This window comes from Hermetia illucens, chromosome 1 (genome assembly GCF_905115235.1).
Source record: "Hermetia illucens chromosome 1, iHerIll2.2.curated.20191125, whole genome shotgun sequence".
Taxonomy (NCBI): Eukaryota; Metazoa; Arthropoda; class Insecta; order Diptera; family Stratiomyidae; genus Hermetia; species Hermetia illucens.
The window spans coordinates 30,341,537-30,846,916 of record NC_051849.1 but is presented as its reverse complement, the minus strand read 5'-3'; the positions used below and the strand labels follow the sequence as shown (position 1 = coordinate 30,846,916).

Below are 505,380 nucleotides of genomic sequence, written 5' to 3'. Positions count from 1 at the left end.
ACAATTTCGATCGAAACGATCTTAAGTGAAGAGGCTTGTTTTCTTCTTGACGGCGTTTGATCCACACCTACCTGGTCTGCACATAAGCATGCCCATGTACGTGTATCGCCTCATGTGCACATGTACATGCCCATAACGCATCCGCCGAGTGTTCCCTCGTCCGTACGAAGGGACGCGCCTAATGGGAGATTTGGCAACTCCACACAGAGAATAAGTATGTATGTAGTAGCCGAATGGCTAGCAACCTTTGAGATGAGGAACCTACGACATTTCGATGCGAAGATGTGACTTTGGTCAATCAGGAGGTGTCACTTAGTTATTTACCATTATACTGTTTGTTCGCCAAACCTGATCTTTCCGTAGGTCTCCTTTCTTCGTTTCATGATTAAAACGCCCTTTTGTTTGCTCCATTAAAGCAAGGCCGCCACGATCTAATTTTCCAAATCGCCTTGTCTATGAGGACCTCGATCTTGATGATGTCACGATGTGTAAGTAAGTAGGTATCCGTGGCTGCTCCGAGAAGCCCAATTAGCGTTGTGGTGCGCCGTTTTGAAGCTACTTATTGCTATGTTAAGATTCCAGCTGACTCAAATATTCAAAGCCAGCCCATAGCCACCGCGCAGCTGGAGATCTCTCTGAGGTCCTTAAAAAATGGTTTATCTAGTGTCCGTAGTTTGGCTCTAGCTACAGCCGGGCAATCGCAAGGAAACGCTTGAAGATTTCTCTCGCTATTCCTCGCAGCTTCGAGTCTGGCGGCATGGTCTTTTATAAACCAGTGCCTTAACTTGGCACAGGTTGTGAGCCTTCGACACCAGAGGTCCGCAGCTGCTAAATAGTGCGAGTAGATTTCACCCTTAGCAGTCGCCAGAGGGACACAAACTGTGACCACCGAAGGACTGCCAAGAGCAGAGCCTCGCCTGGCCAATCTGTTAACCGACCCATTCTCTTCTTCTCCCTCTATTTTCCTTTGACCGGGAACCCAAAGTCTCCAATGTCGTCACTGAGTACAAGATTATAGTGACCGCTGGACAGTCAGTTAAAATGGCAATGTTACGCATGGGACTCAGATCATGCCCTAACCATCGACAGGCTTTCAGTTTCGCCAGCACTTATGCTTGGAATACACTGGCGTATCCTGAGAACTGACTTCATAGGCCATTTTTAATCCATCAGTGAAGAATACTCTGTCACAGCCCTACAACAGACTGGTCTTCCACACTGCCATGATTGGAAAGCCAGCATTAAAGTTTCTTGTGAAGTTCGGCTTACATGTGGCGTTGTCCATGGCGAATTATCAAAGTTGCCGAGGTACTTCATCTAAGATGTTACTACGTCCGAAGGGCTTGAGTGTCCGACATCCGGACCCACGTAATCTGACTGAACTGCACGCTACAGCGTATTTAATATGAAGGTCTAGGGGAAGGAGGCGAAGGAGCACATTGAGAGCATCTGCCTGGCAGGACTGCAGGGCCCCACTGGTACGTGCACTCATGGTTCTTTGAATCCTATTAAGTTTCGTTTCATTGTACTTTTTGCACAATAAAACGGTACGTTAGTATGGGATGAACCAGAGCTGTGTACATTCAAATCCAAATTAGCGAGATCCTTTTCATCCTATTTGTCGACAGGACTAGCCTGTGAATATGGATTGATCCACGAATAAAAGTGGAATTATTTTGGATATCAACGTCTTCAAGCGGACCAAAGTCTCCAGGCTTGATGGTCTCACCGCGGAGCTATATTTGGTGGCCCTTGCGGTTTCTGCAAAGATGCTGCTTCCACTTGCCAAAAAAATTAAGATATCTCTCAGAGGCTGGGAAAAGGGAAGGTCCGGGAGAAGAGTGTGCATATTGAGTATTGAGTGCAACAACGCTATTACAAAGATAACAACTAAAATAATCCTGGAACGAATCATGGAACACTTAGAAAACTTGATCCACTGGGAATTTGAATGAGAATGGGTAACTGTTTCAAAGTTAAAAGAAGTGCCGATCAGGGACCCTTATGAAATGCAATAATTTGGGCAAATTTTGTTTTTTTTTAGCTTTAATTGAATAGTATACGCCAGTTATATCATAATTACATCATCTTTCCTACTCTTAAAACTACGTACAACATCAATGAGTGTATTGTCGCTAACAGCAAACGGATCAAAACTTGAAAATCAGTAAAAGACATTTTATTAAAAACTACACCTTCCAAATACGTAACTGGTTTCTAAGTCACGCTCGCTTCATTTTCTGAAAAGTAAAATTGCTTCTTGTGGTTCTACTGCAATTGAATTGGATAATTTTGGTCCATACCTTCAGATAACAAAATAATGGTGTCGTCACCTACACCGCTGCCATCATTTTTTAGGCCGTCGCTCAAGTTTTTCATGGTCTTAAGTCCTTCCAGGTCAACCACGAGCTTATCATTCATATCCTGCAATTCACGGATTTTGTTGAAGAGTTCATTTTTGGAGTTTTCTATTGCCGCCTTCTCCGTCTTCAGCTGTTCTAGGGTTTCCAAAAGAATTGATTTGTCATGTGATGGTGACTGTTTGGTCTCCTTTTCATGTGAGGCAGCTTCTTTAAGCAATTTCGATAGGCTTTCTTGTTGGTCCATAAGCGTCTTTTTATCGTACTAAAATAAATTAGGACTTTGTTATTGTACATCGAAAGAAGTCTTACCAGGAAATTTAAGGAATGATAAATGAGTGGTATACGTATATCGGAGAATCTAGTAACAGAATGAAAGTTTACGTCAATAAGTCGGAGAACTATGGAGTTACTCCGACCAAAAAAAATGCATTGAATATCGTTACAAGAAAGGATCACGTCATGACACCCTTAAAAAATACTGGGCCGTCCATTGTATTTGACGCGGCAGGATGGATCCGGATCCTGAAATCAGTAAAGGTTCTTGACGCATAGACGACGTCAGGACATCAGCAAATTAGTTCAAGCAACACTAATCTGTGTTTAATGGTTATCATACACCCCTATGCAAAGAATAGGCTGTCAGCCACAGTCACGCGCTATCACTGATTGTTATTGGCAATACGCTTCACCTGCTTCTATAATTTTTCAAGAAATTTGCACTTTTCCTCATTGTTCGACGCCAGATAGTTCTAGGATGACCCATTCGCCGACCTTGGGATAGTGAGTTCTATTCTATAGAATCACCAATCCTTAATGTGTGACCTATCCACTGCCGATAAGGCTTTCTTATTAACACATCGACGGCTATTTAGTCCATCTGCTGACCGACTTCTCCGTTAGTTATTGTTTTAGGCCAGAATACCCCGATGCAATAGCGTAGACATAAATTCATGAAAGCTAGAATTTTTTAGTAACACTGGCGGTCACTTCCGGTATACTACTCCGATATAAAAGCACGCAAAGAACGCTGGCGCGGAATAGCCTCTACTTGAGAAAGTTGCATTTCTGTGTGTCTAAGTTTTTTAATGTTTATTTCCAGTCTGAATCTGAATGCCTTTTTCTCTAAATCCAGGGCCATTTCGCTAAGGTGTTTGACTCGGTAAGGGAGCAATATCATCAGCGGTGTTTGAAGAAAAGTCACACAGTCACTTGCATCCCATTATGTATTCCAGTCAACAGAAGGAAAAGTATGGGTTACAAGATACAACCCTGACCAACACCACTTTCAACTACAGATTCCCCTGAAATTCTAACTCAAACCAGGTGGCTTTACTGTGCTTTTTCATGTGAACCTTACCTTTAACGTGGTAGTCCTTATCGAGACGGATGTCAGCATCTCTTTTGTTACGCACTCTCCTGAATCTACTACTAACTGCAATATGGTCGGTCAAATCCGTATCTGCATATGATAAATATGAGTGTCCTCATTTTTAACACGGAGGAACTTGTAAGAACTCTTCGGAGGGGCGTATCGATATCTCCGGTCCGTAAGAAACTCAATGGTCTGGTGCCCAGAGCTGTGGCGCAGAAAGCTGACGAAGTAAGAATGGCTGCAAACTCCTGCACTTTGGTATACCACGCATTCAATATTAAGGAAGTGTTGATAGCCGGTTAATTAGAGTAACTATTATCTCAGCTCACTGGGCAACATGCTCTACGGCTGAATTAGAACAAGTCGGGAAACTGGAAGCTTCAGATATGAAAGTTTTTGCGTATTTCTTTTATTAAGTCATTGAATGTGTATTCGTCCCATTAGTACTTAGCACGTAATATATGCATATATTATGTGAGAATATCCGCTTTCGCGTGATATTGATATCTAAAGTTTTGAATTTGCACAGACGCGGCAAATTTGACTTATTATAACTTTGTTAGTAATAGTGCGATTTCCACCAAACCTGGCGGGATCATGTTCTATAGCCTACATTGCTGCAAAATTTCGTGGTTCTAAGATGAACTTAAGGGGGGCCTGCTGCAATTACTAAAAACTATAGTAATATATTATTAAGGAAATTAAAACGTAACATCGTTTTCAATGCATGGATGTATACTGGTTGATGTGAACACAACACACAACATCTGAAGAAGGGAACAAGTTGTTCCTGAAATATCGATATTTGCTTAATAAAATAATGACTACTAGCGACGGAGACGGTATTACGTTTTAATTTCCTTAAACTTGTTCGCCAGAAACAGCGCGAATCACACCTTGATTAATATATTATTATTAACCTTGCTTGAACTGATATCGGCAGGGAGAGTATTTCGGAACCTAGGCACCATATAGTGGCAGCCTTCTGATTTTTTTAGATTTTTCGGTTGTGTAGTTTCTCAGAATGGGTCAGTTATGACTTTCGATCCCCTGCCCTCCCCACCTTTCCACCAACAAATGTCAAAACTAATACCAGCTTCAGAAAGTACTAACCGAGGCCTTTTACTGGATACACCACATTACTATATCTGGTGAAAAAAAATTCACATCCCCCTTTTGCATGTATGAGTTGCACCAAAATACCATCCGAAACCACTACGACTTGATAAGCTAGGTGGTGATTTGTTAGCCTTTCTATTTCAATCAGATCAAGCCTATGATGGAGAAAAGTGAAGAATTCAATAGACGATGTTTGTGAGAAGATTTAGGGTTTTGTTGCAGTCATTCAAAATTCAGGAATGACTTGAGCGATTATTGCTATCCAAATCGAAATTTTTATGTGTACAATGTTGTTCATCATTTCCAGATTTCAGACGAGGCAGCAAAATGCTTCGAGAGATATCCAGGTCGGTGCCACTGTTGGCATAAACTACGCTTCCTAAATATACAAATTGATCAACGTCTTCGATGCTCTCCTCGTTAATGCAGATTGGGAGAGTGCGATGACTGGTTAGACTGAACAGCTTGGTTTTGATTATGTTTATTTTCAGAGAAACAGTCCGTGCAATTCATCGGCTTAAAAATCATAAGTCGCCAGGAGCCGCTGGAATTACAGCCAAATTGGTTAAATATGAAGACGACCAGTTACACCAAGTGGTTCATCAACTTGTGCTCAAGGTATGGGACAGCGAATCAATGCTTGACGATTGGCAACGAGGCATTATCTGTCTCATACCTAAAAAGGGAGATATCACACAGTGCAGCAATTATAGAGATATCACGTTGCTGAGTACCATCTATAAGATATCCTCCACTATCTTGCTAGGCCGGATAGCCCCATACGCCCAGAACCTCATTGGCCCATCCCAAAGAGGCTTCACTCCAGGCAAATTAGCGACAGATCAGATTTTCTCTCTGCGGCAAGCGATGGAAAAACTGTTGGAATATGGACGACAGTTGCACCATCTATTCATCGACTTTAAAGCCGCCTATGATAACATAGCCAGGGTAAAATTGTACACGGTCATGAGAGAATTCGGTATCCCGACGAAACTGATAAGACTGACTAGGCTGACCCTGACCAATGTGCGAGGCCAGATAAAAGCAGCAGGATCACTCTCAAGACCATTCGACATCAACAACGGTCTACGGCAAGGAGATGCCCTATCATGCGTCCTCTTTAACCTAGTCCTCGAGAAAGTGATCCGTGATGCTGAGGTAAATGCTGACGATATCGACATCATGGGAAGAATCACCTGAGACGTACAAACTGCCTTCATCCAGATCGGGCAGGCGACAATTGGCGCGAGATCTTGGGCTGCACATCAATGAAGGCAAGACAAAGTATATGGTGGCAACGTTAGCATCGAAAACCAACCAACCAACAACATCAAACCGCACTGGTCAAACACAAACACGAAGAAGAATAAGGATAGGAGAATACAACTTTGAGACCGTTGATAATTTCTCCTATCTAGGGTCGACAATCACAACCGATAATAGTTACGATGAGGAAATCCGCGCACGGTTGTTGTCAGCCAACAGAGCCTATTTCAGCTTACAAAACCTGTTCCTCTCGAAACGTCTCACCATAGGGTCAAAGCTATTACTGTATAAGACAATGATCTTGCCAGTCCTCATGTATTCCTCGGAGACTTGGGTTTTTAGCAAGAAGAATTGCGAACTCTTGGCCGCGTTCGAGAGAAGAATCCTCCGAAGAATTTTTGGCCCCCTACATGAGGATGGACGATTCCGTAGCCTACATAACGACGGAATCTATGAACGATACCATGACCGTCCGGTTGTGGATAAAATCCGGCTCAATAGGTTACGGTGGGCAGGTCACTTAATCCGTATGGATGAGGATGATCCCACCCGGAATGTCTATAAGGGCAATATCTACGGTAGAAAAAGAAGACGAGGCAGACCCTGCCTAAGATGGAGCGATGGCGTAGGTCAGGACGCCAGACAGCTTTTAGGGATATCGAATTGGTGGACCTCGGCGCAAAGCCGGGATGTCTAGAGTTCCTTATTAAGGCAGGTCTAGACCGGATACCGGTTGTTGATGATGATGATTTTCAGTCCGACTGCACTTGCCACTTTTTCCAAATCCAAAGCCATTTGGCCAAAACCCATGGTCCGGTGAGAACGGTGAGAGATCAAACAGACGTCATCAGCGTAATCGAGTTGTTTAAGGAAAGATGCCTTAGTTAATTGAACTCCTCCACTTGCTCTGGATAAGGCAGCATGAAAAGCGTCATCGGTGGCAACATGTAATCGCATCAATGGCGGACTCCGTTTTCGACTTCAAATTTCGATGAAGAGCAGGTGAAGTGAAGATGTGAATTCCTGGCACTGTCCCAAAATCCATCGGGTGTTGATGTAATCAATGCAGGAGCATCCGGAGCTGAAACTACCCTGCTCTTTGTCGGATAAGGTTCTGAGATATTGTTTGATGCATTCCAGTGTTATTTTAGCTAATATCTTTGCGACGGAAGGGAATACACAGATGCCTCTCCAATTTCACACTGGGTGCTCTTCTTTGGAATCTTAAGGGTCATTCTCATTTACCATTCTCTGGGAAAGGGTACCCATACGACTGGAAGTAGCAGATCTGCAGAACTACATAAACGGAGTACGTTCATAAAATAACTGCTTTCTACGATATCCTTTGCTTCCCTAACGGAACAACAAATTTTGCACAATTCGTTGAACTTCCTGGGATTTAGCACGATATCGGAGTTCGAACGTATCACGGCCGGCATTACTTACAGCGGATATTGGAGTCTTCAATCCCTTCCGTTCATCGATCCGCTTCCACAATTCTGTAGTTAGCTAAATGTTATGCCGTCCTTTTGGGGGCGTGGCCGGCGACCTACGTAGCATTCGAGAAGAGAGTACTCAGTGTATCCGTCGTCCGAACAGTAAGATAGCTCTCTTACTGTCGACTGACAACTGGGTTATATAAGCGGTCAATATTGAACCCTGCGAGAAGTGGCGAGAGCAACACGCAAGCGAACGTAAGCGACCACCAGAGGGTGATCTCTTTCGAAACCCATGTCAGCGCCTCTTCTGTTACACACATCTAGAAGACAGTACTGATTACAAAGTGGGCAATCCGATTGCTCGACCTTATGATAGGGTTTGTGCTCGAATAATGTGCCACCAATGACAAAACCCTCAAACTTCCTACCATTATCGTTAGGGTTTCCAAGATCGTGCTTCTCCATCGCATGTCTGAACAAGGTATTGTCAGACCACCCATCACGATCACATCTCTGCCTTTCTCTGCCATGTCGGAAGTCTCCGTTGGCGCACAGCACTACACAATTGTGATACTTCTTAAGCTGGACCGGAATGCTGCAGTCAGAATTTCTGTCAGAAACCGGCCCGCAGGTCAAGAGGGCGCACCTAGCTGTCGGAAAAAAAAAACCGACGCCGGATTTACATCTGCTGGTTTTCCAGAGTACACGTTGTGTGGCAAGAGGGAGAGAAATACTCTCCAGAGTCCACTAGCTTACTTCGCTTAAGCCCAGAATGTCCCGCCATTGTTGGAATTCTCGCTTGACCTTCGATACTGTTGGAGAGGAACGTGTGCAAATTCCAAAACCCAATTATAGTCCGTTTTCGATAGCTCAAGGTCTTCAGCGTGTGGTCAGTCCCTACCCAAGGTGTTGTTGATGTTTCAGTAGCAGCAAAGTTTAGAAATTTGCAGATTGCTAGCCCACAAATTTCTATCCTTTTAGTCACTATTTACGACAAGGAGAAATTCTGATAGAAATCGAGAATATCCTAGCATTGTCTGGCTTTAAGAAATGACAGTCACATTTGGAAGGCTAGATGCAATGCACCGGCCTGAACTTGAGCATCGAAGAATAGTTTTCGTTAGGAAGTAAACTGGGACTTTTTCTAACAGAAGGAGAAGGAGATGTGGTCCGAAATTCGTTATGAGTTTAGTTTACATAATCGTTATGCGGTTAAACTAAATTACTTACGGGAATCCTTATAACTGAATGGATGACATAAAATTCCAATTTAAACCAAGACCTTGGAGCGTGTTAGGGCACCTTATTTCGCTAGGAAGCAATTTGGTCACCAATGTACTCGCATGGGATTATCATTCTACCCTAATAGACTAATATCCAACCTTCAGTCTAAGATACAAATCCTTATGATACCAGTAAGATTTGAAGCAGAGCCTGCCGTTCTGACTGAGACCCCTGGCCCATAATACTGTTTATAGAAGGTCATCGAAGTACACAAATAAAACGTTGTTAATTTTTGGCCGTTTTTAATTGGACTGCATAACCCAGTTAAACAAGCCCACTAGCCCACGAGCTATTATTTCCATTTCGCAGTAATATTTTCAGTTTCCTAAAATAAATACAAGAATCTTTACCTCCAGCTCTGAAATCTGCTTCCGTAGCATTTCTATGGTTCTCAAAGCAGTTTTTAGATCACTTTTCTTTTCACTTGGCATAGCGTGGGTAGCATTATCCTCGTTCAATTGCTCTATGACGTTATCTGGAAAACAAAAACAATTGATTCAACGCCATCGGTCAATCGGTCAATTTAATTTAGAAATAGCGAGTTGCTATGAAGCTTAGCAAGGAACTTACTGAATCTTTTCCTCTCAGACTCTATAAACTTGTCCTTCTCAAGCAGAATTTCTTTCTGTTGAGCTTGCAGATGCTTGACTGCGGTTCGAAACTGGTCCAGTTTCCTCTTTAAACGGTTGACTTCAATGTTTTCCATTATGAATTTCTTCATATCAATGTCGGAGAGTCGAGATTCCACGCTTTGTTTCTCCATCTGTATGCGTGCGCACTTTTCACGTTCTTCCTTTACCGCCTAATAGATAATATAGTAATTTAACAGTCTTTCAATCCGTAATACCCCATTGAACGCACCTCTGTCAATTCTTCAACTTTCTTCTCCAGATCATTCATTTTCTCCTGATTATTCAAGTCCTTTTCTGAAATTTCTAAAATTCCCTTTTCAATATTTTGATTTGATCCTTTCACGCTGTTATTAGCTGATCTCTGGCTGCTGGATGAAGACGAACTAGATTTGCTTCCTTCGCTCGGGGTGGCGGACTGTACGTTTCTATGAAGGGATGTATGAATTCTATACTTACAATGAGCAAACTCACACGTATTTACCTTCTATAAACAGTATTTAGGGAGGACGATCTAGCCATTGGCCTTGCATAAGATGAATGCATCCGTGTCGTACATCTTGAAGAATCGGAAATACTGGAAAAGAACAAATAATATTCTAGATAAATAGATAAAATTCGAACTTTATAAAATCGTAAATCTAACAACTGAAAATACCGAAAAGACATCTTAATAATAAAATCTTATCCAAGTCGGGAATAAGAATGAACACTGTCGCTGCCAACTTAGGAAATCATAGGAGAGGTCCTAAGCCCGCATCCACTTGATGTCGAACCAGACTAATTGGAGAGCGATTTGTATTTTTGGTCCACGGATTCCTTGTCCAGAATCCAAATACAGTAATCCCTCAATATTCGCGGGTTCGACATTCGCGAATTTCAGTTATTCGTGATGCTTAAAATGTGGAACTGCTTATTTGCGAAAGAAAGAAAAACAAGTCGGATTACCGGGAGCTGGGCACTTCAGGGTCGGGAAACTGGAAGCTTCAGGTATGAAGGGTTTTAAGTATTTCTTTTATAAAGACATTTGAATGTGCGTTTACCCCATTAGTACAGTATATTTCCACCGACCTTGGTAGAATCATGCTCTATGTTATAGCCTACATTACTGCATTTCGTGGTACTACGATGAACCTAAGGGGGGTTTTGCAGCCAATTACTAAAAATTATAGTAATATACTACTATTATTAACTTTATTTGAAAGGATATCGCTATGGAAGGTATTTCGGAGCCTAGGCATCATATACTGGCAGCGTCTTGATTTTTTCAGATTTTTCAGTAGGGTAGTTTGTGAGAATGGGTCCGTTAACGAAAGGGCCGTTCCAACAAACAAAACTAAGACCGGCTTCGGAAAGTACTATCCGAGGCCTTTCATTTGATACCCCACATGACTATATTTGGTGAAAAACAAATTTACACACCCCTTTTGCATGTATGGGGACCCCCCTCCCCTTAAATTCAACGTAAAAGGATGTAACTCATTGTATGTGTGAGCGTTCACAGTTCCCATCTTTTCTCCGAATTCGATGTCAATCGCTATAATCGTCTCCTAGAAAAACACCCACCCGTGGACAAAAATGGCTATGGAAAGGACACCCAGAGCAAAAAACCAATATGGAAGAAGAAAGGAGCGAAAAAGTTATGGTGCAGGGACTCGGAATCCCAGTACCGGCGGCTTTTGGGAGTGGGCAAGCAGGCTCCCGACCGTCGATAACCCCCGACTGCAGTGCCTCGGGGGTGGATTACTTGGCCACCGAATACTACAAGTAGCCTGAAGAAAGAGGCATTTAAGACGAGTATATCATTCCCCAGGACGACTGTTCAAAATACATGAAAAGATGCCCCACAAACTGGTCATTTATTAGGCCATAGTGGGGTGACTACACCTGGACGGAGCATGCCGCAGGACTTAGTGTTTGATCCATTTAGGAGAAGCTCGACGATCTTGCGATCTCCACCCAAATCAACGTTGATGAAGGAAGCTAATAAGAGAAGCTCCCGGAAGGCTAATAAATACGAAAGCGCCCAGTGGGAAAACCAAGCAGAGAAGCCGTGTTAGAATCCGGAAGAATCATCGTTTGCTCTACTCGGAGGTTAAATAGTAGAGTAGTCTGAATTTATAAAGGACAAACACAATGTGCACCAGGCCATCGAAAACATGGTCCGTACCATTCGTGTACTGTACAATAGTGCCAAGGACGAAAAAAATGCCTCGGATAAATCAAGTGTCACCCAGGCAACACAAGTGACACCCCCTCAAAATCCAAAGGGCGGTATGCTTGAAAAGAGGAGTAGAGAGGGCGCGAACGATTCTTTCGGATCCTCACAGCACGCGAAAAGGCAAAAAGACCTCTCACCGACAAAGGGGAAGGTAAACAAAGTTACCAAAATCAAAGAAACTGCGGCGCCGGCTCTAGTCGAACCAAGGGAGGTAAATCCCTAAAAAGGAACCAAGGAAGCATGGAGGAAGATTACGGCCCGAATTAATTATCATCTCTAAAAAAGATGGTATGACTTACGCCGATATCCTCAGGAAGGTCAAATACGGTCCTGAGCTGATGGACCTTGGAGAAAACGTCAGCCGAATCAGACGCTCCCAAAAAGGAGATTTGATGCTGGAGCTGAAGAAGTTTCCGGGCAAAACGGTAGAAAATTTCCTCGCAAAGTGGAGAAGTCCTTAGGAGAAGAAGTATGCTCCAGAAAGCAGAAGATTGTTATACAATGTAAGGACATTGAGGAAATCACGATCAAGGAGGACGTCCGCGGCGCCTTAAAAAAGCAGTTCGAACCACTTGGCTTGCAAGATTCCGCAATGCTGGCGGCTGGTAAAGTAAAACTAGGTTGGGTCATTTGCTCAGGGAGCAGGTGTCCCTCAAGCGCTGCTTTAGATGCCTGGAATTTGGCCACATTGCGGCGAAATGCCTGGTGACCGTGGTAGGTCGAAAAGTTGCAGAAAATGTGGGGGAGAAGGTGATATATTCATGGAGTGCAAGGCTGAGCCTGAACGTATGCTTTGCAAGGAAAAAAAGGGCTACGACTTTCGACACGTTGCCGGCAGCAGCAGCTGCCCAGTGTAGAGCTGAAAACCAGGGCTGGACCTTGAAAAAGTTTGAAGAGGATGCATTCATAGAGATGCTTTTGGGAGGCCAAAATCCCGATGGTGCGGCTACAGAAAAAGTAGAGCAAATAATGGGACGCATAACGAGAGCATGCGACGCTGCTATGCGGAGGCGGTGAGTTCTCGAAAAAAGGCGCTCAAACTATTGGTGGAATGAAGAGATGGCGGTGTTACGGGATCCATGTTTTCGAGCTAGAAGGATCTGCCAACGATCTAGAGGAAGACCGGACTTCGACGAGAAACGACAAGTATATGTTAACTTTCGAGGTAGGCTTAAGCAGACAATACGGACCGGCAAGCGGGAATGTTTCAAGGAACTTTACGCAGAGGCAAAGCCCCTGGGGAACAGCGTACAGGATGGTTGTGAAGAAGATGAGAGGGCGAACACCACAACTGACCTGCCGGCATCTTCTGCTCGACGTCGTGATGCCGCTCTTCCCCCGAATAAAGAGGAGCGCAAAAAACACAGGCAAGCATTGGACGTCTACACCATACCTCTGGTAACTGAGGAGGAACTTGCGCAGATTTGCTGGAGAATTGGTGATAACAAAGCGCCCAGTCTGGATGCCCAATAGAGCTCTCAAACTCGCTGTTAAGGCCAGGCCCGACTGGTTTATCAGCGTTTTTGAAACATGCATGATAGAAAGAGTTTTCCCTGACCGGTGAAAAAGACAAAAACTAGTTTTGCTCTTGAAGCCAGCACCCATCATCATACCGACCGATTTGCCTCATCACACGGTAGGAGAGATGCTCGAAAGGGTCATCTACAATAGACTGCTCCCTATCATTGAATATAAGGATGGATCTGAGCGGCAATTTGGATTTCGACAGCCCACTCAACGATCGTGGTCTAAAAAATGCTGAGCCGTGGTGACGTTGGACATTGAAAATGCGTTCAATTTCGCTAGTTCGGGGTAGATAAAAAGCTCACTGGCTAAAACGAGTGTCCCTAGTTATTTAACTAAGCTCCTCGACAGTTACCTTTCGAAGAGGACACTTTGGTACGACACGGATGAGGCATCCAAGCAGTACACCGTCACCGCAAGAGTACCACAGGGCTCAGTGTTGGGTCCTTTCCTGTCATGTACAATGGTGTCCTTGTCCTTTCCGTGGCAAAGGAAGCCACGATAATCGGTTTCGCAGATGATCTAGCTGTAGTTGTCGTCGCGAAACAACCGGAAGACGTTAAAGTATACGCTAACGAAACCATTAGCGCCATAAAAGCGTGGCTGGAGATGGTTCAGCTTGACCTTGCGGAAGAAAAGACGGAGGCGGTCTTGATTACCAACCGTAGGAAGAGGAATATGGTAAATATTCGTGTTGGTGTTCACATCATCACTTCGAAACCGGTTATCAAATACCTAGGGGTGATGATTGACCCTAAAGTCAATTTCAAGGGACACCTGGACTATGCCTGTGAGAAAGCGGCAAATACCAGCGTATCATTAGCGTGGATGATGGCTAATATTGGAGGCCCAAGATACAGTCGCAGATTACTTATGACCGGAGTCGTTCGCGGCCCCAGTTTGGGAGGAAGCACAAGCGTGTGAGAGTAATCGAGGAGAGAAAATATGACTTACCGCTTAGTGGCGCTAAGGGTGTGTAGCGCCTTCAAAACACTATCAGGCGACGCAGTGTGTGTTATTGCGGGAATGATCCCGATAAACATTCTGGCAAGTGAGATACGCTGCCTGCATGAGACAAGGAAAATGAATTGTCCTGAAAAGTGTGCAGAATACCGAAAGACGGCAAGGCGAGAGTCGCTGGAGAAGTGGTAGCAACAGTGGGATGACTCGCAGAGGAGTCGCTGGACCCACACTTTGGTTCCCCGTATTAAGGAGTGGATCCAGGGACGACACGGCGAGATTAACTACCATCTGACCATCCTGAATTTGGTGGCACACCTGAGCCCCCCGGTTCCGCGGGGAAGCAAGAAGGAGAAATTGGGAGTGGTTTTAGTGTGAGAGAATCCCACACGGTGCTGCAACCTGGCGCGGCATTGTCTTTGTAAGATTTCCATGTCCATCCATAAAAAAACTCCAAATAAAAAAAAAACAGACAGACAGACAGTAAACCAATTTTTATAAGGTTTTGTTTTACAGAAAATCTTAAAAACGAACCGTTGAATTAATCGGAGGAACCAGCATTCCCCACCGTGATGGGAACACAATGTTTACCGCAATAAATGTACCAGCAATGTTCCTGGGATGAGTTGACATACTTTGAAATGGATTACGAAAAACTCAGAGAATGCCAAATTACCTCTACTTATACGTGCTACTGTTCTGTTAATATACTATATAATTTTAACAAGCGACCAAACTGCATACTTGACCAAATCTTTGTTAGGATTAACAAAACCAACTGCGCTCAAGTAACTTTTACACTACAAACAACCCTAGCAACTGTATAGAGCAAACAACTGGATGTTTGCTACCCCTAAGATCAGACCAATATCAATTATTTGCAACGGCTATCGAGATGACCTTCGAATCAAGGAGGTTGGAATTTTAGAAATTGTTCCAAATTGCAGTATCGTAACCGAGAGTACAACAATACAAGCCAGCACTCACCACAATAAAAACTTGCAAACTCGAGCCACGTTCATGAAGCCTTCCTGAAAACATATCAGTCCAAACACGGCAGTACACCCATATTGACACAGAACCAATTTTAAGGCAACCAAGGACGACCCGTTTATCCATGAAGCACAAATCAAGGAAGCCGAGCTATAAAGATTCCTTATGTCACCCATTTGCCATCGAGTTAAGAACCACAATATAACTTTGGATTCTAGCGTTGCGTTGATTGGTGATGCAGTAGGCGAATGCTGCAAGGCCTAGCTAAGGTCGTCAGACCCGAGTCTACACGGAACTCATCTGAATTGTCTCCGGCCATGAAGCCCCATCAGAGGTTATCTAGTAATATAGAATCTGCTATTGTGACCCGAGTTCATATGTCTCAGGAGAATTCCTGGGATAAGTGTTTTCAGGCCAGATATTTGCGGAAGACACCCCGCGGGCAGAGCTCCTTATGGGTTCAAGCGGCTCAAATTCCGCTATACCGCCATTTGGGCGCCGTACTTCTTAGTTGCGGTAAAGGCTTCTACTTGGCTTCTACAAGTGGCATCTACTGGTGGTCTTTAAGGGGGTCATCCCGTGGGCCGAATCCGCGGAATGGAATTTTTTTATGCATCAATTGTATCTAGATATAGTGTTGAATATATGGGCAAAGTGATTTTGTGATATTCGGAGTCGTTCGGAAATTATAGGGTTAAACACGTGATAAGTCACATGCCGGATTTATGTCGATCGCCGTAATAAAGCTCGCATTTATCGGTCCAAATGACTTTCGAATGACTTCGCTAAAAGGACAAGAATTGAAGCCAAGGCTGTACATGTGTTTCTTGAAGACATCTAGAGTTTATGGACTAGGTATAGCATATTAATGATCAGTTAAGGTTTTATAGCTAAAAATCGCATTCTATTTTTTAAATGCGTTTTTCTCGAAAGTGCATGTTGAAAATCGGCTGCCACCATAGCCCAAAATCTATTCATCGAAATTCTTTGAAACTTTCATGACTTATTCAGAACATATTTCTACGGTCCGCAAACTAGGATAATTGCGATTCATTCACTAGTTTTTTTTTATTCATTAAAGAAGCCGTGATAAAACACCGAAATTCACAAAAAAAAGTTTAACAAGGCACCAAAAATTTAGCTTTTAATATTTTTTAATAATCCTAGTTTAATTTTTTTTTTCTTTAAGATGATCGCAGCGCCCTCTAGCGTGGCAGCAGAAAAGCATCTTTTTGTGGAGGTGGGTGAATAAATTACTCTGTATTTCATTAACGAACTATGCGATCGGGCCGAAAAAAATTGCTGTGCACGCTCAAGATATTAATAAATCTATGGAGAAAAATTGGTATTTGTATCTTTATCCAGTTCTTCACAAAAAATTTCTAAAAAAAACCGAAAAAATGGCTTTCACACGGGATGACCCCCTTAAATCAATCTGTGACTGAAATTATTAGACGTCAGCAAATGGGTTTTGTGTAGAATACGCTTGATTCAGTCAGTGATAATCTTATTTGTATGTCCGCATATAAACCGAAATCACTCTTATCAATTTTAATAATGTTTCGGGTAAAAAGGAGATAGTCCAACTGCAGCAGTTATCACACCAACAGAGACTTTTTAGCACTATGTGGACATGAACGTATCAACTTTCAAAAAATTAAAAAAATTAAATTATTCTTTTGATATTGTTGTGTAAATACCGAACAATTACTTCCTCGACAACATACATACCTGGACGAAATACTCAAATTTTTAATTGAATTTAAATTTGTCACTTACTTTTCCGATGTCCTTTCCCTAAGAATTGCTGAGCTCGAATAGCTCCTTTGTGAAGTGGAAATTCGAACTATTTTCGTTGTTAGTTCCTTAATCTTGTCCTGCAGTTCATTATTCTGTCGTTTTATGAAAAAATTTTCATCACATAACTCAATGTATTTGTCCTCGAGGTCCTTTCGCGTGAGCTTTGTAACCATTTGCCTTTTATAAATTAAATCTTTTTCATCTGATTTAATGTAACACTTGAAGTTTTTCGAATACGGTGAAGTATCTCGGATTTTGTGGTTTCTGAATTTCGTGGAATAGAAAGGAATTATAGTTTACTATTTAGAATACATGCAAATTATGTCACCAAAAGATACTTGAATTATTTTCGTACCTTTCTCTTTGTGAGGTTGATTTTTCTCCGTCTTGGTGTTGTCGAGCCATTTTCCGGTCACTATTTGGAAGAAATTATTATCAAAAACTTAGAATAGTGGAAACAATTTATACAAATGGGCGGCAAGATATCACATAAACCTACGAAATCTAATCTAATCTTGAGTTCTTCTGTCAAATTGGTTTGTTTGAAAACGTTACTAGGATACCAAACTAACCCTCCATATGAGCTCGAAATTTCTTTGGGAAGGGTTTCATATAATGTTCGTGTACTCGTTCTGGTTATATGGAATCGGTGTAGACGCTAACAATGTATTTTTTTTTGCGCATTGCAGGTTATCACATTGTATTTAATCATGCAAAGCTCTTTATTTTATATATATTTTATTTATCTTTATTATCTCATGGCCTACAGTTTAGATGGCAACGATCAGTCGAATAAAACGATGTGTATGATATTTATTGAATATAATTTTATTTATAATTAAATTATAAAATTCAGTGGTTAGAAGGCTTCTAATCTAGTCTTTTACAAAAAAAAACTGGATTCATAATGGAAATATCGACCCCTTTCCAAAATTTTCTGCAACTCACCCTAACCAATTACATACATAAATTCTGCATATTTCTTCAGGTGCTACCGAGGGTGGAATAGTGGTAAAATCTCACACTTATAAACAATAAAATATCCATCCAATCAATTTAACGAAAATGAAATCGATTTGCATGAAACACGAATATGTTGATGGTTTTATTAGGTTTCCGCAGTAGAGAAATCTTTTGTGAAATTGGTTATATCCCTGTCTTTCCTCTATTATGGCTTTATGGCAATTTGTCCATATGCATGCTTTCCCTAACCCTGAAAAGAAGGCTGAAGAGAAAACTATCAAACTTATTGCTGCAGTATGATGAAACGGTTACCGGTTGCGGTTATTGACTGCTTACTTGTATATATGAAAAATGAGTATACAGCAACTGATAAGCTCTAAATGTTTAAAGATATTTCTGCTCTCTGAGGCACTCACTTGATGTAGATTTAGATAAACTCTTTAGCAGGGCCATAGAAAATCCCGGCCCAGGTTGAGAGTTATGCGAAAAAATCAGCCCCGGGGTGAGAATTATATGGGGCTATCGTGAAAATTATGCCGGGCCCCATATTATCTTTTTTGGGTTTTGAAACTTCTATTCCAGGCTCCCGATAAAAGTTCGGGTCTGGAGGAGTCCCCCTCGTTTCAAGGCCTGCTCCTTAGTAATGGGAAAGTGCTTGCCCTTCCAAAAGCATACCATTCATAAGATTTAATTCCAAATTTTATACAACAAAGCCCAAATATTTCTCGAGTTATATAATAATGATTTTACTTATTCGGTATTGTACTTGGGTATCGGATGAACGCTCTATGTCTGACATTGGGGGTAACTCCGAAATAAAAAAAATAATAAGGAATCCCAGGAAAACGGATTGGGAATCCTATGCAACGCACCTGAGCAACAATATGGTCCACCTTCAAGGGGTGACTTCAGGAGCGAACTGGAACTCGAAACAGTGGTGGAAAACCTCATTACAGTCGTCATTGACGCATATGAGGCGAGCTGTCCGGCTAAGACGGTTAAGTCATCAAGGGATGTACCATGGTGGAACAGGAACCTGGCAAGAATGAGAATAGAAGAACGAAAACTCTTCAACCGGGCAAAACGCGATCAGGAAAGCGAAACGGAGCAGTTTCAAGAAAGAAAGGAATCGAACAGATCACAGAAGCACCGAGGCTTTACAAGTCTGTAGCCAAAAACGGAGGAATATCCTTTGTCTGTTTGAAGAAGGAAGATGGGACATTTACCGAGAATGAGGAGGACAGAGTACACCTGCTTCTCAGAACTCATTTCCCGGGGTCCTACCCTACGGTGACAGACGATAACATCCTGCCTGACACCCCAACGACATTTATTCGAGGAGAAGAAAGGAGAACTGGAAACTAGCAAAAGAGGTATGCTCGAAAGCTAGGCTAAGGTGAGTAGTCGGAACTTTTAAACCGCTGAAATCATCCGATTCCCAGCACTAATGCAGAGAGGCCTAGGAATTTTCTTAGAGTCTCTTCTGAGGGTGGTAAGGGGGAGCATAGCACTGGGATACATACCAAGGGCATGGAGACGGGCAAAAGTAATCTTTATTCCAAAAGCGTGTAAAAAGGATCCTTTTCACCCTAAATCTTTCACACCAATTTGCCTAACATCGTTCGTACTCAAAACGGTGGAGAAGGACATAGACAACTATATTAGAATTAACGTTCTAAAGCATAATCCCCTACATTACTGTCAACACGCTTACCGGACAGGACAGTGAACTGAAACTGCTCTGTATCAGCTGACAGATGTACGGGATGGCATAGAAACAAAAGAAATAGCACTGTGTGCGTTTTTGAATATAGAAAGAGCATTCGACAACACATGGCACACAGAGATACAAGGTGCTCTGAGCCGCAAGGAAGTGGGAAACACCCTGGCATTCTGGATGGGCAAAACGCTAGAAAGCTGGCAAATAGAAGTACCGAAAGATACAAATTCTATTGTCATGAACACTACCCAAGGTTGGCCACAGGGCGGGGTACTATTGCCGCTTATGAGGAGTATGGTAGTGGGCGAACTCCTGAACGTGCTAACAACAACTGCAATACAAGTGCAGGGTTACGAGGACGACATTGTTTTAATCTGTAGGGGCAAATATGAAGATACCCTATGTGATAGAATCCAAACTGGACTATGAGTTACTAGTGCCTGGTGCAGGAAGGTGGGACTGTGGATCAATCCAGCCAAAACCACCATAGTACCATTCACTAGGAGGCGTAAGCTTGATCACCTGAGAGCCATAAGGTTACATGATTTGGAGGTGAAACGGGAAACAGAGATCAAATATTTGGGTATTACGCTAGACCAAAAATTACTCTGGAAGACACATGTCGGAAACACTTGTCGGAAAGCCACAAGGGAGGAAAAAAATGGGGTTGCAGCCCCAAGATACTAATTTGGATAAATACTGCAATAGTAAGGCCAATGATTACTTATGGAGCGGTAATCTGGACAGAAAAAACCGAACTCAGCACACAAGCCAGGGAATTACACAAGCTCCAAAGACTGGCTTGCGTGTGTATCAGTGGGGCAATGAGGATGTGATGAAACCAACTCCTGGGACAGTGTCCGGTACTTGGGCAAAGTAGGTCGAGGCATCTGGGAAAACACTTAATACCAGATGCAAAGTTGAAAGATCTGGAAGTAGGAAATATAGTAAAGTTCCTGACGGTTATAGGCTTGCTTGAGATACTATGATTAATAGGTACACTATAACCAGTAAAAGGGGCACAATAGTTTTTTAAGGACGCGGTACGACTTTCCCTCAACAGAATAATTATAATAAGACCGGACGGTACTAATCGAACCTTTCATTTGATACCCCATATGACTATATTTGAAAAAAAAAATTCACATCCCCCTTTTGCATGTAATTCCGATATTTCGGGAACCACTTGTTCCCTTCATCAGTGCTAACAAGAAGAAGAATTTGTCAAACTATTTAATGTGCTTTTTATATGCTCGGACAAATTTGAGAAGGTGACGCTTGATCTTTTAATGCGGTAGAAATCGATTGTTGTCTGTACAGTGTAGTGAGGTTACTACTCACACACAGTGTGTACAGTGTAGTGAGGTTACTACTCACTACACTGTACTGCTGATCATCGTATCTATGATGGGTCTGATGTACCCGTTCTTTCTTGCAGTGTCCATAATGTAGGGTCTTTCGCTCTCTAAGCGCTCCTCTGTGAGAGGAATTGTTAGGAAGCGGCAGAACTATGGGGCGAAGTGACCGGGATTGTCCGCTGGTTGCTGGTGGATTTCCTGTTAAAAGAAAGTTGTCCGTTTTGACGTTTGATTGATATATGTATCTAAGAAAGGCAATTGATTATTAACTTCAATCTTATGAGTGAAGTTTATATTTGGGTGTAGTTTCAGGATTTACATATAAGTCAAAAAATCAAAAAAGGACTAATGGTTTCGTCCAGGGCAGAGGCAACACTTCAGACGGTGTCTCACCTTTGCGCCGGGGGCAGCGGGGGCAGTTATATAATAATGATTTTACTTGCTCGGGGCTGGTTGGCAATTTTCTGTTTGGGAACATGATTCAGGTTCGGGAAACGGGTAAAGCAGTGTACACAGACTAGACAAAGTAATATCAATACGAAACATCAAATTGCTGATAACGACACTTGAGCCGATATAAAAATTTGCAAAATCCGTTGATAATAAAAATGAATTAATCACGTTTATTTTAAATAAAGAACGTAGACGTAACACGAACACACAAAAAATTAAAAAATGGTCTTATTATTTTTTTTCTTTTAGTGGTAGCCTGTGGAAAATATAAACAGCATTTAAGAAATAACTTTTTGACGTTAGCAGCCAACGGAACATCTTAGCGCAGGGAATGTGTGTTTTTGAGTAACTTTTGTCACTAAAAAATTTATCTCCATTTAGCCTTTTGAATATTTTCCCTAATTTGAAGATGGATTCAAGAAATTGTCGGTTTGGTTGCTTCAAGCCACCTTCAGATCGTTCGTCGACTCAGGTATATGTAGAGGAACGTGCACCCATTTGCATTGTTTCGCCTTCCATTCGGCATTTTTAAGGTAAACACAAAACCTTATTAAAATCGGTTTACTGTCTGTCTGTCTGTCTGTCTGTCTGTCTGTCCGTCACACGCATTTTTCTCGGAGACCGTTATAGCGATTGACACCAAATTTGGTAGAAAGGTGGCAACTGTGAACGCTCACGCATACAGTGAATTACATCCTTTTACGTCGAATTTGAGGGGGGTCCCCATACATACAAAAGGGGGGTGTAAAATTTTTTTTCATCAAATATAGTCATGTGGGGTATCAAATTAAAGGTCTCGATTAGTATTTTTCAAAGCCGATCTTAGTTTTGACATTCGTTGGAAGGGTGTGGAGCGCGGGGGGTTGAAAGTGATCACTTCTTTAAGGGGGCCATTCTCAGAAACTACCAAACCGAAAAATCTGAAAAAAAAACAGGAGGCTGCCATTAATTTAATTAATTAATTAATTAATTAATTGATTAGACACCCCCCTTAAGTTCATCCTAGTACCATGAAATTTTGCAGTGATATAGGCTATAGTATAGAGCATGATCTTACCAAGTTTGGTGGAAATCGCACTATTACTAACAAAGTTATAATACCTCAAATTTGTTGCTTCTTTGAAAATTGAAGACTACAAATGTCAATATCACCCGAAAGTGGACACTCTCACATAATATATGGATATATTATTAGGTGTACAAATAAGTTTCCGCGGTTTTTTATAAAAAATTAGGAATTTATTGTGAAGGAACAGTACATTACGTTTTATTTAAAGTATTTTCCATCATTTGCCACTACTTTTCCCCATCTTTCTGGCAACATTCGGATACCCCGTCGAAAAAACTCTTCATCTTTTGACGCTATCCACAAATCTACCCAATTTTTGGTGTCTTCATATGATGTGAAGCGCTGCTCAGACAGACCATGTGCCATCGACCGGAACAGGTGATAATCGGAAGGGGCTAAGTCTGGTGAATACGGCGGGTGGGGTAAAACTTCCCAGTTGAGTGTTTCCAAGTATGTTTTTACCGGCGCCGCAACATGTGGACGAGCATTATCGTGTAAAAGAATAATTTTGTCGTGTCTGGAGTAGTAATGGGCGCGTTTTTCCTTAAGTGCCCGACTCAATCTCATCAATTGTGTTCGGTAGAGAGCTCCAGTAATGGTTTCGCTTGGTTTCAGCAATTCATAATACACGACACCAAGCTGATCCCACCAAATACACAGCATAAGTTTTTTTCCATGAATATTCGGCTTAGCTGTCGATGTTGATGGTTCGCCGGGCTTAACCCATGACTTTCTCTTCTTTGGATTATCGTAGTGAATCCATTTTTCGTCACCAGTGACTATACGATGCAAAAAACTCTTTTTTTTATTCCTGGCAAGCAGCATTTCACTCATGCATAATCGGCGTTCAACGTCTCTCGGCTTTAGTTCATATGGAACCCAATTTCCTTGTTTTTGAATCATTCCTAACGATTTTAAACGATGTGAAATTGCTTGTTGAGTCACTTGTAATGTAAGTGCAAGTTCTTTTTGCGTTTGGGACGAATCTTCCTCCAATAGTACTTCTAATTCCATGTCTTCGTACACTTTCGGCCTTCCACTGCGTTCTTTGTCCTTCACGTAAAACTCACCGTTCTTAAACTTTTGAAACCATTCCTGACAACTTCTCTCACTTAAAGCAGCTTCACCATATGCTTCTAGAAGCAATCGATGCGCCTCAGCTGCAGATTTTTTCAAATTAAAGAAGTAAATCAAAAGTTCCCGCAAATGATGCTTATTCGGCACAAAACTTGACATTTTTGCACGAAAAAAATTACGTGATGCTGATACGAAATCACTAGTACTTTAAGGTTATGGTGTTGCCGGATGACGAAACTTGGGATATTACGTTTTACATCTGACAATTTCTCCATAACCTTCTGGTGGGGCAATCTTTTGACAAACCGCGAAAACTTATTTGTACACCTAATACGTGCTACGTACTAAGAAATACACAAAACCTTTCGTACCTGAAGCGTCCAGCTTCCGGTTTCCTGACTTGTTTAATATTAAACCCCGGGCATCTGCTGCCATTTCGTCGAAGGGTATATCTTTTGTTTCCCCTTCCAGGGTGCTTACAGTTGTTCAGTGGGAACTGATGCCTCTTCACTGTTGTCAGCAATTTTCGCTAAATCAGTTAACATTTTGGTAATCAGTTAACATTTTGTTCGTGATAAATATACCGCTTCCCTATTTTCAACGTTGCTGTACGCACTAACCTGTTGGGTGGTATCTGATCGTCCAATAAAGAAATAACAAGCTGGGAAATCGGAAGCTCGGCGCTTCAGGTATAAAAGGTTTTGCTTGTTTCTTGTGTGAATATATTTGAGTGCAGAACTATCCCATTTGCACGTAGCCGGTAATATATATACATTTGACTTGTCAGACTACTCACTTTAGTGTGATATTGATATTTAGTACTTTGGGTTGCAGTAAATTTACACGGTAAAGACAACTTTCTGCTACTGTAACTTTGTTCGTAATGGTACGCTTTTGATCAAAATTGGGGATAGCATGCTTCATACTATAATCTATATTGCCCTAAACATAAGGGGGGTTCCCAGAGAATTTCCCCCAAAATATAGAAATATACCATTATTAACTTAATTTGAGCAGATATCGATATGAAGAGTATTTTGAGGCCTGGACACCCACACCTTTCCAACAAACGTCAAAACTAAGATCGGCTTCAGAAAGTACTAACCGACCTTTCATTTGATACCCCACATGACTCTATTTGATGGAAAAAAATTTACAACCCCTTTTGGCATGTATGGGGAATCCCTTTTAAATTCAATGTCGAATTATGTAACTCACTGTATGCGTGAGGATTCACAGTTCCCACCTTTCCACCAAATTTGGTGTGAATTGCTACAACAATCTTCGAGAAAAATGCTTGTGATGGACAGACAGACAGTAAACCGATTTTAAGGAAGTTATGTTTTATTAATATCAGATTCGAAAAGTACTAATTAAGACCTTTCATTTGGTACCCCACACGACTATATCCGGTGAACATTTTTTTTCAAATCCCTCCTTTGCATGTATGGGGAGCCCCCCTTTAAACTCCACCTAAATTTACGCCACTCACTGTATGCGTGGGATTTCATAGTTCCATCAATTCACCAAATTTTGTTACAATCGGTTTAGCCTTTTTGGAGAAAAGATTGAGGTCCGCACGAACGAGGCAATTTTTGTAATAAAGACTTGGCTAGAAGACGGCAGTCTGACGCTCGCAGAACATAAAGCCGAAATAGTTTTGATCACCAAGTGAAGGAAGCAAACGTCGATAAAAATCACAACACATAATACATTCGCTACCAACGCTCAAATATTTAGGAGTCATTGTTGATCAAATTCAAGCCTCATCTTGAGAATTTAGCAACCAAGGCTTCCGGGGTTGCTACGTTGTTGGGAAGAATTGTCCAAGGCAAAGCGCCGACTCCATATCTTGAGAGCTGTCAGCTCTATTTTGCTTTATGCAGTTCCAGGCTGGGCATTGGCACTAAAGCCAGAAGCAAATTGAAGGAAAATCGCAGCCTCATATCAATTGAGTGCATTGCGAACGTCTTGTGCTAACCGTATGACATCAGACGAAGCAGCAGTCCCCATTGCCATCTTGGCAAACGAAGGTCAACGCCTCCATCACCCATCATATGTAATCGGCGAGTCCTGTACCTATCATCGGCAATTAGTACGAACCATTTTGGAGTGGCAAAAAAGATGGGATGATTCAACTAAAGGACGCTGTACTCATAGGTATATTCCAAATGTCCCAAAATGGATCACTCGAAGGCACGGTGAAGTTAGCTACGACCTAACTCAATTCCTAAGCGGACACGGGGGTACCGCGTATACCTTTATCGCTTCGGGCGTGACGACTCCCCATATTGCCCGACATGCGAGATGATTCCGGAGGATGCGGAGCATGTTGTTTTTTACTGCCTGAAGTTCACCGCATATAGAGCGGAGGCGGAAATTGAAGCCGGGGCGCGGTTGTCACCCGAGAATATCGTGGATGAAATGTTAACCTCTGAAAAAACTTGGAGGATGGTGGAAAAATTCATAAAGGCGATTTACAATCTGTTGAGGAAGGAGGAGCTTCGGAGGAAAGTAGCAAACGTAAAGTAGTTCGTAACTGATCATGCCCAGCGACGCAAGGTTAGTGAAGGAGAAGGAGGTGATTGTAGTGAGTAAAAGTCTCACATAACCGTATAGAAGGAGTCAGCGTTAGGTTTTGAACCTTTCTAAGTTCCAACGAAAAAAAAAGATAGACAGACAGACAGTGAATCGATTTTAATAAGGGTTTGTTTTACATAAAACCTTGCTTTTACATCTTACGTTTTACAAGACCAACATTTTTCAATTTACAGGATGATACGTTATTCACATTATCGATGTTATCTAACTTTAACTCCAATCCTGTGAGATGATCATGAAGGCCGCCTTTCGATCGAATATAACCGAGGAAATGTTCAAATATCATATATTGGATTTCATATTTTTTTTTTCAAATATTGTTGCTATTTTGGTTTGACTTCATCCAAATCGAGCAGGCGGAGCGAGATCTTGGGCTGCTCATTAATGAAGGCAAGACGAAGTACATGGTAGCAACGTCAGCGGCAAAACCAACAACTTTGAGACCGTTGAAAATTTGTCCTATCTAGGGTCGAAAATCACAATCGATAGCAGCCGATGTAATCCGCGCACGGTGGTTGGCAGCCAACAGAGCCTATTTCAGCTTACAAAAACTGTTTCGCTCGAAACGTCTCACCATAGGGTCAAAGCTCTTACTGTACAAGACAATGATCTTGTCAGTCTTCATGTATTCCTCGGAAACTTGGGTTGTTAGTAAAAAAACTGCGAAATTTTGGCTGCGTTCGAGAGGAGAATGCTCCGAAGAATTCTTGGACCCTTACACGAGGATGTACGATTCCGTAGCCTATATAACGACAACATCTATGAGCGATTCCATGACCGTCTGGTTGTGGATAAAATCCGGCTCGACAGGTTGCGGTGGGTGGGTCACTTAATCCATATGGATGAGTATGAAATTCTATAAGGACAATATCTATGGTAGAAAGAGAAGACGAGGCAGACCCTGGCTGATATGGAGCGATGGCGTAGGTCAGGACGCCAGACAGCTCTTAGGAATATTGAATTGGTGGACCCCGGCACAAAACTGGGGTGTCTAGAGTTCATTATTAACGCAGGATCAGACCGGATACCTGTTGGTGCGTCGTGGATGATGATGATTGTTAGTGGGCCTTTTTCACTAATCTTGGTACTTACGTACTAAGTAAATGAATATTGAACCGAAGGTATGTCAATTGATAAGTGGTCAATCTATGGACCATATGTCTTTTTGCGGGTATGAGTGATTCTATGTTACTAGAATAGTTCTTTCCGAGCTAGCAATAGAATGTTTTCGTTATATTCTCTTTAAGTAGTGAATGTTATGTTGAGTTGATGGTAGTTAAAATTTCGTCAATTTTTTCTTTTTCCACTACTGCAAATATATCATCTGAAACACACCCTCATCATTGCCCTTTTTTCTTAATAATAGAATCGATTGACACCATAAATAATTCTGAAAGCGAAGGGGGGGGGTAAGCATTAGCCGCGAAACGTGAAGTAATTTTTGTCCACACAAACTAAAGCTAGTTTAATGTAAACTGCGGGATCAGTATCTGGGTTCAGCCCCCTTTTCGAAATTACACGATGGTTGTTGTCAACTTCTATAGAGCTCCTTCTAGCGGCTTTTCGGAAGTTCGCAGTTATCTCGGGTGGATTCGCTCTCCTCGTTAGGTAGAAACAGTGTACCTCATTCGCTTAAATATCTCATTTTCGTAATGACACAAACTACATCCCTCGCACACCCCTGGTCCACAGTGGTGCCCAAAACTTGCGCCCAGACAGGAACCACCTAGAGTAGGGTAGTTTTCACCACCGCTGCGACTGACACCACCATATATGTTATATGTATGTATATAAACTAAGAATCCTCTAGCCCTTGCGATTTTCAGTGGTTGTCAGTTCGTTAGATGTAATCAGTTTGGATTATGCGTTGATTTAACCCAAATACCATACATCAGGTGGCGCCCAATTTTTGCCAAGAAATTTCCCACAGAGCCCAAATCGAAATACGCACGCTGAACTATCTTGCGTAGTCTGGCCTACAAAGTATGCGTATCTATATATTTATAAATCCATAAGTGCACATATGCCTTAAAAGTGAAAGTCGTTTCTAGTTACTCAGCTCCCTTGGGATAAAATTGCTTCTGCATTTATTTATGATTTAAAATCCTTACCCAGATAATACAATGAAGTTTTTCTTGCATTCTTAACCCGTCTGCCAACGAGCCACGAATACAAGAAAAGACCTTGCAATGGTGGTGTTACTTCCCATAGTTTTTGCTTGGGCTTCTTACAATACAACAAATGAGCATTAGCAGCTTTACTCATGCCAATACTAATCTTTAATCCGACAGATTTCGCCATTTGTTTCGTGGATCGTCGCTAATAGTATGCAATTTAGATTTAGGATCATTGAAATTAGTTTTTAACGAACTCTCAAAGAAATCGCTTGTGTGGTAAGAATAAAATACGGAAAGTGGTCCATGGAGAAGAGGAGATAGAAGGACTAGTCCAGGATAATTGTCGAGCAGGAGACGATTTGTGAGGACACTGTTTCGAACGTTTATTTTGAGTGCGAGAGGTCACACGATCGGTTTACTGGAACTGTTATTCCACTTCCGTGTATGGAATGTGCTGGACAGAAAGGATTAATTGAATTCCTTCCTCCATCGAGGAGCAATGTTGGCGCTAGTGTGATAAGCATGTAGGACTGTACCCAAATTCTGAGCCAAATACTAAGCGAATTCAAAGGATTAGATAACACGAACCGAGTTTGAAAAAAATTGAAAATATGGGATAAATGTGATAGTGATGATGTAAGTGGTCTATAAAAGATAGATCGATCGTGTTCGATCGGTGCCCATCGATCGGTCGCAGAGTAAATTCCTTTTATTGTGTTCTCCCACAATCGAGCCAAAGCGCGAAAATAATAGTGTGACAAAACCAGTGCATAGTTCGGTCCAACCGATTTGAATTTGAAACCCTCTCAACGACCTTTTATAGAATTTAGAACAAGACATTTCAGTGCAAGATTTATTCTTGGTACTTGACGATCTACAAGGCAAGCCCACTCAATCAGGATGCTGGGAGCTGCCTTTGCATTGGGGTTTGATCGACACACATCAGCACATATGCAGAGCGAGCAGATCAACCATGGATAAATAAATAGACTCGTCGATAATTGCAAAATAAAGTCAATGACGATTGATTGCTGGTGATCGCCAGCTTGAATTTTTCTTCTTTTCAGTGAGCGTAATTGACAAGTGCGCGATCGGTGCCACTAAAATAGAAGGGATCCGTGAACGCGATCTTCTTGGACTTGGTGCCATTCACTGCGATTAGGGGATTTTCTAGACAATCTTCCCGAACCTTGTGCGCTCTCAGCTCAATCGAGACGTCAACAATTAGAACCATGCGGAAGTGAATAGTGCAGAGCCTACCTCCTATGCGTATCCATCCTGTGGATATGTTTCTCTAGAGTGCACGCTCGTACATATGTAATGTGTGTTTTCTAGTTAATGCACTGAATAATGGCCAAATGAGAGGAACACATATGCCTACATCAGGGGCCCAAGCTAGAATGACTGCAGCTTTGTGCTAGCACTGATTTCCCTTAAGTTTGTGTAATTACGGGAAACGTACGTGAATAGAAATTGAACACAACACCACAATTTATAGGGAAGAAAGTGCACATAACGCATATAAATCGAATTCGAGTACTCGAAAATTTGTCTGCGTCAATTGTGACTCTGCGCGTTCATGTGATTAAAATAAATTCCGCGGTTAATAAGTTCGGGAACTGACTGTTTTTAATACATTGTTTCCTTTCATTTTTGGTTTTATCTTTATCTTTTTTTTTATTTTTTCCTTTAATTTTAATTTTAGCGTTTTTTCGAACATTCATGCATTATAGTGAGGTTTGACTTGAACGGTATCCGATTTATAGTTGATTCGTAAAGTGAAGAGATAATAGAATCAATTTTAAAAAGTGGTACATACTCGTACATATGTAGATAGCTAATTTTGTTTCGGTCGATGCAAATGAGATGGAGCTACTATGTCGCACCAACAAAATGGGAAAATATCGTTAGTTGAACGTACAACAGGTGAGTATATCAATACCTGGGTACTAAGATAAGATTGTGTACTTGTTGTTACGATCTATGTATTCCTCACATCCATTGGATCCTCTGAACTTGTAGCTACCGAATCCTACTATGGAACTATCATAATCGCATACCGCGGGGGTGGTGCACCTCTTGCAACGCTGTTACATCAGCCTTATATTGGGACAGGGTATCGGCTAACTGCTCAGCGGCATTCGGTCTGTACAGGGAGCGCACGTTCCATGACAATATGCGCAAATTCCTCATCCGTTGTCATTGCCGGGTTCATCGTTGTGTTATTAGTCCAGTCCGAGGCTCCTGTTGTGGCTTCGTAACAAGTTGTTTTCCATGTAGGGTTGTCAGCCCTACCCAACCCTCAACTTGGAGGACCAGTTGGAACATTTTTGTCCCGTTTTTAGGCGTGGGAGACTCGCCTTCATCTTTCTCCGTCTGCAGTTTTTCATAAAGAAAGAACTCCCAGCGATCACCACGTGGAGGTGGAGATAGGGTTTGGTAGTAGAGCTGTTGGTGTTGGTTCAGTAGGCATTTCCCAGGTTTTATGCTTCATCGTTTCGCCCTGGGACCTATACTACCCTTTGGCCGAGTTTATATTGGCCCTCCTATATGTTCTGATTCGATCAACACATGGTCAATTTGGCTGAAAGTGGTCCCTTCTGGAGAGGCCCACGTATGCTTGTGGAACGCTTTCCGGGCAAACCAGATACTTCCAACAACCATTTCGTCTAAAATTGATAGACCAGTAGCTTACTCCAAACTACAATTTTATTTTATTATGTATATATATATTTTGGGAGCAACTTACTCCCTTCATCAGTACAAAGCGATTGCGTTAATGCGTGAAGCAATTTCATTATGCAGTTCTCCATTGGCCGATAGTATTGACTCTATCTCTATTGAGATATTTAAATCGCCCAGTTCTGTCAACGGCGGTGACCTGACCAGAACTAAGCGAGTGAACGAGACACGCAAGCGAACGTAAGCGACCAGCAGATGATGATTTCTTTCGAGGCTGATGTCAGCGCCTCTCTTGTTACGCATATCCAGGAGACAACTACTAAACCTGCTACTGATTACTTATGGTAAGCTCCGTGCTTGAGCAATGTGCCACCAATGACGAGTCGGTGGTAGCTGCAGTAATCCATAAACCTCGTTACGTATCGTTACGGTCGCCAAGGCCGTGTTTTTCTATCACATCTCTGAGCGAGATTCATTCCAAAAATCAATCATAGTCGATTCGATTAGTCTGAAAAGCATCCAATACGAGAAGCTGGAAACTGAAAGGTGGTCGCCACTGCAATGATCGATTTTGTTGTACCCCTAAATTTTTAATACGCGCTCCATTTTACTGTATCAAAGATTCATAGTTATATGTGTAGTACGACTCCCTGAAATGCAGGATGCAGTATACAGAGAACACTCATTGTACAAACCTGGTAGGAATAATTTGATCCAAACTTTCCAGTGGCATCATATTCGATACTTCCATATTCATATTTTTAAAGACATGTCTCTTCAAGGTTAATCAATATCATGCAAATATAACCCCCTGGCCAATAAATGACAAATTCCTCAAAATATTTTTCTTTTTCTTCAACCTTTGTCCCGTTCATAAGTGGGATCGGCTAGTTTTGATCGTACCATTTTGCTCAGTCAAAGACCTGATCTGGATGCAGTCGCGAGGCTTTCAAATCATCATTCAGCGTATCAAGCCCATCAGCTTCGACGTTCAGATCTATCTTGCTAAGTGAATCCTCCTTAGGATAGATTACGTGACCATACCTCGAAGACGCCTCTTTCACAATTTCATATACTCTCACAAGGATTATCCGGTTCTTCTGGTAGGTAGACGTCGTTCTTGACCTCTACCCACCCCATTTTCTGTTGGTGGAGCGTGAAAACATTTTAATTGTTGTTTTGCGTGAAACAAAACCTTATTAAAATCTGTGCAATGTCTGTCTGTCTGGCACAACCGATTTACTTGGAAACGGCTGAACGGATTGTCACGAAATTTGATGAGAAGATGTAGTTTCTATGGCACACGCGAAAGGGGCGAGTAAATTTTTTTTATCACCGAATATGGTCATATGGGGTATCAAATGAAAGGGCCCGATGAATACTTTCCGTAACTGACCTCGTTTATGATATTAGGTGAGTAAGTGAGTGAGCATTTATCCACTCCTAGCTAGCGGAATTGAACGCATTTTTGATGTCCAATGTCACCACGGCACAGCATTTTTAAACGACATTGCGTCTCGAGCCAGTTTCAAAACAACGTCTACGGCGTCGATCGTTGGGTGGGTTTGTCTGTCTGTGTGTCACACCCAATTAATTCAGAAACGACTAAACCGATTGTCAGGAAAATTGGTCAAAGATCTGTTGTTCCCTTTACATACAGCAATTGGCGCTATTTTATGCAAAATTTAATGGGGGCTTTCCATACATGTGAATGGAGAGTGCAAATTTGTTTTTCATAAAATGTGGTCATGTGGCATATCAAATGAAAGGGCTCAATTAGTACTTTTCGAAACTGGTTCTATATTTGATATCGGGTGAAACATAGGGAAGTGAAAGCTCAAAATATGACCATCAAAAAGTGAAACAGGTTTCGTTCTCAGAACCTATCCAACCGAAAATTCTGCAAAAGAAAAACACGGTGATGCAACTATTTGAAATCTAGGCCTCAAAATACATCGTACAAATAAAGTAAATAATAGTATATAGTATGTTTTTGAAATTTACCGGAAAACCCTCTAAGTTCATCCCAGAAGTACGAAATTTGACATCACTACTATTATAAACAAAGTTAAAGAAGGTCAAAGTTTGGCAGTTCAGTTAAATTTATGGCACCGTAAGACGTGTATGACGCCATCATTATATAAAGTAAACTTATATGAATAACGAACTTATGTGAATAGCGGGGTCTATGGGGACGTTTTAGTTTCCCTTTTTAAGGTTTTGTGTAAAACAAAACCTTATTAAAATCGGTTTACTGTCTGTCAGTCTGTCCGTGTGTCTGCCCGTCACACGCATTTTTTTCGGAGACTATACAGTGAGTTACATTCTTTTATGTCGAACTTAAGGGCAGGTCCCCATACATGCAAAAGGGGGGGGGGGGGTGTAAATTTTTTCTCCAAAGATAATCAAGTGGGATATCAAATGAAAGGCCGTGGTTATTACTTTCCAAAGCTGGTCTTAGTTTTGACATTTATTGGAAAGGCGGGGAATTCGGGGGGTCGAAAGTAATCATTTATTTAACGGGGCCTTTCTCAGAAACTGCTCAGCCGAAAATCTGAAAAAAGTCAAGAGGCTACCACTATATGGTTGCTAGGCTCCCAAATACCTTTCATACCGATATCCCTTCAAATAAAATTAATAATAGTATATTACTATAATTTTCAATAATTGGCTGCAGAACCCCCCTCAAGTTCACCTAGCACCACGAAATTTTGCAGCAATGTAGGCTATAATATAGAACTTAATCCTGCTAGTTTGGTGGAAATCCCGCTATTACTAACAAAGTTCTAATAGGTCAAAGTTGTCACTTCTTTGGAAATTCAAGATTTTGAATGTCAATCATCATCATCATCAACGGCGCAACAACCGGAATCCGATCTAATCCCGCCTTAATAAATAACTCCAGACATCCCGGTTTTGCGCCGAGGTCCATCAATTCGATATCCTTAAAAGCTGTCTGGCGTTCTGACCTACGCCATCTCAGGCAGGGTCTGCCTCGTCTTCTTTTTCAACCATAGATATTGCCTTTTCCGACTTTCCGGGCTGGTACATCCTCATCCATACGGATTAAGTGACCCGCCCACCGTAACCTATTGAGTCGGATTTCATCCATTACCTGACGGACGTGGTATCGCTCATAGATTTCGTCGTTATGTAGGGTACGGAATCGTCCATCTTCATGTAGGGTGCCAAAAATTCTTCGGAGGATTCTTCTGTCGAACGCGGCCAAGATTTCGCAATTCTTCTTGCTAAGAACCCAAGTCTCCGAGGAATATATGAGGACTGGCAAGATCATTGTCTTGTACAGTAAAAGCTTTGACCCTATGGTGAGACGTTTTAAGCGAAACAGTTTTTGTAAGCTGAAAGAGGTTCTGTTGGCCGACAATAACCGTGCACAGATTTCATCGTCGTAGCTGTTATCGGTTGTGATTTTCAACCCTAGATAGGAGAAATTATCAATGGTCTCAAAGTTGTATTCTCCTATCTTTATTCCTCCCGTTTGACCAGTGCGGTTTGATATTTTGTCTTGCCTTCATTAATGTGCAGCCCGAGATTTCGCACCGCCTGCTCTTATCTGCTCTTATCTGGCCTCGCACATTGATTAGGGCCAGCTTAGTCAGTCTTATTAATTTGGTCGGGATACGGAATTCTCTCATGGTCGGGTACGATTTTATCCTGGCTAGTTTTCATAGGCGGCCTTAAAGTAGATGAAAAGATGATGTAACTGATATCCATATTCATATACATTTTTTCCATAGCTTGCCGCACAGACAAAATCTGATCTGTTGATGATTTTCTTGGAGTGAAGCTTATTTGGTATGGGCCAATGTATTTGTCCGTCGTCTTCAGTTGGCGGGACCTCCAACTCGCCGAGGTTCTGGTTGTTCAGTAGTTCGTCAAAGTACTCAACCCATCGCTCCAATATGCCCATTTTGTGGGAAATTAGATGTCCGTCTTTGTTTCGGTAGGATGAGCATCGAGGTGTATAAGGCTTCATCCTGCTGACTTGTTGGTAAAACTTGCGCGCCTGGTGCGGTTGCTGCCTGTACTTTTCGAGTTTACATACCAGTTGGTTCTCCCAGGCTTCCTTTTTCCGTCTGTGAAGTCGCTTCTTCGCTCGGGGGAGTTCGTGATAAATATTCGCGCGTGCCCGCGTTTTTTGAGAATGCAACATTACTCGGTATGCAGCATTCTTCCGTTCCGTTGCTAGCTTACATTCATCGTCAAACCAGCCGTTCCGACTCTTTTTGCGGCTGAGGCCAGGTATCAATGATAACATTCTTCAGGTGGTTGAGAAGATCATTTTTTGATGCTTCATCTCTAGGACCTCTGTTGACTGCGGTTATTGTGGCATCCTCTCTTATAGGTGTCGCGGAGGGCTGTGTTGTGGATGGCTTCAGTATTCACGCTGACCTGATTGTTAGAGGGGATTGTAGGTGGTGTCGTAATTCGAACTCGGAGCACCATGCCAACAAAATAGTGATCCGAGTCTATATTGGCCCCCCTATATGTTCTGACATTCATCAAGGTTGAGAGGTGGCGGCGTTCAATCAGCACGTGGTCAATTTGGTTGAAAGTGGTCCCGTATGGAGAGGCCCACGTATGTTTTTGAACCGCTTACCGCCCCCTTATATGTTCTGACATTCATCAAGGCTGAGAGGTGGCGGCGTTCGATCAACGCGTGGTCAATTTGGTTGAAAGTCCTGGCTGGAGAGGCGTATGTTTGTGGACCGCTTTCCGCGCAAACCAGGTACTTCCAACAACCATTTCGTGTGACACTGCTAATTGAATAATCCGCAGTCCGTTATCATTTGTATTTTGATGTAAGCAATGGGAGCCAACGTATCGCCTACGGCTCCGTCCCTACGTGCCTGTTAAAATCCGCAAGTATGATTTTGATATCATATCCGGGACAGGTTTCGAGAGTCCGCTCAACTGCCTCGTAGAAGGTATCCTTCTCCGACTATGCAGTCTCCTCTGTGGTCAATCCCCAATCTGAGGGATCAGTGGGTACAATTTGTCCCGTGTTTAGGCGCGGGGGACTCGCCTTCATCCTTCTCTGTCTGCATACTTTTCGTGAAGAAATATCCCCCAGCGGTCACCACGTGGAGGTAGAGATAGGGTTTGGTAGTAGGGCGGTTGGCGTTGGTTCAGCAGGCGTTTCTCAAGTTTTATGCTCCATCGTGGGTACCAATCCAGGTTTCGCCCTGGGACCTATACTACCCTTTGACCACGTTTTTATCACTATATGAAAAGAAGAGAAATAATTGACGATAAATTAAAAGAATAGGCTTACCCGTTTGTGGGATCAACTGGTTCATAATATAAGGGGTGAATATTCTTGTCCGTAACAAGTACATCTGAAAATATAGAAGCAGATTGCTAAAAATATGGTCGGTGCCAAAAATTGATATGGGTTACATATATAATATCATTGCTTATTTTATTATTGAAGGGTCTCCAGTAGACTTCCGCAATACGCTAATATATTTCGAGTTATCACAATCTCGGCAGATGCCGAATTTTACCTAATACTAGCACTAAGTACCAAGCATTTAGGCTCGGACGATCCTACCTACTTAAAAACTAAAGGGGCACTGGTGGTGGTGGCCAGTGGTAGGTCAGTGGGAGAATCCGTCGAGTACTCCCCGCAACATCGAGCACGTATGCAGAATGGTGTACTTCTGCATGGCTTGAACCAGACTGTGCGAAAGTCCCAGGACATCAAGGGAAGCCGTGAGGGATTTAGGTACAATACCTGTAGCTGACAATATTATGGGAACTACAACCACCCGCTCGAGACGCCAAATTTCTTTGATTTCCCGAGCCAATGGCTCATAGTTCACCTTCTTCTCCACGTATTTCCGTTCAATGTTGCTATTATGGGGGATAGCAACATCAATAATATACGCGGAGCGACCCGTCTTGTCAACTAACAGTACGTCAGGCTTGTTGTGTGCGGTATGGCGATCAGTCAGAACTTGCCGGTCCCAATACATGCTGTAAGCAGAACTATCAAGTACTGCTTGCGGCTCGTATCGGTAAACCGGACATGTCCCCGTGATCAGCCCATGCTTGTATGCAAGGTTTTGATGGATAACCTTACATACAGCATTATGCCTGGTGATGTACTGCACCGGTGCCATAACAGTACAGCCAGAAATGAGATGGTCCAACGTCTCTAACGCCGAACCACACATTCTGCACTGGTCGTTCTCCACCCGTTCTTTCATGATGAGCTTTTTATAAGCTCGGGTGGCGACCACGCCATCCTGAATGGCACACATGAACCCCTCCGTCTCAGTAAAGAGCTCCCCAGCACACAGCCATCTGTTCGACAGATGCAAATCGACAAATGGCTGCCAAAGACAATTCACGTATTTACCGTGCATTGCCTTCGACTTCCATTCCTCGATCCGCTCTTGGTCCGACTTCACCCCACTCAGAGGATTGAAAGATCGATCCTTCAAGTTAAGTGGAGTCAGTCCACAGTCTGCCTTACAGACAGCCGCATGCAAGGGACTCGCCTGCTCTTTGCTGTAAAAATAAGCGCGCAACGAGTCGACTTGGCGATGATGTTGTGCCGCCACGTCAACCACGCCCCTACCTCCGATGTCACGAGGCAGGTTCATCCGCTCCACGGCAGACTTTGGGTGATGCATTCGGAATTTGGACATAGTTGTCCGTATCCGCCGCTGGACGTTTTCCAGGTCGGTCTTCGTCCACGGCAATATTCCGAATGCATAAACCAGTGAAGGGATAGCGAATACATTCAACGCGCTTATTTTATTCTTCCCCGAGAGATGCGATTTCAGCACCAGCTTTACACGTCGCAGGAATTCGGACAGCAGAGCTTCCTTCAGATTACCAACTCGAGCATGGGTTCCTTGGAGAATTCCTAGGTACTTGTAGAAGTCTGTCTCGGTCATAGCTTCGATGTGGAGGTCACCAATGCTATGTCCGGCATGCGGCTCGTGATGACCTTTGCGGATGGCTTGGATTCGACATTTGTCTAATCCAAACTCCATCCGAATATCACGGCTGAACATGTCTATTATTCTCAACAGACTTCTAAGATGGTTGTCAGTACCAGCATACAGCTTGATGTCATCTAGGTATATCAAGTGTGTCAGTTCGCACTTAGCACGTAGGCCATATTTTATTGCAAAACCATGCCCTCTAGCATCATTCAGTAGCCATGAAAGGGGGTTCAGTGCCATATAAAACCAAAGAGGACTCAATGAATCCCCCTGGAAGATGCCCCTCCGTATACGGATGGGCTCTGAGGTATTAGCACCCTCAGATGTACGGACTGATAAGGTGGTATGCCATCCTTCCATGACTGTCGCCAAAAACTTTATTAGTTTCGGATCAATGCGATACAGATGTAGGATGTCGATTAGCCAGGTATGCGGAACGCTATCAAAAGCCTTGGCATAATCGATATAGCAACTGAAGAGGTTTCTTTGGCCTCTAGTTGCTTGCCCTACAACTACCGAGTCGATAATGAGTTGCTCTTTGCAACCCTTTGACCCAACTCGGCAGCCCTTCTGCTCTTCGGACAGAATGTTGTTGGTCTCGAGGTGCGCATTGATCCTTCCACTAATAATGGACGTGATGAATTTGTAGAGGGTTGGTAAGCAAGTGATCGGTCTTGTGTCTGCGGGGTCCTGCACCGTGTCCTTCTTAGGGATAAGGTAGGTAATCCCCGCAGTGAGGAAAGGTGGAAATTCCTCCGGCCGACTCATGACCTCATTTATACTGCGTGGCAACCGACTGTGTACGCTGGTAAATTTCCTATACCAGAAATTCTGCACCCGATCCAGACCTGGGCCCCTCCAGTTCTTCGAGCTGTTTATGGCTCGTCGAACTTCCTCTTCGGTAACATCCGCGAAATTCATGCCAGGTGTATTGACATAGCGGGTGCCTTCGGCGGTGATCCACTCAGCATGCTCAGCATGCTGGGCAGGTAACCCCCAAAGTCCACCCCAATACTCTTTCGCTTCCGTCACCGAGAACTGTATTGTCTGGGCGCTCTGTTGGGATTCGTTGAGAGATCTGAAAAAGCTCCGCTGGTTCCTCGCGTATGTTGCACTCTGGACACGTCTGGAATAACTTTCACCATACCGTCGTAACCGACTGCATATGACAGAAAGTTTCTGTTTTAGTGTGTCCAGAATTTCAACAACGGGTGTCTCACAGGGGATGGCATAATTCCAGTAAACCCTCTGCACTTTGTTTCTCACCCGTCGGCTGTCATTGCCAGTGCTGATCTGAATCAGTCTAGCAATGTCCTGCCTTAGTGAGTCCCGCCGACGTTCCAGAAGAATTTTCCATGTTGGATCTCTTTTGTCACTCAAACCAATAACACGAAAGCGAATCTTCTGACCGTGCAATCTGATAGCCGCAACTGCACCACAATACACAAGTGATTGTAGTTGCAGCAGCGACATATCAGCACACAGTCGAGGTGCAATCTCATCATTGATTTGAGATAGAATTCCCGGAGTTGCTGGAGATGCATAGAGCCTGGGAATGCCTGGTCTATGCAAAGGATCCATATCCGAGAATTCTATACACGCTCTTTGGAATTCGTCCCGAACCTCAGCGGAAACCTCAGCTGGACGGTGGAGAAGAGTGCTTCGGCGAGTACTGAACCTATTGCCTGCAGTGCGGCGTGATGTTGTTGATGCCCCATCGACTCTCGGTCACCAGTTTCCCCGATGACTTCAAGTCGAACACGTTCCCTGATGGTGGCCGGGATTGTGTCGCTGCGAGTAATAAAGCGGTACTGGTCTGCGACTCGCTGCACAGTCACGTGCGCGAATTGCGGGAAACGCTCGACGAATCTCTGGTGCAACAAGGGGCGGTAAGATGTTGTACCCGCCCCCGCCGTTATTTCGTAGTAGGAGCGGATGATGAAGAGATTCATTTCTTCAGTCCATTTCATCCGCTTCCTACGCGAACCTGCTGAAGTGGTCGCCACAGGTTGTGGCGAAACAGCTGCAGCAGGCGGAGCTGTGCTCCTGGTCGTCGTGGCGCCTAGACGTCGAACCGCCCCACGACTAGCGGTTTCGACGCCGTGCTGTCCATTACGAGAGCCCGACCCAGTCACCAAGTCAGACGACTCCCGCCGGTTATCCGTACCGGACCTTAAATTTCTCCTTCTTCTCATTTTTGGTGGTGCATTTTATCCCTAGCTGCCAGGTGTGTAGATAGCTTCCTTAGTGAGTAATCTGCAAGTTCCTGCACTTTCCTCACCTACCCCCTGAGACGCTGCGGTGGCGTACAGCCATTCAGACTGAAGCTATCCATCCCTCCTCCTTTCACAACCGGGCTTGGGATATTAACTTTATTTGAGAAGGTATCGAAAGTCTAGATCTTATATCGAGAAATTAATGTGATATTTTATCCACCTAGTGTAGTTTCCGAGAATGGGTCCTTAAATTAGAAGTGGAGGTTTAATGTTAAACTCACCTCCCTTTTCAACCAATGTTAAAACTACGATCTGCCTGCGAAAATTCTAATCGAGACCTTTTTTTTTGATATCCCAAGTGGGTATATCTGCTTTAAATAAATTCACAGCTATACCTCTAATAGGTATAATCGTTTCTGAGCAAAGTGTGTGTGACGGACAGTCAGATAGGCACGTATCATGTTGAAGGAGAGTCTTTTAAAGTTTCCGGAGTGAAAGTTACAAGAAAATTACTGTAGATTGAGTAGAAGTCCAATCATTGAGAATCGTAGTTTTAGTTCAGATCAATAGACTGAAACTTCGCAAATAAAATGTGCCACTTGCTATTTTAAATAAATATTATAATTGAGAAAAAAATCTATTTCGTTCGGGTGTTTGTAGCTACAAATGATAGAAAATTCAAAAAATTTCCATTTAAATATGATAAACTCTATAAAAGACAAGTGACCTTCCATCGCTGCTACTTACGCTCGTAATTTAATCTTCAACTTAATTTTTCAGCACTAACTGCAACCTTGAGAACTCATATCTTGATAATGATTCTAAAAAGTTTTCGTTGCCAATAAGATACTTTCAATGGCACATTCGTTTTATGCACTATATAAATTTCAATTTAAGTCCTGGCATTAAATAAAATTAATTTTAAAGTGAATATCCGGCGCTCTTAGTTAGTTTCTAGTGTGAAATGGTGTTAATCATAAATCATTAAAATGCTTAATTTGAAATGTTGTAAACGTTCATTTTGATGAAAACATGATGATGAACATGAAATTTATGAGGAATTTCTTATAATATAGAAATGCAGTACACAGTATGCAGTATGTGATTTCGGTTAAATATAACATGACATGAGAAGGTTAACTATGAAAATAGTTTCAGGTTAAGATGGATGGAATGGGCTTATATAATATACATATTCGGTAAAAGTGTAACCTTCAATAAACTGCGTAGATCATATTATGAAAGCAAAATGCAACAGACAAACAGGTATCTTTAATATAATCACTATTGGATCTGGAAGGTATGAAGTTATACTTCGTTCTTATACATATCAATTTTTGGCCGTTTGGCTAGAGAATGTATTATATCAGGTGACAGTAAAAGTATCATTAAATTGATCCCCTTTTCTTTATTAAACGTGAATCCGAGTATAACTCTTCTTTCCTAATCTAGACGAAGCAGAATAGGATACTTCCATGATTACAAGAAGAGTTACTATCGACAGCAGGATACAGCTACATACAGTGGGCTTTAAAACTGCGTATAGTAAATAATAGTAATTTATCGATAAAAGGGCGTTAAGCATAGCTTGCATTGCGATAACATGGATTCATCAATTTTGAAATATTGGTAATCTCGACAAAAAGACAAGTAGCACGCAAGGGATTTTCTTTTTCAATGGGGTGCGATGGCCGAGGTGATTTAACGTTAGCCTCTCCATCTCATTACCTCATGTTCGAATCTATTAAATTTTTAACTCTGAACACCCGGAACTATCATCTACTCCAAGTTCCTCACATACGGAAACGTAAAACCTCTCAGAAGCTGGACGCTTCTGGTTTCCCGACTTCTTTTATGTTAGATTACCACATTTACTAATATACTAGCATTTTCCGGCATAGAGTGTCATAGTTCACCAGTTGTGAAAATAATGCCTAGTTGAGTATATTCGTCTGTGTACCTGTTTTTGATTTTTTACAATTTTAAAAATGTATTAAATTTTGTGAAACAAAGTAATGACAACCATTGTTGAATCTGACCTAAGATTGATTAAACGAGTCATTACTAAATACGAAACGGTCTTTTAATTTAGATATTAGGCGAGTGAATGGTGTATTACGAATGGGGCGGGACCATAAAGAATCAAGTAGTTTTTGGTTTTTGGTTTCAATGTCGCAGGTGTCGACGCTGCACGTTTCAATTTTTTTCAAATCTTTAATAACATATGATTTGGTTGATAGCCAAAAGGTCCATGCTGAGTGGCTGAAGGCGATTAAGAGGGGAGAGCTATCATAAGAAACAAAAATTTTTTGGTTCTGGGTGCGTGGCCGCGCGTTACTTTTTTTTTTAATTTTCAACTTTTCCTCGATTATTATATTCTGATAGGTGTGCAAAATATCCCATATTTGTTCGTTTCTCAGATTAAGGTGCGAATCCACGCATCGGGCACTCACATAGAAAATGTTCCGTGGATTTCGCTTCCTCATTCCAGGATGGGCACGTATCATCTTGGATAATTCCTATTCTGAACATATGGCCAGCTAGTGAATTATGGCCAGTCAGAATGCCCACAATACTTCTGCAAGTTTTCCTGCTTTTCGACAAGATAAACTGCAGTATGTTTCGTGAACGATTTTTGAAGTGGTCAAAGTACTACTCAACGCCCTGAATGCAGCTTTACTATCGCTACAGATTGCGATGCGCCTGCTCTTCAACCGCTCGTCAATCATCCAGGTTGCCGCCCTTAGAATGGCATACACTTCAGCCTGAAAGACCGTTGTGTATTGTCCCAAAGGAAAAGCCCACTTCTCGCTTTTATTCGAGAGGTAGACTCCTGCTCCCGAACCATCTTCTGCCTTTGAACCATCGGTGTAGAAGACGTCAGTATATCCTGACGCGCATTTTTCTGGTTCGTCCCAGTTTTCTCTCCGTTTCAAGATAACATCATATCTTCTACCAAACAGATGTATGGGGATCGGAGAATCGGAAGGCATCGCAAAAACTAGATTCAGTTCTCCCAATGACTCTTCCAATGCTTTGTGAGATACCAACTGTAAAGCAAATCAACGGCGCGTTGTGTATTTCTACACACGATTCCGAGATCTCGACCAACAGCCAGTACAGCCAACTCATTCGCATAAGCTTGAACGTGTATTGGCAGATTTTGCAGTTCGCATAGTTGTGAGTTGATCAGTACACTCCACAGAAGTGGCGATAGCACACCTCTTTAAGGGCAACCTTTCGTCGCCTCCGTTGTTAAGTAGCGATCAACCCCCACTTCAGCACACAACAAACTCTGCGTTAGCATAGCGTAGATCCACTTTATTAGAGTTTCGTTAACACCATGCTCTCTGGTGGCATCACAGAGCTTTTGGAAGGACGCACATTCAAAAGCCCCTTCAATGTCCACGAACACCCCCATCACGTACTCACCTTTCAGAGTTGCATCCTCTATCTTTGAAACCAAAGAATGAAGCATGTTGATTTTCATTTAGGGGGTGCGACTTTAGTGCCTTCTCGTGAATGTGACGCTCAACCAATCACTGCAGACATTTCAGCGAAAATGATGTTAAACTGATTTGCCTCAAGTTTTTTGGATTTGAATAGTCATCTTTCCCAGGCTTTGGGAGGAAGACTACCTTCACCTTCTGCCAAGAGGAAGGCACGTAGCTCAGAGCAAGATATCCTCGAAAAATATTTCTTAGAAGTTGTTTTAAGTGCTCTATACCCTCCTTTAGCATCGCTGGGTAGATGCCATCCATACCAGGTGCTTCGAAGTGTTCAAATGATAGTATAGCAGCTCTCGCTTTTTCTTTGGTAACAACTGCTCTCGCAGTGTCCCAATTCCCCTTGCAACACCTTCGTGTTGAAGGGTTTGCAGAAATTGCCAATTTTCTTCTTCCCACTTCTGAGAACTGTTCGCCCGGGTGGTGTACTTCCAATAGAGTCTGTATAGCCTGAACTCTGGAGTTCGTGAAAGTACCATTAGGTTTTCTAAGAGAGTCCAACTTGGCCTCCTTATTAAGGACTCTGCACAACCTGGAAGTCTCCCTTTCACCTTCCAGTTCCTCACAGTATGCTCTAAAAGAGTCTCGTTTCAAACGTTTTACGAGCCTCTTATATTCATGCTGTGAGTTCAGGGAGTTTAGCCAGTCTTCATCTTTATTGCTTTTTCAAGCACGATTTAGAAATCGCCTGGTTGATTTCCTGAGTCTCTGCAGTTCTCGGTTCCCCTAACTGAAAAGTCTGTTGCATTCAGTGTGGATTTCACCGGGGTTACCAGCGTGTCGTCACCTTCCACCGAAAGTTTCGCTTTCTTGTGTCCGATTTCTCTGGATATTCCCACACTTGGTGTTGTAGCAACATCCATGTCCTCATTCGCAAGAAACTTCGCCTTCTTTCGCAGTGCCTTCCGTTGTCGTCGGCTAGAAGCCCTCCCAGGTTCACGGATCTATTTTCACATACCGGCGTTAGACCAGTTGCATCCACATTACCAGCTTCCCATTCTTCCAGGTACAGGCGGAGGAGAAGGTTCTGACAGGCAAGCCTGTAGTCCCTTCTCCTTTGTTGCTGAAGTTTCCTTCTGCCAAGCCTTTCTCTCCCGTATTTTGGAAGAGTTAGCTAGCAGTGTCGCCGACCGACCGGCCATAGTCAGATTTCCAGTTCCTCTCATTAAGGGAGTTGCTGTACTGTTCTTTTTGGGTGACCGCGTTGTAGACACCGGGTGTAGGTTTTCCACTGAAGTGGAGAGCCTGTCTTCCACAAATTTCTCCGTGGGGGAACATGAATCAGGTGAGGCCTCCAAAATCCGTGCCTCGGCCACGACCTGATTTCTGATTTCTGAAGTCTGTGACCTCTTACCACTTGGAGAATTACAATCCTTTGTTTCCATCTTCATATGTTTTTGGACACTCTTAGTGTAGTAGTAAACTACCACACGCTCCTCCACCACGACAAGGTGGTGTCCAAGGTGGAGTGAAATGTGCTTGCTGGTGATTATATCATCATTGCCGGCGACCTTAATGGTCATATGGGTGAAAAGGTAGACGGTAACAGGTGCCATGGGGGGAAGGGGTTTGGAGCGCGCCATGGCGATAGCGAACCTATAATCGATTTTGCGGACATCCATGACCTTGTATTATGAATAAATGGCTCATCAAACGATTGTCTCATCTTCCTTCATTTCATAGCGGGAACAGTAAAACGCAAATCGACTATATTCTCATTAAACGCCGACATTTTACCACCGTCACTGATTGCAAAGCCGTTCTCTATGAACTCATCTGGTATGCTCTACGACAACACTTAGTGCCATAAAAACTCGTGCGCTGGATTCAATTGCTCTACCACGATCCGAAAAGTAAAGTTCATCAAGGAAGCGCTCTCTCACCACTCCTACTTTTTCTTGTTATGGACACTGTTACAAGGGGCATCCAACGTCCAGCGTCATATACACTGCTTAATGCAGATGATGTTTTCCAAATGTCTAACAGCAAAACTGATATTGAGCAGCTTGTCCAAAAATGGAATGATCGCCTCATGCAACCTTGTCTTAGATTAAACCTAAATAAAACTGAATTTTTGTCGACTGATCCCCGTGAAACAGGCACAATCATTGTCAGCGGCAGTGACCTGCCCAGAACTGAGCGATTTAAATATCTCGGGTCAATGCTATCAACCAATGGAGAACTGTGTTATGAAATTGGTCCACGCATTAACGCAACCTGGATGAACTGGCGTTCCACAACTGATGTTCTTTGTGATCGCGTATTAACGAATGTCTCAAATCTAAAATTTACCACGGTTTCGTCCGTCTTGTCGCAATTTATGTTTCTAAGTGTTTGCTGACTATAAAAGACAATGAACGGTGTCTTGCGGCACTAGAGACGAAGATGTTACGTTGGACTAATGGCGTGACACGTTTTGATCACATCCGAAATGAGGATATCCGAAATTGATATGGAGTTCCACAGATCGTGGAAAAATTGAGAGAGAGGGGTCTTCATTGGTATGGTCACGTAATTTGCGCTAACGAAAATTCATTTGCCAAGATTGGTCTGAACATCGAAGTCGATGTATAATAGTAAGCTACCAAAAGACCGGCCAAAACAACGATGGCTTGATACACTGAAAGGGGATTTCAGGAAAAAATCAGTCGTATTTTATTTTATTTGGATTATTTTGGAAAAGATCGGGTTGACCAGTGTATTCATTATACTACAACAAATCGTCCCATTGTATCGTATGTCAGATATTTACCAAATATTTCTAACATAGAAATTTTTTTTAATTCCTCAATAGTTTCAAATTAAATCATGAGGGAATTTGTCAAACGAGCTGACTAATACCTCGTACTCATGAGCCAAAGTTTTAGGTATGAAATACTTCTTTAGAAAAGTAGGATCTAATTTTATTGAAAGATAATATTAAAATCTTGGCCTTTAAAATTTCGAGCAGAAAGATGTATAGCACATTCATCATTAATTTTCAATTTTACAGCTTCCCTAGCATATCGCGGAATAGACTCAGATTAAACAAGTGCCTTGAAAAAACATCCTTAGCGAAAAGATAGAATCGACTACTTTTTCGGAATAAGTTATTAATCACAAAGTTACTACCGAAGATATGGAAAGGGTTATACAGATGAAACCGATTGGAAGAGTTTTCTGTATCTGTTCGGCGAAAATATAATAACCAATGTAGAGTCTGAGTATATAAAGATACAATATAAATTTACACCGCTAAGAAGTTCCGACAAAATTTCACTAGAGAATGTAGTTATTGCAAAATCTGCAAAATTTAAAAATAGATTTTATTCAATCTGAGTATCCGATCATTCAGGGGCGAGATTCAAGCTTTACGATGTTGATGAAAGTTGAAAATATTCGTGGTAAAGGAGATGCTCTCCACCGAGTCATCTGCACGAAATAGTGAATACCGGGATCAGTCAGCAAATAATATGTCGCCGCAATCACTCAGGACGTTTATTTTGCACTAGTTCGGCCAAAAGACACCTGTGAACCCGTCAACCAGTGTTTCGTCCGCATATTCTGTTTTCGCTGTGATGTAATTTCGACATTGATTTATTATTGTTTTGGATTTTTCAAATTTTTTATCTTGGGACTTTGTAGCGAACGTAACTATTTCCGCGTTACAAGATATAAAATTTATTTACGGATTTATTATACAAAACGTCGCAAATGTAAGCTAAGAGCGGAAGAGAAATTCAGATGTTTTAAAGTTCGCTAGTTCTAGTGCTTGAATATTCGATATTGACTTTTATTTGTTTTCTTTTTTCAGAGTATACAATAAAAACAGAGAAAATTTCGGAAGTTGATGTCATGTCCTTGAAACAACAGAAACAAGAAATGCAAGCTACTTCGAAAATGCAGGTTAGTGCCAAAAATAGGTCTGGATTTATTTACTTTTCCTTCGATTCAATGGATGGTCGCATTCTAAGTGAAAATAAATAGTGGATTTGCCAAAATAAGATTAGAATTGGAAGTATCTCAACGAGTGACGCTCATTAAGCCTCAAAATCTATTTGATGGATCTTTAAGATAGTTTCAAGGACGTATTCCACTATTTGGATGACTTCAGACGGTTGAACTCAAATCGAAAAAGTATGCAAACATCTTTGAAGATGAAAAACAAATAGAAAACAAAATATGAAAATTTAGGAAAATGTATAATAACTCATGGTTAAACTTTAAACTATAATTTTTTATCTGAAATTAAATTTAGCTACTTATTCCCTTCTATCCATTAGAGTTTTCGTGAAAAAAAATGTCTCAAACTTTGATAAATCTTGCTAGTTCTCCATATGCATATGAGATTTTAGCCAGGAATATATTCCAACTTTCTTCATGTAGAAGGATGAACACATATGTTTGACATGGACCCCTATGTGGAGCTCCAGTGCCTGCCACGCATTTGCAAGAAATTTGCACTTGTCCCCCACTATTCTGTACCACTACAACGGAGTTGTCACCCTCTCTCAATGTATGTCTTATTCACTACCACTTTCACCTTTTTATTGACACATCCACAAGTATCTGGCTCGTACACCGATGAAGCCCTCGACGTTCTGCCCAATAATGCAAATAGGAAGAATGCAATGACCAGGAAGATTTAGAACCTTCGTTTTATTTGTCTTCATTTTAAATACGACTCTGATTGCCCTCTTTTCCAAATCCAAAGCCATCTGGCCAAGGTCCACGACTCGTTGAGGAAACTCAACGTAGTTGAGATGTTTCGAGGAAGGATATCATGCTCCATTGGACCCATCCATGTCCTCCAGTCCAGGCATCGTGGACGTATTGGTGACAAAATGCTACGCCATTCTTGCTAAAAGGTTTGGAGAGAAGGGTGGAGCGTCACATTCGTGGAAACGCACTTAGGTCGCACCCACTTAATAAAAACTAATATGCTTACCAGCGTGGAAAGTCCTGTGAGTCTGCTCTTCATTCTCTTCATTCAACTTTGAATGCTAAGTGCGCGTTGGGAGTGTTCGTGGACATTGAAGGGGCTTTTGATTGTGCGCCTTTTCGAAAACTTAGTGATGCAGCCAGAGCGCATGGTGTTGATTATGCTTTAATTAAGTGGATCCATGCTATGCTAACGCAGAGATTACTGTGCGCTGAAGTGGATGTCGATCGCTATCTGACAGCAGGGGCAACGAAAGGCTGCCCTTAAGGAGGTGTGCTTTCGCCACTACTGTGGAGTATGCTGATCGGCTCACTACAAAATTTGCCAATACACGCTCAAGCTTATGCTGATGACGTGGCTGTACTTGCTGTTGATCGGGATCTTGGAACCGTGTGTAGGAATATACAACGTGCCGTTGATTTGATAGGCAGCTGGTGCCTTAGACACGATCTGTCAGTTAATCCAAATAAAATTACAATGGTTTTATTTACAAAAAGGAGAAGATTGGATGGACTTTGCCTCTCTAAGATGAGGGGTACTACCCTTCAACTCTCCGAAGAAGTGAAATATCTGGGAGTCACTAACTTCTTTGGAACAAATATGTAGAGGTAAAGATGAAACGAGCTCTCATAGCCTGTAGGCTGTGCAGGCGGACCTTTGCCTCGACATGGGGACTCAAACCTCATGTGGTAGTGTGGATATACGTTGTTATCATTAGGCTGATGTTCGTTTATGAATCCGTAATGTGGTGGGTTAAGGTGAAATAAAAAGGGTTTCACCGTGAACTAGCCGTACTGCAAAGAACTGTGTGCCTGGGTCTCACTGGTGCCATAAGCAAGACATCCGGCGCAGCTCTCAAAGCATTACTCAATTTGCAGCCCCTGGATATATTTATTCAAAGCACTGTAATGAGAGCAGCTCATAGACTAATTCGATTAGATCTATGGGGAAACAACGCATATGGGGGGCACAGAGTTTTGGAAGAGCTACTGGGAGGACTGAACCCAGTTCTTACAATGCCTTCCGATTCTCGTGTCCCCATACATCTATTTGGTAGAAGATATGAAGTTACCCTGAAGCGTAGAGAGAACTGGGAAGTCTCAGAGAAATGAGTGGCGGGATCTACGGAAGTCTTCTACACCGATGGCTCAAAAACAGAATAGGGTTCTTGAGCCGGAGTCTACCTCTCGAATAAAAACGAGAAGTGAGCTTTTCCTTTGGGACAATTGACAACGGTTTTTCAAGCCAAAGTGGGTGATTGACGAGCGGTTTGAAGGGCAGGTGCTTCGCAACCTGCAGTGATAGCCATGTTGCATTAATGGTGTTGAGTAGTCCTTTGATCATCTCGAAAATCGTTCAGGAATGCAGAAACGGTTTGAACTCTATCTCTAGATTCAATACGGTGGAACTACTTTGGGTACCTAGTCACTGTGGCGTAGAGGGAAATGAAATATCGATGCTTTAGCAAAAGAGGGGTCAATCTCCCCTATGCCGTGACCGGACCCAGCAATTGGAGTATCAGTGGCAATGGCTAAGTCTGTATTCAAAAACAGGGAATAAGCTTCCCTAAGCCTAAATGCTGCTCAACACACTTAACTTTTCCTGCCAGAACCGAACATGCGTACCGCAAAGTTTATCCTGTCGAAAAGCAGGAGGACTTGCAGGAGTATTGTGGGCATTCTGAGAGGTCATAATTCAATAGCTGGGCATATATTCAGACTAGGAATTATTCAAGATGATACGTGTCTCTCCTGTAATGAGGAAGCGGAATCCACGGAGCATTTCCTATCTGAATGCCTCGGCTGTGGACACATCAGACATCAGATTTTTGGTGCCGATGTTCTCCAGTTGCGACGGGTAGCATCACATTCACTAGCTAAATTCCTGCGATACGTTAACGAATCTGGAATATTCCGTTAGATGGGGTGACGAGTACAATGGGCCAACACAGCCTAAGTGCTCAGAAGCTGTAGCTTCTCCCCCACCATACTCACACGCTACCCTGGTGGACGTCGCTTCGATTTTCAAATTTCTTTGAGATTTTACTTCGATATAGCATGTGGTATAGAGGGATTTCGTAATTGACATGGGCTTGATGTAGTGGATACTGTACCAGCAAAGTCCAAAACTATCCCTGTTGATTGACATAACTCATATCGCTACGTTTGAAGACCACAAGTTTATTTGGCATTCAAAAGTCACCTCTTATACATTCCTGAATTTGAAATCGTTATGCCCCTTTTGAAGTTTTGGTACCGAAAATCTCAGCTGTCAGAGTATGACGACTATGTCGTTGTTCTTTCGGTAAATTAAAGAGTACCTTCTTCTTTGGTTGGTAAGTCTACATACTGGTAGATATTACCGCTACGCATTTATATTTATATTTGTTACAAACGTACTTTCCGAATTAAGCACTCATTCTGGAGGTGCAAACCAACTTTGTGTGATCTATCCATTGCCACCTTCGCTTTCTGGTCAACTCTTTCATGTGTAACTCGCCTGTGATCGCACATACAATCCAGGGAAGACAGACTGGCAATTATGTGGCTCAATGGGTATAGGCTCTAAGCAGGAAGAAAATGTAATGTTTGGTGGGTACTCCTTTCCCTCATGCCATAACGCGTACAGTATCTTTTCTACCCTGGGAAGCCAAGTGGCTGTAGACGCAAATGCGATGTCGAGCTGTTGCTGACGATTACCGCGAGGAGTGCTCTCTTTACCTATGAGCCGGATAGGACCTTGACTTTCTAATCCAGATTAAGGAGCACCACAGCTGTGCATCTAATCTGATCGACTATATGGGGATCAGCAGTAGATTTAGGAGTTATCTTCATATGTGCGCAACTAAGGAGATGTCCGCAGAGGTCTCTCCCCTCAATTCCACATGTATTTCAACAGTTGAAAAATTGTTTTACCGGGTCAAGGATACGAATTTGATCCAAGCCACTCGAAAATATTGATGAGTACTGGGCCGTGATAAAAAGCGTTTTTATCTCTGGTGCAGACGAAGCTGTTGGCCAGGTCTCAAAAGGACACCACAAGGCCTGGAAGTGGTCGAAGTAGACCGACGGAGGTAAGGAGCTGAGATTTCCGTTGATGGCTGAAATTGCGGGTGAGTGCGACATGCTAGAGAAGTGCAGCGTATCGTATGCAGTCGCAGTTACGTCCGGGTGGTTTAACGTGAACTCCCAATGATTTTGATGATGACAATTTTATGGCCACAATCAAATCCCAATTGTGACAACCAAACACGGTACAAATTTATACTGAGTGCAGACTGGTGGACCCAAGATCTGCCTAAAGGTTCTACTGAACTAAGGAGTCCGACACCGAAAACCTCTGAGAAACGATGTGTGCGGCCCGAAGGTCTCTGTCCGCGATGTGGATATAGCCACGACTCCCACGGAACTCCCACTAAGGGGCAAACTGCAAATAGCCAGACAGAGAACAAATGCCTCAGAAATTCTCCGGGGACATATGAATTCGGAGTATTATCCCGGTTACCATGGCATCAGATAACCTTGTTTGAGGCTTCGTATTCGAAACCAGTTCAGATGAGTACCCGTACTGACTTCTGTCTGATTGGCGAAGACCCAGGAGCCTATTACATCACGGCCAGCAAGTCAATGTGAATACAACATTTTCCAAAGCGATCGCGTGGAGGTTCTTCTTGGCCACATGGTGATGCTCAGAGGTGGCGGTGAGGAATATGGGGCGGTAACCCTATCGGCCAAACCAAAACCAAGTGGCCGAGGAGAACCTCCATAGTGGTGGCACCGGGAGACGCTGTACTCACTTTGGTTTGCCGGCCGTGATGCAGTAGGCGAATGCTCCAAAGGCCTAATCAGGGCGATCAGACCCGAGTCTGCACGGGGACTCATCTGAAGTGGCAAATTGGTCACGAAACCTTACCAGGGGTATACTGGTACCATGGGAACCGGGAAAGCCCCTGGACTCACATACTTCGGGTGAACTCTTGTTGTATGTGAGGACAGCTCGGTTATTTGCGGTTGGCCCCCCTAGTGGGAGTTTCATGGTGGTTGTGGTTGTGCTCAAGCGAGAAGAGACCTTCGGGCCTCGATGTGGGGTTGCGTATCAACACGGGTGCCGTACTCCATAGTTCGGTAGAGATTTAGGTAATTCTTGCATCCACCAGTATGAATGCTAAGCCATGCACTTGATATAGACTGGTACCGTTGTTGCTTGTTTCAGCGTGGCTCTGATTGTGGTCACAAAATCAATCCGTGTCTGAAGAGGACCGTAGGATTAAGTCTCCACGACAGGTACCTACGTTAAACACCATGGACGTAACTGGCCACATGGTTTTAGTTCAGTCGACAAAAGGAATTCCGCCATTCTATTAGCGAGGGAAGTAGAAGCTGCTGTAAGAACTAACGACTGTATAGTACATCAGGAAAAAGCTGGTTGGTAGTCGTATGCCTTTTGATGGTATTATGAGGGACGTTAATGGCAGACTTCTCATTCATGATGATAAGCTGCAGAAGAGGTGCTCCTAGCATCGCTTCTGAATGATCACTATGATTCTGAAACGTGTAACATTTGATAAAGTTCCATCTCTTATGGATGATTTGGGAAGTCCCGGTAACTTGCATAAACGTGGTTCACAAATAATTTCCACTTCAGCATCTGATTCACAAATGAACTACGGGAACGAATACCGAATTGCCTTATAATGGTCAAGGTTGATTTGATTCAACCTCAACATCATTTGCGCTAACTGTGCGTACAATGTGACATTCTTTCTTTCTCAATGCTTGCTGATTGTGGAGAGTTTGCCAATTTTTCGAAATGCCCACCCAAGACTAGAGCATTCGGCAAACGGGAGACTCCGAGCAACAAGCACGAAGCGTTCGCCGCGCAGAAGAGTTGACAAGAAATGTAATTTTTTAGGGAAGCTCTGATGAGAGAGCTAAGGGCAAAGAGCTTAGAATGATCACTTAGTTTTGCTCAGTTCCTCTGATTCGACTAAGGCTTTACAATATAGTATGTCGATATTTCTCTTTAGGGATAGTGCCTTCAGACAGATCGTCATTCTCTGACCTGTGATTTATTGTATAATATTGCAAAGAAAGAATAGGACGTAAAAAGCATAGCCTTTTCTTAAAACTATTGTAGAAAACCAAGTCTACGGGACTAACTGTAATACTGGTGTCTTCTTTAAAATCTTAGCGATCATCCCTACTTCCAATCTCTGGGAAAAGTTTCGAATATCGAAGATTTCCATACGAGTGGAAGTAGCAGATATTCAGTAACTGGAGGTGTAGCGATAAATAACTCCGCTGGGAGACTGCCAAGCCCAGCGGCTTTACTCCATTCGAGTGCATTGATGGCCGAAATGATTTCTCTTTTGCATGTAACGTATGTTGCGGGGACTAACCATTTCATCCACAAGAGGGGGAACCTCACCGGATGTAGTATGGTTAAGAACCGTCGTGGAGTGTTCCTTCCATCTTTTCAGTTGCCCGTCATCGTTGATAAGAAGTTGAAAGTTAACGTTCTTCACAGGACCGCTGGTACACCAATAATACCGTCGAATGAGCTCAGACTCGGGAGGATGAAAAATTGAATGTTATCTAAAGGATTTCGGATATGCCTGGGTTGTATGTAATTTTTATTGGACTCGGTATCTACTAAGAATTTTAATAGCTCTCCACTTCTAGCAATATGCTCGAAATAATGAAGTGAAGTGCTCCTCAATCTAAAAAATAGATGTCATCGAGTTGCTCTGTTTGGTCAATATTTGGTTCGTCAGTTGAGCCTATGTAGTCGATGATCGTAGTTTTCGTCCTTCTCGTAATGTCCTTGTGTTCGGCATTTTCGTCAGGTTCTGTATAATAAACCCTTTGCACTTTAGGTGGTTGATTGTGTCTCTGAGAAAGATGTTGAGGACGTTTTTGTAGCCATCGTTGGTTCTGTGGTCTATTAGCATAGTTCACTGCGTGAGACCTTATCGACTGATCAACGTCCATAGCAGGTTTATTATAGTTATTTTCACGCTGGGGTTGTTGGTTAACTTGTGAGTGGAAACATGGATGTTGAGGAGCCTGAGGGTTATGAAGCAATCCCGGGTGAACTTCGCGTCTGGGTGTCGGAGTTGGAGTTGGTCTAGCAGGATTTACCATTACCCTTCTTTGTGCAACTGGAGGTGTAGTGGTATAATGTGCTTTTCGAGGATGGAAATTCGAACTATTCGCGTATTGGTCGCGGTAGTCCATATTTTGTAGCTTAAAGGACAAGTGCAGAGCCTGTGGTAAATCCACTAGTTCACGAGTACTTAAAAATCTTAGCAAATCGCCTGTTAGCCCCCTAACAAAGGTATCTAGCGCTTTTTCAGGATATGACTGTGTCATAATATTCATTGCATCCTGGCTAATATCGATTGAACCTAGTTTATTCAAGATGAGTGACAGATGGTAATACACTTTTTGATACAACTGGGAAATAGCGTTTCCACCTTAAACCAATGTGGTCATCTGATATTCAAGATCTCTCCTATCCGCGTAATGGAGAGTTAACAATTGGAGATTTTAGCCCAATTCAGGGGAGTATTGTAGGACTCCAACACGATATGCGCGTGACCGATAATCTTATTTCGGATTTCATAGTATTTCGGTGTACCCTTTCAATGGTCGTAAATGTGAAGGATTCTATCAACGCTTTTCCGCCAAGAGCTGAATCCGTCTGTTTCTCCGGAAAACGTTCTTAAGCTCTTCACAAAATCGGGGGTTAAATAAATGAATTCTCAGTAATATTTTAATATTGTGTAAATAAATTTAATGTTTTGTTTGGCGTAATTTGACAAAAAAATACTTTAAACATTAACTAAAATTCGTTGATTTCTCATATGGAGTCCTTTGGTGGATGTAATTCCTGTTGAGTCCTCGGGTAGGTCGCTCTTATTATGGGTGTTGTCTGAACCACTTTATAATCCTTTGGCTTTGCTCTTTTTACCTCGTTCTGTTAGGCTCTGGAGGTTATTTCGGAGCCAAACTGTGGGCAGACGCGTGCTTTAGAATTCGGCTAATTCTGGATTTCCGTTTTTCCGATCGCGTTCATCTAAGTATCTAGAACTTGGTTATCACGCAACTTTATCTGTAAACTAAGAAACTTCTCGGAAGTTGCGAATGAAATTACCAGGACCATTGGCCAGTCTCAGCACGATGTTAAGATCTTTTAGGCTTGATAACTTTTATTATCTTGTCAATCCTAGGTAATTTTTCACGCGCTTATCAAGTGGTCCCCGCTCGGGCGCCATTTAATAAGTAAGAACACGGATTATGTTTAAAAAATACTTTCAGAGCTAAGCCTGATCTTTATTCAATCAAAGTTTACAAAAGACTGCCTTAATTCTAATTACAATATTAGCTTAATGTCTTGGTAATAATAAAATGGATTTCAGCAATTTTCCTAGTTGAGTGAACTGCCATGTTAAATCGGTAAATCGGCAATTGAGTAACTGCAATGCTGAATCGATGGGTCAAAAGGTAATGCAGCCATTGCGTCAGTAATTATTGATTGCGCGTGCAGGTGCTAACTTACATGCCAATATATTGGTTTAGGATCGCCTGTCATTTCATAATTATCCCTTTACCATATGACGGCTAATTGATGGAAGTTGATTATTAAGTCATTAACCGCATTCACTTGTGTTGGAATCCTGAAATATTGCAGGTTAATTTATTGAATCCTCATTATCATCAACGACTCAACAACCGGTAGCCGGTCTAGGCCTGCTCTAATAAGGAACTCCAGACATCCCGGTCTTGCGCCGAAGTCCACCAATTTGATATCCCTAAAAGCTGTCTGGCGTCCTGACCTACGACATCGCTCCATCTCAGGCAGGGTCTCCCTCGTCTTCTTTTTCTATCATAGATATTGCCCTAATAGACTTTCTAGGCTGGGTAATCCTCGTCCATACGGATTAAGTGACCCGCCCACCGCAACCTGTTGAGCCGGATTTTATCCACAACCGGACGGTCGTGGTATCGCTCATAGAGTTCGTCGTTATGGAGGCTACTGAATTATCCATCCTCATGCAGGGGGCCAAAAATTCTTCGGAGGATCCTTCTCTCGACCGCGGCCAAGAGTTCGCAGTTTTTTTTTTTTTGCTAAGAATCCAGATCTCCGGGGCATACATGAGGACTGGCAAGATCATAGTCTTGTACAGTAAGAGCTTTGACTCTATAATAGACTCTGTTGGCTGACAACAACCGTGCGCGGATTTAGATTTAGATAGGAAAAATTATCAACGTTCTCAAAGTTGTAGTCTCCTATCCTTATTCCTCCCGTTTGACCAGTGCGGTTCTATGTTGCTGGTTGGTTAGGTTTTCGGTGCTGACGTTGCCACCATATATTTTGTCTTGCCTTCATTGATATGCAGCCCAAGATCTCGCACCGCCTGCTTGATCTGGATGAGGGCAGTTCGTACGTCTTAGGTCGTTCTTTCCATGATGTCGATATCGTCAGCATAGGCCAGTAGTTGGATGGACTTAAAGAGGATCGTACCCCTCGCATTTACCTCAGCATCACGGATCACTTTCTCGAGGGCCAGGTTAAAGAGGAGGCATGATAGGGGATCCCCCTGTGGTAGGTCGTTGTTGATGTCGAATGGTCTTGAGAGTGATCCTGTTGCTTTTATCTGGCCTCGCACATTGGTCAGGGTCAGCCTAGTTATGAATGAATGAATCCTCGCTGATATATTGTTGTAGATATCCTTTTGAAATGCGTTTTCTATTACAGATATCATCCCTTTCCTTCTATTTAACCCCTATCCAATTTTACCTCTGGATTCGTCAATAATTATGCGAATCCTTGCTGACCTGGCAATTCCTACCCTCAACCATTTTAAAATTAAAAAATCTCATATATTTTGGTTAATGTACCACAAAATTACGCTTGCCTAGTTTTGACTCATCCAAGTATTCAACAGAACCACATGTACACTCGTACGGCTGACGTACCTTCTATAAACAACAATGCATCTTGAAAATATTCGAATGTTTGTATAAAAATAGAAACCGATTTGAAATTCCCAGCTGTATTTACATGTCTGATCCACTTCCTAACTATGGGAATTCTTTTGCTTCTTCCCAACAACCACAGACCCGAAATTACTCCGTAATTAAACTTCTAAATTTGTATCTGAAATAAACAGGGAATCATTTTGGCAATTGCATACATTTAACAAGATAATGTAACTTGAAAGTAGACTAAGTAATAATTTTGGTTATAAACCAAGCAGATTGTTTTCAATTAACTCTTGATGGGGCCAAATAGATAGAATAGAAAATAGAAAAATTAATTCAAATAATTAAGATTGTTTCTACTTTACGCTTCAGTTATTTATTATATTTTCATATACCGATATTTCCAAAAACCACTCATTCCATTCATCAGCGCTACAAGTCTAAAGACTGAATGGAACAAGTGCTTCCCGAAATATCGGTATATCTGAATATAATAAATAACACTAGCGGAAAAGTAAAAACAATGTGAATTATTTTTAAAAGAAAAAAGTTTTCAATTAGAAAAATTGGGACTGTAAATAAAAAAGGAATAGTGCTTGTTGGTCATAACAAAAAATTATTAGGGTTGAAATTATATATAGAAATATGTCTTTATACATCAGCTCCGAAAATAAGAGAAAATCCATACAGGACCAAGATTGTTTTCACAATCAAAATATTCACAAAATGTAAATCTAAATCAGAATTGAAATATATGGTAGCCATAAGCACTAATGTTAGGTATAGTACGTCAAACACATCTATGTGTCATCACTTTCGGCCCCTAAGAATATGATTAAGTTCTCTCACCAGGACTTTCCGAGAAGCTTTAAAGTAATTTAAGATATTAAACACTTTTTCAAAAAAGAAAAGTAGTCGGTGTTTAGGAATTATATGAAGTTTAGGACGTCAAAGCTGTTCTATTCCTGTTTGAATCACTTTCGGTGTTAAAAGATAAAATAGCCACTATAATTGCCTGGAAAGTGACTTAAACAGGGCCTATTCTGAGGAAAATTCATATGGTTCTTTAGACGTCAAATATTGTCTATTTCTGATCATAAGAACCTCTTAAAGGATTAAAGTAAAAATATAACGGCATTTGCTTAAAATTGTCAGGAAATGCAATGAGTTAAGGCTCAAAATTACGCTGCACCATACAAAGTAAAATATACAAAAAAAATCGAAATATTGATGAAGAAAAAAAAAATCTTAAGTCAATATATGTATACATAGAATGAGTATGTTAGCTGACTGCATGCAAACTGACGTGGTATATCATTCATATCACATATGTAAATATAATTGGAAATCATGCTCTACTAGATGAATTGAAAATCTAAATATTTTGGGAAGCTTTAAACAAACTGAAAAATCGGATCACATCGCGGATCCATCGCCTTCGGGCATCTAAGAATTCAATTTTATATATTCGAAAACATCCTGAGTATATTCTGAAAGTCAGATTGCTCAACGACATCTGTTGGCAGCTTCGCTTGAAATCAACTTTCAGCAAGCGAAATTCTGCAGTAGTATTTTCGAAAAGTTATTGGGAATATATGTGAACGCCTAATTTTTCGCTTTCTTGCATTTTCAAGTAGATTTTGAGGAAGATCAATAATTTTTGCGTAGTGAAATAATTCAATTTTATGTAAGGAAAATATATCTATTGTCGTCTAAAGAAAAGTGGCAGATATTTTGGTGATAGTAAACTTCACCACTATTGTTAAAGAAAAATTTTAATTGATAAGACTTGAGAATATAAGAAATATGCACATATAATAAGTTTTTGTCAGACTGCCCGATTTTATAGTTGAAGGAAATAATTATTGCATCTTTTTTAATTTTGCTTTTATTATTATTTCCCACACTTAAACAGCACCTCGATAATTTATTTTAATTAGGTTTCGATATCTATTTAAGGGATTTTTGCTGACCTGTCCTGTTTTTAGGCTTTGTTTCGTATCTCGCTGTGGGAAGTCCTTGCGCAAGAGTTTGCTAAAGGATGGTGAGGGAGCAGTTCGAATTTATTTTGGTAAAGGTTGAAGGACAGTAGGGAAGGGAAAGGGCGAGGACTTCTCTTCAATTTTAATGAAAACTTATGCGGGTTACCCCTTAAAAAGATTCTGCGCGCCAAAATTCACACGAGTGGGGAGTCGCCATTCGCTTGCCTTACCGATAAGCTTATTAATGATGTCAAGATAGCTCCTTTTTGGAACCCCGTAATTTTTTACGATAAGGTGACACAAATCATCTCTTCTCCTTTAAGCCACTATGCATTTTTGAGGATGGGGAGATTGTTACAATACTTCAACTGAACTAGACTGGATGGATTTTCCTCTTCTTTTTCATACTCTCTCCATTCGCTCCCACCCCGGGCGAAAGGTTGCGAATTCTAACTTCACCAGGTTGACAAAAAACTGAATTTGAGGCACCATAACTTTCTACAGGGGGTGCCGCCAGTTTATATCGGGGTTGAAGAGGGGGGCCTTCCCCTTTTCTTTTCCAAAACTCTAAACTTACTCTTATTATTTACGCGAAGAAAATTTTGTTTATTGAAATTATTATTTATGATGTTATTGACTTCATTGTACGACGGCCCTCAATGGGCGGAGGAGGGGGGGGGGGGGGGGGTAAGTGTAATCTGCAATCTCTTTCACCCTTGAGCAGTGGTCTCCCCTGTGCGTTGCCAGATAACGTCAAACATTTAAATGGTGACCTTCTTAGAGTTGTCATCTCCAGAAACATACAGAAGACTGTTAGAGTCAATTAGGAATTGTAGAGAGTCGAGTTCAAGGTCGATGAAATACCCAGGTAATACCTATCTCCCTGAAGACCACTTTTTTCGAATAAAAAAACTTGTACTAAGCAGCGTTTATAGTCTATCTGCGAGTTATAATGTGAGCAACATATGTACTTCACGTTGCGAAACCAGGCAATATTAAAATTTTGTTTAAGAATCGAGGGATTGCTAAGTCCCCCATCCACTTAATGGCGGACCGGACCAGCTGGAAAGCAACATGCTTTCTTGGTTATGGTCCACGGAACCCTCATCCTTGGGCAAACAAACAAGTTGCAAAATATGACTTGCGGTTTCGTCCAGGGCGGAGGCAGCTCATCAGACGCTACCTCACCTCTGCCCTGGGAGCAGCGTGACCGAAGTGGTTATCGAAAAAGCATGTTGCTTTCCAACTGATCCGGTCCGCCATTAAGTGGATGGGGGACTTAGCAATCCCTCGATGGATTGCGAAGAGCTGGGACCCAACACTATGGCTCAGTGAATTTTTTAATCGGGTTATTCAGGAAGGAAGAACACCATCTGACTGGCAAGGAAGTACCACAGTTCCAATATGAAAAAAGAAAGGTAGTCCAGCAGAATGTTCAAATTACCGTCCGATCCGGTTATTTTTCCATACCATGAAGATTTTTTAACGCATTCTTGGAAACGGTATTCGCGAAATCGTTGAAATAACCGTGAATCAAACTGGATTTGTCAAAAACTGCGGAACTACTGATGCAATACACACTGCGCGGCTACTCATGGAGAAACACCGTGAGAAGCATCGCCCTCTTCACATTGCATTTCTTGATCTAGAGAAAGCGTTTGACCGTGTGCCGCACGAACACATCTGGTGTGCTTTACGACAACACTTAGTGCTACAAGAACTCGTGCGCTGGGTTCAATTGCTTTACCATGATCCGAAAAGTAAAGTTCGAAGTATGGCGGGTGTATCAAAACCGCTTCGTGCCTCTGTTGGTGTTCACCAAGGAAGCGCCCTCTCACCACTCCTCTTTATTCTTGTTATGGACACCGTCAAACACCGTCCTACACACTGCTTTATGCAGATGATGTTTTCCTAGCGTCTAATAGCAAAAATGATCTCGAGAAACTTGTGTTTCATGCAACATGGTCTCAGATTTAATTTAAACAAAACTGAATTTTTGACGACCAATCCCCATGAAATCGGTGTTCGGATAGCTGTCATACGGAAGGTCGCGGTTCAAATCTCACTGGTAGCAATGGGATTTGTATCGTGATTTGACTTCGGATACCAGTCGACTCAGCTGTGAATAATCTCGGGCGAGCGCAATGCTGACCACATTACCTCCTACAGTGTACTGTAGTGTACCGTTACGGTCTTGAATGAAGTGCTCTAACACACTTCTAGGCCCTGATCCAATATGGGAGTTTGGTCTACTTTCAGTGAATTCCATAATTCCAGGTTATTGACAACTAAATATGCTGCGCCAATATTGAGCTACGGCTGACTCACATGATTCTTTCTAAACATCAGCCAGACTCAGTTTAATCTTGTCGGATTCATTGTTTCAAAAACATTATCCCGAAATGATCTATTTTCTTTTCTAATTAATTCCCAAGAATTACTTCTAGGTGTTGACGTAAATTTGCCTGTTAATGTGTTTGACAAAAGTGGCATGTTGCCTGGCCTAAATTTACAAATTTTATACTCTAGTATCCGCTAAAATTAGAATCCATTAAATCAAATTTATAACATTGCCTGATTTTTAATTTATACATAATTACCGATTTGCTTTTTTACACCATGTGCTGGTTAAGTTTTCCAGATAATTTTCCTGGAACTGGAAAGTAATTAGTAAATGGGACATACGGTCACATGGGATTTTGTAAATTTCTTTCATACTACACTGATCAAAAGCACTTACATATATATGGAGCTTCGAGCCGTTTTTATTAATTTGCTCTATCTCTGCTGGATTAGCAAGGACTTCAAATATTTTTGAAATATCGCTTTACCAAATTTTATTTCGTTCTCTAGAATATTGAAAATATAGTTTTCATGAATGATTGCTGCTTTGAACCAACCTATTAACACATGCATCTATTGTACACATCTCTGAAATCAAAATTCAAACGTTTTCTATTCTATAGGGATATCGAATTGGTGGACCTCGGCGCAAAACTGGGATGTCTGGAGTTCCTTATTAAGGCAGGTCTAGACCGGATACCGGTTGTTGCGACGTTGATGATGATGATGATACTCGATTATGATTTTACCCTTACCAAATATTCAAATAACGGAGATGTAGATCCGAGTCTTCAAAAATTGGGTCAATCCAGAAACAATACTCAAACAAACTGTAATCTACTCCAACAAACTGTAATATATGCAAACAAACTGTAAATCTACTCAAACAAACTGTACATTGAATCTACTCAAACAAATTGTAAATCTACTCAAACTGCTTGTGGAATCTACTCAGACAAACGGCAATCTACTCGAACAAACTGTACAAACCAACTAAACTAACTAAATCTATTCAGACAAGCAATCTACTCAAACTGTTTGCGGAATCTACTCAAACAAACTGTTTGGGGAATCTACTCAAACAAACTTTGATCTACTCAAATCTAGTTGTTGTTGTTGTTTGTTGTTTGCTCGCATAGATTCCTCAAACAGTTTGTTTGAGTAGATTCACAGTTCACAGTACAGTTTGTCTGAGTAGATTCCACAAGTAGTTTGAGTAGAGAGTTGAGTAGTCATTAACGTTGGTGCTTGAGTAGCGCGTTTGTTTGAGTAGATTTGTGTTGCGTTTTTGATTAAGTAGATTTGAGTAGCACCTTTGTTTGATTTGAGTAGCGCTTTATTTGAGTAGATTTCAGAAGCATTGTTTTTTGAGTAGGTTTAAGTAGCTTTGTTGTTTGAGTAGAGCGGATTCGAGTTGCGTTGCGGTTTGAGGAGCGCCATTGTTTAAGTAGGTTTGAGTAGCGCCTTTGTTTGACTAAATTTGAGTAGCATTAGGGTTTGAGTTGAGTTGATTGAGTAGATTTGCAGTGTTGTTTCAATAGTTTTGAGTAGCGCCTTTGTTTTAGTAGATTTGAATAGAGTTGTAGATTGAGTAGATTTGAGTACCGTCGCTGTTTGAGTAGATTTGACTAGCGTCGTTGTTTGAACAGATACGAATAGCGTTGTGTTTTGAGTAGATTTGACTAGTACCATTGCTTTGGGCAGATTTTGGTAGCCTTGGTGTTTGAGTAGATTTAAATAGTACCGTTGTTTGAATAGCGCCGCTCATTGAGTTGATTTGAGTATATTTGAGTAGCGTCGTGTGAGATTTTATCTAACTGAAACCACCTCTCCTCTCGCGCTATGCCCCACGAAACTACCTATAAACATTACATCCGTGGAATATGATAAAGCTCTCCAGATTTCTCTTACGTTAAAATAGATGAGCACATCCTAGTTTTCAACAGGCTCCTCGGTGGTTTTGGTTTCAGCATCCAAAATCCTGTAATTCAGCCAGGTTTCAGAAATGCGGATGACGTGATGTTCAAACCCGACAGCTTAGTCCTTAAACCCCTTACATCTTGGTAAAACAGTGTTGTTGTTGTGAAAATTATTTAAGTTCGGTGAAACAGGTGGATGAATCGGAAATTTTTTCGAAGTATGATGGGGATTGGGACTGGGAGTAATTATCAGTGTAGACGACTACTTTACCTTGAGAGTTAAAGAGACGGTTTTGGGTTTGTAGGCACAAGAGGAGTTGAGGGACCAGATGAGTATGAAGAAAATCCTTCAATTTACATGAGTTGGGCGATAGAGGATTGAGTGTGACGATCGAGAGGAAAGATCCACACAGATCACATTCTTAATGGATGCTTTTCCTGCTTCAGTTCTTCGTGAATCGGGGCCTTTCAGGCTCCCATCCTGTCTTGGCATCCTGGACCGTGATCGAAAGATGTACCTTCTATATACACTCGAATTTTACGCGCTGCCTCCATCGCCATCAACCATTCTTGTTCAGTGATAGTGTAGTTTCGCTTGTTCTGATAAAATTCTGTCAGCGAAGCATAATCACTTAGACCACCTAGAGATGTTAAAGAACCGATGTAGCTATTTGGCGCCTTTCGGACGTGAAGAATCAAAAATAATACCTTGTCGTGATGGGTACAAAACGTCTCATTACCAATTATGTGTCCCTAGTGTCAAACTTTTCCTCCTCAAGTCAGCAAGTCATTCAAATATGCGAAAACTTGATGGCGCAATTGAATAGGGATGACTTTGTCAATCAGGCGCTACATTGTTCGAGGTGCATTTCAAAATCCAAGCGACATGATCAAGTGACAGAACATTTGCCCTGAAACTGTGAAGGCAGCCTTATTTTTGAACGCTTCATCCAATGGAATTTGTCAGAACGCATCCTACACATCTAGACTTGTGATAAATTTAGCCTCAGGAGACGGCTGATTATCCCCTCGATGAGAAATAAAGGAAAAGCGTCCTTCACGGTGACACAGTTCACCTTACACGCATCAAGGCAAAGAAGCGCACTTCATCAGATTTGACCGTTAGAGTGACCGGCGAAGAAATCTATGTTTATCATAGGAAAACGGTCGGGTCATTTCAATATGAAGGGCAGTCCGGGATGGGATTTGTTTAGCATTTTGTGTGACTGCCTCCGCAGATAATCGAGTCCTTCAGTTTTTTTAGAGCCGTAACAGAAGCGACGCCGATTCACATGATATACTCTTGGTGCCCTTTCCGCATAACGTATCCTCGGCGTCTACTGCCAAGAGATGGTTGTTTGGACTCTACGTCCCTACGGTCTGACGAAAAACCAAGCTACTTTGCTGATCCAGAATTAATTAACGAAAATAAATAATCGTGGACCAGACTAGAACTATCATCATCATTATCAACGGCGGAACTACCGGTATCCGGTCGAGGCTTGCCTTAATAAGGTACTCCAGACATTCCGGTTTTGAGCCGAGGTCCACCAATTCGATATCCCTAAAAGCTGTCTGGCGTCCTGACCTACGCCATCGCTCCATCTTAGGCAGGGTCTGCCTCGTCTTCTTTTTCTACCATAGATATTGTCCTTACAGACTTTCCGGGTGCGATCATCCTCATCCATACGGATTAAGTGACCCGCCCATCGTAACCTATTGAGCCGGATTTTATCCACAACCGGACGATCATGGTATCGCTCATAGATTTCGTCGTTATGTAGGCTAAGGAATCGTCCATTCTCATGTAGGGGACTTGATAAGAACCCAAGTCTCCGAGGAATACATAAGGACTGGTAAGATCATAGTCTTGTACAGTAAGAGCTTTTACCCTATGGTGAAACGTTTCGAGCGGAACAGTTTTTGTAAGCTTAAATAGGCTCTGTTGGCTGACAACAATCGTGCGCGGATTTCCTCATTGTAGCTGTTATCGGTTGTGATTTTCGACCCTAGATAGGAGAAATTGTCAACGGTCTCAAAGTTGTATTCTCCTATCCTTATTCTTCTTCGTGTTTGACAAGTGCGGTTTGATGTTGTTGGTTGATTCGTCTTCGGTGCTGACGTTGCCATCATATACTTTGTCTTGCCTTCATTCATTTGCAGCCCGAGATCCCGCGCGCCTCGGGTGGTTCTCCCCATGATGTCGATATCGTCAGCATAGGCCAGTATTTCTGTGGACTTAAAGAGGATCGTACCTCTCGCATTTACCTCAGCATCGCGAATCACTTTCTCGAGGGCCAGGTTAAAGAGGACGCATGATAGGGAATCCCCTGTCGTAGACCGCTGTTGATGTCGACTAGTCTTGAAAGCGATCCTGCTGCTTTTATCTGGCCTCGCACATTGGTCAGGGTCAGTCTAGTCAGTCTTACCAATTCCGTCGGGATACCGAATTCTCTCATGGCTGTGTACAGTTTTACCCTGGCTATGCTATCATAGGCCGATTTAAAGTTGATGAATAGATGATGCAACTGATGTCCACATTCCAACAGTTTTTCCATCGCTTGCCGCAGAAAGAAAATCTGATCTGTTGCTGATTTGCCTGAAGTGAAGCCTCTTTGGTATGGGGCCATGATGTTCTGGGCGTATGAGGCTATGCGGCCTAGTAAGATAGCGAAGAATATCTTATAGATGGTACTCGGCATCGTGATACCTCTATAATTGATATCTCCCTTTTTATGTATGAGACAGATAATGCCTCGTTGCCAATCGTCAGGCACTCATTCGCTGTTCCATACCTTGAGCGCAAGTTTATGAACCACTTGGTGTAACTGGTCGCCTCCATATTTAACTAATTCGGCTGTAATTCCATCGGTTCCTGGCGACTTATGATTTTTTAGCCGATGAGTTGCACGGACTGTTTCTCCTATAGTTGATAGTGGCAGTATTTGTCCGTCGCCTTCAGTTGGGGGGACCTCCAACTCGCCGATGTTCTGGTTGTTCAGTAGCTCATCAAAGTATTCAACCCATCGCTCCAATAGATTTCCCTCTTTGTCTCGGCAGGATGAACATCGAGATGTATAAGGCTCTATCCTGCTGACTTGTTGGTAAAACTTGCGCTTGATGCGGTTGCTCCCTGTATTTTTCTAGTTCACTGACTCTCCCAGGCTTCCTTTTTCTGTCTTGAAATGGCTTCCCCGCTCGACGAAGTTCGTAATAAATCTCTGCACGTGCCCCCGTTCTTTAAAAATGCAACATTACTCGGTATGCGGCATTCTTCCGTTCCGTTGCTAGCTTACATTCATCGTCAAACCAGCCGTTCCGACTCCTTTTGCGGCTGGGGCCAAGTAAGTTTGTGGCGGTATCAATGATAACGTTCTTCAAGTGGTTGTGAAGATCATTTGTTGATGCTTCATCTCCAGATCCTCTGTTGACTGCGGTTATTGCGGCATCCATTTCCCTCTTATAGGTGTAGCGGATGGCTGTGTTGTGGATGGCTTCAGTGTTAACTATCACCTGATTGTCAGAGGGTATTCCGGGTGGTGTTGTTATTCGAGCTCGGAGCACCATGGCAACGAGATAGTGATCCGAGTCTATATTCTGACATTCATCAAGGCTGAGAGATGGCGGCGTTCGATCAACACGTGGTCAATTTGGTTGAAAGTGGTCCCGTCTGGAGAGGCCCATGTACGTTTGTCGACCGCTTTCTGCGCAAACCAGGTGCTTCCAACAACCATTTCGTGTGACACTGCTAATTGGATCATCCGCAGTCCGTCATCATTTGTATTTTGATGTAAGCTATGGAAGCCAACGTATCGCCTGAATATGGGCTCCTTCCTCACTTGGCTGTTAAAATCCCCAAGCATGACTTTAATATCATATCTGAGACAGGCTTCGAGGGTTCGTTCTACTGCCGCGTAGAAGGTATCCTTCTCCAACTCTGCAGTCTCCTCTGTAGGAGCGTGAACGTTAATGAGGCTTATATTTCCAAATTTGCCTCGCAAGCGCAGAGTGCATAGCCGTTCGCTTATGTTTTCAAAGCCGATAACAGCAGTTTAATTTTTTGGCTGACTAAGAAACCTACTCCGAGCACATGGTTTACTGGATGGCCACAATAATATATGGTGTAGCGGCTCTTCTCCAGGAAACCGGTCCCTGTCCAACGCATCTCCTATATTGGGGCAAGGTATTGGCTAGCTGCTCAGCAGCTTCATCTCTGTACAGGGAGCGCACGTTCCATGAGAAGATGCGCAAATCGCCATTCCTTTGACGTTGCCGGGTTCATCGTTATGGCTTCGTAACAAGTTGTTTTCCGTGTAGGGTTGTCAGCCCCACCCAACCCCCAACCTGGAGGACCAGTTTGTACAATTTGTCCCGTTTTTAGGCGCGGGAGACTCGCCTTCATCTTTCTCCGTCTGCGGCTTTTCGGTAAGGAAGAACTCCCAGCGGTCACCACGTGGAGGTGGAGATAGTGTTTGGTAGTAGAGGTGTTGGTGTTGGTTCAGCAGGCGTTTCCCAGATTTTATGCTCCATCGTGGGTACCAATCCACGTTTCGCCTCGGGACCTATACTACCCTTTGACCACTAAGCAAGACTGCAAGGGTTTCTCTGATACTAGATTTTGCCACTGTGTGTATATACCAGATCAGGTTGTTGGTACACGGTCAAACTACTTCCCTAATTCGGGGAATACAAAGTAGAGAAGACGATGCTTCTCATGGTATTTCCCGATGAGAAACGGTACACCGTATGCTGCATCTTCCTTAAAAATCTGGCTTGGTTCACGAAAAATTGATGTAAATTCGATTTAAGCTCTCTAGACTAAGGTATAACAATTGAAACGTTCGGTAATTTGAACATTCTGCTGGACAACCTTTCATTTTCCATATTGGTGTAGTTGTACTTCCTTGCCAATCATATATTGTCCTACCCTCTTCAATAACGCGGTTGAAGTACTCACTCAGCCACAGTATTGGGCACTAACTTTTCAGAAATTTACATTGTCATCAGGTCCTGGTGCTCTCCTGCCTCTCATACTTCTGTGGATATGAAGAACAAAAAGTGACGTTTATTAGACAAATATAATAAATCTAAGTTTTCTCTGTGTACTTCTTTCAGTCTACGTTTAATCTGTTCATTTAACATCGAAATTCGGTGGGTATTTGTAAACCTGAAATATTTACTAAGGCTTGTTCATTTAAATAAATAAAAATGTATAATATTTACAACGTATACAACGTTAGAAATTAATCATCATCAAAAGTCAAAAATATTTTTGTATATATGTATACATACTTGACCTTATTCTGGTGAAGGCTTGTTAAAATCCAAAACGTAATTATGCAAAAATCACATTTCCTATTTTGTTATTAACTGAAGAAAATGAAAATATGAAATATCTAGGTCAGGTTTTTTCACAAAAAGTCAAGCTCAATTAATCGCTGAACTACTGAAAGGCGTTGAACACTTTGCATGTGTTTACAAACAAGCTTAGGATAATATTAATTTTTATTTTGTTGACATAACGAATTAATAACCGTCAATGTTTATAAAGTTGAAAGTAAGATTACGTTCTGCGCCAAATTTTTCAACATACTCATTTCTGGATTTCATCAAATCCACACCATTTCAAATTAAGCCAGCGAAATGTGAAACACCCCAACTACGCACGGGGGAGTATTGTGGATTCATATTTTTACCAAGAATTGACTGGAAAGTTTTTGGGGGTTGGGGATAGATTCCATCATGCATATTTTCTGATTTAATTATTTTTACTCTAGTACTGGTTCGTTCTAGGTTAATTACTCCAAGGTATTAAGAGAGTGTTGACTTTTTATTGCGACTAAATCAAGTTAATTTCTGCTTCCGATGATTTCACATATTTTTGTCAGAATTCTGCTCATTAAAGCATTCCAGGAAAATTTTCACCCAATTCAATTAATTCTGAAAAGTCAGAGGAAACTCTTCTCAAAATTTCATCCGAAAGAAAAATATAAAAATCGCAAGTTGGTTCCTTGACAAAGACAATCCCCCAAGATAAATTATCTGAAAGTTCTGTGTTCAGTGTGGACATGAACATGACCATAGAGAAGGCCACCTTTGTGTACATTCATATGTTAACACAGAACCGGGAAAATTTACCCCAGGACAATAGTGTGTCAGACGCTTCTCTCCTAGTTTCGTGCCAGCAAATGAGCATAGCAATTTAAATGGAAATTAATATTTTTCATAATTTCAATGAATTAACATTTTTAGATAGAATCGCTTCCAACTTTAGTAATGGATGATAAGTTTCAATACTCATATGTCTATGCACGTGTATGTATGGATAGCAATATACAGAGCCACATTTGCGTACTCATGCCCCAAACAAAATAATAATAATTGTGCTGTGCGTGAAGCTGAAACATATGACACAGGAAGTATCCCGAAAAATTAATGATCTTGTGAGTAATACGTAAGATTAATTTTTCAGTTTCTTGTTATTTTAAGTCTAGGAAAAAAGCAGCGAATATGGATGTGTGCGAAAATGGGGCTCCTAACTTAAAAGAATTAAGAAAAAATTCCAATTTCCTTATCCGAAAATGGATGTATTCGTAATTATAGGACACTATCGAACAGTGGTGTACTTTATTTTCTGTACAGATATAACTTTTTTTGCAAATACTTTTGAGTAAAACCACTCGTTAATATAAACTAGAGAATATTCTGTAAGACCAGTTATTATTATTATTCTGTTAAGGGTAAGTCGCACCGCGTCCTTAAAGAACTATTGTGCCCCTTTTAATGGTTATAGTGTACCTATTGATCATAGTATCTCAAGCAGGCCTATAACCGTCAAAAACTTTAGTATGTTCCTTACTTCCAGATCTTTTAGCTTTGCATCTGGTATTAAGTGTTCTCCCAGATACCTCGACCTACTTTGCACAAGTGCCGGGCGCTGTTCCAGGACGTGTATAGGTGATAGTTCAGCCGACAGTGACCAGTGAGAATTCCCACTATAATTCGGAGGTTCTTTTTGGTTAGGTTTAAGCAATCCTTTGTGCGCATGGGTTCGTATCCCCCAATAAGGACTGCTCCATTCCTGGTAGGCCCGCCCAATATAGTTCCCTCAACGGTTCCTCTTCATTTCTCAGAGTCATAGCCATGAATCCGTTTCCGATTCCACAGAAGGGTTCTGGCCCGTGTAAAGGCGCCCCTCCTCCCTTCTTGGCTAGTTCGTCCGTTGCCTCGTTGCCTTCCAACCCAGCATGGCCTGGAACTCAAAGTATCCAGACCTTGTTGGACGAGCCGAGTATATTCAGTCTCTCAAGACATTCCCACACCAGTTTAGAGTTCACATAATTGGACCCAAGTGCCTTTATCGCTGCCTGGCTATCGGTGAGAATAGCTATGTTCTGCCCCCTGTAGTTCCTTTGCAGATTGAAGGAGGCACATTTGTCTATGGCGTATATTTCGCCTGAAATATGCTAGTGTACCTGCCCATTGGCTCAAAGTACATTTTCCTTGGACCAATGACACCGGCACCCGCTCCCTCTGCTGTGAGTGTACCAAGTAATCAGTTGCTGGTTTAAACCGTATGTCGCAGCCACGCTCTCCCAGTTTGCCTTGTTACTTCAACGTGTTTTAAACTTTTTATCGAAGTGAAACCTCGTTGTCATGTTATCCCTTGGTATCAGTAATTCGGGATACCGCCTTGAAAGAATATCAATTTTCCTTCGGTTTAGGCAGCTCCCCGCCTCACAGATACTCCCGGGCATCCTGAATATTGCCCTCCTTGCCTGCATCTGTGTGTGCAAATGGAGAGGGGTTAATCCCAGAAGGACCTCCAGGGATACCATTGGGCATGTTGCCCCACTGAGACACACGCAAGCCAGTCTTTGGAGATTATGTAATTCCCTGGCTTGTGTACTGAGTTCGGTTCTTTCTGCCTAGATTACTGCTCCATAGGTAATCATTGATCTTACTATTGCAGTATATATCCAAAGTAGTATCTTCGGGCTACAACCCCATTTTTTCCTGCTATGGATCTACAAGTCAACAGAGCCCTCGTGGCTTTCCGACATGTGTCTTCCAGAGTAATTTTTGGTCTAGCGTAATTCCTAAATATTTGTTTCTCGTTTCACTCCCATATCATGTAATCTTATTGCTCTCAGGTGATCAAGCTTACGCCTCCTAGTGAATGGTACTATGGTGGTTTTGGGGGTTAATCCGCAGTCCCACCTTCGTGCACCAGGCGCTAGTAATCCTTAGTCTAGTTTGGACCGGATATACCTTCTGTGGAAATCGCAACTTTATCAATGCCAAATTAGGTTCACATTCTAAATTAGGCACGACGAAATTGTAGATTAAAAAATACGACTCTAGATGACACAGCCTTTTCCTTGTTTGTTTTGCACAAAACCTTATTAAAATTGTTTCAAAGTTTGTCTGTCTGTCACACGCACTTTTCTCCAAAAGGGCTAAACCGATCCGAACCAAATTTGGTGGACAAATGGGAACTATGAAATGGTTTGAATTAGGAGGTAGTTTGTTAGCCGAAGTCTTAAAATGAAAGATATTTTTCCTGTTTACTGGCTAAAAGTATCTAATTTATACAAATATGTATTTCGGGGACCAACTGTCCCCTTCTTCAGTGTTTTATCGTTTGAAAAATTTCCTTCACCATTTGGTTTTTTTAGTTGTTCCTGTGATTATAATATCTTAAGGGGTTATATACAGTTAGAAGGCCGAAAAAAAGTGAATTTTCCAGAATTTTTTTTTGAGAAACCTTTTAAAGTTATTGATCTAAATATTTGGACATATATTATGGTATCTTTTAACAATATTTTCAGACTTAAAACTAGTAAAAATATTTATTTGGACAGGAGCTACAGCTGATCTCCGGAAGCTCCTCTCAAAAAAGGCGTTTTGCGGTGACCACTATATCACTGAACTGGAACCTCTGAAATTAAAAAACCAAACAGATTTCGTTAAAGTAATGCTAAATCTAGTAATTAATCGAAGGAATAAGCAAAATATTTTTTTTTGACAAAATGGTGGTTTCTAGAAAAAAAAATTGATTTTCGGCCAAAATTTTGGCCTTAAATTGCTTATAAAAAAAAGTATTAATCGGTAAGATAAAATCTTCGATCAATTACTAAAAAATATATTTAAAAAGCTTGTGTCAAAATTTGAGATCAAACGGTTTAGCCGTTTTTAAGTAATGTTGGTCACCGACTTTGAAAACACTATTTTGAGAAAAACGCGTTTAAAGTTTGAAAAGCACTTCACATAAGTTGAAAATTGTTTTTTTTCAACTTACATGGAGTCGTCTATTCCAGGACCATATAATAAACCCTCCGTCGCTTCGGCAGCTTCTAATAACTCGAGCTGATGTTCTCTGCGAGCCATTCTTCCATCTCGGGTGCTCCCACGCGCTCTGATAACGGAAATGGTCACGCGCTGCTCATCTTCTTTTTTAGCATATGAATGCGCATTGGATCCAAGTGTGATTCCTATTGCCTTCATATAATATAATAGTGATGCCATTCCTTAGTCTACAAAATTTTGCTGCACCTTTTAAACCTAATCCGAGGACTCTCATGACAAATAAAAATCGTCGATTTATTTCATAAGAGTGCGCGACAAAAGGACTTGAATTTATGTTACGATCTGCACACTTACCACACAGCAAAACAATTTTAAAACCAAGCCCTCGTCCAGAAGCAGTTTGAAACTTCACATTTCCGTCACAGGTCTTACATTTCACATATTCAGAAGTTGCTGCAAACACTGTTATAAAATTTAAAATGCGATACTCAACAGACTTGCTCTTGTTCTTTAAATTTTTTTGCCGAGGCACTGCAACTACTTTCATCCGTTTCGGCTGTTTTTGGATTAAAAACATTTTTTCGCTTTTTTGGTATCGACTTACGTATGTTAAGAGATTTTCTCATTTCTCTAGGAGCCTTCATTTTCAAATTACAAATAGAATTTTAACGAACTCACAAGTTTACTGCTTGGTTTAGCTGCTTATACTGACTACCACTCTTAAATATTTTCCAGTTTGGGGAGAGCAAAATTAAAATTTACCTTTCAGGTATAAAAACGACAATAACACACTGATGTTTGACCCATCTAAATACATTAGAAAGGAACATTTAGGATAGGTAGGTGCACAAAAGGGACACAGCGTTCCAGGTAAGCGCTGCCGCTCCGGCCTTATGCTTCCAACCGCTCTGAAACGCCTTTTAAAATTTGCATGTAACTTCGAAAATATTCACCGGAACGATATGAAATTTTCTGTGTGTATTCTTAAATATATGTACATTAAAAATTCTAACTGTATATAACCCCTTAATTAGGCGTCTATTCTTCTCCTAGTCCTTCCTAAAGGTTCCACCAAGGAGGAAAAATTGCTACCCGTGTGTAGCCTTTTTTCGGGGGGAATTATCGAGATGTGGAGACTCTCGTAGGAATCTAGTCTCCTAAAGTCCTTAACCTCCTTCAAGATAATGGCGCTTTCCAACGACAAATGATGTCCCTGCTCCATTATAAGTTTAACAACCGCGAACCTTATGTGTGGGTTATTCTTATTTTGAGCGGATTCGGCCTACTTTAAGTGTTCTAACTCCCTGGTGTGGACTAGCCGTTTTGTTTGCCCATTATTATGAAAGCAGCCGAATTGGGAATGCCTAACCCATCTCTACCGAGATTCAAATGCCTCACCAAAATGCATAAAGAAGGCAAAGAGGTCAGAGAGATAATCGCAGCAACGAATTTACCGACCCAAAATATTGCGAAGTGGCTCTTGGAGGAAGTCAAAATGTTAGGCCTCAAAATTGGAAAACGAGCAGTGGGAAACGGCAGAGAAGTCATTCCCAGACTCAACGAGGCCGGGAGGATACAAAGTGATGAAATGTTAGTATCCTTCGAAGTAAAAGCGCTGTTCCCAAGTGTACCGATGAAGGAAGCTCTACAGTTGTTCGGGGAATGGATCACGACACACAAAAACTCATCCGAATGGACTTCACGTGCATACGTGAATCCTATTTTACATTTAATGTTCAGGAACAGCATAGTCAAGTCAAATAAGGAGTTCAATAATCTTCTGAAATCTAAAAAAGCAATAGCAAGCATCAGCGAGGACATTAGGTTCCTCAAACGTGTATAAAACAGAACGTCACATCTAAAAGCCATGCAATTCATATTTCATCAGATCTACCGAACTACAAACTCCTAAGAAAGAAGATGGAAAGGATGACCACAACCATCATCATAAACGGCGCAACAACCGGTATCCGGTCTAGGCCTGCCTTAATAAGAAACTCCAGGCATCCCGGTTTTGCGCCGAGGTCTACCAATTCGATATCCCTAAAAGCTGTCTGTCTATTGTAGGTTAATTTGTTCACATTTGTGAATAATATTGAACTCCTAGTGTGAAGCCTATGAGGTTGACAATACAGTGCTTTCCAAATCAATTTTTTTTGAGTGACGGATGCAACAACTGTGGTTTCACGTTGAATGCCAACTCTGTTATGTACGCAATCACTGTGGCTCCATGCTGGACGCCAACTCAGATCTGGGCCGGGGTCCTTGGTTCTCACATATTATCTTCCTGTCAGGATACAGAGAATCGTACCATGACTTAGAAGTCAACAAAACTAAACCTACCCGGGTAAACTACTCTATTAATAAGGGAGAGGACTAGCTCACAAAAACCTAACGTTCGCCCCTGCCGCTTTAAACATAATGAGGGGAACCCTAAATAAACATGGGAGGGCTGACGAGCTATCCGTCCCCGAAGCTGTTTCCACGGGAAGGCTCTAAGGCAACCCCAGCGGACGACCGTCACATTGGGTCACACCATAATACATATATTACTTATTTACGAATTTTGTCTTCTTCATAAATACGAATTATTGTCTATAGAAAAAGAAATCTGCTATACTTAAAATTCAAATAACCTTCGTCCAATTCAACTGATCTAACCAATAGATATCAACGGAAGTAGCTCTTTCGCGGCAAAGGAAAAGCAAAGGGATAAGGAACATAATCCTATTCTGTCACGGAAATTAATCCTAAGTTCCAAGATATACAGGACTAATAATACTAATAAACTACACAACAAAATTAATTAGGAGTAAACTTATACCTAAGTTCCGCATGTCCATCAGGGAGGACCGAATGTGCCCTCCCAGATAGCACTTCAAAGATCGCTCCATTATAAGCTGAACATAGTGATCTTGTTTGGATTAAATTAGTCTCTTAGTCTACGCACCATGGCGCATTTATCCTATAAAGAGTACCTTACATTTAGTGTAAAATTACGCACTTACAATAATCTAGTCATTTCACTTATCGACTGGGGAACTTGATCCTTCATATGGTTGACCCTATCATCGGCATGGTGCCTTCACTGCGACAGCGGTCAGAGTCGCGGTGGATTCGATGGACGATGTTGTCACCGCGGACATGGCAGCATCCTCATTTTGCACAGGTGCTGCTTCCTTACGGTTCGCAACAAGCAGTCAAGGCGCTGCTGAGGCACTCATCGCCGCCTGCGGCAGGCACGACCACTAAAACTTAACGGCGACAAAGCTGTCATGTGAAATAAAAAATATCGGATTAATCTCTCAAGTTAAAGGTTAAATTCCCGATTTTTCTTAAGTTTACGATTGGAAATTGCCGGACACTTTCCAAAGTATTAAGGGCACTCTCCTGCTCGAGACGCATTTCTTTGCTCGTAACGCACAACTTATCACCATTAATCCAGGAACAAGAATGGAAGTGACGACGTTTGATTCCGCACTCGATAGGAAAACAATATGTCCGACACAATCGCGATCAACTTTTCACATTTAAGTGACTTTCATCCGGCGAGGCTTACTATTCGTCCATTTTTTCCCCGGGCGACCAACGATCTCCCATCCTTACAATTTTCGACATCCCAACCTCAAAAAAGAACGTTTCGTTTCAAAGGTACAGATAATTTCCTAAGACCAGCAAAAATGATGCATATCTGCAAACGATGAGTCCATAGTTTGGCACCAATCGCTGATATCACCCAGCCATTTCAGAAAACCGCCTATAACTGATGATGTTCTTCAAGTCGCGAACCTCCTTCATAATAAATTTGCCCTTCGGATGTTCAGGCCTTTATGATGAACAGCGGGTTATCCAAATACACAAATACCAGATTGCGCAAGTAAGCAGATACGGTTTTGTCCATCAGCCGCAAGGTAGTTTTAGGAGCGTCGAAGACCTCAAACGGCATGATACGCGATTGATAGAGCAATCGCGCTGAAACTGTCAGGCAGGTCTTTTCCTTGGACGCTTCATACGAGGGGAAGCTGATAAGTTCGAAACCTAAGGTAGTTAGCGATGACTCCTCCTCTCGTTGCTGATAATACTGATTACATGACTCAGGGTTAGTATAAATAACACTTCCTTTCCTTTGTTTGGTTCATTTGTAGTTAATCCCTGTACAAGCAACTCGGCCGAGGGAAGTATAAAATTAACTTCAAATTAGCAAAGATTGTATGACTGGGCTTCAAATATTGAAACATAGCCTGGATTTGAGGTGGTAATCAATTGGTATCATTTTGACGTTATGATGGATGGCTGAATTAGTTACTGTTGACAGGCCAGTTGCAGTGCCTTCTTGAGCTGTGAATGACAATTGACTTCTGCCTTGTTTTGACTGGTGGAAATCAAACAATAAAGAATTTTAGTTTGGCTCTAACCAAATGAATTTCAAGTATTGCCAGTACTAACTTCTTTCATACTACAAATCCATAGCTAGACAGTCGACGCCCCGTGATAATTCGTCCGGGCATGACCGTAGTCTCGTAGAATCGTTGCAAATTCCGTCAAATCATGTAAATATAGAAAATTTAAAATCCATCAATTTAACAAAACCTAATTACCACTGTCATAAATATAATTTCATATGCTCCTCCAACAGAAACATAGTATTTTCTGCCAATATTAAAAGACTATTCAGATAAAATTATTAATAAACATGGCAATGCATGTAATTAGTATTTTGAATATTTAAATAATAGTCGAATTAAATATCTAGAGACAGTCTGCCATGGAATCCCAATCCTAATTAAAAAGAAATTTTAAATTTAACTTTGGATATATGACTTTCGAAATTGGTTTTTGAGGAATTGACAAGGCCAGGTGATGAATTTAGGAAAAACACTGGATGATAATGATGTGATTAATAAATTATTAGTTAAATTAATAGCCAGAAATAAGCCAGATTTTTCTTCGTACATTACCGAATTGGCAGTGGCGTTTTTAATGTCACCAAGTTTGAATTTATATGTTATATTTTCTATCTATTCGGTTCTATAGGTTCATTCTCAGAAAATCAGTAATCTGATAATATAGCGAAGTTAAAAAAATTGAAATTCTTGAAGCCAAAATGGGTGATGATTTCCTAAGGATGGCATTTAGGTTTAGGTGAGAGATCAACGCTGATTTCACTACTTCTAGAGGATAAACTCTATTTAAACTCAATAAAAAAATAATAGCACAAGCAGTATCAACCAGTTCTCCTGTCGATGGCTTGTTATCCCATCGAAAAAATTAAGCTGTTGTTTCTATGTTTAATTGGACAGATGCAAATTTTAATCAGTTAGTTAGCGGTTACAGGTTTTGTCACTACATTCTTTAAACTGATGTGGTCAGCATTACGCTTGTCCTGATTTCCCCCATCTAGCATACGATTTAAACCTCTTCACGACCAGTAAGATTTGAACCTTGAATTTTGTTGTCAAGGGTATTACTCTATGGCAAAGAGCTAGAGGGAAATTCTGCAAAGGAATCAGAGGAGTGGCAATGGGGAACCCCCTATCCCCCCTTTTGAGTGACATATTCATGGGCCCGATTTAGAATGATCAACACTCCAAAGGTTTGCTCCCCAAAATGTGGACAATTTATGTAGATGACATTTTCACCATTGCCCAAAGAGAAAAAGTGGCGGAGATGCGCCTGATTAAGGTACACTGGAATCTAAGATTCAAAATGAAAATTGAAGACGATGGAGAACTCCCATTTCTAAATTTAAATATCATTAGAGAGGAAATGGGGATATATTTTGCTATTTACAGAAAGCCTACACACACGCAGTGAACCATTCCAAAAAAAATTGAACCACTCCCATTTACATAAACTGGCTCCTTTCCATATAATAATCCGCAGATTGTTGACAATGCCCCTCAGTGCTGGAAGACTTAGGAAAAAAAAGGAGTATATCACCGACACCGGAGTGAAGAGCGGCTTCCACCTGCCGATTATTGAAAGCTTTATGACTAAAAGAGCGAAACGGCGGGAAAAAGAGGTACTAACAACCCTCGTTAACAACTTGGAAGGGACAAGAAGAATAGGGGTCACACACTCTGCGGCTTCGTCGAAACTGAAACAAGTCGAGAAACCGAAAGCTAGACGCTTCAGGTTTGAGTGCGTGACAGTTGCAATTGTATAATAATTCAAAATTCAACTGTGTCAGCAGCTATTTACACTAATAATTTGCTCTGCAAAATACTTTATCGATTATAGCTAACTCCATACGTTTTACACTAGGAGTTTAACATTATTAGCAAATGTGGAGAAGTTCACCAAAAACAGATACCAAAGGGCTCACCTAATAGCAGCAAAGGGTAAAAGGGCTCAGGAGAAATAACTTCTCCGTATGTGGGACTTTAATATTTCACTCGAGTGTCAATCATTCTCGTTAATTATGACGTCTGTATCTTATTTGCATGCTTTAGAAGCAGTAAATTCGCGTGAAAGTTTGATATTGTCCTTTATGCTGGTACAAAATTTGGTAGACCTAGTATGAACTTAAGAGGGATTTCGAGGCAGCTTCCAAAACTTGGTAGTATATTAATAGTAAGTTTATTTGAGCAGATATCGGAATGGGGCATATTTTGATGCCTAGATTTCGTATAAGCGCACCACCCGCCCTTTAAACTTCACGTAAATTTATGTCACTCACTGCATGCGTCGCGAAAGGAACCTAAAAAATATTCTTCTTTCTTCTTGTTCAGCCTTTGTCCCGTTCACAAGTGGGGTCGCCCGTCGTGATCGGCCTCACCATTTAACTCTATCAAATGTCTGACGCAATCTCGAGGCTTTTAAGTCCCCATTCAGCGTATCAAGCCACCTTTGTTTCGGATGGCCTTTTGGTCATTTACCATCGACTTCGATGTTCAGACCAATCTTGGCAAGTGAGTTCTCGTTGGCGCGAATTACGTGACCACACCATCGAAGAAGCCTCTCTCGCAGTTTTTCCACGATCGGTGCAACTCTATATCGATCGCGGACATCCTCATATTAAGGTTGCGAATATTGTGTGATGGGTCACGGTAATGAATTTCAGATGCTACATAGCTGTCCATCAAGCCATTATAAAGTTTGAAAAGGTTACATGCGTCAGTTAAAGATCTACGGGATTGCAGAGATGTCAGGTTTAGGAAAGCCAGACGTTCAGGATGTGTCGAGTAGGGAAGGTTTTTTTTAAGGTTAGGAACCGAGTAAATCTCCTTTGTACAGATTATGGTAAGGGACCATACTACCCAAGCATATTCAAAAATATTACGGACGAAGGATTTATAAAGGATGACTGAGGAATGGATATTCATGAATTGATAAGAGGAACGAAGGACAAAGCCGGAGATTTTGGAAGCACGGCCTCAACATAATGAAAATTAAATCCGAGTTTGCTCAAACGTCACACCAAGGTCCTTCTAAGAGGCAATCATGGCTAAGGGTTGATCATGAAGATAATAAACGGGTGTCGGGGGAAAAATTTTTAGTGAATAGCATTTCTTCACATTACGTGGCAACTTGGTACGGACGCACCACTGAGATAATGTATCAAGGTTTCACTGAAGCCTGCACTGATCAGTAGGCGAACCGACAACAGAAAACAATTTTAAATCGTCTCCATACAAAAGGCTAGGACAGGTAAACAAGGAAGGAACATAATTCACGAAAAATAAATAGAAATGGACTGAGGATGGACCTTTGCGATACACCCGATGGGGAGAAAATCGAGACGAGATACAACTATTCAAGAAGACACGATTCTTCTTCTTCTATCTAAGTAACGTCTTAACCGGGGGGAGAATACTTGTCGGAAATCCATACGATCGGATTTTTGGAGAAGTCACTATAGATTGTATGGACGTCGTTTCTTGTATTTAATGACTTCGAAACAAAGTTGGCGAATTCCAACAAATTGGTCACAGTGGAATGATTGGGTTGAAACCCATACTGCTCTTTCACAATGTGGTGACCGAAACGCGTATTGTCACCTTTTTGTGTAAGAGTATAATACGAACTTCCTTCCTCATGTCCGGACAATAATTTCGGATAAGCTCGATGCTATTTAATTACTGGGTATGTGCATTTTTGATCTAAGTTTTCGCAGAAGAACGTAGGGTTATAAAATTTTCCCTGTCTTCGGCATTACCGGGACGTTTAAAAACCTTAGACTCTCACAAACAGTATTAGAGACCTCTACATTGAATCAAGGAGGGTATTCGCGCAAACTAGGATGAGAGAGGGGAAGGAAACAGGGAAGAAGGTTTTCGAAAATGTCATGAAATACTAAAACAGCCTGGATGGAAAGCAGATTTTCTGACGCATCATTCCAGTCAACTGTTTTAAGAAAATCATTCAGTGCTCAGAAATCAATCTTGTGGATGCTGAATTTGGGATCGATTAACATAGAAATAAACTTTCAGTGGCAGATGGTGATCATCAATTTAAGGTAAGGCGAATCGCTGGGAAATAACATGAACCGTTTGTGAGGGATGTTGGTCAATACAAACATGATGCCATTGCCAGCTGAAAAACAAGCTAGGTTCCCAGAAGGACAGTAAATTAAAGAACGAATCCAGCGGGATATATAAAGTGACATGTTCAGATTGTAAGAAGAGTTATATAGGACAACCGAAAAGATTTATTTCTGACTGAAGCAAAAGCGACCAGGGTAGAGAATAAGAAGAGCGCAACGCTGAAATCCATGATAATACAGCGCATCATAGGGGAAGGCATAAGTAGCCTCACATTGGAAAACGTAGAGGTTATCAAGGAATGCGCGAACATGAGGAAGTTGGACATGCAAGAGAACTTGGCGATCCAAACGGATCCAGAAAGGAACAAATCGAATCACGATACGGGCAACGTTCAATTGACGCTTCTGAGAGAGGTGGCAAGTGACATACCGGACAATATTATGGTTTCCCGAAATCACGATGTCTAATTAAACTATAAGATCCTTGTGTAAAATTTAACATTTAAAGACCAGGATAGAGCAAAAAATCTTAGTTGATCACGTTTCATTTCATTTTAATATTGTTAATAATAACAAATAATTTTCAAATATTTCAAAAATGATCATTAACATTTCTTGTGGTAGCTGATTATGCTGTGTATTATTAAATACATTTGTAGCATTTTTTGAGTAAGTTAAAATGTTATACATGTGAATACAAATGTTGGAATTTAGCGAGGGATTTTATTGTAGGTTTGAGACCGGTTCGATGAAGGACTTGGCTGCTTTGACTTTTCCTGCTACTACCAGTTTAAGTGTAGCCTCTACTGATAGGTATGCCTCCCAATAGGCTTTACTTGGGGTATCTATCGCAATCCGTTCATCTGATAATCTATGGACTATCCTATTTGACTTAATAGCTTGTTCGTAGTTATTGTCCTCGGACCTTCCTAATCTGATTAACATTTTCTCATCAGAAGGAGAAGGAGATTTTATGTGCTCTTCTTGTTCATTTTCTTGGAATGTACCTTTCTACACGCCTCAATATTCTTAGTGTCCACTTCCTTCCAAAAGTACTGGAGTCACTTAGTTTTTGCGTAGGAATCTAGACGCGGTTTTCACCTTTTCTGTTTCCTTGAGAGTTGAGTCCCTTTGCCGTTTAGGAGTTTGTTTTTTCAATTGCTCCCGGAGTCCTACAGTGCCTCTGTTTTGATTTCGTATTTTGAGCGAGGTCACCTCCCTGTTCTGGGACATCTTCCCATTCAACGCTTCCATGCTGCTTTTATCCTGGCCTTCTTCATTTCTCATAAGCAAACATAATATCTTTTATGGTATTGTTTCGCACAAAGCAGTGAAAACGGCAAGGAAACTATGACTGATTTTTTCTCATTGAATTATCTAAATTTTCTCATCAAACTTCATCTGAACAAATTTTCTCAATTATCACTGTTGATGCAAACTTACCTATAGCTTAATTCATTGACCCACAACGCTGTATCTGTATCTGTGGGCTTTCTCAACTCTTACCTTCGTGACGATATTCTTGCTCGATCTGTGACTATAAATAAGCCTGAACGCGCAAACTTTGTACACTACCCATAGAAATTTTCAAAATTTCACATACGAGTACCAGCAGCTCTATAGACACCCAGCCCGCCTGAAGACTTTCCCTAGCAAGCTTGACCAAATCCTCAGAATTTTCTGCAATGGAGACTTAGTTTTAATTTTAGTGCCGCGCCGGGTGATCGTGGTTCGTGAACATTTTCTCGATTTTCTCGACTCAATACTGAAAGTGATAAAACGGAGGAAAGCCCAGGAAAAGAATAGAAATAAATGCAATTTCGAAATTTTCGTGTGATTTTTTTACGTAAAAATTGGAAGTTTGGAGAATGAATTGATTTCGATTGGTACTAGGATATAAGGGATCGAACAATAATTGGATAAGGAACAGAGGATAAGTTGCGAATTCCTTTCTGATACAAATAGTTTCTCGTGTGGAGGAAGAAAAAGGCATTCCAGGAAATTTGAAACCAAAGTGTGCGCTTCAAGGAAAGTTTAAAATACAAAATATGATTGTGCAGAGCTTCAAGAAATTATGCAATGATATGAATTTGTGCTTAACGGAGTGTATAATTGCGTTCGACAACGATAACGACCATCACGATCACTGAATCCGGTTGGATTGTGCCTAAAATTTCCGTTTCCGATTTTCCCAACAAGGACTCCGAATGCGCGAAACTCGAACTCGCCTTGATTTTAACTATCGCTTGCTCGCTTGCTAGGATATAATAATTTTGTGATCAATAATTTGAGTGAACGCGCGCCTATTTAGACATCATGTCTTATTGCCGGATTACCGGTAAATCCAGGGCTCTCCCGAAGCCCAACTACTTCCCGCTTCTGCCGCCGATTTCTCCGGCCGATGCAAAACGATTTTGCCGAATTACTGGAAAAGCCTACGGACTGCCTTCGCATCACTACATTCCAGTGATTTTGACTACCCTCTCTAATACGCGTAAATGTAAAATAACTAACGTGTCAGACGAACTAGGACCGCACCATTTTATGCCAGATATTACCTACGGGAAAAGGAAGCACATGGTTCTGGCTGACTATCGATACGTTTTCCCCATTTTCGACGAAAACTGCGATCTCCAGAAACCTCTTATAGATTTACTCAACTCCAAGACAGTTCCCGACGAATCCAAATTCATATACAAAGTTGACCAGCAGAAGTGTTCGCTGATATTCTCAGCGAAACTCGAACAAGCTGTTCGGGATGGTGATGTTCGAGATGTGATGTTAGCAAAGAACTGTGATTCTGTCCTTTTGAAAATGAAACAAGGCAAAAGTGTCTCTGTTGATCTTCAGGACTACGATGAAGATATGGACCATCTGTTCGAGGGTGAAGGTCCTCGACAAGATGTCCTTCTAGAAAGGGAAAAAGAGGACGCCCTGATGAAAAAGCGACGGCCAAAAAAGTTGGATCGCGCGAAAATCTTCGAAGACAAAGAACGTCTAATGGAAGAAGAAATATTGGAATATGAGGATCAAGTAAACCGTACAGCTAAACGTAAACGCCTCGATCAGTTGAAAAAAGCAAATAAGAAAAACCGAGATCCATCTTCCCTAAAACCTGATATCATAGAAGCCCAGAATTGTATGCACCTGACAGCCACAGATCCCAACGATTTGGTGAAGCCAGTAATTGAGTCTTGGGACTGGGATACCTATGAAAAGGAGGTTGCCCATAAAAAGTACAGTCCTGTTGCTAAGAAATTACCGAAACCATGTCAACTAGAAGCCTTAACAGTTACATCTGAAACATTAATTGTTGCAAATGAACTTATCGAGAACACGACAGGATTTAATTCAGTTCCATGTATTGGACCTCTGGAACCCATCAGAGAGCAGCCAAATCCAGAAGTTATTAAAGAAATCAAGAACATGCCACCTGAAAAGTTAGAACCTTTATTGAATTTATCTGATAAAATTTTGGAGAACCCAGAGTTATCTGAATCAATACCAACTCCGGAACAAATAACTGATATTGTTAAAAATTTCCAAAACGGAAAACCAGATGAAATCGCCAAAGTACCTGGTCTGAGCCTCGACATTGGATTAGCAAAGAAAGTGTTTATCTCCGGACAACAAGTTCATACTCCCAGCGGTGATATTTTCGTCCCAGGACAAGCTGTGAGCACACCGCAAGGACCAATATATGTTCCAGGTTTTACAGTGAACACGCCGACAGGACCTTCATTTATTCCTGGACATATCTTAACACCAACAAATAATCCCTCTGCTCCCGTATTTGTTGCCGGACAACTGATCGGAGATGAATTCGTCCCGGGTCAAACATTCAACATTGGTGAAACGCAGAAATTCGTGGAAGGTCAAACAATCGTAACTTCTGACGGTATCAGATTCGTCCCTGGAGTTATCAATGATAAGACAGATGCATTCGTACCAGGACAAAAGCTCCAAACTCCCGATGGAATTAAATTCATTCCTGGTCAAACGTTAACAACTGAGGAAGGAAATAAATTTGTTCCTGGCCAGAATAGCTACATACCAGAAGCCGGATGGGAATTTGTACCTGGTCAAACTGTTGAAACAAAGGATGGAGCGGAATTTGTTGCAGGCAAAAGCATTATAACAGAAGAAGGAACGAAATTCGTTCCTGGTCAACATATTGATGATGTATTCGTACCAGGTATCACCGTGAAAACAAACATGGGACTTGAATTTGTGCCAGGTTTGAACGTAGAAACTAAACAAGGACCTAAATTTATTGAAGGACAAGTTGTTGTCTCTGATCAAGGTCAGATTTTCATGCCTGGCAAAACTATTCTTAACGAGCAAGGAGTGATTGATTTTGCTGTTGCCAAGAAGATAAACGACGTCGCTTTTAATGACCCTACTTCTACCGGATATGTTGTGGATGTCAACAATACCGAAGTATCAAGTGCATGCCTTTCTGTTTTTGGACATATGGTTCAAACCAAGTCCGGCATTGAATTTTATCCCGAAAAGATTGATGTTAGCCATCTTCCTGCAGGAAAGAGGGTACCAGGAAAACTCCTTCGTCAAGATGCCGACACCAAATTCGTACCTGGAATAATGGAAGATGGTGCATTCGTACCTGGACAAGTTGTTTGGACAGAAAAAGGAGAGCAATTCATCCCTGGACAAGTTATTGAAACAAGTGAAGGGTTGAAATTCGTTCCAGGTCAAATTATCGAGACGAAATCAGGTAGTAAGTTTGTACCTGGACAAACAATTGAAACACATGATGGACCTCGTTTTGTTCCTGGTCAAATTGTTCATACTAAGGCAGGTCCTACTTTCATCCCGGGTCAAGTTATTCACACCGAAGATGGAGGAGAAAGATTCGTTCCAGGTCAAGTAGTAGATACCGATGATGGACCGAGATTCGTTCCTGGACGTGTCGTTGAAAATGGTGATAAAGTAACATTTATACCAGGACAAATTGTTCAAACTTCTGAAGGGCCCAAGTTTGTTGCTCCTGATTTGACTGACAATGAAGATGGAGACCAACAGTTTTCCGTTCAAAGTTTCCTTGTTTCGCCTGAGGAACTTGGTTTGCTGAAATTAACACACAGTTGGAGTAATACAACATCAAAAGGTGAACAAAGCATAGATTCTAAAATGCTGAGACAACTTTCAGAAGCTGGTATGACGATCGGACGACACATTGAAGCATCAGCAGTTGATATAGTACTGCAAAGTACCAAAAATACTCAGACAGTAAAGGAGTTGGTTCAGAGAATTGGTTTGGAGTCCGAGAAAGCAGAAACAATGTTGGAGTTCTTCCAAGAAATTGAGAAACTGACTAAAGATATTATTGCCAAGAAAACTCAACAAACAAATGGATTGTGCTTGTTGACCGAATTTAAGAAGGATTTGAATGGAAACGCGAAACTTGATGAGAAGTCCATTCTTGTGGATACAATTGTCTCAACGATTCTCTCAACAGTTGACGCATCTTGTAAAAAAGCTCATCAGAAGGGTGGATTCAAGCATGACTTGCCTACCGTTTTTGAACTTGTGGCACAAGCTTTTGAAGAAAACATGGTTGATGTGGACATAAACGTTATAGAGAAACTTCTTAAGACTGATACCTTCAGGACTTCAATTCTGGAAAATGTACAACAAACTGTCGCTGTCTATGGTGGAGAAGCAAACAAACAGGATATGCTGCATCATTTGGTCAACACAACTGTTCATGATGAAGGAGAGCTGATTGCTAAAATAGCCTCTGTCATCGACGATGAGGACCTTCAACAAGCGTTTCTCAGTATTACAGAACAGGATCCAAAACTTCTCTACAAAATCTTGAATAAAGTTCGTGATAACACAGAACAAATAAAATGTGATGAATCCGCTGGAAATGTTCTCCAGGGCTGCATAGTGAGTGCGGTTAAAGATGTTGCCGAGAATGAATTGCGGACAATGTTCAAAAGGGATCGTAGCCAAAGTGATATACACGCGCTCCTTGCCCAATCGATGTGTCTCTCCAAAGCCCTTGGTCTAAGTGAAGTTGCGGTTCTTTTGAATGAAGTTCTCGGCGGCCAAAAATCGGTCTCCGCGCTTTTTGAAAACGCTGAGGTTGCAGATGTAATACGTAGAACGGTCGTCATAAACAAACTGGCCAAGCAGAATCCATCGCAGTATTGTGAGTCATTAGAGCTGCTGGCGAAGGACCCTTACGCTGCGCGAAAGGATCCAAATATAAGATCTCTTATCCGTCAAAGTGGGGTTATGACGGTTATCCCTGACGAAAAGCAACAATTGGTAGATTCTAATGATGTGCCCTTATCCATATTTTGCTCTGACAATCAATTGGCTATAGAAGATTTCTTGCTACATAGACGGACAAAGAAACGAGGAGCTTTCCTCATAGTGAAGGAGGGTTATCAGGCGGTTGTCCCGCGTGAGTCAAGTCGCGATGTATTGACGGGCAAATGTGCCTATACAGTCCTTGATGAAAACGGTATTCGTCACTTCGAGCCGCTGCACGTATTCTCCGCGCTAAAACTTAACACTCCGCAAAGCAATCACCGCTTTTCGATGTACTCATGTGATTTCGCCAATGATGAAGCCGAATTGGTAGACCATAATGGCGTGAATTCGACGTCGTGCAGTTCTTTGAGTAATGACGCCCAATTATCATCTCAATTTCTAAGTACCTCCATGTTCAACGAAAAGGAGAATATTCCGACGCAGAACACAGAATTATTGGCGACACGACGCAAAATACGCGACTTGGTGCGCAAAGGTGGAAAGGTGAATAGAAATATACAGAAATATCGTAATTTTTTGCAACGCGTTCGACGCCAATTGAATTTTTCGTTGAATGCTAAGTAGACGTAGATTTTTGTATGATTTATAATACATCAGAACCTTTTTTTTATTTATTCTTTACTCATAGTTTTTAATACACAACTTGTATCAAAATACACAGAGTTTTTTTCGTTCCCTTGACAAACAGGCATTTACTGCATTACATATGGCACAAGGACACCTTGATCCACCACTTAACAAGACATGCAATTGGCAATTTTAATTTTTAGCAAAGCATATTTACTTTTCACAACAATTTTTCTTAATTTTTGAATTTTTCGGTTACGTGTTCGTTAGGCAAATCGCCAGAATTGTGATGTTCGCTAATGAACATGTTTCTGTTAGTTTAACAAGAGGCTGTGGATTTACCAGCGAATATTACATTGTGGCGTTATTGTGTACTAAAATATAGTTGTCGACATTTCAAAAATGCACTAATTAGGTGGATTTTCAGGATCTGTAGAAGCGCCACGGCTTGTGATAAGATTCATGAATGGTCTCAAAACGAAATACACAAAATCTTTTGGGTCCATACCATTCAGTAGAATCTCATATTTATTAATGTACAAAAAATCTGCATTCATATGAGTTTCTGGGAACTCCATTGCCTTTATCTACGGTGAAAAAAATCCATATTTCGGGAATCAGCTGTTCACTTCTTCAGTGGTTCATTTATATTTAGCCTAGGTCCCGGGAGTCAGTTGTTTTCTTCTTTAGTCAGTTCAAATACTCAGTCACTCAAAAATGGAATTTCATTTTCACTTACGTCACTTACCAGTAGTTGAATAGTTCTAGGACTAGGTTTTTGTTACCAAAATCGATTGAATCTTAATGTGTCAGCTATCCACTGTATAGCTTAATGGTTGAAATCTAGGTTATCGGAGCGGAAAATCGCGTGGTTTATATCGTGACATGATGTCGAACGCCAGTCGACGTAGGTGTGAACGAGTACCGGAGTCTAATCAATTTATCACTGGCAGTATTGACCACATTACCTCCAACAGTATACCGTAGTATTGAAGTGTACCGTTACGGTCTTGACTGAAGTGTTCCAATCCGCTTCAAGGTCCGCATCCAGTTGGATTCTTGCGCAAATGATTATTATTGTTATTCACTGTTACTTCCGTATTCTAACCAAGGAACCCATAGGTGACTAAACCTTTATCAACCTTTCTCAATGTGTCACCTATCCACTGTCATTACGCCTTCAGTTTACATGTCCGCAAAAGCCAGTATGACTGTGAGCAGAACCGACACTGAAGGTAGAACATACCCTCAGGGCTGTCCTACGGTAGACTGCATTCAGTTTGCTAGTGTTAACTGGCATCCGCAACGCCTCCCTCCAAGTTGGGGTGGCATAGAACATGATTGAGGTCACCACCCTGGCTATAAGCAACCTAGAGGTATGCCGTTGCTCTCCCACGTTTGGCATCATTCTCGTCAGGTCCATATTAGCAGTGGATGATTTGTAACAAACATATTGCAAGTTTTGCTTATAGCTGAGCTTCATACCTATCACCACCCCCAAGTATTTGATGGTCGGCTTGGAAGTGATGACATGATTACCAATTCTAACACAGGCGCAATTTCTCTTTCGGCGTTTGGTGATGAGAACCGCTTCTGTTTTTTCCTCTGCAAGTGTCAGACCAGAACTCTCTAGCCAACCCTTAAAAGCACTGATCGCTTCGCATGAGTATAACTCAGCATCTTCGAGGTGCTTTGAGATAACAAGCGCTATGTCGTCAGCGTAACCCACCACTGTGGCTTCCTCCGGAAGGGGAGTACATCCTTGTACATAATGTTCCACCGTAGTGGGCCCAATACGGAGTCCTGCGGGACACCCGCGGAAACAACGTACTACTGGGGCCATCATCGGTGTCATACCAGAACCTCCTTTCAGCTAAGTAACTATCGACGATAACAGGGAGATAGGCGGGAATATCAACCTTCGCTAGGGATTTGCGTATTAGATTCCAATTGGCCGAATTTAATGCATTTTTCACGTCCAGGGTTACTACCACGCAATATTTGCTGGTACCACCCTTTCCATGGATTGCATCTTCGATCAAGCCAGTAACCAATTTGACGGCATCAATGGTTGATCTGGCTTTACGGAACCCATACTGCCAATCTGAAAAGCCGCCTTGGCTCTCAACGACCGGGAGTAATATATTATAATAGATAACCCGCTCTAACATTTTCCCCACAGTGTCCAAAAGACATATGGGTCGGTATGAGGATGGTTCACCTGGAGGTTTACCAGGTTTAGGCAGAAGTACCAACTTTTGTCGCTTCCATGCCACTAGAAATATTCGTTCGGACATGCACGCTTCGAACAACTCAGCGTATCCAGCCTGGATTTCACGGCAAGCTTAAGGGCCTTATTCGGTACTCCGTCCAGGCCCGGCGCTTTCTTGTCTCCTATTCTACCGCAGATCTCCACCAGCTCGTCCCTGGTGACTGGCGGAATTGCCACCACATTCAGAGGTGGTTGGAATGTGTCGGTCACGTGATCTGCGGAGATGAACTGCCTCTGAATCGTCCCATCACGATTCCATAAGCTCTCCCCCACGGGTTTACGTTCGCTTCTCAGCAGAGCTCCTTAAAGCATTTCGTCTTGCTTCGCTGGATGGCGAGCTTGAGGGTTTTGCGGGTTGCCTTATAAGCCCAATCTTTTTGCCCCTGATCGACTCTACCTACCACCCTCTGAGCCGCTCTTCTGGCTCGGTGGCAGGCTAATCGTAGACCGGTCACTTCATCATTCCACTAGTAATTTGGTCTTCTACGGGGAAATGAGCACCCCCTAAGCATGGATGCGTCACATGCTTTGGCGATGCATTGAGCCAGATGGAGGGGTCTTTCCGTGGAGGCGCCTGCTTTATCAGGTTGATCTAACCACACTTCTATGAAGGTCTGCTCCAAAGATTTTGCAGACCAGCCTGACATCTTTTTCGGTTTCGGACATGATAGCTCTTTGCCCTGCGGCTCGACATATGTCTCAAAGAAGATTGCCTGGTGATCGCTGTGGGTGTAGCGTTCGCTGACGCACCAGGACATACCACGCGCCAGCGCAGAACTGACAAAGGTATGTGTCTGTCTGTCTGTCCGTCACACGTATTTTTCTCGAAAATGGCTATAGCGATTGACACCAAATTTGGAAGAAAGGTGGAAACTGTGAACGCTCACGCACAAAGTAAGTTGCATCCTTCTACGTCCAATTTAAGGGAGGGGGACATTCTTTTCATCAAATATAGTCATGTGGGGTAAATGAAAGGTCTCGGTTAGTAACTTCCGAAGTCGCTCACATTTTTGACATTTGCTGGATAGGTGGAGTGGGGGGGTTGGAAGTGATCATTCCTTTAGCGGACCCATTCTTAGAAACTACCCAGCCGAAAAATCTGAAAACAACAAGAGGCTGCCACTATATGGTGCCTAGGCTCCGAAATACCCTTCATACCGATATCTGTTCAAATAAAATTAATAATAGTAGTATAGTATTACTATAATTTTTAGTAATTAGCTGCAAAACCACCCTTAAGTTCATCCTAGAATCATGAAATGGAGTAATATAGGTTATGGTATGGAGCATGATCCTGCCAAGTTTGGTGGAAATCGTATTGTTACTAACAAAGTTATAACAGGTCAAAGTTGCCGTTTCTGTGCAAATTTGAATGTTAATATCGCTCGAAAGTGGATATTTTCATATAATATATGCATATATTACGTGCTAGGTTCTAATGGGATAAAAACACACTCAAATGGCTTTATAAAAGAACTACACAAAACCTTTCATATCTGAAGCGTCCAACTTCTGGTTTCCTGACTTGTTTTTCGATGAATATAGCCGCTATATCGAATGAAAGTTCTCAATTAATACTTTTGGCCCAGGTTTTAGTTTGGACGTCGGGTGCAAACCGTGGCAATGTACATTGACTAGAAAGAAGTTACTTAAATTAACTTTGCGGAAATTTATTGCACTCTAACCAAATCGAAATACCGGAAGCTTTTAGTTTTGGTTTGTGAGTAACTCTCTATGCACAATTTTCCATTTGTACATAACTAAGAATACAAAATTTTCCGCAATATTTTTCTAAACTCCAAGATACACACATGTACATACATATCAACATCATCATCATCATCATCAACGGCGCAACGACCGGTATCCGGTCTAGGCCTGTCTTAATAAGGAACTCCAGACATCCCGGTTTTGCGCGTCTGGCGTCCTGATCTACGCCATCGCTCCATCTTAGGCAGAGTCAGCTTCGTCTTCTTTTTCTATCATAGATATTGCCCTTATAGACTTTCCGGGCTGGATCATCCTCATCCATACGGATTAAGTGACCCGTCCACCGCAACTTATTCAGCCCGATTTTATCCACAACATGACGGTCATGGTATCGGTCATAGATTTCGTCGTTATGTAGACTACGGAATCGTCCATCCTCATGTAGGGGTCAAAAATTCTTCAGAGGATTCTTCTCTCGAACGCGGCCAACACTTCGCAATTCTTCTTGCTAAGAACCCAAATCTCTGAGGAATAAATGAGAACTGGCAAGATCATTGCCTTGTACAGTAAGAGCTTTGACCCTATGGTGAGACGTTTCGAGCGGATTCTGGGTGGTGTTGTTATTCGAGCTCGAAGCACCATGCCAACGAGATAGCGACCCGAGTCTATATTGGCCTCCCTACATGCTCTGACATTCATCAAGGTTGAGAGGCGGCGACGTTTAATCAACACGTGGTCAATTTGGCTGAAAGTGGTCCCGTCTGGAGAGGCCCATGTATGTTTGGGGACCACTTTTCGCGCAAACCAGGTACTACCAACAACCATTTCGTGTGACACTGTTAATTGGATCATCCGCAGTCCGTTATTATTTGTATTTTAGTGTAAGCTATGGGAGCCAACGTATCGCCTGAATACGGGCTCCTTCCCTACTTGGCTGTTAAAATCCCCAAATATGATTTTGATATCATATCTGGGACAGGCTTAGAGGGTTCGTTCTACTGCCTCGTAGAAGGTATCCTTGTCCGACTCTGCAGTCTCCTCTGTAGGGGCGTGAACGTTAATGAGGCTTATATTTCTAAATTTGCCTCGCAAGCGCAGAGCGCATAGCGTTCGCTTATGTTTTCAAAGCCGATAAAAGCAGGTTTAATTTTTTGGCTGACTAAGAAACCTACTCCGAGCACATGGTTTACTGGATGGCCACAATACATGGTGTAGCGGCTCTTCTCCAGGAAACCGGTCCCTGACCAACGCATCTCCTGGAACGCCTCCAGCCTTATATTGGGACAGGGTATCGGCTAGCTGCTCATCAGCTTCATCTCTGTACAGAGAGCGCACGTTTCATGGGAAAATGAGCAAATGGTTATTCCGTTGTCGTTGCTGGGATCGTCGTTGTAAGATCCATCCAGTCCGAGGCTTCTTTTGTGGCTTCGTAACAGCCCAACCCCTAACCTGAAGGACCATTTGGTGCAATTTGTCCCGTTTTTAGGCGCGCGAGACTCGCCTTCATTCTTCTCCGTCTGCAGTTTTTCGTTAAGAAAGAGCTCCCAGTGGTCACCACGTGGAGGTGGAGATAGGGTTTGGTAGTAGATCTGTTGATGTGGGTTCAGCTGGCATTTCCCGGTTTTAGGCTCCATAGTGGGTACCAATCCACGTTTCGCCTTTGGACCTATACTAAGCTTTGACCACATGTTGCATATCAACATGTTCCTCCTAAATAAACAAACATTGTCTATTACCGTGTTGATAAATTGATCTAACGATCTAACCTTCACGCATTTCCACTTTATTCCGTACACAAAAGCACGTATGTAAATTAAAAACCACTGGAAACCATGTAACAAGGAAATGTATGTCTACATATTATATTATATTGGTTACTATTCGCACATGTCTAGTTGAGTAATTGACACTGATATGCAAATAACTAAAAAAAGCCAAAAAAGGAAAACTAAAACGTCTCCATGGACCCCACCGTTCATATAAGTTCACTTTATTTACTTAAGCCTTCCAGAATTATATCCTACATATATTATCGCCTATGCTGCTGCCAAATTTTGTATTTCTAGGATGCACTTAAGGGGGGTTTCCGGTAAATTTATAAAACATGGTAATATACTATTATTAACTTTATTTGTGTTGATATCGGAACGGGATGTATTTTGAGGCCTAGATTTCATATAATTGCATTACTGTGATTTTTTTCAGATTTTTTGGTTGACTAGCTTCTGAGAATGAGACCTGTTTCACTTCTTCCGGCACACATTTTGTTCCCTATTTTCCCTACGTGTTCCCCTATATCTAAAATAAGATATATAGCGAGCCCTTTCAAACTTAACACAAAATGGTGTCAGCCGCTGCATGTAAAGGGGCACATAGACCACATAGCCGTTTCCGAGTAAATCGGGTGTGACAGACATATAGACAGACGGACAGACGGACTGACGGACAGACAGACATTGAATCGATTTTAATAAGGTGTGTAATATGTAAGTATTACATTCAAGTGATTGCTCTGACTTACTTGATACTTACATATATATACACAACCCGCTTTGTACAAATAAAATCAATACACACCTAAAGATTCCTGCATGAAAAATCTACAAAACCTTTCATGCCCAAAGCATCCAGCTTCCGGTTTTCCGCGTTGTTTTACATTTTTTAAGGTATTTGCTATTTCACTGTTTTAGTATTCAACGCCCATCGCGTTGTGCACATAGAATTTAATGAATGACCCTCCCGAACTATACATGTAAGGTTAAGTGAATAGGTGTCGAAGGACATTTTTTCCCTACATATATACATATATAGGGGCATTCGGACTTGCTTAGCCACTTTTCGCCATCCTTTAGCGTGCGTTTTAGCTTTGTCCTCGGGGTTGACAGAAATCAACTCCAGGGAGTCTTGCGGCCATCGCAAAACTGCAAGCTCATTATAGAGATGGAAAAATAATTGTCGAGAAATTCTAATAATATCGTTATTTTAATGTTTAGAAAATTTCCACTTACCCATCCATCACTTGTCTAGAAATGCATATCCCACTCATCCTGCAATCATCGACGTTAATTAAAAGTGAAAACTCACTTCGAAAATGATTCTTAGCAAAATTTTCATTTTCTATTTTTAAAAATTTTCCGCAAAAATATGTATAGCATAATATACTGCGAACACGAAAGGTGGACCTCATATCTTAATGTACTTCGCCATGAAAATTCAAACGTAACATTGAGGAATTGCCAATGGTGAAGTGTTAATGCAAATTTTCTTTTTTTTTCAAAAACGGGCCCTGGAAATGGTTGAAATAAACTATTATGCAAAACAGATGGTGAGACGATATGTTTTCCCTCATAATAGGGATGAGAGATTAAGATGGACAGCCTGAAATCTATACACATGTGTCGAATGCTTGATTTTCTTGAAAAGAGCAAGTGAAGATTGAGTAGGATCCCATGTACTCGTACATTATTTACACTTTGTGTAATTTTTCGGAGAATCGGCAAAATTTTCATATAGAAACGTGGACGTGTAGGAAATGTGTGATGGATTTGCGCATCATTGGAATTATTTTTAGGTTGAGCAAAGTGGTCACAGTACATTTGACGTATTTCTTTACCTAGACCGAAATAAGAACAATGGAGCGTGTTTGAATTGAAAGAAACCGGAAGATACCTGGGGGGTAAATTTAGTTGGAAATGAGATCAAAGTCAGGAAACGGTTTCCTGTATAGTACACCTATTTGAAAGATGAGGATAAACTTCTCAAAACATTCGCGAATTGATGTAATCACTACAAGTGCTTAGCATCCTTCCCTGAAGGACTAAAGCTAAAGCTGAACTTTCTCTACAACTTTTTTCCCACACTTTTACTATTAATTAGCGTTGAAAATGGTATGTATTTTTAAGACTATTGTTAATATAGCAAAAAAGTCTCTATGACATTACGTTGTACTCAATGAAAAGCGGTTTCCAGGGTATACATACGTCCAAGTGGGAATGCCAGGCACACCTGCTTAACATCATCCCAGCAGATCGCATCTGCAGAGGTGCAACAGCAGATTGGTACTGTGATTACCATTAATCTGTCGGACGAACCGAGTGAGGCCAGAAATTTAGGGATTCGTTGGATGACTAAAATATCCTTGAACTGAAATGGAACCGCAACGAAGGTCTATACAAGGATTTCGGCAGCTACCTTAAAGCTATTCGTTTCCTAGCCTATCGACTAGAAAATTCCTTACTGGAAGATTAGTTGTTGGAGTTCCTACGTCGTCGCGGGCTGAGATACGATGTTTGAAGGCAACTTCTGTACGGTTCGCAAGCTGCACAAGTTAGAATAGCAGAGCGACGATTTACTACTCTAAATCGTCGCTAGGCGTTTTGACAAATTGCACAGTTATTCTGCTGAGTCTGAAAAGGAGATGAGCATGCAGTGCATCTCAGGAAATCCTGATTTTGAGGACCAAAGCTTTGATTCTACTTTAGTCTACTGGAATTGTCGATATATGGGCGAAGGCTGTTTGGAGGCTCTATGGCTGTGTGTTTTCAAGCACACTTAAGTTCTTATGTTCAAAATATCGAGTTCCAGAGCCTAGTCCCAGTTATAAGAACGTTACTATTTGGGACGCACGTGGCTGGAAGGGCATTGGGACGACGTCATCGACAGTAATGCCAAAAGTTACCATGATGATGGAGTCCGGCATTTCAGCTTTGGTAAACACAGATTGGATGCTATCACCTATCACCGATAATTCCAAGAAAACCGACGCCTGCCACCCAGGATTGTCTTTTTGACCATCGACAATCCACTAGTTTAGTTTACTGGGGGGAACTGCAGTTCCGAGCACTCAGGCCATTGTTAGGCCCATTGTACTATCCGCCGGCGTTCGCAGGCTTTAGCGAATTTGAGAACATTCTCCAGACGCAGAGAGGGTGCAGATTCTTCATTGAAGAAAACCCTACCAAGTTGTCTTCGTCTGAGATCTGAGGTGGCCTCCACCACAATCTTTTCGATATGGTAGTTTAAGGAGCAGTGCCCCATTAAAAGACCTACTAGGGTTTTCATGTCCCACTTCTTAAGGGACAACAAAGATGTCGTTTTAGTGACCCTAGGCTCTTTCACAAGAATTTTCGCCAGCCGGCAAGAGTCCAAATTTCTCCACTCGGCTGCGTGAATCCTTGCAATTTCCCTCTTCAGAGTAGACTTGACAGTAGATGGATTCTAAGATCTGGTTCTGGCCCCATCATTGTGTATCTAGACACTGTCAGCCTCCTCATTGACAGCGATGTTAGAGTGCCCCGGCACACACATCAGGAATGTTTCGTTCAGTCGGCCAAGTTTCAGCAGCTCCTGATGACAACACCAAACCAACTGGCTTGATATGTCGTTGCTATTTAGTACTGATAATGATAATACTCGCTATCTGATTCTATTGCTATGCATACGTCTGATGTAACTCATGCCCACATGGGACCCTGGAAAATGATCAACATCAGCGACGCAACAACCGGTGGTTTAGGCCTGCTTTAATAAAGAACTCCAGACATCCTGGTTTTGCACCGTGGTCCACCAATTCGATATCCCTAAAATCTGCCTGCCGTCCTGGCCTACGCCATCGTTCCATCTTAGGCAGGGTCCGCCTCGTCTTCTTTTTCTACCATAGATATTGCCCTTATAGATTTTCCGGGCTGGATCATCCTCATCCATACGGATTAAGTGATCCGGCCACCGTAACCTATTGTGCCTGATTTTATCCACAACCAGACGCTCATGGTATCGCTCATAAATTTCGTCGTTATGTAGGCTACCGAATCGTCCATCCTCATCCTCATCCTCTCGGACGCGGCCAAGAATTCGCAATTTTTCTTACTAAGAACCCAAGTCTCCGAGTAATACATAAGGACTGGCAAGATCATAGTCTTGTACAGAAAGAGCTTTAACCCTATGGTAAGACGTTTTGAACGGAACAGTTTTTGTAAGTTGAAATAGGCTCTGCTGGCAGCTAACAACCTTGCGCAGATTTCAATATGTTCTGGGCACAAGGGACTACCAGACCCAGGAAGGTAGCGGAGAATATCTTATAGATGGTACTCAGCAACGTGATACCTTCATGATTGCTGCCCTGCGTGATATCCCCCTTTTTATATATGGGACAGACAATGGCTCACTGCAGGAAGGAAGGCACTGATTTACTATCTCACGTCTTGAACATCAGTTGATGTACCACTTGGTGTAATTGGTCGTCTCTATATTAACCAATTCCACCTGCTCCTGGCGACTTATGGTTTTTAAGCCGCTGGATTGCACGGACTATTCTTGTGGTGCATTTGTCCGTCGTCTTCAGTTGGCGGGACCTCCAACTCGCCGATATTTTGGTTGTAGAGCAGTCCATCAAAATACCAACCCATCGCTCCAATATACCTATTATGTCGGAAACCAGATTTCCCTCATTGTCTCAGCAGGATCGAGGTGTATAAGACTTCATCCTGCTGACATGTTGGTAAAACTTTCGTGCCTGGTGCGGTTGCTCCCTGTACCTTACAAGTTCACAGACTTGTTCTTCCAGGTTTCCTTTTTCCGTCTGTGAAGTTGCTTCTCTACTCGACGGAGTTCCTGGTAAGTTTCTACGCGTGCTGGAGTTCTTCCAGAAGACAACATTGCACGGTATGCAGCATTCTTCCGTTCCGTTGCTAGCTTTCATTCATCGTCAAACCAGCCGTTCCGACTTTTCTTTCGTCTAGGGCCAAGTATGTTTGCTGCCGTATCAACATTAACGCTCTTCAGCTGGTTTTGTAGATCATTTGTTGATGCTTCATCTCCAGGATCGCTGTTGACTGCGGTTATTGCGGCATCCATTTCACCCTTATAGGTGTTGCTGAGAGAGCTGTGTTGTGAATGACTTGAGTATTCACTCTCACCTGATTGTCAGAGGGAATTGTAGGTGGTGTTGTGATTCGAGCCCGGAGCACTATGCCAACGGGATAGTGATCCGAGTCCATATTGGTCCTCTATATGTTCTGAAATTGATCAAGACTGAGACGTGGTGGCATCCGATCGACATGTTCAAACTGGTCCCGTCTGGAGAAGCCCACGTATATTTGTGGACCGCTTTTCGCACAAACCAGGTACTTCAAACAACCATTTGATGCGATACTGCTAACTGAATAGTCCGCAGTCCGTTATTATTGATATTCTCATGTAAGCTAAGGTCGCCGACGTATCACCTGAATACGGGCTTCGTCCCTACTAGACTGTTGAAATGTCCAAGTATGATTTTGATATCATACTTGGGACAGGATTCGAGGGTCCACTCAGCTGCCTCGTAGAAGGTATCCTTCTCTGACCCTGTAGTCTCCTCTGTAGGAGCGAGAACGTTAATGAGGCTTGTATTTTTAAATTTGCCTCGCAAACGCGTAGCATTTCGCTTATATTTTCAAATCCGACAGCAGCAGATTTCATTGTTTGGCTGACTAAGAAACCTACTCCGAGCACTTTGTTTACTGCATGGCCGCTATAATATATGGTGTAGTGGTTCTTCCCCAGTAAACCGGTCCCTGCCCAGTGCTACTCTTGCAGCGCTGTTACATCAGCCTTATATTGGAACCGGGTATCGGCTAGCTGCTGAGCGGCATTCGGTCTGTACAGGGAGTGTACGTTCCATAAGAAAATGCATAAATCGTTATTCTGTTGTCGTTGCCGGGTTCGTCGTTTTAAAGCCCATCCTGTCCGAGGCTTATTCTGTGGCTTCGTAACATCAGTTTTCCGTGTAGGGTTGTCTGTTCTCCCCAACCCCCAACCTGGAGGACCTGTTGGTACAATTTTTTCCGACTTTAGGCGCGGAAGATTTGCATTCATCCTTCTCCGTCTACAGTTTTTCACTGAGAAAGAACTCCCAGCGAGCACCACGTGAAAATGGAGATAGGGTTTGGTAGTAAAGCTGTTGATTTTGGTTCAGCAGGCGTTTCCCAGGTTCATCGTGTATAATAATCCACGTTTCGCCCTGGGACCTATATTACTCTTTGACCACAGTTATTAATATGATCCTAATTAACTGGGTAATTTTTTTAGGACGAACTTAAGAGGCGGAGGTGACTGTCAACAGTAATAATAATAGACTAATGTGATATTTTTAACTTTATCTGAATAGATATCAATATGGGGATATTTTCAGATCTAGGCGCTGTACACGGCATCGTTGTGATTTTTTAGTTAGGTAGTTTCTAAGCATGGATCCTTGACTTAAACATGCATTTTTAAAGCCCTTCACAACCCCACTTACTAGAAATGTTAAAACTAAGACCGGTATCAGGAAGTACTAATTAATAGCTTCCATTTGATATCCCACCGAATGTATCCTGCTGGAAACTAACTATTCATCTTCCGTTTTGAATGTAAAAGTAACGCAGAATAAGGAGGGGGGGGGGGACACAGTGCGAACATTTTCGTGCTAGTAGGGGTAACCAGAGTGCGTGTGATAGACAGACAGATAGTTACATGTTTTTATTGTACATGATTTTATAGGTACGCCATGATTATGTAGGTAACAAAGATCAATTATGGATATTCTGCGTCATATACAAAACTTCACGTGTCTAAGCAGCATGGTTCGTTTCGTTCGCACCGCAGAAAGTGACTAAAATGAACGGAAAGTTCAAGGTCATGATTGAGGAAGGAAAATCCACGGCGGATCACATTCCCATTTGATCCTTCAATTGCCTCAGGTGTCGGTGTAGCGCAGTCTACGGGGTACCTGCTATAGCTTTTCTTCTTGAAGCCTAACATTAGGGGAATGCGCCTTTTTTTAAATGAGACTTTGTTTGGGTGGATCCTTGGCCTCCATTATCCCCCGAAGTCTATATTCATCACAATTCATCTACCTGAAGAATGTATTTAGATAAATTTCTCTACGTGAGACGTCTAATCATAAGACTGCCTTAACAGTTTCAAAGCAACCACTCTATCAGCTCGTGACCATGCAGTTCGAACTCTGTAGCGTACTCGAAACCATGTATCAATTGGGTTGTTAAGATTACGAGATGAAAAAGTCGGTTGCCGTTCAATCGCCAAAGTTAAGTGTTATTGGAAATGGTTAGTACTTAGATAGGGGACCACTTGAAAATATGTTTTTTTTTTAATTTTTTTAACTTTTTTTTTTATGTTAATTGCATAATAGATTTAGTTACATGAGAAAAGATAAAAGTGTACAGATAAGGATGATCGGAAAAGTAGAAACTTGTTTCTATTTCTTGATTGGTTCTAGGACTTCAAAGGGCTATTTTCTCACAATTCAACCCTTTCGAAAACTCAGCTTTTAACTTTAGTATCATAACAAGTGAAATATCGCTTCTATTTATAGGACCAGATTATACAGGACAGGCAAGAAGATTTTCACTTTATTTAAACAATTTTGGCATCATTTTCGCAAATCGTTTATCAAACTGTCAGCTTTGTCAGCGATTATTATGAGTTTGCCGCAAGCTATACAAATACGTCTATACATACTAACAATACCGGGGAGGCAAGTGGAAGCCATTTAGGAGACTATTCCTTAACTGAAACACGCGTCTGAAATCGAGCCCACCGACAAGGCTCGTACGTGATTAATTATTCAAAATATCCTCACATTTCATAATATTCTGCGTAAAGTAATCAATCAGGCGTTGTTCATTGACCTATAACCATTTGTAATGTGAGGATCCACCAGAAAACCGTACACCGTCCATGATTTTGTGGGGGTGTAATGTCCGCGCGAAAGTTAAGTGATAATTCACGCTGCACACATTAGTCGGGGCTGTTTATAAATAAATACTTCACTATAGGGTTTGAAATGAAAGTGAAAGTGAATATGTATCTTTCGTCACTGAAAATATGCAATGGCCGTTGTTGGGATTTGGCTCGCTATGAACGCGATTCTGTTCGGTGCTTAACTTAATAAACTGCAGACATGAAGTTCATTAGCACCATTTTACTTGCGGCGGTTATTTTTGGAGAGGAGACGGGGTACGAGTTGCAAATGGAGTGCTTGGGATTAAAGCATATTTCGTATCTAAACTGTTAAATTTTCTGGAAAATCTTGAGTTCCTTGAACTCAGAGAAAACCGTTTTAAATTATTATTTAAATTATCATAAAATTGCAACAAAATTTAGATGTTGTATTCCTAGAAATTGCTCAGATCGAGTTTTTATTGTAGGAAAAAGGAAATAGTTTAAGAGTATATAGGTGTAGATATAGCATTGTTGATACATTGGAAGCAATTATTCGACTGAAATCTTTTTTTCTGTTAAAACCATAAAAGACACTTTTCTAACATAAAATTTTTGTTTATTTTTTGTTATAATTGTATCTATTATTTCGTATTTATTGGCAGATTCTGTTTCGCTTATTACTCATTAATTTTCATTTCGAAATTAGCAAAAATATAATAACGTCAAGAGGTTTTCCGATCAATTGCTATTTTTCTTTCAGGTTCCTATTGGTTATACTCGGAATTTTTACAAAGTCATCGTCTACCCGTCTAGCTATTTGCCTTTACATCGACCTTTCTATTCATATCATTACTGAATATCATGTTCTTCTAATATATCTTGGAAAATATAACCATATTTTTGAAAAGGTTGAGCCCCTAAAACAATCTTGCTCACTACATAGGTTTTCCCGTTTTGAATAATTGTAATAAAAGTATCAAAATATATATCAAAAAATGTAGATCTAGTATTATTTTCAGACTAGTGGTTAAGAAAGAAGACCCTTTAGGGGGATTAGTTTAATTTTGTCAATTAAATTAGAATTGATATTGTGCTAGTCGTAAGGCAGTTTTAGAAGGTACAAAATTAGAATAAGTCCCGAAAAATAAATTTGATTCAAAATAAATGAATGAATTCACCTTGGAATTTATGTTTTTGGATTTTAAGTTTTGGAATTTTCAATAGGCGGTGAATTAAATTCAAAATTTTTCTTTTTTCGACAACAAAACATTATTCGAAGCCTTATTTGATATTGTTTATACAATAGGAAATACAGGGTATGTATTTTAAGTAATGAGAATAAATCTGGAAAACAAAATTGAAGGTATCGGTACAAAACTTTAAAAGTTGTCTCATCATCATCAACAACGGCGCAACAACCGGTATCCGGTCTAGGCCCGCATTAATAAGGAACTCCAGGCATCCCGGTTTTGCGCCTAGGTCCATCAATTCGATATCCGTAAAAGCTGTCTGGCATCCTGACGTGCGCTATCGCTCCATCTTAGGCAGGGTCCGCCTCGTCTGGATTATCCTCATCCATACGGATTAAGTGTCCCGCCTACTATTTACCCACTGCTATTGAGCCGGATTTTATCCACAACCTGACTGTCATGGTATCGCTCATAGATTTCGTCGCTATCCATCCTCATGTAGGGGGCCAAAAATTCTTCGGAGCATTCTTCTCTCGAACGCGGCCAAGAGATCGCAATTCTTCTTGCTAAGAACCCAAGTCTCCTAAGAATACATCAGGACTGGCAAGATCATTGTCTTGTACAGTAACAGCTTTGACCCTATAGTGAGACGTTTCGAGCGGAACAGTTTTTGTAAGCTTAAATAGGCTCTGTTGGCTGACAACAACCGTGCGCGGATTTCCTCATCGTAGCTGTTATTGGTTGTGATTTTCGACCCTAGAAAGGAGAAATTATCAACGGTCTCAAAGTTGCATTCTCCTATCTTTATTCTTCCCGTTTGACCAGTGTGATTTGATGTTGTTGGTTGGTTGGTTTTCGGTGCTGACGTTGCCACCATATACTTTGTCTTGACTTCATTGATGTGAAGTCCAAGATCTCACGCCACCTGCTCGATCTGGATGAAGGCAGTTTGTATGTCTTGGGTCGTTCTTCCCATGATGTTGATATCATCGGCGTAGGCCAGTAGTTGGGTGGATTTAAAGAGGATCGTACCTCTTGAGGGCCAGGTTAAAGAGGACACATGATAGGGCATCCCCTTGTCGTAGACCGTTGTTGATGTCGAATGGTGCTGAGAGTGATCCTGCTGCTTTTATATGGCCTTGCACATTAGTCAAGGTCAGCCTATTCAGTTTTATCAATTTCGTCGGGATACCGAATTCATGGCTGAGTATAGTTTTACCCTGGCTATGCTATCATTGGCGGCTTTAAAGTCGATGAAAAGATGGTGCAACTGGTGTCCGTATTCCAATAGTTTTTCCATCGCCTGCCCCAGAGAGAAACTCTGATGTACGGCTGATTTGCCTGGAGTGAAGCATCTTTGGTATGGACCAATGATGTTCTTAGCGTATGGGGCTATCCGGCCTAGCAAGATTGAGGAGAATATCTTATAGATGGTGCTCAACAACGTGATATCTCTATAATTGCTGCATTGTATGATATCTCCCTTTTTACGTATGAGACAGATAATGCCTCTTTGCCAGTCGTCAGGCATTGATTCGCAGCCCCATGCCTTGAGCATAAGTTGATGAACCACTTGGTGTTATTGGTCGCCTCCATATTAAACCCATTCGGCTGTAATTCTATCGACTCATTGCGAGTTATGATTTTTAAGCCGATGAATTGCACGGACTGTTTCTTCCATACTTTGTCCGTCGTCTTCAGATGGCGGGACTACTCAACCCATCGCTCCAATATGCCCATTCTCTCGGAAATCAGATTTTCCACTTTGTGTCGGCAGGATGAGCATCGAAGTGTGTAAGGCTTCATCCTACTAACTTGTTGGTAAAACTTTCGCGCCTGGTGCGGTTGCCCCCTGCACGTTACAAGTTCACAGCCCTGTTGGTTCTCCCAGGCTTCCGTTTTCTATCTGCGAAGTCGCTTGTCCGTTCGACGGATTTCTTGGTACGTCTCTGCACGTGCTCGCGTTTTTTGAGAATGCAACATTACTCGGTATCCAGCATTTTTCCGTTCCGTTGCGAGCTTACATTCATTGTCGAACTAGCCGTTCCGACTCTTTTTGCGGCTGGGGCCAAGTATGTTTTTGACCGTGTTTATGATAACGTTCTTCACGTGATTGTGAAGATCATTTGTTGATGCTCCATCTCCAGGATCTCTGTTGACTGCGGTTATTGTGGCATCCATTTCCCTCTTGTAGGTGTTGCCGAGGACTGTGCTGTGGATGGCGTCAGTGTTAACTCTCACCTCATTCGAGCTCGGAACACCATGTCAACGAGATAGTGATCCGAGTCTATATTAGCCCCCTTATATGTTCTGACATTCATGAAGGCTGAGAGTGTCAATTTGGTTGAAAGTGGTCCCGTCTGGAGAGGTCCACGTATGTTAGTGGACCACTTTCCGCGCAAACCAGGTACTTCCAACGACCATTTCGTGTGACAATCCTAATTGAATAATCCGCAGTCCGTTATCATTAGTATTTTAATGTAAGCTATGGGAGCCAATGTATCGCCTGAATACGGGCTCCGCCCCTGCTTAACTGTTAAAATCTCCAAGTATGATTTAGATATCATACTTGGGACAGGCTTCGAGGGTCCGCTCAACTGCCTCACAGAAGGTGTCATTCTCTGACTCTGCAGTCTCCTCTGGGGACATTAATGAAGCTTATATTTCTAAACTTGCCTCGCAAACGCAGAGTGCATAGCGATAACAGCTGGTTTCATTTTTTGGCTGACTAAGAAACCTACTCCGAGCACATGGTTTACTGGATGGCCACTATAATATACGAGTATGTAGCGGCTCTTCTGCAGGAAATCGGTCCCTGTCCAATGCATCTCCTGGAACGCTGTTAGATCAGCCCTATAGTTGGACAGGGTATCAGCTTGCTGCTTGGCAGCTTCATCTCTGTACAGGGAGCGCACGTGCAATGAGAAAATGCGGAAATCGTTATTTCTTTGTCGTTGCCGGATTCGTCGTTGTGTTATCCGTCCAGTCCGAGGCTCGTGTTGTGGCTTCGTAACAAGTTGTTTTCCGTGTGGGGTTGTCAGTCCTACCCAAACCCCAACCTAGAGGACCAGTTGGTACAATTTGTCCCGTTTTCAAGCGAGGGAGACTCGCCTTCATTCTTCTCCGTCTGCAGTTTTTCGTTAAGAAAGAGCTTCCAGCGGTCACCACGTGGAGGTGGAGATAGATTTTGGTAGTAGAGTTGTTGGTGTTGGTTCAGCAGGCGTTTCCCAGGTTTTATGCTCCATTGTGGGTACCAATACACGTTTCGCCTGGGACCTCAAAGGGTAATGACCACCATTTCATCATAGGTTTAAATATTTTACTGTTGTCATGTAATTTCTTAACTCTTAGCCATGATCGAAACAAGGTTCCTTTAATGAATTTTGGCCTCCCACAGGAGGATGGACAATTCCGTAGCCTATATAACGACTGCGACGGCTGAGTGGTTAGAGCGCAAGGCTGTTGTACGGAAGGTCGCGGTTCAAATCTCACTGGTGACAGTGGAATTTGTATCGTGATTTGACGTCGGATACCAGTCGACTCAGCTGTGAATGAGTACCTGAGTCAAAATCAGGGTGTAATAATCTCGGGCGAGCGCAATGCTGACCACATTGCCTCCTAGTGTACCGTTACGGTCTTGAATGAAGCGCTCTAACACACTTCAAGGCCCTGATCCAATATGGATTGTTGCGCCAACGATTATTATTATTATATAACGACAAGATTTCTGAGCGACGCCCATTTAGCTTAATAGGTGAGCTACCAAATCCTTATGATGATGATGATCTATAAGGGAAATATTTAGGGTAGAAACAGGGCGTGACAGATCCTGCCTGCGATGGAGCGATAGCGTAGGCCATGACGCCAGATAACTTTTAACATCTATAGCGCCAAGCCAACAAAATAGGTCCACCCTTTAAGGTCAGCCTTTTTTTGAATAAGTCATACTTCCAGCCCAGGAGTGTTTTTTATTTCTCTATACTGATGAGGAGTTTAAAAATGATGTTGCTAAGCTAAATTGGTCCTTTGATTATGGAATCTTCGACAGTTGCCTTTATTAAAGGTTTCGTTGTGTCATTATTTCGCATTTTCGCCCATGTTCCTGCTTCGCATACTTCGTTTTGAGTATAGTACAGACAGTATAGTTTGTCTCTGCGTCTGGGTTCCATCCTCAGCTAACAATGTTTGAGCCCTGGCGACGTTAGCGAGTGCTAACTTGTTCGAATAGCTTGTGGTTGCACCAGTATCATGAAGTACTGAATGATGTTCCTTGGAATATGCGCGATACCCGTCACTTTCGCTCACCAGGGATTCATCATCATCAAAGGCGCAACAACCGGTATCCGCTCTAGGCGTACTATAGCAAGGAACTCCAGACATCGCGGTTTTGCGTCGACGTCCACCAATTCGGTTTGATATCCCTAAAAGCTGTCTAGGGGTCTGCCCTTCGCCATCACTCAATCTGAGGCAGGATATGCCTCGTTTTCTTTTCCTACCATAGATGTTCCCTTCATAGACTTCGCGGGCTGGATTATCCTCATCCAAACGGATTAGGTGACCCGCCCACTGCAGCTTATTGAGCCGGATTTTACCTACAACCAGATGGTCGTGGTATCGCTAATAAATTTCATCGTTCTGTTGGCTACCGGATCGTCCATCCTCGTGTAGAGGGCCAAAAATTCTTCAGAGGACTCTTCTCTCGAACGTGGCCAAGAGTTCGCAAATTTTCTTCCTAAGAACCCAAGTGTCCGAGAAATATATGAGGACTGGCAAGATTATTGTCCTGTACAGTAAGAGTTTTAACCCTATGGTGAGACGATAATGCCCCGTTACCAGTCGTCAGACATTGATTCGCTGCCCCACGCCTTGAGCATCAGTTGATGAACCGTTTGGTGTAGTTGGTTGCCTCCATATTAACAATATTAAGCAGTTCAGCTGTAAGTCCATTGGCTTCTAGCGACTTGTGGTTTTTAAGCCGACTGTTTCTTCTATACTTGGTGATGGCAGTATTTGTCCGTCGTCTTCAGTTGACAGGACCTTCAACTCGCCGATGTCCAGGTTGTTGAGCACTTCATTAAAATACTAAATTCATCGCTCCAATTCCCCATTTTATCGGAAATCAGATTTCCCTCTTAGTCTCGGCAGGATGAGCATCGAGGTATATAAGGTTTCATCCTGCTCACTTGTTGGTAAAACTTCCACGTCTGGTGCGGCTGCTCCCTGTAATTCTCGAGCTCACAGACTTGTTGGTTCTCCCAGGCTTCCTTCTTCCGTCTGTGAAGTCGCTTCTCCGTCCAACGGAGTTCATGATAGGCCTCAGCGCGTGCTCGCGTTCTTTGAGAATACAGCATTATTCAGTATGCAACCTTCTTCTGTTCCATTGCTAGCTTACATTCATCGTCGGACCAACCGTTCCGACTCTTTTTGCGGCTAGGACCAAGTATATTTGTGGCCGTATCAATGATAACGTTCTTCAGGTGGTTGTGAAGGGCATTTGTTGATGCTCTATCTCCAGGACACTTGTTAGTTGCGGTCATTGCGTCATCCATTTCGCCCTTATATGTGTTACAGAGGGCTGTGTTGTGGATGATTTCAGTATTAACTCTCAACTGATTGTCAGAGGAAATTCTAGGTGGTGTTGTTATTCGACCCCGGAGCGCTATGCCAACGAGATAGTGATTCGAGTCTAAATTGACACCCCTATATGTTCTGACAATCAGGTACTTCCAACAACCATTTCATGTGATACTACTAATTGAATAATCAGCAATCCGTTATCATTCGTATACCTATGTAAGCTATGGGAGCCGACGTATCGCCTGAATACTAGCTCTACACCTACTTAGCTGTTAAAATTTCCAAGTATGATTTAGATATCATACTTGGGACAGGCTGCGAGGGTCCACGCAACTGCCTCATAGAAGGTGTCATTCTCTGACATTGTAGTCTCCTCTGTAGGGGCGTGAACGTTAATGAGGCTTATATTTCTAAATTTGCCTCGCACAGCCTTTTGCTTATGTTTCCAAAGCCGATAACAGCAGATTTCATTTTTTGGCTGACTAGTTAAGCCTACTCCGAACACATGGTTAATTGGGTGGCCACTATAATATATGATGTAGTGGCTCTTCTCCAGGAAACCGATCTCTGCCCAATGCGTCCCTTGCAATGTTATTATATCAGCCTTATATTGAGACAGGGTATCGGCTACCTGCTGAGCAGCATTCGATTTGTACAGGGATCACATGTTCTATGAGAAAATGCGCAAATCGTGGTTCCGTTTGCAGCTTCTTTCGTGGCTTCGTAACATCGTCTTTCCATGTAGGGTTGTCAGCCCTACCCAACCCCCAACCTGGAGGACCAGTTGCTACATTTTGTCCCGTTTTTAGGCGCGGCAGGCTCTCTTTCATCCTCCTGCGTCTTCAGTTTTTCATTAAGAAAGGACTCCCAGTGATCACCACGTGGAGGTGGAGATAGGGTTTGGTAGTAGAGTTGTTGATGTTGGCTCATTAGGCGTTTCCCAGAATTTGTGCTCTATCGTGAGAACCAATTTATGTTTCGACCGGGATCTATTCTATCCTTTGACCGCCTCGCCCAAGATTATTACCCTGATTTGACGAATGACAAAAGATGGATTTAATTACGAAAAATCTCCGAGTAAAACTCGGAGAGATGATATTATATTAAATAGGGTTTCACTCTTCTAAGTAGGGAAAATATGATCCCTGATGCTTTTACTGATGAAACACATCCTATCGTGTAATTACCGCAAAATCGCTTTATTCATTGACCCTGGTATAACCGTCTCAAACCGCCTCAAAACCAAATAGGTTAGCTCAATATTTTTTTTAAGTGAATTTATATACGGAGATGAAATTTTGATCTCTTATATTTCACTAATCATCATCTTCTCTATTTTATGAATTAGACTTTTACAATGCTATGATCATACCTCACCGGTACAAATGGAATAAATCATTTCTGCTTTCCTCAATATCACTAATTAACTTTACAAATTGTTGAACCGATTACCATCAAATTGTGACAAAGTGCTGAATGTCCATGTTGAATTCGAAACAAGCAATAACGTCTTGTTAGAACACATTGATATTAAGCCAAAGTATATAATTTGCTGCATTTATTTTAAAACTTAGTGCACCATTTTATTACAGACAAAATTTCGCATTAAAACTATTAAGAATAATTATCAATGAGACCATTTTATGCGAACAAATTTCACAGTTTGTATCGTTTACGATTGCTTTTATTCATTCAAATGAAATCTGGTGAAAAGCAGAGGAAAATTCTGGTTCATATACCCGTGCACACTTTGAAATGAAGTGTTTATCTACACTTTCCTTTAATTGTGCTAATTCTTGGATCAAAATATGTTTTAATCATTCTAGGTAGTTCTCGGATCAAAATATTCTCTTCAAAAATACAAAGCCAAATTATAAAACACAATAAAAAAATGTATAATAATAATTTGACCGTTGATACTAAATTATCCTGGTATTTAGGTATAAATCATAATTCCATGGAATAAAATGACTTTTATTATTTTTTTAGAACGTTTTGCACACGTTATTCAAATTTTTCGCCGTCAAAATTATTCAACATTGAAAATTTTCAAATATTAATCAAGTGGAAACTATTATTATCACATGAAAACCACCCCCATAAATCAAAAACCAAAATTTTTTACTCCAAAAAAGTAATAATAAAAAAAACGCGAGAGAAATTTACTATGACTAATTTCCTCTTAAAAATAGATGAAAGGTGTATTACGAATGGCACAGATATCACGATTTTAGAATTTTATAAATAGTTATCGAGATAATTGGATGAAATTGTGTGGGAAGTTATTTATAGCAGGAATTCCTATCCTTTTATACTCGTAATAATTTAAAAACAAGATGTTGCTTTCCACTTAACTTCATTTCGATTCAACCCATTTATTCTAATTTAACATAAAATCTTTCAATTTATAATTATCATATTCTGACGCAGAATCCTTTGAAATCTTTTATTTGATGAAAAGTACTCAAAATAATTGCGCACATAAGATAATAAATGGTTCCTGGGCTGGCATGTTTTACTAAACAAGTAAACAATTAGAACGTGGGGGTGCAAATAAATATTTTGGGGAAAAGAATTATGTATTTCGCTGAGCAATAAATAAGATGGGGTGAGTACCAGCCTTTTGCTTTTGGAGGTTTTATGACAGTCATATGTGAGGAAAAGCTGGGCATAGACATAGTAGAGACAGGTTGTAAATAAACATCGGACTTTTTAATTCTCTTGGAAAGTGTCTAAATAATATTGGGCTGGCAAGAAAGTCTTTCCGCTTTTTTTCCTGGATAAAAAATGTGTTCTATTTTCCAACAAATTGAAATTTGATTAAACTATACTTGGTGATCGACAATTTGAAGTATTTCTTCCAGTGGGGTGACATTGGAGGTTATTTCCAAAAAATTGACAGCAGCTAAGTTAGAACAAGTCGGGAAACCGGTAGCTCAGCGCTTCAGGTATGAAAGATTTTGTTTGCTTCTTCTGTGAGTATATTTGAGTGCAGAACTATCCCATTTGTACTTAGCCCGTTATGTATATGCATTTAGCATGTCAGACTACTTACTTTAGTCTGATATTGATATTTAGCTGTAGTAAATTTACACAGTAAAGCCACTTTTGAGTTACTGACTTTGTTAGTAACAGTATGATTTTTAAGTCTGGGATAAACTTAAGCAGGGTTTCTACTCAATTTCCCAGAAAATATAGTAATATACTATTATTAACTTAATTTGAGCAGATATCGATATGGGAAATATTTCGAGCCCTGGACACCATATAGAGGCAGATTGATGGTTTTTTCAGATTTTTCGGTTGAGTGGTTTCTGAGAATGGGTCCGTTAAAGAAATCATCACTTTCCACCCCTCCCACTCCCCGCCTTTCCAACAAATCTCAAAACTAAGATCGGCTCTAAAAAGCACTGATCGAGATTTTTCATTTGATACTCAACATGACTACATTTGGTGAAAAAATATTTACACCTCTCTTTTGCATGTATGGGGACCCCCCTCCCCCCCCCCTTAATTCTTAACGTAGAAGGATATCACTCACTGCATGTCTGGGCGTTCACAGCTCGCACCACCAAATTTCGTGCCTATCGGTATAGACGTTTTTGAGAAACGTGCCTGTGACAGACGGACAAAAAGTTGCAGAAAATGTAGAGGAAGAAAGATATATGTTCAGGGATTACTAGGCTGAGCTTGAATTTATGCTTTGCAAGGAGATAAAGGATGTCGACTGCCGACACGTTGCAGGGAGTAGCAGATGCCCAGTGTTTAGGAGAGCCTTGAATGCAATAAAAAAATGAGGTTGATACAAATCTACCTCAACCACTGCAAGGCAGCGCAAGACTTTCTCATGAGAGGGAATCGAAGCTGCCATAATCAGCCTGGACTACAGATGTAAATGGCCAGGCGGTAATCTGAGCATGTGAAAATCAAGCGCTTCAAGAAATGATGGAATTTCCTGAAGTTGGATTCGTCATGGCAAAAATAGCTGGTATCTATATATAAAGTTGCTACGCTCCACCAAGCGCGACGATTGCAGAATTCAAAGGAATGCTAGGTATGCTAGTCTCGCATGCAATAAGTCGAAACCCCAAGATTATAACGGGTGATTTCAACGCGTGGCCGTGGAACACCAGGGGCCTGGGGGTCTAAGAGCTTGACTGAATACGGGAAATGTTGCCACTTTTCGTGGGATAGGGTCGAGCTCAATAGTCGATCTGACATATGTGAGTACCATATTGGCGACGAAAATGGCATGGTTTGTCAGTGAGCATTATACTCACAGCGACCACCAGGCAATTTTCCTCGAATATGGGCCATGCGGCGATGCGCGTTCCCGCGGAGCCAGAAGCAGGCGCTGGTCCGTGAAACAGTTTAAAGAGGATGCATTCATAGAGATGTTATTGGGAGGCCAAAATCCCGATAGTGTGGATACAGAAAAGGTAGAGGGACGCGTAATGAGAGCATGCGACGCTGCTATGCCGAGGCGGCAAGTCTTCGCAAAAAGGCGCTCAAACTGTTGTTGGAATGAAGAGATCGCGGAGTTACAGGATGCATGTTTTCGAGCTAGAAGGGTCTGCCAACGATCTAGAGGAAGATCAGACTTCAACGAGAAACGGCGAGTATATATAAACTACTTTGCGCAGAGGCAGACCAAAGTCCCTGGGGAACAGCATACAGGATGGTTATGAAGAAGATGAGAGGGGGAACACCACAACTATTCTTCCCGCATATTCTGTTCGATATCATCGACACGGTAGGAAAGATGCTCGAAAGGGTTATCTACAACAGACTGCTCCCTATCATTGAATATAAAGATAGACTATAGTGACAATTTGAATTTCGACAAGCCCACTCAACCATCGACGTCGTAGATGTTGTTTTGAAGTTGGCTCGAGACGCGATGTCGTCTAAAAAATGCTGTTTCGTGGTGACATTGGACATCCAATATGCGTTCGATTCCGCTAGTTGGGAGTGAATAAAAAGTTCACTGGCTAAAACGGGTGTCCCTAGTTATTTGACTTAGCTCCTTGATGACTACCTTTTGGAGAGGACATTTTGGTACGACACGGATGAGGGATCCAAGCAGTACACCGTCATTGCAGGAGGGAGGGTCTTCTCCTGTGGAACGTGATGTACAATGGAATTCTTGTGATTTCCATGCCAAAGGCGGCCACGATACTCGGTTTTGCAGATGACCTAGTCGCGATTGTCGTCGCGAAACCATTTAAAGACGTTGAAGTGTACGCTAACGAAACCATTAGCGCCATAAAAGCGTGGTTGGAGATGGATCAGCTTGACCTTGCGGAAGAAAAGACGGAGGCAGTCTTGATTACCAACCGTAGGAAGAGGAATACAGTTAATATTCGTGTTAGTCACTTCGAAACCGGTTATCAAATACCTATGAGTGATGATTGATGCTAAAATCAATTTCAAGGGACACCTGGACTATGCCTGTGAGAAATACCAGCGCATCATTAGCGCGGGTGATGCCGAATATTGGAGGCCCAAGATACAGTCGCAGATTACTTATGGCCGGAGTGGTTCGCTCCATACTATTATACGCGGCACCAGTTTGGAAGGAAGCACTACCGTGTGGGAGTAATCGGAGGAGGGTAAATATGACTTAGCGCTTAGTGGCACTAAGGGTGTATAGCGCCTTCAAAACAATATCAGGGGGCATAGCGTATGTTCTTGCGGGAATGATCCCGATAGACATTCTGGCAAGTGACAAAAAGAAAATGAATCCTTCTGAAAAGGATACAGAATACCGAAAGGCGGGAGTCGCTGGAGAAGTGGCAGCAACGATGCAATGACTCGCAGAGAGGTCACTGGACCCACACTTTGATTCTCCGTATTGCGAAATGGGTCTAGCGACGACACGACGAGACTATCTTACCATCTGACGCATTTCCTGTCAGGACATGGTGGTTACAGGAAGTATCTGTACCAAGTCAGGCTGGATGATTTTCCCTTATGTCCTGAATGTAGTGGCACACCTGATAACACGGAGCATGTTCTGTTCCACTGTCCACGATTTTTCTCAAAGAGGAGGAGTCTGGAAGACTCCCTGAAAACCAACCTAAGCCCGCAGAACATCGTCAGGGAAATGTTGAAGTCGGAGGGAAACTGTGTACCGTGAACTCCGCAATCAAAACAATACAGGAGGAACTTGGAAAGGCAGAGCACTCAAAGAGGACGCGAAGAACTGAAGGCTTGGTCACTTAAAGCGCAGTCCACCCCGCGAAGTAATACTTTGCGGCGGTTCCGCGGGGAAGGAAGAAGGAGAAAGTGGAGGTGGTTTTCGTGGGTGAGAATCCCACACGCTGCTGCAACGTGGCGCGGCAGTGCCTTTGTAATATTTCTACCTCCATCAGGCAGACGCAACTGACATTAAGGCAGGCTCGGTACTCAAATAAGGTGTCACCAATGAAAAAACGGTGGAAACTGCAGAAAACAAATCTGCCACCATTATCGATACAGTACCCAACGCCATGTTTCTCCATCACATGTCCGCACAAGGTGTTGTCAGCGCCCATCTTGACATTCAGATCATCATAATAGCCACAATACTACCTTTTAATTGCTTATAGAAAGCATCTTTCTCCATTTTATCGGAAATCTCCGTTTGTGCCGGAATTTTCTCGTCAAGAGCACACCTTACGGTTGGCAACAGAAGGAACCGGATACTATAGTCGCGTCTGCTACCAGCTGGCTTTTCAGAGTACAAAATATCATTGCTATAACTGAAGCAAAAAAGAGAGAAGTACCCTCCAGAGTCCCACCACTTTACTTCACTTGCGCCCAGAATGTGCAGCTTATATCGTTGGAATTCTCGCTTGAGTTGGAAAAAGCGAGCATTCCGGAGACCCTCGACACCGACAATCATAGGCCGTTTGCGATACCCAAAGCTCATAGCTAAGAGATCACGCAGTTCACCTTTCACTAGCAGTAAAATTTCGAAATTTGCAGGTTACTATCTAGCAAATTTCTATCTCTTTAAATCGCCTTTTATGACGAACAGGGAAGACTTTGAATGTATTCTTAAGCCCCAACCCACAAACCAATTCAGTTCAATTGGGAGATGATCTATTTGCTTAAAAGCGCAATCGCTCGATCTCGTCTGTTTGTGAGTGTCTCGGTGTGGATAGCTTATAGCACACAACCTATAACCAAATTTTCGGTGCTAATAAAGTCGACCAATCGCTGACCATTGCCACTATTTGCTTCCTGGAGACTGTGCCATTCTATCCTCCATGCCTCTGTGCATCTTTTCGCTTTCATCCTTTCCCTTTTACCACTTTAATACCGTCCGACGACAATGCTTCCTTCTATGGTACTATGAAATTTACCCTTAGTTGTTCCATCCTTTTCCTCAGTTGGCGCTAGACGATGTTGAAGAATTTTAGTTTTAGACGAATCGCACATAACCTTCCACTTATGGATTTGAAGTTTACGATGAAAGCCACTCAAAACTCTGCTACCGTAGTTTTTTCCACTTGTAAACATAATCTGCGTTCGCATGCCACACCAGGATGATAATATTATATACCGAAACTTCTTGAAGAAGTACTTTTAACTAACTTGTCCTGTGAAGCTTTCGCAAGTTGCGAGATTCAGTGAAATAGTCAAGGAAGGAAGGAAAACCCATCTTTTTCTGATCACCAAAATTAAGCGTTGCGGAAACTGGTTAGTAGTTAGATAGGGGACCAGCTGACCCATATTTTCTCTCTTTTTTTAGGTTAAGTTAAATATAGACAGATTCAAGTAGGTTAGTTAGATAAAAGTGCACCCATTAGAATGACGGTAGTGATAACTACTTTTTTTTATTTATATTTTTTTTTTTTTTTTTGCTGACAACTTTTCATGAAGTCAGTCACTGATGCAACTGCACTTTACAAGCTATTCCTGAAACTCATTAAAAAGTAATAACTACAACAAGCTTTGTACTGAAGAAGAGGATATGTCGGTCCCGAAATATATATACGTTAAAAACAAAAAAGAAATGTAGTTTTGAGCAAGCTGCTCTTTGTCTATTAACTACGGCAAGTTACGTTCTGAAAAAGGAAAAAGTCAGTTCATTGCTTGGAAAAATTCAAACTTTGCGGTCTAATTTTATATTTAAAAAAAAATGAAGTATTAGGCAAGTATCTAATTATGATTGTTTTGCTCCTTTTATTTTAGGTTTGCGACATCGTCGTCGTCAACCAGAATTACACGGCTGAATCGAATGACTCAATTTCTTTACGACGCGGTGATCTGGTCGAAGTGATCGACTATGGACCAAATTCCGGCGATACTTTTGCGAAGTAAGTACCCCATAAAATTTGGAGCCACTACTAATACTCCTGTATCGAATCACAATTATTTTCATCCAAAATGTCCACATTTCAAACGTTTAAATATTTAAAGAAAAAATAAAAACACGTAACTGACTTTATTGCTTTGACCTGGGAGAAAGTTGCAGTCAGACACAACTTTTACCTCCTGGGTGATGTGCCAAATAATTCATTTGTCTACGATGATTGATATTCTTTATGACGCTTGTTAACAAGGACGTTAAATTTATGTTCTTTCTTGGAAATATTTTTAATATTTTCTTGACTTTTTGGCTCTAAATATGATCGTGGTGAGGTGAATTTGGTGATCTTTCTGCCACATGCATACAAATTTTCACTACATATCATCAATCATGACCATGCACTAAAAAGACTAATTCTTTCGTTTTCTCCCATAACCGTCCAGACGACCAAAATTAGATCCTGAATTGGACGTCGGGCAAACAACAGATCTATTGGAAAATCCGGCCGCCAAACACAAAATTGCTGTAAAACCGCGAAAAAATTACATAAGCAGCCATCAACGAAGTGTCAGCCCCCAGCCTCCGCAAACGAGACCCGAGCCAAAACCTGGCGACAGGTGAGTAAATAGACATAAAACAGCGGAAAAGCCGACGTTAAATAAATGATGAGTAATACATAGTAGACAGGAAAATAGCAAAAGAACATTTGGTCTAAAGATATTTTTAGATTTCATCTGATTCTGCCTTCCTTCATATTTCATCTATGTTTAGAAGTTAAATTCCCGTCCAATTGCAAGATACTCATCTGATTTTCTCGTGAATGAAAATTGCGGAAATTTCCTGTCTATCCTACGAAAAAATAACTCAAAAACATTTCAGCAAAATAGATAACAAACGTTGAACGGAGAGCCTCCGACGGAAATCCATTTTCAGATCGATCTTTATTGTGGATATCTCGGCCAAATTGAATTCTTTCAAATTATCACATCTGAAAACATTTTCACTTTCTATTTTTATTGCCTAATTGAATCTAGCTATGCAGATAGTTTGAAATCAATGTGCCACGCTCGGAAATACCGAGAATTCTTCCATTGAAAATTGATTTTATTAGGCGCCAGGAAGACATGATTTATAATTAAGAATTCTATTTATATCTTGGATGGAGCAGAAGAACAATATCTGATTTGAATTAGATGAAAATTTGTTAACACAGTTCATTGTCGCTATATTCGCAGGTGAAGTGATATTTATAATTGCAGGAATTGTACGAAACGTAAGGGATTTTGAATTCATTTCATTTTGAATTTTTGGATAAACCTGACACCGTGAGCAAATAAAGCCTTTGACCATTATTTTTTTTAAGCTTCGGTTAAAACTACGGAAAAGATCACAGACCGACGGACTTATCCGTGGAACTAGAAATGGAATGAAGTGAGGACTGGCGGGGGGACTTCCTCCAGACTTTTGTTTAACACATTATCTGTGTGTTCATCTGAGGATAAAAAACCTCAAAGCCTTTCCAAACATGAAGTGACATTTTTCAAAAGATTTAATTGAATTCCCTTTGATTTGTATCCCGTTGAACCACCTTTCATGGCTACTGAATGGTACTAGAAAGTATACTTGCAACTATGTAAATATGACTTACATATTGAATACGAACTGCAGCATTTGTGGACATACTTAGATGACATGGTGTTGTATGCTAACTTGATTACCATTAATTCGTATGGAAATCCGCTTAGATGAGCGTCGGACAAGTCTTCCGCAAAGGTCGTTACAACCGACTGCTGGACATAAGTTTTGATGGCTCCCAAATCCAATCTATTCTATAAGTACTGTTATGACTTAAGTGATTTTTGCGTTCGTTAAAAGCCATCAGAGTGGTCGAAGGCCCAGAGGCGCGAGCTGTCCCATAAAAAGGTAGCAAAATTGATTATGAAGGACTGCCCACAAGTACTGACGCTCCACTGAAGTGTCCTGTCGACACGTGTTTCTATGCTGCTCTGCTAGCCAAGCTTAGGAATATAGGGATCCTTTTGAACACTTCAGTCTCTCACATCCCATTAAACAAATTTCTTCGTATCCTTTTAACCGATCCGTAGGACCGCAACGAAATTTGAAATGCAAACAAGGAGAATATCAGGTGAAGTTAAAACTGAAAAATAAAAGAAAACGGCTCGAAAGCTCGTCCCAGGACGGATCACATCTTCAATAAATTCTCCCAGCCTCAAATGGTCAAGAGCGGCGGTCTACGGGGTTCCCACCTTTCCTTGGCAGGCTCAGGCTATTAAACTGGAGGATTCTCCTTATTTAGTGCAAAGCATACGAAAGTAGGAGAGGGAAAGAAAGAGTCAAATAAATGAAATATATAGAATATACTTATATTTGCCTTTTTGTTTGAAAACAAACATGGCTTACAGCATGGTGGAATGGATCTATGAAGCGGATAAGAAAAACGCTTAAAAATCCAATAATCCTCCTCCAGATCTCCAAGGAACAGCTTTCACCAAAGTAAACAAATTGGGAAACCGGAAGCTGGACGCTTCAGGTATGAAAGGGTTTTGTGTATTTATTATATAAAGACATTTGAGTGTGCATTTGCCCCATTAGTAGGTAGCGCATAATATATGCATATATAATGTGGGAGTATCCACTTTCGGGTGATATTGATATTCAAAGCCTTGAATTTGTAAAGAAACGACGACTTTGATCTATTATAACTTTGTTAGTAATAGTTCGATTTCCACTAAACTTGGTACGGTTATGTTCTACGTCATAGCCTACACTACTGCTATTTCGTGGTGCTAGGATGAACGTAAGGGGGTTCTGTAGCAAGTTACCGAAAATTATAGAAATATACTATTATTAACTTTATTTCAAGGGATATCGGTATGGAAGGTATTTCGGAGCCTAGCCACGATATAGTGGCAGCCTCTTGATTTTTTTCAGATTTTCCAGTTCGGCAGTTTCTAAGGATGCCCCCTTTAAATAGATGATCACTTTCGACCCCCTGAACTCCCCGCTTTTCCAACAAATATCAAAACTAAGACCCGCTTCGGAAAGTACTAACCGAGACATTTCATTTGATACCCCACATGACTATATTTGGTGAAAAAAAAATTACACCCCTCTTTTTACATGTATGGGGACCTCCCCTTAAATTGGACATTACACGATGTAACTCATTGTGTGCGTGAGCGTTCTCAGTTCCCACCATTCCACCAAATTTGGTGTCAATCTCTATAACCGTCTCCGAGAAAAATGCGTGTGACGGACAGACATCAGATCATTTAATGATGCTTCATCTCCAGGATCTCTGCTGACTGCGGTTATTGCGGCATCCATTTCCCTTTTATAGGTGTTGCGGAGAGCTGTTGTGAATGGCTTCAGTGTTAACTCTCACCTGATTGTCAGAGGGGATTCTGGGTGGTGTTGTTATTCCAGCTCGGAGCACCATGCCAACGAGATAGTGATCTGAGTCCATATTGGCCCCCCTATACGTTCTGACATTCATCAAGGCTAGGAGATGGCGGTGTTCAATCAACAAATAGTCAATTTGGTTAAAAGTGGTCCCGTTTGGAGAGCCCCACGTTTTTTTGTGGAGCGCTTTCCGCGCAAACCAAGTGCTTCCAAGTGCTGACACTGCCAATTGAATAATCCGCAGTCCGTTATCATTCGTATTTTGATGTAAGCTATGGGAGCCAACGTATCGCCTGAACACGGGCTCCGTCCCTATTTGGCTGCTAAAATCCCCAAGTATGATTTTAACATCATATCTTGGACAGGCTTGGAGGGTTCGTTCTACTTCCTCGTAGAATGTAGTCTCCTCAATAGGGACGTGAAGGTTAATAAGGCTTATATTTCTAAATTTGCCTCGCAAACGCAGAGTGCATAGCCTTTCGCTTATATTTTCTAAACCGATAACAGCAAGTTTCATTTTTTGGCTGACTAAGAAACCTACTCCGAGCATATGATTTACTGGATGGCCCCTGTAATATATGGTGTAGTGACTCTTCTCTAAGAAATCGGTCCCAGTCCAACGGATCTCTAGTAACGCTGTTACATCATCCCTATATTGGTACAGGATATCGACTAGCTGCTTGGCAGGTCCATCTCTATAGAGGGAGCGCACATTCCATGAGAATTCCGTTTTTGTTACCGGGTTCATCATTGTAAAATCCATCCAGTCCGAGGCTCTTATTGAGGCTTCGTAACAAGTTGTTTTCCGTGAAGGGTTGTCAGCCCTACCCAACCCCTCACCTGGAGGACCAGTTGGTCCAATTTGTTTCGTTTTTAGGCGCGGGAGACTCGCCTTCATCCTACTTCGTCTGCAGCTTTTCGTTAAGAAAGAGCTCCCAGTGGTCACCACATGGAGGTGGAGATAGGGTTTGGTAGTAGAGCTGTTGGTGTTGGTTCAGCAGGCGTTTCCCAGGTTTTATGTTCCACCGTGGGTACCAATCCACGTTTCGCCCTGGGACCTATACTAGCCTTTGACCACCTGCTGATTCAAAGCAAGTTGGAAAGACAGAGATCATTGGTAAGCCATCTGATCTGATTATCTATTCTCCACCACCAATTGACGAAGCCGAGTAGCCCACCACTCGCGGTATTCACTGAACCCTTGAATCTCTCATTATATAACTCTTGATTCTACCTAACATACTATATGCTAAACACTCTCATTGGGCATAACATTCTTAAGCTCTGATTCCAAGTTTCAGCTATATTTTTCTATAAAATTAAAATTGTCAATGCGAATAGGATACTCTTTTTGTAAGCCTTCTTTTGATTTCGACTATCAATTTATTTTCCAATTATTGCCTTAAGTGTATAAACTATTAACTTGTTGAAACTTGTAGTCATTTAATGCCACATTTGGTCCGACTAGTGTGTTGGAATAGCTTTCTGTAATTAGAAATTGAAATCGACTCACTATCTGCTTTTTGTTTTCAAAGGAGTTGAAAATACTAAAAAGATTTGTGAAAGCTCCACAAAGTGTTATATCATGAAACGGGGTCAATTCACTCTAGCTTGGTCGCCTTTTTAAGGTTTAATGTTAAATAAAACCTTATTAAAATCAGTTTACTGATTGCCTTCTGTTCGTCTGTCTGTCTGTCACAACTATTGATAGAAACTTGGTAGAAAGGTTTGAAATCAAAAAGATCTCGATCAGTATTTTCCAACGCTGGCCTCATTTTTCACATTCGATTTAAGGGAGGGGAAGGCGGGGACCGGAACTTAATAATTTGTTTGAAGGACCCTTGTCAGAAACTACTCAACCAAAAAATCTGAAAAAGTCACGAAAATGTCACTATCTACCCTTCGAAATACCCTCCATAACGATATCTGTTTGAATAAAATAAATAATATTGTCAAGACATGTTACACTGTGTCCCAAAAAGAAAATCCACCGGATGTCACCTACCAAAACGTAGTCAGGTAATACTTCACGAGAAAGGCACAAACACTAAGGACCTCTACTATCTGCAATTGTTCCATCTTCATCAGATATTTCCTTGGGAGGCGGATAAGAGCACCATAAACTCCACTCATGAAAACAAGGTCAGACGGGACGGGCAAGGGCACTAAAAGTTCAGCTTCCCTTCAATATCGCTTCCGTCATCAGGCATCGCTTTACAAGGTGTGTACGAGCACATGAAACTCTACTCCAATTATGAAATTACCCCCTTTTCCAGTATGCACGCTTCTTTCGAGTGTAGAATTTCTGGGGTTAGTGGCGGGGAGCACCACTCTTTTCCTTTCCTCTCGCAAATGGTAGAAAGTCCTTTGAGGATCCTCAGGCAAATGCACACGCTACACAAGAAAGACTGTTATCATCTCTCATACGAAGTAAATAGTTCATGTAACCGCCGGCTGACCTAATGAAAGGATAATTTATTCCACCATGTTTACACATCAAGCAGAACTATCATACATATTTTAGATCAGTGCGTTTGTTCAACTTTCATCACCTTTGCCAGGCCAGCTAACATAGCGGAATTCTCCACAAAATCGTTAATCCTGTATTCGGCTTCGTACAACCGCTTCATCTTCTCTGCACAAATGTTGATCAGTATCAATATAGCCATATGAGATACCAAATCAGAGGTCTTGCCCAATATTTTTTATTTCGATAGTGAAGGAATAGAATGGGAGGTGTAACAGTGCACATTTAAATCAAAGGAACACGGCGGTGCCGATATATGATGTTTAAGCCTCAAAGTACCAGCCAGATCTACTGCTCGGCGCATTTAACGCTTGTCCGAAAGAGGGCATTTCCCTGCTCGTTGGAAAGGTGACCCCGAGTTGCCATCTTCATACCGCCCACTATGTATGCTTTACACTGCTGGAAAAGTGTTCGAAAAGCTCATCAGCTGAAGCGATACGCGCTGCCGGAAGTTTATCTCCCCGGCAGTTTAGTTTTAGAGCAAGGAGATCCACAGTTGATGCTACCATGCAAGTCGTCGACGCCGTTCGACGAGCGGAGGCACATAGCCGCCGAACTCGACGGGTGAGGCTCCTCGTAACACTTGACGTCAGAAACGCCTTTAATTCCGTAAGATAGAAAGACATTCTAGGCACACTAGACAATACTTTCAACGTGCCGAACTATTTCTTACGGATATTGAGGGACTATCTGGGGAACCTCTCCCTGCTCTATGAAACACTAGAGGATCAAAGGAGGATGGAGGTCACGTCGGGGGTAGCACAGGGATCCATCCTAGGGCCGGACCTCTGAATCGCTACCTATAAAAATCTACTTAAACTCGAGATGTCTGAATAGTCGCGCAGATGCAGATGATGTCGCAGCGCTTGTTGCTGGACGCAATGTCGAACAGGCACAAAGCAGACACGGCATATTGATGCGATGGGTGAGCGGATGGATGACTACTCATGGTTTCAACCTTGCAGAGGAAAAAACAAGTAGAAATCCTTACTAAAAAGAGAATTCCGACCCTGCGTTCGGCGAGTCGATAATCGAGTCAAAACCAGCAGTAAAGTACCTAGGGTCGACTCTTGACTCAAAGATGAGCTTTTTTGAGCAAATCAATGCAGCAGCGAACAAGGCTGCGGCTGAAGTTTCGGCGTTAAGTAGACTAATGGCAAACATTGGAGGTGAACGTCTAGCAGGCGACGTCTCCTAATGAGTTCAACGCAGTCTGGCCTGCTCTACGGCGCAGAGGTATGGGCTGACGCTCTTAACAAGGAGGCAACGCACTCTAGACGAGTGGCAGTTCTCGTGGCAAAATAAGGCAGATGGACTGCGCAGCTCATCGGCAACTTAGGTGCGGGACCGGGACAAATATGAACGATTGTCAGGACACCTAATTTCATTCAGCAGGTTCAGTACTTTTTTAGGCTCTACCGAGATCAAACCGCAAAATATCGTGAGCTGTTGCTGTGAGCGAGAAAACTATGCGTCAATTCTTTAAGAAGGCCTTCCCTACAGGTCCGACCCGGTAAAAGCTGCTTTTCTGTTACTTAAGATACAATGCTTCCGAGTGACTCGGGTTTCTTTCTGACGTTAGGAGCTTTCGTGTAGACTCGAAAATTACTCGCAGGAATGGCAACTGGATCATCCACGACTGTGAAAATGCCCCTATTGATGCAAGGATGAAATTTTTCTGGCGAATGTTCACGTGGTAGGGTGCCCCCTGAGGCTGATGTCACCCCCTGAATTTTTTTAAATGTTGACACCTTAGAAAACCCGACAACTTTTTCCTTTCCTGAACAGATTTCAACTTGGCTACCTAGTTGATCTTATTTTATTCTTTTTTTCGAAATAAGCAGAAATGCTAAATGCTCACTGCATACACTCAAAAACAATGTATCTTTGAATGCGAATGCATCGCAATAACTCATGAAAATCAGACACTGTTGAAAGTGCAATGGACCGCGACGACATTCATATTTTGCATGTGCACCAATTATTAAAACGTGAATAATATCTCGGTGGACCTAGTCGCGAGCTGATCACCTAGATAATCCCAAAATAATCCACATCCACAAGTACTAAAAGTGAATAATTGCCTTGCAATTTGGAAGATGCACTTGATTTCTCACAAAGAACATCGAAAGGATTCATCAATTCTGAAAGCCAACAACAATTATTGTATCTCATTTGAATTTGCTGCTTCATAATTCCTGGCAAATCACAAGAGCGGAAGATACGGTTCATGGAATTTATTAAAGGACCATTTCAGTGGAATTCGTTGTGCAAATAAGATAAATTGCAGACACCGAATTTACAAGGGTAGTCGTAAGATATTCATATTTCAAATGTGATTGATTAATGGCGATGCGTTCGTAGTATCTTGTTGGCAAACAGAAATAGAATGTCATCCTGACAGAAATATTCTTCTGAAGAAAGGAATAAAAACAAAGCCGACAAGGTGTTTTCAGGAATTAATAAGTCACCACTGGATTAAACGGAAAATAAATACTTTCATGGTATGGTATGCACGTCTTACATCTTGAATGAAACGTGGGGGCTTTTGTTTGATATGTCGGACATTGTACTCCTATAGCTACTGTTTCTATTCTAATTCTCCGGGGCAAAACACAACTTTCTATCAAATCACTTATAATTCACCCTTCGTAAGGCATATGAATGAATAGGCTTTGTGATGAGAATCATCCCTACTAACCCGAACAAAGTGATACCAGTTTGTCTACAACTGTGCAGATGGTTTGTGGCGGGGAAAAAAGAAGGTCCCTCATCTTCGGCCCCGATTGAAACTTATTTTGGTAAAGTGGAATTTCCAACCCATTCTCCAGAGGAAGAGGAGATGGGGAGGACATTAAAAAGGAAGAAACATGCCCCTCTGTAATCTAATTCAGAAATTGTGGCATTCACCCCCTTTAAAACCTGATGACACCTCAAAACAGAGCTAATTTGATGTCATAAAGGTGGGGTTTAATTTCGAACCTCACCGGAGGGGGAAACGAAGGTATTAACTGAAGCAGGAGGAGGAGGAGGCCTTTTCTGGTAAACAACAACTCTCTCTTTAAAAGGAATGGCAATTCGACAGGAGTATTTTGTTATCTAAAATTTGTTTTGTCAACCCACTCCAACAGGGATGACAGGTAGACCCTTTCTAAAAATCCGCAGCGATTGCCTGCTCTTAAAAGGTTTGGTGCCCCAAAACTGGGCTATTTTCTAATCATTAACAAAGTTATTGGGCAGGCAATTTTCGCAGCGATTTACCCACACCCGCACAGGTGGAAAAAGGGTGGAGTAGGCATTGGGTGGCCCTCCTCTCTACCCATCTTGCTAATCGCGGCAATAATTGCCTTATAAATAAACTTAGTACTAATGCAAAAATAGCCACTTTTTGGAACGCCGTAACTTTTTAAAAGAGGCGGTTGCTGCAATTCTTTAAAGGGCTAGAGAGAAGCGACCTTCCTCTCTCTTCAACATGCCTTGTCCTATGCCCTTCTTGGAGTTGGCGAATTAAACTTTACCACGATTATATCAAAACCACCAATAACTGTGTAAGGGGGATTGATCGCCTCGACTTTTCAATGAGGTAGGCGGGTTAGAAAACATACCGCCCCCCCCCTCCCTTCTTTCTTTTCCGAAGATTGGTTTCACAATTAAACCCTACGATCGTGACGTCCAAATAATGCCATTTTGTGACGCCACAACTTTTTAGGTGAAGGTGAGGGGGCGGTCATCGCAGTTCTTCAGCGAGTTTAGTGAGGGAGATCCACTTCTTTCTAGATACCCTCCCCATATCCTTGCCTTCTAGGGGAAGAGCGGGAAATTCAAACTTTACCATGATGATACCAAAAACACCCAACTTTGAGCGGTTGAATAGGAGTACCTCCCTTCCACCTCCTCAACCTCTCCACCACCTCTCAGGATGAAGTACTTGGGCTATAATAAAGAAATGCGATCCCCGATTTGAAAAGCGTACCGTATGTTGCCCACAACTTGGCACTACTTGAAATGCGGACCTTAGCCATAACATTTTGAAATTTTGACAAGATGACCCTCCGAAAATATCCAACCCATTTCAAAAGACTTTCCCGGTTACCGTAGCATCGAATACCCTTGGTGATCTTCATAATCTAAGTCGCATCATATACTCATTTGGATCAAGTGATATTCAGAGCTTTCTCGGAGCCCGGAATAAAGACGGAAGAGTCGCTCAGGATTTGTATTCCGAGATCTCTGACGAATTCAAGGAATCTTGCAGACTAATGGAACCGCAATATGAGCATTCAAAAGCCAAACCAACCGTATATGTATAGCTGCATTCGAATTCAAATTTTGGCAACTCGTTCTTCGATACCCTTGATTACTGATGACTAGCGAAAACCGAAGGAAACATAGATCATTGTTAAGTTTAGCGCAGTTGGACATGATGCTGGCCAATGAAAGTACTATGAATTCATACTGAAAAGGGTCTGATTCTGTTGTGGGACTGCCATTTGTTAGCTCTATACGGAGGATAAAGAATTACCTTGGGGGAGCGAGAGAGAGCCCATAGGAAATCAACAAGACCAAAAATAGGGTGAGGGTGTTAAGTTGGCTACAGAAACTTTAGTAGAGGATTAATCAGATACCTGCTTAAATGTAGCTATCTGAAAAGCAAAAGATTCAAGGTGATACACATTGCCCAGCAGAAAAGTTTTGTTCTGGTGGATTAGTGGACTGCCTAATTTTCGATTTGACTGCTACCCAACAAGTGCCTGAAAGACAATAGGAAAGAAGAAGGAAGGAGTAACCTTATAAAGGAGCGCACAGAAACCTCGACTTACTTGTTTGGGAAACTGAGGAGATAATAGTACTAGCCTCAGTAGTGGCCTAAGCACGGACGCGGAGCTATATGGAACACACATTATAGAGGAGATCTTCCCAACTTTATAAGAATAGCAAAAAATTCTTTTGGCACCTAAAGCTAATAGACTTTCAAACGATCCATCACCTTATTGTATCGTTCATATTTGAAGCACAATGGAAAGGTTGAGAAATGAGGAGGGACTGCTCCGGGTAGCCGGCAGCCTGAATGGTTTTCAAATTGGAACTCTGATTTTTGTGAAATGATCTCACTATTGAAAACGCCGAATGGAGCCCGAGGATGTTCAAAAATGGACGATTGATATTTCCAGTTGACTTGTTACTTGTGTATTTGATAGATGGGGAATTCCAGCGCTCTGTACTGTGGGCAACATATACAATACAATTTTAAGCAGCTTCTGCAGTATAATAATCGTTGGCGCGAAAATCCAGTTTGATCATTGCCTTGAAGTGTGTCTGAGCACTTCATTCAAAACTGTAACGGTTCACTCCAGGATTACAGTCTCCTGTAGAAGGTAATGTGGTGACACTATCACGGTCACACCCGCCCGTGATAATTACCCTGCTTTGACTCAGATACTAATTCACAGCTAAGTCGACTGGTATCCGCCCACTGCCACCAGTGCGATTTTAACCGTGACCTTCCGTACAACAGCCTAGTGCTCTAACCACTGAGCTACCCGGACACTGCAGTATACTCATTACAAAACATTCAGGGGCAGTATGGCCCAAGCGGGGATTATGACGAATGCAGAAGATATGCGGTAGAGTTTGAGGTTGCTTAGAGCTGAGGAAAGGAGGAAAGAAGGAAATTATTCTCATTGAGCCCGGAATTTTTGCGAGAGCCTGAAATAGGAACACACTACGGAATAGCTTAAAGCTAAAAGGCCTGCATCATTTTCACACGGGCCTAAATTTTTTCCTTGCAACGAAGTTGATTGTATAAAAGAGAGAGTTATAGATAGCTCTGTATAGCATATTTCCTACCGTGTCCAAAAGCCAAATTGAGCGTTATGATCACAGGTGTCCTCGTCGCTTATTGGGCTTTGGTAATGAAAGTAGCTTTTCGGTTCAAATTTCTGGCTTAGGGCTACTTTAAGGTTTGCTCTGTGGTTCTGGTTTTGTGCCGAAGTCCAGTCCTCCTCTAGTTTGCTGTCTTCTTTTAAGAAATCATACAGTACGCAACTCCACGATCTCCTCGTTCTACCAATAATTGAACCACGTATTGGTGAGGCAGGACCAAGGATCAAATGCGGCTCAACAGGTTGTTGTGGGCGGGTCGCATTATCGAAAAGTCTATAAGGGTTATATCTATGGTCGAAAAAAAGAGATGATTGGTAAGAACTAAGCCTATTCTTACCTTGCATCGACAAACCGACGCTTGCCGTTTGCTTGCCTCTGTACGCCTTCCTATATCCTATAAATCATTTTTTGCGCTGATGCAACGACTGTTCGTGGGAGTGATCGATTCATTTGGAACACCTTCATCTCCACACTGCTTGTAGCATTAGATCTAACAGTAACAAAATAATAAAAATAATGACAACAAGAGAAGTTGGGCTGGGTTAAGAAAGAGTCCTATGATTGTTTTAGTGTAACTATACTATGCTGAACAATCCTTTAACCGACAAGAATTTTAAGGTGTTTCCTATTTCCTGGAGTTTAAGCCTAGCATCTGGTATTAAGTTCTCCCTAGGTGAGCTAACTTACTTTGTACTTGTGGCAAATATATATTGGAGTGTTTCTCCAGGTGATAGGTTAACCTACAGTGACCCATCAGTATTCCTGGTATGTTCCTAAGGCTCCTCTTGGTGAGGTCAAGCAATTCCGCGAGAGCTTTGATTCATATCTTTCCTTGAACTGGTCCGGCATCAAGTTCATGCGGACTTAGGACCCCACAATTCTCAAAAAACGTATCATATCATATTTTTCATCTTAAGGAATTAAAGGCGTTTCTGATATCAAGCGCTACAATAAGCACTATCCGTCGAGATCGGCACCTTTGTGCCTTGGCACGATGAACCGCACCAACTGCCTTCACAACCACATCCACTGTGAATCTCTGAACTCGAACTGCCTTGGGGATAAGTCCTTGATGGCACGGATGGTTCCAGCAAGCTTAGTTATGACGAGATTTTCGATCACTTTCCGGTCGTGTCAAGCATACACAGCGGTCGGTATGCAGGTTAACTTTAGCAGTTTATGTACTTCTGTTGGGATACCATCAATCCTTGGCACCTTTTTTTCATAGTGAGAACAGCTTCTTCGAGCTTTTTCATGGTAAAAGCGGGCAGTCCTCAAAGCTTTCCGTATTGTTGCCGTCAACCCGCCTGTGACGCTGGGAAATAACGCCAGTACAATACGATCCATGTGGTTGGTATTAAGTATACAGGGCTTCCGCAGAGCCCCGATTTTCAGGGTATCAAATGTATAAACCGGTCCCTATGGATCCTCGTTGACTAAGTCCTGCCAGCAGCAAGTTTTGCTTTTGTTTGTCCCACTGCCGAGAACCTTTTTAGCTGATCTGTACTCTGCCATTGTCTTGCATGCCTCTTGTGGTCGTGTAAATATTATGTCAAACGGCGACATTATGTTTACACGTACGGCACTCCTTCTGAAGGTCAGTAATTTCCTCCGTCTACCAGTCATAGAAGACCCCTCCAGGGCTTCTATGGCTGGTAGCTTCAAAGATTCATCATTGAATGAAACCACCCCGAAAGTGCCCTCCGCCGCAACTCTGTCTATTCTAAGAGCTTCGACAAATCTCCCTGGGGCTGATGCACGTCGACAAATTGCGTCAACCATTTCGAACGGAATGTGCTGCTGGTCGCTTGCCAAGAAGTTTTTCAAACCTCTTCACCCGTTCACCGACGGCGCCGGTTATTTTGACACAAAGGTTACATCACGGACGCTTCCTTCGGGACCTGGGCACGGCACTGCAGGCGAAGGATATAGGCAGCTATTGACGGGGTTCAGGACCCTTGCACCGTCAGTTTGCTTCTGCTCCCTTTCTCCATATGAGATTTCCTGCTCTGGGGGTTGTTCACATAACCATTTTTATTCACGAATGGGCGGATTATTACCCTGATTTAACTCAGGAATTCCTTCACAGATTAATCTACTGATATTCAACATCCAGCCTACGATACAAATCCCTCCGTCATCTGCAAGATTTTAACTGAGACATTCCATTCCACCGATCTAATGTTCTAAACACTTAACAATCGACCTTTCATACCTTTCTTTATTTCAGGTGGTTTGTGCGACTTTTCGATGGAAGTGATTCACCGAAAGAAGGTTGGGTCCCGGTCACAATACTGGATACCCAACAAGTTGATTCAGCAATTTATGGCGAGAAAGCAAACGACGCTGCCTACCGAAGACAGTAATATTCTCATCCTTGATCCCTATGTCTGTCAACTCATATATCTTCCATTCCAGGGCAGTCATACGAGAGCTTGTAGAAACCGAGGAAGAATTCGGTCGTGACCTGCAAGCAGTGGTCGACAAATATATAAAGACAATAGATAATCCAGCTGTCCCGAGAGTTGTACGTGACAATAAGGATGTAATTTTTGGAAACTTTCAACAAATTGCACAATTCCATAATACGTAAGATAAAAGATGAATAATGTTTGATGTAATTAATCTGAATAATTTATGTTTCCTTCGATTTCAGAGTTTTGATCGAAGGCGTGAAATATTACGCACATGAACCAAATATGATTGGAAAGACTTTTCTACGATTAGAACGTGATTTCGATAAACATGTAAATTATTGTAAGAGTGAACCAATTGCACAAGAATTTCTAGCCAATAATAACGTCGCACGAGACTACTTTGATGTAAGTAATAGTTTCTAGATATAGCTTAGCTAAGCTAGCTTAACATTGGGTCTTGGCTGGGTAGTTAGATTTGTAAAGTATGTCAAGCTTTGAAAGGACCATTATAATTAATTCTTCGAAACGCTCACCGTTGGGATTCATGGCTCTACCCTGCATCTCAGATAATTTGCAGATTCCAGTGTGAAGAAAAATGTACCGATTTCCAAATTAAATTGTCATCGATCTATTTGCGCTCCTCTTTAATTTTGATGAAGAGCTTACTAGTCAAAAGATTGAAACAGTTGGGCCTAGTTATGAAGGGGGAATGGGGAAGCCCCCTCTCCAAATGTGATGAAGACTCCGGGCAGTTACCCTCAGGACCGTAGAGAGAAATTTCGAGATGGGAATCAGAAGCAGCAGGCTCCCCTATTATCTTTTCTTCTTTATTGAAATCTCTATTTCGGGCCTCCAAGAAACCTCCGGGCTCCTCCGCTTCTTTTCCACTCCATTCGTCTGACTCACTTCCTCCGCTTAAAAAGTTATGATGCGTCAACGGTATGGTTTAATTTTGGATCCCATGGCCAGAGGGGGTAGGGAGGGTGTGTAAGGAGGAGCAGGAGGCCCCAACTCCGTGCAAAAATCAGGGAATCACCACTTTGGAAAGATATGACGCGGGTGCAGGTGGAGTGAGCAACACTCGTGGCAAGAGTATATCGATTCATCGAGAAATTATTTTAAAAGAATTAACAAGGAAAAGCGTGAGTTATAAGACTACTAGCCCTAAGTATGGGAGTTGGGGTGTCCCACCTACCCTTAGGAACGCTTCAGACTAGTCACTTGAGAGGACTCTTTATCCGCATGTTACGATGACAAGCCATTTTATCCATAAGAGACAGCACCGGATATTATACGCTGAAAGCCGTAATGAAACGTTCCTTTCTCCTCTTAAGCTGCTTGTCATTCTCGATGAGTAGCCGACCCTTAACGCCCTTGATCGACCACCTTCAGGTTCTATCGTGATTCACTCTATGTTACTAAAACCATTATTATTATTATAGAAATTTCTGCTTTCCTGACCAGTGCAATAATACAGTCCACCAGCTCTTATGGCACCCATTCGGCATTTGGCTGACAGCTTTACCAAAGAAGAGAATACTTTTGATCCGCGACGTTCAAGATGTACGCCAAGTCGAATAGCCTTTCCACTGCCAGATGGCAGCCAAATCACGAACAAGCAAAGCGTTGAGCTTGAGTTAGGGGTCAAGGCTCCCCACCCCTGCGAAAAGATGCAGACATAATATAGATAGAATAGAGGGTAAGGAATCATTAAGTAATAATTTCGCTCAAGATCAATGTTATCACCTTCAGAAGAAGATTTTCTTCTACTGAGAGCCATGTGTTCGGACTTTAAAGCGCGCTCTATGCTCGATCAACGTTCCACCAATAATGAAGCAGAGGAAGCTTCAAAAACACACAAACCTCTCAGTTACCAAGACTGGATTTCTCCATCATATGTCTAAGCTTTTAGGAAGCCTATTCCGTATCGCCTTCAGTTACTCTCGAACTTGCTGCCGCCGAAATTGTCGCCGGAATTGAAGAAGACAAGTATTTTGGGGACCCTCTGTTCAGTTGCGAGGAGCAAGAAATATTTGCGTGGATTCTCCATCACCAGGATGCATGGGAGTCACTATCATGCCCAGAGGGACATCAACAGCTTCATCATCATCTACGGCGCAACGACCGGTATCTGGTCTAGGCCTGCCTTATTAAGGAACTAGAGACCTCCAGGTTTTGCGCTGAGATCCACCAATTCGATATCCCTAGAAGCTGTCAGGCGTCCTGACCTACGCCATCCCTCCATCTCAGGCAGGGTCTGCCTCGTCTTCTTTTTCTACCATGGATATTGCCCTTATATATAGATCACACACCGCAACATATTGAGTGGGATTTTATCCACTACCGGACGCTCATGGTATCGCTCATAGAATTCGTCATTATGTAGGCTACGGAATCATCCATCCTCATGTAGGGAGCCAAAAATTTTTCGGAGGATTCTTCTCTCGAAAGCGGCCAAGAGTTCGTAAATTTTCTAGTTAAGAACCCAAGTCTCCGAGGAATACATGAGGACTGGCAAGATCATTGTCTTGTACAGTAAGAGCTTTGACCCTATGGTGAGACCCTTCCGGGCTCAGCAATTTTTGTAAGCTGAAATAGGCTCTGTTGGCTGACAACAACCGTGCGCGGATTTCAACATCGTAGCTGTTATCGGTTATGATTTTCGACCCTAGATAGGAGAAATTATCAACGGTCTCAAAATTGTAGTCTCCTACCTTTATTTGTCCCGTTTGACCAGCGCCGTTTGATATTGTTGGTTGGTTGATTTTCGGTGCTGACGTTGCCACCATATAATTTATCTTGCCTTCATTGATGTGCAGCCCAAGATCTCACCCCGCCTGTTCGATCTGGATGAAGGCAGTTTGTAGGTCTCGGGTTGTTCTTCCCATGATGTTGATATAATCAGCATAGGCCAGTAGTTGGGTGGACTTAAAGAGGATCGCACCTCTTGCATTTACCTCAGCATCACGGATCATTTTCTCGCTGGCCAGGTTAAAGAGGACGCATGATAGGGTATCCCCGTGTCGTAGACCGTTGTTGATGTCGAATGGTCTTGTAAGTGATCCTGCTGCTTTCATCTGGCCTCGCACATTGGTCAGGGTCAGCCCAGTCAGTCTTATCAATTTCGTCGGGAAACCGAATTCTTTCATGGCTGTGTACAGTTTTACCCTGGCTATGCTATCATAAGCGGCTTTAAAGTCGATGAATAGATGGTGTAGCTGGTGTCCATATTCCAACAGTTTTTCCATCGCTTGCCGCACAGAGAAAATCTGATCTGCTGCTAATTTGCCTGGAGTGAAGCCTCTTGGGTATGGGCCAATGATGTTCTGGGCATATGGGGCTATCCGACCTAGTAAGATAACAGAGAATATCTTATAGATGATACTCAGCAACGTGATACCTCTGTAATTGGTGCACTGTGTGATATCTCCCTTTTTATGTATGAGACAGATAATGCCTCGTTGCCAATCGTCAGGCATTGATTCGCTGTCCCATACCTTGAGCACAAGTTGATGAACCAATTGGTGTAGCTGGTCACCTCCATATTTAACCAATTCGGCTGTAATTCCAGCGGCTCCTGGCGACTTATGATTTTTTAGCCGATGAATTGCACGGACTGTTTCTCCTATACTTGATAGTAATATTTGCCTGTCGCCTTCAGTTGGGGGGACCTCCAACTCGCCGATATTCTGGTTGTTCAGTAGCTCATCAAAGTACTCAACCCATCGCTCCAATATGCCCATTCTGTCGGAAATCAGATTTCCCTCTTTGTCTCGGCGAGGTGTATAAGGCTTCATTCTGCTGACTTGTTGGTAAAACTTCCGCGTCTGGTGCGGTTCTCCCTGTACTTTTCGAGTTCACAGACCCGTTGGTTCTCCAAGGCTTTCTTTTTCTGTCTGTGAAATCGCTTCTCCGCTCGCCGGAGTTCCTGATAAATCTCCGCGTGTGCCCGGTTCCTTTGAGAATGCAACATTACCCGATATGCAGGATTTTTCCGTTCCGTTGCTAGCTTACATTCATCGTTAAGCCAGCCGTTCCGACTCTTTTTGCGACTGAGGCAAGTATGTTTGTGCCCGTATTTATGATAACGTTCTTCAGGTGATTCATCATCATCGTCATCAACGGCGCAACAACCGGTATCCGGTCTAGGCCTGCCTTAATAAGGAACTCCAGGCATCCCGGTTTTGCGCCGAGGTCCACCAATTCAGGTGATTGAGAAGGATCATTTGTTGATGCTGTGCTCTTATAGGTGTTGCGGAGGGCTGTGTTGTGGATGTCTTCAGTGGTGTTGTTATTCCAGCTCGAAGCACCATGCCAATGAGTCTATATTGGCCCTCCTATATGTTCTGACATTCATCAAGGTTGAGAGGTGGCGGCATTCGATCAACATGTGGTCAATTTGGTTAAAAGTGGTACCGTCTGGAAAGGCCCATGTATGTTTGTGGACGGCTTTCCGCGCAAACCAAGTACTTCCAACAACCATTTCGTCTGACACTGCTAATTGAATAATCCGCAGTCCTTTATCATTTGTATTTTTATGTAAGCCAGCGTATCGCTTAAATACAGGCTCCTTCCTAACTTGGCTGTTAAAATCCCCAAGTATGATTTTGATATCACATCTGGGGCAGGCTTCGAGGGTTCGTTCTACTGCCTCGTAGAAGGTATTCTTCTCCGACTCTGCAGTCGCCTCTGTAGAGGCGTGAACGTTAATAAGGCGTATATTTCTAAATTTGCCTCGCAAGCACAGAGTGCATAGCAGTTCGCTTATGTTTTCAAAGCCGATAACAGCAGGTTGCATTTTTTGGCTGACTAAGAAACCTACTCCGAGCACATGGTTTACTGGATGGCCGCTATAATATATGGTGTAGTGACTCTTCTCCAGGAAACCGTTCTCTGCCCAACGCATCTCCTGTAACGCTGTTACATCAGACCTATACTGGAACAGGGTGTCGGCTAGCTGCTTGGTAGCTTTATCTCTGTACAGGGAGCACACGTTCCATGAACAATCGCACAAATCGTTATTCCTTTGTCATTGCCAGGTTCGTCGTTATATTATCCGTCCAGGCCAAGGCTCCTGTTGTGACTTCGTACTTGACTTCGACGGTTTTCCGTGTTGGGTTGTCAGTCCTACCCAACCCCCAACCTGGAGGACCAGTTGATACAATTTGTCCCGTTTTTAGGCGCAGGAGACTCGCTTTCATCCTTCTCCGTCTGCAGCTTTTTGTTAAGAAAGAGCTCACCACGTGGAGGTGGAGATAGGGTTTGGTAGTAGAGCGGTTGGTGTTGGTTCAGCAGGCGTTTCCCAAGTTTTATGCTCCATCGTGGGTACCAATCCACATTTCACCCTGGGACCTATACTACCCTTTGACACCATTATTTTACAAGGTTAAATGCCCTCGGGGCGGACCTATCGAGCAGGCCCCGTTTCCAATCAAAACAATTGGTCGCAGCAGTGGGATTGCGTAAACCAGAATGGTTAAACACGAGGGCTTGGAAGTGGAGCAGCTGAAAAGGGAGATGTTAGCGTCAGAGTTCCCTACGACGGGAACTAAAGCAGAACTATAGAAGAGACTTCGCGAAGTTTTGGAGTCGCAACGTTAAAGAACGTGAATTCCAGCATGGTCCTGCGTTGACTATCGAGAGTCTCGAGGAAGTTGCTGAAACGTTCGTGGTAAATGACAACGATATGGAATTTTTAGTTTTATCGAGTATCCAGGAAAACAATATGGAAGAGTTTGTAAGACAACAAAAAGAATCTAGAAAGCAACTAGAAGAATTTACAGGACGAAAAACAAATAAAATTTATGGAGTAGTTAACAACACGACAAGACGGAAGGCAGGCAAAAATTATGGAAGAATTCAAGCAACGGTAGGAAGAAATATTTAATAAAAAGGAGGTGAACGAAGAACGAAATAAAAGCGCTCAGGACGTAGCGTGCCGAGAGAACGAAAAATGGCAGTAAGAAGGTATTCCAGGAGTAACAGAACAGATAGCAAAAACTACAAAGCGATGGGGAGATTCCCCTGAAGAATCTCAGGAAAGAAAAGAGGGATCTGTAGTGTGTCAGGATGAAAAGCCGATGTATCAGGAAATGCATATGCAGAAGGAAATGATATAGCGTGAGAACGCCAATGAGATTCCAAAGCCGATGAAAGAGATGGTGCAAGAAATTGAAAAACGGCAGGAGAAAGTTGACAAGAAGTAATCAATTAGGAGGTGACTAAACAGGAGGAGCGAAACTGTCGAGAAGCAGTAGACCATGGAGAGGTCATAAGTAAAGGTGTAAAATGGCAGCAGGAGGCCATGCGAGAAAGTACGAAACAGGAGGAAGAAATTTGTAAGCAGGGCGAGCATACCTGGTAGGACAGTGGAAAGCCGGAGGAAATGACTAGTCGAGAAGTGATACTTCGGCAGACGGAATGTGTGAAGTGGCGAGAAGCGATTGACAAGAAAAACTTGAAACCGTTTAGGGCAAAGGTTGCAACAGGTATATACGGGACGGCAAGGAATCTAGCATTAGTTTATTACTCGCTTAGTGACTTGAAGACAATGATTCGCCGAGTTATCAAATTGATGAGCGTAACACTTATGCGCATTTTTAGAAGCATTTTCTAACTCGGTTAAAATAAAAAAAAATAAGAAAAAGAAGAATAAGCCAATAATAGGAGTTTTTAAAAATGTATGCCACAAATAAAAAAATATATGTTTTACTCCCTAGAAATCAACCCTATGAAGAGAAAGTACATGGAGTTTATAAACGAAACAAAAACAACTTAATTTTTATGCAAATTTATTTTGTCTCCTACAAAATAACACCCATCGGACGCAACACATGTGTGCTAGCGTTTAACCCACCAGTCCATGCACTGCTGGTAGACCGCCAAAGTTATGGCCTTTAGCTCTCTCGACGCATTCTGTTCCTTTTTTCGGATTATCCTCGTCTTCGAAATGCCACTTAGACAATTGTTGACTTATTCTCATGTAAAATTTTCAGACCCACGTCTCACCACCAATAATTATGCGTTTTATGAAGGTCGAGTGATTATTCGCTTTAAAAATCATGTCTTCAGCAACCGTCCTTCAAAGTTGTTTTTACAATTTCTTTTTAGGGATTGAGGAGTCCTAAATCCGCATCCATTTAATGTCGGACCGGACCAAATGTAGAGCAACTTGCTCCCACTCTTTATGGTCCACGGACTCCTCAGTTCAAAAATGAAAAGAGGGACGAAGACCATACTAAGTACCAGGATAATCCAGTCGGACCTGAGAGGCAACCACTTGACCAGAGCTGTGAACAGAGGCACACTCCAGGGTGGCACCATCTCACCGGTCCTCTGTTTAATAGTAATGAAACGAGATTCGAGCCCCAAGCCCAACATAGCCATTCTGACCGACAGCCAAACAGCCATCACGGCCTTGCACTCAGCGACGACATCTTCCAGGCTGGTGGGGCAGTGCAGAGACGCGTTGAACCATCTGGGCGGCATGCTCAAGGTCACTATCCTCTGGGTTCCCGGGCATAGGAACATAGAGGGGAATGAGCGGGCTGACGGATTGGCCAGGCAAGGCTCTGCTCTTGGCAGTCCTTCGACTAATACAGTCGGTGTTCCGCTGGCAGCTATCGGGGGCTGCCGCACTACCTAGCAGCCGCGGACCTAAGACGGCGAAGGCTTACGAACTCTGCCAAGTCAAGGAGAATTTGACCCGCTTATAACACAGCCCGATCACGAGCGCTCCTGTGCCAGATGCGTGCAAATGCATTCAAGATTACGGCGAGCTGCATGGGACCATGCCGCTAGGCTCGCATTACCGAAGCTGCGGAGAAGGAAGGGAAACCCTCATGCACTTTTTCTGCGATTGCCAAGCTTTAGCTACGGACACTGGGTAAACCATTCTTTAGGGACCTTCTATCTGCAGGGTGGGAGAGTTGCTTTCTTTCGTGAATGCAACCGCTGGCTCTGAAGATCCGAGCCGGCTGGACTCTGTCTCCTTGCTGCTATGAAAGCATCAAAACGGCGCACAAAAGCGCTAAGTGGGCTTCTAGGAGCGGCCACTGATACCTACCTACTGTGGGCGAGTCAGTTAATCCAGGCAGACAGCTTTTAGGGATATCGAACTGGTGGACCTCGGCGCAAAACCGGTATGTCTGAAGTTCCTAATTAAGGTAGGCCTAGACCGGATGTCGGTTGTTGCGCCGTTGATGATGATGATAATTCGTATCCTTGTTGTGTTTTACGAATTATAAAAGGGAGCGTACAATATATGCGAACCGCTTCGGTCACTCCCAGAGCAGAGGTGAGGCAACGTGTGAAAATTTGCCTCTGCCCTGGTAAGAAACCATAGCTGTTTTTACAAGAAATTCAGGTCTATTGGCACGAGCCGGGTTACGACATGTGCAAAATTTTTACTAAAATGTAATAAGCGGTTCTACATGCAATACCAATTTCACTAGCAACGTCTCTAAGGCTGGTATGATGATTTTCAAGCAACATTTCTCTCACTTTTTTGACATTTTCGCTGGTGTTTGATATGAATCGGCGCAAATTCTTTACAAATGTACCGCCACTTTTAAAGTCTTTATACCACCCCCATGACCAAATTTTCGACAGGCAGACTCCCCAAAGGCTTTTTGTAATACATCAGCACATGAAATTTCGTTAGCAACACAAAATTTCAAACAAATTCTTTCTACAACAAAACTATCCATATTAAAATGCGACAAAAGGTAGAAAGTTGACTGATGTAAACAAACGCTAGGCAGATACTAATGATGCATTGACAGTAAATATTGAGGTGAATGTCAGTTAAGGTGGTACCAACTTAAAAAAAAAAAACTAAATTTAACCGGTTGTACTATGATGTACTATTATATGTACTTCTTGATCTATAATCTATGATTGAGAAGTTATAACTTTCTAGTTGATTAATAAACGCTTTTATTTCGTAAATCAGCCTTAAGCTTATAAGCTTTTCGATTTTCCCATGCACTTTATTTGCCAAACTTCAGATTTCAAGACAAAAACCAATATCAGAACTTCTTGACTTTTCTTGGTTTTTCAAAAACACCGCAATGAATTATAGAAAGCTGCGCACTCCTGCTTCCTCTAAAAATAACCTACATCAAATCAATGCCAGTGGCGCAGATATCCATAATGTGGCAACCTGTTCTCGATAGCTATGGCAAGCTGTTGGATTACTTGCACTGACAACATGTTCCGCATTGTGGACAGGTGTGAGACAGGATTTTAACGATATCCATCAGATAGGTGAGAACAGGTGGTGCAAGAAGACGTAGATATTCATTCATGGGAGAAACAAGAAATATTTTTTGAATTATATTGCGAAAAATATTAAATTAATCTTTGTTTCCATATTTTAACGGGAAAAAATTACTTGAATTTTGGCGAACATATGAGAAAAGATATTTGTCTCTAAATGGGGCATAACTTTTATTTATGGTTTTCCATCGACGACGTACTGCTATGCTGGTAAAAATCCTGCGGTGACAGAACAAATATTGAAGTCAAATCCGGACAGTGGTGGTAAATGTTGATGGAAGGCTGACTTTCCTTCTACCGGTGCCAGTACAGCATTGAAAATGTTATGTATGATAGATACAATCAAAAAGCGAGTTCGGAATACTTGGAGAAGAGTTCACAAATGGTAACATTTGACCATCCACGGTTCGTTGGGCTTTCACCAGACATTACTATAGGCTGTCGTCTTTTGTGAGAGAATATAAGCATCTAATTCATAAAATCATTGAGGAATATGTTAATCCCGGGATTAAAAATTGTGAACGAATGCCATGCAAACAATGAAAACGCTGGTTTCACTTTCTATACTAATCCCTTATTATGAATAGACAATCCAACGTTGCATTCCCTTTTGATCCTTCCTTCACAATTCAAGCGGACGTAATTGCGAATTCTTCTCAGTGGAACGTCATCATCAAAGATTATCGCCACGAACCTCATCGATGTTGAGCAAAAATATTTAAATATAGATTTACGTTGGAAGTGAGCCACCCAAAAAATTTCGAGAAAAATTTTCAGTCGCTGTTGACTTCTCTCAGTGAAAAGGCCACGCGAAAAACAGCCCAAAATATCGAAAAGTAGCGAATCTCAAATAAAAATATAAATCTTAACATTTAAAATTTTATTTTCTGTTTTTTTTTCAAAAAGAACCCAAAAATTAATATTCGTTTAGTTCGTCTCCCAGAAAGTTCTATTTTTGAAACGGTCCAATTAGCCGCCTGTACTCGTGGTTTAAGAAAAAAATCGTGTGACTGTTGTTATTTTTTTTCTTATTTAGAAAATCGGTACGATAAATATTTGTGAAGTTAGCCCAATTATTTTTGAAAAAATAAAACAAAACAGTGCAATTAGTGCTGAACAGTTACCACTTCGGTGAAGAACTAGTTTTCCGCTGTAGCCTAGATTTCGAGCCAAGTGGGAGAAATCAACTTCTTTTGGGATTACTACTGTGTAGGCGTTCTTTATCGAAGAGGTAGGATCGAAGTTCTTGATTTTATTTAAAAATTTTATAATTGGCTCAGCCAGAACTATTCGGATACAGACACCGCAGAAAAGTGAAAATCACCCTAAATAATAACCATCTGAATTGTTAATTAATTCATCGCCGTTTTCACATGCAGCTGCTCCACCATCACCATATCAAATTTCTTTTTCGCTAAAAAACCCAAAAAAAAATAATTTGAACAAGAATTTTATTGGCCCGCCAAATAGACAGTTTTCCCCACAGAGATTTTCCACTGTCTGCGATGTGCTTACGTTGAAGAGTGCCAAAAAACAACCAACACACATGTGTATTTATTTTCCGATGAAAATCGCAAAAGAGAGAAAACGGGCCAGCAGTAAAAATGTTATTGTGTATTTGTGCCAATATCCAGCTTCAGGCACTATTTATTTCATGCTTGGCACACGCATGAAGTTCGATGTAAGGAGGAATATTTGCAAGCCAAGGAAGGGTTGCTCCTACATCAATCGGCCTGGCAAGTTCCGTGGTATGCTCACCAGCGTTTGCAGTTTGCCAAATGTCGGAATGTCCTAAATTTCAGCTTTGTTTATTGATATTCCAACTGCCAAACAGATCATTTAAATATAAATATTTCCAAAATTTGGAATTGAAAAGTATTTTCCGCTCAGAGTAAGGTTGTTGCATCTGGTTTACATATTTCGAAAATGAAGATGGAATTTCAGTTCCAGATGGACTTTGAAGTTCGCATTGAACAAATTTGTTTGGGTCTATTGAAAAAAATTGCACATTGTTTAAGCTCTTTATCCCTTTTGAACACTATGCATGTATTGAACCTCTAGTGGGCAGTTTAGTCACATAACTTCATGACTGTGATCAATTCGTCCTTCGACTAGAATACTTGACCCAAAGCACTCGAAGGCTGCTTAAAACCATCATTTTCAAGAAAGAAATTATTTTATTTAATAAATCTCCGAAAGATTTGAAGTATAATATTTAGAAATCTTAGCGAATTATTTAGATTAAAAAGATTTCAGAATACACCCACTGACCTCGGTTTATCCAGTCGTTGATTTTTCGGAGTTCAGTTCCACTTAAACAGTGTCTAAGGGCACAAACCCTAGAGGCATAGAATCATAAACCTAAATCCATAAACTTCCCCCGTGCAATTTCAAAAGAATACATACAAACCCCTTCATTCTATAGTTTGAAGTATCCTCGTGGTTTCCCCAAGACTTTGTTTTGTATTCGTCATCGTCTAGGTCAACCTTAATAAGGAACTCCACACATCTCGGTTTTGTGCCGAGGTCCACCAATTCTATATTCCTAAAAGCTGTCTGGTGTCCTGACCTACGCCTTCGGTCCATCTCAGACAGGATCTCCCTCCTTTGCTTCTTCTACCATAGATATTGGCCTTATAAACTTTTCGGGCTGGATCATCCTCATTCATACAGATTAAGTGACCCGCCCACCGCCACTTATTGAGCCGAATTTAATCCACAACCTGACAGTCATGGTGTAGCTCATAGATTTCGTCGTTATGTAGGCTATAGAAACGTCTATCCTCATGTAGGGGGCCAAAAATTCTAGGGAGGATTCTTCTCTCGAACGCGGCCAAGACTTCGCAGCTTTTTGCTAAGAACCCAGGTCTCGGAGGAATACACGAGGACTGGCAAGATCATAGTCTTGTGGTTCTTCCCATGATGTCGATATTGTCAGCATAGGCCAGTATTTGAGTGGACTTAAAGAAGATCCTACCCCTCGAATTTACCCCAGCATCACGGATCACCTTCTCGAGGGCTAGGTTAAAGAAGACGTATGGTAGGGCTTCCCCTTGTCGTAGACCGTTGTTGATTTTGAATGGTCTCGGGAGTGATCCTGCTGTTTTTATCTGGCCTTGCATATTGGTCAGGATCAGCCCAGTCAGTCCTATCAATTTCGTCGGGATACTGAATTCTCTCATGGCCTCAGTTTTACCTTGGCTATGTTATCATAAGCGGCTTTAAAGTCGATGAAAAGATGATGCAACTGATGGCCGTACTCCAACAGTTTTTCCATCCCTTGCCGCAAAGAGAAAATCTGATCTGTTACTGATTTGCCTGGAGTGAAGCCTCTTTGGTATAGGCCGATGTTGTTCTGGGGGTGTGGAGCTATCCGACCTATCAGCGTGGTACCTCTGTAATTGCTGCACTGTGTGATATCTCGCTTTTTATGTATGGGACAGATAATGACTCGTTGCCAGTCGTCAGCCACTGATTCGCTGCCCACACCCTTGAGCATAAGTGTGTTTCATATCCAGTGCCTATAATTCTGGAGGATTGGACGGCCATTGAATTATGTTAGAGCACTTCATTCAATATCTTAACGGTACACTACAGGATTACAGTACTCATCACGACACAAATCCCACTGTCACCGATTAGATTTGAACCGCGACTTTCCGTACGACAACCTTTGTGCTCTAGCCACTGCGCTATCTGGACACTCCCACTGCCACTTGCTGACTAAATAAGCCTGAACTTTTTATTCTGCTGCCTCCAAAGCAACGTTAGATATTTCGTCCAACTTGGGTACTTTATAAAAATACCTTCTGGAGCATTTCATCCGAGTGGCCCTGTTTCTTTCAAGTTAGTTGCTTAAATGAATTTTGTTTGTATTTCGACCACCCAAGTTGGCTGAGGTCAACTTCGCGGGCAGAGCTATCCCAAAACTTAAAGAAAAGGGTCGAAAGTCGACCGTGGAGATCCTCTAACACCTAAGTGCAGCGCTACTGAAATATACTATCGACAAACGCTTGCGCGCCTGTATCCTAGCCAGACTCGAGAATATAGGCGTCCTTTTGAACACTTCTGTTCCTCTCATGCCATATAGAAAACTTTAGACATCTTATACATGTTAGAATCATGTCAAAATCTGTAATATAAAATGGTCGAATATCAGCAGAAGTTGTGAAATCGTACGCAAAGTTAAAAATGAAGAACAAAAATAAATCGCGTTTGTGGAGCCGGACCACTCGTAAACCGATGCGATCGAAGAATTCAATGCCACGATCAGTCACATCGTCATCTGGTCTCCATTTTCCCACAGGTGCGGCCTTTGGCGTACCCTTTCTCTGTAGGCATATTGCGTCTATTGTAATCGGAAATATGCCGTGTATCACGGCATCTATCTGCCTCATTCCATTAGCTCATTTTCTTGAAATCTGTTGTGAAACCACAGTTCATCTCAATCATCATGTACCCCACCCTCAAATACGCACCAAAATACTTCTTAATGGCATCTTCTACAAGATCCCCTTCGTAGAGAGAGAGAGAAAGCTTTTCATTGACATGGTAGTTGCTTTTCCAAACTTTTTCCTTAATTTTTGAAATGGTTGCTGCTTTGAGCGTGGTGGTACTCTTTGGAAAGACAATCGCTGTTGATTCCAATTCAGGACTACTTACTTTGCTGAAAAGCACACTAGTAAATTTTTTGTCTGAGGATTGAGGGAGTCCAGAGCACGCATCGACTTTATGACAGATCGGACTACTTGGAAAGCAACTTACTTCTTTCAAAAAAGTTGGCTGACGGTTTCGTTCTAGGCAGAGGCAACTCATCAGACGCTGCTTCACCTCCATCCTGGGAGCGTAACCGGAAGTGACGACATGAGTGCGAATTATATTGAAGTCTGATGAGTTGCCTCTGCTCTGAACGAAAACGTCAGTCATTTTTTTTAGAACTTGGGTGATTAACCCAAAAGGAGGAGTCCGTGGACCACAAGAGAGCAATTAAATTTCTTCCCAAGTGGTCCTCAAATAGAAAATTCACTTCGGCCTAGTTTAGGTTGGAACATACGTCGGATTTCACTTCAATGTATTATAATTCGCACTCATGTTTTGTTTGCGATTATAAATAAATGGAACGATCAGCACCTGCCGCCACTTTTGGTCATGCTGCTCCCGGGGCAGAGGTGGGGCCGCGTCTGATGAGTTGTCGCTGGCCTGGACGGTGGCACATTGCATGACATATCCCAAAATGCAGCTGTCGTGCTTCCTTAAGCCACTTCCGCTTCCCGATCAACACGTCCACGAGTATCTGCCCCGCATGCTGTTTCTTAGGCTAGAATGCTTCGCCGACATGACGTATCGATGTCAAGATGCAAGCATGCTTTACTCCGCTTTAGAGTTCGAATTTTTCTGAGATTTTATCCGCCTCTAATAAAAGCTATCAGATTGTCCGGAACGCCCCTCCTATGTACAGTTATACGTTCCAGAAACACTTTCCATTCACGCTAGCGAATACCTTTTCGAAATCTATGAAGAGCAGGTGGAGCGGTGATTAATTATCCGATCAAACTTTTAAGGTGCTCTTTGATGCGCTCCAGTAAGTGAAAGTAACAAATTTGTTGAAACCGCCGGAGTGGCACGGAAGAGTTCCACAGGGAGACCGCCAAGGTCAGCGGCTTTACTCCATTTGAGTGCGTTGATGGTAATGTCAATGATAAGTTGGCTTCTGTTTGGAAGAGTAGTCCGTTCTGTCCCAATAATAATAATAATCGTTGGCACAACAATCCATATTGGATCAGGGCCTTGAAGTGTGTTAGAGCACTTCATTCAAGACCGTAACGGTACACTACAGTAGACTGTAGGAGACAATGTGGTCAGCATTGCGCTCGCCCGAGATTATTACCCTGATTTGACTCAGGTACTCATTCACAGCTGAGTCGACTGGTATCCGACGTCAAATCACGATACAAATCCCTCTGCCACCAGCGAGATTTGAACCGCGACCTTCCGTACGACAGCCTTGTGCTCTAACCACTCAGCTATCCGGACACACTGTCTGTCTGTCCCAATACCCACCTAAAAGAATCTTGATCTATTCTTTTCTTTTTATTACTTGTAAAGTTATCTACTACCGTGGCCAAGTAACCCGCCAAGACAGCATTAATATCCTCGCCGTTCTTCAACGCTAATTTTCGTCTTTCATACATATTTTTGCGTAGGTATTCGCCCCAAATTCAGGCGCAGGCTCACTTTTACGAACCACAACAGCGACACATACTCTATAGCAAGTCCATTTTCAAAGCCATACTTTCCGGTCTTTGAACTGTCCGACTTTCAAACGGTGGACAGCCACCTAAAGTTCAGGAGACTTTCAGAGGTACATAGTGATTTCTCTAGTTGATTTGCTGTTTCTTCTTATTCCTCCGCATAGCGTACCAGGATGAATCGGTTAGTTCCACCTAGGTTAAGTAACAGTAGATGTTTACGGGGGTGGATAGGCTAATCCTTTAACCCGCAACCTGGAGGATTAGTTCAATTGTGTTCTGTTTCGCCATCCAAAATACCCGATACCGCCCTACTTTTTCAGCTAGAAGCTGACCGCACCCAGCGAATACGACACGAGAGTGCAACCAAAATAATTTTTTTAATAGCTCAAAAAATTCTCCCTCTCGCAAATGTTGAAGCTCCATCGAAGTGCTCCGTCGATACTTGCTTGCCTGTCTCTGTGCTTGACAAGCTCGGGAATGTGAGGAGGAGTCCTTTGAACACTTCGATACCTCACATGTCATTATACAAAAATTTACGCGTCTTTTTAACCGCACCAGCGATATATTTTTATGTACTTGGGATAAATACCCTCCCTAGGCAGTCTCCGGCCAATCTTTTTACAAAGTACCAAACCTGTGCGCCGGCCAAGTTTTGAGATAGTGGCAGGCCATTGTACTCCGATGATACGACGCAGACAGGTATTGAAGAAAGCTTGGAGCTTTTGAGTAACAGTCGAGTTCACTTTTCATGCATCCATGCACTAGCGCAAAAAAGTGTCAACGTGACCTTGGTGTTGAGGTAATTGCATTTCCAGATTTTAGATAAAGCAGCGAAAGTGGATCTAGCGCCCGTAATGCGTTGGGTAACATCTAGTTCTGTGCCACCACCGGCAGAAACCATGCTTCCTAGATAGGCAAATTGATCGACGCCTTCGATGCTCTCCTATTAACGCAGATAGGGAGAGTGCGAAAACTCGTCAGGCTGAGTGCGTTGGTTTTGTTAGTGTTTATCTTCAGTCCAACTCAGTCCAAGATCCATGATCCGATAAGACAGCAAAAATGTCATCAGTGTAGTCAAGCTGTATGAGAAAAGATGTCATTGTCCATTAAATTCCTCCAAGTCCTCCGGTTCAGACAGCATGCAGAACGTCACCGATAACAAGAAGAAATAATATCGGTGACAGGATGCAATCCCGGCGAATTCGGCTTTGGATCTCAGAATCCTCTGAGATTTTACCTCGATGCAGCCTGTGACATTTTGCGCCATCATATGTCGTTCTGATAATAGCTATTAGTTTCGTGGCTAACGACTTGTGTAGCACCCAAGCAAAGAGCATTTTTGATGGCAACCGAATGCACATCGATATTTTCGGGCGGAATACTTAGTAGATCTGCCGTCCGAACAGCAAGCTCTCCCAATCTTGGACGGATGGATCGTACAAGCGGTCGATGTTGAACCTATGGGATCGGAGCGCTCCAAACCTGCAGAAGTGGCGGACTCAGCATACAAGCAAGCGTAAGTGACCATCAGACGATGATCCCTTTCGAGGTCAATGTCAGCCCTTCTCTTGTTAGGCACATCCAGAAGACAACTCCTAAATCTACTGCTGTTCGCGAAGTGGTCGATCTGATTGCTCGTACGGTGTCAGTCAGTTTGGACCCAACTGACCTTATGGCAGGATTTATGCTTGAACAATGTGCCACCGATGGCAAGGCAGTGGAGCTGCAGAAATCCACGAACCTCCTACCATTACCGTTGCAGTCGCCAAGACCGGGCTCCCCCACCACATGTCCGAGCAAGTTGTTGTCAGGTCCCACCTTGGCATTCAGATCACCCATCACAATCACAATGTCACCTTTAGGAAGCTCCCTCTGAATCGCGTCTAATTGTTTGTAGAAAGCATCTTTCTCCACTATATCGAAAGTCTCCGTTGGTGCGTAGCATTGTACAATTGTGATGTTCTTTAACCTGGGCCGAAATCTGGCAGTTAGAAGTCTGTCAGAAACCGGCTTCCAGGTCAAAAGATTGCGACTTGTGGTAGCCGTGAGAAACAAGCCAACACTGGATTCGCGTCTGCTACCACTTGGCTTTTAAGAATACAAAAGTACTCTCTAGAGTCCCACCAAGCGAAGTAAGATGCTTATGTCCACCATGTGTAGTTTATGTCGCTGGAATTCCCGCTCAAGTTGGAGAAAGCGGTCATTCTGAGGACCCTCGCTACCGTACATTCCAGAAACCAATCATAGCCTGTTTTCAATAACAACAAAATTTTTGAAGTTGGGATCACATTTTGGCTATTCGTGTGTTTTGCGAAGATCGTTTTTGTCTTTCAATTTGGACCTTTTGGATGCCATAGGTTTTAAATTTTTTGCCGCCATCTGTCTCTGTGTGTACAATCCAGCTAAAAAAATCCTCACCTTCTAATCCAGTTCATGGGCTTCTGCCAGTAATTTGGGGTTGAATCTTGCGCACAACTTTCAGGAACCCAGCATTTCTGTAATTGTTGTGGGTGAGAGATCTGATGAGTTGTTTAGACGAACCCCCAGTACCCCTGAAAGAGAGAAAAATATTCACAAAATAAGACAGAACAATGCTAAAAGCGGGAAAATTCAAGTATATTATGAGCTTTTGTTATTTAAAATCTTAAGGGGACTAAGACCAGTATTATTTCTTGTTCTAGTTCATTTCATTTATTGGGAAAGGGCTCTAGGCTGGTAGCTTAATGGTGTATAACATTATTTCGCTTTTGCCTGTACATATTTTGACGCCAAAACGGTGAGGTTTAATTTTGAACTCCTGGTGGAGGAAGCGAAGAAATAAAGAGAGAAGAATGAAGTCCTTCCTCTCGAACCGTATGAAAAACCATAGTAGTCCTCCCTTAAAAAGTTATGGCTCCTCAAAGGAAAAGGCGTAGGTTTTTTGATATCTTCATGGGCGAGGAATAAGAGGGTATGAATGAGGAAGGCGAAGGTTGCCCTCTCTAGCTCCATCAAAACTCGCGGCGCCCTAAGGCATCATTTAGAACTTCGCTGATTTATTAAAAACTGAGTCTTTAAATTCTAATCTAATTTTCTTAAACTTAATCTTGAAATATCTCATTTTCCAAATTTCCATTTACTCAGTACCTTCGTTTGTCTGCACATGCTTCCAATTTTATTGACCTTTAAACGCATCTTTATCTATTCCATCCTGTCAACAGCACTTGATTTCTATTTTTGATAGAATGACACAATTCAGATTCAAGGTGAAATGTCTTATGAACTCATACTAACTCGACAAATTCTGTATATCACCACGTACTCCAACATACATAGCAGGCGATCCGAGAAGATAAAAATTAAATGTTTTAATCTTTCAATTTGGAAATATTTCGATACAAATATTTCTGAAATATTCTTGAATGAAAATTGTGTAATACAAAACCAAGACCATCAAAAAAATCAAGGTAAAATGGTTAATTGAAAGGTCATCTTATGTTGAATTAATAAAATAATCTTTCCAACGTCTGTATTTGTACAAGTCTGCACAAATACATAAGAAACTCTGATGAGAGAAATGTGGGAGACTTGTATCTATTTTTATATCCTCTTCCAGAAGATATCTCTAGAACTTCCTGTGCAAATTCAAGATTCCGTGGGTTTCTGAAAAACAATCAATTATGCATTCATCGCTTTCTTGAGCTTAATATGTGTGAAAGAACGAATATATACGATTGGATACATGCATGTGTTTGGGAATTAGACATTAGATAATTTTGGTACAAATGAGCGATGATGAGATTGGAGGAATTCAAAGCCAAAAATAATTTAGTTTATTTTTATTTTGAATGAAAAAACATGTTTTTTATAACAGGACAATTTTAAATATTCTGTCGGAAATATCGGCATAATTGAATATTCTTAAATATTAACTCAAAAGAAAAGAGATATTAAAGAGCGTCTTTTACAAGGTGCTCCCTACAATGCGCTTCATGGAAGTGCATTCGGAAAATTCATATACGTACATATGTATGTATACTTACCATCAGAAATAATTCCTACCCAACTGGGGAAACAATTTTTTGAATAGCCCATCACATTGAGTGTTATCGCTAAAACACCGGCTGCTATAAAATTGTTAAGTTCTCCCACACCGTTCCCGAAACTTTCTCTTTAGTAGGTATCCTCGTGTCCAGTCTATTTTTTTCTGGCGCCTGTTAGCGTCTCTATACATTCAAACAATAGCACAGCACATAAAGACTCCAAGTTGCTATCCTTGATTTGATAATGGAGTGGGCCGAGTAAAATATCTTATGAACATGCCATTCATTGCCGCCTTTAGAGAGAGTAGGCCTTCTAGGTGCAGAGCTGTCCCAAAACCTAAAGAAAAGTGGCGGAGTTAATAGTGTTTCTTCGCCAGCATCTAAGTGCCGCACTAATGAAGTGTACCTTTGAAAAGTACTTGCATGTTTCTGTGCTAGCCTGAAGTACAAATAGGGGAATATCACAGGAAATTACGCCAACAACGTACTAAATACTGGAAATGAAAGAAAACAATACAGCCCTGAATACGCGCGTAGAGCTGGAATGACCCGTGCAAGCCCCGATACGCTGGACAAAATGCATTCAATTGCATGCTGGTACGAGGATGTACGTTGCATTTTAATACTAACTATTAGAAAAAGGGATGAATGATAATTTGCGGTTTGAAATGTATATAATGATATGGCTATTTTTTTATTGAATAACATTTATTTTTGAACCTCTTTGCTGGATGGAAAATAACAAGTTATCAAATATTAATTCTAAAGTTACGCTACATCCGTCACGCCTCATCGGGAATAAAGAGTTAATAGCCATTCATTTTACTTTAATTGTAGTATTATCAGTAATAGGTAGCAGAAAAAGTGCGCGGGTCAAATTACTTCAAGGACTGTTGTCAGAAACTAACCAACCGAAAAATCATAAAAAAATACGGTGGTCTGTGCACATGGCACCTAGGTCTCAAATACTCTCCGTTACGATATCAGTTTCCAAAGATAATAGCATATATTTATATTTTGACAATTTGCGGCAAGCTCCCTTAACCTCATTCTAGATACATAAAATTTTGCAATAAGGTAGATTTTAATAAGAAAGTTTGGTGGATATACTACTATTATTAGCAAAGTAATAGCAGGTGAAAATTGCTTCTTTCCCTTCAATTAACTACTTGTTGCCCAAGGGTCCAACGTTATCGTTCGGTTTGTATGACCAAGAGTTCAAGATTTTCGCGTTGAATGATATGGGCTTCCTCGATTATATGCCCTGCCACTGATGATCTTATGCGCGACTTTCGTTTCCCAACACTACTTACTGCTTCCTTCATGTGTTCATTAAATCTAGTCGTTATCAGGCGTTTAGTCTGTCCTATGTATATTTTATTACAGTCGCTGCACGTTATTCGGTAGATCCCGCTTTTTACCTCCGCTGCCAATATCAAACCTCTTAGAACGCTTCATACCTGAATCGCCGAGGTTCCGGTTTCTAACTTTTTTCAATGTAAAAGAAAATCAATTTGCTATCTGTCTGTCTGCCTGTCTTTTTTTGCCGATGAAAGGAGAAAACCTTCAAAAGCTATCGCTGACTCCTGCCATGTGGGACTCTTACCCACTAAAACCACCTCCTTCCTCTTCCAGTATCCCCGCGTTACTCCCATTTGGTATTACGTAGCGTGGTTGGATCAGAATTTATTATGGGCTCGTGTTAACATTCGTGTTGCCCTCGCGTTCATTCTTCCGTCTGACTTTTTCCTGCCTAAGCTTCTTAGCGATGGCTGGAATCACTTTTTTGACTTCGGTTTATCTGATCTTTGCTTTCACCATATGCTCTATTATATTTTTGAGTGTAAAGTGCTTCCAATGCAGCCCTTTGGGCTACCAATCTCAGGCACTATGGTGAATCATCATGCCCAAATCGATACAGATATGCTCGATAAACTCTGTGTCTGCTAAAGAATTGAGTTGGATCGAAACTATTTCCCCGTGGAGTCGCTCGATCCATTTCCAGATATCCCATATGATTCTATGAGCCCATCGGCCTTTTTCGGACTCGTCGTACTTCCCCTGCTATTCCGCGATAGTTTCAGTTCGTGCGAACTGTCGCCGACTGGCAGGAGATTCTCCGGTGAGATACGCTCGATCGTCAATTCGTTGTCTTTCTTTTGTCAGAATCTCAATCAGGACAATTCCTGCTATCACGCAAGCTGCTTCACTGGATATTGTTCAGTAAGCGCAACATATTCGGAGTGCGCTTACGCAATGCGCAGCTCCAATCTTTCTCTTATTTGTTGTATTTTTTAGTGCATCTACCCATACTGGGGCTGCATACAGCAGGATCGAATTGACCACCTTCGAAATAAGGAGTCGACAGCTTGGCCTTGCGCCACCTATATTTGGTAGCATTCTCGCAATCAGTGTTTCGATGTTATATGCCCTGGTTGCTGCAGCCTCCACATGCAATCTGAAATTTAGCCTCTGTATTAAGTACTTGAGCGCAGGCTTGGAATGTTTGTGTTCCAACTTTGATCTTCATGGACGTGCAATTTATGCGCTGAGTAATAAGAACTACTTCGGTCTTATGTCCTGCGAGCTGTAGACCAGTATTCTCTAACCAGGATTTAATGTCATTTAATGTCAGGCGTCTAACAACCGTCACACCAATGCCGTCGGCGAAATCAATAGAGGCCACACCACTAGGAAGGTCTAGCGTCAGCACTACATAATAATCCACAAGACTGGACCTAGGACGGAACTCCGCATGTCGTTTGATATAACTTCATTCCTTCATCTGATTCGCAGCACAGAAGTCTATCGATTAGTCGGCAACGATACGCACCAAGTACTTCGACACGTCTAAGTTGACTAGCGGCTCAAGAATCTTGCCCAATCTAGCCGATTTGAAGACGTTCTTCACATCGGGTGTGATCACTGCGCAATATTTCTCCCCGTCAAATGTGGTCTTAGCTGTGTTAACCACAAAGACTACGGTATCAGTTATAGATCTCCCCATTTCGAAAACCGAACTGATTCTCAGAGAGACCGTCGTCCTTTTCGGCAATTGGAAGTAATCTGTTGTAGATTATTCCTCCGAATAGTTTGCCGGTATTATTTGGAAAGCACACCTGCCTGTAGAACGAAACTTCACCCAATGTTTGTTTGACTTGAGAACTAGTACTAATTTCTCCTTCTCCCATTCTGTAGGAAATGCTCCTTTTTAAGGTTTTGTGTAAAATATTTCCGGATATCCCATATGATTTTGTGAGTCCAGCGTCTGTCTGTTTGTATGTCCGTCTGTATGTCTCTCTTTTTTTTGGCTGTGGGAAATCCATCATGGATACGCATCAGGAATCAAGGACACGCATGCCGGACTCATACCGACTAAAGCCTCCCATATTTTCTTCACTCCCCGCGGGATCATCGTTCCGGTATTGCTTCGCGGGGCTGTTCAGTTCTTAGTTGTTCACTCTAAACGAGCTGCTACCGCTTTGCGTGGCGTCAGTTGCAGTAGCTTTCCTCCTACGTCTCCACTGCGCTTCTGCTGCTTTTAGCTGCTGGTAGATCCGTTTCACCATTGCAACTACCGCTACCCATGCTGTATTTGATTGCACCATGTACTTTTTCAGATTTTCCACCGGTATACAGATATTTAGCTCTGTTTCAAGCTTTCTCCTTGAGCTTTTAAATCTTGGGCAGGCGAAAAAAACGTGTTCTGCTTTTTCGGCTGCATCTTCTCACTTAGGACAATCGGGCAATTCATAGAGACCGAACCTATAGAGATACTTCCTGTATCCACCGTGCCCGGTTAAGAACTGAGTCAGAGCGTAACTCGTCTCACCGTGGTTCGGCATAGTCCACATGCTTATGTCTGGGATAAGCCTGTGTGTCCACTGGCCACTCTCCGTTTGGTCCCATATTGTTTGCCATGCAGCCAATGACCTCATACGCTCACTTTGCTTGTTTAGGCTTGCTGCCTGATTGTCATGCAAACGACTTTCCTCATCGGTCAGAATATCTACTGGGATCAACCTGCAATCACGCATGCTGCCTCATAAGATGTTGTTCAGTAGGCGCAACATGTTCGGAGAGCGCTTAATCGACATGCAGCTTGAAGTTGTCTGCGATTTTCTCCATCTGTCTGTCTGTCTGTCCGTCACGTACGTTTTTCTAGGAGACTGTGGCAGCGATTGGCACCAAATTTGGTGGAAAGGTGGGAACTGTGCACGCTCATGCATACAGTAAGTTACAACTATTACGTCGAATTTAAGGGGAGGTCCCCATACAAGGAAAAGGGGGGTGTAATTTTTTTTTCACGAAATATAGTCATGTGGAGTATCAAAAGTCTCGGTTAGTACTTTCTGAATCTCATCTTGGTTTTGACATTTGCTGGAAAGGCGAGGAGTCCGGGGGCTCGAAAGTGATCATTTATTTGACGGGACCATTCTCAAACCGCCCAACCGAAAAATTTGAAAAAAATCAAGAGGCTGCCACTATATGGTGGCTCGGCTCCGAAATACCTTCCATACCGACATCCCTTCGAACAGAATTAATAATAGTATTTTACTATAATTTTCAGTAATTGTAGAACACCCCTTAATTTCATCCAGCACCACGAATGCACGCAGCAATGTAGGCTATAATATAGAGTTTGATCCTACCAAATTTGGTGGAAATCGCACCATTACTAACAAAGTTATAATAGGTCAAAGTTGTCGCTTCATTGGGAATTCAAGATTTTGAATGTCAATATCACCCGAAAGTGGATATTCTCACATAATATATACGCATATTACGTGTTACGTACTAATGAGGCAACTTCACACCTAAATCGTCCAACTTCCGGTTTCCCGACATGTTTAAGGCATGTGGTGAACGCCTTGGCAAACATATTTGGCGCTTTTTTGATTGCTACCTTGAGCGATTTATTGGGAACTTCGGCAGTGTCTATCTCGACAGTGAGAAAGTTAGCGGTACTCACATTCTGTGGGAAAAGATCCGTTACTATTCCATTAAGCAGAGTAAGGCAAGAAATTGTTAGGAAGTGTTTGCCTTTGACTTTCGATGTTATTGTCTTATAGACCCCTCCCAAAGGTTCCTTGTCAGCTTCCTTACCCAGTCGGTTAAAATGTTCACTCTTACTTTTTATTATGGCCATATGTAATTTCTTCCGAGCATTTTTGTATTCTTCATTTAGCTGCTCGTATCCAGATCGGTTTTTATTTGACTGACTGCACCTTCTGGCCTTGAGGCAGGCCTTGCAGCATTCTCCGAATTCAGAGTTCCACCAAAAGTTTGAAACTCACTTCTGGGATACAACACACCTTAGTATGGAGGCGTCTGCCTATTTGTCCGTCACACGAATTCTTCTCGAAGACGGTTGTAACCATTGGCACCAAATTTTGTGAAAAAGTGGAAGCTCTGTACGCTCCCGCATACAATGAGTCTCATCATTCTATGTCGAAATGAAGGGGGTTCCTATACATATAAAAGGGGGTGTATATTTTTTTTTTCACCAAATATAGTCATGTGGGGTCTCAACTGAAAGCTCTCGGTTAACACTTTCCTATACCGGTCTTAATTGTAGCATTTGTTGGAAAGGTGAATTCGGTAATACGACTAGTACTTCAATGTTGCCCCACCTTTTGCATTACCCTATGATGGGAAAGAACTGGGAATTTTTAATTTAAACGAACCACGCATGACAAAACCGTACTACTTTAACTGACGTACGTGTCGATATGTTTAAGTCACCTCTGGCGTCTGTTTATGTCAGTCAACTTTTTACCTTTCGTTGCATTTTAAAATGGATAGATTTGTTGAGCAAAGAGTTTTTTTTAAGGTTTGTGTTGGTAACAAAATTCCGTATGCTGAAGCATTGAAAATATTGCAAAAAATCCTGGGAAGTCTGCTCTGTCGAAAATTCGGACATATGAGTGGTATCACAATTTTAAAAGTGGCCGCGTAGTGGTAGGAGAAGTACCTTGTTCCGGACGCCCATTCTCGGCAAACACCGACGAAAACGTCAAAAGAGTGGGAGAATGGCGCTCGAAAATTAACATGCTAGCCTAAAAGACATTGCAAGTGAACTTGGTATTGCATATGAAACCGCTCAGCACATCTTCGTGGAAATTTTGCATATGAGACGTGCTGCATCCTGGCTCATCCCAAAAAGTCTTGAATTTCGTGCAAAAACAAAATCGAAAGATGATAGCTGAGGATATGATTTGTAGGCGAATAATAGCCCGACCTTTATGAAATGCTTAATTACTAGTGATAAGACATGGATCTAAGATTTCGACATGAAGACAAGTGAACAATCATCTGAGTAGCCTGACGAACCGAAGCCGAACAAAATAGAATGCGACGAGAGCACTAAAGGCCATCCCTTTGGAGTGCTACCAGCGCAGTGGTGCATGGACAACTGGGTTGAACGCTGGCATACGCGTGTGCTTCAGATGAATGTTATTTTGAAGAAAATAAAATAAATTTGCCTGAACATTAAGTCATTTTATTTATAAATCCCCGGAACCTTTTGATCATAGTATACTTCAGATATGATGGTCTGAGAAATCAAAATGTATGAGAAAAATGTGTCGTCAGAAACATGGTCAAGGTTGGAAGAGTTTATATCAAATCTAGGCGACAGAATATAAAACACACCAGCATCTGCTCAGAAAAAGGTTCATAATACATAGTAGTTTTCAGATCATAAGAATAAAATTCAAAATTTTTGAAGCTCAATTTCATCCACCAGCGCAAGGCTTAATGTGCTCCTTATTACCAATAATAAAGTTGCAATCAATATATGGATGTATAATTTTTTTATTTGTTTCATCTTGCAGGAGTTATCACAAAAACTATCAGACGATAAAGGTTTGACAGAACATCTGCAATTACCAATACAGCGAATCAACGACTACCAACTTCTACTTAAGGTTAGTACCAGGAATTTTTTAAATTTTCCTTCAATTTCAAACCATTGAATTTATATTGATTTTTCTGTGACACCCCTTATATAAAACATGAATTTAATTTAAAATATTCTGTTCAAAATAATAGCCAAATTAACAAGTTTTGCGGTTCTCTCAAAACAAGTTAAATTATTTTCACTGAATTATGTGAAAACCTTGGAATACTCCAATAAGTCTTCATCAATAATTATATAATTTGAAAAAGAGAGCAATTACCCGAACATTCACATTTCCCATTCCCTAGGCAGTTATGTAGTAGAGTCGACCAACAGATTTCAAATGCCTCAGATATTTTCAACGTGGTCGGGTCGGCACCTACATATTTAAAGATACAATATTATCTGAAACACAAATATAATTTTAACATGGCATCGAGCTAGTGTTTTCATTATATCGTATCGATCTAAAAATACTAATTGCTAGGCAGACGGGTGTGCGTAATTTTGCCAAACTGACGTTCGATTTTCGGTCAAAAATATGTTGTATAAATAAATGTTGATGGGGATTGAAGTATGTTCTAAAAAATTGTTTTGATCGTCCTGGCAATCAAACCTTATTAATAATTTCTAAGTAGAAGTACTGCATCTTAATTCAATTATAAATATTTTCATTTGTTCTTAATTTGTTTAGAAATTTCACTTTCAGCTTGAGTATCTGCCTCTCGTGACAATTATTAATTATAAAATAATTGGGGTAAACCCCTAAAACAGCGAACTTAGCAAATTATGATCATGACAGGTACATACTAGTTGAAATTAGAATAAAACTGATTTGTTCACGTACAGATATACATAAATCACAAGCCAAAATCAAAACTGTTGCATAAATTGACGGCCATGATCGACTAGCTAGAATATGCCGGTAATTTCCTTGAAATTTCAAATTCGATTTTTTCGAATGTCTCCCGAAAGTTCGTTCGTTATCTTACATAATTCAGATGAAGCCTGAGATGAGTATAGAACGATATGATTTTAGGATTTTTACAAAAACGACATTCAGAAATGCACGAATTAATGGTTAACGATCTCCTTTTAACCTTTTTACCAAAAAGTCAATTTTTCCAACATAGTTGCATATAGAGCCGAGTTATAGGCATTAGTCCATCCGAGGGACAGTTGGGTACATATACATATTGTATGTATATATTGGAAAGGAAGACACAGAGAAAACAATTCTGGCAAAAATGATGACGAGAAATAATAATTTTCATTTGAAAAGACAAGACAAGAAGAAGGCGTTGAAAGGTTAACGCCTTTTGTTGAAACCATGGAAAAATCATGTTTTTCGAATCAGGCGAACCACTAGCTGCTTCAACTTTCATCCTATTAAGTTGAAATTTTTAATCATAAAATAAGATTTTCCGGTAAGCAATTTTTTTGATGGCTGCAATTTTTTTTTTTTGCAAAAAAGGGAAGGAAAAAAATTCAAAGTGACACCATCTCATGATGCTATGAAACCATTTTTCGGAAAAATCCTGCGGTGCTCATTAGTTTTAGAGCCATATTTTAAAAAAAAATTCTTTTTCTGTTCTATATCTATCCCTCAGTTAAGTTACAAAAAGTGGGAGCGGTTTTGCGGCAGCTACTCTGCGGATATTTTATTCTTTAAAAATCTAAAAAGAATTAAAAGTATTAAGACGTGCACTTTTAGTTTCAACCAACCGAATCTTTTCTTTTAAGAGTGTGGAATTTTACCCACTAAAATCATTTCTCGCCAGGCTACGACTGAGTTTTCCCACAACACTTTGGTTAGCTTCGCTGAGGAACTGACTGTTCCCCAGTAGCTGAGACTGTTCCCCAGAGCCCCGCTGTGGCAAGCAGCAACGGTACCAGTCTGGTGGAATGGCTTAGCATTCATACTGGTGGATGCAAGACCTACCTAAATCTCTACCGAACTAAGGAGTACGACATCCGTGTTGAAACGCAACACCACGCCGAGGCCTGAAGGTCTCTTCTCGCTTGAGCATAACCAACAACCCCCATGAAGTTCACCCGAAGTATGAGAATCCAGGGGCTATCTCAGTTCCCATGGTACCAGTATACCCCTGGTAAGGTTTCATGACCAATTTGCCACTTCAGATGAGTACCCGTGCAGACTCGGGTCTGATCGCCCTAATTAGGCCTTTGGAGCATTCGCCTACTGCATCACGGCCGGCAAGCCAAAGTGAGTACAACATCTCCCGGTGTCACCACTATGAAGGTTCTCCTCGGCCACTTGGTTTTGGTTTGGCCGACACGGTTGCTGCCCCGTTTTCCTCACCGCCGCTTCTGAGCACCAACCCCCTTCAAGAGTACAAAGCTACTATACGTTTGTATTACCTTCATGTTTGAAGCTGAATGCCATACGTTCATATGGGCCATAGAATCTGAAGTTAATGTACGTTGATTTGCTTTCGTTTAATTTTATCTTCCATTTCGTGGTCCACTCTATAATGTTGTCAATGTTTGCTTCTTTCGTAGTTTTACCCGTGGTAAGGATGGCAGTGTCATCCACAAATGTCGCTATTTTGTGTTTCTTCACAGCAAGATATGCCATTGGTATACAGAAGAAACAGTCTTGGGCCCAAGCCACTGCTCTGCGGCTAGTGTACCGTAATTTTTCTTTTTTTTATTTCAGAGTAGATTCCTTCATATTTTCCTCTGAATAGGCACTGTAATACATATGATTTTAAGATATTGAAAAATTCTTCTGGGAGGTCCCTATGCAATTTATACAACAGACCCTGATGCCACACCTTATCAAACGCCTGGGCGACATCGATAAAAATGGCTGAGCACACCTGTTTTTTTTCCATTGCATTTTCGATCAGATTCGTGATTCTGTGCACATGTTGGATTATGGAGTGCTTTTCACGGAAACCACAATGAGGGGGGGGGGGGGGGAGTAGCGATATTGGTCGATAAGATTCGACCTTACTTGGCTCCTTCCCTGGTTAGGGGACCATTGTAACTTCGGCCACTTTCCATTATCGAGGGACCTATTTTAATCTAAAAATTGCATTAATTATTTCCAATAATTTGGCGAGACTCCTTTTAGTATTCTCCCTGTAATAAGTTCATAGCCAGGAGCTCTATTAGGAGGCACATTTGTTTTAATTTCTGTCCTCATCTCATTTAGTTTTACACGGCGTACGTCCACATTTCTGACTGGCGTGAAGCATGTTGACGCTTGTGTAGAGGCTGGAAGGTACTTTCTAGATGCTTCGCGAACAGATCTGTCTTATCCTATGCAGCACGAACACATTGAAATTTGTTACTTGGGTCTTTTTAAATCTCTCGGTGCCTGTGTCTCTTTGTGCTGTAAGATTTGAGACATATCATATCTGCTGAAGGACTCGTTTCTATATTTGTTAATTAAGGTCTTTAACTTGTTTGCCAGAAAGGTGACAGTTTTTTGCTTTCCGTTGTGCGGCTTGTTTGCCATAATTTGCGAGCTCCACGTTTTTCTGCGATTAGTTCGCTAACCTCTGCAGGCCAGTCAGTATATTTTGCATTCAACCCATTTTGAGCAGGAGTACTTTTCCAAGCCGTCTGCTGTATGATCATTGTTAGCAGATCGACCTCCTCCTTAAGTTGATAAGCAGCGTTGATTTGGTCATTTAGGCAAACATTTTTTGGATATGCTTTTTGAATACTTCCCACTTTGCTTGTCTATTAGTCAAACTGGGAGGATAGTCTTTTCTCCTCACTTTTTCGCTGACCAGTATCATAATAGGCGAGTGATCGGACATTATATTTTCATTATTGACAACATGGATATATTCGTTTGACATCCCCTTAGTTACGAAGAACCAATGACGTGGGGTGTTTGTTACGTCAGTTGGAGTTGAAATTGCACTTTTGTATTTTTCCCGTCAGTCACCTTCTAAAATGAAGGTCTTTCCGATGAACTGGAAGAGTCGAGCAATCTCTTTTTTTTTTAACACCTGATCGTGGCGGACAGTATATTGAGGAGATCTACAGAACTTTGTTAAATAGTTGTACACCAATAGTCACAAGCTGCATTTTTTCATCTTCAATTTACTCTTCTATGTGGTGTCTGTTATCCTCTTTAACAAAAATTGTAGTCCCCCCTCTAGCTTGTCGCCTGGGATATATATGTTGCATGATATGACCAAACGCCACGATTTTTAGTGTTCGTAGGCCACGTGAGGTAGCTTTCTGAGATAAGGCATGTCTATCCCCTCAGTATTAAGAAAGGCTTCCAACTTTTGTAGGTTATGTTGCAGTCCATTTGCATCCCACGCTCTGGTCTTCAGGATATTTGTCATTTGGTTTCCATGTTATGTTTTTATCGCCTTATGTCATACTGATTAATTTTGTCAAAAATTTGTTTATTTACTATTTGCTGTTCGTCAAGTTTTCTATTTAAAATAACAAGTCTATCTAAAAAAGTTTTCAGTATTTGATTACTATCGTCATTTTCCTGGTTAGTGGACGTTACCTTACTACCTACGAGTATTCTATTTTCTCCGATCTAACAACAGGCGTTGGGTTGGTTTCGCATGGCTCAATTTTTCGTTTTTCGGGAGCTGCCAACTTTGGCGGCAGCGGTCCTTTACTTCTTAGCTTCTGTAATTCTTTCGCTACTTCGAAGCCTCTGTAATTGGCTGGGTGTTGACCCTTACAATTTACAGATTTTGGCGGGGAAGCTCTGTTGTTTGGACATTTTGAAGATTCATGGTCACCCCCACATTTCACACAGCTTGGATTTCGATTACAATATCTTTGTATGTGATTGAAACCTTGACATCTTTTGCACTGAGGTCGCAGTGCTTCTATTTTAACCTTCTCTCTGGCCAATTCTTCTTCATCTGTGTGGTATCCTTTTGGTTCATTTAAACCTGGGCTGCGACATTTCGCTGATATTGAACTAGTCTGACTTGTTTTCTTGAGTATTTCGTTTTCCTGTTGTAGTTTCTTAATTTGCGAACTAAGGTGTAATGTAAGTTTCTCTAGCTTGTTGAGCTTCTCGCGCATTTGCTCATTTTTCATTTCCTGAGGTGTCTTCGCTACATTACGCAGCTTCTCTTTCTCTTTCTTCCCTCCCTCCTATTCTCTTAAACCTCAGGTATTAACGCAGAACGTGTTCAAGAAAGAATATGTCGTCATGTCCAAAGCGGGGCAAAAGGGTTCCCTAACAACCATCCTGCCTAATGCTGAACTACGTAAGATACTAATTATATTTCACCACGCCTACACATCAAGCAGAGTTCGATCTTTAGGGTCAGCTACGATATTCATCTTCCTTTCAGCAAAGTACCTCTTCGCCTTTACCAACTAAGACATGTTTACCTTACAAACGTTGATTTCGTACTCTAATTCCGAACAGACATTTTATCTCAGTAGCAAAAATGTCGACCCGTATCATTCCGATCAGGACATATACTGCATGTTCCGATATACGTAGATGTAGATGTAGATGCCTGTAACAATTAGTGCGTTCCAGTGGAATACTGTTATAAAAAATGTTATCTTACCGTATCGAGGTGTCCACTTTAGATAACAGGAGGCCTGACGAAGGAGAATGGAAAGAAGGGTTCCCTCCGGACCGGGACTTGTATCAGGGCCTCGTAATACAAATTTCAGTGAAAAAAGGGGATAATATGGGGCGTGGCATCATTGTAACGCTAGACCCATATAACCCCAAACCAGGTTTTTTCTCATAATTCTCACACTAGCCCAGATTTCCTCTTCACGGCCCTGGATAAAAGCAACCGTCTTGGCTAATTTGGCCCACCAATAATTGCATGATGTGGGATAGTGTAGTGTTGTCCCTCCGGTTTTTCATTCACAGCCGCTTGTTTTTCATCAATTACTACGCCAACATATTTCATTAAGGGCGTTGACGTACGAAATAAGGTTTCCTCCTAATTGGAACTTGAGGACTTCCTTCGCCTGCTGATAAGGACTGCCTTTTTCTTATGGTTTGACACTCGAAGCTCCTTATCTCCAAATGTTTCTTGACAATTGGTACAGATTCATTGGTTTCTATATTTTTCTTTTGTTTTTCGGAAATCTGTTGTGACCGCTACTGACAATATGTACATTTTCTGCCCCTTTTCGACTTCTTGCAGTCACAGATAAATACTCCTGTTTTGTGGCCAGGTGTCTGAAATAGCGCCAAATTATTTTAACCCTGCCTGCCGTCAAAAGTTTAAGTACCACCTCTGCCGATAAACTAATAGTTTCCGTTTGCGTACTTCCATGTGTCTTCCTGAATGGATGAAATCCCAGAGGCTCTAGTTATTTTTCCAGAAACTCCCAGACATTTTCCTTGATCATAAGTCCATCATTGTCTTTACATTAAACGACTATATTCTGGTGTACAGTTAATTTCCCTTTCATGAATTGAGGCAGCTCAATTAATTTTCCTCCGAGCATTCCTTATTTATTTGTCACTAGATATTTAACAATTTCTCCTAGGCTCCCCTGAACTCCCCTTTCACCCCCCGTTCCTTACTTATTTGAGTCTCCCGATATTTAATAATTTCTCGGAGGCTCCTCTGAACCCCCTTCCACTGCCGGGGGAGATCGCAAGATCATCAGTTTCTCCCAAATTGATCAAGTCCTAAATTGATAAAATATCGATGACCGGACGCCTGCTTCCTTACTCCCAAAAGCCGCTAACATTATAGTCTCGAATCCCTTGCCTGTAAGTTTCATTCTGCTTTCTTCTCCATATTGTTCATATTGAAATTATGAACCGCCTTGTATGCAGTGAATCATCATCATCAACGGCGTAACAACCGGTATCCGACCCTGCCTTAATAAGGAACTCCAGGCATCCCGGTTTTGCGCCAAGGTCCACCAATTCGATATCCCTAAAAGCTGTCTGGCGGCCTGACCTACGCCATCGCTCCATCTCAGGCAGGGCAGGCCTCGTCTTCTTTTTCTACCATAGATATCGCCCTTATAGACTTTCCGGGCTGGATCATCCTCATCCATACGGATACCAGCGTTGACTGGGCATCTGCTTCCCTACCCCCAAAGGCCACAGGCACGGCGCTTTCGAATCCCTTGCCTGTGAGTTTCGTTTTGTTTTCTTTTCCATATTGGTATCTTGTTTTAAGCGCCCTTCCCATAACCGCTTTGCGCAGAAACGTACCGGGCACTTATGTTCATCTTCAGGTGCGTGCATGACCTTATTCATATCTACATCTCCGACAAGAATTCCCATATCAGCATTAAGAGACGGGCTTGAGGAAAAGTCTCATAACAACGCACAGATCATTTGCCCCTTACTTTCGAAATCTGCTCAAATAAAGTGAATAATATATAATATATTACTTTATTTCATAATTTTACTGGAAACCTCCCCCAAATTTATCTTTTTCCAGTAATACCAATATGGTTCATAATACCTTGAAGCGTGTTAAAGTATTTCATTTATAAACCATAACAATACTCTGGGAGGAGTCAGTATTGAGTTTAATCAAAATTATTATTCACAGCTGAGCCGGTTGATACCTGATGTACAATCATGATACAAATTACTCTGACCAGTGTGATTTGAAGTGCCACCTTCTGTTACAACAGCTTAGTGTTCAAACCACAAAGCCAGACTGCTGTATATAAGCCGTAATATCGGGCCTATAATGAAAAGTTTAGTGGAAATCCTACTGTTATTAACAAAGTAGGTCAAATTTGCCTCTTTCACACATACTAATTCATATAACGTCATTATCGCATTAAAGCGGATAGTCTGACATTCTAAATGTATATAGAATATGATGTAAGAACTGCGCCAAATGAAACCGTTGTATACTGAAATATTCTGCCAGAAGAAGTTCACAAAACCCTTCATATTCGAAGCTCTCGACTTTCAGTTTTTAGTTTGTTTTGCTTCGACGTGGTTTTTGAAACTTTCTTCCTGCAAAAATGGTCTGATCTTTAAAAAAATGGAAATCGACGGAAGCGTTGTTGTGAAATTTTTTTTTGGCTGTTTTTATAGATTAATGCCGGGTCCATGCTTCTCAGTTCCCCAATTTCTCACACGCCAATCTCAAAGTCATGTCCCATCACTATTCTTTCTCGAAGCCTCGAAGCCTTTAGCGTTTCTAAAACTAAAAGTGAGGGGTAGGTTCCCTGCTGGTTTCTTTGCCGATTATACGATTTAGGTTTCAAAATATTTGCATCACTTTTCATACCCATTCTGAGCTTGTATAAAAAAATGCCCAAATTTGCTAACAGCCTAAAGTAATTGCAGAATATTAGTATTGTAAAAAAATATTTTTTTAGATGATATATAATGTGACAACAATACAATAAAAATTCTTAAAAAGTATTTAAAAAAACAAAATTACGAAAACTGTCATTTATTTTTAAACAATTTAATATTTATCAGTTTTTTGCGGTGTTCGTATAAGAATTTTATTAAGCATTTCTCTTGGACATTTTCCAAATTATGTGAAAACAACAATTGCTCAAATTTAGATCTATTGTTGTTTACCAAAAGTCATCGAAAAGTGCATTTGATAAGCTAAATTTAAATAATGATTTCTTTGCCTTTTATATTTCAATTGAAGTGCCCATAAAGTAATTTCAAATGTGGAGCCAACACTGAAATAGTACGAAACATTCACTATTATGCCATTAATTTCACAATCTAAAAATAATATTGAAATTATTTTCACTTTGTAATGGCGCTTTAGATTACGTTAATTGTTTTTGAAATGACTCCCGCATTTTATAGCGCAATTTACATCAGAATTCTGGTCAAGGCAAGAATTGCATGTTTAATTAGCAAAATGTTCAAACTATGCAAATTTTCTGTGGTAATTTATAATTAGTAAAATATGTGATGTCTTAGAAGTTTGAATTTCTCGGACAATTACTTAACTTTACAAAATTTGTCAAAGAAATATATAAAGACTATTACAAAGAAAATTCACCGGGCACTCAAAGTGAAACCAACCCAAAACCCCCTTTTATATAAGGTAAACATATATAATTGTTAGGAGCCCTTAGTGAAGGAAGGAAGCACTGAAGAACTGAAGTTCTCCCTAGAGTTTCTCCGGAAAGCAGTTCCGCTCTTTGTAATTACAGTTGAATCCACTACTCAATCTTACTATAATAATGGACCTTATTGGATGCTAGCAAACGAATTGTCATCTGGCCTTAAGGTATCACCTCTCTACCGTGACCTTCACTTTGGCCACCCCTAGGATAAACGATGCAGATGCAATTTACACTGATACTTGAAGCAATTTCATAGCCCAGTTCACTAATGGATAAAAGCGCAGATCCGAAGTGCTTAAATCGTTCATTTCGGGTTAAATCACTAACAGCGATCGTCCCGGTTCTATTAGCCCCAGTCGTGAAAAACTGTTTTTTTCAAATTTTCACATTCGAGTGGGTTGCTCGTGATCGGCTTTAGTTTAACATGCTGGGGAAAATATCATATGCATGGATCAGATGGAGCAGTTGAACCCGACCCACTAATATTTCTTGCAGTGCATACCAGATGGGTTTGGGTGACACCCAGTAAAAAGCGCCCTCTAGGCCCACTAGGGCAGTGTGGAGAAGGTGATGTTTTCGACGGTTTCTCCACAATCCAAATCTACAATCGGACGACGTGAGTTCCGAAGTGGGGGCAGGGCACAACTCTTGACAAACCCACCTGGTTCATAGTAGTAATACTACAACAATGCCGCGAACATATTTGGCAAGGATGTGCTCCAAAATCGGGACGGTATGAAGTAGTAACCGAATTCCTTGGTATTTTGAATAATTGGTTATTTCACAAAACGATAGATTCAAATATACCTTCCATTCAGCCAAGCTGGATGCCAAAAAAGGTTAGTTAGCTTATTATTCAACCCCTTTGCCTGTCCCGAGTTTTCAATTACAATTCCATGGTACTCAGCTGCTTCCACTGTTTTACCCCTCTGGCAAAATAAATAAAAACAGGTGGAGAGCGGTGCAAGTTCTCTCAGTCTCAAATTGACTTATAAAGCAGGAGGATCCAAAACGAAACCAGCTTGCTACTTGCCACTTTGGTTTGTGTTCGTGTTCGTTCTCCGTCATACCTACTAGTTTTAATCCTTTTTGCAAAGGCCAGAAGCTTGCAAATACCCGCTTTAGTTACTGCATTTAAGACCGGTTAACTTTTTTATTATCTTCTGAGAAGAGCAAATTTGCGAAAAATTACGAAGAAATCATAAACCCCAAAGGCCTTCACCTATGTTAAAACTAGATTTTAGAGAGGAGCTGCAATTTATGTCCGACAGACTCGTCCTGAAGATTTCAAAATGGGTCGTTGCCGCTTAATACCATCCACGTTATGTTGAATTTAGAATCTGTATTCTTATGTGTATGTCATATACATGACATTCCTTATGAAATTTCCATCTACATATACGCTCTTATATCAATTATGGTTAGGTTTTTAAGGTCCCGCCCACGACTTGGGATTTAAGAACACATTCAAAGTAGTTGCATCCAGATAGTTTAAAGTGAGTACCTATTGAGTTGACTTAATTTTCTTAAAGCATGGATTGATTTTGTGACCACAGTCAGACCCCCGCTGAAACAAGCAACGACGGTATCAGTGTATGCTCGATGCATGGCTCATAGCTATTCATACTGGTGCATGCAAGACCTACCTAAATCTCTACCGATCCGTGAAACATAACACCACGTTTGAGGCCCGAAGGTCTCTGTTCGCTTGAACGTAACCACAACCCCCATGAACCTTCCACCGGGGGGCCAACCGCTATAACCGAACTGAACGCGCATGAAACAAGAATTCTTCTGAGACATGTGAACTCAGGGACTATCCCGGTTTCCATAGTAACAGTATACCCCTGCGAAGGTTTCGTAATCTAAAGCCACTTCAGATGAGTCCCTGTGCAGTCATTCGGTCTGATCGCCCTAATTAAGCCTTTGGAGTATTCGCCTACTGCACCACGGCCAGCAAACCATAGTGAGTCTCGAATATTCTAGTGCCGCTACCTGGAGGTTGTCCTTGGTCACTTAGTTTTGGTCTTGACGGCAAGGTTGCTGCTCCATCTTCCTCGCCGCGACCTTAGGGCACCACTAAAAAGGATAGAAATTTCTGAGCTTGAAATGGTAAATTTTGAATTTTTATTGCTACCGAAACGTCAACAACGCTTTGGATAAGGAACTGACTTCACGCTGAAGACCTTTCACTATCGCTTTTGAAATATGGACATGCCTCTCGACAACAGTATCGAGGGTCCCCAGAATGTTCGCTTTCTCCAAATCGAGAAAGAATTCCATCGATATAAGCTAGATATTCAAAACATAAGCGAAGTAAGACGGTAGGGCTCTGGAGAGTACTCTTCCACCTGTTGAGACAATGTGCTTTTCTACTCTGGAAACCTGCCGGTATCGGATTGTTACTGATGAACACGCAAGGCATGCTCTCTTGAAGCGAAGTAAGACGGTGGGGTTCTGGAGAGTACCCTTCCCCTTGTTGCGGCAATCCACTTTTCTACTCTGGAAACCTGTCAGTATGGGATTGTTACTGACGAACACGCAAGGCACGCTCTCTTGACCTGGGTTTTTAACGAACTCCTCACTAGAAGATTCCGTATCAGGCTAAGGAACAGCGCGCAATGCACGAAGACTTCCGATATAGTGTAGAAAGATGCTTTCTGCGAACAATTACACGAAGTTCAGGAGAGGTTTCCTAAAGGTCACATTGGTTTGGTGTTGGGAGGCTAACATGGTGATTGTTTAGGTTCGCGTGTGTATTGTCTCCCCCACTTTTAGCAGGGCTGGAGAACTGCGACTCCCCAAGTTTAACATCAACCGCTTATGCAATCCAGCTATCGCTGAGTAACCCACCTGAAAATATCGATGAGCATTGGGCTGCTATCAAAAACGCTGTTTTTTCGGGTCGTTGGCCACGACCCGAAGAAGTTTTACGATGGGGGTCGCAAAATCTGGTTAACTGGGGAATGATCTTAGCGGATCGTTAAACGAAAGGAATTGAAGGTTCTATTGATCACCACGAACGATGGCGAGCGTGAAGCGATACCATGCGAAATCCCGGGAAGTTCAACTTAGTGTGCATCGTGGCAAACGCGAATTTGTTATTGCGCTGGTTAGGGAAGCGGAAGATGCCACAAATCGCAATTATTTCGGAATTGTATACTGTATCAAGGGAGAACTTGCATGTGGTCACAAATCTTTCGATGGTCCTGTGAGAAACGTTAACGATCAACTCCTCATCCACAATGATATCCTTATGGCCTTTATTCTGAAAAATGTTATGCCGCTTTTAAACAACGTCGGCATTATGATGTGAGTTGGAGATAAAAGCACTCTTAATGCACCGTCTCAGTACTAAGCTACATGATGTGATCAGTAAGTAGTTGGACTGATTTTATAAAAATTAATTTATTGTTCATATCATTACAAAACCTCAATAGTTTTCAAAATAGATCTTTTGTCCGTTGATATACCTAAAAGGTCAAAACTCCTTCAGAATAACCTCACGATAACCAAAAAAACAATTTCGCGTACAGATTGCTCAAATTTTCTGCAATGATCGCTCAAACGGTGCCATGGGAAAGGCCTTGCTCAAGAAGGCGATATACAGGAGGAGCAAATCCAGCTATAAAGAAGCAAAGAAGCACGGAGTCTGATTTTGTTCCTTTCGGGTAGAGATGAAGTAAGTAAATGGTCCGTGACCCATATGGTTAATGTATTGGCATGTCCGTGCGTGGATGTCGCCTAGATAGTTTTCTTGAGTGTGTGGTTCCCCGTCCAATCCCAGCAGGAAACAGACACAACCGAAATATTGATTTTAGATGCATCTACTTATTTGTTCCTCATTTCCTAGGAGAGCAAAGATGGATCAATTGGCGGGAATGTTGTGCTTGTTTCCTTTCACCAAACTTTTGTATGAAAAAATTCTGAAGCGTGATTCGCTCAGCAATTATATTAGGATCCATTATCATTAATTCGAAATGAATCCTCTAGGAAGCTCTGCCCTTGTTTCCCGCCATAAAGAGCTATGCAATGTCTATTGTTATGACAGATGCTGCCACATGCTCGAAGCCACTGGCAACCATGTGCTCCCAACCTCATGATTTTACACCAATGCACTGCATAACATACATGGAGCTTACACCAGCCCTTATGCGCGGAATTTTTATCACGCAACTCAAATTGTGTGTGTGCAATGTGCAATGACTTTCCGTCAACATACCATTTTAAAGAATACGATGGGAGTTGAATCTCCTGTATACAGTCTTCTTGGCCTAAATCCTCATTAATCAGACGAACCAATAACCGACAATAAGGGTCCAAAAGTGCTTTCGGCACACTTTCAACAACCCTTGATGTTGATGGACGAGTGGTATATTCGTTATGCGCAAGGAGTTCCCTCCCCCTCTACTCAAGAGTATCAAAGGTTTTCTTGGCGGTTTTTCCAACTTTTAAGCAAAACTTTACGCTATAGTGCCACTTGAGATTCGTGGGCATGACGACACTTTTGAACAGCTGTTCGCAGGAAACAAGGTGCTCAATCTGCAAAGGGATACAGATTACTACGCAGGTGGTTTTCTGTTCGTTAAAGCTTCCTACTCCGCAAGGGTGGCCCCTTTTCAAAGTATAGCAGACGATGAGCGCAAAGCAATACTACAAAAGAAAATAACGTCCACAGACAGTATATACCACAACCTACCATTGCAAAAAATACAAATATAATGACCTAGGGCAGTAAGCCAGCAAATTACTTAGACATAAGAGAAAACAGAGAGAGACTCTGCAGAGCATTGGCAATAACTTTGTAACAAGCAACATGGTTTTGAAGGAATAATAGCCCATTTAGAAAAAAGCATGCACGCGTGATTAGCGGTAGAAGTTAGATAAGCAAAAGATGTCCTACTTCTCGAAACTCCTGAACGCTCTAATTCATCACCAAAAGTGGGATAGATTCCTTGTCCATAGAAGAAGTGGATACTGTCATAAAAAGCCTGAAATCATGAAAACAGTGTCAGCGTACCGCTGGAACTCCTGAAAGGTGGAGGTAACTGTGGTAAAGTATATCCACATGATGATCCAACAATGATGGAACGAATAGAAACTACCAGATGAATAGTACAAAAGCAGCAAACTATATATATATATGGTTGCCACTCACTCCTTGGTGGAGCATAGGGTGTCAACCATACCTGCGCGCCATCGTTCGCCAGTACTTAAAATGCCCTTCAGCTCCCTCCACAGCCTCCCTGGGTGGCCTTGGGGCGCCATCTTGGTAAAGTGGATTCTACTGCATGGCATAGCCCGCAGTGCAATTGTCGCCCGTCCCTAATGTGTGACCTATACACTACCACTTCCGCCTTCCGATCACAGTGCGTATGAGTGTCAGGCCTGTGCGCCGACCGAGTTCTCCATTTGAAATAATGTCAAACTAGCAATGCGGAAAGTAAAGGGATATCTCGCTACTATGTCCTTTCTACAGGGTATTAACCAAAATTTTGGAGAAGAGGCTCAGACCTTATGCTAAAAACCTGATTGGCAAATATCAAAGTTGGTAATCTAGAACATGTCAACTATTTAAAGAGAAACAACTCCGGTAGGAATAAAAATACTAAATAGCCTTGAAAGGAAAATCCTACACAGTATATTTCGAGTAGTGCCCGTGGGAGGTAAGGAGCGCATCAGGTTCAACTCTCTATATATATATGAAATCTATAGTGTGCCAGAAGTCTCAGCCTTGATAGAACTACAAAGACTCTAATGGGTTGGTCATTTACACCATATGAATGACGCGAGAATACCCAAAGGCGTCACGGCGAAGAAGGTCACAAATTCTTGCATTCCAACTCAACGGAATAAATAATATTCGAATATTTTCGAACTCTAAGCAGTGAATCGAACAATATGTACTTCCAACGCTATAGCATTTTTCACTTAAATAAGGAAATTTCCCACATACTCAACCAAATGCTCACTTATATATGCACCTGTTGACCTTGACCTACAAACAGCACTTGAAGCTCATACGATATACCAATGTATATAGTATTTGGCACCTGCACAAACATAAATATACTATCTACGTATAAATATATATCGTCTTAAAAATTCAGGCATTTGAGGAGTGGCGCAAATATGCTTTCACTCTAGCTCCATTTTGCGAATAATTCAAAAATTATTAAAAAGCACATCCGCTTCCATGTCACCCATGAAAGAAGCATTTACTCTTGTTTATGTTCCATTAGAATTAAATAACATGGATCCCGGCCAAAAATGAAATTCAGTACGTAAGTAATTTTATAGTTGGCTGGCCGACCCTGAAGTAAAAAATGCTCAACAACGCATACGTTCAGTGAATTGGATTTTTCTGGGAATGATATTTTTAGAAAGCCAATATTCGGAATTTATAAATGAAATTGTCCAACCTTTGAAAGATTGAACATGATTAGGTAAGAATTACTAGCAAATATAGTAAAACCCATACCGTCCGTCAATGAAAGACCCTTATTTATTTTCCCAACATTACAAATTTATTTCGCTAAAACATTTACGATTTTTCCCGGAATTTTCGAATATGACTTTGGCTTATTAGATTTTGTTCCTTTGGGCCTTTTTGGCAACTTACCTCCAAATATATTTTATATTGTTGAACATACTCTGGCACGCACTATAACCAATTTATCGAATTTCATTCCATACATGTAACCGTCATGAAAACTCTGAATTCTGAAATTCAATTCAGATGCTTCCACTGCGCCACAATGTTTCGGCGCAACACATGTCAGAAGAATCACGATGGGGCATCGGCCGAGACTTCTTGCCAACAACGCGCATATTTGGCATATGCTGACCAAATACCAGAGGAAGCCCCACAGATTTAAAGAGGCGCCTTTGGGGTCTCCATTTTTCTTGAGATCCTCTGGCCATATTAATTGAAGTCCAGTCATTAAAGCCGAAAATCGAGTGCGACCTCCGAATTCTTTCAGTCAAGATTGATTGGCATGAAATTTGTGGTGGGGGTAGAGGGTGGCATAAGAAACAAAAGTTATATAGAGCCGATGTGTTTTTCCTTGAAACTACGCACTCTATAACCACCAAATTTTCAGAATTTATTTAGGGAGTTAAACACAGTAGATTCTCAAGGGATTCAACTTACTTTCAGATTTTGGTTTTATTTATTTTTATATAAAAAATTCAGGTAATTATATTATTGTAGTCATAGTTCCGTTATTATTTATTGCACTGACTTCTATCATACCTCATTCTAAAGCCCTTTTCAAGCACTTAAAAAAAAAACTTAGGATAAATAAATAAAATAAAAGGAGATTGAATCTTTAATCCCATCCCGGATGAGTTAAAAAAGTTCATGGAGGGGAATATGGAATGAAAGATCCTGGCGATAACTCCCGGTATAGATTTCTTTGATATCATCATGGTAAAGTTTCAATTTCCAACACTACCGGTGAGGGGGAGAGGATTTTAGAAGCAACGGGAAGCTTGTGGGGCAGCGGGGCTAACAACATTCGAAATTTATTTCGAATGTTGTTAATTCGATTGACAGTTGCCACCACCGGTGTTCTCCATGGCGGAGTAGGCCTGGATTAGGTCGAAAAAAGAATTGAATTTAAAAAAATGAATTTTGATATGTCAATTAAAAATAGAGTATATACAAAGTTTTTAGTTTCTCGTCCACTTTATGTAATAAAGTTATTTAAATTATAAAATTAAATAAAGTTTTTATGATTGATTTCCTTCTGCGGTTTTAACCCATACACAACAAGCTTGTAGACTTTATAAAAGGCCTTTGCGAAATCTAAAAGCGTGGTCCGATCGAAGGCATATTTATTGCTACCAAGCTGTACTTCTGAGGAAACGGTTTGACAAATCGAGTTGCGTTAAAGGCTTACGAAAAACTCAAGATTTCCTCGAAAAGCTCCTCGTTTCGAATCCCATTAAAAAATTGTAGCGGTCATTCGCCTTAAAAAGTTATGGTACCTCAAAATGGAAGAAAGGGGCTGAAGTGGGTAGAAAAACTACCCCGTCTCTATCTCCACTAAAAACTCATAGCGGTCATTACTCCTTAAAATGTTACTCTGCCTACCTCATACAAGAACCGCAGATTGCTGGTGAGGTAGTCAGGGGCCGAAACTTCCAACATTCTGGCCTGCTGTATGCCAATGGAAGTAATCGACCCGCTCTTGCATGGTAGTCTCAAAAGACTTCCATTCTAATTTGTTTAACGACCTATGTGATGGCGACACCACATCGGCTAAACTAATCATAAAAAGTCAACAGGGAGATAAAGAGATATGGTGCTATACAGAAGGTACAGAGGAAGTTCCCATTGGAATATTCATCAGAGCTATCCAATATGTCAAAACTAAAGGCTTGGGGGTAATAGCAGAATGTGATATCAATGCTCAACACATATGCTGGGGAAGTTCCAACATCAATACAAATTGATCGAGACTGCCTGAGTATCTAGTAGGATCCAATTTGGAGATCCTTAATTTGTGTAATGAACCAACTTTCTTCAACGTGGTTAGGCGAGAGGTCATCACGGTGGCATCCCCTGATATCGCGGCTCTGGTCGGAGAGTATCAAACGATATCAAACTCTCGGATCATAGACGTATTGGTTTCGTAATGGGCATGAATCGAGCTCCACCCAGTCCATTTCGAAATCCGCGGAAGACAGATTGGGCGACGTATAAAATAGAACTGAGCGCCCGAGTCACGATCACTGGGGAGCTCATCAAATCCATTGCTGCTAAGAACTCAAATCTCTGAGGAATACATGAGGACTGGCAAGATCATTGTACAGTAGGAGCTTTCACCCTATAGTGAGATGTTTTGAGCGGAACAGTTTTTGTAAGCTGAAATAGGCTCTGTTGGCTGACAACAATCGTGCGCGGATTTCATCATCGTAGCTGTTATTGGTTGTGATTTTCGACCCTAGAAAGGAGAAATTATCAACGGTCTTAGAGTTGTAGTCTCCTATCTTTATTCTTCCCGTTTGACCAGTGTGGTTTAATGTTGTTGGTTGGCTGGTTTTCGGTGCTAACGCTGCCACCATAAACTTTGTCTTGCCTTCATTGATGTGCAGCCCAAGATCTTGCGCCAATCAGCGCTTGCTCGATCTGGATGAAGGCAGTTTGTACATCTCGGGTGGTTCTTCCCATGATGTCGATATCGTCAGCGTAGGCCAATAGTTGGGTGGACTTAAAGAGGATCGTACCCCTTAAATTTTCCTCAGCATCACGGATCACTTTCTCCAGGGTCAGGTTAAAGAGGACGCATGATAGGGCATCCCCTTGTCGTAGACCGTTGTTGATGTCGGATGGTGTTGAGAGTGATCCTGCTGCTTTTATCTGGGCTCGCACATTCGTCAAGGTCAACCTAGTCAGTCTTATCAATTTCGTCGGGATACGGATTTCCCTCATGGCCGTGTACAGTTTTATCCTGGCCATGCTATCATGGCCAAGTATGTTTGTGGCCGTATCAATGATAACGTTCTCCAAGTGCTTGTGAAGATCATTTGTTGATGCTTCATCTTCATGTCTTCTGTTGACTGCGGTTTCCCTCTTATAGATGTCGCAGAGGGCTGTGTTGTGGATGGCTTCAGTGTTAACTCCCACCTGATTGTCAGAGGGGATTCTGGGTGGTGTTATTATTCGAGCTCGGAACACCATGCCAATGAAATAGTGATCCGAGTCTATATTGCCCCCCCCCCCATATGTTCTGACATTCATCAAGGCTGAGAGGTGGCGGCGTTCGATCGTGGTCAATTTGGTTGAAAGTGGTCCCGTCTGGAGAGGTTCACGTATGTTTGTGGACTGCTTTCCGCGCAAACCAAGTACTTCCAACAACCGTTTCGTGTGACACTCCTAATTAAATAAACCGCAGTCCGTTATCATTTGTATTTTGATGTAAGCTATGGAAGCCAACGTATCGCCTGCTTAACTGTTAAAATCTCCAAGTATGACTTAGATATCATACTTGGGACAGGCTTCGAGGGTCCGCGCAATTGCCGCATAAAAGGTATCATTCTCTGACTCTGCAGTCTCCTCTGTAGAGGCGTGAACATTTATGAGGCTTATATTTCTAAATTTTCCTCGCAAACGCAGAGTGCATGGCCTTTCGCTTATATTTTCAAAGCCGATAACAGCAGGTTTCATTTTTTGGCTGACTAAGAAACCTACTCCGAGCACATGGTTTACTGGATGGCACTATAATAGATGTAACGACTCTTCTCCTGGAAACCGGTCCCTGTTCAACGCATCTCCTGTAATGCTGTTACATCAGCCCTATATTGAGACAGGGTATCGGCTAGCTGCTAAGCAGCTTCATCTCTGTACACGGAGCGCACGTTCCATGAGAAAATGGGTAAATCGTTAATTCGTTGTCGTTGCCGGCTTCGTCGTTGAGTAATCCGTCCAGTCCGAGGTTCCTGTTGTGGCTTCGTAACAAGTTGTTTTCCATGTAGGGTTGTCAGCCCTACCCAACCCCCCATCTGGACGACCAGTTGGTACAATTTGTTCCGTTTTTAGGCGCAGGAGACTCGCCTTCATCCTTCTCCGTATAGGTGGTGATATGGTTTGGTAGTAGAGCTGTTGGTGTTGGTTCAACAGGCGTTTAACAGTTTTTATGCTCCATTGTGTGCTCAAATCCACTTTTCAAGCTGGGACCTATACTACCCTTTGACCACCAGTAGCATTGCGCTTGGCCGAAATTATTACCCTTATTTGACTCAGGTACTCATTCACAGCTGAGTGGACTGGTATCCGACATGCAGTCACGATGACAAATCCCTCAGCCACCAGTGAGATTTGAACCGCGACCTTTCACTACGACAGCCCAGCGCTCTAACCACTTGAGCCATCCTATTACCTAGCTCCAAATAGAGGCAGACTGCGGGTATTAGGTAAGCAATTTTTTGGGGACCTCGAAGAGATCTCTATTTGCAGCGCGTCGGAGCGGCCACTAATACCTATCTCCCCTTACTCCTAAATATTTCTATGGGCTATTCAAGTATATCCATATAGTCGGGACTATCAGATTTTATATCATAGTTGAGATATGGAGCGATTTTTTAGCTAATGTTCACTATACAAAGACAGTTTTGGAATAAAATATGTTTTTGCGTTAGTATATTTTTTCTGTCTAGCATTTCGGAAGTCAACTTTTTCCCGAGATTTTTGGGAAACGTTATTCTAAATTATATTTTTATATGATTTTCTTTTTTAATAATTTTTTTTTTTCTATTTCTTACAGGAATTGGTAAAGTATTCTCTTAGTCTCAACGAAAACGTAACACATCTACAGAAGGCCTTAGAGTTGATGCTAAGTGTCCCACATCGGGCAATAGATAATAAATTTCTTGCTAGTATCGAAGGATATCGAGGAAATTTACATAAATTAGGACGTTTATTAGCACATGAATGGTGGACTGTTATTGACCACGAAGGAAAAACTAAAGAACGTTATATCTTTCTATTTAAATCACGAATATTAGTTTGTAAAGTTCGAAAAATATCAGAAGATCGTTCGATATTTCTACTGAAGGATATTATAAAAGTAAGTATATGTGTCTATATGTATAAGTTTGTGAAAGTCTTTTCTTACTCTATTAAAACCGATTTGTTGAATAAAACAATAATGAAGCAATAAAGGCACCCATTAGGGTAAAGGCGAAAACATTACACAATAAGCGCATATGCGAGAATGACCTGTAGAAGAACCAAACGTAATTGAGTGAAGGACAGGACGATTGCTATGAGCACGTTTAAAACTATCTGTAAAAGATAAGATAGATTTAGCAAATTACCCTCCCACTGACATGTGTAAAAGCAGCCGTTCTCACGCAATATATCGGAGACTACATCTAAGCCTCCCTTTACTCAGTGAAGTAACTGTCGATTTGACATGTTGGTCGCTATTAGACATGGCTTGCAATAAATTCTGTCAAGCGCTCATTGTTGCCTTTCTCGAAGCGCTGCAGCCCACCCTGGCCCTTGCCATTTAGAATGCATTGTCTATAAGACGACGTTTACACAGTCAGTCTGGGGTCAGCTAACTACCTCAGATCGATACTAAACGGATCGTGTAGCACAACGGCTGATGGATCAGTGAATCTAAATATCTAATTCTGTTCTCCTCATTTTCTCATCAGCAGTACGCAACCGGCCGTTCCTCAAATTGCCTGATGCCAGATTCATCATATAAATACCTTCTAAAAGTTGCCATACATCGAAGGGCTATTGCAGTTCTTTAATTCACCGATACATTATCTTCGTCCATTGAAGACGTCCATCCATTGAACGTGTCCTGTCCGTTGCGTTGGTCCGATGATCTCCGTTTATCCAACTTCGCCTTCTTCTTCTTTTTCTTTAGCCTTTGTCTGGTGCACAAGCGGAGTCGGCCCCTCGTGATCGATTTCGCCATTTTGTTTCATCAAAAGCCTGGTCTAGTTGCAATCGCGAGGCTTTCAAATCCCCATTCAACGTATCAAGCCACCGTTATTTCGTCCGATCTTTTGATCGCTCACCATCGACTTCAATGCTCAGACCAATATTGGCAAGTGAATTCTCGTTACCGCGAATTACGTGACCACACCATCAAAGATGCCTCTCTCGCAATTTTTCCACCTGTGGCAAGCATCAAAGATGTTAGAGAACCTTTTATCAGGATGAAGGAATGATATAATTTGTTAAATATAACGCTATTCACAGATATTCAGATCCTTTTATGGATATGTTTGTGTGGGAAGTATTTTGACTTTATGACTGAACTTTCACTCTAAACAAATTCAATTCACACTGACATTGATGATTTTATATATCATCATGGTGCCCACCAGTTGCTATTCTCTCCGGGCGGAAGGTGGCTTACGATTTCATCGAGGGTAAAGGCAACTTATCAGACGCTGTCTCAACTCTATCCTAGGATCAGCACGACCGAAGCGGTTAGCAGATCTTAACACTGACCCGTTATTCCCTGTCCCTGTCCCTTAGTTTCTGACTTTTATGTTAAAATCACGGAGTAGTATTTTGACGATGTTCGGTGAAAATGCTTCGAATAATTTTCCCACCCTCTCATCAAAATTCTCTTCGACTTGTAGGTTTTCTCTTCACTTGGGACATAACCATTTATAATTAATGAATAAGTTGGAATTAATATTGATGAGAATGCAACTTCCGCTTTCCCAGTTTTAAAAGTTTAGGTCGAAGCAAAGTTTGGCATGCTTATTTGCAAATGACATTTTTCGGATTTTAGGGTGTCCCATCGGTAATCGACCAGCAGTTTATTCACGAGACCTGTATGAAAACTATACAATTAAAACCGAGTTAGTGGTTTGTCTTCTGGGTTCTGGGTTTCTTCCTTAACTAGATCGGCTAAAATTTTGATGAATCGTTTGGATTTTGGGTGGTTTGCCAATATATCGGATTTCCATCGTCAATCTCCGTCACTCAGTTATATACTCATTGTTGAATCCGGTCAACTCGGATGACTATCCTGACCACCTTCACACACTGCAGTGAATATATTGGCTCTCTACGTGAAGGTAACATGCAGTTAACTTCCAGGATACATTAACACGCTAGCATAGGACCGATTGCAACTTCAATTGGAGCTCATCTTCTCCAGTTGTTCAGTGCTTCAAATAACGACTAATGGGCACCCAGCATATACATCGAGGACATAATTCCGTTAGAAAGGTTAAAATATCGCAACTAGAAGGATCGCTTGGGCAACGGTGACAAACCTTGAAAGATTAGCCCACTTTTGATGTCAAATCGTTTGGCGGAACAGAATTTTCTGCCTATAATTGGCTTTTTGAATAGTGCGGATCTTAATATCATTATGGAAGCCGTCAATCCCCGAAGCTATGAAGCAGTCAGACTGCCTAGGGAAACGATGTTATAAGTGCGGGACACCTGATTTCCCTAAACGCTAATGGCTTCAACGAAATAACGTGAGGTAATGAACGAGATTTGATACCCGAGGCACATAATCGGTAACGTGTTGTACCGATCATGAAAAAGTTCTTTCTTCCTCTGATTCTCCACGACCTAAAACCAGCAAATACATACAAAGGTTTCCTGGAATATGAGCAGGCATACTGGTAGCTTCGTCATATCAGCATGACTGCTCTCTCAGTATTTAACGCTCTAAAGCAAAGTCTCTCTCTGGCTCCAGTCATGCATAACCCAGCTTTCACCAAACGCTTCGAGATACATTGTGGTGTCATTCAATATGCATTAAGAGCAATGCTTATGCAGAAAACCAGAAGAAGGATGGCGGGGTCCCAGTCGAATTAGGCCCTAGGAAAACAAATAAAGGTACGACCTTTGAAGCAGTGAAAGGATTTCTGGGAGAGAACGCTTTGGTTTCTAGCCTGGAACCCACTCTGGAAATCCGAAACCTTGACTGCCTCACAGAAAAGAACGAGGTAGAAGAAGCCATCATACATGAATGTCCGGAGGTAACCAATATCCGGATTGGTATCACCTCTGCGAACTCCTAAAGTCAAAAACTCGCTGTGGTGGAAATTTCGGAGCAATACGCGAGGAAGCTTCTAAACAGCGGGAAAATCATAATTGGTTGGGTAGTGTGCAGGATACGAAAGCGAGCCGCACCAACCAAATGTTATAAATGTTTGGATTATGGGCACACGTCTGCAACCCGTCGGGAACCTGACAGAAGGGCAACATGCCGCAAACCCGGTCAGGCAGGCCAAAACGCGAACATCTGCAACGAAAAGGAGAGTTGCGTCCTGCGCAGGGCTCGTGGCGCGTTTGATGAGAACATGGCGCACACTGCGGGCTCAGAGCGAACTCCAGTCTTCAGAGCAAAACTAGATAGAGCTAGGACTCGGTCAACATGATTCGCATCCTACAAATCAATATGCACCGGAGTGCAGCCGCTCACGAGTTGCTGGAGCAGTTTCCTGCGGAGACCAAAGCTGATCTAGTGCTCATTAGTAATCAGTACCGAAACAAAAACCCGGTTTCATGGAACCTTGAGTGGCGCCAGTATGCCACACTGTCTCTGAACCGGCCGTCATGATGATCGCGGGAGTGGTCCCCGTTGCCCTTCTTGATAAGGAGCCTTAAGCCATATAGAAACACAAGGGAGGAAAGCCAAGGGAGGTGATCGCTCGTAAAGACCGGCAATACACTCTATATGAGTGGCAGATGGACTGCGTGGCTCATTGGCAACTTAGATGCGCAACTGAATCGGAAGCGTCGTGTGATTGACTACTTCCTTATCCAGTTCTTAAGTGTGCATGGAGGTTTTCACTCTTACCTGCACAAGATTGGAAAGGCACGATCTCCGGATTCTGTGTTTCGCGTTAGACAGACAGACAGGTAGAGCCGTGTTGCACATTACATTCGGGTTGTTCTCGTTGCAAAGCAGATAGAGCTCAACCGGAGGAGCCACCGGATTGCAAGAGTTGACAGTTCGATTATCCTTTAACTGTAGTTTAAAGCTTGGGTGGTTATGGTTCTATTAGCCTCAAATGGGAGGTTAAAAGCCTCCCTCTCTAGTTATGGAATATAGAGAGAGAGAGAGATATAGAGTCAATTACCTCGAACGAAAGGATATAGTTCAAGTTGATGGTCTTTAACGAGCTTTTGGACATGCCAAGACGTTTGTACTACGTTATTTTTTCTACAGGTGCATGCTTCTGTTTTGCTTTTGGGCGTGTCATCTGAGAATAAGCTTGCTCCTACCAAAGAGCAGATCCAATGACGCATCTTGCAAGCCCAAAGAAGAGGGATACAATTTGTAATCCGGGCCAGCTCGGGCCCACGACATCGTCAATAATCGGCTCTTCAGTCAAAGAAATGGAGTAAAGCGGTACATTGGTAAACTGGCCCACAAATTTATGACAGAAGCATCGAAAAATGAGTCGAAACAGTTCACTTTGAGATAGTGGCAATGGAGAGTCGTAATCTAAACATCAAACTCGCGGGAAACCTGGACACAGAAGATTCAACTCTCAGAGCATTGTTTGAAATTTGATGATGGAGAAAAGTCATTGCAGATATTTGACCGTTTACGGAAAATTGGCGAGCAAACTTCCGCGCACAAAGCCTGGTGTTAGTGCCGTGTATGTGATGCAGTGCATTGGTGTACACTACAAGCATATGGCATTCGACGGGTGCTTATGGCTTGTCACATGGGATGGTAAACACACACAAGAAAACCATCGAAGTGTCATCGACACACCAATATATTAACCACATTGGTCACCAGCTACCTAGCCACCTCATCCATACTCCACGGATACCCAATGACGTTCTGTGCCCCTTAGCCACTTGATTTGCTCCTCCTGTATTGAGTCTTCTTACAGAAGGCCCAACCATCCTCTTGATCTTCAGCTGAGTGAGCATCCCCAAAAACAACTACACGCTCTTCACTATCATTGCTTGCTCCAAACCCTTTTTGCCCATAATAGCTGCTGCAATCTTTTCACCCACTTGACCATTAAGATCGCATGCAATGACCCCATAGTCGTCAGCAGACACGTCACACAGGCCTTTGTGCCGAGAAGTTGTCAAAAGGTATCTTTCTCGGCGTCGGGTCGACCTGTCTGTGGTGAGAATGCGGTGAAGAAGGAAATCGTCTTTTGAAATCCTTAATTTGTTTTTCGAACCAATTCGTTATCAAGAACACCACTTTAAACTTTCTATTACCTACAGGTCCTCACTGGCTAGAACTAAAATGTTCTCTGTTAAATGGGTTAGTTCTCTGCAAAGAAAATTGCTTCCTTTTTCCACAAATTATTTGAAGAAATGTGGATTATACAATTAAGGACTTAGATCCTCATTGTCCATTGCTAATACTACACATATTCAAATGTAGCTTACACAAAACAACAACCCGTTATTAATTGCTACCTACATTTCTTTCACAGTTGCCAGAGTGTGAAATCAAAGACTCCGCCGACGACAAAACCCTTGAAATACAAGCAAAACCTGGCGTTACCACAACCACACCACTTCCAGTAAAATTAATTGCTCATAAAGACGATACCAAGCCAAAGTGGCTTAGAGAGATCCGTGATCACATCAACGATCCTCTGACATTACAAGAACATCAAGCTGACGATCTTCGCATAGATCCAACACATGTCCTTGAAATTGATGAACCCATTTTCAGACTTCCACATAAAGTAGACGCTCACGAAAGTGACAGTGGTATAAGGCCATCTGACATAGCGAAAGATTACTTCGTTACCAAACACAAGGTTGAGGAAAAATCCGTCAAATCTGAACAGCAAGTTGTTTCAAGCAGCGTTGAATCAAAGGTTGAGCAAACCGTTGTGCAACGCAGTACCGTTGAAAGTAGGACTAGTATAACTGGAGCTGTAGAGCAAACGACTCTTTCTGCACAATCGGTACAGATATCTAAAGTAAAAGACACTAACCAGGAACAGATACAAAAAGTCGAAACTAGAGCTAAAGAAGAAATTGTTGTGAAACCAGAAGAAACTCCTAAGGTTTCTAGATCGTCTGCTGTTGAGCTTACAGAGGAGCGGAAAGTTTCACAGTCTAACGTAGCGCAAAGCATTCAAAGTGAGCAACAAATTTCCCAGTCGAAAGCAATTTCGGAAAAACGAATCGAAGAGAAGACTACCCAAGTGAAAACAGAGCAACCTGCATTATTAAAAGTTGATCAGAAGCAGCCTGAGTTGCAGATTGTCCAGAAGAAAGAACCTGCACCAGAAGCTCCTGTGCAGAAATCTGACGCTCAGAAAGAACCAGTGGTAACAAAGCAACCTGAAATAAAGGCGATAGAAGTAGCTAAACAACCTTCAGCGAAAGAGCCAGAGGTAACAAAGAAGCCTGAAGTCAAGGAATCAGAAGTTACAAAGCAGCCTGAAGTTAAGCAGCCAGAAGTACTAAAGCAGCCTGAAGTTAAGGAGCCAGAAGTAATAAAGCAGCCTGAAGTTAGGAAGCCAGAAGTTGGAAAGCAACCTGAAGTTAAGGAACCAGAAATAACAAAACAACCTGAAATTAAGAAGCCAGAAGTAAAGAAGGAAGAGCCTACGCCATCAATTCCAACCACTGAAAAACCAAAACTAGAAGAAGTACCGCTTCTTCCGGATACTAAGCAGAAAGAACAGGAGCCTACTACTGAGGCCGTTCTAACTCCAATCCACAAAGAAGATCAACTTCTGAAATCGATCGACACTGGTAAGCTAAGTGATCTTAGGGAGATGCGTCCCCGCACTCCTGAGATCGTAATCACGGATATTGAGGAGCTTCTAGCCATCAGAGCCAAAGAGCTTTTGCATCCTAACAGGCTACCTTACGATGCAGATAATACTAACACTAACAATCAGCAATCTAACACGCAAGGCCAAGCGCAGCCACCGCAAATAACAATTCGCATAACCGATGAAGCTTCGCTTTCGCAATGGAATAACATCGTGGACGCCATACGGTCTGGCGGCATGGATGGTTTCGGACCGCCTCCTCCGCCTCTGCCTCCCCACAAGATCCCAATGCCCGGCTTTTTCACACCACTCCCTCGCATCGCGTATGAAATTTCCTTAGAAGTTCTTGTAGTTCGCATTCCTCCACCGCCTCCTCCTCCCCCCCCACCACCAATGGTGAAAAAAGTCCTTGTTCACACCGAAAGCTTAGAACGCAAAACCCAAGCCTTCCTCGAAGGATATTTCGACTCCAGGGGCTTAGACACCTCGCTTCGCACCGCCAAACAGAAAATCCGATCGATCAAAACAACCGTCCTAAAATCGGACGACACGATCAAATATGCCGAGGATACAGTGCATAAAGCTAAGGCGAGAGATTTTTTGCATATTTTCACGCCTCCTATACGACCTAAACGTCCTGTTTATGAACTTATTGATGTTCCAGCTGGACCCGGGGACATCGAAGAATGTTCTGAGTCTGTAGCAGGAGACTATCGAGAATTAAGTAGTGAAGTTGAATCGAGAGCACCAAGTGTCGCAAGAATGGATGATTATAATTATTCGTCACGATATTCGTCACGATCGTCAAGGAAGCGTTATGAAAGTGAGTATTGAGTCAGGACCAATTGCGGTAAAATCAAGTTGTAATTGTAATAAATGTTGCTCGAGAGTATTCAAGTAATGTTGAACGTTTTGAAGAGAACTTCGAATCGGAGGTCTTCGGTAAACCAAAATGAAGGACCCTGGTTCAAAGTACTCTTAACTAGGAGTATAGTGGTTATGTGTAGTTTTGTATATTGTTGCACACATTCTGTTCATCTAAACCAACGTTATGCACCCTGAGATCTTCTGGGTTCTTCCGAATGTTTATATCTGCCTCTTTCATCAATATGTGTCTCACATTTCATGTAAATTATCGTGTTGCAACCTAACTCCCGGCATCATTTATATACGCTTCACTTCTAAACAACCCAAATCAAAATTAATTCTTAGTAACTGGTGGCCGAGACTATGATCGCGAATCATCGTATACATCGCAAAGATACTCACGTACATCATCACGTGCCGAAGACCGAGCATCAATCAAGGGTGATTCAGGGACAACACTCTTCCGGGGCCATGAGGAAAGGACCTCCTATTCCCGAGCTGGAGAAGAACGTTCAGCAATTTCACGGGCTGAAGACCGATTGGCCCTATCACGTGGCCTGAGTGACCGACGAGGCAGTGATCGGGCAGCATCACGATCTGAGTATCGTAGCTCGATATCACGCCTTGAAGATCAAATCACAACTGGACAGAGGTCGGCGGGAAAACCATGTATCATTCGAACCCTTAAGGGTCAACACGTAGAGAGTGAGTAATTAAAGTAGTTAGCATACTAACCAACTTCTATGATATCCAATTGCACACACATTAATCCTTCACACATTTTCACTGTAATTTTAGAAATGAATTTATGACACAGTTTTACAGTAGAAATAATCTGAAATAAAGTAGATGTCCTTAACGAGGTAGTTTTCTATATTGTGACACACTTACAGGATACGTAGTCCTAAAATATCTCATAAAATTATATTTAATTTTCTCATTAAATGAAATCCTTATATTTGCCAGGTGGTGAAAATGCTGCCTTTGAGGTACAATTCACCGAGAAGCCCGGTTCAGTTACATGGTTGAAAGACAACAAACCGCTAGATGACCGCCTTGCAGACAGAATCATCACCAGAGAAATCGGAGCAACTACCTTCCGATTGGAAATCAAACACTGCAGGTGAGTTTTCTAGAGATGAAGTTATCATCGCCATTAGGTTTTACTGAACCCAGTTCTTTAGCACATAATTTGGAACATTTGATTTGGTCCAGTACTGCCTAATACTACCTTCTGTTTACCTCGATCACAACCGCAATTCTTGCAGTCGTGGTAGATGGGTTTTTCCGCCCAATACACTTTTCGCGAATCAAACACGTTCCTTATGGATGGGGGTGGAAATCATACAAAGACACCAGATTGCAGCAGTATATGGGATTCTCACCCACTAAAACCACCCCCACACTTCTCCCCCTACGCGAGACGACCATAAAGTATAACCTTACAGGGAAGGCTTTCTGGGCTCGATTCAGTTCCTGTAGCTTTTGGTGTATTGCAATTATTGTTGCGTTGCTTCGATCTTCAGCATCTCCTCCACAAGATTATGGGGTCCGATAACAACGTTTAACCTCCCTCTTCCATAGCCAATCTCGGACAATGGAACCTAACATGCTCTGAGTCCTCGGGTATAGCAGCGCATTCGGAACAGTCTGAGAACTAGTCCAATTCGAAGCTATGAAAAGGCTTCTTGTATCCTCTGTCTCCCTGTGTGTAAGGAACTCTGTTAGGTGGTATTTCAATTCTCCACTCGACCCATCTCTCCAACACGCGGGATCAGTGTATGGGTTCAAGGACCTGTTCCGAAACTGTCCCACTGTTGCTGCCATCTCCTGTACACCGCATTCTTCTCCTAATGGCTTTTCGGAAATCCCCAGTCACATTGACCAGATTCGGCCTCCTTCTCTAATAGAGACAATGTGCCTAATTCGCCATAAGATACAAGGGAATCATTACTACGATTACACACGCTGCCTCTCCAGATGCTATCCTATATGTGGTGCATACCCAAGATTGGCCGACGTGCCGAACGGACCCTTCTCTGGTTCACTATGTCGTCCAGTACCCCCGCCCAGACGGAAGCCGCGTTGAACAGGATGGATTTCATTACCCCTGCAATAAGCAGCCGGCTACTGCAGTTTAGCGTCCAATATTGGGCATTATTCTTGCTAGAGGTAAACTAGCCTTTCCTACCTTTTCTCACGCATAGTCCAGGTGCACCTTGAAGTTCAGCTTGGCAGCGATCATTACCTTCAGTTGTGTGTGTGTGTGTCTTTGAGGTGAGGGAGAGGCAAAGCCTCTGAGCACTCAGAGCTTAGTGGTCGATTGTACTGGATTACCCCGTCTAACGGAATATCCCGAATTCGTTTATGTATCGCAGGATTTCCGTTAGTGGATGTGATGCTACCCGCTGCAGTTGCAGCACATCAGCTTCAAAAATCTGATGTCGGATGCGTCCATAGGCGGGGCACTCACATAGAAAATGTTCCGTGGATTCCGCTTCCTCATTACAGGATGAAAACCTACCATCTTGAATAATTCCCATTCTGCCCACAATACTTCTGCAGGATAAACTTTGCAGTATGTTTGTTTGGTTCTGACAGGAAAACTTTGGTCTGTCTAGCAACGTTAAGGCTTCGCCACCTGTCATTACGGGAAGCTTATTCCCAGTTTTTGATAGCAGGTTCAGCCAATGCTACTGACACCCCAATTGCTGATTCCGGGCATGAGGGAAGATGAAGCCTCTTTTGCTAAGGCATCCGAGATTTCATTTCCCTCTACACCACAATCACCATGTACCCAGAGTAAATCCACCGTGTTGAATCTAGAAACAGAATTCAATCGATCTCTACATTCCTGGACAATTTTTGAAATGATCGAAGTACTACTCAACGTCTTCAATGCAGCTTGATTATCGTTACAGATTGCGATGCGCCTGCCCTTAAACCGCTCGTCAATCGTCCAAGTTGACACCCTTAGGACCGCATACACTTCAGTCTGAAAGGCCGTCGTGTATTGTCCCAAAGGAAAAACCCACTTCTCGTTTTTATTTGAGAGGTAGACTCCTGATCCTGTTTCTGTTTTTGAGCCATCAGTGTAGAAGACGTCAGTATATCCTGACAAGCATTCTTCTGGTTCATCCCAGGTTTCTCTTCGTTTCAACATAACATCATAATTGAAATAATAAAACTTGTTGTTTCTTTTTCGTTGGTATGGGTATTTATTCTTGCAAATACCGATATTTCGGGAACCACTTGTTCCCTTCATCAGTGCACTGATGAAGGGAACAAGTGGTTCCCGAAATATCGGTATTTGCAAGAATAAATACCCATACCAACGAAAAAGAAACAACAAGTTTTATTATTTCAATTAATTAATCGTTGGAAACACCGCATAATTTCACTCTGAATAACATCATATCTTCTACAAAACAGATGTATGGGGATCGGAGAATCGGAAGGCATTGCGAAAACTGGATTCAGTTTTCCCAATGACTTTTCCAATGCTCTGTGCCCCCCACGTCCATTGTTTTCCCATATATTTAATCGAATTAGTCTATGAGCCGCTCTCATTGCAGTGCTCTGCATAAACAAATCCAAATTTTGATTTACCTTAACCCACAACACTACGGATGCATAAGCAAACATCGGCCTAATGATAGCAAGTCCCCATGTTAAGGCAAAGGTCCACCTACACAGCCCATAGCTGTGAGAGCTAGTTTCATCTTTATCTCTACATGATTGTTCCAAAGAAGCTTCTTTTCTAGAATAACTCCCAAATATTTCGCTTGCTCCGAGAGTTGAACGATTGTATTCATCATCTATGGAAGGCAAAGATCATTCAGTTTCCTCCTTTTTGTAAATAATACCATTGTGGTTTTATCTGGATTTTCTGAAAGTTCACGCCTGAGACACCAACTGTCAATCAAATCAACGGCGCGCTGTGTATTTCTACACACCATTCCGAGATCTCGACCAACAGCCAGCACAGCCACGTCATCCGCATAAGCTTGAATATGTATTGGCAGATTTTGCAGTTCGCATAGTAGTTAGTTGATCAGCATTCCCTACAGATGGCGATAGCACACCTTCTTGAAGGCAGCCTTTCGTCGCTTCCGTTGTTAGGTAGCGATCAACACCCACAACACACAACAATCTTTGTGATAGCATAGCGTAGATCCACTTTATTAGAGTTTCGTCGACACCATGCTCTCTGGCGACATCACAGACGTTTTGGAATGGCGCACAGTCGAAAGCTCCTTCAATGCCCAGGAACACCACCATCGCGTACTCACCCTTCAAAGTTGCATCCTCTATCTTTGAAACGAAAGGATGAAGAGCGGACCCACAGGACTTTCCATGTTCACAACCCTGTCGGTTTTCATTTAGTGAGAGCAACCTTAACGCCTTCTCGCGAATGTGACGCACAACCAGTCTCCCCACACATTTCAGCGAAAATGATGATTCGAGTTGAAGGGTCTGCAGAAACCGCCAATTCACTTCTTCCCACTTCTGAGACCTGTTCTCTCACGTGGTGTACTTCCTAGAGAATCCGTATAGGCTCAACTCTGGAGTTCGTAAAAGTACCATCCGATTTTCTAAGAGATTCCAACTTTGCCGACTCATCCTTATTAAGGACTCCGCGTAGCCTGGAAGTCTCCCTTCAACCTTCCAGTTCCTCGCAGTATGCACTAAAAGAGTCTCATTTCTAACGTTCTACAAGCCTCTTATATTCACGCTGTGAGTTCCGGAAGTTTAGCCAATCTTCATATTGATTGCTTTTGCAAGCACGATTTAGAAGTCGTCTGGTTGATTTCCTGAGTCTCTGCAGTCTTTTCAAAGCACTCTAAAAGTGTGCGATTCAGAATTTTCAATTGGTCTTCTACCGCCACAGGAGTCCTTAGTCGCCTAGGGCGCCCAACTTTGTCGCCAAGAAGTTCATTGAACATTGTCCAATCCCTAAGATTCCAGCTTTGTATTACCTGCTGTTCGCCTACAATCATCATCATCATCATCAACGGCGCAACAACCGGTATTCGGTCTAGGTCTGCCTTAATAAGGAACTTCAGACATCTCGGTTTTGCGTCGAGGTCCACCAATTCGATATCCCTAAAAGCTCTCTGGCGTCCTGACCTACGCCACCGCTCCGTCTCAGGCGGGGTCTGCCTCGTCTTCTTTTTCTACCATAGATATTACCCTTATAGACTTTCTGGGCTGGATCATCCTCATCCATATGGATTAAGTGACCCGCCCACCGCAACCTATTGAGCCGGATTTTATCCACAAGTTCACGGTCATGGTATCGCTCATAGATTTCGTCGTTATTTAGGCTACGGAATCATCCATCCTCATGTAGGGGGCCAACAATTTTTCGGAGGATTCTCCTCTCTAACGCGCCCAAAAGTTCGCAATTTTTCTTGCTAAGAACCTACAATAGTCAGACTAAATTGAGCGTTCGCATCACAACCTATTAAAAGTTCAAGGTCACCTGATTATGCATACACTACCAGACTTCTTAGTTCTGGCACCGCGGCGGGCACAAAGAATCTTAGGGTAAGTAAACATTGGCAACTATGACGTTTCCCGATTTACCATTAACCTGGTATTGTAAGTTGACCGCAAGAAGGTCCTCTCAGCATGGTTGTCTCTAACAATTTTAACAACAGAACGCAGACCCTCGGTCTCGAGGATCTTTTAATGAAGACGATTCTAGTCCCCCTGACTGATCCAGTACCACAGATTCTGTTAAAACGAACCCATGACTTTTGAACCAGAACAATGTAGGGACAGTCCTGCAACTTTGCCAGCCTTGCGTTCAGTGTGGATCTCACCGGGGCTACCAGCTTGTCCGCACCTTCCGCCGAAAGTTCTGCTTTTTTGCGTCTGATTTCTCTGGATATCTCCACACTTGGTGGTGTAGCAACGTCTATGTCCTCATTACCAAGAAACTTCACCTTTTTTCGCAATGCGTTTCGTTATCGCCAGCTAGAAGTCCTCCAAATTCCACGGTGTCCGAGCTTTATGGATCTTTTTCCACATACCGACGTTAGAGCAGCAGCGTTCTCATTACCAGCTTCCCTTTTTCCGTTTTTCCGAGTACAGGTGGAGGAGAAGGTTCTGACATGCTAGCCTGAAGTCCCTTCTCCTTTGCAGCTAAAGTTTCCGTCTGCCGACCCTTCCTCTCCCGTATTATAGAAAAGTTAGGCAACAGTGTCACTGACAGGCCGGCCGTGGTCAGGTTTCCAGTTACCTTCATTTAGGGAGTTACTGTACTACCCTTTTTGCTGACCGCGCCGTAGACGCCGGGTGCTCATCATATATTATGTTCCACAGCAAGGACCCCAATATGGACCCTTGGGAAACATCTGCTGTGACAACATATTTTTTCGGCTCATCATCCATCTGGTATCAAAGATGTCTTTTCAAAAAGTATTCTTTTTCTGTCTGCGGATGTCCTGGCTTCCATCTTGCCCTTTTGAAAAGCATCTTCGCTAGCAGACACGATGATTTCAACTACGAGATTTCCTGGTTCCACCAGTAGCTCGATTTCTTACTATGAATGGAACACCGTCGCGGCATTGTAGAGTCGCATGCCTTAATTACCCGCTGATATAGCTAACTCACCTTTTTCAGTGCTGTTCCTTCCATGATCATATGTCCAGCTGCACCAAGTACCATTGAATTTATCAATGAGCTTCTCCGTTCTATAACCTATATTCTCAAATTCTGCCACTCCGAGGCTTTGAGGAGCGTTCTAACTTTAGGCATATATTCCACCTAGTTTCACCCACATAAATCCAGTTGCAGCATTCATTCCGGTGTACGCTCCCAATACCGTACCGCCTGTCAAATGGGTTACTTATACGTTATTGCCAACGTTTTTATGGGAAAAATATTCGCTTTTTAGAGCAATTGCTGCCAAAATTCCATTTTCGAACTACTTTTTCCTCCAAGTTGTTAAATGTTGGCTGATAATTTCTCTCCGCCCATTCATTTGGTATCCTACCAACTTACATCGCCCGGCGGCACACATACAAGTATCCTTCCTCTGCCTTAGCAATGATTGCTTTAAATATATGGTTGCCATTCAACACTTGGTGGGGTATAGCGCGTCAACCAAACCTACGTGCCGTCGATCACGGTTACCTGAAATGCCCTTCAGTTTTTACCATGACTTCTCGAGACGCTCACACTGCCCCTCTACCGTTCTGCCGTTCTGCCCTTGGAGCGATCCACTCGCCGCCCACCTTGGAAAAGCGGAATCGACTGCATCGCTTAGCCAGCAATGATTGTCGTCCCTGCTTAAAGCGTCACCTACCCACTGCCACTTCCGTCTCCCGATCATAGTGCGTACGAATGCCGGCCCTGTGAGCTGATCAAGTTCTTCGCTTGAGATAGTGTCAGGACAGTGCACTCCGATGGCACGACGCAGACAGGTATTCACGAAAGATTGGAGCTTTTGGGTAACAGTGAAGTTTACATTCCATTTGCAAGTCTCATATAGCAGCACAGAACAATCTAACTTGATCGTGTTGAAATAACTGCATGTCCAGATTTTCGACAGGGCAGCGAAAGCGGATCTAGCGCTGTTAATGCGTCGGACAACATCCAGTTCGTTGCCACTGTCGCAGAGACCATGTTTCTTAGATATACAAATTGATGGACGCTTTCGATGCTCTGCCCATTAATGCAGATAGGGATAGTGCGATAACTCCTTAGACTGAATTCCTTGGTTTTGTTAGTCTAACTCTACTTGCTTCGCTTTCCAAATCCAAAGTCAGTTGGCCAAAGTCCATTACCCGCTGAGAGAGCAGGTAGATGTCATAAACTAAGTCAAGGTGTTTGAGGAAAGATGTCATCGTCCATTGATCGCCTCCACGTGATTGCTTTGGAACGGTCATAAGTTGCCCGATAACCTCCTATTCCACTGAGAGAGAAATTCCAACGATCACATGCCCAAGCGTACCACCTGCGCAGGTTTTCGGAGCTCTTTTTTAAGGTTTTATGAGAAAGAAAACCTTGTTAGAATTGATTTGATGTCTGTTTACCGTCTGTCTGTCTCTATGTCAATCTGTCTGCCTGTCACACCCGATTTATTCGGAAACTTCAGAACTGATTGTCATGAAACTTGGTGAGAATATGTATGGGTTTTAAGCCAGATATAAATGCAAAAGTATGCGTAGAAAGTTTCTCACAAGGATGAACACAAAACCTTCATACCCGAAACACCAGTTTCCGGAATTGCAACTTGCTTATCCTTTCCATTGCATTTATGCTCTTATTGTCCTGGATCTACTTAGCTTTTCTGATTCATACATGCATGTGCTTAATTTGAGGCTCCTATCTCTGTGGTGGTTTTCTTGGAGATCTGGAAATACCCATTTACGGCAGTTATTACCTCTTCATTTGACGAAAATCAGTATCCATCGGTAAGCATTTTTTGCGGTTTGAGAACAGCCCGAAGTCAGAGGGAGCTAAATCTGGCGAATAGGATGAATGTTCTAATAATGCAAGCTGTGTGAACAGGTTCATTGTCTTGATGCAAAAATTCTCTTTTCTTCTGAAAACCAGGCCTTTTCCATGAAGTTTCGTGTCGTCCAAAAGTTTACAGTAGCTGAGTTTATTATTTTACTAGTTTAGAGGTAATCTACTAACAAAATTACTTTAGCATCCCAAAACCCAGCCGCTAACACCTTTGTAGCTGATTTCTGCACACGAACTCGCTTCGGTACCGAAGATTTGGTGGACTCCACTTTTCGATTCAGAATCATGGTGATAGATCCACGTCTCATCCATGGTTGTCCTAAAATGCTCCAAATTTTGCTGAGAAAGTCGCATTCGGATGGGTTTTTATTCCATTGTTAAAGAATGCGGCACCCATGGCGTACACAGCTTTCTGAAACCCAAAATTTCGGTTAAGTTATGGCTTCCAGGGCCCGCTGAGATGCCTACGACCTCCATTTATTCTTTCTGTGTCACTCGACAATTTTCCAAAACCAAATCCTATATTTTTTTATGTTTTCTGAATCTGATGCACCTTTTGGGCGTCCTGCACGCGGATGGTCCTAATTGCTTGCGACCTCTTTTGAATTCGTCAGCCCACTTGTAAACCATTATTTTCGAACGAGCAGGTTCACCTGATACACTGATGTAATAACTGCACGATGTTCGATGCTTGTTGCAAATTGCACTGATATGCCAACTTAGATAGTTTGTAAACAAAAACATAATTGCCAGATCGAGTTGAAATTCAGGGAATGCTCTAATGACAGATGGGATGCTTAAACGTGATATAAACCCTAGTTATAATGTCGATGGATAGATAGCGTTCCGCAAACATTTCAATATGCCTAATATCAATAGGTATGCACCTATGAGCCACCTAGGAAATCTGTTCATTAATCTGTAATTTAGTTGTATCTAGAACTTATAGACTGCAGTATATTATCAGGAGATCAATGGATCTCATAATTGATATTCGTTAAAAACTACTTTCCGGTTTGAAACTTCAAAACCACTACAGCTTGATAAGGATTGCTGTAGAAATTGTATAGCCTAACTCTGTCACACATCTGGAGTTGAAAGCCTCACTTTAACATACAGGCTCGAGGGAAATTAAGCATCTATTTATTGTATATACACAGCGTAATCTATTTATTCTTCCAGAAGACATGTACGAATTAAAGCATTGCATACAGCATAAGGATCACAATTCGCTGCTGGTCGTCTATCTTCGATATATCCTTTTCCACTCTTTGCGACAGGGAAGGGGATCCGAACACTAACCGCACGTTTACCAATACCCCATGTGAAAGTATCTATTCTTGATGTTTCCAAAACACCATGCAATCTTCGTTTATTGTCCTGCCCACCCTTTGGATCGTAAACCTCAATATGCTGTGCATGTCTCTTTTCCAATTTAGCAATGGCCTCTTCCATAGCTTTGAGACCGCCATCTTCTCGCATTGTTTTCGTTGAAAAATTTGTATGGGCCCCTGATCCATTCCAATTGCCTTCCACAGGTTTCGGGTCAAAATTTATTTCAACACCATATAGCTCAGCAATCCGCTTTAGTATATAACGCGAAACCCAAATGTCATCTGCAACCTGGAATATAGAAAAAAGTTAGAAGCAAGTCATATTAACCTAGCTTAATGTCATTCCAATACCTTGAGCCCATCAACAACCCCAACCTGGTACTCCCACTGGGATGGAAGGACTTCAGCGTTTGTCCCACTGAATGCTATGCCTGCATACAAACATGCTAACCCATGAGATTCTACAATGTCTCGTCCGTGTGCGCGATTGGCTCCAACGCTGCAGTAATATGGACCTTGTAAAGCTGGAAATCCATTATGGGGCCATCCATATGGTCTCCCATCGGTACCCTGCAATACATACTCTTGCTCTATTCCAAAAAGGGGCTCATGAATTTTCGCAGCGTCGCAAGCCTCCTTTAATAGGTACCTTTGATTCCAAATACTGGGCGTGCCGTCAGGATTGATGGTTTCACACATAACTAAAATATCGTTTTTGCCCGACTTAAAAGGATGACGATATATAGTTCTGGGGACGAGAATCATGTCTGAGTTCTCATCACATGCTTGATACGTGGAACTGCCGTCATATAACCATGAAGGCAAATCTTCGGGAGCTTCAGCACGTCCCTTGAGAATACGATCCTTGCCGCGAATATGTTCCCTAGTTCCATCAATCCATATGTAAGTTGCTTGGTAACAGTCTTCTGGTATTTTCAATTCTGTGAAGCGGTTCAATATGCCTTTATCGAGGGCTGCATTAGGTGATCGATTGAGAAATAGACACTGATTTGTTACAGAGAAACATCGTTTCCAAAGAAACAATTTTCCGCTGCCTTTTACTGATATATGGATGAGCGTTCTGAACATATTAAAAATATTTCTTCATTTTTTTAAAGAAATAAATAAAAAGTTGCAATAATTTGTCTTTATCCAGATTTGACAATATTTACTCATAGACCAAAGATTTACGACACAATTTTAAAAGATAATACAACAACGAGTAACGTATTTCTGACCGAGAATTTAACTAATGTCCAGCCCAATAAAAGGATTTCTATTTGACATCGACAATCACGGATTACTTAGCTTTAGCTAGAATAGTGATGCGAACGGATTGTGAACCAAGTATCTTCAGAAGGCTTTCAACTTTCCTCAGAGGTTTCGGTAGTATACCAAAGGAGAAAATCACAAACACACAAACTCCGTTTTTGAGCATACCCCGTTTTGTAATCAAATGAAAAGGAATAACCATCATATCCCTGAGATCCAGAAGAGAATTTGTGATAGCCTGTTTTTTTAAAACCTTGATTTCCATAAAGATCCATTACGTACCCATTTTATGACGAGTACGATGGTAGCAACTATTATGATCAAGGAGATTTGCACTACATTCTGTAGAACTATTGTACCCCTTCGACTTTTATAGTATGCCTCTGTTCGTCTGCCTCCTTGAATGCCATGGCTCTGAAATCCTTACCAATTGCACAGAAAAATTCTTATACATAAAGCAACGTGATCCCTTTTTGCTAGCTCATCTGCTACTTTAATCTCCTCTACCCAACTACAGTCTGGGACCCAAAGTATTCAGGCCGTGAGACGCTGGCATGTGGTTCCAGCAAGGTAGCGCCTTGCCGTATACGCAGCAATCGCGGCAATCGTGGAGAAATTGCGAGAGAGGCGGCCTCGATGGTATAGCTGACGAAAACTCACCTGCCAAGATTGGTCTGAGCATCGAAATCGATAGGAAACCACCAAAAGACCGACCGAAACAACAATCACCATCCAGCGTAAGAAGCTGAATGGTGATTTGAGAACCTCCCAACTCCAGCCAGATCAGGTCTCTGATCAAACAAAATGGCGCAATCGGTCAAGACCTCATTTTTGATCGGGGTTGGGTTTCTTTATTGATCTCCCTTCTCCTCGGAAAATAGGTGTTGGAAAGTAAATAAATTAATTCCTTATTTTCTTTCTTTTTCTTCTCTTTTTAGACTGGCATAGGGTATTTTTGTCCTTGGCTGATACCTTGCACAGCCTGGACGCTCTGTCTAACACAACCACAAAATCTCTTGACGCTACCTCAAGAGAGTTATTAACCGGCCTCCATCTGGCCTTAACCTGGCTAATGGTTGTTATACCAGGATATACTCGTTGATGGGGTAACCGCCTTTACGGGACAACAGACCTCATAGTCTGCGATAAGTCTCTGAAGTCTCTTACCATTGCTTCCCTCAAAATAAGTCATATTGTTACTCAGGGTTTATATATAGGAATCTTAGTCTGTTCTCGTGGGATTGCTTACTATCATTTCTTATTTCAAAAACAGCCTCAACTGTGTAGTCGAGTCATACGTATATTCGCTAGAATCACTTTTAGGACTTCTTGCCTGGAAATATTTACGAAAGTTTGTGTGCTTCCTATAAGGTATTCTCCTCCACATTTGGTGTCTTCACTTTGCCAAACTTCACCGTGGGTGTTGGCAGTCGCAGCCGAGAAGAAACTGTAGCGTCTTCCAGTTACAATGCTTCACCAGTCTATCAACTTTCCCCAATGCGATCCTGCTTTCGTCTCCCAGGAAGTAGCCACTACTGCTTCGCTGGTCTCCAGGTTTCAATGAAACTTACCTTAAACTGGATTCTATTGTTGGATGGAACAAACTCTTTGTTTTTGCGCAAAAAAATATCTTAAATTACAGCATGCCATGCCTCCTGACAGACAACAAATCAACCGCCAGTGAGTTCCAGTGGAAACCATTTCAATATCACCATTGAAAATTGCCCCCGTGATTACTGAGTCGCAGCTTTTGCAAGGGCAAGATTTTCCTGAGCTATCCTACTGCCGACCCTTCATTCCGTCAAAGTTTGGACCTTTTTTGCATTGCCAAAATGTCATTCTGACCGTCGTACGGAAGTTCGCGTTTCAAATCTCACTGGTAGCAGTGGGATTTATATCGTGACTTCACGTCGGATTCCAATCGGCTCAGTTGGTATGAGTAACTAAGTGAAATGAGGGTAATACGGCGAACACAATGCTGACTATAATGCCTTCTACGGGGTACTGTAATTTTGTAGTGTACCGTTACGGTCTTGAATGAAGTGCTCTAACGCACTTCAAGGCCCTGATCCAATTAAATTGTTGCGCAATGATTATTATTAAAATACCCTCTCTTCTTCTCTTACACGGCACTCATCCGCCATTCACCATCCGTCTGAAACCTTAAAAGAATGAGGTCAAATCGTTTAGCTTCGCCTCGTTGGTAAACAGTAGATTTACTCCCTTACTCGGTAGATCGATAGTCCTCAATGACATCCAGCGACCGATAATATATACCGATCAAGAGCAATTGTCCTTTGTCCTCCACCTTGCCGGTAGACCCTCCCCACAGTAACGTATAGACACTACCATTATCGATGGAAATATAGGCCTACCCTGTTTACCTATATCCTCTGTCGCCCAATACACCAGTCTGGTCGAAATCGTATGCCAGATTGCCAGACCTCCTAACCATTTAATTTCCTGATGTTGCTGCATTTCCTTGCTATGTACCCATTGTCCTATGTGATGTTATATCCTTCCTCTATGATGTGTCGTGCTACCATCGATTTCAGAGATGTGCTATTCCTTTAATTCCCTTAGCTGCTTCCGTTTCTCTTGCGTGCTCCCCCTAACATAACTCAGTAACTCTTCTCGCAATCTAGACACCTTACTTATAAGGCGTTGGACTCGTGTTTTAATTTTTGATGTTTAGGGGATCCTAGTCTTGTTTCAACCGAGTGTATCTTAGTCCATGGCACCATGTCGATTTCCAGGCATTTAATCAGTTTTTTCAAGATTTTGTGTAAACACAAAACCTTATTAAAATCGGTTTACTGTCTGTCTGGCTGTCTTTTTTTTTTTTGAGGAGGTGGAAATCTTCAAAAGTCACTGGTCTGGACACGCCAGCGTGTGGGATTTTTACTCACTAAAACCACCCCCGACTCCCTCCGTGCCCCGCGGAACCACCATAAGGTATTACATCACGGGGCGGAGTCAGCTCACTCTAGCTTAATCCCATTTCTTCTATACGCGGGGCACGTGACCGCGCTTTTCTCCTTTCCTCTGCCTTTCGCAATTTATCTTGAATAGAAGCGATCATGGAGTTGACCGCATCCCAATTCTCATGAAATTTCTTCCACAAATCTCGGACAGTCGAAGAATACATGCTCTGGGTCCTCTGGGACTCCATCACAATGTGAACAGTCGGGTGAGGTTTCCAATTTAAACCTGTGAAGGTATTGGAGATATCCTCCATGTCCCGTGAGAAATTGGGTGAGATTATAATTAATCTCACCATGTCGTCTCTCCAACCACTCCTTGATGGCAGGAACAAGCCTGTGAGTCCACCGACCCTTTCCCGAACGTTCCCACCGCTCTTGCCATCTATTTATGGATCTCTCCCTCTAAGCGTTTTTCGTCTTCAATAAGGGAGAGATTGGCTTCGCATGGTATATATTCGCCATCTCATCTGCCAAGATGTCAATCGGCATCATTCCAGAGATGACGAATGCTGCATCATCTGAGACAGTTCTGAAGGCAGAGCATACCCTCAGAGCTGTCCTCCTGTAGACTGCATTCAGCTTGCTAGTGTTAACTGACATCCGCAACGCCTCCTTCCAAGCTGGGGTCGCATAGAGCATAATTGAGGTCACCACCCTGGCTATAAGCAACCTAGAGGTATGCCGTGGTCTTCCCACGTTCGGCATCATCCTCGCCAGGGCCATACTAGCAGTAGATGATTTGTCACAAATATACTGTACGTTTTGCTTATAGCTGAGCCTCCTGTCTATCACCACCCCGAAGTATTTGATGGTCGGCTTGGAAGTGATGATATGATTCCCGATTCTAACACAGGCGTAATTTCTCTTCCGGTGCTTCGTGATAAGGACCGCTTCTGTTTTTTCTCCCGCAAGCGTCAGACCAGAACTCTCTAACCAGCATTTGACAGCACTGATTGCCTCGCTTGAGTATAACTCAGCATCTTCGAGATGCTTTGCGACAACAACCAGTGCTATGTCGTCAGCGTAACCCACCACTGTGGCTTCTTCCGGAAGGAGAAGATTAAGTACATCGTTGTACATGATGTTTCACAGTAGTGGGCTCAATACGGAGACCTGTGGGACACCCGTAGAAACAACGTACTCCTGTCATACCAGAGCCTCCTATCAGTTAAGTATTATAACTATCGACGATAGCAGCGAGATAGGCAGGAATACCAACCTAAATCGCTAAAGATTTCCGTATTAGATTCCAATTGGCCGAATTGAATGCATTTTTCACGTCCAGGGTTACTGCCACGCAATATTTGCTGGTGCTACCATTTCCGTGGATTGCATCTTCGACCAAGCCAGTAACCAATTTGATGGCATCAATGGTTGATCTGGCTTTTCGGAACCCATACCGCCGATCTGAAAGGCCGCCTTGGCTCTCAACAACCAGTACTAATCTATTATAGATTACCCGCACTAACATTTTCCCCGCCGTGTCCAAAAGACATATGGGTCGGTATGACGATGGTTCACCTGGAGGTTTACCAGGCTTAGGCAGAAGTACCAACTTCTGTCGCTTCCATGCCGCTGGAAATATTCCTTCGGACATGCACGCTTCGAACAACTCAGCGAACATGTCCGGCCTGGATTTCACGTAAGCTTAAGGGCCTTATTCGGTACTCCGTCCAGTCCCGGCGCTTTATTGTCTCCTATTCTACCGCAGATCTCCAGCAGCTCTTCTCTGGTGACTGACGGAACTGCCGTCACATTCAGAGGTGGTTGGAATGTGTCGGTGCTCTCTTCTTGCTTGGGGAATAACCCCTGGATGATTTTCAGCAGGAGGGTGGGACACATGATCTGCGGAGAGGAACGGTCTCTGAATTATCCCATCACGATTCCATAAGCTCTCCCCCACGGGTATACGTCCACTTCTGAGCAGAGCTCCTTAAACCATTTCCTCTTGCTTCGCTGGATGGCGAGTTTTGCGGGCTACTATCTGTCTGTCTGTCGGTCAGACGCATTTTTCTCTGAGACGGTTGTAGCGATTGTCACCAAATTCGGTAGAAAGTTAGGAACTGTGAACGCTCAGTGATCATTTTTTTAACGGACCCATTCTCAGAAACTCCCCAACCGAAAAACCTGAAAAAAATCAGGGGCTGTCACTATATCGTGCCTAGACTCCGAAATAGCCTCCACACCGATACCTGTTCAAATAAAGTTAATAATAATACATTACTGTAATTTTTGGTAATTGACAGGAAACCTCCCTTAAGTTCACCCTAGAATCACGAAATTTTGCAGCAATATAGGCTACAGCATAAATCATGATCCTGACGAATTTGGTGAAAATTGCACTATTACTAACAGAGTTATTCCAGGCCAAAACTGTCGCTTCTCTGCAAATTCAAGACTATGAATGTCAATATCACTTGAAAGTAGATATTTTCCATAATATTATATATGCATCTCTTTATAAAAGAAATACACAAAACCCTTCATACCTGAAGCGTTTAGCTTCCGGTTTCCCGACTTGTTTAAGTTTTCACGACATCGCTGAGTGCGTGACCTGCATTCTTCTTTTCATTTCGATGTTATTAACGAGATATGTGAGAGCCGGCAGAACCAGGGTCGGAAGCCATTGTTAACCCCGATTTTGATCATATATTCCCTCTCCGTTTTGCACTGAGAGGCACTGAGAACAATCTGTGGATCATTGCACGGATGGCTGCCATTTTTTGTGGGCAGGAGTAGTTCGAACTTTCCGGAATCGTTCTTTATGTGGATGGGTTTCTTAGAAATGTCAATGTCAATGGATGACTCCCAATCCTAATCATAAATAGGTTACTCAAGAATGGTGCCTATGGGTTCCCCATTGGCACATCTCCACTCATTTGTAAAATTTTTCTCCGAATATCACGTATATCGTGGCAAGTAACATGAGTATACCGACTTCCTGGTCCCCATAAAGATGTAAGATTTGCTCTCAATAACCTCTCTTCTAGTAGGGATGCTTGGAAACAAACCTTCCACGTCGGACCACACCAATCTTTCACACGAAAAAGTAAACTGCATATTCTTTAATTTCATGGTGATGTCGTCTCTATTCCTAAAGGATCCACCAGAATTAAGTCCATCTAGTTTATTGAACCTACCCCGCAGCCAATGTTTCGCGAATGAATCTTAGGAAGACCCTTTATTTTTGGCATTTCGATTGTGCATTCTTAGTTTAGTTGGATTATCGATGACGTACCAGCATCCCCTCAAGACTTTGTCGTCTCTTTGGCTCTGCGACATCTTAAAAGTTTATACTCAAAAATTTAATCTATTTTCGCAGCGAAAAGGATAGTGGCGTCTACACAGCGAAAGCAATGAACGGTGTCGAGCATGCAAGCTGTTCAGCTCAACTTGTTGTTGGTCACTGTGAGTATCCAAAAATTCGTTCGAATTCATTACATTTAACTTATCTATTTGTCATTTTACTACAGTAACTGCTGAAGAAAAAGAGAAATTGGCCGAAAGTAATGCGCCATACTTCTCAATCCGTCTAAAGGATGCTGAAATGCTAGAGGGTACGTTCTTCAGATTCATGGTCAAAGTTCATGGAGAACCAAACCCCAAAGTTAAATTGTAAGTCCTGAGTATCGAAAACTCGAAGAATGACCCTAAATTAACTTTTTATGTATCTTTCAACAGCTATAAAGATGGCGAAGAAGTCAAGGAGTTCGACGGTAAAATTCAGATAAATCGCGACAAGGATTATCTAGGCTTCTATGAACTAGTCATACCAGAAGTTCACAAAGAAGATGCTGGCACTTACCGCTGTGAGGCCACCAATAAATTTGGAAAGGCTGACTGTGAAGCCAATGTCACTGTTTGCGGTAAGAAATCTTTGTTTTCAACGATAGCTCTTTTTTCTAACTTTGACATCTCATTTCCAGAGGATAAAAACATCTTCGGTGAACTCAGTGGTCAAATTCTTCCACCAGGTGAAAAACCAGAATTCATGTGGAAGCGCAACGGAGTTCCTTTCGACCCAGAAGAACGTTTCAAGGTTTTGATGGGTGAAGATGAAGATTCTTTAGCGTTAGTGTTCCAGCATGTCAAACCTGAAGATGCTGGTATTTATACATGCGTCGCTCAAACGAGTACTGGGAATATATCCTGCAGTGCTGAATTAACAGTACAAGGAGCCATACAAACACTTCACAGGGAACCAGAAAAGCCAACTCTAATCATCGAAAAGAGAGAAGCCAACGCTTCTATTGGCGCTTCAGCAATGTTAGAATTACAATGCAAAGGCTTCCCGAAACCTGCTGTGCAATGGAAGCACGAAGGCAAATTGATTGAACCCAGTGCCAAGTACAAGTTCCTTTATGAAGACGCAGAAAGTATGTCTTTAGTCATCAAGGATGTCAATACAGAAGATGCTGGTTTATACACGATAACAGCAGAAAACGAGTTGGGTGAAGATACCGGTGAAATGAGTCTTATAATTAAAGGTGACTTGAATTAGAATTGTGGTTTCCGCAAATGTTAATCTGACAATTTTCATTTCAGCTCCACCTAAAGTTAAAAAGGTTCACAATGCCGAATGCTCAGTAGGTGAGACTCTCAAGATGGAAGTCGAGGTTGAAGGATGTCCATCGCCAAACCTCAAAATCTACAACAACGGCAAAGAAGTTATCGAAAACGACCGTGTTACAATCTCAAAAACAGAGATCGCCAAAAGCACAGAGAAATGTACCATCCAAATCAAAAATGTTCAACTAACAGATGCTGGCTCATATTCCATCATCGCCTCCAATGAAATTAGCCAAACCTCTGAGTTCTGGGACTGCACAGTCAAATCAAAACCAATTATCGTCAAACATCTTGAGAAGGAATACGTTCATGGCGAACAGGAAGACGTCCACATGACTGTCAGAGTTGATGCTTTCCCAGCACCTAAAGTAAAATGGTTCCAAGATGGCGAGGAAATCAGCAGCAAAGATACACGCTTCCAAACTTCCGTGGATGGTAACGCGTATACCTTAAAAATATCGCATGCCACCCGAGTTGACGCTGCCAAGTACAGTGTCCAGTTCGAAAACGAGCATGGAAAGGCTACCGATGAGACGCAGCTAAAGATGAAATGTAATCCTGTTCTTACCAAGAAGCTCAATAATATAGTTGTTACCGAGGGTGACACAAATGTAGAATTGGCAATCGGTATTGATTGCTACCCTCAGCCACATATTAAATGGTTCATTGATGGGATTGAAATTGAGGAGAAGCGCAAAGAGTTCTTGCGAACGCATGATGGTGACGACGTGAAATTGATAATTAAGGAAGCTCAAACAAATCTTCAAGGAACTTATAGTTGTATCATCATGAACGATTACGGCAAGATCGAGACGGAGTGCACAGTGACAGTCGAATGTAAGTATAAAAATAATTCACATCACATCCTCGAAGTGTCATGTTATCTGTAAAACCAATCAGCCATGGGGGACACCTACTACCACAAAGTACCCGCCCATACGTACGAGGTACCGTACAAGAGAAGCCTCTTTGAGAAGTCACTCTCGATTAGCTAAGTAACAGAAAACATACAATTTAGCCAAAGTACCTTTGATGCACCCCCAGTGAACCGAATTAAAAGTATACCTAACATCCAGCGTCATCATTGTTTAGCACCTACCAACAGCTATCCCCTCCCGTGCTATTTCTGTGACCATTGGTAATCCATCGACAGAACAATGCGCTCATCGAAAACCATACTGTCGCTTTGATAGAGAGGCAAATAGATTTTATATGTAGTACTCTGTTTTCTTCTTCACTCTTTGTACTCTTGGCTGCTTTCCGGAGATGGCTGAGTCCTTATTCAACGCACCACCCCAAATTCCCTCTTACCAGTTGTCAAAGCCTCTTCGGTCGCAGGCAAGCCTATCTCATTGTCAAAATTTCCTTATTCCACCTATATCACCTACCATCATGGTAGGTATATTTTATCCTATGCTATCCCCTGATTTTCGTCCCTTCACTTCCTCACTCCACGCGTTAATAGTTTTAACGATGTGGTTACTAACGTTCAAGCAGCTACAAATCTGGTAGCCACTGATATTCACCGGATAAAATCGGCGACCGGAAATGCTATTGTTTCCTGTATGGTTTGTCTTCCACGTAAACATATCGTAACATTATCAGGCGTATCTCTCACCCAAGCAGCGGTACCATAATTACCGCCGAGACTAAATTTGGCACTAGAATGTTTGTAAGAGCAGATCCTGACCTACCTTGCAACCTAATTTACCTGGGCAGTCCAGCTTGTTCCTATATACCGTACACTTTCCAACCCCCAACCATATGCCAACTCTTTTATTGAGAAAAGTGGACAGTCCTCCGCGCTCTCCGCGCCGACGTCATCATCCCATACGAGGTGCGCAGAGAATAGTGCCCTTACAATGCGGTCCATCTGCTCGGCCTTAAGTGAACAGGGTTTTCGCAGAGCCCTGATTTTTCAGGTTACCGGTTTGTAACCGAGTCACCTCGTCGACCAGATCCTGCCAGCAGCGATCTTTGCTTTGCCACGTCTCGATACCCTTCTGGGCATGGTCGCTCCGACATCACCCCGTCGACGTCGACAAGGTATTATCGACGGCTCCGGGGACTCCCAGTGTGTCCCGGCGTGTATAGGTCGTTAACAGTTCATTCTTCACCGAGAAACTTTCCCGAAGCTATTACCTAGGACGCAAGTATTATGGCAGCTAGGGGTCAGAACCACTTGTTCGGGCACCTCGGGGAAGCCACACCCTGTATCGTAAGCGACCCGTTAAGGCTCGTTGACGACCACTGAGAGCTGCGTACCGTTACAGTCTTGAATGAAGTGCTCTAACACACTTCAAGGCCCCGAACCAGTATGGATTATTGCGCCAACGAATATTACGACTATCAGCGTAACCCCTCTGTATTCTGGTGTTTGTTAGCTCTCCAAAGAGTGAGCCAACTACCATGCTCCACACTAACGGTGATGATACCCCTCCTTGTAGACAACCTTGAGTAGTGTTCTTGACAATAGAGTTTGTACTTGTCGGCACTTCTATTTGCCTACTCTCTAATATCTTGCCCATCCAAAAGGGCAAGGTGTTTCCCACTTCTTTGCGGATTAGGGCATCTGGTATCTCTGTCGGCGATGTGTTATCGAACGCTCCTTTGATATTCAAAATCGCACACAGTGCTATTTCCCTCGTTTTTATGTCATCCCGTACTACACCCGTCAGCTGATACAGGGCAATTTCGATTGACAGTCCTGCCCGGTAAACGTGATGACATGGATGTAGCATATTGCACATTAGAACGTAAAGTCTAATATAGATGTCTATGACTTTCTTCACCGTTTTAAGTACGAACAATATCAGGCAGATTGGTGTGAAAAACAAAAGAACGAAAAGGGTCCTTTTTATCTACTTTCGCAATAAAGATCACTCTTGCCCATCTCCATACCATTGGTGTATATCCCAAGGCTATGCTGCCCCTTATAACCCTTAAAGAGAGATCCTAAGATGATTTGTTGGCCTCTCTGAAGTAGTACTGTGAAAATACCATCTGCTCCGGGTGATTTTAGTGGTTTAAAGGTTCCGACGTGTCCGGTTAACTCAGTAGTTACAATCATAGGCTGTCGTATGGAAGGTCGCGGTTCAAATCTTACTGGTGGCAGTGGGATTAGTATCATGACACTAAAGCTGAATAAATGAAACGAAGCCAATTAAGAAAACTTCCATTTGGAGCGTTTGAATAAAGTTGTATTGACATAAATAGAAAATCCAAAACAGTTTCCTTTAACAGTTTCCACTAAAAAAGCTGACTACCTTGCCTCCTGCGGGGTACTGTATTCCCGTAGTACCAGTCTTAAATGAAGTGCTCGAACACTCTTCAAGGCCCTGATCCAATCGGATTGTTGCGCCAACAATTACTCTAGCTTCCGAGCACACCTCTTTTACTAGTTTCTAATTCACCTTTTCCCCCTTCTGCTGCTGATAGGATATCAGGCAGAATGCTATTGCCTTCCGCCGTGGAGTAGAACTCCAGGGAATGAGTTCTGAGAACCAGATGTATTCTGTCCTCCTCATTCTCGGTAAATGTCCCATCTTCATTTTTCAGGCAGGCAGGCTATAGTTTATTACAGCATAGGTGCTTCTGTGGTTTGTTCTATCCCTTCACAGAATTCCCCAAAGCGATTTCGTTTTGCTTTCCTAACCACATTACTATAAGTCATCTGTACTCTGCCAGTCGCCCGTTGCGTCCCGTTGAAGAGTTTCGACCTCCTTTCTCTCTCCTGGCTAGATTCCTGTTCCTGTGCCTCCTCCGAGGTATCTTTCCTCGGCTTTTCCCTGTGCACATGCACGGATACGTTGCCAAATCGGTAGTTGATATGGCAACTTCGACGTTTAATTGCCTCCAGGGATCGGTAATCAACCCCGATCGTGAGAAGTTTACCATTGCCCTCCACCTTGCTTCTGAAGACTCTCCATAGTCGGGTATGGAGATCTTCATTCTGAGCGATTAGGAGGCTCATAAGTACTTCCGTTTCTATTGCCGCGGCTTTTGACAGAAAAACTGTCGCCATGTGGGCTCCTGGTATATCATCCCCAGCACATGTTGACAGTTCCACCCCTTCCCAGTCTGGTAATCTAGGAACTATGGTTCTAACCCATTCTGCGGTGCCTTCCGTCGCGCAGTCCAGCAGTATAAGGCCTGGTCAAAAGCGTATCTCGGTGAACACCAGTTTCGAAGCCCAACCCTTGATCATCTGCTTGACGACAAGGTCCTCAATGACTTCCTGCACCTCACGAGTGAGTATTTGTTCGGGAAACCTTTTTGGCAATATGGCCAGTCGAATGCCTTTGACCGCACTAGCATAGCTAATGGCGGGCTTCCTGGGTCCTGCCTTCACTCCTGACCTGCCCGGGTTTTCTCCCCCCTTGGGTGCAGGTTTGGATTTTTTGGGATCATTCCCTTCATGCGGGCTGATCTCTGCTGCTCCCTGCTTTCTTGGCTCCAGTGGATATGGCTTAGGTCTGTCCTGAACCTTCTTAAGGGCCTTTTCTGGTTTCAGGTCTTCCTTCAGATAGCGCAAGTACCATTTAACACCGGCGCTACTGAGACCTGTCTCCTTTCTGACGTCTGTTATATTTATCTCAGACGTGCTTTTGCTGGTCCCTGCTCTTTGAGCAGTGGTGTTCGTTGGCTGCTGTCCACGCAGTATACCAATGTTAACCTTGGATCCACTACTTGACGTCCCAACTTCTCCCTTCTTGGGTGTAATCACCTGGCTCTCAGTAATTTGGAGATGTGCCTCCGTCTGATTAACCAGTTTTTGTACGGTACGGGGCCTCGCGTGTTTGGTTTTCGTTTTCTTTTCTTTTTTTGTACTCATTTGATTCCCACGAGTAAGGGGGTTAAGAGGTCCGCCGTGCCATAGCCCCCTGTAGCACGGTAAGATCTAACTTACTCATTGAGGCGACCAGGTATCAGTGAAGCTTCGTTCGAATACAGTCAGTTACCCCCGACTGCAAACTATCCAATGGGCACGGTTCGCATAACACCCTGGATTGGGGGAGGTGTTTTTCGACTCCCCAGTCTAGCTCCGTAGCGTTTTGTTGATAGTAGGGTCACCTCGTATAGGGTATGGCTATCACCACTCACTAACAGCCTTGGTAGGCGAGAGGCTTGGCTCCTGAAAAGCCACACACCGTCCCAGAGAAGAGATAGCTCATCCTCAGAGAGAGAGATAGGTTTGCCTCAGGGAGCTATGTCCCGCGTCAGTCTATCCTGCAGTGCACTGCTTGACCCCTAACATAGGTTAAGCTTTCTTGTTAATCTTCCTACTGCGGACAATAACTTATTGGATTATCTCTTTTTATTGTCCTTAAATAAATAAATAAATAATTTTTCCAAAATTCTTATTCTTCTTTATTGTGTTAAATTATCTTATATTTTCAGGCAAACCAAAGATTCGAAGACCTCTAAAGGACATCGAAGTTCCCGAAGACGATACCCTAACCTTGGAAGTTGAAATCTACAGTGTACCAGAACCAGAAGTTAAATGGTGAGTTTTTCAGAAAATATCCTAGCGAATATTCTATGCTCAACCTATGTCTCACCCAACCTCAGGTACAAGGACGGCCAGGAGGTTCGTACTGATGCTCGTTTGAAGATTATGCGTGACAAACACCGCTCAGAAACATATTCACTTACCCTGAACTTGGTGAAACCAACAGATGCCGGTGACTATGAAGTACGCGCTACAAACAAATTGGGAACCAGCACGTCCCTAAGTCATGTCACCGTCTTGAGTAAGTTTCTAGAAAATATCTACAATAATTCAACTTTCCAGATATGAACGAGGTAAATGAATGAACATATAATGGCGTATGTAAGTAAATTGAAAATCTCCTTCGGAAGGGAGAAGAAAAGGATATGAAGAGATCCCACCTAGTTATTTATCCCTATTCCAGTTGTTTCATTCTTACCCCCGTTACTGTTTTCCGCAATTTCATATCATTTCCCTCTTGTTCTATGTTCATTGTTTACTTTTGCAATTTTCCCCCGTTATGGTTATATTGTTAACAATTTTTTTATGTACGTTACAACAGCCACCCAGAAACTTTCCAAGAGGAAATCAGAAGTTGTTGAAGAAGATCTTCCAAAACCACAATCTGGAGAATTAGACGGTAAAAATTTCAAAATTTTCTTTTCTCTGAAAGTGCAACTCGGACGTGTATTCCCGATTGCAGCTGCTTTTAGAGGGTAGCTTCCATAGTGGATAGTGAATAGAAAAGCTCAAATCTGTATATTGGCTTTTTATGCACAGCGATTTTCCACTCGTTTTCAGGATCATACGAAATGGTTTCTCTTATTTGGCAAAAGACATTAGATCGCTTATTACTTCATGTTTACTTATATGAAACATTAATCTGGAATGCAAACCCATAACAAATGAGAGGAACCATTCTCGTAATGAATTTAGTCCAATAAGGTTTTCCCCAGCAAAAATTACATATTGTAATTGGTTGGTAGCTTATGGTAGCTTCGCGAATTTTCGCTTTGGACCTGAGCCCACCGCTTCAATAGGTTTTTGCGTAAATAAAAAGTATTTGGCTTGTGGTAACTCTATAAGTAGATTTGTAATTAAAAGCACCATGCAAAACCCTAAATAAAATGTTAATTTGTTGCGCCCACTTCCAAAGAAATCGGAGCTGAAAAACGTACCATCAGTCATTGCACTAAGATTGGTGAGAATGGAGAGATGATTACCGTATCCATTAGCACAGAGGAAAGTCATCAAGGTGAAGTGTCAGGTAAATAGAAAATCATCTTCATTACCATCCCCAATTTAGATAAGATACATTGTTTTCAGAACATATCAGGCTTCAGTTTTTTTCCGTTTTGTATTTTACCCTCATCATCACAGCACAGTTGTTTTTCACTTTTCCGCACATTTTTGTGACTAAAAGTTTTTGTCTATCCATTTTGAGCTTTTGTACCATTTTACCTGTGCTTCTTGATGCAATTGGACAATTTTAAACAGTTCACGCCTTTTTTAAGGAACACACATTCAAAATTTTCAAAAGACAATATTTTTGATAGAAGAAAACGTTTGATAATAAAAGCTGCACATTAGATATTAAACCACATAATATGTTTAAAATTACGTAAGTAACTATTAACAGAAATAATTTCCCATTTTGAACAGAGGAAAGGAAGGATTCAATCGACCAATACAAAAGGCTGAACCAGAACTAACCCCAAAAAAAACCGATTTTTCCAATCCATCAACAAGAACGAATTATCGAGCGCAGATAGTGATATAACCGGACAGATCAACTCCCAAATAGTTCACATGAACCCAATCCATATTTAAGTTGATTTCAGGAAAATAAATGTAAAAACAAGGCGGAATACCGAAAGCTGGGCGCTTCGGGTATAAAGGTTTTGTATTCCACCCTGTGTGGCGCCATTTGCTATATTCGAAAGCATCCACCGATCACATCTCTTCACCAAATTTCGTGACAATTGGTTCAGCCGTTTCCGAGTAAATCAAATGTGACAGACAGACAGACATCGAAGAAGATTCTGCTGTATAGAAATGGTCCACTGTTTTATTGGTGTCCAAATTTTGTCTGTGCTGGTTAATGCGATCATTCCACTTTTGAACAAGCTCCTTGAAATCTGCTTTACTGTGGGACGCGAGGAAAACATAATTAGCATTGTAAGGGTAGGGATAAGGCCTTTCCTTGGTGAGCATCAAGAGAGAAATGGAGCCGTTTCAATATAGGTTGCCACACTTCGAACTTTACTCTTCACATTGCGCTATAGATATACATCATCATCATCTTCATCAACGGCGCAACAATCGGTATCCGGTCTAGGCCTACCTTAATAAGGAACTCCAGACATTCCGGTTTTGCGCCGAGGTCAATGTCCCTAAAAGCTATCTGGGGTCCTACGCCATCGCTCCATCTCAGACAGGGTTTGCCTCGTCTTCTTTTTCTACCATAGATATTGCCCTTATAGATTTTCTGGGCTGGATCATCCTCATCCATACGGGTTAAGTGACCCGCCCACCGCAACCTATTGAGCCGGATTCTATCCACAACCTGACAGTCATGGTATCGCTCATAGATTTCGTCGTTATCTAGGATACGGAATAGTCCATCTTCATGTGGGGGGCCAAAAATTCTCCGGAGGATTCTTCGCGGCCAAGAGTTCGCAGTTTTTTTGCTAAGAACCCAGGTCTCCGAGGAATACATGAGGACTGGCAAAATCATTGTCTTGTACAGTAAGAGCTTTGACCCGATGGTGAGACGTTTCGAGCGGAACAGTCTTTGTAAGCTGAAATAGGCTGTGTTGGCTGACAAAACCGTGCCCTGATTACATCATCGTAGCTGTTATCGGGTGTGATTTTGACCCTAGTTAGGAGAAATTACCAACGGTCTCAAAGTTGTTGTCTCCTATCTTTATTCTTCCCGTTTCACTAATGCGGTTTGATGTTGTTGGCTGGTTGGTTTTTGCTGCTGATGTTACCAGCATATATTTTGTCTTGTCTTCAATGATGTGTCGCCGGATAAGGGCAGTTGGTACATCTCGGGTCGTTCTTCTCATGATGTCGATATCGTCATCATAGGCCAGTAGTTGGGTGGACTTAAAGAGGATCGTACCTCTTGCATTTACCTCAGCATCACGGATCACTTCCTCCAGGGTCTGGTTATAGAGGACGCATGATAAGGTATTCCCTTGTCGTAGACTGTTGTTGATGTCGAATGGGTTCGAGAGTGATCCTGCTGGTTTTATCTGACCTCGCACATTGGTCAGGGTCACCCTAGTCAGTCTTATTAATGTCGTCCGGATGCCGAATTCTCTCACGGCCGAGCAGAGTTTTACCCTGGCTATGCTCTCATGGGCGGCTTTAAAATCGATGAAAAGATGGTTCAACTGCGGCTTAGCAAGATAACGGAGAATATCTTATAGATGGTACTCAGCAACGTTATACCTCTATAATTGCTGCACTGTCTAAAATCTCCCTTTTTATGTATGGGATGCCTCTTTGCCAATCGTCAGGCATTGATTCGGTGTCCCACACCTTGAGCACAAGTTGATGAACCACTTGATGTAATTGGGCGCCTCCATCTTTAACCAATTCGGCTGTAATTCCATCAACTCCTGGCGGCTTATGATTTTTAAGCCGATGAATTGCTCGGACTGTTTCTTCTACACTTGGTGGTGGCAGTATTTGTCCGTCATCTTCCCTTGGTGGGACCTCCAACTCGCTGATGTTCTAGTTGTTCAGTAGTTCATCAAAGTACTCAACCCATCACTCCAATATGCCATTATTTCGGAAATCAGATTTTCCTCTTTGTCTCGACAGGATGAGCGTGGAGGTGTGTAAGGCTTCATCCTGCTAACTTGTCGGTAGAACTTCCGCGCCTGGTGCGATTGCTCCCTGTACTTTTCGAGTTCACAGACCTGTTGATTCTCCCAGGCTTCCTTTTTCCGTCTGTGAAGTCGCTTCTCAGCTCGCCGGAGTTCGTGATAAGTCTCTACGCGTGCCCGCGTTTTTCTCTGAACAGGGAGCGCACGTTCCATGAGAAAATGCCAAAATCGTTATTCCTTTGTTGTTGCCGGGTTCGTCGTTGTGTTATCAGTCCAGTCCGAGGTTTCTGTTGTGGCTTCGTAACAAGTTGTTTTCCGTATAGGGTTGTCAGCCCTAACCAACCCCCAATCTGGAGGACCAGTTGGTACAAATTCTCCCGTTTTTAGGCGCAAGAAACTCATCTTCATCCTTCTCCGTCTGCAGCTTTTCGTTAAGAAAAAGCTCCCAGCGGTCACCATGTGGAGCTGGAGATAGGATTTGGTGGTAGAGTTATTGGTGTTGGTTCAACAGGCGTTTCCTAGGTTTTATGCTTCATCGTGGGTACCAATCCACGTTTTGAACTGGGACCTATACTACCCTTTGACCACCCTGGTTAGTACAGGAGCACACAAACGCGTGTCTACCGATGACTTTAATGAAGCTGAACTTCGCTGGTATCGGATTTGAGGAGTTAACTTTGTGGTTATAAATCCAATCCGTCTCCAAAGGGAATCATGAGATTGTTAGTGGCAACCCATTTTAAATTCCTTTTCAGCTTCATGCCCATATTTGCGGTAAATGCTAGCATTAAGAAGCAAATAGTTCGAAAAAAATATCAGGGAAGGATTTGGCAACTAGATTTTTAAGGTTATGCTCCAACAATGACCGGGAAAAATTTAAAATTAAGCTACTTCAGATCCTTAAGGGTTATCAAAAATTATCTAATTTCTATTTCTAATTTCAATTGCTTCGATTCATCGCTTCCTTCAATCGTTTTCTTCAAATTTTTAAGATATTCGTCAAATTTGTCCTTCTCTGTTTTTGTTGCTTGTTAAACGTTTCTTTTGAAACTCAAAGACTTTTCGACTTCTTCGTATCTTTTCTTTCTGATCGGAACTGAGACGTTTCTGGCAAGCGAAACAGGACTACAAAGTATACAACGAAAAACCCAAACAATTTTTGAGGGAAAACTTGAAAGCCGATCCTAATATTCCACAAATCTTGAAGCGGGATGACAGACAATAAGTATTTTGTATAAAGGACGGATCGGTTGATATTATATGTAGCCTACTTATTATCTGCAATATCTGCTATGCACGTTGACATCGCTAAGTATAGTATCCCTCCAACCATTCCACTAACTATCCAAGCAAGGTATAGGTGCCACACTAGATTACCGTATACCAACGTTAACCACAAGAACTGAAATCAGCAAGTAAGCGATTACAGTTCTCCCTTTATTTCGTGGAGAACTATTGCCATAACGGTATACTCATTAGATCAGTCTTTTGTCTGGTACCAAAATGGATCTCTAGAGATGACTCCTTTTATCTGGTCAGTCAAATAACTAGGAACAACCATATTAGCCAATGAGCTCCTAATCCACCCTTAGCTGACTAAATTGACACCACGTAGACCAGCGCCCCCAGGGCAAATCTTTTACTTTAGGACACCACGTGTTGAAGTAGCTTCTACACCACGTGTAAGATAGTAAGATAGACTTACACAAGCCTTAACGAAAGCCAAACTGTCGGTCCAGTAGAACATCCATATATTCTCCGAAAGGCGCAATTCTGGTGTAGGTGGTCTTTCCTGGCATTCTTCCTATCGTGTCTATGAAGCCATGATGATGAAGAGCACCTTGGTTGCTTATTCGATTTTGATAGTGAAACTAATGTCTGATACTTCCACCGAGCAGGAAAAACACCTCGCACCATGCATATTTCAAACACGATAAGCATTCAGGCCTGGTCTTAATAGTCAGCTCAAAGGGTACTTTACATCCCTAATTTATTTACAAGTTCCATCTTAGTTATTACAGATATGGTAAAGGTATCCAGTGCTGATTTGCGGTCCTCTTTCCACAGAGGGCAGGGGATACGAACATGTTAGCGGTGGTACACACTCCCCAATGATACTAACGTACGCTATCCCACAAAGATTCAAGTCTGCCTCCATGCAAAATTCATTGATACATTCCCTCTCGCTTGTATTCTTCCCGTTCCAAGCCAAAGTCTCCTTCTAGCTCACTCACACTCACCAAATTCTTCTTGTTAGTAATCTCATTCTTCGTCACTTCGGCATGGTGGTGCCCATGTATTTATTATGTGTCTCATTATTTGTACTACCTTTTCTGCAGTCGTCCCTTTCCTTCGTGGTCTCCTAGCGGCAACTCAGCTCACGTATCCGCCTCAAGCACGTTCACAGACCTACTTCAAATTAAAGTTCATGCCACATTTTCCATCTAAAGCAATATTGTTCGTTGTGAGTATAGTGCTCACTAATCAATCAGACCATCCCCTCGTTACTGTGTTACTCGTAAAGTGATTTATCTCTTGGAAAGCTTCGGGCTTAAGATATTTGCAGTTCGACAGTCCCGATCTCCTTTTAGTATCCAAAACCAACATGCTTAGCATTTCCTCATATTCTACCATTATCGCATTTGGTGAGACATAACAGCTGAAGATGTAAACATCAACTGTTTTCACTTGACGTATCAGACTTCTGAGAACTCCAACATCTCATGGATGAGTTAATTTCCAGAAACCCATATTGTCGTCTTGTCAGTTGCACCTTTGGTTTGGACTCCGCTACTATTCTTGTAAGAAAACTCGTAAATTATAACCTCTTTGTTATCTTTCTCAGTGATTGCCTTTAGGAGTAAATCCTCCACTGCCTCGCAATGGTTAAGGTTAATTCGTATCAATCTCGTTTCGTCAACCCAGGATCAGCTTAACAGCTCTTTGAATATATGGCCTTTCCTATACATTTTCAGCACCTTTATGATTTGCCCCAGCCGCAGGTGTCTACTGCGGCTATGTGTATCCCTGTGAAGCCATCGCGAAATACTGCTTCGCTTCAAGTGCTTTGACTTAGACGAACTCGTCACTAGTACCCTTTTTGGACGCACCCTTGTACCAGACTGTTGTACGATTCCTTTCATAGTGGGTTTTCGAAAGTCCGTAGACAGCTCGGGCAGGTCCGTTTTCATTGTCCATAAGGGTTGTGTGTCTTAATTGCTGGCAGATTTATAGAGTTCATTCTTGCAATAACGTGCCTCAACATACTCCACCTTACCTTAAATGAACTGTATACTCTTAGCACCCTTAGAAGTTATACCGAAGGCCTCTCCTCTGCTTCGCGGTGGCGATCAGTGCTTTCACCTAGAGAACAACGGTTTATAGAAAGAGAGATCGCACAACTCCGATCAGGAAAAACCTGCCATTACATATTGGTCCCCCCTTTTGAGCATCTCCCATGTAAAATAATTCGCTAACGAAATATAATACGCGCAACCTGGGCATGATATAATACAAGTGCTTTATAAAATTTAATACATTTAGGGATCTCCGGGTAGCTGCAGATGTCCAAAAAAACATCCTGTTGAATTTCCACCTATCTTCCCCTTGCAGCGAAAATTCTTTATTTTAATTTCCCCTCTTATACTCTGGGAAAATCTTCTCTCTTGGAGGCAGGAAGCGGCTCCATTTTCTCGTTCCGTAAGCATTTTTGGTTACTGCTGGAAACTGACGCCACTTCGACAAGGCAGTATAACATTCCTCCTTTACGTCTCTGTCGGTCTTCTGTATCCCGTCCTCTACGAGTCATCAACTCTATCTAAAGTCACCAGGAATCTATTCTATTCAAAAGTTCCGAAGAACTAACTAAACTCAAGGCTTGTTAGGGAAGGTCCTCTGTTCCCCTTTGTTCTGCGTCCCATGTAAAGAAGGATGAAAAAAGAAGAGGGTCAGTGCGAGTAGTGCTTACTTTTGCATCAGACTAACCACTCACATACGTTAGGTCAATGATAGAACCTAACCTTTTCCTCGAAAAGTGGTCCTATTTCGAATATTAACCAGCATCATCTTTAACTTTAATTAGCTAGTTTGGAGACTTGACGTTCTTTTACAAGTCTTAGCTTCAATTTTGAGGTCGCCCCAAAAAAGTTGGGCTGTTGGCAAAAGCGTGTCAACCATGATCGAGCCTTATGCTCTTCTTAAGAGCTTTATGAGCTTCTTTGTACTACTGGTGTCCTGTGTAGACAGTCCTTGTGATCATCTGCAATGTTTTCTCAATTCCAACAATATATTCCATGTGCCTTTCAAGGGTCGAGGATCGTTGATTCCGAAATGGAATAGTTGGATGTGGACCCACGCCCATTAAGAAATCCGCCTATGATCCGACACCGTGATATCGTTTAATACTCTCCACTCATCGACAAGAGCCGCTGTGTCAGGGGATGCCATTATGATGTCGATGACCTCTCGCCCGACCAAGTTGAAGAAAGTGGGTTTATTACCCAAATTGAGGATCTCCAGTTCGGCTCTTACCAGATAATCTAATGGTCTCAATCCTCTCGCGGTGATTTGGAACTTCCCACAAACACAGCACAGCTTAACGTCATATCCTGCTATTACCCTCATGCCTTTACTTTTGACATATTGGATAGCTCTGATGAATGTTCCACTGGGAATAAGAGGAGCACTAATGATCTCCTTATCTCCCTGTTTTAACTTTTTATGCTTTGTTTGGCCCTTGTGGTTTCGCCATCGCATAGGTCGCTTAAAAAACGTAGTCTGGTCTTTTGAAACCAACGTGCATGAGCTAAGTCTAGTATTTCCATTGGCATACAACAGGTCAGCATATTGAAAGTTGAAGCCCCTGATTTTTCCACCAATAACCAATGATTCTTGTATGAACTATATAAATGTCTTGCAGCTATTGATTTGACGACTGATAAGTGCAGTTACAGCCGATAGTAAAGAAAGTTCCCGACCTCTCGGCTTTCTTTCCTTCTTTGCTGCTTGATTTTGAGATTATTTTGAACACTAGGTTTTTCCAAGCCTCTCCGGGTAGCTCAGAGGCTCTCGCCATGATTCGTCTGCATCCTCCCACATATTGTTGAGGAAGGGAGGGCACTACTACCTGAGCCTATCGCTCGTGCCGTAACACTTTACGGAATACACCTGTCAACGTAAAGCATTTAATGCCTTGCGAAAATATAGTCCTTACAGATAGGACAAGTTTCCTCCTGGGTTGTTTGCACTGCTCAGTATCGTAACCAGATGCATTGGTGTCACCACACAACACCCACCCATTGGCAAATGAAGACTTAGCTGTTGCCGACCGAGCGCTCTTTGTTGCCCTTTGAGCTGAGAAGTTGGAATCGAGAGAGCACCGCTGCCGCTTCGGTTTGCCCTTAGTCGCAGATGCCCCGGATGATTCGTTTTCCTCAACTTTGACACAAACCGAAAGTTATGGTTTTTCCGGGGCGGTTTGCCTAGAGGTGGTTTTCTGCCCTAAAACAAATACTTACCCGTGGATAAAGCTTTAGCTTCAGCAGGTGTCGCCCACTTCAGCCCGGGGTCAGAAATGCTGACAGAGTCAACTTGTCCGTAAAGCACTAGGCTATCTTCGTATTATCATACTTACAATAATCAGTTCAAATGCTTCTGGCTACTAGCTAATAACTATAGCGACCTATTTGCTCCCATAGGCGTTCCCCATACCTTTTATGGTACTTTACTCTAAACCACTAAAGTTGAACTACTTTTGAAAAGCAGAAGTGATATCTTTCCATGTAGTAACCTCATTTTGCGTCATTGCATTATATGGTCATCCCCTGCTTTTATATTAAATTACTGCCCACCACTTTCGGACCTTCACCACGGAAATTGTACGCTGCTTTCTAACTGAATGTATTTAATCCCACCCTCGAGTTCCTTTTCTGTTTTCGCCTGGTACAGCTCATACTATAATTAAAGTGCGTCAACTATGAATATCTGTCAAAGCACATCGGCATACGACATACCGCTCTTTTTTAAAGAATTATTAATTCTAGACAAATCGTTCAGTATTCGAGCTTTCTATTGATGGTCTCTTCCAAGCTTGTCAATATTTAGAATCACCGTTGTTACAATACAAAGTTTTGCGAGTTTTTACTCGATTTTCTCAGGTCCAGAGCTTTTCCCCTACATGCTTTGCTGGTATCCCAGGTTCCCATCTAGTCCATCCGAACTTCCTTTGCCTAGATTCTCTCCTGTCTTATTTTAAGAAGAAAACACCTGCATTCCTCGTGCGAGTATCCTTCTTCCCGCTTGGGGTTTTGCTATCTCCGTAGTTCCTTTATGAGGTCTTATATAATAATTCGTTTGTCAGCTCGTCAAACAAGGACACTACTACAGTTCGGTCCCTCTTTCCTCCGCATCTTCAACTGAATCGATCAGTATTGATCCAGGGTCTGCCTATTCTTCAACTCACGAAAGGCAATGCCTCATGAGAGTTGATTTTTTTGTAAAGGGAAAATCCGGGTCGGATTGAAAGTTATGCCGGGTCCCCTTGGGTCCCGAATCCTTAAACCGTAATTTCCTATTCATTCTCCTTGCTCGTAATGTAGTCTGACTTACAAATAAGGGTTTTTTTTTTTCTCTTTCTCCACACCCAACGTAGACTGATCAACACTTTCAACATTTTTTTGTATTTTGTTATTAAGTTTTTCCAACAATTTTCAAACGTTTTCTTCGAAAGATCATCTGTTAAACATAAACACAAAACATCATTTATATTAAAACATACATAATTCCACAATAACATTACCAGTATATACCAAAAACATTCAAATAGGTCCGGATGAATCTCACACTATACATAAAATGCGTGCGACAACTATAATATTCGAAGAAGACGGAGGTGAACCAGCAACTAGTGTCAATTTGGTGCAACCTAATAGACCCCATGCAAGTTCGCTACAAGTAGAAGAAGTTGGTAGCTTCATTATATCAAAACAAGAGGAGTCAGTGAGCTATCACCACCAAATGCCTGGAACACCAACTCAAGGAATAATCCAAGAAGCAGATTCTGAAGAAAACATCAAGTTCAACCGGGCAACCTCACGAGGAATTTCAATAACGTCAGCAACATCTGATGAAGACGCGAAAGGTCAGGGTATCTATTCTCGAGATATTGCAGTTGACGAGATTCAAGAGAACATTCCATTCGAGGATGGATATGCTGAAGTTCGACTTAAGACCACAACAATTGAAGAGACCCAGGTCATAGTGGCCGATGTTGAAGATGCAGAAGAAGTGCCCGTCAATAAGCCCCGACGCGCAACAATTGACAACTTAGAAGATGAGCATAACCAGAGAAGACGTAAAAGCCACTTGGTTGACGCTGTTGACACAAGTGTGGATGACGAAGATTTCAGTTCGACAAAACGAACCGCTACTACTAAACAGAACCTTATGAAGCAGGAACAGGCAGAGGTTGATGTTTGGGCTGATAGAGATACTGATATACTCCCTCCTAAAAAGAAACAACAAGCCAAAGTTTGGACCGCTGAGGAAGCTGAAGAAAAGACAGTTGAAGCTGACAAGGGAGACACAGACTTCTGGGCTGATCGGGATACCGACGATATCCGTCCGAGGAAGCAACGGGGACAATCCTTCCAAATTGAAGAAGCAGAAGAACGACAATTCCCATCAAAGAAAGAAGACGATGATATTTGGGCCGACCGAGACACTGATGACATTCGACATAAAAAACAAAGTGCCCAAGTCTGGCATACTGAAGAAGTTGAAGAAAAGCAATTCTCCTCCAAAAAGGAAGACATCAATATTTGGGGCGATGACGATGATGACAACAATTTCTCAAAGCAAAAACAGCGTGCCTCTCTTTACAATACAGGAGATGTCCAAGAAGTGGAACATGATTTAGGCAAGTCGGCTAGGAAACCCTCTAGTCCAACCAGCGTCTCACCGAAAAGCAAATCTGCCGAAGAAGATTTTTGGGCTGACAGAGATGATGATAAAATTCCAGAGAAAGTTGAATGGCGCTCAAAATTCGACGAAAATAAATCGAACGAAAAATTACTCGAAACTGACGATGATTGTCCAAAAAAGCAAAAAGCTAGCATTGAAGATGATGATAATGTAAGTGATTTGATAAAAAGGATACAAAAGCAGAAAAGTCTAATAGAAGATATGATGGAGCAAACACAGAAGCAAAAGATTGAAGAGAGAAAAGCGCAAATAGCTAAGTTGAAAAGTAGTATTGACGATGGGGGTGGTCAGAATCGACCGGAAGGTATATATTATTTAAATTTAGTGAAAGTAGATTTACACTATACATTAAAAGACTAATTTGCGCGGACACAGTTCCTGTCGGTTAGACAGGAACAGAGCTACATGGCTGTACATTTCAAAAGCTTCCAAATGCTTATTATAATTTTCTTCATTGCAGTTGTGCCATTGTGTTAAATGAATCTAATATTTTGTGAGCAAATCCATTTTACTGGACATCTTGCCGAATGCTAATAGTTGGATTTAGCTTTTAGTAAAATGTAGCCCACTTTTGGTGAATTCGTTCGCCTTTCCAGCATTAACCTCATAGAAATAAACCATGCATATGTCACTTTTCCATGACCGAAAAAGAAGGAATTCGCATGTGTGAAACCATACCTAATTTGCCACGAATACTGAAATTCCTTCAAGCATGTTATAACTGAACATCCAATTGCACCTAGTCAGAAATACATAGCATGTAATCATTCTGTACAATTTGTCACTCCTGAGAGTTCTTCAGGACTTGTTCAGAAGTATCTAAAGAATTTTAGCCAACTGGTGAGTAATAAATTTTAACATTTCTTTAACATCTAATTACACCTCAATTTACCGCAACAAATTCAATGGGCTGGAGGTACAGTAAGTAAATATTTTTAAATTAAATATAAAATTTTATTCTTTTTATTTGTATAAATTGTAATTAATTTTTGGGAAGCAGTATTTTCCGAAATTTTATTTAAATAGTTTTTTTTAATTAGATAACACTCGTATCTAAGATTTGCTAAAAAAATTAAACACCACCTTTAATTTTTATGGTTATCTATAAAAAAATAGTCATAGATGATGTGGTTTGTGAAAAAAGACTTTGTCTCCCCAAAAACGGAATTTGGAATCCTTCTTTATTTTGAAACAAGCGAAATGAACTTAGAAGAATCGCAGGACAAAAATCTGGAAACCAATTTATGACAAGATATAATCTGCGAAGTTCAGGTTTAGGTTAAGGAGCATCTTAATTGTGCATCAACTAAGATTTCCAATATAGAGGGATGCTATCTATGTGTAACTTCACACAGTTCTGGAGAGGCTGGGCTCTGACTAGGGCTTCCTCAGACATATTTTGGGGGGAGGCATAGTATTAGCAACCGTAACAACAAGGGTTTGTGGACTCGTATAACTCTCACCGCCTCGTGATCGGTGGCACACCTTTCGAGCGCAGGCCCTGTCATAAGGTATTAAGGTCAGCTGTCAGCAATCAGGTCAACCATATCGCGATCAGTGGTAAATGTAGGAGTTGCCTTCTGAAGTGTGTAAAAAACAGTGCTGACAACGACCTCGAAAGGGTCCAAGGTTAAGTATCCACTTACCCGGCTCACCAATACCCCAAATTTGCTTTGCACCTGTTCAACAGTGCTTCCAGCAACAAGTGCTGCAACATCATCAGCATAACCGACCTAGTGCAACTTCTGTGACATGTCGAGTCTTAGCAAACTACTGTAAGAAGTATTCTAGAGGTTTGGCCCTAGAATGCATCCCTGTGTTACCTCCGACGTGATCTCCAGCCCCCTCTGACCTTCTAGCTTCTCATAGGGCAAGAAGTGGTTGTTTAGCTAATCCCTCAATATCCATGGAGGATAGATCAGCACGCGGAATGAACTGTCTTGTGTATCTTGAATGTCTTTCCATCTTATTAATTAAAGGCATTCCTAACATCAGTTGTGTGCCACTGCTTTATGAACCGTATCCACAATTTGTATGACAACTTCTACTATGGATCTCTCTGCGCTAAAACTGAACTGTCTTGGGGATAAATATCCGGCAGCATATACCACTTCAGCGAGTCTACCCCTAATGAGCCTTTCCAGCACTTTCTCGGCCGTATCAAGCATATAAATTGGTCGGCAGCTCAGAGTCTTCAGCGCAAGCCTCACCAACTTCCAGTGGGAAAAAATCAAGCCCTGACACCGTTTTGTTTTTCATAAAGAACACTGCCTCTACTATCTCTATAATAGAGAAAAGTGAGCAATCCTCCGTACTTTCCACTCTGCTGTCATCAACCCAAACACGATGTGCAGGGAATAGTGCCTGTATAAGACAGTCCATTTTTCGGCCTTAAGTGAACAGGGTTTCTGTAGAGCCCCGATTTTTCAGTCTACCAGTTCAACCGAGTCCTCTCGGGTCCCCATTCACCTCGTCGACTAGGTCCTGCCAGCAGCTCTGTTTTTATTGATCGCGTTGTGGAACTCTTTTTGGCTGATCTGCCAGATCATTGTGTTGCATACCTCTTCCCAACTGTTTAAGCTTTGTGTCAAGCGACGAAGTTTTCGACACTTCTTCCGGAGCTCTTTAATTTCCGCCAATACAAAGAAGGTTTAGGTGACATCAACCACGAAAGCTTATCGAAAACTCTTCTAGAACTCGCCACTCGTCACAAATGATCACAAATGCTTTCGACGCAAAGGTTACGTCGAAAAGGCTTCCTTCGTAATCTGGGCGCCATCTTGTGGTGGATTTGGTGTTTTACGAGCCCTATTCTCGCCGTTATTTCGATAATCTGTTTCCCTCTGGAGTTTGGAAAAGACACGCACAATTTAAGTCCCCTGTCACTGAAGCCACCCTCGACCAGGATCTGACCCTCCGTGCCCATGACAGCGTCCTCCAGTGCATTAAGCAAACGTCAGAAATCTAGTATTAAATAATAATAATAATCATCGTTGGCGCAACAATCCAGTTGGATCAGGGTCTTGAAGTGTGTTAGAGCACTTCATTCACTCTACAGCACACTATAGGAGGCAATGTGGTCAACATTGCGCTCGCCCGAGATTATTACCTGGATTTGAGTCAGGGGTACTCATTCACAGCTGAGTCGATTGGTATCCGACGTCAAATCACGATACAAATGCCACTGCCACCAGGCTATCCGGCCTAACAAGATAGCGAAGAATATCTTATAAATGGTACTCAGCAACGTGATGCTATCTCCCTTTTTATGTATGGGACAGCCATTGATTCGCAATCCCACACCTTGAGCATCAGTTATCCGGATACTCCGATATTAGATAGACACTGAAAAATGTTACTTTTAAGCACTGAACCCAGAGAAAGTCATTCCTTAACTCCTGGGAAAGAGCATCAGGACGGGTGCCGTCCAGAGCTCAAACGGCTTTAGTATCTGATAAACCGGAGTGCCATGAAACTGGGTCTTTGTTCCTGTACTATTCACTGATGAGGGTATGTGCAACGCTCTGATTAGACGCACTACAATCCCTGCAGGAAACGCAACTCTGTTTTTCATTGCATTCGCTTTATGATCGACCTGGCATTATCTGCGGCACGCTGTTCTCCTGGAGGTGGCGGCCCTGATTGGTATCCTACATACAACACTGGATCGGCAACTTCCACCGCAGCGAGCTTTTCGCCGTGAGAATTCCCAGAGGTGAGCATTGATTACCTCTGGACATCCGCGCTTAATGGGCTTTTCTACTTCCATTTTTTCAGTGATCCAGTCAAGTTCCCGGATTTCCAGAGAACTCGTGGAATCTAGACTAGAAACCAAAGCCTCTCAGCCACTAGCTCGTTGACCGCCTCACAGATCATACCTTTGGTATTTGTTGTCTTTGGACCTAATGCGACTACACTACCCTTGGTTTTCCGAATAGAAAACAAGGATTGCCCTGTGCAGAAGATGTCCCCTGGAGTAACTAATATCTACTATCAAAGCGATATATGATTGCCTAAAATGCTATGTGCTGCACCCACGTAAAATCTCACAGGGTCAAAGCTGCATCTTGTAATCACTACTTTTTCTCTCCCTCTCTCGTTATCAGTGATATCTGCTTGCTCTCTCGCTAAGTCATGGACCTTGATCATACGGCTCTCGACTTGGAGAGAAGACAAGCAGGTCCGCACTTTTCCTTCTTGGATTAATGGGCAGAGCATCGAGGGCATTGAATAATTTGTATATCTAGGTAGCATTGTTCCTACCGACGAAAGCACCGAATTCAAGATATTAACTCCAAATGACCCACCTTCACTGTTTTGTTCACAATAAATCTCAACACCAACACAAATTGAGACTGTTCAACGCCAGTGATCACCATTATTACTCACAATCTCCAAACTTTCAGCAATTCATGTCTGCGCTGACAAATAATAGGACGTGTTGACGAAAAAGTGGAAGAAGCACATTGAGAAAGGGCAACAAGTCCATTGTGCGTTATGCCATGCAATGAAACCGACTACCCCAGGATGAGGACAAGAGCGTCGCCCTAGAGTTACATTATATACGACAGTGGAAGTTTCTTGGGAAATTGAGGAGGCGACCGAAGCGCATTGCTGAAAATCGACAGTAATGGCGGGTAAGGGTGGTGCCTCTATACCCCACATAGGTGTTTATGGCAACCACCAATTTCATACGAGAGTCACTATTTGAATGGGGTAAAAGTGCACTAAATTAATAAAGAGAGAATGTCAAGCTTCTTTCGCCTTAAATAACACTCCGCCTCGAAGACACCTTCAGGCATATTGAAGACTGTCGTCTTCGCCTACTGATCACAGGTACTAAGGCAGCTGCACTGTATCAGTAGTTTGTAATCCTTTTTTGTAGGTAGTGTAGTGAATTCTACCACATTCAGTAGGTCCATCTTCGCCCAACGGATAAATAATATGTCGCCAGCATGGTTCTGGACCTTTATTCTAGTATTTTTTGGCGATTCCAGAAGCTCGTCCACTTTGACACTTGACATTAATGGTTATAATACTCCACCCTATTGAAAACCTTGGGTTATTTTCATATTTATGATATTGATTCCTATCGATACCTTCACTAGACTGTTTTTCAGCATCTTGTTCATCCAGAAGGAGGGGAAGAAGGATTTTTGCCACTAGGATATATCAGGGGAAAAATCGCTAGAAAGGTGTACCATCTTTGGGTGCTCTCGTGACCTTGGTATGTATTTCGAGGATCCCCTGGTCCTGGAAATTTTTAAACCTCTGAGAAGTTTTGCAGAGAAAATGTCAGGTTTTCAGAAACATCTTATTCTAGTTCCCGAGGTTGATTTCTGACAGTGGAGTATTATTTCTGACAGTGGATTATTATAAAATATCAAGAAATAGGGAAGTAGGCATACAGCATGTGTCAGACTATTAACTTTAATTTGATGCTGACATTCTATGATTCCTTGGTGTGCCGTAAATTCACACACAAAAAAAAAAAGAAATTACACCTTCTAATTGCTGATATTACTAGAAAGTATTAAGTATCGGAGGTATATAGTAGAAAGAGGACCAAACTTTGTAGTATTATGTCCTACATTATGAATTTATTCTACAGCTAACTGAACTGATTGCCATCGGAACTACTTGCCGAACTCGGCTAATTGGAGCCTTACCAGCAACTGTTCGTTTTGTTTCCGCAATTTCATTAATGAAGACGTCAGAATACCTAGCCCCATTATGACAATCTGGACCATTATATAGCACGATATTGAAAAGTTTAGTTTAAATTCCACCAATATTAACAAAGTTTTTGTAGGTGAAACTTATTTTTCCATGTGAATTTCTACTCTAAGGTATCATAACATCAAAGATACTGCACAATTGAATTTCTAGCTATTACATGTGAGTGACTCTTTTAAAAAAACCGGATTCAGGGACGTAGTATCCAATTCACTACACAAACAACTCTTTCAGATGACATTTCAACATTGTTAGAAAACCCAAGAACAAATATCCAGCTATAAGCAGCTAGAACTTAGCTATAAGTAGTAGTAGATAAAATTATCCACAATTGGATATTCACAAAATCTCAAAATTGGCGATCTTGAAACTTTTTTTTTCTGATGATGCCAAAACTCAGGGGATGCCCTTTGATGCTATAAAGCTTTAGCACAGCCTTGGCGAGGAGGAAGGAAGTTAGGGGTTGGAATGGAGAAGGGGTTGAGGGTGAAGGAAGTGGCGATGCACTCCTTGCCTAAACATCGGTATGCTGTAATCAGACGGGAAGACAGAAGATTGTAGTATGTTCCGCATTCATATAGTTCGAGATAAGAAGGATTCGTGGTATGTCACGGTACGACCAGCACTGACCCTTAGAGTATGGGAATGGGAGCGGCTACTTAGCCGAGTGCTGCGTTTAGAAGATGCTCTACAACGGATAAGACCTGATATTTCCTGGGAGCAGTGATCGTTATAATAACGATAGAGGAGAGAAAGACATCCAATATTTCATCTGTGCTCAAGAGGCTCAATTTGTGATGTAATGCTCGCATCACCGATGAGTTTAAAAGCTCTTCGTTGAACTTTATCAAGAGCTGACAGTGCAATTATACCTGCACCCTCCCAGATGTGAGAGTTGTATTCGAGACTATGTCTTACGTGACTCTTGTAGATATACGCTAGATCGAATGGTGAAAAATATTTTGTACAACGATTCAGAAACCCCAAACATTTCATCACATTTTTCCCAATGCCGAATATGTGGTCGGTCCAGCTGAACTTACTAGAGATGTTGATACCCAATATTTTGAGTGAGGGTGAGTTGTTCCCACCATCGACAAGAATAGATTGTGAGGAGGGGGAGCACATAGCAGCATTCGGTTTTAGAAATATTGAACTGACCACGATTTGTTTGGCCCCAAGCAATAATAGACGATATGTCCTCATTCAATGACTCCAACATACGCTCCTGGTTGACACGCAATGTAGTACGACGAGAGTCAGCCAGCGAATCAAACGAATACGCGAAGTTAAGGGGGCTGTCACCAGCAAAGCTGTGGATTGGATTGAAAGTACTACTTAAGAGGTCATTAATGAAGATGGGAAAGAGAGTGGGTGACAGAACAGTACCTTGGAGTACCCCCGCATTTTGACTATGAAATTCTGATTCAACATCGTCCAGTATAACTTGAATGGAACGGCCTTTGAGGTAGCTTTCAATCCATTTGACAAACTTGTTATCAAGACCAAATGCGCAAAGTTTGGCTAGGAGGGCAGGGTGCCATACTCTGTGAAAAACCTTCGAAATATCAAAGGCAACAACTTTAGCCTCCCCGTGATTATGAAGACAATGATAAAATAAAATAGTATTAATAATAAAATTTATAAAACAAACCACAAAGTAGGATAAAATATTAATTAAAATTGTATATTTGTATTATAAAATAACGCACGTATATAATCTGCTCTGTCGCACAAGTAACCCAATAGTCACGCTCTAATTTGTTCTAGCAACTGCATACGTTTGAAAGCAATCACTGTCTCTTTACCTACTTTGTAACACCTTTAAAAAAATATCTTTTATCTTTCAGGAAAAAATTGTAAAAACTGTAAATAAATAATTTTAAAAAATACTTTTAAAAGATTTTAAAACAATCAATTTAATTTTTAGCTCTTCCTGAAATCTTACATGCCGATGTTTTCGATAAGCAGAGTTACGAATCGGTTCCACTGAAATACGAGGTCATTGCACAAGGTATTCCAACTCCCGAAGCTGAATGGTATCATGATAACAAATTAGTCAAACCGGACAATAGAGTGAAGCAGACAGTTGTCGGGGTAAGTAGTGCATTGATAAGGAATTTAAAAATAATGGGATTTACCCTTGCTAGCAACTTGAAATATTTTCTAATCCTTCTCTATAAGAATGAAAAATAATAGGAGAAAAATGGTCCTCTCCTTAAAAAGTCTCCATAATGGTTACTGTAGTTCGGGAACCAGTTGATTGAAAAAGGAAGCAACTGAATCAAGTGGAATAGTATCCAAGATTAAAATACAAAATGGTTAATCTAGAAATCATGTTCCTTTTAGCTTTTTGCCTTGAGTTCCAATTTTGTACCGAGGCTTTCAAACGCGGTATACCAGCTACCTGGGATCTGCCACATCTTACTTTTCCACCATGGATATTGCCCCTATAGACTTTCTAGGCTGCATTGCAGCCTATTCTGCTGGACGGTCATAATATTGCTTGAACGGGGAAATCTCAACGAGAAAAGGGATCATCAGGAGCCAGCATAATTTTCTCTCCAGATCCACATAATTTTGACCCCAAACCCGGATTTCCTCCCTACCTCCCTGGGTGTTTGGTATTTGAATCATTTGCCAAAATCAGGACTATAACATAACATAAATTTGTCCGTCATGTAGGCTACTAAATCATCATCCTCCGGTAGAAAGTCATTGGATGTGGTCCTTTCTTTTGGTTTTGGTGCTGAAGTTGCCACCAAATACTTTGTCCTGTTTTTATTAATGTGCAGACCAATGTCTCGCGCCACCTACTTGTTCTGGATTAAATCAATTTGTACATCTCAGGTTATCCTCCCCATTATAATCGATATCATCAGCTTATACCAGCAGTAAAGTAGACTTGAATTGAACAGTGCCTCTGTCATTCACCTCAGCATTACCCATCAGTTTTTCCAAGGCCAAGTTAAAGGAATGGACGATATAGCATTTCCTTGCCTTAGACGATTGTTCACCGCGAAAAGACTCCAAATTACTACTGCTTTTGTTCACACATTGGTCAGGGTTAGCTTCGTCAAACTTGGTAGCGCAATAACACACAAGCCTGAAGAATGTCACTACTGATTAACGAGCCTTAATGTACGACTGGTTGTCCGCCAGATTGACAATATCAGCCAGACCTCAAGTATCGCCAGTACCTCCTTCGAATGCAGTGACAAATCACCTAAGGTATGCTACTCGGCTGCGTTGTGTGATCCGTCGATAAGGAATACAATGTCATAATCTCGCAGCGCATCGCCGGTTTTTCACTCTGCCATGGTTGGAAAGCCAAATTCTTCCTTAAGATCGGTTCGGGTGTGGTGCAGTCCGCTAGAGATACCCAGAGTTCACGGGATGTGTGTGTGTGTATGGTGGGGGAGAAGCTACAGCTTCTGAGCACTCAGGCCGTGTTGGCCCATTGTACTCGCCTCCCCCGTCTAACGGAATATTCCGGATTCGTTAACGTATCGCAGGATTTCCGTTAGTGGATGTGATGCTACCCGTCGAAATTGAAGAACATCGGCACCAAAGATCTGATGCGTCCATAGGCGGGGCATTCACATAGAAAAAGCTCCGTGGATTCCGCTTCTTCATTACAGGAGGGACAGGTATCATCTTCGGTAATTCCTATTCTGAACATATGCCCAGCTAGTGAATTATGGCCTGTCAGAATGCCCACAATACACCTGCAGGTCCTCCTGCTTTTCGACAGGATAAACCCAACCCAACGGTTCTGGCAGGAAAAGTTTGGTGTGTCGAGCAGCATTTAGGCTCTGCCACCTGTCATTATGGGAAGCATCGTCCCAGTTTTTGAAACAGACTTAGCCAATGCTACTGATACCCCAATTGCTGGCTCCGGTCCCTGCATAGGGGAGATTGACCCCTCTTTCGCTAAAGCGTCCGAGATTTCATTTCCCTCTATGCCACAGTGACCAGGTACCCAGAGTAGTTTGACCGTATTGAATCTAGACATAGAGTTCAAACGGTTTCTGCATTCCTGAACGATTTCCGAGGTGATCAAAGGACTGCTCAATGCCCTCAATGCAGCTTGACTGTCACTGCAGATTGTGATGCGCCTGCCCTTCAACCGATCGTCAATCACCCAGTTTGCCACCCTTAGGATCGCATAAACTTCGGCTTGAAAAACCGTTTCATATTGTCCCAAAGGAAAAGCCCACTTCTCGTTTTTATTCGAGAGGTAGTCTCCGGCTCCAGTTCACGGGATACTACGCTTAGGATTTTATCATGACCGTATGTATTCGCTGTCCAACATCCGGGCCCACGGAGTCTGACAGAGCGTATTTAATGCGACGGTCTAGCGAAAGGAGGTGTAGGAGTATATGGAAGGCATCCGGCAAATGTAATTTGTTGGATCCTTTTGGATTTGGTTCTATTGTGTTTCTTGCTCAGCGCCTGCCAGCACACAGTAGAACCGTATGATGGGTCGAACCACGAATATTTATATCTAGAGTACTATACTCGCAAAACAACCATTTGCTTACAAAGGTGCAGACGTAAATGACTATACTCCAATTTAACTGAGAATCCAGGATTACACCCGAATACTTTATATTAGAAGTGCCAATGTTTGTCCATTTAGTTTCAAAAGACCTTCAAGTTATCTTGGTTAACGAGTTGCGATGGCGATACCACTGCGACCAAACTTACCATATAAAGTCAGCAAGGAAATACGGAGAACCTTTGACATGCAGCTTATTTCCCCTATGACCTTGACGAAGTTCCCAGTGGAATATTCATCAGAGCTATCTAATATGACAAAAACAAAAAGTCTATAGAGGCTGGCCGCAGGGAAGGATCCTTTGTTCTTTGGTATGGCCTCTGGTAATGGACACCTTAACTCTTGGAGGATACAAAGGTCTTCCCACAAGTATTTGTAGACAATCTAATTTTAATAATTACAGGAAAGTTTAAAGACACACAGTGTATAACCGCTTGAATGAAACTCTGCATGTTATCCCCAGTTGTTGACTCCGTAACGGACTCACGGTGAACGCAAGAAAGATTGGTCTAGTTAAAGGGAGGGGCAAATTCCTTGGCAAACAACAGGTAGCTCTGATGCTCACCGTTTCCAGATTCGTCTTCGAAAAGATATACATACATATTCCATCGTAGTAAAAAAAGAGATGAATACTCTATAAATGGTCAAGGATCTTTTGGAATTACAGACCTAATAATCTTCACCGGACGGTCAGTTATGGAAGGCGAATCCGGCATAGGGGTGTTCTCGGGAAATTCGCCCGAAATGATATTCCAGGTGGAGATAAATGCACTACGCTTCATGCGACTGTCCAGCCTCCTAAAATCTAGATACCTCGGTACGGTTTTCTTCAGCGAAAAATCGGCGCACTCTCTCCCTCTGAAAAGCGTTCTCAGACTTGCAGAAACCTACGGACGCCGCAGGTAGGAGGCCATTGAATAGGCGATTGCTGGCAGTAGAACTATAGGCCTAACAAAAGGTCTGGGTGCTTAGAACTGCAACTCACCCACTAAACTAAGCTAGATTTATGCTGAGTTCGTATCTTGCAGTCCACAGGCACACCTTTCCCAACGTGCCCTCCTTATTTTCCTTCATAACTTAGGAAAGCATCCATGGCACCAATATGGCCAGGACGTGGTCATATCCAGCACAGCCCTTTTTTCCTGTGTTTTATACTTCTTCAATGAGTCCTTATATGACTGCAAATATTTAAATCTGTAGCAGCAGGCACTGAAGACCTCCCACGACAGCTTTTTGAAATTGGAAAAATCTTCGTTTCATCACGGTGGCGATATCTTTTTCATGCATTTTGTGAGGCACGAGACTCCCCTCAGGCCAACTTTCGACTCCAATTCTTCCAACGTGTCAATGCTACCATTGGGAGCACCTGAGAGTTTAGTCTTAATAATTTGACCGGACTTCCTCGAACTGATTCTCCTGGGGTCTCTGAAAGGGTGATAAACATGCACAACAAGATTTAGATTGAAAAGTCTCCAACTGTGATCCGAAAGATTGTGCCAGCTCTTCATTAAAACCTTACTATTATCGACTAGTGGGGTGATATCAAGGATCTCCTCTGGGAAAGTGGAAGATAGGTGTTCTATCCCTGTTGCACATTGATAGATTTATGTTAGCAATAAAATCCCCTCCCAGCGTATTTCTTGCAACGGTAATACAGTTTTATTTTAGGGCAAGGTGACGGCTAATTACCTACAGAGTGCGCACAATACATGCGACGGAAATCGTTTTGTCCTTTTTCTTTATTGAGTCCAATATTGTGTGTCTAATCCGGTCCGAAACTGCTTTGAGATTTATCAGTCCTGCACTAACCCCCCCTGAAGGACAGCTAACATAGTTTGGTCGGGTTTAAGGCACTGCTCTTTAAGAAAAAACCCCGCGATCACCGCGTGAAGAATAGGAGGTATAGAATTTAGTAGCAGAACTATTGGCTCTATGTATAAGGGTCTTAGTTTATCTCTGAATCCAAGTTGAATTCCCCTATCCCTCCCCATAGTAGTCATCTTACTGCTTTCTGATTACTGTTAGGGACTAAGGCCTTCTATTAACAAAATACTACGAATCCATCAATTAATGGTCATCTAACTTTAATAACCCGTTCTTTTATTCCAGGATAAGTACAGGCTCGAAATCCAAGAACTCAAACTTGAAGATGCTGGCAACTGGAAAGTCATCATTAAGAATAAACTTGGTGAAAAGGTTCAAGCTGGTGTACTTACTGTTGAACGTATGTTGTCTACTTTATTCAACACATCCTCTTTGCCTCGTCTTCCACTTTCAATTATAATCCTTTATATTTTTCTACTTGTAGCTGTTGCTGAATATCGTAAACCAATCATCAAGAAGCCTCTCGAAGATACTCAATCACAAAAGGATGTCAACTTAGTACTCTCAGTTGTATTTACAGCTGATCCCTTGCCTGATATCGTCTGGCTCAAGGATGGTGTCGAAATCAAATCCGATGAGAACATGAAAATGAAATTGGAGACCAAAGAACTAGATTACGGACTTAAAGAGTTCACGGCTACACTAACATTCCCATCAAGTAGGTCGCACTCCCCTAAAGACTGAGGTGGAAAATTCCATATGATGAACTTGTAAATTGTTTTTCAGCTCGTCACTGGGATACTGGCCGCTATGAAATTAAGATCAAGAATAAATATGGCTACGCCGAATCCAGCGCTTGGTTAGACATTCTTCACAAGCCAGATATCGAGGGTCTCAAAGATCAAACCGTTGTCCCCTATGATTCAGCAGTATTTGATGCTAACGTGTATGCAAATCCAAAACCAAAAGTCACTTGGTCACGAGGGGATGAGAATTTGGCTAACAATGATAACTTTGAAGTTATCGCGGATGTCGAGGCAGAGAAATATAGGTAAAACAATGCGAGTCATAAATTACATCAGCCGATTGTTTGAGTTTCTTTTCAATCCACTCCTTCGCAGGCTTGCATGCCAATCTGTACAACCAACTGATGGAGGAGTTATTACCGTGACAGCTACTAACAGTCAAGGAACTACTGTGGCTAATGTTAACCTGAACGTTCATGGTAAACCTCACACTCGTTTAATTCAAAAGGGTGTCCTTAAAACTAATAATCGTATTTTCAGTTGAAAAACCAAAGTTCGTCAAGGAACCCGAGGATCAATACATTCACGACTATGGGGAAGTTGAGGTCCGTGTTCGAGCTCATGCCATTCCAAAGCCAACCATTCACTGGCTCAAAGATGGAAAGCCAATCGATTTGAAAGCTATTGATGCCAGAAGCAAAGAACTCAAATACAAAGTCGCATCCTCCAGCAGCTCAGACGAACATATGGCCAGTGACTTCAGCATAACCCACTTCGGTCACGAGGATGTCGGGGAAGTAAGTGCTTAACAAGTATATTCAAACATGAAATGTGACCACTTCCCCCCTGTATAGTACTCTGCTGTCGCTGTCAACGAAGTCGGTGAAACTGAAGCCAAATTCATGCTTCATATGTTGCAATTACCACCCTCATTCACCAAAAAATTGGAAAAGGTAGTAGAAGTCAGTCAAGATGAACCACTAGAACTGAAATGCAGCGTTGATGGTAGCCCAGTTCCAATTGCCACCTGGTACAAAGATGGAGAAGAGGTCAAACCAAGCAAACAGTAAGAATTACTTTACACGCTTTTCCTCATATCCTTATTTATAAATGTTACAAAACAGTGTCCACCTCACTAATGCACCTGATGGCACCATCAAACTGGAAATCGAAAATGCCCAACCAGAGGATTCCGGAGCATATAAACTTGTTGTATCAAACCCAAGTGGAGAGAATGCAGCACTCTGTGCAGTTGCAGTTAAACGTAATTATTTTATTTTTCTGCCGATTTCCAGTCAGAGTTTTAATTTTTCATTTATTTACGTTCAGCTGCGCCCATGCTTCCAAAGTTCATTAAACCACTGAATGATCTTAAAGTCGTCATTGGTCAACCTTTGAATCTCGAGGCTCAAATCACTGGATTCCCATCTCCTGAAATTCATTGGTTCAAAGATGGTGTCCCAATTCGACCAAGTACAGCTGTAAACTTCATCAACAAACCTGAAGGCATTATTGGATTGAGGTAGGACAGAAAATGAGTTTTGTCACGCCAAACGTTTTAATTATCTTCCTTCCAGCATTGACGCTGCCCGTCCTGAAGATGCTGGCAATTACACTGTCGCGATTGCCAACAAACTTGGTGACATCGTAGGAGAAGCCAAGGTGGAAATCCAACCAAAAGAGAAGAAACCTGTCTTCGTTGCTGATTTGGAAGACGTTCAAGCTGTTGAAGGATTCCCAGTTAAGATGGGTGTCAAAATAGTTGGTCATCCGCTTCCTGAATTGAAATGGTTGCGAAATGGTCAAGAGATTCTCCCATCCGGGGATCATTGTAAGATTACCCAAAATCCAGATGGCACAGCTAGTCTGATCATTGACAAAGTAAAACCTGAAGACTCTGGCATCTATGAGGTGGTTGCATCTAATCCTTTGGGAAAAACTTCATCCAAAGCGAAACTCTCCGTAACACCAAAAGCCGATGAAAGTGTTCCAGAGGAACCACCACAATTCATTAGTTCACTACGTGATGTAAGCGCCGATGAAGGCCAGGAACTGGCTTTGTCAGCTCCATTTATTGGCAATCCAATACCAGAAATTATTTGGTCAAAGGACGGTGTACCAATTTCGCCTAATGAAAGGATTATGATGACTTGCGATGGCAAACATGTAGGACTAACCATCAATCCTGCTGAAGTCGATGACTCCGGAGTATACTCTTGCTTATTGGCAAATCCATTAGGTGAAGACGCATCGAAATGCAGAACAAACGTACGCAAAGTTTATAAGAAACCATCGTTCTCACAGAAGTTATTCGATCAACAACATCCATCTGGACTGGATGCTAAGTTGCCAGTGAAAGTATCAGGTGTTCCATATCCTGATCTCACCTGGTACTATAATGACAAACCTATTAAGGCTGGGCCGAAATATAAGATAAAGGTAAAAGGAAATGATAAATTATTCCCTTTTTAGCATCTGAACTGATGAAACCTAACTTCATTTCAGCATGACGGTGATCATCAAATTCTAACCATCACCAACGGTACACCAGATGATTCTGGATATTATAAGTGCGTTGCTCGTAACCGTGAAGGAGAAGATTCGACTCAATGTAAACTGGACATTGTAGATAAATTGTAAGTTGCAAAAATACTAAAGTCTTCTCTTCTTATGCTTCTTATGTTTTCAAATTCTTAACAGGGATCGTGCACCCCGTGCTGAACCACCAAGCTTCCTCAAAAAGATTGGTGATACTGAAGTCTACCAAGGCATGAAAGCTAAATTCACCGCTTGTGTCACGGGATATCCTGAACCTGAAGTTGAATGGTTCAAGAATGGCCAAAGGTTATTCCCATCTGAAAAGTACACCCTAGAAACTGAACCTAATGGTTTACTTCGTCTGATTGTGAATAATATTGAGGAGGCAGATGTCGGAAGATTCTCTTGCCGTATTTACAACCCACATGGTGATGATATTTGTCACGCTGAATTGATTTATGACAGTAAGTGGAATTTTATGTGCTATCTTTGATGTACTTCATCTAATAATGTACAATTTTTTTTCATGTCGCTATAGCTCGGTTACCTTTTCATTATATAATGTTCCTTCCTTTCCAGGTTTCGAACCACGTACCAAGCGACCAATGGCTGATCAATATCAAGAATACGACAAATACAAGAAATCTGGTGCTCCTACTCCACTCTCAGATAAACCGATTATTTCGCGCATGACAGATCGTCACTTGACCCTTTCATGGAGACCATCCATACCATCTGCCCCGCGATTCCCAGTTACTTATCAAGTTGAAATGCTTGAATTGCCCGACGGTGAATGGTTCACAGTTCGTACAGGCATTCGTAGCTGTGCATGCGACATCCGTAACTTAGAGCCACATAGGGACTATAGGTTCCGAATCCGGGTTGAAAATAAATATGGAGTCAGTGATCCATCACCGTATGCTCAAACTTACAGGTTAAATTAAAGAAAAAACGAAAATAAGGATGTGTATATTAACTGAATAATTTTTCCAGACAAAAGATCATTCCAGATCCACCGAAATTCTACCCATACCTACCACCAGGCATTGACTTCAGACCTGAGACATCACCTTACTTCCCCAAGGACTTCGATATTGAGCGCCCACCTCACGACAATTACGCTCAAGCTCCGCAGTAAGTAATGTATTTGTTTTTCCCTTGACTCTTCGTCGCGATACTATGAACCACCACGATCTAAAGATAAGGTCTTCCAATTTTCCAATACGGTATTCAGATAAAATTACCATTTGAATTGAACTGAAAAATTGGGGATAGCTAGGATGGCTAAAACAGACCTATGCAAAAACCTAACGAAAACCAGTAGCAAAATTGACCGTGCAGATCCGCCAAAATCTAAGTGCACCTCTACTGAAGTGCCCCGACAATACACAAACTCCGTCCCCTGCCTCAACTGTTAATGAGACATGGCCTTTGGGACCATCTTCCTACCTTTCAAAGTAAAAATTGAATTTGGTATTTGTGGTTGGTAGGTTGACAACGGTCTATTGAAAAAATCCAAACTTCCCAAAATTAAAAGTTCTATTAAGTAAAATTTTCTGATTCCTTAAAAGCGTCCACGATCGAGCCAACCATAAAAGGATCACCAAAAGAACTAAAAGCCGCCAGGAGCCGAAGCAGATCCACCTAGTTAATCGGTCCACGCATTCCTTCCTCCATCCCCTATCTGGGAACCCACGGGAGAGGGTGACAAACTTCACAAAATGGGCTTAGATGATATCACCTAATGCCTTGATAATAACTTAACGAACAGTTAAAAGGGGACAGTTTTACTTGGGAGCCAAGTCACATTTCATCCGCCGAATACGCCGGTATGCTATTCAGGTGTGTTGTGTATATCCAAGGAAACCACGACACCAACTCCACAGCCCGTTTTCATCCGTCGGTGAAAAATACTATGTCATAACTTTCTAACCCCAACCTTCCACTTCGTCCTGGTTAGCAAAATTCCTCCCGAAGTACAGCCTCCGCGTGACGTAGTCTGCCAGAGATGCCCAAAGTCGCATTAATAGCAAGTCCAAGATATTGCTATGACCGTATAGTCTTTTATCCCAGCATCCTGATTCCCGGAGCCTGATAACTCTGCGCGTTACGAACTATTTGATATAAAATCGAATGGAGAGAACCTTGAGGGCTTCTTTTGGGCAAGACCGCATAGCCACAGTAGTACCCAAATCTGCGGCTCCTTAAGACCTGTTTAGTTTGATTGTGTTGTGTTTCTTGCCCATCGTAAACCACCACACAATAGAGCCAGAGATGAGGATTTGGTAACTCACAGTTTTATTTTTGGTCTCCAATTTAACTGCAATCTCACCAAGACACTTTGCATTAGAAGAAAGCGACAGTCTTTTTCCGTTTAGTCGTGGGAGATGAAACTCGGGTTGCGTCGTCTTAATGGTGAATAGCATCGGACCAGTATTTGTTAGTCGTATTCTGCGGCCCACAAGCTCACTCCACCCTCACTGATAATGATGGAAAACATCGCAACATCTGAAAAACCGACCAACCTGGCCTCTTCTGCTACGGGAAGCAGGATAACCCCGTTATACATCACATTCCAAAGCAGAAGGCCCAACACTAAACCTTGTGGTACCCCGTTGTAATAATGTATTCATTTGGCCCGTCGTCCGTCCCGTACCAGAGGCCTCTGTCCGACAGGTAACTCTCGATTAGCTTAGCTAAGTAACCAAGTGGATTAATTTTCGTCAACGACTCTTTAATGCGGCCCCAGTGGGTGAAGTTGAATGCGTTTTTACATCCACCCTCACCACGGCACAGCACTTGCCAGAAAGCATTGCCTCTCGAACCAAGTCCACCACTCTTCCCACCGCGCCAACAGTAGAGCGAGCTGGCCAACAACACCAGTTTTCGCCTTTTCCATTGTGGAGGAAATACGCCTTCCGCCAATCAGGTCTGGTCCCCACCGCCAGCTTCAGCGCTTTATTATGGTTGCTATCCAAACCCGAAGCCTTGCCATCGCCGATCCTTCCACGAAGTTCCTCCTTGGTAACGCGAGGGTATTACATCCACCTCGAATTGGGCCTCCGTTTGGTACCTGCACCCCGTATGGTGAGGAAAGAGCGTGGTTACAATTTTTTGTAGAAGCCGTAGCCAGGTCACCTGGGGCGACCTTTGCCCTTACAAGTTCTTCATAACCAGCCTGTAGGCCATGCCCCAAGGGTTTATGTTCACATCCATACAGTCGCCTAAAGCAATCTCTTTTAAGTTGAAAAAAGAACTAGGTTTTTCCCTTATCCTGTAGATATTTTTATTTTTTCCCGCAGATAATTAGGTACTAGCACTGAGGAAGGTCTCCGAAACGATTGTATGGGGGAAAAAATAAAAATATTTACAGGATAAGGAAAAAAACCTAGTTTTTTTTTCAACTTATATACCAAATGTTAAAAAAAACATGGACACTAATTTCAACTCAATCTCTTTTGGTCCTACGAATGGCTTCCTTTGTTCTGCCATAGCCCTCATATGTTGGTGGATGTTCTTCCCATCCTTTATGAACTCACAGAACTCCATTACCTTCACACCCAGTGCGGCAAAAGCCGCTCTCGGGTGGTCGTTTGCTCGCTGATATTCGTTACACCCATCATCTAGTACCAGAATCACATCGCTGGACTTGGCTTCCTTAAATTTCTCCGTCATTGTCTGACAAACACCTCGTCTAGGTGGCGAGCTAATGAGCACTGAATTCCTTCTGAAAGGATCCAGTATCGAGTTAAGTGTCCCCTCCTGGACACCTGTAACCGAGGCAGTATGGTCACCGGTCATCGTCCGTCGGGAGCTGGTTCGTCCGTTCCCAAAAACCGCCCGCGTTGGGCTTTTCAAGCCCTTTGTTGTCTGTGCTCGTATTGTGTTGTTCGTATCCATTTGCTTGTTTGGGTATTTGCCCGAAATTCAGGCACGGGCTCGCGTTCACGTACCACAGCCGTGGCAATTGCCAGCATTTTGCTTCTCGCTACCCCCATGCTCCATAGGAAGTCCCCTCCCTCCAGCCATCCTTTCCCCTCTTTAAACTACCTGCCTACCATCAGCTGTTCCATAGTCCTTCAGGAGTAGTCCAACCTGCGCGTTTCCTGGGTTAGCTTAAACTAATGTCCGTCCGTCTGTCTGTCTGTCCGTCCTTTTAGTCGTAGTAACTCAAGTGTTTCCCCAAGTTTAAGGCGCGCTACCTCCCTAAACCAGCCACAAAACAACCTAATCCTGTTGCTTCAGTCTACATGACCTTCAAAAGGTTGTCACTACAAAACTATTCCACCACGGCGCAAGACTTCCAGTCTCTTCTCTAAAATCTAAACTTTTAACTCTAATAACTTGAGCGAACTTGTTCCAGTTGGTCCTACTAAAATGAATAATTTGGAAACCTCTATAATAAACTTCAGATTGAAGAGGACTGTAATCCGGGAAAGAACTCTGATTGGACAATTTCCAGTTCTATCTGTTACCTCCTTCGTTCATTTCCATGCTATCTTAAAATATGTGCCCTGGGTTGACTTCAAGTTCTTTGCTCCACGGTGAAATTGCAGAAGCCTAATTTAGGGCACACCAAAAACATGCAAACTCCTTCTGACAAGTACACAGACTGCGCCTCTCCCGATCGACGTCTTTAAGATATATATGATATTTATTTGGTTCATTGGAAAAAACTAGCAAGTTAGCCAAGGCACGTTTCGAGTGTTGGCGTTCCTCTCTTTTGGGACGCTTCCTCCTTTAAAATTGTCGTCCATAGGTATCAGGGGATTGTGAAGGTGCAGCATTAGACAAGGTTATCCTTCTTATTGACTTTTGACCGCCAAATTCGAGCCACAGCTCTGCTTGTAATCTTGTCTTATGGGAATAGATGAATTTCTCAGCATATCAGCTAAGAGCATCCTAGAAGAACTAATCGAAGTGATACCCATGGCCCAAACGAGAAGAGTTAAGTCTTTCCGGGTCTAACGTTGCACTCATTGATTATTTCAGTTTGACGCATGTGCACTGTTGAGTCATCGTTGCTTTTTCGTGTTCCTACCCAGGTTGCCCAATTTCCGTAACTTATTTCTCCAGATCTTTGTTGTATCAATTGAGAATTATCTAATACTGAGCCTCGTCCTTTTCATTCCACTTATCGAATGTACATATACAATTCTGTTACTAGCGCTTACGAACTCCAGCGAACCTACGTTTCTTCTGTGGTTTCCAATCGTGACAACGGGTACCCTTTCCTGCATTCCTGTGAAGGCATCGACAGTTTCGAAATAGATGTACAATGATTGGTACTCACTACTCCCATTTTGATAGCATTGGCTTCCAGGCAGGAAAACGACAAATCGTTTCTTTATCAAAGGTCTCCACTGTCTCTGATTTTAGCACAATGATGCTGCGTTTTGTACCCGCTGCTTTGTGGTCGATGGCTTCTCGTGTTCCGATGATGCACCTAGTCTTACTTCCTATATATCTAACGTCATTTCTGTTTTGGTTACTTCATGATTATTCCGCGAAGGAAGTTTACCCTGGCTAGCCCGGTCACTAGGGTAAAGAGCTTGGATAAAACAGAGTTGTGTTTGAAGTCCGTATACTCAGGACCTCGCTCCCTCTTGACCACATTCCTCCTGTACTCTCATTTTTGTCGTATGCTTGTTAGAACTTATTTTCTTTACCCAGCATACTTGCTGACAGTCTTCAAATATCTAAAATAAATATATCGATTTTGTTATCCTAAAATAATTGAGGTAATATGATTGTGGTAAAATCTCGGTGTTATTTCCTCTATCGGTGACGTTTTTGAATTCAATAGACGACGACATATATCCTCAAGCACCTCGACTACCCTGATGATATCTATATGCTCTCTCACCGGGTCGTGGACCCTGGCCGAATGGCTTTGGATTTAGAAAGAAAGGCAAGTGGAGTCAGACTGAATATAAACACCAACCAAACCAAGGTTCTCTATCTGACGGGTCATTGCTCTCTCTCTATCTGCATTAATGGGCAGAGCATCGAAAGCTTGGTTCAATTTCTATATCTATATAGTTCTTGATATGCATTGATCCAGCCGCTCGCTTTGGAATTGAATCGTCTAGAAATTGTTGGACTGAGTGAATATATTATAACAATCGGTAGTGATACCCTGCCCTGAAGAGTAGCTTCTTAGATTCATTCAAAATTGCTAAGGTCACTACAGGCTTAGCAAATCCCAAACCTCCAGAAACGTTTGGGTTGGTTTTGGGTACCAAACATCGTCATCCACGCAAGTGCATTAGTGTTTTCTGAGCAGGCAAACCAACTCCTTCTGATTTGTCTAAAAAACGATATACGACTGGATCGGCTGCATGCATTATAAACCCACACAAACATTCATTTGCATTGGGGATGACTTGTTGAGGTTTGGTAAACTTGTGGATCCGGCGAAAAAAAACACTGACGGGTCAAAGGAAAAAAGTGGCTTCAATAGAAAAATCGTACACCCAATAATATAAGAAAATAATTGTTAGTCTTCAAAAACTTGAACCTAAGTTCGTGTGGCAGTCAGAGAGTCAAAGGGGCAAAGCTAGGTCATCCACTAAAATTGGGGAATATTGATCGTACAACTAGATACCGGAAACAAAACCCCTAGCCTGCGATCACATTGAGGCAGAACTTCCTTAGGGCCACCACCCTGTCTTGATATTTCAATGCAAAGTTGATTCTGAAATGATCTTTCAATGAGCCTCCTACGAATCAAAAATGCAAAGAGACGAATTACCAACCATTTTCTATTTCTGCAACCAAAATCTTGATTTTAATTGACGATTTGTTTACTAGTCTCTGAATTCTTCGTTTTTCCATACCACGTGCACTGCGTATACCGCCCTTTCTCCTAATGTCCAAATTACCACCGCTACCACCCTCCCGATTGCACCTACCGCAACCAACGCCTATACGACTCACACCTAAAGCCAAAATCCCAAGCGAACACTTAATGACGCGATTTCCCAAATTGCAACGGGAGAAAGATTGAGAGCGTTAAATGAGCGTTACAAAATCGGAAAAGAAGTGGAAACTGTTAACTAATAGAAAATTGAATAAAAACAAAATCTATTGCCGGAAATATTTTACACCAAAAGAAAATAAAAGCTTGGAAAGCATTGAGCAAAATATATCAATAAGAAATAAATGAAATTTGTCAAACCAATCCTCCAACGACGTTTCAAGCACTCCTCTCAAGCCATAAGTCATTATAGTCCCCTTCTCCAATGAAATTCAAGTAGAATCCAATATCCTTTCGCAATCTAGTTTGATACCAACTGCGTTTGATTATTTATAAACTGAAATTAAAGATTTCTGATGGATTATATTAAAGTTGAGGCTAATTTGGCTGGATCTGAAATATCAACCAAGTTCAGCAATTAATCTCTTCGCGAATGAGTTTTTACCCCATTATACTGTCCCCAAGCCTAGAAAGCCATTTGAATTGCTGCACAGGCCCCTTTTCGTCATCCTAACCACCTTTCCTTCCCTATTCTATTCTCTATTATCTAAGGGCTGGCATCGCTGAGAATAACAAAAAGGTTGACAGTTGGTAACAATCAACGAACCTTCCCAGCTTTGACAAAATATTCACTACATGTCTTTTTCTACAGATTTTTGCGACGTGAAGATGATGTTATCTACGGAGTCAAAGGGCATAACGTTGATCTGTTTTGGTTCGTCTATGGATACCCGAAACCGAAGATGACATACTACTTCGATGATACCTTGATTGAGCCAGGTGGTCGCTTTGACTACAGTTACACTCGTAACGGACAGGCTACTCTATTCATAAATAAGTAAGTATCATCTCCCCGTTTTTCAGCAAAGACATTTCTCCCTTTAAATGAATGGATCTCTCCAGGATGCTTGATCGTGATGTTGGTATCTATGAAGCCGTAGCATCCAATGAACATGGAGAAGCAAGACAACGTGTTCGTCTAGAAATCGCTGAGCATCCTAGATTCATTAAACGACCAAATGAAACTTACATCATGGCTAGGAAAAGTGGACGTATTGAAGCTCATGTCGTTGGTATTCCTTACCCAGAAATTAGATGGTACAAAGATTGGCAGCCCATTTTCGATACTACAAGAATCAAGGTAATGGTGTAAGGATAAGACCGTTAAATTTTCCACTAACATTTGCTTATTATTTTTAGATCAATTTCTATGAGCCTGATATATGCGTCCTGACTATCAACGATGCTATTATGAAGGACGAAGGTCTATATTCGATCAGTGCCAGAAATGTTGCAGGTGCAGTTAGCACATCTGTAATGGTCCACATTGAAGAGGATGAAGACAACTACATATATAAGACCTACGCTCGCCACCCATATGTTCGACCAAGGCTTAATGATACTTATGACAGCCTTTATGACATTGGTGATGAATTGGGAAGAGGCACCCAAGGTATCACATATCACGCTGTCGAACGAGCTACAGGCAATAACTACGCCGCCAAGATTATGCACGGCAAATCAGAATTGCGTCCGTTCATGCACAACGAAATCGATATGATGAATATGCTGAATCACAAGAAGTTGATTCGTCTACACGATGCCTTCGACAGGGATAATACTGTTACGCTTATTACTGAACTAGCTGGAGGTGGTGAATTAGTGAGGGACAATCTCCTCAAAAGGGACTTCTACACGGAAAGAGATGTTGCTATGTATATTCGCCAACTTCTTTGGGGATTAGAACATATGCATGGTGTCGGTGTTGGACACATGGGTTTGACAGTAAGTACTAGGTTCATCACCCCCTCTATACACACAGACACGAATTCATACGGGAAGCGCACCATAGGCACATTGTATTTTGGTAGTTCTGAACGGTTTTACCAACTCAACTGATTTTAATTAAATTTTGAGCTAGTAAAATACACTGTGTTTCAGAAGTGCTTCCATACCTCAGACATAAAATCCTGATACACTATTCATTCCCAGCTCAAAGATTTGCTTATATCGCATCCCGGAAGTGACGACTTGAAGATATGCGATTTCGGCTTAGCCCGACGCATTCATCTAGGCAAGTTGGCCACTCTGGATTACGGTATGCCAGAATTCGTATCCCCTGAAGTAGTTAACAAGGAAGGAGTAGGATACGCACATGATATGTGGGGGACTGGCCTCATAACATATATCCTACTTGGTGGAATGAATCCATTCAAAGGTGCCGATGATAGAGAGACGATGACCAAAATTCGGGAAGGTAATTAAATATGAAAATCTTAGGCTATTACTGAATGTCAATGTTTCAGGACGATGGGACTTCTATGATGATATCTGGCTTCACATTAGTGACGAAGGTCGCGATTTCATCAAACAACTCCTGAAATATACTGCTGAAGAACGTATGGATGTCCGCACTGCCCTTCGTCATCCATGGTTCTTTATGCTCGACCGCAAACCCACTGGCGATGAATACCAAATCAACACAGATCGTCTACGAAACTATTATAATCACTACCGTGATTGGTATGCAAATGCCGCATGCAAATTCTACTATAGACGTCGTCGCCTTAGCGGAGCATTTACACATCCCTCAAGAATGGTCTACCCACCAGGAGAGGCGTACACACCTGAAGCCACACCAGAGCCTGCACCCAGACAACGAATTCGTCCAAAGATTGAAGATCGCGGTTCTAAGTTCCTACATCCAGATTACGAATTGGGTCTAATCAAATCGGAAAGCCAGTAAGCTGCCTAGTTCACCGCAATTGAGCATGCTTTTCATTCAAGATCTTTTTCAGTTACCAATATGGGCCAGACACATACCTCTTACAACTTCGTGATGTCGACTTCCCCGTGAGATTGCGTGAGTATATGAAAATCGCTCACCGCAGATCCCCATCATATGCCATTAATGAAAGCACAATTGATTGGAGCGTAAGTTTCTTTTACTATTAAAGTAGATTACGGAACAAAAGATAATTTACCTCCTCCCATTTAGCTTCCAATTATCCGTGAACGACGTCGTTTCACAGATGTCATGGATGAGGAAATTGATGATGAACGCAAAGCACGCATTACTCGCTATGGAATCAACGATTCCTACACAATTCGTCGCTTACGAACAGAACTTGGTCCTCGCCTGGAATCCTACGCCGAGGCTGATGCAATGATGGAATGCCAGAGAGAAGGATGCGTCCCATTCTTCCGCGAAAAAACCGCAAACCCTTGCTATCACTAATAATGAACCAGCCATGCTTTGCTGCTTCGCTGTGGCTGATCCCAAGCCAACAGTTCAGTGGTTTAAGAACGACATGGTTATACAAGAGAGCAAACGAGTCAAAATTGTTACCGATGAAGATGGACGATCAATTCTCCGTTTTGACCCAGCAAATAATTATGATGTGGGCATTTACAAAGTTGTTGCAAGGAATCCACTAGGCCAAACTGTCTCCAGATGTAGAGTAGTCATGGCAGCTCTTCCAGATTCGCCAGATTCACCAGAAGGTTCCGCAATTAGCGACACTGAAATCCTCCTGAGATGGAAACAACCAAGAGATGACGGCCACTCAGCCGTTCTTTGCTATAGTTTACAATACAAACTGGCCAGCAGTGATGAATGGACAACAATCGCTGATAACATCGACCATGAGTTCTTCCTTGTTCATGACCTGCAACCAAAAATGAACTACCAATTCAGACTCGCAGCCAGGAACCGTATTGGATGGAGTCCAATGGGAATCCCATCTTTGATTACAACCGCGGCAGGAGGAGCTCCTAAAATACAGATTACAAAAGCGATGAAGCATCTTCAACAGTTAACAGAATCAGGTCAAGAGGTCGTCCCAGATGATCAAAAGGCTCACATCGACTACCATTTGGAGCGGGAACTTATCGAATGGAATGTGGACACAGATATTGGTGATAAATTCAGCTTTGTTTCAGAAATATGCCGTGGAAAGTTCAGCACAGTAGTCAAAGCGATTCAGAAATCTTCAGATCAAGTTGTAGTAGCCAAACTATTTGAATTGAACTCTGAAACAGATGCAGCTGTCCAGCAAGAATTTGAAGTCTTCCGTACACTACGTCATGAACGTATCCCAGCTTTATTAGCCGCATACAAGCCCAACGGCGCACCAACTGCAATACTCATCCAAGAAAAACTGCAAGGGGCTGACGTTCTCACCTACTTCAGCAGTCGTCACGAATATACGGAACAAATGGTCGCAACCGTTGTAACACAAATCCTTGATGCACTACAATACCTTCACTGGCGCGGATATTGTCATTTGGACATCCAACCCGACAATATTGTTATGGCCTCTGTACGGTCAGTTCAAATTAAACTTGTAGATTTTGGCTCAGCACAGAAAGTCTCAAAACTCGGAACAAAGGTTCCTTTAAGTGGTTGGTTGGATTTCCAATCACCAGAAATCATAAACGATGAACCTGCACATCCACAAACTGATATCTGGTCAGTGGGCGTTTTAACCTATCTCTTGCTATCAGGCACCAGTGCATTCCGTGGAACCGACGAGCAAGAAACAAAACAGAATATCACATTCGTTCGTTACAGATTTGAAAATCTTTTCAAAGAAGTCACACCAGAAGCTACCAGATTTATTATGTTTGTATTTAAAAGGGCACCAAAGTAAGTTGAACTCTGATATCCTAGGGGCCAAGAGACTAACTAGGTTTTCTCCTTTTTTTCATTTCAGTAAACGTCCTCTAGCAGAGGAATGCCACGAACACAGATGGCTTATGTCATCAGACTATATGATTAAGAAGAGAGAACGAGCTGTATTCCTAGGAAGTCGCCTCAAGGTAAGTGAAGGACCGTTTATGATATCCTAACTTTGATAACCAGTGGAACAAGGATACACTACGAAAGAACTACGTTCCTTAACTCACCCAAAGACTTCGCAGGAAGCAAGCACTCTTCTGCTTCGCGTAGCTCTAGAATTAAAAAGTTCGTTAGTTCATGATAGTCCTCAATGATACTCTCGCCCTGCTTTATTTACAACTTATTCACTGTCACTTCTATTACAATAAATACGTTTGCAGCAAAGTAACCGCCGACCTGAATGATGACGCAGCCGCGAGAGATACCAATGTTCAAACAGCTCCAACCACTCAGACTTGCTAGGCCCATTGTACTATCCCGGAGATCGCCTATTCATCGGCCTTTCGCCGACGGCGTTCACAGGCTTTATGAATCTGAGAACATTCTCCAGAGAATAAGCACGCTCTTCGCTTAAGAAAACTTTACCAAAATTCATCTGAGGTCGGAGGAGACCAGGCAGCTGCATACGAAGTGCAGGGCCGCCTCTTCCTCTTCCTCGCATTGGCTGCATATGGCCGAGACCACAACTCCATTTTTTTCCATGCGATAGTTTAAGGGGCAGTGTCCCTTTCAAAGCCCTACCAGGGTTTTCATGTCCCACTTCTTAAGGAAAAACAAAAATGCCACTCCACCGGCCCTGGAGTCCTTCACAAAGATTTTCACCTGCCGGCAAAGGCTCAAATATCTCCATTCGGATACGTGAATCCTTGTCATTTTCTACTTCAGAGTAGACTTGACAGTTGATGGTCTGGTCCTATCATTGTGGATTCAGAACCTTGGCGAACTAGTCTGTCAGCTTTCTCATTACCACCCACATCAGGAGTGTGTTGCTCAATCGGCCAAGTTTCAGCAGCAGCTGATGACAACTCCACACCAACTGACTCGATATATCGTTGTTGTTTAGTGCTTATAATGCTACCGGACTGTCGGAACAGATTTGAACGGTCCGACCCCCCCCCCCCCCCCATTTTCGCCGCAACCATTCTTCTGCTTCCAATAAAATGACAGGGGAGTCGAGACAGTTTCACAATCAAAAACACCCATGCGCCCGCTCCTTTTTCCATGACCCGTTGGCGCAGACTATTAAGTTTGTAATCCCAACAGACTCGTGTCCATTTATCGACCGTTCTTGTCTTTCGGTGATTACGACGAAGTATGTCTTCTCGAAGATGAATCTGGAAATGATCAGCGGGCATCAGAGCCACCTAATGTTTCCCAGGAAGTTTCCAGATGGACGCACGTTGTTAGCTGCTTTCCGTTTCACCTCTAAATGGGTTGGGGGTAAATTTAGAATTGCTTCGAGTGCCACGGTCGGCGTACTACTCATTGCTCCAGTAATACTTAGGCTGCTGAGTCTGCTGTCAGCACAGCTCGGTCTCGGCCATCAGACGATGCATGCATACATAAAAATGGGTTTTATTATGAATGTATACATCCAATGAATCCGTTTAGGTGAAAGTTTCCAGGTCTTATATATCGCAGTCCTACAGCACCAGAGCAATCTGCAGGCTTTCTGATATTATTCCCGTAAACATAACTAGTCCAGTCTTCCTAGCATTTACCGGGAGTCCATTGCGGAGGCACCAACTGGGGATTACATGTACTGTTGCATCCAAGCGGTCACATACGTTGCCCGCCAACTTGCCGATAATTATTACAGCTAGATCGTCCGCAAATGCTTGTGCTCCAGGGGTCATACCAAGGTCTCCATTACCATGAACCATAGCAGAGGACCCCTCCCTGTGAGCAACCCCTAAGGCACCCTGCCTCAATAGACTTCTCTCCGACCAATATGTGAATCTTTCTCCACTCTAGCATGTGAACGATCCTACTGATTAACAGCGGATCGATTCCATGCTGTTTTGTGGCGTTACAAATTGCCCCGAATGAAGCATAATTGAAGATGCCTTCGATGTCCATGACTGCGCCTAAGGCGTATTTTTTATCGGACATTGCCTTCTCTTTTGCTGTTAGCTCATGGAGTGCTGCCTCCGTGGATTTTCCTTTCTGGTAGGCATTTGTCTACAGTGAAATGGTCACTTAGGGATATATGTAACCCTTATAAACCGATTTACTAGTCTGTCCAGTCCTTTTGGCGAAAAGAAAGTTAGACTGATCGGTCGGAAGCTTTTTACGTCTATGTAGGCGAATTTTCCTGGTTTGGGAATAAATATGACCTTCACATCAGGCCAACTGGTTGGAATAGAAGCTTGTGCTAGGCAAGCGCAGTATATGTTCCGAATATGTTCTCTGTTACCAGAGAAATAATGTAATCCGGACCTGCAGACTTGTATCTATGGAACGAATTAAATGCCTACTGCATGCAAGAGTCTAATCTTCCGGTCGAGGGCTGTATGTGTCTGCTGGCCACGAGATCAGATTTTAGATGCTGCCTGGGAAGTGCACTTCAAGCAAATGGTTTGTCGATTCCTCATCGCTTTCTGTGTACTTCCCGCTCTGTAAACGTAGATAACCCAACTGTTGGCTACGTTCTTTGACAAGGATCCGCTTTATCTTTGAGGTTACCTCAAACGAGTTGATCTCTTCGCGTAAACGTCTCCATGATGATCGTTTCGCTGATCTTATGCTCTTCCTTAGAGCTTTTTGAGCCTCTTTGTACCAAATCTAGCAAGCCTCTGAATCAGACTTCAGAGCTCGGTTGAGAAGCACTCTTATCGTTCTCCTCTGTTTTGTCGAATTCGAGTTCCTCCGTGGTGTTTAACCCCTCGGTTTTTAAATTCTCCGAAAAGAGCCGCAATATCAGATGATGCTGCCGTGATGTCGATGACCTCTTGCCTTACCACGTCGAAAAAAGTAGGTTCATTATCCAAATTGAGGAACTGAAATTCAATTCCTGCCAGACACTCCAGTAGTCTCGATCCTCTCGCGTTGATGTTGAAACCTCCCCAGCTTATGTACACTTTTAGCATATTCGTTAACTCAGATGAATGTTACTCTGGGAACTTCATCTCCGTCATAAGGGAAATAAGCAGGGCACCATAGAATCTCCTTATCTCCCTATTGGATTTTTATGGTCAATTTCATCGTTGTGGTTCTGCCATAACATAGGTCGTTAACGAAAATAACTTGGAGATCTTTTGAAACCATCATACAGGTCTATCACTTCTATTGGCATACCACAAGTCAGCATGTCGAAAGTTTAAGCCCCTAATTTCCCCACCAACAACCCATGGTTTTTGTATGAGGTATATACATGTCTTGCAGTTATAAATCCAATGGCTAATAAATGCAGTCGCCGCTTAACAATGCTGCAAATTTATCTAAGAGATATAGGGTTCCGATGAAAATGCCGTGGGTTGCGCGTAGTAGAGCCGGTTGCCCCCAATTCCCAAACCTTCTTAATATCCGGTTCAGCAAAGCCAATAGTGAGGAGAGCTCCCGGCATATCGGCTATTTCTCCTGCTTTGCTACCTAATAGCATCCAGGTGAAGGTGTTGAGATTATTCTGGACTCTAAGTTGTTCCAGGATCGCACCACCATTACGCTCCTCTTCTGGAAGCCAGAGAAAGCACTTTTTAAACTTTGGTAGCTCGGAAATCTTCTTCAAGGTCAGTCGCCTACCCTCCCAAAAATCGTTGAAGAAGGAGCAGTACTGTCTGAACCACTCGTTCGTGGTTTCGTCGGCAAAGTTGATCCGTAACATTTTACGGTATACACCTACCGGCTCAAAGGGTAGTGTAATTCTTTGCAAGGATGCAGTCCTTACAGCTAGAAGGAGTTTTCTCCTAAAGTGCTCTCACTACTCTGTATCGTAACCGGAAGGATTGGAGTCGTCATATAAAACCCATCCATCGACTTCGATAGCCTTGGCTGCAAACAAAGACTTAGCCGTTGCTTTCCAAGCTGTCTTTCCAGCCATTGAAATCGAAGAGTTGGGATCGCCAAAAGACCGCTGCCGCTCTGGTTTGCCTTAACCGCTGATGCCCCAGGTGATGCTTTCCCTTCAACATTGGCACAACCGGGAAGTATTTTGCCCGAAGCGATTTGCTCGGAAGCGGTTTGCCCAAACACTTTTTGCCCGAGGGCATTGTTTTGCCCGAGGGCATTAGTTTGCCCGAAGGCTATTTGGACGTAGGCTGTTTGCTGCCCGAAGACAGATACTTATCCATAGGTAAGACTTTAGCCTCGGCAGATGGCACCGATTGGAGCCCGGGGTTAGAAATGCTGACAGAAGGGTTCTGCTTCGGCTCGTCCGTTAAGGACTGGCTCCCAATAGGATTGGTTCCCACTTGAATAAGTGGAGAATCTAAGTCTAGACTCAGTTTAGTTTTAAAAATAAGCTCGATGGATTGGTAGAACATAAATCCACAAAAGAAAATTTTTTGATAGAACTGATGCCTCCGATTCTTTGCTGAAACGTAATGAAATTGGGTAATGAAAAATGGGTGACATATGAAACCAACAGTCAAAAAATCGTAGAGGTTCGCCAAATTAAAGGCGAGGAAGGTTTTACTGTGTGTAAGGTGGAATTGATAGGAAATAACCTATTACGAGCTACTTTCGCAACTTGATTCTGCTTTCTACTGCCACCAACTGACCAAATTGAAACAGGCGAAGCGACCAAAGCGGGTAGTATTTGAAGGGGTGTGTGTTCAATGAAGGCAACGCAGACCGCACATATTTTTAACGACGCACTAGAAGCTCCGCGAGCTTGGATTATCATAAGTCTGGTCTTCTAGTGCGATCAGTAAAATTCAAAAATAAGAAAAATAGCTCACTAGCGCTTATCTATATACCCACACCTGTTTGCCCAAAAGCTCAAAGTAATACAACTATTGGGGAAACGTTTGCCATTGTCATGGCTTCTCTATTTTAAGCATTGAGAAACCATATTTTTTGCTCGAAATGGAATCTGCGCGAAACCTATCGTTGACATAATCCCGTAGGTTTTTAATAGTATTGCAGTCCGGGGATTGTGAAGAGGTTTTGAGTAGCTTGGGACAATAGACTCCTCGTGTTAGAAAATGACTATATGTCTTTTTACGCCAAAATAGTAGTTTCACCTGCCAAATTACCATATCCGTGAAAAAAAAACAATTCGAAAGGTTAATTTGTTAATTATAATGGTTTAAAAATTGAATTCTGACAAGGGGGAAAGAAAACGCGGTGATTGGCTGACACTTGATGTGACGTCATCGAACGAGCAATTTGAATCTTATCTACGTGAAGGCATCCGGTTTAGTGTTTGTTACTTGTTACTTTTCAAATAATCAATCAGTTTTTAACAGGAAATTGATGCGTGAATGGATAATCCTTCAATTTACTTTACGTTTCGGCAGTACAATATTTCATCGTCCTCCTTGACATTTCACGCGGAAAATTAGTTTTGACGGTTTTATATTTTTATGAGCAACTGCCAGTTGCCGCGCTACTGAAGTTTCTTAGCTCAAGTTGTGCCGTCACACAACATGGCGCGGACTTTTCAGTCTGTTTGAATTTTGTTGGAATTTAGAATGCTGGTAATTTCTCATGCATGGTTTTTTTCTTCAAAACCGGTCTTTAAGGGTTTTGTTAGATTGCACCATAGAAGTGATTTTCGTCATTAGTGAAAATAAGGCAAGGAGTCTATTGAAAGTTTTTGTCTTGGCAAACTTGAATGTTTGAGAAACACCAAATTTCTCTACGCTGGCATATAGTTTTTTTTAAATATCGATACACATCTTTGCATCCATATTCCCCTCCACGAATATCACATTACCCACGCCGTCTGCTCCGTAATATCATCACACTACACGCTTACCTTGCTCGCATTGTAACATTTGCCTCGCAATGTTTTTAAGGACTTGTAAAGAAATATCAGATAAAATAAATTACCTCTACTGCAGAACCTATGTATGTATAAGAGACTGTTGGGCTTAAGGCAACAAAAGCTAATTCAAAGTAATTCGCAATAAGCCTGGAAAATTTCGAACAATATAAGACTCATGTCACATATCACATACTCTAACCATATTTTTCATACTTTCAGGAATTCTCACAAGAATACCATCAAATGAAGGCAACTGAAGCAACAACTTCCGACTCATTAGCCAGTTCATTAGGAAATGGACCATCACCGAGGCAACTTCTCAGATCAAACAGTATACAGGAGGAGCTTCTAACAACGTTTTAATTGGACGAAATCAATACACCCAGTCCAAAATTATAACACCCAAAATTAGAAAAATAAAAACAACACCTTTAAAAATACATCACTAAGAGAATAACTTTACAAATCTAATCACATACAACTCAGAACCATGAAAAAACTGGAAAACAGCGTTCAAAGTATGTGGCAACTATCGTTAATTTTACTATTTACTTTCGGAAAAACATAAACATCAAAAACAAGAAACAAACATTTTCTTATTTATTATATATAATATCATTATTTACTTACGATTTTTGTGAATTTCATTTTACAACAAAACGAAAATATGATTTGATTTACTTTCGAAATTTTTGTTGATTCGACATTAACATTGAAAGTTGAAATTGAGAAAAGCATAAATAATATAAAAACCATTTTTCGATTCCTATTGTGATATTATACAAATACACGCGAAAAAGAAAATATTAGGACAATTTTTAGGAAAGAGGAGGAAGCGTTGTTCTCGGACAACAGAAGGAGCAACGCGGAAATATTGTTGTTAAAACAATAAGTAAAATATATTAATTTTGAACAACTAATAAAGAACTGTTATTAAAATTGTTAAAGTGAAGAAGTGTTTGATTTTATTCCAAAGCCATTTATTCCTTGCATCAGCAACACCTTTCAATTAGCTCATTCTCCAAAAATTTACCATTAAAGGGTTATATCTGTTTGTTTGTTGTTGTTGATATTTTTTTATAAAATGGCGACTGTAAAACCACCAAAACTGTCGTTATGTAGGCTACGGTATCGTTGATCCTCATGTAGGGGGCCAAAAATTCTTCGGAGGATTCTTCTCTCGAACACGGCCAAGAATTCGTTCGTCTCCGAGGAATACATAAGGACTGGCAAGATCATATGTTTTAACATTCATCAAGGCTGAGAGATGGCAGCGTTCGATCAGCACGTGGTCAATTTGATTGAAAGTGGTCCCGTCTGGAGAGGTCCACGTTTGTTGGTGGTGGTACTTCCAACAATCATTTCGTGTGATACTGCTAACTGAATAATCCGCAATCCGTTATCATTGGTATGTAAACTATGGGAACCAACGTATCGCCTGAATACGGGCTCCGTCCCTACTTGGCTGTTAAAATTCCCAAGTATGGTTTTGATATCATATAATATTTGGGACAGGCTTCGAGGGTTCGGTTTACTGCCTCGTAGAAGGCATTCTTCTCCGACTCTGCAGTCCCTTCTGTAGGGGCGCGAATGTTAATGAGGCTTATATTTCTAAATTTGCCTCGCAAACGCAGAGTGCAAGCCGTTCAATTATGTTTTCACAGCCGATAACAGCAGGTTTCATTTTTTGCCTGACAAATAAACTTACTCCCAGCACATGGTTTACTGGATCGCCGCTATAATATATGGTGAAGCGGCTCTTCTCCAGGAAACTGGTCCCTGTCCAGCGAATATCTTGCAACGCTGTTACATCAGCTGCTCAGCAGCATTCGGTCTGTACAGAGAGCGCACGTTCCATGAGAAAATTGGCAAATCGTTATTCCGTTGTCGTTGTCCGGCTCGTCGTTTTAAAATCCATCCTGTCCGAGGCAGCTTCTGTGGCTTCGTAACTTTGGTTTTCAGTGTAGGGTTATCAACCTGGAGGACCAGTTGGTTCATTTTGTCCCGTTTTTAGGCGCCGATTCACATTCATCCTTCTCCTTCTGCAGTTTTTTATGAAAAAAGAACTCCCAGCGAGCAGCACGTGGAGGGGCTTGATAGTAGAGCTGCTGGTATTGGTTCAGCAGGCGGTTCCCAGATTTTATGCTAGAAATACATTGCAATAGTAAAACCAATGATTACCTATGGAGCCGTAATCTGAGCAGCAAAACAGCCAGGAAGTTACACAAACTTCATGAAGACAAGCCCAGCTGTATTTCTAGAGGTCCTTCCGGAATTGGCTCCTCTCCATCTATACATATAGATGTAGGCAAGAAAGGCAACCTTCAAAATGTCCGGGAGTGCAGTGAGTACTTTGAACCCAGAGGCGGAAACCATTGCTACACTCACCGACAATTAAGTGACTATTATGACACTTAAGTCCAACTAGCTGAACTTTAAACTGCTTGGCTCTCTCAATAAGGTCTCGATACTCTGCGTTATAGGCCACATTGGATTAGAAAGCAATGAGGCAACGGACGAGCTAGCCTGGAGCAAAGACGCCCCTACACGGACCAGAGCACTTCTGTGGAGTCGGAAATGTGTTCATGGCGACGACGCTGAACAACGAAAAAGGACGGCTGAGGAGGACCAGGAGTGGAACAGTCCACGGTTCTCTTGGGGTGATACCAACCCAAGTTCTGGGAAGATTGTTTAAACCTCACCAAGAGGAGCCTCTAGATCATAGTAAGAACACTCACTGGTCACTGCAGGCTAAATTATTATTGGGGAGGCTAGGAATATTTACGGACTCATTAAGGAGCGTGGCAAAACCGAGATAATTTCACTTTTGTTTGAGGAAGTATGGTAACTTGGCATTTCGTCCAGATAAACCTCTCCAGATATTATATAGCTGAGAACCATTGTGAAGTACTCTTTCTACCTCTTCAGTTGCTCATCATCGTGAATAAGGAGTCGAATGTTAATGTATCTCCAATAGACCATCGAAAGACTCACAACCACCTGCAAGTTCTTTCCTGATTCGGTATACGGTGACGAAATCGTTGCTTTTCGCGGCCAATTTTGCTTTCCTGAGAATCGCAATGAAGGTTCTAGTGGTTTAATGTGAATAACAGGGTAGACAGCACATCCTCCAGGAATTATCCTGGAGCATAAGCTCTGAAGGATTATCCCCGTTGTGATGTTACCAGGTAACCTCCAGTGAGGCTTCATGGCAAGGGCTACTTCAGATGAGTTCCTTGCAGACTCGGGTCTGATCGTCATTCTCGAATACATAGGAACAGCACTTCCTCATGTCTTAGCTAACCGGCGTAATAATCAATTTTCTTTTTACACAGAACACACTATGCTTAAATTCCCGGGATTTTACACGATATCGAAGTTCGAGCGCGTTACATTCGCCTCCACTCACAAGGATCAATCCATTCCTTATATAGAACCGCTTCAATGCTTCCGCAGAAAGCTAAATCTTGTGATGCCCCACGGGAGTGCCGCTTGAGAGCATTTTTATTGGCGATAAAATTCTCATCGGCTTTCTCAAGCGGACTAGTCATGAAATCTGCCGTCCGATCAGTAAAATAGCTCTCACACTGTCGAACAAGAGTTGCACCATATAACCGGTGTTGAACTTGGAGATCGACGGCTTCCATTCCTGCGAGAAGCGACGAAAGCACCGAACTAAGGTGAGCGACCATTAGAAGATCGCTTTCGTAGTCGAAGCCAGCGCTTTTTTTATACACATCCAGAAAACCCTTCTAAATCTACTGCCGATCGCAATGTGATCAATCTGATTGTGTGTGGGTGAATGTATATAATCGTTTGGAAATCATTTGGAAAATGAATTGAGGGTTAGGTAATCCAATTGTCGAGAGCTACACAGCCAACAAATCAACAGCCTTGCCATTCCTCTCTACAATAAATTTATTAATTTTTCACTTCACTATAACTCAAACATGTTTTCACTTTTGTTACAACTAATTACGAAAATCTCTAACAGTTCAAAAGTTATCAATCGACATCCTATTCATTTTTCATTTATTAATTTATTATTTACAGATCTTCAATTGTACATAACGAAAGATGGTAATAGGTCAAATAAAACGCGAACGGTAATAACTTATTATTATTCTGATAATCACCATTATCACTATTACAACTCTTCTTCCCTCACAATCATCGTATCATTTATTATCGTAATCGTTAATATCCGTGTACATGGGTTTCATCAAAAATTCATCCTTCCGCTGACATTTAATCACCTGATAGATTTCTTTCTTAGTTGCTTGTCTGCAATCTCATTAGTTTATCACTAAACTACTTTACAAAATACAAAAAACGCTTCATCGCCAACATTGTTGTCAAACTTAATCGGACAAAAACTTACAGAGATAATGAAAAATTTGCACAAAGCATTCCTTAAGTTACAAGTGTTCGAATTTATTATCTACTGGCGTAAAGTGATACAAATTCACGTACTTTCGCTTGAAATTCAAGTTTATCACGTTGATATTGTTCAGCTGCTTCACTATTCAAGGGATCGTCGAAATTGAGAAGATCCTGAAAAACAAATGAGAATGGTTCAATGAATATTTTTGTTTTTATTAGTATTTATATTTGTGACAACAAATACCCTTTTACTAAAGATCCAGATACCAAAAGAGTGGGAATAGTATAAAAGGATCTCGGGTGGAGCAAGTCAAGAGGAAGTTCAAGGGAGTTGAGTAAAAAGCCTCGGAGAAAAGCTAGGACATTTACCTCAGCCAACGCGGCAGAACGGCAGTCAGGACATAAGTAAACTATTCCGAACCAAACAAATAAGTGTATGTACGCTTAATATTGATACCCTCACTGAAAAGATGGATCAATTCGCAAGAGACGCATTGATATTTACGCTCTACAAGAAATTCAATGGTGCGGTACCAAAGCTAACGCAGTAAGAATGTCTATAAACTCCTTCATTTTGGAAGCCCACGCACGCAATATACTATCGTCATATTGCCATCTTAGGGAGTCTCCGTGACGTTATTAAAGAATTCAATCGATTTGATGAACGGCTGATGAAGCTCATCATTATATCAGCTGATCGCACGATTCATTTCTGCGCCGCATATGCACTGCAGATGCCCTCTGGCAACTACTTGACAGAAACGTAACGTACCTGCGATGACTATACCGTCATTGTGAGTGATCTTAATAGTCATGTGGGTGAAAAGGCAAACTGCAACAGGTGCCATGGGGAAAAAAGGTTTGCCATACGGAAAGAGGGAGGCGAAGTATACTCAATTTGGCGAACTGTACTTGTCAATACATGGTTTATCAAACAACTGTCTCATCTTTCCACATTTTATAGTGGAACAGTAAAAGGCAAATCAACTATGTGTATTTTCATAAGAGGCATTTTATCACCGTTATTGACTGCAAAGTCGTTCCCTATAAGACAAGGTTCTTGGCTTTAGAATGACAATGTCCAAACCCTCTACATAAATATTCTACAATGTGCTTTTGTTCCCCCTTCGAATAATTTTCAAGTATCCGAATATATGTTGAATTTGACCAACCCCTTGCATCTTCCGAATTTTGATTATTTTAGAGACGTGAGGGTTATCAAGTATTTGATACAACTCATGGTTGTATTTAGTTCGCAACTGATGGTATTCTCGTACGCTCCTATTATGCTCCTCAGAACCCTCCTATCAGATATTAATCAGTTTTCCGAACTTTGTGTTAGGGTCCATCTTTCACATCTAGAACATAGCACAGGTCTTATTGTCGATTTATATACTCGGAGCTTTGTTTCCCTGTGTATGCAGCTGGTTTTCTTAACCGACAGGAGCGAGTAGAAAGCTTCTTTGCGAGTTGAATTCGCCGTTTTATTTCGTCAACTTCATTTCCATCTTCTATCAGTTGTACACCTAAGTATATATATAGTTTTCATCTTCTTTTCATTAATGCATAGACCAACTTCGTTTACTGTTTCGTCTAGACTTATAAAAATTTGCTTCCTTCCTTCTGTCCCGATATGCGATGATATGGAAGGACTTCTAGAACAGCATATCTTTTGTTTCCACAAGGACCTTTCGTATTGCCTCCCAGATTGAAAAGTAAGGTCGCCAGTTTAACTCCTTGCTTTAACCTGAGTATCATATCACTTTGTCAACTTGTTCTTGTTTCCGATGGGGTGAACCAAATTATCGATAACTTCGGCGCCCTGGCTGACCTATTTTTCCCAATGATACTGGTTCAATGTTCCTCTTTATACTCGGATTTCCCGAAATATTTGACGTTCATGATTCCGCAGCGAAAAAATTCGTACATTTTGTGAATTTGGGCCGCCCCAATCAAAAAGGCATGACGTCCCCTCTAAAAGAGGACGCTAAAGCCTTAACGGAAAAAGTACCCTTCTTCCATTAATGGGTAAATACTACTGTGATCAAAAAGTAAGGTGGAATTGTCATTTAAAACTCCCGGGCATTAGGAAAGTAAGTAAATTTTTTTTCCAGGTTGGTAGGACTGTCTATAACCTTAGCCAGGCGTCTGTTTGTCAAAAGATTTAATTATCTCCGAGTTAGACGTGTTTTTGTAAACAGCCAAAAGTGAATTTTTCGATTTTTACAATAAGTGATTTTGTTGAGCAAAGAACTTGCAACAAATTTTGTTTGCGGAACGAATATTCTTATGCGGACACATTGCGGAAGGTCTTTGGTGATCAAACTATGGCACAAAAAAATGTGGTACAACGAGTTCAAAACGGGCCGAGAACGCGTTCAAAGCGAACCGCGCTCTGGAAGACCATCAACGTCTAACGACGAGGGTCACATCCAAAAAATCAAAAATTTGGTGCTTGAAAGTCGTCGATTGACAATTATAGATCTCGTTGATAGTGTTGGAATATCATTTGGCCCAGCCCAAACAATTGTGAAGGATGTTTTATGTCTCAAACGCGTCAAGTATCGATTGTTGCTCAAATCGCTAAATTTTTTGGAAAAAAGCGTCACGTTGATGTGTGTGAAACTTTGCTGTCTGACTTGCATCATGCATCATTACTAGAGACGAGACTTGGATTTACGTATACGCAACCTCTGGCTATTCAGCAAAATCAAAAGGCCAATGCGGGGACGACGTTTTGACACAAGATAACGAGATAAAAACCGAATCGAAGAAGGTCTTGAAGGCTATACTGGAAAAAGGCTATTTCTACTGTTTCCAGGACTGGAAAAAACGTTGTCCGTTTTATCGGATGGGGATTACTTTGAAGGGGATGAAATTGATTTGGAAGAATAGATAAAGAATTTACATTTTGTAAACAAATTCACCTTACTTTTTGATCATAGTAGTACCTCAGATTCTTGAAATACCCAGGTGAGTGGAAGAAGCAGCCCTGCTGAGACAGCAGGAGCTGCAATGAACAGTTCTATCGGCCTTACGTCACTTGAACATTTGGTGTATAAGATGATTTGACTTTTGTTCGAAGTGCGGCTGCACATCATCGTAAATAAGGAGTCGACTGTTCATATCTCTCACAGGATCAACAACAGACTCGCGACCTCCTACAAGTTCTTTCGTGATGCAGTATACAGGGACGAAATCGTTGCTATTCGCGGCAGCTTTTGCTTTCCCGACAATCGCAATGAAACTCTGGAGGGTTTAACGCAACGACCACCATGAAACTCTCAAAATGACCTAACCGCAAATAACAGGGCCCAAAGCGCATCTTCCAGGATTTATCCTGGAACATATGTTCTGAAGGGCTGTCCCCGTTCACATGGTACCAGATAACCTTCGGAGAGGCTTCGTGGCAAGAACTAGTTCAGAGCCTCTCTCTGGTTTGATTGCCATAATCGAGTACGAGAGGAAGGCACACACAATGGCTTAACTGACCAGTGCAATAATAGTATCCTTTTGTCACCGAATTTGGCATGATATAACAAGTTCCAGTGAGCGGTCAAAGAGTAGTATAGGTCCCAGGGCGAAACGTGGATTGGTACCCACGGAAACGTCTGCTGAACCAACACCAACAGCTCTACTACCAAATCCTATCTCGACCTCCACGTGGTGATCGCTGGCAGCTCTTTCTTAACGAAAAGCTGCAGACGGAGATGGATGAAGACGAGTCTCCTGCGCCTAAAAACGAGACAAATTGTACCAACTGATCCGCCAGGTTGGGGGTTGGGTAGGGGTGATAACCCTACACGGAAAACAACTTGTTACGAAGCCACAACAGGAGCCTCGGACTGGTAGATTTTCATAATCAGCCAAAAAATGAAAAATGCTGTTATCAGCTTTGAAAACATTGCTATCAGCTTTAGAAACATAAGCCTCATTAACACAGAGGAGACGGCAGAGGAGCCGGAGGAGGATACCTTCTACGAGGTAGTAGAACGAACCCTCGAAGCCTGTCCCAAATATGATATCAAAATCATACTTGGGGATTTTAACAGCCAAGTAGGGACGGAGCCCGTATTCAGGCAATACGTTGGCTCCCATAGTTTACATCAAAATACAAATGATAATGGACTGTGGATTATTCAACACGAAATGGTTGTTGAAATTACCTGGTTAGCGCGGAAAGCAGTCCACAAACAAAGGTGGGCCTCTCCAGACGGGACCACTTTCAACCAAATTGACCACGCGTTGATCGAACGCCGCCATCTCTCAGCCTTGATGAATGTCAGAACATATAGGGGGCCAATATAGCCTCGGATCACTCTCATGCCATCTCGTTGGCATGGTGGTCCGAGCTCGAATAACAACACCACCTAGAATCCCCTCTGACAATCAGGTGAGAGTTAACACTAAAGCCATCCACAACACAGCCCTCCGCGACACCTATAAGAGGGAAATGGATGGCGTAATAACCACAGGCAACAGAGATCCTCGACTCCGACGACTTGAATACTGTTTGAGAAAAGAGCAGTCCAACGTTCATTGGTTTTCTCAGGCGGACTATTCATGGGATCTGCCCCCCAATCAGGTACTGAGGTACTGAGCTTGGGGCTCGAAAGCCTCCATCCGTGCGAGGAGCTGTGGACGCAACGCGTAAGCGAAGGCGGACGACCATTAGATGATGATGATCCCTTTCGAAGCTGATGCCAGCGCTTTTTTTATGTGCATCCGAAAAACCGCTGCTAAATCTACTGCTGATCGTAATGTGGTCAGTTGTCAGTTGAAATCCAACTGACCTAAGGCAAATTATGTGCCCCAATGACGACGCAATGGAAGCTGTACATCGAATTAGAAATTAGTAAATTACGTGAAATTCGACCTCCGGACATTGTTCACTCAAATCTTCAATTCTCGTCCCCATTCGATCCATAACGATTTGGTTGTTTCAGTCCTAAACGATTCCTTACCGTAAACAAAGAGTTGAGTCCCCAAACAACATCCTTCAATTTTCTCGTTGGTGCCCAGCCGAGTCCATCAATGGAATTCTGTCTCAACAGCGATAAGCATATATCCCCGGTCACCGAAATATTTGGGTGCCAGAGTTTTGTCAAGCATTTCACCTTGGGTGGCTAAAAAGGTACAAAAGTAGTTTGTCAGTGGCTACAGAGTGGTCTTCGCTAATAACGTCTACTTACAGCCATGTTATACTCCTCGGGGACAACGACAGAGAACTTGAACTTGCCGCTCTTCCAGAATCCCTCGTCCGGACAAATGGTCAGTGTGAACTCGCTGAGCACGTTCGGGTCATTGAAGAATACCTTGCAAGTGGCCGGCAACGTTTGCTCCATCTCCTGCACCTCCTTGACAAGCAACCGATCGCGAACTGATGCCCTTTTCATATTTTCCATATTCACTCCGTTGCTTGTACTGTCTGGTGTCTCCCGTTTCAGTTTCCTGGTCAAAGTGATCATTTTGTCGGAGCGCCTCTACTGGAATCCTTCAATTGCACCTGGAAGCCACCTTTGAATACTCCAGAAGTCCTTTTCTGGCAAATTCCAAGGTATTTAGACACGATTTAATCCTTGTGTGGCAAATTAGAATTTTCTTTGGCGGGAACACGGCACAACGGCTATATCTTGTCGCGAATATCAACTGTGGTCAATTAACAACTAGTCTAGGTGTTTACAAGCTAGAATTCAGATCAGTCAAAGCAATGAAATCGATTTAAATCTACGAATTCGTCTCTACAACTTTCGCTCAATTTCCCATTGCAAAACATTTTTTTGGCATCTCATGAATCGGACAAATGTCAAAAGGCAGGTGAAGCTTTCATTGTCCGGTTTGGTATAAGCCAGTGGTGGCGGAGATTATAATTTTTTCGGGTGGGTGTCTTGGAAAATGCTTATTAGTGACAGTCAAGGAAAGCTCTATATTTTCTAAATTTAATGAAGTATTCATTGGACGATGAGCTCAACACATCCGAGGCTTTTATAAGAAATCTGAATATCAAAGAAAAGATATAAATAGATTGCTGGAACTACGAATTCCCCCGGCCAATAAGCAATTAGTTTCGATCCTCACTGTACCTGATGCAGTGCAAGTTTTGCCCAAATGCAATCCATTCGCCACCAGAGGGTTGATTACTATTCATTGCACTTGTTGTTTTACTGATAACGTTTTGAAAATGACAACTGAAAGTGAGTCGGAAAAATAACAGATTTTCGTGGAATTGTCTACTGATTGAACTTAAGCAATTATTGATAAGGAGTGTAAATTAGTGGGTCCTTTGAAGCCAAGAACATGGATAGGTTAGTATCAAAGGGAATACCTGTAATCCAGTATATTCTCATTGCTTCCAGGTCAACCGACTTCCACGGCCTTGTAGCCGTTACTTTGACAAGCAAAATAATAACAAGATCCCATTCGCCTCGACATCCTTCACAAGAAATTATCAAATCGGATTCAGAGCTGTGCGATGTCGCGGCACTTGTTGCACGGCCACCTCGCCTAAGCAGCCCCCCAAGAAACCAGTCCCCAGCCAGCGCATCGTCATATCATTCGCGACTTGTGTGCAGAACCGTTACTCGATGAAGTGATGGAGCCACCACCTGAAACCAGTTTGGAGCCCATTGGGAATTGCCGAGTGGCCGAATGTCGACCGAGCTGCGATGAAGGTTATGTTTACAAATTTAGGAGGACGTCGACGTCATTTTTGTTTTTGCTGCTCCGGTGGGGGGAATGCAATTCATTGCGCTCGCGCCTGCTGAGCGTCATTGATCGATTTTCGTGTCATCACGACTATTTTCATTACGTATCCGCGTTACGGAACGAGTGGAGAAGAAAAGCACAAAACTGAGCGGTCACGCGAGTTCCCACAGTGGAAATATAGTAAATTTTTTATGTGAGGACCGTCGAGGTCCACTGAGTGTTTTTGTTTTTATATCGCTTGGAAATTGTGCATTTGAACTTTGCGTGGCTCTTGTGCTGTTCGTATCAAAATAAAGTGTTCCCATTGGCCCCGAACGTTTATACCAAGTGCATGTGTATCGGAAGGACGTTCCTCGCTGAAAAGATATCTTGAAAATTTTACAGATCCGGGCACCAACAAGCCACTCCACCATCGTCCCTCGTTCGATGGAAGGCCTACGTGCTGAAAACTTCGTACAGTAGCGAGATTTCCTCTGCAAAACGGAAGAAATTGCAGCAAAAAACTCCGTCGAAAGTAAGTTTCCCCCAATGTGAAAAATAAGTGTTTACTCTGCATCCCCGCATGAACAGCCTCCACTTCCTTCTCGACTTGCCTATGGCTGTTATCAGTGTCTTGAGTTTCCTCTGCAATTCAAATTTATTTATCATACTTCGCAGTGGAGCGCCTTATCGACCACGAAGACGAAAAGTCTCTACGTTTCATTCCAGTCGCCATCACCGACCATCGCAAGGATTAGGTAAGTAAATAGACGAAAGAATTATGCTTTGTACGAGCGAATATTCCATTTCCACTCGACTGTGAAATTCCTGCCATAATCCAATTTTGCTCTAATCGAACATTTGATGAGACTCGCAGTTCTTCCTAATCCAAGCGCTAGTGCTTCGGACACATTACGACTTCTGCAATCAATCGAAACTGCATGCACTTCGCCGTTTATTGTCTTGCACTCGATCCGTCGCATCTTGGCGAGTTCATTAGTTTAGATTGCTGCAGCAATGTCTAATTGAGGAGCGAATTGTAGCGCCAGGCGACCCACCACATCGGCCGCTTGTAGGGCTTCTCATTGCGCTCTTTCTCTGCGTTTTAATCAACTCAATCAAACGCTGGAAAGTGAAAGTCAGTCGTTACGCTCCATGTGTTCGATTATGTAATGGGCCCCAAACGAAAAACAATTCTTAGCCCGCTTCTATGCATACAGTTGGGCCGACAAATTCCAATATTGATTTATCCTTTTATTACTCTGCACTCGGCCGCAAGCGGCAATATCATAATCAATTTGGTGTGCACTTGCTCTACTTTCATGGCAGATGCTCGCACTTCAGGTATTATGCTGCAGAGTACTTTGCAGTACTAATTATGGATGGAGTCGACTATTTTTAGTGGGCAAGCAGCGATGTGTAGTCAAATTGCACTGAGCCGAAATGACTTCCGCTGGGAAAAATTTACGAGTTTTTGGTCGCACACAATAAGGAAATTTGAAATTAAAACAACATTTTAAAGTGCATTTGGAGCTTAAAATTGGATAATTTAATGCATTCAAATGTCCACTGTGGCTTGCTTTCATTGTACATGCAAAACACACTCATATGTCCAGCACTTTATCACAGATGGGAATGATGCAGTTGGTGGAATTGCAAGACAACTTGCGTGTGCAGGTGGTGTAAGTTCAGGTTTTCTGCACATCAAAGATTTCCGGGTTTCGGAAAAGATAATGATGCAAAAAAGTGTATATTGTTATAAAGCATCCCATAGCAATCTACGACTTTTTACTAAAATCGAAGTATTGCAACGGAATACGTAACACAATCCCAATAATCCACTAAAAATATTTGTGCTAACTGAAACTTGCTTCTCCTACTTTAGCCTTTGTTTTGCGGTGATGCCAATTACTTCCAGACACTTGTCTGGAATTAGAACTTTCAATTACCTTTCCCTTCTACCGAAATGATCTACTCCCTAAAAGTTAGCTGAATGCTAGAGGGGGAGAGGCAAAGCCTCAGAGCACTCAGACCTTAGTGGTCCATTGTACTCGATTCCCCCGTCTAACAGAATATCCCGGATTTGTTTATGTATCGCAGGATTTCCGTTAGTGGGTGTGATGCTACCCGCTGCAGTTGGAGTACATCAGCACCAAAAATCGGATATCTGACGCGTCCATAGGCGGGATACTTATAAAAAATCTTCCATGGATTCCGCTTTCTCATTACAGCATGGACACGTATCATCTTGGATAATTCCTATTCTGAACATATGCTCAGCTAGTGAATTATGGCCAGTCAGAATATCCACAATACTTCTGCAGGTCTTCCTGCTTTTCGAGAGGACAAACATTGACGTATGTTTGTTTGGATCTGACAGGAAAAGTTTGGTGTGTCTAGCAGCATGTATGGGACTAGGAGGATCAGATGATCATCCTAAGTGGCCGAAAAAGACCTAGGGGGAAGAGCTATCGCAAAAACCTAAAAAGTTGCCGAAATTGACCGTGAACGAGGTCCACAACGACTGAAGCAGGGAATGTTGGGAAGTCCTTTGAGCACTTGATTCCTCACGTGTCATTAATACAAAATCAACGTGTCTATACCGTTTCGTGGGTCTGCACCGGGTTTCAAAATAGACAATAAGAATAAAAACCAGAACGCGAGCTGAAACGGAAAAATATGGTTCGACCGCTCGCGTGGATCACCGCGATAACAACGGTATTCACATCAACTTTACATGGATCCGAAATGAATTTTCGAGCAAGGACAATATCCAAAATTGAAACACCAGAGAGGCGAAAGGAATAGTTCTTTCCGCTGGGATAACAACGCAATCGGCACCTTTAAAACCATCTGAAATTTCCTATGCTCTAACGTATCTTTTTTACCCTCCTGCCTCTGTCGATGTCGGAAAAAGATCCGCTTCCAGAGTCCGGACAGGGGCTGCTCCTTACCGCCAGATGCTCCCGCGAAAGATCTCCCGAACGTCACCTATCGTCTTCACAGCTGTCTCCCCCGCGAAAAATCAAAACTTTTTCTATCCAGATGCTCCCGCGCTAAAATCCTTCCAATCTCACCTCTTGTCTTCCAGCTGTCTCCTCTGCCTCCATCCAAACTTCTCCTCTTGTCACTCGCCAGTCCAGCTGTCCTACCCGAGAACCGCTACGTTCGCCTTGAACTCTGTTGACTTCATGTTGCAGCAACATGCGCGTGCGCCTACGGATGCGGCAAATCATTTCCCTCTGTCAAGATTAATTCGCCCGAATGCATTCAATAATGTGCAATCTGCGACAAACATTAGGGTGATTGCACATTATGAAATGCCTTATTTGAGCAAATTAATTCAGAAAGAAACGAATGAAATTCTGCTCCCGTCACGAAGCCGCGGTCACTTCAAGCATTAAGGCTTCGCCACTTCTCATTATGGAAAGCTTGTTCCCAGTTTTTGATAGCAGCATCAGCGAATGCTACCGACACCCAATTGCTGGTCCCGGTCCGGGCCTGAGGGAAGTTGAAGCCTCTTTCATTTCCCTCTACACCACAATGACCAGGCCCCCAGAGTAAATCCAGCGTATTGAATCTAGAAACAGTTCAATCAGTTTTTACATTCCTACATGATTTTTGAAGTGATCTAAGTCCTACTCAACGCCCTCAATGCAGCTTGACTATCGCTACAGATTGCGATACGTCTGCCCTTCAACCGCTCGTCAATTTTAGCCTTTAGCCTGAAAGACCGTTGTGTATTGTCCCAAAGGAACAGCCCACTTCTCGTTTTTATTCGAGAGGTAGACTTCTGGTCCAGAACCATTTTCTATCTTTGCGCCGTCGGTGTAGAAGACGTCAGTGTATATCCTGACACGCATTCTTCTGATTCGGGCTGCAAATTGAGTAATGCGTTCAGAGCTGCGCAGGATGTGGTGCTCATGGCACCACAATCAGAGTTCTTTGCAGTGTGGCTAGTTTGCAGCGAAAACTCTTTTGTTTCACCTTAACCCACTACACTATGGATGCATAAGCGAACATCGGCCTAATGATAACAACATATATCCACATTACTACCTGAGGCCTAAATCCCCATGTCGCAGCAAAGGTCCACCTACACAGCCCATAAGCTGTGAGAGCTCGTTTCATCTTTACCTCTACATGTTTGTTCCAAAGAATATTCTTGTCTAGGTTAACTCCCATATATTTCACTGCTTCGGAGAGTTGGAAAGACCAAGGACCAAAGACCATTCAGTTTCCTCGTTTTTAGGGTTTTGTGTAAAACAAATCCTTATTAAAATCGATTCACTGTCTGTCTCTCAAACGCACTTTTCTCCAAACCGGCTAGACCAATCCGGACGAAATTTGGTGGACAGATGGGAACTATGAAATCCCACGCATACAGGGAGTGACATAGATGGAGTTTAAAGGCGGGCTCCCCATACATGCAAAGGGGGAATTTAAAAAAAATTTTCACCGGATGTAGTCGTGTAGGGTATCAAATGAAAAGTCTCAATTAGTACTCTCTGAATCTGATATTAGTTTTGGCATGAATTGCAAAGTGCGCGAGTAAGGAAACTATCCAATTCAAAGGTGAAATTTGGGCCTTAAAATATGTCCCATTCCGATATCTGCTCAAATAAACTTACTAATAGTACATTATCAACTTTTAGAAATTGACTAAAAAACTCCCCTTAAGTTCATCCTATGAGTACTAAATTTTGCACCGGCATAGAGGAGAGTATCGTGCATTCGCATGCCAAGTTTCATGAAAATTCGACTATTGTCATCTGAATAATAGGGTGAAGTTGACTATTATGAATACAGTACTTTTCATCAAATGATTTATTTAAATCGCTTTCTAAAAAATAGAGCGCAATGGAATTTTTAACTATGTGACACAAAAATGTCATGCATCCGTCGCTCCTCCCATCTGCTTCTTCTTTTTCTTCAGTTTTTTTCCCGCTCACCAACGGGGTCGGATCGTCGTGATCGGTTTCACCATTTTATTTTATTCAAGATCTGATCTGGATGTAATCACGGACTTTTAAATCCCCATCCAGCCTATCAAACCACCGTTGTTTTGGCCGACCTTTTGGTCGCTTACCATCGACTTCGATGTTTAAACCAATCTTGGCAAGTGAATTCTCGATAGCGCGAATTACGTGACCATACCATCGAAGACGCCTCTCACGCAGTTTTTCCACGATCGGTGCAACCCCATATCGATCGCGAATATCCTCATTTCGGATGTGATCAAAACGTGTCACACCACTAGTCCAACGCAACATCTTCGTCTCCATTACCGCAAGACGCCGTTCATTATCTTTTATAGTTGGCCAAAACTCAGAACTAGAGAGAGCGACAGGACGGACGACATTGCGGTGAATTTTAGACTTGAGACGTTCGTTGATACGTCGATCACAAAGAACGCCAGCTGTGGAGCACCACTTCATTCAGGTTGCGTTAATACGTGAAGCCATTTCATTACGCAGTTCTCCATTGGGTCACTGCCGTTAACAACTGAGCGATTTAAATATCTCGTATCTATATACAAGAATATACAATACCTTCTCATGATATCCTACATGAGTTTCCGGGAATAACTCGTCCGGACGGAACTGAAAAAATGTCGTCGTGTCGCCGAACTAAGCATCATCATATAGTCACCGCGCCACCACAGGACCACCAGTTGCTTTAAAGCCCAGACTTTTAGCTCGGGACAAGCTGAACATCGCGAAAAAGGAATTCAATACCATAATCCACGTCTATCAAATAGTCCGTGGGCTGCACCCTTGCATACGGTACCTAAGAAGAATAAGGAGTGAGGACCGCGCGAAGAATATCGCGCACTCAACGCCCGGACTTCCGCCGGCACGTACCCAGTTCGGAACATCCAAGATTTCGCTCAAACTCTCTATGGTAAAACTGTCTTTTCATTAATAGACCTATTAAGAACATTTAACCATATCCCAGTAGCTGAAGAAGATATACTAAAGATCATCACAACACCGTTCGGCCTTTACGAGTTTTCGTTTATGACATTCGACCTACGGAATGCGGCGCAAAAGTTTCAACGATTCATCGACGAGTCTATGAGAGGTTTGAACTTCTATTATGCTTACATCGATGGCATACTAGTCGTGTTATTTTTACGTCAAGAGCACGCCAGCCATTTAAGCTCTCTGTTCCAAAGGTTGAAACAATATGGAGTATTCGTACTTACTGTATCCCGTAAGGAACTGGTGGTAATTCAATTCTCCGTGTTTTCGCTCGAATTATTTCTCAATCACGCTGCTATCCTTTTCGATACAGTTCCTTCCTAAAAGACTCTTCGGAAATGAGCGGTCATCTCGTGCGAATTCGTCCTCTTTCATTAGTAGAGATGGAGCACTTCATTCACTAGAAGATCCAAGGGAATCATTCCCGCGATGACACACTGTCTCGCCTGATACTCTCTTATATGTACTACAAACGGACCCTTCTTCGGTTCATAGCGTTATTAAATGCTTCCGTCCAGACAAGCACAAGGTATCACCCTCGCTAGACCTTCAATAAGAGCCACGGGGATGCAACTTGCATTGGCCACGTATTTTGCTCATTAAAATCCCGCATCAGCGCCCCAGACAGATAATGATGCTTCCTTGATAATCTCAGTATTGAGATTCCCTGGTTCCACCAGTAGTGCAAACATTAAGGCATTATTATATGCTGTCGCAGTTAACCCACCATTTCCATTGTTTTTCCCTTCAGGGCGAGACTTCCTTCTCAGGCCGCAAAGAACGTCTATTCCACGAATGTCCCGGTAGACGGTCAATCATTCTGCCCTTCTTACTACCAGTGCGCTTTGGTTATTGCTTTATCAGTTTCCAATATCGTGAAAAATGGCCCAGTAGTCACTTTAGATGCAGCACTCAGCCTAATGCTCTACCTCGAAAGGTCAGCAATCATACAAGATTGACTAGTACGATGTCATGTTCTGCAGAGTTTTCGATGAGGATTTGGCTCCTAGTCGTCAATTGGCTTGCCGATTCTAAGGTCCATGCGTTAAAATCGCCGAAAATTACTTTAGGAATTTGATCCCAAGCGTCCAAAATCAAACTATCTAGCCTTTCTTTGTGTTTTGTTCGAAGAACGTAGTAGTTGCAAGGTGAGATGGATTGCGTTGGTTTTTGCAAAACTGACCCCAGGAATGCCGTTGTTTCTTATTTGACTTTTATTCCGCAAACCCATATCACGTCGTGACTGAATGTATCCCTCACCTAAGTTGTGCTACTGTAATTCCGGTACGTTTCATAAATTACCGACAAATATCCAATAATTTGTGAAAACAGGTCTTGCACGCAGTGTTTGAGGTTGATTTGTATCAGCCTCATTTACATTTGAATGTCAGACACTTGCCTGCACTCGTCTGCTGGTCGCTCATATCTCCTTTCTCTTTGCCCAACATACATCATGAACTTTTGGTGCGATCGTTGAAAAGATCTTTCCCCCCTTCTTCTGTAACTTTTTGATATGTCATGTCTCAATATGCATGCTGCTACTCTTCGGATATGTACAAGGGTTACCGGCAAATTCTTATCCATTTTTCGGTCGCAAATTGTTAGTTTCTTCCACTACTGCAGGTGCTCGCAATCGGAAAACTGCCTACATACATAGTTTCGTCAGCTCAGTTTTCCTCGAAAAGTGTTTATTGTCATCTGGTGTATCTTCATTTGATCAGTTTCTCGCCTGATTCATCATGAAGAGACATCAACAGTGTTTCCCATGTGACTGCTATTTGATGCTTGAGGATTTCTCTTCCAGTGTCCTAATATAAAACAATTCAAAAGCCATTATCAAAGCTGGGAAGTTCTGGTAGATATCCCACCTCTTCTTAATTAACTTACACAGTGCATTTATTCATATAGTCCCCAAGTGAAAAAATGCTATTCAGGTTTCTCCCTTTTACGCTCTCGCTCACGTCCTAGGTTTTCGTAGTTCTGCACCCCAAAAAATCCCATCTTGACAATGATATTGCCAGTCCTCATATATTCCTCGGAGACTTGGGTTCTTAGCAAGAAAAATTGCAAACTCTTGGCCACGTTCGAGAGAAGAATCCTCCGGAGAATTTTTGGCCCCCTATATGAGGGTTGACGATTCCGTAGCCTATATAACGACGAAATGTATGAGTGTTACCATGACCGTCAGGTTGTGGATCAAATCCGGCTCAATAGGTTGCGGTCGGCGAGTCACTTAATCCGTATGGGTGAGGATGATTCAGCCCGAAAAGTCTATAATGGCAATATCTATGGTAGAAAAATAAGACAAGGCAGACCCTGCCTTAGATGGAACGATGGCGTAGGGCAGGGCGCCAGAAAGCTTTTAGGGATATCGAATTGGGGGACCTCAGCGCAAAACCGGGATATCTAGAGTTCCTTATTAAGGCAGGCCTAGACCGGATACTGGTTGTTACGCCGCTGATGATAATGAAAATTGAACTGTTGACATTTCCATAAAACGAAACAGGGCTGGCCCACGAAAGGTTTTCTGATGCCACTTTTCGCAGCAGCGTTCGTACTGTTTTTTGTCATCACCAAGTACCTTCTCGTGCAACTATAGTGAATTTAATCAATTAATTCAAACATCTTGGGGAAGATAGTGATGTAAAGGCTCCAACTCGTGATAATCCAACATTAGTTGGCATCGCAATCTACATAAATATTTGGGCTCACAAGTTGCTGTTGACATGAAAATTAACGCCAGCAGATCCCGCACAATGCCAAGATCATTATTCTTTAAGTAAAATTATTCTAAGTGATGAAACTCGTTTTCTTCTGGCTAAATACTTGAACAAGCAAAACTGTTTCATCTGAGACTTCAAAGACCCATCAGAAATAGTAAAAGAATCTCCTCAATCACAACAAGCAACATTTTCATGTGATTTTTTATCGGAAAATATAAATGGGACATACTATTTCCAAAAGGACGGAGCCATCTGCAATCCCAAAGACAGAAGAAAAAATGATTCAAAAGTATTATGAATTCTTCACAAGAGTTTATACCTATTCTATAAATAAACGTTAAAACTGAAAGGGCAAAATTTTGCAGTATTAATCTTGTTTTTTATTAAATGCTGGTTTGCTCCAGATAAAAGTGATTTATCACTTAGAATTTTTGTTTGTCACTCATGTACAGCATTCAGTGCATTACAGACGTCATGGAAGTTCCTTAAATTCAACGCCCATTTTATGATCAAACTGCAGCTGTGTGAAACGATACAATTTTCATTCTAAAAAATAATTCCTAAAAGCAACAAAATATTATCTTTCGCTCTAAAGAGTTGTATATAAATAAAACATTTTATTGGTTTACAAATGTCACAAGTTTCACGAGATATCGTTATCGTTTCTTGCTGTTCATTCATTCTTATCAGCAATAAATTGTTCAGTTGTGTGACTCAGAAATATATCTTAATTCCATAAAACACCTGCCAGACAGCTTATAGTGATAATTATTTGGATAGATAATAGATCATTTTCTGATGGAATTATACTCAATTCAAACGTTTCGTGGAATCAATCGTGTACTCATAATTACATTACATTAAATAAAATTCGGAATGAATTATTGTGGTGTCTGAAGCTAAATCGGACACGATGCGAAACGCAAAAGCAGAAAAAATCCAAAGGCATTATTTTTAATAGTTGTGCATATATCAACACGAATCCTTTCAGGCCGCTTAATGGCCTTGTCATAAAATAAAGTTTAAAGGCATACCTGTTTTAGGGAGCCGCAAACCGGCCAGCTCCTAGTTGTTACTTCCAAATAGTAATATAGGAAAAATATAAACCAAGAGCATCGATGTCGGCTTTCAGGCAAAGGTGAGGCAGCCTCTGATGAGTTGCCTCCGCCCTGAACAAAACCGTAAGCCGGGTTAGATGCTAAGTCCAAAACAAGGAGTGCGTGGACCAAAAAAATTGGAAGGAGGTTGCTCCAGTTGGTTTGGTTCGATGTCAAGTGAATGCAGACTTGGATCTCTCAATCGTTAAACAAGAAATCTTAGCTTGATTTGAATAGTTAAATGAAAGTCCAAAAAAATAGCAAAACTAATTTTTAAGCTATTAATGTGCCGAGAAACATTGCTTTCGATGCGGCCTTGATCAAAAGCAAAGTTGTATTTCATCGCTTGATTGTTTTAAATGGGTAATGTAATGCAGGGCACTATTTTACTAGTCATCATCATCAACGGCGCAACAACCGGTATCCGGTCTAGGCCTAGTGCTGCCCTAAAAAACAAATGGAAAAATAGTTCCGACAAATCCAATGTTTTGGCTTTGATAAAGCCTTTGCATCTTCTCAGTCAAAATGTGTTGCAGTTCAATTCGATCGAAAGTTTACGTACATAATGATAAGAAATTTTTCTGTTTACTGCGTTTATGAAACGCTAGGCTTTTTGCTAATGTACTTCAATTCAGTGGAGGGGAGTCGAAACTCCTCGGTTCCAAATAAACGCAGATCCAATGAATGATCTGCTGCACGTCTGCACTTGTAGCACAACACCAATTATTGTTTTCCAAGATAAGTCTTATTTTGATGGCCATCGCTTGCAGCCATTCGGGCAGCTGAGGACTTCGCAAAGTTTTCCCAAATACCATATTGAATATACGTATTCTGCAATTTATTTTGACTCTAATCTGCAGTAGTACTTCTACTTCGGTCCTGACAATCAAAGCCGTGGTTTTCTTGGTCCAAGTATTGGTTTTTGTTGAGCAGTATATTCAATTTTAAGTTGTCGAATGTCAACAGATATATCTTCGCTTGAAGAGTCTATAATAACGTTTATCTATTCGTGTGTATTAACTCTACCCAAGATGAAGTTAATATAAGAGATACTGTCCATGAAATCACTTTTCAAATGTAGGTCTCAAAATACATCCCATTCCGATATCTGCTTGAATAAAGTTAATAATAGTATATTCCATATTTAAGAAATTTCCCGAAGACCTCCCCCCCTTAAGTTCATCCTAGAAACACAAAATTTGGTACTATCATAAATAATAATATAATAATAATAATAATCGTTGGCACAACAATCCATATTGGATCAGGGCCTTGAAGTGTGTTAGAGCACTTCATTCAAGACCGTAACGGTACACCACAGTACACTGTGGGAGGCAATGTGGTCAGCATTGCGCTCGCCCGAGATTATTACCCTGATTTGACTCAGGTACTCATTCACAGCTGAGTCGACTGGTGTCCGACATCCAATCACGATCATAAATCATATCATAAATAATAATGCAAAATATTGGAAAGTTTGACAAAAATCCAACTATTATTAATAAAGTCAAAGAGGGTCAAAAGTGTATATTTCACGCGAATTTATCGCACTCAAACACGTTTACGCCATCACTCACAACTCATATGAACGGCGGAGTTGTAGTTTGGAATAACACATGTATATCAAGGAATATTTTGAATAGGAGGTATACGTGAATGGGAAAACGTGAATAGAGAATTTCTCACACAAGATGAACACAAAACCTTTATACCCAAAGCGTCCGTCCCGGTATACTAACTTATTTTTAATACTAATCGAGACACAACACCCACGTTCATCATCAAAGGCGAACGTAACTCCGAACAACCCGGTTTTGCGCCGAGGTCCACCAATTTGATTTCCCTAAAAGCTGTCTGGTGTCTTGACCTATGCCATCACTCCATCTCAGATAGAGTCTGCCTCATCCTCTTTTTCTACCATAGATATTGCCCTTATGAACTTTCCGGACTGGATTATTCTCATCCATACGGATTAGGTGACCTGTCCACCGCCACCTGTTGAGCCGAATTTTATCCACAACCAGGCGGTCATGGTATCACTCATAGATTTCGTCGTTATATAGACTATGGAATCGTCCATCCTCATGTAGAAGGCCAAAAATTCATCGGAGGATTCTTCTCTTGCACGTGGCCAAGAATTCGTAGTTTTTTTTTGCTAAGACTCCAGGTCTCCGCGGAATACATAAGGACTGGCAAGATCATTGTCTTGTACAGTAAGAGCTTTGACCCTATGGTGAGACGCTTCGAGCGAAACAGTTTTTGTAAGCTGAAATAGGCTCTGTTGGAAGCCAACCACCTTGCGCGGATTTCATCGTCATAGCTATTATCGGTTGTGATTTTCGACCCTAGATAGGAGAAATTTCTCAAAGTTGTAGTCTCATATCTTCCTTCTTTTCGTTTCACCAGTGCGATGCGATGTTGTTCGTTCTTTTGGTTTTGGTTTTGACGCTGACGTTGTCACCATGTACAATCTGTAATCTGCAGCCCGAGATCTCGCGCTGCCTACTCGATCTGGATGAAGGTAGACTGTACATCTCGGGTTGTTCTTCCCATGATGTCAATATCGTCAGCGTAGGCCAGTAGAGGCGGACTTGAAGAGGATGGTGCCTCTTGTATTAACATCTGCATTGCGAATCACTTTCTCCAAGGCCAGGTTAAAGAGGACGCATGATAGGGTATCCCCTTCTCTTAGACCATTGTTGATGTTGAATGAGAGTGATCCTGCTACTTTTATCTGGCCTCGCACATTGGTCAGCGTCAGCCTAGTCAGTCTTATCAATTTCGTTGGGATACCAAATTCTCTCATGGCCGTGTAGAGTTTCACCCTGGCTATGCTGTCATAGGCGTCTTTAAAGTTTATGAAAAGATGGTGCAACTAATGGTCATATTCCAACAGTTTTTCCATCGCTTGCTGCAGAGAGAAAATCTGATCTGGTGCTGATTTTCCTGGAGTGAAGCCACTTTGGTATGGGCGGATGTTTTGGGCGTATGGGGCTATCCGGCCTAGCAAGATAGCGGAGAATATCTTATAGATGGTACTCAGCAAAGTGATACCTCTATAATTGCTGCACTGTGTGATATCTCCCTTTCTATGTATGAGACAGGTAATGCCTCGTTGCCAGTCGTCAGGCATTGCTTCGCTACCCCACACCTTGAGCACAAGTTGAAGAAACACTTGGTGTAACTGATCGCCTCCATATTTAACCAATTCGGCTGCAATTCCATCGGCTCCTGGCGACTTATGGTTTTTAAGCCGATGAATTGCACGGACTGTTTCTTCTATGCTTCGTGGTGGCAGCATTTGTGCGTCGTCTCCAGTTGGCGGGACCTCTAACTCGCCGATATTTTGGTTGTTGAGCAGTTCATCAAAATACTCAACCCATTGTTCCAATATGCCCCATTCTGTCGGAAATCAGATTTACCTCTACGTCTCGACAGGATGAGCATCGAGGTGTATAAGGCTTCATCCTGCTAACGTGTTGGTAAAACTTGCGCGCCTTTCCGACTTTTCTTGCGGCTGGGGCCAAGTATCTTTGTGGCCGTATCAATGATAACGTTCTTCAGGTGGTTGTGAAGATCATTTGTTGATGCTTCGTCTCCAGGATCTCTGTTGACTGCGGTTATTGCGGCATCCATTTCGCCCTTATGGATGTTGCGGAGGCTGTGTTGTGAATGGCTTCAGTGTTCATTCACACCTGATTGTCAGAGGGGATTGTAGGTGGTGTCGTTATTCGAGCTTGGAGCACTATGCCAACGAGATAGTCGTCGAAGTCTATATTGGCCCCCTATATGTTCTGAAATTCATCAAGGCTGAGAGGTGGCGGCGTTCAATCAGCACGTGGTCAATTTAGTTGAAAGTGGATCCCCTCTGGAGAGGCCCACGTATGTTTGTGGACGGCTTTCCGCGCAAACCAGGTACTTCCAACAACCATTTCGTACGATACTGCTAACTGAATAATCAGCAGTCCGTTATCATTGATATCCCTATCCCTACTTGATCTCCAAGTATGGTTTTGATTTCATACTTGGGACAGGCTTCGAGGATCCGCTCAACTGCCACGTAGAAAGTATCCTTTTCCGACTCTGTAGGGGCGTGAACTTTTATGAGGCTTATATTTCTAAACTTGCCTCGCAAACGCAGAGTGCATAGCCGTTCGCTTATATTTTCAAAGTCGATAACAGCAGGTTTCATTTTTTGGCTGACTAAGAAACCTACTCCGAACACATGGTTTACTGGTTGGCCGCTTTAGTGCTATACGAAACCTGGTCGATCGCATCTCTTGCAACGCTGTTACATCAACCTTATATTGGGACAGAGTGTCGGCTAGCTGCTCTCAGCAGAATTCGGTCTGAACAGGGAACGCACGTTTCATGAGAAAATGCGCAAATCGTTAATCCGTTGCCGTTGCCCGGCTCGTCGTTTTGAAATCCATCCTGTCCAAGGCGCTTTCCGTGGCTTCGTAACATCGGTTTTTCGTGTAGGGTTGTCAGCCCTACCCAACCCCCAACCCCCAACCTGGAGGACCAGTTGGTACATTTTGTCCCGTTTTTAGGCGCGGGAGACTCGCCTTCATCCTTCTTCGTCTGCAGTTTTTCATAAAGAAAGAACTCCCAACGATCAACACGTGGAGGTGGAGATAGGTTTTGGTAGTAGAGCTGTTGGTGTTGGTTCAGCAGGCGTTTCCCAGGTTTTATGCTTCATCGTGGGTACCAATCCACGTTTTGCCCTTGAACCTATACTACCCTTTGGGTGAAACATATAGTCTCATAACCCATTTTTTCAGCGATTGCTTTTCAAATTTCAATCGCGAAAATGAGTTTTATTCCATTCAGACCAGTTTATTTTCACCAAAATCAACAAAAGTTAATTGGAAGCACAATCGAGCAGATTTATCCTGTCTGACATTTACATAAAAAATAAATAATTTGGCTTTGGTGACCATAACATTGGATGCCAAGGGGATTTAGATAATTTATTGCCGACATAATATAATTCCGCACATCTGTTGACATTAATATTTGTAATGAGCAAAACAAACATGTATTTGTTATGCTTTTTGCTTGCATCAACGACGATTGGCATTCCCAGTTCAGTATAGTTCACTCCAAGACAAGATATGACACAATATCCATTTCTAATTGCCATCATCACGGAAACGGATATGTCGTTGCCCTACATTGTCAGAAATGGAGGGCGAGAATCAATGCGGAACAGATAATAAGGAAATTATTATTATTCTATTTTAAGAACAGCTAAATTATTGAAATGAGAGTCCGCCAACGTTTACATTGATTGCAAGCTCCGAAGCCATTTGCCAAGTTTATATCGTGTTATGTGGAAATAAAGGCAAGAACTAATGGAAGGGGAGGCTACATACCTCTCTGAATACCACAAATTTGAGTAAATGGTTCCGATTCATTTGACTTCGGTACACTACTTATTTGCACTTCATTACACTTCAATTGGCAATATTACAAAAAATGACCTTGTTTTCTCTTTTGGTCTTAATGTTAAAAAGTCTTCACGTACCAGAGACTATATGGGTAATTTTTTAAATACTCCACACAGAGCTGGCATAAATCGACGGTCGGAAGCATTGAGTGCATGCCCCGATAAGTCTTTTGAAGGTAACCAGAGTTTCCCACGGATCTCAAAACGACAGCTGAAGCGCTATGAAATAGATCTGGCGACGCCGATGAGAAAAAAATTCGACAATATGGACAAGATAAGAGGCAAGTTATCACAATTTTTACTTATTTAATTGCATAGTGTATCACGAATCAATCATATTTTTGCAGTTGATGGGTCCAATGGACTTCGATTCAATTTACGGCGCATAAAAGGCTGCTTCACGCCAGCAGCGGGGTCGCCTTTTAATGCATCCATTATCACATCCGCGTCGGATTGCTTGATGCGGGTTCCCAAGTCAGGCATAAATCCAAACAAAGCTGTTTTCACGATGGACTCAAGGACAAGTCAAATCCTAATTGTTAACAATAATGCATGCCAACTATTGGGATATTCGTCCCGAGAACTGTGTAGTATGCAGTTTTCTGACTTGCTTACGAATAAAAATAAAAGTCATGTATGTGCATTGGCGGAAGGCCAACTAAATAGTGAGGATGGGACCATGGTATTGTTGAGCGGGAAGGTAACTCCATCGTACCTTCAATTTATCGGGAACTAATATAACCTTTCCACTTTCAGGTAGTTGAAATGAATACAAAATCAAACACCAAAGTTGCCGTGTCTCTGTGGATCCGACAAATTGATCAAGATGGCAGATGTCTTGCTGTAGCAGAACCTGTGGAAAGACGTGTTTGCCAATTCGTTGTCGACAAAAATGGAATTATTACGAGCGCGACGACGGATGCTCTAATGATTTTTCAATTTGAGTCTCTACATCAGTTCATTGATATGGAAATCTCGGTGATAATTCCAGCGATAACTCTTCCTGATGCAGATAACAGTGTAATCTCAAAACAAGTGAGGAAACAAAAGGCCACTGGGAAAACAAGTGATGGGATCTCGTTCCCTTTATGCCTATTGATAAGTCACCATGATCCTGAATCAGATACCAATGATAGCGGATTATCAAATGCAAACAGTGGCTTGTACTTAATTACAGTTTGGGTTTTCCAAAATATCAGCGGTTTGATAGTGATTGACGAATATGGCGTCATTGAATCTTGCAACCACCACTTCTCGATGTTAATGTTTGGATACGCACAAAGTAAAATTCTAAATCAGCACATAACTAAATTGATACCAAATTTTGGCCAAGAACTAGAATACCTAGGCATGACGCGCAGTCGAAATGCCACAGAATCGTCACTAGATAATGAATCAGTAACAGAGACGGATCCTATCTGTGAGAAAAGCTTCCCAAAAACCGAACCAGAAGTTAGAAAAGTTATCCAAAGGCCTGTTAGTGAATCGATCCGACATTCAATAGATTTCACGAAACTTGACAGCGACATAATAGGAAGTGAAAATAGCATTGAAAAGTTACTAACAGCCCAGAGTATGGCAGAAAAAGCAAATTTTATTCGAGGCGGAGGAGGTTCGCTATCCTCTTCTGATCAACAATCAAACCTACTAAAGTCCGTGTCAGCTGATATCCTTACTCGTGAGAATGTGGAGAATAATAAGAATGCGGCAAATATTAAGAATAAAACAGGCAATGCAGTAGAACGACGCAATTCAATGATGATCAGTGAAGCAATCGAAAGTACCCCAGACGCAGGGAATGTAAACGAGAACGACCTACTTACCCCTGTCAACGATGCAAGCAACCAATACTCCATCTCAGCAAATCTAACGCCAAACAATCTAGAATACAACTCATCAGATATTGCGGCTGGGTTAGTTTCTGTAGGCTCGTTTGAAGATGAATCTAAAAGCAATGTGGGTCCTACAACACCGAATTTCAGTGAAAGTCTACCAAAGTGCGAATTAGAGTCCGGCCTGGCTGCTTTAACATCAACTCCCGATGTTCTGTGTGAGCCAAAACTTATATCCTACTCTGATGGAAAATACAAAGGTGAAGCAATTCATTCCGATGGAAATGTTCTAGATATTTTGTATACGATCTCATGTCAAACATTGCCATGTGGACGGAAAGCTTATTGCGTCTGGATATGTCGTGATCCAGACACCGTTTACGACTTGGATGACGATATCCGGCATCAGAACCTTACGTTAACTTTTAATAGCATCACAAGTACAATTGAAAACTCTTTAGGGCAAGCGATTAAGAATACTGCTGCTCAGAATTGTAGTCGGCCCAACTCAGTATCCCTAATGTCCCAGTTTGAAGATGAGGAACAAATTAGTGGGGAATTCAGTAAATACTATACGACCCTGCGGCAAATTGGAAAAGGGGCCTATGGATACGTTAAATTGGCCTATAGGAACTCCGATCATTTATTAGTCGTAGCAAAATTCATTCTAAAAGAAAAACTTTGTCCGCAACAGATGATACTAACAGAGGACAAGAAAGAGATCCCTATGGAGATCTATCTACTAACAACTCTCAAGCATCCAAATATCGTCACCGTCTATGACGTATTTGAGAATGAGAAATTTTTCCAATTGGTCATGGAGAAACATGGTTGTGGAATGGACTTATTTGAATTTATCGATCGCCGTCCGATGATTGACGAAAAACTAGGTTGTTTCATATTCCGGCAAATAGCAAATGCCGTCAACTATTTACACTCCTTAAATGTCCTGCATCGTGATATAAAAGATGAGAATATTATAATCGACCAGAACTTCCATGTGAAACTCATCGATTTCGGATCCGCCACTTTTATGGAAGAAGGAAAATTGTTTTCCACATTCTTCGGTACTACAGAATATTGCAGCCCAGAAGTGCTGGCAGGTAACAAATATGCCGGTCCTGAGTTAGAAATGTGGTCACTTGGTGTAACCCTCTATGTTTTAATGTTCTTCGAGAATCCATTCCTTGATGTCGAGGAAACTCTCAGATCGGAACTCATTATGCCGCATAAAGTTAGTGCCAATCTTGAGAACCTGCTTTTTTCAATGCTCGATAAAAATCCCCGGACAAGGTGTACAATGCGCCAGCTTATGGCCCACCCATGGGTTAATCAAGAAATCAATCCTGCTGTATTCGATTTCGCCTGGACTATTCCATGTGATCCATTAGAAGCGAATCCAGAAAAATATTTTTCAGAGCAACCAATGTATTCTAGTGCTACTGCGCTGTCGACAACTTCGCCGCAAGACAGTTTGTCGTTAGTCGATGAAGATTCAATGATTGACGGTGATGAAGTGGCTGACGATGACAAGGAAGAAAAAATCAACGGACAATCACGGGATGATTGTTTTGTATACGATAAATGTGGTAAGTGGTATTGATTTTGTTATATTAGGGAAATATGTTTTTATATTGTTTTCAAACAGAATTGTAATATATTTTCGCCACTTTGTTATTATGAAGACGTGGTGCGCGAACTTCATAAGTTTTATTAAGACTAATTTTCGAAAAAAAATTTGGTATTTATGCGTTTAATCCTATTTATTGCCGTTCTGGTAACAAGTCGAGGAGTATCCATTATAAGATAATACAATGTGAGGAGGTAAAAACCCCAAAGTTGTAATGACAAAATGGCTCCTAAGTGGCCTGAGATGACCAAGAGGAGAGAGCCATTCCGAAAACCTAAAAAGATGGCGAATCCATCGAACTGCTCCGTCAACACGTACTTGCACGCCTCTGTGTCAGTCAAGCTCGGGAATGTGGGTGGGGTCCTTCGAACGCTGCGATCTCTCACGTGTCATTTTACAAAAATTCACATGACTTTTGCGATGCGTAGGTTCACACCGGATCCTGAGAAAATAACGAACGGTCATGAAAATAAAAGAAAAGTAACGGTTCGGCCACGCGCATGGATCCGTAAAACTCCGGAACCGGAACCAATCGATGCTTCTCCTGCTTCAAAAGTATGTTGAGGTGCGGTTTGCAAGGTTCCCTCCCTAGCTTGGCATCCTCAGGCCATTACATTGGAAGACGGACCTTGCATAATTTTGCGGGATTGAAGGGGAAAATGGGGAAAGTGAATTCCTCAAATCAAAAGGATTAAACTGCAATACATTTTAACTATGATTCATTTTTTTTATATTTAAAAAAATACAAAAGAATATTACTAAAATAATAATAATCGTTGGCGCAACAATCCATGTTTTATCAGGGCCTTGAAGTGTGTTAGACCACTTCATTCAAGACCGTAACGGTACACTAGGAGGCAATGTGGTCAGCATTGTGCTCGCCCGAGATTATTACCCTGATTTGACTCAGATATTCATTCACAGCTGAGTCGACTGGTATCCGACGTCAAATCACGATACAAATTCCACTGCCACCAGTAAGATTTGAACCGCGTCCTTCCGTACTATTACTATATATTACTAAAAACATAAACTAAAAATAAAAGTAAGAAAGGAAATGAAAAAAAGACCAAAAGAATAAACTTAAAGTAGTAAAAAGAAAAAATATTAAAATAAATAATACAGTGGAATCCCGATATTTCCGGCTAACTCGTACAATTTTACAGGTCCCCAACGTTAATTTTCTTTACTTTGCCCTCCCGATAGTTGGTAATCGCGATATTTCGTACTAACTCATCAGTCCCTTGACGATACGAATTATCGGGATTCTACTGTATAACAAAAAATAGACGGGTAAGAAATAATGTGCCAAGGGTTTACAGCAACTATGCCATCAACAGTGAAAGACCCGTAGTTGAAATTCTGAATACACTAAAGCAGAAACTTTCTGTCGTATGCAATCGGCTTCGACAGTATGGTGAAAGTCATTGCAGACGTGTTCAGAATGCAACGTACGCGAGGAACCAGCAGAGTTTTTTTCAGATCTCTCTACGAATCCAAACAGAGTGTCCAGACCATACAGTTTTCGGTGACGAAAGCACCTGACATGCATTTTGCGGAGTTATCGAAGAGCCAAAGAACTAAAGTGGTCCTAGTCTGAATCGGGTACAGAATTTCTGGTATAAAAAAATTGACCAGTCTTTTGGCACATTACATAAATCAGGTCATTAGTCGGCCGGCGGAATTTCCACCTTTCCTCACTGCCGGAATTACCTATGGTGCAGGACTCCGCGGACACAAGACCGATTACTTGCTTACCAGCCCTCTACAAATTCATGACGTCCATTATTAGTGGAAAGGTCAATGCGCACCTCGAGACCAACAATATTCTGCCCGAAAAGCAGAAGGGCTGCCAAGTTGGGTCAAGGGATTGCAAAGAACAACTCATTATCGACTCAGTTAGTTGTGGGACAGGCAACTAGAGTTTGAACTAGAAAGTTTATACAAATTTAACATCCGACCACCTGACTAGCTCTCTCTCATTCACTGAAATTTAAAAAAAATGGTTGTTTGATTGGGATGGCGTAGCAGCTTGGCAGTTAATGTAAACGATAGCAGGGTCAGCTAGTATGAGTGGGTTCGCCACTTCTCTCTCTTGTAAGTTTGATAGCAAATAATGTATGCCGTATCGGTTTCATTGGAGTCGGCCATCATCATCCTTTGATTCAAGTTTGATATTCTTACAAACTAGCCAATTGCACAACCTTTTATTTGCTGTGTGATAGAGGGGTTTTTTCTCACTGACCTTCATTTGGATATAGTTGCTGCAGAGCCAATTAATGAATTACTTTCAGGGTTTAGTGACTCCGAAAGTTACATAGTTTAGTTCAGTGCGGAGGGCGTCTGCCCCAACCACTCAAGCCTTTTGTGAGGCCCATTGCCGGAGATCGCCTATTCAATGGTGAATCTGATATCATTCTTCAGGTAGAGAGTGCAAAAATTCTTCGCTGAAGTAAACCTTGCTGAGATATTTTCATCTCTGATCTGAGTAGGCCGGTCAGTCGCATATAAAGTGCAGGGCTCAAATTGGCGAACACCACCACAATTTGTCCATGTGGTAGTTTAAAGAGCAGTGTTCCATTAAAAGCCCTACTAGGGTTCTTATGTCCCATTTCTTAAGGAACAACAAAAATGCCACTCTAGCGGCCCCGGATTTTTCACAAAGATTTTCGCCTGCTAGCAGAAATTCAAGTAGCTCAAAATTCTCCATTCGGCTGTGCGAATTCTTCCAATTTCATTCTACATTTGGCAGTGGATGGTCGGTCCAAGGAAACTACAAACAGGACTCTTCGACTCCGGCGCACTGCTTGAATTTGTGTCGCAAAAAAAAGAATTGTACATCTTCGACGTTCCTCAATCACTTGCGCGTGAAAAATTCAGCGCATTTTTTTTCCTGGTGTTAACGTCGTGTATGTGACGCAAGCGGTTGGAAAACCATCTAGGCGTCATCGACACACTCGTACCTAACCCGCATATATGCCTGCCACCCGGAAACTTGATTTGCTTCTCCTTTATGTACTCTTCTTGCTCTAGTCCCACCATTGTGGATCGAGGCCCTTGACCAGTCTTCCTCATTACAGTGATGTCCGAGTGCCCTACCATCCACATCAGGAATGTTTTGTTTAGTCGGCCAGGTTTCAGCGGCAACTGGTGACTTCTCCACACCAACTGGCTTGATATACCGTTGTTTGATACTGACAACGCTGTCCGACTGTCGGAACAAATTCGAATGGTGCAACCCTGGCATTTTTCTTGCAAATATTCTTCTGCTGCCAATGAAATGCTTGGAATATGGTCGCTATTTTTCCGAGAGGTCAAGTCAGTTCCATATTCGATTTCCGAAAACACATCTTCCATGACTTAAAGCCCAAACGCAACACCGGAGTGACTGCGTGTGTTCGGAGTGAGATATGTCAAATTAAGTTCATTACAAGGACTTCTATGAGGCAATATACAACAAGTCCGATGCACAATGCGGCACGCAAAAAAATTCGGAAAATTGAACTTTTGTGATGCGTGACAGATAAAAGTTTTTTGCATCATTTGCAATATGGTGTCGCTTTTTATTTTCAACAGTAATTGTTGACTGTAATTAAATTGAATGAATTCGTTTTGAGCACTGCGGAAGGCACTATTTGCGTTGCAAGTGCTAATCATTAAGACACGTCCCCTCGCTTCCATTCATAAAAAATTAATTTAAGCCGGGGGTATGTGCGCTCTTGGTGGCATTTAATTCTATGAATTTCATAACATAAAATATAGGAAGATTCATACGCTAATTGTAGAAACTTGAAGACAATGCCGCGATTTTGTGCGCGGACAATCAACCTGCGTGCATATTTTATGTTATGAAAATCATGCAATTAAATGCCACTAAATGGCTTAAATTCGATTTTTATAAATGGAAGCGACGGGACTAATGCAAGTGACATTAATAATTAGCACTTGCAACGCAAATAGTGCCTTCCGCAGATCTCAAAAAAAATCATTCAATTGTTTTTGATAAGGATCCTAAGTGCAAATCCATGATGTTGGACCGGACCAAATCAATTATATTCAAAAGTAGCAGCCGAAAACGAAATCGCCGCCAAATTCCAAATGCAATCTCTCATCATAACGGACCTTACCGACGTAGAACGAACTTTGCCGACCTGAAATCTTCATTATACATTGAAGCTGCGTGCGGTCCGCAGCTTCTCTCATTCGCATTCCGCTCGCATCGTAATTGTGTTTCCTACTTTACTCGTTGGTGTACTAATGTACTAATACTTGACTCATTGCACCAGCTGGATTTCCGCCTCTGATATGATGGATAGCGTGTGTCCTTCAAAAGCCATAGTAAGGTGTCCATTGCTAAGAGCCATAACAGAGGACAGAGAATCCCTCTCTCATCATTATGTGAAATAATCAACTGATTAACAATGGGTCGATTCTGGCCGGAAATAAGGCACAACTTAAAGCACCTTAAATACCCATGAATGCGCCTAATGCGCATTTTTTTCGGATATCCCCTTCTCTCTTTTTGCATTGAGGTCATGGATTGTTGGATTTGCCTCTCTTGCAGGCATGTTGCCTATAGTGAAGTGACCACCTAGGAATGTACATTTTTGTAAATTTTGAAATGTTGCCTTTTGAACTGTGAAATAGAATAAATTATGCTCCAAAAAGGGTAAAAAGATAATGAATTTATTAAAATGGGCGTTATTCATATTTTGTTCATCCACGTTTGTTTCAAATTATGCTTTCAATTCTGCGCGGCATACGGTATATATTTCGAATATGTAGACCATGGAAATCCAATCCATCCATTACTAGAGGAAAAATGATCCCATACAGAATTGCAGACTTGTCTCTATGGGCCGAGTTAAATGAACAATTTACCCGCTCAAGTAATACTATTTTGGTTTAAGGATGTATGCATCTGTTGATCCTGGTCTAAGATTATGGATGCTGTCTAGGAAATCCAGGAAAGCAAATACTTTACCATTCCATCATCGCTTTCTGTGTATCTCTAAGCTGCTGGCTAGGTTCTTTGGCAATTCTACTTCTAATTTTTAATGTTTCCCAAGCGAGTTAGTCTCCTCGCAAAATGGCCTCCATAATAATCGTTTAGTCGACCTAATGATCTTATTTAGAGCTTTCTGAGCCTCTTTGAATCGATTCTAGCCAACAGCAGATTCAGTGCTCGGGTGAGAAGTAGTCTTGTCGATTTCTTCTGTTTTGCTAAATCCAACTTCCACCGTGGTGGCATATTGGATGTGCAGTTTTCTTTAAAAGCTTCTCTCATACTGTCATTATCATCGAGTTCTAGTGCACGACGCTCGATATTGTGTATAGTTGTGATAAAGTGGTGTTTGTAGTTATCCCAGTCAGAGTTTTATTGGTGCCATTTGGCAAGCGTTCCACTTGTTCAAAAACTATTGAAACTGGGAAAGATTTAGGATACCCTTTAATGTGATAAAGAAATCAAATATATCCTATTGTAACTACTTGGGGCAAATATATTAAATTATTAGAAAATTATAATCAAAATTAACTTACATATTATTTCTGCTTTAGATAAATCTTCATCCGTCCAACAACAAAATATTGAGAGCAGCATATCATCGCAATTAACATCACAAATGAGTGCAATGGCAATCGATACTTCAGTTGAATCGCAGCATTCTCAACCGCATAAATCACTAATGGTGCATCGAAGGAGTAGCCAGCGTCAACATCAGCCCATCCAACTTCACTACCAGCCACCACCATCGAATCCAGTGGAAACAACAACAGCAGGTAAAACAGTCAATGTAATGAGTTACACAACAAGTACAACGCAAAATCAACAACAAGCAGATGCTACCTACCTAACAACTTCAACTAATGCCAATACTTGCACTACTAACAGCCCAGTAAAAACTAACATAAACACAAAAAATACATTAACTAGTGATGCAAATAACTCAACCCATAGTTCTTCAACAAGCGGGAATGATAGGTCAGATAGTAGTGTTAAGTTACTACAGGGTAGTTTCCATCCACCACAATCGACAGACGTGGAACTGTCCCTCCAGACAGACGAGAATCGATGTGAAATTGGGAAAGTTATGTGTTTAAGCTGTTCTGCAAGTAATAGTGCGAAAAATGAAGCTTTTGAAAAGATCTCAAACAGTAAAATGATCAACAGTCAATCGGAAACGCACTTGTGTCAGCCAAAGAAGGCAGCTTCCAACAGTGCAACACCATCACCTTCCAGAGCTATAAGTGATTTCAATAGCGGCGATTATACCAGGTGCAATATGAACTTATCTTGTTGTTCAATTTCTCAGTCGCCGTATCACGCTAAAAAGACCTACGACAACAAGGCCATGTGTTGCCCGGAGAAAATGCTCCTGAAAGCTGAAAATACTCAACTGATCTTATCGAAATCTGAGAACAATATATGCGAAAAGAAAATCCGGGAGAAGTTTGCAATCTATGATGTTGTTAGTCTGAATGACTTGAATGCAGACGATCCCTTTCCCCATTGTAAATTGAATGAAATATCGAAAGTAACAAAAGTTCTAAATGATATTCACATGGACGATAGTGTGGATTTGAGATTAATTAGAAATGACAGTAGTAGTGATGTTTAAAATGTGAAAAATGTAAGGAAGGCAGCTTTAGCTAACGAAATTGGTCTAATTTTTCTATAAGATTGGTCTAACGATTCTGTAACATTGTTTTTTAATGTATAAACTTTAAGCAGTCAAGCGAATCTCGACGGAAATTTGTAGTCTTAGGAAGGTATGGAGGAGCAAGATTAAGAGATTTTTGGCTTTTTTTTCTGAAAGAAAATTTGAGCTGGAGGTTCACAAAATTATTCCTTGAAGTGCCTAAGGTTACTATATCAGGGATATTGATTTTCACAGCATCTACGGCACATAACGTCTCATTTGTTCAACTTATTTTTTTTTTTTTTTAATAGTTTATTAAAACTCCAACGCAACGACGCAGCTTTCCCGGAAATCAGTCATTAAAGGACATGTTAGTGTTAGCATTATCCTAGATATTCTTTCAAGAAGAATTTATAAGGTGATATCCTTGATGTGATGATAATTCAATAACAGGGATGCACAGGGAGAGTGCACCGAACTTAGCAATTCGACTTTTCAGACATTGTTTAATTTTTTCCAAGCTTAGAGAAAGTTTTCGTTTTCCTGTTATTGTAGGATTGACAAGGTAAATTTCTTGCAATCAAGCCTCCCGTTAGATTAGGTGGTTAAAAAGGGATGATTTCGCCCACCCCACACCTCCCGAAGGCCCGATTTTTCCACATAATATTCATTCCGGACCCAAGATAGAAAGATAATGCCACGTATTCTACAGAAACAGCAAATCAACTAAAATCTAGTTATCCATTACGCTAATTTTACTTTGTGCCTACTTACTCATGTGCAGAAATGACTTTTTGTGTTAGATTTAGAAACCATTTTCATTCATTTCAATTATGTGGAACCGACCTCAATTCATTTCCTCGATGCTGGTGTCAATAAAGTTTCCAATGTATCGATTGCACTAATTGTCGTGCTCATTTTTGTTCCAAGATTGACCAAATAGAATAATCTATCGGGTTCAAGTCTGGAGAATTTGAGGACCAATCTTTTTGTTCCAAAGTCACGGAAAACTGTCTCTGTCAAAGTGTTACAGTCACCACGGTTTCAGGACACTCTCTTAAGATGGGCTTTACTTTTCTTATCGCTTAAATCCAATGGTATTTTCCCTGAGGCACAAATGCCTGCCTACACTATTACTGAAGCTAGAAAGTACCTACGGGCTATAGGTTTTTGCAACACATAACTTCTCCTCACCCCTTTGCAGAAGCTAGCGTTGATTTTAATGACTGTTGTCAGCTTCAACGGTGAAAATCTTTTCATGGCAGTTTTTAAAAGTATCTAGAAACGAAGCAGTCAATACAATTTGAAACTGTTTAACAGAACTTTCTACGCTACAGGGTACTCCAAACCAAAATGGATGACATTTTCTATTGAACCCCTTCATAACCTCCAGCCAAGGTAACATGAAGAACGTCACCGATAACAAGTAGAAAAAGTATCGATGATGACAAGTCGAGTTTTTTGTCTAAAAGGTGCTGGGGCTAGAACATTTTGTATCCTTTTCCGCGAACCTTCAGTGGAATAAGATGGCCCCGTTACTTGTCAAGAGTCAATTATTTCCTCATTCAGCTCAAAAAGTGCGTAGTTAAATCCTGTGGCATCCACTGTGACGCTAGAGCAAATTGGGTCTTGAGCAGGCGAAACTATTCTGCTGGGTACTTACATCAAAAGGGCGGAACCCATACTTCCACGGCAGTTATTGAGAGACTTGGATTCCATTCCATTTTCCATCTACATTTTGTCTGTGGACAGCCTATAAACAAGCGAAGCAACCCACAAGGAGGAGAGACGAGAGGAAAAAGTGGAGGAAAAGGTTCCTGCGTCGTCTCTTGTGGCGTTTTCTTTTTAATTTTGCAAATAAATTTTTCAATTGATTATACATGTACCTCAATACCTAACGATTAAAAATTTTCAATTTTTGCCTAAATTACTAGTCTGAGCGATCTTTTCGAAATGTCTTCTTCCGCTGCTTACCGAGTACTTCAATTAGAGTCAGCACTCGTCCAAAGACTTCACTTTCCGTGGGAACTTTGCACATCTAGGGAGCGCTTCTCCACTTCTTCCTGGGCAGGGATCACTTGCCCGTTTGTCTGCTTCCCGTTTAAATTCATCAGCGTGGAAAATCGTTCGATCGAAAGATTCAAATATCGTAGGACATACTAACACCAATTACTGTGACGGTCACGGCCGACAATTCATTCACTTGGCACACAATTGTGTCTGGCCGCAGAACGAGTCCGCGGCAGAGACGAGGAAAACTCTGTCTTACTTCAGTAGGTCGCATCCTCTTATTTTCGTTTTTTCCTCCAGGAACCACAGCATCCATTGCCAAGAGCCATAACAGTAGAGAGAGAACCCCTCCCTGTGGACAGCCCCTAAGACATCCTGCTTCAATAGACTTCTGGTCGACCGATAAGTAGTTTTTTCTCCACTCTAGCACGTGAAGGATCCAACTGATTAGCAGCGGTTCAATTCCATGCTGTCTTGCCGCGAATGAGTCATAATTGAAGGCACCTTCGATGTCCATGAATGCGCCTAAGGCGTATTCTTTTTCGGACATCCCCTTTTCAATTTTTGCCGTAAGTTCATGGAGTGCTGTCTCCGTGGATTTGCCTTTCTGGTAGGCGTGTTGCCTATGGTGAAGTGGCCACTTAGGAATGTGTATCCCTTATGAACCGATCTACTAGTCTTTCTAGTCCTTTTAGTAGAGAAGACATTAGACTGATCAATCTTAAGTTTTTTTGTGTGTTGGTGCGTTTCTCTGGTTTGGGGTGTTATTCATTCATCACGCCCGTTAATTAGCATATAAGCATGTGCTAGGCATTTGCGACATATATTCCGAATATATACACAGGGCATCCATTCCCTCTATTACTAGCGCACGAATAATGCCATCCGGACCTGCAGACTTGTATCTATGAAACGAGTTAAATGCCCATGTTACTCGCTCCAGTAATACTACTTTGCATGCCAGATTCGAGTCTCTCGGTTGAGGGCTGTATTCACCTGTTGTCTCCGAGATTAAATTTTGAATGCTTAAATAACTCAGTTTCTGGCTACCAGAATCCGAGGTTGCCTCAAGAGAGTTAGTCTCTTCACAAAAGCGTGTCCATGATGATCATTTAGCCGAGTTTATACTCTTCTTTAGTGCCTTCTGCGCCTCTTTATAGCGATTCCAGCTAGCGGCTAAATCACACTTCAGAGCATGATTGAGGAGCATCCTTGTCGTTTTCCTCTGTTTTGCCAAATCCGAGTTCCACCATGTTGTTTTACCCTTCTTTAGCATCTTGAGTGGACAGCTTTCTTCGAAAGCATCTCTCATGCTTGTTGTGATAATCTGGGTTGTGTTCTCAATTCCAGCAATGGATTTGATGCGCTTCCCAGGGATCGTGACTCGGGCGCTCAATTCTATTCTATAGGTCACCCAACCTGTCTACCGCAGATTCCGAAATGGAGTGGGTGGAGGTGGATCCATACCCATTACGAAATCAATGCGTCTGTGATCCGAGAGTGTGATGCTAGCCGTTGTCGGCCGAGCCTCTTTGCTGCCTTTTGTGTCGAAGAGTTAGGATCGACGGAGGACCGCTGCCACTTCGGTTTCCCCTTAGCCGTCGGTGCCTTGAACGATCCTTTCCCTCAACGTTGGCACAGCCATTGAGTTGTGCTTTGCCCGGAGGCGGGTTGCCCGAAATCTGTTTGCTCTCCGTGGACAGGTGCTTACCCATGGGCAAGTTTTTAGCCTCTGCAGGTGGCGCCAATTGGAGCCTGGGGTCAGGAGTGTTGACAGATGGGCCTGCTTCGGCTGGTCCGTTAAGGACTAGGTCCCAATTAGATTGGCTCCCACCTGAGTAAGTGGATAATCTGAGTCTAGACTCAGGTCTCACCTCCTGAGTCCGCATCCACTTGGTGGCGGACGGGACTCCTTGGAAAGCAACTTACTTCCTCTCTTGTGGTCCACGGATTCCTCATGTTTGGGCTAAACACCCAAGTTTTTTACGATTTCGTCCAGAATAGAGGCAATTCATCAAACGCCGCCTCACCTCAGTCTTGTTGTTTCAAGCGGAACAGTTTTTATAAGCTGAAATATGCTTTGTTAGCCTTGACTCGACTCTAGATAGGAGAAATTTATCAATGATCTCAAAGTTGTATTCTCCTATTTTCACAGTCAACGGGTGCTATTTAATGTTGTTTTTTTTTTTTTTTCTTTTTTAGTTTTGACTGTTTCGCCATTTACTTCGCCTTGCCTTCATTAATGTGCAATGTAAGATCGCCTGCTTTATCTGGATGAAGGCAGTGTGTACATCTCAGTGATCATAGGTCAATAGTTGGGTAGATTTGAAAAGAATGGTACCTCTCAGATTTACATCAGCATCACGGACCATTTTTTCCAGGGCCCCTTAAACCATTATTTTGTTTCAGGATGGAGGAAGTCTGAAGTCCGCATACAGTTGATGTCGGACCGGACCAATTGGCAAGAAACTTTCTTCCACTTTTGTAATCCACGGACTCCTCGTTTTAAGTTAAATATCCAAATTTTCAAAAAGATAACTGGCGCTTTCGGCCATTGCAGTGGCAACCCATTAGACTCTACCTCACCTCAATTTTGAAGTAAAATAATTTCGCTTCGGCATAGTTTGAGTCTTAATATAAAGCAGTTTCACTTGATAATAATTCACACTCATGTTGTGTTTGCGATTTTATATTATATAAAGGTGCGATTACCGCCTGTGGCCACTTTTGGTTATGCTAAGGCAAAGGCAGCGTCTAACGGGTTGCCTTTGCTCTGAACGAAACCGTCAGTCATCCTTTTTAAACCATTGTTAATAGTGAATGTAGCCTACACATGGTTCATGATTAGCCTAGTTAGTCTTATCAATTTAGTGGAAACACCGAAATCTTCCGTAGCCGTGATCTTTGAGATTGAGGGTTGGGTAGAGCTTACAACCTACATGGGAAACTATGTTAACAAGCCACGCAATGGTATTGGTAAAGCATAATATGACGAATGTGAATGAGATTTTCGGAAGGCACTTTTATCAACTAAACGGAGAACAGCAAAAAATCGCACCAATGTAAACAGTTGATAATTATAAATCAACCCAAGGCATTGTCATAGTCAAGTCAAAATTGAATGCGTTATTCAAAATGTCACACTTAACGCCCGCGCTTAATCTTGCTCCTTTTACTGAAACAAAACATATTCTGGGTGATTGTAGAATTTAGTAACATAGCGCTTACTTTATGCCTTACTAACATTTATACCCCTCTCTATTTTTGTATTCCTTTTTCATTAAAATTTACTAGTAATTGGCGTTAAGAAACTATAAACTTTGAACGAAATCAAACAAATCATCAACACCTTCAAAATTTTTCAAAATTCCCCCATTTAGGATCCAAAACAGCTGTCGATATGAGTCAATCGTCGCCAATAACAACAACGTCGTGTTCGTTATTAGCAACTATACAAAAAAGTAATGACTGTGATATAACGACGATGATGACACCGACGATAACAACCACTACAACACCAACGACGACGACAACTACAACAACAACTACCGACGAGAAAGCCAATACATCGTATGAAATTTTAAGTATTGAATACAATAATGAGGAAACATACGATGAGGATAGTTGGGATGAGGATTACGATGATGAGGAAGATGACGGCAATAACGTCTATAAAGACGAGGATGATGATGATCAATTTGATGATGCCGAAGATAGTTATTCATGATAGTACGAGTAGAATGGTAAAAACATTATTGCTATTGCGACTATTTAACATGAACCAAACATGAAACACCAGAATTTTATCAACCGCGCAGTGTTAAAGTAATCTCGCAAAGTACCTACTTAAAGTTAATTGCTCTTTTTCGTTATAAAACATATTTGAGGTCTAGATCACGGCTCGGCCCTATTCAGAAGATTCCAATCAATTAAGGTTCGCGTCGTGATCCAGACCTCGACTGTAAGCAAAACAAATCGTGTAAAAAGATGAAATTATGTCTAGAAAAGTGCACATTGTTATTTTGTCCAGCACATGTCCATCGTTGGTGCAAATATTGTAAATATCATATGAGGCGATGCGAAAAGTTGACGAAAGGATGGCGAATAAGAAATGTAGCAAATCTTTTGATTGTGATTTGTAAAAAGAGAGATTCAAGGTGAATTGTATCAATTTGCTAAACTTATATATTTGTTCTCACTTTCAACTCACTAAACTATCAACTTTCAAATTGTTTTTATAAGTCTATTCTCTTTGTTATGTTTATCAACGCTAAAATCAAAATTTTTACTACTAAATATATTTTATTTATTCTTACAAATGAAGATATGGAATCTTTTCGAAAGCATTCCACAGGCAAAAACAGGACAAATCATTTTACAAGCAACGCTGTAAATTTCGGCGTTTGCCACAACACATGAAAACTACTGAAATAGACTGAACTCTGATGCGAAAGCTGATCCAGGCTTTGCTATCAAAAGAAAAGTTACCTATAGATCTCACTCAACAAATCTTTCAGGTATAGTAGACGAGTCAGTGAAGAGAAGAACTGATTCTTGAGGGTTATACCTATACACAATTGACATCACATAAACGAATAAGTATCCAATCAGCTTAGGGAGATGTGGAGTCGAGGAGCCTTCTGAAGTCAAATTAGATTGAAGTGGATACGAAGTTTCTCCTTTTTCCTACAAAAAGACAATTGAACTTATTTCGATGCGCTAAGTATCTTCTATGCCATCACCAGTTCGTCTCTTGCTTTACACTCAAACCCTACAGACAAACAAAACATAGAACATTTTGTGTTTGGATTCAAGGAGGCTAATTTTAATGTGGTAGTTCTAGCGTAGTGAATTTTAAAGGGAAGAAGTTGGGAAGCAACAAGGCGAAAAGAATAAATATAATAGATTACTTTTAAAATCAATATCTGAGCAGTATTATACAATATTCCCTGCTGAGGTTATATGCTCTTTCCAAGTTAACATAGATCCCAAATGCGCAGTGGTGATATATTAGACATAGTCTAAAGGTAAACTTTAAAGGGGGTATATATTCGAGAAATAAACGTACCAAATTCAACCATTGTGCTACATATTTTCGAAACGCTCATCGCAATCAAATCTTAGTGAAATTCCTGTAGTAGAGGCTATATTGCTGCAAAAAATATATATATTCTGTCTGTGCGCTCATAGAGAAGTATATAAGATGATCTAGAGTCACATATAGTAGACAATTTCAACGGGACAACCAACATTTCAGAAACCTACTCCATGGTAATGAACGGCATGTACTGGAGTGTTATGTCGATTTTTAAGCGGTGGCTGAGAAATGGTCCTCATACAAACTACAAACTTTTCATTCGGTTTAGATATATTTAAAAATCGTGAAGGTACACACTTTCCTTTAGCGCTCAAAAAAGTCGAATTACGGGTTATATTATAGTATTCGAAAGACATTAACAAAATCAAATTGTCTTATTATGTGAAGACAAAGTAAGATTGTGTAGCTCCTGTTTTCTAACCACCTACAAATTAAATGATCCCATCACCTCTTAAAAACAGGCATAACCGTCCACGCGACTACCAAACATATGAAACCATTACCATCTTTAACAAATCACTTATAGAAATCATATCGAGTAGAGTTACATGTGTTTGTTGTACGTCTATAGTTTTAATTCTTGTAATTGTGTTTCAATTAGAGTACAAATAAATGTGTTGTTTTGTAGTATAATTTTATTGTGTTGCTGTACTTTACATTCTAGTTACTTTGTAGGTGATATCGTGATAGCATTATTTCTAGATTTTCATTCTGTAATTTGTGTATTTGGATACGTTGTTTGTAGTGCTGAAAACTATTTCTCTTCATATCATATTTTGAAATGTATAGTACTTTTCAATGTAAAGTGCCTTTTGGTTCCAACATGAAACATTTGAAAATGAACACTATAATTTTATCAGAAGGAAAAATGTGTAATAAAGAGAAGAAATTGTAAATCGAAAAAAAAGATAAACATACATTTAGCAACTAGGTAGCCAAATTTGATCGTGAAATTGATGTGAACTTTCAAGTAGAAGATTGTATTGTTGCTAGAGAAATAAATAAAATCATCAATTCCAAAAACTAGTTTTAGTGAGGTTAGAATATGCTCATTAATTGCATAAGGTGTTGTGTCTCCAATTGCACTTCAATGTACGTGTATAACCAGTTAGAAACCCTGAAAACAGTTGATTTAACTGAAAGTAGCATTTTATCAACTCACATCATTCCATCAACTCACAACTTCATAACGATTCTACTATTTCGAATCTTAGCTTCCCCCTCCCTCCCTCTATTTTCAGGGCCTTCGAGGACCGCGCGATATACGAGTCAAGCAATGTAGTTCCAACATATGATAGGTTCACCGATTGCTCCGTAAATACAATCTTAACCCAAAAATTATAAATTTTCCGTCTATCTTTGCATTTTTCACATGGGAGAATCAGTTAATTTTAGTGAAACTGAAGTGTAGTGTGACTGTGTGGATGCCCCATACTCCAAAGGAGTGGACAGGAGATAAACATTTCCTTCAAGCGGATCTCTTCCCATATACGTGTGGAGTTCCTTTTCTTTTAAGGGGGTCATCCCGTGAGGAGGCGGTTTTTTTTTCGCTTTTTTGGAAATTGCGAAGAACTGAATAAAGATACAAATACGGATTTTTCCCATATGCAGGGTTGTCCAAAATCCCTTCACACCAAAATTGAACGCAGAAAACAATTGAAAGATCGATATATTGAGAAAAAGCAAGAACATAATGTTGCGTAGGGTTTATGTATGTGGTCGAGTCTCTCCCTCGGACACCACCTTCTCGTGGTCGGGGAACTTGGGGTAGTTTACTACTACACTAAGTGTGTCCAAAAACACATGAAGATGGAAACAAAGGATTGTAACTCTTCAAGTAGTAAGAAATCAGACTTGGAATCCACCCGCGACTCGGAGAAATCAGGTCGTGGTCGAGGCACAGATTTTGTAATCCTCACCTAATTCATGTTCCCCAACAGAGAAATCTGTACAAGACAGGCTTTCCACTTCAGTGAAAAACCTACACGCGGTGTCTACGGCGTGGTATGCCAAAAAGGATCGTACAGCAGCTCGCTTAATGAGAGGAACTGAAAATCTGACTAGGGCCGACCTGTCGGTGGCACTGTTGCCTAACTCCGGACTCCGTGAACCTGATAGGGCTTCTAGCCAACGACAACGGAAGGCACTGCGAAAGAAGGCAAAGTTTCTTGGGAATGAGGACATGGAAGTTGCCACACCACCAAGTATGGCGACGCAAGAAAGGGGAACTTTCAGCGGAAGGTGAGGACAAGCTGCCAACCCCGGTGAAATCCACACTGAACGCAGCAGACTTTTCAATTAGCGGCGGTTTTCATATTAAACTGCACTTATGGCTACAAACATAAGAGCTAGTCAAATCAACCTGTAGCATGCCAAAGCTTCTTCCTATCTACTGGTGGCAAAACTGGCAAAGTTGCAAGACTGCCCTTATATATTTCTGGTTCAAGAGCAATGGGTTCGTTTGAACAAAATCTGTGGTATTGGATCAGCCAAGGGGACCAGGATCTTCTTCGATGATGAAAGATCCTCGAGACCGAGGGCCTGCGTTCTGATGACAAAATTGTTAGAGGCAACCATGTTGAGACAATTCTCATGTAGGGAGCCGGAGCTGATTGCGCGAACAATTCATGCAGTTTGGAGACAACTCCGAGTGAATGTCCCGGCGCGTTATCGTGGTAAAACACCACCTTCTTTTCCCCGATTGCGGCTGTGGCTCCTTCATTTTTTTGTCGAAGCGGTCCAATAATTCACTTTAGTATTGTCCAGAGATCGTCCCTTTTTCTAAAATCCATAAGGATGACGTTGTTCGCCATAAACCTCTCCGGCCGATGAGACCATCTTCGACTTCTTTGTAGCAGATTTACCGGGAGAAACCCATTGTTTTGATTGTTAGTTTCTGGTGTATAATGATGAATCCAAGTTTCACCAACGATGACAACTCGACGCAAAAACTCCTTCAGATTTCGCTTATATTGCTCCAACCACTGCTTCAAAATTAACATCCGCTTGTTTTCCCCGCGAACAATTGCGGCACCAACCGATCGGCCCGACAATTTTTTCATCGCCAACTTGCGTAAAATATTAATTACCGTTCCGATCGACACACCTACGGGCTCTGCTACTTCGCGCACTTTCGTTCACCGATCAGCGAGAATCATGCTATGGAACGATACTGCTCTTTCTCCATCTTAGCAAAAATCACGAAACACATCTTACTCAAATGGCTGCCAAATTCAAACTAAGCTACCAATCAATCTGAAATTTGCTTTGCCGTCGTTTTATGACAGCGCACGATGATAACTTACTAATAATAACACATATTTTACATGTACATATGTATTTATTCTCTATACGCCTTCAGACATACTTACGACTATAATACGTATTTTACATGCATAGAATATCACTTTTGTATGAAAATAAAAACTTTTCAGTTATGCAGCAGAGTTCGAATATTGAACTAAACGAGTACCATTTATTGTGCTAATAACTAAAAATGCGCTAATACAGCGAACCGCAGACGGAGTTATCCTCTGCATGTACAGATGGCATCTAAGCTCAGAATCGGAGCATCCTCAACCCACTGGGCCATTCAATTCACGATTCAAACTTTGTCGTTCCATCTTTCTGGTCGGGTTGATACGATCTGTAACAGTGAATTAAAATAAAGACATTACCAAAGAGATTCAATGCGGAATAACGATTTTTTTTCCCGAAGTATTCTCAGATTATAACAATCAACTAATAGAATCACGATGTTTCATTAGAGGTGTCAGAAAATGATTGGTATTCATCATTAAATAGAAATTGTATCAAATTGAATCATATTAAGATAAACTAACCATCTTTACTTTACTCCTGCACGAGATATGTGAGGTCCGTCGTTCTCCTGATCCAATAGATGTTACCTGCGATGGTATTGTAGTATTAGGTGTTCCATTACAAGTCCCGTTTCGATTGGAGCAGTCATTAACACTTCCCATCTCAAGTCAATTCAGGTAGCCATTAACACCAATCCTGGCCGACCTTGACCGATATAAACCATTGATCCGGTACCTAGAAAAAAATGATATTTTGATTTATAACAAGAAAACATACTAGTCAACCGAAAAATTTAAGAAAATCGCCCGCCTAGGCATCAAAATAAATAAGGATTCATTTGGGCAGATAATGAAGCTAAGTATATTATATATTTTGGAAATTTGTTGGAAACCCCCTGAATTTCATGGTAGAAGTGAAGCTTTATAGAATATCGACCCCATGCTGGGAAGTTTGGTCGCAATATTAAGAATGTTAAAGTATGTAAAAGTTTCCTGCTTTCCATAAATTTGTTACTCTTCAACACATACCACTGATGGAAATTGGACCATTAACGGCGAGTAGTACCGAAACAAAATGCAGCCGAATCTACGGAAAGTGCCTCAACAACAACCGGCAGCAATATTCAAAAGGAATAACTCCCATTTGTTACGATATAATTCTCCTGGCCGCTTTTAAGGTTCTATTATTTCAATTTGAAATTAAAATTCTAAATTTCAAATGTGAATCTTTGGACTTCTGCAACGGAATGGAAATTTGTCCGTGTGGCGCCTTATTCTGCCTTGGCGCGCTGCATGGTTGGGGAATAGGTTTTTTTCGGGAAGAAAAAGAAGAAAAAAAAGGGAGTAGAGGAAGGTGACAAGTGCGGAGTGTGTCGTGCACACTTTTTTTTTATAGTTTGGAATATCGAAAATTGTAAGGATGGGAGATAGTTGGTCGCCCGGGGAGAAAATTGACGAATAGTAAGCTTATTGAACATATTTTGTTTTCCTATCAAGTACGAAAGCAAACGTAGTCATTTTCCATTCTTGTTCTGATTGATTTCTAATTAGTGATGATAAGTCGTGCGTTACGATCAAATAAATATGCCAGGAGAACAATTTCCAATCGTAAACTCAAGAAAAATCGGGATTTTCAACCCCGTGAGATAGAACCAAGACTTTTATTCTACATGACAGTCTTTGTCATCGTTACGTTAGTCACCCTTTTTGTGGTCGTGTCTGGCGTAGGGGTCGATGTGGGCCTCAGTAGCACCTTGACCGCTTGTTGCGAACCGTAAGGAGGCGGTACCTGTGGAAGGTGAGGATGCTACCACAACCGCGATGACAACGTCGCCTATCGAATTCACCGCGACTCTGACCGCTGTCGAGAATAAAGGCACTATGTCGACGATTTAAGGTCAACCATGTGGAGGATCAAGTTCCTCAGAGGAAGGACGAGATTATTACAAGTGTGTAATTTTGCCCTAAATGTAAGGTACTCTACAGAATAAATGCGCCATGCTGCGTAGACTTAAGAGACTAATTTATTCCAAACGAAGTCACTATGTTCAGCTTATAATGGAGTGATCTTTGATGTGTTAGCTGCAAGGACACATCCGGTCAACCTTAATGGACACGCGGAATTTAGGTATAAGTTTACTACTAATTAACTTTGTTGTGGAGTTTATTAGTATTATTAGTCTTGTATATGTTAGCACTTAGAGATTAATTTCCATGAGAGAATGGGACTATGTTCCTTATCCCTTTCCCGCGAAAGAGCTGCTCGCGTTGATATCTATTGATTAGATCAGATAAATTGGACGAAGGATATTTAGATTTTTTAAGTATAGCAGATTTTTTTTTCTTCTATTGATAATTTCTATTTATGAAGAATGATGGATTCGTAAATAATATATATCGCAAAAACAATGGGAGAAAATACGTCTTCAGAGGAGAGAATATATTTAAATAAAAATGAAGAGAGGATTAAGAAAAATTATATAAATAGGAGAGGAGAAATGCCGTTCTATTATAACGAAGCCATATCTAAGTACAAATAAATAAGATCACGAATTAAAATGGAAGAAGTCAAAGTATATGTACAGAAGAAAATTAAAGATTTGAACATATTTTGTTTGCGATACTCCTACAAATTTCTAATTTCTAGGCGAAGAAATTTTTGTTTGTTTGTAAAAATTTGAAAGCTTTTTTTACTGTTTATAGTTAAAAAAAAAACATTAACTTGCCTTTATACTTTTAGTAAGAAATAATTACTGTTATGTTTTGAACTCTAGAGTTCCCCCGTTGTGCGCACGAGACAAGCTCCGATCCGCACACAGCTTAAATGTACGGTGAAGATTTCAAGTCCACAAAGTTCAATACACTTCGGCAAGGTTCCTTAAAAAAAAAAAAATAACGATTTGCGCATTTTCTCATGGAACGTGCGCTCCCTGTACAGAGATGAAGCTGCTGCGCAGCAACCGATACCCTGTCCAAATATAAGGCTGATGCAACTGCGTTACAGGAGATGCGTTGGACAGGGACCAGTCTCCTGGAGAAGAGCCGCTACACCATATATTATAGTGGCCATCCAGTAAAGCATGTGCTCGGAGTAGGTTTCTTAGTCAGCCAAAAGATGAAACCTGCTGTTATCGACGAAATTGATAAGACTGACTAGGCTGACCCTGACCAATGTGCGAGACCAGATAAAAGCAGATGAAATGAGTTACTGAAAACGAGTTCGTTAAAGACATCATCACTTTCGACCCTTCCCGCTCATCGCCTTTCTGACAAATGTCAAAACCAAGACCGACATTGAAAAGTACTAATCAAGATCATTCATTTGACACCCAACATCACCACATTCGATGAAAAAAAAATACACCCTCCTTAATCTCAACGTAGAAAGATGTCACTCACTACATGTCTGGTCGTTCACAATTCCCACTTTCTCACCAAATTTCGTGTCAATCGGTATAGCCGTTTCTGAGTAAAGCACGTGTGACAGACAGACATTGAAACAATTTTAATAAGATTTTGTTTTGCAAACAAAACTTTAAAACAAATATTACCAACCACAAATATCAAATAAAATAATGCTCATTACAGAAATTAATTCTTTCTTGATTGTATATGGAATGCCCACATTTTAATGTTATTCTCGCTCTAAACGAATGCACCGTGAACCAATAAATTAATTCAGGTTTTGCTTGTGCTCAAATGTTTATTCTATGAGTAAATACTAGCACTAGCGGAACACTTTTATGAAGTTCCTGCCAGCGACTCTGCAACTCAAAACCGTAACCTTGATAACGAGAGCAAACCTTATTTCCACTCACTGCAAATATCACTATTTTTTGGACACCAGTTGCCCTTTCCGTGTCCCTTAATTGCTTAATAATGGATCAAGATTGTTGTGTTCAGAATAAGAATAGTAGTAAATGCAGTCAATTGAAATAGGTTACACTCCGTTGAAACCTACTTAAAATACTACGAGCACTAAATAAATTTTTACTTACTTGGATTAAGGCACGAGTTCCAAAAAGTCCTTGTGCGCTTCCATATTACGTACAAAGCCTGTAAAAGAACGAAAAAATTTGAAAAAATCGATTTCATCATATTGAATGAATAACGAATCTAATAAACCTTTTAAATGTTTTCACCGTTGTGTCCGGATCACTACGAGTTTCGTATCCAGGGCATAATGATGACATTTTAGTCTACGAGATTTATAGCACTCCGAAACCCATTGATCGGATATTCGGAGCGACTCTAGTATAAACTCGCATCACATTTACTCAAAAAGAACCACATAAACTAGGTAAAAAAAAACATGAAATGCCTGCAAAATGTTCACTTGAACTTCACAAACCACCTTGTTGGGTGTGCACGCTTGGCGCTTGCGCAAAATTGCAACAAACGTGTGGGGATCAACCATCGCCATCCAGACGCTTGTGTTCTGAGTAACCAAGTTCATGATGGATACGCTTTTCTAAAGCGACTCCGTGCACTGACTACTTTCTTTCTAATCAAAAGCGCTTGCGACAAATTTCCTTTAATTTCGAGCTCGAATCTACAAGCTGCTGCAAACCCAGCGACGGTTTATTGAGGTTTGGCAGGTGTGCGGACCCGGCATTCGATCTTCCCGGAGTAAATAACGAATCTCCTGATCAAATCCATCTAAACTAGAGAGCGTACACTCCTTACGAACTGTAACAAAGGTCTCTAGACCTTCCTGTAAAAAGGAACAATACAGAAAGGCGATAGTATTTGTAGCTTTCTCTAGCAGGCAGTTTGTTCCAGAAATACACAAATTGTATTTATGGTTATATAGACCTGCACTTCCGTCTCTACTTTGGATTTATAACATCGAATTAAAAGGATCCGTAATGCCCTCCTGGTATTGGATCTGCAACCTCCAGTTCCCACTTCCTTTAAATTACGCTGATCAAAGTGTACACTTTAAAACATCAAAAGAACTTGAAATACCGAGCGGTAACCATTGCAAGGATCATCCAAATTGTGCCTTGGCTAGATACCATGCTCAAGCTATCAAAAGAACCCAATTCCACGTGTTGGTCAATTTAACCTCACTTACATAAAGTGATAAATGTAGTTTCCCGCATACAAGCCAAAATGCTAATAGTGGCACAAGGCATAGCCAAGAGAATACATTTATCTACGAGTTGCTAAGCGCCTCAAATTCCATCAAAAGGATATCCGAAGTAACTCTACAAACTCGTATGTTCTTTAAAATTAAACAAATAGGTTTCCTTACCATAATCCGGCTATTAGCTGAAAACGATACAGATGTATCTCGTCTCTAGTATGTCAAGAAAACTCCCCCAAACTTCTTACAATCAGCAGTCTTAAATAAAATTGGCACCAGGACGATACAAGGCACAGCACCTCCATCCTCCAGAACAAATTTAGAAATGGCAGAGCGACTACTCTTCCTTCCTATGCAACACTCACAAATTTCATGCATTCAATGAATATAGTTACAGCGGTTCTTTGTTCGACGTACTACTATCGGAAGTGACAATACGAAATAGATTACAAAAATTATTTCTTTAATAGTACTTATTTATTTATTTATTTTATGAGGACAATACACAGTGAACAAATTTCTTACTACATATTGCCCTCAGAGGCAGGAGCAAGTGAACGGTTTATTTTACGCTTAAAACTAGAGAAGGAAATAGAGTCAAAAGACCCAAGCTCTAGAGTGTTGTAGGCATAGGCTCGGGATCGGAAATTAGAAGTAAATCTCGAACTCCGCGAAGGGTACATCAAAAATGTCCCCATTACGTGTGTTATGAGACGAGGCGATACGGAAAGTAATATCCGAGTTGGTGGAGCAGTCCATCAGCCAAGGAAGATACGACGTATCAAGGAAGATACGACGTTGCTGTAAGGAGGGGAGATTGAAAGTGCGGAGTCGTGACGGATAATGAACCCGTGGAAGATTCTTTTTGTAAAAGGGGCTCCGGGTGAATTTGCGTTGTACAACTTCACGAGCGCGGCAGTCACGAATACGAAAGGGGGATCAGACTACACAGCAATATTCAAAGAAGTTTCTGACAAGGGAATTGAAGAATGTTAAGGAGAACTGGATTGAGGTAAAGTCCGAGGAGGAACGTAGGATAAAACCAGACATTTTGGAAGCTCTATTGATGATGTCAACGAAGTGGGAATTGAAACAAATTTTGTAGTCGAATATTACACCCAGGTCTTTGAAGGATGTCTGTAGTGAAAGGGTTTGTCCACTGAGAGAATAGGAAAAGGATTTTGGGGAGGGTTTAAGCGAATAGCAGATCCAGTAGCATTTATTGACATTCAGTGTTAGCTTGTTGACCGAACACCAACGGATTAAATTATCAAGGTTGGACTGTAAGAGAGTTCAACGGAGACGAAACAGAGGCAAACAATTTAAGGTCGTCTGCGTAAAGCAAATACGGGCAGGTGAGGATGGAGGCGAGGTCATTGATAAAAAACAGGAAGAGTAGCGAGTCAAGTATAGAGCCTTGGGGAACACCAGAGGAAGGAGACAAGGAACGAGATGAGTAACCATGAAAAGAAACTTTGCAGGAACGGTATGAGAGATAGGAGAAAAGCCAGGAGATGACTGAGGAAAGGAAATCTAGTAATGAATCATTAATCCTGCAACTTAATTTTATTGAACCTTTAACTAACTAAATGATTAAATATGTGACATATGTTTTCTTTTTTTATGCTACCAATTATAAAATTATGGTCGAAACCGATGTTTTGATGAACGAAAAATTGTTTTTGAATATTTTGCCTAGAAAACTCCGCTTTAAGCTATGGAGTAGGCTTTAGCTAAAGCGATTTCAAAATATCTAATTTTTTTCCTCAATTATAACATTGTTCTGTATCAGCTGAAGAGGAAGACAGATCACTTCTCCATGATTCTGAATCGAATAAGCGGATTCAAAGTAAGTAAAGGGACCCGCCTTGACGGTCTCCCTGTAGAGTTTTTCCTTGTATAATTGCTACTTCCATTAATTTGTAAACCCTCGAAACCACATCTTTCCCAATGAGTTGAAGAAGAGAATAGTCGTTAAGATTCTGAAAATTGAAGGGGTATTTGTGTTCTTTCTGCCGCCCGGAGATACTAGCTAAAATAATCAACATCTCAAACCCTTCTATACCAACCTATATTAAAACCTTCCGGAGATTAGATCAGTGTTTTTCATTGACAGCGTTAATATGGAATGTATCTGGAATGTTCTACGCAGAGAGGGAAGGACTTCAGTAGAAACTAATAGCAACATATGATGCCGCGAAACGTCACGTGTTGCATCGAAATAAAATCTCAAAGGAATTTAAATTCCAAAGCAGAGTTCGCTGGGGTAGCATTTTGCCTCCGATTCTTTTTCTTCTCTTTATTGGTGAAGTTCTCCGCGCTGCCTCAAACACTTGGGCTGCACTGATGACATGTTGTGGATTGTTCACATGGTGAGGATGTTCTTTAGGTGAATTGCCCTAGGACTAGGTGATATAGAACGATGCAAGAGTCAAGTTTCTTCAAAATCACAGAGTGAGTTCAAGTATATTGTGAGAAATCTACAATGATGGTGCGTAGTGCTATGCACTATGTGATATGTATAATGCGCAGACAATCATTTCTTCTATTTCTTTAGCCTTTGCCCCGTGCACAAGCGGGGTCGGCTCGTCGTGATTGGTTGCGCCACTTTGTTCTATCAAAGTCCTTATTTGGATACAGTTGTGTGGTTTTCAAATACGCATCCAGTGTATCAAGCCATCGTTATTTAGGCCGGCCTTTTCGCCGCTTACCATAGACTTTTATGTTCAGACCAATGTTGGCAAGTGCATTCTGGTTAGTGCGAGTTACGTGGCCATGCCATGGGAGACACCCCTTTCGCAATTTCCCATGATTGTTGCAACCAACAAACCATTTCGATCGGGGATATCCTCATTTTGGATATGATCAATGCGAGTTACGCCATAGTCCAACGTAACATCTTCATCTCTATTACCGCGAAACCAAAACACTCAAAACCATAAAGGGCGACTGGGTGGGCGATACTGCGATAAATTTTGAATTTGGGGCGTTCGTTGATACATCGATAACAAGGAACACCAGCGGTTTTGGTACTTCGAACTTGAATTTTCGGATCATAGTAAAGGAATTTAACCCAGCACACGAGATCTTTCGCAGCTCTTGACAAACCCAGCTTGATTCAGTTATTTGAACGTTTTCGCGAATTCGGTTGTAAAGAATGCGTTCAAAAATCTTCATGGTATGGAAAAGCAACCGGATTGAACGGTCATTTGAACATTCTCCTGGACTACCTTTTTTCCATATTGGAACTTTAGTGCTTTTAGTCAGAGGGTATTCTACCTTCTTAAATTACCCGATTAAAGAATTCACTGAGCCACAGTGTTGGGTCCCAGTTCTTCGCTTTCCAGAGCTCAGATGCGATGTCATCATATCCTTATATGCCATTTTATTGCTTCCTCGAGTTTAGCGGCACTGACAGATGGATCTCTCTCGCCATTCCGAGCGTCCAGTTTATTGTAAAGATCTTTGTAGTTACCACGGGTAACAGCGATCACTTTCTTCTTTACGCTGTTTTATTGGTGGTTTGATTCGCAGGACGGCGATGAACCGCCGATGTTGAAGTATAATGGTCTCGTAGGGAATGCCTTTACAGTCGTTTCATAAGTATAATGTCATGGATGTCCGCACCCTCATTGCGCGCTCCAAACTGTTTTCCCTCACGGCACTACCGCTATTTGCTCTTTCACCCACATAACCATTAAGGTCGCCTGCAATGCTGGTATATCCATCAGCGGGCACGTTATAGGTCTTTCTACCGGTAAAGTTGGCATATGGCATCTGTCGTGGCATCAGGTCGACCTGTCTGCGATGCGCACGCGATGAAGAAACGAACAGTACGATCAGCTGATACAATGGCTTCATCAAGTTTTTCAACTTCTTTAATGGCATCACGGAAATCCTCAGAGGTGGTATTGAGTGTGTGAGCTAGCAAAATGAAGAAGATTTTGGGCAATTTTACCGCATCCGCGTTCAATATTGCCGCTTTTGGTTTCTTGTAGAGCGCAGATATTAATGCGCCTTTCCGAAGGGCTTTTGGGAATTACAATATTTAGCGTGCAGGCAAGTATTGGTTTTGCTCGGACTAATTTACTGCCCATTTCTCGACAGGACCGGGGCTCATCCTATCGCGTCGACTGTGGTAAACACTCTAGCATTTCTCCGAGGTTTAAGACTCAACATGATCATTCTATTTTTAACGACATTAAATGAATTTTCACGATCGGCCTGTTGCGGAACCTTTCACCAAGAGAAATGAGGTAGGATTTAGTATAGTGGAATAACTTCGACTACACTTTATCTACTCTTTCTCTGATCTCAGTATTTTATTTTTGTTTTACTGAGGATAGTACAAAGTTACTAAAAGTCTCCTCCTTTACCTGGACTTGAGATCAGCATGTCATGCAAATAACATGGCGGAGTTGAAGCAGAGGCAATAACTGTTACTGAATTTTTTTTCAGGAAATTTTAATTTCAAGATTACTCACCGAAATTCCTTAATCCTTGATATATTTATTTTTTATATTTGGTGTTTCTATAAGAGCCCTTGTCGATATATCCATTACCTCCTCTCGGTTGCTGAAAAACATTCCACATTTTGGTTTTTTGACTCGATGAATAAGAAATCACAGGAAGCTATTTTAAATCAGGTAGTAGATTGTTGTATTGGTCACTCTCAACACCATTCGACATCAACAACGGTCTACGACAAGGGGATGTCCTATCATGCGTCCTCTTCAAACTGGCCCTGGAGAAAGTGATCCATGATGGTGAGGTAAATGCAAGAGGTACAATCCTCTTTAAGTTCACCCAACTACTGGCCTATGCTGACGATATCGACATCATGGGAAAAACGACCCGACGCGTACAAACTGCCTTCATCCAGTTCGAATAGGCGGCGCGAGATCTTGGGCATCATCAATGAAGGTAAAACGAAATATATGGTGGCAACGTCAGCACCGAAAACCAATCAACCAACATCAAACCGCACTGGTCAAACGGAAAAAATAAATATAGGAGACTACAACTTTGAGACCGTTGATAATTTCTCCTATCTAGGGTAAATCACAACCGATAACAGCTACGATAATGAAATCCGTGCACGGTTGTTGACAGCCAACAGGGCCTATTTCAGCTTACAAAAACTGTTCCGCTCGAAACGTCTCACCATAGGATTAAAACTCTTACTGTACAAGACAATGATCTTGCCAGTCCTCATATATTCCTCGGAGACTTGGGCTCTTAGCAAGAAAAATTGCGAACTCTTGGCCGCGTTCGAGAGAAGAATCCTTCCTACATGAGGATGGACGATTCCGTAGCCTACATAACGACGAAATCTATGAGCGATGCCATGACCGTCAGGTGGTGGATAAAATCCGGCTCAATAGGTTACGGTAAGCGGGTCACTTAATCCGTATGGATGGGATGATCTAACCCGGAAAGTCTGTAAGGGCAATATCTATGGTAGGAAAAGAAGACAAGGCAGTCCCTGCCTGAGATATGGCGTTTTGCAAACAAAACCATAAAGATGGCATACATTGCAAACCTTTACAAAATTTAAGTTTGAAGGTCAGCACAGCAATAATCTTTATAATTGCATTGTAGAATTCATTAATAAAACCAACCTCAAAGTTTGATTCACCGGAACAATCTTCCTTCGTGAAATGTTTGTGACTCAAAGCCCAATTAAGTCGTTTTCTTTTATTGTCTTCTGAAAGCCACGGCTTCCTCCTTCTAAACCTGCTTCTAGTAACATCCTTGTAGTTTGACTGCTTATTAAAGCCAATTTCTTCAGCTCCGAATTTTTTTCTCTCATCCACAGAGTCCCGGATATGTCTCTTGTTCTGACGGCTTGTAGTCACGCATTTCTTATCAGTTCTTGGCTTATTTGCGTGAGTGCCAGCCCTCGCGAACCGTGAACACTTCACCAACTCCGCAATTTCCTTTCGTCTTTCCTCGCTGATGTAAAAGTCGGATTTCCACACGATTTTCAATACTAATTTTGGTTGTTTTTGGCATTTAAAAATAACTCCTTTCTCAATTTAACTGTAAAACTACAAATGTCGATTTCCAAATGCTGAGCCCACATGCTTTGTGCGGGCATACCCTGGTACATCGCCATCTACTCCTTCTCGACGCCTGTTCGCAAAAAAAAAGGTTCCCTCTCGTCTTACCATATTAGCATACTTATTTTCTATAAAAGTGGCCTAGAGCTTCTTTTAGGAATAATAAATTTAAGTCAATCATGCAACTTCGAAGGAGTCCGTTTAGTTTTCAACCTGGACCCTACAACCTTGTCTATATAAAGCCTATATTCTTTGAATTTCAATGGAAATAAAAAATCCGACAATTTGTTTCTATACGTTTATTATATTAACAAACATATATTTTTTTTTTTAGTTGTGGTACTTATTTTTACAAAAACAAAGAACTCATCTACTTCTTAGCTGGGCCAGTAGTTGCGGTTTGTGCTGCAACTTCATCTTCCTTAGCTTGAATTTGTAGCAATTCTTGTTTCTTATTAGCAATACGTTCTTCTCGTCGTTTACGGGCCTCGCGCACCTTTTGGCGACGAGCCTCAGCCTGGTCGGAAAGCATTTTGCTACGTGCCTTTTCAGCCTTCTTCTTGTGAATGTATTCCATGAGAACACGCTTGTTCTTGAATACGTTACCCTTGCACTTCATGTACAAATCATGGTACAAATGACGATCAATCTTTTTGCTGTCTCGGTATTTTTTCAGGAGACGACGCAATACTCGCATACGTTGCATCCACAAGTATTTCGTTGGCATACGGGCATTGGCTGTACCCTTCCTTTTACCGAAACCACAGTGACGTCCCTTACGACGAGCTTCTGTGTTTTTGCGGACACGATAGCGGGAATGCACGACTACTGGCTTCTTAATGATAAGACCATCCTTGATAAGTTTGCGGATGTTTTGACCTGTAATTAGAAAAAAAAACGGTAAAGTTTATAAAATTTTGTATATTCCTGAGTGGACAAATAATATTAATGAAAACAGTCTGTACCGTTATTAAAGGGATAAATCCCACCCCCTAGGCCTCTTTAGTATGGTTGGTTTTTGGAATGTGAGACGCTCCCTGACAACAATATCGGGGGTTTGCAGAACGCTCGATTTCTCCAACTCAAGCGAGAATATCATCGATATTACCTGGACATTCTGGACTTACGCGCAGTAAGATGGGACTCTATAGGGTACTCGCTTTCTCTTGTGGTAATGTGTTTTTGTACGCTAGTCCGGCGTCGAATGGTTACTGTCGACTACTGCAAGGTGCGTTCTCTTAACCTGGGAACCGGTTTCCAACAGGATTTTAACTGTAACATCGCAGTTCAGGTTAAGAGGCATTACAACTGTACAGTGCTGTGCACCAACGTAGATTTCCGATATAGTGACCAAGGATGCTTTTCATAAACAATTACGGTCAGTCTGCAGCTCCATCCGCCTCGTCTTTGACGGCACATTATTCGAGCATAAGGTAAGTTGGGCTTCCAACTGACCGACACCTTACGAGCAATCAAGATTGACCACTTTGCGATCAGCACTAAGATTTGAAGAAAGGCCCTGACATCGGCCTTGAGAAGGATCACTTCGCTTGTGTTTTGCGCCCGCCACTTGGAGGAGTGGAGAACTGCGAACCCCCTCAAGTTCAACATCGATCGTTTATGTGATACATGATCGACAATAGGAGAACTTTCTTGTTGATCGAACGAAGAGTACGCTGAGTAACCCATGAACATTGGGCAGCTAGCAAAAATGCACATGCAGTCTCTACAGATCTTCTAGTTCTACTCGCACAGAAATCCTAGGAATTCGAGACTTTTTCCAGAGTTTGGAAAAGAGAATGATCGTTAAGATTCCAAAGTTAGTGTGAAAATGGGGGAGGTATCTGCGTGCTCCCTCTATCGCAAAGATAATAGCCAAAATAATCCTGGAACGTATCAGAAAAAATCTCAAAAGCGTGATTAGCGCTCTGGCTTCTCCCGCATTGATCATGTTCACAGCCCACGGATCATTTTGGAGCAGCGCGCAGAGTTTAGATCTTCGATTCAATTGTTCTTCATTGATTTCTGGAAAGCTTTTGACAACGTCAGTGTAACTAGAGTGCTCAACGCAGGAAAGGTACTTCTGAAGTAACTGATAACTATTATCAAAGCGACATTTGGTGGCGCAAATTATCACAGACTGCATCAAGGTAAAGTCTCAGAGGAATTTGAGATCCAAGGCGAAGTACGTCACGTCACCCAACTAAATTCTGAAAGATGCAATAAATCCACCGTAAAAGTGACGGGCAATGATCGAATCCAGTACCAAGCGTTTAAAGAGAGAGCATGAGAATACCAGTCGACACAGTTAATAGATCACTCCCGAGATTTTCTAATTGGATGAACAGCGATTATATCGAACAAGCTGAGGTATATCCGAGAGTTCGAGGCTCGATTATGGGGTTTGCTGTCACCCTACCATTGGCATTTTAATATTCAATGAAAATCTACATTGGTGTAGACATTAGAGACCGGTAGACATTTTGGGGTGACGGACGTAGAACTCATTTAACAATTCCTGGCTAGAACTGAAGAGTATTGTGAACATTCTGCCAAAATGTCGTTAGAAACAACATGATCGGATTGAATAAAAAGCCTCGGAAAAATGCTAGGACGCCCACCCCAGTCGACGCAGCAGGACGAGCCCCGGTTCTGTCGAGAAATGGGCAAAGCTTCTTGGCGCATGGACAGCGTCAGAACGTAAGTTAGCTCGAGCAAGGCAAATACATGTCTGCACGCTAAATATTGGCACCCTCACTGGAAAGACCGAGGAAATCGCAAGAGCCCTTTGGAAAAGGCGCATTGATATCAGCGCTCTGCAAGAAACCTGATGATCTGATGCCAAAAGTTACGACGTAGAACGCGAATGCGGTACAAATGGCTACGAACTTCTCTATTTTGATAGCCTAAACATTCGAATACGGTGTTGGCACTACCATCTCAGAGGGTTTCCGTGATGCTATTAAAGAAGTCCAATGGTTTAATGACCAGCTGATAAAGCTTACCATTATATCAGAACTTCTTCACCGCGTAGGCACCACAGACAGATCGAGCTATGCCGTGAAAATTGGCAACTTTTCCATGCAAAGACCTGCAACGTGCCTGTTGATAACTATATGATCTTTGCCGGTGACCTTAATAATCATTTGGGTGACAAGGCAGACAGTAACAGGTGCCGTGGGGATAAGGGGTTTGACCATGACCTTGTACTTATGAATACATGGTATAATAAAACGTAATTGGACTATATTCTCATAAGAACCCGACACTATGAGATCATGGCACTTCAACATCGGCCGCTGATTGCCGTCCTGCGAATCAAGTCACCGATAAAACAGCGTGAGGAACGTACTGGCCCTCAGCGCATTAAATGGTGGCGATTTCATGAGTGAAAAGAAGAAATGATATCACATACGCAATTACCAGCCATTACGAATGTGCAAGAATCGTGAAACCAAATTAAAGACACGATACACAAAACGGCCTCTGCAACCCTCGGGTTCACTAAGCCCGCTAAGCGATACATGAACCGAGATACATAGCTTAGAAATGGCAATGTTGAAATGAAGGCCCCTGCAAATAAACGCCTCTACCACATGTTTTTCGATGATAAAACGTTCGCCAATTGACAAATTTATAAGAATGCCAGCCGGGAAGGAAAGAAAACGATCGCCGTCACCCGATTGACATAAATCTTTACGATAAACTGGACACTCGGGATGGCGAGAGAGATTTGTATAGACTTCCCAAAAGCTGAAACGAACGCACACAGGATACTGAACACTTCTATTGCGTTAATAACAAGAACGATACTTTGCTTACCGACCGTCGAGCCGCGACGAGAGTATTTCGAGTAGATTTCAACTGAAGAATTTGTTCAACCTCCACTTCCACAATAATTGCCGAAATTTGGAGAATTCCCACTTGTCAGCGCAACTGGTGCTCAGCGGTAGCGGTCAGGAACACGGGGCGACAAACCTGCCGGCGAAACGAAACCAAGTGGCCGAAGAGAACCCCCATAGTGTTGGCACCAGGAGATGCTGTATCATATTGGTTTACCGGCCGTGATGCAGTAGGCGAATGCTCCAAAGGTCTAATTACGGCGATCAGACCCAAGTCTGCACGGGGACTCATCTGATGTGGTAATAGGGTCACGAAACCTTACCAGGGATATATTGATATCATAGAGACTGGGATTTTTTCTGAATTCACATATTTCAGGAGAATTCCTGTTGTATGTGTGTTCAGGTCGGTCGTTGCGATCGGCTCCCTAGTGGAATCTTCATGGGGGCTACGGACCTGCGGGCTTCGACGTGGTCTTGCATTTCAACACGGCAACAGTACTCCTTAGTTCGGTAGAGATTTAGGTAGGCCTTGCATCCACCAGTATTGATGCTGAGCCATGAAATCGATATACACTGGCTGGCGATATAGCTGGCTGTGTAATTAATCCGTGTCGTAAAACCATAGAGACAAGACTGTCAGCGCAACTGAAGTCGAGGGAAGCAACAGGATCTGACGACATGGCATCTCAGCTCTGGAAAGCGAAGAGCTGGCACCCAAGATTGTGGATCGGATTATTCAGGACGGTAGAACACAATCTGACTGACGAGAAAGTACCGCAGTTCCAATATTGAATAAGAAAGATAATCCAGCAGAACGTCCAAATTACCCTCCGATTCGGTTATTTTCCTATATCATTCTTGACAACCCTATGCGCGAAATCGTTGAAATAACCGTGAGCCGCTTCGTGTCTCTGTTGGTGCTCATCAAGGTAGCGCCCTCTCATCACTCCTCTTTGTTCTTATTATAGACTGTCACACGGGACATCCAACGCCCAACTTGCCCAAAAATGGAATGATCGCCCCATGCAACACGGTTTCAAATTGAATCTAAATAAAACTGAGTTTTTAACGACTGATACTCATGAAACAGGGAAACTTTCCCAGAACTGAGCGATTTATATATCTCGGGTCAATAATCAACAATCAGTCAATGGAGAACTGCGTTATGAAATTATTTCATGCATTAACGCAATCTGGATGAAGTGGAGTTTCACAACTGGTATTCTTTATGATTGACGGATCAACGAAAATCTCAAATCTACATGTTTTGATCACATCTGAAATCAGGATATCCGCGATCGTTATGGAGTCGAGTGGAAAAATTACGAGAGACGTCTTCGATGGTATGGTCACGCAATTCGGGCTAACGAAAATTCACTCGCCAAAATTGGTCTGAACATCGAAGTCACCAACAGGAGGGGAGGGAGTTATCAGTTCAGGGAACCCCTTACCGTGGGATCCCTCCGCCGATCGAGTTCAATCTTCTTCGCAATAAGAAAAACCCGAACATGATGCGCAATACGATTCCAGCTACCAGCGCTCTTCAGCATCTCTCTGACAATGTTGTCTGGAGAGAGCTGCTGACGAAAGCCGTCCCACCTCTCGCAAGAGAAAAAGATATGTTCAGTGTCGTCCACCACCCCATTGCAGAAATCAGGAGATCGCGCCAATCCTGTACAGATAAGACTGAAAACCACCATGCCCGCTTAGAAGTTGGGTAAGGAAGTAATCAATCTCACCATGCATTCGGTTCAACTACGGGTCTAAATTGTCGATGAGCGGCGGTAGATAGCTTTGCGATCCTTGGCAGGGAGGAGAGTGCGGATCACTCTCGCAATCACTATCACAGCGATAACCAGACGCCACTCGCAGTTCCCCGCTTCTGCACTTGAACAAGGCGCTTACGATGCACCTCCTTGTCAAGGGCATCAGCTCATACCTCCGCGCCATAGAGCAGAACCGACTGCGTTGCTCCCATAAGGAGATGTCTCCTAGAAGATATAGGGCCCCCGACATTCGCCATTAGCCGACTCAAGGCCGCGACTCCAGTTGCAGCCCTGTCCGCTGCTGTTTTGATTTGGTCGAAGAAGCTCATTTTCGAGTCGAGCATTAAACCGAGATATTTAGCCGCTGGTTTTGACTCAGTCAACTCGCCGATCAATATGGGATGCAGGGTCGGGATTCTCCTTTTGGTCAAGATGACTACTTCGGTTGCCAAGATGGTTTTGAACATCGAAGTTGATGGTAAGCAAACAAAATGCCGGCCAAAACAACGGTGGCTTGATACGCTGGATGGGGATTTAAAAGCCTCGCGATTGCATCCAGATCAGGTATTCTGATAGAACCAAATGGCGAAACCGATCCCGCTTGTGAACGGGACAAAGGCTGGCGAAAAAGAAGCGGATTTGAGTTGAACCAAAAAACATCCGCGAGTTTGCGAATTAGAAATGAATAGGAAAGTGACCGTAAAAGTTTTTAGAGGTCACATCAGATGTGAGGTCGCGTATTGTGTTATATTCTTTTCGAAGTTGTCTCCAAGTCACACTTATATGAGGATGTAGAATTAGGGGGAGATGCTACATTTATTGGAAAATGCTATGTATGAGAACTGATTGCTCTCACGCATTAATGAATGCTTAATTTTGTAGAGTTCAAATATGACAGGATTCAATGTATCGGTTAACTTTTCTGTAGCATTAGCTCAAGAAAATAATTCTTTACACATTTCCACATAGAAGGATAATTAAAGAGGGACTATTCGACTGTCCTTAGGATGTTATCATCATTAATTTACGCAATATGTCGCAAACACCTTTACAGTCGCCAATCTAACCTACAATCGGCGATGAATAAGATTTGCAATTTTCCTCTAGCAAGGTAACAAATTGTAACCATTTTAAGGGAATTAAATGACACAGAGTGCCCTTGCTTTCAATATCAAATAATCTACAAAAAGAAATTTTGTTACTCACGGGAATTGGTGTTGGCAATTTCGTTGATTTCATTGGGATCCAACCACACTTTTTTCTTGCCGCATCGCATAACCGAGGCTGCCAGCCTCTTTTGCAACTTTAGCGAACTGTAAAAACAAATAAATTCATTCCATTAGTTAATTATCACAACAATTCAGTTTGGGGGCATTGAAAAACATCATTGTAAGTGCGCCCCATTCCGGTGCTCCGCTTATTTACACGGCTGTGCATTGTAAAGTCACTTTGCACCATGTGGCAATGCAATGTCAATTTTCAACTCGAAAAACATCAAGAACTGAACATTCTTCAATATATTTATTAAATACACATGCCGGCGAACACATCAACAAACTTTTGAAAGCAATAAAATATGAAATAACGAAATTATTATCGAAAATTTCGCGAGACAACGTACCTCATGTTGTCGATTTTCGCTCGACGTACTTCAGAAAGAAATTAAAGATGGCGCGGCGGAAGTACGTCGCTTTTATACAAGTCGAATTTGAGTCTGTATTTGATAATATTGTGAAATAATTAATAAACAAAAGAAAACCCATGAGTTGTGCCCTGTAATGAAGGGAGCGTATAGTATTAGTGTAATTAATTAATAACAAAGCAAGGGTAAATTTGTGAAATAGCTATGAAAATTTCAAAATTTGTTTCAATCGACGCTGAATTCTGCGCCAACCCTCAATTTTCAATTCAGAGCGCACCCTTTTGAATTTCCCCTCTTTTCATTCAAGTGTCAAGTTGACGTTTGAAAAAAGTCAGGGTGAAGTGTGTAAACAAATTTTCGGAAAAATATAAAAAAATCTGATAAGAATTGGGAAGAATCACATTGAACGATATAAAGTGTAAATAAGATGTTTTGAAACTATCAAGTGCATGCCGTCTCGTCCTTGAAAGTGATTGTCATGCTCTATTCATTCCTCGCAAGTTTATATGCAAGTTCAGATTGATAAAACTTGACAAAATCCAACGCAACATCCGATGTGGAACGTCTAAGATTCAATATAAACACAGTTGTTGTGAAGCGAGTAGAAAAATGAGTGATTCCACAAGCTCGGATAGTTCTAGCAGTACGGGATCAGAAATTGAGGAAATATTCTTGCGAGCCTGCCGCAATGGGGATATTCAGACTGTGACATTGTTGCTCGAAAAAAGAGATTCTGGCAAGTACGGATTCGACGTGAGCTGCAAAGGGAAATCAAAAAGCAACTTGGGATGGACACCACTGCATTTGGCAACGTATTTTGGACATCGTACCGTCATGGAAGTGCTGTTAACTGCAGGTGCCGATATTAATGCGATTAACGATAGCGGCGATACGCCCCTGCACAAAGCAGCGTTTATCGGCCGAGAGGTAAGGATTGGATTTCATGAGTCAGTATTTTGTTCCGGTTAGGGGATTCTCAGAGATTGCTATTGTTTAGTATACTCAATTTAGTAATAAATACAAATTTTGCATGGGCTATCTCTGTCTCGTAAAAAGCGTCACCTATTGGTAAGTAGGCGGAGTGAATTCCCTAGTTGATAAAAATCCAAGAACTATTTTCATTTTCTCTATCTGTTGCAACTTGCAAGCTAATTTACAAATTAATAAGTGAACATGAATGTACTTTATATGAGAATTTCGAAAATTAGGGTCGTCAGTTACGATGAATATAACCTTTTTGATCAACAATACTTGGGATGGACAATTTCGTAGCCTACATAACGGCGAAATCTATGAGCGGCCATGACCGTCATCATCATCATCAACGGCGCAACAACCGGTATCTGGTCTAGGTCTGCCTTAATAAGGAACTCCAGACATCCCGGTTTTGCGCCGAGGTCCACCAATTCGATATCCCTAAAAGCTGTCTGGCGTCCTGACCTACGCCATCGCTCCATCTTAGGCAGGGTCTGCCTCGTCATGACCGTCAGGTTGTGAATAAAATCCGGCTCAATAGGTTGCGGTGGGTGGGTCACTTAATCCGTATGGATGAGGATGATCCAGCGCGGAAAGTCTATAAGGGCAATATCTATGGTAGCAAAATAAGACGAAGCAGACCCTGCCTGCCCTGCCCTTCACCGGGCTGCCAAGAGCAGAGCCTCGCCTGGCCAATCCGTCAGCCTGCTCAGAATGGTTATGTTACTCTTGGGACTTGAATTTCGCTCCAGCCATCAATAGACTTCTAATGTCGACAGTACTTTCGCTTGGAATACACTGGCGAAACCTGGGAGACCATACGACTTGGATACACTGTGTGTATTAGAGAAAACATCCGCGCCGACTTCACAACCTTCGTAACCTTGCAACACGTCGCCGGTCTTCCACTTTGTCCTGGTTGGAAAGTCCACAGCACAGTTTCTCGTGAAGTTTAGCTTGCGTGTGGCATAGTCCGTGGGGAATGCCTAGATTTCCCGTGGTACTTCGTCCAGGATGTTGCTGTGGCCGTAGGACTTTGCTGCCCAGCATCTGGACTTATGCACGCTGCAACGTATTTAATGTGGAGGTCTAGGGGGAGGGGATGCAGGAGTACATTGAGAGCATCTCCCGGGGAGGGTTACAGAGCCCCAGTAGCACCTGCACACGCGGCTCTTTGAATCCTATTAAGCTTTATCCTATTGTATTTTTTGCTCAAAGCCTGCCACCATACAATAGAGTAGTACGTTAGGATCGGACGGACAACAGGGGTGTACATCCAGAGAACTAACCTCGGCCGGAGACCCGATTTCTTTGCAAAGGTTCAACCGTGCCAATTACCTCGTGGAGGGCGGGGTCTGTGGATTTTACTTTGAGGTAGGCATGCTGGGACTTAGAGAAAGGCGTTCTCTCCATAATGGTCTTTAAAAGTGGATGTCCAGGACGCGCTCTAGGGTCTTCAGCACGAAAGAGATCAGGCTGATTGGTTGAAAGTCCTTCACGAACTCATGACCGCGCCTGTCCGCTTTCGGTATGAAAACCACTCGTGCGCGTCTCCAGGACTGTGGTACGTATCCCTTTTTTTGTTTTATTCTCTATACTGGATTTAAAATGATTAAGTCTTTACATTCCGAATGGTCGCAATTATCTTCTGAATTTTCGAACAAGTTTATTTCGAAAACACGTGTTCTAAAATTTCTCCTCATTTTTCTCAGGAACTACTAGATCGATTTTGATATTTTTTTTATTAAAAGAATCACAATATTTGTTATTGTAACTCGAACTAGAATTGCCGGGATTCGTTGGCATTAAACCCCTTTTTCGGATTTTACACGCTTCAGGTATGAAAGGTTTTGTGTTTTTCTTTTATAAAGCCATTTGAGTGTGCATTTGTCCCACTAGAACCAAGAACCAAACCCAAGCACGTAATATATGCATATATTATGTAAGAATATCCATTTTCGCGTGATGATGACAGTCAAATTCTAAATTTGCAGAGAAACGGAAACTTTGACCTGTTATAACTTTCCTAGTAATAGTGCGATTTCCACCAAACTTGGCAGGATTATGCTCTATACTATAGCCTACATTGCTAAATAATTTCATGATTTAAGGATGAACTTAATATATAACTATAATTTTTAGTAATTGACTGCAAACCCTCTTCGCAGTCAATTACTAAAAATTATAGTTATATACTATTATTAACTTTATTTGAACAGATGTAGATATGGAGGGTATTTCGCAACCTAGACACCATATAAAAATGGAATGGAAGCAATTTTGAAATTTAATTTTTTAAAAGCAGCCAAAATTCTATTTTTCAAGCGATTCCGTTAGTTTTAGTGGAGGCCATAACTACATGTGTTCTAAACAAAACTGCATTTAAACTTTCTTCTTCGGGTTCACGGTTTGGTCAAAAATGCAGGAGAAGTTAATTCAAGTCTCAAAAAAGGGAAACTTCAACACTGATTACAATCCTGTATATAACAACATCAACAACCGGATAAATTTTTTATTTTGATTTCATTCTTTATCTTCCTATAAAAAATCCAGATCAATATGTTATGTCATTTATGAGAAATTACAATTTTAAAAACACTACTAATTGGGCTTTGAGTCTGAAAAGTACCCTAAATGTTAGCCATTCGAGAGTATATCTTACCAGAAATCCATGCGCTCGCTAATTAGTTAAAAAGTTTCTTACACAATTGTGACTAATGTCTTCCAATTAACTAACAAAATTAGTCACTACAATCGTAATGTGATTTCGTTCTCATCCATCGTCTTGCAATCAATTGATATCCGTCGTCACCAGCTGTGTGGTGTCCTGACCTACGCCATCTCAGGCAGGGTCTGCCTCGTCTTCTTTTTCTATCATAGATATTGTCCTTTTAGACTTTCCGGGCTGGATCATCCTTATTCATACGGATTAAGTGGCCCGCCCACCGTAACCTATTGAGCCGATAGATTTCATCGTTATGTAGACTACGGAATCGTCCATCCTCATCAATCATACAAAACTAAATATTTCATTTCGAAAACTGTTCAAAACTTCTATTCGACATCAATTTTAACTTTAAATCACATTCAACCATTTGTAAACTTACAACGTGAAAAATCTACCTCCACATCAAATTGGAAATTTTAATATTCAATGGTCATGTCGATTGGAATCAAATGGGACCAATACACAGCAACCAATTCAGCTGCTTCGGAGGCAAATCTGAAAACACCTCCACAAGAATGTAGTTCATCCTATTGCTTCCATACGAATTACGAAATGAATTTTTTAGTGGACCGTCATACAAGCAAGAAAATGCCTGTCAAGGAATGTGTGTCGCGAAGAAGGTGTTTTCTGTTGTGTTTTGCTGTAGTTCTATGATGCTGCTGTTAAGAACCAGAATTTTGAGCCGTGTTATGATTTATACAGTATCTTCCTCTGTTGTTTTTCCGTCACAGTATTTTCTTTAATTAAGTAGGGGAATCAATGCTTCCTTTCCTTCCGTCACCCACTTCAACCTTTCACGCACGCGAAAATTGTTAAACTTTAGCGGCCGGAAAACGCGCACTTTTTTACAACACTCCCGACACGCCGAGACAATCCTCTAGACAATCTCAATGTGTTCTCGATTTTCCTTTTTGGAAGTCCTCAATTTGTGTTTTTAAGGTTTTGTGTGAAACAAAACCTTATTAGAATCGAGACGGTGTCTGTCTGTCCGTCTGTCTGTCTGTCTGTCTGTCACAACCGATTTATTCAGAAACGGCTAGACCGATTATCATGAAAATTGGTGAGAATATGTAATCTGGTGTTCCCTTTACATGCAGTAAGTGGCGCCATCTTGTGTTAAGTCTAAGGGGGGGCTTCCCATACATGTCAATGGAGGGTGCAAATTTTTTTTTCACAGAATGTAGCCATGTGGGGTATCAAAAGAAAGGTCTCAATTGGTACTTTTCGAAACTGGTTCAATATTTGATATTGGGTGAAACATAGGGGAGTGAGGGCTTAAAATATGACCCCCAAAAAGTGTAACAGGTCTCGTTCTCAGAACCTATCCAACCAAAAAATCTGAAAAAAATCACAGTGGTGCATCTCTACGAAATCTAGGCCTCAAAATATATCCGGTTCCGATATCTGCACAAATAAAGTTAATAATAGTATATTTCCACATTTTAGAAATTTACCCGGCACCCCCCTTTTGTTCATCCCAGAAGTACCAAATCTGGCATGCGTATAAGGAGAGAACATAGTGCACAGTTTGGTCAAGTTTGATGAAAATCTAATTATTACTAACAAAGTTATAGGGGGTAAAACTTTACCATTTTTTGTGAATTTCGTGCACTCTACAACCCGCATGACGTCATCATCACATATCATTTCGTCAATACCACAACGAAATAAGTTCTTATGAATGGGGTCGCAAAGAATTATTTTGTTTTAGTTTTTTAATCATTTGTATGTGAATATCAATTACTCCAACCTGACATGTGTGTATGTAGGTATATAGTATATGTGTGCTAATGAACTTTGCGGGTAGTACCTAATTCACATAGATATCCGTCCTTTCGAATAGTTTTTTCTTGGAAGTATAGGTTCGCTTAACGAATGTCATGTTGTATCAATGCTGATTGGGATGTCCATGATTGATGATGTTTTAATATAATCCCTATGAATAGGAAACGTTTTTATTACTTAAAACATTGCAGTTCGCTCAGTTGTTAAAATTCTGTAAAATATCAAATAGAACCATTTGTCATTCCTTCTAATATAACTTTAATCTTTATTAGGACTTAGTTATGCTACTACTACAACATAATGCCGATGTAAATATAATAAACGGAGAAGGCCGGCTTCCACGTGATGTGACCCCAGCCAATGAGGTTGGAAAAGAAATTAGCAAACTCCTAAGAGCTGCAGAAGCTACCGAAATGCTAAGGAAGGAAAGCAAACTCCTAACGGCTGCCAGGGATGGTGATATCAATACCTTGAATGCTCTGGTAAGTTGAGTACTTTACAGTAGTTTTCACCCAATTTGACAAGTGATTGTAATATTATCATTTAAGCTCAAAGATCAACAACCCCCAAACGTGAATTGTGTGGATGCCCAAGGTAATTCATGCCTTCACTGTGCAGCATATCGTGGCCATAAAGAAACTGCAGTATTATTACTTCAAAATGGTATTGATACTAATATTAGAAACAACCGAGGTAATCATTCACAAAAAGCATAGCTAGCTGTGTGTTATTTTCTTTGCTTCCTATCACCATTTCATACATTTTCATTTCATTTTGGTTTATTCATTTATCATTGTCCTTTATAAGGAAAATCTGGTCCTCTCGTTTCATTTGAATTGATCGTTTGCAAATTTGAGAAGAATGAAACGTTATGTTAACCAAAATTAAACAAAACAGGACAATTGGCTCTGGATTTAGCAAGAGACTCACAAACTCTTCAAGTGCTCAGTGTAAAAGCAGTAAGGCGGGTTCAAAAAACTGCAACACTTTTCGAGGGACCATTACTGAAGAGATCACGTTTTTTGGGGTGGAAACCAGTATGGGTAAGTTACAGAATCAATGATGTTCATTTATGTATAGAAAAATAAGTTGAAGAAATTGCAAATGGGGTTTTCTTCTTCCAGGCTGTTTTAGAACGAGGAGTTCTTAGTTATTTTACCTCACGAGCTGACTCCACGTTAAGTGAAAATAAACGCCGAGATTACAAGTATTTAGATAGTGCAAGAGTAACCCCGTTGACAACAGATTTATCATCGTTCGTGGTACATTTCAATGATGGCGCCGTACATCGGTTAAGTGTTATTAGTAATAGAGATGTTTCTCCTCAGGTTGAAAGACAGGTTAGTGTTTTCACTCCATATAACATGTACAGATGCTTATACTTAAAGAACAATTTTCCATGAATTAGAAATGGGTAAATGCTTTCCAAGAGCATGCAGCGTACAGTGCTCATTACTTGTGGGGATTAGAAAAAAGAAAGTCTGAAAGTGATGATGATTTTAGTAAGTTAAAGAACAATCGGTGAAAATATGGTCATAAATATTAACTATTTTAATTTAATTGAATTTCAGCGGCGATTGCAAAACCCCTGGGTTGTATGGCTGATGCATTATCATCAGCAACGGCAAGTTATGAGGTCTTGCAACGACAACTAGGGGAATGTGCCACTATAATAGAAGCTTTGCAGAAAAGTTTTGACTGCAAAGATGACTCACCAAATCTTCCAACTTCCGCTCTGATGGTAGGGAATTTCGGTTTGGCTTATTTGGTAATTTTTCTTTATTATATTTTAATTTCCTTCTTTTAGTTGATGAGTCATGGCTTCATTTTTTAGTAAGAGATGGACTGATTTGCACTTTTTATTATATTCCAGCAACTAAGTGTTAAATTTTTGTTGGTTGTATTCTATAATTAAAAAAAAAAAAAATTGCTTCAAATAATTAATTACTTTGCAAAATTCATTGAATATTTCAAATACTAACTGGGAAAAATATTTATCATCCGCAGCGCTTCCAATTAGTTTCCGAAACTGCAGCCAATATGTTAGCTTCCTTACAGCATTGCCTTACACTGTTCCATCAACAAGAAGATGTTCGAGTTCTACAGTTGAAACAGGAGCAAGTGAGTATTAAGTTTATTAATAGAATATTCTAGGAAATTCATATTTGCTGGAAAACATATATAGCTAGACTAAAGGCTAGAAATATAAAAATCTGAAGGTACCTGTAACGCTAATGCTGAAAAATCTAAACTTAATGTCGTTGAGTTGGACGTACAAAATATCGAAAATTCTTCTGTGTTACATGAAGTCGGATTGGGGGTCCCCCTTGATCGGGGATTCCTCTTTGATGCCAATTAGAAAAGTTGAATTGTGCATGACTACCTTATTTCGGTTATGTTGAGTCTGAATAAACGAAATATTAGGAAATTCCAATGTGAACAACGTATCACAGTTTCTTAGGTTTAACCAAAAATAAAGTTATTATCTCATCGGGGAAAAAAGCCCATATTCCCTTCATCACTTATGAATAACTAGGGATGATTGTGGTGGTCTATTAAAAGACTGTCGAAAACCTTTGTTAAACTAAAGCCAAAGAAATCAACAGAAAGGCGCTGGCTCAGAGGTGGTGTACTTCACTAGCATCTTTGATACTTCCGACAGTCTGAGACCTTTTTTCATCATTGAAGGAACGACTACATAACAGTCAATATGCAAATTTTAGACATACTGAATATATTGGGTCGTTTCCTAAGCAGTAAATAAAGAAAAAGTCTAAATTCTATCAATTTTTGTTTTTGTTTTTTATTTAAATTGTTTATTTTTAATGAAGGTTGCCGCAGAAGCCTGACTCACGGGAGTTAATGAGATATTGAAAGGCCGTTTTGAGAGTCTCTACCAACTGAATTGAATTTACAACCCGAACTCTTTAAACTAACAACTAATCGTAGGATCTCAGCGTTATTCACATCATGATTATTTCGAACATTGCCGAACGCTGTGCTTTTACAGTGCAACTGTAACTACCACCACCATCTATCATTAACACTTGAATTTCCGACGTTTCCATTTTTACAGTAAAACCGTTATTAAAAAAAGTACAAATATCAATATATTTGAAAGGGGAGATTCGAACAAAATTTCATTTACGAGGGAATTAAAAGCTATTGAAGTAGATTTGCTGTAAAAATTCAGAGAAGCGAGAAACATTTAGGTGAAGCTCTATCAAAACACTCGGTTGACTGCACGCCTTTGTGCTAGCCAGGCTCGGGAATGTGTGTGAAAGGAAGGATCTACGACGGATCACATCCTCGACCATCCTCTAGCCTCAGATTTTCATGGAAGCGTGACCCCTGAGATTACCTATCTTCCTCGACATCCTCAGGCCGATTTTTGAAGGATGTCCCTAATTAAGTGAGTTTTGTGGGATTAAGGAGGAGGAGAAAAGAAGGAAGTCCTCAAATTGCAAAAGAATTACTTCATAACAATTTTTGTATTCATGCAAAGAAAAAAATTAATTAAATGCACATTTATTAGAAAATTAAATTAGAAAAGAAAAGAAGATTAATAAATAATAAAGTAAGAAAATAAAAGAAACCACTTCAAAAAAAGAAAAGAAGGAAAATAGGTAGTAATAAAAAATTGAAATTTTCTCTCAGAACTCTGGTGATCACAATCTTATACCACAACAAGTATCTTCCATTATTTCGACACCTAACGAGTGGAATTTGGCATCGTTCATATTTTCTGTCATCATATCGAATATTAATAAGATAAAAACCGTCTAAACATGGCTTATTTTCCTTTTTACAAGAAAAGTGAGCATGAAAGAAAAATACATACCCGACGTTAATTCATTTGCTTCTTATAATTTCGCATTTCAGTAGTTCAGTATTAAATTATAGACAGTTCGGGAATTCTGACGATTTACTTCTGCCGATACATTTTCCTTGCATTCCTTTTCCTACAAGAGCAGAAAATCATTCCTCACCAGTAGTTTAGTTCGCACTAACTCACAGTCTGGGCACACAAAAATTACCGGGCTAATGGGACACTCTAAATTTGCACAGCTTAAGGTGTTTGCCGGTGCGATTCAATAACTTTGTAAGTAGTAAGGTTCCGAGGGACTCAGTAAGAAACTTCAATGAGAAAAAAGGAAGCTCACTTCGGTTCACTTCCGGCAGCGAGCCGCTGTCTCCGCCAGGCCAGCTGATCAAATAAAAAATCTCCTTCCTATCGCCGTCCACGGTACACAGGCTCCAAAAATATGGATTTTCATCTCCTACTCTGTTCAACAATTTTCCTTTTTAAGGTTTTGTGTAAACACAAAACCTTATTAAAATCGGTTTACTGTCTGTCTGTCTGTCCGTCTGTCTGTCCGTCACACGCATTTTTCTCGGGGACAGTTATAGCGATTGACACCAAATTTGGTAGAAAGGTGGGAACTGTGAACCCTCACGCATATAGTGAGTTACATCCTTTTACGACGAATTTAAGGAGAGGTCCCCATACATGCAAAAGGGGGGTGTACATTTTTTTTCCATCAAATATAGTCATGTGGGGTATCAAATTAAAGGTCTCAGTTAGTACCTTTTGAAGCCGGTTTTAGTTTTGACTTTTGTTGAAAAGGTGGGGAGTGCGGGGGATTGAAAGTGGTAATTTTTTTAACGACCCCATTCTCAGGAACTACCCAAGCGAAAAATCTGAAAAAAATCAGGGGGCTGCCACTATATGGTGCCTAGGCTCCGAAATACCCTTCATACCGATACCTGTTCAAGTAAAGTTAATAATAGTATATTACTATAATTATTAGTAATTGACAGGAAAACCCCCCTTAATTGCACCCTATAATCACAATGTAGGCTATGGTATAGAGCATGATCCTGCCAAATTTGGTGAAAATCGCACTATTTATAACAAAGTTATACTAGGCCAAAACTGTCGCTCCTCTGCAAATTCAAGTCTATGAAATATCACTTGAAAGTGACTATTTTCAGCTAATATATGCATATTTTGCGTGCTACATGCTAATGGGACAAATGCACACTCAAATCTCTTTATAAAAGAAATACACAAAACCTTTCATACCTGAAGCGTCTAGCTTCCGGTTTCCCGACTTGTTTTATTTTTACTAATATAAACCGTCAGCAGCCCCTAAGCTATCTGACGTCGGAAGTTAAAAATAGAAGAATTCAAAATTCCCGTTCGCTGCACTGCCGTTTTCTGCTGTGCTCTCCGTCGAACACCATTCTTCCGTATAACCTTAATCACGGTTCACCTCGAATTCCTCCATCTACCCCATCACTCATCAAGCTGACACTTCGCCGACCGTTAGTCAGTTGTCTTCATGAACTAGCCCCGGTTGCCGCTGGAACTTCTAGAGTTCATGTTGCCAGCAACATACGGAGTACATTGACGGATGCGGCAGATCATTTCCCCCTGTCATTATCAATTCTGCAGATCATTTCCCTCTGTCACGATCAATTCGCCATTCACTAATTTGGCGACGTTTTAAGGCATTGACACACTATAGAAGGTATTATTTGCTCAAAGTGATCCCGAAAAAGGTGAATGGAATCCCGCCTTCGTTGCTGAGCCGCGAACACTACAAGGTGGATGATACGCTATGTAAGCAAGTTAGCAAGCACCGCTGTGAAGTGGAAAAAAGTCGATCGAAACCATAAAATCGTCCGATTTTAATGATTTGGAAACGTTTACAAAACGGCGCTTGATTATCTATGATCATCATTTGATTTTGTATTTATTGTTCTGTAAAGCAGAGAAGCTTGGTTATTAGATTTAAGCCTGGACTTTGTTCTTCTTACTCTTCTAAATATGGTACTGACGCAGATCCTGTTTCTTTGTATTGCGTTTTTTCCATCCTTCCGTAATAAATAAAAAGATTTCTATATCATTATGTTTCCGTCTCCGAAATTCCGCTTGGTCGACAATAGATTTTCATTCCTTCAATCATGTCAATTCGAAAATCACCTGGTTCATTCAGATTTAATTTTTCAGAAAAAAAATATAAATTTTCATGACAGTGTATTATTTTAATCCAAATGCAAAGCGGGAGTCTTCGTAATGCTTTTTGACGCGGACACTACAGTGAGGTTTAAGCAATCCTTTGTGCGCATGGGTTCGTATCCCCAAATAAGCACCCTGGACTGCTCCATCTCCGTTCCCCGTTCCTCTTCATTTCTTAGATTCATAGCCATGAAACCGTTTCCGATTCCACAGAAGGGTTCTGGCCCGTATAAAGGCGTGCCTGCTCCCTTCTTGGCTAGTTCGTCCGCTGCCTCGTTGCCTTCCAACCCAGCATGGCCTGGAACCCAAAGTATCCAGACCTTGTTGGACGAACCGAGTATATTCAGTCTCTCAAGGAGTTCCCATACTAGTTTAGAGTTCACCTGGTTGGACCTAAGTGCCTTGATCGCTGCTTGGCTATCGGTGAGAATAGCTTTGTTCTGCCCCCTGTAGTTCCTTTGCAGATTAAAGGAGGCACATTTGTCTATGGCGTATATTTCCGCCTGTAATATGCTAGTGCACCTGCCCATTGGCTCAAAGTACATTTTCCTTGGAACTTTTATAAGTAACAATATCAATTTTCAAATCAAATTGATGCAACTTCAATGCCAATAAAGCCAGAACAAATTAAAAATTGTCGTTAGACAACGTTTCTTACCTTCTTCTTCTCCTATTTGCAATGTTCTGTTTCATCCTTCTTGGTTGTTAGGAAATCATAACTTATGAAATTTCCTCTTCAAGATACACTCGGATATCTGCTCAAGAAAGATAATAGTTTTGGAAATCAAACAGACAATCTGCAACCTCCATTTTAGGGGGACAAATTTTTCACAATGATGCAAAACTGTGCAACTGTTACAACAATATTAGCAAAACTATTATATGCCAAACTTGCGTTTTTCGTGTAAATTTAACGTACCCGGCAGTGTAGAACGTCAGTATCTCACTAACTCCTTCTCAATCAGTGTCTGGCACAATATCTCGCTTCATTTCTAGAATTTCCTTTAATTTCGGTAACGTTTAGTTTGTTCATCATCATCAACGGCACAACAACAGGTATCCGGTCTAGACCTGCCTTAATAAGGAACTCCAGTCGCCTCGGTTTTGCGTCGAGGTCCACCAATTCGATATCCCTAAAAGCTATCTGGCGTCCTGACCTACGCCATCGCTCCATCTGAGGCAGGGTTTGCTGCTGGAAATAGATATTTCCCTTATAGACTTTCCGGGCTGGATCATCCTCATCCATACGGATTAAGTGACTCGCCCACCGCAACCTATTGAGCCGGATTTTATCCACAACCAGGCGGTCATGGTATCGCTCATAGATTTCATCGCTATGTAGGCTACGGTTTGTTCGTAAAATGAAAATTCTGTTTTTTGTATCGGGTATAGGGTTATATTCGAATTATCAGCTGATTTTAAATATGGTTCATATACAATACATCGGATTTGACATTTTTTTATTAATTGTTATTTCACAGTCTAGCGATGAAAGTTGATGTCTCAAATGAGAAAACTGATACACATCGGTTTCCGTAGTGTAGTGGTTATCACGTGTGCTTCACACGCACAAGGTCCCCGGTTCGAACCCGGGCGGAAACATGACTGGGTTGCTTTTTTTCCCCGTGTATCTTTTTATCTTACCGAGAAAACATTACTTTTCGCTTTTAATTTTATTTATATTTTCTTTTATCTTAGGAAAAATGTCGAGTATTAGAAGAAGCGCTGAATGTATTAGCAAAGGAGCATCATGAGCTCGAACAATCGGTAGCATCTCACATATCAGAAGGAGGACGCAATTTAAACCCCAAGTCACCGCGAATCTACGATACAGATGACGATGAATTTTATGATGCGTACGAAGCGGGTGAGTATCTCTTGAATTTTCAATGAGAGGGCGATTTTGGTTTGATTCCCTCATTTGACGATAGATACTTAATTTTTTTCGAAAAGAAAGTTAATTAATTAACTTTTGCACACATCGCAATAATTTGAATTTAGACCGTATTTATGTATAGTGGCGGTTTCTCTTCGAAGGCTACTTAGGGACTTGTAACACTGTTTCCGCTTATCTGTGTTCCTTCCTTATCGCGTTATCAGCATTTATTGCTTTCCCACAGGGCAAAAGTGGCTTACCAATGATAACGGACTGCGGATTAGTACTTTTATTAATCGCGAACGTTTCAGCCAAAAAAAATAAAGCGCACAAATTGGTTTACAATTTATTTTATTTATCCTTCTATCTTCTAGGACATGAACCGATACATGAACCAAGTACCCCAGTGCAGTCTCACACGTACTTAAGTTTTTGGGTTCAATGAAGTTCGAATACTTTTGGGTTTGTGGGTCATATTGTAACAATTAGTCAGTTAGCAGTATCGCACGAAATGATTGTTGGAAGTACTTGGTCTGCGTAGACAGCGGTAACAAGCATACATGGGCCTCTCTAGACGGGACCACTTTCAACCAAATTAGCCACGTATTGATTGAACGCCGCTACCTCTCAGTCTTGATGAATGTCAGGCCATATGGGGGCCAATATAGACTCGGATAACTATTTCGTTGGCATAGTGCTGCGAGTTGAAGGTCCCGCCAACTGAAGACGATGGACAAATACTGCCACCATCAAGTATGGAAGAAACGGTCCGTGGAATTCTTCGACTTAAACACCACCAGTCGCCAGGAGCCGATGAAATTACGGCCAAATTGGTTAGATACGGAGGCGACCAACTACACCAAGTGGTTCATTAACTGATGCTCAAGGTGTGGGACAGCGAATCAGTGCCTGACGACTGGCAGGCGCGGGAAATTAATTTTGACAGTTTTATATTTTAATGGGTAACTGCCAGTTGCCGGGCTACTGAAGCTTCTTGGGTCGAGTTGTGACGTCACACAGCATGGCGCGGGCTTTTCAGTCTGTTTGAATTTGGATGAAATTTAAAATGCTGATAATTTCAAACACACAGTTCTTTTTTAAAAACGGTCTTTGGGTGTTTTGTTAGATTGCACCATAGAAGTGATTTCCGTCATTAGTGAAAATAAGGCGGGGAGTCTATTATACAGCGCGTTGCTGATTACCATCTATAAGATATTTTCCACTACTTTGCTAGGCTGGATAGCCCCATACGCCCAGAAATTCATCGACCCATACCAAAAAGGCTTTACTCTCCCTACAACAAGCGATGGAAAAACTGTTGGAAGATGGCAATCATTTGCACTACTTTTTCATCTACTTTAAGGCCGCCTATGATAGCAAAGCCAGAGTAAAAGTGTACACAGTCATGAGAGAATTCCGGCGAACTTGATAAGACTGAGTAGGCTAGCCCTGACCAATGTGGGAGGTCAGATAAAAGCAGCTGGATCATCCTCGAGACCATTCAACATCAAAAACGGTCTAAGACAAGGGGATGCCCTATCATGCGTCTTCTTTAATCTGGCCCTAGAAAAACTGATCCGCGATGCAGATGTTAATGTAATAGGCACCATCCTCTTCAAACCCACTCAACTACTGGCTTATGCTGACGATATTGACATTGGGAAGAACAACCCGAGATGTACAGTCACTTTCACCCAGAAGTACATGGTGGCAAGGTCAGCGCCAAAACGAAATATCCAACAACATCAAACGAGAACAATAAAGATAAGAGACTACAACTTTGAGACCGTTGAAAATTTTTCCTATCTAGAGTCGAAAATCAGCTATGACGATAAAATCCGCGCACGGTTGTTGGCTTCTAACAGAACATATTTCAGCTTACAAAAACAAAAACCGTTCCGTTCGAAACGTTTCATTGTAGGGAAAGACCTGGGTTTTTAGCAAGGAAAGTTGCGAACTCTTGACCGCATTCGAGAGCAGTATTCTCCGAAGAATTGCTGGCCCCCTACACGAGGATGGACGATTCCGCAACCTCTATAACGATGGAATCTATGAGCGATACCACGACCGTCTGGTCGTAAAAACCGGCTCAACAGGTTGCGGTGGGCGAGTCACCCAATCCGTATGGAAAGTCTATAAGCGCAATATTGTATGATAGAAAAAGAAGACGTGGCGGACCCTGCGTCAGATGGATCGATGGCGTATGCTAGGACGCCAGACAACCTTTAGGGATATCGAAATGGTGGACCTCGGCGCAAAACCGGGATATCTGGAGTTCCTTACTAAGGCAGGCCTAGACCGGACACCAGTTGTTGCGCTGTTGATGATGATGAAATAAAAAAGATAAGATTCACTTCATGTCCTCAACTTTTCGTTATTATCTATTCTTTAGAAATAAAGTGAAAAATAAAAACTTCACAAAAATAGATCAATCAATAGATCAACACAGAATAAACGTCATCATAATACATCAAAAAAGTATTTGTCTATATGCATTTTCTCTTGAAACAATGAACCAGTCGAACATTGCATATTAATGTATACTGATGCACAATAATAATAATACTGTCAAGGGATGTTCCTAGATGCGTCCTAGAAGAACAATTGTATCCCTTTGCTGGTTATAGTATACCTATTAACTCTAACCGATAGGAATTATGTTACCTACTTCCAAGTATTTCAATTTGGCATCTGTTATTTTCGCCTTGTTTTCCTACTATCCTTCGGTTACAGTAATTCATGCATTGTATGCGCAGGATTTCATAGTTCCTTTCGTTCGAATTGATTCAGCCGTTTTGGGGAAAAGTGAGTGTGACACACTGATGGACGGACAGATTATAAATCGATTTTTTTTTAATAAGGTTTTGTTTTTTCTCGGTCTGGTACGTGGCCACCAATAAAAATAGACGAAAAAATAAATCGATTTGTTCACAAATTCATCGTAGAGAATACGCCACTGTATATAAATATTTGTTCAGGGAAACTGATGGACTGAATGAATATTTGTATAAATATGGTCTAAGCTTATTGTGTTTTATGTAAATAAGCTGTGAACAAAATTGTAATCCGGACACCTAGATACCTATTAGTTGTTAGTTCTAATTTTTTTCAATAACAATGAATTTAATGTGAATTAAATTAAAGCCAAAGATTAAACCAATCAAATCAGTCTATCATTTCTCATATCGTATTATATTTCATTCGCAGATTCTGATACCGATACTCTAGTCACAGCTGAATCTTTATTCAACTCACCATCAGAATCGTTACAAGACCTAAATTCAGTGAGCGTTCAATCATATGAGCCTCTACTTCAGTCCATAACATACTGTAAAAGATCGGCGAGGAAGCAATCGACCGATTCTAATTCGTCTTCCGGAAGTAGTGATACACTTGTCGATGGAGTTTCAATGGTATCATCATGCGCCACGTTGATATCGACCGGTGGATCTGCATATAAATGTGCCAAAGATCAATCGCTTCCTGTCCAAGAGGATGACAGTCTCTGTGAAAGCTTTAAGGATATGAGTGAAACGTTGAGCAAATGTGAACCTTTTCGAAATAGGTGAGTAAAATTCAGTTATTTTATTGTGAATATTTCAGGAGAAGCATAGACAATTGGAAATGATGTTGGTGAACATAGTTAGAACTCTACCATGTAACAGGGTTGAGGTGCTAAATCCTCTAATTTATAATCATTTACTCATCAAAATTATCAAAATAATATCCCCTTAAAGTTGATTCGAAAGGATTGAACTACCAAATCCTATGGTGCAAAATACCTCCGGTAAGGCTTCGTGGCAAAAGCCACTTCAGATGAGCCCTTGCACTTGTACCTGATCGCCCTCCGCGCGTCGGGACGTAGTCCCTAAAGGGGCACAAGGATAAGTATATCATCAGATTGGTTGACTTCTTCCGAAGAAAATCCGCAGTTTTTGCAAATATACAAGGCAGATATTAATGTCTAAAATTGAATATCGGTCCATTATAATGTTCTTGACTAAGAAAAGTCTTATGCTAGCGATGACGCTTTTCCTTCATATGTAACAATAAAAATGTGGCCTAAGTTGTTTCGTTGGGAGCGAGTATCGTTGGAAAATGACCCACGTGAAGGAGGCTCTGTAACAGTGGCAACGCCGGAAAGTATTCAATTTGTGGAAGATATTGTGTTGAGTGGTCGTCGATTAAAAACTGAATTGCAGCACAGATTAGACTTTCAAAAATAAGTATTCTCAGGATTCTACATACATATTTAGGTATGACAAAAATTAGTACAAGGTTCAAAAGCAGCGATGCGTTGAATGTTGTGAGAAGTTTTTAGAGCCTTGCGGTGAGGATCAGGAAGCTGTTATTTAACCTGTTATGAGAGATCCCATGGGATTGCATCGAAAGGGGAACCAGTACCAAACAAGTCGGGATACCGGAAGCCAGGCAGTTTTGTGTTCATTTTATGTGAGAAACTCGCTATGCATGATTCTTCATTCGTACATAGCTAAGAATACGAAATATTCCGTCATATTTTGCTAAACCCCAAGATTCACAACGCCATAAATATTGTGATCACCCTAAATAAACAACCATTGTTTATTACCGCATGACGATGCATGCATATATGTACATATATGTCCGTATCTAAATTGATGTAATGCATCTTCACACATTTCCACTTTACTCCGTGCACAAAAGCATACATATATATATATGTTAGTTGCATAAATTTAAAACGGCTGGCAACTAGAACACAAATGTCTATTATATTGGTTACTACCGGCAAGCTTTATTAGCATATACATATGTATACACACATATGTCTACCTGGAGTAATTGACACTGAAATGCAAATAACTAAAAAAAGTCAAAAAAGGAAAACTAAAACGTTCCTACGACTCCGCCGTTCATATAAGTTCCCTTTATGTGATGATGGTGTCATACATGTCTTGGGTGCCATAAATTTACCTGAAAAGCGAAACTTTCACATGCTATAACTTTGTTAATAATGGTCGGATTGCCTTGAAACTTTTCAGAATTATGTCATATATCATCGTCTATGCTGATGATTTGTACTCCTAAGTTGAACTTAAAGAGAGCTTTCCGGTAAATTTCCAAAACATGGTAATATACTATGATATTATTAACTTTATGTGTGCAGATATCGGAGTGGGATGTATTTTGAGGCCTAGATTTCATATAGTGGCATCACTGTGATTTTTTTCAGATTTTTCGGTTGGGTAGGTTCTGAGAACGAGACCTGTTTCACTTTTTGGGGCACACATTTTCTATCTTACCTCCCCTATGTTTCACCCAATATCAGAAAAAAGATCAGTTTCGAAAGGTACTAATTGAGCCCTTACACTCCCCTTTCGCAGCCCTTCTTAAAATTCAATACCAAACGGCGCCATTCGTTGTCGTTGCATGTAAAGGGACACACAGACAACATGTTCTCACCAAATTTCGGGACAATCGGTTAAGCCGTTTCTGAGTAAATCGGGTATGACAGACAGACAGACAGACATTGAACCGATTTTAATGTTGTTGTGTTTACACAAAACCTAAGAGATAAGGTCACTCAAAGCATTGAGAAGATCGTGGCTACAATTTTTTTGGAGATTTTAAGGGAATCTTTTAAATAGGTTCAAAGGAACGTAATACAGTTCTAAACCTTAAATGCTATTGCTTCATGACAACGCTTCAATCAATACAGTTAATAATACTATCGGCAAGGGAAGTTGCACTGCGTCCTAGAAGAACTATTATGTCCCTTTTACTGGCTATAGTATATCTATTAACTATAGTATGCCAAGTAAGCCTATAACCGACATTTTTCATATATTCCCTACCTCCGAGTATTTCAACTTGACATCTAGTATTAAGTATGATCCAGACGCTCTTCTTAGTGAGGTTTAAACAATCCTTTGAGTGCTTGGGGTCGTATCCCACCATGAACACCCTGGTCTGCTTCATTATACTCAAACCAGAAAATTTAGTTCTCAAAGATTGCCATAGAATATATATCTTATCGATAGCATATTTGTATTCATACTGAAATGAAAGTGAATCTGTTTTTATTAAAAGTTAGAACTTGTTTTATGTTTTTCATGTCGATTCCTTTAAAATTAGTATTTTTGTTCAGCCCCCACCTTCAGCTTTAGTGACATATGCAATGCCATAATTTCAATACATGTTTTAGCTACTTCTTCCAATTTTGGGCAGCCGTTCTATTATACATTCTGCAGATATTATCAATTAGTTTTTTTTATCGGTTACAATTTAGTTTTTGTTCCTTCAGATTTGATTACTCCTTACACATTTGAAGTAGGATTAAGGCTGGGAGATCTTCCAGGCAAGTGTAAATGCTATTGAATTCAAGAAATTTTTTTTATTGGATTGGCTCTGTGGGAATACATAACTCCCAACTGAAACCCATTCTATTGTTTGTAGTGTCCATGCATTAATCCAAAACTTTCTTATACTGGTCCTGGCGCATAGTTTCTTCCGTGATGGGTATCTTGTCAGCTCCTTTAGACCTTATGACGCGCCATACAATCACTGAGATGTTTGACACGTTCTAAAATGCAATCGTTGATTTTTTCGCCAGCCCTGCATCGTACAAGATCTCAATCGACGAAAACAAACCTAAACAAAATCCATGAATATCTTTCGGTGAAGATTTAAATAGTAGTTGAAATTATTTTTGAATCTAAATATTCTAACCTTGCCTCAGTTTTCCTACATCCAGTACTGATGCTCTTTGATTGCAGCAGCCAATTTCGGCTCCTTTAAAGTTCGACATCTTAACCGCAAATCTGCAAACCGTCGTCGTTCTTCTGCGAACCGTCGCCCTATTAAAAATGTTTACTCCAGACTCATTTAAGTTATGGTTTTTTTTAGTTTAATAATCTCCTCTGCGTTTTTCAACATCGTAGCCATAAATCCATTTCCCATTCCAGAGCAGGGTTCTGGTCCATGTATCAGCGTCCCTGCTCCTTCCTGGCCATCTTATCTGCTCGCTCATGGCCTTTTAACGCAACATGGCCTGCAACCCAGAGTATCCAGACCTTATTGTACGAATCGAATGTGTTCAGTCTTTCAAGACACCTGAGTGTCTTGATGGCCGCTTGGCCGTCGGTCAGAGTAGCAATGCTCTATCTCCTAAAGTTCCTTTGAAGGTTGATGGAGAAACATCTGTCTATGGCGTATATTTTCCCTGGAATATACTAATAAACCAATGAATAAGGTCCAAAGTATGCTTTCCTTGAACCAATGACCCTGGCGCCCGCTCTCTCTGCTGCGAGGAACTCCTCAGTATACCAGGTAATCAGCAGCAGTTGCTGGTTTAAGGTGTATGTCACAATTGAAATTTCTTGTTGAAATTAAACCTCGTTGTCATGCTATCCCTTGGTATCAGTAATTCGGGATACCTCCTAGAAAGATTATCAATTTTCCTCCGATTTATGCAGCTCCCCGCCCTTGCTTGCATCTTTACGTGAAGATAGCGAGGAGTTAATTCCAGAACGACCTCTAGTCATGCTGTCGTTCATGTCCTCATTGCGCCACTGACACACGCAACCCAGGAATTTGTGTAACTCCTTGACTATTATGCTAAGTTCATTTCTTTCTGTCCAGACTACCGCCTTATAGGCCTTATTGGCCTTAATATTGCACTGCATATCCAAAGTAGTGTTTTCGGGGTATATTCCACTTTTTTTCCCTGCTATGGACCTGCAAGTTATCAGAGTCGTTGTAGTTATCCGACATATGTTTCCAATATGTGTTTTCCAGGGTAATTTTTGGTCTAGTGTAGTTCCGAAATATTTGACCTCTGTTTCTTGCTTACATGGTAACCTCATGGCTTTCAGATGATCAAGCTTACGTTTCTTAGTGGATAGTACTATGGTGGCTTTGGCTGGATTCATGCGCAGCCTCGTCTTCCTGCAACAGGTGCAAGTAACTCTTAGTTCCGTTTGTATTCTATCAAATATTTCAAATCAAATATCAAATTCCAGTATTTATTAGCTCTCCTAGGAGTTCATCCACTACCATACTCCGCATTAATGATGACAAGCTTGGGTAGTGTTCTAGACAATAGTATTTATACCTGTCGGTACTTATATAATATTGCTTACCCTCTAACATTCTGCTCATCCAGGAAGTCAGGGTGTTTCCAACTCCCTTGCGGTTCAGTTCATCTCGTACCTCTGTGTGCGATGTGTTATCGAACGTTTTTTCGATGTCCAAAAACGCACATAGCGCAGTTTCTTTTGTTTCTGTGGCATCCTGTAATGCATCCGTCAACTAATGCAGGACATTTTCGGTTGACCGTCCTGCCTGATGAGCGTCAACACGCGATTAAGGAATTATGCATTAGAACTTTAGTTCCAATATAGTTGTCTATGACCTACCGAAATGTAAGGCAAATTGGTCTGAAAGATTTAGGGTTCTTTTTACGAGCTTTCAGAATAAAGACCACTATTGCCTGTCTCCATGCCATTAGTACATATCCCAGGGGTATACTGCACTTTACCACCCTTAGAAAAGACCCCAAGATGGAGTAGTGTTGTGAAAATGTCCTCTACTCCGGGTGATTTTAGTGATTTAACGGTTCCCACTGCCTATTTTACCCTAGCTTCCAAGCATGCCTTTTTTGCTAGTTTCCAGTTCTCCTTTTTTCCCCTTCTTGGTCGCCTTCCGCGGTGGGGTAGGACCCCGGGGAAAGCGTTCTGAGGACCAGATATACCTTGTCTCCCTCATTGTCGGCAAATGTCTAGACAAACAGAAGATATGGCCTTGTATTTTGGTATAGCTTTGTAAAACCTGGATCCTTTGGTGGTTTGTTCGATCACTTCATGGGATTCCCTGAAGCTGTTCCGTTTTGCTTCCTTGATAGTGTTGCTTTACGTCGTCAGTGCGTTTTGGTCTCGACCAGTTTGTTTTGCCCGGTTGAAGAGTTTTCGAATCTCTTTTTTCATCCTGGCTAGGTTTCTGTTCTACCAGGGCACATTCCTTGCTGATATAATTGTGTTACCAGGACCTCATATGCATCAATGAAGGCCTTGTTGAAGTTTTCCACCACTGTTTCTACTTCCAGTACACTCCTGATACCATCCCCCCTCTGTAGATTAGTCATTTTACTGCTTAGGTCCTTTAAAAACCCCACCGGCATGTCGTGTATGCGCAATTGTGTATGCGATAGTATTTTTATGGTTAAGTATTTAGCAGACTTTTATTTGAAAAAGAAATTTTAGAAGTTTTCAGACGTACGTCGATTATATCTTAATAAGTTACCAATCGGGTTTCTTTCGATTTTCGGAACACGGTGATATGCTTGCAGTTAAATAGATATGAATACACATGATGTTGTAGGTATGCAACATAATAAAATTCAATAATTATTATTAACTCCAGGATACTAGGATTTTTTTAAATATTTTTTAAGGATTAAGAATGTTAAAGAGAAAAGAAAAAAAAAGCAACTAAAATGTTTCTATTCTTTATATGCCGAAATGAGTTATCACGGAGTTTTGTAAATGAATAATAGTTACCAGAGAATTAGTTAATGAAGTAAAAATTCTTGAAAATTTTGTATTTTCGCAAAAAACAACTCAAGCAAATACATATGTACTTATGAACACAAGAACCACCCCGGCATGCAAAATACACATTCAAAGATTTTCATTTATAAATATTATTCCTTGCAAAATGGAGGTCATTTGAGCGTAATCGACTGAAATGTTTAATTTGCCGTAGCCGTTTTTCTCTCTATTTCCCCTATACTACTTCATCAATGTCCCGGTGTAGTAGTGACTGATTTTAAATTGAATCATGAATTTTCTCAGCTATCAAATCGAACACTGATATTCCAAAGTCCGTCATTCGATAATAATTTAGCAGCACCTCCATCTACTCTAGTTCATTTTGAACAAATTGACCACAAATATGAATATTTTATTGACCAGCAGGAATTATTTAATGAGGAATCCAATTGAAGTGATCAAAACTTATTCACGCCAGACATGTAATATATTTGTCGAATTAATCATAAATCATATATCGGTTGGATTTTAATTGATAGTGCTAGAGTTTCAATTACAGCCTATCAGATTACCTACCGCGATAATGTTCTTGCGTGCAAGAGTCACGGTTTATTGGGTACATTTGACCTCTGTGTTAAGGACATCCTGATTGTAATTTAAATAATAGTGGTATTAAATCGTATAGAACGATTCCCAAATTCATTTCAATTCATTGAAAAGTAATGGTTTTTATTATATCAATTAAATTTGTAAAATTGTGAATTAGTGAGTTAATCAGCATTAAATTGATAAGCTGCGAATAAGCCAGCATTCGGTCACACCTGCGAAAACGGGCTTACTACCAAGTGAAATCAATTAAAGATAAATTGCCCATTGCATTGGTGTTGAGCTCAGGTGTGCCATTATGAAAACCAGTTATCACTGACCAATATTATTCTAAATATAGGTAGTTTTACACTTTCATACATATTCAGCAATGTTAACTTTTAAAAGTTAATTTGATAGCGTTCACGTGACAGGGCATTGTTTATGAAGTCTGTTCAAATAAACATGAACATGGCATTCTAGAAGTGGATTACCGATGTGACTATAATTGGAATATTCCAATTTAGTTTTGGTCCATAGTAACCGCGATAACATTATGAATACTACTGAATTCTAATCTAAATTTTTGAAGGTGGCATGATGTAAAATATGAACAACAACCGCCGGCTCATAACCGCAGGCGTAGCAGGCCTGACGGAGCCGAATTTATATCGAGGAGCCGAAATAGAAATTTCAATGAAAAAAGGAGCAATTGGGGGTCGCATAATTTTCACCCAGGTCCAGTTCTTCCCCCAGAGCTCGAATTTTCTCTCGACGGCCCTGGCCTAGAGGTCGTTTTCCATCGTTTCATGGCACGTCAACTGTTTTGAATTTTTATCGTCGATGCGATACCATACCACTTTTGTATTTGTCCAAGGAACAATTATTATGCTCACCCTAAATACACATTGAAAATAAATAAACGTTATTACATTACATGCATCTAAGTTGGACATTGTCGCTGCCTATGCACAATCCAGTAAACGCGAATTTTCAATTCCGGGGCATATCGTTGTGTGCGCCAAAATTGGCAATGCCAAATTTCATATCTATGTCTACCTCGTCTTCTTTTGCCCTTATAGACTTTCGGGTGGGGTCATCCTCATCCATACGGAGTAGATGACCTGCCCACCGTAACCTATTGAGCCGGATTTTATCCACAACCAGGCGGTCGTGCTATTACTCATAGATTCCATCGTTATGTATGCTACGGAATCGTCCATCCTCCATCCATACGGATTAAGTGTCCCGCCCACCGTAAGCTCTTGAGCCGGATTTCATCCACAACCTGACAGTCATGGAATCGATCATAGATTTCGTCGTTATGTAGGCTACGAAATCGTCCATCCTCATGTAGGGGGCCAAAAATTCTTCGGAGGATTCTTCTCTCAAACGCGGCCAGGAGTTCGCAATTTTTCTTACTAAGAACCCAAATTTCCGAGGAATACATGAGGACTGGCAAAATGATTGTCTTGTACAGTAACAGCTTTGACCCTATGGTGAGACGTTTCAAGCGGGACAGTTTTTGTAACCTGAAATAGGCTCTGTTGGCTGTCAACAACCGTGCGCGGATTTCATCGTCATAGCTGTTATCGGTTGTGATTTTCGACCCTAGATAGGAGAAATTATCAACGATCTCAAAGTTGTATTCTCCTATTTTTATTCTTCCCGTTTGACCATACGGTTGTTGGTTGGTTGGTTTTCGGTACTGACGTTGCCACCATATACTTCATCTTGCCTTCATTGATGTGCTGCCCAAGATCTCGCGCCGCCCTTTTTACGTATGAGACAGATAATGCCTCGTTGTCAATCGTCAGGCATTGATTCGCTGTCCCATACCTTGAGCACAAGTTGATGAGCCACTTGGTATAATTGGTTGCCTCTATATTTAACCAATTCCGCTGTAATTCCATCGACTCCTGGCGACTTATGATTTTTTAGTCGATGAATTGGACGGACTGTTTCTCCTATACTTGGTGGTGGCAGTATTTGTCCGTCGTCTTCAGTTGGTGGGACTTCCAACTTGCTGATGTTCTGGTTGTTCAGTAGCTCATCAAACTCCTCTTGCCTTCATTAATGTGCAGCCCGAGATCTCGCACGCCTGCTCGATCTGGATGAAGGTAGACTATACATCTCGGGTCGTTCATCCAAATTTTATCGTTGCTTCACTAGGATGCTTTTCCCTGAAAGCAATTTTTGTACAACCATAGATGAGCAGCTGAAATCTGGTTTGGAGTTTAGTTACAAACGTCTGGCAGTGCTTTATTCTTCTGATTTAACATTTTTCTTCCAAAGAACAGCTAGACTGATGAGTGGCAACAATCAGCGACTCATGTTGGTGGATGTCAGCTTAGAAAAGCACTTGGTCGCTTCCGGGCTGTCCGAGAATTTTAAAAATCTGCTTCACGGTCCAATAGATTGTTTGATAGAGTAACGTTATGCTATCAAATTTTGCGTTAAACTCAGGGAAATCCACCACCGAATTTAGCATGTCTAAATCGAAATTGATACCAGAAGTCCTAAATATGATGACAACAAGAGTTTATCTACCGTAACCGAAAATTTAAACATTAGATAGACAATAGATGGTGGACGGACGAATGCTACGGTGCCTTTTGGAAACGTGTGAAAATGATCTTAATTTTTAAATTCAACTTTTATTGGCAATTAGTCAGTCATGAATTTTCGAATACTAGGCAAAGTTCCGAATAACACAGTCCAAGTCTAAGATCAAAGCCCAACATTATTTTTTTTTGATATCAGAGCCATTATCCACCCCAAGTCCACACTTACCGCACCGCGTACTGCCGAAGAAATACCATTATGCCAGTGTGTGAAGCCACAATGCCTTCATTTTCAGCGCCTTTGTAACGAGAACCCAGACGACATCGATTAGTCTTCTCACAGTCGTGACATGCTTCCAATTTTTTCTTTGATCACTTAAAATGAAATACGAAAGAGAACATTGGCACCTAACTGAAAACATCCAGACTCATGTTACATCGTCACTAAAGCACATCACGGAGAAGACATTCCACGACTGCATGCTATTTCAAAAAATTTTGACAAACATAATCAATAGACGATTTTTTATGAGATTTTGTCGCATTATTTATACAACGTGTCCTGTATGTATGTAGTTAATCGTATCTTTGATGATTTATCTAACCGAACTATCAGTGACTTAGACGAGCATTATAATTATAGGACCAACTACATTTTACTAATTATCTGCAAAAGGCTATTTTACACACTACCAGCGAGGTTTTGCGTAATTAGGGTTCAATAGTGTTCCGCGCTGGGAATAATGCGGTTTTAAGGGCACTAAGGTTATGGTACTTCGTGTTATTTTTTTTATAAAGGCGGACAAAGATGATTACCTAAAGGTTTTTCATTAGATTTAACAAACATAATATGTCAAAATCGATTTCTCGAAAGCAAGACTTACATAGGTTTGAGCAAAAAGTTCCGGGACTTTTCAAATTGCGCGTCTTCACGTTAACGTTGACAGCTCATTTTTTAGCGGAAATCTTCCTGAGTAATCTCCATTGTTGTTCTAACCTTCCCCAAACTGATTGTTTAGCTGTTTTAGTGAAGTCCCTTTTTCGTGTTCCGCGTTTTTTGTCGTGGACGTGTAGGAGGAGCAACGTATTTGCGTGAAATTTTACGTTAAATTGGGCAAATCGTTCAGGAAAACTTTTTAAATGCTGCAGCAAGCCTTTGGTGATTAAATGATGAGTTCTTCACGGTCAGTGGTTTAAACGGTTCAAGGATATCAACGGGAGGTCGGGCCTAGATATCATGGGTCAGATGCTGGGCACATATACCTGGAAGAGGCCAACCAGGCGATGGCCACTAGCAATATTTTTTTAACATGATAGACGTAGCTGCACGTGGCTGCATCTATCATTTAAGATGAGATGACTCCAACCAAACAAACTGACAAACAGCGTTCATGTCTGCACGTATTTATTAGGCAATTAGCCACGTTTTACATGGAAATTCGTTCCAAGAACCATCACATAATTTTGACTCAAATGCCAGTACAGGGCGATGTACCTGCTTTCGCCTCAAAATCAAATAAACTATCCTGTCACCTCTGCCGGAAGCTAAACAACCGCCAACGAAAGACTAAGACTCGGTGTCACAACTGCACTTGTATATTCGCACTAACTTTATTTAATATATCTTGGGAAATAAATTAAAAAAATTAAACTTAAATGGAAAAATTGGTTTTTATTAATATATTCGGGCCTAACAATAAATTCAATTCAATTCAATTTTGGTCTTGCAAATACTGATATTTCGGAAACTACTTGTTCCCTTCATCAGTGCCAACAAGTCTCTTGTTAATTTATTGGTTTGCAAACACCGATATTTCGTGAACCACTTGTTCCTTTCATCAGTGCTAACAAGAGACAAAGGAACAAGTGGTTCCTGAAATATCGGTCTATTGTTAGCACTGATGAAGGGAACAAGTGGTTCCAGAAATATCGGTATTTGCAAGACCAATAAATTAACACTAGCGCATAGGGCAGACAAGTTTTTATTATTTCAAATATTTGGTCAAGTTTATCTCTTATGGCGTTCGTAGCGTTCAACCCAAAACTTAGGGAGGGAAAATCGAACCCGAGATTCCAGAATTGGAATTGTTGTGAAACCTTTAAACAATGCCGCTTTTGCTCTTTAAGTAGAAAACATGGCATATATCTAATGCACGTTGTTCGAAACCGCTGACTTTCTATCGAAAGTCTTCGGACGGCCTTGATGTTGGCCTCGATCACACTTGACCTAGGACGGTCGTCGTGGTTTTCACTCTGTACTTTCTCTCACCCTTCAGCGGGTTCCCTGGTCTTTGCGAATGTGTTCTTCCGTGCAGTACCGCAAAATTTCAGTGGAATTTCTCTCCTCATTGATTGAAATAATTAAAACTTGTTGTTTCTTTTTCGTTGGTGTGAATATTTATTCTTGCAAATACCGATATTTCGGGAACCACTTGTTCCCTTCAAGTTGTTAGCACTGAGGAAGGAACAAGTGGTTCCAGAAATATCGGTATTTGCAAGAATAAATATTCACACCAACGAAAAAGAAACAACAAGTTTTAATTATTTCAATTAATTAATCGTTGGAAACACCGCATAATTTCACTCAGATCTCCTCATTGGTCAAAAACTCTTTACTCCAAGGAGACATGTTGGTTGTTGATGGTTTCAATTGATACTAAATAGACTTAAGAGGGTTGGATTCGAGATCATCCATTTCTGAATGGTATGGGCTGCCTGCTTACTCACCCTTTCCAAGTAAAGGACCCTTTTGTAATTTTTCAAAAAATGAACGTCATTTATGCTCCCCTTAGCTAATGGGTCTATCACTATGTGACTCTTGCTTGGTAAGGCAACAATAAAGGTAAAGTGAGAAATTCTTCCATATTTTGTCAATTTTATGGAATATTATTTCAATAATTGTCCAATGGATAAGTGAACTGCCTGAAAAAATGCTAGGAGAAGAGCCGGTTTGAAAAGGGGCAAAACCTTTTCCCATTAAGGAATCAGTAATGAAACCTGTAAATGGATTTCTCTTATACTACACTAAATGGCTTTTTAAGTATAGATAAGCTTCGTATTTCTAATTACATATTTTGTTACAATAAAAAATCATATCCTAACACACTGCTCATGACATGGTGAGTAACGAAACATGCATTGTGATCAACCACTAGCAAACAAATCAAAACGGATATCGTGCTTCCTATAATACTGCAATGTTGAAATAGGATGCCTGTTTCAACTTTACTCCCCCCTGCTATTCTGAAGGCTTTTTGTTCTCTTGGTTATAGTCAACTGCTACTTAGACTTGTCTTTTTCTCTAGTACTGTTCAACAACAGTTTCCTTTATTATTCAGCAGAATGCTAACATTTTGATAGCATAATCTAACACACATACAATCATAAATTGAATACATTCCATATGGATTAACGCACATGCGCCCGCCTCACAATCTTCAGTGGGTTCTACCCAAAATATATTTTGTGTTGTGGTCAGTTACACAGTTCGGGCAGTATTGAAGTGTTTAGAAATTAAGACTCCGTAAAGATTTCTTTCTTCTATTTTATATATTTCTTAGCTGAATATGTGTTTTTGTCCTTTCTGATGGAGTGATGTATCTCCACAATAGTGTTTCCGTTTAGATTGATATTGATAAGCATGGCCGATATACAGATGATATTATTTTCATTGAAAGTGTCATTGAAAAGTGCTGAGATAGAAAGCGACTTTCATCGATTTTTCTTATAGAATGGAGACTCCTGAAAAGGATTCGTCGGTGCCTTGATCTAACTACTTGTTTCTGTGGAGGTTTCAGAAGTGTTTCATGGTGATTCATTCGTTATTTTGTTGATTATATCTTGTTGATATCCATGTGTATGGCCTACCGTTTATTACCTCTGCTAAAGCGTGCTTAACCTTGTGTATCTCTTTCTGTAGCTGTTCCTTTTCAAAGTATACATACGTATGTATCTATGTACATATCTGCTTCATTGATGTGTTTTGAATCGTAATAGTTCGAGATCTAAATATCTTCTTGCTATCCAATAGAAATATTATAACTACTGTTTCCAGTAATTTATTGTATGATTTCTTAATGCTTTTGATAAAATGGTAACAATTACAATTTCAAGGTGTATTCAATATTAAAAAAAAAATCCCATCAAATTCCTGGTAAAGTCACGATACGCAATAAAGTAATCAAACCAAAAGTGTGTCTACAGCTAAGGAGAAAGGAATATGTAATGTGTATGTGCATATGCGTAGGTGAACTTAGTCCCATTCCATGCAGCTCCACTCCTTCCAATGACAAGGAATAAATTTTCAATTGGGAGAGAATGGATGAGTTTGTTTTTCCGGATGTGAACACTTTGAACACGATGAATCACTCTGAAGAACTGCATGGAGAAAAGTTGGGAAAGGGCCAAAGTTTACTGTTGAGTTATTTTCAGATGTATCTTTTACGTACAGTTCAAGGACATTTTCTATTGTTATGCAAAAATTTCTTGGATTTATGTCGAACGCAATAAAATAGGATGATCACTAGGAGTCGTAAAACTTTCCAGGAATTGAGTACAAAGCATCGACTCTGAAATCATGAAGTAAAACCATAAAATAGAATTTTTATTAGAAATTCTTGAGGTATTCATGGCTGATTTTCTCTTTAAAACCAACGACCAGGTCTGATGTTGTTGCTAACGTTTATCGGGTGTCCTTAGAAACGACTACTCAATGGATACAACTTTCGTACTGTTAGAGGAAAAGCGGCGACACAGCGTTAATTGCGATGGCGTGTGGCGTCCCATTTACCTCTTTGCGAACCCTATCACCGCCCGCTTTATAATTAACATATGTTCTTTAACACAGAAGAGTGGCAGGTTGTTGTGCGATTATGTGAATGTGCTTCATCCTTATGAGGTTACACTTGTGCCAGATGAAGGACTTCCCGCTGACGGTTCTAAAACAGTGAGAATCGTGCACTGTAATTGCTGTTCAGAAGCAGTTTCCTACTGTTTTATTGAAAGAACTTTGTGAAATTGGCAAAATGAAAGGCTATTGTTCGGCTTTGTACTTGCGCCTACAATAGATGGGCAAGACTTCATAGTTAGCTATCGAATGTAATGGGTTTTCTGTGTTAGCCGAATGGTGCATATGTGGGTAATTATTTGTTGATTTTCGCTGATGGGACAATACTTGTTCAGACAATAGCTCTCAGTGTTCAAATGTGCAGTTGAAGCTGCTTTTAATTACCACACCCAAATCGAATTTAAGACGTTTCGGTATTTTCCACCCTGTAACGGTATATTTAACCTTTGCCTAATTTGATTTTGCATTTTAAAAATCCCTGACCTATTTCTTGGGTTTGCGTTTTCCACGCTATGTTCATGATTTAATTATAATTTCAACCCTCTCTTTCCTGCCACCTTTGTAATTATTATCACTATCAAAACTACAGTCATTTGATTATATAGTATGTATATATGCACATGCAAATGTATAATGCTTACCAAACAGCGAGTTAATTGGGTGTCATATATAGTTGTTGTGAACTTATAAGTAAAACATAACAAGTTAATTCGAGTACGAGCTCCCGACGTTGGTTGTTGACGATGTGTTTCAATATTTTACCAAGAAACCTACACTCTTCCTTAACTCTTCTGCGACATGTGATTCTAGGTTGAATCTTTATTCCTGTGGGGTTATATTGCAAGATGTAGCCAGCCACGAACTTTGTCGCCCTTTCTTAAGGTGTAACTTATTCCCTACCGCTTCATAATCTTTTATTCATAAATTACCTGAATAAATAGTTGAAATAACTACATTTTCAGATTTTAGTCAAAAAAGAGCAAAGGTAGAATGGAACAGTTTATGCATTCCGCAGCAAAACTGCCAGTGAAACCGTTGAGATGATTCCCCATGTGTCGATTATTATTTTAGCTATTATTTTTCTTTCCATTCCCTAGAAAAACTTTCAGTTGCTTAACATTTTCAAATGGGTGCAAGTAGCAGGTTTGCAGTGGCTAAAGGGGTTGCATTGGATAACTCCCCGGAAGGTCATTAAAAACATCGGATTTGCTCTTACTCGAAATGATTTGCCTTTTAGAAGGAGATGAAGTCCATATTCCCACATTTAGTTAATTCTTCTTCTTCTTCTTTTTCTTCACCCTTTGTCCCGTTCACAAGCGGGGTCGGCTCGTCACTTCGCCATTTGGCTCCATCGAATGCCTGATCTGGATGCAGTCTCGAGGCTTTCAAATCCCCATCTAGCGTATCAAGCCACCGTTGTTTAGGTCTGCCTTTTGGTCGTTTACCATCGACTTCGATGTGCAGACCAATCTTTGCCAGTGAATTTTCGTTTGCACGAATTGCGTGACCATACCATCGAAGACGCCTCTCTCGCAATTTTTCCACGATCGGTGCAACCCCATAACGATCGCGGATATCCTCATTTCGGATGTGATCTAAACGTGTGACGCCACTAGTCCAACGTAGCATTTCCATCTACGAAAAATGGAACTCTCGCTCTGCGGTTGCTCATCATTGTAAATAAGAAATCAGTTGCTATTGTAATTGATCGAAAAATGTTTAGCGACTGCAAATTCTCCCTTGGTTATCAATATCATTATCAACGGCTTAGCAACCGATATCCGGTCTAGACCTGCCTTAATATTCTGGCTTATATCAGAAGCAAAATCAACTCAACTTTGTCACCTCTCTCATGTGCGAAGCTGACGATGGAAAGCTCTCCTGACCGAGTGATAGCTTCTTTCAAAGTGACTTATCCCCACCCCAGCCTTATCATAGGACTAAGCTCCGTGAAAATTTCCGGCCCGCCCGCCTACCTCGCCGGACAACCGACAACTTTACACTCTTTTATCAAAATGTAAGGGGTCTAAGGACGAAGTTGTCGGATTTCGAACTGTCTGTCTTAGCATTCCAACATCACGTCGTCTGCATTTCTGAAGCCTGGCTGGATGACAGGATTTTAGATTCCAAGCTCCTCGAAGGTTACTCTGTGCTTCGTTGTGACAGAGACTGCGCTGCGCTTGGCAAGACAATCGGCGGAGGTACCCTAATAGCTGTTAAGTCCCCTCTCTGTGTCGAAATCATCTTTTCTTCCTACTCCTCCACCTACGATTCTGTGACCATGCTGGTCATTTTGCCAAATGTGTGTCCCTTTATCATATCGTGTGTATATTTTCCCTATCTTAGTCCGCCTTCTCTGTACGAGGATTTCTTCGACAGATTATCAGAGGTCCTAGTCGTTTTGTTTCCGCCATTTTCTTTCATCCTCTGTGGCGACTTTAATCTTCCCACGCTCCCCTAGCTCATTACTCCTGGTATTTCCTCCCTCCCTAATAACTCTATCCTTCCCTTCCTTTATCTACTTTCATGTACACCTGTGGCGCTCCCCAGTTGAACGTTTCTAGAAACCACTTGGATCGCACTATTGACCTTGTCCTCTCTAACTTTCATGTGTGTTGCCTTTCCCAATCCCTTCACGTCCCGTCTTACGCTGCCTCTGGCGCCCATCATCCTCCTCTCGAGTTCGATGCTCAAATATCCCGACTCCACTCTCCTGTCGCTCGCAAGCCTAACAAGTTCAACTTTCGTAAGGCGAACTTTGAAGGTCTGAACTCAATCCTGGCGGCAATCAACTGAGTTCCCCTCCTCTCTCCATTTACGTGTGACCAAGCACTCAACACCTTCTATACTATTTTATCTGATCTTCTTCCTTGTTACGTCCCCTCCTCTCCTAAGTGCTTACGCCCTTACCCTGTCTGGTTCACCACTGAAGTCCACAAAAAACACATCGAATACCATTCCCCTTCTTACCCCTCTCCTTGTCGAATACCTCATTGGAAAACTTGAAGCCAATGTCAGACCTGGCTAAGATGGTCTTCCTAACCTCTTTTTGCTCAAAACTCGTAAGTCCATCTCTCTTCCCCTATCTCCCTTATTTTCAACAAAAGCCTCGAAGAGAATCATTTTCCCGGCTTGTAGAAAGAGGCTCTCATCATCCCCATACTCAAAGGTGGCGATCGTACGCTTGCTGAGAATTACCCGTCCCATTTCCCTCCTCTCCTCCTGTTCTAAAATCTTGGAAACATATATCAACGACTGGTTGTCAGCCCACTTTGGCCACCACATAGTGACAGAGCAACACGACTTTGTTAAGCGTAGGTCCACTTCCTCCAACCTGCTTGACTTTACCAACTTTGTCGCCAAATGTTTAAATTCACGGCAAGAAGTACATACCATTTACACTGATTTCATTCGAGCATTCGACACTGTAAATCACAAGATACTTATATCCAAACTCTCGTCTCTAAACGTTCCCATACCACTTGCTTTATGGCTTGCCTCTTGCCTTTCCAACCGATCCTGCCGCGTCTCTTTTGACGACTGCACTTCCTGCTCTTTCTCCCCCTCCTCCGGTGTCCTGCAGGGATCTATTCTGAGCCCTTTGTTATGTTTATTTTTTATCAACGACCTTCCCCCTCCTTACTTGTCCTTGTTTGCTCTATGATGATGACCTTAAGCTGTTTTGCGCTATATCGTCGCCTATGGACTATATTTCCCTTCAATCTAACCTAGACATTCTGGTTCGTTGGTGCTCAACTAATGGTTTAGCGCTAAACGTCAGAAAGTGCCAGTCTATGTACTACTCCCTAAAATTCTCACCCACTTTTTTCTCCTAATCTCTTAACGGGCATTTCTTATCCTGCTTAAATTCCACTCAAGATCTCGGAGTCACTTTCGGCAATAAGCTGCGCTTTGACACCCATGCCCGCGAAGTCACCCATCGAGCAGCAAAATTGTCAGGCTTTATACTTCGTTTCTTCTCTGCTTTTGACTCCATTCAACCCTCCTTAGCTCTTTTCAATTCACTCCTGAAGAATACCCTCGAGTACTGCTCCTTGATCTGGTCACCTTCTCGTAACTGTGATTGTCTTGCCCTCGAGAGCTTCATCGGTCAAGTATTACCTGTCACACTTATTTTCATCATCGTCAACGGCGCAATAACCGATATGCGGTTTAGGCCTACACTTATTTTACCAACTTGTAATCGCTTGTCATTCACCCAAGTTATCACTCCTAGGGTCGCATGTACTTCAGCCTCAAAGGCCGTTGCTCATTGTCCCAAAGAAAAAGCGCACCCCCCATTTTTACCCCTGCTCCAGAACCTTGTTTTCTTTTTGAACAATTGGTGCCGGAGACTTCAGAATACCCTGCCGTGCATTCTGTCGTCGTGCTACTAGGACTAGCCTCAAACATTTTCTCCTGCAGGGAAATATTAATATTACTCCCGCTGAGATTGGTAATGAGCTTGTTGGAGAGGAAAAAGGCAACTTTCCAGTTTCTGTACATTCGAATTTGTCAGTTCATCGGAAGTACCTGGACGCAGAGTTAAACCTTCCAGTTGAGAGTGATACAGAATAGAAGAGGAATCTTCGGTTGAAATTCTTCAGTCCTTCTACACTTTTTTAACGATATATTTATTTTTTGTATCGTTCTGACTGAGGAACTCATATGTCTTCAATTCTTACAACTAATTTTTCTTTGAGTCTACCATTTGATTGTCCAACCAGACCAATTGAAGAAAACTTTCCGGCAGTTTTTTGAATCACAGACCACTCTTTTTGGGCTAACACCCAATTTTTAAAAAACACGGTTAGTGGTTTCTTTCCGTTCAGACGCTACTCATCAGACGTTGCCTTACCTCTGCCTGAGAGGATTGGTACCAAAGTGGTTGTACCCAGGTGATATTCCCTCCTTTATATAGATCTGGAAAGTGGAATGAATAATTGAACATACTCAATGCATATACACAGCCATATGTTCTTTATTTTGCATAAAACATTTCATATCTGGAGCACCGAGTTTCCGATTCCTTTCTTTTATTTTTTATTTATCTACACTAATTTCTTAACAGGGTGAATTACTTGCATGACTTTTCATTTTAAAGTGGTGAGGTCAGCTAATTTCGACAGTATACTACATAATCGCTGGGCTGCGGTTCTTTCCACTTTCTTATCATCCCAGCCCTCCTTTCCCGAACTGTCAATAAATAAAAAACAATTAACTTTGAATACTTATCAAAATATTACTGATATTTATACACATATAGATAAAAGTTTTATTGCAGATAAAAACTTTGTTACAGATAAAAGTGGTACTTTTTTTATTTTTGAAGAAGTAATGATTAATGTGTTATTAAAGATCTTTTCCGTACGCACGCGACTTTTTTGTTGTGTCGTTCAGACTTTTTCTTGGGGACTTTCTAAATTCGGTGATTGTCCTTTCAGTTTAACGCCTTCAATTTATTTAAACCAGGTTCTATTCCAAATTTGCGCAATTTCTGGCATCTAGTATCATTATTTATTTGAGAGTTGAATTAGTTCTAGATTCCCATACATTTAACGACGGACTGAGTTCAGAACTGTCGGAAGAGGCAAAGGATTCATCCCGGATCTCCAAAATATATCCGAGTTTTAACAAAATTGAATTAATTATGCAATCTGAAAAAGGCACGCATTATTTTCACGCCAAAAGTTTTCTTTCCTACGACTTTCGTCGTTATGTAGGCTATGGAATCATCCATCCTCATGTAGGGAACCAACAATTCTTCGGAGGATTCTTCTCTCGAACGCGGCCAAGAGTTTGCAATTTTTCTTGCTAAGAACCCAAGCCTCCGAGGAATAAATGAGGACTGACAAAATCATTGTCTTGTACAGTAAGAACGTTGACCCTGTGGTGAGACGTTTGGAGCGGAACAGTTTTTGTAACCTGAAATAGGCTTTGTTGGCTGCCAACAACCGTGCGCGGATTTCATCGTCATAGCTGTTATCGGGTGTGATTTTCGACCCTAGATAGGAGAAATTATCAACGGTCTCAAAGTTGTAGTCTCCTATCTTTATTCTTCCCGTTTGACCAGTGCGGTTTGATGTTGTTGGTTGGTTTTCGGTGACGTTGCCACCATATACTTTGTCTTGCCTTCATTGATGTGCAGCCTAAGATCTCGCGCCGATATTCGCCTGCTCGATCTGGATGAAGGCAATTTGTACGTCTCAGGTAGTTCTTCCCATGATGTCAATATCGTCAGCATAGACTAGTAGTTCGGTAGATTTGAAGGGCCAAGTTAAAGAGGACACATGATAGGGTATCCTCTTGTCGTAGACCGCTGTTGGTGCCGAATGGTCTTGAGAGTGATCCTGCTGCTTTTATCTGGCCTCGCACATTGGTCAGGGTCAGCCTAGTCAGTCTTACCAATTTCGTCGGGATACCGAATTCTTTCATGGCCGTGTACAGTTTTACCCTGGCTATGCTATCATAGGCGGCTTTAAAGTCGATGAAAAGGTAGTGCAACTGATGCCCATATTCCGTCAAGTTTTTGTCATAGCCATCAGGAAGTCATAAAAAATAAAGGCTATAGTCTAAATTTGGAAAATTTTTTGATGCCCTTGAATAAAAATCGCCGTTTTATGGTACGTTTAAGGGGGAGCTCCCCATACATGTGAATGACGGGTACAAAATTTTTTTCACCGAATATGGCCATGTGGGGTGTCAAACGAAAGGGCTCAATTAGTACTTTTCGAAACTCCATATTTGACATCGGGTGAAACATAGAGGAGCGAGGGCTCAAAATATGGCCATCAAAAAGTGTAACAGGTCTCGTTCTCGGAACCTATCCAACCGAAAAATCTGAAAAAAATCACAGTAGTGCATCTCTACGATATCTAGGTCTAAAAATACATCGGGTTCCGATATCTAGACAAATAAAGTTAATAATAATATATTTCCACATTTTAGAAATTTACCCGGCAACCCCCCTTATGTTCATCCCAGAAGTACGAAATTTGGCACGGGTGAAAGGGATAACATAATGCACAATTTGGTCAAGTTTGAAAATCCAACTATTATTAACAAAGTTATAGGGGGTAAAACTTTGCCATTTTTTGTGAATTTCGTGCACTCTACAACCTGTATGAAGTCATCATCACATATCAATTCGTCAATACCACAACGAAATGAGTTCTTATGAATGGAGTCGCAAAGAATTATTTTGTTTTAGTTTTTTAGTCATTTGTATATGAATACCAATTACTCTAAACAGCCATGTGCGTATGTAGGTATATAGTATATGCGCGCTACAGAGTTTGCGGGTAGTGTTTAATTCAGAAAGATATATTTGTACATTAAACCAGCCGTATTTAATATACATACTATATATGTACATATGTATGCTTTTGTGCACGAAGTAAACCGGAAATATGGGTACGATCAATTCATATACGTGCATATATATGTACAGTATTCGGAAATAGGCAGTTTGTTTGTTTAGGGTGAGGATAATATCTATGGCTGTAATACGTACGTATGTCTTATAGTTTGGAAAAATATGAAGGGTTATGTTGGATTTGCAACTATATACAGATAGAAAACTGTGCGTTCAAATTTCTTACATAAGATGAACACAAAACCTTTATGCCCGAAGTGCGAGCTTCCGGTATTCCGACTTGTTTTGTTTTGCAACTGTAAAAACATGTTTGTAGATAGATAGAAAACAAGTCGGGAAATCGGAAGCTTGACGCTTCAGGTATAAAAGGTTTTGTGTTTCCCTAAAGGAGGAGCATAACGTAGTTCTCCATTGGCTTATAGCATTGACCTGAGATATTTAAATCGCTCAGTTCTGGACAGGTTACCACCATTGCCAGAACTCAGCGATTTAAATATCTGGAGGGGCAGATTACTGCCATTGAAAGAACTGAGCGATTTAAATATCTCGAGTCAATGCTACCAGCCAATGGAGAACTGCGTAATGAAATGTTTCAAGCATTAACGCCACCTGGATAAAGTGACATTCCGCAACTGGTGTTCTTTGTGATCGACATATCAGCGCACGTCCCAAATCTAAAATTTACTGCAATGTTGTTCGTCTGTCCCTCTCTATAGTTTGAGTGTTGACTATAAAGGACAATGAACGGCGTCTTGCGGTAATGGGGACGAAGATGTTGCATTGCACTGGTGGCGTGACACGTTTTGATCACGTCTGAAATGAGAATATCCGCGATCGATATGGGTTTGCACCGATCGTGGAAAAACTGCAAGAGAGGCGTTTTCGATGGTGTGGTCACGTAATTCACGCTAACGAGAATTCAACAACCAGTATTGGTCAGAACATCGAAGTCAATGGTAAGCAACCAAAAAGCCGGCCAAAACAATGGTCGCATGATATACTGGATGGAGATTTGAAGGTCTCGCGATAACATCCTGATCAGGCATTTGATAAAATAAAATGACGAAACCGATCACGACGAGCCGACCCCGCTTGTGAACTGAAGGCTGAAAAAAAAGAAGAAGTTGTGAGGAGCGGTGAGCCTGACAGTCGCATAGTTAAATTTAATTTAAATAAATCATTTGATGGAAAGCCCTGTATTGAATATTGTATGTGTGTAGTATTGTATATAGTCAACCTCATACGCTTCACACTCTGAGTTTAATATTATTAGCAAATGCCAACAATTTAACCAACATCAAATATAAAAAAAGGGCTAGGGAGAATTAGATTCTTCTTGAATGGAATTTTAATATTTCACTCGAATTTCAATTATTCTCGTTAATTATGACGTCAGCATCTTATTTGTATGGCTTAGGATGCTGTTAATTAGCACGAAATTGATAAGTTTGAACTGCTATAACTTTTCCAATAATAGTTGGATGTTCATAAAACTTGGCATGTGTATGCACAAGGCTGTCCTCTATGTCGGTGCAAAATTTAATACACTTAGGATGAACTTAAGGGGAGTTTTTTAGTCAATTTCTAAAGGTTGATAATATACTATTAGTAAATTTTTTGAGCAGATACCGGAATGGGACATCTCTCGAAGATTAGATTTCACATAAGTGTTTTACACAAAATCTTAAAAAGTGCTGCAGATAAGTAGATTCTTCATAAATGCGACTTTAATATTTCACGCGAATGTCAATTATTCCGGGTAATTATGACGTCAGCATCTGATTTGCATGGCTTTGGAAGCGGTAAATTCGCGCGAAATTGCTAAGTTTGAACTGCTATAACTTTGGCGTTAATTGCCAGATTTCTACGAAATTTTGCATGTATATACAAAATATTGTCCTCTATGCTGGTACAAAATTCGGAAGTCCTAGAATGAATTTAAGGGGGGTTTTCAGTAAATTTCTAAAAAGTAGTAATATACTATTAGTAAGTTTATTTGAGCAGATATCGGAATGGGACATATTTTGAGGCCTAGATTTCATCTAGGCGCACCACTCCGATTTTTTCCGGATTTTTAGGTTGTGTAGTTTCCGAAAATGAGTCCTGTCTCACTTCAAGTGCGTACATTTTGACTCATTACTCACCCACTTTGCAATTTATGCTAAAACTAATATCAGTTTCGGAAAGTACAAACCAAGACCTTTCATTTGATACCCTACACAACTATATCCGGTGAAAAAAATTTCTGAATCCCCCCTTTGCATGTATGGGGAGCCCCCTTTAAACTCCACCTAAATTTACGCCACTCACTGTATGCGTGGGATTTCATAGTTCCCATCTGTCCACCAAATTTCGCTCGGATCGATTTAGCCGTTTTGGAGAAAAATGCGTGTGACAGACAGACAGACAGACATTGAATCGATTTTAATAAGGTTTTGTTTTACACAAAACCTTAAAAAAAAAAGAAAAAAATAATTTTTTACAAAAATTATTTTTTTTTACATTCGCAAAGAGTGTTCCTTAAGTTAATTTCCGCCAATGAATGTACATTTTGAAGTTCGGATCTGGTTTTGAAAAGTTCTTGAGATGAGAATAATTGAAGCTCATTTTCGAGTTTTTCATATATTTTAATTTTTAGATAAATCAAAGTGTCAAAGTCATTCCAAAGGCAATCACTGCTCGGCCTACTATCATTCGACAGCTGCATCAAGAAATCCTACTTCTAAAACGTCAACAGGCAACCTCAATGGTGGCATATGCCTATCAACTAAAGAAAACAAATTCTGGCTTTGATTAAATATCTTTCGTACCCTTCTAAGAGAAACACTTTCGATCAGATCATATTATTTTTTTTTGTGAAATTTCGATTTCAGATAAATATTTATTTGCAAACCTGATCGGTCCTGATTCTAATACAAGATTCTAGAAGGAAAGGATGGAAAAATAAAATTAACAGTTCTTAAAATATTTCTCTATAAATTGCCCCTCATTACCTCCTCTCATTCGCCGAGTAATGACCTATCAACACTTTTTCAAAGGAATGAACGTAGTGTGGAAGTGGAAGTGGTGGTTCCATCCCGGATAACCTTCAACATCGACGGTGAAATCAATTATTTGCGGACCAGGTTACCAGTGAGGTTTAATTTACGTACGTGCTTTTGTGCACAGAGTAAAGTGGAAATCCGTGAAGATGCGTTAGATCAATTTATCAATGCGGTAAAAAACAATGTTTATTTATGTTCTTAGCAAGATAGCGGAGAATATCTTATAGATGGTACTCAGCAACCTGATATCTCTATAATTGCTTAATATCTTCCTTTTTATGTATGAAACAGATTATGCCTCTTTGCCACTCGTTAGGAATTGATTCACTGTCCCATACTTTGAGCACAAGTTGATGAACCACTTGGTGTAATTGGCTGCCTCCATATGTAACCAATTTGACTGTAATTCCATAGACTCCTGGCAACTTATGATTTTTAAGCCGATGAATTACACGGACTGTTTCTTCTACACTTGGTAGTGGCAGTATTTGTCCATCATCTTCAGTTGGCGGGACCTTCAACTCGCCGATATTCTGTTTGTTCAGTAGTTCATTAAAGTACTCAATGTATTGCTCCAATATGCCCATTCTGTCGGAAATTAGATTTCCCTCTTTGTCTCGCGAGGATGAGGATCGAGGTGTGTAAGGCTTTATCCTACTGACGTGTTAGTAAAACTTGCGCGCCTGGTGCGGTTGCTCCCTGCACTTTTCGAGTTCACAGACCTGTTGGTTCTCCCAGGCTCCCTTTTTTCGTCTGTGAAGTCGTTTCTCCGCTCGCCGGAATTCATGATAAATCTCTGCGCGTGCCCGCGTTGTTTGAGAATTCAACATTATTCGTATTTATGATAACGTTCTTCAGGTGATTGTGAAGATCATTTGCTGATGCTTCATCTCCAGGATCTCTGTTGACTGCGGTTATTGCGACATCCATTTCCCTCTTATAGGTGTTACGGAGGGCTGTGCTGTGGATGGCTTCAGTGTTAACTATCACCTGATTGTCAGAGGGGATTCTGGGGGGTGTTGTTATTCGAGTCCGGAGCACCATGCCAACGAGATAGTGAGAGGTGGCGGCGTTCGATCAGCACGTGGTCAATTTGGTTGAAAGTGGTCCCGTCTAGAGAGGCCCACGTTTGTTTGTGGACCGCTTTCCGTGCAGGTTTCATTTTTTGGCTGACTAAGAAACCTACTCCGAGCACATGGTTTACTGGATGGCCGCTATAATATATGGTGTAGTGACTCTTCTCCAGGAAACCGGTCCCTGTCCAACACATTTCCTGCAACACTGTTACATCAGCCCTATATTGGGACAGGGTACCGGCTAGCTACTTGGCATCTCCATCTCTGTACAGGGAGCGCAAGTTCCATGAGAAAATGCGCAAATCATTATTCCGTTTTCGTTGCCGGGTTCATTGTTGTAAAATTCATCCAGTCCGAGGCTCCTGTTGTGGCTTCGTAACAAGTTGTTTTCCGTGTAGGGTTGTCAGCCCTCCCCCAACCCCCAACCTGGAGGACCAGTTGGTACAATTTGTTCCGTTTTTAGGTGCAGGAGATTCGCGTTCATCATTCTCCGTCTGCAGCTTTTCGTTAAGGAAGAGCTCCCAGCGGTCACCACGTGGAGATAGGGTTTGTTAGTGGAGCTGTTGGTGTTGGTTCAGCAGGCGTTTCCCAGGTTTTATGCTGCATCGTAGGTGCCAATCCACGTTTCGCCCTGGTACCTACACTAGCTTTTCAGCACCAACCAGTAATGTACGATTCTAATCATGTCTTTTTAAGTGTGTGTACAATGTCTTGCCCGACCCATTATTGAAAAAGATTTTTCGATAGCAACGATTTTAATTAAATTATTATTATTTTGGATGGAATTCTTTTCTCAATTAATTCACCAAAAACACTTCTTCTACTTAACATTCACAAGTATTCTACCCCCCCCAGACTATGCGACAGTTAAACGTCCCACTACGTAAGATTGTTTGCATATGAAAATTAGAAAACTATGCAGGGTGGCTATTTTTATGACCATAGCTGTATATAAGAGATTCGTTCATTATATTCTATCATTTAAGCTCTTTAGACTGATTCTTGCCGATTCATTGATGTTTGGCTCTACGTACAATTGCCTCAGACAGTTGTGTTTGCCGTTGCATATTGGTGTAGCGGATTTCCTCACGAGTCGTTAATTTAACTATCTCAGCTCTACCATTTTCCACTAACACCACTATGCTAATTGCTGATTTTCGGGCAAGTGACGTGGGAGAGATTTGTTCGCTATCCGTATCGGACTACATACTCTTGATGTTTGACACCGACGAATTCAGTGAAAGGTTATATTCATAGCCCATGTTACACTATTCAGAAATCCATGCGGCTTCGACACTTCTAGTTAAAAATTTTCACGTCAACCATTCGATTTTTCATTAATTCGAAGTGAACGAATAGACTGTTCGGGCCTTTTTACTTTTCCTTTTCTAAGTGGTTAATAATAATACAAAAAAGGAATAATCCATCATTTGATTTGGAAAAGTATTAAAGGCACTGTTCGTTGAGAATTGATTTCTTGATAAAACTTTCTTCAATATATTTAATATTTCGAAACAGACATGACTTATACTACATGATCAATTCCAAAAAAGATAACAACAGCATCCAAATGTCACAATACTCTCTTCCGTTATAAAAAAACCATTACTAAACTAAATCAATAAAAAAAAAACACCTCTATGAATTTATCAAACAAATCATAATAATTACGATTTATACGAATGAAGTATTATACGAACGAAAAACCATTAGTAATTATTAGTGAAAAATGGCAGAAGAAGTTCATTATGACGAGGAAAATGAACGAGAAAACCATAAATCCAGGTAAACATCATTGTCGGCTTATTTTGATGTAATTAATGTCTACATATGAACTTACAGAATTTTCTATAACATTTGAGAAAACATGATAAAGATTTGACTAACCAGATAATTTTTTTTTCAGGACGTCACTTCCAGTTCCCATGTTCTCTCGAAATGACTTCAGTATTTGGTCTGTTTTAAAGAATTGTATTGGCAAAGAATTAAGTAAAATCACGATGCCTGTTATTTTCAATGAGCCATTAAGTTTCTTACAACGGATGTGCGAATACATGGAGTATGCTAAGTTAATTCGTTTGGCTTCAGAACAGGAGGACCCCGTGGAGCGTATGAAATATATAGCAGGTAGGTCCATAGATATCCTTGCCAATCGTATAATCAATTATACAATTAACTATGAAGAGCCATTCCGGAAAAGCAACCAAATAAAAAAAAATAATAAGTTGATCTTACGTTGTTGTTACAGGATTTGCTGTTTCTGCCCTCGGATCGAACTGGGAACGTTTGGGAAAGCCATTTAATCCACTTTTGGGCGAAACGTTTGAGTTGCAGCGTTCGGAATACCGTGTCGTTTGCGAACAGGTAAATTGTCATGATATCCGGAAGATTTCGAAAATTATTTGAACTATTTTTCATATGCAGGTATCGCATCATCCGCCCGTATCGGCATTCCATGCTGATTCCCCAAGCTTCTTGTTCCATGGATCAATTCATCCAAAATTGAAGTTTTGGGGCAAAAGCGTTGAAATTCAACCCAAAGGAATTGTTACATTAGAACTTCCAAAGTGAGTTGGACATTTGCTTAAGCGTTTTTAGCCTCTGCCTAGTAATACTCTTTCGATCAATTAGGTGGGGAGAAGCCTACACTTGGTCCAATGTAAACTGCTGTGTTCATAATATAATAGTTGGTAAGTTGTGGATGGAACAATATGGGACAATGGAGGTTGTGAATCATACCACCGGTCACAAAGCAATCTTAACATTTAAGCCAGCTGGCTGGGCATCGAAGGATTTGCACCGAGTGGAAGGCTTCATTACAGATAAGAAGTACATATGCTTTGCTCCTTTTTGATGGACTCTTTTTTTACATTATTTCATTATTATTTTTAGTAAGAAAAAGTTACATTTCCTCTATGGCAAATGGACTGAATTTATAAAATGTACCGATATTGATTCGTACGAGGAATATATGAAAGAGAATGCGCACAAGTTCCGCAAGGGTGATGAGAAAGTGAAAAGCCCGAACGACTCACCCGCTCATACTCCAAGAAAAGTATTTTCCAAGTTAAATAGTCTGAAGATGAGTTCATTTAAAAGTCTTTCCATACAAGATGTAAGTTAAGCCTCCAATATTCTGCCAATGTATTTTTTGTAAATGTGTTTCACTTATGTAATTACAGTCAGAAGACATTCCAGAACCGCCAGAGGGTGAGATACCGAAATGTGATTCAACGTATTCCATTGACATTCCACATTCAGTAACAGTATGGGAAGCCGAACAACGCCCACCAAATACGGCAGAGGTACGACCCTACTACACACTCTTCAAAAATTATATATTTATATATATTTTTCCAGTATTATCAATTCACATTGTTTGCAATGTCTTTGAATGAGATTGAGCCTGGAATGGAACCACCAAAAACACTATGTCCAACTGATTCACGTCTTCGACCAGATATACGCAAATTAGAGGCTGGTGACATTGATGGGGCAGCGGCAGAAAAAACCCGATTAGAAGAAAAACAAAGAGAGTCTCGAAAACTTCGTAAGAATAAAAAGGGAGATGAGTGGACACCAAGGTAAGAACATTTTTGTTTAGGGTCCTTTATTTTCCCCTATCTTTTGCAAGGTTTTGTGTTTTGGGAAGAGAGATGTGGTTTTAATTTTTTTTCCATATGTATCAGTGTGGCGTAAAAACGAGGGGTTTCGATTAATATTTTGTCAAATGGATATTCGTATCAAAAAAATGCAAACTGAAAGTGAAACAGGACTTATTTTCAGAAGTTACACACTCGAAAAATCGGGAAAAATTCGCGGGGATGTGCCTATGACTGACCTGGCCCAGTATTTCATTTTTCTCGATCAGTGTTTCATCAGTCTGGCGTCAGTTAGAATGACAAAATTATGGCAAACTGATCGTCTAGGGTATTTTTATGGTAATGACTGCTGTAGTCTTGTTTATACTGAACACGACAGTGCGTCTGTCATTTCATCAGTCCATATCTGATGGATTCACTGGACGAAATATTGATCGTGTAAGGTCAGTCATATAAAATTTAATCCTTAAAATACATCCCATTCTAATATCTACTCAAATATGGGTTATACTAGTGTGCATATTACAAAAATTGACATAAAGAACAGCATAGCGCACAATACTGGAAAGTTTCGTGGAAATCCTATTATTTCTAACAAAGCTATAGCAAGTGGAAATTGTCATTTCCGTATGAATTTTCTATTTCCTAAAAAATCAAAATGTGATACTGACGTCATATTTAAGGTGGATAGTTGACATTTAATACTAAAGGCCCACATGTATGTGGGAAGAAGATTTCTTACTCTGATTCCCTTTTAAGATTTTCTATAAAATAAAACCTCATGAAAATCGTCGTTCACCCCGCAGAAACGACTGAACCTATTGTCACGAAATTTGATGTGAATTCCTTCATATGCAATGACTGGCATGATTTTGGGTTAAGTTTAAGAGGGGTTCCCCATGAATTTGGACGGAGGTGTACATTTTTTCTTATCAGAATATGGTCATGTGAGGTATAACATGAAAACCCTCAATTAGTACCCTTTAAAATTGAAATAATCTTCAATAACAGCTAGAGGATGAAGGATTTAGATTCAAAATGTGTATGTGGCGGAGCGAATAATTTGTGCGACAAACTCACGCAATTGAAAATTTTAGAGTCATAGGGAGAAAGAAAAAGTTTCACCAGGAAAAGACGTCCTTTACAAAAATCGCTCTTTTTCGCTAACCTAAAGTACTTCGTAAATGAAAGTGATGTGAATTTAAAGTTAGAATAAAAATAAAGTTTATAACAATAACACTGGTGTATAAATACAAAATTCGTGACCGCTAAAAACGAACTGGAAAGAAGAAACCATTCGTGTCTGAGGACTAGCGACCAGGAGGGCGATATTTATCATTTTTATTCAGATTCCTCGATATTATGCACTGCACGTGAAAAGAGTTTAGATTATTTTTCGTATTGGAGAAGAGCAAAACACTCGAGCTCTGAAATTCGGAATGCAAATGAAGGCAAATTTACGTGTGCGGCATATGCTGTCTGCCTTGGTACCAGGCGAGTAAACGGTAATCCGATCAACTAGGTGGATAATTTAATCTCCGCCCAGGAAGTGAAACGCAACCGTTCAGGGTGAAGTACTTCCCAGACGCGCGAAATGTTTCTCTCGTGTGTTGGTTGTCCTTGCGGATTACTTTGCCTCGCCATAAGATATCCATGGACAAAATAGGGGCAGGTCCCTCAATAACTGGCATTGCAGTACGGGTGCCACTGTTTTGGCGTAGGAACCCGGCAGCAAGGTTCCGCCAGCTCGAGGTACAATTCACTCTGGTCGGCGTCACAATGGACACCACAGGTTTAACCATGTTTGTTGAGCCTGATGAGGAAGTAATTAAGCTTGTCTCCGATGTGCTCGAAGATTGCTCCTACAAGAGGCTGTAATAGCAGCTCATTAAGCGTCTGTCAGTGAAAAGATACAAACTTAATCACTTACTGACCTAATTAACGCTTGGTGACCGTGCGCCGAGCCAACTGCTAAGCGAAATGAAACGGGACAAAGTTCAGAAGCGGGGTCGGCTCATTCGAGTTCATTAGGATGACTTTTGGAATGTGGAATACGGCGCAAACCTTTCAGAGATTCATTCGCTCTGTGCTGCGGAACCTCCGCTTCTATTTCATGTATTTGAATGATATTCCTGATCGCATCCTCCTCTGAGTCCGAGCATGTGATCTACCTAGAGCGCATTTTCCAATACCTCCTTAAGGCGGGTCTAGTACTCAACGTTGATAAATGCAAATTCCTACAATCGCAGATGAGGTTTGTCGGCCATCTAATCTGAAGGCATCCAATCGGATCCAGTCAAAATTCGAACGATTTCTAGCTTCCCGCTTCCAAAAACCGTTAAGGATCTGAGATTGTTTTTGAGTTTAAACTTCTAGTTTCTAGTCCAAGGCCGCCCAACATCAATTGATCTTTATCGCTTACCTGTCTAGGCCAAAGGCGCAAGGTTTCCGCCTGATTGCGTGGTCCCCAAAGACTGTTCAGGCGTGTAAAGCGACTAAGCACCGGCTGGTGGGAGCTACACTTCGGGCAATCCCTCAGCAAGATGCACTCCTAGCCGTATTTGTCGATGTTCCAGATATTGCCGTAGCTGCTACCCTTCATCAAAAGGTGAACCAAATGTGTCAACCATCGAGCTTTTTTTCCAAAGCTGAACCCAGCTCAACGATACTGCAGCATCTAGGATCGTGAGTTATTAGCTACATATCCCGCAATAATCTTTGCTTTGAAACAGAGCCTGACAAAGCGCCACTCGCCAACTTCGGTATATGAGCTTTACCAGCCAATGCACTTCCAACATTCAATACAAGTGAGCAAATAGACGTATTTCCTCGATCCACGAGAGGCTTCCATACAATCCATCTCAACTTAGTTGCTCCTTTGTGAGATTGGTTTTAGGTATTGCCTCACAATCGTCGATAGGTTTACGCGGTGGCTTGAGACGATATTCCTGAAAGACATTTCTATACAACCTTTTCCCGAGGCGCTCTATCGAGAGCAGATTCCCCACTTCGATATGCCGGGAGTTATTATCACCGAACGATGCTGTTCGAGCACCCCCTTTTCTCAGAGTCAGGCAAACTCCTCGTCTTGGAAAGCCAAACGCCATCGTTACCGGATACCATCTGTAATCCAATGGGATGCTGCAAAAGATTGCAAAGATAATGGTCCAAGAAGACTGTTCATGGTCGCAAGTCCTGCAACTCGTATAACCTCGCAATTTGTATTACCTGGCCTCCGAACAGCCAATCGCGCAGCATTTGCTACAAGCCTCATGGAGCTAGAATACGGAGAGAAGCTAAGACTCCCCAGCGACGCTGTATTTGATATTAGGTTTGGCCCTCAACACCACCGGATTGTTGCCTCTTCTCAAGGGAGCAGTAGGAAACTGAAGTAGCATCCGCCAACCATGCGAAAAACATGACCAACATACGGATCTTAATTCCTGAACTTCTTGCAAAGGCCCTTTGAGGCCTACACTATTTTAGTCTCGAGGTCGGAAACACACTCAGGATTCTCTCCCTGGTCCGGTTAACGCTTTTCTTCCCGCAAGAAAGCACAGGGAGGGCGACGCGTCCATTTTGACTTGCAGCAGCCAGGTTGAGAGGGTCATACATTTGGTACCTCACTGAACAAATGACGAACGGACTCAATTTTGAACGCTCTGGAAACAGTCGGTTGGTAATGACTTCTAAAAAAATAATAATAGTTTTGACAGCAAGAATCAAGAGGAAGGTTGAAAAACAAGTCGGGAAACCGGACGCTAGACGCTTCAGATATGAAAGGTTTTGTGTATTTTTTATATAAAGACATTTGAGTGTGCATGTTTCCCATTAGTACGTAGCACGTAATATATGCATATATCATGTGACAGTATCCACTTTGGGTGATATTGACATTCAAAGTCTTGAATTTGCAAAGAAGCGACAACTTTGACCTATTATAACTTTGTTAGTAATAGTGGCCTACTTTACTGCAAAACTTCGTGGTGCTAGGATACTTAAGGGAGGTTTTGCAACCAATTACTAAAAATTATAGTATATACTATTATTAACTTCATTTGAAACGATATCGGTATGGAGTGTATTTCGGAGCCTAGCCACCATATAGTGGCAGCCTCTTGATTTTTTTTCAGATTTTTGGGTTGTATAGTTTCTGAGAATAGGTCCGTTAAAGAGATGATTACTTTCGACTCCTCGCACTCCCCATCCTTCCAACAAATTTCGAAACTAAGACCGGCTTCAGAAAATACTAATCAAGACCTTTCATTTGATAAAAACATCCACGCTCCGCACATGCATTAAAGTTTTTAGTTTGTTAATTGTAAATTAAAATATAAAAGTTAAAAGTGTAAATGGTCTTTAACAAAATGAGTCTTTGATTATAGTTAAGCTAATTGCTACTCATATTATCGGCTTTCATTTTTAATACTTAATACCTTTTCCACATTATCTTTTCAGATGGTTCCGTTTAGGAACGAACCCATACACACATCAAGAAGATTGGCTTTACAGCGGTGGCTATTGGGATCGTAACTATACTGATCTTGATATTTTCTAAGTCATTCGCAAAATTAAAATAATGCAACGCATATCGCAGATTATTCGCAATTATTGACAAATGCATAACATCACGAAACCGCTACAGTTGAATAAAGTATTATTTTAAAAGACAATTGTGAAGAAAACTACAAATAAGCGTTAAACCACTATATCCAATATTGTTAGTATAATCGAATATTAAAGCAATAATGGGATGTGTGTTTTCAAGATAATTGTTTTTGTATAGAAAATACATAACCGCCGTTCGACCGGCAACAAATCTCACTTGAAAAGTTCCAAAACAGTTGGTTCACGAATTTTGTTTATAAAATAGATTCAATTAAATGTTTTTGTTTATATTCCTACCCTAAAATGATAAAGACGCTTATTACTCCTTTGTTAAGTATTCAAAGTTGCAATAAATTTCCATATCAATTGTTTGTAGATGCTTTACAAAGTAGAATAAAATGTTATCTTTTATGATATGCTGAAGAGTGAGTTTTCTATTTTACTCTTTTGAGATTCGCTGAAGCGTTAAACGTAATTATCAGGCATCCTTTTTGAACTATCGAAGGATAGATATTATTACACAAGTCGGTGGATATTAGACTCTATCCTAATAATACGAATGAATTCTAGTCTTTTATATCAAATTCCAGAAGAATTTTGTAGAAAGCTTAAACTTATAAATTAATTTAACTTACTGCTTCTGAAACATTCCCCTGAACAAATACTTTTCCAATTTTTTTTAACCACAAATATAATTAGGAGGTTGTTTGTTAGCCGGAGTCTTAAAATGAAAGATTGTCTTGGAAGATATTTTTCTGGTTTATTGGCTAAAAGTATCTAATTTAAACAAATGCGTATTTGGGGGCTCAACTGTCTCCTTTTTCAGTGTTTTTAGATAATAAAAACCAACAAAACGGAAAAATATCTTCCAAGGCAATCTTTCACAAATATAAGTTTCGAAAATTCCTGTTTCATTGCTTATAGTATTGATTGAGTTGATTCACAAATTGAATAATTTTTCTACGATAAATAGAGGCGCTAGCATTTGTTATTGAATCCCAATCAAGAGAATGCCTATCACCTTTATTTTAAATTTAGATATCTTTCAACTGAGGAACACATCCAAAACTGCACATCGAATTATATATTAGCCTGAAAGAAATTTGAAGAAATGATTTGCTTTTTTGAACTTTTGCATAGAACCGAGTCAATTTATAAAACAATAAAAAAGTGTATAGTACCCGCCGTTGAAATTTTTGACCGACATAGACGCCTCAGAAACATTCAAATTACTTTATTATTTTCTGCGATCTTGTCAATAATCGGCGTTATCAATTTCAATTTCAGTCCGTAAGTATTCCACTATATAGAATAGACCTATTCGGAGTCGTTTTCCTTAAATATGTTTTGAAGGATCGCGATATTTTTCACCCGAGAATAGCAGATATGGTTTTAAAACAGAAGCGAAAATCGAACAAAAATAAATCAGTGACTTTTTACTGAAATAATTCCAGATAGAAGTGGCGTTGACCAACGGGAGGCAACCTTGATGTATTGCAAATCTACAGTCCTTTATATATTGCAAGCCCTTAACACAAACAAAAGTTAGAATTATTCTCAAAGTTTGGTGTCGTGAATAACCGAAAAAATGATGTCTTCAGAAACAAACTTACACATGGGAGAAAGTGTTAATTTCACATAGATATATGATTATATCCTTCAAAATATAATTAGTTCCTTATGTAACTTCCGCGTTGCTTTTGACCAAGTACTGATTACTACTTTCCATCCAAGATTAGACAATTAAACCAGCTTTCGAGAATGTATTATCCATTATTATTCAGTTTTTATACTGAATCATAATTTGCTTTAAGAAATTAAAAATAGCATGTGAGCATTGAAAAAATAATGCAATCATAACAGCTTTCATAAAACCATGAAATCTTCAATTAAAAAATGTGATCTTTATTATTGAAAACACAGCATAAAACAAAGAATTATTCCAACAACACAAACAACGTACGACACAATCAGTTTGATAGAAACTACACAACCACTGAGGGAATATAAATGTCTGTAATTAAGAAATATAAGAAAAACAAATCTTTATTACTCAAGCATTGTGTATGCATGCCAAAAACTATACTGTAGAAACTGTATAATAACGTTAGAGAAATTTTAATTAGAAAAAATATTTTCGACATGTTTGGCAAGTAGTGAAAAAAAAACAAATAAATGGAAGTATTATCGATCAAAGATCATAGAAAAAGTTAAAAAGTTGTAGAAACGTGTAGAAAACATAAGAGAAAAAGCGCATGCATATAATGATTGTATATTGTAGTAATGTTTCGGACCATCTTTATTTACTACATTATAATGTACACCTTAAAATTCTTAACAATTGCAACACGAAGTTAATAAAAGAAAAAAAACTGAACGTGCTAGCTGATTTACATAGCTTCTATTATATACATTAAAATGTCTAAAAGAAATCTGAAAGAGAAGGAGATTTTCTGGGAAATGCAAAATAACAAAAATATATTTTTATTCACATTTTAATTTTGAGAGCAAATACACAATAACTATTTCATATAAATTGTTACCTAAATTATAGTGACCATTGATATGAAAGGAATGACTTGTATGATATTTGTAATTTTTGAGCTATAAAACAATATATTGTTGTAAATAAGGGAATTATGAATAATAAATTATTTGACATTTAATGCAAAAATTTGCGGAGGTTTCTTTTTAATGCCTGATATTGACCGCACATTGCAAGCAGCCTATTTCTATTGTATACTTCTAAAATGGTTGAAATGTATATGTCTAATAGACATCAATTCATCTCAAAAAATGAGGACTAGATCTTTCAGGAAGATAATGGCTCCAAACATCCTAGCCGGCTCTGCACAAACTGAAAACGGTAAAATGGCGTAGTCACCCTGAATTACCCTGTACAATCGCCTGATGCTAATTCGATTAAAAATGTCTGGAAAGTATGCCCCAGAAATCATCATCATCAACAGCGCAACAACCGGTGTCCGGTCTAGGCTTACCTTAATAAGGGACTCCAGACATCCCGGTTTTGCGCCGAGGTCCATCAATTCGATATCCCTAAAAGCTGTCTAGCGTCCTGACCTACGCCGTCGCTCCATCTCAGGCAGGATCTGCCTCGTCTTCTTTTTATACCATAGATATTGCCCTTATAGACTTTCCGGGCTGAATCATCCTTATCCATAGGGATTAAGAGACCCGCCCCCCGCAACCCGTTGAGCCGAACTTTATCTACAACCAGACGGTCGTGGTGTCGCTCATAAATTTCGTCGTTATGTAGGCTACGGAATCGTCCATCCCCATGTAGGAGACCAAAAATTCTTCGAAGGATTCTTCTCTCGAACGCGGCCAAAAGTTCGCACTTTTTTTGCTAAGCACCCAAGTCTCCGAGGAATACATAAGAACTAGCAAGATCATTGTCTTGTACAGTAAGAGCTTTGACTCTATGGTAAGACGTTTCGAGCGGAACAGTTTTTGTAAGCTGAAATAGGCTCTGTTGGCTGCCAACAACCGTGCGAGGATTTCATCGTCATAGCTCTTATCGGTTGTGATTTTCGACCCTAAATAGGAGACATTTTCAATGGTCTCAAAGTTGTAGTCTCCTATCTTCATTGTTTTCGTTTGACCAGTGTCATTCGATGTTTTCGTTCTTTTGGTTTTGGCGCTGACGTTGCCACTATGTACTTCGTCTTGCCTTCATTAATGTGCAGCCCAAGATCTCGCGCCGCCTGCTCGATCTGGATGAAGGTAGACTGTACATCTGGGGTTGTTCTTCCCATGATGTCGATATCGTCAACATAGGCTTGTAGTTGGGTGGACGTGAAGAGGATGGTGCCTCTCGCATTTACATCGGCATCGCGAATCACTTTCTCCAGGGCCAGGTGACTTTGATCCAGCGGAGCTTATTATTCGTCAATTTTCTTCCCGGGCAACCAACTACTTCCCATTCTTGCAAATTTCTTTACCCCAATCTCAAAAAAAAAAAAAAAAACGCGCACGACACCGTCCGCATTTGTCACCTCCCTCCTGTTCTTCGTTTTTGTTTCTTTCTTCCCCAAAAAAAATCAATCCTCCAGCTATGTAGCGCGGCAAAGCAGAGCAGGGCACCACACGGACAAATTCCCCTTTCGTGGCAGAAGTCCGTAGATTTAAATTTGAAATTTAGAATTTTATTTTGAAATATTAGATCCTCAAAAGCAGCTAGGAAAATTATATGGGCGTAGCAAAAGGCCTCCCGTTATTTAGAGTCCCCTGTTATATTGGAAGCGGCAGGGAGCAAACGTTTAGGTTGGGGTGAGCCGCTGTAGGGCCACCATATCATCTGAGGGGAAGACGAGAGTCACCCGTCACGTAGATGTCAGAATCGGCTCAGAGCTGATCCTTCCCCGTTCATCTCGCAGTCGTTAGGCTTTTGCGAAATAGGCAGTTTAGTTCCTTTAGGATTAAAATCTTCGGCGGCATCAATCCGCTTCGAGACTTCACGTCTCTATTAGAGTAGTTTACCCCGGTGGGTTTATTTTTGTTGACTCCTGAGTCAAGGCACTTGACAAAATTTTTGTGTCCTGACAGGGAGATAATATTGGAGAATTAAGAACCCCGGCTCTCATCTCTCCGAACTGCCAGCATTCACGTTAGCTACAGCACGTGCTGTCCGACTTCATGTTTTATCTCGTGCAGTTGGTATTCATGGCTGGCAAACCTATTAGGGGAGTTTGGTTGGTTGACAACCTTGGTGACTGTGTTGATGCCACCCTGGACTCTCGCCGTAACAATTCCAGATAAGAATTGAAAGCATTTTGAAGTAATTGGCACAAGAAATCTTGTTAAAAACTGTGGTATTCTATGTATGTTTCAGTGGTACCTTGTTACTTAGAGGGTTAATAATGAATGAAGGAAACACCTCGAAATGTTGCTTATTTCACTGTGAATTAGATTGAGCATCCACAAAACAACGATCATGATTTGAGTGTAATTACGAGGTATTTCTAGTGATTGATTATTTGAAATAATAAAAACTTGTTTTTCCTATTCGTTAGTGTTGATTCATATTTTACAAAGCCGACATTTCGGGAACTACGTGTTCCCTTTATGGGTACTAACAAGTCTAACAACGAGTACGATGTTCTTGCCAAATGGCAATAAAATCAACAGAATATTTCAAGAAAATGTCACGAAGACATCGATGCTAGTTAGAAATACATCCTATATTGTTCGCCATTCATCGTTAATTTAGTGTATATAGTATAACTACCTCATTGACCAGGATATTCAAAGTACGAATTTCAGTAGTTCAAGTTTCATCGACTATTTTCCAGTACGTTCAATGTCAATTTGAGTGAATTTCACCACGGGGAGGTCGTTATTCACCACCCGTGGCTGCTTGCAGAAATTGACACTTTGACACTTGCTGGCATTTTATTTACGTATATTCTGTTATCGTTGCTAGCAGCGGAGTGACTTGGCCAGAGCTCTAGTAACTGTTGGTTGGTTTCCTGTGAGATGTGATCCTTTTAATTTGGAGCGTTGGAAAGTTGGACAGTGTCGTTTACGAGATTCAGCAAGTAAGGCTACTGACGCACATTATAGCGGCAAGCCTAGACAAAGGTAAGACTCGATAACAAAAGAAATACAAGAGAAAGTAACGAAATATTCGAGCTGCTCCGATGGTTTTTAAATATTTTGTTAATTTGATATGTCGGAGTATCTCGTGATGGAAAAATGGATGAGTTGTATCCTATTTTAAACCTGCAAATTGTATACGTCATCCGCAATTATTTTTGTCAATACGTTGTTGAGAGCTATTCAACTATCAACACTGAAATTTATTCTTTTTTCCAGGTGGAGTTTGAAACGAACATGCTGCCGGGTTAAAGACTGCGTTCCCATCGGGAACTCTTCTGAAATGGCTGCTATGTTGCTGAAGGAAGTTTGCATTGAGGTGCGTCGGAAACTTCAATGTGCAAACGTCTACTTGACTTTCGACAAGAACTTCTCAGAATGCCAAAGTGCAGTTAAAATAATCCTGAAATCCAATGAGATAACAATTAAATATGACGGCCAAACTGCTGTCATCAGTTTGTTGACTTTCTTCAGCATCGATCAACGTTCGATCAGCTCATTAGTGATAGAAGGAAACAATGTGAGTTTCCGAGTAATACTCGCGAACGAAACGGGCAGCTTGGATCTATTGTTCGACGACGACGAGCCGGAAGAGTATAAAATAATCAACGCACCCAAAGATGACATCAAAGTTACCATGAAGAAGGACCAACTCTATCAACTGAAATGTTCAAATTGCGAGAATACCCTCCTGAACGAACGCAAGTGTTTCTCGCGAGTTCTCGAGCTACCATCCGAATTCATTGGAATGTCGGAGTGGTTTTGCCATAAACACGATCATGTCGAGCATGATCTGACTCCCAAAGCAGATGACGTATTTTTCGGACTATATTTTATAGTAATTAATTTTACAAATATTTGTAACGTAATAGATAGGGATCAATTTATTTATTGCAAACGCTGCCTAAAGTTCCTGGGCGAGAAAGTGTATCGCGACAAGGCAGTAAAGATATGGAATGATAGCACTTGCCTCGATGACAATGGTACTAGTCAGCAGCTTTTCGCGGGAAATGACGCCGAATGCATTCACAATATAATCAACAAAATTTTGACTGAAAACTTGTTAACTTCAAAATTGTACTCAATGCAATTTGTTAAAATTTTGTTTGAAGCAACATTTCCAAATCGCAAACGGAATTTCTTGATGTTGAACATATTAGAACGTAATTTGGAGATTTTGGCAAACTTTCATGTAAATAATGGGGAAGAGATAAGCCTTGAAAGCAAAAAATCGCTAAAAGTGCTTTTTAAAGCTGAAAATAGTGCCGACCAACCATTGGTAACCTTTTGGAAGAACGATTTCAATGTGCAAAATGTAACGGTCTCGCATAAAATGTTTACCGAATTTGTTAGGCTACTGCAGAGCAACGCGAAGCTAGTACCAGAGATTTATAGATATAATAACGGATTCATGTTAAGTTATTTCTTCCTCCAAAGCTGTGAACAATAGTAAAGTACACTCTAATGAGTATGTAAAAAGTCGAAAGAAATTACAAATAAAGCAAGCAAATTACACTCTGAGGACTATGTTTTTATTCATATAAAACAACATAACTTTAGGACTTCACTTATGTTTACACTTGTTCAACGTGTTCTGCTGGGAACGGGGCTAGTCTTGATGCGGCCTGGGTTTACGAGCTGGCATCGGGATATCTTCAATTGGCTCATCGTATTCGTTTAGCTTTTTCGCTAGGAAATAGATTTCTGCCAAGGCTATGATCAAAGCACACATAACTCCCATGAAAAGGCGGAAACCAAAGTCGAGTTCGCCAAGCATATACTCTAATCCAATAAAGCCAAATGCAAATCCAGTGATGACCGAAACTACAAACTGGAACACGGCAATAAGCTGACGATTTATCGTTTTTACTGATAAAGAGAGGTAAGACGTTAGAACAGTTAGTTCGGCTGAAATATCTAGGGCTACTTACTCTGGTATGCAATTGTGTCTTCCGGTAGGTGCTGTCGTGTCGCGTCAACATCCTTAGTCATGTTCCGATATTCACGTTCCTGCTGTTGTTCTCGCAACTTGACACAGCGTGCTTCTAACTCTGGGTTACGTGGAATAAATTGGTTTTTCGGTAGAATAACCTCCGAATCTATAAGAAGCTCGTGAATATAGTCATCACACTCGTTAGCAGCGCGATGTTTTTCCAGAATTTGGTCGATCCATCGAATATCGTTGATGTTGAGGAGGAAATCTGGTTTATTATTTGGCTTGGTTTCGGATGCATTCAGTTTTGTTTTTGTGCTTGGAGGATCTTCTTTGAGCTCGCTTTCAATGTTTTCAATATTTTCTTCATCATCGGCAGTAAATACATCTATAAATTTGGAAGTGCTGCCGAATAGTTTATTGAAATCTTCCCCACTTGAAATACTCTTCAGTGTTTCTCTTTGCTTCTCGGAGAGGACTTTCTTTGGGATGTATTTGTCATAAACTTCTTTAGATTCATGTTTAATTCCTCCAGCTTCGCGTATTCGAATTATATTTTCAGGCAACGGTTCACTGGTCTTTACTTTACAAATGAACTCAGTTAGGGTTTTTGATGGTCTTATTTGAACCTGAACATCTTGGATTGGACCTTTCATTTTGAATTTCTTTTTTGAAATGACGATTTAAGCACCATGAACTAACAACGCTTTACTTATGAATGTGCAACTTGCGTTCGAGATCAGAATAAAACTCAACAAGTTCTTCCTCCTTTTCTTCAAATGTTAAATCGATCCTTGAACACTTGTGGGTCATATCATCAACAAATACTTGCCATGCTTTCTTCCGTGTTTGACGATTATTTTCAAGAAGTGCGTCCTGTTTCATAATAAATTTAATCAATGCAAATAAAAATTTGAAAATTTGATGCATATTTGAAATATCAGAACTATAATACTAGACCATCATCATCAACGGCGCAACAACCGGTATCCGGTCTAGGCCTGCCTTAATAAGGAACTCCAGACATCCCGGTTTTGCGCCGAGGTCCACCAATTCGATATCCCGAAAAGCTATCTGGCGTCCTGACCTACGCCATTGCTCCATCTTAGGCAGGGTCTGCCTCGTCTTCTTTTTGTACCATAGATATTGCCCTTATAGACTTTCCGGGTGGGATCATCCTCATCCATACGGATTAAGTGACCCGCCCACCGTAACCTATTGAGCCGGATTTTATCCACAACCGGACGGTCATGGTATCGCTCATAGATTTCGTGGTTATGTAGGCTACGGAATCGGAATAATACTACAACCTTCGCTTAGTTTAAGTGGAATCTTTACATACAAAAACAAGTAGGAATACCGGAAGCTCTGCGCCACAGGTAAAAGGTTTTGTGGTCATCTTATGTGAGCAACTCTCTTTGCACGTGTTTCCATCCGTATATAGCTACAAATCCAACACAATCTTTCATATTTTTGCAATCACACATAAATATTATCCTCACCCTAAATAGACAACAAACTCAAATTCAACACAAAATGGAGCCAATGCCTATATGTTAAGGGGTTCACTGATCGCATTTTCTTACCAAATTTGGTGACAATTGGTTTAGACGTTTTCGAGCAAATCGAGTGACAGACAGACAGACATTGAATCGATTTTAATAAGGTTTTATGTTTACGAGAAACCTTAAAAAGTAAGGTCTAGGGACATCAGGTGCTGCTGAAACTTGGCCGACTGAACGAAACAATCCTGATGTGGGTGCCGGGGCACTCTAACATCGCCGGTAATGAGGAGGCTGACAGACTGGCTCGCCGAGAGTCTGGATCCACAATGGTGGGGTCAGAACTAGCTCTTGGAATCCGACCATCTACTGTCAAGTCTACTCTGAAGGGTGAAGTCGCAAGGATTCACGCCGCCGAGTGGAGAAATTTGGACTCTTGTCGGCAGGCGAAAATCCTTGTGAACGAGCCTAGGGCCACTAGAGCGGCATTTTTGTTGACCTTTAAGAAGTGGGACATGGTAGTAGGGCTTTTAACGTGACACTGCTCCTTAAGCTACCGTATGGAAAAGATTGGGGTAGTGGTTTCGGCTATGTGCAGCCAATGTGAGGAGGAGGAGGAGACGGCCCTGCACTTTTTATGCAGCTGCCCGGCATCCTCAGATCTCAGACGAAGACATCTTGGCAAGGTTTTCTTCAATGAAGAATCTGCACACTCCCTGCCTCTGGAAAATGTTCTAAAATTCGCTAAAGCCTGCGAACACCGTAGGCGGGAAGCCATTGAATAGGCGATTTACGGGGATAGTACAATGGGCCTAACAATAGCCTGAGTGCTCGGAGCTGCGGCTGCCCCCAGTAAACTAAACTAACAAACTAAGGGCTCGGGGCGAAAGGATTTCTTAGCTAATTTAAAAAAAGGCTAGAAGACATAGGATGCCTTTTGTTTTGAGATTTAAATTTAATATGCGAGGATCACACTTGTAGGCTGTGTTAAAAATACTTTTAATGCTACTCTCCATAAATGCAAATTGTGGGTAACTCGTTCACTGTTCATTTTACGAGCATACTCTTCATTATCTTACATTTATCTACGGAAAAATAAATTTAGAGGAGATATTTAGTAAAATGATGGCGTAATACCAATGGTAATGGAAAATGAAATGAGAAAACATGTTCATGGCAAGAGAAGCGATCGATCCTATGAACAGAGTTCTATCTAACATTACCGAGAAAAGATGAGAGTGAAAAGAGGGCGAAGTTACGAATGTAATCGATGCAGAAAAGCTAATTCCATCCGTGATGTAATACATGTTTCGGTAGAGATCAGGGTGCTTATATATAGATATTTGCGTTTCATACGTTAAGTGATACTTAGCATATGCACTACCAAACTAAATAATAAAACGAAAAAAAGCTATGCGAATATTCTTTACTCTCAATATGAGTGAATGACTGATATTTAACGATTTCTTTTGATTTGGTTGCAAGCTAGGTTTTTTTTAAATTTTCCTAGGGAATTTTGAGAATTGAAGCGATTGCACTTATTAAGATTGTTTATACTGCACAACTTACCATAGCTGAAAAGACTTAGTCTGTATCACTTAAATATTGATTGTATCTGAACATGAATTGATTTACACTAATAAAGCTATCTATCTATCTATCTTTTGATTTGGTGACTGAAAAATAATCTCCGATGTACATAGATCTGAGCAGTTGGGATTCCATGATAGATGGATGGAGTGCAATAGGATTAGTTCTGCGGATGGGCCTGAAGGCCACGCGAGATTTTCATCTTGAAAAATAGTAGTGGTGATAAGCTCACTTAGGAATTCAGACAAGAAAACTGGTGAAAAGTCTTAAGTTGCAGCTATTATTTAAAAAGAATGACACTTTGTGTGTGCTTGCAAGTGATAGCCTCTGAAACGGTATATCGAGGCGATTTCTCGTCAGTTGATTGAAGAACTGATATAATGGGAATGCCACAGTGTGATGTGATTCTATTATTCTTTTATTACAAATTATTGGCAAAATTCTTGGGATCAGGAAATTAGAAGCGTAGATAACAAAGATTCTACTCTATGTCAACGATGCTATGCTGACTAATTTGGGTATTTTTCATTCCATTATTAGAAGTCTTGATGCGTGAATTGACAGCGCCATAAGTGTCAAATATTAGTGACCACTTCTGCGGGAGACGATCTTAATTTCATACTCTTTTGCATAACCATGGAGTATGCCATCAGGAAAATACCCATCGACACCTTAGAAACGCTATGTTCCAGTGGATCAATAAGGAAGTCATAGAGAACTAAATGCAACCATGCGTTGTACAACAGTATCGATCCTAGTCAATTTTCGCAAGCCGCAATAGATTGCCATATAGAGTGAATGTCGGAGAAAAGAATTAACAGGCGTGCTATGAAAGTCCAAGTGTTCGGCAGATATATGACAGGAAAAACTCGTAAAGGGTGAGAAGACGATAATAGCAAACCACTTTTCAAAGGATTTTTAAAACGAGACACTTGGAGACGAATCATACTGAAGCCCAAGGCGCGATTTAGGCTACAATAAATAATGCGCATGGGTAGCGATTTCATTATCATGGCGAACTTATGGCTGTCTGGAGTGGCTATTATGGGTAACTGTTTTGGATTTCCTTAATTTTTTTTCAATCATCTTGAAATTTGCGAAGATAATATAGCAGAGTGCCTGTAGGCTTGCTGCTCAGTATACCTTTGAGTGGATTATGAACCCTAGTATCCCCATTCTCATCTAGTCTGGACACAACAAAAGTATTACTTCATGGACATACTCTTAATGTTCAAATTAAAGCAGATTTTTCTTCCAATATAATAATAATGATACTCCGATTATAAACAATCTCAATCTCATCTAGTAGAGGTCCGATATATTATCACACCAAAATCTACCGTCATCTATCTCTCAACTGTTTCTTATACGACAAAAACCCTAACCCGATAAACAAGAGTTTAACCTTACCTAGCTTCGTGTGGGTGGTACTATCGTCTTAATTCACACTTGCCCCGAATTGACCAAAACATCCGAAACGCCTAAAAACGGGACAAATTGTACCAACTTGTCCTCCAGGTTGGGGGTTGGGTGGGGCTAACAACCTTACATGGAAAACCGAAGTTACGAAGCCACAGCAGGAGCCTCGGACTGGACGGATAATACAACGACGAACCCGGCAACGACAAAGGAATAATGATTTGTGCATTTTCTCATGGAACGTGTGCTTCCTATACAGAGATGAAGCTGCCAAGCAGCTAAGTTTAGAAATATAAGCCTCATAAACGTTCACGCCGCTACAGAAGACACTGCACAGTCGGAGAAGGATACCTTCTACGAGGCAGTTGAGCGGACCCTCGAAGTCTGTCCCAAGTATGATATCAAAATCATACTTGGAGATTTCAACAGTCAAGTAGGGACGGACCCCGTATTTAGGCGATACGTTCGCTTCCATAGGTATACCAATAATAACGGACTGTGGATTATTCAGTTAGCAATATCGCACGAAATGGTTGTTGGAAGTACATGGTTTGCGCGGAAAGCGGTCCACAAACATACGTGGGCGTCTCCAGACGGGACCACTTTCAACCAAATTTACCACGTGCTGATTGAACGCCGCCCCCTCTCAGCTTTGATGAATGTCAGAACATAAAGGGTATATGGTGGCAACGTCAACGCCAAAACCAAAAGAATGAACAACATCGAATCGCAGTGGTCAAACGAATACAATGAAGATAGGAGACTCCAACTTTGAGACCGTTAAAAATTTCTCCTATCTAGGGTCGAAAATTACAACCGATAACAGCTACGACGATGAAATCCGCGCACGGTTGTTGGCAGCCAAAAGAGCTTATTTCAGCATCCGTCTTAGCATGTACAAGACAATGATCTTGCCAATCCTCATGTATTCCTCGGAGACTTGGGTTCTTAGCAAGAAGAATTGCCGCGTTCGAGAGAAGATTCCTCCGAAGACATGAGGAATGACGATTCCGTAGCCTACATAACTACGAAATCTATGAACGATACCATGACCGTCAGGTTGTGGATAAAATCCGACTCAATAGATTACGGTGGGCGGGTCACTTAATCCGTATAAATGAGGATGATCCAGCCCGGAAAGTCTATAAGGGGGCAATATCTATGGTTGAAAAAGAAGACGAGGCAGACCCTGCCTGAGATGGAGCGATGGCGTAAGTCAGGACGCCAGGAGACTTTTCGGGATATCGAATTGGTGGACCTCGGCGCATATAAAGGCAGGCCTGTACTGAATACCGGTTGTTGCGTCGTTGATGATGATGACGATCTAATGTTTCCTGATAAATTTAAATAAATCGACGAAAGATCTCTGTTTTTGTCAATGAGACGAAATGGGACCTCACATTATCGAAAAATGAGTTTCCACATGAGGCACATGACAATTTGCCAATGGGATAGGAAGCATTTAGAATCCTTTCTATATAAACATTCCGTTTATAGGCTAGCGTAGAAAGCATTAGCTTAAAAAGCCATTCATCCTAAAAGGATTTGGTTTGAAGAAATATTTCTCCTGGAGCAGCTTATACGAAATTGACCGCTAATCAGAGACACTTACCAAACTTGGATCTCTTTGCTGTGAAAGGACTTCTTCACAGGACTTCAGACTGGCATCCAATTGTTGCTGCAAGTTCAGCAAATTGCTTTCACAGAGATTTTCACACTTTTTCACCGTATTGGTTTTCACTTCAGCTGTTGTTTGGATGGCAGAGAAAAGATTTTCAACTTCTCGGTCTCTACGCCGTTCCTGTCGCAGAAAATAAGCAAAAACATAATTTCTTATTGGCATGAACCGGTGTCTAAAAATAAGTAAATGGACCGAACCTACCTCAAACTCATGTAGAAAAAATGCAATTTCTCCACTTAGGAATGGCTTATGATCGAATATTCTATCGTAAATGTTTCCAATGTCTGCAAGGAAATGTTGCATTGAAAATTACATCAATTTTCATATTTGAAAGAAATAGGAACGAACCTCTGATGATCTCTGCTGTCATTTTTGATAGACATCATGTGATTGGAAACATTGGGCAGCTGATTCTGGAAGGTAGTTAACTAATTTGGAGGTGAATGGAAAGTGAAAGCCGGCGATTGTAATTGAATTGGAAAACTTGGGTTTGAATATGAAAATGAAACAGTTCGTGTCCTACAATCATATGGCAAGATACATGTCATCATATAATTCGTTCAATTACTTGAATTTAATAATTTTCGACTGCAATTATTACTATTTCTGTTCATTAAATTTCCAATCGCCATTTTTAACAAGCGCACTAAATACCGAACGCATCCTAGCCATATTGAAATCAATAAATGTAGTTCCATGCGCCACCGTAAGGTCGCACTTTGATTTCGGGAAGATGGACTGCCATATTTTTGTAGGTTGAGGAGTCATTCCATTTCAGTTCTGAAGTTTTCTCGGGCAGAACGCGGCAGAAATTGATTTTAAAGTTAATTGAACGTGAATGTAAGTTCCATTGCAAGTTTCAAGAATGTTTTTATACGTGCGCGTTACGAATTATCAACGTTTTCTGAGTGTTTTTTTAGTGGTCACATATGTCATTGAGTTGTGTTTTGCAAAGTAGAATTTTGAGGCCCCTCCAAAACCTGCAAGTCCATTGAAATTGTATTTGAGTTTTCCACTGGGTGGATTTTTGCAAAATGTGTTTGGTTCGCTTAGGGTAGGAAAGTGTTTTGTAATGTAATGATTGAAGTGGATGTATCTGGTGCGAATCTGAAATGGGGAAGACGATGTAGCGATGCCGGTTCCTTGACCCCTCTTTGAAGCGGTCCAAAAGTATAATGGCGTTTGCTTTTGCAAGGAGAAAGTCGCAACAAGATAATTTCCATGGTTCCGGCATAGTATATGGTGTTTAAGGTTGCATTTCGTGGTTGCGTCCTGTTTTGAGAAAGTGCATTGTTTGAAATGAGTCTGGCCCATAGTGAAATTGTTTTATGTCTAATTATATAATTGGTAATTTTGTGAAAAATCGATGGTAGATGATTTGCTTGTGATATCAAAGAAGACGTGAACGATGAAAATCAATACTGAGCTTTACTGGGTAGGATTTCTGTGCTGAATGGAGTCAGGTGTGTTTTGGTTCGATGTACGTGGTTGTCGGTATTTGTGGGGCGGCCTCGGGTGACAGTGAACTAGTTTATGTTTGAACGTTGACATTGCCAAACAAGTCAGTATTTAGATAAAATAACAAGTCTTCCCTCAAAGATATTTCGTTCGCAGCATCTGGTGGTGTGGGGCAGATGGGGGATTCTCGGGGAAACTCGTTCATTTTGAAATTGCTCCTCACTTCGAAACTACTTCAAATGCAATTTATAAGGATTTCTTCTAATATAGGCAAAATCTATAAAATTTTTCCACAGAGTGAACAATATAATCTTATCGGCAGATTGGATCCCTGATTGGTGCTGCAAAGCTGACTTGTAGGCAAAAGGAGCAATTCGACTTGAATTTTATAAAATAGGCGACAATTAGTTAGTAAATATTAATTTTATTGGGATTTCATTTCGAACATTTCCAGCTTCTCTTAGATGAAGTGAATCCTGTTCCATCTATAATCTAATTTTATTAGTCAAACGATCAAAGTTCTGCCAATTGTCAGAAGTCAACTAGCTGTTAAGGTTTTCCGATTTCCCTGACTCGGGTTTCGTGGACTTAAGGGTTGTGTTACATTCGCTTAAGCATATTCTGTCCTGTTGTCATAATGCTTTGCTAGGAGTAGGCTAACATTTGTTTGTGCCAACTGTATCGCTTTTATGGCGAGCTCGAATCTACATAAATTATGTGACTTCCGAACTTATGGAGACTGAGGGATTATCTTTGCTAACATTTCCCGTTCTTCCTTGTTCATTATAAAATAACTGTCTCGGTTCAATGACTGTGTCTTTTGCGTCTTTTTCACCTTTTCCTCCCCTTCCTTCTGATTGGTATACTTCAGAAAAAGTTATCCCTTTAAGAGGGAAACCGCATTAGAAGGGTTAGCTCCAAGTACTTTTTTGAGGCTTTTTTGGGTAAAATTGGAATTCAATCGAATTTTGACAATATGTCACATTTCGGACAACTTTTTTTTTTAGAATAATTTAAACCAAAACTAGAAAAGTTATACAGCATTAGTCCGCTGAAGGGGTAATTAGAATTCTCCAACTGCGGGACAACTCCCCGCAACATCGAACACGTATGCAGAATGGTGTACTTCTGCATGTGCAAAATTCCTCGGAAGCCAATGGAAGCCGTGAGAGATTTAGGTACAATACCTGTAGCTGACAATATTATGGGAGCTACAACCACCCGCCAGTGGTTCATAGTTCACCTTCTTCTCCACGTATTTCCGTTCTATGTTGCTATTATGGGGGATAGCAACATCAATTATATACGCGGAGCGATCCGTCTTGTCAACTAACAGTACGTCAGGCTTGTTAAGTAGAGTATGGCTATCAGTCAGAAGTTGCCGGTCACAATGCATGCTCTAAGCAGAACTATCAAGTACTGCTTGCGGCCCATATCAGTAAACCGGACATGTTCCCGTGATCAGCCCATGCTTGTATGCAAGGTCTTGATGGATAACCTTACATACAACATTATGTCTGGTGGTGTATTGCATCGGTGCCATAACTACAGCCAGAAATGAGATGGTCCAACGTCCCTAACGCCGAACCACAAATTCTGCAATGGTCGTTCTCCACCCGTTCTTATGATGAGCTTCTTATAAGGTTGGGTGGCGACCACGCCGTCCTGAATGGCACGCACAATCCCTCCGGCTCAGCAAAGAGCTCCTCAGCACACAACCGTCTGTTCGACAAATGGCTTCCAAAGACAATTCACTTGTTTACCGTTCATTGCCTTCGACTTCCATTCATCGATCCCCTCTTGGTCCGACTTTACAGGATTGAAAGATCGATCCTTCAAGTTAAGGGGAGTCAGTCCACAGTCTGCCTTACAGAAACCCTCATGCAAGGAACTCGCCTGCTCGTTGCTGTAAAAATAAGCGTATAGCGAGTCAACTTGACGTTGTGTCGTCACGTCAACCACGCCCCTACCTCCAATGTCACGAGGCAGGTTCATCCGCTCCACGGCAGATGATGCATTCGGAATTTGGACATAGTTATCCGTATCCGCCGCTGGATGTTTTCCAATCTGTCGGTTGCGCTTATTTTATTCTTCCCCGAGAGATGTGATTTCAGTACCAGCTTTACACGCCGGAGGAATCCGGACAGCAGCGCATCCTTCAGATCACCAACTCAAGCATGGGCTCCTTGCAGAATTTCTAGGTATTTGTAGAAGTCTGTCTCGGTCATAACTTCGTGGTGGAGGTCACCAATGCTATGTCCGGCATGCGGCTCGTGATGACGTTTGCGGTTGGCTTGGATTCGACACTTGTCTAATCGAAACTCCATCCGGATATCACGGCTGAACATGTCTATTATTCGCAACAGACTTCTAAGATGGTCGTCAGTAACAGCACACAGTCATCTAAGTACATCAAATATGTCAGTTCGCACTTAGCACGTAGGCCATATTTCATTGCAAAACCATGCCCTCTAGCATCATGCAGTAGTTACGAAAGGGGTTCAGTGCCATACAAAACTAAAGGGTATTCAATGAATCCCCCTGGAAGATGCTTTAAAAGCACTCTTGACTCACAAGAGTATTCACACTAGAAATCGTTGCACCCGCACCGAACTATCTATCAGGAATCTCCGTTTCTTTTTTTTAAAACAATAAATTAAGATTTAAACAAAGAACATTATTTAATAACTTATTTTAAATTGCACTCGTTCAGGTGAACAGATCTCACAAAACGATCGCTTCGAGGGTAGAGGTAGAAGAAAGTAATCTACTTTTTCTCAAAACCCGTTGCCTCGCCAAAACGGATTATTCACCGTTGGCATTCCCTTCTTGTGGCGAGTTCCAATAAGACACGGAAAGCGCCGGTGGCGTAATCTATCCGTTCGCATTAACAACATTGGTCTGGAAGAAATGCTCTCTACGCTCGAGAACACGGTACGGGCCTTCGTATGGAAGTTGCAGCGGCTTCCCGACGGCATCCGTCCTGACCAAGACGTGCGTGCATGTGTTCATCGATCTCTTATCGAAGACCGGATCACTGGGAGCCTTGGCAAGACTTGAGTCCAGGACGAATCGTCGCGTGCCGTAATGGTGGCTTTCAGCGTCCGGTGGCAGCATTCTAGCATCCCATTGGATTGCGGGTGGTATGCCGTAGTCCGCTGGCGTTTGAAACCCAGGAGTTTGCCTAACTCCCAGAAAAGGGTGGACTCAAATTGCATCCCTTGGTCAGTGATGATCATAGCAGGGACGCCAAAGTGAGGGATCCACTCTCGACAGAAGGCATCGGCACAAGATTGCGCCGTAATATCTTTGAGAGGTATTGCCTCAGGTCACCGCATAAACCTGTCGATGATTGTAAGGCAATACTTGAAACCGTGCTAGTCGCGCAAAGGGCGTGGGAATGATCCCACTTCTTTTCTTACATGCCTGGTGACTTTACACTTCTGGCATGCGATGCACTCTCTGGCCCAGGAGTTTACGTCCTTATTCATGGAGGGCCAGCAGTATTTTTCGGCGATTAGCCGATTTGTTTTATTGATGCCTGGATGCGCTAAGTTGTAAACCGCATGGAACACTTCCTTGCGAAAGGTGGCCGGAATGTATGGCCGGGGTCCCTTTTCCGAGTCTTCGCAGCAGAGAGAGAGGTTCGAGCCAAAGATGGGCAACTCCCGAAATTTGTATTTGAGGTTGGATTTGAGGCTTTGAAGTATTGCGTCATCCTCCTGCGCGCTGGCGATAGCCGAGAAGTCTAGTGAGGCGGGGATGTTTACCTCGCAGACACTGGGCTCTGAGTTATTAGCACCCTCAGATGTACGCACTGATAAGGTGGTATGCTACCCTTCCATGACTGTCGCCAAAAACGTTATTAATTTCGGATCAATGCGATACAGATGTACGACATTATTATTATTAATGTTGGAAGGGTTTTTCGAAATTTCAATTTTTCACTTTTTGGGTACACTGAAGTGATTTTTGGGGGAAAAACCTGGCTAATTTAGTGTTGCAATTTAAAAAAAATATTAACAAATTTGGAAAAAAAGACTCTCTAGCATTACCTTGTAAATTATGTACAGAAATAGTGTTCAAAATTTTAAAAGGATCGATGTTGTAATTTGGCTGTTATGAGAATCATCGATTTTGAAAACGTGAGTTTTGGGAAAAACGCTATGAAGTTTCGAACGCTCAAAAATGGAATAAAACGTTCATAAGCGAGTTTTATCGGCTTATTTTAAACTGAATCATCGATGCTAGGTCCACAAAGGTCCGTGATGTCTAAAGCAATTTTTGGCTACTGTCTATGACAAATTCTGCCTTCTTTAGTCTGCTTTTCAGCTCCCGGCTCTGCTTCGCCAATCGCTACCCATTCATGGATGAACCGGGGGCGATGATTCTCATGCCTTCCATAAAGATTAGTAAAATAAAGAACATTAAATTTCAACGCAGAAGCATATAACTCACTGCATGTCTGGGCGTTCACAGTTCCCACCTTAAAAACTTAAGGGTCTGTAGGTACAAATTTTAAAAAGTTGTTTGAAAGTTAAAGATACATATGTGGGCACACATGCAGGTAGGGATCTTATAATTTTTGGGTTAATGACCACCAATTATCAATAGTTAGTAGGTGGTCTGGTCCCTATATTTGTTAGCAAGTTTTTAAGGTTTTGTGTGAAACAAAACCTTATTAGAATCGAGACAGTGTCTGTCTGTCCGTGTGTCCGTCTGTCCGTCTGTCTGTCACACCCGATTTATTCGGAAACGGCTAGACCGATTGTCACGAAAATTGGTGAGAGTATGTAATCTGGTGATCCCTTTACATGCAGTAAGTGGCGCCATCTTGTGTTAAGTTTAAGGGGGGCTCCCCGTACATGTGAAAGGAGGGTGCAAATTTTTTTTTCACAGAATGTAGCCATGTAGGGTATCAAATGAAAGGTCTCAATTAGTACTTTTCGAATCTGGTTCAATATTTGATATTAGATGAAACATAGGGGAGTGAGGGTTCAAAATATGACCCACAAAAAGTGTAACAGGTCTCGTTCTCAGAACCTATCCAACCGAAAAATCTGAAAAAAATCACAGTGATGCATCTCTACGAAATCTAGGCCTCAAAATATATCCGGTTCCGGTATTTGCACAAATAAAGTTAATTATAGTATATTTCCACATTTTAGAAATTTACCCGGCACCCCCCTTTATATTCATCCCAGAAATACAAAATTTAGCATGAGTGTAACGAAGAATATAATGCACAGTTTGGTCAAGTTTGAAGAAAACCAACAATTATTAACAAAGTTATAGGGGGTGAAACTTTACAATTTTTCGTGAATTTCGTGCACTCTACAACCTGCATGACGTCATCATCACATATCAATTCGTCAATACCACAACGAAATGAGTTCTTATGAATTGGGTCGCAGAGAACTATTTTGTTTTAGTTTTTTAGTTATTTGTCAGCCAGACATGTGTGTATGTAGGTATATAATATATGCGTGCTAATGAACTTTGCGGGTAGTGCCCAATTCAAATAGATATAAGAAGTAAATCGGAGATATGGGTACGATCAATTTATATACGTGCATATATGTGTACAGTATTCGGTAATAGGCAGTTTGTTTGTTTAGGGTGAGCGTGATATCTATGGCTACAATATGTACGTATGTCTCGTAGTTTGGAAAAATATGAAGGATTATGTTGGATTTGTAGCTATATACGGACAGAAAAATGTGCGTTGAAGTTTCTTCCATAAGATGAACACAAAACCTTTATACCCGAAGCGCGAGCTTCCGGTATTCCGACTTGTTTAATTAGCCTCGATGCACAATTCCCCTCATCTGTGTTCATCAATTTTAACGCATCTTTTCGCAATATTTCCAAGCTCGCTCACTTGTCGTATTAGCCCCATATTTGGCCTCGTCACAGAATAACCCTCCTCGATGTCGCGCATCGGTACCGATGATCGCACCATGTTGATCCCCCTTATTTACTTCCTTGTTCTAGGTTCTTGGAACCTAGTCGTGATGAGGCATTTTGTTTGGCCAGCAGAGAGGCAACACTTAAGATACAATTTAGAAGCGAGAAGGACCCATTAATGGAAGAGGAAAAAAGTGGAATTTACAAAATCAACTGCCATGATTGCGAGATGTTCTACATTGGCCAAACAAAACGTCTCATCACGACGCATGGGCGAGCTTGGAAATATTGCGGAAGTATACGTCAAAATTGATGAACACAGATGAGGAGAATTGTGCATCGAGGCTAATTAAAAAACTCGCTGACAAGTATAGGGACCAGACCACCTACTAACTATTGATAATTGGTGGGCATTAACCCAAAAATTATAAGATCCTACTTGCATGTGTACAGACATATGTATCTTTAACTTTTAAACAACTTTTTTAAATTTGTATATTTTAAACAACTTTTTAAAATTTCTATATTTTAAACAACTTTTTAGAATTCGTACCAAAAGACCCTTAACTTTTTTTTTATTTAAAAACAGGAAAAACTTCCCAATGATTCAGTAGCTTAAAAGTGTAACTCTCGGAACAGTTTTAGCGTCTCAGAAGGCAATTTCAACATTTCCAGCTATTTCGTTTGGGTATCGTTATCTTTATTTCATCTGGGTTGTCCAAAATTGGAGTTTCCTGTCTGTCGATTCGTTAAATTTCACAAGTGTTCAACTGACTTAAATTTGAAGTTGTCCAATTTTCGGGATAGTTTATATGTTTGCCTCATTTGGTTCACTGTATTGATATCTCGTTTTTGATATTGATATTTTGCCTTTATTGGATTTTAGGTTCATAGTGCTGTATTTCTTGATATCACAATTAATCTAAACTCTTTTCAACTCGTCTTCAATCGAAACTAGACCATCTTGTTAGTTAAAAACTTAATATGTGATACCATTAAAAAACGTAGAAAAGTTGAAAGTAAAGAACGCCGCCGTGTTATTGTATCAAATTGTCACAGTTGGTTTGCGAGCCAAAACTCCATTGGCATTGTTTGACAAGGGTTCATTATTTTCTTTCATATATTTTAAGTTCTAAATTGCAACTTCGCCTCTCATATTCATAATAACAATCGTTCGCGTATCATTTCATTATCATACTTCATCGTCATTCGAACAAGTTTCACTCATCAAAAAGCGAATCTTATTTGAATTTTTACCAAATTTCTTTTTCTTGATTTTTGTAGGTGCTAAAAATAAAAGTAGATGAGCTTAAAACAGCACAAAATAAATTTTGATCACCCCCAATCTACTTTACCTAAGAGAAAGAACAAAATTTCACATAATGTCAGTGCATTATAAATTCAAAAGTGCATTGAATTCAGATACAGTCACATTCGACGGACTACATATATCCGTCGGTGATCTGAAAAAAGCAATAATTCATCAAAAACGGTTGGGTAAAACCGTTGACTTTGATTTGCAAATAACCAATGCACAGACAAAAGAAGGTTTGTGTCCATTTCTACTTGTTTCAATCAGTTTGTCGTTAAATTAACATTAGTTCATCATGATTTATATTTTGTATCAACTTTTTTCAGAATACTCGGATAATAATACATTAATTCCAAAAAACACATCACTTATCGTTGCGCGAATACCGTTGGCTGTTCAGCCGAAGAAACAATGGGACATTCAAGCTGAGAAGCAACAGCAACAGTCGCATAGGCATATTAATGCACCGGAGCCCGATAGCGGGGCTCTAGACTTGTCCCTTATGAATGGGACCGAAGAAGATAAGATACAAGCTATGATGATACAAAGCACGATGGATTACGATCCTAATAAGTAAGTTGATGAAATTCATTGTCCGTTGTGAATATATTTTGTTTGCATTAATTTACACGCTTTACATTGGATTTCTTATAAAAAATATAAAAGATTCAAGCACAGGTATATGAAAATTTCGAATATTTTTCCGGAATTCATATGGAAGTGTTTGAGAAACAATCGTAGATATAACGAATTAGAGTAAACTTTCAAGTTCCATATGTATTTCAACGATCCTATTGAAATTTGTATTCTAATCCCTATTGATCAATTTAATAAATCTTTAACTTTACCTTTCATCAGCTACCAAGTGATACGTGGACAAAGTCAGGTCGGTGAAGTGCCGGCCAACTATCGTTGTTTTAAGTGCCGCAAACCCGGCCATTGGATTAAAAATTGTCCACTATCCTCGAACGGCGATGCGAATGATTTTAAACGAAACACTGGAATTCCACGTTCGTTTATTGAACGCGATGCACAAGACAAGTGAGTATAGCCAATAAATTTGAGTCGAATGAAATTAATGATTTGTTCTTTTGAAGGAATTCAGCGGCAAATGCTGAACCAACACCCCCTCCAGTTGTGGAAAAGAAACAAGAGATCCCGGAAGATCTCATTTGTGGCATATGTAAGGATCTGTTTACAGATGCGGTTATGATACCCTGTTGTGGTAGCTCGTTTTGCGATGAATGTAAGTGAATAGTACCTATTTCGTGAACTGTTTGAAGGAATGTTTCTTTGTTATAGGTGTACGGACGGCGTTGTTAGAATCAGAAGATAATGAATGTCCTGATTGTAAAGAGAAAGGCAGCTCACCAGGATCACTAATACCCAACAGGTTCTTACGGAATTCTGTAAATGCTTTCAAAAATGAAACTGGTTACTCAAAACCTCGGCAACAGAAACGTAAGTTACTATTTCGTTATTTTGTCAGGTCAATCAAGTAATGTTTGAAATATGTCTGTAGCCCCTCCTAAGCCGAAGGAGCCGCAAGAAGTTGCTGCTGCGACTGAAGAAAGTGGAGATAAGAAGGAAGAACCAGATACTACCAGCGAGCAGAAATCTGAACCTAAACCATCAGAAAAGGAAAACGACGATAAGTCATCTCCTTTACATTCATCATCTGCGGCCAGAGAATCTCCGGTAAAGGAAAAGAAAGAGGTTGAAGGACATGATAAGAAAATAGACCCAGGTCATCATTCATCGCATGACGAAATTGAATCTGATTTCGAAGATAACATTACTGTCACAGTACCGCCTGCTCATTTGATTAGTCACCAGAGATCAGAATATCGGGAGCGACCTTATAATGGGCGACATTCCCGACATCTTAGACCTCCTGGTATGGACGGTTCACCAAAGCACAATTCCCAGGTTTGTTGAAGATTCTTCTACTCTTCAATTTTTATATTTTTGCGCTAATTCCATATATTTAAAAAAATAATTGTTTTCTTTAACAGTCGACACCATCTCATGGAGAAAGATCCGGTACACCAACAGTCGACGAAAAGGAATCAGGACATCACGAACATCATGATCATCATAAACATCATCAACAAATCCCGTCGCATCAAGCAGGTCCCCATCGTGGCGATCCAATTCGTCCGCATCGATCAACACCGTCTGATATGTATGGTCCAGGTGCCCCGATTACTTCTTACCCACCGGCACAGGGGCCGATGATGGGTCCTGGCAGACCATATGAAATGGGTGGCTACGGACCTCCACCGGGTCCAGGGTAAGTTTTTCAAAGTTATATTACACCATAAGGAGCAAGTTATTTTCGAAACTTTACATATTTTCTTCGGCTCAATTGTAATTTGTACCAAATGAAGGAATTTGTTCGAGGCAATCGTTCATTAGTGTAATCATTCATTTTCTTATTATCTGTCAGCTCAGATTTAACAATTTCTCATTATTTTTCATCTTACAGATATCCCCCTTACATGATGGACAACAGAATGCGAGGTCCTTTTCATCCTATCCGGCCGGGATATCCCCAACCGCATCAGATGCGTCCTCGAATGATGGCACCTCCTGGTTCTTTGGCTTCAGTATACCACGGTGTTGCTGCGAAAGTGGGCCCTGGGTATGTTTTACGATTGTCAAAGATTTAAATATACAGTAACTAATCAATTCTACTTTGCAGTATCATTGATGATCCACTGGAAGCGTTCAATCGTATCATGCGAGAAAAGGAAAAACGGAAGGAGGAGAGACGTCGTTTACCGACGGATAGCCGTCGCAGGTCACGCTCAATTGAATTGGGTCCAAGTCGTGGTGGTCGGGGCCATTCTCCACCTTCACATCATGGTCGGTTGCAGCGTGTAAGAAGTCCTGACGATCGACGAATGCGATCACCACAAATGCGTGATAGAAGAGGACGTTCCCGTGACAAACGATCACCGGAAAAGGAGAAGCGACGTCATCGGTCGAGTTCGTTTAGCGACAGAAGCCGAAGTAGGACAAGGTAGTGTCTTCATTTAATAACTTCATTATCGGATGGTGGCTCTGAATGGGTTTTTGTGATTTTCCTTGCAGATCTCGATCATGGTCAAATCCCCGTAAACGAAGTAAATCGCCTGTGCTACGTAGACGATCAAGATCTCGTTCGCCGTCTTTTACAATGAGCAGGTGAGTGAACCGCTGCAAGTTGATTTGAGCTTTAATTTTTTGTATATAATTTAATAATTATGCAGTCGGACCTCGATAACACGAGCTATTAATCGAGTTATGAGGATTCTTGTTATTAAGGTTACAAATCGAGCTATCTTATCGGATAAAATGAAAAAGAACGTCTACATTTTATATAATTAATGGTCATTTGTTTTAATAGTGAAAACATTGGAATAAATATGAATGCACAGTGTATATTGTCAAGTAGACCATGATCTTTATGGGCTGATCAATAGTTGATTAACGTCCCTTACTCTTCGCTTGAATTGGTATCCCCACATCTCTCAATAACATTCTGGAGTCACTAAAGCGACTGTTGCTTCTCTTATGCTACGAATGACATGTTGACTATTGACTATTGTTCTCACTATTTTCTTTGCCATTCTTACGCCTGAAGTTCAGACCAAGAGGAAAATGATTGAGGGTTCAGTGTGTGCCACATACGAGTATGTTTTCTGAATTCTAGATCTGGTAGCAACGAAAAATACTTGAATCAGAAGAATGAGAAGAAATCCATAAGTCCAGTTTTTTAGCCTTGGCGCCGTCAAAAAATTCCCTTTCTCTCAAATGGTTGCTCAAAGAGCTGAACAAGTAAACATATGAAAGGTCAAGGTCTCTGAGCGAGTGCAGTGGTGTAAAGCCTTGTCATTATGAAATATGATGTTACCTCTGTTCACCGAGGATGGACGTTTTTCCTTTAATGCTGCGTCTAGATGAGCACAGTATATTTCCGCTGGAATAATCTTCCGAATCCGTGGAATATCTCATCAACACACATGATGGCGATTTGGTAAAATAATTTAACTTTTTGTATATTTAATCCAATAAACTTGCTTATTATAACAATATAATTTATGTATGTATTTTAATTATTCCACGCTTCTCCGACTCTGCACTTTCTCTGGTTGCCTTTTCTCAATTTCCTCTTGACTCCGAAAAATAATTTTCGCTGTTAAAATTTGCAGTCGACATGAAAGTATCACGCCTAGCTGAAACCAAAGGGAGTTTGAGCGAAGAACCAGACACACGACTCAGCTACCGCAAATCAAAATGGAAGCATCGGGTCCCTCTTTTCCTGGCACCGTTTTTTTCCAGGCAGAAAGGCTTTAGCCGGATAAAGGAAACCTTTTTGATAGTGCCTCGTTGAGGCGAAATGGTGTGGGCTTCGCTTGAGGACTTCGAGCCTTTGTAAGGTGGCTTCACCGGCTAACGGGAGGCGTCTTAATTAGGACATGCGTTCAGGAGTTGGCGGATAGTGGTGGCTTTAGCTTTAGTCCACATAAACGACTACGTCTCCGATTCAAGTCTTGATTTTGGCTGTAGATGCTTGTTTGTAACCTTGTGAGCTTATCATTCATTAAAGTGTAAAAGAGAATGTGAATGTGTTATCAAGGATGTAGGTTTGTAGGCTGCTAACTCCGATTTTTTCCTTTCAAATCAACAATAATTATGTTAGATTCCTGTCTCGATTAGTAAAGTGGCCATAAAACTCAGGATATCAGGATACCATCTTTGAATTATGTGCTTCCGCTTTTATAATAATCTGGTGGCCAACTGTTTGTGACCACATAAATGTAATATCTTTCAAATGAAAATAGACGCTCTAATTATTGAAGCCTTACAAAACAGTCTTCTATTGGTTTCTCAATTTAGAATTATTAAAGCTACAATCTTATTCAATCTTTTACCCAGTTTTTTATCTAAACCACCGATTTTGTGTGAAATTCCCGTAGCTAATTTTATACCTTTCAAGTGGTTTTTTATCACTTTCCAAAACGTTTGAGCCCCATGAGTCGGTAACATTACCATTTATGAAAATTTTATAATTGACGATATGTTATACTCAGGTCGCGTTCTCGATCATTGACTCCGCATAGACGATTAAATTTAGCGGTTCGCCGTTATAATCGCTCCCCAGAGCCACATGGTAGACGAGCACTATCTCCTAGGTTAGTATGGGCAAGATTAATCCTGTTTTGGTAGCATCGTGTGTTGTTTACGGTAGATGTATAACCTTTGAAATAATATTCTAACATAACTTCGATCCAAGTGTTGCAAATGATTTATGAAAAGATTCTAATAATTTGTTCGATTCGTTTGAAGAATGGTTTGCTGTTTGCTATGTTCGTCTTGAAATGTTGTTGACCTAATACATTAAATTAAATATTTTTTGATGAATGTTCGTTTATGGGGGTTTGTAGGTTATTTTGAATTCAGTTTAGTTTTATGCATATGAAATCTGGTAGATTTTATCGATTTTGAAACGAATTTTTTTTTGTCTTTTCAGATATCGTCAGAAGGAAAACCGTCGACCAGAGCGTCGGGATGATTTTCCACCACGTGAAGAATTTCGTGATAGATCGCCGGGCAATTATCCGCCAAGGTATGATTTTTTAGGTTGATTATGATAAAATAATAGTAAATTTGTTATTAAATGACCAGACCATAATTAGGTTCGCAGTGTTTAACTATCATATACTATTACTTTTGCAAATTGGGGGTCGGTTTATGTGCAAGGCTCTCTGTAAAAACAAGACCGTAATGAAATTTGTTTACTGTCTGCCTTTGTTCGTCTTCTATTTGTCGAATCCGACGAATACAGAAGGCATGATTTGTGTGTGTGGTTTAAGTAAAACCCTCTATATAAGGGGTGTATTTCTAAGGTTTTGTTGTAAAAAAACCTTATTAAAATCTGTTAACTGTCTGTCCGTCCATTTTTCTATTTATCTGTCACACCTGTTATCTGAAAAATGGTGACTCCTATTATGAAATTCGGTGGAAAGGTGATACCTGTGAATCCCATTGCATGCAGTGAGTGCACAGTTCCACGCTGAGTTTTAAGGGGGGACACCATGCAAAAGAGGGGTGTACAATTTTTTCACCAAATATAAGCGTGTGGGGTATCAAATGAAAGGCTTCAATTAGTACTGTGAGACTGGTATTGATTTTGAAATTAATTGCAACGGGGAGAAGTGCGGGGGTTCGAAAATCCAACTTACTCAAAATAAATATGGTGGTCTATGCACATCGTATCTAGGCCTCAAAATACTCTTCATATCGGTATCTGTTTAAATTAAATTAATAATAGTGTGTTACTCTATTTATTATTCTATTATTACTCTATTGTCACTTTTGTCCAAATTTACTGCATTCTAAAACTTTGAATGTCTGATTAACAAAAGTGAATTGTCTGATAAACACTGCGAACTAGTTACAAATGGGACAAATGTTCAAATATCCTTATATAAGCAACATACAAAACCTTTCATACCTGAAGCGTTTAGCTTCAGGTTTCTCGATTAGTCTTTTACAAAACCAATTTGACAAGTTCTGAAAAAAAAATAAAATGCAATCCGCGATTTCATCATTCAAACGTTCCAACAACGTTATGCAATAGTTACTGTTGATTGCTTTTCCTTTCCCAAGATAGTGGATGAAATTATAACATGCGCATCCTAAAATCTTGTTACCATAACCTTGCCAGCCAACTGTTGCATCTTTGCACGCTTTGGGGTCGGCCTTGTTTCATCCATTGTCACATATCGACGTATAAATTTGAGTTGTGAGCTCGCGCGGCACCCATTTTGAACAGAACTTTCGCATACCCAAACATTCATGCACGATATGTCGAACACGTTCCTGTGATATCTTTAGAACTACAAGTATTTTGTGGACATTTTGATGTTTTAATCGATAACAGCCTCTCCTTGGGATGTCCACTGCTTGCATCGTCCTCGGTGCTCATTTTGCCTCGCTAAACTTAGCAAACCACTTGTTAACGGTTGATTTTCCAGGTACAAAGTCCGAATAATATTTATCAAGCCAAGTCTTGGCCACAACAACGAAGTTCCTTTTTATCCATTTTCTTCAAACTAACAAAAGTTGCCTCACTCAAAATGCTCTGTCCCACAAATTAATAGTCCGACAGCTGTCATATTTGTGCAAGTGCCTTTTGAAGGTTAGGGTTAAATAAAAATCATGGATTTAATACCAGTAGCACCTAGTAGCAATCGTAGCCCTCTTTCAAATCTCTGCATGGAGTTTAATGAGATAGCTCATTGATAATGTGAATTATGTGAAACGAGAACAAAGGACCTTACTCGTTATAGTATAGAGAACAACCTACGATCATAAAGAATAAGAAAAATATCTGCCGAACGGAGGGAATTCATAAGTGTTCTTTATATTTATCAATAGTGCTAAGAACCTTAACGAAACTGAACGAAGCTGCTTTTTTCAAGCAAATTCATTTTCTTCTCTTTATATAATAATAATCGTTGGCGCAATAATCCAATTGGATTAGGGCCTTGAAGTATGTTAGAGCACTTCATTCAAACCCGTTACGATATACTACAGTACATTATAGAGGTAATGTGGTTAGTATTGCGCTCGCCCGTGATTGTTTTCGTGATTTTTCTTAGGTACTCAATCACAGCTGAGTCGACTGGAGTCCGACAGTGAAATTGGATCGCAAGATGTCATTCATTGTTTTTGATAGCCGGCTAGCATTCAGAAATGCAGAGGACCGCATTGTCCTTTAATCACAAAAACGCCAGTTGTGGAACGCGACTTTATCCAAGTTGTGCTGATGCGAATTTCAGAGCAGTTCCCGCCAGGCCACTGGGATTGATAACGATAGTGTCTGTTTCATTGGGATCGGCCGTCAAAAATTTGTTGTATTCAGATTCTGTCTAAAATTGTGTTATAATCGGCGATCCTTCCACTTTTGAACAAAACTTCAAGACCAGCTCCGTTATCAAATGCTAGGAAAGCATCATCTGCATAGAGCAATGTAGGACACTAGACGTTGGAACCATAATTAGAAGAAAGAGGTATGATGAGATGACGTTTCCTTCATGAACACCGACATAAACACGAAGCGGTTTTGCAATACCTCTCATACTTCGAACTTACTCTTTGAATCGCAGTTGAGCCATTTAACCGCCATCTCTAGATCCAGAAATGCAATGTAGAAAGGTTGATGCTTCTCACGATGTTTTTTTACAAGTAACGGCGCAGAGTGTATGGTGGCAGGAGTACTGCAGTTTTTGATAAACTCGGCTTTGTTCACGGTTAATTTGAATGATATTGCGATAGTTGTCAATTTATAGCATCGAGAGCTCGTGAAAACCCCGCCCAAGTACCAAGATAACAGGACACTCCACCCTCGATCACACAAAATATTCTATCCAATTTTTGCTTTTCTCTTGTGCTGTGTTAAGAATCTCGACATTTCAACATCGTCATTCCAAAGCGAAGTATCGGTTGATGTACCGCTTACTCGGCTTGATGACCCCAAGGGTTGCAGAGGCCGCTTTGTGGATCGTGTCTTTCATTTGGTTCCACGATTCTTGCACATTCGTAATGGTCGGTAATCTTGCGAGTTCCTTGGTCTTTCCGGTTAGGATACCAACATTTAGCGTGCAGACAAGTATTTCTTTTCTCGGACTAACTTGCTTACGTCCTGACGCCGTCCATGCATCAAGAACTCTTGTCCATTTCTCGGTAGGACCGGGGCCCGTCCTGCCGCGTCAACTGAGGTGGACGCCCTAGCATTTTTCCGAGGCTTGTGACTCAATCCGATCATCTTGTTTGTAACGACATTGCATTTTCTTGGTCGGTTTGTTGGGGGACCTGCCACCAAGAGAGATCAGGTAGGATTTAGGTAACTAGAATAACTCCACTACTTGCATAGTCTGCTCGGTTTGACTGTTTATCAGTGAAGTAGATCGGCCTCCTTCAGTCTTCTTTTCATTTTTTATAAAATCCTTAAAAAATATTTCATTTGAATTCTTTTTTCTTCCAGACGTGGTCGAAGTCCACGCAGAGGTCAATCGCCTCCACCTCAACACAATCAATTCTATGGTAGACAAGAGCGAGCAGGTCATGGTGGACCACCCCCTGATCAGTACTTCAACATGCCGTCTGGGCCACCCGGTCCTTACAACGAGAATGCACCATATGCGCAAAGTAACAGCGGCAACAACAGGTACGATAATTTCCATAGCTACAATATTTTTAAAAAAGCAAAAAGTCAATTTGGTCGATTAGTTTATTTTGGAAATGACGATTTTGGTCACATCTTGGAATCAGTCAGTATTTTAATTGTTATTGATTTATTTTCGAACATTCGAAAAGTATGTTTGTTCGGATTTGCTATGACCTTTCTTTAAAAACAAATCGGATAAACAGAATTTCGAAAAAAGATGTTTTTTGTAAAATTAAAAAATGAAATGTGATTAGACTAGTGATGTTGATTGCTGTGATATTTTTAATTTATTGGAAATTAATAATTTATTAAATAGTCATTAGGGGGTATCTGGGTACAATTGGATAGTGGCTTATTAATATTAGTCGGATAGCAGTTGTGATATTTTTTATATGATATGGTTTGATATCATATAACATCTGCGTATATATATATCTATACCTAAGTCATTTTATTATAAATGTTATTATTAATAATGTTAATATTTAAACATTCACCCAACGTGGAAATTTGTGATATATATAAAAAAATTTTTGAATAATAACTATTTACTCGAAAGGCACTTAATTCTGTTAATTGAAACACAGGAAACAGGGTGTATTTCATGCTTAGCTCTTCTATTGAGCGAATGGGCCATGAAACTGGAAATATGTTTCCTCAAAGTTTAAGAGTTTTGGTCCATAAAAAAGAGTGGTTGTAGGATCATAATATGGAAGTAGAATGTTCGGGCTCCTGTTTGTAAGAATTAACAATTAAGCCTGATTTATTATGCAGCCTCGATCGTATTGAATCGAATCAAGAATTATCAATGTTTATTCTCTGTCGTTAGTTTGTTTATATTTACTTGTTGAGACAACAATGAAAGAAAATATTCAGTGAGTGACATCGCATTTTTTTGGATGGATTTGAGTTTCCACTGCGTTTATACTACAAACTGCTACCATAAAATTTATGCAAGGATGTGTGTGTGTTGTAGCAACATTTTTGGGATTCTATGTAATTAACAAGTGATGGATTTGGTTTTTTCTGAAAAGAGCTCGTAGAAATCACTCATTTTATTTAGGGCATCAATATACAGGGTGCGTACGGTATTTGAGGACAACTTGAGAGTAAAACTAATTAGCTTTTAATATGAACATTCATGAATGAAACTTGACGAAAATTTTACACAACATTAACTTATTATATATGGATAAACTCATTCAATAGAATTTCCATTAGCTGCAATAACCTCCTCGATCCGGGTCCGGAAACGATTGCATGCCCGAATCAAATGCTCCTTGTTCATATTGACTATAACGGTATTAATTGCAGCCTTCAGAGAAGAAATAGTGCTATGAGGATGTTGGTTGGTTTCACGCTCAACTACGCCCCATACGTAATAATCCAGAGGATTGAGGTCCGGGGAGCTAGGCGGCCATAAGTCTCCAATCCAATCCAATCTTGTATCGCCATCACTTTGTGTAAAGGAGCAGAGTCTTATTGAAAGATGTATGGGCTGTCACCGCGATCACTATCAATCCAGGGTTTCACTACTGTCTCTAGAACCTCGATGTATGCAGCAGAATTCACTTGAAGTCCCTGAGTGAAGAAGTGAGGTGGCATGACATGTCCTTTCTTGCGCACAACACTCAAAACCTTAACAGTAGCTGAAAACTTCGTGTGCATGATAACAGGAACCTCTGTAGGACCGTAATATCTGTCATTTCTGCGGTTGGCCTTTTGGTCTTGGTCAAAATTTTTTTCATCAGAAAAAAACCATAACATCTCAGGCGCTTCGCTTAATTTTGTTTAGAAGGCGTTTTGATCGGATAACTCACTGTTCCCGTGTTTGCTTCGACATAAACTGTTGTCTGCGCAAAACATTTGGATTTATACCGTAGATCTTCTTGGACAAGTCGACGGATAAGATGGGTCAGAAACATTAAACTCCCTCGCAAAGGCTCTCATTGATTTTGAAAGGTCTTCGTCAAGATCATTTGCATTTTTTGAATAAATTCTGTAAATCGGACAGTGTCAGAATGTCGCACGTGTTTTTTTGCGTTTTGCAATAGATTCTGTATGGCCGCCTGATGCTTCCAATTCAGAGTGAACCTAATGAACGACTGAACGGGCGCAAGAAAATTGAAGATTTCTAAATTGGTGTGATTTGCACATATAGCGACGATAACCGGATGTTTCTTCATTTCTTAAGTTAAGTTGTAGCCCTCCATGTCTTATCTGAAAAAGAGCAAAAAGAAAAATAATGGTTTCGGGAAATTATAACGACATATATGCATGTCCTCAAATACCGTACACACGTTGTATTATTTTCGGGATATCAACGAAAATCTTAATAAACTTTAGGAAACAGCGAGTATTTTATGGAAAATAGGTTACGTTTAAGGCTAGGGCTATCGTGTAAAATGTATCGCTAATGAGCCGTCCAACTGTATATTACTAATTGTACTGTAATATTTTTACGAGCCATTGACATATTAGAACCTATGGATTCGTCATTCTGTACTGCAAGTTTGAAACGGAGCCTTGAATGCCTTACAAAGTGGAAAAAAAACAAAAGTTTCTGCAAATATTTTATGGTGAAATGTAAACATTAAATGGAGTAAAGCATTGAATTAAAGAATTAAAGCAGAATTAATTTTGATAATAGCATGAAAAAATGGAAGACCCATGACAGTTGTGCTTTTGATTTGATTTTGATATTTAGCACTTGATATTGCAAGGTAAGCAGGATGGACGATCTGAGAAAAAATTAAAACTAACCACGCTGTTCCTAGTAATGAGAGCTAATTATCGGATAGAACTTGATAAGTTTTTGAACATTAAGATCAAATCAAGGATGAAGTCGTAAGTAGAAAGATTGAAATATCTAAATTTAGATGAGTCTTCAATCATTTTCGTGTTCGCCCGATGAATTGATTTGGGTATTGATGATTTTGGAAACTTTTGTCTCTTATTAGTAAATGTTATTAATTTAAGGAAATTTCTTTCACCTTGTTTGTTTAACACGCGTCAGTAAGCTCTCGTTTTCCTTGTCAGCGATTGGATTTATGTAATAACAATGTACGGAATCAATAGCAAAAGGAGCATCAACTTTGTTTGATAGGAGAATTTGTTCCATCTTTTCGATTGATTTCTTTGTAGCATTGACCCTTTCCTTCTTCAATTTGATCCTCAGTCGGTTAGCGTTCACGGAATTCGAAATAATTGAGTGTATTTATTCTAAATCATATCAAAACGCACAATTTGCTAGTTAAGGCATTAAATAAGCTTGAGCCTTGAACACTTATTAATCTAAGAGCAACCTTACACGGTCAGTTTTCAATAAGTTTGGCATCAGTCAGAACAACAAAATTATGGCGAACTGATCGTGTGTGCCAATGATTGATGGACTGATGAATATTTAAATTTTTTGGTAAAATCTGTCAGACTGGTTAGACTGATCCCAGACTAAGTGTAGTGCAGCTGTGATGATAGTCACAGCATGACTTCTCAAGGATTCGAATCGTTGCATGTGTTATTCTAGAATTATGTTCTGGATTGATCATGGTCAGATGTCAGTCCATCAGTTTCTCAACAGTAAATTTCTGACGGTAAACTGACCGTGTAAGTTTGCTCTTAAATAATGCAAGTGTTGGTTTTAAATCAGAGCGGCTTTCATTTTTCAACAATATAAGTTTCTGAGAGATTCTGAGGCATTCTTGGCGTCGAATACAAATTGACCAAAAATAAATAATTGAGAATTATTTCAATTCATATTAGGTTTCACATTCACCTCAGGACTGCGTTAAATTTACTCAATTTTATAGAAATTATTTTAAACAAGACAAGAGACAAAAGTGTTATACATTAGAACTTATGGAAAAGATGTCTATTTTGTGTTATTTTTATTAGATCTAGAATCGAATCCTGTAATATAACTAAACAGATTTAATTTTGACCAAAAACAGTTTAGTTCATTGAGTAAAATGTTGTTAAAGTAAGTTGTGATAAGAAGAAAAATGGGTTTCATACTAGATTAAATAAACGCTTATGATAGGTTTTATGAGTGCAACTAAATTGAAGGAATGAACGTTTTAACATTTCGCGACATCTTCCTTTTAATTGTATATAATTATTCGAACAAACATTTTGAATATTCTTTATGGGATGACTTTTGGCTGTCAAATACCTCTTAGAATCTCATAAAAGGAAAAAACTCAAGTTCTGGTAAAAATTGTTTGATTTGTTTGATAAATTTTATCTGCCTCCATTCAAATTTCTGGATGGCAACTTGAAAGAGTATTTCTCCCCCATTTTTAAATGTTTTGTACAAAACAAACTATTTTTAAAATCGGTTTACTGTCTGTTGCACGTATTTTTTTTCGAAAACGGCTAAAACGGAGTTTCATTACACACCATAATCTTTAATGAAATTGTCGCTCTTTAATACATGACCGTTGAACATACTTATTTTGACGTTGATGTTGAGGTAGTTGTTTTTCCAATTTTTGGACAAAGCAGTGAAGGGGGATACAGCGTTATTATTGCGGCGATCGACAAGAAGCTCGGTATCAACATCTCGGCAAAAACAACGCCTCCTCAATTTACGTCTTCGATGTTCCCATTAAGGCAAATAGGAGGTTTGTTTGGTGTTTATCTTCGATTCAGTTCTGCTTACAACCTTTTCCAAATCTAAAGTCATTTGACCAAAGTCCATGACTCGGGGAGAGTGTAAAAAAGATGTCATCAGCATAGTCAATTAGTCGATGTGCTTAAGGGAAGATGAGATAGTCCATTAAACTGCTCTACGTACCCCAGCCAAGGGAGCATCAAGAAAGTCACTGATAACGAGAAGAAAAAGTATCGATTAGAAGCTGCAATTCTGACGGAATTTACTTTGGGCTTTGAATTCCTGATAGCTTCTATCCCGTTGGAGCAGAACATGACATTTTGTCCCATTATATTTGCTCTAGCTGTTAGTTTCTCCTGAATGCCCCGAAAGGCGTTGATGTGGTTGGTATGGGAGGATCCAGATTGAAAAACCTGTCGATAAAATTGTCGAGATGTTACTTGATGCTAGGCTGATTTTAACTAATAACTTCGCAACAGCAAGACGTGCTGAAATACCTCTCCAACCAATTGTCGTATTTAAGACAGATGCCCTTCTTTGAAATTTTACCGTTCACCCCCTTTTCCATTTATTGGTAACGATTTCATATTCATATTGACTAGATATTTTATTCACAAGAGGTCACCGGATGTTATGCGATTCAGAATCGTGGTGATGTGCTTCTTCTGCCTCTTAACCAGCCCATCATGCGTGAAAAGCCTACTGTTATGGTAACATCTCTCACTGGCTATCAAAAAGCTGGCGATCACCTGCAAGTTTTTTCGTGGTGTGGTACACAATGGTGAAATCCTCGCTATTTGTTAAAAATACGGCAGTATGGTGTCAAAAACTAGAAGTCATAGAAATGTGATTATGGCGTCATAATTAACGACAATAGTTTACATTGGGTATTCAAGATATATAGACGAAGCATATTTTCCCTATTCCTTTCACGGGTTTTGTTGAACACAAAACGTTTTTAAAATCAGTTTATTGTTTGTCTGCCTGCCACATGCACTTTTCTCATGAACGATCAAACAAAATTTGGCGAAAATGTTGGGACTGTTAAGGTATGGAATGAATGCAATCTTCCTTCTTTAAGCTGAAGGAGGAAGGAACGAGCATGCAAGAAAGAGTGTACAATTTTTCAACACCAGGCAACCACCAGGCACCAGGCAACAGTACAACGCGACCGAGTTGCTCAGTGCATAGTGTAGCACAATGCAACTGTAGCCTTTGCTTAATGTGTAACCTATCCACTGTCACATACGAGTCCCAGGCCTGTGCACCGATCACGTTCTTTATTTGCGATAGTGTCAGGCCAGCGTATTCCGGTGACACGACTCAGACAGGTGTTGACGAAGGCTTGGAGCTTTCGAGTAACAGTGGGGTTCACTTTCAATGTGCTACCCCCAAATAGCAACACAGAAAGAACACTAGCACAGAACAGTCTCAACTTGATGTTGGTGTTGTGATAACTGCATTTCAATATTTTAAACAGGGCAGCGAAAACGGGTGGAGCGCTATTAATGCGTCGAGCAACATTCAGTTCGGTGCCGGCGCTACAAATTGAAAACAAATAACCCCTACATCCAATTCCGGAGCATTTATGTGAGCACTGAGTGTTATTGTCAATTTATGCTCATATACATATGGTATCCATGACCGTGTTCGCAGCAAAACGGAATGCTGAATTGAGATGCTCCCAAATGTATGTATACTGTGAGCTGCAATATTCCGAGTTTAGAAATATATATATGCTTATTCTGACAGTGGTAATGTCTAACTCTAATGCAGACATTTGCCTGGCTTCAAAAACTACCTACTATTTGGCGATTTAAAAGCAGCAGACTTCTCAATCAATTCATTAACAAGTCAGAATACCGGAAGCTGCGCGCTTCGGGTATAAAGATTTTGTGTTCATTTTGCGTGAGAAATTTCCTATTCAGTATTCACATTCTTCCATTCGTATATGACTCCAATTCAAAATATTCCTTGATATACATATACATTTCCAAACTCCCAACTCTGGCTCACATGAGTTCACTTTATATGATGATGACGTGATACATGCCTTAGAGTGCGATAAATTCAGGTGAAATGCGCAAGTTTGACCTTCTACAGCTTTGTTAATAATGGTTGGATTTTTGTCAAACTTTCCAAAATTATGCATTGTTGTTACTTATGACCGCATCGAATGTTGCACTTCTAGAATGAACTTAAGGGAGGTTTTCGGGTAAATTTCTAAAATATGGTTGGATAGGTTCTGAGAACGAGACCTGTTACAATTATTGGGGCGCACATTTTGAGTCCCCACTCCTCTATGTTCCTAATCGAGCTCTTTAATTTGATACTCCACACCGCCGTATTCTGTGAAAAAAAGTATCAATTTTCTGCAAAATTCTTAAGAAGACTAGTTTCTGTCTTTTCTAGTATCTTATTAGATGAGAAAAGAAAAATGTAATATAGTAATTTGTAGAAAGCTAACAAAAAATAGTATGAAACCATTTTTTTCGAAAATAATTCTTAAGTAGTATTTTTAAGTAGTTAGTATTACTAAAATCTTCCATACGACGTGAGGATGGACTTCTAAGATCGTCAGAAAGCATCGTGGTATTTTGAAACAGCACTAAAAGAGTTATATGTAAGTATGCAATACTCTCAGTGTTCTCGTTCAACAATGAAATAAAATATTTTTTAAGATTTCATAATCGTGTTTCATTAAATCCTTTTCTACATCCAGATATATTCCTTAGCAATAAAATATCTAATTTTAGTATTAAAACTTGAATTCGTTATAAAGTTTTTTGTATTCAACAACAATTTAAGTTTAATTTCAATAGATCTTAAGCCTAATTTGGTAATAATTCAGTTGCAAAATAGTAAAAGAATAAGATTTAAGGAAATAAGCAGTTTATTGTCGTTGTTTTTTATTGATCGAAATAGGATCTTATAAAATGAATCAATTAGGTTTAGAAAGCAAAAAAGTGTGAATTTTCTTAGAATATTTTGTTTGGTATTTTATTTTTAAAGATATTCGGATGTTGTATAAGTATAGATCATACATATTCAATAGTCGTTTTGTATTGTAAATGATTTTTTGAAGCCGAAAATTGCTCATAGTAATATCTATTTAATATTATACACATTTTTGTCAAGAGTTAAACACGGATGAATTTGTAATATTGTATTTCTAACAGTAAAAGTTTAAAGCAAGGCAAACTTCATATAAATTTAAAGGTTTAAGATAAGTTTAAATAAAGAAAAAATAGAAATAAATTAATTACATGTGAAAATGTAATAAATAGCATGCCTTTAGTCAAAATAATTGCAACGAATTTAATGTTAACTCTATAAATCAAAATTTTAAACTATTTTGAAATTTTTAATTATTCATTTCATTAGGTGATCATTAGAATAAATTTTCATACAACTGTCATTGTTTATCGACAACACGTTTTATAATAATAATTCCCAGGAATGAATAAAACTGCAAATGTTTTAAATATTGTAAATGTAGGAAATGTTTCTCAGAATACCATGCTATAAATATTGTATATGTAGGAGATGCTTGTGGGAATACCATAGTACTAGCATCATCATTATTGGTATAGTAATGTAGCCTCGAATGGAATAATGTGGTTTGGTTTCATAAATTTGAACAGCATTTTTTCTAAAACGTACAAATTCAAAACCTTAATTAATTTGAATGTCTACTTGTATTTTGAATTTTCTCTTATACAAGCAGTACGTATTTCTCAGTATATGTAAAAACAATTACCTAGGACTAACTCTTGCCAGTATCAACTATGCTATCACAAAACATAAAACAGGCTAATGTGCTTTCAACCGCCAGTACGAGAAGTAGCTAGTAAAAAAGCCAAAAACAAAATTCTGTCTACAGAAATTTGGAAGAAATAGCATAAAACTGAATTCCTTTTGTTTACGACTTAATTATCCTCAGTTCCATGACGTATCATTGTCATCTAAACTTTCTTGCTCAAATATTCAATCCATTCCATTATCTTTCGCTCTTTTAACTTAAATTTCTTAGAAAGAGTATACCACGTCCTTTCCCCTCAGTCGGTCTGAGATTGTTCGGTTGACGTAAGAGAGCCACTTACAAATCGTACAACTATCAATCCTATACCAGATACGCGAGAATCATCAGAAAGCTTAGCTTAGTTTAACCGTATATTAGTATATGATGGCCAATAACTCCTAAACACAGCATAGCGTATCCACTACCTGCTTGATGTCTCTGCAGGTCTCCCCGAAAAGCCTGCACTTCTAATATTCTATGCTATGTGATTGATTTCGAGAAGGCTTCCCACAGCGTGTACAGAGAGTGTATTTTGAATGCTCTACGCAGGAGTAGAATTCCGAAGAAACTATTATAGAAACGACATATGATGGTTCAAAATGTCAAGTGCTGCATCGAGGTAAAATTTCTGAGGAATTTGAAGTTCAAAGCGGAGTCCAGCAAGCTTGGGTTCTGTCGCCGATACTATTTCTTCATGTGATCGATAATATTCTCCATACTGCCCTCACTGGAGAATGTCGAGGACTCAATGGGCCATGACATCTTTCTTCAAACACTCGACAATAGTGATGACATCTATCTGCTCTTTCACCGAGCTGTAGACTTCGGCTCTGGATTTGGCAGCAGAGGCAAGCAGAGCCGGACTGAATATAAATACCAACAAAATTAAAGTTTTCAGTCTGTCGGGTCATCGCGTTCTTCCTATCTGCATCAACGGGCAGAACATTGAGTTGTTTTTACCGAAAGTGGCACCCAGATTAGTGTCACCCGACGCTAACATCAAATTGAGTTTACTCTACACCAATGTTCTCCTTGCCGTGTTATATCGGAAGAGCACTTGGCAAATGAACACCACTTTTATTCGAAAGCCCCAATATCTCGTCTTCGCCGTTTTATCGGGTTGCTCTGTCCTGAGAAAACCTGAAACAATTACCTAAGTTGATGTGCGGGACAGTTAAAGATAGATGTATTGATTAGGCGGCGGAAGTGGCAGTGGATAGAGTAAACTTCAAGAAAGTGTAGCGAATAACACGGTAATCGTATGGTGCTGCAGTCTGTGACTGGTCCATCAACGGACCATTGCGGTTGATTTCTTGTAATGCGCTTCTGCTTCCTCTATGACCTTCCGAGAAGCTTGCATCCGTTCTCTATTGTTCTGCTCGACGTAATTCTAGGAGGACCTACTTGTCGGCCATTCTATTGCCGCCTTTTCTCAATCACCCGTCCATTGCCACTTCTACCCTTTGATCAATATGCCCAATGATACAACACAAACATAAGTTGATGAAAAATTAGAAATTGTAGCACCAACGGATAGGTGCGAAAGAATCTCACTTTGATGTTGGTGCTCAGATACTGGAACTTCCTGATTTGTTAATACATCGAGCGACATCAAGTTCTGTTCTACCCTCCGCAGAAGTGACGCTTCTCAGATGTACAAATTGTTCAACTCTTTCAATTTTCTGTCTGTTAATGCAAATAGGAAGAGAGCGGGATTTGTCAGACTGAAGACCTTGGTTTTTGTTAGTGTTTTATTGTCAGTTCCCTTCTACAATTGCAGAGTCATCTGTATAAAGTCCATGATTCGATGAGAAGACAAGAAAATGGCATTATCGTAGTTGAGGTGTTTGATGAAACACGACATCGTTCATTGAATCTCTTTACAACATCCAGCCATGGCCGTTTCAAGACGTTATCGATCAATGAGAGAAAAAAAATATCGGCGAAAGAATGTAACCCCGGTGAACTTATATGTCGATAACTATTAGTTTATCGGACGCATCCGTATGATGCGTCTAACAAAATTCATATGGGCAACAATTCCAGAATTCTAAAGTTTGGCATTTAGCAAAAGTTTTTTTGTCCAATTTGGTTTCCTAAAAAAAGGTAACCGAACTGGACTTAAGGTTTAAGGTTGCCTGTTATCAATCCGGAATTGTAATTTAGGAAAGAATAAAATATTTGCAAATGCTTGTGTACAACACACCCCGCAATCTAGCGTTTTTCGGAAGTTTGAAGCTAATACGGTTAAATATTTGCCCTGCAATATCTTGCAGACAACTATTTGCCCTCAACCACATCCAGCTCAGATTTCTCGGCAAAGTTTGTTCATATCAGGAAGATTAAATCTAGCATTGCTGTAAAATTCGTATTCGGTTCTTAATGACTCTGAAACATGCGACTTATCATACTCAAATGCAAGTTGATGGAATAATCTTTTTCACGTAAGCGGTCCTTTTAATTATGTCGATTTACAATTTAGGTGTACGCAGTAAATTTTCTTATCTTTTCATCACTTCACTACATACTGGGGTGGGATTTACAGCTCGACAAATAAATCCGTATACGGCATAATTTATACAAAATTTCAATGAATAAAATTCAACAAAGTTTTTTCAATCGGTAACAATGCTTTTGTGGCGCAACAGGGGTAGTTGGGAGGTGTGGGTTTAAGGCGGTGGAGGTTGTCTCTCAGCAGACGCAGCAATCCAGAGTCTGTGAGACCTGATCTCTTGTCGAAGATCGGGTCACTTGGGAGCCTTGGGCCATACCAGCTCCGCGGGGCTGGCAGCAAATTCCTCTCGGCGGGTTGTTCGGAGGCCAAGTAAGACGAGAGGCAGTAAGGATCGTCGCGGGCCATAATGGCGGTTTTCAACGTCCGGTGCCAACGCTCTAGCATCCCATTGGATAGTAGTCCGTTGGCGTTTGAATCCTAGGAATTTGCCTAACACCGAAGAAGGATGGACTCAAATTGCATCACCTGGTCAGTGATAATCACTGCAGGGACACCAAAGCGAGGGATCCACTCTCGACAGAGGGCTTCGGCACAAGATTGCGCCGTAATGTCCTTTAGAGGTATTGCTTCAGCGCAACATATCATCAAAACAAGGCCACGATCAGTTTTCCTTTCTTTTCGGTCACTTTACCTACTGAACCGCAATCTGGAAGGTCATCAACGTTTTGATACTGTTTATATCGCTCTATTCACTTCGAACGATTTCGACCTTTTAATATACTTGGCCAACGCGGAGTACATCTATTGTCCTTTTAGGTGTGTACAGGGGCACACGGCCTCAAAGGCCTTTGTTTTGCCCTCAACTTCTGTTTATGACATAGACTATATCGTTAATGCCTTCCATATCAGGTTTTCTTTATTGTGCTCTTGGTAAGGTAAATGTGGAGCATTTCCTGACCAAATTTGTTACCTTTTCGAAATACGCATGTTCATATAATTTTTGTTTCTTAGGTCGGATTTCTAAGAAGTAGTCCTCTTACTCTACGGCCTCACCTTTTTCGGTGTTTTTCCTGACTAGGAATGGGTACTGGATCGTTTAGTTTTGAGGAGAATCCTCTCGTATTGTCCGAGTTCTAAGTTCTAAGACATATTCGTTTGTTCAAGGAATCGTAACCTTGAAACCCCTGAAACTTAGTAGATCATTACCACCAGGATTTCTTGTAACATTTCGGGAAGTGTTGGCCAAGGCCTTCAATATAAGGCGACAAAGGACTTTCGTTTTTAGTATTACGGAAGTACTGCTGTGGTTGTTGCCATAAAATTTCGGATCACTTACTGTTAATAGTTAGTTGGGCTGAAAAGTGCGTATGCTAACAAAGAGAAATTTTATTTTATAAAATTTGATTTTATTATTCAATATTATATTATACCATGCCCAAAATACTGATGCCATTGCCTTGCCAGCCGACTGTTGCATCTTTGCACGTTTTTGAGTCAATTCACCACGTGCAGTGCACTCAGTTGACGATGGTTTTGATTCTGATGTGAAATAATGGAGCCATGTTTCGTCCATTGTCAGATATCGACGCCTACATTCTGTTTTTTTTTTTGTGGAGGAAGAATTTCAAACACTGCTCAGAATCGTCAACTCGAGAGTCACAGAGAGAATTTTTGCATATCCAAAAATTCATGCACGATATGTCCAACACGTTACTTTGATATCTTTAGAGCCTCAGCTATATAGATCAACTTCATTTTGCGCTCATCCAAAATTATTTTGTGGATTTTTTTAATGTTTTCGTCGATAACAGGTTCTTTGGGGGGTCCACTGCGTGCATTGTCCTCGATGCTCATTTCGCCTCGTTTAAACTTAGCAAACCACTTGTGAACGGTTGATTTTCCAGGTGCAAAGTCCGAATAATCAGAGTAAAATTATGCGGTGTTTCCAACGATTAATTAATTGAAATAATAAAAACTTGTTGTTTCTTATTCGTTGGTGTGGGTATTTATTCTTGCAAATACCGATATTTCGGGAACCACTTGTTCCCTTCATCAGTGCAAACAACAAGTTTTTATTATTTCAAGTCTGTTGTTTATCAAGCCAAGCCTTGGCTTAAATAGTATTTTCTTTTCGAAAAAAGCAATGCTTTAATACACACACGAATTTCCCAAACAAAAAAGTTCAGTTCAGCAACAAAAACAAAGAAAAAAATTCAGTTCAGCTTAATTTAAGCCTGAAAATAAGGTGGTTTTCACTTGGAATATATATCGCCGTTTTGCGATTATACATATATAAATGAAGCGGTTATGATATGTAGCCACATTCGATCACGCTGTTCCCAGGGCAGAAGTGGGGCAGCGTCTGATGAGTTGGCTTTGCATTTCACAAAACCCTCAGTCATCCTTTATGAATTCATTTTCAAGATTTCGTGTGGAACAAATTATTATTAGAATCGATTCAATGTCTGTCTATCTGTTACACCCGATTTACTGGAAAACGGCTGAAGCTAAGCATATTGTCACGAAAACTAGTGAGATCGTGTGGTCTGTAAATACCTTTATATACAACGAGTGGCATCCTTTTGCAATTGATTTAAGAGGGGGCACCCCATACATGCGTAAGGGGGGTGTACATTTTTTGCATAGAATATGATCATCTGGGGTATCAAATGAAAGGATTCGATTAGTTCATTTCGAAACTGATCTTATTTCTGCGCGAAGCATAGGGGAGTGGGGGCTCAAAAAGTGTAACACGTCTCGTTCTCTGAATCTATCCAATCGATAATCTGAAAGAATGCACGATGGTGCAGTTTCATATCTATTGATCCCTTTGGTTGTGTTGCTCCTTTTTGGTTGATATGAACAGTTTTTAATAAGTGTGATAATTTCTCATATGCTTCCTCTAAATTCGTTCGAAATTCGTATTGTTAGGATACTTCTTGCTAAGATTATGACTCTGAAATCTCTGAAGAACTAGAAATTTTTCACTTAATTTAGAAATTTCATGGCGTTAGTAAATGGCGAATATTTTTATTGATAAATCTTTAGAATGACATTCGAAGATAAAAACCATTTTGCAAAGAATAGACATATGTATCGACATGAGGATAAGGTTGAAAGAGAAGCACATGGTGATAATAATAGTACAAAAGTAGATTAGATTTTAGTTTGATTCAATGAAGGAAAGTACATGTCCTGGTGCGTTTCTTCATAATATGAAATTAGACAGTAATTTTTAGTTTTAAGAAAATATGTAGAATTAATATTTTAGGAATAATGTAGTGCTCTAACACGTTTTAAGGCTCTGATCCATTTGGATTATCGCGCCAACGATTATTGTATATACTAATCAGTGCTATGATTTAAATGCGAAGAGACGTTAGAAATAACACATAGAAAGCATACTAAAGGCACTTTGTGGCAAATATTAAAATTGTTTGTATGTATTGTGTATTGTAAAACAAAAATGAGCAGTTTTAAAACGATGTCTACCCGAACAATTGGAATCCATGCAAAAAACTATCGAATAAAATTTGAATTTATATTTTAATTGGGTTCATAAGGACATGAAAGCATTGTCGAGTTACTTTGTTTGTTTTCGGTAACTTTAAAATTCAATAATAATCTGAACTTTGTAAACAATGAGTTTATAAATCAATACAAGATATATTGAGCGACTTATTAAGAGTTCATTGTATTTTTTTATAAATGTTATAAGCAATGAAAAATTTAATTCTGAAATTAATTCCCTACATGATGTGCTTCTCGCATTTATTATTTTGGATTTTTAATTTGCTTCATTGAAATTACAAGTTCAATTTAATCTTTAATTGTAACTGCAGACAAAGCCTATGCTTTTGTCTCAATAAAAACTGTGTTAGAAACGACTTTGTTTTTAGCAATCCGTTCGTTCCAAATTTAGAGCCATTTCAAGCTTGTTTTTCCTTTAAATGTGGGCATAAAAACCAAAGATTACATTGAAAGCACTTATAATGATAAGTACACATTTATTTTAAATTCTCCCAACAAGTTTCAGTTTAAAATTCTGCTCCTTATTTTCGATGTATTGAAAGATAAATTTGTAACTAGAAAATACAATTTTAATAAATGCAATTTGAAAACGCACAATCAACTGAATTATTTCCAATAAAATAATTTTCCGTCAGGAAAACAAAGCAACGAACATAACAGCTTGATGTCGGACTGAAGCAGAGATCGTATCTAAAACTGACCCAAAACTGGAGGTTTAGTATGTTACGAGTGACCTGTCGCCATTTATTTTTTTTATTTTATTTGCTCAATTTTCCAGTTCCGAAAAAAAAACCTAATCTGAATTATTTATTCTCTTTTCTCAGGTATCCCGAACGCATTCCACCACACCGGGAACAATATAATCGTGATCGTAATCATGATTATAAAATGGAGAGGTTTGAGGACGGCCCGCCCGGAAACGATGAGCCACCCCCACCTGGATTTGAAGCGTCACCGCCTTCTCCACGTGAGCGACATAATTCATGGAACAATAATAATCCATTTGACGATCGTGAACGCGGAGGTAATTATAGACATGAATTAAGAAAAGAATCGAATATTCGCAATCGGGGACATACTCCAAATGAAGCTCGTGATAAACATTCAACCGAACGTGATCGTGAGGAACGACGCCATCACGAAGGTCGAGATCGTGAGACTAGATCCTGGTCAAGAGCTAGTCGGCAAAGTGCCCAGAATCATGGCAGACGTCGTAGTCGATCGAAAAGTCCGAATCGATTGGAAAGAATTCCTGAAGATTATCCCACGCGGGATCGCGATCGTGGAAGCAAAGAACGTGGTCACAGCAATCGTGATCATCAAGTTCATGATCGAGAACGCGATAAAATCGAGCATGAGAAAAAGCGTGAACGTGAAGAACGGGAAAGAAAACATAATGAAAGGGAGAAAAGGGAACAAGAAAGGAAGCAACATGAAAGGGAATTAAAACGAGCATCGCGGGAAGAAAAGGAACGTGAGAAGGAAAAGGAGCGTGAACGTGAGAAAGAGCGAGAGAAGAGCCGGGAAAAGAAGCGAGATTCGTCAGACGATGAAAAGAAGGATAAGAAGACAAAGGAAAAGCGTAAGAAGAAGAAAGACAAGGATGCGGATCGTAAAAAGAACAAGAAGGAAAAAAAGGAACGGAAGGAGCGGGAGAAGGAACGCGACAAGGAGAAAGACAAAGAACGCGATACTATCAAAAAGGAGGTGCAACGAGAAAGTAAAGTGGAGGAAAGTTTTGAATCGATTGAACCAGAACCACAGCCACAACCTCAACTTCAATTGCAAGATGAGCACCGCGACGCTTTGCCAGATGAACAGTTGTTCAACCCTCCACCGCCTACTGACGATGCTCCAAGTGGAAAGGAAGAAACCGATTCGACTATGGAAGAGGGGGAAATTCAGGATACTGAAGAACCAGAGACGGATGCACACTCTACAAAATCGAAACAACAATTACAGCATGAAAATGAAATCCTTGATTTATACGGGGATATTTGTCAAGATGAAGAAATTAAATATGATTACCAGAATTCTATGGCCGATGCAGGTGAGAACAACGATCAGAAAGCGCAGCCGCTAAATCAAGAGAACAAGAAGTCTAGTCCTCCCGATTTTAAACGTTTCGATTCAGTTCTTGATATTCATGCAAATTTGGATTTTGAGCCTGACCTTGACGAAATGGAAGTGACTGAACAAAAGAAGGAGAGTAACCCTTATGCCTCGATTATGCCAGAACTCTCAAAATGGGAGCGAGATGATGATCCTTCACAGAGCAAAGATGAATCCAATCCATTGAACGCCTTAGATGCATCCGATGAAAAGGCTGGTAAAGTGACAACAGAAGTTCTGAAACGAGCAGAAAATGCTATCTTCGCCAGGGCGATTAATGCCATTCGTCCCATAGAAATTAAGAAAATCAGCGTAGAGCGACAAAAACTGTATTCAAATGATCCATCAAAGGACGCATCTCCAGTTCCGTCTGTGATTAGTCAAGTTAAAAGTCCGAATCGGGAATTGGCCACTGTTCAAATTACAGTGCCTGCCAATAATAATTCGGAACGTTCCGTTGAAATTAAACCTGAAAAACAAAAGTCTATTAAGGATCGCCTGGGAAGCAAAATTACTGAACCGTCATCACGGAAACATCGTTCTAAATCTCAATCACCTGTCCGGAAGTCGACTGTGGAAAAGGTCCGACCGGGGCGAAGCAGATCTCGAGAGCGCGAAGCAGGATATCGTCGCGATGATCGGGAGGTTCGTCGTACCAGCGAAGTCAAACGTGTTCATGAAACGGCGGGTAATCGTGGTCGGGAGAGGATCCAATCTGACTTCAATAGCAGAGGTCGGGATCAACGGAAAGAAGTAGATCGGCGGCGAGATTTTGGCCAGGATCGCAGCGGTGGTAGCCGGGGCGAGCGAACTGATCGCGATCGTGATCGAGCATGGGAACAAGATCGATTACGCGATAAAAACCGAAGCAGAGGGGATATTGCCAGAGATAGAGATCGTGGTGAAGCTGATTGGAATCGTGGCGGTGACAAGTCGCGTGAACGGCCAAACACAAGAGAAGATCGACGTGTAGGTCAGCCGAGTGAAGATCCACGAGGAAAGGATCGAACAAAAAGTAAAGATCGCGAACGCCAGAAGGAGCCGAAGCGAGACGATTCTAGATCGCGAAGCTCAGACAGAAACAATCGTGACAGAGCTACTAGAGGCGATCGTGAACACAAACGTAAGCATGCTGATGAGCACGCTAGAACTCCTCCGGAGAAACGATCAAAACGAGATCGCTCAAAGGATACTGAGAAATCTGATTCGAAAGTTGGTAATGAGAAAACTCTTCAACGTAAAAAATCAACTATAGATGAAGCCAATTTTGTACCAGACTACGATGAGCAAATCGATAATGCTGGAACAAATGGAAAACCAACGGAACCCAATATAGTGTCTCGACACTCTAAGGATAAAGTAAAAACACCGGAAGCTCGAGCTAGTAGTGCCCCAAAACGATCACACAGCCCAACTGAAAGCAGCTCATCATCATCAAGTAGCTCATCCGAGTCGGAGTCAGATTCAGATGATAACGGCAAGAAGAAAAAGCGAAGCAAACATAAGAAGAACCGAAAGAAATCACGTAGATCGTCATCTGTTGAATCAGGTGAAAGTAGTAAGCATAAAAGAAGTAAAAGTAAAAAGAAGAACAAGAGCTCAAAGAAAAAGAAGAAAAGTAAGAAATGACGCAAGTCGTAGAGTCTGATGTGATTTTTTTTTAGTTATTTTTTCTCCTTAAATTTGGAAATATATAGGATGGCCTAAAAGCCTTGCTTATATGTGTGGCTATTTATCAAATATCCACATTTATGATAGAAGTTTCACGCAAGTTTTTAACCGTATTTGATGGTTCGGATGATGGAGGAAGAATCTTCTGAAGTTTTATTTAAAAGGTATTGGAACCTCTTTCTTGGTTCACTGTCTATTACTTGAAAGCCAAGGTTTCACTTGCTTCGGCTTTTGGCCTATCCTATTTCCTTATTTCTCTGATCTTATAAAGATTCGTTTTTCACACCGAGAATGATAGGTAAGAATTGTAATTTGTTTTTTTCTCTAATTTAATTCATTTGTACTTGAATTTAAATTTCATTGCTTCATTTTTCTATCATTACGTTCCAAATACATTCATTCATGGAATTTCCGGTTAAATTTATGTTTTAATTTTTTTTTATCTAAAATCTGTAAATAGTACATAGTTTTGTGTGCATTTTGAAGAAAGAAGAATCCTATTAATTTTTGAATATGGATGCAGACTATATTATATGAAATATTTTAAAAAGCTGAAAATAATAAAGAAGTATTTATAAATTAAACATAGTTTTTAAAGAATTGAAATACACGATAAATATCTTCTAATACCATTTTGAAGGAGTCAAATAAAATGGAATATATGGAAAATAGAAAAAATGTGTTTTATTTAGACCACACCATTCTGTTGAAGAAGGTAGGAAAGAGGGTCTTTCGAACGTGGTCAGTATTGTTTGAGGCCGCGGCGTTTGGCAACTACTTAAGGTCTCCATGGAAATTTTGTCATGTCAATTACATAATCGACCATGCTTTTCTCTGAGTCATCTAATTAATTATAATAATGATTGTCCACCATTTGAAGTTGAATCCTCAGTAAGACATCCACGAATTGAGGAGAATATTCTCGTATGCAAAACCTGCTAATGTGAGGGTTGCAGAGCGTGCACATTTGCACTTTGTCATGCACAATAGCCAGATGATTAATTTCGTATATTTTATAAGTTCGTGGTACTTGATATCATCATCAACGCCGCAACAACCGGTATCCGGTCTAGGCCTGCCTTAATAAGGAACTCCAGACATTTTGCACCGAGGTCCACCAATTCGATTCGCCATTGCTCCATCTCAGGCAGGGTGTGCCTCGTCTTCTTTTTCTACCATAGATATTGCCCTTATATACTTTCCGGGCTGGATCATCCTCATTCATACGGATTAAGTGACCCGCCCACCGTAACCTATTGAGCCGGATTTTATCCACAACCTGACGGTCATGGCATCGCTCATAGATTTCATCGTTATGTAGACTACGAAATCGTCCATCCTGATGTAGAGGGCCAAAAATTCTTCGGAGGATTCCTCTCTCGAACGCGGCCAAGAGTTCGCAATTCTTCTTGCTAAGAAGCCAAGTCTCCAAGGAATATTTGAGGACTGGCAAGATCATTGTCTTGTACAGTCAGAGCTTTGACCCTATGGTGAGATGTTTCGAGCGGAACAGTTTTTGTAAGCTGAAATATGCTCTGTTGACTGCCAACAATCGTGCGTGGATTTCATCATCGTAGATAGGAGAAATTATCAACGATCTCAAAGTTGTATTCTCCTATCTTTATTCTTCCCATTTGACTAGTTTGATGTTGGTTGGTTGGTTGGTTTTCGGTGCTGACGTTGCCACCATATATTTTGTCTTGCCTTCATTGATGTGCAGCCCAAGATCTCGCGCCGCCTGCTCGATCTGGATGAAGGCAGTTTGTACGTCTCGGGTGGTTCTTCCCATTTTTAAGTAAAATTCTGAATAGAGTGCAACTGGAATATACGAACTGCCGTCGAATCGCTCTAAGCTAAAATTGCTACAAGTCGAATTATTCCCTAACTCGAACTTTTTGGCCTCCGATTGACGTACCCGTCAATTCTTTATAAATTTCTACCAGAGTCGAAGTATTTTTTTGATTTTTCGGGGAATATTTCATACTGATTACACGGTGGAAATTACAAATCCTTATGTAGGTAATTAGGGTAGGTATCAGTGGCCGCTCCGAGGAGCCCAATTAGCGCTTTGGTACGCCGTTTTGATGCCACAAACTCTTAAGACAATGACTGTTGTTTTGGAAGCAGGGAGGCAGAATCCACCCGCTCGGATCTTCAGAGCCAGCCCGTAGCATTCACGAAAGAGAGCAGCCAAAAATCTCTCTGAGGTCTCCAAAGAATGGTTTACCCAGTATCGGCAGCCTGACTCTAGCCAGAGCTGGGCAGTTGCAGAGAAAGTACATGAGGGTTTCAATTCCTTCTCCGCAGCTTCGGTAATCTGAGTTGTAGGGTATGCCGTGCCTAGCGGCATGGCCCCCTATGGGCCAGTGCCCCGTGCAGACCGCCCTAATCTTGAAAGCATTTGCACGCGTCTGGCACAGGAGCTCTCGTGATCGGGCTATGTTATAAGCGGGCCAAATTCTCCTTGATTTGGAACAGCTTGTAAGCCTTCGCCATCTCAGGCTCGCGACTGCTAGGTAGTGCGAGTAGACTTGGCTCCCGACAGCCGCCAGCGGAATACCGACTGTATTCGCCGAAGGACTGCCAAGAGCAGAGCCTTGCCTGGCCAATCTGTCAGCCCGCTCATTCTGTCCCTATGCCCGGGAGCCCAGAGGAGAGTGACCTTGAGTGTGTCGCCCAGACGGCTCAGCGCATCTCTGCACTGCCCCACTAGCCTGGAAGATGTCGTCGCTGAGTACAAGGCCTTGATGGCTGCTTGGCTGTCGGCCAGAATGGCTATGTTACGCTTGGGGCTCGAATCATGCAGTATTCGAGAAAACCCCGCGCCGACTCCACAGACCATCTTTGATCCATCCGTAACGAATACAGTATCATAGTCTTGGAACACGCCGCTGGTCTTCCATTTTGCCCTGGTTGGAAGGTCCACAGCAAAGTTTTTCGTGAAGTGCAGCTTGCGTGTGGCATAGTCCGTGGGGGATGTCCAGATTTCCCGAGGTATTTCCTCTAGGATGTTTCTGTGGCGGTAGGACTTCGCTACCCAGCATCCGGACTCCCATAAGCTGTGAGAGCTTGTTTCATCTTTATCTGTACATGTTTGGTCCAAAGAAGATTTTTATCTAGAGTGACTCCCAGATATTTCACTTCTTCGAAGAGTTGAAGGCTAGTACCCCTCATCTCAGGGAGGCAAAGTCCATCCAGTTTTCTTCTTTTTGTGAATAATACCATTGTCGTTTTATTTGGATTAACTAAAGAACCGTATCGGAGGCACCAATTGTTTATCAAATCAACGGCACGTTGTATATTTATACACACCGTTCCAAGATTCCGATCAACAGCAAGCAAAGCTACGTCATCAACATAAGCTTGAGCGTGTATTGGTAAATTTTGCAGTTCGCATAGTAGTGAGTCGATCAGCATACTCCACAGTAGTAGCGCAAGCACACCTCCTTGGGGGCAGCCTTCCGTTGTATGTCAGATAGCGATCAACATCCACCTCAGCGCACAAAAATCTCTGCGTTAGCATAGCATGGATTCATTTAATTAAAGCATCATGAACACCATGTGCTCTGGCGGCATCACGAAGTTTTTGAAAAAGCGCATAGTCAAAAGCCCCTTCAATCTCCACGAACACCCCCATCGCGTACTCACCATTCGAAGTTGCATCCTCTATCTTTGTAACCAAAGAATGAAGAGTCGACTCACAAGACTTTCCACGATGGTAAGCATGTTGGTTTTCATTAAGTGGGTGTGACCTAAGTGCGTTTCTATGAATGTGACGCTCCACCAGTCTCTCCAAACCTTTCAGCAAGAATGAAGTCAAACTGATCTATCTGAAGTTATTTGGATTAGAATAGTCATCTTTCCCAGGTTTCGATATGAAGACTACCTTAAGCTTTTGCTATGTGGAAGGCACGTAACCCAGAGCAAGACATCCTCAAAAAATATTTCTTGGAAGTTGCTCTAAGTGCTCCAAACCCTCCTTTAGCATTGCTGATTAGATGCCTCCATGCCAGGTGCTTTGAAATGTTCAAAGGACAGTATGGTAGCTTTCACTTTTTCATGGGTAACAACCGCTTTCGCAGTATTCCAATTCCTCTTGCAGCACTTGCGTGTTGAAGGGGTTGCAAGAACCGCCAATTCTTCCCCTGCCACTTAGCTCACCTGTTCTCCGGATGGTATACTTCCAGGAGGGTCTGTCCTCAATCCAGTCTGGAGCTCGTGAAAGAACCGTCGGTGCCATCAGGACATAAACTCTCGGGCTTATGGATCCTAGCCCCATTTAATGATCCAATGCCACAGATTCTGTTAAATCGAACCCATGGCTCTTGCACCAGAAAAATGTAGGGGAAGTCCTCCAGCTTTGTCAGCCTCGCTGCCAACAGATAGGAGGAGGCTTTGGCACGCTGCTGGTTGATTTGACAAATCTTTATGTTTTTCGATATAAACTTGGTCTAATGTGTTATGGAAACCAATTAGATGAGTATGCGGCAGTCCGTGTGTGACGGGATTTCCCTCACACCGTACCGACAGAGACTCGATCACCTCGTGTTTGATTTCTCTGAGAAAAGTCGCACTTGGAGGTACCGCAGTTCCTATGTCCTCATCCATGAAAACTCTCATCTCATCCCGCAGAGCATTCGTCTGTTTTCCACTTAGCACCTTGTCTGGTTTGCGGTGTCCGGTTTGGATAGATTCATCATCATCATCATCATCAACGGCGCAACAACCGGTATCCGGTCTAGGCCTGCCTTAATAAGGAACTCCAGACATCCCGGTTTTGCGCCGAAGTCCACCAATTCGATATCCCTAAAAGCTGTCTGGCGTCCTGGCCCACGCCATCGCTCCATCTTAGGCAGGGTCTGCCTCGTCTTCTTTTCCTACCATAGATATTGCCCTTATAGACTTTCCGGGTGGGATCATCTTCATCCATACGGATTAAGTGACCCGCCCACCGTAACCTATTGAGCCGGATTTTATCCACAACCGGACGGTCATGGTATCGCTCATAGATTTCGTCATTGTGTAGGCTACGGAATCGTCCATCCTCATGTAGGGGGCCAAAAATTCTTCGGAGGATTCTTCTCTCGAACGCGGCCAAGAGTTCGCAATTTTTCTTGCTAAGAACCCAAGTTTCCGAGGAATACATGAGGACTGGCAAGATCATAGTCTTGTACAGTAAGAGCTTTGACCCTATGGTGAGACGTTTCGAGTGGAACAGTCTTTGTAAGCTGAAATAGGCTCTGTTGGCTGACAACAACCGTGCGCGGATTTCATCATCGTAGTTGTTATCGGTTGTGATTTTCGACCCTAGATAGGAGAAATTGTCAACGGTCTCAAAGTTGTATTCTCCTATCCTTATTCTTGTTCGTGTTTGTGTTTGACCAGTGCGGTTTGATGTTGTTGGTTGATTGGTCTTCGGTGCTGACGTTGCCACCATATATTTTGTCTTGCCTTCATTGATGTGCAGCCCAAGATCTCGCGCCGCCTGCTCGATCTGGATGAAGGCAGTTTGCACGTCTCGGGTGGTTCTTCCCATGATGTCGATATCGTCAGCATAGGCCAGTAGTTGGGTGGACTTGAAGAGGATCGTACCTCTTGCATTCACCTCAGCATCACGGATCACTTTCTCTAGGGCCAGGTTAAAGAGGACGCATGATAGCGCATCCCCTTGTCGTAGACCGTTGTTGATGTCGAATGGTCTTGAGAGTGATTCTGCTGCTTTTATCTGGCCTCGCACATTGGTCAGGGTCAGCCTAGTCAGTCTTATTAATTTCGTTGGGATGCCGAATTCTCTTATGGCCGTGTACAGTTTTACCCTGGCTATGCTATCATAGGCGGCTTTAAAGTCGATGAACAGATGGTGCAACTGTTGTCCATATTCCAACAGTTTTTCCATCGCCTGCCGCAGAGAGAAAATCTGATCTGTTGCTGATTTGCCTGGAGTGAAGCCTCTTTGGTATGGACCAATGATGTTCTGGGCGTATGGGGCTATCCGGCCTAGCAAGATAGTGGAGAATATCTTATAGATGATACTCAGCAACGTGATACCTCTATAATTGCTGCACTGTGTGATATCTCCCTTTTTATGTATGAGACAGATTATGCCTCGTTGCCAATCGTCAGGCATTGATTCGCTGTCCCATACCTTGAGCACAAGTTGATGAACCACTTGGTGTAACTGGTCGCCTCCATATTTAACCAATTCGGCTGTAATTCCAACGGCTCCTGACGACTTATGATTTTTTAGCCGATGGATTGCACGGACTGTTTCTCCTAAACTTGGTGGTGGCAGTATTTGTCCGTCGTCTTCAGTTGGCGGGACCTCCAACTCGCCGATGTTCTGGTTGTTCAGTAGCTCATCAAAGTACTCAACCCATCGCTCTAATATGCCCATTCTGTCGGAAATCAGATTTCCCTCTTTGTCTCGGCAGGATGAGCATCGAGGTGTATAAGGCTTCATCCTGCTGACTTGTTGGTAAAACTTCCGCGCCTGGTGCGGTTGCTCCCTGTACTTTTCTAGTTCACAGACTTGTTGGTTCTCCCAGGCTTCCTTTTTCCGTCTGTGAAGTCGCTTCTCCGCTCGACGGAGTTCGTGATAAGTCTCTGCGTGTGCCCGCGTTCTTTGAGAATGCAACATTACTCGGTATGCGGCATTCTTCCGTTCCGTTGCTAGCTTACATTCATCGTAAAATCAGCCGTTCCGACTCCTTTTGCGGCTGGGGCCAAGTATGTTTGTGACCGTATCCATGATAACGTTCTTCAGGTGGTTGTGAAGATCATTAGTTGATGTTTCATCTCCAGGTCCTCTGTTGACTCCGGTTATTGCGGCATCCATTTCCCTCTTATAGGTGTCGCGGAGGGTTGTGTTGTGGATGGCTTCAGTGTTCACTCTCACCTGATTGTCAGAGGGGATTCTAGGTGGTATTGTTATTCGAGCTCGGAGCACCATGCCAACGAGATAGTGATCCGAGTCTATATTGGCCCCCCTATATGTTCTGACATTCATCAAGGCTGAGAGGTGGCGGCGTTCGATCAACACGTGGTCAATTTGGTTGAAAGTGGTCCCGTCTGGAGAGGCCCACGTATGTTTGTGGACCGCTTTCCGCGCAAACCAGGTACTTCCAACAACCATTTCGTGTGACCCTGCTAATTGAATAGTCCGCAGTCCGTTATCATTTGTTTTTTCGTGTAAGCTATGGGAGCCAACGTATCGCCTGAATACGGGCTCCTTCCCTACTTGGCTGTTAAAATCCCCAAGTATGATTTTGATATCATATCTGGGACAGGCTTCGAGGGTTCTTTCTACTGCCTCGTAGAAGGTATCCTTCTCCGACTCTGCAGTCTCCTCTGTAGGGGCGTGAACGTTTATGAGGCTTATATTTCTAAACTTGCCTCGCAAGCGCAGAGTGCATAGCCGTTCGCTTATGCTTTCAAAGCCGATAACAGCAGGTTTCATTTTTTGGCTGACTAAGAAACCTACTCCGAGCACATGGTTTACTCGATGACCGCTATAATATATGGTGTAGTGGCTCTTCTCCAGGAAACCGGTCCCTGTCCATCGCATCTCTTGCAACGCTGATACATCAGCCCTATATTGGGACAGGGTATCGGCTAGCTGCTTATCAGCTTGATCTCTGTACAGGGAGCGCACGTTCCATGAGAAAATGCGCAAATCGTTGTTCCTTTTTCGTCGCCGGGTCCGTCGTTTTAAAATCCGTCCTATCCGAGGCTCCTGTTGTGGCTTCGTAACAAGTTGTTTTCCGTGTAGGGTTGTCAGCCCTACCCAACCCCCAACCTGGAGGACCAGTTGGTACAATTTGTCCCGTTTTTAGGCGCGGGAGACTCGCCTTCATCCTTCTCCGTCTGCAGCTTTTCGTCAAGAAAGAGCTCCCAGCGGTCACCACGTGGAGGTGGAGATAGGGTTTGGTAGTAGAGCTGTTGGTGTTGGTTCAGCAGACATTTCCCAGGTTTTATGCTCCATCGTGGGTACCAATCCACGTTTCGCGCCGGGACCTATACTACCCTTTGACCTTTGATAGATTCGATCACTCGAATTGGCATCAAGTGAATTCCATTCACGACTCTGGCTTCCCTTTCTCCCGCCTGATCCTTGGAAGGTTTAGAATAAGTTACTAACAGGTAGGATTCACTCCCTTCAACAGTGCGAACCCCCATAATGGGGTTCCGCGCGCAGCTCCATTGTGGGAGAGCGCACCGAAGATGATACTCTATATTGTGTGAGTCGAAGACCATCATTGTTCTTCGCTCTCAAAATGAAGACGATCCTCTACAGTTTCCTGATATGACTGAATTTCAATCTATCTAGGAAAAAGTGGAGCAGGATGGGGAACTATTAAGTAATCTGGAATTCGACAGCTAGATCATAGTTGGATGTCGTTTAGTGAAAGTGAAATAGTATACGATTTGTGCAGAAAGTACCCATTTAAAGTGGGCTATCTATTCGGTAGCTGTGGGAACATATGTATGTGTTTATATTATAATTCGTGATGTGTTTTCATAGATATAGCAAAAAGTGGTTGGGAAACGTCGAATTTTTCAACAAAAATAAGACTGATCGAGGAGATTGAAAAGGGCGCTGGCAAAAGTGAAATTGCTATTAAATTCAAATTCTTACTTATATTCTTATCTTCCATTTGAACGGATAAAAAGAAGGTTTGGAAATCCCAACATTAGTGGAAGTGTTAAAAGGAAAAAAGCACGCAAATTTGCAACACTTGACAAACTTGTGCTTGTGTGGTTCAGTTTACTGGGAGGAATCAATCTAAGCGAACCAATATTAAAGGAAAAGGCTTTACAATTTGCGAAAAGCTTGAATTGTCCTACTTTTAGAGCCAGTGATGGTTGGCTACAGCCATGGAATCTGTGCAAAACTGATATCTGGTGAAAGTGCAGTTATTAATCAAGAAGGGTGGATGATTGGCTTTAACGACCTTCAATATTGTCGAATTATACGTTCAACGTAGCTTTTAATCCTAAAAGGAGACAAATACTTTGGCAGACAGCATAGCAAAGAAAGGTCAACTTTGCTATTTGGAGCTAAGATGGCTGGGTCAAACAAATTGAAGTTTTTAATAATAGGAAAGATATCTAATCCAAGCTGATACCCATTAAAATCGAATTCTTTCCTCCGAATATAACGGCTAAAGTTTAACCAATCGACATGGGAATCATTCAGAATTTCAAAATGCATTACCGCAAGCGCATATAAAGAAAGTTCTGCAACTTTTGGAAAATCGAAAAGAACTCAGTCCATTTTCTGTTAGACTGCGTCCAAGATGTATCGAAAGCCTGGATTCAAGATGTCATGCCTACTACAGTTGCAAATTATTCAGAAAATCTGGTTTCGGAGAATCTTAGTGGGATGATAAGGACGATTTGCTATTGTCTTCTTTCTAACGCAACGCAGAAAACAACGAGAATGAAGCAGATGGATTTTGACAAAGTCGATTGTTCTCAGTTACTGGACTATATCCAGATTGAGAACGATGCCATCATAGCTGGTATTCACGATGAACATTGAATTCTGGAAGAAGTTCGCCAAATTAATCAAAATGAAAATGACGGTGAGGATGATGAGGATAATGACGCCACAATCAGAGTAGGCAATAAAGACGAAATCACCCAGTCAACCGCAAATATTCAAACAGCAATATTGTTAATTTCAAATGTACTGGATGAAATACAACATTCTTTATATAGAATAGACTTTCTTTTATAAAACACAGAAGCAAACTACTCAGATAAAAATAAAGGATTATTTTAAAATTAAAGGATTTTTTTTCAATTTTTCATTATTAATAAATGTATTGTTTGGTTCCATTTAACTTTTTAATAAAGAATGTCTTCGAATTATGTTTTATATACCTATTTGGTCTTTCTAGGACACTTTTGTTTTAAATAAATGAATATATAATATACATGGAGTACATACTTGTACATGCGATTGTAAATTATAATTCCTTAAGGGGGTTTTCCTATGCTGGATCTTTTAAACTTTTTTTTAGAATATTTTTGGCAATAAAAAAGTATGATCTTTTCAAACTTTTTGTATGTAATTATTGAAGCCTTGATTTATGATACCAAATTTTTAATTAATTTAATTTGAATTTATTTTTTGCGATCAAATTGGGGTCCTCTAGAAAAAGGTGAGTGGCTGGTTGCAAGCATATTTGTAGTAACCTGAATCCAAAAATTTAAATTTTTTCTTATTCTGTATACTGATGTCTATCGTTCAAACCACTATTATAATCTTATCTTATTAACCAGTAAAATAGCAGTTGAAAAAATGTGGTTTCGAGAGAAATGCGTTTAAAATTTTCATTTTGTACGCACGTCAACATGACGCATTATTTGCTGTGACTTGGTAAATATTCAGAATTTCGGTCTAAAATTCCTCCAGGATACCATATTAATCAATGTATGTATCCTTATAATTTTTTAACTGTTAAGAAACAGATTTTTCTCCTGAACACTTTCAACCACAAAAGTTCCTCATGATGGACATTTTTCTCCGATTACTCATGGGGCCAAGGCATGAATTCCAATTTAAAAACTCTTGAATAGACGATAGAAACAAGTCGGGAAACCGGAAGCTGGACGCTTCAGGTACGAAAGGTTTTGTGTATTTCTTACTACGTAGCACGTAATATATCCATATATTGTGTGAGAGTATCCACTTTCGGGTGATATTGACATTCATAGTCTTCAATTTTCAAAGATACAACAAATTTGAGGTATTATAACTTTGTTAGTAATAGAGCGATTTCCGCCAAACTTGGTAAGGTCATGCTCTATATTATAGCCTATATCACTGCAATTTCACGGTACTAGGATGAACTTAAGGGGGTTTCTAGCCAATTACAAAAAATTGTAGTAATATACTATTATTAACTTTATTTAAACAGATATCGGCATGGAAGGTATTTCGGAGCCCAGGCACCATATAGTGGCAGCCTCCTGATTTTTTTCAGATTTTTCGGTTTGGTAATTTCTGAGAATGGCCCCCTTAAAGAAGTGATCACTTTCAACCCCCCGCGCTCCCCACCCCTCCAACGAATGTTAAAACTAAGATCGGCTTTGAAAAGTACTAATCGAGACCTTTAATTTGATACTCCACATGACTATATTTGATGAAAAAAAATTTTACACCCCCCTTTTACATATATGGGAACCCCCCCCTTAAATACGACGTAAAAGGATGTAATTCACTGTATGCGTGAGCGTTCACAGTTCCCACCTTTCTACCAAATTTGGTGTCAATCGCTATAATCGTCTCCGAGAAAAATGCGTGTGACGGACAGACAGACGGACAGACAGACAGACTGACAGTAAACCAATTTTAATAAGGTTTTATGTTTACACAAAACCTTAAAAAACGAGATGTTGATGCCAGGCACATCATCTGAGAACGAGTCTGCTAGTATGCGTCCAGGAAATAGAAGTGGCCGCGGGTAGTGCAGTCGGTGCGAGCCGTAACGCCGCTGCGCAATAGTAGGGACTGAGGTGGCAAACGGGCTAACCAGAGGGCAAAACTAACCGCCTTCAAGTGCAATCAATCTCTGGTTAAAAAAACAGCAAAAGGAGCAGAATCTGCAATATCTCGGACGTCAAACAGTAAAACAGCACTGACGATCGTGGGTAGGAGGTGAAGGTAGTGACGTATGTGGACGATTAGGTGATATTGGTGTCACGGGTGTTCCCTCTATTATGAGTGAAGCCTTGGAGGGCGCATTGGAAAATGTGAGAAACTCCGGACTCAGCATAAATCCAATCAAAATGGAACTGATGCCATTTACCACCAAGGTACCCGAATTTTATCTCCTGCGGCTAAAAGAAAAAGAATGGCACGTTAAGTTAAATTGGAAACTTAATATTATATAGAAGTTAGGATGAAGAAGACTTGCATAGCCTTCTACGCCTGTAAGGGGGTCATTGTAAGAAAATGCCTCCTAACGTACGCTTCTGGTCTGTGGTTGCACGCGTTAAGAAAGGTGTACAATAGAACCAAACTTAATAAGGTTTTAGTATCCGCGTGTGCAGGTGCTGCTAGGGTTCTCCAGTCCTGTCCGCTAGGTGCTCTCAATTTGCTCCTACACGAAGTCCCCCATGACCTCCACATTAAATAGCGTGCAATGCTATGTGAGTCCAGTTGTTGGACAGTGAAGCCCTAGGGTCATAGTAAGCCTAGACGAAACCCTGGGTATTCCCAGCGGACTACGCCACCCGCAAGCCAACCTTCAAGAGGAATCTTGCTGTGGGCTTCCCAACCAGGGAAGTTCACCGACGTATTGAAAGGTTATGATACAGTAATGTTCGTAGATCAAGTATGGTCTGCGGGGTTCGTCCGTTCCCGAATACACACAATGTAACCGAGTCGTACTGTCCTTCAGGATTGGTTAGTGTATTTCAGGCAGAGATACTATTGATACTGGGAGTTTGTCGTCGGCTGGGGCATTATGTGAGCCCCAAACGTAACATAATTATTCCGTGGCACGATCATAGTCACTTTCCTCTGACTTCTTGGCTATAGGAGCAGAGAGAGAGAGAGAGAACAATGGGCGGATTAACAGACTGGTCAGACGCTGACTTCTGGCGGCGGAGGCTCATCACCTGGATCAGACACGTGCAAATACATATAAGATTTTGACCAGGCTCGGTATACATTGCTTAAGTTGCGAAGAAAAAGGAGAAGCTTTCAGAGATGCCTTTGCCCAGCTTTAGCTAGGGCGAGGCTGCGAATACTAGGTACACTATTTTTTTTGGGACTTTAAAGAAACCTCTGGATTTAGAGTAAGGAAGCTGCTCTGAAGATCTGAACCACAGCAGTCAGTGCACCTATCTAAAAGCTAAACTAAACTATATCCTTGTGGAATCTTTTGTTTTTTTTTCTCCTTCTGTTTTGAAGGCAATAAATGCATGCCAAATTATTCTGATAATAAGTACTCCTTACTAAGAGAACAATATGGAATCCTCCCTGCCAGAATCTACTTTAAACTTCCTAAAGGATCTATTCAATAAAAATATTGCAAATATTCAAGAGTCAATTGAAAAGTGTTTGGAAGAGAAGGATCAATTTCAACGAAGCTTGGTGAAATGTTCGATTCCAGGGTATTATGTCAGCGAAGGTTCCTGGTATAAAGCTAGTTCCGCGTCGACTGATAACTTGACCATATTCGAACTCCCAAAACCGAACGACGGTGATAGAAAGGCCTTTTTTCCTGTACAATTTTTTTCGGGACAACATAATACCGTAATGTTTCATCTTATCAGCGTAGATGGTAAGCATTATGTTGATAATGCAATGAAGGATAGTTGTTTTGTAATTGAATAATTACCTACCGGAGATCATGACAAATAAGAATGTCATGGATTTTTTTTAAGTTTGTAGGAATAATTAAAGATTTATAAAAGGTCATGTTAAATATTAAATTTATTTCTAATGAATACATAACCTTTTGCTAATTTTCTATATATGGTTACCACCTGTGTGTCATCGTCGACCCCTTTGCAGTGTCCTTACACTCTCGCCCCTACCCGGAATGCTGGCACATCCACTGTTCTGCGCCACTTAATTCTGGGAGTCGAGTTCCGTTGCATGGTACAACCTGCCTTTCAAGTTTTTCAATGCATTTTGGTCTACTTAGTAATTCAAAGTTGAAGCAGAGGACAAGCCAACCCTAAAGGAAGGATGAGGGAAATCGACACGAACCACTATTGCACCGCTGATGACGAATTTTCGGTCGCCGCGGTATCAACTTCGTCATAAATTGGCCCCGAGGAGCGCGATGAGCTGCCTAGGAGCCAGTGCTGATTTGAATCAGCCTAGCAATGTCTTGCTTTAGTGAATCCCGCCAACGTTCCAGACGAATTTTACATGATGGATCACTTCGGTCACTCAAAGCAATAACATGAAAGCGAATCTTATGGCCATGCAATTTGACACCCGTAACTGCAACACAATACACAAGTGATTGTAGTTGCAGCTGCGACACATCAGCGCACCGTCGATATGCAATCTCATCATTGATTTGAGATAGAATTCTCGGAGATGTATAGAACCTGGGAATACCTGGTCTATGCGAAGGATCCATTTCCGAGAATTCTATACACGCTCTTTGGAATTCATCCTGAGCCTCATCGGAAACCTCAGGCGGAGCAATGCTCCTGGTCATCGTGGCGCCTAGACGTCGAACCGCTCCACAACGAGCGGTTTCGATGCCGTGCTGTCCATTACAGGAGCCCAACGCTATCAAAAGTCAGACGACTTCCGCCGGTTATCCGTACCGAACCTCAAGCTTCTTCTTCTTATTAGATGGATTTGCATTTTATACCTAAATGCGCTTTCGTCACCTACCCCCTGAAACACTGCGGTGGCGTACAGCCGTTCAAACTGATCCTATCCATCTCTCCTCCTTTCACAACCGGGCTTGGGATCGTCTACGGCGGAATTTTTATTTTCATTATCTTTCGTTATTTTATTGTTTATTTATCCTTTTTTTTCTTTGCCTGAATATATTCACAACATGAATTTCAGATAAATTCTTTTTGATTTAAGGACCTCTTTTCACCTACTCCTTTCTAGCTTCACACAACTCTCATTATATGGAGGCATCCTCCAATAGAATGGCCTGAGCTTGCCAAGGCAGGGTGACAACCTCTAAGTCCGCGCCTCGTCGTACATCTGAGGAAGGGGAAGCATCGATTGAGGATGCGATCCGTCGTGGATCCTCCCTTTCGATTGCGGAACTCTAGTCTAGAATTTTACGGCTCCACGCGTGCTTCGGAGTACTTTTTTTTTATTTTGACTTTTCAGTTTTAGCTCGCGCATTAGTCATTCAGTAGGCTCGAACTAATGCATCGGAAAGGACACGTGAAATTTTGTATAACGACGCGTGAGGGACCGGCCAGCATAGAAGCATACAAGCACGTGTCGAAAGAGCACTTTGATGGAGCTTCAATATTTCCGGGCGAACCTTCACGGTTAATTTCGCCATCTTTTAAGGTTTATGGGAGGATGGTCGCCTCCAGCCACTCAGGATGGTCTTTTGGCAACTGCAAATCCCATTATGTGATTACAATACCCAGAACACCATAAACAAGTCGGGAAACCGGAAGCTGGGCGCTTCAGGTACGAAAGGTTTTGTGTATTTCTTAGTACGTAGCACGTAATAAATGCATATATTATGTGAGAATATTCACTTTCGGATGATATTGACATTCATAGTCTTGAATTTGCAAGGAAGCGACAACTTTGACGTATTATAACTTTGTTAGTAATAGTGCTATTTCAACCAAACTTGGTGAGATCATGCTCTATGTTATAGCCTATATTATTGCGAAATTTCATGGTGCTAACGTAAACTTAAGGGGGGTTTTGCAGCCAATTACTAAAAATTATGGTAATATACTATTATTAACTTTATTTGTACAGATATCAGTATGGAAGGTATTTCGGAGCCCAGGCACCATATAGTGGCAGCCTCCTGATTTTTTTCAGATTTCTCGGTTTGGTAGTTTCTGAGAATGGCCCCCTTAAAGGAATGGTCACTTTCAACCCCCCGCACTCCCCACCTTTCCAACAAATGTCAAAACTAAGACCGGCTTCGAAAAGTACTAACCGAGACCTTTAATTTGATACCCCACATGAGTATATTTGATGCAAAAAAAATTTACACCCTCCTTTTGCATGTATGGGGACCCCCCCTTAAATTCGACGTACAAGGATGTAACTCACTGTATGCGTGAGCGTTCACAGTTCCCATCTTTCTACCAAATTTGGTGTCAATCGCTATAACCGTTTCCGAGAAAAATGCGTGTGACGGACAGACAGACAGACAGACAGACAGACGGTAAACCGATTTTAATAAGGTTTTGTGTTTACACAAAACCTTAAAAATGAAATTAATAAATTGGTAAACCAGCTTTTTATTTCAGACTTTTATTGGTGCAATGAGTGCTCCTTAAAATCATTCCTGTCACTACTTATAGCCAAATATAAGTTGAACAGGGTCGACAGTGCTATAACATAACTCGAATGAGAATCATCTTTAATTGGAATATCGAACAAACTGCATACAAGCTTCACATAAAACGACAACGGGCAATCCAACTTGGGTGAAGGGAAACCAATCTTATTCAGATGCTGTTCAAAATTCCCGGGCCATTCAGTCATCAATGTATCGATATCGTTTGTTGACAACAATTGGTTTGAAACCTTTTGAACCTGCATCAAATGCATTTCTGATATCTCTGTTATCCATTTATCAATTTCCTTTGAAGTCCGGCCCACAATTGGTTGGATGTTGGTGCTCTTGGCATTCATCAGGACCGACCTCAACTTGACCTGCAGAAGACTGGGCTCACTCTGTTGACCGCTAGGTTCATCGAGAATAATTAGTCCTAATTTTTGATGAAAGTCCAATACTTGCTGTTGCTTCTTCACATTGATGCATTCTGGGCTTTTGATATTCAGGAAAGCGTCGACATCGCCCACGGCCGGAACATATTCCGGGATGAATGGTTGCAAGTGGTAATCCACCGAAATGTTCTGGGGTATATACTTAATTATGTACTGAAAGCAGTTTTTCAAATCGTCTGGAACATCCAAGTTCTCCCACTTTTCTGGTTGCAGTTTCATCTCCGTCGCGACCGCATCATCCCCCACGGTACCTCCCGCTTCGCTTTTACTCACATCGGAATCACTGTCGAAGGAATCACTTCGCTTCGTAGAAAGGGTTCGCGGCTTCCTATCTACATCAATTAATTTCACCGGTTGCTGGAATTTGAATAATTAGTAAAGATTAGCATGTGTAATATAAATGAAGAAATAAGAATAAATATATCAGGGAAATGGAAAAACTTACACCTGCTGCCTCCGCCATGTCTTCCTCGAGGGCCGGATTCCAATCGCCTAAATCTGGTGTTTTAATTTCAACTTCTTCGTCGTAGTAACTCATGCAATCAATTGAATTTTAATGTCCACCGAACAGAATCAAATTAATATTTTACAATGGAAAATGGATGGTCTCGGTTGAGTGACTTGAATGCTTGGCAAATGTTGTCAAGGGAAACCGTCAGGCTCAGTTCTAGTCTTGTGAACTAGGACTAGGAGTTTGCCTCTGATAAATATGTAAATGGTCGGGCAAAAAATGGGGGAGACATGGTGAGGTGTTCATTGACTGTATATTTTACAAAAGTTTAATATGTGTCAAAATTTGTATGGTGAATGGTAGACGAGAGCTTCTGTTGTATCCCATTCCCTGTTTTCTTATTGTCGTTATTTCATCCTTAAATATGTACAATGAGAGATTATTTTGGTGCATATGCGTTTAAATTTCTTTAAGAAGAGTCGACGACTTCCTTTTACTAACAGGAATGAAAAGTAGTGTTTCAAAGATGGAAATTCAGATAATTCAGATTCAGATTTATTTATTGAGCAAAGAAAAGAAATACATGTGCGGTCCAAAAAGACCTACGGAAATATCCGGCCTAGCCGGTTACATGGTATAAAGTGAAAAGGTGGTGCATGTTAATGCTCATTTGATATAATATGTGTTTAAACCTAAGAATAATCTATAAATTACAACATACTAGAAAGAAGAAGATTTGGAATAAAGTGCAGTCCTTTCTCAACGGTGGTAGCAAACTGAGAAAGGGCTACCTTTTACTCGATTTGGACCTGTGCAAGGATAGTGATCCAAGGCGGGAAGGATAAAGAGGCATGTATTGTGGAGCCTAATTGGTAGAAGGAGGGAGCTTACTTTAGGGGAGAAGTTAATGATTGCAGATATCATATATTGCACTGGCTAATTATTGTTGATTGTCTTAATCTAGACTAGGTAAAAAAAAATAATGAAAGGTGATCTACACTTGCGCGGGGATTGTGTGCCGGAACTGCCTTACGCGGTTAGCCTATGTGAAAGTCCGGGGAGGAGCTTTGATAAAAGGAGGGGATGAAGGAGGGAGGGGAGGCGTGATGGTTGAGAGACGAATTAATGTCCGAGAGGAGAGCCAGCCCTGAAACGTAGTACCTCTTCATCAGCGGGTTAGGGTGGGGCAGCCACTTTTTCAGTATGATGCGCGACAGCTTGATCATGTACGGAATTATGGGGCAATCCCGGAAAGTGTGTACAGGAGAGAGTTTTTGTAAAATTTTAGGTTCGGCCTTCTGTATTTGGCCGTGCATTTTCTGAGTATCGTCCTTTTAAAGCGTTGGAAAGCTTCTGCTGCGCTCGGTGATATCGTAGCCCAAACTGGGAAAACGTAGGTCAGGATTGGACGAATAAGAGTTTTGTAGGAATGAGAGGAGGTTTTTAAGGCAGCTGAAGCCTTAGAGGCATTGGCAGCCTCTTAGCAGATTTGACGTGAGGGTTGGATTTAAGTTTGTTGTTGAGGGAGATTCCCAGGTATTTAATGTTTGATTTCGGCTAGAGCGTGTGGTTGGCAATGCGTAAATGCAGGTATTTGCTTTCTGGCACTCTGCGCCAGTGGCACTTCCCACTGGGGTTTCTGAAGCAAATAACCTCAGATTTAAGGGAATTAACGGTGAGGGCTCACCGGTTGAAATAACCGATGACCCTATTGGTTACGAGATTGAGAGAGGGAGGCTAGTGAGGGCCTGAGACCACTCGCATACAGAATGGTGTCATTAGCGAAGAGGATCCCTCCTGACGCGGGAGGACCATTGTCGTTGGGAGAAAAGGGTGGGTGAAGGGCTGCTTGAGTTGCCGTTGGCGTGGGGGATAAGTTTATGGGAGGAAGGGGAATATCGTGGAGTAAGATGTTAAAAAGTTTGGGGCCTAGGGTAGATCCTAGATGAACTCCTGAATTTACCGGGAAGTCGATGGAGCGAAGTCCATCGAAACGTACGTGGCAAGTTCTGTTGGAGATGAAGTCTGCGAGGATTCTGAATAAGGGAAGGGGGCAATTGGACTGAATTAGTTTATAGAGCAAGCCCTCTTCCCAAATTGAATCAAATGCCTTTTCGAGGTCTAAGGCGCAGACTACGGTGCAATGCCTGTTTTCCAGGTGATTGAGGATATGGTCTTGCAGATACAGGATTGTCTGCTCGGTGAATCTGAGGTTTTCGAAGCCGAATTCATTAAGTGGAATGATAGGAAAGTGATGTCTATTGAGACGTTCCAAGATTTTTCAAATATTGGAAAGAAGAGAGATTGGCCTCATATCTTTGAAATCGCCCGAGCACCCCTTCTTAGGGATAGGTATGAAGAGGGCTGATTTCCAAGATACCGGGAAGTGGCCGTTGTTTAGGCAGTTGTTAAGGAGGATGGCGAGACGTTCACTGATGGTAAGCGTACACTTCCGCAGGACAAAATTAGAGATGTCGTCGGGGTCCGAAGATTTTTTATTGTTGGACCGTGAGATTGCAGGTTCGACTTCTTGTAGGGAGGTAAAGAAGGAGGTGAACGGGCCTGTTCTGACTATATCAGCCGGGCATTTGGGGGAAAAGAGGCAAAGGTAAGACCCGTCCAAACTCAACCTTTTATCGCTGACAGTAGTGGCGACCACCAAGTTCCAGATGGGGTCCGCTGGCGATTTGGCTCTGAATAAGTGGCTGAAATAGTCTACGCAGGCGGATATTTTTTCCTCAGGGGAGTGACACTGGAGGTTACCAATTTTTGACGTTAATAAAAGATTTTTTCCTTCCGGTCAATCGATTAATTATTGAGAAAACTTGTAGGCCAGGTTTGCGGGATTTGAAGAGTTTCTTGTAAGATGCATTCACTTCTGACCGAATAGCTCTATTGATTTTGCTGGACAGGCCTTTGATGATCTCGGAGAGGAGACGGTAGTCAGCGTTGCGTCTGTTCCGTAACCGGTGAAATAATCGTTTCCTGCGCTGCACTGGTCTGTTTCTATCGCGGACTGAGAGGAGGGTTGAGGGAGAAAGGCACCCGTATTTGTAGTAACCAGGTTCTTTAACTGGAGCGTGTTTGTCAATTGTAGTTTCGAAGGCAGAATTGGCTTTCCGGATGTATGTATCTAGCTCAACATTAGAGTGGATGCGCAATTTGTCCAGGGGAGGGCCCAGCGCACTGGCTAAATCGCGTTGGAAATCGTCCCAGTTTGTCAGATTGAAGGATGTGCACTTATGTGGATGGTGGAGTGAAGGGAGAATTCGCTGCAGATGTAGAGAGAGGCTGAGGGTATGATGGTCCGAGTGGGCTGCTAAAGAGGAGTGGCTAGTGACACATACTGATAGATTGGACGAGATTATAAAGCCGTCTAGGAAAGAAGGCCCACGAGGAAAAGATGGCACTCCCGCGTTAATGATGTCCGCGCTAAGGAATGGGCTTGACTGAAACCAATCGAAGAGCACTTTGCCGTTTTCGTTGTTAACTGAGTGGCTCCAAGATAAGTGCCGCGCGTTGAGGTCACCGCCGAGGATGAAGGCATCGAAACTGGTTGCGATTTCCCAGAGTTTGGCCAGAATGGGAGTGAGATGACGATCTGTGTCGCCCGGGAAGTAGGGAGAGCCGATTAGGAGTCGGAGGACGCCACCACCCTTAACAGGATGTCTGACTACTGCTAACAGGCAATTTGATGCCAGTACAGCCGATGGGATGCTATTTGCCCTCAGTTCCGCTTTGATTAGTATGGCTGTGTCTCTGTCCGCGTCGTTGCGGAAAGTACTGCAACCGGGAGCATGTAGTTTTGCGTTGGGGGCTTTCCCCATTCTGGTTTCGTTTAGGAGAGCGAGGTTAGAATCGGAATCCCCGAGGAGCTTGTCGAGAGCGAAACGTTTGTCGTTAGAAATGAGGGAATTAGTGTTGAGTGTGAGCACCTTCATTTTGGTTGTCTAGTAATTTGAAGTGGAATTGTAAGTATGCATCGGGTTTTTCTTCAGGGGGGAGACGGAGATAGTTGTGACAGTAGTCAGAGATTGTGTTCCACAGCGAGGAGAAAGGCATATTCCATGAAGAAGCCCTTGGTAATGGAAGAATGTGGGAGCACTTAGAGGCGTTGGCAGGGTGACCCATTTGGCCACAGTTTGCACATTTGGGGGGCACTGCCGACTCCTTTCTTCGGAGTTTCTCCCACCAAATTCGTTGATAAAGTAGGGTGTTTTGTTTAGTGACTATGCTGGCCTCTGCCTCAGAGTTGAGTTACACGGAAGAGACTCAGATTGGTGTCATTGGCTCGTGACCACGGGGTTGAAAGCCTAGTTACGTGGACAGGCGTAATCTGCGTTAGATCCGAAGCCACGTCTTCGGGAGTGAATTCATGGGAAGAGATTTCTCTGGGGATGAGGGTTGGCTTCCTCTCCTCTTTCAGGGTGAAGGAATGGCCTTCCAGTTTGATGATCTTGATTAGGTGGAGTAGTTTCTTATGGATAATTGAACCCACCGCATGAGTTTTTCTGGCACTACGTGTTGTCGTAAAGCATACCAGACGAGTTCGTGTGGCACACGGTCACGGCTTTCTCTAGACCCAAAAATACGATGCTTTTCATGGTGTTTCTCCATGAGTAACCGCGTAGCGTGTATTGCCTCAGTAGTTCCGCAGTTTTTGACAAATCCGGCTTGATTCACGCTTATTTCAACGATTTCGCCAATAAGGTTGTCAAAAATGCGTTCAAAAATCTTCATGGTATGGGAAAGTAACCGGATCGGACGGTAATTTGAAAATTCTGCTGGACTATCTTTCTTTTTCCATATTGGAACAGTGGTACTTTCATGCCAGTCAGATGGTGTTCTTCCTTCCTGAATAACCCGATTAAAGAATTCACTGAGCCACAGTGTTGAGTTCCAGCTCTTCGCTTTCCAGAGCTCAGATGCGATGTCGTCAGGTCCTGTGGCTTTCCCCGATTTCATTCGTTTTATTGCCGCCTCGAGTTCAGTTGCGCTGACAGTTAAGTCCTTGAGGGTTAAACGTGAGCACCTGTCTGGACGACTTAATCCCATAGTCTCCTTAAGACACGGATTGATTTTGTGACCACAATCAGAGCCCCGCTGAGATAAGCAACAACGGTACCAGTTTATACCAAGTGCATGGCTTAGCATTCATACTGGTGGATGCAAGACCGAACTAAGGAGTACGGCACCCGTGTTGAAACGCTACACCACCCCGAGGCCCGGAGGATTCTTCTCGCTTGAGCACAACCACAACCACCATGAAACTCCCACTAGGGGGGCCAACCGCAAATAACCGAGCTGTACTCACATACAACGGGAGTTCACCCGAAGTATGAGAGTCCAGGGGCTTTCCCGGTTCCCATGGTACCAGTATACCCCTGGTAAGGTTTCGTGACCAATTTGTCACTTCAGATGAGTCCCCGTGCAGACTCGGGTCTGATCGCCCTGTTTAAGCCTTGGAGCATTCGCCTACTGCATCGCGGCCGACAAGCCAATGCGATACAGCGTTTCCCGGTGCCACCACTATGGAGGTTCTCCGTGACCACTTGGTTTTTGGTTTGGCCGACAGGGTTACCGCCCCGTCTTCCTCACGCCACCTCTGAGCACCAGTTGCGCTGACAGGTGGAACTGGTCCAAATATCGGCAATGATTGTGGAAGTGGAGGATGAGCAAATTTTTCAGTTGAAATCTGTTCCAAGTATTCTCGCCATTTATCTGTTGCGGCTCGGCATTGTACCGTTCTTGTCATTAAAGCAACAGACCGGTTGGCATTCTTATAAATTTGCTAATTAGCAGGCGTTTTATCGTCGAGAAATTTATGGTAGAGGCGTTTCTTTTCAAGGACCTTCATTTCAACATCATCATTCCAAAGCCAAGTATCTCGGTTGACGTACCGCTTGCCCGGCTTAGTGACCCCGAGGGTTGCAGAGCCCGCTTTGTGGATCGTGTCTTTCATTTGGTTCCATGTTTCTTCCACATTAGTACTGGTGAGTGAGATCGTTTCTTCTTCTTCTCACCAAATCGCCACCATTTAATGCGCGGCGGGCCAGTGCGTTCCTCACGCTGTTTTATTGGTGGCTTAATTCGCAGGACGGCAATCAACGGCTGATGTTGAGGTGCAATGGTCTCATAGGGAACGACTTTGCCATCAGTGACGGTGGTCAAATGTTAGCATCTTATGAGAATATAGTGGATTTGCGTTTTACTGCTCCCACTATAAAATGTGGGAAGATAAGAATCATTTGATGAACCATGTATTCATAAGTACAAGGTTGTGTGTCCATAAAATCGATTATACGCTCGCCACCCTCATTGCGCACTCCGAACTCCTTTCCCCCATGGCACCTGTTACCGTCTACCTTTTCACCCACATGACCATTAAGGTCACCGGCAATGATAATATAGTCGTCAGCAGGCACGTGGCAAGTTTTTCATCGAGAAATTGCCAGAAGGCATCTTTCTCGGTATCAGCTCGGCCTGTCTGTGGTGCGTACGCGGTGAAGAAGTGAATAGTGCGAATCAGCTGACATAATGATGAACTTCATCAGCCGACCATCAAATCGTTCGACTTCTTTAATGGCATCACCGAAACCCTCTGAGATGGCAATGCCAACATCATATTGAGTATATGGGTTATCAAAATAGAGAACTTTATAGCCATTTTTACCGCGTTCACGTTCAATGTCACAGCTTTTGTCACCAGACCATCGGGTTTCTTGCAGAGCGGAGATATCAATGCGCCTTTTCCGAAGGGCTCTTCCGAGTTCCTGGGTTTTTCCAGTTACAGTTACCAACATTTAGCGTGCAGACACGTATTTGTTTTGTTCGGACTAACTTGCTTACGTCCTGACGCCGTCCATGCGTCAAGAACCCTTGCCCATTTCTCGACAAGACCGGGGCCCGTCCTGCCGCGTCGATTGAGGTGGACGTCATAGCATTTATCCGAGGCTTGTGACTCAATGCGATCATCATGTTTGTAACGACATTGTATGCATTTTCTTGGTCGATCTGTCGCGGGACCTGTCACCAATTTATTTGAACCTTCTATTGTAACACTACATTGGCGGATTTGAAATCTCCTTGCGCGAAATTGAAATATTCACGTTCAAAAATAAAATTGGTCAGATTTGAATGCAAATTTCTTTCTAATTTCGCCATTCAATTCTTTTCTTTTGTATTTTAATGTATTACATACCATTACTGGGATTTGCCATAGCAATTTGAAGGAAAACTTGCGAAAGATAAGAAACTGACGAATATTTGCTTTTGCCACTTCGAATATATGTAATAATTGAGTCTAATACCAACGTAACCAAACCATATAATAAATTAAAAATAACGTGAAATTAAAATTGAGGTTTTGAGCGGTATTTCTGAAGAAAATGTGTGCGGCGGCGCGTTGCAAGGCTATGGCACAGCATTCTTCACCGAGGGATTAAAAATGGTTTGTGGAGTCTGCGCGGGAATTCTCTCGGATACACACGGTGTATCTGAGTCGTACAGTCGCCCAGGATTCGCCAGCGTATTCCAAACACCCAGACATTTCCTTTGCAAGGCTGGTTTTGAAGATCTGGCCCGGCTGGACACTGGATACAGTAGTCTTGGTCTTAGGAGTTTGTGGTATCAAAACGATGCACCACTATGCTAACTGGGCTCCTCAGAGCAGTCACTGCAACAGCCAATAAAATAGCATCTGTGCCACCGTTATTACTTTTCAACAGAATAAGGTAATAAATACTTACTTTTCCATCAGAATAATAAGTTGAACAATTTATTGCCTTTAACGTTTATAGCATAATTATAATACATCAATATCTGCGTTTTACTTAACAAAGTGGCTTCTATTGTTCACTGCCCGAAATGCAAGCAAGGCGACTGAGATTTATCTTCTATGCCAATGCACATTTATAATATGGCAACAGTAGTGTGTTAGCTATGGGTAAATATCCTTTGGAATTTGTATGCATTCCTCGCAAAAGCTGAACTCTCATTAAATTTCTCTTAACAACAATTCAGGATTGAGATAAAAATGTTCTCTCGCTTCATCAATGCCAGAAGAAGCGAAGCACTCAGATTACCTTTATCCGATTGCTATTTTTCCATGGAAACGACTCGAATGAAATCACGTCGGCAAAATAAATAACCTAGAATCAGGAGTGCATCAGCTTCTGAAGCAATATAACGACAATGTACTCCTTTCATGTTGATGTTTTTATCGAAATTTGCTTGTAGTCTTTATAATGGTGACTGGAAATAAATTGAGGATTGAAACGAATTAAAAATTCCTGTTCAGGTTATGAATTTCTCATTTTATTTCATAATGTGGGATAAAAAAAAAATATATAAAGCTATATACAATGTAAATGTGACTATAAAATGCCGGAGCACTTTGTAATTTTTTTGTTTTTGGGTACTGTTAAATATTAAGGAAAAACAACAACGAACTAATGCTCATTCCTGCGAATAATATGAAAAAATACTTATCGGATTTATATTTCATTTTTTAACATGTCATACAATTTTTTCAGATTAGTTCCTTTAATAATATACATGATATGACACAAAGAATATTTGTATAAAACATTAAATAGAGCAGATACATGGGCTGGATTTTTTTAAATAGTGGCACTTTGCTCGCAAAACAATTCGAATTATTAGAAATGGAAATTACGGATTAGAAGCAAAAGCCATTTCGGTTGTTTATGGATATTTTATATACCGGACGCTTAAACTTCCCGAGTAGCTGTTGCGAGTTTTGAAGTACACGGCCAAGAGTCGTAAGCGTGATTCTCAACTTGGGTTAGGAATAAGTTACTTTCTTGTACAAGGAATTGTTGAGGACGTTTTCTGTAGCTTTGTCTTTAAGGAAATTTAAAAATATCATAAAGAAACAACATTCAGTTCCGTGGCCTATCAAGAAAAGTCGTCCATAGAATTTGGGAATCTATGTATTAAATAAAATGAAAATATATGTCTATTGTTCCAAGTTTAATCACTTAACGGATATGCTTTTCGCATAATGACCAGCTTTATTATATGTCCTAGATTCTTCAGGTTAAAATACGTATAAAGCGAATATTTTCAACTTAATTAACATTTAAATATATTGTTATAAATAATACGAAATAAGACCGATTTGCACTGTCAAACAGTCTAAATTGCATTTGAACATTTTAATTTTGCGATCCCCAGGCACGTATCAAAGTAATTGCTTTAGTGAAGTATGCAGCCCATTCTTCGCGTTCCTCTTTCGTATCAGCCGACAGAAGATGCCTTACAATCGTTGTTTTTCCACGCGGTACAATTATCAGTGATTCGACATCAGTTGGTTCTGCAGGCCGTTGACATTCCAGCAATAACGTATTCAAACGAGCGCATACATCACGCGGTGCCGTTGTTACTTTCGTGGAACAGCACGAGTACAAATCAATCGAACCCATTGGTGTTTTTTTCCTCTCGTCGTCGGGATACTTCCAATAGTTGAGTACGTGACCATTTAGATGGCACCAACGACGATGCCATGCACCGAATCCTGATATATCCTCGAACATTGTTAGGAATCCTTTATATTCGACAGAGACAGATAGCTCGCAGTTGATTTTCATGTGAATTACACCTTCAAGTGGACTAACGCCTGAAACCTGTGTGGAATTTGAAAATATTAGAATAGAATGGAAATGCATTCATAAATGGTGCGAAATGTTTTAAGATTTCTGAGATCTAGGTTTCAACAAAGAGTCAAAGATTGGAAGAACTTTAATGAATTGATGATCGTATCCGATAATTCAGTAGCTCTTATGACGTCGCTATAACAATGTAGCGACGGGAAAAAGACTGCAAGTCAGCTAGCAAGGGTTATTTGCTTGCCTTACGTTATCGTGAAAACATTTACGCGCTATTAATTGAATAGAAAAATGCTTCATTTAGTAGTGGTGAAATCGAAGATTCAAACACAATAAACTGTCCATTCTTTTAATCAAGGCTGACTCAGGAAACGTTGGCGCACAGGGCAAACGAAATCCTCGCCTAAAAAATGTAGTATTTCCGGAAAATTTTGCAAATCTGTAAAGTGCTATCACCTTAGAGTTACATGGCGAAGAGCAACTGGAACGAAGTGTAGGCTGCCTGATGTCTTCTAGGAAAAGTGAATTAATTTATCGAAAACGGCGGACGAAGGTGCAAAGGCGTGCTTTTCCAAGATCTCTACAGTTTTTCCTGATAAAATCCATGAATATTGTTTTGTTTCTCATGTAATAAATAAAATAAACATTGTTTACTCCTTTCGTTCATAAAAACAGTCGCTGAATGTGAGATTACCACGCGACTAATTGGGAAATCTACAACTTCCATGAAGCCGAAGAAAGACGTCTGGAGAACTTAATTGATTTGAGATAAGCCGCCTATACCCATCAAGTTCATAACAAATATCCCACGTTAGGTAATACCCATTATTAGAAATTATAAAGCTAATATACAAATCTACCTCAGGCCTCTCATAAACTATTTGAGATGGCGCGGTGGTAATCTGTGAACCTTACTGAAATTACGCTAGCGTTATGTTGGTGAACCATGTATTTGGAAACGCGACTAGCATGTGGAAGGCAGATCATACAAGAAACAATAGCATTCACGGGAGCCGGTTTTGTCAGGGCAAAAGTCAACGGTGTCCATACTTACAGCTGTTACGCCTCTTCCAGTACAACAATAGTGCAACGAGGAGATGCTATTCAGCGCTAAAATGATTTTTGGCGATTTCAACATGTGAGCCTTGGAGTGGGGGAACCGAGTCACGAACATAAGGGACCAAAACTTACTTGAAACCTTCGCGAAGTTGGTCTAGTTTTGTACTAGTTCATATTGGGTGCATACCCTTCCGAAGCAGAGGATTAAGCTTTATTGTCGGATTGACTTGTGGTCGTATGGTGAGTGAGTGAATACTACACCCACAGTGACCACCAGGTCATTTTTTTTTCGACATTAGAAACGGAGGTGACGACAGTGGAATATGCAACAGAAGCGAACAAAACTAGAATAACTGACTGGTCTTTTGGATCTTTCGAGTAGGACACATTTCTGGAAAAGGTCGGTTATGTCAGTAACTGTAACTGAGACATCTACAATGCCGCGACGCCGTTTTCACCATAGTAGGAAAACAAAACTACTGTTGGAACCAAGGAATCTCGCAGTGGATACCGTTGTGCCTGCGAACGAGGAGACTTTGCCAAAGGACAAGATTGGAAGTCAGAACACCGGGAGTTGGAGAAAGGATACCGCCATCTTCGTAGTAGTCTTGAGAAGGTCATATGTTGTAAGTAAGCGGAAGGAGTGTCTCCCGCCCAGTGGAAGAGTTAGAGGTTAGTTCTGCTGCCAAAGCCCTATAGCCATCTAGTACACCCTCTTCATATCGCCCTATTTGTCTTTTAGCCACTATCGGGAAGATGTTGGGTTATATACTAAGAGTACTTCCGCTCATCGAGCTAGCGTGTGGACTATCGGAGCGCCAGTGTGGGTTTCGGCGACCCGTTTTACAGTCGATGATATAGCAACGGTCGTGGATCCAGCATGGGAGGCGTCGGCTGTTGATAAGTGCTGTGCGGTGGTCTCGCTAGATGTCAAGAATGCTTTTGATTCGGTCAAATGAGGTTGGATTAAGAGCACCTTAGGTAAACTGGATGTCTCTGGTTACTTAGCTTGGATAATCGAATGTAAATTCTCGGGAGAGACTTTTTTGGTTATGAGCTGAATAACGGGCCGAAAGAATATGTTGTGGTAGCAGGTGCTCCCCAAGGCTCCCTCTTCACTGTTGAACGTAATATATGTCGGAGTGCTTGGTCTTCGTGTGCCAGAGGAAACAGCGTCGACTGGTTTTGCAGACAATCTGGCTTTGATGATAGTCGCGAAGCACTTCGAGAACGTGGACCTTTGTGAAAATAAAACTGTTCATGCCACCAAAGCATGATTCATCATCATCATCATCAACGGCGCAACAACCGGTATCCGGTCTAGGCCTGCCTTAATAAGGAACTCCAGACATCCCGGTTTTGCGCCGAGGTCCACCAATTCGATATCCCTAAAAGCTGTCTGGCGTCCTGGCCCACACCATCGCTCCATCTTAGGCAGGGTCTGCCTCGTCTTCTTTTTCTACCATAGATATTGCCCTTATAGACTTTCCGGGTGGGATCATTCTCATCCATACGGATTAAGTGACCCGCCCACCGTAACCTATTGAGCCGGATTTTATCCACAACCGGACGGTCATGGTATCGCTCATAGATTTCGTCATTGTGTAGGCTACGGAATCGTCCATCCTCATGTAGGGGGCCAAAAATTCTTCGGAGGATTCTTCTCTCGAACGCGGCCAAGAGTTCGCAATTTTTTATGCTAAGAACCCAAGTTTCCGAGGAATACATGAGGACTGGCAAGATCATAGTCTTGTACAGTAAGAGCTTTGACCCTATGGTGAGACGTTTCGAGCGGAACAGTCTTTGTAAGCTGAAATAGGCTCTGTTGGCTGACAACAACCGTGCGCGGATTTCATCATCGTAGTTGTTATCGGTTGTGATTTTCGACCCTAGATAGGAGAAATTGTCAACGGTCTCAAAGTTGTATTCTCCTATCCTTATTCTTCTTCGTGTTTGTGTTTGACCAGTGCGGTTTGATGTTGTTGGTTGATTCGTCTTCGGTGCTGACGTTGCCACCATATATTTTGTCTTGCCTTCATTGATGTGCAGCCCAAGATCTCGCGCCGCCTGCTCGATCTGGATGAAGGCAGTTTGTACGTCTCGGGTGGTTCTTCCCATGTTGTCGATATCGTCAGCATTGGCCAGTAGTTGGGTGGACTTGAAGAGGATCGTACCTCTTGCATTCACCTCAGCATCACGGATCACTTTCTCGAGGGCCAGGTTAAAGAGGACGCATGATAGCGCATCCCCTTGTCGTAGACCGTTGTTGATGTCGAATGGTCTTGAGAGTGATCCTGCTGCTTTTACCTGGCCTCGCACATTGGTCAGGGTCAGCTTAGTCAGTCTTATTAATTTCGTCGGGATACCGAATTCTCTCATGGCCGTGTACAGTTTTACCTTGGCTATGCTATCATAGGCGGCTTTAAAGTCGATGAACAGATGGTGCAACTGTTGTCCATATTCCAACAGTTTTTCCATCGCCTGCCGCAGAGAGAAAATCTGATCTGTCGCTGATTTGCCTGGAGTGAAGCCTCTTTGGTATGGACCGATGATCTTCTGGGCGTATGGGGCTATCCGGCCTAGCAAGATAGTGGAGAATATCTTATAGATGGTACTCAGCAACGTGATACCTCTATAATTGCTGCACTGTGTGATATCTCCCTTTTTATGTATGAGACAGATAATGCCTCGTTGCCAATCGTCAGGCATTGATTCGCTGTCCCATACCTTGAGCACAAGCATGATTACAGATGGTTAAACTGGACCTGGCGGATGAAAAAACGGAGGCTTTCCTTACTACCAATCACAGGAACAATACTATCAAAACCCGAATTGGTAATCACGAGGTCATCTCATAGGAGTAATGATCGCTGTTTGGATTATGCGTGAGAAAGCGCAGCGAAGGCAAGTTTATTTCTGGCAAGGATGACGCCTAATATTGGAGGATCACTGCTTATCAAAGATGAAATTCATCTTGCTTTACGCGGCTCCTATCTGGGCGGAAGAATTGGACCGCGATGGACCAAAGAAAGACGAGTTTGGAATACTGACCAATCGAGAGTGTGCATCCCATATAGGATAGTATTGAGTGAACCAGTGGGTGCCATCATGGGAATGATTCTCTTGGGTCTTCTAGCGAATAAGACGCACTGACTCTACTCCGAAAAGTCAAGGGCAGGATAATTCGGGAAAAGCTGCTAGACCATTCTCCTGGACTCATCGTATGGAAATTTCAAGGTGGCAATCAACTCTTTAAATGCTGAGCTTACTGTCGCTGTAGGAACTTATGCGATAAGTAATCCATGTTCAAACTTAGAAACTTCACTTGGAAATTTAAGTCGATGTCATACAATGTAATGAGAGGCCTAACTCGGCATCTACCGGATGGGAAACCGCATCAATTTTAAAACAACATACCGAGCCAGCCCCTCTTGTATCGACTATTGTTGTAGTGAGCCTTTTGCAAATTGGCAATGACTGGTCGTGCCCTGGTTCACTCGAGCACTTCTGCATAAAACTGTGCATTGACGGGTTATTCAGGAGCTAAAAAATGCATGTGAATGACACCACGATGATCAAAAAAGCTCAGAACCTTTGATTTGCTCATCCGGGACATTTTCAGACGAGGGTCGTTAATTGTGCGCCATTCTGAACTTTGGCGATTCGTTTATGGCCCGTACTGGGAGTATCAGATTTCATCTTCCGTAATGTCCATTGCTTTGCCTCGCTCACAGAAAATTAGTGTTACTACTTACTAGTCTCACCATGCATACGAACGACATCCGATTTAAATGCATACATGATCTATCCCAAAAGTTCCCGGAATGATTTTTTGTAGATGGATCTAAGCTTCAAAATAGTACCCGTGCTAGTCGTTTGCAGGCAAGGTTACGCCCCGTGGAGAGGTACCTATTGCACTCTCATCCAGAAAAACATGTACCAAATTTTGGAGCAGTTTTGTGCAATTAAATTTTTTGTGAAATAAGGTAAAATGGATCGGAGACGCTCGAAATTTTTTTTTTTTTGGAAAGCGTACGATTATGGAACGATGAAACAAAGCCAAACTGTCATGTAGCAAAATAGATTTCGGGAAAATCGGGGGTCTGTCAGGACGAAGGAGCAGGAATTACATGAACGCTACGAAACGGATCCAGAATTTATGGATAGGTTGATAACAGTGGGCGGGACGTAGATTTTTGAGTATGATCAAGAATTAAAGCCTCAAAGCGTACTGCACTGAATACTCTCACGACACGAATAAGTTTTACTTTCATTTGTCGGTAGCGACCTGAACAGAACCGTGCCGAATGGAATCCTATACGTGTGAAACGAGCTCAAGGTGTCTCCTTGGCGAAAAAAAGCAAGGCTGAGCAGATCACGAATCAAGACGATTACTTATTGTTATTTTTGATTGAAAAGGTTTGGTTCACGGTGAATTTATGCCACAAGGACATACAGTCAATAAAGAGTTTTACTGTGAAATACGGGGGCGTAGCAGGGTTCTACGCGTCCGAAGAGAAATTTGCGGTAAATGCGACAAGCTACAACGCACCCTTATTGATGACCGAAATGGGTGTGGCGACGTTGCCTCATCGACAACATGCATATATCGAAATTAATTTCAAATTTTCCTTGGATTTCACCAATCAGTGGAGCGACACGTCTTTCTATTTCAACACTTCATTTGTCCATCTAACACACAGCTAAAAAATGCGAGCTCTGCGTCATCCTCCCTTGAACTAAAGTTCAAAGCTACTCGCTTTGATCTGTATTTTTTCTCCAGCGTAAATAAGTACTTCTGCAAATTCCCATTCGATAACAGGATTCGTCTGAGATAGAAGCTCATTTCATCAAAACTTTAGTTGTTCTCTTTTCCATAACCTGCAAATCAGTGCAAATTTTCACTACTCTCAGTACTATCGTCCATGGAACTGAAGCCAATGTCTGTCTTCGCATTTAGCTTGTAATGTCCACTCCCATATTTCATACCCTTGCAGTAAGATGGCGTTCCATACGGTTATAAGAAGTGTTCTATATTGAGTTGTGTCGCCTACTATCAGTCTGTGGATAGCGACTGCTTGGGTGGTTTTTCCGTTGCGTATATTCGTCTCAATATTCGCTATAGGCGAATACTACCATTGCGATACGAAAAAAATCTTATTCACACTTGGAAATACAGATATTTACCCGACAGAATTCGTATTCGTACTCGTAAATACGAATCTGTTTGTATTCACTTTCGGACGTGAGAAGACAGCCGTATTCGTATCCACTTGTGTAAATACCAAAATATTCACTTTTTCGAATACGAATATATTCGTCTTCTTGGTGTTGAATAAGTCAGCATAGAACCTTTCCTGACACCAAGCTATTTAATAGTTCAATGTGTTGCGAGTACGTTTCCTCTGATTTGAAAACGCATTTTTAACATTCTACTTTTGGGATTTTCGTCTTAGTTGCCATTCCAGAGGTTGGGACCTAAGATGGATCGTCTAGCGGTTCTTGAGGTGATCTTTCTCTTTCCGTCGGTAGTATCGTAGAACAGTTGTGTCTTTTGGATACCTTTTTATTTCCTTCATGAGGTACTGAGACACTCTGAACCTGTTTATTAGAACAACTATGTGGCGCCGCTTGTCCAAGGGATACTAGATGTTGCGAATAGCGGTTTCTATTCTGTGCAGTTTCAACACTTCTTATAACTTCTTGTGTCTTTGAGCTGATCTTCATCGCCCAAAAACTATCTTATGCGGGCGAGAGACTTCATTACATTACATTATCGATTATTGCTTGGAACCATAGTTGCCTCTTCCCTTGCTGATGAATATTTAGATCCTCCACACTCTTGCGAAACTGGATCAGGACCTGGAGCTTTGTTGTTTCTCAACTTACAGCTTAATCGAATTAGCAAATTCGTTCGCAATTTGGTTTTTCGTTCTCTTTCACTAATTTCGGAGCTTGGAAGAAGAGTATTAACTAGTTTTGTTTTTTAAATTTGTTTTGTTGAAAAAGGGAGTTCTTTCTCCTAGCTTATTCATGACTATCTTGTATCCAGTACTTCATGGATTTTTATTAACATGATGTCAGTGTTTTTCCCATTCCGCTTTCTTGGCTTGCGGTATCTCATTTTGGCAGTTTTGTTTCTTCTTCTTCCGTAGCGAATGGGCGTCCAAAACCTTATATAAAGCATCCATAACAGATTCTTATACTATTGTGAGCGCAAAGCGCATTGTGCCAAAGTCACCGTTCTCATTGTTCCACTATCAAACGGTTAACCCAAGTTACCATGTGGAGGTGTAAATCGACTTGTTTGTTGATTAAGAACGCTATTGTGCTGCTATTTTGTATGATTGTCCGCGATCCCCAAATACAAAACATACATGTTTTTATGGGTGGGCTATTTTCCATATTTTTCTTTTCAAGCCCTTATTCTTCCTGACTATAATTCGTTGTAAACTCAGTTAAAGGCTTGCCCAACCCAAACAATGATGAATTACGAAGAAAAACACCGGCATTTGTCGCTAAGGTTTTTACGTACAGAAATATAACTTGATTTTGTAATCTTCAAAGTTAGTTTTGTAGAGAATGCAGTGAATATGCCAGCACTTTTCAGTTATGATTGCATATTACGTTTTAAAGTATGCGGAATCGATTAAGAAACAAATTCGCTGCTATCGGAAAAATGGTATTAGTTCGAGTTTCGAATATGTCTACAAATAACGAATACATGGTTCATAAACATTATTCTGTGAATTGGTTGGCCCAAAATTAGAATAAATCGATAAGTAAGAAAATTGAGTGACTATCCGGATGAATATTTGCTGTTTTGCCTGCCTACTACTTACCTATCAAGCAGATTTGATCTGAATTTTTCGTAATTTCTTTGCCTTTAAAGGCAGTAAAGTTGCAATTCATGTACTTATTAAATTTACTTTCATGCTTACCGGTGTTAAGGACCATGTGCTCCTTTGAATTTCTCGTAATGAAAATATTGCGAAACCATATTGAACTAATGCCGGCGTTCGGACGACATTAGGACCAGCTGGTGATTGTACCATTGGCATAACAAGTCTCGATTCCGCTCCCTTCTTCTTTGGTGTCTTTCCGCCAGATTTCTTATTCACATTAATATGGTATTTCACTTCATGCGGTAAAACTTCACGTTGCGCTGTCATTCCGTATATTTCTAATGTGATCTGAAACGAAACATAGAACCCGTTTTAACTTTTCCCCTCGTCGCCTGCAAAATTCAAACAAAAGACCTGCATGCAAATCTATATGTTGTTTGTGGGCGAAATTTCATGCCAGTTGCGCACCAGCTTACCTTAAAATCAGCATAAACATTATTTAATTGAAGTACATCGGGAAATTTCACAGCCGTCAGACCGGGTAATGTGGGGATTGTTCGTGTGGCCAAAACATTTTCATTGTATTTGAGTAGGCAGACAAGGTGATGGCCTGAAATTGCGTCGGCTGACAATTTCCGAACATAATCCTGGCGTAAAGGCACGGTTACTTCGCGTACAGTCAACCGACCTTTTTCTTTTGGTGCGCCATGTGGTCGAATGGTGCCTTCCACACGTAAACGTTGTACTTCGTCCAGTGCAGCTTGACGGCGATGCGCTATAAATATAGATGCAATGTTAATGCGTTGGGAAAGGATGAAAGAGAGAGTACTTTTTGTTATGGGATGATAATAAAATCGTGGAAAATTGCACTTTAATGCTGTGCTTCATGCGGTGGTAGTTTATGGATGACAAATGATATTAGCGTTGAATCAATTATCAACCGCGAAATTAACATGGATTATGATTTTTTAATGGACTTTTTCGTAATTTTCGCATCAACTTCGATGGTAGGCAATAGTGTAAAAAAGATTTGAATTGAAAAACTTTATGCACAAAATTATAGGCTAACCGCAAATAAACAAAACTAATTTAGTAAAAGGAGTATCTTGTTAGAAAAAGAAGGATTTCAAATATGTTGGTCTTCCCATTAAATTTATTGGGAAAACATCTGCTCAAGTTAAATTTTTTCATTCATTCCGCGATAATATTCCGAAAAAAAGTTCATAATTTCCATCAAGTGCTGGATGTTGTTCAGTGACGTGCTGGTAGCAGAAGTGCGTTTATTTGCAGGTGTACGAGCGGGAACCCTTTCGATTCTCACCGAATTCAAATTCTGCCCTTAAAATGAATTCACCGCTGCCCATCTGCGGCTCACTCAATATTTGGGGTTGTTAAGATAATAATATTGGGGATCATTGACGCCATCTAAATTAAATTATATTACGTCGAAGTCTCGACTAATTTTTCGTTTACCAGAAGTGAACCTGGTCAACTATTCTTGGAATCGGCCTTGCACCATCATCATATCGACGCAAGCCGAAACGTTTTCCTTTGATGGAGGCATGCCTGAATTTAATGGTGGGTCGCGCTTGTCGTTGGTTCTTCTATACAAGGAAGAAAAGAAGAAGAAGATGGTTATCAAAAGTCCGAATGGCAAGAACTTTCAGCATTCAGCCGCAAAGGGCCGTATTCCAAAATCTTATGGGAGGTTTCCTTCAAACACAACTCTAGTGGAGATAAATTCAAGACAGGTTTCAGTGCATCGACATTCAAAGGCTCTGGGGGGCGCCTCTTGTGAAGTCTACATTTCAAACCTCAAAATAAAATCAAACACACTCAAAAGAATGACCTATTATTTTGTGGTATTCTACCAATAAATAATACGCTATCCTATAAAGTGGAATACCAACAAGGCAAAGGAACACTTACTTTATAGGGAGAAGGTATGCAATCCAGATGAGGCCAAATGTCTGCGTTGTCTCGCCAAGAAGCAGGAGAGACTAATGTTACATCGACCCAGCAACCTAAAATGAAGCTCCATCTTCTGTAACTTATGAATGAAGATTCCCCCAGAGTTTTTAGTTTAGTACTTTTGCTAAACTTAGAAATGAATGACCCCACATTGGGCGTCATTTGTAAAGACTATGTCAGTAAGGGACGGCACCCTCATACATATAACGGCGGTTCGTCGTTATGATAAGTATGGACTGCCATTGGAATATCTTTGGTACTGAAATACACACTCAAATAAATATAATATCTCCCTCTGTAGCAGATACAACTTTCGCGATCGCCAGTGGCATTATCTGAACTCATTTGATTTTGCGTCAATTATTTGCAGCTACCTTGTGTTATAGCGTCGTCTAATGTCATGCATGCATCAATAATAATTGAATTTCGTTCAAATCAGATTTGGAAAAATAAATTCATTCCTGAGCAAGTATGTACTAAACCATTCAATCTTCCCTTCGGACCCCCTCCCTTGACGTGGTGGGGGAGCCTGTAGTAGTTTACTACTACACTAGGGATATCCAAAAACATGAAGATGGAAGCAACGGATTGAAATTCTCCAAATGATAGGAGTCACAGACTTCGAATCCACGGACGACTTTGAGCAATCAAGTTGTTCCCGACGAACAGATTTTGTTGGCAACACAAAGTTTGTGTTAGAACTTTCTCTCCGGCCTTTACCAGGAAAAATGTAAAATGGGAAGTTGATGATGTAATCCTAATTGGTCTAATATGTGGAAACGGATGCAGGCCGGACATCATGAATTTGGGAAGGCTCCCAGCCGACAACAGCGGAAATTCCGGTCAAAAAAGGCAAGACAGGAATGAGGACATGGGCGCTGTTCCACCACCAAGTGTGGCCATGTCCAAAGCAATCGGACGTAAGAAAGCGAAACTTTCGACGGATGTTGAGGACAAGTTTGCAACCTCGGTGATATCCACACTGGATGAAGCAGACTTTTCAGTTCGGTTTTCACACTAGACTACACGTGTCTACAAACATAAAGGTTAGTCAATTTGCCAATTTGGCATACTACAGCCAACACCCCTTCCTATTTACTGGCAGCAATTCTGGACTGCCCTTACATATTTCTGATAAACCATGGGTTCATTTTAACAAAATCTGTGATATTGGATCAGTAAAAGGGGCTAGGATCTTCTTCGATGGGAGATTCTCGAAACCGAGCGTCTGTGTCTTGATATCAAAACATTTAGAGGCAAGCATGCATGTATCCAGGACCTAGTTGCGGTCATATTACAATATGCAGAGTCAAGTGGCCTTAAACTATTAATAGGTTGTGATGTAAACAATAAGCATATTTGTTGAGGCAGTAGCAAATGTAATCCAAGAGGAGAGAAATTGTTTGATTTCATCACATCCGTTGGTCTAAGGACCGCGAATGTTTCCGGGGCTAAGAGGAAGTGAAGTAATTGACCTAATAATTTGCAAGTTGTTAGAGTTGATTAGAGACTGGCGGATGCTAGACGAAGTCTTACAATCAGATCATCGTTACTTGGAAGTTAATCTGACTATTACAGGCAAGCAGACTTTAGATTTTTTGGCAACAAAGTGCAGCTCCCTAGGCGAACTTCTTAGCGATAGAACGTCAGTTGAGAACTCCGAATCGTACACTTTAGAGCGTGGTTTGAAAAGACCATAGCGGTAAAATGTTTCCCTGCTAGAACCGAGGGTTGCTAAAACTTAGGAAATCAAACAAACGACTTTTGGATGAAGAATGAATGACGGCGTAAAGTCCAACACTCTTAGAAAAGCGGATGGAACTTTCACGAACTCCAGAGTTTAGTCTGCATAGACTCTCTTGGAAGTACATTATTCGGAAGAACCTTTCAACACTGCTAAATTATCCTTTGAACACTTCCAAGCCATGGCATGGATAGCATCTATCCAGCGATGCTGAAGGAGGGTATAGAGAGCTTAGAGCAACTTCTAAAAAATACTTTTCGAGAATGTCTTGCACCTCCCTCTTGGAAGAAGGTTAAAGTAGTTTTCATCCCGAAATCTGGGAAAGATTCCAAAGGACTTCAGACAAATCAATGTAACATTATTTTCGCTGAAATATGTAGAGAGACGGGTTGCGCGTCACATTCGCGACAATGTGCTTATGTCCACTCACTAAATAAAAACCAACATGGTGTTGACTAAGATGAAATAAAGAGTTTTCATTGTAAGTTGACCTCACTGGAAAGAACTGTATTTCTTGATATTACCGGTGCCATGAGGACGATATCCGGTGCAGCTCCCGAGATGCTCTTGGGGGACCCACTCGCCGGACATGTCTTGCGATCAAGCTTTCCGCAGAAACTGCAGATATAGGTACGAATAACTCTGCGGGGAGATCGTGAAGTTGAGCGGCTAAACCCTGTTTCGAGTGCATTGATCACCGAGATTATTTCTCTTCTATTTGGAGGAGCAGTCCATATCCGCATGATATGATAACTAGCTATTTTATCCACAGGAGGAGGAACCGGAGATGATACCTTTAAGAACCGTAATGAAAGGTTGAAACATTCTTTCCACCTCCTCAGCTGCTCGTCATGTTGTATGAGGAGTCGACCATTAACGTCTCTCACAAGACGATCGAAAGATTTGCAACAACATGCAAGTTCTTTCCTGATGCTATCTACACTTCTGAAATCATTTCGATCCACGGTAGCTTCCGCGTCCTTGACCAGCGCAATAACGAATTACCTTTTGTCACGGTGCACACGATGAAACGTTCGGCGTCGAAACGACCTGTCTCGAGTGCATTTCCATATCTACCCCGAGAGTAATTTCTAAGTGGATGGTATCTCCTAGATTAGTTTTACATATAGGAACTAAAGGAAAATGGGGCTAAAAGTGATCTTATCCATATAATTGCAATGCAAAGATCATACATTTGTGGATGTCGACATTAGGTGCATTAGGAGCGCGTGGGGTGATCTTATATTCATGCTCGAAAGTCATCAGTTTGTGGGCATCAAGCTAATTCATGGATATGGACAAAGCAAACCTTGACGTCATCTGCTTGTTTAATATTGCAGTAATCAATCACAATCCTAATCACATGATGTTGTAAATTGGGATGTGACAAGTAAACCCGGCAATGCTCCACAAAGCTGTAAGTTGAAATTGTTACATGCCCTCCCGAATATACGACAACTCTCCAACTTTATCTAATAAATTAGCATTTCATGTGCATTGAGCTTATACCTATTGGTTATACATCATTTGGATTTCCTCGATTGCAACCAAAATGTCAATTTCTACTTACTTGCAACCAGCAAATGTCTTTCGCCTTCAACAGACTCCGTTGAACCAGAGAATTCAATTGTAGCAGCGCATAAATTCAATGCTTGGCTAGTTTGGGCAATAACTTGTTGTTGTTTGCATACTTCATCCAATAACTTTTTGATTTTCTCCTGAGTAAGATAAGCATTTTCTTGGTCTGTATCAGGATCTTCATCATACTCTTGACTGTCCATTCGATGATCATTTGATGCTGGCGAAATTTGTTCGCGTTGGATGCGACGAACCGGTGTTGAATTGTTGCTCTGAAAAATTAAAACCATTAAGACGTTAAATCAATGAAACCAGATTATATCTTGTGTTATCAAATGTTTTGATAATTGGTCTATAGAACGAAGGAAATATGTTTGGGAATAAGTAGTGAATATAAGGTCTTACGTTGGACGATTGTTGCCGCCGGTAAAAGCTAACAGTGTGAACCAATGTCACAACGTTATCATCATCTGATGGATTTACAGTGAGGGCTGATTTTACAGGGCTCTTAAAATTAACTTGTCGTCCGTTGCATCGATACTCCTCTTCCTCTGAAATCGTATTGTATTGTACGTGGCTCTTTGGCTGTTTCTTGTACGAGAAACTATTTGAATTCATGGTACCTTTAACCTGAAAAGAATAAATTGATCGCTCAGAAATACGCTTTGGTAGTCATTAAGTACAATGGTTACATTTTGCTTTGAATATGAATCCGTTTCACTTTCGCTCTCGTCCTCCAATGCTTCATCCAAATAATCATCAACATCTGCCGAACCATCGGAAGTCATACCACTATTCAACGAACTGTCGCCTCCGTAATAAGCGTCGCCGTTCGATTCACCTCCATACCTATTATTCTGCTGTACAATGAATGAAAATATATCTTGTTCAATATTTAAGCCTTGGAATCCTTCTATTGTAGGAACGTAGCAATTACGAACAATGAGCAGCTTAGCCTCACATCCGTTGTATTCAAGGCGGATATTTACTTACCTTTCGTGCCGAGTTTTGTAGAGCTTCATTCGTTTGAACGACTTGCATTATTTCACGTCCTAAGCTTACGTTGCATATTCCTGTTTCACTGTCTTCTGATTCCATGAAGCTGTAAATAAGTTTTTTCTTTCGTAAATAATTAGGTTGGCTTGAGTGCTAATTTGCTCGGGAATTAAATTCGCGAATGGAAGCAATGAAGTATGGAGATTTTCCAGAAATTTAAGTGAATAATGGGTGAAAATCAGTCGGGGTGGTATCCAAAAGTGAATTGTAATAATGGTCATAGCTAAGCAGTATCACGGGAGAATATTTTTTTTGGAAAAGTTTTTTAACAGACACCCTTGGTAGCTCATTATGCATACCGTATTAATAAAATTAATTCGGAAACCAATTATTCGAAATAAGCAATGCTTACAGCATTTCTTGTTTTATTTTTCATCCTTGCCTTTTTTACAGTGACTGTAGGTGGAAACAAGGGGCTTGTAGCGTTTGGCAGGTGCTAAAGCGTCCTTGTATTTGAATTGGGAAGGCAATCAAACAGAGTTGATCATACATATTATATATCATTCATTGAGATATGTCAATCTTAGATGAACATAATAGTAAACCCATCATACTGAAAAAATCATCCTGCTACCTACCTACCTATCTGCTATCCATCGTAAACAATTCGCTTGGGTTGATATGCTTTTATCTTGCGTTTTCTTGAGAGAAAGGGTAGACAACTTGAACTGTTGCAGAGTGAAGAAAGTCAGTCAAAGTACAGAACATTACAAAACTACCTCAAAGTAGAAGACGGATTACTAGACAACTCAAGAATGGGGTTCAAAAAATTTGCTTCCATTAGAATATTTCCAGTTGATTTTCTAGAAGTTTTGAAACAAAACCCATTTCACAACACAACACAAGTTATTTCGATAGTTTACATAAAATCTATATGGGAATGTCTTAATAGACTGAATACGCTCGGTTTGCGCAATAAAGCCTGGATACTCTGGGTTGCAGACCGCATTGGATTAGCAGCAGCAGCAATCAACAGCGGGAAGTAGCAGGGACGCCGCTATACGGACTAGAACTTTTCAGTGAAACCGGAAAGGGTTCATGGTTTCGACGCTAAAGAATGAAGCGGAACAGCTGAAGGAACTATACTGGCCGAATCTGTCAGGAATGGAACAATCCAGGGTGCTCGTGGGGGATAGAAGAGACTCATGATATTCACTGGTCGTTGCAGGTTAAATTATCACTTTGGGAAGCTAGGGATATCTGCGGGCACAGTCTGCAGATTCTATGAGGAGAGTGACGAAACTCTCATACATGTTCTGGTACAGTGCGCAATAGTTCTTTTAGGACTCAATGTAACTTCTCTCGACAGTATTATTATTATTATGGTCGATCGGCATATAATTAATTCTTAGTCAGCCATAGCCGAGGATTACTTACCTCTTCCCTAAAAAGTATACGACATGCAATCTTAAAACTCATTTCTAAAGTAGCACCTTTAAACCTCTCCCGATGAACAGGAATGAACGATAAATAGAAGTGTGGTAAAGGTGGGAACTTAAGTGAGGAAATATTAATTAAAGAGGGCTTTTAATTTCATTCTATATGCCTTGAGACCTCATGTTTCCTCTACCTACATATATCTAACCTTAGAGGATCATACCATCCTCTCAGGGCGATTGACTGGCGGTATCATTACCACTGACTCGATTTTCCGTGAGTACCAAAATGTCTCTCTGCTTTCTTGAGAAAAATTAAGGAGATATAGTGTAGTACAGGAAATTGTATGCGAGTGTGGCATTGTAAAAATTGTTTGGTAGATTTTCCTTTGAAGTTGAAATATAAACCTTCGTAACAGGGGATAAAACCTGAATGACCGCATTCCTTTTGACTTCCTCTGTGCCTAAAGGATGTCGTTTTTACACCATTGAAAATATTACAATTTCGGAGAGACCTTGGAAGGATGTACCCAATGAAGCATCCCATAACTATGACTAAGTGAAAATATCACTGGGATAAGTGTGATTATAGTTCTTCGATGGAGACGAAGCCCCGTAACTCGAAAGGACATCCATATACCCTTCGTAGGTCTGGTGTTCTTGCCTGGATATTTTTGGAATTATTAAGAAGGTTGATTCGTGCAAAAACGGAAATTTTTGTGATTTTTTTGACGACACAGTTAAAATCTATTTATTAAAGCCAATGGAATATTAAGATATGGTATTTGAAGATTAAGTGCGTAAAATATTCATGAAAAAATATTAAAAAATAAGGCAATGTTAGGAATTATTCGGGAGCGCCGGTGCCGCCGAGAAAAAGGAAAATTACGATGCTCCTCATTATTCGGTGCTGGATCATCTTAAATCAAAGTTCTTTCATTAGCTGATAACTTTGCCCAGATAACGCTAGGAGAGTTTTCTGAAATTTTAATTTTTCACTATTTGGAAACACTTTGAAGTGAAAAATGCAATTTTTGCGGCAAAAAATCGGATGACTTATTATTAGAAAATAAAAAACATTAATAAATTTAACGAAAAAACCCCTCCTGTGTTGCCTCACAAATAGTGTTCAAAATTTCAAAATAATTGCAATAATTTTGGAGTTATGACGAGCACCGACTTTGAAAACGTGAGTTGTGGGAAAAACGCTCTGAAGATCTTAACACCAAAAAATTTGGAATAAAACGTTCTTAAGCGAGTTTCATCGACGCTAACTCCATAAAGGATGTTGTTACCATCCGTGATGTCTGAAGCACTTTTTTGCTTCGGTGTACGACAATCCTCCCTCCTTTAGTCTGTTTTACAGCTCCCGGCTCCGCACGGTTTATCGGGCCCATTTATGGACGACGCATGGTCCACTACTAATTCGCATGCCTTGCATGAAGGTTAATAAGGCAAAGAACCTTCATTGAAGACACAGGCTGCCACATAAGCTGCAATCTCAACGATGATAGAGATTCAACTCATGTGCTTTGGTGCGATTTTCCAAAAAGTTGGTTCTCTGATACATGGCTCCAGGAACGCAGTATGTATGCATGAGGCGTGTTTAAAGGGAGTAGGAACGACTTTTTCTTCGCTAGTAAAATTTAGATTTATATGCAAATGCTGATATTTCGGGAGCCACTTATTGCCTTCATTAGTGTGAGATGTCATTAAGAGGTTTAATGCATTATGTTAAAAAGTGTAACTTGCAGCGTAGGCGCTAAAACGTGGTTAAATATCAAGGGCGAAAACACAGATTGGTATTCACAGTTTCAAGTATAAAACCTATAGAATCAACATCCACAGCTCTGCTACTAGATAATGCCACTATCCTCACGTGGTGATCAATGGGAATTTGTGTATATGCAGAGCAACAACTGTTTTGCGATGTAAAATCACATTACAAAATATCACTACTCTTAGCAGTGCAATTGGCAGCGACAGTTATTTGAGTTCCGAGTCTACATCGACGAGTACCGCTTACGAATCTATTGTTGTTTTGGTTCCTTGTTCTCTTGGATGGCTTAAAATTACTTTTGGGTTACCTTAACGCTGAGGTAGAAAAATTATTTCGGGTATATGTGAATGTTGGGGATGAAGATTCTTTGCTTTAAATACAAACAAATTGATCTGTAGTATTGCTTGGTAATTAATGTCGACTGGTTTATGTGTGTATGTTGATGGTTTAGGTAATATTGTATTGTTGTTGTTCGATAAATTATGGTACCGATCCGATGCCGACGCTGACTATTGCTATGAATCTGTATCACAATTCTCTATTCTTTTGGATGACTTTTGTCTGGTAAAACGATTTCAGATTACCTTGCTTAAGTAATTATTAATTTGTAATTTACTCGCTTCATAACTCTAGAGCTTTTTACTAGTAAAATATTAGTTTCGTGGGTTATTTCACCGCATATTTTTTTTCATGATTCAATATACTTTTATGATTTCATCGTATGAAAAAACAATGGGTGCGACATAATTTTGTACTTTTAATAATTTAGAACACGTTAGTGATCGCAAAATACTTCCGCATCTTCCCCGTTTTTTTGTCTAATTAGCAAAATGTTTGTGTGTGCAGAGTGAAGTGAACACACAATGTCGCGTAAAGCGATAGAAAGTATTTTTTTTAAGTCCGCATCCGCTTGATGTCGGACCGGACCAAATGGGGAGCAACTTACTTCCTCTTTTTTTTTGGTCCACAGACCCCTCGTTTAGAGCTAGAAAGATAGAAATTGCATATTACTTTAGCGATAAATACTATAAGGTATCGTCAGCCAAATGTGAGGTTTTCCTGTAATGAAACGTGGCATTTCTCGCAACTCTATCAGACAGGCACTTGTTTATATAGAGGAGATGAAACTGTATCAAATATTAGAATGGGGAAGGAAGACATAAAGACTCGGATAGCCCGCTGGCAAGCGAAACGAGCATTGCCAAAGGCTCGGCTGTTGATACAACAGCTAAGTTGGCGGCAATGAGTCCATGTAGAGCTCGGAGATGCGTTTCCTCAATCTACAAGATAATCCCCAAAGGCTGTCGAACGGATGATCGCACCGATCTCAGAGGAATCTGGGGCAAACGCGAACCTCGGGGTTGACTGTGGGCCATTAGCAACATTGTGCGAAGCTCAACATTGGCATTGGACTCGAGGTGGTTGTGGTGTTAAACAAGTCGACAAGCTAGAGCCGGTGAGGGACTTGTAAGGACGCATCTTTGCAAGAAATCTACCATCTGGTAAAACCAGAAAACAAGCCATCCCGCAAAGGAGGGGTACGGCCTAAGGACTCAGGCCCTCTAATGGCACCGTGCTGAGTCTGTGTCTAACTCCATGTACCAAATATTGATGTTCAAGGTGGCAGCGAAGAAAACGGGGTTGCCACTCTGTCGGTTGAGCCAAGACCAAAATGGAAACCTACACGAGGTGGCACCGGAAAACACTGTATTCACAATGGTTTGCTGGCCGAGATGCCGTAGGCGGATGTCCTGAGTTCGGGCATATCGGCTGACAACAGCAATACAAGTTTGTGAATAAAGTCATCAAGTGCCAGATTAATGTACTGCTATGCTTACCATATTGGGTTCATTTAGTTCTGTGAATGCAAATCAAACATTGGAATGAACATTATAGGCCAATAGCGTGATTGAACTGAGGGATTTAGAAGGGTTCGTGGGAGAAAGGTGAGTTTGGACAAGGCTTTGTTACTATAGTGTGCCCCACCAATACATTTGCGATATCCAAGCATATCACAACGACCTCCAATTTATTGGAGGACGATTCCCTGGTTTACCGGAAGAAACTTGTAGTGCGTTCCGAATCCAGCAGATCCCTAAAGAAATTGAACGGATGATTGCATCGGGTTAGAAGGAATCTTTAGCGAACGCATGCCTTGGGGTTGAGCACTGCTCCAGGCATGCTTCCTATGCGCTCAACGGTGGAGTTACACTCGAGGTGGCTGGGGTGTTAAACAAGTAAACCTACTAGAGCTGCATCCCCGGTGAGGGTCTCGTATAGGCACATGCTTCGAGAAATCTTCCATCTAGCTTGCCCCATTCGGCAATATAGACTCGAGCTGCTGGTGCTTTGGAGTTGAATAATAAAACCATTTCCCCCTCTCATAATCAGAGTAAACACTGAAGCGAACCAAGTCCTCCGCAATGCCAATGAGGAGAAAATGTCCCGAAATATTGGCTAGCTATTGGGCATTCTGGAAATGAAGCATCGAGACCTGATCTTCGCAGCTATCTAAAGAATATTACCATTGGTGCGATTGCAAACATATTTGGACCGAGTCATAGAATAGTTGGAACAACTGGGTTGATGACGCTTCTGAGCTAGCAACGGTTGCATGAATACTGTGCGGGCAAAAGTCCGCAGAGCGAAAAACTGACTTCCGAAGCCTTAGAGAATTAACAAGTCTATTTACTCGAGATGTGTAGATGTGTAAATTAATAAAGATTAGTTTCTTCTTCCAACATAAGGTATTTAGATATGATCCTGGACTTATGTCAATTTGGAGACTGAACATAGAACTGAGGGTTAGGCATGCATTGCCTTCTACGACTAAAGAAGACCTTTGTAAGGAGAGGGGTCTTCGGTTGAGGATGGTTCCTTCGATGTACACAGCCTTGGTTCGTCCCATCCTAATCCTATCTAGTTCTACTGTGTGGTGGCAGGCGCTGAGTAAGAATATCAACGGAACGAAGCTTAATAAGAACCTGCTTTATGTGTTTCTTACGTACTCCTGCGCTTCCACATTAAATAGCCTGCAGTGCTGTTAGACTAGGTAACTGTGCATGCTGGACAGCGAAACTCTACTGCCATAGTAGCATACTAATGAAGTACCATTGGAACTACTAACACATCACGACATACGCAAACCGAGCTTCAAGAGGAAGTTTGCTATGCGCTATCCAACCAGGAAAGAGTCGAAGACCGGCGACATGATGCAGTATTCTTGACAAACGGACAAAAGATGGTACGTGGAATCGGCGTGGGAGTTTTCTGAACAGCTGAGTAGTATGGTCTTGCAGGGGTCACCAGTGTATTCCAAGCGGAGGTAGTGGCGATACTGGAACCCTATCGATGGCTGGCGTATAATACGAGTCCCAACAGTCTGGGCGGCACGCTCAACGACACTGTTCTTTGGATTCAGGATAATAGGAACCTAGAGACGAATGAGCGGGCTGACGGGGGTTGGCAGGATAGCGACTGTCAAGGGTAGAATCTACTCGTACTATTTGACAGCCTCTTACTTCCGATTGCGAGCGTGCTCCATCGGCTCCAACTCAAGGAGGATTTCTCGCTTTTATAACAAGACCCGTTTGCGAGATGTTTTTGGTCAGCAAATGCTTACAAAATTACGGTAGCCTGAATCTCTCGTCATAGGAGTTTGTGACAACAAAACGATGTAACACGGAGCTCCTCTGAGTGGCCACCTATATTCACTGTTCATTCTCTTTGTCTACACACATAGCCGAAAAAAATACTTATATTACGCAAGATATATGGTCATTAAATTGGTGATTATCGTTCTATTTACCAATCTGCCAATAAAGTTTGCTATTGTACTGGATAATTCTCTAAAATCTAAAAGCTAATGAAAACTATTTCATTGAAAGTAAAAATCAGTTAAAACACTTTAACTTTAAAGTATAATTCTAAAATAAACTACATCTACGTCACATTGTTCAATTGAAATAACAAAGCGTAGTCATGGGTCTGATCGTTGATAAAAAACCTTTTAACAGTTGTTTGCCTTGGCGCTGGAAGTCAACCCAACCAGACATTTGCGGGTAATAATAAGGTAAAATATTAGGTGAATATACACCATCTTCTAAATGTTTCCGAAAGGAATACAGCAAATTATCTCCTGTCCACTTGAGAGACAAGTTGTAAATGTAAAACAAGTTGGACAAAAAGCTACAACGATGAGTCCATTGAGAGTACTGACCGTCAAAGTTATTTTCTCTGTACAGATCTACCCAAAAAAGTTATAATTCATCTTCTACGTGCACACTGATGATGGCAGCGCTCCCGTATTAAAACTGGGATACTTTTGAGATTTTTTCTATGAAAAAATTATATAATTGTCCACAGCTAACGAATGAATACAAACATACTAAAATATTTCTATACACTTGTACATATATGCAAGAGACTGTAGTTGAATGTTAACGATTTAAATTTGACTTTTCAACGTCTGTTTTAAACACTATATCTCCCATGGGAATTTTTAGGAAGAAGTCTTTCTGTTGAGAACTCTTGTGTATAAAAACAGACAGAACAAAGGATCACCCAAACTATTTGCAAGATTATAATTTCATGACATTCACAAAATCATTTCACGTTCATTTCGCATATGCTTCGAATTTTTTATTTAAAAATTAAAAATCCTTTCTTTCTTATGACAAACGAGAGGATGATTTTTAATCCTTTTCCCAAGTAACATACAAAACTGAAAAGCCAAAGAGAGGAAAGAGCCATTGTGTTAACAAACGGATGCAATGAAATGAAATGCATTAATGCATGATACAATCTGATGAGATGCGACGCGACTGACATGAAATGTGTCTGAAAAGTCTCTAAGTGCGTCATATTCCATGCAAAAAACAAGCAGGCAGACAAGAGGATGAAGAGGATATGATGATGATGATAGAGATGTGTATGGTTATGAAGGATTGAGATATGAAACGGAAATGCATGAAGTGAAGTGATGAAGTAATGATGTGTATAGTGAGAAAGTCTCTTGCATGTTTATGATTCAAAGCAATTTTATTCAATGCAAAGAAAAAACAAAAGGCACGAAACAAATTTTTCCCACCTTTCATTTAACTCCTTCTTGCTGTCGTCCTCTTCGTCTTCTTCGTCAGTTTCATCTTCTTCCGCTGCCGCTTCAATACTGTTGATGTCCTCACGATAGAATTTTTGCTTGTCGCCGCCACTACCCTCGGCACCAGAACGTACTGATATTGTTGCCGACGTACAATTATCATTATCTGATTCTGAAGTGAGTTCGATGTCGGAGAGGACGGGATACAGACGACCTGGCTTGCTTGTTGGATTCACTTTAATTCGTTTTTCGTCTGACGTTGATAGAGCATCTCGATCCTCCCGACTACCGTAAATAGATCCAGCTTAAAATGTACAAATAGAGACAGTGACAATAGAATGAATGGATCGGCCAAGTAGATAGATAGTAGTAGAAATGTTTGTTTTAGTGAAATTGATTTGGAAATGGCACAGGAAAAGTATGTCTCTGCTTTTCGTTTTGTTTGGATACAGTACATGAATGGCCGAGAATTATCGACGATATAATTTGAAAATAAAGCTTCTCAGAGGATACGTAAATGAATTTTATCTTTTGTTGATATTGACATTAAATGACTCATAAAAAGCGTAAAGGAGAGGCTCTAATTTTCTTGCTAATTCGCTTCAATGGTAGGAAGTTTCACGAAATGTTCACCTTTTATACAAAGAGAAATATTCTTGTTCGGATTAGTATAGTGAACACCAACAAAAACCAAGTAAAATGAAAAAATAAATTAACTTACGACTTCGACGTTTGTGGTTTGACGACTGTTTCACATCAGACGTTTGTTCGCTTGGTGACTGTGGCAATGGAGGTGGCGGTGGTGGCGCCATCATTTTCTTGGTACTCCTCGCTTCTGGTAGATCTAAAAGTAAAATTCAATTATTGAATCGAACAATGAGAATGTAATCATTAGAGGATAAATTTGAGACGTATGGTGTCCTTATTGAAAAGAGTACATAATTAACTAGGATAGAGGATATTAACATAGACCATTTTATATACAAGTACCATTACCACGCCTCCTAATCAATAAGTAATTATATGTGATTCGAATTAGTCCTTTGTGTCGTATGTGACCCAAATGAGTTCCATTTATCTGAAGATTTAGTTATTCACATTTATCTATGAGGCTTTGTGGATCTTTCGAAATCTGGTTAACATGCGAACATTTTTGGAAGCAAACGAAAAAGAACTCTTTTAATGCTAAAAGAGCAGGATAGTTCTAACACATTATTATTATTATTCTGCTAAGGGAAAGTCGCACCGCATCCTTAAAGAACTATTGTGCCCCTTTTACTGGTAATAGTGTGCCTATTAATCATAGTATCTCAAGCAAGTCTATAACCGTCAGGAACTTTAGTATGTTCTTCATTTCTTAATGCCATATCCATGAAACCGTTTCCAATTCCACAGAAGGGCTCTGTCCGTGTAAAGGTATCCCTGCTCCCTTCTTGGCTAGTTCGTCCGCTGCCTTGTTGCCTCCCAACCTAGCATGACCTGGAACCCAGAGTATCCAGACCTTCTTGGACGAGCCGAGTGTATTCAGTCTTTCAAGGCATTCCCATACCAGTTTAGAGTTCACCTGGTTGGACCTAAGTTCCTTAATCGCTGCTTGGCTAGAATAGCAAAGTTTTGCCCCCTGTAGTTCATTTAGAGATTAAAGAAGGCCCACTTGTCTATGGCCGAAGTACATTTTCCTTGGACCTATCACACCGGCACCCGCTCCCTCTGCTGTGAGGGATGCTTCAGTGTACCAAGTAATCAGTTGCTGCTTTAAGCCGTATGTCCCAGCCACGCTCTCCCAGTTCGTCTTGTTACTCTAACGTGTTTCGAACTTCTTTTCGAAGTGAAACCTCGTTGTCATGTTATCCCTTTGTATCAGTAATTCGGGATACCGCCTAGAAAGAATATCAATCTTCCTTCGGTTTAGGTAGCCCCCCCCCCCCCCCCCCGCCTCACTGATACTTCCGGCCATCTTTAATATTGTCCTCCTTGCCTGCATCTGTATGTGCACATGGAGAGGAGTTAATCCCAGAAGGACCTCCAGGGATGCCGTTGGACATGTCCTCATTGCCCCACTGATACACACGCCAGCCTTCGGAGCTTGTGTAATTTCCTGGCTTGTGTGCTGAGTTCGGTTCTTTCTGCCCAGATTACCGCTCCATAGGTAATCATTGGCCTTACTATTGCAGTATATATCCATAGAAGCATCTTCGGGCTGCAACCCGATTTTTTTCCTGCTATCGACAAGTGTCTTCCAGAGGAATTTTTGGTATAGCGTAATTCAGAAATATTTGACCTCTCCTTCTCGTTTCACCTCTATATCATGTAATCTTATGGCTCTCGGGTGATCAAGCTGACGTAACATCAAAGCAATAAATGCATTCATCCAGAATCTTCATATTCATCGGTCCTGTCCAGAAAAGAACTTCCAAAAAGATTTCAAACCCAGAACGGCAAAAGATTATGCCGGTCCTACAATGCCCTACAACTTAGCTCGTTTGGCCCTGTCTCCTGCCTTAGTTTTAAGTGTAAGAGGAGCTACTTACTTACTCTTGCGTCTGAGGATAATTTGCCATTAGGAAATCATTTTCATTGTTCATTAAATAAATAAATAACTAAATGACTGCCGTGAAGCCCTTAGTTAAGTTTCTTCATTGAGCGATTTAAATATCTCGGGTAAATCAGCCAATGGAGAACTGCGTTATGACATTGCTTCGCGCATTAACGCAACCTGGATAGTGACGTTCCACAACTAGTGTTCTTTGTGATTGACTTATCAACGAATGACTCAAATGTAAAATTTACCGCAATGTCATTCGTCCTGTCGCTCTCTATGGTCGACTATAAAAGACAATGAACGGCGTCTTGCGATGATGGAGACGAAGATTTTGCGTTGGACTAGTGACGTGACACGTTTTGATCATATCCGAAATGAGGATATCTGCTATCGACATATCGATGGGGCTTATATGCAATTAATTGAAACCACCGTGCACAACAATATCATTACAAGAAGGATCAATAAATCCTTTCACACCTGAAGCGTCGGGTTATCCGTTTCCTATTTGTTATTATATGCTTACGTAGCAATAGTTTTGTGTTAATAACGAGTTTCAGCTCGAATAATGGAAAATCTGAATAGTAAGTGCAACATTTTAACCCAAATAGTAGGAAAGCAAATACATTTTTAGATTTCTACAGTTTAAGCATGATCCTTTAATGTAGTCTATTGACTTTATCTTCAAGGAGCTTGAATAACTAGTTTGAACCCCACTTTGACATATAAAGTAAAGGAAAAGTAAAGTTTCCATTGTAGCAGAAGTAAAGTGACACATCCTCTAAGTTTCTTCGACTAACTGTATAAGAAATAAACAAGTCAGGAAACCGGAAGCTCAGCGCTTCAAGTATGAAAGGTTATGTTTGCTTCTACTGTGAGTGTATTTGAGTGCAGAACAATCCTATTTGTACGTAGCCCACTATGTAAATGCAGTTAGCTTGTCAGGCTACCCACTTTAGTATGATGTTGATATTAAGTTAGGAAGAGAGAAGAATCCTCCGAAGAATTTTTGGCCCCCTACATGAGGATGGACGATTCCGTAGCCTACACAATGACGAAATCTATGAGCGATATCATGACCGTCCAGTTGTGGATAAAATCTGGCTCAATAGGTTACGAAGGGCGTTAGTAACAGTATAATTTTGATCAAACTTGGGGACAAATTTTTATAACTCTAGGATGACCTTAATGGAAGTTTTACCCAATTTCCCCAAAAATATACCAATATACTATTATTAAGTTAATTTGAGTAGATATCGATATAGAGAGTATTTTGAGGCCTGGACATTACATAGAGGCAGCTAATTTTTTTTTAAATTTTTCGATTGGGTAGTTTCTGAGAGTGGGTCCGTTAAAGAAATCATCACTTGAGAGGCATGGGGGTAATAGCAGGATGTGATGTCAACGCTCACCACATATGCTGGGGAAGTTCGAACATCAATGCAAGAGGATCGAGACTACTGGAGTATCTAGTAGGAACCGATTTGCAGATCCTAAATGTGGGTAATGAACCCACTTTCTTCAACGTGATCAGGCGAGAGGTCATCGACATCACGGTGGCATCTCCTGACATCGCGGCTCTGATCGGAGAGTGGAGAGTATCAAACGATATCACACTCTCGGATCACAGACGCATTGATTTCGTTATGGGCATGGATCTACCTCCGCCCACTCCATTTCGGAATCCGAGGAAGACAGATTGGGTAATGTATCAAACAGAATTGAACGCCCGAGTCATGAGCCCTGGGAGGCGCATCAAATCCATTGCTGGAATTGAGAAGACAACCCAGATGATCACAACTAGCATGAGAGAAGCTTTCGAAGAAAGCTGTCCACTTAAGATGCCAAAGAAGGGTAAAACACCATGGTGGAACTCGGATTTGGCAAAACAGAGGAGAACGACAAGGATGCTCCTTAATCGTGCTCTGAAGGGTGAATCAAGCACTAGCTGGAATCGCTATAAAGAGGCACAGAAGGCTCTAAAGAAGAGCATAAGATCGGCTAAACGATCATCTTGGAGACGCTTTTGCGAAGAGACTAACTCTCTTGAGGCAACCTCAAAGCTGAAGCGGATTCTGGTCAAAGAACGTAGCCAGAAACTGGGTTACTTACGTTTACAGAATGGGAAGTACACAGAAAGCGATGAAGAAACGGCAAATCATTTGCTTGAAGTACACTTCCCAGGCAGCATCCAAAATCTAATCTCGGGGCCAACAGGTGCATACAGCCTTCAACCGAGAGATTGGAATCTGGCATGCAAAGTAGTATCACTGGAGCGAGTGAAATGGGCATTTAACTCGTTCCATAGATATAAGTCTGCAGGTTCGGATGGCATCATCCCTGCGCTAGTAATAGAAGGAATGGATGCCCTGGGTCTACACATTCGGAATATATATCGGGCATGCCTAGCACACGCTTATATTCCAATTATATGGCGGGATGTGAAGGTGTTGTTCATTCCAAAACCAGGAAAACCCACCTACACAGACGCAAAAAGCTTTCGACCGATCAGCCTAACGTCCTTTCTGCTAAAAAGACTAGAAAGATTAGTAGATCGGTTCATAAGGGATACACACATTCCTAAATGGCCACTTCACCATAGGCAACACGCCTACCAGAAAGGCAAATCCACGGAGACAGCACTCCATGAACTTACGGCAAAAATTGAAAAGGCGATGTCCGATAAAGGATACGCTTTAGGCGCATTCATGGACATCGAAGGTGCCTTCAATTATGCCTCATTTGCGGCAAGACAGCATGGAATCGAACCGCTGCTAATCAGTTGGATCCTTCACATGCTAGAGTGGAGAAAAATCCACATATCGGTCGGCCAGAAGTCTATTGAAGCAGAATGTCTCAGGGGCTGCCCACAGGGAGGGGTTCTCTCTCCACTGTTATGGCTCTTGGTGATGGATACCCTGCTGTGGCTCCTGGAGGACAAAAAACTCTTCGCGCAAGCATTTGCGAACGACCTAGCCGTAATAATTACCGGCAAGTTTGCGGACACAGTATGTGACCGCTTGAATGCAACTCTGCATGTAATCCACAGCTGGTGCCTCCGCAATGGACTCACGGTGAACGCTAGGAAGACTGGACTAGTTATGTTCACTAGGAACGTCAGGTGGGGCAGCTATACGCTACCCACCTTAGCAGGGGCGGAAATCCAGCTGGCACAAACAGTCAAGTACTTAGGAGTACATTTCGACTCCAAGTTAACGTGGAAGCATCATATCCAGGAACAATACCAGAAATCCTGCAGATTGCTCTGGTGCTGTAGGAATGCGATAGGTAAGACCTGGGGACTTTCACCTAAACGGATATATTGGATGTATACATCCATAATATTATAAAACCCATTTTGATGTATGCATGCATCGTCTGGTGGCCAAGACTGAACTTTGCTAACAGCAGGAAGCTGCTAACGCAGATTCAGAGACTTGGTTGCCTAAGTATTACTGGAGCAATGAGTACTACGCTGACTGCAGCACTTGAAGCCATCCTAAATTTACCCCCCATCCACTTGGAGGTGAAACGGAAAGCAGCCAACGATGCATATATGTTCGATACCATTGGGGCGTGGAAAAGCGGCCAATCCAACGGGCATGCGTCTATATGGAAATTCCTTGAAAAACATCCGGTAGCCCTGATGCCGACCGATCATATGGTTTCCAGATTCGTCTTTGAAAAGACATACACTGTCGTAATCACCGAAAGAGAAGAATGGTCGACAAGTGGCCATGAGTCTTTTCAGATTACAGACCTAATAATCTTCACCGACGGATCAGTCACGGAGGATGGATCGGGTGCAGGCGTGTTCTCGGAGAATCCGATTATAGAACTGGCCCGACCCCTTGGAAAAATGACGACCATATTCCAGGCGGAGATATATGCCATTTCATTGGCAGCAGAAGAATGTCTGCGACAAAAATGGAGGGGTCGCACCATTCGAATCTGTTCCGACAGTCGGGCGGCATTATCAGCACTAGATGGCAACAACATATCAAGCCAGGTGGTGTGGAGTTGTCATCAGGTGCTGCTGAAACTTGGCAGACTGAACGAAACATTCCTGATGTGGGTGCCGGGGCACTCTAACATCGCCGGTAATGAGGGGGCTGATAGACTGGCTCGCCGAGGGTCTGGGTCCACAATGGTGGGCCCAGAACCAGCTCTTGGAATCCGACCATCTACTGTCAAGTCTACTCTGAAGGGTGAAATTGCAAGGATTCACACAACCGAGTGGAGAAATTTGGACTCTTGCCGGCAAGCGAAAATCCTTGTGAAGGAGCCTAGGGCCACTAGAGCGGCATTTTTGTTGTCCCTTAAGAAGTGGGACATGAAAACCCTAGTAGGGCTTTTGACGGGACACTGCCCCTTAAACTACCATATGGAAAAGATTGGGGTAGTGGTTTCGGCTGTGTGCAGCCAATGTGAGGAGGAGACAGCCCTGCATTTTTTATGCAGCTGCCCGGCATCCTCAGACCTCAGACGAAGACACCTTGGCAAGGTTTTCTTCAATGAAGAATCTGCACACTCTCTGCCTCTTGAGAATGTTCTCAGATTCGATAAAGCCTGCGAACACCGTAGGTGGGAAGCCATTGAATAGGCAACTTACGGGGATAGTACAATGGGCCTAATAATGGCCTGAGTGCTCGGAGCTGCGGCTCCCCCCATTTAACTAAACTAAACTAAACTAACTATTCATCACTTTCCACCCCTCCCACTTGCCGTCTTTCTAACAAATCTCATAACCAAGAACGTTTTCATAAAGTACTAATTGAGGCTTTTCATTTGATACCCAACCAACATGACTATATTCGGTGAAAACATTTTTATACCCCCCTTTTGGCATGTATGGGGAACGCGAATTTCAATTGCTAAGATTGGCTTACGATATAATCGCAGAGTGCAATCATACTGGGTTAGTGGGGAAGTGCCTTGAAGCGGTCTTGGTAATTCCTTCGATATGCAGCCTAATGTATTATGGCAGCAGCAAGAAATATTTGCATCGCAGATGATATAGGTATCGTAGCAGTTGTCTCTAAAGCACTCACAGCAGATATTGCGCTAAGAACTTCTAAATATCGAATTTTGAATCACGCTAGAAAGTGAATTAGTAAACACATAAAGTGAGTGATTTGCATATCACATCTAGTGCGGGGTACGCGTGGAGAGGTTGGTAATTTGTCAGCTCACGCAAAAGATAACATTACCAGATTCATGACTATTACTATTTGCAAATATTACTCTTCGAATGACTAAAGACAAATTTTCTGCTGGCTACGTCCTTTGATTTGTGCTTGACTCATTGAAAAAATGAATAAAATTGAATATCGTGTAATGATTTGTTATTTGTTTTTTAAAAAAAAGTAAACAAACACAGAATTGAACGTGTGGGAACTCTGCGTCTTCCATAATAACATATTCAACAGCTGATTTTCAACACGCACGAGAATTTCTGATGATGAGTGTACAGGGCGTCGAAATGCGGTTACCACCCTAGAAATGCTCGATAAAATCTTTTGAATAATAATCAGCTATTGATGAGTGACTAAGTGAGAGAGAATTGCGACCATGAGCATCTCAACTGCACCGGTGCCCAACATTTGCTGTGAATATTTGGGAATGCGGAAGCTCTCTGTCAGGTGGTTGCCCGATTTGCTTTCTATTGACAAGAAATGCGATCACCTATTTTGATACGATTTGACGATAAAAGAATTATATTATGTAGAGCCGATACACCGATTCAACGACGATCTAAACGAGGGGTCCGCGGACCAGGAAAGAGGGAGTAAGTTGCTTCCCATTTGCTCGGGTCCAGCATTAAGTTGATGCGGACTTAGGACCTCCTCATTCTCAAAAAATTTTTTCAGCTCTGGCCAAGCTCTGGTCAATAAGGCGGATTTGCGCTCAATATAATTCGTAGTCATGTCGTGTTCTAAGAATTATATAAAGGAGCACTCAACATCTGCGAGCCGCTACGGTTACGCTGCTCCCAGGGCAGAGGTGAGGCAGCGTCTAACGATTTGCCTCTGCCCTGGTAAGAAACCGTAAAGCCGTCACCGCTTGACATTTTTACAAACTGCCTTCATCCAGATCAATCTTGGGCTGCACATCAATGAAGGCAAGACCCAAAAGCAAGAGTATATGGTGGCAACGTCAGCATCAAAAACCACCCAACCAACAACATCAAACCGCACTTGTCAAACGGAGAGAATAAAGATAGGAGACTACAACTTTGAGACCGTTGATGATTTCTCCTATTTGGGGTCGAAAATCACAACCGATAACAGTTACGATGATGAAATCAGCGCACGGTTGTTGGCAGCCAAAGAGTCCATTTCAGCTTACAAAAACTGTTCCGCTCGAAACGTCTCACCATAGGGTCAAGGCTCTTACTTTACAAGGCAATGATTTTGCCAGTCCTCATGTATTCCTCGGAGACTTGGGTTCTTAGCAAAAAGAATTGCAAACTCTTGGCCGCGTTCGAGAGAAGAATCCTCCAAGAATTTTTGGCACCCTACATGAGGATGGACGATTCCGTAGCCTACATAACGACGAAATCTATGAGCGGAATTGTGGATAAAATCCAGTTCAATAGGTTACAGTGGGCGGGTCACTTAATCCGTATGAATGTGGATGATCCAGCCCGGAAAGTCTAAAAGAGCAATATCTATGATAGAACAAGAAGAAGACGAGTCAGACCCTGCCTTAGATGGAGCGATGGCATAGGTCAGGACGCCAGACAACTTTTAGGGATATCGAATTGGTGGACCTTGGCGAAAAACCGGGATGTCTGGAGTTCCTTATTGAGGCAGGCCTAGACCGGATACCGATTGTTGCACCGTTGATGATGATGAATAATATTGAACTCCTAGTGTGAAGCGTATGAGTTTGACTGTTACCAATATAGTGCTTTGAGATTCTAGCTTCCGGTTTCCCGATTTGTTTACGCTTAAATTTGATCGCCGTTAACTTTTCCAATTGTGATTTTGTTAATCAAATTGCCATCAACTGGCATGATTCACGCGAGAGATTCTGTTATGTTGGGCAGACTCTCGCTTTTTCGATAATCGCGTGGCCGCCCGCGTTTTTTCGGACTTAGTTGTCGGGTGTGGTCATTGCTCAGTGATGTCAGAGATGTGAAGCAGGTCTCAAGAATCGTTTCGCCTCCAGGTGGGGCTTTCGGCGAGAAAACCCGTGGCGAGGTCACTCGGTCCCAATAGAGACTTGCGAATATTCATACTTAATTCCAGTGCCGTCTGCCCTGTCAATTGAAACCGTCTTGGGCTTGCCTTCAACATCCAGTATGAACGAGTGCTTCCCACGTTCGAGGTCCTTAGATGCGATAGCGTTAGTCTTCACCAGCACGTGGGTGCAAACTTTGAGCTCCCTAGGGGTGCTGACTATTGACTGCGTGTAACGATCTGATGGCGTTAATTTGGTAATGGCCGTTTGTAGTAGGCGCAACAATCCGTTATTCCCAAGATGGCTTCATTTGTCGACGACTAGATCGCTGGGGAATCGTAGTTTTTCCCCATAGACAAGATCAGCTAGGCTAAACGCAAACTCTTCGTGGCCGGCTGTATGCAGGACAAGCAAAACAAAAGGCAAGATCTGCGACCAACACAGGTTGTCGCACGCCGTAATGACGGCTTTTAGCGTCCAACGTTCCAGCTTTCCACTCTCAACATTAGCGGAAGATTGTGTTGTAATGTCCTTCAGGGGTATTACCTCAGGCCATTGCGTAAACTGATCAATGATCGTGAGGTAATGCTTGTAGCTGTTCACGGCGGCCACAAATACTTGCTAGAAATTAGACGGTTTGTTGTCCGAATGCCGAAGTGCACTGATCGGAAAACTTCCTTACGAAAAGCGGCCGGATTATATGACCTAGGTCCTTTTTCGGAAATCATGTAGCAGATAGGTGAACAGTCTGCCCTCAAGGGAAAAACGGTAGTATTTGGTTCAGATACGTTCACGAACGTAGCGTTGTAGTTCAATTGAGCTTCTGGGTATAACCCCCTCTTCCCTCGAGATTTCTTGGTTTAAGCCCAGTCAGAATGGCGTTAAGGAGGAACTGGTGATGAAGCGGCTTGGACAGGAAACAACAGTAGTAATTTACCCAAAAACCTTCTGGAGACTTTTACCGTTTTAGGCAGCTCAAGGCTTGTGATCACTTGCACCTTCCTGGTTTGTACGATGTGAGGGATTATAGCATAGTCCAGAAATATTACCTTCTGGTAGAGGAATCTACATTTTTCAACGTTGAAAACTAGGTCATGATCAAGGGGGCGTTGATAAATGCACTCGAGGTGTCCCAAATGCTCGGAAGCGGTGGAGCAAATCCAAGTACAGTACAACAGAATCCAGTACAACAGAAATCTAAATTTCATAGTACAGAGTGGATCCCTAGAAGGTTTGCTTCGCATTGCACAGGCCAAAAGTCATTGGTGTGAATTCGGAGAGTCCGATAGGTATGCAAATTGTAGTCTATGGAATATCTTCGGGGGCTGCAGGAATTTGGTTGTAAGCAAAGGCGAGAACCAAGGTCGAGAAAACACGATTAATTATGCCTAAAGTCTTTGATGAGAGGAATGGGATACCCCCCGAAGAATGGGACACCGGTCCGAAATCATTTGAACATTCAGGCGCATATACCCCCCCAAACCTTGTTATTGGAACTTGGGGACCAGATGGTGTGGAGATGACCAGCAGTTGTTGGAAGGCCCTCCCTGCTTAAGTAGTTCGTCAAACTTTTTTCGTGCACCAGTGAGCTTCTGAAGTGATAAAGTTACGCACCTCAAAAAAATGGGGTCAGTAGTGTTGATGTAGTGCTGAACATCATGCTTAACTACATTCTGTACTAATTTTGGGATATTTTTGGAGGAGTGCGAAAACATGTGGAATGACCTAAAAAATAATCGAAAGAATGTTGTTTTTCGAACAGTTTTTCCTGATGACCTAAGAGAGGTTGTGAGGTTTATCGGAGATCTACGCCGAATATCCACCAGCAGTCCACCCAGTAACTCTGCGCTTAATATGGGATACTAAATGCCGCTAAAATGATGCGCCACGAGGTTTTATGTAAGTCAAGACTCGTGGCTGCAACCGTATGTTTATGGGCATGGAGTTTGCTGCCACTAACTTTAAGTGCTGTGGAAATAATTTGTTGGTTCTAGTGACGGAGAGAATTGAGACCTCCGCACCGGTATCTGCCAAAAAAATGCGCCAGCTGAGGGGGTTGTACACTGCCAGGCGACGTTTTTTCCACAGATATTAAACTTTTACAGTATTCGACAAAGTTGAAAGCCTATTTTACAATTAAAAATGTTATCTTTTTCCAAAAGTTTTGAAATTTTTTTTGGAAAAAGTAGTTTTACACCGTTCCGCATAAAAATGAACCGCGAAAACATTTATAAATAAAAGCAACTTGTACATACCTTTCCTGAAGGCAGATGCTTTCTGTTTCGTCGGTTCTGCATGCTCAAACCTCTCCTTCCTTTCATCCACACTTTTCACCTCGTCCGATATTTTCGAAACCGGAACTGACATTGCGAACGCTGCTTTCGGCACCAACGCTTCACTTTTATTCTTCTCGAAGAACAACACTCGCTCCTTAAGCGACATTTCAGCTGGATCCTTTTGCGGCTTTGCAGGTTGAGGCGGAGCGGCTGTCTTACTCTCGAAAACTGCAGCTCGACCCGATACCAGGCCTGATCGAACGTTCGGAATTTTGGTTTTATCAACCGTTTGGGGTCTCGATTGGAAAGTTTCCTTCACTACTGTCTCTTTTTGTTGCGTGGCTACAATTTTAGGTTCGGCGGATCCATTGGTGACCAGTTGATGTTTAGTTGTACTGATCTCAGTTCTCTTTTCCTCTTTGGAGTAACTGTAGCTGACTTTCGTCTGGTCAGATTCGCGACGTTGGAACCCCTGCGCCTCCAGGGAGTCAATAACAGTTTTGTCCCATTGCAATTTCTTGTCCTTTGTAGTCTTTGGCTGTGATGTAGCCGCGGCGCGTTCCTTCTCCGCCATGACCAACCTCTCCCACTGCATTTTCTTTTCCTGTAAATCGGACTTTGAAGATTTTGAGATGCTTTCCGAACTCGACTGAATATCTTTGCCGGGAGATTTAGTAAGTTTTTTTACTGGACTCGACTCTCTGCTCGGCGATTTAGTTACTTTCTTCGCTGGACTTTTCGATGTGGAAGCAGCTGGGGTAGTGATTTTTTTCTGAGGACTAGCCGGAGGCGCCGGCGCAATCGACTTTACCCTTTTCTCAGCAACGCCGCTTGCCTTGTAATCTGGATGAGATGTGTCGTCTTCCCAAGTGTTTATTGAGTCGGCTAAGGCGGCCAATTTGCCAAATTTGTGCTTAGGTCTCCTTGAACTTGATTCTTGTGATCGATCCTCCTCCTCGTGAAATTGCGCTTCAGTTCGATGAATTGGCGACGATAGATTCTCGGTATCCGAGTAGAGGGCCCCCAGGCGTTGCAGACGGTTACGCGAGCAGTCCCGGATTTTGGCCTGGGGCTCATCAACACGCGACACACACTTTCCATCCTCGTCAACCTCACGCTCCTCCACTTCCACTTGAACCTGATATCACTCCGATTAGTAACCTGATCTTTCCCCCAAAGTCAACAACTTACCTCAACGTTTTTATCGGTCGTTATGTTAATTTCAATTCCAACGTCCATATTTTCCTTATCGACGGAGTAATTGCGAACGACCTTCGTCGGCGACCCGCTCGCCGACTCACGATCACTTTTCTGCTTCGCAATCAGTTGCTGCCGTTGCTCAGCTTGCTGGTTTGCCTTTTGTTCATACTCGGCGAGCGGAAATTTCGTCGATTTACTTATTCCCAGCGTTCTGCTGCGCTGCTCTGCCCGTTCAAGTATACCCTGTGGAATTTCCGGGAAATGGGATTAGCGATGCACGCCCGGATCAGGCCGTTACTGAGAAGCACAAACCTTCGTGAATGGATCCATTTTCCTCCTCGACAATACCCGGAAACTTTGCACAACCCTTACACTTCCTTAGAAAAGATAAGACACCACTCTAAACGAAAATGTTTTGAACAAAATTAAACACTTTGGACACGAGAGAATTTTTCGTAAACAGAAGCGTCCGCACTCGGTTTTTTGTAGACAGTTGAAGTTTGAAATGGTGGAAGTTGTTTCTGACTGTTGACGATGTGGCGCTGGCGTAGCTACGAAGTTGAGGAGCAGAACTTATCTACTGTCAAGTGAACAGATCACAGGGTGATCGACAGGGTTTATAAATGTTTTCTAATTTGTTGACGGTTATTTTTTTTATATTCAATTATATAATTAGTAATTTTTTGAATAATTGATCAACTAATGGGGTCAAATCCATAATTTTAACCAGAGAGCTTACTATATGTTTGTAAATTACACAACATTGTAACTTGGTCACTGAGGAAGAATGTTAAGGTACATTCGTGCTCAAAAATAAAACGGGCTATGATTGGTTTCTGCAATGTGCGCACCCTCCTCGTCAACGGTATCAAGCTTCCTCAGAATGCTCGCTTTCTCCAACTTGAACGAGAATTTCAACGATGTTAACTAGACAATCTTGGCCTAAGCAACTCTGGAGAGCACCCTTCTTCTTCTCTTCCTCTCGTGGCAATGCGCTTTTGCACTCTGGAAAGTTAAGTGGTAGTAGACGCGAATCTGGTGTCTGGTCATTTCTGACGGTTACTGCAAGGCACACTTCCTTGACCTGGGAGTCGGTTTCGGCGGGAATCCTGAATGCAAGATTCCGGTCCATGTTAAGGAGTATCACAATGCGTCAACGGAAATTTGCAATATAGTGGAATTGATTTGAAGACCACAACCAGAACTCCACGGTGACTAACACCGCGGTACTGGTTTATACTGAGTGCAGGCTTAACATTCTTACTAGTGGATATGGAGCCTATTATTATTCTGTTAAGGGGAAGTCACACCGCGGCCTTAAAAAACTATTGTACCCCCCCTTTTATTGGTTATAGTGTACCTATTAATCATAGTATCTCAAGTAAGCCTATAACCGTTAGGAATTTTAGTATATTCCCTACTTCCAAATCTTTGCTTCTGATATTAAGTGTTCTCCCATATGCCGCGACCTACTTTGCACAAGTGGCGGATATTGTCGCAGAACGTGTATAGAGGTTTGATCACACCCTACACAGAACCTGCAGGCAGTGCCCGTAGATATTCCTAGCTTTTCTTGGTAATAGTCTAGCCGACAGTGAGAATTCCCACTATAATTCGGAAGTTTTTTTTTGTGAGGTTTAAGCAATCCTTTGTGTGCTTGGACAACAGTTGCACCATCTATTCATTGCCTTTAAAGCCGCCTATGATAGCATAGCCAGGGTAAAACTGTGCACGGCCATGAGAGAATTCGGTATCCTGACGAAATTAATAAGACTGACTAGGCTGATCCTGCCCAATGTACGAGACCATATAAAAGGAGCAGGATCACTTTCAAGAACATTCGACATCAACAAAGGTCTACGATAAGGGCATGCCTATCATGCGTCCTCTTTCATCTGGCCCTGGAGAAAGTGATCCGTGATGCTGAGGTAGATGCTGCACATCAATGAAGGCAAGACAAAGTATATGGTGGGAACGTCAGCACCGAAAACCAACCAACCAACAACATCAAACCGCACTGGTCAAACGGGAAGAATAAGGATAGGAGAATACAACTTTAAGATCGTTGATAATTTCGCGTATCTAGGGTCGAAAATCACAACCGATAACAGCTACGATGGTGAAATCCGCACATGGTTGTTGTCAGCCAACAGAGCCTATTTCAGCTTACAAAAATTGTTCCGCTCGAAACGTCTCACCATACAAGACAATGATCTTGCCAGTCTTCATGTATTCCTCGGAGACTTGGTTTTTTAGCAAGAAGAATTGCGAATTCTTGGCCGCGTTCGAGAGAAGAGTCCTCCGAAGAATTTTTGGCCCCCTACTTGTGGATGGACGATTCCGTAGCCTACATAACGACGAAATCTATGAGCGATACCATGACCGTCCAGTTGTGGATAAAATCCGGGTCAATAGGTTACGGTGGACGGGTCACTTAATCCGTATGGATGAGGATGATCCAGCCCGGAAAGTCTATAAGGGCAATATCTATTGTAGAAAAAGAAGAGGCAGACCCTGCCTAACATGGAGCGATGGCGTAGGTCAGGAGGGCTTTTAGGGATATCGAATTGGTGGATCTCGGTGCAAAACCGGGATGTCTGGAGTTCTTTATTAAGGCAGGCCTAGACCGGATACCGGTTGTTGCGCCGTTGATGATGATGATGATGACACTCGAGGGCACCCCTCTTCATCTCGCGGCAATGTGCTTTTCTACTCTGGAAAGCAAAGTGACGGGTAATGCAAGGCGCGCTTTCTTGACCTGGAAGACGGTTTCTGGCGGAATCCTGACTGCAAGATTCCGGTCGACGTTAAGGAGTATCAAAATTGTACCGTGCCATGCATCAACGGAAATTTCCAATATAGTGGAATTGATTTGGAGACCACAACCAGAGCCTCGCGCAGGTTCAACATTCATACCAGTGGATAACCGACCTAACTAACACCTGTGCCGCAACTCCAAACTTGAGCCCACATGCAGCTCTGCCCGCGATATGGGCACAACCACCATGAAACTCCCACAAGACGGTTAACAACAAATAACTGGGTTATCTCAGTTCCCATGGCATCATATAGCGACAAGAGCCACTTCAGATGAGTAACTTACAGATTCGGGTCTGATCGCTCTTCTCGAGGGGATGGCGCACCTCGATGGGTTGATCCGATATAGGTCAGAAAAATACTTTCTACGAGTAATTACGCCCAGTTCAGGAGATTGTGATGGGTGATCTGAATACCAAGATAGTGACAACACCTTCCTCGGACATGTGATGAGGAAACATGGTCTTGGCGACCGTAACAATAATGGTGGGAAGTTTGCGGATTTCTGCTGCTTCCCTCACGTTATTGGTGACACATTGTTCGATCACAGAGCTTACAATAAGGTCATTCAGGGTTTGAAATGACCGACACCGTACGAGCAATCAGACTACTACTTTATGATCAGCAGTAGACCTATCTCCAGTCTTCTGAATGTGCGTAACAAGAGAGGTGTTGACATCCGCCTTAAAAGGAATGACAATCTGATGATTGCTTGCGTTCGCTTGGGTGTCTCGTTCGCCATTTTTGCATGGTTGGAGGACTGCGACCCCCCTAAGTTCAACATCCACCGCTCGCATGATCTAGCTGTTCGGCAGTGAGAAAGCTATCTTTCTGATCGGACGGCAGATACTCTGAGAATACCGCATGATAATATCGATAATTGGGTTGTCAATAAAAATGCTCTTTTCACGCGCGCTACACAAGTTGTTAGCCATGTTCCGAAGGTTCGGCATAAGACCTAGTTGACTACGAAATTGTGGAAGCACATCGATGGTCAGTTATTGAAACATGCGGATACGAACTGCTCCTCTAAGCAGAAGAGAAATCGCTGGATTTTACGGTCTCCCCGTTCAGTTGTTTATGGCAGCACCTGCAGTTTTTGCAGATTCCACTCGTATGAAAATCTTGGGGATTTGAGACCTTTTCCAGAGAGTGGAGGAAAAGGATGATCGTTCAGATTGTAAAGAAGGGCACCCGTTCTGAGCGTGGCAATTGCAGGGATATCTGCGTGCTCCCCGCCGCCGCGAAGAAAATAACCAAAATAATCCTGGACCCTTGAAAGTTTAGTCGACAGTGAGCAGGCTGGTTTCCGTTCCGGATCCTCCTGCATTGACCACATCAATACAACCAGAATCACTTTGGAATAGTGCGTCGCTTCACCTTCTCTTCATCGATTTTAAGTAAGCTTTCGACATCATGAACAGGTAGTGTATCTGGCACACTCTAGGCAGGAATTGCATTCAGGGGAAACTAACAGCTATTATCAGAGCGACATATGATGGCGCAAAGTCAGCTAGGTAGAATTTCAGAATTTATTTGACGGCCAAAGTGGAGTCCGCTAGGGTTGCATCCTGTCACCGGTATTGTTTCTTCTTGCTATCGGTGACTTTCTTCTTGCTGCCTTGTCCGGAGGATGTGGAGGAGTTCAATGGACGATGACATCTTTCCCCAAATACTTCATCTTGGCTAAATGGCTCTGAACTTGGAAAAAGAGGCAAGTAGAGTTGAGTGAAAGGAAAATAGCTTAAATACCCAATGAGTTTAGAAAAAACCTCTTTTTATGGTGAATCAAATGCGTACAAAAAGTAAAGGTGCATGTGCATGGAGAGGAACCAAAGATAGAAAGCCTACCGATATTCTCAAAGGAATCGTGGGGGCCATAGAGACTGAAAGGGCAGGAGCGAGTAGCGAATTGGACCTGCTGCCTACAAAAGAGCTGGACCATCTAGACCTTCTAGGGCTCAAGGTGGGCAGCGATACGCAAAGAAGTGGCATGTCGGAGGAGAAGGATGTTACTCCGACATTGGAGGAGAGCTCTAAGCATTAATGGAGCCAATGGCTAGCGTTATTGTTATTGTCATGTTAGCGTTGTTACCCAAGCATGCGAGTTTGGACCCGTCGCAAGCCTATAATACCGTCAAGTACTCAAAAGGAGGAATTTATGTTGAACAGCTCGGTATTGGGCGAATAATTCGGACGGAAAATATTATTGAGGTGAGATATACTCACGAGTAACGTTAATCGTTAAAGGAATCAGAATCTAAATTAAGAAGATCGCCATTTATCCAGCTAACCCGTTTGGGCAAGACTTATAAGGAAGCCGGAGCCTGGGAATATAATCTCCGAAGACTCTGCAACGGTCATCGTGAAGACATCCATGTCCACCGAGTTGGTATAGTGGAAATATATATTTCTTGGAAGCAGCGCTGGGTAATTCTTTTTGATCATCGGTAAAATTAAGGTTGCCTGTCAGAATCTTCTCTTCCGCCTCGACCAAAAAAAGCGGGATGAAGGGAAGCTAGTGATGTATATACAATTGATCTAATGCCGGTATGTGGACACAGATCCATACAGCCTGGACATCGTGAACTTGGGAAGGCTACCGGCCGACGACAACGGAAAGCACTGTGAAAGAAGGAAAAGTTTTTTGGGAATAAGGACATGGGCGTTGTTACACTACCAAGTGTGGTGATATCCAGAAAAATTGGACGTAAAACACCGGAACTTTCGGCGGAAGGTGAGGACAAGTTGGTAATCCTGGTGAGATTCACACTGGACGCAGCAGACTTTTCAGTTAGCGGCGGTTTTCACATTCGAGTACACTTATGTCTTTAAACTTAAAGGTTAGTCAAATTAACCTGCAGCATGCCAAAGCCCCTTCCTACCTACTGGCAGCAGGCTTGTCCTTATATATTTCTAGTACAAGAGCTATGAGTTCGTTTTAACAAAGTTTGTGGTATAAGATCAGCAAAGGGAACTAGGATCTTCTTCAATGTAAAATCCTCGAGAGCGAGAACTTGTGTTCTGATGTCAAAATTGTTAGAGGCAATCATGCTGAGACAATCCTATTACCAGGACTTAGTTGCGATCAACTTACAATACCAGATTAATAGCAAGAGGAGAAACGTAATAGTTGCCTCTGCTATTTTTCGGTTGGATAGGTTCTGAGAAAGAGACCTCTTTCACTTTTTGGGGCATATATTTTGAGTCTTGACTCCACTGTGTTTCATCCAATATCATTTTCAAAAAGTACTAATTCAGCTCTTTCGTTTGACACCTTACGTGACCATATTCTGTGAAAAAATTTTGCTCCTCGCTTTTGGAAAATGATGCCACTCGTTGCACGTGTAGTAGTTCACAAACCACATATTCCCACCAAATTGCGTGATGACAGCTCTTGCCGTTTGGGAGTAAATCTCGTGTGACCGACGGACAGACTGACAGCCAGGCAGACAGATGGGTGGACAGACATACATTGAACCGATTTTAGTAAAATTTTGTTTCACACAAAACCTTAAAAATATGTATTAACTAAAAGTTAACCCCTTTCATGAAAATGAGCACCATTCTAAGAATGGGGAGTCACTTCATCTCATCTGCGTGTATGTTGTGTATATTTGTGCTGAGTTCCAAAAACTCATTCCAAAGTTCTCTAAATCCACGGAAATTCTAAATCTGCTCCCAATTAACCTGAAAAAGGCGCAACCCCCCGGATGAAAACATTTAACCAAAGCAAAAACATCACTTCCTCTTAATTTCTTCATACTTTCCTTCCATATTCACGGCTTGATCCCACAGTGTATACACATCAATTGAGCGTATCAAAATAAATTTGAAATTGAAATGAGTTCCGAATAATACCCTGGGAGTTCTATGCCCTCTCGCGCCTTCCTCCTAGCCGGCAAAAATTTATTATAGAAAATCGAGTACGACGAAATGGATTCGAAAAAGCAAGCGAGCAACATGTTGCCAATCGGAGATGGCGAAGGCGTGCAGAGAGTTAAAAAGCGGGGAATCAGCAAGTCCTTCCGCTGTAGGACTCAGGATATTTAGATGGACGTGCTCTAATTTGATGATAAGGCTCTTTGCTCCGTTAAATGGCACGATGTCATCTCGCGACTAATTCAAATCGATTTCAAATCGTGATCGTTCTGGGAATAGCAAAAACCAGGAATGGACTCCTTCTCGAAATATAAGCAAATTTGTTCGAAATAAAATGGAATAGAATTGCTTGGCTGTTTGCTCAGGAAGCAACAGTGGGCAGATACGTAGTTTTTCTGGATGAGATGTGTCCCCCACATTGGACACAACTCGTATACGAATATTCCTGGAAGGACATGGACCGAATCTAGATGCGGACAAATGGACTGGGACGCAGGGACTCCTTTGGTTCAGTTCTTCTTTGTTCTGTCATTAGGTTCCGGCAAAAATATAATCTAATGTTGTTCCCACCACCGACATCATCTCCGGAGATTTGCTCCTTATTTTTGCTGTAGTTAAGGATTCTGTGAAAGATTAAATTGCTTCAATAAGCGTTTGAGTCTCGTCGGGACTACCCACCAGCGGGGTCATGAGAAATGCCAGGGTGTGTCTGCCTGTTTGTGGGTGTGCATGCTCTAAATCAGGATGTTTGCTTGCGGATTGTAATGTAAATAGGATCAATTTTGTAAATGAGCAAATATTTGATCGCTCCTCCCGACTGACTGTACTCTCGAAATGTTTGTTTGAAATTTTCTAATTGCCCAACGATTAAGTGTATTCAAATTTGGTTTCTTCAGGGAGGTTTAGGCACCTGTCATAGATTAGCTTTTTATTCAAATTAAAATGGATATATTTGCTTGGAAAGTTCTCTGTTTAATGAGAGTTTGCTGTTCAGTAAAATAAGTTTCCGAATTTTCTCTCCACAAATTAATGCGTATTTTAAGGGTACGAAATCAGAATTGCGGACGTATTTTTCCTTAATTTCACTTAATTTATTCTTCTTCTTGCTCTTTTTCTTCAGCCTATTTCTCGACAGGAACGGAGCCCGTCCTGCCGCGTCGACTGAGGTGGACACCCTAGCATTTTTCCGAGGCTTGTGACTCAATCCGATCATCATGTTTGTAACGACATTGTATGAATTTTCTTGGTCGCCCTGTCGCGGGACCTGTCACCAAGAGAGATCAGGTGGGATTTAGCATAGTGAAATAACTCCAACTTTACTCTATTTATCTCTTTCCCTGATCTTAGCATTTTATTTTTGTTTTACTGCGGATAGTACAGAGTACGTTGCCTTAAACCCTCCTCCTTTACCTGGGCTTGGGACCAGCATACTAAGTTAATAGCATGGCGGGGTTAATTTCACTTAATTTATTGATATATGTATATCTAATTTCCATTTCATTGGTAATTATATTTTTTACCCGAACCTCTCTGTATATCTCGAGGAGCCCAATTACTGCTGGGGTACGTCATTTTGATGCTATAAACTCCAAACACCATGACCGCTGTGGTAAGAGTAAGGGGGCAGAGTCTCCTATAGGTTAGTGCCCTGTGCAGGTCGTCGTAATCTTGTATGCGTTTGTAAGCGTCTAGCACAAGAGTTCTCTCTCTCTCGATCGGGTCTTGTTATAGGCGGGCCAAATCCTCTTTGATTTGGTGCAGGTGGTGAACCTTCGCTACCTGAAGTCAGTGGCTACTAAGTAGTGGGAGTAGATGCCGTTCTTGACAATCGTCAGCAAGACACAGATTGTGCCCATCGAAGGACTGCCAAGAGCAGAGCCTCACTTGGTCAGTCCGTCAATCAGTTCATTTCCTTCTGCGTTTCTATGACCGGGAACTAAGAGGGGGGAGACCGTGCTGCATAGACTATTCAGCGCGTCCAAGCCCTCCCCACCAGTCTGGACGATGTCGCCACTAAGTATAAAGCCTTAACGATTGTTTTGTTTTCGGTCAGAATGCCTATGTTATGCTTGAGGCTTGGATCATGTCCCCGTCGTCGACAGGGTTCCAGTATCGCCTATACGACCCGATCACGCGGTATTATCCTAGAAAACTTCCGCACCGACTCCAGATACCATCTTTGATTCGTCGATGAAGAATACTAAGTCGTAATCTTCCAAAGCATCGACAGTCCTCTACCATGGTTGGAAAGTCCAAAGCAAAGTTTCTCGTGAAGTTCTGCTTGCGTGTGGTGTAGTCTATTGGGATCTCACTCAGAGCTTCCGAGGTACTTCATCTAGGACGTTATTATGGCCGTAGGGCTTCGCTGTTCAACATCCGGATACATGTATTATGGCAGCACTGCACAACTATAGCGTAATTCATGTGTCGACGATTACCCACCTTGTCGTGGTGAGGGAGCTCAGTAAAGAGGATCCTCCGGGAAACCAGCGGTAATCAAAGCCTCAAACAATGGTATCACAACCGTGCCGAGGGCGGAATGGTCACAGGGATTAAGATGTGGTCGTGAACGGTGAACTCTGGGTACCAGGCGATCCCCAGTTTGAACTAGCCTTCTCTCGGCAAAAAGGGGCTCTGTCGAGATCGACTTATTTTTCTCGGAAAAATAAGGCCATGGCAGCCAATTATGAAGAAACGAAAAACTTAAAAAAACAAGAACAAAAGAGCTCAACAGCACTTTGATCATGACGATCCAACCCTCAGCGAAGGGGCAACCCTGAGCTCTTCGATGGAGAAACTAAGTCTAGAATCAGATTCGCCACTTATTCAAGCGGGAACCAACTCTATTGACTCCCCTCCTGTCAGCGTCCTTGCCCTCGGGCTCCAATCGGCGCCACCTGCTGAGGCAAAAGCCTTATCTATGGGTAAGCATCTGTTTTCGGGCAGCAAACAGCCTTCGGGCAAACCGTCTTCGGCCAAATCAAAATCCCGAGTTGTGCTAATGTTGAAGGGAAAGGATCGTCTGGGGCATCTGCGGCTAAGGGCAAATCAAATCGGCAGCAGTCATCTGACGATCCCAAATCTTCAGCTCAAATGGTTGCAAAGAAGGGTCGGCCGGTAACGGTTAAACTTTCATTTGCAGCCAAGGCTATCGAAGCCGACGGATGGGTCTTGTATGACGACACTAATCCTTGCGGTTACGATACAGAGCAGTTTGAGCAGCTTAGGAAGAAACTCTCCCTAGTTGTAAGGACTGCATGCTTGCAGAATTACACTACCCTTTGAGTCAGTAGGTGTATACTGTAAAACTTTGCCGACGAAAACACGAATGAGTGGCTTAGATAGTATCGCTCCTGCTTCGACGATGTGTTAGAGGGTGCGCGACTGACCCTGAAGAGGGTTTTCGAGCTACCATTGTTTAGAAAATGCTTTCTCTGACTTCCAGAAGAGGAGCGTAATGGTGGTGAGGTCCTGGAACAACTTGGAGTCTAGAATAACCTCAACACCTCTACCTGGATGCTACTAGGTAGCAAAGCAGGGGGAAGAGCCGATAGGCCGGAAACTTTCCTAACTATCGGTGGTTTCTGAACCGGATATTAAGAAGGTTTGAGAACAAACGGACTACCGGCTCTACTACGGCTGGGACCGTCAGATTACAACTGTTGGCTCCTAAAACCATTGAAGGGGACGTGCAGCTCCCGGCATCTTCATCTGAAACGTAGATGAGGTGCTATATCTCTCAGATAAATTTGCAGCATTGTAAAGCGGCGACTGCACTTATGAGTCTTCGGATCAATAGCTGCAAGATATGTATATACCTCATACAGGAACCATGGGTTGTTGGTGGGGAAATTAGGGGCCTGAACTTTCGACATGCTGACTTACTGTATGCCAATGATAGACCCCGTTCTTGCATCATCATCAACGGCGCAACAACTGGTATTCGGTTTAGGCCTGCCTTAATAGGGAACTCCAAACATCCTGCATGGTGGTTTCAAAAGACTTTTAAGCTATCTTGGTCAACGGCCTATACAATGGCGACACCAGAACGATCAAATTGACCATAAAAAGCTATGAGGGAGATAAGAAGATCCTATGGTGCTCTGCTTATTTCTATTATGACGCAGAAGTTCCCAGTGGAACATTTATCAGAGCTGACTAATATATCAAAAGTAAAAGTATGGGAATAATAGCAGGATGTGATCCACCATAAATGCTGGGGAAGTTCCAACATCAACGTGAGAGGATCGAGACTACTGAAGTATCTGGTAGGAACCCAATTGAAGATCCTCACTTTGGGTAATGAACCCACTTTCTTCAAGGTGGTCAGGCAAGAGGTCATCGATATTATGGTGGCATCCCCCGACATTGTGGCTCTTGTCGGATCACAGGCGCACTGATTTCGTAATGGGCATGTATCTACCTCCACCTACTCCATTTCGGAATCCGCTTAATGATCACACCACACCATAATGAACACAGATATGATGAAACAGAGGAGCCCGACTAAGGTGCTCCTCAACCGAGCTCTAAAGTCCGATTCAAAGAGGCTCAAAAAACTCCAAAGAAAAGCATAAGGTCGGCCAAACGATTATCATGGAGATGCTTTTGCAAACGGACCAACTTTCTTGAAGTAACCTCAAAGCTAAAGTGCATCCTTGTCAAAGAAGGTAGCCAGCGGTTGGGTTATTTATGTTTGCAGAGCGGGAGATACACAGAAAGCGATGAGGAAACGGCAAACCATTTGCTTGAAGTGCACTTCTCAGTTATCATCCAAAATCTCATCTCGGGGTTGACAGGCACATAGAGCCCTCAACCGGCAGATTGGACTCGGCATGCAAAGTAGTTTCACGGGGGCGAGTGAAATGGGCATTTAACTCGTTCCATAAATACAAGTCTGCAGGTCCGGATGACATAACTCCTGCTGTAGTAATAGAGGGAATGGATGCCCTAGACCTACACATTCGGAATATATACCGTGGTTGCCTAGCACACGCTTATATTTCAACAAGTTGGCTGGATGTGAAGGTAATATTTATGCTCAAACTAGGGAAACCCACCAAAGCTCCCGACCGATCAGTCTAACTTCCTTTCTGCTAAAAGGACTGAAAAGATTAGTAGATCGGTTCATAAGGAATAAATATATCGCTAAGTGGTTACTTCACTGCAGGCAATATGCCTACCAGAAAGGCGAATCCACGGAGACAGCACTCCATAAGCTAACGGCAAAAAGTTGAGAAGGCAATGTCCGATAAAGTATACGTCTTAGGCGCATTTATGGACATGGAAGGCTCATTCGCGGCGGTTCGTAACGCGGCAAGACAGCATGGAATCGATCCGTTGTTAATCAGTTGGATCCTTCACATGCTAGAGTGGAGAAAGATCCACGTATTGGTCGGACAGAAGTCTATTGAAGTAGGGTGTCTTAGGGGTTGCCTACAGGGACGGATTATCTCTCATCTGTTATGGTTCCTGTTAATGGAAACTTTGCTATGGCTCCTGAAAGGCCTTCGAAAAGACATATCCCGTCGTAATCACTAAAGAGGAGAATGGAGGAATGAAGGATTACAACTAAATCATCTTCACCGACGGGTCAGTTATGGAAAACGAGTCGACCGCAGGGGTGTTCTCGGGAAATCCGACACTAAACAGCAACGACATACCGAGCCAGTTGGTGTGGAGTTCTCATCAGATGTTTATGAAACTTGGCCGACTGAACGAAACAATCTTGATGTGGGAGCTAAGGCACTCAAACGTCGGCTCGTGTGCATCTTGTGGATTTTATCTTCGTCGTAGCCAAGACCTCAAAGAAACTGAGGTTGGCACACGCTAGTATAACGTGAATCCCCTCCGGCAGTCGTTGAAGCTACAAAGACTTTAGGAGTTCCATGCCGACTATGTCCCCATCCAGCTGCTTCATTTCCCGCAACATTGGCTGGAGGTGCGGTTTTCAGGCGTTAAATCCGTTAGTAAGAGATTCAGCTTGGCTGTCTCACTTACTGACAGACGCTTTATTAGTTGCTCCTTCAGGTGCAGGAGCTTTCGCCCAGGACGTCGGCGATGAGCGCAATAGACTTCTTGTCCTGGCTTACGAGTGCACAAACTGGTGGCGTCCATAGTGACGCCCGCCAAGGCAAACTGTGCCCTCATTTGGAGGAACCAGCCCTCCGGGTATCAAAGCCAGAACGGTGGCACTCTTACTGCCACGGCAACCACGGGTACAGAGGGCCCCGCTTGGTTTGAAAAACCAGATCAGTGGCTACAGCACTAGGGTGTCGTACAGATGGTTCCGGTTCAAATCTCACTGGTAGCATTGGGATTTGTATCGTGACTTGACGTCGGATACCAGTCGACTCAGCTGTGAATGGGTACCAGAGTCAAATCAGGATAATAATCACGGGTGAGTGTACTGCTGATCACATTACCTTCTACAGGGTACTATAATCCTGTAGTGTATCGTTATGGTCTTGAATGAAGTGTTCTAAAAGTCTTCACCCCATTGAATTGTCGCGCCAACGTATTAAAAAAAAACTTAAGCTGTGAGTTGAAGTCGCGGCAGAAAGAAACTTAGCGAACAGTCTAAACAGCGATAGAAAAATCTGAACCCATATGAGGTCGGCAAGGAAAACAATTAATGTCGACTTCTGTGGCCTAAATTAAATGAAAATTTAATATTTCTTGTTCTTCTTCCCTCGGTGTCATCACCCTGGGTTTGAATGCCGGTTGTATTGGATGTTTGTGTTCGTGTTTATGCTGTCCGGCTGTTATAGGCTTATCATTTGCATAGAATTATGTGTGATGATAACGAAACTGAAGCACAGTCTTATTGAAACACGAGATTGTTGGATGCCCTGTGATTCACAAAAGGAGTGACGCAGAAATACATGTTTTTCTTCTTGCTGTTGTTATGTGTGCCAGGTGTGAGCTTAAACTGAACCCCTAAAGATGGCGGATGATGTCTGCGATTTTCGACGAGAGACCTTGCTAAATGGATAAGGCGAACACTGAGGTTAAGCGTTATAGCGAAAGTTTGGAGTTCAGATGGGGAACCAGATAAAGAGTTTTGTTTGACTTTTTTCTTTTTTAGTCAATTGTAAAATAAACTCGAAACGTAGGATACGGGGGTTATTTTCTAACACAAATCTAGAAAATATCTAGCGAATAAACTCTTACTTCCTCAAGTGTACCCAAGAAAAGTCTTCAACGCAAAATATGGAAATATTGGCCAAACTTTAAAATTTTATCCTTCGATTCACCTACCCTCCGCGGCCTGCTCTGAACTTTGCGATTAATGTAGTTTAAATAAATATATTAAATTCATTTTCGCAGTCAATTTAAGCTCGTGGATTGAATTATGGAATTATACGGGCCGAAGTGAGGCAGGCGCCCGTTCTTTGCAGGAAAGTTCATTCCATTCAGGACATAAGACGGAATGTCGGTCACAGCTGCAAGTCACGACTTTCTTTCTAATGTATACAAATAAGGTTGCGTAGAAGAAAATACTGTATGGAAATTTTCGCAATTAAAAAGTTCTAAGAAGGCGAAACAAAAACAGCGGGAAAACATGGAAATGAGACAAAAGCCAGTCCCCAATGGAATGCTGGTTGCAGGTGCTTACTTTGAAGAAGTTAATATGGCGCGGTAATAACATGCAGAGTTGTTTCTAATTGACTTTGAGGAGTGTTTCTGGGTAAGTGATGAATTTTCGTTAGGGCTGAAATCAGCATGGTGGAATGCGTATATGAAGTGAGTTCAGCAAATGGAAATGGAGGAGAGAATCACTAGGGATTCTGAAGATTGATTGGAAGAATCTGAAGAAAATTTCCGTTGGAGTTTAAATTTTTTTTTTTTCATTTGGATACCTGGAAATATCCAAATGAAGAATGGCCCAGAAATTTATTTTGAGAAACTATGACACAGAATTTAAATGATTACTGTATTCAATTGATCATTAAAATTTATTGATTTAATGACAAGAAAGGATGAAGTTGGGTAAATTTTGAATTTTGAATTGCATACGTGAAGGGGTGCAAAGTTGATGGAGGTGGAAAGGGGAGGTGCTTCATCTTCAAAACCGATGAGAAGTCATGGTTGGCATATCTCTTAAAAAGCCATTTTTCCAACCCAATTCTTTAACGGGGTTAGAAAGGGGGAAATTTTCTCATTCTTCCACATATCCTTTCCATCCTCTCCCCCTCATGGGGTAGGGTTGAAAATTCAAACTTGATTATGACGATATAAGTAAAACCCAATTTGAGGAGTTATAACATTTTAAAGAGAAATAACAGCCGCGAGCTTTCATCGATTTTGAAGAAGGGAACCTCCCTCCTTCCTCTCATAAAGTCTCCTCCTATAATTTTTATGGAAATGCTTTATATCACATTTAATTACACAACTTTATTGCGCAATCTACATGTGTAACTCAAGAACGGGAGAATTGATTGTCACCAAATTTTAAGAGTACGTTCTTATAGTTTAGGAGGTGGTTTAAGTGGAGCGTGCACGAAATTGGTCTACGTGTTCGTGAGTTATGATTTCTTATGTCAACATCGGATTTCTCTATATAAAATGCATATGGGAAGCTGTATTCACACTATGTACTGATGTCATACACACGTTGTAACACATAAACACATATATTGCCAATTTATATTCAGCTGTCAGTTAGTGACCATATTAAAGTTCTTTTTCATCGAACTCGCATTGTGAACGGACGTAATCAGCATAAATTTTTGTTTTTAATTTTCAGTTACACTTTATCAATTAGTTTCTCTTAACTTGTTAGCACTGATGAAGGGAACAAGTGGTTCCCGAAATATCGGTATTTGCAAGAATAAATACCCACACCAACGAAAAAGAAACAACAAGTTTTAATTACTTCAATTAATTAATCGTTGGAAACACCGCATAATTTCACTCTGAAAAATGGAAGTTTATTAATTTCTTCAGTGATGTATTTCTTCATTTTTCTGCATGAAACGAAAACATTTCTTATATGTATTGCTAGAAATGTTCAATAACCTTGACATTTTTGCTGATAGTACTTGCATAGATAAAAAATTTCAATTTGTTCATCCTACCACTTACAGCATTCATTTATTTCAAATTGGTTGTTTTTTTCAATGGTTCATAAATGATAGAACCACCTACCTTTCAATTTTTTCATCATAATCAGCGGCGCAACAAGCGGTATCCGGTCCAGGCCTGCCTTAATAAGGAACTCCAGACATCCCGGTTTTACGCCGAGGTCCATCAATTCGATATCCCTAAAAGCTGTCTGGCGTCCTGACCTACGCCATCGCTCCATCTCATGCAGGGTCTGCTTCGTCTTATTTTTCTACCATAGATATTGCCCTTATAGACTTTCCGGCCTGGAGCATCCTCATCCATACGGATTAAGTGACCCGTCCACCGCAACCGGTTGAGTCGGATTTTATCCACAATCAGACGGTCACTGTATCGCTCATAGATTTCGTCGTTATGTGGGCTACGGAATCATCCATCTTCATGCAGGGGGCCAAACATTTTTCGGAGAATTCTTCTCTCGACCGCGGTCAAGAGTTCACAATTCTTTTTGCTAAGAACCCAGGCCTTCGAGGAATACATAAGTACCGGCAAGATCATAGTCTTGTGCAGTAAGAGCTTTGACCCTATGGTGAGACGTTTCGAGCGAAACAGTTTTTGTAAGCTGAAATATGCTCTTTTGGCAGCCAACAACCGTGCGTGGATTTCATCGTCATAGCTGTTATCGGTTGTGATTTTCAACCCTAGATAGAAGAAATTTTCAACGGTCTCAAAGTTGTAGTCGTGATTCGATGTTGTTCGTTCTATCGGTTTTGGCGCTGACGTTGCCACCATGTGCAGCCGAAGATCTCGCACCAATTGCCGCCTGCTCGATCTTGATGAAGGTAGACAGTACCATACATCTCGGGTTGGTCTTCTCATGATGTCAATATCGTCAGCGTTGGCCAGTCGTCAGGCATAGATTCGCTGTCCCATACCTTGAGCACAAGTTGGTGAACCACTTGGTGTAAATGGTCGCCTCCATATTTAACTAATTCGGCTGTAATTCCATCGGCTCCTGGTGACTTATGATTTTTTAGCCGATGGATTGCACGGACTGTTTCTCCTAAACTTGGTGGTGGCAGTATTTGTCCGTCGTCTTCAGTTGGCACGACCTCCAACTCGCCGATGTTCTGGTTGTTCAGTACTCAACCCATTCTGTCGCAAATCAGATTTCCCTCTTTGTCTTGGCAGGATGAGCATCGAGGTATATAAGGCTTGATCCTGCTGACTTGTTGGTAAAATTTGCGCGCCTGCTGCGGTTGCTCCCTATACTTTTCTAGTTCACAGACTTGTTGGTTCTCCCAGGCTTCCTTTTTCCGTCTGTGAAGTCGCTTCTCCGCTCGACGGAGTGGACGTATCCATGATAACGTTATTCAGGTGATTGTGAAGATCATTTGTTGATGCTTCATCTCCAGGCCCTCTGTTGACTGCGGTTATTGCGGCATCCATTTCCCTCTTATAGGTGTCGCGGAGGGTTGTGTTGTGGATGGCTTCAGTGTTCACTCTCACCTGATTGTCAGAGGGGATTCTAGGTGGTATTGTTATTCGAGCTCGGAGCACCATGCCAACGAGATAGTGATCCGAGTCTATATTGGGCCCCCTATATGTTCTGACATTCATCAAGGCTGAGAGGTGGCGGTGTTCGATCAACACGTGGTCAATTTGGTTGAAAGTGGTCCCGTCTGGAGAGGCCGACTTATGTTTGTGGACCGCTTTCCGCGCAAACCAGGTACTTCCAATAAACATTTCGTGTGACCCTGCTAATTGAATAATCCGCAGTCCGTTATCATTTGTTTTTTCGTGCAAGCTGTGGGAGCCAACGTATGGCCTGAATACGGGCTCCTTCTCTACTTGGCTGTTAAAATCCCCAAGTATGATTTTAATATCATATCTGGGAAGGGTTTGAGGGTTCGTTCTACTGCCTCGTAGAAGGTATCCTTTTCCGACTCTGCAGTCTCCTCTGTACGGGCGTGAACGTTAATGAGGCTTATATTTCTAAACTTGCCTCGCAAGCGCAGAGTGCATAGCCGTTCGCTTATGTTTTCAAAGCCGATAACAGCAGATTTCATTTTTTGGCTGACTAAGAAACCTACTCCGAGCACATGGTTTACTGGATGGCCACTATAATATATGGTGTAGTGGCTCTTCTCCAGGAAACCGGTCCCTGACCAACGCATCTCCTGTAACGCTGTTACATCAGCCCTATATTGGGACAGGGTATCGACTAGCTGCTTTTCAGCTTCATCTCTGTACAGGGAGCACACGTTCCATGAGAAAATGCGCAAATCATTATTCTGTTGTCGTTGCCGGGTTCGTCGTTGTATAATCCGTCCAGTCCGAGGCTCCTGTTGAAGCTTCGTAACAAGTTGTTTTCCGTGTAGGGTTGTCAGCCCTACCCAACCCCCAACCTGGAGGACCAGTTGGTACAATTTGTTCCGTTTTTAGGCGCGGGAGACTCACCTTCATCCTTCTCCGTCTTTTCGTTAAGAAAGAGCTCTCAGCGGTCACCACGTGGAGGTGGAAATAGGGTTTGGTAGTAGAGCTGTTGGTTCAGCAGGCATTTCCCAGGAACTTTCCACTACCCAACGAAAAAAACACGAGGACAAAATCAAAGCTGGTTAGACAGCGAATGCTATGCAAGTGATAAGTTTACAGCATTCGTACAAATACTAAGCGTAAGCCAAATACCGAAAATATAACAATGAGATCCAGGAGCTGATGCTATGAACTGTGGACAAGATAATCTCTCGGCCCCTTTGGTAAGGAGTTTATCTGCATTATACAATCACCTCCCTATTGCCGAAATGTCGCGTAATATGTCTCACTTTCTCCATTCGAGATAGGAGGCTACAGATTTACTCGTACTTATAGACAATCCCAGAAACTTGTCTCTAACCACGACTCATACAATTTTTTGTTTTAGACCCCTAGGGCAGACAAGTACTCCTGAATTTGGAATCGATTCAAATATAATCATCCATATATAAAGCCACGCATCATTTCTGCAAGTTCTTTGGATCTACCGCCAACAACAAAGAAATTTCTTGGAACTTTATCTTCCATAAACAGTGGCTCAAAAGGATATTTTGCATCATTCAATATTCCAAGCGTATGCCTTTTAAATTATTACGAGAAATCGAAAACAAAACCACGAAGATGGTTCGTGTGTAACAAACAAAAGCGTTCATATTGCTGCAGATTGAAAGTTTAAAGGAGGCAGGCATTAGATAGAAGCCGTGCAGGCAAATACACAGACTATCCTTTTGAGGAGAACGTAAGGACTGAGGTCCTGTGGACCGAACGTATTCTTCACCTTTGTCTGCCTCTTGTCTTTATCGGGTGAAAGCAACAACTTTCCCTCGAATCAAATTCAGTTCAGTTCAGGTTTCACGTCTGCTCCTATGCATTCCATTGTTTGCTTATAAATCAATGTGACTTTGTTATTTTCCTATTCATACACGGAGGAGTGAAAGTCTAAGCTCCGACTGGAAGAGAAGGAAGACTTTCCTTCTGTATCTGCACCACGCAATAAATCACTGAAAATCTTTATAAATTCCCGAAGGATTTATCATTCAACATTTATTTCCACTTCGGTAATTGTTTTCTTCTTTTATTCGAACCATAAGCCAGATGGGTTTCATCTTTGTGCGAGTACTATGTTAGTGTGCAGCCCTTGTTGTTGCCTTGGCCGCCACTTCTGCGGCAACAGAAAAAATACCAAAATACAAAAATAATCTTCTATGGTTTGCCACGAGTTTGATGGTTCTGGATTTTCGATTTGGAGCGAGCATTATTGTGAAACAAAAGCTGAAGGTGGTCAAAATGGGGAGTGGGAAGGACCCGACTTGGAGTGAAGAAACGTTTGACCCACGTTGGAGTGACGCTTCGGTGGAGCGAAAAGAAAAGTTGTGTATGCCGTTGGGCGGAAGGGCAGGCATTCAAAAGGAAACACTTTTATTCTCATTAACCCGAGAATCCGGTAGGAAATGATGGAGGACCTTCTAGCGGATTGGATTTCGTTTTATGAAAAGTTTCCATAATCGCACTTAAAGCCGCGTTAGGCGTGAATGACTTTGACCCTTATTTAATAACAACTAAAGTAGGCGAAGGGGCAGTTCCTTATCAATTTTGTTTACAATAAAACAGTAATTCGGGTTCAGTTTGCGCTGGAGAATCGGGAACGAAAAATTAGTTTCACAAACTCAATACAATTATATTTAATTATGACTTCTTCTGTTAATGAACCATCATGGAAGTTAAAGTAATTAACGTTTACTTTTTTTTAAATCCTTTGTGTGCTCAGAACAAGGGAGAGAAGAAATGGGAAATATACATACTTATATATGTTACCATAGGCGTCATCTAAGGGTATTAATATTTGCGGAAAAAAATAGAATCCTTTTGGAAAGATATAATTTTTGGAGAGGCATGTCTATTACATTTAACCGCGAAATTTAAAGCGATACTTGTGACATTCTCATCTATTGAAAACTAGTGACAGTTTCCGATTTCACCTCCACACGAAAGAGAGGCAACTTTAGACTGCAATAATTTTGTTAATAATAGTATAATTTCCGCCAAACTTTCCAATATCATGTTTTATATTTTTGCGTTTCTATATTATCACATTACTTTTCATAGTATTAGAATAAACTTAAGGGAGGTTCGCAATGAATTTACAAAATATAGTAACATGCTGTTATTTTAAAACATCCTGATGAAGATTTTTAGATATCGTATACAGCTCTTGCCATGATTTCTTTTTTCAAATTTCTATGATGTAAGAATTAAGATCTGCTAAGGAAAGTAATGATCAGGATCTTTCATTTGATACCCCACGTGACTGTATCCTTTCTTTTCATGCATAGGGATATCCCCTCTCTATCTCTAATTCGGCGAAGAACGATGCGTGGGGTTTCAAAGTTCTAGCCTTTCCCCCGTATTTCGTATTGATGAATGTAATCTTTCGCGCGCATCTGATAGATAGACGGAACGGTAAATAGGCAGACCTGCGAGGAGTTGCCAGATCTCCCATCAGGCGTGATTCTAGTTAGAGTACTGGGACATACACTTTCTTTTCAGATTATGCATGGGCAAGTGTTTGCTCATCTCTGCTGCGTGCGTATATGGGAAGGATACCCAGAACATTAAACCATAATGGAAGACGAGAGAAGGAGTAAACTTAGGGTACGAGGAACGTTTGTAACGGCGGGTTCCCGGTGGCCGATATTCCTCGATCACAGCACCCTTAGTGGTGGAGAACTCGGTCACCGTGGCAATGCTATAAGTGATTTAGATTTGGAGAAGGAGGTGTTTAAGCGAAGCATGACCTTATCGAGAACACCAGTAACAAAATCGAATAATGATGGGTTGAGAGTAGTTTGCCGGACGACAAGACGGGTAGCAACACCGATTTCATTTGTTCAATAAGGAGCGACAGCAGTAGGTACTCCAGGACCAAGAGAAACACCCATTTAGGAGGAACTTGTGAACTCTAGAATCTCCACCAATGCTAAAGATCGTAAAAGATCAAGAACAGGGAAGGTCACCAAATGTCGAAGGTGGAGGACTGTAGAAAAGGAGTAAATCGGCCGGGAGCCATAGAGAATAGAGCTACCATCCAGAGAAATTACAAGCACAACCTGCACCAAGTTGTAAAGAATATGGTAACAGCAGTTAGAGTTTTCTCTAACAGATTGCGGGAGGAAAACACAAATTTCCAAGCCAAAACCTGCTGCCCCAATAGTTTCACAGGCGACCAAAGCGACACCTCGAATTATGGCCAAATAAAGAGTACTCAAAAGGGGAATTCATTTTCGAACTAAAAAGATACAGCGTAGGCAAAACTGCTGACAATTATGGAAATTCTATGGCGGTACTCACCCGGCCACGATACGATTGCAATTCGGATTGGATAGATAGTCTATTACTTAAGATCTCACTAAAGATGTGCTTTAAATGTCTCATTTTCACATACTTCGCAAACGCACACTTGGCGACCAGCGTGGGGCCATTAGTAATGATTTCCGATAATCAAATGACCATTTTGGTTGGCCAACGTCGACCAATTCGAGAAACCTAAAAATTCGGAAGCTCCACTTAAGTATCCCCTCAATACGCGCTTGCACACTTCTGTGCTAGCCAGGCTCGGAAGTGTAAGCCCTTCATGTGTAAGTGCACAAAACTTCACGTTTCCTTAAACCGATGCGTGGCTTCGCACGGGATTTGAATAATAAAGAAAAGGGATGTCGCGTGAGCCTACCGGAAGAAAATATGTTAAAACTGAAAATACAAAAAAAATAGGCAAGTCTTCAAAAGCTTTGGATGCACAAACCTTCATAGAGGTGGTGCTTGACCGATCCGCCAAAGTAGGCGCTCGGGAAAGGCCGATACCACATGGTGAGATTGATTGTAATCTCACTCAGATTCCCAGTTGGAACTCCATCAACTCCTTTATCGGATCCAGTCAGATCAAACTGAAAAAAGCAGAGCGTGTAGAAGAAAGAATACAAAACTGGGGTGAACTAGCTCTGTCTTGTGATGTAATACCTTATGGTGGTCCAACGGGGCAGTGGTGAGTCGGGCTAATTATCATCATCATCAACGGCGCAACAACCGGTGTCCGGTCCAGGCCTGTCTCAATAA

At 41.5% G+C, this 505,380-nt stretch overlaps 13 protein-coding genes, 1 long non-coding RNA gene and 3 other non-coding genes across 29 annotated transcripts; 6 read left to right on the top strand and 11 right to left on the bottom strand.

The window, feature by feature from the left end:
- Positions 1-2,029: 2,029 nt before the first annotated feature.
- Positions 2,030-17,459, bottom strand: LOC119661687 (protein fantom-like). The gene is made up of 8 exons (XM_038071131.1): positions 17,326-17,459; positions 16,950-17,234; positions 9,957-10,049; positions 9,705-9,900; positions 9,414-9,645; positions 9,194-9,318; positions 2,304-2,625; positions 2,030-2,240 (listed from the first exon to the last, which is right to left on the bottom strand). The coding sequence occupies exons 1-8, from the start codon at positions 17,373-17,375 to the stop codon at positions 2,218-2,220; spliced, it is 1,326 nt and encodes a 441-aa protein (XP_037927059.1). The 5' UTR covers positions 17,376-17,459; the 3' UTR covers positions 2,030-2,217.
- Positions 17,460-83,243: 65,784 nt separating this feature from the next.
- On the top strand, positions 83,244-255,407 carry LOC119653142 (obscurin). Its single transcript, XM_038057679.1, is given in 46 exon segments — positions 83,244-88,447; positions 117,164-117,288; positions 117,725-117,898; positions 131,345-131,476; positions 131,533-131,703; positions 131,771-131,936; positions 157,920-158,012; positions 178,279-178,581; positions 183,929-185,210; positions 185,898-186,056; positions 186,446-186,805; positions 187,067-187,223; positions 203,494-203,579; positions 203,645-203,786; positions 203,853-204,037; positions 204,098-204,658; positions 204,717-205,577; positions 210,141-210,246; positions 210,312-210,493; positions 210,794-210,871; positions 211,388-211,498; positions 220,894-222,354; positions 229,717-229,883; positions 234,457-234,571; positions 234,656-234,889; positions 234,958-235,222; positions 235,293-235,396; positions 235,458-235,714; positions 235,772-235,983; positions 236,042-236,181; positions 236,247-236,439; positions 236,495-237,356; positions 237,423-237,553; positions 237,618-237,919; positions 238,035-238,389; positions 238,449-238,589; positions 245,087-245,272; positions 245,338-245,575; positions 245,635-246,219; positions 246,427-246,691; positions 246,741-247,176; positions 247,233-247,368; positions 247,433-247,645; positions 247,647-249,082; positions 249,150-249,255; positions 255,264-255,407. Coding segments are annotated over 46 exon segments (18,591 nt in total). The 5' UTR covers positions 83,244-83,974.
- Positions 195,708-197,200, bottom strand: LOC119653149 (glutamine synthetase 1, mitochondrial-like). Its single transcript, XM_038057692.1, has 2 exons — positions 196,267-197,200; positions 195,708-196,204 (listed from the first exon to the last, which is right to left on the bottom strand). Exons 1-2 carry the CDS (start codon positions 197,002-197,004, stop codon positions 195,752-195,754), a joined length of 1,191 nt encoding a protein of 396 aa, XP_037913620.1. The 5' UTR covers positions 197,005-197,200; the 3' UTR covers positions 195,708-195,751.
- Positions 255,408-258,944: 3,537 nt separating the features above from the next.
- Positions 258,945-265,227, bottom strand: LOC119646558 (NEDD8-conjugating enzyme UBE2F-like). Its single transcript, XM_038047035.1, has 3 exons — positions 264,620-265,227; positions 264,392-264,553; positions 258,945-259,598 (listed from the first exon to the last, which is right to left on the bottom strand). The coding sequence occupies exons 1-3, from the start codon at positions 264,893-264,895 to the stop codon at positions 259,482-259,484; spliced, it is 555 nt and encodes a 184-aa protein (XP_037902963.1). The 5' UTR covers positions 264,896-265,227; the 3' UTR covers positions 258,945-259,481.
- Positions 265,228-265,512: 285 nt separating this feature from the next.
- On the top strand, positions 265,513-299,601 carry LOC119650796 (PAS domain-containing serine/threonine-protein kinase). Of its 2 annotated transcripts, none has more exons than XM_038053933.1 (7): positions 265,513-265,621; positions 265,784-266,646; positions 266,790-266,869; positions 281,485-281,648; positions 281,715-282,067; positions 282,124-284,788; positions 290,389-293,850. In XM_038053933.1, the coding sequence occupies exons 4-7, from the start codon at positions 281,612-281,614 to the stop codon at positions 291,447-291,449; spliced, it is 4,116 nt and encodes a 1,371-aa protein (XP_037909861.1). In that variant the 5' UTR covers positions 265,513-265,621; positions 265,784-266,646; positions 266,790-266,869; positions 281,485-281,611; the 3' UTR covers positions 291,450-293,850. The 2 variants fall into 2 exon arrangements, with proteins under 2 accessions (XP_037909861.1, XP_037909867.1); XM_038053939.1 differs by lacking the exon at positions 265,513-265,621 and adding an exon at positions 296,861-299,601 and having other exon boundaries at positions 290,389-290,610.
- Positions 299,602-301,898: 2,297 nt separating this feature from the next.
- On the bottom strand, positions 301,899-307,326 carry LOC119646918. Its single transcript, XR_005248786.1, has 4 exons — positions 307,156-307,326; positions 305,897-305,954; positions 302,421-302,634; positions 301,899-302,224 (listed from the first exon to the last, which is right to left on the bottom strand). It is a non-coding gene; the product is annotated as an uncharacterized LOC119646918 (long non-coding RNA).
- LOC119647341 lies at positions 302,298-302,380 on the bottom strand. The gene has a single exon (XR_005248856.1). It is a non-coding gene; the product is annotated as a small nucleolar RNA Me28S-Gm3255 (small nucleolar RNA).
- Positions 307,327-313,361: 6,035 nt separating the features above from the next.
- LOC119661574 (60S ribosomal protein L19) lies at positions 313,362-320,438 on the bottom strand. Its single transcript, XM_038070973.1, has 3 exons — positions 320,282-320,438; positions 319,867-319,973; positions 313,362-313,928 (listed from the first exon to the last, which is right to left on the bottom strand). Exons 1-3 carry the CDS (start codon positions 320,284-320,286, stop codon positions 313,420-313,422), a joined length of 621 nt encoding a protein of 206 aa, XP_037926901.1. The 5' UTR covers positions 320,287-320,438; the 3' UTR covers positions 313,362-313,419.
- Positions 319,691-319,824, bottom strand: LOC119647344. The gene has a single exon (XR_005248859.1). It is a non-coding gene; the product is annotated as a small nucleolar RNA psi18S-841/snoR66 (small nucleolar RNA).
- A 197-nt stretch (positions 320,439-320,635) lies between the features above and the next one.
- LOC119651627 (oxysterol-binding protein-related protein 2) lies at positions 320,636-373,595 on the top strand. Of its 8 annotated transcripts, XR_005249476.1 has the most exons (19): positions 320,636-321,229; positions 326,063-326,272; positions 326,339-326,483; positions 326,688-326,833; positions 326,915-327,130; positions 327,199-327,292; positions 327,362-327,558; positions 327,798-327,911; positions 333,514-333,682; positions 336,899-337,256; positions 364,618-364,838; positions 364,960-365,075; positions 365,136-365,278; positions 365,343-365,540; positions 365,604-365,826; positions 365,894-366,016; positions 366,072-366,295; positions 370,772-372,211; positions 372,376-373,595. XR_005249476.1 is itself a non-coding variant. In XM_038055304.1 (18 exons), exons 1-18 carry the CDS (start codon positions 320,912-320,914, stop codon positions 370,869-370,871), a joined length of 3,285 nt encoding a protein of 1,094 aa, XP_037911232.1. In that variant the 5' UTR covers positions 320,636-320,911; the 3' UTR covers positions 370,872-373,595. The 8 variants fall into 8 exon arrangements, 7 of the variants coding, with proteins under 7 accessions (XP_037911232.1, XP_037911220.1, XP_037911242.1 ...); XM_038055304.1 differs by having other exon boundaries at positions 326,339-326,453; positions 370,772-373,595; XM_038055292.1 differs by having other exon boundaries at positions 370,772-373,595.
- Positions 333,345-333,417, top strand: Trnav-cac. The gene has a single exon. It is a non-coding gene; the product is annotated as a tRNA-Val (tRNA).
- Positions 373,596-376,286: 2,691 nt separating the features above from the next.
- On the top strand, positions 376,287-378,058 carry LOC119655337. The gene is made up of 2 exons (XM_038061186.1): positions 376,287-376,522; positions 376,757-378,058. The coding sequence occupies exon 2, from the start codon at positions 376,821-376,823 to the stop codon at positions 377,985-377,987; it is 1,167 nt and encodes a 388-aa protein (XP_037917114.1). The 5' UTR covers positions 376,287-376,522; positions 376,757-376,820; the 3' UTR covers positions 377,988-378,058.
- LOC119655344 (transmembrane protein 199) lies at positions 378,048-379,152 on the bottom strand. The gene is made up of 2 exons (XM_038061198.1): positions 378,469-379,152; positions 378,048-378,406 (listed from the first exon to the last, which is right to left on the bottom strand). Exons 1-2 carry the CDS (start codon positions 379,124-379,126, stop codon positions 378,147-378,149), a joined length of 918 nt encoding a protein of 305 aa, XP_037917126.1. The 5' UTR covers positions 379,127-379,152; the 3' UTR covers positions 378,048-378,146.
- LOC119655353 (biogenesis of lysosome-related organelles complex 1 subunit 5) lies at positions 379,143-385,101 on the bottom strand. Its single transcript, XM_038061208.1, has 4 exons — positions 385,011-385,101; positions 384,864-384,946; positions 384,594-384,782; positions 379,143-379,346 (listed from the first exon to the last, which is right to left on the bottom strand). The coding sequence occupies exons 1-4, from the start codon at positions 385,030-385,032 to the stop codon at positions 379,179-379,181; spliced, it is 462 nt and encodes a 153-aa protein (XP_037917136.1). The 5' UTR covers positions 385,033-385,101; the 3' UTR covers positions 379,143-379,178.
- Positions 385,102-385,367: 266 nt separating this feature from the next.
- Positions 385,368-421,133, top strand: LOC119646523 (E3 ubiquitin-protein ligase RBBP6). Of its 4 annotated transcripts, none has more exons than XM_038046994.1 (16): positions 385,368-385,502; positions 393,312-393,575; positions 393,666-393,912; positions 394,006-394,017; positions 394,198-394,380; positions 394,437-394,585; positions 394,642-394,800; positions 394,862-395,268; positions 395,355-395,632; positions 395,828-395,983; positions 396,044-396,364; positions 396,436-396,528; positions 398,418-398,519; positions 398,858-398,953; positions 402,377-402,559; positions 417,784-421,133. In XM_038046994.1, the coding sequence occupies exons 2-16, from the start codon at positions 393,410-393,412 to the stop codon at positions 420,698-420,700; spliced, it is 5,469 nt and encodes a 1,822-aa protein (XP_037902922.1). In that variant the 5' UTR covers positions 385,368-385,502; positions 393,312-393,409; the 3' UTR covers positions 420,701-421,133. The 4 variants fall into 4 exon arrangements, with proteins under 4 accessions (XP_037902922.1, XP_037902914.1, XP_037902940.1 ...); XM_038046986.1 differs by having other exon boundaries at positions 393,982-394,017; XM_038047012.1 differs by lacking the exon at positions 393,312-393,575 and having other exon boundaries at positions 393,982-394,017.
- A 15,545-nt stretch (positions 421,134-436,678) lies between these two features.
- Positions 436,679-437,816, bottom strand: LOC119661469 (intraflagellar transport protein 46 homolog). The gene is made up of 2 exons (XM_038070832.1): positions 437,626-437,816; positions 436,679-437,537 (listed from the first exon to the last, which is right to left on the bottom strand). The coding sequence occupies exons 1-2, from the start codon at positions 437,716-437,718 to the stop codon at positions 436,701-436,703; spliced, it is 930 nt and encodes a 309-aa protein (XP_037926760.1). The 5' UTR covers positions 437,719-437,816; the 3' UTR covers positions 436,679-436,700.
- An 8,109-nt stretch (positions 437,817-445,925) lies between these two features.
- LOC119646410 (anillin) lies at positions 445,926-483,457 on the bottom strand. Of its 2 annotated transcripts, none has more exons than XM_038046854.1 (12): positions 483,283-483,457; positions 482,962-483,213; positions 481,750-482,908; positions 470,489-470,611; positions 469,759-470,071; positions 461,451-461,559; positions 461,150-461,317; positions 460,863-461,087; positions 460,450-460,729; positions 455,641-455,939; positions 455,261-455,512; positions 445,926-447,278 (listed from the first exon to the last, which is right to left on the bottom strand). In XM_038046854.1, the coding sequence occupies exons 1-12, from the start codon at positions 483,298-483,300 to the stop codon at positions 446,811-446,813; spliced, it is 3,666 nt and encodes a 1,221-aa protein (XP_037902782.1). In that variant the 5' UTR covers positions 483,301-483,457; the 3' UTR covers positions 445,926-446,810. The 2 variants fall into 2 exon arrangements, with proteins under 2 accessions (XP_037902782.1, XP_037902783.1); XM_038046855.1 differs by having other exon boundaries at positions 446,811-447,278; positions 461,150-461,314.
- Positions 483,458-505,380: the final 21,923 nt, after the last annotated feature.

Bases quoted from the DNA above. Each gene is read 5' to 3' on its own strand.
- LOC119661687 (XM_038071131.1), bottom strand. From the start codon at position 17,375: ATGGCTCGACAACACCAAGACGGAGAAAAATCAACCTCACAAAGAGAA. The intron at 17,235-17,325 runs GTACGAAAATAA...CACGAAATTCAG, and splicing joins TCAACCTCACAAAGAGAAAG to AAACCACAAAATCCGAGATA. The intron at 9,319-9,413 runs GTAAGTTCCTTG...TTTGTTTTCCAG, and splicing joins GTCTGAGAGGAAAAGATTCA to ATAACGTCATAGAGCAATTG.
- LOC119653149 (XM_038057692.1), bottom strand. From the start codon at position 197,004: ATGTTCAGAACGCTCATCCATATATCAGTAAAAGGCAGCGGAAAATTG. The intron at 196,205-196,266 runs GTATTGGAATGA...TCTATATTCCAG, and splicing joins GGGTTGTTGATGGGCTCAAG to GTTGCAGATGACATTTGGGT.
- LOC119646558 (XM_038047035.1), bottom strand. From the start codon at position 264,895: ATGATCACTTTGACCAGGAAACTGAAACGGGAGACACCAGACAGTACA. The intron at 264,554-264,619 runs GTAAGTAGACGT...GTACCTTTTTAG, and splicing joins CCGAGGAGTATAACATGGCT to CCACCCAAGGTGAAATGCTT. The intron at 259,599-264,391 runs GTAAGGAATCGT...TTTGTTTTTCAG, and splicing joins GACTCAACTCTTTGTTTACG to GATCTTCTCAATTTCGACGA.
- LOC119650796 (XM_038053933.1), top strand. From the start codon at position 281,612: ATGAGAAAAAAATTCGACAATATGGACAAGATAAGAG. The intron at 282,068-282,123 runs GTAACTCCATCG...TTCCACTTTCAG, and splicing joins TGGTATTGTTGAGCGGGAAG to GTAGTTGAAATGAATACAAA. The intron at 284,789-290,388 runs GTAAGTGGTATT...TTTCTGCTTTAG, and splicing joins TTTTGTATACGATAAATGTG to ATAAATCTTCATCCGTCCAA.
- LOC119661574 (XM_038070973.1), bottom strand. The intron at 313,929-319,866 runs GTGAGTAACAAA...TTCTAATTACAG, and splicing joins AATTGCCAACACCAATTCCC to GTCAAAACATCCGCAAACTT.
- LOC119651627 (XM_038055292.1), top strand. From the start codon at position 320,912: ATGAGTGATTCCACAAGCTCGGATAGTTCTAGCAGTACGGGATCAGAA. The intron at 326,484-326,687 runs GTAATCATTCAC...TAAACAAAACAG, and splicing joins TAATATTAGAAACAACCGAG to GACAATTGGCTCTGGATTTA. The intron at 364,839-364,959 runs GTAGGTCCATAG...TTGTTGTTACAG, and splicing joins GCGTATGAAATATATAGCAG to GATTTGCTGTTTCTGCCCTC.
- LOC119655337 (XM_038061186.1), top strand. From the start codon at position 376,821: ATGGCTGCTATGTTGCTGAAGGAAGTTTGCATTGAGGTGCGTCGGAAA.
- LOC119655344 (XM_038061198.1), bottom strand. From the start codon at position 379,126: ATGAAAGGTCCAATCCAAGATGTTCAGGTTCAAATAAGACCATCAAAA. The intron at 378,407-378,468 runs GTAAGTAGCCCT...TCTCTTTATCAG, and splicing joins AGACACAATTGCATACCAGA to TAAAAACGATAAATCGTCAG.
- LOC119655353 (XM_038061208.1), bottom strand. From the start codon at position 385,032: ATGACAGCAGAGATCATCAGAG. The intron at 384,947-385,010 runs GTTCGTTCCTAT...ATTTCCTTGCAG, and splicing joins GACAGCAGAGATCATCAGAG to ACATTGGAAACATTTACGAT. The intron at 379,347-384,593 runs GTAAGTGTCTCT...ATTATGAAACAG, and splicing joins AGCAAAGAGATCCAAGTTTG to GACGCACTTCTTGAAAATAA.
- LOC119646523 (XM_038046986.1), top strand. From the start codon at position 393,410: ATGTCAGTGCATTATAAATTCAAAAGTGCATTGAATTCAGATACAGTC. The intron at 393,913-393,981 runs GTAAGTTGATGA...CGCTTTACATTG, and splicing joins ATGGATTACGATCCTAATAA to GATTTCTTATAAAAAATATA. The intron at 395,633-395,827 runs GTAAGTTTTTCA...TTCATCTTACAG, and splicing joins GGACCTCCACCGGGTCCAGG to ATATCCCCCTTACATGATGG.
- LOC119661469 (XM_038070832.1), bottom strand. From the start codon at position 437,718: ATGAGTTACTACGACGAAGAAGTTGAAATTAAAACACCAGATTTAGGC. The intron at 437,538-437,625 runs GTAAGTTTTTCC...TTCAAATTCCAG, and splicing joins ACATGGCGGAGGCAGCAGGT to CAACCGGTGAAATTAATTGA.
- LOC119646410 (XM_038046854.1), bottom strand. The intron at 482,909-482,961 runs GTAAGTTGTTGA...GAGTGATATCAG, and splicing joins CGACCGATAAAAACGTTGAG to GTTCAAGTGGAAGTGGAGGA. The intron at 460,730-460,862 runs GTAAGACCTTAT...TTAATTTTTCAG, and splicing joins GGCGGCAACAATCGTCCAAC to AGCAACAATTCAACACCGGT.